A 526,069-nucleotide genomic window follows, 5' to 3' on the forward strand; every position below is an offset into this window, starting at 1 on the left:
CAGAGCCCTCAGAAATAATGTCACATATCTACAACCATCTGATCTTTGACAAATCTGAGAAAAACAAGCAATGGGGAAAGTATTCCCTATTTAACCAATGGTGCTGGGAAAACTGGCTGGCCATATGTAGAAAGCTGAAACTGGATCCCTTCCTTACACCTTATACAAAAATTAATTCAAGACGGAATAAAGACTTAAACGTTAGACCTAAAACCATAAAAACCCTAGAAGAAAACCTAGGCATTACCATTCAGGACATAGGCATGGGCAAGGACTTCATGTCTAAAACACCAAAAGCAATGGCAACAAAAGACAAAATTGACAAATGGGATCTAATTAAACTAAAGAGCTTCTGCACAGCAAAAGAAACTACCATCAGAGTAAACAGGCAACCTACAGAATGGGAGAAAATTTTTGCAATCTACTCATCTGACAAAGGGCTAATATCCAGAATCTACAATTAACTCAAACAAATTTACAACAAAAAAACAAAGAACCCCATCAAAAAGTGGGCGAAGGATATGAACAGACACTTCTCAAAAGAAGACATTTATGCAGCCAAAAAACACATGAAAAAATGCTCATCATCACTGGCCATCAGAGAAATGCAAATCAAAACCACAATGAGATACCATCTCACACCAGTTAGAATGGCGATCATTCAAAAGTCAGGAAACAACAGGTGCTGGAGAGGATGTAGAGAAATAGGAACACTTTTACGCTGTTTGTGGGACTGTAAACTAGTTCAACCATTGTGGAAGTCAGTGTGGCGATTCCTCAGGGATCTAGAACTAGAAATACCATTTGACCCAGCCATCCCATTACTGGGTGTATACCCAAAGGATTATAAATCATGCTGCTATAAAGATACATGCACACATATGTTTATTGCGGTACTATTCACAATAGCAAAGACTTGGAACCAACCCAAATGTCCAACAACGATAGACTGGATTAAGAAAATGGGGCACATATACACCATGGAATACTATGCAGCTATAAAAAATGATGAGTTCATGTCCTTTGTAGGGACATGGATGAAACTGGAAACCATCATTCTCAGCAAACTATTGCAAGGACAAAAAACCAAACACCGCATATTCTCACTCATAGGTGAGAATTGAACAATGAGAACACATGGACACAGGAAGGGGAACATCACACTCCAGGGACTGTTGTGGGGTGGGGTGAGGGGGGAGAGATAGCATTAGGAGATATACCTAATGCTAAATGAGGAGTTAATGGGTGCAGCACACCAGCATGGCACATGTATACATATGTAACAAACCTGCACATTGTGCACATGTACCCTAAAACTTAAATAATAATAATAATAATAATAATAATAATAAAGAAAAGGCACCAAGATGAACATCACCTGCTTGATCCCTGGCAGCAAACACCCCTCATAGACCACTGAGGAAAGAACTTGATTTCTGTTCTGCCATGGGTTGTAGGTGTAAGCTACTTTGTAATTGTTTTCAAGGCATTGGCTGTGAGCTTGGGTTTCCTACTTCTTTGCTAATAACCCCGACCATCTCCAGCCCCACGCCTACCTCCAAGATTGTATATAGTGCTTGGTTCTATGTTCGGCTGCCACTAAACACTCAACAGGAACCCAATAAAGTGATTAAATACTGGTATTGGAAAAAAAAAATACATCTTGAGACAGTGTCTTTACCTGTCTGTCTTCATGAGGATTATGTATTGGTAGCAGAGGTGAGTATTTAATAAGAGTTAGAAGGCCCCACTACCCATGCATTTTGAAGTATTTTCACCATTTCTTTTAAGGAACTATACAATGTCAGCCATTTCCTGGAAAAGTGATTAAGGCTGGATGCTCTCAGAATAATCATTGTGTGCATTCCCAAGGGTGTCCGGAACAATACATTTTATGTTAGCACCCAGTACAGCAAGTGCCCAGGACCTAAGTCCTGGACATGTGGTCAGCGTTCACTGTAGAGAACCCTGCTTGAAATGAATAGATCATTGGTTATACCCTCAGCCTGAACATCTTTCCCTATGCAATAATCTGTCTTAGGTGGATTTGACTGATATTCTACTGACTTACAAAACATAAGACTCAACATTTTTTTCTCTGTTTCTTCGGCCACCTCAAAAACCAGAAAATTTCAGGAAAGTGTTCAGCATACTTCCGGCGAAGACAAGCGAGGCAAGAGAAGGAGGTCGGGAATAGGAACAGCTCCAGTCTACAGCTCCCAGCGTGAGCGACGCAGAAGACAGGTGATTTCTGCATTTCCATCTGAGGTACCGGGTTCATCTCACTAGGGAGTGCTAGGCAGTGGGCGCAGGTCAGTGGGTGCACGCACCGTGTGCGAGCCAAAGCAGGGCGAGGCATTGCCTCACTTGGGAAGCGCAAGGGGTCAGGGAGTTCCCTTTCCGAGTCAAAGAAAGGGGTGACAGACGAACCTGGAAAATCGGGTCACTCCCGCCCGAATACTGCGCTTTTCCGACCGGCTTAAAAAACGGCGCACCACGAGATTATATCCCACACCTGGCTTGGAGGGTCCTACGCCCACGGAGTCTCGCTGATTGCTAGCACAGCAGTCTGAGATCAAACTGCAAGGTGGCAGTGAGGCTGGGGAGGGGCGCCCGCCATTGCCTAGGCTTGCTTAGGTAAACAAAGCAGCCGGGAAGCTCGAACTCGGTGGAGCCCACCACAGCTCAAGGAGGCCTGACTGCCTCTGTAGGCTCCACCTCTGGGGGCAGGGCACAGACAAACAAAAAGACAGCAGTAACCTCTGCAGACTTAAATGTCCCTGTCTGACAGCTTTGAAGAGAGCAGTGGTTCTCCCAGCACGCAGCTGGAGATCTGAGAATGGGCAGACTGCCTCAAGTGGGTCCCTGACCCCTGACCCCTGAGCAGCCTAACTGGGAGGCACCCCCCAGCAGAGGCACACTGAAACCTCACACGGCAGGGTATTCCAACAGACCTGCAGCTGAGGGTCCTGTCTGTTAGAAGGAAAACTAACAAACAGAAAGGACATCCACACCAAAAACCCATCTGTACATCACCATCATCAAAGACCAAAAGTAGATAAAACCACAAAGATGGGGAAAAAACAGAACAGAAAAACTGGAAACTCTAAAAAGCAGAGCGCCTCTCCTCCTCCAAAGGAACGCAGTTCCTCACCAGCAACGGAACAAAGCTGGATGGAGAATGACTTTGACGAGCTGAGAGAAGAAGGCTTCAGACGATCAAATTACTCTGAGCTACGGGAGGACATTCAAACCAAAGGCAAAGAAGTTGAAAACTTTGAAAAAAATTTGGAAGAATGTATAACTAGAATAACCAATACAGAGAAGTGCTTAAAGGAGCTGATGGAGCAGAAAACCAAGGCTCGAGAACTACGTGAAGAATGCAGAAGCCTCAGGAGCCGATGCAATCAACTGGAAGAAAGGGTATCAGCAATGGAAGATGAAATGAATGAAATGAAGTGAGAAGGGAAGTTTACAGAAAAAAGAATAAAAAGAAATGAGCAAAGCCTCCAAGAAATATGGGACTATGTGAAAAGACCAAATCTACTTCTGATTGGTGTACCTGAAAGTGATGGGGAGAATGGAACCAAGTTGGAAAACACTCTGCAGGATATTATCCAGGAGAACTTCCCCAATCTAGCAAGGCAGGCCAACGTTCAGATTCAGGAAATACAGAGAACGTCACAAAGATACTCCTCGAGAAGAGCAACTCCAAGACACATAATTGTCAGATTCACCAAAGTTGAAATGAAGGAAAAAATGTTAAGGACAGCCAGAGAGAAAGGTCGGGTTACCCTCAAAGGGAAGCCCATCAGACTAACAGCTGATCTCTCAGCAGAAACCCTACAAGCCAGAAGAGAGTGGGGGCCAATATTCAACATTCTTAAAGAAAAGAATTGTCAACCCAGAATTTCATATCCAGCCAAACTAAGCTTCATAAGTGAAGGAGAAATAAAATACTTTACAGACAAGCAAATGCTGAGAGATTTTGTCACCACCAGGCCTGCCCTAAAAGAGCTCCTGAAGGAAGCGCTAAACATGGAAAGGAACAACTGGTACCAGCCGCTGCAAAATCATGCCAAAATGTAAAGACCATCGAGACTAGGAAGAAACTGCATCAACTAACGAGCAAAATAACCAGCTAACATCATAATGACAGGATCAAATTCACACATAACAATATTAACTTTAAATGTAAATGGACTAAATGCTCCAATTAAAAGACACAGACTGGCAAATTGGATAAAGAGTCAAGACCCATCAGTGTGCTGTATTCAGGAAACCCATCTCACGTGCAGAGACACACATAGGCTCAAAATAAAAGGATGGAGGAAGATCTACCAAGCAAATGGAAAACAAAAAAAGGCAGGGGTTGCAATCCTAGTCTCTGATAAAACAGACTTTAAACCAACAAACATCAAAAGAGACAAAGAAGGCCATTACATAATGGTAAAGGGATCAATTCAACAAGAAGAACTAACTATCCTAAATATATATGCACCCAATACAGGAGCACCCAGATTCATAAAGCAAGTGCTTAGTGACCTACAAAGAGACTTAGACTCCCACACATTAATAATGGGAGACTTTAACACCCCACTGTCAACATTAGACAGATCAACGAGACAGAAAGTCAACAAGGATACCCAGGAATTGAACTCAGCTCTGCACCAAGTGGACCTAATAGACATCTACAGAACTCTCCACTCCAAATCAACAGAATATACATTTTTTTCAGCACCACACCACACCTATTCCAAAATTGACCACATACTTGGAAGTAAAGCTCTCCTCAGCAAATGTAAAAGAACAGAGATTATAACAAACTATCTCTCAGACCACAGTGCAATCAAACTAGAACTCAGGATTAAGAAACTCACCCAAAACTGCTCAACTACATGGAAACTGAACAACCTGCTCCTGAATGACTACTGGGTACATAATGAAATGAAGGCAGAAATAAAGATGTTCTTTGAAACCAACGAGAACAAAGACACAACATACCAGAATCTCTGGGACGCATTCAAAGCAGTGTGTAGAGGGAAATTTATAGCACTAAATGCCCACAAGAGAAAGCAGGAAAGATCCAAAATTGATACCCTAACATCACAATTAAAAGAACTAGAAAAGCAAGAGCAAACACATTCAAAAGCTAGCAGAAGGCAAGAAATAATTAAAATCAGAGCAGAACTGAAGGAAATAGAGACACAAAAAACCCTTCAAAAAATTAATGAATCCAGGAGCTGGTTTTTTGTAAGGATCAACAAAATTGATAGACCGCTAGCAAGACTAATAAAGAAAAAAAGAGAGAAGAATCAAATAGACACAATAAAAAATGATAAAGGGGATATCACCACCGATCCCACAGAAATACAAACTACCATCAGAGAATACTACAAACACCTCTACGCAAATAAACTAGAAAATCTAGAAGAAATGGATAAATTCCTCAACACATACACTCTCCCAAGACTAAACCAGGGAGAAGTTGAATCTCTGAATAGACCAATAACAGGATCTGAAATTGTGGCAATAATCAATAGTTTACCAACCAAAAAGATTTCAGGACCAGATGGATTCACAGCCGAATTCTACCAGAGGTACAAGGAGGAGCTGGTACCATTCCTTCTGAAACTATTCCAATCAATAGAAAAAGAGGGAATCCTCCCTAACTCATTTTATGAGGCCAGCATCATCCTGATACCAAAACCAGGCAGAGACACAACGAACAAAGAGAATTTTAGACCAATATCCTTGATGAACATTGATGCAAAAATCCTCAATAAAATACTGGCAAAACGAATCCAGCAGCACATCAAAAAGCTTATCCACCATGATCAAGTGGGCTTCATCCCTGGGATGCAGGGCTGGTTCAATATACACAAATCAATAAATGTAATCCAGCATATAAACAGAGCCAAAGACAGAAACCACATGATTATCTCAATAGATGCAGAAAAAGCCTTTGACAAAATTCAACAACCCTTCATGCTAAAAACTCTCAATAAATTAGGTGTTGATGGGACGTATCTCAAAATAATAAGAGCTATCTATGACAAACCCACAGCCAATATCATACTGAATGGGCAAAAACTGGAAGCATTCCCTTTGAAAACTGGCACAAGACAGGGATGCCCTCTCTCACCACTCCTATTCAACATAGTGTTGGAAGTTCTAGCCAGGGCAATTAGGCAAGAGAAGGAAATAAAGGGTATTCAATTAGGAAAAGAGGAAGTCAAATTGTCCCTGTTTGCAGACGACATGATTGTATATCTAGAAAACCCCATTGTCTCAGCCCAAAATCTCCTTAAGCTGATAAGCAACTTCAGCAAAGTCTCAGGATACAAAATCAATGTGCAAAAATCACAAGCATTCTTATACACCAACAACAGACAAACAGAGAGCCAAATCATAAGTGAACTCCCATTCACAATTGCTTCAAAGAGAATAAAATACCTAGGAATCCAACTTACAAGCGATGTGAAGGACCTCTTCAAGGAGAACTACAAACCACTGCTCAAGGAAATAAAAGAAGATACAAACAAATGGAAGAACATTCCATGCTCATGGGTAGGAAGAATCAATATCATGAAAATGGCCATACTGCCCAAGGTAATTTACAGATTCAATGCCATCCCCATCAAGCTACCAATGACTTTCTTCACAGAATTGGAAAAAACTGCTTTAAAGTTCATATGGAACCAAAAAAGAGCCCACATTGCCAAGTCAATCCTAAGCCCAAAGAACAAAGCCGGAGGCATCACGCTACCTGACTTCAAACTATACTACAAGGCTACAGTAACCAAAACAGCATGGTACTGGTACCAAAACAGAGATATAGATCAATGGAAAAGAACAGGGCCCTCAGAAATTACGCTGCATATCTACAACCATCTGATCTTTGACAAACCTGAGAAAAACAAGAAATGGGGAAAGGATTCCCTATTTAATAAATGGTGCTGGGAAAACTGGCTAGCCATATGTAGAAAGCTGAAACTGGATCCCTTCCTTACACCTTATACAAAAATCAATTCAAGATGGATTAAAGACTTAAACGTTAGACCTAAAACCATAAAAACCCTAGAAGAAAACCTAGGCATTACCATTCAGGACATAGGCATGGGCAAGGACTTCATGTCTAAAACACCAAAAGCAATGGCAACAAAAGACAACATTGACAAATGGGATCTAATTAAACTAAAGAGCTTCTGCACAGCAAAAGAAACTACCATCAGAGTGAACAGGCAACCCACAAAATGGGAGAAAATTTTCGCAACCTACTCACCTGACAAAGGGCTAATATCCAGAATCTACAATGAACTCAAACAAATTTACAAGAAAAAAACAAACAACCCCATCAAAAAGTGGGCGAAGGACATGAACAGACACTTCTCAAAAGAAGACATTTATGCAGCCAAAAGACACATGAAAAAATGCTCATCATCACTGGCCATCAGAGAAATGCAAATCAAAACCACAATGAGATACCATCTCACACCAGTTAGAATGGCAATCATTAAGAAGTCAGGAAACAACAGGTGCTGGAGAGGATGTGGAGAAATAGGAACACTTTTACACTATTGCTGGGACTGTAAACTAGTTCAACCATTGTGGAAGTCAGTGTGGCGATTCCTCAGGGATCTAGAACTAGAAATACCATTTGACCCAGCCATCCCATTACTGGGTATATACCCAATGGACTATAAATCATGCTGCTATAAGGACACATGCACACGTATGTTTATTGTAGCATTATTCACAATAGCAAAGACTTGGAACCAACCCAAATGTCCAACAATGATAGACTGGATTAAGAAAATGTGGCACATATACACCATGGAATACTATGCAGCCATAAAAAATGATGAGTTCATGTCCTTTGTAGGGACATGGAGGAAATTGGAAATCATCATTCTCAGTAAACTATCGCAAGAACAAAAAACCAAACACCGCATATTCTCACTCATAGGTAGGAATTGAACAATGAGACCACATGGGCACAGGAAGGGGAATATCACACTCTGGGGACTGTGGTGGGGTGGGGGGAGTGGGGAGGGATAGCATTGGGAGATATACCTAATGCTAGATGACGAGTTAGTGGGTGCAGTGCACCAGCATGGCACATGTATACATATGTAACTAAACTGCACAACGTACACATGTACCCTAAAACTTAAAGTATAATAATAAATAAATAAATAAAAAAGAGAACCACCAAAGCAAAAAAAAAAAAAAAAAAAAGGGAAGGAGGTCCATTCTTTCAAAGGCAGTTCTTATGCTCTCCTTTCTACCTTGACTGAGAGAACACTTGGACTCTTCCTCAGCTGGTGGGTACCGAACTAGGATGTGTGGGGACTCAGTTGGGTTGGGGCAGCAGAACAATGTCCTGAAAATAGGAGCCTCGGGTTTGGAAATTTGCTGAAAATTCCCAGGTTGCTGGTAGGCAGGCTCCTGATGAGATTGGAGACGCCCAGCCACCTTCTCAGGATCAGACTTGTGTTATTCATGCTCAGGACTCATGGTGTCAGGGCCATCACTGGTCCATAGTGGCCAACTGCGTGCAGTAGGAAGACTCCCTCGAGGGCAACTCTGCCCCCACACATGGTCTAGTTGGCCCGTGAAGTTCTCCCATAGCTAACACTCAAGTTAGCAAGATGGCAGCTCCTTTTCTCTACATTAACGGCCTCCTGTGCTGGAGGCAAGGCCAATGACAGCAACAGCCAACACCATGATTGGAACTGGCTTTCAGAGTGTAGGCTCTGCCTCATGTCATCTTTTTCACTGAATCTTGTCAGGCTGAGAGGGGTGAAGAGGTTATTTATTTCCTGAAGCTTACCCAGATCCCATTGAAGGGGAGGTTGCCTCAGTTTCTCCCTTTATTGTACCTAACATTTGGACTCTAGTTTGAGGAAGGAGAGGATATGGGAAGGAAGTGTAGACCATGGAGGGAGGGATGTAAGGAAGCCCATATGAAGACCAAGGATGCCTTTGGACAGAACTTTGGGGTCAGCAGCCTCTCTCATCCCCCACTCACAAACCTTGGTTCCTTGTGTCACTCTAGGCAGGAAAAATACCCAGGAGGAGGCTAGTATCAGAAGCTAGAGCCTCAGTAAGGCACAGATTCAGCTGGGGCAGCAGTTTAGGCATGAAAATCTCATGAAAATCCTGTTAAACCAAAAACATGCTTTAATGCCAGGCAAGAGCTACACAGTCAACTGATTTACGGGCCACTCCATAGGCTATGATTTATAAATTATATATTATTAAATCCACCGTGGGCATACTGATGGGATGGGACAGCACCCCCAGCTCCCTCCCACTCTGAACGATGTATCAACAGTTGAGCACTCTGTAGAATCCTTCAGGTCGTAAGCCACTTTATTCCAGTCCCTTGAACATCACAGGCTGGTTTTATTTGGGACAGAACAGGTTTTATTTCCAAAGGTCCCTGAACACAGCAATGACAATGAACAGCCCAGCAGAGGAGTGACATAAACCTTGAGGCATGCAGTCTTCTGGGTGCTGTGGAGTCCCTTGGCCAAACTTGAGTGCACTGGATTCGACATACAAAGACCTTCCTGGGAAGGAGAAGGAGAAAAACAACCTCCGAGAAAATACAGACAGGGTCAGTGGCAGGCCAGGACAGGGACTATTTCTATACATTCTGGAAGTGTCGGCATTCATCAGCCTGCATGTGGCTCACTTTTCTTTCTGGAATAGCTGGAGACCTCTACTCCTCACTCCAGCTCTAGGTTCCAAGGAACAGAGTGGGTCTGGCTCAGCGAGATGTCATGACTAAGGGCAGAGCCCAGGCAGGTTTCTCAAAACATTAACTGATTCCACCTACCAAAGGAGAATCAAAGGAAGGAACTAGGACTTCGATTCAGAGCAGGGAAAAGTGGGATGCAGCTCCTGAGCACTGCCAATAGGGCATGCTAGGTCTCCTCACCCAGTCTGCCTTCTGTGTCTTAGGTTAATTCGCTATTTTCCAAACACAGATTTTAACACTTGGCCATGGAGGAATTTCGCAAGTCTTGGTACAGAACCACTGTGAGGAACTGACCCCTGGAGGAAGACTAGGATTATTTTTACAGAGTCTAGGTCTCAAAATTTCACCCTATGGATTTGGTTCTTTTTGGTCTACCATACAAATTTGGATTTCTGCTGCCAATTACAGCAGACTCAAGTCATATATAAAAACCTGGAGGTTAGCATGTCTAGCCACATTTTTCTCCTGGTCATGATGTCTCTCTTTCTGTGGTTCCTCTTCTTTGGCAAGTGGCTTGGCAGCAAATATACCCACTAGGGACCTCTCTGCCTTCTCTTAGTGGCAAGGTCCCCATCAACAACCTTGAGAATTTGGGCCTCCCTTTGCTAACTACTTGCAAGAGTATGACTCGCCTGTAACCAGCAAATTTTTACTCTTAGCTTTCAATTCAAATTAGTGTGTCTGAGGTCACCAGACCAAACAGCAACTCAGACTTGTGCTGTCGCTTCTGGAAATAGAAGTCTGCATTCAAAGAGCACGGCAATGGAAAATACTTTTGGATTCTCCATAGGGGGGCCTTGGAAACCACAGACACGCTTGCCCATGTCTTTATGATGAATTTGATGACTGCCCAACCTCTGATTCTTTAACAGGGGCAGGGAAACTGAATATTCCAGACCTGGCTCCCTAACCATGCACATAGATTAAACCACTGGGAAGTTCCAAGAATGTATGTGATGTTTTTTCGAGTCTGCAGAGTATTGATCTGCTCAGAAAAGCACCATGCCGCCAGTCTAATGCTGTCAATGGGCTGCTGGGCCTGAGAGGCAAACCACCCTACTGGTCCCCTGTCATACATGTTAACATTCCTGTGCTCCAATTGTCCTGTCCCACTACCACCTGCTCTGCATCTGCCCTCTAGGCATGGCCACTCTGGAAATGCATTCAAAATTAAAGTTGGGCCCTAGTCAGGGTTACTTTGTATTTTTATGGAATATATAAAATATACTTGTCGATTGGTACATTTGTGCAAAGACAGATATGACTTCAAAACAAGACAGACATTCATTATAGTTGTCTTACTTCACAATAAGCTACTAAAAACAGTCTTCTGGAATAAGATTGTATTAGTGCTCACTAAACATGCATTTCATTTAAACAAGGCAAAACACTTAATTTGGTCTGCATTACCCAATATGTTATATACAGCCGTCTTTTTATTTTATCACAATAGGCAACAAGATGGGTCTGGTTTTGGAATATGTTATCATTTGTGTTTAATTTCCAAAGACACGCATATTAGCTCAACTAGTGTAAACCTGTGAAAAAATAGCTGAGCCATCTTTTTCCTCTCCTCTGTTAATTTATCTTGAAATGTTCACAGCTTAGAAACTACAGCCTGCTGGGGAAGAGAGGGGAGTGGGCCCCCATGGGGAAATGTCCCAGCTCGCTGGAATAGCCTCACCCCAGAGGGTAACTTGTTCTTGGGGAATCCAGCATCCGGTGCCATCCATCACCCCTACTGCACGTGTGACAACAGACCCAGGTGGGGAGTTTTGTCTTTCAAACAAAAGCCCCTTGAAGCTTGCAATAGAATCACAGGACTGGATGGGTTTCCCTTCTTTTGCCCCAACCCCCGAGTCTTACGTTTTAGAACAGAGACATTAGAATAAAAAAAAAATAGTAACGATTAAAAATCATCAAACAATGAACACCACGAAGTCTGTCCATGCTCTCCACAAGCACACTGGGGCTCTGGGCATTCCCACGAAGCATCCACGACAAAAGAAGCTGAAGGCGTCACGGAGGAAGGCGCATCAGACCGCACAGGGGACAGCATCACCATTGATATTGTTTGGCAAAAAAAAAAAAAAATTGTTAAAAAGAAGAATCAAAAGGGAACACAAGCAGCTCTACAATTCGATTGGTGGGCGCAGGGCTCAGAACTGGCCGGCACTGCTCGGGTCGCACTGCAGGAGGCGCACAATGGATGGGTCGCTTTTGGCTCCTCGGATGAACTCTTCCAGGGAGAGTTTTCCTAGGAAGCAAGAGGACAGGTGAGTGGTGGCTGGTGGCAGCTGCATGAGCTTACACCCTTCCCACTACTGCGTGCTGGGCAGTGTTGATTCATCTGCCTGCAGCCTGACTGCCACTGTGACACACAGCACTCACCTGTCCCGGGGAAGAGCCCAGTGGAATCTCCAGGAACACTGCTGCCTCATTCACCATGGCATTGCCAGCACTTAGGACAGTACATGTGGCAATCAAACGCCGCTGCCTGAGAGCCCACTGTGTGCCCGGCCCTGGGCCCGGGACTGGGGAGAGGGTGGTGGATGATGCTGACTTGGTCCCTGACCTCCTGGCTCCAGGCGCCCTGGAGAGGCTCACTCAGCATTTGTAAAGCAAGTGACCCTCCTGCATTTATGAGAATGAGCTGGGCCCTGGCAGCACCCAGTTGGTTCCCATAATGTTCCCTGGAGCCTTCTGAGCCACTTCGTGTTCTTCAGGCCACTCTGTGTTCTTAGGTTTGCTGCAAGAGCCCATCCTATCTTGGGGAAGAAGCCATGGACATAAGTGTTTGTTCATACACCACGGGAAGACAGCTGTGCCTCCATCTGAGGTCAGGGAAGAGCAGGGTATGTTCAAGGCAGAGGGTAATCCATGGGTTTCTGCCTCTCAGTTAGGGTGCTCTCCTGCTACCCTGATGTGCTGGAGGAGGGAGGCTCAGCAGCCTGGGCTCCCACTCCGACCCCGGTGACCTTTCCTTTCTGCTTACTCTGGAGCACGTACAGAATTCTCTTCCAGGAAGGCCTTTCTGTCACTTGTGGAGAGGAGGGGAGGGGGTGGGGTAGGAGTTGGGGGACTGCAAGGCTTTTCCCATTCCTGGTGCTTCCAGAAGGACCCTTCCTCTTTGTCTACCCCGCCCTGGGAGTGAAGTGACATGCTCGATTGGTAAATTTGGGAGGAATTGCTGGGCATCTTCGCCAGCTTTGCCCTCCCTTTTTCTCTTGAAAGGAGCTGCCCCAGAGAGGATTTATTTCCATCTGCTCCTCCAAGGGCAGCACCCGGCCTGCCTGGCTCTGCACGCCTGTGGGTTTTTCAGCACGCCCTTGGACTCTCACGCTAAGCCATAGCCTCCAGTGTCTATCTTTTGACCTCTGTCCTCTTTTATTTCTCAACTTACTCCAAACCCGACAGGAGGGGGCCTCCCCCAACAGAAACACCAACAAACATATCTTCTCCTCAGCCACAACTCCCTCCCCGCTAGAACCTAGTTCTTGTTTAATGAAACCCACTTTATCTCCATGAAGGAAAAAGATAGGGATATATTTATTAATTTATTTTTAATTTGTAGAGCTGATCCCCTCCAAGCTTTGTGTGCTGGCCATTTTTTATGAGCCCAGCCCTGCCCACATAGTAGTTACAATGGTAATGACTTCCTCCAGCTTGGCAAGGCATGAGGGAAGGGAGACAGGCGTGATCTCTGAACACTTTGCAGTCTCTCAGGGGTCGGCTCTGGGAGGCACCAGCTGGAGGTAGCAGGGGCAGACCTGGAGCTCGGCATGACGTCTGGCTTTCTTCAGTTAACTGTCTGCATGATTCAGAGTTGGCTCCTAGGAGAACTTGCCTGAGGGCCCAGATTTTTCTTTTCAAATCGGAGGCCAGAAGTTAGATTCCAAGAGCATCAGGCAAGCTAAATCTAAGGGTAGGAGACTCTAGGTGAGGACTGCTCTGCTCTCGGCAGGGAGGGGTGCAGGTGTCCTCAATCCTGGGGTCCAGCAGCCAAGCACTGAGCTGAAGCACCCAGTCTCCTGGTTGAGCTAAGATTCCTCTGACAGCTGTGAACTTACAGCCCCTCTTCCTCCTTCCTTCTACAGCTCCCACCCCCCTCCCCCAACCCTAACCTTTGAAAATTTAATTTAATTTTAAACATGAGGTTTTCCTTTGGAAAGGCACAGGTCTCTAGCAGTAAGTTGTGCTCTGAGAATGCTAACTCAGTCAGGGCTCTGCAATCCCATAGCAGCAGAGTCCCAGTGGAAAGACCCTAATTCATTGCCTATGATCAACACACAGTTAGGGCTTTAGGGCTTTATCCTGTGACATCTGATCTTCTCCCATCCTTCAGCCCTATCCTAAAGAGCTGTCTGGACCTAGAGCACAGCACAAACCCATTGTGCTCCCTTGAGTACCAGTAAAACCTGCGGTTTAACATCAGCAAGTTAATTAACTATTAAAATAATCCCGTGCTTGTTTAGTCACAACTGTTCATTGTGAATCAAAGCAAATAAGGGGACATAGGATGTTTCCAAATGGAATGGCACCTTTGTGGAGGAAACAAAGCAAGCAGACAGGCCCATACCACACAAACCCAGATTCTTAGGCAGCTGTACCTGGGCGGGGGATAAAAGGAGACAGAGGCTCTCTGTACTGCGAAGCCGCCTTCTGCTGCTCTGTAGATCAGCGCCAGGTGGGGGACCCAAGTGCCTGTGCACATGGTTGACAAGAATTGCTGAGGCCTCTGAACAGATCGGGTGAGCTGATAATAACAGCAAGAGCTACAGAGCCGGGCCCTGAGCTGAGCTCTTTAAACTCAAGTATAACATTTAAATAGGGTTGCCAGATCTGGCAAATTAAATACATGATGCCCCGTTAACTTTGAATTTCAGATAAACAGCAAGTGACTTTTTTAGTTGGCTAAACAATTGTTAGGCTAATCCTAACAACTGTTGCTGTTTATCTGAAATTCCAGGATAATTGGGCCTCCTGTATTCTATCTGGCAATTTAAGATCTAAAATCCTTCTGTTCTTAAGTTGGAAATGCAACCTTCTTTTTCACTTCGTTGGGTTTGAATTGTGGGTAGCACCATCAGGGTGGGAACCTGCTGGGCACCTTACTCCCTCACCACTACCCCGGGCACCCCAGTGACTATGGGAGCCCACTGTCTCTGGGAAACACAACATCTCAGTGCATGCACAGGAGACCCCAACAAAACCCCTTTGGCAGGCTGGAGTGAAAGCTGTCGGCATCTGGGTAGGATCACAGAATAACAACCCTCTCCCCATTTTGATGAACTGGACTGCAGGGACCCAGCCTGCTATAGCCTAGGCCTGTCCCAAGGATGGGTCTGTGCTAACAATGGTTTCTTGGTTCCTTTCATTCTTGCCCCACAAGATCTATTCTGTTTTCTTGGAGGTAGAAGTTGACCTACAAGGAGGATAGAAAAAACTAGAAATAAGGCATTTCCCCCAATTCTGGGCTCAGCTCTCCTGTGGCCACCTGGTCCTCTCCCCTCCTACCCACCCAGGAGGCTTGGAGGATGAGCCGCTCACATGAAGGGCCTCGAGTGGCACTTCCCAGTCTGGACTCTCCAGTCCTTCCAGCAGCCCCCATCTGAGCAAAGCAGTGTAGCCCCCGCCTCCTACCGTCTCTATTGGTGTCCATCTGGCGGAAGATCTTTTCTGTTCTTTTCTCTGGGGTTGACTCATCTTCAGGCATTTTCATTACGGAGGAAACCATCTTATAGATTGCCTGGGGACAGAAGCGACATGGTGGTAAGACAGAAAAACAGTATGGCACACAATAGACCTATCATTAAACCTCCCAAATGCGGGCTGAAGGGAATGTCCCCATCCGCATTGGACCTAGTCCTACCCCTATTGATTGGTATAAGATGTGGAGGCGCAGGTAGAAGAAGCCGGGCCCACAAAGCTTGTTCTCCAGTGAGGACCTTCAGGAGGGACAACCAGCAGGAAGACCCAGTAGACCCCTGTGTCTCCAATGTTTTTTGATTGTTTTTTGAGACAGGGTCTCATTCTGTCACCCAGGCTGGAGTGTAGTGGCACGCTTACGGCTCACTGCAGGCTCCATTTCACAGGCTCAAGCAATCCTCCCACCTCAGCCTCCTGAGCAGCAGCTGGGACTAGAGGTACTCCCCACCACACAGGGCATTTTTTTTTTTTTTTTTTTTTCTGTACAGACAAGGTCTCATTATGTTGCCCAAGCTGGTCTCGAACTCCTGGGCTCAAGCTTCTCCTACCTCGGCCTCCCAAAGTGCTGGGATTACAGACATGCGCCACCTCTCCTAGCCGTCTCCATTGTTTATGTGCATACAAATCCCCTGGGAATCTTGTTAAAATGCAGAATCTGATTGGGTAGTGTGGGGGAAAGGGGTGGGGCTGAGAGTCTGTATTTTTAATGAGCTCCGGTGTGATGCTGATGCTGCTGTTCTGAAGACCCTGCTTTGAAAAGCAAGGTTCCCACTTTGAGGAGAAAGGCTGCAGATGACATTCTTCAGGCTAGAGAGGCAAGTGGATGCCTATCATGGACCCTTGAGAGTCCACAATGACTCCTCAAGGATGACAGACATGTAACACTCTGTAAGTGCATGCCACATGTTTCCCCAGGCAGACTTCTAGTCCATTCCAGTGCTTTTCTCCCTGTGTGTGACAATGGTCTCAAGTTCCTTCTCAGCAAGCTTCCAGGCAGTCCTGAGATGGAAGCCACCTGCCATCAGAGCTCTGAATTATTATGCATCCTCAGGCCTGAGCTAAACTGGGTACAGCTATGAGATCTGATGGGCGAAAGAGGATTCTGTGGAGTTTTGTAAGCACTACTGAAACTATCACCCCACTGCCTGTGACCTCCACATGGGACTCAGTAAGGGCCCTTTGACCTCTGTGGTCAAAGGTAGTTTTTATTTGGGAAGAGGAATGAAAAGTCATTGTTTTTATCCCCAGATCATGACTTTGCTAATCAGAGTCACTTTGGGCATCTTGGCCCTGGGGACAATTTTTAGAAAAAATAGATTTTGCCAGGGAGTAGGCAGAAAATTTCTGAAAGTTCTGGAGCTCTAGGGGCAGCAAGGCAGGTGCAGAGGACAGAGAAAGGAAAGCAGCTGAGGGGAGTCGCCTCCAAATGGGAAAGGTGAGAGCAGAAAAAGACACTGAAGTTTCAACTGAGCTGCTTTACAGTCTTGCTCAGGACCAACCCTGCCAGAAGTTCCTAACATGTTCTGGATAAGGTAGGGTAAGTACTCTAATCTCAGTCAAAATAAGAATGAAAACAGACCCACCCAGTGTGCTGGCCCTTAGGCTGATCCCATCCCTCAGGGATGCTTCTGGACAGGCTCCCTGAGTCTGTCTCAAACCCACCCAATGTGCTTACTGAACTCCATAGCTGACTCTGCAGCGACTTGGTCTGGGAGGTAAAGCGCAGAGTTAGGGTGCTGTCTAGGATTATGGGTGTCCCTGGGGTAAGCTGAGCCATTTCATTCCCAAGAAATGCTCACTGAAGTGTGCTCTGGAGACAAGAGGGGAGCCATCGTCTGCCCTCCTCATCATGGTCCCCTGCCTGCTGTCATCCCAGCCCAGGTCTGCTCCACCAACTGTGCTGGGGCTGTAGTGCCATGTGCCTCACTGCCGGGGACACGTAAGTTCTTGGGGGAGCTAGGAAAGGCCGGAGAGATGGAGCTGTTTTTGCAAATGGGAGAAGAGAGGCCCTGAGATTTAACACGCCCAGGTGAATATTTAGTAACAGTAGACAGCAGGTGTCTTTTCACACCAGCAAAAGTCTTGAGGTCTAGCAACCTCTCCCCAGCTTGCTTTGCTCCCACAGTGGAAGCTTTCGTAACTCTTGACATAGTCAAAATGGAATCGGCACCAACTATGAAAACATGCACACCCCTCACATACATTTCAAGCTCATATGATCTAAATATTTGGTGAATTCATAAGCCCAGGAATCTTAGGACAACAATAACACAACATCTAGAAATTGGCATCCCTGCAGATCACATTAGCACAACCTCTTTAAAGGAGAGCGCATGGAGCTGTTTCAGGAGTTGCAGAGGTGTTGCAGGGAAGAGCACTTACGGACAAGGGATAAGTTTATTTTTGCCAGAAGTTTTAAGGGGGCTGTGTATTTATTCATTATCAATCTTCTTTGGGGCTGGATTGTTCCTTCTCCAAGTCTGTTCTGGCCTCAGTAAGTTTGTCTCACGTGGTCCTTCTAGATGCCACTGGCTTTGTGCCTGTGACTGGCCATAGGAGGTGTCTCCCAGCTCAGATGCTCCACAAAGGCTGTTGTCAAGAGTCTGACAACATGATACGCTCCTTGGTGTCCTGGACCAGCAGCTTTGTTTATATTCTTCTCTCACCTGAGTGCTCACCTACCCCATCTCCCCTCCTCCTTGGACTCTTACCCATGTGTTAAGAGCAGATCGAAATGTTACCCTCCTCCAGGAAGCCTTCCATCATCTTCCCTTCTTCTATTGCTATGTGCAATCTCCCTCCCTCTGTGCTAGCAAGGGGCTCCAACCCAACCTCTCTCATATCACTTCCTTCCATTTACCTTGAATTCACACCCAGAATGTTCTCCTTTTAGATGTGAGGGTAGCAGTCACATCTGGCTATTTTTTGAATCCCTGATAGTACCTAACATAGGGTCTTGAATACAGTCAACTTCACTTAGTTTAAAGAATTTATTCAGGAATAACTGTCCCCCAGTTGCCCTCTCATTCTTTCCCTCTCTCACCTTTATTCTGCACTGCTCCAATTTATAAAGTTCCCCTTTATCCTTTTATATGTTTTTTTCAGTTTCCTCTTTTCTTTTTCTTCTCTCTCTCTTCACATAATTAAACATATTCATGTGAAACCCCTTAAAGACTTAATCTGTCAAAAGATTTGAGCTTTTCCCTTAGAAACCATGCAAACCCACCCACCATTGCAGACGATCTCAGAGGTTTGGGTATTTAGAAGCTGATCCATAGACCCCAGGTCATGGAAATCCCTGCTCTTAGGTGACTGCCTCTTCATCCATCCACTCACTCAGTCATTCATCAAATATGTATAAGCAACTAATGTGTACCAGGTATTGACATTGACCTAATCCTTTCCCTCATGGTTTTTGCTGTGAAATAAGGCAGACATTAGTAAAATAAAGAAATACATGTAAAACCATTGTTGAGAAAAGTGATAGAAAGAAGAGTGCATGGCTTCTGTGATGATATAGTGGGAGAGTTAGGTTTTGCCAGGAGGGTTAGGGTAGGCTTCTCTGAGGAATGATGATTGCACAAAGACGTGAAGAAAGCATAGGGCTTAAATAAATCAGGGGTGAGCAAAACACCATGTGGAAGCCCAGAGTGGGAGCGTGGCAAGGAGGTCAACAGAGTGTGGGGGCGTTCAGTACACAATGTGGCTCTAGAGCAAGCAGGGAAAGACCACTGAGGCCTCACAGTGTTTAGGGATCTGTATTTCTCCAACGAGCAACAAAAGATGGAAGTGACATTAAATTTGATTTTCCTATTCACATTCATTTCCCAAATTTACCTCTCTTCCCTTCCTTATTTGCAGTCAGTGGTGTTCAGAGAATTGAAAACTAGTCATTTGCAACATACCAGAATCTCTGGGAGACAGCTAAAGCAGTGTTAAGAGGGAAATTTATAGCACTAAATGCCCACATCAGAAAGCTAGAAGGATCTCAAATCGCCACTCTAACATCACAATTAAAAGAGCTAGGGAAGCAAGAGCAAGCAAATCCAAAAGCTAGCAGAAGAGAAGAAATAACTAAGATTAGAGCAGAACTGAAGGAAACAGAGACACAAAAAACCCTTCAAAAATCAGTGAATCCAGGAGCTGTTTTTTTTTGAAAAAATTAACAAAATAGACCACTAGCTAGACTAATAAAGAAGAAAAGAGAGAATAATCAAATAGACACAATAAAAAATGATAAAGGGTATATCACCACCGACACCACAGAAATATAAACTACCATCAGAGAATACTATAAACATCTCTATGCAAATAAACGGGAAAATCTAGAAGAAATGTATAAATTCCTGGACACATACACCCTCCCAAGACTAAACCAGAAAGAAGTTAAATCCCTGAATAGACCAATAACAAGTTCTGAAATTGAGGCAGTAATTAATAGCCTACCAACCAAAAAAAGCCCAGGACCAGATGGATTCACAGCCAAATTCTACCAGAGATACAAAGGGGAGCTGGTACAATTCCTTCTGAAACTATCCCAAACAATTGAAAAGGAAGGACTCCTCCCTAACTCATTTTATGAGGCTAGTATCATTTTGATACCAATACCTGGCAGAGACACAACAAAAAAAGAAAACTTCAGGCCAATATCCTTGAAGAACATCGATGGAAGAATCCTCAGTAAAATACTGACAAGCCAAATCCAGCAGCACATCAAAAAGCTTATCCACCATGATCAAGTTGGCTTCATCCCTGGGATGAAGGCTAGTTCAACATATGCAAATCAATAAACATAATCCATCATATAAACAGAAACATATAAATGACAAAAAACACATGATCATCTCAATAGATCAGAAAAGGCCTTTGATAAAGGCCTTCATGTTAAAAACTCTGAATAAACTAGGTATTGATGGAACATATCTTAAAATAATAAGAGCTATTTATGACAAACCCACAGCCAATATCATACTGAATGGGCAAAAGCTGGAGGCATTCCCTTTGAAAACTGGCACAAAACAAGTATGCCTTGTCTCACCACTCCTATTCAACATAGTTGGAAGTTCTGGCCAGGGCAATCAGGCAAGAGAAAGAAATAAAGCGTATTCAAATAAGAAGAGAGGAAATCAAATTTTCTCTGCAGATGACATGATTCTATATTTAGAAAACCCCATCATCTCAGCCCCAAAACTCCTTAAGCTGATAAGCAACTTCACAAAGTCTCAGGATACAAAATCAATGTGGAAAAATCACAAGCATTTCTATACACCAACAATAGACAAGCAGAGATCCAAATTAAAATGAGCTCCCATTCACAATTGCTACAAAGAGAATAAAATACCTAGGAACACAGCTAACAAGGGAGGTGAAAGATCTCTTCAAGGAGAATTACAGATCACAGCTCAAGTAAATAAGAGAGAACATAAACAATTGGAGAAACACTCCATCCTCATGGATAGGAAGAATCAATATTGTGAAAATGGCCATACTGCCCAAAGTAATTTAAAGATTCAATGTTATTCCCATCAAACTACCATTGACATTCTTCACAGAACCAGAAAAAAAAAATTAATTTCATATGGAACCAAAGAAGAGCCTGTATAGCCAAGACAATCCTAAGCAAAAAGAACAAAGCTGGAAGCATTACATTACCTGACTTCAAACAATATTACAAGGCTACAGTAACCAAAAGAGCATGGTACTGGTACCAAAACAGACATATAGACAAATGGAAGAGAACAGAGACCTCAGAAATAACACCACACATCTACAACCATCTGATCTTTGACAAACCTCACAAAACAAGTAATGGGGAAAGGATTCCCTATTTAATAAATGGTGCTGGAAAACTGGCTAGCTATATGCAGAAAACTGAAACTGCACCCCTTCCTTACACCTTATACAAAAATTAACTCAAGATAGATTAAAGACTTAACTGTAAAACCCAAAACCATAAAAACCCTAGAAGAAAACCTAGGCAATACCATTCAGGACACAGGCATGGGCAAAGACTTTATGATGAAAATGCCAAAAGCAAAAAAAGCCAAAACTGACAAATGGGACCTAATTAAACCAAAGAGCTTCTGCACAGCAAAAGAAACTATCATCAGAGTGAACAGGCAACCTACAGAATGGGAGAAAATTTTTTTCAATCTACCCATCTGACAAAGGTCTAATATCCAGAATCTACAAGGAACTTAAACAATTTTACAAGAAAAAAAAAAACCATCAAAAAGTGGGCAAAGGATATGAACAGACGCTTCTCAAAAGAAGACATTTATGCAGCCTACAAACATATGAAAAAGCATATGATCATTAGAGAAATGCAAATCAAAACCACAATGAGATACCATCTCATGCCAGTCACAATGGTGATTATTAAAAAGTCAAGAAACAATAGATGCTGGTGAGGCTGTGGAGAAATAGGAATGCTTTTACACTGTTGGTGGGAACATAAATTAGTTCGACCATTGTGGAAGACAGTGTGGCGATTCCTCAAGGATCTAGAACCAGAAATACCATTTGACCCAGCAATCCCATTACTGGGTATATACCCAAAGGAATATAAATCATTCTACTATAAAGACACATGCACATGTATGTTTATTGCAGTACTATCTACAATAGCAAAGATATGTAATCAACCCAAATTCCCATCAATGATAGGCTGGATAAAGAAAATATGGCACATATACACCATGGAATACTATGCAGCTATAAAAAGGAATGAGATCATGTCCTTTGCAGGGACATGGATGAAGCTGGAATCCATCATCCTCAGCAAACTAACACAGGAACAGAAAACCAAACACCACATATTCTCACTCATAAGTGGGAGCTGAACAATGAGAACACATGGACACAGGGAGGGAACAACATACACTGGGGCCAGTTGTGGGGTGGGGGTCAAGGGGAGGGAGAGCATTAGGACAAATATCTAATGCATGCAGGGCTTAAAATCTAGTTGATGGGTTGATAGGTGCAGCAAACCACCATGGCACATGTATACAAACCAACACGTTCTGCACATGTATCCAAGAACCTAAAGTAAAATTTTAAAAAAAGAAAACTAGTCATTTGTAAATTATTTAATAATTATGTATTGTCCACTATGAGCTAAGCAGTGGAGATACAATTGTCAACAAGACTGATATGCTCTCTATATTTATTTATTTATTTATTTATTTTTTGAGAAAAGGTCTCATTCTGTTGCCCAAGCTGGAGTGCAGTGATGCTATCATGGCTCACTGCAGCCTTGATCTCCTGGTCTCAGACAATCCTCCTGTCCCAGCCTCCTGAGTTGCTGGGACCAAAGGCATGCACCACCATGCCCAGTTAATTTTTAAAAAAATATTTGTAGAGATGGGGTTTCTCTATGTTGCCCAAGCTGGTCTCGAACTCCTGGGCTTCCTGCCTCAGTCTCCCAAAGTGCTGGAAATACAGGCGTGAGCCACTGTGCCTGGCCACTCTCTCTTATCTCATGTCTCACAATCTTCTAGCACAGGACTTGGGAGGTCTCATATGTGGCACAAAAAGCACCTTATTTTTCAATGATCCCCATTTAGATGGGTATAGTCATCCCAGTAATGCCTTGATAGCTGTTATGAAAGCCCTTGCCTAGGCTACATCTGGGTCCCCTGGTGGCAAGTAAAACCCATTGGTCTGGAGCACTCTTTGGACCTTTCAGCCTCTAAGGTTGTGGCCCACGAAATTCTTCTTCTTGGGATTCTGATGAAAAATCAACTGTGTAATAATCTAGGGGTTATTCCCTTAACACCCTTGAAGAAATGAATGAAAGCTCAAGCAAGCACATGAATGTATGTGAAGCTCTCACACTCAACGGAAAGTCTTCCAGTCTTGCTATTCAGTATTAGGCTAAAGGAGTGGGGTTGGCACAGAGAAACGAGAATCAGTTAATACAACAAACAACTCCCACTACTTCCCCCACAAAATGAACAGCGTCCGAAGTCCCCGATGTGAACATATGTACAAGCAGGGCTTCTGGAATGGGGTGGGAGGCACCACGTCTGAGTGTGTTGTGGGTTTGAGGAGGAAGTGGGGTCTTCTTTAAGAGGCTCACAGATGACTCTTTCGTGACACTCAGATCAGATGGGAATTAGTGGGTTATTTACAAAGCCAGGCCTATGCCAGGGGTGGTACAAGAACGGTGAGCAGAGAGCCGAGGTGACGAGTCCCAGTGGCCCCCAGAGTGAGTGGGTGACAGCCCTGCAGAGCCACAGTGGCAGGATTGTCTGTCCCTTTGCTCCCTTCCCACGGCATCAACAACCGAGACCTGATTGTATCAGAACTTTAAAATCTGGGACTGCATAGCACAGAGGAGAAAAATACAACCCCAGACAGCCATCTGAGACAAATCATGTCTTTTACTAGCTTCAGTCCCCACCCCTTCTACATTTAATGGGATTAAACCGTGAAGAGACCAGGCTACTTCCCTACTTTATTTTTAGCAATGTCAATGAGAGGTCTAGCAGGGTCATCCTGTTTTCAATTAAACTTGAAAAGTCCTTTTCTTGTCTCTGGGTAAATGCAGAGCTTTGGGACACCCAGGAGCCCAGCCCTGACTCTGCCCCAGCCAGGCTTGAGACAGCTCCCCAGTGTGACCACAGCCCCTATCAGCTTCCTTGTGGTCTACCTATATATATATATTTATTTATTTATTTTTAATTTTTCTCTTTGAAGGAACAACCTCTTGGGATGTTGGAAAGGGAGGACTCAGGTCTGGGAAGGGAGGACTCAGGTCTGCATTGATCAAGGTTGTGCAATTAACTGAGGGCAGGCAAAATTCCAAGAGTTAACACTCAACCTCTTTTCTGAAGGAAACCAGATATTTCATCACAAAATGTAGGGTGTTCTAACAGGAAACCAGACACCCACGTCTCTCTGACAGCAGACTACGGACAACAGAAGTTTGGCAGCACCTGGTTGTCCTTAGACTTTCTCACCTTGCTTAGACTAAGCACCTTGCTTAGAAGGATATTACATATCAGGAAAGGAGAAGAATGAAAATATTTTCAGGAAATACTTTTAAAATAGAATGAACATCTATATATCTGGAATAGCATAAGTACTTTCTCATTTAGAGCTAGAAGAATCAATTAAATCAGTAATTGTCATATTTTTGTAGTATTCTTCCAAGGTGCTTTAAGCATTTTCACAGGCAGAGAGAGTGTGAGAGACAAGCAGGAGCCCCACGCCTTCTCAACCGAGCAGTTCCATGTAAGATTTCATGTAAGATTTTACTCAGAAAACGAAGCAAAACAAAACCATTTTTGCTGCTGAAAATGGAGTTTGAACCACTGAACCACTTTGTGTACTGGTCCCTTTGTGATAGTGTGATTCTTTTTTTTTTTTTGCTTTGAGACAGGGTCTCACTCTGTCTCCCAGGCTGGAATGCAGTGGCGTGATGATAGCTCACTGTAGCTTCGGACCTCCTGGGCTCAAACCATCCTCCCACCTCAGCCTCCCGAGTAGCTGTCTGAGACCACAGGCATGTGCCACCACACTGGACTAATTTTTTTTTGTAGAGACAGAGTCTCACTATGTTGCCCAGGCTGGTCTGAAACTCCTGGGCTCAAGAGATCTTCCTTCCTCAGCCTCCCAAAGTGTGGAAATTACAGGTGTGAGCCACCGCGCCCAACTAGATACTATGATTCTTAAATGGAATGAGAATGTCCAAGATTTGTACACTGTACTCTCTGCACACTAGGGGAGCTTACTATTTAGAATAACCCAGCACTATGCCCTTTTATAACTTGAAGACTTATGGGAAGTTAGATGTAGCCTTAACATGGGAAGAACTTTATGTTCTGTGGTGCGCAACGGCAGAAGAGCAAGAGGCTGCTCCGCAGAAGCGGCCTCATGGATATTGGAGATACAGAAACAAAGGCTGAACAATCACACATTGACGATGCTATAAAGGTGTCTCCCAACGTGCTTTCCAAGAAATGTCAGCCTTCCAAGATGTGTTAAGATCAGAGAGATCCCATCATCAAAACAGTATTGGGAAACACTGCTTATTTTATCCCCTTCTCAAAACATCACAATGCACACGAACATATTAAAGATTCTGGTAATTCCTGCAGTAAGAGATGTGTTGAAATCTATTTAACCCAGGTTTTCTCAAACTGGTTTGACCAGAACCCTTTTGTTACAAAACATCTATGAACAGTTTATGAAAGTAGTGCCTCAAGAAAGTTCTATCTGTGCCAGGACTGACTCTTACTCTGACTCCCTCTTCATCTGGGCTGCGTTCTCTGTTCCTCTTTTTTTTTTTTTCCCCCAAAACAAATAGCCTAGAATGCTTCTTCATGAGATTTGTCTTCCCAGTGGTTTCTAAGTTTTTTCAAGACAGAGATATTGTAGATATTTTCTTATTCATCTTTGTATGTTTTGGAGTCTAACACTTACTTTATTCAACAAACATTTGTGGACTTTATGAATAGCACAAAAATGGTGCTAAATCCCTTGGCATCAGCACAGCCCTGCCTTGAAGGAGCTCACAGGACAGGTGGCAGCAGAACAGGTCAACACAGAAAACATCAGCATGAGATTAGAGAGTGTGGCTTCTGGCCAAGATGGAGTCACAGGGATTGAATTTATCCCCTCCCACCCGAAGCAGCAGCAACCACAAACCCAAAAAACAATGGACATGAAACAACAGTTTACCAGACGCTGGGAATTGGGCAACGAAGGACAGTGATCCCTGAGAAAATGAAAACATGAGAGCTAAGTCCTATGTTGGCCCCAGCTTAATGACTTGAGAGGGTTTCCAAGCCACAGTGCCAGGAGCAGGGACCTATGTGATACCTGGTGGACTCACTGATGGGCAGATGGCGCTGAGAGTTTGGAGACACTAAAGTGGCTAGTGATCACTGGACAGAATAAAAGAGAAGAGAGAGTGGCACAGAGAGAACTCCAGAGAGCTGTGGCAGGTCTCCCTCAAGTATTCAGCACAGTCAGTCTACACAAGACTGACTACACACAAGACAGTCTACACAAGTCCTGGGAAGAAACTACCCAGGACTGGGAAAAAAGAACCAAGTGAAAGGATTAGAGGAAAGACTGCCTGGCCCTCCCACAAGGTCCAGAAGCATGCCTGTTTCCATCAGCCAGAGGGAGAGCCTCATGATTTGTGGGGCACTGGCTAGTCAGAAAGGTCTGGCCTCAGTAGTGGGAATAATCAGTCCTAGCTGAGTGCTGCTCTCGTGTCAGCTAATGAATCTGAAAAGCAAGACCTGGAAAGTTCAAATTGTTTCCAAGTAATTTAACTGTGTCTCGGAAGAAAGTTTAAGAACATTTATAGAGCTATAAAAATATCCAGCACTCAACATGGTAAAATCCTGTTGAAGAGACCATAAAGTAATTATATCTTTTAGTGGAGTTGTTCATGATTACAAAACAGCAATCTACTTGAAATTAACAACAACAAAAAAGAAAGCATTATTATGATGGAGATCAACAACAGAGTTAAATGCATAGGACTGGGGTGTGGGGGGCAGAGGAGACACCTCCACTGAGTGAGAGGGAAATGTGGTAAGAGTGTACTCTAGGATACCGCATGAGAAAAGGCTGTGGGATGTGAGAGGCCGCGGTGACTTCTGGTATCTCCCAGCTGACACGTGACTGAGGCATGGAGAATTCAAAGATCACAAATGCGAGATGAGTCTTGAGAGAGATGGGGACCCAGTCACAAAGGCTGTTGTATGCCTCGTTAAGAAATTTAGACATCATTTAAAGTGAATGGGGGCCGGGCGCGGTGGTTCATGCCTGTAATCCCAGCACTTTGTGAGGCTGAAGCAGGCGGGATCAGCTGAGGTCAGGAGTTCAAGACCAGCCTGGCCAACATGGTGAAACCCCATGTCTACTAAACATAAACAAAAATTAGCCGGGCATGGTATCGGGCACCTGTAATCCCAGCTACTCGGGAGGCTGAGGCAGAAGAATAGCTTGAACCAGGAGGCAGAGGTTGCAGTAAGCTGAGATCGCGCCATTGCTTTCCAGCCTAGGCGACAAGAGCGAAAACTCCGTGTCAAAAAAATAAAAAATAAAAAATAGGCCGGGCGCGGTGGCTCATGCCTGTAATCCCAGCACTTAGGGAGGCTGAGGTGGGCGGATCACAAGGTTAGGAGTTCGAGACGACCAGCCTGGCCAACATGATGAAATCCCGTCTCAACTAAAAATACAAAAATTAGCTGGGCATGGTGGTGCGCACCTGTAATCCCAGCTACTCAGGAGGCTGAGGCAGGAGAATCGCTGGAACTCAGGAGGCAGAGGTTGCAGTAAGCTGAGTGCAGTGAGCACTCCAGCCTGGGCAGCAGAGCGAGACTTCATCTCAAAATAAATAAATAAATAAATAAATAAAATTAAAATAAAATTTAAAAATAAAAATAAATAAAGTGAATGAGGAGATACTCAAAGATTTTAGGCAGGAGAGAAACATGGTTAACATGATCATATTAGGTCTTGAAAGATTACTCTGGCATCAGTGGGGAAAACCGAATTGGGGAAGGACCTGATGGGAGGCAGGAAGAGCTGTTAGAAACATGTTGTGAAGATCGTATTTTCCAAAAACGGCCAGAACAGGCTTTCTAATCCCACACAATCCTCCAGAACCTCGCCACTGCCTTTCTCGAGGTAAACTCTAGGTCCCCTCCCCTTGAGCCTGGAGGTCTTGGTGAGCCATAGAGACCTCTGTGACTGCCTGGAGTAGGGGTGGACAGGAGAAGTGATGCTCTGTGACCTCCAAAGTCAGATCATAAAAGGAGATACAGCTCTGCCTGGTTCTCTTTCTTGGGACCTGCAGTTTTTAAGCCCTGAGCTGCCATGTGAGGAGTCTGGCCACCCCAAAGCCACCATGGAGGAGAGAGACTACACAGAGGCACAGAGGGAGGTCCCAGGTCCAAGAAGCCTCAGCTGCTCCAGCTCCCAGGCAATTTCGAGCCACCCCAGCTGATGCTGCATGGAACAGAAATGAGATCCCACTGTTCTGCCCAAGTATCAGATTCATGGGCTAAATAAATGATTGTTGTTTTAAGTCAGTAACTTTTGTGTTGGTTTCAATATGCAGAATAGATAACTGGGGAAAAGTTATAATAATATAGGTTAGAAATGTGAAGCCTGAAACACAGTAACTCCAGAATGTCTGTTTAGGAGAGTAAAGGCCTCTTTGGAGGGAGTCATCCGAAACTGCCTTTTGCAGAGCACTTCACATAAGATTGGAAGACTATTAATTGCTCATATCTAAAAGTGAAGAGTACCACCACTGACTTGAAATGAGACAGTGGCAGAAGGAATGCACAGGAATGAAAAGGTTAAAAAATACCAAAGAGGCAAATTTAATAGCTCTGGTGACTGTCTAAATATGGAGATAGACGGTGGAGGAGTGCCAAAGATGTCTCTGACTTGATTAGAGGATAGATAGTAAGACTATTTAAAAAAAAAAAAAAAGGGAGTGGTGGGGAGGTTTGGGCAATGATGAATTTGTTTTTGGAATATTGACTTTGTACCAGTGCAACATCTTAATAGAGAGGTCCATTAAGAGTTGGACACAGTAGAAATGAAGATCTGGAAGCAATTTGTTTCTTCATCCATAAAATTGGGCTAATATGGTTGTCGTGAGGATTAAATGAGATAGTGCCTTTGTACTAGGTTGAACAATGTCCTGCAAAAATCCTTGTCTATCTGAAACCTGTGAATGTGACCTTGTTTGGAAATAGGGTCTTTGCAGATGCAATCAAGTTAACATGAGATCATCATGAATTTGAGTGCTCCTTAATCCAACAACTAGTGTCTTTATAAGAAGAGGGAATATTGGACACAGACACACAGGGATAACACCCTATGATGACGGAGGCGGAGAATACAGTGATGCAGCTACAAACCAGGGAATGTCAAGGATTGCCAATAAGCACGAGAAGCTAGGAAGCACTCATTCATGTTTGCCAGATACCATACTTGATTTGACTTAAACTTTTAAGCCATAGTGTGATTTGCAATAAGATTAATCCCCTGATAAGAAAGGGACAAACCCAAAACATCCGATAAGCAAGCACTAAAGTCAGTTCTTGGAGGAAGTCACTAGCCTAAGCAATTGCATTGAAGAGTTTCTTCCAGGAAAGAAATCTAAGTTGCATTCCAGAGCCACATCTGTGGTCCATGCTCATAATTGAGAATTACTCAGGGTTTGGAGCTGAATTCCCAGGGGGTAATATAAGATGAACTAGAAACTCTTCCCCTGCCCCCTCCTTTTTTTCCCCCAGAATCAGAAGACCACAGTGTTTCAGGTCTCCAAGGACCATATTAAAAGTGACAGAGTGTCTATTTAGAACAGTCTTTGGGGGAAACAATGCAAATGGTACTCAGAATGTGCTTCTAAAAAGAATATAAGGAAGTCTCTCTGGCCCTTATTTTGATCCTCTGTGGCAGAACTACTAACAGCCTGGTTGTCTGAATTGGTCAGGTGGGCACTCTGGAAATGAGTGTGGATTAGTCTGTGTGTTCATCTGGTGCCCGAGGAGGATAAGCTGTTTTTGCATGGCTACCCCCATCCCCATAGCTCCCCATCCTCATCTGGCTGCTGTATAGATATGTATGCCTTATTCATCACAGGGGTGAATCAGAAAATTTTTTTCCCATACTGCTAAAAGTAGCAAAACCAAACTTTCCTGTTGTGGGTTGCCAGTATATTCCCAAATGCCTTCCTTCAGGTTTCACTCATTTAAAAGGTGTGAAATGTATACTGGGGTGTTTTTAAGTTCACCTTGCCTTCATCAGAAGATGTCAGTTAACCCTGAATCACAACTAGGAGAGAAAGTTTGACTCTAAAACAACAGATATGTAGCTGGGCATGGTAGCAGGTGCCTGTAATCCCAGCTACTCGGGAGGCTGAGGCAGGAGAATCTCTTGAACCCAGGAGACGGAGGTTGCAGTGAGCTGTGATTGCACCACTGCACTCCAGCCTGGACGACAGAGCAAAACTCCATCTCAAAAAATGGTAATAATAAATAAATAAATAAATAAATAAATAAATAAATAATAAATAAATAAAACAGGTATGTGGACTCCAAGATTTTTGAAACAATCATTATTCTAAGTAGTAAAAGTGCTGATTACAAATTATTCTAACCTCGTCTTTAAAGTCAGAGCCCTAAGGACTGCTAGGAGTAACATGATGTCAGCCTTTGGATGGTTTTCGAAAGGCTCTAACTTGAACTTAAGAACAAACCCAGACAGACTGTCCCCCAAACAGTCCCAATGCATGATGTGTGACTGTGGGCTCAGATCAATAAGGTTTGGGGAATTCCTGGGGCCAACTACATTCTTTCCTGGAAACATGATTATTTCTTTAATCTGAGTCCTGTGAACATCATAGCTCAGAAGTTTTAGCTTGTTCCCAGAGGGGCTGATCTCTGCCAGTAAAGACAGCAGGTAGAGAAGCTAGGGGTCCTAAAGTCAAGAATATCTCTTCTGTGATTTCCACCAATTGGAGATTTAGTGGGACACCTCCCTTTTCTTTGTGAACAAACATGTTATAACAAAATTTAACTGAAAGCTTAATGGAAGATTCTATCCATTACTTTCTCCATTGAAGTAGAAGTGAACTCCCTTCATTTAGTAGGAAGACATCCTGTCCCAGCTCTGGAAATTGTGGCAATAATAATGGTAGCCAACAATTATTGAGTGATAGCCCATGCAGGCGCTGTTCTAGGCACCTTACTTGTAATGACTGATTTAACACTTACAATCATCCATGAGTTAGGTGTTTTGATTAGCTGCAATCCACAAATCCGGAAATGGATGCCAGAGATGTTCAGTAACTTGTACAAGGGCATGTAGGTACTAAGGGAGCAGAATCATGACTGGAAGCCAGGTACTCATCCTGGGGTCTCTACCCTTAATACATGGATCCCTCCACCCCTCAAGATCCCAGAGCACATCTAAGCACTCACAGCAGAATCAGTGACACCGCTGCATTTGTAAAAGGAGAAGTTGAACTTGCTGCTCAAGAATAGAAAATTGTGACTCAAGGAGATGGGAAATAAGGAAACGGGAAATTTTAAAAAGGAGAGGCAATATCAATCTGCTTTGTCCAAGATGGCTACTCTTTTTAAAAATGAAGGGTGTCTAGGTTCTTGGCATCTTAAACAAAGAATTGGATAAAACACACAAACAAAGCAAAGAAGGAATGAAGGGACTTATTGAAAATGAAAGTACACTCCACAGTGTGGGAGCGGGCCTGTGCATAGGGGCTCACAGGCCCCATTACAGAATTTTCGAGAGTTTAAATACCCGCTAGAGGATTCCACTGGTTACTTTGGGTACGCCCTACATAAATGGAGAGGATGAAGTAAAGTTACAGTCATTTATGGCATACACCCTACGGAGAGGATATTTCCTGTTACAGCTGAAGTGTGAATTGGCCTTATGTTCCCTGCCTCCAGACTCTATTTTCCTGCCTCATCCTCACATGCCTATTCTTCCTTTGGTTCCTTCTTTATCTTTGCTTCAGGTACAGATGGTCTAATGTTGTCTAAGCCTATCATTTTCATTGAGTTGTAAGGATAAAGAATGCAGCGTGTATACATATAGTCAATGAGAATCCTGTAGTTAAAATTTGGCCTTTCAAGGGTCTTAGTTACTTTTGAGAACAGAAGGGAGGCAAATGTAATTCCATTTTCTTCCTACATTAGCTCCCTGGGAGTGCTGTGGTCCCACTGATGGATCCATAAGGTCAACATTCCCTCCACCCCTCAAGATGCCAGAACACATCTAAGCATTTATGGTAGAATCAGTGATGCCACTCGCTTGCTTGGTTGATCCCTTCCTCAGACACACAGCCTGTGCTGTGATGGGTGTGGGTATTCACACCTGTCTCCAGCAGAGCTGAGGGACAGGAACTACGTTGGGCAGGAAGAATTCTTCCTCTTGAGTGGTGGGTTGACCTCAGCCACCAATGGGAGGAGAGAATCTGCTGTAAGATGAGGAAAGGTCAGGGTTCTGATCTGGCCTAAGATTCCTGAGAGATGATTTTTGATGTGATAATAAAATATTGAGCCTAAATCATGTTCCTAAATTTGTCACTTATAAATAAACACATGAGGTTCCTGGGCAAGACAGCCAAATAGGAACAGCTCCAGTCTGCAGCTCCCAGCAAGACCAACGCAGAAGATGGGTGATTTCTGAATTTCCAACTGAGGTACCCAGTTCATCTCACTGGGACTGGTTAGACAGTGAGTACAGCCCACGGAGGGTGAGCAGAAGCAGGGTGGGCTGTTGCCTCACCTGGGAAGTGCAAGGGGTTGGGGAACTCCCTCCCCTAGCCAAGGGAAGCCATGCTGTGAGGAATGGTGCACTCTGGCCCAGACAGTATGCTTTTTCATGGTCTTCACAACCCATAGACTGGGAGATTCCTTCAGGTGCCTATGCCACCAGGGCCCTGGGTTTCAAGCACAAAACTGGAGGGCCATTTGGGCAGACAACACGCTAGCTGCAGATGTTTTTTTCGTACTCCAGTGGTGCCTGGAACACCAGCGAGGCAGAGCCATTCACTCCCCTGGAAAGGGGGCTGAAGCCAGGGAGCCAAGTGGTCTTGCTCAGTGGGTCCCACCCCTAAGAACCCCTGCAAGCTAAGATCCACTAGCTTGAAATTCTTGCTGCCAACACAGCAGTCTGATGTTGACCTGGGTTGCTCCAGCTTGGTGCAGGGAGGGGCGTCTGCCATTACTGAGGCTTGACTAGGTGGTTTTCCCCCTCACAGTGTAAACAAAGCCACTGGGAGGTTTGGACTGGGCAGAGCCCACCGCAGCACCACAAAGTTGCTGTTGCCAGATGCCTCTCTAGATTCTTCCTCTCTGGGCAGGGCATCTCTGAAAGAAAGGCAGCAGCCCCAGTCAGGGGCTTATAGATAAAACTCTCATCTCCCTGGGACAGAGCACCTGGAGGAAGGAGCAGCTGTGGGTGCAGCTTCAGCAGACTTAAACATTCCTGCCTGACAGCTCTGAAGACAGCAGCGATCTCCCAGCACAGTGCTCAAGCTCTGCTAAGGGACAGACTGCCTCCTCAAGTGAGTCCCTGACCCCCGAGGCTCCTGACTAGGAGATACCTCCCAGCAGGGGTCGACAGACATCTTATACAGGAGAGCTTTGGCTGGCACCTGTCCAGGTGCCCCTCTGGGATAAAACTTCCAGAGGAAGGAGCAGGCAGCAATTTTTGCTATTCTGCAGCCTCTGCTGGTGATACCAGGCAAACAGGATCTGGAGTGAACCCTCAGCAAACTCCAGCAGACCTGCAGAAGAGGGGCCTGCCTGCTAGAAGGAAAACCAACAAACAGAAAGCAATAGCATCAACATCACCAAAAAGGACAACCACGCAAAAAACTCCAGCCGAAGGTCACCAACAGCAAAGACCAAAGGTAGGTAAATCCATGAAGATGAAGAAAAACCAGTGCAAAAAGGCTGAAAATTCCAAAAACCAGAATGCCTCTTATCCTCCAATGGATCACAACCCCTCGCGGGCAAGGGAATAAAACTGGACGGAGAATGAGTTTGACAAATTGACAGAAGTAGGCTTCAGAAGGTGGGTAATAACAAACTCTTCCGAGCTAAAGGAGCATGTTCTAACCCAATGCAAGGAAGCTAAGAACCTTGATAAAACGTTAGAGTTGTTGCTAACTAGAATAACCAGTTTAGAGAAGAATATAAATGACCTGATGGAGCTGAAAAAGACAGCACGAGAACTTTGTGAAGCATACACAAGTATCAATACCCAAATCGATCAAGCAGAAGAAAGGGTATCAGAGACTAAGGGTCAACTTAATGAAATAAGGCATGAAGACAAGATTAGAGAAAAAAGAATGAAAAGGAACGAGCAAAGCCTCCAAGAAATACGGGACTATGTGAAAAGACCAAACTTACGTTGATTGGTGTACCTGAAAATGACAGAGAGAATGGAACCAAGTTGGTAACACACTTCAGAATATTATCCAGGAGAACGTCCCCAACCTAGCAAGACAGGCCAACATTCAAATTCATGAAATACAGAGAACACCACAAAGATACTTCTCGAGAAGGGCAACCCCAAGGCACATAATCGTCAGATTCACCAAGGTTGAAATGAAGGAAAAAATGTTAAGGGCAGCCAGAAAGAAAGGCTGGGTTACCCACAAAGGAAGCCCATCAGACTAACAGTGGCTCTCTCTGCAGAAACCTTACAAGCCAGTGAGGGTCAATATTCAACATTTTTAAAGAAAAGAATTTTCAGCCCAGAATTTCATATCCAGCCAAACTAAGCTTCATAAGTGAAGGAGAAATAAAATCCTTTACAGACAAGCAAATGCTAAGGGATTTTGTCACCACCAGGCCTGCCATACAAAAGTTCCCAAAGGAAGCACTAAATATGGAAAGGAAAAACTGGTACCAACCACTGCAAAAACAAACCAAAATGCAAAGACCATCAACACTATGAAGAAACTTCATCAACTAATGGGCAAAATAAACAGCTAGCATCATAATGACAGGATCAAATTCACATATAACAATAATAACCTTAAATTGTAAATAGGCTAAATGCCCCCAATTAAAAGGCACAGACTGGCAAATTGGATAAAGAGTCAAGACCCATCAGTGTGATGTATTCAGGAGACTCATCTCACGTGCAAAGACACACACAGGCTCAAAATAAAGGGATGGAGGAAGATTTACCAAACAAATGGAAAGCAAAAAAAAAAAAAAAAAAAGCAGAGGTTGCAATCCTAATCTCTGATAAAACAGACTTTAAATCAACAAAGATCAAAAAAGACAAAGAAGGGCATTACATAATGGTAAAGGGATCAATGCAACAAGAAGGGCTAGCTATACTAAATATATATGCACCCAATACAGGAGCACCAACATTCATAAACCAAGTTCTTAGAGACCTACAAAGAGACTTAGACTCCCACACAATAATAGTGGGAGACTTTAACACTCCACTGTCAATATTAGACAGATCAACAAGACAGAAAATTAACCAGGATATTCAGGACTTGAACTCAGCTCTGGACCAAGCAGACCTAACAGACATCTACAGAACTCTACACCCCAAATCAACAGCATATACATTCTTCTCAGCACCACATCACACTTATTCTAAAATCGAACACATAATTGAAAGTAAAACTCCTCAGCAAATAAAAAAGAATGGAAATCATAACAAACAGTCTCTCAGAGCATAATGCAATCAAATTAGAACTCAGGATTAAGAAACTCACACAAAACTGCAAAAGTATGTGGAAACTGAACAAGCCGCTCCTGAATGACTAGTGGGTAAATAATGAAATTAGGCAGAAATAAATAAGTCCTTTGAAACCAATGAAAACAAAGACACAATATATCAGAATCTCTGGGACACAGCTACAGCAGTGTTTAGAGGGAAATTTATAGCACTAAATGCCCACAGTAGAAAGCGGAAAATATCTAAAATTGACACCCTAACATCACAATTAAAAGAACTAGAGAAGAAAGAGCAAACAAATTCAAAAGCTAGCAGAAGACAAGAAATAACTAAGATCAGAGGAGAACTGAAGGAGATAGAGACACAAAAAAAACCATAAAAAAATCAAGGAATCAAGGAACTGTTTTTTTTGAAAAGATTAACAAAATAGATAGACCACTAGCCAGATTAATAAAGAAGAAAAGGGAGAAGAATCTAATTGACACAATAAAAAATGATAAGGGGGATATCCTCACTGATCCTACAGAAATACAAACTACCATCAGAGAATACTATAAACACCTCTACACAAATAAACTAAAAAATCAAGAAGAAATGGATAAATTCCTGGACACATACACCCTCCCAAGACTAAACCAGGAAGAAGTTGAATCCCTGAATAGACGAATAACACATTTTGAAATTGAGGCAGTAATTAATAGCCTACCAACAAAAAAAAGCCCAGGACCAGATGGATTCACAGCCGAATTCTACCAGAGGTACAAAGAGGAGCTTGCACCATTCCTTCTGAAACTATTCCAAACAATAGAAAAAGAGAGACTCCGAAAAGGCCTTCAATAAAATTCAAAATCCCTTCATGCTAAAAACACTCAGTAAACTAGGTATTGATGGAACATACCTTAAAATAATAAGAGCTATTTATGACAAATCCACAGCCAATATCACACTGAATGGGCAAAAGCTGGAAGCATTCCCTTTGAAAATTGGCACAAGACAAGGATGCCCTCTCTTACCATTCCTATTCAACATAGTATTGGAAGTTCTGGCCAGGGCAATCAGGAAAGAGAAAGAAATAAAGCGTATTCAAATAAGAAGAGAGGAAGTCAAATTTTCTCTGTTTGCAGATGACATGATTCTATATTTAGAAAACCTCATCATCTCAGCCCCAAAACTCCTTAAGCTGATAAGCAACTTCAGCAAAGTCTCAGGATACAAAATCAATGTGCAAAAATCACAAGCTTTCCTATACACCAATAATACACAAACAGAGAGCCAAATCATGAGCAAACTCCCACTCACAATTGCTACAAAGAGAATAAAATACCTAGGAACACAACTTAGAAGGGACGTGAAGGACCTCTTCAAGGAGAACTACAAACCACTGCTCAAGGAAATAAGAGAGGACATAAACAAATGGAGAAACATTCCATGCTCATGGTAGGAAAAATCAAAATCATGAAAACGGCCATATTGTCCAAAGTAATTTATAGATTCAATGCTCTTCACATCAAGCTACCATTGACTTTCTTCACAGAATTAGAAAAAAGTACTTTAAATTTCATATGAAACCAAAAAAGAGCCTGCATTGCCAAGTCAATCCTAAGCCAAAAGAACAAAGCTGGAGGCATCATGCTACCTGACTTCAAACTATACTACAAGGCTACAGTAACCAAAACGGCATGGTGCTAGTACCAAAACAGCATGGTACTGGTACCAAAACAGATATATAGACCAATGGAACAGAACAGAGGCCTCAAAAATAACACCACACATCTACAACCATCTGATCTTTGACAAACCTCACAAAAACAAGAAATGGGGAAAGGATTCCCTATTTAATAAATGGTGTTAGGAAAACTGGCTAGCCATAGGCAGAAAACTGAAACTGGACCCCTTTATTACACCTTATACAAAAATTAACTCCAGATGGATTAAAGATTTAAACATAAAACCTAAAACCATAAAAACCCTAGAAGAAAACCTAGGCAATACCATTCAGGACATAGGCATGGGCAAAGACTTCATGACTAAAACACCAAAAGCAATGGTAACAAAAGCCAACACTGACAAATGGGACCTAATTAAACTAAAGAGCTTCTGCACAGCAAAAGAAACTATCATCAGAGTGAACAGGCAACCTATAGAATGGGAGAAAAATTTTGCAATCTATCCATCTGACAAAGGGCTAATATCCAGAATCTACAAGAAACTTAAACAAATTTACAAGAAAAAAACAACCCCATCAAAAACTGGGCAAAGGATATGAACAGACACTTCTCAAAAGAAGACATTTATGTGGAAAAACAAACATATGAAAAAAAGCTCATCATCATTGGTCATTAGAGAAATGCAAAGCAAAACCACAATGAGATACCATCTCATGCCAGTTAGAATGGTGATCATTAAAAAGTCAGGAAACAACAGATTCTGGAGAGGATGTGGAAAAATAGGAATCCTTTTACACTGTTGGTGGGAACATAAATTAGTTTAACCATTGTGGAACACAGTGTGGCAATTCCTCAAGGATCTAGAACTAGAAGTACCATTTGACCCAGCAATCCCATTACTGGGTATATACCCAAAGGATTATAAATCATTCTGCTGTAAAGACGCATGCACATATATGTTTATTGCAGCAATATTCACAATAGCAAAGACTTGGAACCAACCCAAATGCCCACCAATGTTAGACTGGATAAAGAAAATGTAGCACATATACACCATAGAATACTATGTAGCCACAAAAAAAGAATAAATTCATGTCCTTTGCTGGGACATGGATGAAGCTGGATACCATCATTCTCAGCAAACTAACACAGGAACAGAAAACCAAACAGTGCATGTTCTCACTCATAGGTGGGAGTTGAACAATGAGAATATATAGGCACAGGGAGGGAAGCAACACACACCGGGGCCTGTTGGGGGGTGGTGGGCAAGGGGAGGGATAGCATTAGGAGAAATACCTAATGTAAATGACGGGTTGATGGGTGCAGCAAAACACCATGGCACATGTATACCTATGTAACAAACCTGCACGTTCTGCACGTGTATTTCAGAACTTCAAGTATAATTTTTTAAAAAAGAAAAAATTATAAAAAAATAAACACATGAATGTAAAAATGTTCATTTGAGGTCCTAAAAATAAATCTGCATAGGGTTTTGCTTATTCACCCAGATGTTGATCCAGCACAAAAATATTTTCTTTAAAAAGGAACACAACTGCATTTTGGCATATGTGGTAGACTGAATGACGGCTCCCAAAGATGTCCACATCCAAATCCCTGAAACCTGTGAATACGTTAACTTGCACAGGAAGACAAACTTTGCAGATGTGATTACATTAAGAATATTGAGATGGAAGGAAAAATTCCCCTAAATTATTCACATGGTCCCAGTGTAATCACAGGATCTTTTTAAGTGGAAGAGAAAAGCAGAGTAAAATACACAGAGGATGGCAGCCTGAGAAGGACTCAATCTGCTGTTGCTGCCTTTGAAGATGGATGAAGAGGGCCATCGGCCAAGGAACTCAGGAAGCTTCTAGAATCGGGGAAAGGCAGGGGAAAGGATTCTCCCCAACAGCCTCCAGAAGGAACACACCCCTGAGGAAACCTTAATTTTAGCCCAATGAAACTGATTTCAGACTTCTGACCTCAAGAACTATAGGATAATAAATTGTATTTTTAAGCTACTGGCTTTCTGAAACATTGTTATAGCCACCAGAGGGGAACTAATTTGGTATGATTCAGAGCTACACAGAATCCACAGTAGTCCCATAAATTTTAGAGTTTTTTCCTACCAATGTTATGAAATACAAAACAATTTCAGCTTGTCACTACAAACAATATTCTGTGGATACTAAAGCTAAACCACAGGAAGCGATGTCAGGGAATAGCAACTAGAAAATTTATGACTTGGAGTCCTATACCCCATTCATTGTCAAGCTTAACTAATTATAAACTTGTTTTCACCCCAGTCTTCACCCTGACCAGTTACTGGTGTTTGTAGGTAAACAATCATAAATTTGTATTTTTCATTAAATTGCTTGAATTTCTGAGTCGTGGAGGGACGGAATTCAGCTAAGAATTTATGCATCAACACTTGCTATCAAGTTACAGGTGTTACTCATATTAACAAATAGAACTTTAATTTGTTGATGGTTCTCCTGGTCCACAGCTTGCCCCCAACTCATCACTTTCTAAGAGATATTTAGAAAGGCACAAAACAGAAACTTGACAGTGACTGCTCTGAAGCAAAGGAGCATTTTCCTGAGTGCTGCAGACCAGCTACAACAAAGAAAAGATGGTCAGACAAAGGCACAAAGCTTCCTGCGGCAGTGACAAGGCTTGAGGAGTGTGGGTTTTCAAAAAGGGAGGGAAAAAACAACAACAACAAAAAATAGAATGGGAAGCTCTGTGAGATCCTACAGTAAATTCCAGTTTATTCAGAATAATTGAAAGCAGGGAGATTAGCATAAGAATGTGGCAGAATACATGAATTGTCAGTTTGCAAAGTAGCAGAATAGAATAACATAGCCCTTAATATGAAAATGGTTCTTTAATCTCTTTGATGATTTGGAAGTCACCTCAGGGTGCTACAATATTTCCTTTCTGTGATCATGAATATTAATCATCAGGACTTAGCACTCTAGGAAACAGTTTAAGAAATTCAAGCTTTCCTTTGCAGTCTTCTTAAGAGCCATGAGTGTCTGAGCATTTTGTAAGGAATGGGTGTCCTTACAATTATAGCCTGGAAACACTGTGGGCCTGTGAATGGACTGAGGTGCTTTACAGTGAAGAAAATGCCTCTGGGAGGCTGAGGCACCTTCCTTTTATTTATTTCATTTCATTTATTTATTTATTTTTCCAAAGGACATTGCCCCAAAGCACCTTCCTTTTAATGATCACTTTTTACATTCCTTAGCAATGTGGTGGAGTGAAGTCAACAGGGTCTGGGTGGGGGTCAATTCATACCTTCTGCATATTCTCTGCAATTCTCTCTGTCTCTTTCACAAACTGGATTCCACAGAAAAGGGACAGTGTCCATTTTCCACCCTATACTATTTGTTCAGGGCTGAGTTCTTAGCAGGGAGTGTTGATTTCATCAGTCCACGAGGACTAAATGTTCCTCCCTGCCTCAGCGTCTGCATCTTCATCAGTACTGATCACAAAACCATTGACCAACAGCAGCCAGGACGACTGGGCAAAAGTGTTGAGCAGGAGCTAACATGGTGCTGTAAACCAAAAAATAAAATTCTAAGGCTCCCCCAATCATCTGAAGGAACCTCTCCTCTCAGCCAAGGGCATTCTAAAGTTAACCTGAAAAACGTGCTCAGGCCATGATGGAAGGGGTGTTGGAGATGCCTCATTATACCCTCCTTCCTCTTGGAATTCAGGAAAAGCCCACCAGCATTAACAGCAACACAGATCTTACATCTGATAAGAAACATTTCCAAGCTATTTTCTCTGAAGCCTGCTACTTAAGAGTCTTCATCTGTATGGTAAAACCTTGGTCTCCATAACCACTAATCATAATCTAGACATTCCTTTTTATTGATCGTAACTCTTACAACCAATTGCCAATCAGAACATTTTTAAATGCACCTATGACCCGGGAGTCCCACTAGTCTAGTTTTTCAAGAGATGCCGACCAGTGTGGATTTTTATGTGCAGTCTCCCCACACTGTAATGCAGTTTAAACTGTTCAAACGTGCAGGGTGGGCCAAACGAAGTGTCCTGGTGACTCACCAGTTTGCAACCTCTGCACCGTGCTATACTGTGCACCTTCCAATTCTTACTTGAGATGCATGCCCTTCTTTTTTTAAAGGGCTCAGTCTACATACCTGCACGATCTCTAGCATCTCTGCCTTGCTGATATAGCCATTTCCATCCAGGTCGTACATGCTGAAGGCCCATTTCAGCTTCTGCTCCAGCTTCCCCCTCGAAGTTACACTCAAGGCGATGATGAATTCTCTAAAGTCTATTGTCCCATCTCCATTTGCATCGAAGGTGCGGAAGACATGCTCTGCAAATTTGGAAGCATCCCCATAAGGGAAAAAGTTCCCATATATTTTCTTAAACTCTTCCATTGACAAATGTCCACTGGGGCAGTCTCTCAAGAAGCCTTTATACCATTCCTGGATCTCATGCTCTGTAAAGTCTGTGCTTTCCAGCAAGTCCTGCATGACCTCCGGGCGCAGCTTGCTGTTCTGTTTCCCCATCCTGGCGGCAAGAATTCAGCTGCAGATAGAAAAGAAAACATATATAATTTGTAGAGCTGCTCTTTAGGGCTGCATTTTATAATTTGTAATTGTTCCTTTGGGAAGAAGAAAAAACAAACAAATAAACTCTATACGAGTCCAGTAACACTGTCTAGGTTTTGCAACACACTGGTCAGCCAAACAAAATAATAGAAAGATAGGCCAGTAGAGGATGCACAGCAGAATTATCACTGACCAGAAAATGAATACTTCTTTTATACAGAGCCATCCTGAAAGCAAAAGGTTCAGAGAGAGGGTGAGGTAGAGGGAAATGAGGGCAGGGAGAGAGGGAGAATTAATTGCTTACTTAATTTTGACATCAATTTGCCAGAGGTTGAGCTTAAATTTAAGAAGGCTGGGGTTCTGATAGCTAATCCAAGTATTAGCAGGGAAAATTAAAGGAAAGGAGGAAGAGAGAGACCAAGGGAAAGAATTTAGCAGGTTTCATTGCTAGAATATTTCCAAGTAAAATGCTGCTTGGATACCTTCTGAATATTATAAACACAGACATAAAGACAGAAAATGGAAGCAAACCTAATACCACCAAACTCCAACATGCTAGTTCAGGGATTTAAATGCATGGAATAAATCACTGACAATGTTGGGTTTTGATAGTAAAGATGATGCTTCATAAAGTTATGTCTTATGATTTTGGCTTATAAAATAGGTCAAATGTTTCTCTTTAAAATACAAATAACTCTGCATTTTCTTATCATAGCAGTAGCACATAGTTATAGTAACATAGTAAAAGAGTGATACATAAGGAAAAAAAGCAGTATCACTTCAAATACTAACCCTTAGAGATAACAATTGCTAGCATGTTGATATGTGTTCTTCCAGACTTTTCGTATGTGTACTTAAATATGCTGTTAATATATGTTTCCATAACAAGAATGCGCACCTTTTTGTTACCTATTTTTAAACTTAACATGGTGTGGAAAATAAAGGTAACTTTTACTAGGTGGGGAAATACCTGTAATTATTATCGGCCTTGGGGGAAAATGCCACTTTTATATTTAAAGCTACTCCCTTAAAGAATGATTTATTTTCCTGAGTATAGAAAGCACCATTTCTTCAAAACCAAACTGAAGTTATTTTCTCAAGGTATAAAAAGTGCTTCTCATTTATAGTGCTTTTGCACTAGAGACAAACTGCCTCAACATTTGGCTCTCAATTACCAGTGTGTTTCTGGTTCTGTGGATGCAGAATAAGATGTGGCCCCTTTTCCCTAAGGGCACCTAGCTGTGTGTGCAGGGGATGGTGGTAACAGTGAGGGGACGATATGACAGATATGCTACAGAATAGAGAGTGGATTTGGTGAGAGTACCTGGAAAAATGCCCAACCCAAAGGGGGCATGGGTGCTCTCAGGGAAGCTTTCTTGGAGGAGGTGATACACGAGATTAGTTCCTAATTCCCAAGGTATATGATTTAAGTGTGGTCAAGATAAACCCCATCTCAAAAAAAAGTTCTGCACTTGTATTTTGCATTTTTCATCTTTTGGAAAAAAAACCTGAAAGCAAAGCTTAGAAAAATTACAGAATACCTGAAAGACAGCATATCCCCATTTTAATGATTGCCAATCTTCTTTGCGATTTCACGCATTGTGGGGTTTGTTTCTGTCTCCCTCCTGCTACACAGTCAGACCCTTGAGGCAGAGTCTCCACTGGGGTTGCTTCATCTTCCTAGAGCCCACCACAAATGGCATTTGGTGAATGAATGAATGAAGGCATGACTGAGAAAAATGACTGATAGGAAGGTAACTACAAAGTGGAAACATGGAATAATTTTGGAAAAGGAGGCTCATTGCCAGAAGCATGGGGGCTTGGTTTTCAGAACGCTATTTTACACACTGAAAACTATCTGGTGGTTAAGACTTGAGCTTAGGATCTCTTATATTGAATTTAGTGAGGCCTGTCTGGTGGCCTCACTAAAAATAAACTTCTGCGGGGTGGTGTTTGTATCTCATGCTGCTCAAACTGCTTGCATAATACTCATGGTTCAGATAATGACCAGCAATCCTCATTCATTGCCAAGTTTATTGATTTTGTTTTCTGACTTCTGCACTGGAGGCAAAACCTGCCCTGCTCATATGCAGGTGTCCAAAGTGATGGGAGTATGGGGCACTTCACCTATGAGTATGGCCAACTGCTGTAGGAAGGAACTTACTTTTTGAGTTCCCCCTGCCTTTTTTTTTTTTTTTTAAGACTCTGTCACTCAGGCTGCAATGTGCTGGTGCAATCATGGCCCACTGCAGCCTCAAACTCTTGAGTTTAAGCAATCCTCCTGCCTCAGCCTCCCAAATAGCTGGTATTACAGGTGTGTACCACCATGCCTGGCTAAATTTTTTATTTTTTGTAGAGATGGGGGTCTCGCTTTTTTGCCTAGCCTGGTCTCAGACTCCTGGGCTCATGCCGTCTTCCAAATTGCTGGGATTGCAGGCATGAGCCACCACGCTCGGCCCAGAGTTCCCTCTTTAGGCAGAATCAAGCAAACACCATTTTATGCAAAAGCAAAATTCAACTGCAACTCAAATGGAGAACAAATGGAATTTATAAATTGAACAGTCTAATATCTTTCACTTCCCTCTGTGTCCTTTTTTTCCCCTGGAGATTAAAAAAACAGAGTTACAGAGGCTGGTTTGTATTAGAATTGTAAAGCTGTCATTTAGTTGCTAAGTTGGCAATTTGCCTGAGGCCAGAATTCAGAAACATCCGGTAATACATAATACCCGGCTTTCTAGAGCTCTGAGACATTTTATGGAATTTACAAGTAATTTCAAGTTTTCCTTTTGGGGAGTTCTTTAGAATATATCTCTTTGGTGTGGTTTTCAATCAAATCACCATTTTTACAGTTTCTGCAAATTGCTGCTTGCCTGGCCTTGGGGAAAAATGCCATTCTGATATTTAAATCTACTCTCTTAAAGAATGATTTATGTCTCCAATGTATAAAGCACTGTTTCTTCACAACCAAACTTAAGTGCCTTTCCCAGTGTTTAAAAAGTGCTTCAAATTTATTAGCTGCTTTTGCACTAGAAACAAATTGCCTCAACATTTTAGCTAAGTCTCCCACTGAGACTGATCTGTGTGCAGCTATTTTTTGGTAAACAGTAATTAAACCACATTTACAAATTCATCAGCACAGAAAGGCCATAACACAAACAAGTCAGAAAAGCATGGAATAAGTTATTGGGAAAACGAGTGTTCACAATTAAGCCTAGAATTCATCTACAAACACTTTACTAAGTATGAGTACTAAACTTGAGACACCATCTGGACTTGGTTAGATGGTACAACACAAATCTTAGGGGACACTTGACAGAGTTTCATTCCTTAGGTGGTGAGGAGGAAGACAGAGGGAAGCCTGACAATACCTTTTTCTTTGGGAAGACAGGAATTTCTGCCTGTTTGAGTCGAAGGGATGGGGCAGGATAACATTAGGGAAATGCTACAGTAATTGGCAGTTAAGAGAAAAACAGTTTGGGACAAAAGTTGCACCTTGGGTCAAATCGTTTTCATAACTCCAGTCAGTCATTAAAACATTTATTTTGTGCTAGTTGAACATAGGTATGACAGGCTGTCTTTTAATAATTTTTTCTCTATTAAGTTAATTGCAGTATTATTTCACCGTCGCCATTTACATTTACTTTTCAGGTATCAGAGACTTATTGCTTTAAGTAGCAAATTACCTAAATTATGAACACATATTTTCAAAACACAAAATTGAGTTCAAAATTACCAAGTGTATATATACACTGCAGAAGATTAAAAAAACTGAATTAGCATATATTTCTTTTCTAAAGTTCCTATGAAGAACTTACACTCTCCTATACTATCAATCCATTCTGTATATTTAAAATAACATTTGTTTTTATTTAAATAGTCAAAAATATAATGGCTTACACTTTTGTAAGACTAACCAATAAAAAAAGGACTCCAATTTTAAACCAATCCCTGAAACCAAAGCATCAAATATTTTAATATTAGTTCAATATTTCTACATAGCACAATAAGGTTTTCGCAAAGAGTAACTCAAAGTTTTGTCTTTATTTTTAATCACGGGAATGGCCTACAATTCAGATAAGCCCACAAATTCATACTATCTTATAAACAGCAGTAACATTAATATAAACAATGTTAATTCAGTTATCTTAGGGGCCTTACCATATCATTAACCTATTTACAGAACAAAAATGTTTCTATGAAAGCTAATATATCTTTTCATGTTTGTTTGTTGTTAAGTGTGCTACAACAGAAATAGAGGTAGAATCACATTTTTCTTAAGTAACACTCTATAAGCCAATTCTACACAATTAAGGCATTTTTGCAATCTAAAATAGTGATGCTAATACTGCTTCAGTAAACTAGATTTACTAATTTAAGAATCCTAAGAAATTACATATATGTGACTTTCAGACATCCATGTTAAACTACCAGCTAATCAAGTTGTGGAACTGTTGTTCTCTGCTCACACTTACCATTCTTGAATGACCATAAAGTGGACAATGCTAAAATTTTTTCTAATCACAGTTTTTCTTATAAGTGACTATATGATATTTTACCATTTCTAAGAGGAAAAAATGAGACCTACTTGGCAGTCTGCATAGGCTGGTGGAAACTATAATCAGAGTGTAAAGACAAATCTTCAAGTGACTCAAAAAAGTTTGTAGATAACTCAGAATATAATCTGTCGGGAACTATGACACGTTGGCCTCCTGGATGCCCTGTTGGATGAACATGGGAAAAACACTAGAATAAAAATGCTTGGCTTCAAAGCCTGGCTCTATTGTTTACTAGCTGGTGGGTAATTCACTTAACATTTTGGTTCTCCTCAGTTTTCTCATCTGTAAAATGAGTTTAATGATATGAGTTCATCTCTTATTGATTCCATGTGAGAGTTAAATGAGACAGTCAAACATGTGACGCTCTGGCATTCAGTCAGGGCCAGACGCTGCCATAAATGAAAATGATGCCTTATCCTAGATGATCTTTCATGTGACAGCCTATTAAACTTTCACAACCTGTGTGATAGGCAGGCAGGCTTTCTCTATCTCATAAGCAAATAAATGAAAACTCAGAGAGGCTAGGTGACTTATTCCAGGTGACACTGCTTGTGAATGAGAGAGCCTAACTGTGAGTGTGGGCTGCTGCTTGGTTGCCCAGTGGTTTTAGCCCTATGCTCTACTAGCCCCAAGGACAAAGCATTTATAGAGATTAAGACAACAATCCATAAAAAGTCAGAAAGAAGTAGTGAAGAAGGAGGAGACAACCTCCTTTTGGAACTCATTTATTCCACAAACAGGCACTAAGTGTCTACTGGGGGTGAGGCACTCTTAGGCACTGCGGAATTCAGCAGGGAGCAAACAGGCAAAGCCCCTGTTTTCATGGTGATATGGACAGGAGGCAGGGAAATACTGGGTAGAAGAGGGTGGTTCCCTGGCAAAGGCCCCACCCTCAAGCCTGGAAACCATGACCCTAAATAAGAACAGTTATCCCTGTTTTCCCACCCAAATGTTACATTTTTGGCCTGCACTGGTCCCCATCCTGTGCCTATATAAACCCCAGATCTCAGCTGGCAGAGAGACAAGCGGCTGAACATCAAGGGAGAAGAAGCAACTGAGCATCACAGACTATGGATAGACATGGCTTAACTTCAGACAGCATGACTTCAGAGAGGAGCCTGGCCAGAGACGGCGGGCTCCGAGGAAAGATCACCTTCTTCCTGCACCATCCCCTTTCCAGCTTCCCTTCTGGTGAGAGCTGCTTCTCCTGCTTAATAAAATCTTCCACATTTATCACCTTTCAAACCGTTCATGTGACCTGATTCTTCCTGGACGCCAAACAAGAACCCGGGTACCAAGAGGGCAGGGTGTAAAAGGCTGTCACCCTGACTCTCCACTGAGCTGGTTAACACTTAGCCATCCGCAGACAGCAACTGCTAAAAGAGCATTAATTGTAACACACCTCTAGATACTGCTGTGGGGCTGGAGCCCAAAAAGGCTCACTTCGGCCCCACACCTTCTTGCCTGCATGCTCCCCATCTCACAAGGGGTTTGAGCATGGCGTCCAAGTAAGCAAGCCACACCCCTGTTGCAAGTCCCACAGAGGGGTCAAGGGAGCTCTCCCATCTCCATGGCACTTATAGTCTAGTGGCAATAGACACACAATACATAAAATAAGTAAGTGAAATGATAGATGAAGACCAGGTGATGTGGAACCTGGAGGTGACTACAGGGACTTTCTGCTTTCACTCTGACTGAAGCTGAGCCAGTGTAGGGTTTTTATCAGAGATGTGATAGAGCTGATTTATATCCTAACAGGACCACTCTGGCTGCTGTGTTGAGAGTAAGCTAAAGAGGAAAAGGGCAGAGCCAGGAAGACCAGGTATGATGTCCATGCAATGATCCAGGCAAGAGGTGATGGTGGCAGGAACCAGGGTGGTATCAGCAGAAAAGGGGCACCTGGTTGTATTCTGGGTACTGCTTGAAGGTAGAGCCAACGGGCTTGGTTGATGGTTCATATGTAAGATGTGAAAAAAGAGAACAGTGCAGCATAGCTCCAAGGTTTGGGCCTAAGAAACTATAAGGATAAAGTTAACATTTATAGAAATGGGGAAAACGCAAGAGAAGCAGGGCTTTTGGATGAGGCATGAATATCATTATTTAGTTGTATACGTGTTAACCCTGAGATGCCTATTACACATCAGTTGGAGATGTCAAGCAGGCAGTTGAATATATAAGTCTATAGGTAGAGGAAGAGGTTCAGTGAGGCGATATAAATTTGGTAGTCATCAGTATATAGATAGAGTTTACAGCCAAGGACTGAATGAGTGCACCAGGGATGTGAATGTGGATAGAAAAGCACCAAGGAAGTGAATGTGTATACTGTTTCTACGCAAACACCAGATGACAGCACCAAAGAAGTCAATGTAGATCAAGGACTGAGCCTTTGATCACGTGGCATTTAGACTCTGGGAGATGAGAAGGAGCCAGTAAAAGAGAATAAAAAGGAATGACCAGCGAAGTAGGCAGACAAACACAAGGAAGCTAAAACCATGCCCTCTTCAGTGTTGTGTCCTTCATGCCCAGTTCAAGACTGGACATTGAAAGGTCTCAATATAATGAAACAAGTAAGAATTGGAGCTCTTGGTATTTTCTCTGAATCTTGTGCTCTCTTCAACCCCAACTTGCCTCATCTCAGTGAAGAACATCATCTTCCACCCAACTGCTCTCTCTAAAGCACTGAGGCTCATCCGAGATTTCTTCCATTTTTGTTCCATCAGCAAGCTGTTGGATCTGCATCCAAAATTTGTCTTAAATCCATTCACTTCTTGCCGTTTCCATTGTCAACACCTCAATACAAACTATTATCTCCTACCTGATCTTCTACAACAACTCTCCTCACTGAAATCTTACTTTTCACTCATCTTCCCACTCCCTACTCCTTGCCCCAATCTATTCTCTACTCAGCCTCCAAGAGTAATGAGTAACCTTTTATAAAATATTTTCATTTTTTAGAGACAGGGCCTCGCAATGTCACCCAGGCTGGAGTGCAGTACCTATTCACAGGCAAGATTGTGGTGCGCTAGCATGCTACAACCTCAGTTTCTGGATCAAGGAATTCTCCTGCCTCAGCCTCCTGTGTAGCTGCGACTACAGATGCACATTACCATGCCCAGCATAAAAGTATCTTCTTAAAAACACTTATCAGACTATGTCAATCCTTTGCTTAAAGTTCTATGAAGTCTTCTCATGCACTTAGAATAAAGTTAGAATTCCCTCTTTGGCTCACAAGGCTCTGCGTGAGCTGGCCCTGGGCCATCTCTGACTTACCTCTCAGTTCTCTCTCTGCTCCAGGCACCTTGGCTTCCTGGATGTCCCATCTTTTACCTCTTAAGGGCCTTTGCTTTGGTCCTGCATTTCCTTATGTGACTGCGCACCCTTTTCTATTAGACACTGGCATCCTGTTATTCAGTAGTTTACACTGGGAAGGGGAATGTGAAATCTCTCAACTTATTTTGGGTCACACCCAGTCTCCTAGAGATCAAAAAATAAATCTGGAGTTGATATTGATTGCAGATGAAAAAGGTAAAATATATCCAAAGAGAAGACACCAAATCACCAACAAGGAACCACTATCAGGAATCTAAAATAAGAACTTAAGTTTCCACTAAAAAAGAAAAATCAAGGAATGACAACTAAAAATGACGCCACAGCAAGAGGAAATGGTGGCTGGTGAACAGGCTTTCAGGATGAGCACGTTCCCGTCTTTATTTTGTGTATTCGTGGAGGGAAAGATTTGCAGCCTTGCATTTCTGCGATTCCTCATAAGGTTCTGAAAGCTCCATGACTTAATTCCTCAGAGCCCAGAGTTAGATTTTCCAGAGAAAAGGACATAACTTATCCTGGACAGCCTGATTAACTTCAGAGGAAAAGCCTCAATGCAAACTGCATCGAAGTCTCCTAAAATGGAATTTGCAAGAATCGAGCAGCTAAAGACAAGCTTGGCTGCAACAAGGAACCCAGTAACCACAGGGATTCCTGAAAGAGACCAGTTTCATTAAAATGTTTGCCTAGGGCTGGGCGTAGCTCATGCCTGTAATCCCAGCACTTTGGGAGGCCGAGGCGGGCAGATCACGAGGTCAGGAGATCGAGACCATCCTGGCTAACACGGTGAAACCCCATCTCTACTAAAAATACAAAAAATTAGCCAGGCATAGTGGCACCTGCCTGTAGTCCCAGCTCCTTGGGAGTCTGAGGCAGGAGAATCACTTGAACCAGGGAGTTGGAGGTTGCAGTGAGCCAAGATTGCACCACTGCACTCCAGTCTGGGCAACAGAGCGAGACTCCATCTCAAAACAAAACAAAACAAACAAACAAACAAAAAGCACGCAAAAAAAGTTTGCCTAATTTGGGGCATGTAATCTTGTCCACTAACAGTTGCTTTGAATTTTCAGCCAATGGAATGTCTAGATTGTGGAGACGCAACTTAAAAAATGTTCTTAAAATATAAGGAAGAGAACTATCAAAGTTGTGGATGAAGAGGAGTATGTGTTCATTTACCATGACTTAGACATCAGATATTTTAGCTGCCTAAATTTTACTGGTGACTAAAATCCCACAAATTCATTTCTAGGTCAATTGTCTTTGATTTTCACTAAGGAAAAATAAGGAAGACTAAATAAAAACCTGAAGAGCACATTGCTTCAGAATTTTTCTTCAATGGAACCAGTGGGAATTTGAAAGAAGACTATACGTACAAACTTCATATTTATATATCACAGGCAAATTAGGAAATAAAACAGAGTAGTACATCAGGAAAAAATTAAAAGAGGGAGAATTAAAGAGTTATATAATAATCTCACTAACTTAGTCTTTATCTTGACCAAAGAATATTCTCTTCTCTCACCTCTGCTAAGATGAGCCAGTGTAAGGAAATGAGACCTATGCCCTATTTGGATCACAAAATGGCTTTGCTGGAATTGCCCGAAATATGTTACAAAGCCATTGCCCCCAGTGAGGCCTCTTCCCAGCGAGGCTGGGCATGTGAGCTCATATCTCCTGTGTGAAGGGTCATGGTCTGGGGTTCCCAGCCACACACCTTGCTCTCATACCCCCTGCAGAGACGTGACTGGGTTTGAGATGAGAACTGAAATGGTACAAAAAAATCTGGTGAGCAAGAGGCTCACTAGAAACAAATGTACTCTTCTTTTGCATTCCCTACAGCATGAGATAAAGCCCAGGAAATCATCTTGTCTTCTCCAGGTGAGCAGAGGTTATAGTCTCCAAAATATCAGAGACCTTGCTCTACTAGAGTGTGCATTTCAGGCTGAAAGGGGCCTGGCCTGGGGGTTTTTCCAAGTTTTATTTTTCATAAAGTGCAACCACATTACTGCCAATAAAACATACTTCTGATAAGAATCTGAGCAGAACCTCGTCTAACAGCAACCCTTTACCCCTCCTCCAAATACGGAAATACCATTTTCTGTTTTGCAGATTACCAAAGTATTACATCATTATTGAAAAAATCTAAGTAATAAAGGGATGTAAAAATGAGAAAGTGAATATCTTCATTCCGATCCGATAGCACTCCATAAAAAGACACTATTAACAGTTTAAATCATACGTATCCCCTTAGACATTTAAATGCATATGTATGAAACCCATATACTCTAACCATAAACAGGATCATTCTATATTATTCTTTAACCTTCATTTTCACTTAAAAGAATATTGGCTGGGTCCGGTGGCTCATGCCTCTAATCTCAGCACTTTGGGAGGCCGAGGCGGGCAGATCACAAGGTCAGGAGTTCGAGACCAGCCTGGCCAACATGGTGAAACCCCGTCTCTACTAAAAATACAAAAATTAGACAGGGGTGGTGGTGCAAGCCTGTAGTCCCAGCTACTCGGGAGGCTGAGGCAGGAGAATCCCTTGAACCTGGGAGGTGGAGGTTGTGGTGATCCAAGATCGTGCCACTGCACTCCAGCCTGGGCAACAGAGCGAGACTCCATCTCAAAAAAAAAAAAAAAGAATATTGTGGAAATTCCTCCATGTTATACATATGGATGTAGCTCATTTACCCTTTCAAATTGCTAAATTTTCATTTATCAATGGATTCAACAAATAATCAATTGAGCACTGCCTTTGTGCTAAGCATCGAATTAGGTAACAGACACAATGGTTCATAATGTGAGGCTTACAGCCCTTTGCTATTCCATTATGTGGAATTTAGTTAACTAATTCCCCTTGATAGACATTTAGGTTGACTCCACTTTTCTTTTATTCACTTGGTCACGGTTCCTGTATCCCTTAGGTAGAATTTATTGCAAAGAGGTTCTTCATGTCATTGGCAAGAACTTATTCTTGTACATCTATTGCCACTAGACTGTAAGCACCTGTTTTAATGGTGCTTACGGTGTAGTGGCAATAGACATACAATAAACAAAATAAATAATTGAAATGGTAGATGAAGATGTGCCACGGAGAAGAGTAAAGAAGAGAAGGGAGTTGCAGAATACCAGCAGTCAGTGAACGGGTGTCGGAGTTTTGAATCAGAAGCCAGGGAAGACCACACTGAGAAAGCAACATTGGAAAAAGACCAGAGGAAGTGAGGCAGGGCACCATGGAGGTAAGTGTGAGAAGACTCTTTCAGGAGTGAAAAGAGTGAACGAGAGGGCTCTAAACTGGAGGCGTGCCTAGCGTGATCCAGGATGTGGCTAGAGTGGAGGGTATGAGGGTATGAAGGAGATGACGTCAGCACCATCATGCGGGGCCAGGTGATGTGGGGCCTGGACATGACTGTAGGGACTTTCGGCTTTCACTCTGGACTGAGGCTGAGCCAGTGCAGGGTTTTTAGCAGATAGAGCTGATTTATATTGGCAAGAACTTATTCTTTCCAATGACATGAAGAACCTCTTTGCAGTAAGTTCTCCAGTAAGCCAGTTTCCTCTAAAGCCGTTATAACCCAACTACACATCTTGCAAGCTTACATACCCCCTAAGATGAGAATTAAATTGGAAATGGAGTTGGAATTCCACGCCTCACTCCCTGCCCCCCATGGTCTGCCTGAGTTATAGTGACAGACATGTGAGTTTGGCATTTGCTATTCCAGAGCTTAGGAGGGCACACCCACCCTGCTCTTAAAAGAGTGCACTGTTGTAACCATGTAAATACCCTCTCTCCTGTTTCAACCTAAAGACATATTTTACCTCAACAGCACCCTACATCTTCTATTGCTTGAAATTCAACTCCTGATGGCATCTCCTTTCCCAGCTACTCCAAGTCCATCTAATGTCTAACTCTGCCTCCACTCCCTCCCAGGTTGCCAGCAATTGGAGGGGTACTTACACTGCATGCTTAAAGGGCCCATGAGAAAGTGGACAGAGGCCTTACTAAATGGTCACATTCCAGGCCTACAGAAACTCCAAGGCTGTCCCAAAACAAAGAAACTGTGGGAGTGTCTGAAGTCAAAGGCTTCAGATGAAGTCCACATGTCTCTTCACCATCAGACCACCTGGCCATCAGACCATTGCAAAAGAACTGCCTGTTTTGGCTGCCTTGGGAGCCAGACGCTGGACCAGGGCAGGCTGCATCCAGGGAAGAGGAGGGTGCTCTGGGGCCTCAACAGCCCCTCAAGGCTGCCATAGGTTAAAACCTTACTCTGGGAAACTTCTGAGGAATTCCTTTTGCAATAAATGTCTGCTTAACTAGGGTACTAAATATTATCTTACTTAAAACTCATTATTACTACTTTGGGTTCTGATAAAACCATAAAACAAAACAGTCGGCCCTCATGGACTGGGGAGGCAAATAAATCCATCATGGTGATCCAGGGCTCATCACTTAACTTAGCAGAGGAGGTATAGGAGGAGCTCAAGTCCCCATTTTTAGATATCCTCTAGAGGCCACAAATTCATTCAGTAAATTGACTCAAGACCCTCCTTAGACTCTAAGAATAGTTCATAATTTTTTTATTTATTTGGCACACATGTGTTTAACATCTACAGCTTCCTGGTTTAGAAAGAATCTTTTTATAAAAATAGTATCCTACATAGGACAGAGAAATAACAGGAATCTGAGATTCTGGTTGCAATTCAGAGTATTTCTTTTTCTTTGCTTTTTTTTTTTTTTTTTTTTTTTTTTTTGAGACAGGGTCTTGCTCTGTCTCCCAGACTGGAGTGCAGTGGCACAATCTCAGCTCACTGCAACCTCTGCCTCCCAGGTTCAAGCAATTCTTGTGGCTCAGCCTCTGGAGTAGCTGAGACTTCAGGCATACGCCACCACACCCGGCTAATTTTTGTATTTTCAGTAGAGACGGGTTTTTGGCATGTTGACCAGGTTGGTCTCAAACTCCTGGCCTCAAGTGATCTGCCTGCTCCAGCCTCTCAAAGTGCTGGGATTACAGCCATGAGCCACCATGCCCAGTCTGGAGCATTTTCAATAATATTTTATCCTCATGATTTCACTGTAGAATTGATGTGAGATATGCTATATCTTGGTTTTTCTCCAAGGATAAGGGGTGTAGAGAAGCTAACTGCCATGATAAATTCATGCAACTCACGGTCCCAGGGGTGTAGAACCAGAACCATCCTCTTCACCCTCACCCCTTCCATGTCTCTGGCTGGATCACTTTCAGGGTTTCAGTGGCTGCTTCTGTTGGAAGGTACTATCCTGGCCAACATGGCTAAAAGTATTAATGTTTGTCTATCAAACTTATGAAAATATTAACGTTTATTCATCAAACATATGTACAAGTGAGAATCCCATTAATTGGTGAACAGAAAGAGAATATGAAATAATTTCTTAACCTCTTGCATCTTTTGCTCCCCCCAGCAAGGTGTGTAGAAAGAGAATTGGACTTGGTAGCAGAACAACTCCACTGAAGTTCTAAATATGGTGCTGTGTTATGTGACCTTGGGCAAGTCCTTGAACATCTCTTGGTCTCATTTGCTCTGCAGTAAAATAGGCACAATAGCACCCTTTCCATAGGGCTGTTTTGGAGGACCAAGTGAGAAAGGGGGGAAAATTCATTTTTCCCAATGAATAGGGAAAAGGTCAGCATCATGGCCGGCATCTAGCAGGTACTCGCTAAACATGGACTATTCACCTGAATGAGATAAAGGTTCAGTTTGGTTGGGTTGTTTACAACGATGAGCCCTCCAGAGTTGGGGACATTCTCCCCATTGTTTTACTTCCACAGAGAACTAGAAAGAAAAAGAGCATGAAAGTGATACATGCAAGAAAGAACGAGAGAACCACTGTTGGCTTCCAGCCCGACTCCCCTCCTCAGATTGCTAGCCAGGGGTGAAAGACATCTGTGGATGTGCACCCAGAGGGGACTGCCAGACCCCCACTGAGGGTTTTCCTGCATGGAAATCCTTATTCTAACCTGAAATTAAGCAAAGACCCATTAGAGAAGCAGTTGAAGGTGAGCAGAAGGCTGTTTTTTGTTTTGTTTTGTTTTGTGGTCTTTTTTCCTGGGGCTGAGGAGGCTGTGGCTCTGTATACAGACCCAACGAGCCCCGCTTGAGTGTCACTCATCAGTCACAGCAACCTTGTGATGCTTGGCTGTGTTGATGGCCTTCTCCAGGAGGAGCCCCAGGGCTCTCTTATGTTAGCAGTGCCCCAGGAGCAGGGAGGAGTTGCTTGGATCACTGCCTCTAGTTGGTCTTGTGACCTCTGCCTCTGCTCCATCAGATCTGTTCTTCACTCGGCAGCCATTCTCAGGACCTGAAATGCCCTCCTTTCCAACTCAACCTCTCCCATTTTCTAAACGTCCTCATTGCCCTAATTCCTACACACTCACCCTGCAGATCTCACTGAGCATGCCCTCCTTGGGGAGGCCTTCTCTGACCACCCGGAACATGACTTGCTCCAATCACATCTTGTGCTTAGGAAAAGCATTTACTACAATTGGAATTATTTGCACAGTTATATGCTTAAAATCTACATCTCCTGCCAGGTGCTAAACTCCACTGTAGGGGGATTCTGACTTGTTTCATATTGTATCCCTGGCACCTAACGCCATTCCTGACAGATGCTTAATAAGCATTTATTGTCATTGACAAATTGACAATTTGTTGCCATTGACGAGCATTTTATTTTGCTGTGGCGCCAGCATCCCACCTTCAGGCTTTTTGCTCTTCTGGATAAATGCAGGCACCTCTTCCTTGTTGGACACAGCTCTAGTTGCAAGGGATATATTCCCTAAAGGACGCAGGCCATTCATTCAAGGAACTCCTGCTGCAGGAATCAATGCTTTGTGGTAAAAACCACACCACATTTCTTCAATTACCAGGCTAATAAATAAGGCAACAACAACAACAACAACCCACAGTGTTTTCTAACTCCATTCTGAATCTCAGTAAAGAAATCTGTGTCATTACCATGATGTTCCTTAAGCAGAATCTGCATTGATTAGATTATCTGCATTGTGAGTTTGCTCTGAATGGGTCCAAAGCAGCAAGAAAATACTAATTTTGGATAAAAGAGGACGTAGAACAACTGTTGCAGATTAGAAATTAGGAGGTGCCCCAAAAAGCCATTGAAGGAAGGGAAGAAGAACAAGAGGAAGGAAAACAAAAGGAAGGAAGCAAGGAAGGGAGAAAAGGTAGATGGGAGGATGGATGTTGGGGTGGAAAGCAGGATAAAATGATAGACTGAAGGGAGGATAGGAAGTAACAAAGACTGAGGAAAATATAAATCAGGTAATAAACAAAACCAATTAGTTGTGTCTGTGATTACCAGCACAGGGAGCCGATCTATTAAACTGACAAGAGAGAAAAGAGCATGGAAAGTTATAAGCAACCAGTCCTCTGGCTAACCTTGCCAGCTATATAAGAATCTGTATTAAAGGAAGCTTTGCTCCTACCGCTTTACCAAGCCCGTAGAAAAAGCAGCACCCAACAGCATCCTCAGGACAAAGATGGGTGTGTCCTGAGATGGTGGCAGGAAGGTGCTACCAAAAGACAAATATTCTACCATCCTCTTCTTTTCCCCAGCCTCCCCTCTCAGGTCTGCAGGGCTTTTAAGGGCTCATTAAAGTTGTCATAGAAAAATGCAGGATATCCAGTTAAATTTGAACTTCAGATAAACAATGAATACTTTTTTAAGTATGTCCCAAATGTTGATGGGCATACTTACACAAAAAATTTGTGGTTTATCTGAAGTTAAAATTTAACTGAACATCCCGCATTTTTATTTGCTAACTCTAGTAATCCACATCACTGAGTATATTATCCCCTCCTTCAGATTCCTTTGTGTTCATGGCTGAAAGGAGGCCATGTGTTTATATTTCCACAGTCTAAGGATTCCATTTGCATCAGGATTATATTGATCTACGCTGTGGCCAGCGGAGGCTAATATTATGTCTGAGGTGAGGAGTGAGGCTCCTTCTTCTTCCTTCTGAGTCACCATTGATTCTCACTTCCATCCAATCCTGTTCCAACATCAGGCCTCTTGTAATAAAAAGTTTGACTCAATTTTTTGATGCTTGACTGCTCACAGCTTTTGAGCATCACCCGTCCCTCTTCCCCCTTGTGCCCCACACATCTGGGCTAGCTGATAAGAAAAGGTGCTCCTTCCTTGACACCAGCGGGAGACTCAAACCAGGCAAGCCCCCATTCCTATGCAGGAGCCCTCATTCTGTATGTACCCCCTAATGGCAATAAAAACCCCAAGCTGTCTCTTTTCCTCTTCTCTCAAGCCATCTTGGGACTAGTTTGGTAGGCTTGTCCTGCTCTGCTGAGAAGCTCCCATTATGTAAGTAGAAAACCTGTTCGTATCCCTTTAGTGTATGTATAGCGTCATCAATCTTGATATCTGAACTACATTTTGGATAGTGGTCCATTCTGTCTAAAGAGTGGTCACAACACCTCTCAAAGTCTTTCCCTAGTTTATTCATGTCTCAGCAACCACACTGCAGGGACAGGAAAGGAACAGAATTCCTATTTGTGTTCCTACTGCATGCCAATTACACTGCTAAAAAGTATATATATTCCCTATTTATACAGCAGGTGTGGAGATGCCCTAACTATACCTGCTGGTGTTTCCACATCATCCTGGAGGCTCAGAGTGTTGTCTTAAGGGCACAGAGTTAAACCTGGCCATGTCCAACAAAAACACCACTTTCCAGGTCCAGCCAATAGGATACCCCATGGTGAGTGGAAATGGTAGCTATGGCTCAGAGTTCAGGGAGTAAAGAGACTTCAAAGAGGTAAGAACCTCTGGGGTTTTCAAGGCCCATCAATCACTAAACAGACCAAACCAAGTGGGGTCTGGGCAGAATAAGAACAGACTCAGAGAAGCCCCACAGCAAATGGCCATCCAACTCTGGAAAGGTCTTAGTGCTGTTGAGGGCAACTTGTCACCCATTCCCAGGCTCTGGCTGGACAAGAATTATATTTTCAGAACAAATTGGATGCCACTGAGAAGTAACAAATACAGCATATTGACTGATTGAGTGAATTAATTCTTTCTTACCCAGGGGAAGAAATGATTCTCAGTTGTTTTATTGCTGTGTTTAAAATCAGCTTTTCACAAGAATGTAAGAGAGGTGAGAAAGAGGAATAAATTAATTTTTAAAAAACACAAAACAACCTTCATTTGTCATAAGGAAAAGAAATACAGCCACAAGGAAATCCTTGTCTCTCAACAGTTCTTTTTTTTTAGACAGGGTCTCACTCTGTCACCCAGGCTGGAGTGCAGTGGCGCCATCGTGGCTCACCAGTGTCACCTCCTGAGTAGCTGGGACAACTGGCATGCACCACCACACCTGACTATAATTTTCTTCTACTTTGTGTAGAGACAGGGTCTATGTTGCCCATGCTGCTCTCAACTTCATTTCCTGTCACTGCTACCATTTCTTAATCCAAGCCTTCACTGTCTTCACTGTCTCCCATCTGAACTCAAAAATATTAACTGCTCAGCCTCTTTAAGGCTCCCCACCTGTTCAAGTCATGTCCTTTCTCAAAAATCTTCCACGGTTCCCTACTGATGACAGATTAAATGCCAAACCCCATAGCCTCGTACTCAGGGCCTCTCAAGGCCGCACCCCAACCTGATTGGAGTCACCAAACTCCTCACCCTACCTTGACCTTGACAAGTGTTTTTATTGCCTCTCCAGCCCTATAAAGGAAGCTCGGAGGAGAATAAAAACAAAACTTTTTGTAAACATGGATGTGTTTCCCAAAAGTTAACATTAAAATTCCGACTCTCTCCTTCTCCTTGGAGTCTTCCTTGGTGTTTAGGTGGAGATGGTCACTTCCATTCGGTGTCCTTCCTCTCCCCAGGGAGCACTGAATGCACCTATGGAGTTTTGCTGTGCTTCCCTCTGTAGCACTGAGAAAGGCGCTGGCATGTGGTAGATGCTCAAGAAACGATGGCTCCATTCTATTGCATCTATTTCGTATTGACTGTAGATGCTGTTACATTGCTTTTGTCATTTTTAAGAATTCCATGAACCAGAGGGCAGCTGAACTATTCATAAATATTGGTGTTAGGTGAATAGCAAGGTAGCTGGCAAGTATTCCTGGCAATCATTCAGTTGGTAATAATGAAAGATCGTACCTTTCCAAAGCTACTGTCTGTGGTCATCTTTTCAGAGAGTCTTCTTTCTGTATCTGGGAAACTGAGACTTTCTTTATACAGGTCCAAAGTTTATCAGCAATGGTACTGGTATTGGTTTTCTCCTTACGTTTTGTTTTTCCTAGGAAACTGAGAGTAGTCTCAAGGGACTTTTTTGGTGATAGTATACTCACTACTAAGCTGGCAAACAATAAGAAAAAGTCACCCAGCCGGGCGCAGTGGCTCCTGCCTGTAATCCCAGCACTTTGGGAGGCCAAGGTGGGTGGATCACCTGAGGTCAAGAGTTCGAGATCAGCCTGCCCAACATGGCGAAACCCCATCTCCACTCAAAATACAAAAATTAGCTGGGTGTGGTGGCAGGTGCCTGTAATCCCAGTTACTCGGGAAGCTGAGGCAGGAGAATCGCTTGAACCTGGGAGGCAGAGGTTGCAGTGAGCCAAGATTGCGCCACTGCACTCCAGCCTGAGTGACAAGAGCGAAACTCCATCTCAAAAAAACAAAAAAACAAAAAAAAAAAAAGAAGAAGAAAAAAAGAAAATATCACCTAGAACATGGAATGCCAAAAAACGCTATCTGGGGTTGGCTTGCTTACACAGGAGACATGATAAGGCACAATGGTTAAGGACAGGTTGTTGGCATCAGAGGACCCTGAATGCCAGTGCTGGCTTCAAGGCCTCGTGGCTGTGTGACCCTGAGGAACTCATACTTCTCTGTGCATCAGTTTCCTCAACTGATGCATCGGGGTTTTTGTGTGGATCACGTGAGATAATGCAACAGTACTGGCAAAGTAAGCACTCAACAGTATCTTAATCACCTTCATCATCTTCATCATCATCATCATTCTTGTCTCTCTGACTCTATGTCCTTCTATTTCAAGTTACCTCCCTCCCCTTGAGCTTCACTTGTCTCTTTCCTCAAACTTGCCTGGCATTATCCCCCCATTTACGGTACACGTGCTGTTCTCTGTGCCTCAAATGCCTCCCTACTCCCATAGCCTCATGGCTTGAATGTCTCCATCCCCAATATTCTCATGGATCCAGGATCCTCTCATATCTTCACAGCTTGAATATCACCCCCTATGTCCTCATAGTTTGGATGCCTCCCCTCGTGTCCCTGTGGCTCCAATTCTCCCCACCATGTCCTCATGGCTCCTTACCTCCTCATTACCTCCTTCAGGTCTACCCCAGTCTCCCCTTCTCAGCAGTGTCCTCTCTTACCCCCCAGTTAAAAAAATAATACCTGATCCTCCTTCTCTACGTTTTGGGTTGCCTTAACACTTGCAATTCTAATATACTAACAGTTTTATTTAGTTTAGTGTCTATCTTCCCCTGTGTGATGGTTAATATTGAGTGTCAACTTGATTGGATTGAAGGATGCAAAGTGTCATCTCTGGGTGTGCCTGTAATGGTGTTACTAAAGATTAACATTTGAGTCAGTGGACTGGGAGAGGCAGACCCACCCTCAATCTGGGTGGGCACCATCTAATCAACTGCCAGCATGGCTAGAATAAAGCAGGCAGAAGTTGGAAGGACTAGGCTTGATGAGTCTTCCGGCTTCCATCTTTCTCCCCTGCTGGATGCTTACTGCCCTGGAACATCACACTCCAAGTTGTTCAGCTTTTGGACTCTTGGACTTACACCAGTGATTTGCCAGGGTCTCTCAGGCCTTCAGCCACAGACTGAAGGGTGCACTGTCGGCTTCCCTACTTTTGAGGTTTTAGGGCTTGGACTGGCTTCTCTGTTCCTCAGCTTGCAGATGGCCTACTGTGGGACTTCACCTTGTGATTGTGTGAGTCGATTCTCCTAATAAACTCCCCTTCATATATGCATCTATCCTATTCGTTCTGTCTCTCTAGAGACCCCTGACTAATACACCCTGCTAAAATGGAGGCTTCATGAGGCCATTGATTTGGGTCTGTTTTGTTCACTGCTATAACCCCAGTGCCTAGAACAAGGCCTAGCAAGTAACAGTTGCTTAATAAAAATCTATTGCCTGAATGAAGAAATTATTAAAACCCAATTTTGTCTCAATTCTAATTTGACCCCTGTTCCCTCTACTCCTAATCTCACCATACAGATTATAAAAGATTTAAATTAGCAGAGGACACTGCTTTTAGAATCATGTACAGGGTCTCTTTTAAACACTCACTGTTACCACTAACATCTGCTGAACTAAAAGTGTCTGCAGGCACTAGACCAGCTGCCCAGTGCTATGGACTGAAATAAAGGCCAGTCCCTTCTTGCATGAGTCCATAGGACTTTCACATACACTATTTCAGCAGATCCTTGAAATATCATGAGAAAGGAAGAAGGAAGATTAATTATCCCAATATTAACAAAGTGGAGAGTGAAGAATTACGGGCTTACCCAAGGTTTTATATGTATAGCCAATAAGTACCCAAGGTGGAGGAGAACACAGATCTCTGTACTCCTTCCACTCTGCAGGGTATCTCATGGTAGAAAGCAGAGCAGAGGCTCAGAAAGGATGTGTGTATATTTGTGTGCTTAAGGAAAAGCTTTCCTGTTTAGCTATTTACTCTCTGGTTACTATTTCCATGTCTTGTTAAGAGAAAATGAAAATGGAAGCTTAATCTAAAGAGAGGAAAGATGAACATATATCCACAAAGTGGTTTAAAAAAACCCAAACAGACAGACAAAAAACCAACAAAGCCTCCCCACATCTCTATAAGACAGGTTCTGTGTGCCAGTAGGCAAACCACCTTCTATCTAAATCTGTCTGTGTGTGCCTGGCTGGGTTTACTCACATACCATGCTGCACACCCCCATCCATCCCCCTTCCCAGCAGGAACCACCTAAGATTTTTCCTGCTCATTCTAAATGCTAATAAGATAATTTAACTTCTATTCAACTATCTTTATTTTTTCTAGTCTAATTACAGCAAATACTGTAAAAACAAACAACTCTGTAGAATCAGTGTAAAAAAATTGTATTCCCCAAATATTCTAAAGTTGTTCAAAATAGCTTGTAGTATTTTCCTGGACTATCACTACTCAGGCTAGGGACTGCTGAAGCAAGGTCAGGTAGATTCTACTCCCTGCTAGCCAGGCCAGGCCAAGGAGAGGAGGCACCTGGAATTCTGCATCCTGTATCCCTGTGTACACACACAGTAAACCACTTAAAAATACACATGCTGCTGAATCTTTAACTCCATTAAAAGAAATTGCAAAGAAAATTACATTCTGCTTTTTCCTGAATAATGTGACTTCTGGCCTTATCTATTTAATCTTGCAGCACAGACAAGCTTATTAGTACACATAGCTCAGTAGTTATGATGTCAGCAAACACAGCTCCACAGAGGTGATCTAAGAAGAGGAGACTTTACAGCTATGCGTTTATCATGTGTAGCTAGCAAACATCTTAAATTTATACAAATGACATACAGTATATCATCAGAAGCACAAATATAGTCATGTAATAAATGGCTGGGACTGACAACCTAAGCCTTCCTCATTGAAGATACAGCTAAAGTTTCAAACATGCTTACTCCTATAGTCAAATTCAGCTTTATGGATGGGATTGAAACAAAAATGATTACAGTGAAAGGAATAAAAAAAAGGAGGGGCTAGGTATGGTGGCTCATTTTCCCAGCATTTTGGGAGGCTGAGGCAGGAGGATCACTTGAGTCCAGAAGTTCGAGACCAGCCTAAGCAGCATAGGGAGACCTCATCTCTACAAAAAAAAAAAAAAAAAAAAAAAAAAAAAAAAAAAATTAACCAAGCATGGTGGCATGCATCTGTGGTCTCAGCTACTCAGGAAGCTGAGGTGTGAGAATCACTTTAGCCCAGGAGGTCAAGGCTGCAGCGAGCCATGATGGCACCACTGCACTCCAGCCTTGGCAATACAGCGAAAGCCTATCTCAAAAAAAAAAAAAAAAAAAGAAAAGGAAAAAAAAAAAGGGCCGGGTGCGGTGGCTCACACCTGTAATCCCAGCACTTTGGGAGGCTGAGGTGGGAGGATCACGAGGTCAGGAGTTTGAGGCCAGCCTGGCCAACATAGCGAAACTCTGTCTCTACTGAAAAAAAAAAAAAAAATTAGCTGGGCGTGGTGGTGGGCACCTGTAATCCCAGCTATGTGGGAGGCTGAGGCAGGAAAATCGCTTGAACCCCTGAAGTGGTGCACCACTGCACTCCAGCCTGGGTGACAGAGTGAGACTCTGTCTCAAAGAAAAAAAAAAGAAAAAGGAAATTCATCCACATAATTTTATTGAAGAAGAAAGCAATAAAGGAAGGATGCTATATGTAAGTATTCCATTTGAATAACTGTGAAGATAAATTTGCTAGTTTTCTCTTTCCCTTCATCATGAATTATGATGTGCAACAATGTATAAAATGATACAGAGCACTATGCTAATCCTGAGTCAATTGCTTATTTCTTTAAGAATAGCTTTTTCCATTATAAGAAAATTATGCAAATATAGAATTTGACTGTATTCATAGAGAAGTGATAATAAAAGAACATAGAAGCACAGTAAAATACTAGAATTAACACAACAGTGATCAAATCCGAGTTGAATCCATTTTTGTTTCGTAGCAAAAAATAAAAATTTATGTATATAGTTTGATAAACTGATCCTCATTAGATTACAAGGATTTTTTTTTAAGTTTAGGTTGCAGGACACAGTACAGAACGTGCAGGTAGGTTTGTTACATAGGTAAATGTGTACCATGGTGGTCTGCTGTGCCTGTCAACCTATTGCCTAGGTATTAAGCCCTGCATGCATTAGCTATTTGTCCTGATGCTCTCCCTCCATCCAACCCCTGGACAGGCCCCAATATGTGTTGTTCCCCCTCCCCTGTGTCCGTGTGTTCTCATTGTTCAGCTCCCACCTATGAGTTAGAACATGTGGTGTTTGGTTTTCTATTCCTGTGTTAGTTTGCTGAGGATGATGGCTTCCAGCTCCATCCATGTCCCTGCAAAGGACATGATCTCATTCCTTTTCATGGCTTACAAGGATTTTAAATATGTATTTACATATGTATTAAAGAGTGTATTTTAAAATATTTAAATTTATTCCCAGTAGATCAAATAGCAGGATTGAAAAATTAGAATGAATATCATTCCTAGAATAAAGGCCATGAGCTATGCACTTTAGCACATGAGAGATGCTTGGAATAGTGTCTTTACTCAGGAAGATTCCATCTCCCTTTCAGTTATTTCACAAGAATTTCCTGAAAACTCAGTGTGTTCCTGGATATTACAGTAGGTCCAAAGCATGATATGGGATGGAATGGCAGGGGAGACTGGTCAGCTGGTAGAGCAGATAGAGGACTGCTTTATACAAAAGTTGTGATATCTATATTCAAATAGCATAATCTAGTTAAGGCAATAACACGTTACACATGAAACATTTAAGTCTACAACAAAGGTAGGAGTTCTCTTCACTATGAGATTGGGTTAAGGAGCAATTAGAATTGTTGGGTTTTGCCTTTAACCTAACCTATTAAGAAAGGTAAAGGTGGTTTTATGGGCACAGGGGGATGTTGACAGGTGAGTACAAAGGGAAAGTGATACTTTCCTCTTGAACTTTCCCTGCCTTTCATTCCCTGGACTCCCTCAAATAACACTGAGCTGTGAGTGACACTATCAATTCTGAGGCTGTTTTCATTATTCACAGATGCCAGAAGAAATAGGATGACAATAAACCAATCTCTTCATGAATTTATGAGGACAGATATCAGAATCGAATTATAAAAATGTCCTGAGGATGAGGCACACAGCAAAGCTGTGACCAAGTTTTATCTGAAATCTGCTCCTAATTGCTATGGGAGCAAAGGACTGAGTAACCCCCAACACTTGAGTAACCACAGTAAGTGGGAAAGGATCCCTTTGGGCCAAGGCTCGGCTGGGAAATCACAGAGGTGGTTTGGACAGCGTGTGAACTCCTTTAAACCCTAGAGAAGTTAAGAAGGCACTGAGATGTAAACAGCCCAGAGCCTTGACTTGGAGAAGTGTCTTCCAAGGAGAATGCAATTTGTTGGTGGAACGAACCAAAGACAGATCGACAGATCAAGGCTCAGGCCCTGGGCCATCATGCTACCTCTGATCGCCCCTTTCTCCCTTCCTCAGCTCCTACCATCTTTGGCATTCAGGGTCCTCATGATCCTCCCCAAAGACTCCAGTCCAGCCCCCTCAGTCCCCTGGTGCTCATCTACTGCAGGCAGGGAAGCACATTCTACCTGTATCAACCTAGATGGGAATCCCAGCTCTGTCTTCCCAGCAGACTATCCCTGACCTCCACCTCTTCCCAAAGCAAATATATTTTTAGCTTCTTGAAACCAGAGCATTTTAAACATCTCCAATTTCAAACAGAACCAAATCCTTACATGTGCATAATTCAAAGTTCACTTGGGTGATTATCATAGTCAAAGAAACAGTTCCAAAGTAACTGAGAAGTCTCCATCTCTAGCAAGACACGTAGTGCTGGCAGATCTTAAAATGAGTTTTTATCTTTTATCTTCTTTCTGTCAAGTTTTAAAAATCTTAGGATCTGAGTTTCAGGCTGTGCAGAGATCCAGTTTCACTTCTAGTTTATCTACCATATATCTTCGTTGTCAAGATCAAGCTTAGTCAGGCAAACTACCTATGGAAATTTCTACTAAGCACGTGTCCCTGCCATGGGAGCAGGAAGCTATTACAATCGGCAGGCTGTTACAGCAGTGCTGCTTGGCCCTTTATACTTCTAGGCACACAGAGAAAATGACACTATGTATGCAGTACTCTGGTAAGTGGATGAGAATGCTGAAGGCTCCAGGAAGCCGGGTACTCCTGCTGCCTGGAAAGCCAAGGGATCAATAACACCTCATTCACAGCTCACCTGGGATGAGAAATCCTGACTTAAATAACCAAAATAAAATTTAATAATTGTATGGTGAGGAAAGACTGCTGGTGCCTTTGTAGGAATCAAAGCAGTGGCTTTGAAACATTAGTCTTTGGATCTTCATGTCATCATCAAGCATTTGTGGGGGGTAGGGTGGGGGGGACTATTCATTTCACCGAGAACGTCCTTGATAAAGCAGTAAAAATTAAAATTTTATGAACTCTCAAAAAACGTAGTAATTGCAGAAAAGAGAAAATCCAACAAACCTATTATGCATGCTCCACCATTGATTCAGAATAACTCAATTGCTTTTTCTTAGATAATAGAGCCACTTTACCATTTTAGCCTGTCATCTCTTATTGTTTAAAATACACATAAACCCAGACGGGTGATGTTCAGTGCCCAGCCATCACGCCCTGGTGAGCAGCAGTTTTCATTATGTGGAAACGGGCTTTGAAATGCAATGACTGAGATGTAGGGGGAGAAAATCTGTCCACAGAAGATTTTCTTTTCATTTCCCAGCTTCCCTCATACTGTGTCAGGTTTTCTTTGAAGACAAAATTAGATGTACCAGAGCCAAAGAATATTGCACGGTGGTCTTTCCAAGCATTGTGGAGTGACTCGAGTTAATTAGAAAACTTTATAGATAGGACTTGGTTAAGACAGTTCTTTTCTGGGAAAAGACTTAATTACAAAGTGATGTCACAATGCAGTGAGTGGGCCCTGCTTCCCTAAGTCTGTTCTGTCCTGCTATTTGGCATCACCACAATCACCTGCAATGTGATACGTCTCTAACTCATCCAAGGGCCTCCTAGTGTGCCAGTCCTAATGTTCACCCTCACTTCATTACTGGTCACCTGCCTAGCAATATGCTAAATGCTTTTTTGCACATTATCTCATTTAATCTCTGTAACAAGTAAGAGAGAGTATCACTCACCTCACTTCACAGATGAGGGCAATGAGGTTTAGGGAGATTAAATAATTTATCCAAGATCTGGCAGACAGTAAGTGGTGCAGTCAGATTTGAATACAGGCACACCAGACTCCAAGTCCCTGCTTCGATCATTACGCACCACCATATCTCATTTAAAGAAAGAGAGCTGGGAATGAACACACATTTGTGTAATAGTGTACAGTTTTACAAAGCACTTTCATACCCAGTGTCTTACTTAATCCTCCACAATAATTCTATGCACTAGTTATCGTTATACCGCATGTTACAGATTTAAAAATATAGGCTTGGGGAGAGAAAGTCATTGAGCCAGAATTCAGGCCTCCAGTGAAAAGATGAAATTCAGAAATGCTAAAACATGCAATTAAGTTTCATAATGGTAAGGAATGAACATAGACATCAAGGTCCAAGATCTGGATTTGAGTTCCTGTTCTGTCACTTACTAGTTAGGTGACCCTGGGCAAGTCATTTAATCTGCTGTAAAATGGGCAGAATAATACCTTATAAGGTATGGACCAAATGAGGTACTGCATGTACAAGTGTTGCAGAAATTATCCAGTGTAATACAGATACTAATAGCAATAGCAACAACAATGGTTATGATACATATATATATATGTTAGTGCCATAATTTCATGTTCACTTCAGCCTCTTCAGGATGGAAACACAAGAACACATTCAAGGCAGAGCTTCATAGCTGCTCATATTGATTCAGATTCCTGTGTTGAGATTTGAAATTCAGGTCTTCAAATGTGAAGCAAAATATTTTCCTTCAATGTTTGCAAAATGAGCTTCCTTGTTTTTTCATCAACCAAAACCAGTACCCCAAATGATCATCACCATGCATCTCTGAAACGTAAATTTTATATTTATTAATTATAATTATATAATAATATATTACATTTATGTCTTTAACTGGATAAATGTAAATTTTACATAGATAAATCTTTGCATAGTAATAATGATGACCTTATCGTTAGCTAAGGTTCATTTCTCACTTGGATCTTTCAATAAATTCCACCAAAAAGATGTCATATCTGCGATGCCATGCTACCCTGATGGAATTACAACCTGGAATTGTTCCTCTCATTCTTATGGTGTTAGGGCAAAGATGTTCCAATCAAATATGTGCTGAGTAAGAGATATGGCCCAATCTCAATTATGCCATCACCAACACTGCCCTTAAAGCAGCCAACTCTACGATATCCAGTATAAGTGGTTCCAACATGAAACCCAGTTTAGACACCTCTGCTTTGGAAAGTGCCCGTGGCACACAGTCTGTTGGACCCACACCCAGCAGCTCTTTTCCTGCCCCACACCCACAGAGTCCTGATGTCCTTCTGGCGTCTTCTCCTCCTTCCCACTGTGACACAGGCAAAATCTGGTTGGTCTAAGCCAATGATAGTGGTTGCATCTTTTTGCCAAGAATTGGTTAGGGGAAGGCTAATGAATCAGGAAAGGACAGCTGCTAGAAGCCTTTGGGGAAAGAGTCTCCTTGCTAATAAGATGGAACACAAGGAAGCGAAACAGCCTTTTCCCGCAGTTTGATGATATGGCTAAAATTGTTATGGTCGTCTTGTGACTGCAAAGCCTTAGGATGAAGTGCCCCTGAGGCTGTGAGAAAGAGAGATAGAAAATCATGATGATATCATTGAGCCACCAGTTGGGCTTCCTCCCATAACTTTCAGTAGTGTGAGATAGAGAATAAATTTTCTCTGTGGCAAGCCAAGGTTGGAGTTTTTCAGACTTGTACCTGGAAGCATCCCAACTGGGACACCATGGAAACAACCACAGTTGCACTTCCCTACAGATTATCTCCTCTTTAAGCCTACTTTCCAGGGTTCCCTTTTTACACTGAGCTTGAGGAAAAGTGATTTTTTTTTTTTTTTTTGAGATGGAGTTTCACTCTTGTTGCCCAGGCTGGAGTGCAATGGCACGATCTCAGCTCACCGCAACCTCTCCCTCCTGGGTTCAAGTGATTCTCCTGCCTCAGCCTCCTGAGTAGCTGGGATTACGGGTGCCCGCCACAACACCTGGCTAATTTTTGCATTTTTAGTAGAGACGGGGTTTCACCATGTTGGCCAGGCTGGTCTCGAACTCCTGACATCAGGTGATCTGCCCACCTTGGCCTCCCAAAGTGCTGGGATTACAGGCATGAACCACCGCACCCAGTGGGAAAAGTGATTATTATACACTAATAATGGAATGAGAAAAGCTCTGATTTGAGTGAATTGCCACCATGGACTCAGACCTTCCTCCTCTAATGAAATGAGACATTTTCCTTTCAGAAAATATCCCAAAGGCTCAGGTTTGATCCCAGAGTTCAAGGGAGGCCTGGTCACCTGTCTTTTTTTGTGTCCCCATGGCTTATTAAAAAGGGAGGAAAAACAGATTTATAAAAATGGTGATTTAATCTAAGCATTTACGTTTAGCAGATTTATGACACAAGTAAAAATTCAATGCACTACAATTAGAATATTCACAAGCAAATTGTAGGATCATAAAGATATTAATTCACAGTGCACCCTAGGTGCTGTGGTCTAGGGACCCAAGTTTAAGTGGCTTGATTGTCAGCTCGTTCATCAATCTCACCAGTATAACTCTAAGTTGACATAAAAACTTAGTGGAGAAAGTGACAAAAGTGTGGTCCTTCGTGAATATGAGGCCTTTCTCCATCTGCCTCCCACCCTGCCCATGGTGGGCTTGGCTGGCCACTGTGGTTTTTTGTGATTGAGCATATTCCTATAAAAGCACTCCCCATGAACCAGTGCTTTACACACACTAACTCATTTAATCATCATAACAACACTCTGAAGATGGTCTTACCATCATCCTTATTTTACAGAGGAAGGATGAGGCACAGAGAGGTTAAATGAGTTATGCAAGATGACACAGCAAACAAGTGGTAGAGGCAGCATTAAAATGCAGGGCCATAACCACAGAACTCTCGTTCTAAACCAGTACATTATGCAGTCTCTGTGCTGATACAATCATAAAACTATGGGGATAAAGAGAAGCAGATCTGGAGAACAGAACCAGGTTAGGCTCTCTCAAGGCCAGGGAGTGTGTGAGGTTTGTTGGTGCCACAGGATAATCACTGTGCAATATGAGTGTGGTCTCTTTTGCTCTTCTTACCCTGGAGCATGTGTGCATGCGTGGTGTGTGTGTGTGTTTTCCATATGTAATTGTGCAGCAGCATCTTGTCAGTTTCATGAGTTTAATTCTGTGTGCTTTAAAAACTCCTTCAACAAAACTTCCCAAAGCCAATGCTTTGCTTTCTAACACTTATTTCTAACCAGGGTTCCACAGTGGATTAGAAATAAATCCTTAACATAATTACATTATCCTGAAATAAGTCCATTTGTCTTTTTCTTTTAAAACAATTTTGCTATAATCACTTCAATTGTTTCTAAATTAAGCCTCATAAATGGCTCTGCAGAATGGATAGTCTCCATGATCAGAAGTGCTTCTCCAAAGAAGCAAAAACTAATCCTGGAAGTGACCTCTCACAGAATTCCCATTCTACTTTTTGAATAGGATTTAAAAAAGGGCTGACTGAGGCAAGAGTTCTGGGGGCCTCTGGAACCCAGTCTGACAAGAAGACTATTACAGAATAATTAATCACAGACCAAGATGTACAGTAGATCTGGGTGAGAGCCCTGCTTTTCCACTAAGCATATGACAGGCTAGCTATGTATACTCTTGGAGCCTCAGTAATCTCACCTGCAAAATAGGGATAATAATGAGTACATGATATATAAGCTTGTATAAAGAAACATTCATAAAACCCTTAGCTTGGTGTCTATGCATATACAGAGGAAGGAGGAAACTACTGCCCTTCCCCCTACCCTCTATTCAGGTCACTTTTCAAGAGGCACTGATATCACTGGGTGAGCCCTCCAGTCCACTATTTGCCAGAGGTGAGAACTACAGGTTGTTAAAGTCAAATATATTCCCTCTATCTCTCTCTTTCATCTGGCTCTCAAGATATGCAGAAATCCGGCACCCTCTTCCTCATCCCTTTTACTTCCACATAGTACAGGGCTGCTGTCTCTTCTGGCATAGCAGCTGGATGGTGGTGTACTTGTCTGTTCTCATGCTGCTAATAAAGACATACTTGAGACTGGGTCATCTATAAAGGAAAGAGGTTTAATTGACTCACAGTTCAGCATGGCTGGGGAGACCTCAGGAAACTTACAATCATGGTAGAAGGGGAAGCAAACATGCCCTTCTTCACATGATGGCAGGAAGGAGAAGTGCTGAGCAAAAGGGGTAAAAGCCCCTTACAAAACCATCAGATCTCATGAGAACTCACTCACTGTAACGAGAACAGAATGAAGAGTAACTGCCCTCATGATTAAATCACCTCCCACCGGGTCCCCCCCCATGACACGTAGGGATTATGGGAACTACAACTCAAGAAGAGATTTGGGTGGGGACACAGCCAAACCATATCAGGTGGTAACACTGGAATTTAACCAAAAGAGTGGAAGAGGCCGCATCTGGGCCTTGAGTCCAAAACATCCTCTTGACTTGATCACCGGAGAGGCCCACCCTGGTTGTCCAACTGGTGATAAAAGGTACTTTGATTTCCCAAGGTCTGTATATTTGTAGCCCCCAGAGAAACCCCCAGGAGAGAAGGGCGACTGGCAGAGCAGGATTTGGATATTTCCAGGTCTCTGGCTACAACATGACTCAACCACTACATGGAATAAAATGGCAGCAGGCACGCCAAAAAGAAGTGTCACTCACCTAAACAAAGACTCCACTCATTCCTCCAAGTTGCTTCAGTTCTAGAGACAAGGACACTTTCATTCTCCTTTTAAAAATTCCTTTTTCTCCCTTTAAAGCAAACAGACAACACTTGGCCTGGAGCTTTCTGTCAGACTCTCTGAAGTCCTTCCTGCCTAGGAATGTCCAGGGGAAGTGAGAAGCCCCTACCCTCATCTTCTGCCAGGTGATGAGCAGGCCTGCCTTCTCTGGGAGATGTTTGCACTTGGCCCTGGGAAATCAGAACTCTAAAGAGGTCTCCACCTCTGATGACATGCCTTCTGCAGAGTGGCTCTCGTTTTCAGCAAGGAAGTCACACTTGCTTTTAGGGTATATCGCCTAAAAGGTTTTAGGTATGATAACAGCTGGATTTCTCTTTTCCATCAGAAATACATCCAAGTGCAGAAACGACCAGTGTCATCACCTTTTATATCACTGTTACAAACCACACATAGCTCAAAGGTAGAAACAACCCAAAAGTTCATCAACAGATGAATGGATAAACAAATGTGGCAGATACATACAATGGAATACTATCCAGCCTTAAAAAATGAAGCTCTGACACATGCTACAACATGGGTGAACCTTGAAGATATTATGCTACATGAAAGAAGCGAGACATAGGAAGACAAATATTGCATCATTCTACTTATATGAGGTACCTAGAATGGGCAAATTCTTAGAAATGGAAAGTAGAACAGAGGTTACCAGGGACTGGGATGTTGGGGCGTGGGGAAGGAGATGACTGGAGAGTTAGTGTTTCATAGGTACATAGTTTCTCTATGGAATGAAAAAAGTTCTGGAAATGGGTAATGGTGACAGTTATACAACATTTGAATATACTTAATGCCACTGAATTGTATGCCTAAAATTAGTTAAAATGGTAAATTTTTTGTTATGTTTACTTCACCATGGAAGGAAGGAAGGAAAGGAGGGAGGGAGGGAAGGAGGGAGGGAAATGAATCGCCCAGCTGTCCAGGGATAACATCTCCATGAAAGGGGAGGGCCCAGAATTCTACCCTGGCTTCCCAGCAGCCACATGTCACTGGGGCAGAACTTTCCTCAGTGACTGAGAAAAGATCAAAGACAAAGGAAACAATGATCTTCACAAGACCTGGCAAAGAGCACTTACTAAATAGTCCCACTGAAAAATAATGGACTCCACAGTGATTTCTGCTTATTCGTGGAGACAGCCTGCCCCAAAGGTGGGGGTCAGCCATGACTCAGCTTTCAAAGGCTGCCAGGCCCTTTGACCAGATGATAACCACATAATCCTGCTGTATTCTTCAGCACATGGTTTATGACCACGAATATTATTTATTTCCAAGTTAGAAGTATAAATTTATCAGGCATTTCCAGAAAAAGATTATTTCCCCCAAACAATGGCATGTTTTGGCTACTGTAAATATAAAACTTAATTCCATTACTTCTGCTCATTAAATATATATTTTAAAGTTTCCGATTTTATTATGCCATTAGAAACAGGTTTTCTCTTAAATATTTTGTATAATATGGTCATTTTCTTGGTCTTCTAAATGATCCCTGCTAAGAATACAATAAACAGTAAAATATATATAATTCATCCATAAAAAATGCAACTTCCAGCTATAATTCAGTGAAGTTGAATAGAAAGCATAACTTACATCTGCTTCTTTATTCCTAATAACTGTAAAAATAACTAAAATATTCTAGAGGTTATAGTCATGGAGACAGCACCACTACCTTAAAAAAGTAAAATATAATTTGTTGAGGAACATCTAAGTGGAAGAATAAAAACTAACAGAGAAAAACAAACCTAACCAAAATAATTAAATTCTAGTTTCTCTCTTTTTTCAACTTGGATTAGTCCATAACAACTTAGTGGCCTGAAGTAACCACAACAAAGAGTGATTTCCAAACCTGGCAAATTCTAAAAGCTTAGATGAGTTGGAACACACAAAAGATAACCTATGTATCAGAAATCCAGGAGTGGTGGTCAAATAACACGAAATTATCTTGTGCTCTTTCATCCCCAAATTGAGTTTTCTTATGCTTTATTTTCACCAAGTAAAGTGTTTGGACTAGGTTCCAACGCTAATGGACCCTAAGGTGGGAAAAGAAAGCTGGTGTGATAAATAATGGATAAATAAGGTACAGCCCTGCTCTGCAAGAGCTAGCAATCTAGTGCTCAGCAATATAATGTGAGCTACAAATGTCAAATGATGTATGCAATTTGAAATATTTTAGTCACCACATTGAAAATTAAGAAGAAAACTTTATTTAACCAAAATGGAATTTCAACATGTAACAATTTTAAAAGTCACTAATGAAATATTTTACGATCCTCTTTTTTTTTGTTCTAAATCTCTGAAATTCAACATGTATTTTATTCTTACAAGCCATCCCAATTTGAATTTCAATGCTCAATTTCATGTGCTCAGTAGCCACATGTGGCCAATGGTACCATGTTGAACAGGAAAGATAGCGGGAGGCACAGAGAATATACAAATAATTCAAATGCATGACTGTCTCTTATTAGGGCTATAAAAGAGACATAAATAAAACATCCAGGGCACCTTCAAAGAGGTGGTTGCATCCGAATTGAGTCTTGAGAATCTTAAAGTTAAGAAATGGTATAATCGGACTTGAATTGTATAAAGGGCTGACTGGTGGATGAAGGGAAGATCAGATGGGTGGGATAAGAAGAGAGAGAAGGAATCAAGAGCGTAGATGGGAGATATTGAGAACCTGGACAAAGGCCAATGTGAATTTAAGAGGTATTTTTAAGGTAGAATTAGGAACTGGACCTGTAGAGACAATATATGACACTGCTGGTGGTTACCCACAACCATTTCTCTTCACTTTCCTGTTAACAAAAACTTGATTTCGTTCAGGAATTTTACACCCTCTACAATGTCATGTTTTTAGGGAAGATGAAAAGACCCCCAGTCCCCAGAGAATAGATATTGATTAGCGTAAGGCAGTTACAATAACTTTATCTTACCATGGACTGGCTTGGGAAGGGACTTGGGATCCAATTTTGGCCAATAAGACAAGTCAGTCTGCAAGGGTAGGGGTGGGGTTCCAAGAAGGGCTTCTTAGACCTTAAGACACAAGGAAGGGATAGTCTCTTTCTGCGTCTAGTGCGTGGTGTGGTGAGGATGAAATGCCTGGAACTGATGCAGCCAATGTATCACTCTGAGGTGGGTGAGTCAACCAAGAACTGAGATTAGCAGAGCGGAATTATGGACTCCTGATAGCATTATTAAACCACAGAATTAGCTAATCCTGGAAGCACTCTACCTCTGGACTTATTGTTCTGTGAGATAACATATGATTTAAGATATTTTGGGTTATCTCTTATTTACAGTTGACAGCATCCTAATAAATAGGAAAAGAGAAGGATCCAGACAATGCCCCAACCACTGGTAAGAACCATGAGGTCTTTCCTTTGCGCAGCATGTCAGAGCCTGTGAAGTGCTTTCACCTTATGTCCTCATTGGACCCTCCTAACAGCCCTGGGGGGTGTGTCGACAGGTACCACTCTCTGCTTTCACCTGCAAGGTAGAGCCCTCTCCCTAGCTTTCCTTTGCATTTCCAGCAACCAGTACAGTATCTGGAATAATAATTTTAGCTATCATTTAGGTAGCATTTCTTGGGCTTTTTCTGTATGTTGGAAACTGTTGGATGTTTCCTATACAAAATCTGACTTTATTCTCTCATTTACAATATCTTACAACAGCTCTACAAGTTGGGTATTGTCTTAGTCTATTGGTGCTGGTATAACAAGATGTCATAAACTGGGGAACTTACAAACAGCAGAAATTTATTCCTCACAGTTCTGGAGACTGGGAAGTCCAAGATGAAGGTGGCAGCAGATTTGATATCTGATATGAGGGCTGGTTTCCTGCTTCATAGAGGGCAACTTCTTGCTGTGTCCTCATGTGGTGGAAGGGGCAGTGGTCTCTCTGGGGCCTCTTTTATAAGGGCACTAATCCCATTCATGACATAATCACTTCTCAAAGGTCTCACCTCCCAATACCATCACCTTAGGGGTTAGGATTTCGACATATGAGTTTGGGGGATGCAAACATTCAGACCATAGCAGGTGTTATCACCATCTAACAGATGAGGGAATTGAAGCTCAGGAGGGTTAAGTTCAAGGTCTCCAGGTAGTGACAGAGGTACAACCTGAACCCAGGTGTCTCTCTGTAAAGGCTGTGTTCTTTACCACCAAGATACACTCGGCACAGGGCCAGTCCATATGTTTATTGAATGAATGAATGAATAAATGAATGAATGGATGGATGAATCAATCAGTCAAAAAATAAATGGATGTTCCAAGAGATTAAGTACCTTACACAAGGTCACTCTGCTAAAGAGCGATCCAGACAGGTCTTCTAACTCCAAGGCCAGTGCCCTTCCTAGCACATCCTATGACTATACTATCACTTATTTGGTACTTGGTTAGACACCACCTTGGATGGTGACTGATAATTTCTTTGTGTGTGAGTCTCATCTCTGCAACTAGATTGTCAATTCTTTGAGGTGGCACCATCTTATTTTGTTTGTAGCTAACATAGCAATCAGAATAATGCACTGTTCACAGTTAAAGTCTTGATTTTTAAAGAAACTACCTTCAAAATACAAATGACTCTAACTCCTGGTTTGCCCTCAACAGTCCCAGTTGATACCGCTGCCCCAACTTCAGTATTAGTAATGTTCCTTTTTACTCTCAGAAGTATTCCCGTTTGGACAATCAATTATATAGTCACCTTAATCATGGTAAACAAGAGTTCAATTTGGCCTGTTTCAGATATGCTCTGTCAACCATGCCCAGCACAGCTGTCTTTGCCTAAAGATGGATCCAACAGCCATCAGGGTTCATGACCAATGCTGGGACACAGATAATTTTCATGCTCATGACTCTTCCTTACCTCTTTCCTCCACCATTCACCCTATCTTCTCCTGTCTCTCAAAATATCTTCTTTTTTCTATTACTGCTTTACCCTCCAGCAGCTTTTCCAGCCCGCATCTCACATCCTAAGGCTTGCAGGCAGAAACCGGGGAATAGGTTTTAAAAAGCCAGGGAAATACATTGTAACATTGCTCCTACAGCCTGACTGCTGTTCTTGGCTGAAATCCTTTCCAACATAAGATAACACTCCTTTGTAAACAGCAAAATAGGAGAAAACAAACCTTTTGTGACTAACCATTTACTTTTGGCTTCCATGTCCTGTGTGAATATGTATGCATTGGGAATGTGGGGACACACAGTAAATCAGATGACTCTTTTACCAGTGAAAACATATAGTGGTGACAAGAGATTCTCAACAGGTTAAATGCTACTATGAGCTCACTTTGAACCACTTCAAGTTCTGGAATCATGACTGATGTGGGGAGAATAAGAAGCAGAACAATTCCTAAACACACACTGTGTGCTGAGCTGTCATCAGACGGGACCTGCCAGAGATTAAGTTTTTGTCCATCTCCCTTCCCCCACCTTTTTTTTTTTTAAATCAAGACAAATGTCAGAAAATCAGATCAGAAGTGGCCTCATTGATGAGTATAAATGTACCGCTAGTGGCTCCATTGTCTATGGAGATAAGTGTTTCAAGGTCCTTTATTTTGAGGATTTAACAGAAAAGCTGGTTCACTGTTTTGGTGAAGGACCTTGGGAGAAAGCTTCCATGAGGTGACAGATCATTAAGAGGACTTCACTCAGCACAAGTGGGGCTGTCCTGAGACCCAAGATGTCACTGTATAGGTAAACTCTCCTGGCTGGCACATTCTCTTGGCCTGAATGGTCAGCACGACCAGCTAGGATTCCCTGCAACAATGGATAGGCAATGAGTATCAGACTGTACCTGGCCCGTGTTCAACAGCGCCACTGTGTGGCAGTGAAAAGCAAGTGCAGGGTAGACCAATGAGACCTCAGCAGTCTATGCTATGCATTTGGAAGTCAAGGGCCATCTTTGCACGGAATAAGCCCTGGAGATTTCAGGACAATTAAGAGGAGGAAAAAGAACAAGACAGAGATACTGGTTTGCCTGCTAATGAGGTATATTGGATTTCCGAAGAATTAACTAAAATAAGAGGGATGCAACTTTACCTGCACTGCCGTTTGTGAGTGGTTCTCACCAGTTACAAATGCACCTGACAAGAGAATCTGACTGAATGAGATTTTCCTGGTAAGAATATGGCTTGATATACATTGTATGTCTTGTTTTGCAATTATTAAATTTATCCTATTAGAATCTCTACTATGCAGTACATAAGGAATTGACTGACTTTTTCACCTGGCAATGAATAATGCCACAGTACCATGACCACCTTTCCAACATGGGTGTGGCTGAGAACTTCTGGAAGGATGAACACAATCAAAGACAATACTGGCTCCCTTCTTAGTCTCTTATGTCTCTGTCTTTTCTTTAAGATTTATTATTCTTTAGGAACAACATTTTTCCAATAAGCAAAAACTATTTCATGCCATAATCCTTTTTTCTTCCTCTTGCTTCCTCCTGAGTTCCATGTCAATATTTACACATCGCTGCTCACTCCTACTGTTTACCCACGATGGCCTTCAGATCCTGTCCTCAACCTCTCATCAAATAACCTCACATTTTCCATTATTCACTAGAACCTCTCATAACATTTCCATTTCAACAGAAAACAACTTTCTAAGGTCAAGTACTAGTCTCTCTTTTAAAAAGAAAAGTAACTGAACATTCAAGGTGCTATGGCAAGCCATGAGAATACTAGGTAAAGCTATGTGTTACTTTCCAACTGTTCGCTCCATTTTCCTTATCTCTCCGGAACTTAAAACAGAGCATGTCCTGACCTCTGAGGGCTGCAGAGACAACTACTCATAGAGGGCCAGTCATCTCTAGTTTCTGTGACTTTTCCCAATGAATAAGAAGGAGGTAGAGAAGAGCAAGAAGAAAAATGGCTGTCATTCTTTTTATTCCCAGGTCTAATGAAGTATTTTGAATTCCAATGTTCCAAAAATATTTCATTTTTTTCATGAAATTGTGAAATAATTTTTCACTTGGCCTTCTTCATCACCCCAGTTCTAGATGGTAGGGGTTTTTTTTAATATCAATTTTACCTAAAAATTTATTATAGTGTTTCCCCTTTCTCTATCCCTATATTAATTAACCTTGCCTCCACTCTACCTTCATTTATACCTAGCAAAGTGCCTGGGACACAGTAGGCCTTCAACAAATATAGTGAAGTAAATGTGAACATAATTTCTTGCTTGCACTACTGTACTCATTTCCTAACCCAAACAACCATCAGAGAGGCTATTTTAACAATTTTTTTAGAGCCTCCCACCTCCCAAGTAGCTAGGACTACAGTTGTGTGCTATCACACCCAGATAACTTTTTATTTTTTGTAGAAATGGGGTCTGGCCATGTAGCCCAGCTGGTCTCAAACTCCTGGCCTCAAACATTCCTCCTGCATCAGCCTCCCAAAGCACTGGAATTACAAGTGTGAACTACCATACTGGCTGATTTTTAAACTCACATCTCTTTATGCCACTTTCCTGCTCACCAATACCAGTAAATCCCCACTGTCTTCAATGTCATGTCTGATCCTTCAGTCTAATACTACAAATGGCTTTGTAATCTGGCCCCAGCCTGCCTTGCCTAAAGCACTTGACCCTCTCTCCACCCGCTCCTGCTCCAACTCCACAGAAAGGCAGGCCCTTCTTAGCAGGCCCCAGCTCTCCCCCTCCATAGGCTGTCTCCTGCTGACATCCCAGTCTCCACTGTTCCTACTCATCCTGCCTGGATTCCCACCAAATAAAGCCTGAAACAAGTGCTTACTTTCCAATGACAAGTCACCATTGATCCTGGGTGACAAATACTGTCTTGAGCACTTTATATAACACTGCAGTATTTCCTTGAATCCCAATACCAATAAAAGCTATGTATTAATTCATTCAGTAATCTGTTCCTCCCATGAATTATGGCAGATCCAGGATTTAACCCTATATGTCTGTCATCAAAGACCAGGTGCCCTTACTCACCACATCCACCACATGCCTTCTGTCCCCATGTGTCCTGACTCTAGGCATGCACCTCTCATACCTCTCGGACCTGTCTATGGTATTCATTACATTGCAAGAGAGTTCTGTCTACAGATTAGAGTTCCCTCACAGGATTATGAACACCTCAATAGCAGGCCTGGTGTTTATATATCTGTTCATCTCTAGTGTCTAGCATAGTGCTGGGACACAGGATGTGCAAAATACTTTTTTTCTGTAGTTTAATTTGAATCTGTGCATCCAATAATAAGAAAGATCCCAACCTACTTAAATTGGAGAGTTGCATCACATGTAGATCTTAGAGCTCTTTTACTACAAAGTACAAATCCAGTGGCTCAATTGGATAATAAGGATGCTGAATCTCCACTTGCCATCCCCAACTTACTTCATACATCAATATTTTTAACTCATTTATAGGAACCTGGCATTGTGATATTCGTGACAACCATCTATAATTCAACCAGCCAAGCACACCAGCAGAAACCGCCCACATTTTCAATAACAGCATTGCTTAATCTGAAATGCTTTTTGGAAGACAAAGAAGCATTCATAAAATGGAACAGTAGTGAATGTTGATAATGAGAAAGTTTTATAACAAAGTGTCTTGCTGATTTATATAGTACTTCCAAGCCAATGGCTAGAAGAAATTTTTATAAAGATTCTCTCTCCTAAGCCTAGGCGACATGCCAGAAAGTTGTCAGTGTCTTCGAAGACAAAGAAACTGAGAGAGGGAGAGGGGGAAAAGGAGGGAAGGAAGAAGAGAGTCAGGGAAGAGGAGCAGGAGGAAAGAGAGAGACAGGGATTGCTTTTAATATCTTGATACACCAATGGGGAAAACTGTATGCAGTAAAATGAGGAAAACATCCCAGATTATTTTCTGGAAGGAGTTGTCATCTGAATTCAAAGTGGGTCTTGAAGGTATCCCAGGGACCTGCCTGCTCTCAGGACTAGGAGAGCAATGTTCTCTTTCCTACTATTATTTCAATTCTGCCACACAATAAGGAGTCCTGGGGGCCAAGGAACAGGGAACTGCATTACTAGACATGCATCCCCAAAGAAGACCAGACAAAATTACCAAAGTTTCAGGTGACCAGACTGAATTTCCAGGAGCTACAGTCACTTCCTTTGTGCAAAAAATATAAAAATGTACAGCTACCCTCAAAGCTTGACGAGAGTAGTAATATCTGTCACTCAGGGCCTCAGATAAAAATGTATCATCAGTAAGGGCACATGGCAGGCTTAGGTAGAGGGAGAGACTGGGCTGATCCCTGATTAAACAATACCTAGCACTTACTCTCCCTTAGTAGTTCAATTAAGGGCAGTGACGCTTGCATTTAGACACTGCGGTTCCCAAGGCCACACTAGACCCCAAGGGGTTGGTCAAGTCAAGATGGTGGGCAATAAACAAGCTGACCCAAGGTTATGGCTCCAGTCCCATGAGCCTGGTTTTGACATGATTCTCCAAGGGCTACTGACTGATAATACACAGATTAGGTCTGGTTAGAGAACATCTCTTCCCATTTCCTCCAGCAGAACACCTCAGATATTGGCAATTTGTCACGCCAAGAACACATAGACTGAATTTTCCACTCCTCCCACGCTGTTTGGCTGGCCTGGCTAGCAACGGGCTTTATTTTTACAATGCTTATCACTCTGCAGCTTTACCTCCAGGCCAGTGGGCTCTGAAGCAGCTGGAAACCAGAGCCAGCTGGGGGCCCTCCACTGAGCAGCCACCACTCAGAGCAAGCAAGAAGAAAAGGATTGCCACAGGCCATACTGCAAAATATTCTGGGAAGGACAGATGACAACAGGAGGGGGAAGGGACCTCCATTCATCCTAAAGTAAATGCAAACTGACGTCTGGATTAGGGGTGGCTGAGGTTCCCGGAGAGCGTCTGGCTGTCTTAACTAGATGCAGCAAACCTCTTGCTAATTCAGATAGATGAAGAAAAGCCAGCGTGCATTCGTGAAATTCCAGAACCACAGCGCATAGGCTGTTTCTGTCAAGTCCATACAGCAACTCAGCTTTATGTTAAACATAAGTTTTCAAGTTGAGGTGTGGCTATAGCCTATGTTATTGAATCTATCTCACTTGCCATAAGCAGTAGTAATTTACATTCAAATAGTTAATGAAGTTAAGTCATGCAAAGGTTTGCTTTCATGAATTTAATAACAGCACCCCTTATACTCTTGTTTATTATATTTATTTACCCAGTTTGGCCTTTCTTCAAAGGCATCATAGAGATAAAGCCAAAGCCAGGTCAGGTCAAATCATAAATTTCAAGTTAGTAGAGTGCAAATGGGTGAAGTTTTCCCTTTATAGTTAGAAGCCCTGTGTTCTATCCACTTCCTCCTGGGAGCTGTGAAAAGTTTGAACAGATGTTCACATTCGGGTGGGGGCGGGGGGAGGGATGCTTTACTGCTGCTCTATTTACTTCCTCCAGCAGGATCCGTTTCCATGTCCTTATGGACTAGAGAGAACAATTCCACCAGCTTAACTGCTACCTGGGGGAGGGGCAGCCTGAGATCCTGGTTCCCATGAATCATGATGAATTAAGAAAGGAATGTGGGATGCCATGAAAACACACTTAGCTCTGTCTTTCAGTTCTCAAAATTAGGTCAGCAACTTTGCTGGAGCAGTAGCTTCATCTTTGGGTGCTTTAACGAGGCATCCAATCATCTGGAACATGAAGCCATTTAGTCAAAGTTTATTTTTTGCATCTGTGTTACTACAGCAGCCTCCCCAGCTTAGAATGAAGGGCGTGTGAGCATAGGGAGAACCCACTTATGACTATGTTGCCCTGTGACATTTTTTTTCCTGCAGTGTTTACCCTGGGATTGAATAGTGTTTGTTTTTGGCAGTATAATAAAAACTCTCCAGAAAATCTCTTGGATGAAAGTGCATTCACCAAATCACCCAATCAGGAAATATTTATTAAGAACTTATCATTTGAAGGCACTGAGAGTGTAAAATGCAGCCCTACCCTTTAAGACCTTATTATTTAGTTGGAGGTGACAGCAGTATTTACAGATATGGCTAATCATGGACTTGTTTCCCAGTATTCAATCTCCCCTTCTTCCTTTCAGTAATGGAATCCCGAGCTGCGCACGCAGCTACCCTACAGACTAGGTTTCACAGATTGGCTTAAGCATGGCCAGGTGACTAAGTTCTGGCCAATCAGTTGTGAGTAGAAGTGAAATGTACAACTTCTGGGTCATACCTTAAAAAGAAACCACTTACTCACTTTTTCTCTTCCCCCGTTTCGGGGCCTCGAATGTACATGTGGGAGTATAATCCAAATTCCACTATCTGAGGAGAACAACATAGTAGGGAATGGTGGAGCAAATCTATGGAAGGAGTTGGGCCCCTAATGACCTTGGGAGCATAAGGGCAATTCTTCTCCCTTAATTCTTCAGCTGAGATGAGAGACAGCAAGAGAAAGAACCCTTCTATCTTGTTTAAGCCACTATTACTTAGTCTCTGTTAAATCAGCTGAATCAATATCCCGACTAATATATATGCATTTTCCCTAAATAGACCAGGAGCTTCCGGATACCTCTTTATTTCCCCAAACCCCCCACAGAGCCTTCATAAAGTAGGTGCTCACCCCATATTTGTGGATCATAATACAAAGATCTAGCTAATAAAAATTCCATTTTGCTCTGGTGAGATAATTTAATACTATTATATGTACTATAAAAAGATAAAAGGGTTAACTATAAGTTCCTTATAAAGGAAATCTCCAAAATGATGTCTGGCTTGGCTTAAGAGACTTAGGAAAAGGCAAGAGGAACATAATATTAATCTATTAATTTCTGAAAGGTGAAAATATTTCAAAACAAGGAGATTTTATCAGATGGCTGACACAGAGATAAGAGAATAAACCTTAGCTTATGGTCAAACATGATTATATAAATCAGCACTGGTCTACAGACACTGCTATCTGGACAAAGTCTACTTTTTTTTTTTTTCTGTCACCCAGGCTGGAGTACAGCGGTGTGATATCGGCTCACTGCAACCTCCATCTCCCAGGTTCAAGCAGTTCTCTCCCTCAGCCTCCCAAGTAGCTGGGGTTATAGGCGCTTGCCACCACACCTGGCTAATTTTTGTATTTTTAGTAGAGATGGGGTTTCGCCATGTTGACCAGGCTGGTCTTGAACTCCAGACCTTGTGATCCACCCGCCTTGGCCTCCCAAAGTGCTGGGATTACAGGCATGAGCCACCATGCCCAGCCAAGGCCTACTTTTAATAAAAAATGGACAATAGATGCTCAACTGAAGAAACTTACCTAATATCAGCACCTCTTGCCTATGATTCTTTTAGGTACTGTTTTAGGATAGCTTTACTACTTATTAACTGTGGGACCCTAGCAAATTACTTAATTCCTTTAAGTCCCAGTTTCTTTATCTCTACAATGGCAATTCATCCAACAAATATTTATCGAGTGTATGTATACTACATATCAGGCACTGTGCTAGGCATTCTGTCTCAGGCAAACAGAAAAATTAATAAAATTATATGGAATTTTAAAAAACAATAAATACTATGGATAAAGTTAGAGCAAAGGAGACCAGGAATACCGGTGGCAGCAATTCAAATATGGTGTTATGGAACAGGGCTCCTTGAGCAATGATTGTGGCTTAAATTAGGGTGGCAGCAATGCAAGTGGCAAGCTATGGTTGAAGTCTGGGTAGGTGCTGAAGGTAAACAAAATTTTCTGACAGGTTGTAACTGAGATATGAAAGGAGGAAATGACTCCAAGGTTTTTGGCTTGAGCTAAAACTGGAAGGGTGACGTTGGTAACCAATGACAGGGAAAGGTACAGAGTCACGTTTGCCCAAAAGATCGACAGTCTAATTTTCAGATGTGCTGTGTGTGATGGTTCATCTTATGTGTCAACTTGATTGGGCCACAGGGTGTCAGATATTTGGTCAAATATTATCCTGGGTATTTTATGAGGGTGTTTTTGGATGAGATTACCATTTGAATCAGTAGACTAAGTAAAGCAGTTGTCTTTCCTAATGTGAGTGGACCTCATTCAGTCAACTGAAGGCCTGAATGGAACAAAAATCTGACCCTCCTCCAAGTAACAGAGAATTTCTCCTGCCAAATTGCCTTCAAACCATGACATTGGCTTTTTTCTTGCCTTCAGACTTGAACTAAAACATTGGCTCTTCCTGGGTGTTGAGCCTGCTGGCCTTTGGAATGGAACTACACCATCACCTCTCTCCTGGATCTCCCACTTGCCAAGTCACCCTGCAGATCTTGGGACTTGCACACCTCCATAATCAGATGAGCCAATTCTTTATGACAAATTTCTCTCTCTCTCTCTCCACACACACACACACACACACACCCTATTGGTCTGTCTCTCAACAGAACCTTAAATAATGCACTGAGCTTGGGATGCCCATTAGATATTCTAGTCGAGTAGGTGGACGGATCTGAGTCTGGAATTGGGACTGAGTTGAAAACTGGTACTATATATTTGGGAATCACTGGCAGAAAAACAGTATTCAAAGCCATAAGACTGGATGTGCTCATTGAGGGAATCAGTGTTGATAGGAAAGAGGAACAATTACTGAATCCTCCAACATCTAAAGATCAGAGGCTTTGGCTGCAGACATTGAGAAGGAGCAGCTGTTGAGATAGGAGGAAGCCAAGAAAGTGTGGTGTCATGACCAAGGGGAGTATCACAGCAAGGAGGAAGGGGCGATCCCCTGTACCAAATGCTGCTGTTGGTCACTGCCACTGGAAAATGCCATTGCATTTTTAGCAATATAGTGGCCACTGGTGACCTTGACAAGAAAAATAACACCGGAGAAGTAGCACCAAAGTCCCATTGGAGTGGGTTTAGGATGAATGTGAGGAGGGAAGTCAGAGGTAATGAGTACAGCCCCCTTTGAAAGACCTTTGCTTAAAAGGAGTGCAGGAAAATGGGATAGTTGTTGGCAGGGAAAAAGAGGTCAAGAGAAAGTGTTATTTTTGTTTTGTTTTTAAAGGGAGCACTACCAGCATGCTAATAATGTCATTAGCTGCCATTTATGGAGCACTTCACTGTGGTGGCAGGTGCTTTGCATGTGACACTCAATTTAATCCTCCTAATAGTTTTGCAATGTAGATATTAATATCTTTATCTTTCATGCAGGGAAACAGATGCTAAAAGAACATGAGAAACTTTACAAAACCACAGTCAGAAAGTGGCTGTGTCAGGATTTAAACTCATGTTGTTCTAACTTGAACACAGGGACTTTTTACTACTACAGTCTATTGGCTCCCATGATAGAGTCTGCTAATCATAGAGCCTGCCTCCTGCGGCAGGATCAGGCATGTGAAGGTACCAGGCAAATATGAATCTTCAGGATTCTCATCAGTATGTAGGAAGCTCCTAATCGTATATAGCAGTATGCAAAGAGATTTGTATCCTTCTGTGGCCCCAACCTTTAGGAACAAGATGTATAATACAGTTATCCTAATATAGACTTCTATACACGGCACTCCAGGCAAACAGAACTTACATCACATCCAAGGAGGGGAACAAACAGTAGCATGCGAATTCTATTTTCAGATTAAGCAGGGGAGTGAAAAGAAATCCTGTCCTTTTTTACCTAGCACACTGGTGTGGATCCAAGGAGCTTCATAAATATTTGCTGTTCCTGCAGTTGCTGCATTAAACTGAGCGGGGCAATGTTCCAGAGAGAGAATGCCTTGGGAAGGCTCATCACTATCCTTGGCAATGAGAACTACTGGGGTCTCCGGCTATTGTCAAACCCCGACATGTGCAAAAAACATCAGATTAAACCAAGAATAAATCCATCTGCAATATTACAGATTCCTTTAAAAAACAGGAATAATTAAAAATTTTCTTCTTGGTGAAAAGTAAGATGCTCCTGGAATCTTTGTTCATGCTCAGAATAAGATTTGATTATCTAGCTTATGGGGACTCCTGGGCTGAAGACAGGTGGGTGTGTGTATGTTGGGGAGGAGTAGGAAGGGGGAGAGAAAGTATCTTCCAAACTCAAAGCAACTGGCAGGGACCGCAACAGCGAGCAGGTCAAGAGCATAAGGAAACTCCCTCGTTAAGCACCAGGGTGCCCTGGAAACAGCCATTTCAATTAGTGCCAGACTGAGCTGAAATGAAGATTAAGAGGTCATTTCAAACAATAGCTCAAGGATAATTTGCTTAGCCTACAGATCTCTACTACCATATACTTCTGCTCTGCAATGCAGCATTAACCTCATTTACTGTTTAGTTCTACAGGGCACATATTATTAGTCAGAAAGCCCCCTTGTTTCTCATATAGAAAACTCCACTGAAAGTCTCACGTGCACATGTCATTCTCAGTGGAGGCCACTGATGATGTTGTCCCACATGCTCTTTATGGTCCCTTGCCCGCAACCCACCAACATCTCCTTATTTTCGGTTATTCTTAACTTTTAGGGAAAGTTTCTTTTTGGACAAAATAGCTCACATTTAGTGTATTCACAAAAGTGTCCTTTGAATTTTTTCAGAGGTCCCCCAATCATATCTGAGTATGACATGGGAAAATGTTAGAAGCCTGCCCATCAGGAGAAAAAGAGGCAGTAAATTCCATTTTAAATTGGAAACAATTGGCCTTCATTTATAATCTTTAACATGTTTTTCTTGATTACAGGAATAATACAAGCTCATTGAAAACAAATTCGCCAGACAGAAAAACATAAAAAATAACATGAAAAATGTCTTGAAATCTTATCCCTTAAAGGGGATGATTAACAATTTGGTGTATATCCTTCCAGATTTTTCTTATATATGATATATACATATCAGAGATCCCTAACCTGAGCTTCTAAGTTGTGTGTGAAATTTTGTGTGCATCTATACATAAGTGTTTTAAAAGGGACCATAACTTTCATCAGTTTCCAAAGAAGTTTCTTTGTTTGTTGTTTTTGTTTTTGTTTTTTGAGATGGGGTCTGTCTGTCACCCAGGCTGGAGTGATCTCAGCTCACTGCAAGCTCTGTCTCCTGGGTTCAAGCGATTCTCATGCCTCAGCCCCCCAAGTAGCTGGGATTATAGGTGCATGCCACCATGCCTGGCTAATTTTTTTGTATTTTTAGTAGAGATAGGGTTTCATCATGTTGGCCAGGCTGGTCTCAAACTTCTGACCTCAGGTGATCCACCCACCTGGGCCTTCCAAAGTGCTGGGATTACAAGCGTAAGTCACTGCGCCTGGCCCCGCAAAGAAGTTGTAAAACTATATATGTATACATACACATAATATACACACTCCTATTTAATTTACAACAATTTAATCACACTCTATGTATAGTTCTGTAACTCATTTTTTTCCACTTATGGACATCTTTCCATTTTAGTAATAGTTGTTGTTCCTGCTATCATTTTATTCTCAGTTGAGTTTTCCCCCTTCAGGTACCAGAACCTAGAGCTTAGAGACAGGCAGACCTGGCTTGGCCTCCTGGTTCGACCACTTACAATCTCTGTAAGTTTGGCCAGTTACATAGACTTTAGCAGTCTCAGTTTGGTTATCTGTAAAGTCAAAATAATAATAGATGTACTAGAATTATAATAAAAATACTGCAAGTAATAAGTAACAAAATGTATTTTAGGCAGTCAGCACTTAAACAATAACTGGCATAGAGTAAATATTCAATAAATAAATACTAGTGTTTTTCATTGATAGAATCCATTGACTGAATGGAAACACACACATACACATAAAACAACATCTGGAGAAGGTTTTTAAAATCAGGTCTTAGGATGACAATAAAGTAGACTATTGAGAATAAAGCTGAAGCCACATTCTGGGATAAGACAGTATTTTCCATTCATTGGGAGTAAGCAAGCAAATGATGATTATACAGCTGCATATGTTCTAATGGATAAGGTGTCAGCCCTAACCATGATGGCTAAGGAAATTGCCTATGGACTCAACTGATCTGGACTTCTCTCCTCTGGACCCTAACCCTCTTCTGTGATGTTGAGAAGATCATGATCCTTACCATTCCATGTTGGGATTTGCCCAGGTTTTACTACAAGTTCTTAGACTTTGCATCTGCAAATGCTGCAAGTTCAGTGTAAATGCAGAATTCCACTTTCCCTGCACAATGCTAGCTGTCAGCCTCATGGATTAACTGGGGAATGGCTTTGCCTGTGGCCTGACCCACAGCTTTCTCTGCCCTGCTTGTGGCCACTCTTCACTCCTGGTGTTTGTTCTCTGCAGGTTAGAGCAAGAGTAGGCCTGTTGAAAGCCTCCACCATAGTCAGTAACTGGGCAACAGCTATATGTCAGGCGTGTGCCAAAAACTTTGCATATTTTATTTTCCTAATCTCACAGCAATTCTGGAAGTTATCATCTCTGTTTTTCAGATACAGAAATTGAGGCATAATTAAAATAAGGAACTTGGGCAACATTTCACATGTAGTAAGGGGGAGACTCAGCATTTGAACTGCTTCAATCTAGAGCCCTGTTACCTATAAACTCTACCACAATCAGCTTTTGATTCTGAGTGGTGAGCTATAATACATGTTACATTTGCAAGACTCTGGTGGAAAAGAAGAAAATGTCAGTCTAGCGCCCACCAGAAATTTCCCTCGGACAGAGCAGAGTCCACAGCACCAGCAGATCTTATTCTCACAGGAAGTCTGGCTGCAGGATGGCATGGTCACACCAATAGTCTATATCTGCAGGTCATAGCTGTAATTAACTCCTTCAGAGTTGTAGGAGGGCCAATGAGAAAACCAATCAGAAAGGGTAAATTAGCCTGGTGCGGTGACTCAGGCCTGTAATCCCAGCACTTTGGGAAGTGGCGGCCGGAGGGCCACCTGAGGTGAGAAGTTCGAGACCAGCCTGGCCAACATGGTGAAGCCTCATCTCTACTAAAAATACAAAAATTAGCCAGGTGTGGTGGTGCATGCCTATAATCCCAGCTACTTGGGAGGCTGAGGCACAATAATTGCTTGAACCCAGGAGGCGGAAGATGCAGTAAACTGAGATCGTGCAACTGCACTCCAGGTTGGGCGACAGAGCGAGACTCCATCTCAAAAAACAAAAAACAAAAAACAAAAAGAAAGAAAGAAAGAAAAAAGAAACTTTAAAAAAAGCAGGGGTAAATTAATTTATCTATGATCTCAATGTCTGTGGTAGGCAGAATAATGGTCTTCCAAAGATATTCACATCCTAATCCCTGAAACCTGTGAATGGGTTGCTTTGCAGGGAAAAAGGGATTTTTGCAGATCTGATTAAGAATCTTGAGGAGGGAAGGTTATTCTTATTCTGGATTATTCAGGTGTGTCCAGTGTTATCACAGATTCTTTTAAGAGGGAGGCAGGAGTTTTGGAGTCAGAGGTGAGGTGATGGTGGAAGCAAGGTCTGAGTGCTGTGGGCTCTGAGCTAAAGGAAGGCAGTCAATGTCAAGAAGCTGGAAAAGTCAAGAAGACAGCTTCTCCCCTAGACCCTCAGAGGGAAAGGCTGCTCTGTTGACCTTTAGGCTTCTGACCTCCAGAACTGTAAAATAATCAATTTGTTGTTTTTAGGCCACTAAATTTGGGATGATTTGTTATAGCAGCAGTAGAAAACTAATACAATGTCTACTTTTTGTGTTCTATAACCATAGTGTCCAGTATTAAACTTGACGTTCTATGCTCAATTTATTTATATCCATATAATGTCTCCTAGTATTTCAAACAGCTCATTAGTGATGTCCTAATTGCTCTAGTTCTCCCTCTTCATAAAGAAAATGAATTATAATATACTACCTATAAGCTTTTAAGTGAACATACTCTAGATATTTCTAAACCTAATAGACCATATTCCTTTCCCTTGGAAAAAAACCTAGGCGTGCCATCCTCAAAGTGGCTCACATTGATTCACTGACCCAGAGCTTACAAAACTAAAACCAGCAGGCATGATTAGAAGTAAATGCACATTTATTTTATTCTTTCTTTCTTTTTTTTTTTCTTTTTGCTGAGACACTGGCGAACATTTCCAACACTTACCTGCAACGGCATCTTTCACCAGCTCAACTGTATGAAGGTTAAAAACTCTTCCTAATTTTGATTCTAATAAATGACTTGAAGAAAAGTGTGTCCCTGTTTGTTTACTTCTATAAATTTGGAAGCACTGTGAAATCTCAAACAAAATTAGCCTGGGGATACGGAGAATCAGGTAACCTAATTAACAAAGGCTGAGCCACTTACATTCGCAGGACTCTGGATCAATGCTGGCCAGCCTAACTGAAGGGAGAGCAGACAAGCCCTGGATGGGAGAACCAATAGCTCAGAGACGGAATTCTAACATGAACAAAGATCGTTCACAGATTGATGAAGCTTTTGTTGTTCTTGGCATTGAGCATAAAGAAAAGAAGAGGCCTATAGTTGTAAAAGTTTCCTAACACCATCATTATTATTTGAATAAGCCAGGAAACATCAGATCCCAGAAATGCATCCTTTGTGGCCATATATTTCAGGAAGAGAGCTTTGATTTTCAGAAATCCTGCTGCGTGGCCCTGTGCTCTCCAACTGGATACCAAAATAACCAATGTTTTCATGCAGGTACCAGACTGGTTTGAAGAGCTAAGGAACATTAGTTGGTTCTCTTGTATTACTCATTTCTAAAAATCAAGAGCTCCAAGCAGCTGCATATGCTTGACATACTAGACTAACCCCTTAAAGAAATGTCAGCAAGAGATGATGTTATAATCAGTAGCCAAGATTATTGTAAATATTTTTTTCTGGATTTTTCCCCATTATCTAAAATCTCCTTATAAACAGATTCCTTCTTACTCTCTGATGGTAATGCTTTAAACTGAACAAATGATTTCAAATGACAGATTGACTATGCAAACTCCTGGGGGGGCTTCCTGCAAGGAAGAAGTAGGCTGGCAAGTAGTTGCTACTTCTTTACCAGGAAAAAACAAAGTTAGAGCGAGTGGCTTGTCTGTGTGTGCCAGCTGTCATCTGGGACAAGCAGGACTCCTGACACACTTGGCAAGTAGCACAGACTTCCAAGTCTTTCTTTCTCTCTCAAGGCACAGGGCAGAGACAGCCACAGTCAAGATTTCCCAAAAGTCATGATTTCAAATGATTTTATTTTCAACACAGTGATTTTTTAAATTTAAAACTAAATATGGTTTCATCTTTATGTGGGTTGAAGACTGTTTATATAAATACATTTTGTAAAAAATAGATAAAATCTTTAGGCCGCATTACAATGCAGGGTTAAGAAAATATGGCCATTGTATTTTATGCATTGTTATGTGTGATAATAAGGTTTAAATTTAATGCTTCAATTCAAACACATCTTGCAACTAAGAGGGTTCAGACAAAATTAGTTCACCTTCCTTGCTATTGTAGCTGTGGATCTAAGTTCCAATTCCCCACCCCTATATCAAAGTTACTTTCTTTTCTTTCTACCTACCCCCTCCAAAAAATAAAAATAAAAAAAGAACTGCTATCGGGTAGGTGCAGTGCGATGAAACCCACAAACAATAACAAGATATGGCGCCCACACAAGGCAGAGCCTTGGCTAGGACTGTGTCTGACATGACCCTCTGCAGAGCCTTGGCAGGGACCACTCCAGCTAGCATCATGGTACCTCCAGATCAGCAAGTTCAGGGTGGAGGTGGGGTGGACAAAAATTCCCACAAAATACATCATTCCTAGGATGCAGGAGCATGAAGCATAGAAGAAAAGCTTTGCTTATTTAGAAAACTGCTCAAAATAAATATTACTCAAGATAAAACAGTCAAGGAAAATAGCCCATTCTTGTTTCATCTGTCTTCTCCATTTAAACTTGCAAAGTCTGTGGTTATAAAACATGCTTGGGGGCAGGCTTTACTGCCATATGCTTAGATATTCACAAAGGTTCAGACCAGGTACTACAGGGCCTACCAGGACATCAACAAATGCATCTAATGCCTAAGGAAATTATTAGGATTATATTTTATATTTGTGAAGAGTTTAATTTTGGCAAACCATTTTCATGACTGTTTTGAAGTGAAATGGGCAAGGTTATTATGAAGTCATTTTGGATCAGTGAGAAAAGAAAGGCACCAAATCAGGACAATTTATGCCTTATTATTCTTAGTTTCATACAAAATAGCCTAAGAAAACACATCTCCCCAACAAGTTCAGGTCAGTTGAGTACTTAACCCTGGATATACCCAAGGTACTATCTATGTCAGCAATTAGAGCTTGGCATGAACTAGGTTATCCCATTCATTCAATGAATAATTATTCCACAAATAGGCACTGAGTCGCAATTATGTGCCAGACAGAATATGATCAAGGCAGGCCTGGGCCTTCCACTCAGTTTATAGCTTCATCTTGTGCCTCTACCTGAGTGGTAGGGACCTGGGAATGAGGCCACATCCCACAGAGAGTTCTACACACCCCTGCGACTAGACTTGGGTCTGGCCTAAAGGCAGAAGCTTTGAGTTGAAATGGCAAAAACTGTAGGAGTTGGGGATTCTAATGCCAAGAAGGGTCCCATGGTCAAACTAGTTTGGGAAACGTGTCTTATCATATCCTCCTCTTAGAAGTTTATAAGCAAATTAAAAGCACTGAAAAGTCTTCCAATTAAGAAACATGCTAACTTTCATTCATCTAGCAAATATGTTTATCCTGGAACAACCCTAGAACCAGCCTTCTGTAGGATCCACTGTGGGAAATGCCGATAGGCCCACAGTCTTAGAGCAGAATCCAAGGACTCTGATTTAGAAATCGTATCTTCCTAGTGGCAAACACACTTGTCAGAATGGCCTGTTAAGATTTGGACTTCAGGGACCCCCTTGGCTTAGCGAACTCTCCAAGGAGGCAGCGAACAAAACAACTCTCTACCTGTTCTCTAGCATGCTATTCCTGAACCCACTGCCCTCAGCCCTGGACACTTTCCTTGGTTTCTGGGTTATCAATTCTCTTAGGACTTGGCTCCATAATTTCAGGCTTTGATTGCTTTCTGTGTTCTTTGACCCAAGTCTGGTCACAATACCATTTGGCCTCCTGGTACCTGTTTTCATTCTTTGGTCCAAGGACATATCATGGGTCCCAAGGCTGTACTCTACTATTCTGAAGCCAAGGGCCTCCCTTCTCAATTGTTTTCCATGAAATCTCTTGCTTCTGTGACAACATTTGGTTCACCATCTTAAATCTAACCTTATATTTCCTTGTGAGAATGGGTTACCTCAAAGGAGAGGGTCATGGTCCATCCCCATTTTAATAGAGAGAATTTAATGGTGATCCAGTGACCCCAGAAAGGGGTAGGAGTAGACCCTAGTATATTATATCATATATTATCTCATCTTATTGTCCCCAAAAATTATGAAGTAGTTGCAATTTTTTACTTCTGTTTTCCAAATCAGGAAATGAATCATTTGAGAGACTGTAACTTGCCCAAGCTTCAGTCACAAAGCTTTAGTGATTGAGCCAGGATTTGAACCCCGGCAGTCTGACTTCAAAGGGCATGCTGCTCTGAATCAAGAAGCCTCCCTTGATTTTCCATTCCATATCAGGGTCTACCAACTCATCTTCAAGAAGCCCTGCCTGGGAGCATGGCACTCTTGTCCAGTCATGATCCTGAGGTAGCCTAGGGTTCTCAGCTGCACCCCTCCCTCAACAGTCAGTTCAGCGCACAATACCATGGGTTTGTTCTTCTCTCCCTGTTCCTCTGCCAGAGCAATCTAGCTCTACTACAGCTCAACTGCTAAACCACTCTGTGCAAATGTTCCCTCTCTGATAACAAAATGCTGTAAGCCAGGCTAATTGTATAAGTTTCCAGAAGGTTCCACATGCAGGGGCTCTAATAGTAGGATGGTGGAGACCATGGGTGAAACTGTGGGGTCAGATTTAGAATTTTGCCAGGACCAGGATTCACAACCCTCCCTGCACCTGAGCATCACCTAGGAAGCTTTTTCCCCGTCTAATTCAAAAGACCAATGCCCAGGCCTCATACTTGACCAAATGAATCAGAACTCCTGTGAGAGAGGCCCCAGCAGTGGCATTTTATTAAAGCTCTCTAGCTGATTCTTATGTGAGACTAGAGTTGAATATTCCTTTTCTAAACATAGGACTAGTTATATAAATAAAAACACATTTCCTAAATGTTGGCCTATGTACCTCCCATTGAGGCTATTTCCCGCTGAAAAACACGTGCTTTCTCAGAGTGAAGAGGTTTAAGAATCATGGACATGACTCTGATTATTATGTGCTCTTGGGCAAGAATCAACTTTACTAGGACTTTGTTTTCTCATTTATTAAAGAGGACTAATGTTAACATACCTTAAACGTAGGTAATGAAAAATGACTAATTCAGTGGTCATGGAGTACCGCTTATACAAAGTTAAAATGCTGCTATGACAAGTAAGGGGATTTGGGTAATTTGTCTCTTAAGCATTGCCAAGAAATCTCCAATAATTATAAATAGGGATCTAGAATGGAATTCAATGAATCATACACCATAGACTCACTAATTACCTGTAAATGGCTGCTATTCTCTCCTTCCGCTAGTATATTTCCTCCGGATAGCAACTTGGGAATATGAATCAAAAGAATACAATATCTTGAAATTTCTTTGGCACATTCCCACAAAGCCAATGCTGTCTTGTTGGCCAACTGTTTTCCTTGAAACAGGTGTGCTTCAGCTTAAAGAAGGCGGAGACCTACTATGAAAGAAATAACTGAACAAAGTATTCTTCCACTTCACACAGCTTTCTTAAAATAGAAACTTCCCTTGTGCATAGTTCATTAATTTATTACCCTTGAGGAGAAAAAAAAATCACAATGATGATGTAACTCTGAAATGATCAAGTTAACCAGTGGGGAAATGTGATTTAATTTCTGAAACCTTTACATTAACTCACGTGTGATTAGAAGAGAGGTTTACTCCCATGAAGTTAGAAAGAGCAAAAGAAAGAGACATATTTAGGTTACAAGGCACAACTTTCAGCGCCTGCTGGTCACATCTTGTCTCACAAGTGATGGAGTGCATGGGCAGTGAGTCATGGCGGAGGCAATAGGCGCCATGAATGTGAGAAGATCTACCCAAGGCATGTCAGTCCCACTAGCTGGGCTCTCCACTTCCACATTCCCACATGGCCCAGCACCTAGGTCAGCCTTGTTTGCATAAGAACCATTTAACAATGGCTCTCTCTATCTACTATAAGCTGAATGCTGCACTAGGTCTTCTAGGAAGACAAAGACAAAGGCAGCACGCTCTCTGCCCTTTAGGCTTGTCAACTTAGGGTGCCCAGATATCCAGGTCTGACAGCCTCAATCTTTTGGGCAGCCCTACTAAGGGGATCTGTGCCAGTTCTGTTGGGAGCTTCGTGGATTAGTCCCATCCTTAGGTTGCTCCTCACAAATAGGAAACTTGCTCAGGGTTGTTTTCCCAGTTGTGTAGTGATCTGGACTGAGAACTTCCTACTGGCATCGGATCTCTTTGTCACCAATGGCATAAATCCACTACAGGAGTTGTTAGTGATGCTATATGGTTCATCACATTGGGCTCGGAGTACAGATTATGACTTCATAACTTACTGTCCCCTAAAGGCAAGAATTGCCATCAAGGCCTAACATAGTGCCTGTATTCCAGCACTACTTGTTAAATTCAAGGGCACAGAACTTGCCTCTCATGTTATGTGCCAACCGCACATGTGCTTGGCTAAAATTTCTGGTGCTTGGCAATCTGTCCACAGCTCAAGATCCCTATAGAGATTAGGAGGTACAGGAGGCTCTCAACGTTTAGCTGGTGTGCGTTAAGAATCACCTAGGAGGTTTTATAGAGGCAGATCCCAAGCCCCACCTCTGTAGATTCTGATTCAAAAGTTCTGAATTTGGCCTTAGGAATCTGCCTCTTTCAACCACACTGCTGTGGCTCTGATTCTGATGCCAGTGACTGGAGGGCCCTGTGTTTAGACATTATACCTCTCCCCTCAGGCTTCTGGGAAGATTCCAACCAAGAGCCCTGGGGGATCAGTTTGGGCTGGTGCTCCTCTCCACTGACCCAGCAGCTCAGGTCCAGATGGAGGTTGGAGTAATATGAGAACCTTATCTTCTCTGCCCGTGCAACCTTCATGCAGCCATTTCTCTCCTGGTGTCTCTAGTCTTGACTTCATCAAGGGCTGCTGAGAACGTGTCCCTTTATGCCGCTGACTTTACACTTAGCATTCCAAGACCTCACTAGCCTATTAGGATAACCTAGCATTTCACTGATGGTTGCCAAGGTGGCTCCTGAGTCATACAACTGAGAATATCCTGTCTTATACTGTCACACTTCTAATGCTAGTGGCTTCATTCTTAAACAAACCCAGTTTGATGCTGAGAAGTTGGGGATGTGATGGGTACGCCCTTGGAGTCAGGATCTCTGCCTCATCAAGTGAGGAGTGAGATCCTTGGGAACAGCATGAACCCCAGACAATCCTGTTATAGACAAACAAAAGAACCCTACTGAGATGTCTTTAGTAATGTTCTAAAACCTGAAATTAATTATTCCCAAAGACAAGAGATGAATGATGTGTATAGCACATGATCAGACTGAAAATGGCTAAAATGGAAAGAACAAATGGCCTGTGATCAAAAGCAGATCCCTGTGCTTACCTGGGATAATTCCCAGCAAATGTGCCCCTTAACTCCAATTTCAGGAAAGACAAACCCAGTCTTTCCTCTAATGTGTCATTCATTCTTTCACTCACTGACAAACACTTATCAGGTACCTGCTTTGTGAATAGAATAACACATCTAAAAATTACAAGACTAATTTCAATTAACCAGGAATTAACAGCCTGCTTCCTTTTGACAACCAGTAATTTTTTTTTTAATATTAAGTTTGCAGAAATAGGAGGCAAAGCACTCCAACCTCTGGGGAGGACTTTCAGATGGTGAGTGGAGTCGGAGGCATTGGAGCAAGGAAGTTCTACCAAACATCACAGGAGCAGCAGAGCTTGTTGGCTGAGGGGGTCATGCTTTATCCATTCCAGCAGGCAACAGGGGCCCAAGGACAACTTGAAAGCTCCATTCTAAGCTGTCTGTGATTTCATAATGTCCCTGTGAAGTGAGGACTTAGTACAAGTAATGCTACTTAATACAAGTATAAGCAGACGCTTTAATGTACATTTGCAAAGAAGACTGATGTAGGTTTTAAATCATGATTATATAGAACCATGAAAGAGCATTTACTGACACCTATTGAATTGCAGACCCAACCTTTCTGCTAAAACAAAACAGCTCTATTTAGACCTGCACTCACTGAACTGGCAAAGATAAGAACCCTGTAGTCAGACTACCACTCTGCAGAAAAAGATACAACAGAGATTAGAGATTTTCTTTGGATGAATTAATAATCAACAGCCCTTTGGGAACAATTTCCACCAGTCTTCCCCAAAAAGACATGTTCCAGTTTGCCCCTGGGCCTTTATGCATACTGCTCCTTCTGCCTGAAACACCCTTCTCCAAAGCTTCACATGACTAAAAAGGAGGTCACTAGCCCCATCAGCAAAGAAAGACAACACATCTGTTTCCCAGGTCAACATCAAGCTTACTCATTTCTTTGTTCATTCATTCAGTCCCTGAGTTATTCAGTCTGTGTTGGGTACTTAATCCCAGTCCCCGTGGGGTGCACTGAGGACACAGATATGAAATGAGACACCATGTTTACATTCAGAAAGCTTGTAGCTTAATGGAGGAGACAGATAGAAAATTGGAGAACTGTATGGTTAGTGGTCTAATTTAGGTTTGTATTTGACAGGAGTACTGGGGAAGTTAGGAAAGGGACTCAGTGGAGTCCTGAAGAATGATACAGTACCTGGTTGAGGCAGATATTGTGGATTTGATGAATGGAATTGGCTCATGTGTCCCATCTATTTTCACTTTGTTCTCCTTGTATAAATGACCCATATTGATCATATGGTCAATCAGGGTTGGGGGTGCTATCTGGGCCATGAAAGAAGGAGAAATAGCCTCATAAAAAGTAAGGCATGTACCATGGCCTCGTGCCAATCATGCATCAGCACACTGGGGCAGCCACTCTGATGTTAATAAAATCTCTCTTCAAGATGGCAGACTAGACATGACAGTCTGCCTATTCTTCATTCAAAAATTCCAACTAAGTGGTGGAAAATGTGTATGAAAAAGAATAAATCAAGAACTGGGATGGAAATCAAGAAAAGTTACCATCAGTAGGCAGAAATTTAAAGAAATTTATAGAAAATAGCCAACAGATATGTTTGGATTGAGCCAACAAAAATCACAATGTAAAAGAGATTTTAGAGAGAGCTAATGAAGAGATGAGAGCTGTTCTTCTCAACAGAACCCTGAAGAATTCAGGTCTGGAGCCACAGGGAGAAGGAACAGTCAAGGCAATTAATAAAAAGACTATGAAGAATGTTGTTTTCCATCTCTTTCTACTCCCCTTTAAGATTTGTACAGAAAGGCAGTACATAAAAGTAGTTCATCCCTAAAAATAAAGCCTTCCTGGTCCTGGCAGTCAGGACAGTCACAAGCTTGCCTGTCTGCTTCCCACTGTCACATGTGCCTCCTGTGAGCCGAACTGCCAGCCTTTCCATTCAGGAAGAGAATTGTGGTAGAAAACCATTCCTACGTAACTGCCAAAGAAATCCCTCCAGTCACCTCTACCAGTCAGCACAGTCGTTCATTCATAAATATGATTGGGCCAGTCAACCCAGCCCTTCATTTATAAATATGATTGGGCCAGTCAAAAGTTACTGGTTATTGAAGGAAAACATAGAACATATGAAAGAAGGATCCAGAAGAGCAACAGAATTTCTGATACTAAAGGAAATGGAGTTGGAACAAAGGACAAAGAAGGTAACTTTTTTTTTAAAGTAATACTTTTAGGGATATTTGAGAGAAAAGTCTACATTCATAAATATAAAAAATGATTTTACAAAGATGCTCAGTGGAAAGTCTGACTAATTGAAATGAAATGACTCAAAAATAAATTTGAGATCCAGAAGACAAAATTGAGAAAATCCTCTGAATGCACACAAAAGGGAAGAAAGAAAATATGGGAAAAAAGTTAAGACCATAGAGGAGAGATCCAAGAGACCTAACATCTCCTAGAGCTAAGGGACCTACTATCGTTTCCATAGTAAGAGCTACTAGAGGAGAAAACAAAGAAAATAGAGATGAACACTTCAAATAAATCATAGAAGAATATTTTTCTGGGCTGAATAAACCTTGAATCTTTGGATTTAAAAAACTTGAAGAGGAATAATAATTTAAAAAATATCTGGACACTTCCTGGTAAAATTTATTACCTCCAAGTACAACAAGAAAATCCTAAAAGTTCATGGGAGAGGGATGGAGGATGGAGCTACCTATAAAGGAATCAAAATCAAAATGGCAGCAGACTCTGCATCTGCTTTCCAGGTTGCTAGAAGACAGTGAAACAAAGTCCATAAAATTGCGATGGAAAGTAATTTGGAGTCTATTTTTCAATTATGAGGGCAAAATGAAGATCTACAAAGACATAGACCTTCTTCTGTTATTTTGAAAAAAATTAAAAATATGCTCTAGCAAAATTGAAAATGAGTCTAAGAAAGGGGTAGATGTGGAGACAATGAAAATAATCCAGTTGTGATGGAAAGAAATTCTAGTAGAAGAGCTTAAATCTAGTCCACATTAAATGGTAGCACAGAGGGCTTAGTGGAGAGCATCTTCAATAAGAAAGAGGTTACCATGACTAATAATTAAGCACCAAAAATTAAACTATGACATGCCACATATGTACTGAAGATTTTAGTTTCTCCAGGTCAATCAGAGAAGACAAAGATAATTAGAAACTTGAGAAAAATAAATATACATAAAGGGCAATTATGGCCCAAATATAGCAAACTAAAATATAGTATGTGTTTAAACAATTTGTGGAATGTAAAAAACACTGGTATTAGAAGCAAACAAAGTTAAGCCTCTCTGGTCAAAGGGGAGGGTCACTAGATGCAGTGGTTTATGACTTCATGAACTATATTCCTTACAGATTGCCCTTTTTTATATAATTTTCACCAAGAGAACAATCCTAAAGGTGGGATTAGGTTTTGAATTCTGTTTTAAAACCCCTTCTCCCAACCAAGGATATTTTTGTTTGATTATCTGCAGTCTTTTCTGTCTTCCTGAGACAGTTAACTAAGCTTTATTAACTAAAAATATAAGCCTGTACTCATTATGAAACAATGTTTTTTTAAGTTAATCCTCAATCTCTTAAAGTTTGATCTTTAATTTTTAATAAATTAAAATTAGTTAGAAACAGTAACTCTTACTTCAAACAGCTGTGTGAAGTTCAAATCCTCAATTTCATTTCAGAGTTCTTTTTCTTCTGTTGAAATAAAGTAAAATTAAACGTAATGCTTTTTAATTTTAAAATATTAGTAGTTGTTACTTTGGACAGTAAAACATTAAGAATGATGTTTCTTTTCTTTTTCATATTCTTCTGTGTTTTCCAAATGTCTAACCATAAACATATATTGATTTTATACTTAAGTTATTTAAAATGAATATGAATAGAAGACTAACATAAGACTATCTGGGTATATTACTAGGACTAGAAAGTCTCCCAGGTTGAATGGCTGGTTAGTTGAGTGATTATATAAAAATTGCACTGGGTTAAGTAAGTGATTTGGAACACATGCTTCAGCCTACCATCTCCTTTCCTTTAACATCAAGAACACATTCCCAGTGTTGTAGGTCTAAAACATCTGTCATGAAACAGATGTTTATTTTTTTGTGTACATTTTGCCCATGTGTTTAAACCTAAGAAACTTCCAATTAATTTAGGACTTTTAACAGATATTTTATTAGTTGAATAGCTTATGCAAGAGAAGAGGAAGGACAGGTTTATTTTAAATTCCCTAAAAATGTCCCTGTTTAAAAACAGAAGAACAGTGGTTGGCAGGGGCTGATGGGGAGGGGTGGATAGGGAGTGAGTTTAATGGGGTTGGAGTTTCAGCTTGGGAAGATGAAAAAGCTCTGGAGATGTACAATAGTAATGGTTGCACAACGATGCGAATGTACTTAGTGAACTGAAACATACACATAAAGATGGCTAAAATGGTAAATTTTACATGCACATTTTGCCACAACAAAAAAAGTCCCTGTTAATTTTAAATCCAGACACGATATAACATGATTTCAGTGAAAACTTTCCTTTTTTACAGTATTTCAAAATCAGTGTCTTTTAGTTAACCTGTAGCATAACTAAGTTTTGTGCTGTTTGTGACTCTAACAAAATACCCCTCCTGATGGGGATGCTGATGGAACAGTTAATAAACTCTTGGTTCATTAACAGTATAGTCCTTGGCTATAATCCGTAGGCTGTTTTGACAGTCTGAGGAGAAAGAGAGTTCTATTTCTAAATAGTAACAGATCGACCTTTAAAAATTGGAAGTTGATCAACATTTTTCAAGGTGGGCACAAACAGATCTAATGACAATTTCTTTTACAAAGTGGAATTTGGACCAAAGATTGCATCTTTAATTGTTAAATAGCTTCTATTTTGTGAAATATATTCTGAATATACCAAAATATATATATACCCTGAAAGAGAGAATGGTTTGCTTTAACTACCCCTGGCAGTTGGGCTTGTACCAAGGTTTGTACCACGTTGTCCCATTCAACCTGGGAGACTTTCTAGTCCTAGTAATTTACTCAGATAGTCTTATGTTAGTCTTCTATTAATATTCATTTTAAATAACTTAAGTATAGAGATCTTGTACCAAGAGCTCAGGGCTCACCAAGGGTTCCCTGACCATTCCCTCCTGAATAGCCGGGAGGTGACAAGAAGCACAACATGGGCAATGGCCTTGGGGCAAAGCCCTCTCGACACAAAAACCAATTTACAAACCTTCACAATTGCCAGCAGCAATAGCAAGTGATGTTTTGTAAGTGGAAAACATACCTTTCATTCACCATCAGAGACTGAAATAAATGACTCAACTGGTTTAAAATCTTTATGTGATCAAATAGTTAAAAAATATATCACCGATTCAATTTCTTCTGGTGTTGGACCTTAGGGACAGTACTAATCTGTGTGCTACTAGAGTGAAATTATCATCAATATCAACGCATTACTCTTCACTAGAATGATTAACAGATGGTGTTTTTGTTGGCTACCCAGGGATTTGTTTTCTATTATTCTTTGTATTGTACATATATGTTATATATACTTTTTTGCGTGTATAATTTATAATATTTTTCTTAAAGATGGCATGCTCTGGTTAAGAACATTCTGATAGTTGCCAGACACATATACTGATGATCAGTATTCAAAGATTTCAGGTGTAATGTAATGCAATGCACTCATAACTTACAACTAAAATTTCACTGAACGCAATCTAATTTTTCATTGGTGACATGATTCAAAGATTTTTCAGAATAATGGTGCAGTGTCTCAGGGGTTTCAGTATATATATATGTTTTATATATATAAATATACATATAATATATATTTATATAAATTTTCATTGTATACTCATTATAGTATAGTTTTATAGAAAATGTTTTAAAGGCTTGACTTGTTCATTTGGTTTGGAACTTATATGAGTATGACTTTGATGAGTAATAGGTTATATGTTTAAAAATATGAAGTTACACAGCTTTGCCTATGGATATAACCCAGCTAAAGTTAAAATGGCTACTCACACCTACGGAGGGCAAAAGATAATTCACACTTCTTAAGATTTAAGAAGTTAAAACTTTTCTATGAGAAAAATGGACAAAAATACTTAGCACATATTCAGGGATTTAAATGAGCTGTGTAAAGAAACAGAGTCACTAAAATATTCTCACCCCACTTAACATGTACATCACTTCCCTGCTCCCAGCTTTCCCCAGCTTCCTAGTGTCTATCAGATCAAATCCAGCTTAAGTGGATAAATCCTAGATCCTCCATGGACCCACCATATAGATTATATATTTTTTCCTTTTCCCAACCATGTTCTTGACTCCAGGTGGGGAGGTGTCCTATTTCTGTCACTAGGACGTTCTCATCATGCTTCTCAATGAAGGATTATCCTTTCACTTTTGCTCCTCATGCCAGACGCTCTCTATCCTTTAGGCCCAACTCAAAGCTCACTTCCTCTCCAAAGTCATCTCAATGCCATATATCCTCTGGGGTTAATCTGTTCACTAATCACCTAACAGAGATATAAAGAGGAGGCACTGTATGTCCTGCATGATGCTGGGCACTGTGGGAAGTTGCAGCCAGTGTGGAAGACGTAGCTCTGGCCCTCAAATGCAGATGCCATCCAGCCTTCCTAACTAGACTGTTACCTTTTCAAAGACTGGCTGGTCCTATATTACTCATGCAGTATCCTATTTAGCTGAAATATCTTGGATGAGATGGGATATATCCTGGTTATTGAAAAGTCTGGGTGATTGCACCACATCTGCCCTGTGTCTATGGTAAGCAAATGAGGAACAGCTGGAGAAACCTTAGCAGTCCTTGGACATGAAAGGAATATTTTCATAGGCACTTAACTCTAGGGCTCACTGTACAGAGTTAACAAATGCTGAATGAATAAATGAATGAGAGTCTTCTTAAGGGAAGAGGAGTAGACTATTAGGATGGGGTGAAGTTTAAGTAAGTGAGAAGAGAGTTGGGGCATTGATTTCTCTACAGCAGAAGGGAAAGGGATGCCTCTTTGAGTAAGGACACAAGGACCACATTTCTGAGGATTTCAAATGCTAGATTTGACCAACACATGGAGCCACAGACCAATGGGACAGCTGCCATTTTGGCAATTTTGTTAAGAGGCATAAGATTTTGTTGAATTAGCTAAATTTTACCTGGCTAAGGAGAATACCCTAGCTTTACTACAAACCAGTAGAGCAGAAAACATTGCCCTAGAAGCATAGGAAATGGGCCAAAATAGTGTCAAAGATACAGCAGTTTCTAACAATAGAAAAGTAGGCAGCAATTTAGACAGAGTAGGTATGGGAGAGGGAGACAAAGTGGACAAGGAGGACTGAGCATGTCCTATCATGATCTAGGACAGATGATACAAGTACTGCCATCCACACTGCACTCTCCTGCAGGGAGGGTCCCAGTCAGTGGGGGCCAATGAGTGAGATCTTGCTAAGTCATGCAGTCTGGCCTCAGTGTAGCCCAAATCTTTTCCTAGAACCAGCAACAGCATTAACCTGTAGGACATTGTTCCAAATTTCCAAAAGCTCATTTGTAATTTGGTTGGTAACAGAAATATATTTTCCTCCAGAAATTAGGTTAGGTTAGGCCAAATCACGAAAGTCTATTTAATAATCCATATGTACCTGAAGTTTAGCCCTCTACACAGGCATTTCACTCATTTCTAATTACCTAAATGTTCCAGTTACTCTGACTGCCTAAGAAATTACCCCCCCACACCCCAAATCTTATGGGCTTAAAACAGTAACAACTTTTATTTTGTCCATGAAACTGCAACTTAGGGCAGAGCTCAGCAGGGATAGTGCATCTGTGATTCCCTGGCATCAGGAGGGGGAAGGAAGACCTGATGACCGGGCCTGGAGTCATCTGACAGCTTGCTCACTCACATGCCTGCCAGTTGATGCTGGATGTCGGCTGAGACTTTAGCAAGAGATGTTGGCTGAAATACCTACTCTTGGCCTCTCTATGTGTTCTGGGTTTCCTACAATATGGTGACTGGATTCTAAGGGAAAATGTCAAGAAGAAAAAGAATAGCAAGAGAGAAAAAAATTGTATTCTTTTTATGATCTATCCTTGGAAGTCACCTAGCATTATTTCCACTGTACTCTATCAGTTGGACCAATCATAAGCCCATTTAGGTTCAAAGGGAGGGGCAATAGACTTCACCTCCTGATGGAGAGGAGCAAGATTCTAGAAGAACATATGGTAAGGCAGTGACTCACGCCTGTAATCTCAGCCCTTTGGGAAGCCAAGGTGGGAGGATCTCTTGAGGACAGGAGTTCAAGACAAGCCTGGGCAACATAGTGAGACCCCATGTCTATAAAAATAAAAACAAAAAATTAGCTGGGCATGGTGGCATACGCCTATAGTCCTGGCTACTCAAGCAGCTGAGGTGGGATGATTGCTTGAGCCCAGGTTTGAGGTTACAGTGAGCTATGATTACACCACTGCACTTCAGCCTGGGCAACAGAGTGAGAACCCATCTCTAAAAAAAAAATTTTTTAATGTGGTAATGGATTCAATTGTAAGGCTATTTTTGAATACAATCTGCCACAACATATAACATTAATTCTGGGGAAAATACAATATATAATAGTAAGTCCTCACAACATTATTGACAACAAAACCAATTATTTTTTCTCATTAACATTACAACACAACGATGTTGAATGAAATGACGGTATTTGAGGCTCTGCTGTATATTCCAAGTTGAAAGGCAATATAGTATAGTGAATAAAGAGCCAGGACTCTGAAGCCAAATGCCTAGAGCTCTATTGTATACTTGTGTGACACTCAGCAATTTGTTTAAGCTCTCTGTGCCTCAATTTCCTCATTTATAAAACTGGAATGTTGTTAAAAAATAGTTACTTCGAAAAGAACTTTGAAGACTATCTAGCTTCCTAAGTGTTAGCTATTATTATAATACTCTTCCAATTCTGACGGATTCTTCCTGCCTCCTCGGGGGATGGTGGTGGCAGCACTACCAGAAGTAGAAGATTAATAACAGCAGTTCACATTACTGAGTACCTAATACCTGTCAGTTTCTATGCCAAGTAAATTGACTCAAAAATCCAAGAGGGATGCCCTAATATTATTCACATAAGAAAACTCTGATTTAGGTAGCTTCAGAGTATCACTAGCAAGTGGTAGAAACAGGCCCCTGATCAGTTTAACTAGATAGAAGGAGCCTGAGTCCCTGGAGGACTGTGTGGAGCAGAGCTCTTCTCCCAATCCTGATTTCTGGGTGAGTGAAAAATGAACAGTGTTGGATTATGCCATTAAGATTGGGGGCTATTTATTACAGCAGTGACCCTGTCCTGACTGGGTTAGTACAGGGAAGACGGGAGAGAGATCTTTGGAAATATCACTAATTTAAAGACTCTTTTCATAAAATACAATGGTTTTCATTATTTGTATGAAACAGGGTATTTGCATAAAAGAAAATACTCTCTAGGTCGGTCCCTACCAGTCTCATTTGTCTTCTGAACTAGAGGACAAATAGCCTCTGGCCAACTGGGAATAGGACTGAGCATACCGACCTGGAATCCCTGACACTGATGGGAACAGATTGCTCACAAATGAGGCCGGCTGTTCACCAGCTGCAGAATGTCTCTTCTGGGGTTTCACTCTGGTGTAAAACCTAATGGTTCCCAGGTTGTTTGTCTGTTTTGTTTTGATGTTCTGTTTTGTACTGTTTCCTTTTAGAATTCTCTTTTGGACTGCAGTGGTCAGTGTGGCTGTGGGAAAGAGAACCCCAGTTAATAGTACATATAGGTCTCTGGGCAAGTTCTCTACATAGTTAGACTGCATGTTCCATGATGGAAGGGACCTGCCCTGTCTTGTACCTTATAGCAACCCTGGGGTCTGGCTCAATGCCTGACACATAGTATGTGCTCAAAATTTGCTGAATGCATGAAAGACTGAATGTTTGAATAAAAGCTCAAGCAAACAAAAGCCAGGGTCCATAAAGGCCCTTGGGTTCTCTATGCCAGCAGCATATCTCACTTGAGGATCCCATCAGGGGAGGACCTCACATGCCTACTATAATACTGTGAATGCAGTAGTCAGTTAATAAATGTTCGCCAATTGAGTGACTGTGCTGCACATGATCCATGATAAGATGTGGGAAGGTATAGGACGGGGAAACTTTTGTGAGATGCTATTTTTGATCTCCAACGATATTGTAAATATGGTCGTCACAAACCTGATCATGGTTTGAGTTATATGAATCATATCAAAGTCTGTGGGAGTCAGCAGAGCAGATAGCCAAAGAACACAACAGTTTTCTTGACATTTACCTCTAATAGATAGGGCTTAAATTCATTAAAGCAAACAAAATCCAAAATCATCTTTTAAAAAAATTCATCCTTGCATAAAAGCAATGTGCAGCCTTTGGTCTTCTTGCAGTCACTGGGAGAGATTCAGAAAATGTGAACAATCCTCCCATGAAGACAGGCAACAGCTGGAATGTCTTTCAGGCTAGAGATTTATTTCCTACAAATCAAATATAAAACTGCATTGTGACCTGAGAATATTCTGGTTTACATTAATGTAAACTAAATTTTAAAGGGATGCAGTGTCTTTATTTAAAGGCACTTATGAAAATACATGCAAAAAAAGCCCTAAAGTTCACTACTGAGATAAAAAGGGCAGACTGTTTTTAGTTTGGCTCCAGTGAATTTCAATATTTATCATATAATTTTTATATCAAAATCTTAGTGAACATTAACTTTTATGGTATCACTTCTGAAAACAATAAAAAATACTACATTTTGGAATGCTATTTCTAGTTAGATTTCCATCATGAAGCACCAGTTAAATAAATGTGGATTTTATGAAAAATAATGGCACATTCCTTTTTGAAAAGTTTCAAACACCTGGCTTGAGGAGCAAACAGTACAGCCTGGAGTCAGAGATTTTAAACTTTTTCCAAGTTTCTTTATCAAGTTGCTAGAGACTCAAAGCTCCCAAGGCAAGTGTTCTTTTCTAATCCAAAGAATAAGAAACGTTTGAGAACATCTCTTTCGTAATTCCTTTGAGAACACACGAAGACAAATTGCTAAGCTTCCATTTCAAATGCGAGGGATTTGGATTGAATTTAAACAACAGCTTGTGCAAAATGTCATAGCTCCCATTCTCTTACGCGGAGACAGTGGGTGCTGATGTTATAGAAAGGATGACTTTGGACATTCTGAATATAGGGCTGTGACGGCAGCTGACCAACTGCAAAGTTACGCTGTTGGTTTGGAGAGGAATATCAGGCACTATTTTCTGCACATTTAAAGAAACATGTAGAATGAGACAATTACTTACAGAAGTCACACTAAACAATACTATTAATACCCCCTGTATTGGTCTTAAATATCCAATAAGCCAAATAAGGTTCTGCATTCAGATACTTGGGAAGTGTCTCCACTTCCAGCTTAATTTCAAACATGCCTCATCCTAGAGACCTCTGTCAGATAAACCTTTAGGGCTCTCTCTTGAGTATCTGGAATTAACATGACAATTGATCAATTCACACGTGTATGTGCTTTACTTTAAGCTGGAAAGCCACATGCATTCTTTAATGCTTGCTTCAAATGCTATGAGCACATGAACTACCTTCTGTGGCCCATGGTTTTAACTCTCATAACTTGTACTAACACTATGAGTTTTCCTCTTAACCCCTGTCTTACCAGGTAAGGGTTTCCCAATCCAGGGGACATAAGACTGTTGTTAATGGATCTCAAGGAGGAAAATAAAAGAAAGTTACAATTTGGTAGCTATATGAACATATTATTCCTTTTCATGCAGAATTTAGAGAACATTGCAAAATTCACACACACTCGAAGAATAAAATCCGATGCGGTGGAACCGAATGTGGAAATGGGGTGATGGGTTTTGTCCAGTGCAGTTCTATCACCTTTTGGCATCACTAACGTACATATCAATTGACTCAGGGGTGGATAAAATTCAAGAGGGCCTGGGGAACTTGGTTGGGAAAAATATTATATCTTTAGTTTCACTAACCTCAAACTGAAATTCAGTATTTCCTTCAATTAAAATGTAGGCAACAAGCCACAGCACCTGTGATATTGTTGCCAAGAGAAATCACAGATATTTTCACCTCATTTTACAGTTGTTGTAGATATCCTGAAATATCTTTTATGCTCACCATTACTTCAAAATTATGGTAGTTATGGTAGTTATTATAACTGCTGTTAGTTTGTATTATGTAATAATGTGTTACTAACAAAGCATGTATCACAATTTTGTAAAATTTAGTTAACGTTTTTCAATGAATGAAAGTGGTTTGATTTGTAACCCTGCATACTTTATTTTATGCATGTAAAAACATAATTCTGAGAAAAGTACATAGGCTTCACCAGGCTGCCAAAGAGGTCCACAGCACCAAACGGGTTAAGAATGCCCGAAACTATACACAAAATATTTAATAATGCAACAGCCAGGTTTCTAGAGTAACTCGTTCCTTGCCAGCATCTTTTGAAGCTGCAACAAACATGACCTTGAAATCAACATAGTCTCAATGCTGTAAAATGATTCTGATGACAGTCTTTTTTTCTCTTATTTTCCCATAGGAAAAGACCTGTAGATTCTAGAGCATCTCTGCTTTCACAGCATAGGTTGTTTTCTTTTAGTGATAAACTTCATCATTGAGATTTTGCCATCAACACTGAATTATTCTCTTATATTTCATACCGCTGAAATGCAGTCTATTTTGAAAGAGCATTGAATACAATTATTACAAGACTTTAATTTAAAATGTCATAGAGACAGCACCAAGAAAATCTCTGCTACCTGGAAAAACTATAATGATAATTCCACATTTTGAGTAAAAGAAGTAAATGTCAAAGTGTACCTCATCAAAGATAGTGCTGTTAAATGACAGTGCTACTGGTCTTATCCGTGCTCAACTGAAATGTTACATATAAATTATCATTTTTCTAGGGGTGTTAAGAATATGGCCTCTGGGTTATTATAATTTTGAGATCAATTAAATGATGAGATTATGTCTCAGTAGATGTGGCTGGAATGAAAGCACATTAGACTTTTGGAAAATCCTCCATGGAGACCCTGACCAAAAACAGACATGTCAAATGCCAGCAAGTTAAATGAATATTCACTCATTGAAAGCTACTGAGAAATTATTGATATACCCACAGTTATTCACTTATTACTGTAGTTAAATACTGTTCAAAATTTTTCACCTCCGAGAGTAAAATAAATGCTATTAGAATTCTGAAACTAATAAAGAACATAAAAATTAAAACAATATATTCTTGCACTAAATTATGATATAATTCACACACTGTGAATATATGGTATTCATATATACAGTTAAACCAGTTTCTTCTACTAATTAAAATACTAGCTGTATTACATGTAGTGCTCTAAAATTTGCCCCTTTTTCTGTTAAACTTGTAAGATTTAGACACCTGGTTATAAATCTAGACTTTGGCTAACTTCAGTACTACAGGTATTCTTTAAATTACAAGCTCCAAAACAATTCAACCTGTATGTCATGAAAGAAAATCTGAAATTACTAACCTTGGGAAGGAAAGGAACTACAATACAAAGAAAACAATTTGTAGTAAATAGTATTATAGGAATAAAGAGATAAAAATTCTTATTAATCACAGTTATCAAATTATTCATTTAAGATCCAGAGCAAATTGTGAGTGACTACTTCTATCTGTGTTTGAGTTAAAGTAGAACTTGTGTCAATGATACTTTTCATTTTAGGGCTATTGTTTTTTTCTTTAGGTAATTATGACGATTTTTTAAAATAACAACAGCTTACATGACTCCTTAGTAAAGACCATCTCATGCCATTCTCTTCACAGCTGAATTTTCAGGGGAGGATACTGGAAATATGCACTTTGCTCTAACAACCAAAAAGCAATTGCATGCACACATGTAAAAGGTTCCACCCCAACTTCCTTGGCATATTCCCGATTATTTCTCTCTAAACAGGAAACTGTTGACAATTTTTCCTGGTACTTTCAGAATACCAAAGGTTTTACTTACAAGCAAAATCCCAACTTTTGTTTCAGTTATAATGTTATTTCCCGTGGTTCCTATTGTTGCTAAATATGAATGCTGCAAACAAGATAGAAACCAAATTCCAAACTATTTTAGGCTGATTCAGAATTGAGTAGCAATTGTAAAAAGAAAAGTTAGAAACACATTGCAAGGCTATGCTGGAGTTTTTAAACCCAAAACAATACTGAAGGGAGGATTCCTGGAATTCAAGAGAGAATATTTGGCTCAAGCTGCAAAATCCGTATGTCTAAATAATGTTATGTTAGCAAGTGTTGAGCAAGCAAGACGATTATATTTTAACCTACTTCACAGAACATTAATCCAAATTTAACCAAATTCCAGAGAACCTGCCTGAAATTCACAACTAGAAGCTGCTTCACATTTTCCCCTTGGTACAACAATAATTGCTCATGAATACAAACTTGTAGGAGGTAAGAGAGAGGGGAAAACCACAATGAGCTATAAAAACATCTAACTATTGTATATAAAGCAAACTAATTACCTCACTCAGAAGAAGTGCAAGATTTAACAGTCCATGCTCTGCAGCCCCTGGAAACAGCAGTAGCAGCAGCAGCAAGGTCCAGCATCCACCAGATTCTCACAAGCCTTTGACTGTGTGGACTCAGCCACAGACTCTGCCTCTAGCTGACGTCAAAGTCCCTGTCACATGGCCAGATGAAAGCCAAGAGATCATTGGTTGTCGTAGCAACCACAGACCGGCTCTGAAATTATTTCAATAGGTCATCTGTCACTGTGGTGTGTGTGTGTGTGAGAGAGAGTATGTGTGTACGCACACACCATAGAACCATCACGGACAGCTCCTTGACAACCTCAACCCCCGAAGTTGTGACTCCAGCATGCCTACAACTTTCCTCTTTAAGGCTTTGGTGTCTTTTCTCTACAGTTACTTGCAGGAAAATATATGCCACCCTGAAGTTCTCATTTGTTTCACTACCATCAGCATGAAGCATGTCTCTCTCTCTCTTTCTCTATAACAAAAGGAAAGAAACTGAAAAACTCTGGAGTAGTTTTCTTAGCCAATTAAACTTATTTGCAAGCAAATATATAAAAACAGAAGCTCAGGGGGAGGGGTTGGAAGAAAATGTATTTTAAAAACTATATCAGAATCTACATGGATATACTGAGACCATGCTTGTGATGGAAAGAAAAATAAAAAACAGTGGCTTGGGTTCATGACAGTGGCTTATGACTCAGAGACAGGTAAGACAGTCTAATGATCCTGACACCAAGTAGGATGTAGACATCAGATAACATAAATTCAGGATTCCTGTACTGTAAAATGTCTAGGTAAAAATGAGGACCGAAGGAGTTTCAAAACAGTGTTACTTTAAAATAACCATGTGAGTAAGCTGAAAACTGTGCTTTGGGGCCATACGGGTGCCAAATGCTCCCCTCTTGAGTCCTCTCATCCACACCCCTTTGCTGAGACTCAACATTGAGTAAACAGGGCCAGTGTTGCACAAACACAAAGTGTAATGAAAGCCCAGAGCCATAGAATAAAAGGGTTATCTCACATGTTTTCTAACATCAGCTTTATTTCCTTTAGGACCACCCTAGCTTACTTTTAACTCTGCACACGTGCCTATTTCCCAGTTAATTCTCTTACTTAATTAATGGGAAGCCGATTAAACAAAATCAATGAAACTCACAAGAAGGTACTCTGAAAAAGACATTCAGAAAACGTATGCCCAAACAAAGGACAAGGAGTTAAAAGGCAGGGGAGAAGAGACTGCCCTCAAAACCCTAAGGACCTTTATATGCTAGGCTTATAACGACTTCTATTCTGTTTCTTAAAATAAATAAAAAAATAAAAAAGAGTAGCTCTGGGGTGCTACAAAATATAAATGGAACCTAAGTCAGCCAGGCAGATTACATTTGTGTCACTGTAAAAGAATGAAATTTCTTTAGTAGAATCAGAAATTGCTTCTTTAATCATAAGACTAATGTTCAAATCACTTGGTCATAGAATCGTCCTATTCCATCCTCCTTTTCATCTTCCTTTATTTCTGTCCCAGCCCCAATTGGGAGAAAAGATAGATGTTTATTTAAAAAGTTATTTTCCTGATGCGATTAGCTGTGGCACTGCAAAACTGAAATCAAACTATAAAGAACTTTCCTCCTTTAATTTCAGATTAATGACAGCTGGGAATTTACCTGTTTGAACAAGGATAATGGAATCCAATGTCTACCTAAAGCCTCACTAGGGGCAGATTTCACCAACAGCCACAATTCATTAACTAACAATTTGTTCCAATTATTGTTCTGCTTTTATGTTCAGAAATGCACATCATACAAATGAGGGAACCGGAAGAGGCAGAGAAACATACCATTCTAGCTTTCCCTGGACCCATGTTCTCTGAGCTGCTTAATTTACCATCTCTCTGGCTCTAATCCATAGCTGCCTAATTAACTCTTCCTCCTCTTTATGCAGCTTTAGCATTTAAGAGAGAAAAACTGCAGTGCCACGTTCTGCTAATAGGTGATGTCTTCTGAAATAAGAAGTTCTCAGTTCTAAAAAAAAAAAAAAATGCCTAAAATTCAGGACTTTAAATGGATTAATTTGAAAATCAGCAAAAAAACCAACACTTTTATTTTGACTGATTTAGCATTTTTAAGACTAAGTATACTTTATACTGCCTTGGGCAGTATTAAAATATTCAGTGAACTATTAAAATATTCAGTGAACTGGCTGGGCATGGTGGCTCACGCCTGTAATACCAGCACTTTGGGAGGCTGAGGCCGGTGGATCACGAGGTCAGGAGATCAAGACCATCCTGGCTAACACGGTGAAACCCCATCTCTATTAAAAATACAAAAAATTAGCCAGGCATGGTGGCACATGCCTGTAGTCCCAGCTACTCAGGAGGCTGAGGCAGGAGGATCACTTGAACCTGGGAGGTGGAGGTTGCAGTGAGCCGAGATCATGCCACTGCACTCCAGCCTGGGTGACAGAGTGAGACTCCGTCTCGAAAAAAAAAAAAAAAAATGCAGTGAACTGACCTTCAAAATGAAAAATGGGTGCATGTAGCCCTTTTTTTCTACAACATGCTTCAACCAGAAACTGAAGAGAGAGATTAAGTAATTTGCCTACCTACTCATTTTCCTTTGCAAACTACCTAGGTTTAGAATTTCCTCTTAGAGTGAAGGAAGCTACCAGTCTTCTGTGAGGTTGAAGGCATGATGGTGATCTCTTTGGAGCTCAGATTTCTACCAATTTGGTTAATTAGCCCAAATGTAGTTGAAAGTATCACAGGAAATACACATGAGAGCTTTCTCCAATCACAGCCCACTACACTGAAGAGAATATGTGCCATTTTATTTTCTAATTGACAAGTCATTTTTTAAGGTGAAAATGATTCACCAAATTTAAAAATATCCATTCAAAAATAGTTCTGCATCTTATTTTTCACTCTTTGTAAAAACGTCAAGGCTGCCTATTATTAGTTTGACCACTTTGCCAGAAATAACTGGTAAATGCCACTAAACAAGCAGTCTGACCTGGGCTCACACACCTGAACTAACAGGTGGTTTGGGTCATGCAATTCTAACCAGTCTTTTGTCGATGTTTGTACATAGGGATGTTGCTGTCTCCTCTGTCTTAACGTTAATGGGCAGGCCTGGACCTACTGTTTAGAGCTACTGGGTTCAAATTTCATCTTTTTATGGCTGGACCTTGAGCAAGTTACTTAAGTCCTCTGAGCTGCAGTGCCTACATCTTAAGGTTGTTTGGAGGATAATAAAGTTAATATATTATAAAATTCTGACACCTTGCCACAGGGTAGATGGCTCAAGTGTGTATGTCATTTCTTCTTTATCTGTCTGACTCTGATAAGCCTACAAAGATCTTCAGGGAAAGGATGAAATCTTATTCATCTGTACAACACTACAGTTAGCACACAGCCCAGAACACAGTGAATCCTCAATCCATGTTGAATGACTCAACTATTGGGAAATAAATGTTGAAGAGTAGAAAGAAATGGTTCCTTTTTCTTCCTACTAATAGGGAAGAGAGCCTCTCTCCAACCCCCAACCTCAAAAAAAGGAAAAGAAGAAAAAAGAAAGAACAAAAATGTTGAGTTATCATAAACTTTTCTAAAACTGGATGGCTCCAAGTAAATCAAACTTAACCCTACTCATACATAAATAAATAAATATTTGTTATGAGTACATGTAAGTTATATGTGGACGTATTTAATGGTTCTTGCTGTTGATGTTGGAAAATTTTTACATTAACTGACATCGAGTGCTTACTACATGTGGAACATTTTTCTAAGTACTATACATTTATTAAATCTTTACTATAATAATCCTATGAGGCAGGCACTATTCCATATTTCACAACTGAAGAAACTGAAGAGAGAGATGAAGTAATTTGCCTACCTACTGCATAGCAGAGCCAGGATTTATACTCAGGAAGCTTAGCTCTGTAAAATTTTGGAAATAATTTACATTTGATATGCTTTTAGAAAAATTGAATTATTTCTCATGTTTGTTTTACACTGTAGGGTTGTTTTTATTTTTAAATTTTTTGTGAAAAGGAGAAGGCCAACTTATCTTTTCTTCATCTTGGAACTCTAAAGATCTTAATCTATCTTTGGCCTACAAAGTTCTATGGCAAGAAAATAATCTAGTCAGAAAAATTTGAATCAAGGAAAATGGGCAAAGTAAACTAGAGAAAATGTCCTGAATACAACTATGCCTAAATTATTATAGTCTTAGCTGAAGCAATATTTAGAATGCACAGGCTTGGGTGAGTTCTGTTTCCCACTATGATGAAGTAGCATGTGTTCAAACCAATACTCTCACTGAAATAACAAAAATAGCTAGATAGATATATATTTTTAATGGCTGGAAGACATCAAAGAGTGGCAGAGGCAGCAAAAATTTTAAGCGCCAGGGTCTCAGATAAAAGGAACATATATTGAGTGTCTTATTCCATTTGGACTGCTATAACAAAATACCATTAACTAGGTAGCTTATAAACAACAGAAATGTATGTCTCATAGTTCTGGAGGCTGGGAAGTCCAAGATCAAGGCTCCTACAGATGTGGTCTCTTGTGAGAGCCCATTTCCTGCTTCCTAGATGGCACCTTCAAGCTGAGTCTTCACATGGTAGGACAGGCACACAGGACGAAGACAGCTATTTAGGGCCTCTTTTATAAGGAAATTTATCCCATTTATGAGGGCACTACCCTTATGATCTAACAACCTCCCAAAAAGGCCCACCTCCTAACACCATCACTTTGTGGGTTAGGGTTTCAACATATGAATTTGGGGAAGACACAAACATTCAGTGAAGCACTGAGGTATAGACTCTGCATTTCCCACTGCTTTTCTTCTGAAATTATTGGATGATTCTTAAGTGGTGTGGGGCTTTTAGCATTCTCAGAAGCTGAAGAGAGAAAAATTGGAGTACAAATATTTAAATGCATTCAAGACTTGAGGGACTAAGATTGTAGACAGAGAGAAAAAAATGGAATCACAGAGAAGATATTCCAACAATCTGTACCGTTTTCCCCAGGAAGCATTTCCCAATTCCTAAACGGCATAAGACAAGAGGACAAGAAGTGAAGCACAAAATGCAGCAAAGAGGCTAAAACAGAAAGGCAGAGTTTGGCAGTCGTGTAGTGACAGGGAGACCAAAATTATAGTTCAGATTCTCCAAGGAGTTGGAACCTGGTAAACCTAAGTTTTCATATCTCAAAACTGAAAGGCTAAGTCCTAGAAGAAATGAAAAACAGGAAATAGATGAGGACTCACAAAAGCCAGGATCCACCCTAGAATCATTACACTCTCTAATTGGATCAAGATAATTTTCCCCCTTTCTGACTACCTTCCAGAAAAATCAACCCTCTTTAAAGGAAGATGACATCTTTCAGAACCTCTAAAATTTTTCATACACCATTTTCAATTCAATCCCAAATCACTAAGCATGCCAGGAAATAGGTCTAACTGACCACAATCTCTGAGGAAAAAATAGGCAATATAGGTAGACTCAAGTTATTCATTTTCTGTAATCATCAGACAGGGACTTTAAAATAACTCTAATTTGTATGTTCAAGAAAATAGATGGCAAACTGGAGAATCTTCACGCAAAAATGAAATTTTAAAAAAGGAAAATATTAACATTAAGTAACTAAAAAATACAATGGAAGGTAAAAGTACAATAGATGGGTTTAAGAGCAGAGAACATACACAAAAAGAGAAAACTAATGAAAGAGACAGATCAGCAGACAATATCTAGACTGAAGCATGATAAGAAGAATAGAAAATACAGAAAAATGTAAGAGACATTGGAATATGATGAAAGGCTAATGTGAATTTGAAAGATGAGAGAAAAGGAGCATAAAGAATAAGCAATATTTGAAGAGAACGAAGAAATTTTCAAAACTTACAAAAAGACACCGTGAAAGGAAAATATCTTGGGCCCCCAAAATCACGAAGCTGAAAGGAAAATTCAAGCTGGAAACTGCTCAGGCCAAACCTGTCTCCCATTCTATTCAAAGTCATCCCTCTGCTCACTGAGATAGATGCATTTTCTGATTGCCTCCTTTGGAAAGGCTTATCAAAAACCCAAAAGAATGCAACCATTTGTCTCTCTCCTACCTGTGACCTGGAAGCCCCTCCCTACTTTGAGTTATCCCCGCCTTTCTGGATGGAACCAATGTACTTCTTACATATATTGATTGATGTCTCATGTCTCCCTAAAATTTATAAAACTAGGCTGTGCCCTGATGTCCTTGGGCACATGTTATCAGGACTTCCTGAGGCTGTGTCATGGGCATGTGCCCTCAACCTTGGCAAAATAAACTTTCTAAATTAACTGAGACCTGTCTCAAATGTGTGGGTTTTGCAACACAAAACAACAAATTTAAAAAGTTCTATATACCGCCAAAAGGATAAATAACTACAAAGAAAATCACACCTAGAAACCTCACGATCAACCTGCTAAAAACTAAAGACAATGCCAAAAATCTTAAAAACAGCAAGATAAAAACACCACATTAACTTTAAAGGAGCAACAAAAGACTTTTCAACAGAAACTGTCAAATCCAGAAGATAATGAAATAATAAACTTTGAAATGACAAAAGGAAAAAGTGCAAATTTTTTATTATATATACAGAGAAAATGTTCTTTAAAAATGAATGTGGAGGCCAAGTGTGGTGGCTCATGCCTGTAATCTAGCACTTTGGGTGGCCAAAGCAGGCAGATCACGAGGTCAAGAGATTGAGACCATCCTGGCCAACATGGTGAAACACTGTCTTTACTAATAATACAAAAATTAGCTGGGTGTGGTGGCGTGCACCTGTAGTCCCAGCTAATCCGGAAGCTGAGGCAGGAGAATCGCTTGAACCTGGGAGGCAGAGGTAGCAGTGAGCCGAGATCGCGCCACTGCACTCCAGCCTGGCGATACAATGAGACTCCATCTCAAGAAAAAAAAAAGAGGAGTGTCTTCTGTTCCCAAGAAGACTACAGACTGCAAAAAATAAATTAAATAAAATAAGAAACAGAGCTTCTGAGACCCATGGGACTATAAAAAAAAATCTTTTATGTCTTCAAAGTCCTAGAAGAAATTCAACACAATTCATGATAAAATCTCACAGAAAAATGAGTGAGAGGAATGTCCTTATCTTGATAAAAAGTATCTACCAAAAGTATACGGCTAATTTTATACTTAATAGTGAGAGTAAATATTTTCTCCTTAAGATTAGGAACCAGGTAAGGATGTACACTCTCACCACTGATTCAACAGCATGCCAAAAGTTCTAGCCATTTCAATAAGGTAAGGAAAAAACTTAAAGGCATACAGTTTGGAAAGGAAGAAATAAAACTGTTTCATTTGTGGATGAAATGATTATCTATATAGGAAACCCCAAGGAATCTGCAAAACAAACAAAACTTCCTGTAACTAATAGATGAGTTTGAAAAGATCACAGGATACAAGATAAACCTGAAAATCAATTGTATTTCTCTACACTAGTAATGAACATGTAGAGACTGAATTTTAAAATACAGTGCCATTTACAACTGCTCAAACCCAAATGAAATAAGTATAAATCTAACAAAACAGGTACAGGACTTGTATTCTGAAAACTACAAAATGCCAATGAAAGAAATCAAAGAAGGTTCACATAAATGGAGACAGATGCCATGTTTATAGATTGAAAGATTCAACATAGCAAAGATATCAACTAACCTCTAACTGATTTACAGAATTAACACAATTCTAATCAAAATCTCAGCAAGATTTGTTACAGATATATACAAAATTATTCTAAAATTTATTTTGAAAAAGAAAGGAAATAAATAGCTGAAATAACTTTGAAAAAAAGGAATAAAATGGAAGCCATCAGTCTAGCTGATTTCAGAACATACTATATAGCTACGATTATCAAGACTGTGGGATACTGGCATAGGGACAGACACGTACATCAATGGAACAGAATGGAGAACCCAATAGCTCACCACATAAATATGACCAATGGATTTTTGACAAATCTGCAAAGGCAATTCAATGGAAGAAGAATATTTTTTTCAACATATGGTACTGGAACAACACCAAAATCACAATCTACAAAATAAGTAATTGATAATATAGACAAGGACCTGTTAAGAAGATGAAAAGACAAGCTACAGGCTGGTGGGGAAATATTTGCAAATCAAATATTTGACAAAGGACTCATATCTAGGACATATAAAGAACTCTCAAAACTCAACAGTAAAACACACAATCCAACTAGAGAATAGACAAAAGACATGAAGAGACATTTTATCAAAGAATATACACAGATAACAAACAAGTATAAAAAAAAATGTTCAACATCATTAACCATTAGGGAAATTCAAGTTAAAACCATAATGAGATCAGAATAGCTAAAATAAAAAATAGTGCCACTACCAAATGCCAGCAAGGATGCAGAGAAACTTATTCATTCATTGCTGGTGGGAATGTAAACTAATAAAGATACTATGAAAAACAATTTGCCATTTGCTTTGAAAAATTAAACAAGTTACTATCATGCAACTCAGCAATTGCACTTGGACATTCCAGAGAAATGAAGACACGCTAACACAAAAACCTGAACCTGCTTGCTTATAGCAGCTAGCTTAGCTTTGTGACAGCCGAGAACTGGGAACCACCCAGAGGCTTTGGGTGGATGAATGAGTAAATGAACTGTACTATATCCACACAATGGAATACTACTTAGTACTAAAATTGAATGAACGACTTATGCATACAAAAGCCAGCATGTATATCCAGAGAATTTTACAGAGCAGAAAAACAAGTCTCAAAAGTTCCCACACTGTATGAATCCACTTCCGTAACATTCTTGAAATGACAAAATTATCGAAATAAAAAATAGATGAGTAGTTGCAAGGGGTTAAGGAGCAGGCAGGGAAGCCAGGAAAGTACGCTGGCTGTAAAGGGTAGCAAGTAGGACCCTTGTGCACTGGACACCTTCTGTATCTTGACTGTATCAATATCAATATCCTGATTGTAATTTTGTACTGCAGTTTAGCAAGATGTTACCTTTGGAAGAAAATGGGTAAAAGGCATATGGGTTCTCTCTGTATTATTCTTACAACTGTATGTGAATCTACATTTATTTCAAGATAAAAGTTTAATTAGAATTTTTAAAATGAAGGTGAGATAAAATATTTTCAGTAAAAAACTGAGAGAATTAATTCCAACAGAATCACACCAAATTTCTCAAGAGTCATTTAGGCACAAGAAAAATGATTCCAGATGGAAACACAGACATATAGAAAGGGTAAATATATAGATAAACCTAAAGAAATACTAATTTTATAAAATTAGAATGTTGTGTGGGATATAAAATAAATGTAGATTTCAAATATAGACTATTAGCACAAAAGTAAAAGAGAGGAATAGAATTAAAGTGTCCTAGGACTCTTGCATTCTTGTATAAGTACAAATAGTCCCTTATTAGGTACAATGTAATCCTTGCAGTAGCTACTAAAAACAAACAAACAAACAAAAAAACTAAAGAACATACTGCTAATAAGCTAATAGAGGAGAAAAAATAATTTTAAAAATTACTCGATTCCCAAAAGAAGAAAGGAGGAAAAAAGAGCAATAAATAATAATAGAAAGAAATGGTAAGATTAAAGATGTAATCTTAAACATATCAATAATTACCATAATATATAAACTGACCAAATATTGCAATTAAAAGAAAATAAACATCATACTGTATTAATAGATATATTCTAATTCTTTGCTGTATGCAAGAGACACACTTTGAAATCAAGAGTACAGAAAGGCTAAAAGTAAAAAGATAGATACATATATATCACACAAACTCTACCAAGACAAAGCTGGTGTAGCAATATTACTATCAATACATAATACTTTATAGCTACTAGAGGCTGAGACAAGAGGATCACTTGAACCCAGGAAGTTGAGGCAGCAGTGAGCTGTGGTTGTGGAGGAGAGGAGAGGTGGGGAGGGGAGGGGAGGGGAGAGGGGAGGAGGAAAAAAGGAGGGGGGAGGGGAGGGGGATTAAAAGGGGAGGGGGGAGAGAAGGGGAGGGGAGAGGAAGGGAGAAGAGGGGAGGGGAAAGGAGGGGAGAAGAGGAAGGAAAGAAAAGAAGGAAGGAAAGGGAAAGGATGAAGGAAAGAAAGGAAAGGAAAGGAAAAAGGAAAAGGGAAAGGGAAAGAAAGAGGAAGGAAGGAGGAAAAAGAAAGAAAAAGAAACAGAAAGAAAGAGTATAGCTATAGTACTTTATAGAAATATAAGCAAGAAATACTACTAAAGATATAAATACTTCATAATTTACCTTTCCAAATATGTACACATTTAATAGCATCAAGATAAATTTTAAAAATCACAATCATAGTCTTAATTTAAAACATCTTTCTTGGTAACTTACACAACCAGCAGAAAAAAGTAGAAATGTAGATTTAAATTACAAAATTAACCAATTTGACCTAATTAATATATTAGTCAATATTTGAAAAACGGTGACCTCAAAAATTGCAAAATACACATTTTTTTTTTCAAATGTGTTCACCAAAATTGGCTACATGCTGGGCCACAAGTAAGGTCTTGACACATTATAAATGACTGAAATCACAGAGAATACTCTTTGCAAACAGTGGATTAAAGCTAGGAATCAATATTAGAAAGACAAATAGAAAATCCCTGAATGGAAATTAAGCAATGCATTTCTCAGTCGTCCATGGGTTAAAGCCACATCTGTATGATTTACAAGCACGCTTCCTTTTTTTTTTTTTTTTTTTTTTTTTGAGACGGAATCTCCCTCTGTCGCCCAGGCTGGAGTGCAGTGGCACTATCTCGGCTCACTGCAAGCTCCACCTCCCGGGTTCACGCCATTCTCCTGCCTCAGCCTCCCAAGTAGCTGGGACTACAGGTGCCCGCCACCATGCCCAGCTAATTTTTTGTATTTTTAGTAGAGACGGGGTTTCACCCTGTTAGCCAGGATGGTCTCCATCTCCTGACCTCGTGATCCGCCCGCCTCGGCCTCCCAAAGTGCTGGGATTACAGGCGTGAACCACCGCGCCCGGCCAGCATACTTCCTCTTGTTGTGCTTTGCTTTACTGTGCTTCACACATACTGTGATCTTTACAAACTGAACGTTTGTGGCAACCCTGCATCAAGCAAGGCTAGCCGTGCTGTTTCTCCAACAGCATGAGCACAAATCATGTCTCTGTGTCACATCTGGGTAATTCTTTTAATGTTTTTAAACATTTTTCATCTGTTATGGTGATCAGTAATCAGTAATCTTTGACGTTACTTTTGTAATTGCTTTGGGGCACCACAAACCATGCCCATAAAAGATGAAAGACTTAATTGATAGATGTGTGTGTTCTGACTGCTCCATTGATTGGCCTTCCCTCATCTCTCGCCCTCCCCTGGAGCTTCCCTATTCCCCGAGATACAACGTTAAATTAATAATCCCACAATGGCCTCTAAGAGTTCAAGTGAAAGGAAGAGTTGCATGTCTCTCACTTTAACTTAAAAGCTAGAAATGATTAGACTTAGTGAGAAAAGCGTGTTGAAAGCCAAGATAGGCTGAAAACTAAGCCTCTTGTGCCAAACAGCCAACTATACTGCAAAGAGAAAGATCGTGAAGGAAATTTAAAATGCTACTACAGTGAACACACGAATGATTAAAAAAAAAAGCAAAACAGCTTTATGTTCATATGTAGAAAGTTTTAGTAGCCTGGAGAGAAGATCAAATTAGCCACAACATTTCCTTAAGCCAAAGTCTGTTCTTAAGCCAGTCCCTAACTCTCTTCAATTCTATAAAGGCTGAGAGAGGTAAAGAAAATGCAGAATAAAACTTTGAATCTAGCAAAGGTTCATGAAGTTTAAGGAAGGAAGCCATCTCCATAACATAAAAGTGCAAGATAAGGGCAACCCGCTCGGGTCCCCTTCCACACTGTGGAAGCTTTGTTCTTTCGCTCTTTGCAATAAATCTTGCTGCTGCTCAAAAAAAAAAAAAAAGCAAGCTGAAGCAGCAAGTGCTGATGGAGAAGCTGCAGCAAGTTATGCAGAAGATCTAGCTAAGATCATTGATGAAGGTGACTACACTTCAAAACAGATTTTCAATGTGGATGAAATCACCTCTGATTGGAAGAAGATGCCATCTAGAACTTTCATAGCTAGAGAGAAGTCAATGGCTGGCTTCAAGGCTTTAAAAAACAGGCTGACTCTTTTGTTAGGGGCTAATGCAAGTGGTAACTTTAACTTGAAGTCAGTGCTCATTTACCATTCCAAAAAATTGTAGGGCTCTTAAGAATTATGCTAAGTCTACTCTGCCTGTGCTCCATAAATGGAATAACAAAGCCTGGATCACAGTACATCTGTTTACAGCATGGGTTACTAACTATGTTAAGCCCATTGTTGAGACCTACTGCTCAGAAAAAAAGGTCCCTTTCAAAATATTACTGGTAATTGACAATGCACCTGGTCACTCAAGAGCTCCGATGGAGATATACAAGGAGATTAATGTTGTTTTCATGCCTGGTAACACAACATCCATTCTGCAGCCCATGGATCAAGAAGTAATTTCAACCTTCAAGTCTTATTATTTAAGAAGCGCATTTCATAAGACCATAGCTCTTAAAGTATATAAATAGTGATTCCTCTGATGGATCTGGGCAAAGTAAATTGAAAACCTTCTGGATAAGAGTAATTATTCTAGATAACATTAAGAAGATTCATGATTCATGGGAGGAGGCCAAAATATCAATATTAACAGGAGTTTGGGAGAAGTTGAGTCTAACCTTCATGGATGACTTCCTATAGGGGTTGAAGACTTCAGTGGAGGAGGTAACTGCAGATGAAAGTGGTTTCTTGAGATGGAATCTACTTCTGGTGAAGATGCTGTGAATGTTGTTGAATGACAATAAAAGATTCAGAATATTACATAAAGTATGTTGACAAAGCAGCAGTAAGGTTTGAGAGGATTGATTCCAATTTTCTACTATGGGTAAATGCCATCAAACAGCACTGCATGCTACAGTGAAATCCATGATGAAAGGAAGAGCCAACCGATGTGGTAAACTTCACTGTTGTCTTATTTTAAGAAATAGCCATAGCCACCCCAAACTTCAGTAATCACCAGCCTGATCAGTCAGCAGCCACCAACACTGGGGCAAGACACTCCACCAGCAAAAAGATTAGAACTTGCTGAAGGCTCAGATGATCATTAGTAATTTTTAGGAAATAATTTTTTATATCACAGTAATTTGTGAAAATGCATTATTAGCATTTTTAGAAAAATTATTTTCTAAAAATTAGCAATTTTAGAAAATATTTTATATTCCAATAACCTATAAAAATGCATTATTTCTAAATATATACTATTTATAACTATGATCTATAATTATATCAATTATATATTATCTATAATTATATCAATTATATATTATCTATAATTATATCAATTATATATTATAATAATTATATCAATTATATATTAGATATTACTATATACAGAAATACATATTTCTAAATATATTACTATTTAATTTATATTTATATAAATATTAATATTTATAACTGTAATATATAATTGATATAATTAATTATATAATATATAACTAAGATTATTTTAATATATAATTAATATAATTACATAATAGATTAATATAATTATATAATATAATTAATTATATAATAGATTAATATAATTATATAATATAATTAATTATATAATAGATTAATATAATTATATAATATAATTAATTATATAATAGATTAATATAATTATATAATATAATTAATTATATAATAGATTAATATAATTATATAATATAATTAATTATATAATAGATTAATATAATTATATAATATAATTAATTATATAATAGATTAATATAATTATATAATATAATTAGTATAATTATCATATAATATAATTAATAAATTAATATCTAATTAATTATAAATAATTATAATAAAATATAATGCTTTTAAAAACATAATGCCATTTCACACTTAATAGATTACTGTATAGTATAAACATAACTTTTATATGTACCGAGAAACCAAAACATTTGTGTGACTCACTTTATTGCAATGTTCACTTTCACTTTATTGCAGTGGCCTGGAATCAAACCTGCAATATCTCTGAGAAATGCCTGTACACTGCAACCTAGAAACATTTTGAACTGAATGACAAAAATATATCAAAACTTACATGCAGCACTACTTAATGACAAGGCACATATATGTTTATGTTAAAACTGAGGTTCTACTTTTGAAGTGGCACTTTGAAAAGCTCCATGGACCTGTTCCCCAATGACTTAAGTATAACTTGTGAAAATACTTTTTAAAATCATATATATAAAGTCCATAATAATCATTCTAAGGGCATATAGACAATGAAGAAACATTTATTCAAGAAAATATACTAAAACTCTGAAAGAACACTGAGGATCTGGAGCACTTGAATTAAGATCCAGTTCCTCCTTAACCCTCAGCTCAGTTTGATAAAAGCTCCTCTCTTGAGAAGATGTGGCCAATAAGTTTGGCCTCCTTTTCCCATTAGCTCTCAGTCAAGGAATATAATTATCTCCGTTGGAAAGGCAGGACACCAGCCTTTCTCCAGATCTAAGGTTAGTGAGTGCACCCAAGAGGTTGGAGACTCCCTTGTTCTATCTATCCTCCATTCATAAGGCAGAGACTCTACTCTAAGCACAGCAGATCAAAAATACCAGGGCTCGTATTGCCCTCAATGCAGCTTGCTTTTAGAGTAGAGGTTCTATGCCAGGGAAGGCAATTTGAGAAGACTAGAGTCTACTATCACTGCCTCGTGCCTAAAGCAGTTATTCAGAAATTTTTCCCAGATGGAGAGGCCGTCCATAAGAACAGAGAGCTCTGAAGCTCTCCCCAAAGGAGCTAACTTTATTTGTAATAGAGTGTGTAAAAGTTCAAGTTTAAGGGTGCTCTCAAAAACAATGGAGATTTTGATGGCAAACAATTGAGAGGAGGTGGATAACTATAGAAGAGCAAAAGCTAACCTGCAGACCAGCGAGTTTATCAAAGAGAACTAGGAAAGGAGATAGCTAAAAACATCCTTCCTGGGATGAGAACAAGCCTCAAATATCAACCGCCAGAACTTCACTGGATGAATTTAATTGGATCAGACTTAAATAATTTATGCCCAAGAGCATTTTAAGAAATACTAGAAAAATCAGCAAAAAATTAGTGGAGCCTAACAGCTGGGTGTGATATCAAATGAAGCAGACCATATAACAGAGAGACTGGGAAACAGAAGGCGAAATATAGCTCTACCAAAACCAGTCATTGCAGGGTGATGTGAGTATGCCCAAGGCTGTGCCCTCTGAAAATAAACAGTGAAGGCTTTGCAGTGTAGGGAAAATAGACCTCACTAAAATAGTTTAATCAAGTCATTAAAAACAACAACAAAAAACCCCCAAGCAAACAGCAACAGAAACTCCAGAGAAGAGAGAAGAATCAGAATCCCAAATTGCTATACTATATTACCTTAAAGGTCCAGCTTTTAATGAAAAGTCATGAGACATGCAAAGAAAAAGGAAAATGTAACTCATACACAGGAAAAAAAGCAGAGAAAGAAACTCTCTGTGAGATGATTTAGATGTCGTATTTTAGAAAGATTTCAAAGCAGCTATTACAAATATGTTAAAAGAACTAAAGAAAACCATACTTTATGAAGTAAAAGAGGCTACAATGACAATGCCTCATCAAATAGAGAATATCAATAAAGAGAAAGAAATTATATTAAAAAACCAACTGGAAATGCCAGAGTTTAAAAGTAGAATAACTGAAATGAAAATTTCACTACAGAGAAATGATAGTAGATTTAAATGGGTGGAAAAAAGAATGAGTGAGGCTGAAAATAGTTTGGTAGAGAACATGCAATCTGAAGAGCAGAAAGAAAAAGAATGAAGAAAATGAACAGAGACAGCCTCAAAGAATTATTGGACATCAATATGTGTATAAAACACATGCACCTATGCACACAATTCCCAATTTAAATAAAAGCATTAATGTACACATTAAAGAAGCTAATGAACTCCAAACAGGATAAACACAAATAGATCCACACCCAGACATATCATAGTTAAAATGCTGAAAGACAAAGACAAAAAAAAAATTGAAAGCAGCAAGAGAAAAATGGCTCATTACATGTAAGGAAATCTTAATAAGATTAACAACTGAATTAGGAGAAACAATGGAGGCCAGAAGCCAGTGGGATTACATATTTAAAGTGCTGAAAGAAGACAGCTGTCAACCAAGAAGGCTATATCCAGCAAAATTATCTTTCAAAAATGAAGGCAAAAATAAAGATATTACTAGATAAACGAAAACAGACCAAATACATTGATAGTAGATCTACTTCACAAGAAATACTAATGGAAGTTCTTCATGCTTAAAGCAAGTGACCTCAGATAAAAAGAGTATCAGAAAAGGTAATTGTGTAATTATAAAAGATGTCATAAATGCATATTTCTTCTTCTTTCTTCTCTTGGCTCATTAAAAAAGCAATTATATAAAACTATATATATAATTGTATATTGGAGTTGTAACGTACAGAATTGTAAAATATTGTTGTAAAATATTCAACAACAACAGCACAAGGGAAAGGGGGAAGAGCAAAGCTGTATTAGAGTAAGAAAATAACACCATATGGTAATTTGAATCCACAGGTATAAACAGAGAACCAGAAAAGGTGCAGAAACATAGGCCAGAGAAATTAAATCATTTGCCCAGGATCAAAAAGCCAAAGAATTTTGATACTAATTCAACACCTTACTAATAGGGTTATCTGGTTTTACAACCCAATAGACATAGCAAAGTAGAATAAAGCCAAGGTGCTCAAGAAAGCAAAACCAACATCTGAAAGGCACATACAAACTGTTAGAAGCAGACACAAAAATCTTCCAAATCACCATCACCTGCAGTCATAAAGGGTTACAGCGAAGTTACTGAAATACTGGTAAAAATAGCACCCTTGTATTGTGCTTTATAATTTACATAGCACTTTCACAATTCTATTTTCTTTGACCCTGAATTAATAAAAGCATTTAATTTTTAAAATGGCTGATAATCCATGATTTAAATTTCTATCTCATAGTTGGGAAAAGAAGAGCATCATAAAACTAAAGAAAGTAGAAGGAAGGAAATAATAAAATGAGAAGAAACTACGGAATGGAAAACAAGGTATAATAGAGAAAAATGAGAAGATAGAAGTTGCTACTTTGAACAAATTAATAAAAGTAATAACTCCTTAGAAGAGTGATCAAGACAAAAAGAGAAAGAAGTCTCAAATTACCAATATCTGTAATAAAAAGGGAACATAATTACAGATCTTACAGCTGTTAAGAAATAACAGATTTCACAGGCTCTAGAAGATACCTTAGTGGTAACCCAGTCCTATCTACCTTTCAGTGAAGAAATCCCCTCTACACTGTCACTAAGGAGTAGTAAGCACCTGCTGCTTGAATACTTTCCAGTAACAGTGAGCTCTACATTACAAAATGTCAGGTCTTACAATTGTGGAACTACTCTAACTGTTAGAAGGTTCCTTATGATGAACCAAATGTCTCCTCCCTAAAACTTTACTATAAGTTTTAAGTTTTTCTCTTTGATGCTATGTTCACATGGCTGCCCTTCAGAGATCTCAAGGAGCAGCTATTACATCTGTGGCAGCAGTTGCTAATTGTCCTCTAATATCCATTTTCTCTTTCTTCCATAGATATAGAATCTTTAGCTTGTTAATAGCTGCAAAGAATAAAGACATTTCCTAACTCCCCTTCTAGCTCTGTGGCTTTATGATTAAGAACAGGCCAATGGGATGTAAATAGATATGTCATGTGGTAGCTTCCAGAATTTTCCTTAAAAACAAATAGGCAAACAAACTTGTCTAAGACTTTTGCCCCCTTTTTATGTTAATTCCTTTTACCATTCTACTGCTTGGGACCATGAGTATGGTGACTACCACTGTAGACCATAAGGAAGTGGGCTGTACACCCTAAAGATGGATGGCGGGGCTGTAAGCTGGAAGAAGCTTAGGTTCCTGAAGACTTCTTGGAGAAAAGCTGCCATTTCAAGGCTACATTGCTTTTCTATGGACTTTTACATGAAAGAGAGAGAGGGAGAGAGACAGAGAGAGAGAGGGAGAGACAGAAAGAAAGAGGGAGATTTCCATTTTATTTAAGATACCACTATTACATGCCAAACCTATTCCCAACTGTTAGCATGTCCACCATCAAAAACATCTTGTGCAAGTGAAATATCACATGTTTAATAAGCTGTGGAATGTTATAAAATTTCCAGGAGTCCCTAAAGAAGAAAATAGAAGTGCGTTCTAAAAGCATTGCAGAAGAAATACTGGAAAACAGCTCTTTATTTCTCTGAGTATTAAATTAGTAAACTTTAATATTTGGTAATGTTCATGCAAAGACTCTTTAAAGTCTTCCTGGACATCGAAGAGTCATATGGATTGATGTCTAAGAAAAAGAAGAAAAGAGACATCAAAATCACTACAGGAGTAAAAATGGCCTCTTCTTTCACCCTGCCTGCCTGCCTTTTTGCAGTTTGAATGAGGTAAATAATTCTTTTCTCAGAGAGAAAGAGTTTCTCATAGGAAACTAAGGATTTTGTTTTCTAAGAAAATGGTCCACAAATCACCTCTTTATATTTAATCTCCCATATAAAAGGAAAGTTACAAAATATTATTTTTCCATCAACAGCATCCAGTACAATTAGCACAAATATTATAATAGAATCTGTGTTTTTGCTCTTTTTTAATTTCTATTTATTTATTTGAGACAGAGTCTCACTCTGTTGTGCAGGCTGGAGTGCAGTGGCATGATCTCAGTTCACTGCAAACTTCATCCCCCGGGTTGCAGTGATTCTCCTGCCTCAGCCTCCTGTAGCTGGGATAACAGGCATGCGCCACCACACCCAGCTAATTTTTGTATTTTTAGTAGAGACGGGGTTTCACCATGTTGGCCAGACTGGTCTTGAACTCCTGATCTCAAGTGATCTGCCTGCCTCAGCCTCCCAAAGTGCTGGGATTGCAGGTGTGAACCACCGCACTTGGCCTGCTCTCTTTTTTTTAAAGATTGTTTCAAGACCATGAATCTCTCTTTGCTGTCAGGCTGACACTACTGTACATTTATAAATCTGACTTTTATGAATCATCACAAATTCTATCTCTCTCTGTTCCAAAGAATGAGGAAGTAGGGCTGAGCAGAGTGATAAATGTAGATTCTTTCCATGTGGTGCCTGTGTTGACAGTGCAACGCCTATAAACAAGAACAGAGAAGCAATTCTAAAATTGATCTCCAGCCTAAAGTCACACATTTCGTTGAGTTTCTGTGCAAAATGTTGGCACCAAGGACTCTTGCTGTGTTATAATAGAGAGAGTATAAACTTTGAAGTCAGGCACACTCTGAATTAAATGTGGACTCCCCAAATATGACTTTTTATCTCTGTGACTTTAGGACAATTTACTTAACCCCTTTGTGCCTTGATTGTATTGTCTGTAAGTTGGCAATATTTGTAACTACCTTGCACGGTGGTTATAAGGAGTAATGTTCAAATTTAGCAGTGTATCTGGTACAGTTAGACTGAAAGAGCTACTCTCTATAATTAAGGAGAATAATTAAGAAATGTGCTATTTAAGGTCCAGTTTACCCTAAGTTATGCTTTCTAAAAAATGGATCTGCTAGAAATGTGATTTTTCTGCTTCCACTCAATTCCTTAGTCAGTAAATTATAACAGTTCTTAACATCAGGAGAATTATGAATTTATATTTATATTTTCATAGCCCAAATTTCCATTTAGTAGCATCTGATGACAGTATAAACCACAGCCTAGGATAATATTTAGCCTATTAAATTCATTTTTTTACAAGAGAGAGGAAATAGGACATTAGTTTATTACTTTGCTGATATTAGCATCTCTTCTAAAAAAGCTTTCCCTAAAAAAGCACACACCACATACTCCAAGAGCTGCTAATGCCTAGTTCTTTTTTTAATGCAAAAGCTTTTCTATCATAACCCTTACACAGATTTATATAAATCAATGTTCTAACACTGTAATAGAGGTGAATCTTGCTTTAATAAAATCAAATATATAAAAATCCTAATGCAGAAAAATAATTAATTAGGACATTTAAAGCATAACTATCTGCTCCTGGGAATATTTTAAAAAATCAATTTCAGAAAAAAAATGTTTATTATGAATTATCAGAAAGTCACTTGAATAAAGGAAGCAGCCATCAATATTGTTCCAATAGTCAGATTACTAATTTCAGTTGTGTTTGGGCAATGTGATAAGCAGATTCATGCTCCCCTGTACCTGCCCCCCATGTGTCCATGTCCTAATCCCTGGAACCTGTGAGTATGTTATCTCACATGTCAAAGAGGAATTAAAGTTGCCAATCAGCTGACCTTAAAATAGAGAGATTATCCTGAATTATACAGTGACCCAAATGTAATCACAAGAGTTCTTCAAAGTAGAAGAAGAAGGTAGAAATAGGGCAGCATAAGAGGGTCTTGGACCACTGCAGTTGGCTATGAAGATGGAGGAAGGGGCCATGAGCCAAAGATGTAGGCAGCCTCTAGAAGCTGGAAAAGGAAAGGAAGTTGATCCTCTCCTAGAGGCTACAGAATTGAACAAAGCCTGCCTACACCTTAGCCCAGTGAGACCATTTTGGAGCTCTGACCTCTAGTACTGTAATACAGTAAATTTGCATTGTTTAAAGCCACCAAGTTTGTGATAATTTGTTATAACAGCAACAGGAAATTAATACAGGCAACAAATGCGTGCTGAGTGCGTGTTCTGAGCAAGACTTTATGGAAGAAGCAAAGATAAGCACTTAAAACGGTAATAGGGAAGAAAATGGGAGAGAGTTTAAGTATCCCAAGAGAAGTACAGCAAAGTGCTGTGGGGCCTCAGGGGAGGGAGATGTTCCTTCCAGCTGGGAGTGAACCCATTACCAAAAAACCTACTGCAGGGTCTTCACAACAGGCCTCCCAGAGGTAAAAGGTTGCCTAGTTGGCTTTTGGTAGTTTCTGTCAAGTCCTCTGATTCTAGAATTTCTATTTACAAAAGGACTTAAATTGCATGGACAATTTTCAAGAACTAGCCCATGTGGCTTATATCAGAGAACGTGCTAAACACAAGCAAGAAAAGAAATCAAAGAACTGCACCGCTCTTTTTCTATCATCTACAATTCAAATCTAGCATTGCGGAAAAGATTTGTTCTCAGAATGGAGTGGGATGGTTAATTTACACAGCTATCCTGGGAACCTGTCCTGTTAAACCTGCCTTGAGGCTATGTTGCTTTTCCATACTCTTATCTGTGGAAAATGACAACATCGGTTTTCTAAGTAGTTATCAACCAAAGAACCAAATGCAAGTTCTCTCTTAAGAGGCAGTGTGGTCATTCAAAGGGCACTGGGTAGAGACTCAGGGATAAAATCCAGCCCCTTACTACTATCACCAAAGCAGTCTATGAATCAAGCTCATCACCAAAGCAGTCTATGAATCAAGCTCATCATTAAAGCTTTTAGGGCCTAAATTTTTCTACATCCAAAATGAGATGTTCAGTTATTGAGTTTTCCATAATGTAAAGTCAATATCCTCTGAGCTCAGCAACTTAACTAAAGAGAAGTGAGAGCCCAGACAGTCTGGATCCACTTTGTGTCATGGCTGGGAAGGACTAAAAAAAAATTTCCAGAACATCAAGACTTGATACTGGCTTTTTCTCCAAGCAATTTTTCGTAAGAAACTTCACCGTGAAATCCTCAGTTGACAGTAAAGAGAGTCAAAACAAAAATGGGAACTGAGAGGCAATAGGGAGTTACCCTCATCAGAGGAAAAGAATAATGGATAAAACAAAGATGTATGACCCATGAAGTCTGTCCACTTCGGATTGAGTAACAGTGGAACCTTCTAAAAGAATTAGGGGCTTGAAGTCAGATTCCTACCAGCAGGAGTCCCCAGTTACAGTCTCTGAACTCCTCAGGGCCTCTGTAGTTCCTACAATTCCTCTTTAGATTCTCTGAGCCACCTCAGTATCATACCAATAATTCCTCTTTTTTCCTAAGCCAGTTTGAGTGGGTGTTCTATCACTTGAAAGCAAATGAGCACATACAAACACAATCAGCACATCTTTGTTCTTTACTGAATTAATGCCACTGACTCCTGAAAATGGAAAAAAAACTTGGAGATTTTCCACCTCAGTTCATTTGTTCATTTTTTCCTTTGAAAATCTTCAATGGGTGCTTTCTGTGTGGCAGGCAATGTGCTAGGCTGGGGGAGATAGCAGTGAACAAGAAAGACACAGACCTTGGCCTCATGATACAGTTATTGAAGAATTTAAACATTTAATAAATAATGAGTGATACAGAAAGATAGCTACTGGTGCTTGTCCAGGAGGATCTAACTCAGTCTTGAGTTTTACAGAAGGGCTCCCTAAGGATATGACCTTTGAGTCAAGAAGAAAGAGGAATGAGCCAGATGAGGAGTTGGGAGAAGTGCTGAGCAGAGAAAAAGGTGTGATTAAAACCACTGCAGCATGGCATGTTAGAGGAATTGAAAAGGATACCAGAATTCCAGAAAGCTAAGAAGAGTAAGGAGCACATGATGAACTGGGCAAACATGGGACAGCTTAGGGAGGGTTTTGTAAGCCAGTGTATCAAGGAGGTAACTGAGTTACTTGCTCAAGGATACACAGCTAGTGGGTGGCAGATTGAAACCTATGTCATTTGATTTCAAGACCAATTTAAAATATTTTAAGTAAAGTCCTTTAAAAATTTTCCCCCATTTCTAAAGGTAACACATACTCATTATAGAGTGAACATATTTTCTATTGGCACAAAAACCACTATGTAAATGCCCCCCAGGTTTTGCATTACACAGCTTGCACAATGTACATGGAAGGCTTGAATGACATCACATGATCACCCTCAGAAAATAGAACATCTGCAGAAACTAGACATCTTTAAAATGGCTTTTATTATAGGGTTTGGTCCAGATTTTGCCATAGAAAAGTCTCAAGATTAGAATTCATGGTGAAAATCTGTCCATATACATAAAAGACCCCCTATCCTTCCCCACATGTCAGATGCTTGCCCATTTTTACTACATAAAACTGCAGACTTGACGATAATCTGGTGATTATACTCAGAAAAGTATCTCTGGAAATGTTATCAAAATAAATAATCTGAATAGGCCTTTATATATTAAAGAAATTGAAACAATAATTAATACCCTTACAAAATAGAAAACACCAGGCCCAGATAGGTTCGCTGGTGAATTCTACCAAACATTTAAGGAAGAAGTTATACCAATTCTCAATGATCTCATTCAGAGTACAGAAGAAAGCAGACTTCCTAACTCATTCTATGTGGCCAGCATTATCCTAGTACCAAACCCAAAGACATAACAAAAAAACTATGAACTAATATCTTTCATAAACATAGATGCAAAATCTTCAATAAAAAATTAGCAAATTGAATCCAACAATATATTTTTAAAATTATACTCCATAACCACATGGGATTTATGCCAGGTATGGTTTAACATTCAAAATCAATTAATGTAATTAATCGCATCAACAGGCTAAAAAAGAAATATCACACGATTATATCAAAAGATCAAAAAAGCATTTACAAAATTCAACACCTACTCATGATTAAAAACTCTCACTAAACTGGGAATAGAGGGGAATGTTCCTAACTTGACAAAGAATATCTACAAAAAACCTACAGCTAGCATCATACTTAAGATGATAAACTCACAGCTTCCCACTAAGAACAGGAATAAGGCAAGGGTGTCTCTACTCATTTGCAACATCATACTGGAATGACGCAATAAGAAAAAGAAACAAAAGGTAGACAGATTGGGAAGGATGAAATAAAACTTTGTTTGCAGGTGACATGATCACCTAGGTAGGAAAGCCAAAAGAATAAAAAAACTCCTGTACTAATAAGGGATTATAGCAAGGTTGCAGGATACAAAGTTAATTACTTTTTTATATACCACCAATGAACAAACAAAATTTGAAATTAAAAACACAATACCATTTACATTGGCATCCTCCAAAGTGAAATACTTAGGTATTTCTAACAAATATGAATGAGATCTAACATAAATATAACAAATATATATGAGATCTTTATGAGGAAAACTATAAAACTTTGATGAACAAAATCAAAGAACTAAATAAATAAAGAGATATTCCATGTTTATGGATAGGAAGACTCAATATTGTCAAGATGTCAGTTCTTCCTAACTTGATCTATAGATTCAAAGCAATCCCAATTAAATTTCCAGCATGTTATTTAGTGGATATTGACAAACTTATTATAAAGTTTATATGGAGAGGCAAAAGACCCAGAATAGCCAGCCAACATTGAAGGAGAAGAACAGAGCTGGAGGACTGACATTACTTGACTTCAAGTCTTACTATAAAGCTACAGTAATAAGACAGTGTGGTACTGGTGAAAGTGGACAAATAGATCAATGGAACAGAATAGAGACCTCAAAAATAGATCCACATAAATACAATCATCTGACTTTTGGCAAAGGAGAAAAGGCAATACAATAGAGCACAGATAGTCTTTTCAACAAATGGTGCTAGAACAATTGGATATCCACATACAAAAAATAAATCTAGAAAAAGGACTCTTAAAACTCAACAATAAGAAAAGAAACAACTTGATTAAAATATGGCCCAAAGACTTTAACAGATATCTCACCAAACAAGATATGCAGATGGCAAATAAGCATATGAAAAGATGCTTCACATTAGATGTCATCAGGGGAATGTAAATTAAAATGAGATACTACAACACGTCTATTAGAACGCCCAAAATATGGAACACTGACATCACCAAGTGCTGGTGAGGATGTGGAGCAACAGGAACTCTCATTCACTGCTGGAATGCAAAACGGTACAGCCACTTTGGAAGACAGTTTGACAGTTTCTTATAAAACTAAACATACTCTTAATATATGATCCAGCAATCACACTCCTTGGTATTTACCTAAATAAGCTGAAAACTGATGTCCAAACAAAAACCTGTACACAGGTGTTTATAGTAGCTTTATTCATAATTGCCAAAACTTGAAACAACCAAGATGTCCTTCAGTAGGTAAGTGGATAAACTGTGGTACATCCAGACAATACAATATTATTTAGTGCTAAAAAAGAATGAGCTACAAAACCACGAAAAGACAGGGAGGGTCCTTAAATACATATTACTAAATGAAAGAAGACAATATGAAAAGGCTACATACTGTATGATTCCAACTATAAGACGTTATTTTAAAAAGGCAAAACTATGGATACAATAAAAAGATAAGTGGTTTCCAGAGGGTCAGAGGGAGGCAGATTTACATAGATGGAGCAGAGTATTTTTATGGCAATGAAACTATGCGTATGATACTGAAAGGTGGCAGAATATGCACCCCAAAATATTTCACTGTGGTATAAGGATTATTTTGAGAAAAACACACTTATAAAACAGTATGCAAGAAGGAGACTCTAATCTCCCTAATTTCTTCCTGAAAACAGGAGATAAAAACTACCATGTGAAAGACGTCCTCTCTGTACCAAAAGAAAAGAAACATTCTGTGGTGGAAAGTCATGGCTGGAAGAATTCTATACAAACAGGCCTTGTAAAAATAATTCATATCTTACTTTTGCTGTGCCCCCCGCCAACATAATTTAGTTACTTTTTCACAATTGCCTGTCTTTGTTCAACCTAATGTAGAAGCACTTCTGTTTTGTCACTTCTTTGGGTCTTCATTTCCTTATGAGGAGGGCTCCTGTGTCATATAAAACTTGAATTAAATTTGTATGTTTTTCTCCTGTTGATCTGTCTTATGTCAATTTAATTCTTGGGACCAGCTAAAAAACCCTAAGGAGCAGAGGTAAAATGTCCCCGCTACAATACTATGATGGTGGATTCATGTCATTACACATTTGTCCAAACCCATAGAATGTACAACACCAGGAGTGAACTGTAATGCAAACTATGGACTTTGGGTGATTATGTGTCAAAGTAGGTTCATCAGTTGTAACAAATGTGCCACTGTGGATGTTGACAATGAAGGAGGTTATGCATGTTGTGGGGGCAGGGGTAAATGAGACATCTCTGCATCTTCCTCTTAACTTTGCTATAAACCTAAAACTACTCTTTAAAAAGTGTCTTTAAAAAAAAAATGAAATCAGCACATCCCCTGCTCTCTTCACGGCTTGCCCTTCAGAGTGTTTCTATCCATTTTAAGCCCAGAAGATGATATTTTCATCACACAAGCCACAGAAGCCATTTAGGATGTTCCTGCCTCTCTTCGCACTTCTGGCCAGCCCAATTCCTTGGTTGAACCCAAACCGAGCCCTTCTGAGAATGATTCTTGTGCCAGAATAGAAGCCCCTGTTCTTCCTTCTGGGAAGGTGCTCTACAAGGCTAACACAGAATCAACTTTCTCCTCCTACTTGGTGGAGCCAGCAGAAGAGCCTCAGGGAGCGCCTGGGAAGCAGATCAAGCGCTTGATTAGGATGCCATCCTCTTCACAGTTAATTGGCAGATCATTTTAAAAGTTCATGCCTTGGAGTTTGTTCTTTCCGGATTGTCATTTCATTTTCCTGTCACCCACATTAAAAGAAAGTCTCTTTTGCTTGTCCGCACAGTTTCCAAGCCTAATAATAAATCACGGTTTCAGCCTCTTGCCTAGAATTTCTGACAGCATAAATAATGCAGGTGCCCAGAATAAAATGTAGTTATGTTGGTTTTTGCTTCTTTAGCCAAGCAGCTACCAAAAAAAAAGGAAAGAGACTGAATTGATAGATACATTTTACTGTCCAGCTGCCAAGAAGGCATTACCGACAATGAGGATTTCAGAATAATAACCCTAAAGAGAGGAGTTCAGAGCATCCCATTCACTGCCCAGCAGCCTGAAAGATGCATTGTTCCCGACAGGTCAGGTGGAAGACCCCTCCCGTGAATGCAGCATTCTGAGGAAATGCTAAGCCATCCAGTTTTTAAAGACCCTCTGACACCAGAGATTTCAAACATGATTTGGTTCTCAAGGAGCAATACTATATCCTCACAGGTGTGGAATAATCAGACATCTAAGAACAGCAGTTTCTCCCAAAACAGCTGCGGGAAGGATAAAGATACAATCAGTTCATTTTAAATCTGTACGGTGGACTCTGTAGTTTTGTATTTGCATTCTGAGCACTTGTGGTCGGGCTATGAAGTCAGGCTTTCCAGCTGCTCGAGAGATGAGGCCCTGGTATGAGGACTTTGCCCTGGGAAGTATTTGGGCTCAGAAATATATTTTTTAAAATGTCAACATTTAAAAATTATAAAACATTATAAAGTGAAATGCTTAAAAATAAAACTTCCATCCATTCCATTATCATGCACAGGACCTTTTCTCCATTTTTCTCAGGCTCTCTTCTAATCTTTAATTTGACAAAGAAAAAAATAAACACTGTTACAGTAATAATATTTAGGTAGCGATTTCCTTGGTTTGTTTTGCAATTGGCACTGCACTGAGTGTTTCATACGAATGACCTCACTTGATCTTCACGCTAGCCCCTGGAGGTAAGTACCATGATTACAGACAGGAGAACGCTGTCTTAGGAGAGCACACGGCACTCGCCTGAGACACTAGACTTCACAGGTGGAGTTACATATTCATGTAAGAGCTGACACTCAATTCCAGAACATTGAGAAGCCAAAAATTTTCCCTCTGTTTTTCAATCAATGTGGGCTAATAAATATCTTCCACAAGACTTCAACACCTCCATGTTTCTCCTCTTCATCTCTTTTTCAGTTTCTAGCCAAATTCCAGTGAACTAATATACTATTTTTACCCATTTTCTGATTGCCACAGAGTTCAGTTGCTTCTAGATTTTCCCTATTATAAATAACAATATATAAGCATCTTTAGGGCCAGACGCAGCGGCTCATGCCTGTAATCCCAGCACTTTGGGAGGCCAAGACAGGTGGATCACTTGAGGTCAGGAGTTCAAGACCAACTGGTTAACATGGTGAAACCCCCATCTCTACTAAAAATACAAAAATTAGCCAGGCATGGTAGCACATGCCTGTAATCCCAGCTACTCCGGAGCTGAGGCAAGAGAATCTCTTGAATCTGGGAGGCAGAGGTTACAGTGAGGAGAGATTGTGCCACTGCATTCCAGCCTGGGCAACAGAGTGAGACTCCATCTCAAAAAATAAATAAATAAATAAAAACAAGCATCTTTATACATCACTTTTCTTCCTTCAAGTTTCTTCTTTGGGAATAATCCTAAAGAGAGTGATTACTTAGCTGTAGTTATGAAAATTGTTATGCTTGTTGACAGAATTTCTCTTCAGACTTTTAAATGAACTGTAATTGTTATTGACACTAACAAGAATTGAATATACCATTTTCCCACAGGCTTGTCAGCACTACGTCACATATATTTGTTTACTTATAAATACATAACATTATTTATTTATTTATTTATTTATTTATTGTTCTTAGTTTAATAAATGCCAAATAGTAGCTTAACATCATTTGGGTTTTTATTTCTTGAGTTACTGGAAAGGTTGAACATTTTAAAGATGTATTTGTTTGCCATTTGTATTTTCTTTTCTGTAAATTGTATTATGACCATTACTCCTTTACTTATTGAGACCCAGTTTTCAATTCTTCACCAGACATAGCTTTGCACATTCTTTCCCCAATTCCCAATTTATCCCAGTGAGACTATTATTATTCCTTATTTTTTACTATATAAGCGCTATGTTGCTCTCCCCTGTAAATCTCTTCCCACCCCTTGGGTTTTGCCAGAATTGTTTGTTTGACAGCACCAGGCCATTTTTGACACTCATCCCTCATATATATCTGTATATATTATTTAAAAGATTTGGGATCTTAAAGAAGGAATGAACTCATTTGCAGTTGCATTATTCTAATTCTTCATATGAATAACACTTAGCGAGATAAACAGCAGCAGCGCCCGTGGTACAGAGTGAAGAGGAAAGGAGAGAACCCACTGTCCTACTGCAAACACACTGCCAGGAGCACAGGAGCAAATGAGCTGGCGGACATTCCAGGAGAATTTCAGACAAATGGGGCTGAGGCCCTGTCACCTCCTGAACCTGTGGATGAAACAGTGCCTAAAGCCACTCTTCCTTTCAATGTTTTGCTTTGTTAAACTCTCTTTATTGTCTAACCATTTTAAATTAAGTGAGCTGTTACTAGCCATAAGTATTCTAACTGATGTTCTCCTTTACAACTCTGAGGGTTAGATATTTTAATTTGTTTTATTATTAAGAGGGACTTCAGGAATGAAGCAGAGTTGGCTGTCTGGAAGACAATTCTCCCATCTCCTGCCTACTGACCTCTAGTGATTTTGTATACTTATATAATCTTGCCTTTAATAAAAATATAGCACCAAAATTTAAGGTGTCTTTTAGCTTTAACATTTTTAAACCAGGGACTTTGCCTATTTTGTTCACTATGTATGTGTTCACAGCATTGAACAGTACCTGGCACATTGCAGGCACTCAAAATATATTTGATTAAATATATTTTTATTTGTTAAATAAATGAGTAGATGAATTTTTAAATTTGTTTAATAAATAAATGAGTAGATGAATCGATTAATGAATGAATAAACACACATTTTGAGGGGAAAGACTCCCCAAACAGACAGAGTTATGATTTGAATTTAGAGAACTGTCTCAAGTGTGGTTTCTTAAACTTGGACTAGGGTTTTATACTGTAAAAAAATTAATACCACTTTAGAATTTTCTGAAAATTGATATCCAGTCTCTATAGTTTTTGCCAAAGTAATATGTGCCCTGTTAAGGAAAGAATCCCTGCTGTAGAATGGGATAGGCTGTAAAAAAAATTCTGGCTCTGTAATGGTGCATGACATGGCTAATTCCAAATTAGCTTTTCCAGGTTAAACCGAAGCTACAAATGCCAGGATATGCTGTCCCTTGACCCTTAACTTCTCCAAAACAATATACTTGGAAATATGCAGGCAATATTTGAGTTAGCTACATTGGCAACCATCTTCTAGTGCTTTCATAGCATGAAATGGCAAATAACCAGAAATTTGGGAAAGCAATCAGAGAGCAAGACCAAATGGAGACATTTTAATCATCAAGTATACAGAAAACTCATGGTAAGTAAATCAAAACATGAAGTTCCAAAGAATTGTTTTTCAAAAGAGAATAACGTCATAAAGACACCACATGCACAAGTACACACATGCATACACACAAGATTTGATTCATCCTCCTTTATCCAAAACTCAGGCCATTTCAAATTCAACCAGTTGATTTTCCCTGCAGAAAGCTTCCAGGCACTCAACATATAAAAGAAGCAAAGTTCATTTATATATAGATGGTCTCTTATTTACAAATATTTTCAAATCAGTGCATTGCTCATGAGTAGTGATCAAATTGATTTTTAATATATGTTAACTGCAGTAAGAAATGATACAATGCTAAACAGGTAGTTATTAAGCATTTATCATATGCTCACCATAATGTCCAGAACTTTATGTACATTAACCAACATATTCTTACAATGACCTTTGATAGGTAGGTATTATCTCCATTTTACAGAAGAGATTATATAAAAAGTAATAACTTTCTCAAGGTCACACAGCTAGTAAGTAGTGAGTCTGGATTTGAACCAAGTTGTCTCTGAAGATTATAGGTCCTGTGTGGTCCATGAAGGACGCAGAGCCTTCCAACACCCACAGTTAAATAGCTACACATTTGTCGAGCCTCTCTAGGCTCCAGCCCTCCACCAGGTCCTGTTTAGGATTCAGAGATGAACATGACACTATGGAAGTCATCAAAGTGCTTCCAATCTATTGGAAGTAAATAAAAACTATAAAAGACAGACTGGAAGCTGTGCTGTCAAGAAATTCAAGCAAAGTCCTCTGCAAATTCAAGATTGGCACCTCTATCCACTGGAGTATACATTGTTTCTTTGTAGCAGCACTACAAAGTGGGGAAAAAAACCACTTTGGCAATCTACTCATAAATCCTATTCTTCCCATATCCAGGAACCTCTTGGGTTCTAAGTAAAAAAAAAAAAAAAAAAAAAAAAAGTAATTTTTTTCCAGCATACCAGGCCCCCACATGCTGGCTGGATGGAAAGTGTTAGACAGAGGTCTCCTGGCTGTGGAGATGAAGAGCTTGTGAAACTTTCCTCGAGACACTCCTTTTTGGGGATAAAAGTTATTCTTACTGCATAAGATTGTTGTAAGTATTAAATGAAAAATGTGTGTGTCACCTAACATCTTTGTAAAAGCATAAATCAATGTCAGTTGCCTTCCTTCCAAAACCTTCTAAAGAAACAAATTATGGAAGACAAATTATAGAATGTATTCCTCGATTTTTGTAGTCATAGTCTATCTTTAAATATTAAGTAAGTTGAAGCTACTCAAAATTAAAAATATTTTGGGGAATGAAAAGAAAGCCAAGTGAACATTTACTCATTCACAGAGCTGGCAAGGACATGTCACACATTGCCATATTCCATGGCAGGTTCATCCAGAACACATTCCACCTCTTCATGAAGGAGAGAAAGGAGCTGGTCGATTGCCTGTTTGGTTTCAATTCCATTCCTTCTCTTCCAGACTCAGCAAACCCTGCAAGCTACATTCCCCAGAATCCTGCCAACTGGCTTCCAATTAGATCCAAGCAGTGGGAGACATCGGTGGGCGTGGAAAGGGCGAAGAGGGAGAAACCATTGTTCTTCTCTTTGCTCCAGCTACGTACCCAGTAGTGGCAGTCAGTTCTGGTAGTGGTGGCAGCCAGCAGTTCTGGGCTCCTGTGGTGCTGGCTGTTACAGCAGCAGCAGTAGCAGCAGCCTTGAACAGCTGTGAGCTCCTGCAGCCTTTGTAATTCCAGCAGGTAGAAACAGGAGGTTCCAAAAGATGCAACTCCAACAGTTCCAGTGAGCACAAGTCACGGTGCTGGCCCCCCTCTGCCCTTCCATTCTTCCAGTGGTAGCAGCCTCACAGTCTAATTTCTGGGTTACCCAACACTCCCTCTTTTTTGTTCCTTCAGCTCTTACTTTTACAATCAGGTCCGTTTTAAACCTCCTTTGTTTGACATACCTAACATGGCTTCTGTTTTCCTGAGTAGACCCTTACTGATGCAATTAATCAAGGAGTGAATGAGAAATCCCTTTCTGATGATCAGAATCATATTCGACCCAAGCAAAACCCATAAAGTACAGTCTAATTGTTTTTATAAGCCTTGTCTGGATATAAAAATATCCTCTAATACTTTGCATTTATGTAGAGTTCAAAAGTTTTCTGATGACAAATGGCATCTCTTCATAGAATGCCAGAATAATTTTGGCAAGTAGTCACAGTTTTAGGCAATTAAAAATATAGTGAGCATGTAGAATGTAAATTTCTTTTGTTTTCCTCCCGCTATTAGCAAGGCCATTTTCTACATAATCGAAAAAGAAGCAAAAGAGAAATCTTGGAACTGGCTGAAAAACTAGGTCCTGGAACCTCTGTTTAAAAGGCTACAATTCTAACAGGCATCAATAGGAAAGACAAGAAGAATGCTTCAATGGTCTTCCTTCAAGTCTAAGTTTCTCTTTATAAGGGCTCCCCATTGGTGAACTTCAGCCAACATGCTGAGTTTGGCCTACCTTGTAATTTCACAGAGCTTTTTAGGACAAAGGTTTTAAAACAATATTTTTGGACAATCCTGGCAAGACGTTGAGCAAATAAAAAAAATGTAAAAACCACCAGTCTCCTGGCTTCTTAATGTCAACAGTATGAAAAAAAAATTCTAAATAGGGAGAAGGAAGGAGCCAATGGACATTACAGGTCTGATGGGCTCTCAAAATATTAGAAAATTCAAGACTATCCTCAGGATGTGCTGTTCTTTAAGTGGGATTTAAGATCACAATGTAGCAAAGCTTTAGGAGGAAGCCACGCAATTCTCTGAGTATGGTGGAGGCTGACAACCACCCAGTGGCAGCACCATTGAAACAATTATATAGGGGAATGCCAACTGAGTCAACTGAAGAGGAAAATTCTGGAAAGACTCCTAAGTTTGCCTTCCAGAGTCCTAGGATGAAAACTGAATGCACTAGCTTATTTATTGACCTACATGGGGGCAGTTAGCCCTGTACATTTAAATTTCCTTTTGATCAACTGTCAAAAGGAAACAATGCAAATGCTACAACTATCCTGAACAAAATGTCATTTACTTGTCGTGAAACTTCTATATCCAGTCAATTGTTTCTTTGTTCTGATCTCAAAGAATAAGGGAAGAACAAAATACCTCCTGGAAGTAGCACAGAACCTATGCTCTATTCTAACTTCCATCCTGGCCCAGTCCCAACCTTTATATAGAAGCTGGAATATGCTATTATTATTGGCAGTATTTGTTACTATCAGTGCCAAGCTTCCTATCCATCGAGCCCTCTCAGCTTCCACTGGCCTTTTGTACCAGGGTCCTGATGGGGCCCAACGCTGTGTCCATAAATGAAACATTGTTATTGCTATTTTCTCAGGCTGACAACAGCTTCCAGGATTACAGAGAAAACCACCATACTGGGGTACAAATACACACAGATCCTGCCTTCCCTTAATAACAACTGTAGATCTATCCTCATTACTTTATACTAATCTTTAAATTTTATTTTATTTTTTTGGCTGAACCAATGCTCCTACCACCTCTTCAATAAAATGTGTTCAATAAATTTACAAATCTCCTTGGGAATTTTGTTTAGCTCAACAATAAGACAAGCTGAAAATGGCAAAGAATTGAGTGACTACTATTTTTTCCAGCAGCGTGGAAGTCTTTTCTATTAACTCTTTTACTTCATCTTGACAATAACATTATGAATCAAGAAACAGTATTCCCATCTTACAGGTGATAAAACTAAAGGTAATTAAATTGACCAAAGTGGCAAAGGCAGAATGAAATAAGCCCAAAATCTGAATCCAGATCTGTCTGATGTGAAAAATTGGCTTTTCTGAGTGTCCCACATTTGGCTGGCAGGCAAACAGAGGCCATCATTCATTCTGTACAAACAACCAACCAACCACACACCATACTGAAGCGGAATCTGGACGCTATCATCCACCAAGGTCATTACAGAGTGGACTATGTTTCTGTAACATGATAGGGAATCTTTTCCATGAGGCAATTATATAGGCATCATTTTATTTCCCTCTTCTTTCTTTGTGAAGTGTCCCAATGTAGATACCCCCACAACTGACCCAGCTTGCAGAATTTGATATGTATATCCCACCCTGCAGTGATTCCTCTAGACCCACAGGTCACCGCTGTCTTCAAATGGCAATTCCAAAATGGCAATCATAGGACAACTTGCATCCATCTGTTGTCATCCTCTGAGCAGAAGGTTGGGTCTCGCAGTTAACATAGTATACAGTAGGGATACTCCTGCACCTCCAGTGTGCACAGCACAATATGCCAGTGGATCTTGAGGAAGAGCTCATTGTCTGGAAGGCCTGTCCTTCAGCATCTTCCAGTCTAGTTCATCCACACATGAAACAGCCTGAGGACTTGTGGAGGATGTGTGAGGAAACCCAAATGGACAGAGGGTACAGTCTCAACGGAAGCATCCTTGAACAATCCAGTTAGATCTGGCCTGCCTTGGAATGTGGGTAAATGGAGAGTGAGATCATCTTTGGGATGTGTGTTGCCACCATCCCTGCAGTAGCTCAAGAGCAAAGGGTCATTAGGAATTGGACAGAAATCATGTTGGGCCTCCAGTTAACTCAGACTTCCCACAACTTCTGGACCTAAGTGGCAGGATATCCTGTGGCAGTAATTCAGTCGGGTTCAGTCCTCTCAGTACCTTCCATCTCTGTTAAAAGATGATAATCAGACTCTGAGTTCCCTTGACTTAAAGCAGGGGTCTGTGAACTTTTTCTGTAAAGGGTCAGATATTAAACATTTTGGGCTTTGCAGGTCATACCATCTCCGTCTCAAGCACTCAACTCTGCCACTGTAGCACAAAAGCAGCTATAGACAATATATAAGTAAATAAGCATGGCTGTGTTTCAATAAAACTTTATTTTTTAAAAAAGAAAACAGGAGGCAGGCTGGATTTCGCCCACAGGCCATAGTTTTCTCACATCTGACTTAGAGGATTTAGATGGCAAGGCCAAAAGATGTTACCTGAAGGCTTGTGCCTTATGGCTTTTGTTGCTAGAATCAAAGTTCATTGAACATATTTAGAGGAGAGGAGAGAATTGAGGGCTTTTGGAAGGTAGAGAAAAGCACTGAGTCACAGTGATACAATACTGCCATGGTTCATAGGTTCCATGAGTAGCTGGAGCCATACCTCCAGCACTCAAGATACTGGGGAAGACAGCAAGACTTCAGAGAAGAACAGCTTCATAGTCCACCTAAGAAGACTGGACCCTAGGCGGCAGTGTTTCCATCTTTGATAACAAATTCCACATCTAAATGGGGCAAATTAGCAAAGAAACACTCCCAGAGATTGTGGGAACTTAGGCAATAAGCCTCTCAGCTAAAATATCTTCAACATTCCTCAGTGTTTTAGTCTTCATGAGACTTCTAGAATCTTCCCAAGATTCAGGGATTAGAGGGTTGTGAGGTATCAAGATGAAGAAAGATCAAGTAAGATTGAGTTTGGAGTCACATTTAACTAGGTTTTTAGCATCACGCATAGTGTAAACTCATCTGCTACATGTCCAACAGAGCTTCTACTCCAGATAAAAGCTTGCTCTCAGTTTTTTCAGGGAAAACAGAAAGATGGATATGTGTGTGGGTGATTTGAAATCTTTGAATAGATCGATTTTTAACCATTAAGTAAGTAAAATCATAAAGCAAGATGGCTCAGTCATATAATTTCCTTTCAACCATTATTTGCTATTTATAAAAATGTTATTTACCAAATAGACTTCTCATACCCTAAATTAGGAGGATCTTGGCTTAACAATTTGGCAGGCATTAGGATATTTCCTACCAGAGAGTGCTATAGTCACCTTGCCTCTGCTTTAAAATCACTGTTGTGCATAGAGTCACTGATGAAATATTCATAGACAAATCTAAAGACAGACAATGTAGTAGGTCTTTCAGAGGATAAATGACCACACAAGAAATAGATTAAAGCTACTACCATATTACTATATTTGTTCCCTGTGGCTGCTGTAACAATATTACCATAAATTTCCTGTCTGAAAACAACAAAAATTTATTATCTCACAGTTCTGGAGGCTAAAAGACAAAAAATCAGTACTGCTGGGTCAAAGACATGATGTTGGAGCTCCCTCCAAAAACTCCAGGGTAGAAGCCCTTCCTTGCCTCTTTCAGATTCTGGTGGCTGTCAGCATTCATTGGCTTATGGCTGCGTCACTACAGTCTCTGCCTGGGTGTCATATTGTCTTTTCCTCTTCTGTCCATGTCAAATCTCCCTCTACCTTTTTCTTTTAAGGACACGTGATTGTATTTTGGGCCCAGCCACATAATCCAGGATTATCTCTCCATCTCAAGGTCCTTAATTTAATTGCCTCTGCAAAGACCCTTTTTCCACATATGGAAATATTTATAAGTACCAAGGATGAGGATCTGACATCTTTGGGAACCATTATGTAATCTACTATAACTATCCAAAGCCACAAGTCCCTGAACAAATAGTATGTGAGATCATGCCTTTTGCTTTGTTTCTGCAATTATGTGAATTTGAGACACCTCCTAATAGCTAGAGACTTCTCAAAGATATAGATAGATACATATCCATAAATCATCACTACATTGCACAACCTCAGGGATTCACACTGCATTCTGTGGGAAAGGCATGTCCTGGAATTGTGCTATGTGATGGTTCCAAGTTATTACATCAGATAGAAACGGTTTTCTGTCTTAGACCAAAACACACAAGGTTGTTAGGAAAGGAAGATTTTCCTTAAAATTAGTCTCTATGACAAAGAATATACTCCCCCAATCATCTGCTTTCTCTTAATAACCCACAATCAACCACTGATTTTTCCTTTAATCCTTAAGTAACTTTTTCTACCTCAATTGCCTTTGTAGATAGGTTAGCCACAAGGAAATGAGTTCTATACCACCCTCAAAATGGACGTGGTTCATTTCTAAAAAGGAGATAGTTTGTAATTTTGTAGGGGTGAGGCATTGTTGTAGGTGCTGGGAATGCACTATGTAGGTGGAGGATATAAAAAGTAAGTAGACAATTTTAATGTAACATAGCAATTGAGCATGCAAACACTTAGCATCTTCACTCTGTCCAGGCCACCTTGCTCCATTTCTCACCTTGATCCCTGCCCTGTCTCCTTACAGCTCTCTACTTCTGCACTTGCCCCCATTCAGTCTGTCCTCCATAACACAGCCAGAACAACCCTGTTAAAACATGAGGCAGACCATGTCACGGCCTCTGCATGGAAGGAACCCTCCAGGGACTTCCCATCTCACGTGGAATAAAAGCCCAAATCTTGCAAGACCGAGGCTCTGCCCAGCTTGCCAGCCCCGCTCCCGATTACTTCCCCGATTCAGTGCTTCCTCTCCCCGTCACTCATTCACCTAAAACTAAAACAGAAGCACAATCCCTCTAGGCTTTTGCACTTACTGTTCTCTTGCTCGGTAAACCCTTAACCCCAGAATCTGCAGTTCTCACTCTCTCACCTTTTTGGGGTCTTTACTTAGCACTGTATTCTCAGTGATGCTCTCTCTGATGACTGAAGTTAAAATTGCAATGTATTCCTTGGCACTCCCTAATTTCCTTCTCTTTTTTTTTTTGCTCATAATATTTATCACCACAAACTTATATAACTCATTTTTTTTTAAGAGACAGAGTCTCACTCTGTCACTAAGGCTGAAGTGTGGTGGCACAATCATAGCTCATTGCAGCCTCAAACTCTTGGGCTCAAGAAATCCTCCAGCCTCAGCCTCCCAGGTAGCTGGGATTACAGCTCAAGCCACCATGACCAGCTTCTTATTCATATTTTAAATGATCTGTGTATCCTAGTTAGGATGTAAGTTTCATGAGAGCTGGGTTTTTCGATGGTTTTGTTTACTGTCTGTTTTGTATAACCACCATCTAGAACGCTGGTACCTAATAAGTGATCAATACATATTTGTAGTATGGGTGGGTAGGTGGGTGGGTGGGTGGACAGAAGGATGGGTGAGTGGGTTGGTGGGTGGGTAGGTGAATGAATGAATGTGTATACAGAGTGTTATAGGATTGCAGAGAGGAGGAGGGCATTTAATCTAGTCTGAGGTGATGGGTTTGAGGAAGACACCTTAGTCACAGCCTTCCTGGGTCAGCTAAGACAATGAAAATGTCTCCTTCTCACCTTCATTCTTCATGATGATTTTACAGTGCTAGTATTTTTTTCACAACCTATTTTCTAGATAGAATATTTGTTATCAAAGAAAGGCCAGCATATTTAGGTCTCATCTTTTTCTGAGAGAAAAATGAATAACTGAATAACTCATCTTAAATTCAACAATCCTTTAATATTTTGATAGAAAATAACTTACAAGGAACTTACAAAGAACCTGGTCTATGTATTACAAAAGGTTTTCATGATCACTACCCATCTCATTATACAGTGTTATAAAGACTCCACTATATTTTAAAGGTCTTGTTTTTATAAAGTTAACCCATATGGATGACATCCTGTAACATTTTGTGTACTTCTGGCATTAAATACTTTGTTACAAAAGCTTTCCTGTGAATAATTCATGGAATGACTTTTATCTGACTCAATCTCTGCCTAGTGGGCACACTTAACCTAGGTTTTCCATAAAACATTTTTTTAATTAAAGAAGTAAGTTAATTGTTGAGGAAATATCTTTTCTGGTACTTTTTCCCATACGTGGCACACATACACACATACAAATTTAAAGTAGTTCTTTAGGTTCTGAATTACTGAAACTGAACCTGACGAATACCCTAAACTGAAACATTGACAAGTATGCTTTCATACAACTAAATAGCAAACATCCTACACAGCATCATTTGTTCTCATCCTAGATTCTTCAGACATTCAGCAATATTTTCTCTCTCTATTCCAACAGTATTATGTGACTAATAAAGGCATTTGGCATTTTGTTTGTTATTATATCTATCTTTAAGTGTTATTTCCACCATTTTTAATAGCATCAGGAAGAACATTTACCCAGTCACATGGGTTTTTTTTTTTTTTTTTTTTGCTAACAAGTCTCAAAAGAAGCTGCTAAATATTTATCAATAAATTTTGCAAAATTTTAAAGTACTGTTGAGAATCTTATGTTTTTTATCACCACAGGGGTGGGATGGGGAAACTGCAGAGGTTTGTCTTTCCGTTTGGATGTCGTGAGGTTAAATGAATTACTGATCTCAATGGAGTGTTAATATCCTTGGGCTTATAAGATACAATTGATACTTGGGTGACATTCATTATCAAGGATGGCAAAGATAATTCACATTTCAAATAACCTTCTTGAAAATGTTTTGGGCCAGGCATGGTGGCTCATGCCTGTAATCCCAGTACTTTGGGAGGCCGAGGCAGGCGGATCACCTGAGGTCAGGAGTTCGTGTCCAGCCTGGCCAACATAGTGAAACCCCATCTGTATTAAAAATACAAAAGTAAGCTGGGTGTAGTGGTGCATGCCTGTCATCCCAGCTACTCGGGAGGCTGAGGCAGGAGAATCACTTGAACCCAGGAGGCAGAGGCTGCACGCACCACTGCACTCCAGCCTGGGTGACAGAGCGAGACTCCGTTTCAAAAAAAAAAAGAAAGAAAATGTTTTGGCCACTTATTAGCTCAGATGACATTGTCATTGTTCTCAATCTCACATTATGGCGACAAAGAGCATATAGGAATAACAGAAGTGTGGGGCTCCACTGCCTTTGGGGCTTGCTGTGTGCTTGCACCACTGTTATTACCCTCATTTGCATTTTTGGAGAGGAATACTTTTTTTTTTTTTTAGACGGAGTCTGGCTCTGTCTCCCAGGCTGGAGTGCAGTGGTGCGATCTCGGCTCACTGCAAGCTCCGCCTCCCGGTTCACGCCATTCTTGGAGAGGAATACTTTTAAGTTGCTTGTCCATTCTGTCAGAGTAAGGAAGAGAATAAAATCGATAAATTCATGTCACGTGCTGAGTGAAGGGCAACATGAGACAATATGCAGGAAGTGAAGAAGCAAGCTGAGGGCACTTCGATCCTCTGAAAAGTGCAAAGTCCCTCCATCCTCACCTGACCTGGCTTGAGTGTACATGATGTGGGGCTGTCTGACATAAAACTGACACGATATGGCAGGCTCAATCCATATTTTCAGTATTAGTAAAGTTTAATTTCTTCATTATTTTTAGAAAAAATTATCTAAATAGTGTTCTTTTGCAAGCAATAGATTCTCCTGTACACCCTACATGTATAGGCCACTGGTCTAGTGAAAGAGCATGAACCCTGGGCTGTCTGGGCTAATGAGAGGGAAATTCCTCCTAAGGTTGCCATGAGGATCAAATAAGAATGGTCTATAAATCATGAAAAGCCATGCCAATGTCAGATATGATTATTACTGCTTGGGAAGATCTACCTGTGCCATTGGATTATCTTCACCTAGCTTCATTACCTTGCATGTACCCACTCTCAAATCCATCTCCAATTCACTGGTGAATCAGAATTGTAATAGTCTGATAAGTTAAACTCATCAAAGGGTATTTGAAATTCTGAGTAGGTCATCGTCGCTTTGCCCCCTCCCCATTTTTATACTTCTATATATTCTTTTGAAGAAAAACTGGGATCATGAGACAGACTTGCTTTCCCCTAAAAGGCTGTTTACTTTGTGAGCTCCTCTTAACCTTTCCCATGTACCCACAGTTCCCTGTGGCCCCTGAGAATCACCTGCTCAGGGCCCCTTTCCTGTGCCCCCAGCATCTTCCCTTCTACCCAGGGTCATCTCAGTGCAGCAGCCTAGATCAGAACCACCCTGTGCTCCCTCTGACCTCATCTAGACTATTCTAGATCTCAGTGGCTCCTATCACTTCAGGGTGAGGCCACAGGAACCCTAGTTCTCATTAAGAAATCCAAATTCCCGATGCCCCCAGAGGCATGGAAACTCTGCACTGGCTGCTGCTTTTCCCACGAAGCAGCCATGATTCACAGAGCAGCTCTTTTCTTAGTAACAATGAAAACATTCTCCCTTTTGTTTTGCCAGTGCAGATAAAGGCCTCTTAAGCAAACCAAACCTGCCTCTGGGTTTTGTCTGGACTGTGCCATCAGCTTGACTCTTGGAGAGAAAAAGAGAAGACAGTAAGGAATGAGCATCTCTGGAGTGCTTCCTATATACCAGGCTTCATGGTCTGGTGTGCATTTTAACTTACATTATATCTGACTTAGATGCTTCCAATCCTGTCACAAAGGAATGCAAATCTTCCTTTCTCTGTCTCCACCCGGGGAAAGAAACAACTCCCTCTCTCCCACTCTCTCTCTCTCTCTCTCTCTCTGCCATAAATCCATGGGACCTCCTCCTTGAGGCCTCTAACAGCCTGACCATTCTGCCCAAGGCAGGGAACTTAGACCTACACACTGGACGGAGCATTTGAACTTCTTCCTCTCCCATCAGAAATACATGGCATTTGATTCTCCCCATCTTGGCTTCTAAAATAATTATTTTCATCGCTTCCCAGGCACATAGCAAAGTTGGACAATCAAAAATGATTTCTTCTTTATAATGACAGTAACATGTTAGAATCTATGCATGGCTGACTAATTCTGTTGAATTTATAGTCTCATTTACAGTGAAAATAAAATCTAATACAGCCCCAAAGAGCTAGAGATAGTTATTGCAACAAACCTGAAATATGAGAACTAGGTTATATTTATTTTTTTAAGCAAACACCTGATTTCAGGGACTTAATAATACACGTTTGAGATTAATGAAAATATTTCCTCATATAAATAGTGAAAATGCCAACATAAATATTGTGGGCTTTGCCCTCCAGCTTTCTTGTGGAGTGGACGACTGCCGTCTTGGCACCCCTGAGAAACTGCCCGCAGCAGTGATCCAAATATATGGTGACTCATTATTCACCTGCCAGGTCTGAAATTACCATGTCAGCCCCTGCCTGTCCACCAGGCAAGTCTTTCCCAGTTATTTTTAGAAAAGTACCCACAGTAGAAGCAGCTCTAGAGCATTTTCTTATATTGTGGCCATGTTTAAGTATGATTGAAAATGGATATCATGAAGCTTTCAGCCACACCCGGAGCCTGGATCTGAAGAGGCTATGAAGTTCATGGCAGCTTGCTTTTAAGGTGTAGCCCTTCTTCCTGAGCCACAGCTTCCCCTTCTGGAAACTTGCCTGGGCCTCACTTTCCTCGTATGATGGAGTCAGACTAGACCAGTGAGTCTCAAATTTTAATGTGTACACAGATCACCTCGGGATCTTGGTAAACTTCAGATTCTTATTCAATAGATTTTGGGAGAGGCCTAAAAGTCTACATTTCTAGCAAGCTCTCAGGTGATACCAGTGCTATGGATCCACAGACTTTGAGCACCAAGAGGCTAGATGACTTCCCAAGAAACTTTCAATACTGAAGTTATATCCCATTCAAAGTGATGCAAAAAGGTTAAGTAACAAATGTTGCAACAGAATATAGAAAAGCTGAATATCTAAGTTTTGAAGTCTCGTAACAATAACACAGTTCAGCAGACTGTCCAAACTGCCTTGGCTAAGACTGTTTATGGTTTAGTTTAATAAAGCATATAGGACCCCAAATGTCTACAGACTTCTTTACCTTTTTTCCATGAGCAATTAAGATGAAATTACTGTTTTTTGTTTCTTGGTTTTTTTTTTGGTAACAATTTTGTTAGCTCAGGACAATTCAACAATTAACCCCCCAGCTCGGATATCCCCAAGGCCAAGGTTTAATTCCAAGAACTATTATCCAAACTGAAAAAAAAGAAAAAGAGAAAAAAAGTGTGTAAAACTGGTGAAAATATGCAAGTTTAAAATACAATTTGTAATTCTCAAAGAATGAGGATAATTGTTCCCCTTCTCTCAACTTAAGTTTTGGCTGGAAGGAATAGTTAGCACAAGAGAAAAACAACGGCTCCAAATACACTTGGCAGTGGTAAGGCCAATGCTCAGCTTTCCCTGGTGGGTGAGAGCCTGGCTTCTGCTACTTGTGAGAATTTATAGAAGCTTAACCACCTGGGACAGATGATCATTGTTTTATAATAGCCCTAGGGAAAGTTAAGTCCATTCTTTTCTCCATAACTGGCAACAAAGATCTAGAAAGAGAGTCCATGATGAGTGCCTTCTGGGGGGATTTGTAAATTCAGAAATGGCACAAAGGCTCACACATTCAGAGCTGGCTTGAGGGAGAAAGGGAGCATGAAACAGAAAAAGGAGGGTGTGAAAATGTGTGCAAGGTACATCAGTCGATGCATTTACTTCACACCTTTTTCCAGAGGACACCACCGTAACGTGTGAAGAGGTGCCGGTGTCCCCCTGCTGGGGCTGGCCTCACCCAGCTGCCCCAGGAATGGCCTGCAAGCTGAGCCCCACCCAGGGCCCAAGCCGATGCGAGCCAGGCTTCACGTGAAGCTGGAAACATCTTTTCCACTGGTGACTCAGCTATTCACTCCGTGCCCCTGCCAGGTGTGGCTAGGCCACCGGATAGGCCTTCAGTTTCCCTTGTTTCCTCATTCCTCAGTCTTTTCCTCATCCCAATCAGAAGCCCATGCTGGCCCTACTGTGGGGACTGAGCTGCTCGGGACCTGATTTTTGGGCTCTCCCTGTTCTTCAGGGGTACCTGACCAATCTGGTAAAGGGATCTGTACTGCCAGGTAGCACATGTAGAAGTATGATTTTCCCCAGGAAATAACCTGGTTTTTAACAGGGTCTTTGACGAATGAGGCAATGCCTTCCCCCTAAATAGTGACTCAGAAGATACAACACAATAAACAGGAGGAAGAAAGATGATGGGGTCAGGGGAGGAACTTAAGGCACTTTATCAACCTATCCTACATGTAGGCCAAGTTAAACTGTATCAAGTGTGGCTGGTTTTATCACTTCCATCTGTTCCTGCTTAGAGAAAGTTAAAGGTAAGTGGCTTCAGGTTAGGGCACAGGGTGAAGCACCTGAAGGCCTCAGTTCTGGACCTGCCTCTGCAGCTCCCTATCTGTGTGGTCTTGGACAAGTCACCTCATTTCTTTGTAACTGGTACCCATCTGTAAAGGGAAGAGATTAACTGGGTCAAAAGTTTCCAAAGGTTATGTTTATTTCATTCTTTTTGAGGGATACACTTTCTTTAAAAGGAATCTTACATAGAAGTCCAATTTGTAAAGCAGATAAAAAGCAGTGTGCTTGGTTAGGTACCATCGGATGCTGTAACAAGTAAACCTCAACATTTCCATAGCTTCACAGCCCCATGCAGTAAGTGCCAGTTGGCTTTCTATCTCAGGTGATGCAGGGCCCCTTGGCCCTTCCATCATATGGCTCTGCAATACTCTAGGCAGTAGTTCTCAACCAGGGGACATTTTGCCCCTCCCAACCCCGCTTCCCTCCACCTTCTGCCAAACCAGGAGATATCTGGCAATGCCTGGAGACATTTTAGACTGTTACAACAGGGGAGATGCCCCTGGTATGGAGTGGGCAGAAGCCAGGGATGTTGCTAAACCCTCTACAATGCACAGGACAAGTCCTCACAACCAAGAATTCTTCAGCCCCAAATGCTGATAGGCTGAGCTCAAGAAACATTGGTCTAGGTGCTTAAATTCTATGTATCCAGCCAACAAACAGGGAGAGAGCCCTGAGGAATGCTGCATGGGAGGGTTTGCTGGGGCAGGGCTAGAAATGACACACATCACTTCCATTCACATTTCATGAGCTAGAACTTGCTCATATGGTATACCTAGCTGTGTGTGTGAGTGTGTGTGCATGCGTGTGTGTGAGTGTGCATGTGGCCAGGGCAGAAGGGGAAGATAGGGGTGGTCCCCGACTGAGTAGCTACTTTGCAGAAACAAATCTACACCACCAAGGGGAGCATGCACAGCTGTGGACATATCTTAGAATAGAGGTTAAAAAGATGGAGCTAGATCACCTAAACAGTAGTAAAGCAGAATTGTGTAGGGCCTTGTTACCCAAAGACAACCCCTGGAAGTCTAGAAAAGATCTCCCTGTACTCATAAGCTGACCTGCTCTAGCTACTAGATGCCAGAATCACACAGAAGCTCTCCAACAAAGATGCACATGGAAATCCATCATCATCTGTGGAACTACATTTCCCACTGAAGGGACGGGGCTGTGGCTGGGGTTTGCGGAGGCCTCTCTTTTCCAACTGAAGAGCCAGGATAAACACCACCAAATACAAGAAGGAGATAAAGACAGACAGTGGATTTAGCCCATTTCTCTCTTGGCTCAGGATATAGCAGTCACTCTTTTCCTCAGTTACAAACCAATCAGAAGCTTAACTTGGAAACTTGCCATTTGTAAACACAAATGAAAAGATATACAAATTGTGTTAGGTTTTCAGAAAAAAGCTCAATGAAATAAGCCAAAATAAGTCAAAAACCCTAGACCCTTTTCTGCCTCTAACAAGCAGTACTATGCAGAGTCTCACTTACCCTTCCTGGGCCTTGGCACTCTCATTTATGAAATGTGGAAAATGACCCAGAGTTGCAGTTTTCTGTGTCTTGGGGAATCCCTGGGGGCTCTGGGGGATCCCTTTGAGATTTGACTGGAGTAAATCAATAAGGATTAGCCCCCACACCCAACTCCACTTTTGTCTGTTTGACATACCACAGTTCAGTGTAAAACTTTGTTTAGACAAAGGATTTTATGGCTAAACAACATTTAAAACCCCCTAATAAAGATGATCACTCATTTCTAATTCTAACATGCTATCATTAGTCCATAAGACTAGAACGATCTTAGTAAGAAGTCTGTGCATTCCTCAGTAAGACAATTTTTTACCAAGAAATTTTAAATCACCATTAAAAAGGCAAAATGAGGTTGGCCCAATCCCCTAATTCTCTGTTTGTGATTGTCAGAAAGACTTTAAGTTTTTATGTTAGTCTCATTCATGTAGAAGAATACAAGAGGAAATTCCTTATGGCTTAAAGAGAATCTTGATAGATTCTAAATAAGTATTAGTTAAGTTGAATTATTCCATATTTAATGTAGGTAATCTTGATCTCAAAAATCTATAATAAATTTGATTTTTAATGTAACCTCTGACAGTTGTTCTTAAGCCCAGCACCAGCTAATATCAACCACCCTGCTTTGCTAGGGTTACAGGATTCTTCTTCCTGCTCTCAGACCTAGGGGAACTCTCCATTGCCAATCACTTCACTGGTATGAGTTTTTAAACCAGACCTACACAACACTCTTGTTTTCTCATTAGGAACCTAAATCTACTTCCATTCACAGCTGGCACTCTCCCTGTGACCTTGAACATGCATGCCCTGTGTCCTTGGTTGATGCCATTCCTGATCTGTAAACCCACTGAGACCAAAACAGAGTCCTCTCAGTGTCTAGTGTGGTTTTCTACAAATAACATATATCAAATAAATAGTGTAAGTGACATGTGACAAAGACCACATAGGCGTAAATCAAACCATTTAATTCCGTTATTTACAACATTTGGATATCTACACAGTTCAATCATATTTTGATGAATAAGCAAAACGTGTTTCCAGAAAAGCTCCAAGTAGAAACTTCTGCTCCAACTTCCAGCAGCAGTAATTACTTCCCATGTTCTCTACTTAGACACAGTCTTTCCCACTGGGGCTACTGCTGGTGACTACCACCTACTACCACTGATAGGAATCACCATTATTCTCCACATACAGGCCACTGAGATTACGAATATAAATCTTATGAACCTTAGCCAGCCCTACAACCCTACCACAAAACACCAAAAATAACCATGCCCAGGGAAATTACCATGGACCTTTATTAAAATCCTGATTCCTGCCACCAGAGCAATACCCTGGGCCCTAGTCAAGGTTATGATGGTCTCTTGAACTGGTGATGAAAAGATTGTAGGAATTTCAAGTGATGGTAAAGGTGGCCTATGTTTTATAGGCTGGTGAAAGTCTCAACATTGAAACATTCTATATTGCAATTCTATTTGTTGGTCTGTCCCTCCTCTTTAAACATGAAGACCCTGAGCAGGAATCATGTCTATCTTATATACCCTTACTCCCTCAGATTCTACTTAGCACAATACACAGCAAATTGTACTTGTTGAATGACAGGGTAGAGAAAAGACAGACAAAATCATTTAGTGTGCTATTATTAATACAGTATATTAATATAACCTTTTTGTTATGACAACAACCTGATTCTCTAAAGGAGGTGAAAAATTATTTCATGACAAATATAATATAGATCAAGTTCATATAACCTTTCTGTAGTCATTGAATAGTTAAGTGTTTCTTTTATTTTCTTTTTTTTTTGAGATGGATTCTTGCCCTGTCGCCAGCCTGGAGTGCAGTGGCACGAACTCAGCTCACTGCAGCCTCCACCTCCCAGGTTCAAGTGATTCTCCTGCCTCAGCCTCCCGAGTAGCTAGGACTACAGGTGTGCACCACAATGCCCAGCTAATTTTTGTATTTTTAGTAGAGATGGGGTTTCACCATGTTGGCCAGGATGGTCTCTATCTCTCGACCTCGTGATCTGCCCGCCTTGGCCTCCCAAAGTGCTGGGATTACAGGCATGAGCCACCGTGCCCAGCCCAGTTAAGTGTTTCCGTCCTGAATATTAATACTTTCCAGAAACAGAAAACGGGGGTTTTCTAAGAAGTTCACAGTAAATAATCTGAAAAAAGAGAAATATATTCCAGCTGCCTTGTGAGCCAAGTAAACCTGCATTCAATCATTGAAATCGAAGTCTCACGAAATAAATTTTGGTGCTTCACTGGAAGGTCACTGGGTGGACCCATGCTTTTTGATTTTTGTCAATGTATAGGTTTTATTTAAAGTTGCATTGGTTGATACCATTATTTTAGGGCACTTTCATAGGACATGCAACACTGCTAATATCAGAGGTCAGTATCATAACCAATGTTCACAATGATATTCTTGAGTCTTGAAGTAAAACATATGTTAGATCTTGTTACTAAGGCAGAGACTTGAGATGTTTTTCATCCAGAAAGTGGTTCAGCATTTATAGGGTTATGTTTCAACTACCCATGTTATTGGGGAAACTCTCCTTCTCTTCTGCTGATAAAGACAGAATACCATAGTAACAATAAGAGCTTAACACAATACATTTTTATTGAGTGCCAGTCAAATGTCAGAACCCACCTGGGTACTCATGATGCCCAAGTGACTAAGATATGGGCCTTGCCTTCAAAGAGTTCACAGTCTGCACTGAGGAAAGCTGTATGTTGAACCACTGGAATTCCACACCCGACCTGTGATGGTAGTGGTGCGCAGGAAGTGTTGTTGGCATCGAGGAGAGAGGGCCAGATCTAGACCTTGGGGACACCAAAAAGTAAGGAACAGAAGAGGGAAAAAAAAAAAGCTGTATGTCCTGTTCATGGAATTATTGCAGTTTGGCTGAGTGGGAGGTTGGGGTGGCAGGAGAGGTGGAACGTAAGGCTCAAGGGATTGGTTGATGTCATACTCCTTAAAGTCATACTAAGAGGTTTGGCTTTCAGTGGTGGCACCAAAAGGGGCTTTCCACAAAGAGAATAACCTATGGCTCTGCAAAGGTGCAAAGGGTGACTTACGGAGCCTATACTCCCTGCCAGAACCAAATATCCATCAACCTCCTCACTAAAGAATACAATTAAAATGAAACGAAGTATGTTTTCCCTGCAAACATACATTCATTCAAGCCCCTGGCCTTCTATATTGCTACCCCTAAGCTCCTATATGGAAATTCAGGAGTCACCCCAAGGGCTTCCATATTCCACAGGGATGGGTATGGATAAAGCCAAATGTCTTTAGAATAAATCAAGCCGAGGAGGTGGTTTTGCCTTCCTTATGTCAATCATGGCACCAAATCAAAGATGGGCAGGGTAATGAGGAACGCTGAAGTCCCTGAGAGGGAAGCTGTCTGGGAAGCATGTGTTAGGTTCGGTCTCGGAGGGCAAAGATCTCACCAATTAGTTCTAGGCTCCCTGTGGCATTAGCTGTACATATTGGCAGTAAAGTAACTGAGAACCAATTGTGTCACCCCAGGCAGTGCTAAATTAGATGTATAGTGCATCTTCAACAGCTATTAATAGTAAGGAGCCTGGAGCCAATTAGAAATATGTCCATGTAATAAGGAAATGAAGTACTCTTAAATGTGTAAAAACATCATTATCTGTCATCCATAAGCAACAAAATAAAAAAAAAAAACACAGCTGAAGAGCATGTTCAAATTGAACAAATATTCCTGTGAGGATCCTAGGTCTATAATAAGCCAGAGATTGAATTAAAGATGATGGTTCTTACTTCTAGACACTGGCTGATTGAAGAAAAGAAAATAGTGATAGAAATGTATGTGAACACACAGGAGCTGAATAAGTGAATACATTTGTGGTAATTCTTTAAGAAATGAAGACCCCACTGCAAACTCTGGCAATTAAGTACAGAACATTTAAGCAAATATGCTGCTTGGTAGGTCTTGTAATATACAGCCTGAAGAGCAGAAAATGCTTTGCAGTTTAAGCTACCTATGTGTTTTTTACTATATCAAAAGCTGATACATTACGTATATATAAAAGTAGGTGCATGAAAACTTGGAACAATATCAAACATGATGAAACTGTTAGCCAATTTGGCCAAAGTCTTCTATGTCATTTTTAAATTTTTTATTTAAGGGGAAAATATGATGTTGCAAACAACAGCCATAAAGCAAACAGGACAAGCTATATATTTGCAAAGGAAATTGCAGGTCATGGCATTAATTTTTTAAAATTTAGCCACCTTTGTAGATATGTGTGCCTATCACTCACATACATAAACTGTATTCAAGTTTTGCAAAGAAGTTTAAAAAGTGCTGAGGTATTATTTGAAGCGCAAAGATATTTTATTACACCATTTATTACTTATGGCAAAACATCAAGATGAGTGGATATAAAAAATCATTGATTCGAATACTTGAAGAGCTACTGTTTGAAATTATTAAATTTAAAATTTACCAACATACCAAAGCAAGATTATTAATATCTTTTAAATATTAAAAAGCATTAATTTAACACAGTGACTAAGGCCTTATTAGATTCAGAGCTAGTGAAATCTAGTGAATAGAATGACAGGGTACCATAATTTCATATTTTTAGTCTTATTTATATGTCAGACTGCAGTCTTGGAGGATCTAAATAGGCATATTCAAATTTATTTCCAAATAATCACTTTTCATCTCTTTTCTAGTTTTAATCTGCACAAATCTTTCTAATTCACTGGGTCTCTGACAGACAGTTGTAGACTGAGGGCTGGTTGGCCAATGTAATGAGACCAGCTTCTGTCACTCAGGGATGCTGTGGCCTGAAGCCAGTGAGACTCACAGGGAGGCTGTGAGAACATCACGTACATGTGTTTTTCCATCCATGACAAACACCCCTTGCTGTCCTCCTAATAGCCACCCCTTCTTCCCTTCTTCTAACACAGGGTTCTTCAATCCAGGCATGAGTGACAATTGTGCCAGATACTTCTTTGTTGTAGGGGACTTTCCTGTGCCTCGTAGCTTATTTAGTAGCATCTCTGGCCCCTACCCATTAGGTGCCAATAGCAACTCCCCTCTTCCCCCAGGTTGTGACAATCAAAAACATCTCCAGATATTACCCAAATGTCCTCTGAGTTGGGGAAAGGCAGATGCAAAATCGCCTTAGGCTGATAACCATTGTTCTTACAGAACCCTGCTTATAGTCTTGTTGTCCCCAAAGTTCTGTAAGCATCTATAAGCTGTAAGAAAGGCAGTTTCCGTTCCAGCCAAAGAGGGTGAATCTTGACTGGTTTAGATTAATTATGATGGTTCCATTCCCCTTCTCAGATGTTGGTTTACATATGAGCATGCAACATAATTCTGGCCAAGGAGACATAAGAAGTCTGCTGAGGGGCCCTAATGAAGGGATTCCTCACTCTAGGCTACCCCTTGGAGATATATATATATATCCACACAAATAAAGAAAAAGAAAGAATACGGGGGAAATAAAAGGCAGGAGAAAGAAGTATATTTGCTCAGCAGGGCTCCCATAACAAAGTACCACACACTAAGTGGCTAAAGCAACAGAAATTTATTTTCTCACAGTTATGGAGGATAGAAGTCCAAAATCAAGGTGTCAACAGGGTTGGTTTTATCTGAGGTCTCTTTCCCTTGGCTTGTAGATGTCTGTCTTCTTCCTGTGTCTTCACATGGTCTTCCCTCTCTACATCTCTATGTTCAAATTTCCTCTTCTTTTAAGGATACGAGTCATACTGGATTAGGGCCCACCCTAATGACCTCATTTTAACCTAATCACCTCTTTAGAGCCAGTCACATGCTGAGGCTTTGGAGGTTAGGACTTCAACTTATGAATTTGCAAGGAGGACACAATTCACACATACCAAGGAGAGAAGGGAAATAAAAAAGGAAAAAAAACAAGAAGAGGAAGAAAAGGAGAATGGGATGCATCAGTTGGGAGTGATTTCCTCTGCAAGTGATAGAAATTAACAGTTCATTAAAATAGAGCTTTGCTTTTATCACTAACAAGTCTGAATATGGGTGGCGTGCTAACGTTGGTTGAATTGGTCAAAAATGTCATTAAAAGCCAGTCTCTGTCACTCTGCCCCCTTTGGAATTATCCTTATGTTAGTTGCCTCATGGTCACAAGATGGCTATTGCAGCCTTAAGGAAGGAAGACAGGGAAGGGGGCTGTGCCAGTGATCTTCCTCTTACCTCTGTCCTCTTGTATAGAAGCAAAATCTTTCCCAAAAGGCCCCCAACCTATTTCCACTTATATCTCATTAGCCAAAACTAGGGCATGTGGCCAGCCCCAGCTGCCAGTGAATCTGGCAGAGCAAATATCTGGCTTTTCAGAACCTCTGGTAACAGGCAGCAGCAAGGGGTGGCTTGAGATAGCTGTTGGATGAGCCCATCAACCACGTGTATCCCAGGGAGGGAGAGAGAGAGAAAGGAGAGAAAAAAATAGGAGGTGGTTGGGGGGAAGATGAGAAGAGAAAAAGAAAGTTATCTGTATTAATTATGAAATACCATACATAAAAAAGCAGTTTTTGTACACAGCCATCCCCATGGTGTTCCCCTATCCTACTGATTAGCTATTACAATACCCAACAGCTTGCTTAAGGGTTTAGATTATTGCTCACCTTTTGGCATAAACATATAATATGTATTTAACGATTGCCTCTAGATAAGGAGTTATATGTGCACAATAAACCATATATCCCTAGCATGTAACACAGTACTTGGCACATAGTAGGTAAGTACTAAAAATCTGTTGAATAAATGAGTCAAACCAGTCCAGGTAATTGTAGGAAGAGGACACAATATGTACTCAAAAAGATATCATGAGGATTTGCTGTGGGAGCTTCTCAGAAATGCAAATTCGCAGGCCTCACGCTAGACCTACTGAATCAGAACTAGACGGAGTCAATACTCTGTGGTTTAAACACCCTCCAGGGGATTTTGATGCAAGCTAAAGCTTCTGAGTATGTGCACGTACACGTGTGTGCACACACAAACACACACAACTAAACTATCTCTGCCCTTCATAATTTTAGGGCCATGAATATTTTATTTACTGCAGCTTCTCTTCTTCTGTGCTACATTGATCATCTGATCTATTCTGTTCTATGAATCTTTAAAAATTGTTTTTTTTTTTTTTTTTTTTTTTGAGACAGAGTCTTCCTCTGTCACACAGGCTGGAGTGCAGTGGCGCAATCTCAGCTCACAGCAACTTCCACCTCCTGGGTTCAAGCCATTCCTGTGTCTCAGCCTCTGGAGCAGAATAGCTGGGATTACAGGCGTGTGCCACCATACCCAGCTAATTTTTGTATTTTCTGTAGAGATGGGCTTTCACCACGCTGGCCAGGCTGGTCTCGAACTCCTGGCCTCAAGTTATCTACCCGACTCAGCCTCCCAAAGTGCTGGGATTACAGGCGCGAGCCACCGTGCCCGGCTGAGGATCTTTTTAAAACTTTTAAATGTTAAATTATGAAATATTAAAACATAAAGTACAGAGAAAAAATAAAACACCCACATGCATACTCCTCAGATTTAACAGATGTTAACATTTGCCATACTGGCTTGCCAGTCTTTTTAAAGTCGCTAGGCCCAGCACAGTTCTTTTCCACCCTTCCATCCTTCTCTGACAGCACGTCTCTATTCCTGAGCATCCTGACCTTTTCCTGTGGGTTCCTACAGCCCTGGGCCAAGAGAATTCACGCATCTGTGGAAGTGCGTATTCTCACTGGCATCCCACCAGGGGCCAAGTTACTAGTAATTTTCATTACCTGGAGCTTTAGTCCACTTTCCCTTGAGTTCTGATGATATATGCTGAGATGGCTTTATGTTCAGACACCCATGAGAGAGGTTGGGAATGAACTGAATTGTCAATATCATGTGCTTCTCATCTGAAATGCAACTCTAAATTCTTTTTTTTTTTTTCTTAGAGATGAGGGTCTGGCTCTTTGATACAGGCTGGAGTGCAGTGGCACAATCAGCTCACCACAGCTTCAACCCCTGGGCTCTAGCAATCCTTCTGCCTCAGCTTCCCCTGATTAGCTGAGATTACACACACACACCATCATGCCCAACTAATTTTTTTTATTTTTCGTAGAGACAGGGTCTCGCTGCGTTGCCACAGCTGGTCTCAAACTGCTGGCCTCAAGTGATCCTCTCACCTCAGCCTCCCAACGTGCTGGGATTACAGGTGTGAGCCACTGCACCTGACCCTTTAAATTCTTTTGCCTTCTTAAGCTCAAGAGCAATGTTCTTTCAGATGAGACCCCTATAGAGAGAGGAAAAAGTGAAGCAAATTCAGCTAGTGGCCAGAGAGCGGTGAGTTCTTATTTTAGCAATATTGTGCAGGGTGCTTATTCTCTTTGCACCTTTTATTCCATCTAAAGAAGGAAAGAGAATACTACCCAATTCTTAAGTATAATTAGGTTTATGAAGTACTTCCACACATACTGTCCCATCTGATACTGCCATTTGATGTCAACTTGTACCCTTACAGATTGTCTGTGCTATTGCCCACTGTGTTCCCAGCATCCCAACTGTGCTAGTATACCATAGACCTCAATTAATGTTTGTTAAAGAAATGAAGGACAGAAGGATGCTTAAAGTGGCAGCTACAGAATCTCCATGAAGGGCAGAGGTGACTGTCTAGTTGGAAGGGAGCCAGGGGCAGTGCCACTCGAAGGAGTCAGTCTATGAACGATTTGTTTCTTGTTGTGCACTAATTTCTTTGAGAAAGTCTTAGTTTGAAAAAATGTCAGCTAAACTAAAGAGTGAGCCCAGTAATGCATTTGATTTACATTTGGATTTAAGTTCTTTATCTCATTGCAGACCAGTAACAAAGAGTTCTCAGGCTGGATCTGCCTGTGGACCATGCTTGGAGGAGCCCTGGGCCAGAGGAGCCAACTTAAAGCTGCATATGCTCTGTGTGCACTTTTTATTATACTTAATTGTACTGAGTTCATTATGGGTTACTTGGGGGAGAAGCAGATGGATATTATGGGATGACTACAACCCTCTCCACACAAGCCATCCCTATTGGTCCCATTGAAGCTCAAGGGTTATACATTTCAAATACTCTTTCTTTTTCATTGATTGTAATTGTAATTGTACATATTTATGGGGTCCAGGTAATATTTTGATACAGGCATACGACGTGTCATGGTAAAAGCTGGGTAATTGGGATGTCCGTCACCTCCAACATTTATCATTTCTTTGTGTTGGAACATTCCAAATCTTCTCTTCTAGCTATTTTGAAATATACAGTAGATTATTGTTAACTACAGTCACCCTACTGTGCTATTGAACAATATAGAACTTATTCTTTCCATCTAACTGCATTTTGTACCCATTAACCAGCCTCTCTATATTTACCCTCCTCTGCCCCACCACTCCCAGTCTCTGGTAATTATCAGCCATTCCACTCTCTACCTTCATAAGATGACCTTTTATTAACTCCCACATAGGAGGGAGTACCTGTGATATTTGTCTTTCTGTGCCTGGATTATTTCACTAAACATAATGTTCTGCATCCATGTTGCTGCAAATGACAGAATTTTATTCTTTCTATGGCTAAATAATATTCCATTGTGTATATATACATTTTCTTTATCCATTCATCTGCTGAAGAACACTTAAGTTGATTCCATATCTTGGCTACTGTGAACAGTGCAGCAACAAACATGGGAGTGCAGATACCTCTTCAACTTATTGATTTCCTTTCTTTTGGATATATACCCAGCAGTGGGATTGCTAGATCAGATGGTATTATATTTCTATATTTAGTTTTTTGAGGACTCTCCATACTTTTTTCCGTAATGGGTATGCCTATTTATATTCCCACTAATTGTATACAAGAGTTCCCCTTTCTCCACATCCTTGCCAACATCTCAGATAATCTTTAATTGCAAGATCCTAGAGTAATACTTTTTGTTTGGCAACTAAAGCCCTTCAACTGAGAAGAATGGAAGATAGTTTTGAAAGGAAGGAGCCTCTGGCATTTGTTGGCATGTTAAAGTTGGTTGGCCTGGTTCTACTTCCATGCCAGTTTTTCTTCAAGCTCCCCCTACACCCAGCAACATCAGGAACCTGGATCATTCTAGCTCTATTTGGGTGAACTTAAATTGCTTTGTAAAGATTATCTAGTGCCTATCTTGGCCACCAACACATCCCAGACCACTCTGGTGATGTCGAGACAAGCAGAGCATGAGAGTCTAGAACTTTCTGCATGATCATTCTAGGCAAGTGGTCCTCAGACTCTAGCAGCATTAAAATCCTCCTGTAGGGCATTTAAAATACAGATCACTGACTCCACCTACTTCTGACTCAATCTGTCTGGGCTGAGGCTGAAGAATTTGCATTTCTAACAAGTTCTCAGCTGATGCAGCTGGTCTGGGACCACATTTTGAGAATCACTCTTCCAGGTACTCAACACAGGCGATCATGGTGGGAGTGGACATTTCCCATTCCAGCCACAAGGAGTATTTTTGCATACTTATTCCAGTAGAGACTGCAGGTTGTCACCAAATATCTACTATCTCTTTCTTCTTTACCAACAAAACACCAATTTTATTAACAACATATCCAGCCTTAAAAACACTACATTTTCCAGACTTCTTTCCGCTAGAAGGGTCCATGTGACACAGTTTTTATGAATAAAATGTAAGTACATGTCACCAAGTGGGACTTCTAGAAAGTCCGTTAAAGAAGCTTGCTTGACTATTGCTTTGCTGCTGTCTTTCATCAACAAATTTTCCACCACAAATGGCTCAATTCCTTTCCCTTCTTCTTTTTTTTTTCCCCCAAGTCAGGTCAGACAGGTAATGTGCCAATGTCATAACAAGGTTCAGAGGGTGGCACATCTCACACATGCACATGAACACCCAATTATCACGCTCATGAGCTACAACAGGATCGCCCTTCCCTTCTTCTTTAGTGGGATATGGACATGATCCCTTCTAGAAGGGGTTCTTCCATCTTGAGACAACAGTTGACAAGCAAGTGCCAAGGATGCTTGAGAGGACAGAGGTGCCTGGGTCCCTTGTGGCATCATGGCTGTCATGTCAGCTCCAGACTCCCCATCTCTAGACCTCTGATTATATGAGAAAGGGAAAGCCCCTCATTTATTTATTTAAGCTGCTGTTTGGGGGTCCATGTTATTTTTAGCCAATGAAATTCTTAACTAAGACACCTACCATGTTAAAAACCAGTGCTAGATGTGAAGATGGAAAATATATGTTTCCTACCCTCAAAGAGCTTTGGTGCAGCTTTGAAGACAGGAAAGAGACACAGCTCCTGGGTGAACATGGGACCCAAGGAGACTTAAGGTTTATGGCAGCCAGAACACCTCCCAGGTGTCCTGAGGAGCTGTTTTGAAAATATTCAGATCAGGGAAGAGAGTGTGGAGTTGAGGTATGACGCTGAACTTAGGGATCTTAGATAAGACAGTTTAACTTCAGGCATTTACGCTCGTAAAAAACAGTGGCCCTTGAAAAGAAGATGCTGGGAAGCGTTCAGGTCTGTAGTAGGGATGGGGAATGGTACAAAAGGGAAAAGAGAAGGAACAAACCTTACAAAAGTTGATATAAAGAGACTTTGGAGGTTGAATGAGGAACACTGAGTGAGACAAGCATTTGGTTTTGGTCGGGGAGAACAGTGGCTTGAAAACATTTTCAAGCCATGGAGCCCCTATCTCAGGAAAGCATCATAAGAAAAATAGCTAAAAATTGAGGTATTCTGGTTCAATAAGTTGTAGAGAACTCAGAGGCTTAGCTAACAACCTTCCTTTTCCTATGGCACCTCAGGGTCTCCACGGAGCAGCAGGGAGCTACAGGGACCAATTTATGGGGAGAATAGGAAGGGAAAGGTGGAAAGTGAAGTGGCTTGGATACTATAAAATAATTTTAGAATGAGGAAACAAGAGAAAACTTGAAAAAAGTTTTGTCTGGAGATTTAGGAGATCTGAGTTCTAGGTGAGCTATTAACTCTCAAACAGATACAGCAAGAAGCTGTTGGACCCCTCAGAAGATCCATTTCCAAGATGCTTTCCAGACCTAAAAGTGTTTGATACTAATTTTAGGGAAATTATATTTACAAAAGAAGAGGTCATGATTCCCAGAATCTATGGGTTTTATATGGAGAGTCACATTGAAATGGTCCTAAGATTTTTAATGTTTGATTGCTTTCGGCTCTTGAAAGTTAAAGTTTCTCTAACTCAGTGCCTTCTCTGTTTTCCATTTAAAGGATAAGATTTACAATATTAACTTCAATTTTTTGCATGTATCTAGTAGTAACAAAGAAAAGTGAAAGGTAAAATTCAGCCTGGAATATGTTGTTCTACAACATTGCTTCTAAGAATTTTAAGACAAATGAATAGAATTTGGTATCTGTTTGACCCAGCAATCCCATTACTGGGTCTATACCCAAAGGAATATAAATAATTCTGTTATAAAGATACATGCACACGTATGTTCATTGCAGCACTATTCACAATAGCAAAGACATGGAATCAACCCAAATGCCCATCAATGATAGACTAGATAAAGAAAATGTGGTACATATACACCATGGAATCCTATGCAGCCATAAAAAGGAATGAGATTATGTCCTTTGTAGGAACATGGATGGAGTTGGAAGTCGTTTTCCTCAGCAAACTAATGCAGGAACAGAAAACCAAACACTGCATGTTCTACTTATAAGTGGGAGCTGAATGATGAGAACACATGGACACATTGTGGGGGGACCAACACACACTGGGGCCTGTGAGGGATGGGGAGGGAGAGCATCAGGAAGAACACCTAATGGATGCTGGGCTTAATACATAGGTGATGGGATGATCTGTGCAGCAAACAACCATGGCACATGTTTAGCTATGTAACAAACCTGCACATCCTGCACATGTACCCCTGAACTTAAAAGTTGAAGAAAAAAATAGAATTTGGTATCTGATTTAAAAAGCACTAGGAATTTGTGACTACCTTGGTTATTTATAAGATAAAAATTACATGTTGATTCATAGCATAAATATGGAGCTATTAATTTGTAAAGTGGTCTGTAATCAATTTTTTTCCATTATTCCAATGTCACTCTGTAAATGGTCTTCATTTCCCTGCCCATTTTTCAGATAGGAAACCAGAAAGACACAAAAGTAAAATTCAGTTAACACAGCTAGATGATGGTAGTAATTTGCCTGGCTGTATTAGCATAGGAACGGAAGTCTCCTGCATTCTAATCTTTCTAAAATTAGCCAACTGTGATGGAAAGAATCATTCATTCCATAAATCTGCCCTGAACAGAATTACGAGCAAGCAGAGACAAGCTAGCGCTAACTTCTTTTATCTTTGCTGCCATGACTGGCATTGAATTTGAAAGGAAGAGCTACAACAAAGGCAGGGGCTCTGAGCAAGGGAAGACAATGAATTCACACTGAAGACGGGGGCCCTTCCCTGTGTTTCCCCAGCCATTCACAGAATTCAGGAAGTTCTTCTACATTCAATAAAACCAATTTAAGAGGTGTTCCCCCCCTCCCCAGACTGACTATTCATTCAAGGTACTTTCCACATCTGATTAGCCATTCCCTTGTCACATCTGAAGAGGGCTCTGGACTGAGCATGTACCTAAGTCTAGCTCTGCTGGGTGTTATCCAGAAAGATCAGTCACTGTGCTTTGGAGTCCATGTCACTGAAGAGGCCTCTGAAAGAGCCAAAGGAGTGTCACAGGCCCGGGCATCAGTCCCTACCCTGCAAAGGAAAATTCTCGCTTGATCTGGGATTGCCTCCCTCGGCTCTCTAATGTCCTGAAGCACTCCTTAGATGAAGCAGAACCCAGATGACTCCTGTGTCAAGGCACTTCCAAGACACCATCTCCTGCTCGCCTGCTGTATAAATGAACCTAACACGGAAAAAATTGCTTCTTAACAGGTTTTATTTTCTGTAAGTAAATGATGAGAGAAAAAGAGAACAAGTATGTGCAGAGCCTGTGAGGGAAAAAGATCACTACACACTTATTTTAAAGAAGAACTTGTGTTAGGTTAATGTTTTCCTTGAATACGAGGCTACCCAGGAAAGAAAAGGATCTGCAAATCTATAGGCTGTTGTGGGTTCTTGGATGTTTTCACAAAATAAAACAAAAACAATGACAAAAACCCCACAAAAGTTACTATATCTTGAGCCATAATAAGGTAGAAGATATATGAACATTTTTAAATACTTGGAACAACTTTTACTGTGTTGTATGTTTACTTTCTCATGATGTATCCTTACACTTTCAATTACAGTATCTATGAAGCAGAGGGTAGAAGATATGCTCTTCTGATTTTTTTAAAGTTAGGTCTTTGGGAGGAAGATAAATCTACAAATATAAAATGTAGCACCTTTAATGAAAGCAGCAGTAACAATAATCAGTCCAGTTCCAAGGTTAGAAAGTCATTTAATGAGAAGACCCAGATTGACCGTTGTCCAGTTGGATCCAGCAGGGTGTTAATAGGGTTTACTCAAGAAAGCAAAAGTTTCATGGCCAAATGCATTTGAGAAAATATTGGACTAAATGTTCTGTGTTTTTTGTTTTTTTTGTTTTACTTCAAGGCAACTGAAAGCCTTATCAATGTTTCAACATGTTTAGTAAATCTTAAAGCAGAGATGAAATATAAAGCATTTCCTAAATTTATTTGATCACAAAAACCTGTCATCCCTGGAGAATCTTACGAGATTAGTGTTCTTTAGCTTACATTTTGGGAAATGCTGAACTAGATTATAAGACAAATCTATAAATTTCTGTAAGGAAGAAAGGGAGTGAGGGAGAAAAGAAGTGAAGAAATAACAAAATGCAAAATCTTAGCTCAACTGAAGTTGCAAGCATCTTATGAATTCATTGTTCATACAATATTTCTAGATGTAAAGAGAGAGGGAAGTGTATGGCATTCTCATTAAACTAAAAAAAAAAAAAAACAAATAGTAAGTATGATAAAAGCATTTAGCATTGTCACCCACATCTCTCTTGCCTACCCTAGCTCTCTTGCCTATCATATTTACTTTTGAAACTAAAAACTAAATATAAATAAATATACTGAAAATTAAAATAAATGATGGCAACACAATGTTAAGGTTATGAATAATCAAACTCTGTCTTGGATTTGCCCCCTGAGAACTGACTGGACCCCCCCTACTCCATACCTGCCTCTGCACACAGGCAGACTGCAAACACCCATTAGTATTCTTAGCAGCCACTCGAGACCTCCTGGATCCTTTGGGTCAGCATTGATCACACCAGGCATGCTAAGTACTTAGAGTACACTATCTCATTTAATCTTTACAACAGCTCCATGAAGCTGGGGCATTGATTTTATTGTACGGTACTATGGTCTCAATATGTCCTTCCAAAATTTATGTTAAACTCTAATTTCCATTATAGTGATATTAAGAGGTGGGGCTTTTTGAGAGGTGATTAAGTCATGAGGGCTCTGCCTTCATGAATGGGATTAGTGCCCTTATAAAACAGGATGAAGGGTACATTCTTGCCCCTTCTACCATATGAGGACAATTCACCCCTTCCACCATGTGAGGATGCAGTGAGAATGAAAAACAGGCCTTCACCTCACTGAATCTTCTGGCATCTTGAACTGAACTTCCCAGCCTCCATAACCATGAGCAATAATTTTCTATTATCTGTAAATTACCCAGTCTAAGGGATTTTGTTATGGCAGCCTGAATGGACTGAGACACTTGGATAAGGAAGTGTGAATTCAGCAGACAGGCAGTAACTTTTCTCGAGGGAGTGATATTTGCCAGCCTGGAGCTCCTCCTCTGATACACTGTACTATGTTCTTTTCACTTCCTTATTCTCCTAACACCTTTTATGTCCACCTCTGAACTTCTGGCCTCTGTGAAGCCCTTGGTCCCTCAGACCTCAGGCTGGTCTTGGCCTTTCAACCTTGCCTTTCACTATTAGATGCAGGTGTGTCTGTCCTGCAACCCAGCTCTGGCTCTGGAAAACCAGCTGACATCAACCATGTGGCTGGAACCTTCTCCAGAACAATGGAGGCCAGGGTGAGTGACTCACTGCCATTCAGTCTCCATCTTTGGGGCAGATCCACCATGAGATATAACTTACCAGAAATCCAGTTACAAGGAGGAATAAGTATTGAAGACTAAGAAATGCATTTTGCAGCAGGCCCTTGCTGTACTGGGGCAGTGTCCATTCATAGAGCAGCTAGAATAGAGGTCACAAGCTCAGAAGCTTCTCTAAGGCAGGCAGGAAATTTAAGTAGATACTATGATCTGCATTGGTGCGGACTGTGGAAATTGGAGAGCGGGTGCCTAGTCTAAACAGCTGCTTGTTGCTCAGCTGTTGTTGCCGTATTGGGAATTCAAGCCTAATGATGTTTGGTATTCCCATTTTCAAAAGAAGTCAGGAAATGCAGATTTCTATGTAAATTTTTAAAACTTCTGAACTGTGTATGAGCCATACAAAATACATTTGCAGGCCAGTCGACATCCTCTGATCCAGAATATCAATTTGTGAGACAAGTGGTTTGTGAGGCAGCATTACATAGTAGTTAAAAGTATACATTTTAGAGCCAGACTGCCCATGTCCAAACCCTGGTCCCATCACTCACTACCTTTCATTTCACTTCTCTTTGCTTCACTTTCCTCATCAGTAAAATAAAAATAATATCAGTACCTACCTCATAGGGTTTCATGAGCATTAAATAAATTAAAACCCATAAAGTACTTTCAATACTATCAGGCATTTAGTTACATGGTAAATAAGTGTTTAAAATATTTAAAACAAAAGTTCAAAGATAATAAACAAGAAAACAGAAAACCTGACAGGCCAGCTTTGGAACCTTCTTGATGGCAGATCTATTAACATTTCTCCCTTTGGCTGGGATGAAAAGGCATTTGGGAATAAAAGATCCCATAAAAATAAATGAGAAGAAGTGAAACACCTTCATTATGGCAATTTTGGTGTCAGAGCCTAAAAGACAGAGGGATCAAAATATCACACTACTAAAATCTGATGGTTTCATGTAGAAATGAGATTTAAGCTTATTAAAATGTATTTCTTTCTGGTGTTAATAACCCTTCACAAGACCTGGGCAATTTTGAAAGAAGGAAAGAAAATGGTTCTCCCTGTGGACAAGAAGAAACAAATGACTATTAAATTTTCTAATTTGGAGTGAACTAAGTTGATCCCTAGGTTTTTGTGGGGAGGCCGGGGTCGGGGAGTCCAGTGGAAAGCAATTGCTGGAGAGTAGTGCTTGTTCTTTGCTGACAGAACAGGAGCAGAGTGTGGAATGAAAACTCAATAGCCTCCTCTATTCTCAAGAGACAATTGACTTCCATCTGTTTAAACCTCCCCAGGGGACCCTGCTCCCCCTATTTCCATTTACTCTCCTTTCCACCAACCTAGGGTGACATTAAGAAAACCAAACCCATTTGAAACACAAGCTCTTACACATCAAAAGTCAGGGGAGAAGTCTGGTTGACCTGTAAGCCACTGCATGAGGCACAAAGATGCAAAAAGGAACTTTCAGGAACAACTGCTGCTCCGAGGACTCTATGTCAGATATAACATCCGCTTTGGCCCAAAAGTAGGCTTGAGCCCCAGAAGAGGAGGAATGTAAAGTATGTTTAAAATGTGAAACCTTTAGTTCTACTTGCTCTTTACTCAGAAAGGAGAGAGTATTCCCTTGTGCCAACGAGGTCTCTCTGAGTTGTTTGCACTATTGGTAGCACGTGCTGCCTGGGGTAGCTCTTATGGTCTGTGCTTGAAGTGTGCACCAGCTGCTGCCCTGGACATGACTGTTGGTCCCTGCATACAAGCAGCCACCTTTAAACAGATCAAATGACTCTTATGATGACAGCTGTCTCACTCTACTTTCAAACTGATTTTAATTTGGTTACTTGCAACCTAAGACAGCAAACAGCATTTTAGGGATGAATTGCGTTCCTGAAGTGCATGGGTCAGAAAGCTCCTACATTCACTTTCTACTGTCCCTGCACTTTTTCTCTCCCACTTGCTGCCTTTCCACTTCCCCTCATTTCCTGCATTCTAATACTCTATTGTCAAATTTTCCTGGTCTTGACAGCAAATCTTTTCTTTTTCTTGATGCTTTATTCCTTCTAGCATAAGACCAGAAATTGATCAATAGTTTAAGTTCCAAACTGTATTTTGCTGCTGAATAAACATATAGCTTTCCTAGACTCCCATGGAAAAAAATGGGACTTATGCTGAAATTCAGGGCTAACACACCGATTATCCTAAAGTATAACAACATATTTTGACATAACATCATATAGCTTTAAAAAATTTTCATAAAGTAACAGAGTAAGATTGGGCATCTGAATCACATGTTTAGGAATTTGCAACATTCATTCATCTTACACAATAAGCCTCAATGAGTACCTACAAGTAGCATGCACTATTAGGTACTAGGGATACTGAGATCAATAATGCCATTGTGTTGGTCCAACTGGGGAAGACTGGCATGCCCACACAAATATAGCAGCAAGGGCAGGGTTGGGTTAGAAGTGAGCACAGTGCTTGGACACATGGGTCAGAGTCTCCTGATGAGGTTGCTGGGGAGGAAGAGGAGCGGAGGGAGGAAGAAGAGGAGTCAGAGAAGACATGTGGAAACAAGCATGAAGAATGAGCAAGTGTCAGGCAGTCAGACGGGACCAGTATCCCTAACAGGAAGAAGAGTGGTTGCAAGTAATGGAGAGGGAGTACACCCTCTTCTCTTCTAGACACTTAGGAGGATAATACCCCATCCCCTTGCTATTGGATAGGACTATATGACTAGCACTAGCCAATGAGTTGTGAGCAGAAGTGATATTTGTCACTTCTAGGCCTGAGCACTAGATTGCTCATGTGAGATCCCTCAGTCTTACCTTCTCCTGGAAGTGAATCATCATAAGATGAGAGGCAGCCTAGAATGTTGAGTGCACATCTAAATGAGCAACTCCAGAGAGCCATTTGTACCCATAGAGGATTTCATGTGAGTGAGAAATAAACTTTAGTTTCAATAAGCCACTGAGATTTGGGGGGCTGTTTGTTAGAGCAGCATAATATAGTCAATCCTGATAGAAATGGCTACATTTAAAGACATGGATATACTCAAGAAATTGAATCTCAAGTTTAGAGGGGATGATAATAAGAATTTGCAATGATCATCACACATCTTGACAGAGATGCATCAGGGCCTCAGATGGAAGGTAGAGTACAAGTACATAGGTGGAAAATGACATTATGGGTGAAGAGAAAGCATGAAACATAAGACATAAATCAGAGGGAACAGGGATGATCCCCAGAACCAACAATGAGAAGCCAGAAAGACAGAAATAAAAAACAGTGGTGTCTTAGAAGCTCAATCTCTTAACATATCAATTGTATTGTTGATGTCATGTTATTTGCTTCTAATTATAAGGTCTTAGTAATCATTTTCCCTTCCTTTATTTGAAGTCCAGAGACGACCAAATATAGATATCTTCATGAACACTCATACGTCTTGCTGTGACACCCTCAGGGTTTAATCTCAGGCTGTTGGTGGGTTTCAGACTCACCTCTGCAGGACACCAGGGGTTCCCTGGAGGCAGCTTTGGAAGAGGAAAAGATGAAGAATGGGATCTAAGCCCCAACCCTGGATCAACTACAGCAGCTCTGATCTTACCTGTCTCTTGTTTTGTTTGTTTATTTTTGTTTGGTTTGGTTTGGTCCTTTTTAAGACAGGGTCTTGCTCTGTCACCCAGGCTGGAGTGCAATGGTGTAATCTTGACTCACTGCAACCTCCACCTCCCAGGCTCACGTAAATTCTCCCACTTCAGCCCCCAGAGTGACTTGGACCACAGGCGCACGCCACCATGCCTGGCTAACTTTTATATTTTTTCTTTGAGGTGAGGTTTCTCTATGTTGCCCAGGCTGGCCTTGAACTCCTGGCCTCAAGTCATCTGCTGACCTTGGCCTCTCAAAGTGCAAAGACTCCTTTACTGTCATTTTTCACATGTCCGAGCCACCACGCCCAGGCTGATCTTACATGTTTCTACATGGCCTTACGTGTAAGATTTTATTTGAAGAAGTGGTGCTGCTATTAAGAAAAAAAAAGAAAACTGCTAGTCTAAGTGAACTAAAATATCAGAGCTTATTTATATAAATATGAAAACTTATGGTATACTTAATGAGCCAATAAAATATCCTCTATGGTAGAAAATCCTCCTCCTTAGCAAGGTATAAAGGAGTCCCTGGAATCCAGGCTCATCCTACTTACCCAGCCCCATAGCTTGCTGCTCTCCACAAAGCCAGATCCAATCCTCAAACACATCATAGCCATTCACAGTGCCACGTTACGACACACACACAGGTTGCTTATGATGTCCTGACTCCTTCTGCTCCTGGCAAATTGCTGCCTCTCCATTAGGAGCCATTCAGATGCCCACCTCTGATACAGCCTTATCTACTTTGACTCTCTTCCCCACTCCTCAGGTAAACTATTCCTTCCAGTGTAAATACACTCACAGCACTTCACTAATACCTCTGGTATATTATATATGTGACTATCTTCCCCACCGTGCTGTGAGCTCCTTTACCTCTAATCCCAAGTGTCCACTGAGTAAATAAATGAAGATAATTCCAGAATTGCTTATGAACCAAGCATTGCTACCATAAGGTTGTATAATAGCAACATAGTGAACAAATAATAGGATGTTAAGATTTGCTTCAGATTTTAACTTTCACTGAGTATATAACACTGTCCATCTTCCTCCTCTAACTCTGTCTCCTTTTAGATTCACAGTTCTTCTGATTGAGATAGTTTCAATAAGACCTATTTGGGAGCACAATTTCTCAGTTTCTCTTTGGCATGAATTTCCAACATCGCTCCTATCCCAAACACAGTCTAATACTGACACAGCCAAAAAGGCACAGATGTGCATATCTACTCACTCAAAGGCATTCTGACTTCTCTCTCCCACAGAACTCTGACTTTTCACTGAGTTTAGTCTTCAAGCATAAAGCCCAAAGAAATAATATAATAGGGACTTCAGACTTCTTTGCTAATACCATTGATCCTGCTAGCACACCTCCAGACAGCACCTTTGATTTGCTCTGCTATTTCCAGAGGAAAAGAAGGCAGAGATTTGCATGCAGAAGAGGACAGGAAGTCAAAGTCTGGTGATTGTTGAAGCAGGGGGAGATGTCAAGTCAATGGAAGTAAAAGAAGGAGAACAAGATAGAGTTCTTTCTTCTTTCAGCATCAATGATTAATTCCGCTTTGGAGAGTTTTGGGGGAAATTATAAGTTAATTAAATTAAAGCAATTAATAAGGTGGCCAACCTGTTTTGGTTTGCCCAAGACTTTCTTGGATTTAGCACTGAATATTCCACATCCCAGAAAACTGTTAGCTCCAGGCAAACCAGTTCACCATAGCAATGAGATATAAAATATTTCCTGACAAATTAGCAAAGATACAAATATATACTTATAATACCTAGTGTTAGCAAGGATGCAGAGTAATGAGCACTGACGTTGTCAATGGGATAGATATTGATTCAGTCTTTTTGGAGAGCAATTTGATTAAAACAACAAAACCCTTACCACCATATATACAAACTTCATGTTAAAAATGGCAAATTAAATAAACTCATTGGTATCGTTTTCCAGCCACAACTCTAATAAAATGACAGTAAAGGAATGTAAAAATTTAAATACACACATAAAAGAGGATGAAGAAGAGATAACATGAGAAGAGAGATATCAACAAAATTTCAGAAAATGGAAAGCAGTTTCACACGTCATTGGATCTAAAGAGTGGAGCGAAACTGAAATTAACCATCTGCAGCGATTGAAGTCAATGATTTGCCCTTCAAAAGCCAGAAAAAGCTCAGGAACTAGAGGCACCAGATACCTCTGAAAATAAAGGTGAGAGGTGGAACTGAAAACAAGAAGAGTGATAAAAATGTAGTTAGAAAGCATTTTTGTTCCAACACACTCTTCTCTACCCCACAGCTAGGCAACTTCCTCCCCTATCCCAGCCTGATACTGGAGGTTTACTCACAAAAGACTGAACCGGAGAGGTTCTGAACGAAAGGCACAGCAGGGAGTGGGAGTAAGACCAGAGGCTGAAAATGGGATTCACAGTTCCCATCCTGTACTCAGCATCTAGAATGTCAGCAGCCTGGCAAAATATTGGAGGATTTCTCTTGGAAGAAATAGAATAGCCCTAGGGAAAAGTCTACAGTACAGATATTTATGGGTTCCTCAACAAAATGAACAAGTGTCTGGATGATAGCCCCACAGAGAATCCCAAGGAGCTCCATTCCTGCACACACAGCTTCCAGCGAGCTTGTTAGTATAGTGCACTTAATTATGAATGGAAAACAGAATGACCAGATACTTGAGAACAATCTCCAAAGAAAAACATGCAACAAAACAAGAGGAGAAATGAACTTGGAAGAAACAAAAAATGTCAGAGGCAGAAAAAATTCAACAATTGTGATGGTTAATATTGAGTGTCAACTTGATTGGATTGAAGGATGCAAAGTATCATTTCTGGGTATGGCTGTGAGGATGTTGCCAAAGGAGATTAACGTTTGAGTTAGTGGACTGGGAGAGGCAGACCCACCCTCAGTCTGGGTGGTCACCATCTAATCAGCTGCCAGCATGGCTAGAATAAAGCAGGCAGAAGTTGGAAGGACTGGGCTTGCTGAGTCTTCTGGCCTCCATCTTTCTCCCGTGCCAGATGCTTCCTGCTCTCGAACATCAGACTTCAAGTTGTTCAGCTTTCGGACTCTTAGACTTACACCAGTGATTTGCCAGGGCCTCTTGGGCCTTCAGCCACAGACTGACGTTTGCACTGCCAGCTTCCCTACTTTTAAGGTTTTGGGATTTGGACTGGTTTCGTTGCTCCTCGGCTTGCAGACTACCTATTGTGGGACTTCACTTTGTGATCATGTGAGTCAATTCTCCTAATAAACTCCTCTTCACATATACATATATCCTTTTAGTTCTGTCCCTCTAGAGAACCCTGACTAATACAATGATCATTAATAGCCTCAGAAAGGCATAAGATACTATATCCATGACCAAGAATAGGAGGCTAGATAAAGACCCCTTAGCAAATTAACAAAGAGATTCTAGAAGCTAAACGTATGATAGCAGAGATTTTTTAAGTTTAATAAAGAATTTTGGAGACACAATTTAAGAAATTTTCCTACACATAGTATAAAAAGAAAGAAAAGAAGTGTGAGGAAGAAGAATAGAGAGAAAGGATAAGAAGAGTAGTGCATTAAACCAAGATGTCCTTGTTCTATTATGAACAATAGAAATTCTGGAAGAGAAAATATCAGCATGTTCCCAAAACAGTAACATAAGAACATTTCCCAAAACAAAGGGTATGAGTTTCCAGACTGAATGTGCCCGTATGCCCAAAGGCCTGGCACAATAAATTTTTTAAAGACCCCAATAGGGCATATCATTGTGAAATTTTTAGGATGTCGGAGATAAAGAGTAGATTCAAAAGTTTCTAGAGATACATGATAGGTTATTATTTTTTAAAGGCTTAGAAATCAGAATTGCATTTTTGAAACTTTTCAAAAGCAGCATTGTACTTAAGAAGACCATGGAACATTGTCTTCAAAATGTTAAGAGGAAATGATTTCCAGTGAAGAATTATATTCAAAGCTAATATTGAAATCAAGAACTGGACCATGACAAATATCTTTTCATACATGCAAGTATTAAAACTTACCTCCAATACATGCTTTCTTAAGCTGCTGCCTCAGGAAACTACCGGAGGTTAGGTTCTATAAAAACAAGGATTAAAACTTGGAAAGACAAGGACATGAAGGCCATGGAGGACATCCAACACAAGAAATAGGGGAATCCTCCCAAGATGATGATGAAGTGGATTCTCAGAACAAAAGTATGTAGTAGGTTTAGAGAATAATCACTCCTGATTGACACAGGAGAGCAGAGAGTTCCATAAAGACAGCTCCAAGAAACACATGAACAAGAAACCACTAGAGCACCAGAAATGTTGACCCTTACTGAGAAAATTGTTCTGCTCTCCTGGAGCTGTAGCCATTGGCAATTAAGTCCAGGAGAATAAAAAAGTTGTACAAGAAAGGAAATGTAATCATCACAAGTATCCATGTGGCTCATATGTTAGCTATAATGAGTCAACCATAATGACATAAACAGTGAATATTGTTTTAACCCATAATTGTGATAGTATTATATTGGGAAGATGGGAGTAAGAGAAGGTGTGCACTGGAGAATTGAGGGAGAGCTGCGGAATGGGGGAATGAGAGGAGCTAAATCATCATCTTACACTATAAGGAGACTGTGTCAAAATTGAAAAATCAAGAAACAGCAGTATATGCAGACTGTTTAGAAATATGGAGGCAGTGGTGAGCTGTAATTGCCTGTACCGACCCCCGAAAGCTGAATGTTAAATTTTTAGAAATTTTGTAAGCTGGTTGTAAAATACAGTCAATATTTAGAATGAAATTATATAAGCTTATGATTAAATAAATTATATCTAAAAGCCAAGGTAATATATTTAAAAACTCATCACTCCTCTAGAATTGGAAAAGCAAGGAAAGGATGCTCCCCTAGAGTCCCCAGAGGGAACCAGCCCTGCTTACACATTGATTTCAGCTCAGTGCGTCTGTTTAGACTTCTGACGCCCAGAATTGTAAGATAGTAAATCTGTGTTACTTTAAGTCATTAAGTTTGTAGTAATTTATTACACTAGCAAAAGAAAACTGATATGGGCAACTTTGTTCCTCTTGATTTGGGTTGTCGGTGGAGCTGAAGGGGAGGAAACTGAGAGATACCTGGACCACGGGAAGTTGACTGTGGAGCTCACTAAATTCTTGCCACCCTCCGAGTCAGTGGCGTTTCTCAGCTTATATTGGGAGAGACCGCTGTGGCTCTAGCTATCAGACCACACTATATACAGAACTGCTAAAAACATGGGTGGAACACACAGGTAGGAGGAGCAGAGGGAACAAAGACCTCATGAGAAACCTGGAAGACATAGTTTGAGCAAACCAAAATAAATATTTTAAGCCCATATATGTGATATTAAAAAAAAGCAAAAACAAAACAGCTCACCAAAGTATACAAGTGCCCTACCTCAAGAAAAGTAAACATGAAAATTACAATCTAAAAGAACAAATATATCCAATGGTAATGAATCATTAGACAGCTCTGTGTTGAGCACCTGCTATAAAAGATAACCTTAGGTTTCTATTGTGTTCTCTCACATGTTATTGCATTTCTCATACGTATGATTCCATTTGAGACCCTGCGCATTTGTAAGATAGGAAGGCAGATGAGAAAATTAATGTTCACCAAAAGTAGGTGCCTTGTTGACATAAGTTAGCTGTTAAGGCTGCGTGTGTTCCTAGGTCTCGACTTCATGTCCAGGTACTGTTTATTTTTTCACTGTACAGTGCTGCAGTAAATAGAAGATACATTTCCTTGCCCTCAGGGAATTTGCAATCATTTATATTACAATTATATAACTGTCATTTAAAATAATCATAATAATTCCACAAATCTGCAAAAGGATTCATCACCAGGCTGCCCTTAAGTAGTAAACAAGACTGTTGCATTCCATGATACCACCAAGTATTCATGTACATGTTTTGAACTATCATGTCTGACAAAGAATTAGAAGTTAGTGTGACTTAAAATCAATCCAAAACAAAGGATTGACTTTCACAGACATTACAATATGTTAATAAAGAAATGAATAAAATTATAAAAATTTGTTTCAGTTGCAATTTTTCAGGAACACAGTTCCTATGTAAAGTAAATCTACACAATAATTAATAAACTACTTACGGCAATTGTGATATTTTCTAGGACTTACAGGATTTCCCTTAACCAAGTTTGAGGCCACAGGCACAACATTTTTTTTAGGAGCTGGTTCCAAATGAATGGTGTTTAAATTACTATCCATGAAGTCTCCTTAGTCTTAATCTTTCAAAGTCTTGGACAAAAGTTAGAAAATGTTTAGCATGTGCTTCACTTTGCTATGCTTTTTTCTAATAGCAAACTATTCAAATTACAAGAAAATAGTAGCTAGTGATTAATATCTAATAGCATAATAAAGGAGACACTCAATTTTAACTAAAATTTTCAAAAATGACAAATATCCAAGTACAGCTGTGTACATTTCTCACTGACTTTTATTGCTGCCATTTATCATTTAATCTCATGCTAGTTTTCTCTAACAGGGACAAATAGAAAATCCCTCCCTCATTTGGGGAAGAGTCAATGTTAGGTCACATGCCCTGTCCTCAGCTCCCTGGGATGAGTGCTATGTGACTAAAGAAAAATTTTTCCAGCTTTCTCTGACAGCTCACTCCCTTTTAAAAAGGCATTATTAATAAAACACATTTGTTAAGCACTTACTGTCTCCCAAGTACTCTGCTACAAACTTTTACATATTATTTCATTTAATCTTCACAACAACCCAAATGAATCAGGAGTTTCTGTCATCTTCAGAAGTGAAGGCCCAAGAAGAAAAGTCAAGTGTGTAAGTCCTCACAGCTCCTGAGGTTAAATAAATTATATTTAAAAGCCAAGGTTCTGAAATGAAATCCAAGCAAGTTGACCCCAGAGCCTGTTTCTCCACACCGTGTGCTCACCTCCTCAGAACTCCCACCCAGCTCCCAAACCTCCTCCTCACTCCATCACCTCTCATTCTCTTTCATCTGGGAATCATTCTCATGGTGCAAGGTGTGGTATAGAGGAAGATTGGAGCCCATCTCATCTGTGACTATTTTCTTATCAACCTTGTGGTTTTTCTTTGGCCAACTAGATTTACCCACTCAATCCGGATCTTGGTTCTGTAATTGCAGGGATGAGGTTTCTTTCCATTTGCCAACTTGGCCTCTGCCAAAGTCTTGCTTTCAATTTTTAAAAAAGACTGTATCACCTCTATCACCTCCCCTTTCTTTTTGAAATGTTTTAAACCATGTTTCTCACTTTTTTTTTTTTTAACCCAGGCTTCCTCTATCATCAACTGCCTTCTCCCACCAGCTAGGGGGATTTAGGCTGGCATTCCATTCTGTGGTTGGTATTCTTAAAATAACAGGGGATTGGAAATTTAGAGATGCTTCTGTGGGAGGGCAGGTCTCCATTCCTGCACTGAATGAAATTCATTTCCTTATTATTCGACATATTAATATCATATCAGGTAACCATTAAATGCTTTGAAAAACACAAAAGCACTTAGAGAGGCTAGAAAGCTATGGGTGAGAGTGGGGAGGACTATTTCAGACAAAGGGGTAGAGGAAGGGCTCTCTGAGGCAGTGACATTTGACAAAGATCTGGATGAAATGCAGGAGTGAGTCGTGTGACCATTGGGGGAAGACTTACTTGGCAAGAAACGGCAAACCAGGGTTGTGGTTCACTTAGGGAGGGGAGCTTTTAAAAGATGCTGATGCCTGCTTTGCATCCCTGAGCAATGAACTCAGAATTCCAAGGGGATGGGGCCTGGGCATTAGAGATTTTTTAAAATCTCCCCATGTGATTCTAACATGCAACAGAACAGAGAACTAAATAAACTACATTAACCAACAATCAGAACAGCACCTTATAATCAGATAGTATTACATACTTTCCAAAGCATTTACATGGCCTGTGTATGATTTCAATTAAGCTCAATCAATCTATAAGACACTTAAAGCAAGTCTGCTTCCTGCTATACAGTGGCTCAGAGAACACAAAACTTTCTGCTTCAAGTCACCTGTGGAGTTGTGAGTTCCAGTTTCCTTTCAAGAGGCTAACTGTGTGCAAACGTGTCTACTCGACACACAAGGATATCAACAACCAACAACAAAGCAGGACCATGACCTACAAAAGCCACAGTGCACACAGGGCATGTGAGTGATGGAATGCCAGTGCTGATGAGAGCTGGTGGGATTAATTACGGATGCCTCCATGGAAAAGTAGAATCTTAAATGCCGACGGAGTAAAGGAGAGAGATCTGGAGAGAGAGAGGTGAGACAGGCATTTTAAGGTAACAACAAAACAACAAACAGGATCTTCATAAAGACTCGACAAGAAAAGCCATATTTTATATGACCTGATAGGATTGTTCCAATTTTCTTTTCTTTCTTTTTTTTTTTTTTTTTTTGAGACGGAGTTTCCCTTTTCTTGCCCAGGCTGGAGTGCAATGGCACGATCTTGACTCACTGCAACCTCCGCCTCCTGGGTTAAAGCGATTCTTCTGTCTCAGCCTCCTGAGTAGCTGGAATTACAGGTGCCCAACACTACGCCCAGCTAGTTTTTGGTATTTTTAGTAGAGACGGGGTTTCACCATGTTGGCTAGGCTGGTCTAGAACTCCTGACCTCAGGTGATCCGCCCGTCTCAGCCTCCCAAAGTGCTGGGATTACAGGTGTGAGCCACCATGCCCAGCTGGATTGTTCCAATTTTCTAGAAGGACAAAGAGTACTTGTAATCTTTATCTGTCTTAAATGAAGGACTCAACACAGATTTGTTCACGAGTTTATAACAGATTGGTTAGAATGATATTTTCATTATAATAAGTGCTCTCATCAGCAGATGGGACAGTTCAAGGACTCAACAAGAAGTAAGGGGGTTCTAGTTTCTCCCTGATCATGGACAGACATGCACACATGCACATCTAAGATTATGTGCATAAATATTCTACATCCAGAATAAGAGAGATTTTGAATGATGAAAACTCACGTTTCTAATTTCATTGTAGCCAAAGACATATTTATCATTATTCCCAATCAATTTTATACCAAAGAACCAATCAAATAAAATGGTTTGAATTCCCTTTCCTGTTGTGTTTGTTGGAGTTTGAGGCACAGAAGTCAAATCTTTTCCCTGAGTTTGTGTTTAGGAGGACTCCAGGAGGGCTATTGCTAGCCTCTCTCCTCCCTGCCTCACTGTCCTAGGGGAGAAGGAGTGTTTTCTCTAATCAGTCCTTTGGGAATAGAAACTAGGAATGTGGAGCCTCAGCCCTTCGTCACTCAATTTTTCTCTTTGGGGTGTCAACTGCCTGCAGGAAACATGAACACTTACGTGGTCCCAGTCTGTGCTTTAGGGAGGCAGGGTTTATACTGTGTGGAAATCCTCTGGGGTTCCCTTTCTCCTCTCTCTCTCTTTCTCTCCTCTCTCTTTCTGGGTGGCTGCAGTGGTAGTGTTTGTGCATGTGATATTTCTTCCATTTAGTGTGAATTCACAGGTCATGCTCTCCAGTATGGTAGGTTTACTGGATCCTGGTGTAACTGAAATCAAGATTTTCTCCACCTACCCTCCTTTACTCAGTGTCATTGTATTTCTGCTATTTGTATTTATTATATTTGACAATAATAAATAACTGGTTTGGGGAATATCCTTGTGCCTAAAATACTTTTTTAGGAGCCACAGACTGTCTTATTTTTAATTTCAAGTGGATGGGGCTGGTTCTATAATAATCTTAGGTCAATTATCAACTCTTCATATGTATTCAAAAGTGATCCACTTGGGTGATCTTGTGTCTAACTCTACTTCCTAGTGCTCCAGTACTTGAGAGAACTACATCCATTCCAGGATGATAGCCAGGCTAGAGTTGTTGAAGGAGCCTCAGCTGTACTCAGGCACAAGAGTGTCCATCAGTCTAGCTGAGTCTACTCATATCAAAGTTTCCATTAACTTCCACGTTGCTAAAGCCAATGGTCAATTCTCAGCCTCACCTCCCGGCATCATTTGACACAGCTGTTCAGTACCTTCACAAAATGATTTCTTCTTCCTACCTTCCCAAATGGTTGTTCTCATTTTCCTTTGCTGGTTCCCCCTCATCCTCCTGATCTCTACATTGGAGTCATCCAGGGCTTAGGTCTAGAAACTCTTCTTTTTTCTGTCCACACATACTTTCCAGGTGATCTCATCCAGTCCGATGGCTTTAGATAAAATCTACATGCTGACAATCACCAAATTTATATCTCCAGTCTGGCTCCTCTCCCCTGAACTGCAGATCTATACCTTCAAATACCTACTCATCTACTTTGCATATCTAATAGATGTTTAGGACTTAATATGTCCCCAGATTGTCCCTTGATCTTTCCTTCAAACTCTGTTTCCTTCCCAGTCATTCCTATTCTCATAACGGCAATTCCATTCTGGTTGTTTAAACCAAAACCATGGTGCTATTCATGACTTCTCTTCTCCTTACACCCCAGCCAGATACATGAGAAAATCCTGTTATATGAACTATCAAAACTGATCCAGAATCCGACCTCTTCTCATTACCACCATTTCTACCTCCAAATTTTAACACTAACAGCCATTCCCAGGGGGTATTACGACGGCCTCCTAACTGGTGCCGCTAGTTCTGTCCTTACCCTCTTTAGCCTCTTCAGAATGCGGCAGCCAGAGAGGTCTGACTTAAAGAAGTCAGAGCATGTCACTTCTCTGCTCAAGATCTTTCAAGCACTCCCATCCTACTCAGAGTACATGCCAGAGTTCTTATCCTTAAGAACCCTCTATGCTCTGGCTCCCTTCTCTGCTCTGACCACCACCTTCTACTATCCCCCATCTCTGTTCTCTCTGCTCCAGCCACTCTGGCCTTCCACCGTTCCTCAAGCACACCAGGCCACACCCAACACAGGCCTTTGTACTTGGCACTCCCTCGTCCTGGCATGGTCTCCCACCAAGTATCTGCCAGGCTACCTCCCTCATTTCCTTCAGGCTTTTTCTCAAAAGTCACCTTCTCAATGGAACTATCCTTGGCCATTCTATCTAAAATTTCAAACCGCCCCTACCTTCAATTTTCCTAGTTTTTTTCTCCTTAGCAATCATCACTACCTAAAATACTACATATTTTACTTGCTTATGTTGTTCCCTACCTAAATATCAACTCCATAAGGACATGGTTGCCTCTTATTCACCGCTTTCCCCCCAGGACCTAGCACAGTGCCTGGTGCACAGTAGAAGCTCCATAAATAATTGTCAAATGACTAAATGATGATGAAACAACTTCTTAGAAATTTCTGAAGTAATTTTGAACTTCAGCTTTGTGACTGGAAATTTGATTCCTTTGGATTTTTAGCTCCACAGAAAAGCTTCCAATTTTGGACTTTAATTCCTCTGGACTTTAACATTGGAATTTTCACTGGCAAGGGGATTTAATTTGTAGGCTTTATTTTTTGTCTGTGAAATTTATCATGGAAAAGGGTTTATACAAATTGAAGGCATTGCCATATCGTGGACATTTTATTAATATTTATCTTAAAGTTGTCATGTTATCTCCCTGCTGAATCTCTGATGAGCCTACTGAAAAATGTGACATAATTAGGGATGAATTTTTCAGCTTTGGGTAATTTATTTAATGCACCATCTCTGAATTTGACATTGAAGTTCATTGTTCACTCATTCAATAAAATGTCATCTATGCCTAGGTATGCTGTGCTCATTCATTTGAACCAGGGGTCAGTTGCAAATTGAAGGGCTAAGAGCCATATCTGGTCCCCGCCCCCCGCCAATCTTTTTTTTGGCTTGCACATTGTTTAAAACAAAATGAAAATAGGTTTTTAGTTTTGCTAAGATGTAGCAACACTGGGCCCCTTTCCCTGGCACTGTATTTCTACTGCCTCCTTATTATGGACTGACAGTCTCCATTTGACCACAGCCCACCTCCAGGCATTCAATCATGCTGCTTGCCTGGCTGTTGGAGGAACACTGCTTGTAGACGCCAGCATCTGGCCCCTGCTCTGGGCCTCTAGACTTAGAGGGCCCCACTTCCGCCTTTTTTTGTGTGTGCTCCTCCTCATGCATCAAGGAGTCTGAGAGCCCTGTGCCCACACTGAGCTTGCACTGACCTTCTCCTAAACCCTGACAGCCTTCCAGGTACCAGGGATCCCGGAATTCCCTGTTCAATTGGTCTGAGCTGAAGCAGGAGAATAGGGTCGGAAGGCAGGACACCTAAGGCTGATTCACGCTGACTTCCTAGAACTAAATCAAAAGGAAAACCCCAACTTGTCACACCTAAGTAACAAAAGGACCAAAGGTTACTCCCTTTGCAAACCTCCCCCATTTCTGCCTGGCAGATGCAAAGTTGAAAGTACCTTTGATTAGTTGCTTTCTGCAACCAATCAGATGTTTGCATAGGAGCATAATTTTGTGACTTCACTTCAGCCTCTGATTGGTTGCAGAAGGCAACTCCTTGACGCATGAGGAGAAGCACAGACCAAAAACAAGGCTTTCTGCAACCAACCAGACTGATCACAGGCCACTACTTCATTTGCATGGGGTATATGCCAAGAGCTCGATGGAAAACTTCTAGAGGGTATTTGGACCTCAGAAGATCCTGTAACCAGGGTCCTTGAGCCACTGCATGGCCCGCTCCCACTCTGTGGAGTATACTTTCATTTTCAATAAATCTCTGCTTTCATTGCTTCATTCTTTCATTGCTTTGCTGTGTATTTTGTCTAATTCTTTGTTCAAAATGCCAAGAACCTGGACAAATTGCAGTCAAGACCCTCTGCTGGTAACAGAGCCACTCCTAGGACCTGTGTGAGCCCTTGCCTGGGGAGGTCCTCCCAAGGGCAGACAAAACAGTTCTAGTGTAGGGGGCAGTGATGGTAAAGGATGGAGCTGTAACAGTGTGGGCCTGGAGAGTTCACACATGTGGTAGGCCTCCCAAAGACATCCACATCCTAGTTCCCAGGGCCTATGAATATGTTACCTTCTATGGTAAGGACACTTTACAAATGTGATTAAGTTAAGGATCTCAGGATGGGAAGTTTATCCTGGATGATCTGGACAGGCCCAATGTAATTACAAGAATCTTTCAAGAGAGAGGGAGGAGGATCAGAGTCAGTAGTAGGAGATGTGGTGATGGAAGTAAGAGGTTGGAGTGATGAGATAAAGGGGCTCTGAGCTAAGGAATGTAGGCAGCCTGGAGCAGAGGGAAAAAGCAAGGGAAGACATTCTCCCCATAGGGCATCCAGAAGGAATGCAGCCCTGCTGGGACCTTGATTTTAGACTCTGATCTTCAGAACCACAAGATAATAAATTGGCATGGTTTTAGGCCACTATATTTGTGGTTAATTTGTTACAGCAGCTATAGAAAACTAATACAGCTTGATTGCATGGGAGTCCTGCCACAAAGAGCCAGGGATGGGAAGGGAAGACAAGGTGCAGGGCTGCAGGTTCCATCTGCCTCTTGCCTCGGGCACCCTAAAATATTAATTGATAACAATAAAAGCTCAAAGTACTGTTTTAATAAAAGACTTAAACCAAAGTCTACACATGTATACTAATTTTTAAGTGTCATGTCTGTGCAATGACCAAAATTGTAGGTATTGTTAGCATAATGGCATTTAAGTTATCCTCCTGTTTATGTATTTGTTATAAAATCATTCAGGAGTGTGTTACAAAGAATAATTTAATCCAATCATGATAAACTAGATGCAAGCAAGAAAAATATTTTATTGGGGCTTGATTTCATGTATCTTTTTGACAAGCTTCAAACCAAATTTCTGTCTCAAATTTCTCAAATACTTACATGTGTTTTCTGTTCCCAGGAAACAGACACCATAATATTTTATTTTACAGTTTGAAAATTGAGGAAATTAAAAACAGAAAATACACTAGTTCATGAGCATGGGCACAATACTAACTCACCAGACGAAGAGGGGACTCAATTAGGTGTTGTGCTCTTTCCAACTCAGCCTCCCATCACTCTCTTTACTTCACATACTTAAAAATTTCCCATCACAAATATAATGACTTCAATAGTCTAGATATAAAGAAAAATGACTTTTTTCCTTACTGAAGAGCAGTGTTAGAAACGAGTATTTCAGAGAATGGACAGAACAAATACCTAATAAGAAAACCTTTTCCCATAGTTTCTGTCTTATCTTAGGGGATTCTGTTAAAGTTTGATTTGGCTGTACAGGTATTCACCAAGGTCCCTTTGTTCACATAAAGTTCATATGAAACAAATAAACAAGAATAAAAATCACATAAAAGAAAGTGCACTTAATAATCTTTTTTTTTGTTGTTCTGATGACTTAAGTTGTTACTTTGTTTGAACCATTTCAGGAACCAGGCAAGGGTAGCAAAGTGGGCTGTGAAACACTTTAACTCAGTGGCCCACACCCATGCAGTGAATTCCCTTCTGGAAGAGGCCAACTCATCACTGCTGCTGCTGAGACTCATGTATTCTACACAAAGGTCTGACTTACTCAAAGCATTGACATAGTCTTGAAAATTCTGAAAAGTGAAAGATGGTCTATTTGTTTTGCTTTACTGGGGGCAAAGATCTGCAGAAATAGGATTTGGCCCACAGGTCAGCCTCTACAGAGACTCGAGAATAGAGAAGAGAAAATAAAGAGGGAATGAGGAAACAAACAGTATCTACCAAAAAGGTTCAAAAAGGGTTCAAGGGACTATGCTCTACCACCGCCCCCACCCCCCCCCCAAAAAAAGAGAGAACGTTCATGAGTTATCTAAAGAACATCTGGCCGAAATTGACCTGAAAAAATGTAATTTTAGATGAATGTTCTCTCAAGTCTGGAAAGAAACCAAAACCTTATTATAAATATCCTAGTTGAGGTTCTAGAAAAACAGTACATGAAACTGCAATTCGTGTGCTTTGAGCGCAATTTAATTCTTAGGTTTTTCCTAAATTCACCCCAGGAAACAGTAATTGATAGTATTCCTGGTGCAGCTTAACCAAGAGCTTCTTGTCTTTTGGCTGAATCTGTCCTATCTGCTGTATGGACCATACCTAGTTTCCTCAGAGCCTCCCAGTTCCTGTCCCCTTTTGGAGAGGATGGTAATGATATCAGCACTCCCTCTTAATGGGCACTATTTTTAAATAGAAAAATCTGGAAAGGCACAAAACAATACAGAAGTTTTTTTCCAATCAGCCTTTGTGCAGCTGACTTGGCTCCTAACATACCTCCCTCCTCCTAATCAAAATTCTAGATTGGAACTCATCGGCTTTGACAGGGGCCCAGCACAATACATGCTAGACCCCAACACAGTTCCCCTCAACAGGGCTGGGACCATCTGCAGGCACTTACTTCAGCTGTGTGCCAGGGGAGATGTTCCCAAACAGAGATATTTTAATCCTCTGGAATTCAGATTTTCATTTTTTTTTTTTTGCCATACCAATAGCTGGTTTTAATTTTTTTAGAGGAAATACTATAGTTTAAAAAAAGAGTTCCAAAATATTTAACAGAATTTCCAGCAATGATTATTTCTAAAATGTAAAGATTTGAAACATAATTTATACAAAACTAAAAACCAGAAGGATTCATTCTTGCTTTTCCTTTTCTTAAAGAAATCCAGACAATTTGTCACAAGAAAGTTCAGCATGTGATAGCAGCTGCAGCCTCAGTCACCCTTGGAATCGCTGTCCCTCCTCATGGGGACAGAGCTCTGCACTGAAGACAGCAACACACCTTCAATCGGCTTCTTAGGGTTTTCCTCCAAGTCCGTCTTAACTGCTCCAGATTCAGACAGTTTCCACCCCAACTCATCTCTGGTCAGGTTCATGCCGCCAAACACCAGAGGACCGATCAACTGAGCCTTGATGTCTCCTTCCAAGTAAACAAATATCATGGGCAGATTCCTATCAGGATAATTGGGTATGCAGGTGGTTGAATTGGCTTTGATAAATTTGACATCAGGAAACTTCCTGGCAAGTCCACTGAGGTGCTGATTTATCAGGGCACAGAGGGGAATTCCTTGTTTGCAAAGGTGCAAGATGACCCACAAGCCCTCACTGGCTTTGGTAACTTCTTGAACATAATACTTCCCTGAAATCTCCAAAACTTCTCCAAATTTATTCTTCAGTTTAATTGCTTTCCCCTCAGCGAGTCTCTGCCATCTGTACATTTCAATAGCATGTTCATCCTCCTCATTAAACTCGTCTTCATGATCCTCCAGCTCTTCCAAAGTCATATCTTCGTATGTTGTCACCACTGACTGCTGAAGGATATGCTGCTCCTCTTCTGCCTTCTCTTCTGATTCTTTTAGACTTTCCTTGGTGGGTAAGATGCCATTCTTGTCTAAGATGTCATTCCACTCAGTGTCTGTGTTGGGGTCCTGCATCTTGTTTCCAATCGCTCAAGCCAGTCGTGCCGGGGAATTCAGATTTTCTAAAAACATGTTTACAATTTAAATTTGGCTGACCCTTGCAGATATGTGGGCCTAAGTCAATCAAATCTATACCATGATAAAGGCTAAGTTCCTTCTCTTTCTTAATTAAGTATGAAAAGATGCTAGAGGAAGTCTACACTCATTTCTAACTCTTTCTCTCTGGTAGCCTTAGATCCACCTTTCATGCCAAAAGTATATGTCATGGAGGAGCTAACCTGTTTAGAGCATGATCCCAATAGCAGGAAGTGTATTGAAGAATATCATACTTTGGGCCTCCAAGCTGAGCCCCTCTGTGTATCGAATCAGTTCTCACATCATACGAGAGAGAGACTCCGAAAGTCCAAAATGAGGAGGAAATGAGGATCTCTGCAAAGTCTCTTACCTTCCACTAATGCTTTGCTTCTGGGAGCAACTGCATTTCTCTGCAGTAGTTTTCCCCACCACTCCTCTCACTTTTCTGCTGCTTTATTTTATTTCAGTTAATTGCTCTTTCCCTTCAGCGTGTTCCTTTGCCATTGACTTCTGTTTTTTAAGCCAGCAAAATACCTTTCTTTCTTCTTTCCAGCAGCCCTTGGCCTCTTGGGAAGGCTTAGTCATTTCTGCACTACATTCCAAATCAAAACAAAGTGAACAATCTCCAATGCCTTGGAAAGGGCTCCCTCAGATTTTCATTGAGAATGGCTTTTTCTTTCCTCCCAAGGTCTAAGATCACTGGAAGAAGGACACTCAAGGCGGTGAAAGCTCCAGAGCTCTGTCCCTCACCTTCATGGTGATGCTTCCCAAAGTGTGCAAGGCAAACCATTGGAGTTACTCAAGACAGTTTTAGTGGTGCATAGTTATGGTGGATTATGGTTGTGTATTTATTTTCATGTGCTTTAGAAAAAAATATAGCTGGCATATCCAATTTCAAAGCTATTCACAGCTATAACTGCTGCTTAGGGCAAATGCAAGGTAAAATATAAAGAAGGAGTGGTTTAAAGAAAGACATTAAGTAAAAAATAATATAGATAGAATGTGATATAGTAAAAATCATGGAGATGGGACCTGAATGACAAAAGCCTGGGAAATGCTGCTTGATGGAAATGACTTGGACCTAGGAAGAATGGGACATGATGTCAGTTCTGGCTATACTGCCGCCCCCATTGCAAAGCCCTGAGCTTGGGGTAGATGGTGGGAAAGCAGCTGTTAGCCTATGAATCACCAGGCTAAGATTCACAATTTCACACCAGGGACCAAAAATACTCAGAAATGTTTCTGAATGGATAAATCAACTTCATATTATGCTACAACCAAGGATAGCATTGCCATTAAATTTACAATTAGAAGCACCCTGATCCAAACTTCTTTCAGTGTGGAGGCTAAAGCCTACAAAGGTCACATGATTTGGCCCAGTTTCACCCCAGGAAATAGTAGCAGAACTAGAACTTAGACCTCAAACATGATTCCTTCTAAATCTTTCTACTACATTTTGCTGCTAGATGTATTTCATATGCCCCAACAGTCTTATCTACTCCTGAATATATCTAGCTAGATTTCACAGACTAGTAGGAGATAAAATCAGAGAGGTAACATGGGGTGGGGGAGATTGTGTCAGAACTTGAAGGCCCGTTTGAGGACTTTCAGGAGGTTCAGCCCAAAGGTGGAGCTGATAGCTGTATCTAGACACTAGAGAATTAGCAGTAAACAAAAGAGACAACAAACTTTTCCATTGTGAAGGTTTACATTTTAATGGAGGAGAAAATCTTGAATCTGAAATTGCAAATCACCTATGTCTAAATATCAAATAAGTAATGGCCCACGATAATAGGATCCACACTGGGAAGGGTTTCCATGGGTTATCTGGCCAGCTGGGCTGTGATGGCCTCTTTCAGCATTTCCCACACTTCTGCTATATCCCAACAACCAAAGGCCCCCAGTCAAACAGCTGCGTTTTTCTTAATCAAAAAAAATTTTTTTTTTCTGAGACAGGGTCTCCCTCTGTTGCCCAGGCTGGAGTGTAGTGGCACAATCATACCTCACTGTAACCTCCAACTCTTGGGCTCAAGTGATCCTCCTGCCTCAGCCTCCTGAACAGCGAGGACTACAGGTGTGCACCACCACATCCAGCTAATTAAAAAAAATTTTTTTGTAGAGACGAGGTCTTACTATGTTGCCCAGGTTGGTCTCAAATTCCTGGCCTCAAGTGATCCTCTTGCCTCAGCCTCCCAAAGCACTGGGAATAGAGGTATGAGCCACTGTGCCCAGCATCTTATCCAATTTTTAACTCCTCTCCCCTTCCTAAGTAGAACAGGAGGGAGGGGTATAAGCGGAAAAAACAAACTGGCCAGAAAGAGAAAGGAGAGGAATCAATGGAAACAATGATTCTCCTACAAAGTATTTTAAGTCCTGAGCTATGCCAGACTAAGTATGTTACCTATGTTAATATTTTATTATTACATCATTAAATTGACAACATAACTGCATAATAATAATGACTAGCCAGTACTGAGAGTTTGCTATGTGCCGGGAAGTAGTCTAGACAGTCTGACCAACTTGATCTCACTTATTCTTTACCACAACACTATAACACAAGTACTATTATTTTTCATTTCACAGATGAAGAACTGGATGATCAGAGAGGTAAAGTCATTTGTTCCACATCCCACAGCCAGTAAATGGCAGAGTCCAGACACAGATGTCAGGATGCTGGACTCCAAAGTCCTGGCTCTTCATCCTGTTCCGGGAGCTCCCCTCCTCAACAGGAGGCAACAGCTAGCTCAGGCTGTCCAGCCAATGCACCATTCACACAGGATTTCCCTCCTTGCAAGTGTTCTTCTCAAGAATAGGCCCCCTCACTGACCCTGTCCCTTTCATCACTTCATTGTCCTTTTTTCTAACCTCTCTGCTCGGTGCTCCGTGTCCCCTGGTTACTGGGGTAACAGATATCTCGGATGGTTTTTGCTAGATTTCCATGACCATTGTGGTCTGTCTCTCTTTCCTAGCACTCCTCAGCCTTTTAATTCTCTCCTCATTATTGAAGCCAGCATGGAGCAATTTCTCAAAACGTCCAATTAGCAAGTGCACAGAAGGAACTGGATCCATAATTAATTAATGATTCTAAGACGCAACAAAGCAAAAGCAAAGCCAAGGACGTGGAAGGCACCAAAAACCGAAACTGCATGAGGAAGATGTCCACATTCAGGACCCCTCCCTGGGAAGGACAAAGAATTAAACAAGCTGCTCACTGATTCAAATCCCTAAAGAACCTCCACATGTCCTGGAATTGAAAAGACATCAATCACTGGATAACAATCCCAAGTGGAACATCTCTCCTCTCCAGGATGAATGGCTGCCTCTGTTGTAGTAGTGAACTGATTCTTTCTCTATTGTTTTTATGAGAGAAGCTTGGCCCCTCTTTCCTCTCAAAATTGTTCAAATCTTTTAGAGACAGTCTTTCTAGCTAGATGGTCCTAACCTCTGGGATTTCTTGCTCTTCCCCAGGCAGAAGTCAACTTAGAATACCAGGATTTAAGAGGTCAAGCTAGGATGACTGTGGAGAAAGAAAAAGGGAAAATAGTAGAGGAATGCCCGGATTCTCAGATGTACAGTTGCTATTCTAATTTGGAGAAGAAAGGAGGGCTTGGATGGGAGTCCACCCAGATCAAATTTTCTCAGACATCAACTCATTCTCCAACACACAGGATGAAGCGTAAATGACAAGGCAGTGCTAGCACAGTTATTAGTCAAAGTGCTGTCTTTTCATTAGGAGGAAATAGGGATTATGTTTGCTTTTGATTATTATGAACACTAGTTGCTGCCTGAAAGACTGGAGACAACAAAACAAATAGCCTGAACAGTATTATAGCAAGTTCCTGCATCTCACGGGACATCATGATATACTTGCTGGTAGTGAAAATTAGAAGACTTATATAGACCATGACAGTTGTAGGCATCCTTTACTACTTTTTCTTACCTGCAGCCTAATTTCCTTTTGGTTCTATATTGAGCCAATGCCAGCTTTCAGGGCTGATCTCTGTACTTAAGGGAGTGTATCTAAACCCACTCTGCCAAGCCACAGACTAAGCATTTTGCTTAATACCATGGCAATGGATACAAGCAATGTTAGATGAGAAAGAAAATAAAATGTCACCAGGACATTTACAAGACATAGTACTTATTGCTGCTGCTGCTCAAATAAAATAATAGTAAATACTGTTATGCATGTTGCTAAGCAATGTTGCATTTTCAGTCCTTAATAACTGCATTAGTAACACAAGATGGGAAAAACTACATTTTGATACCAATGAGACGTTTTGCTTTCTTTGAATAATCAGCCTCAGCAACCGATGACTTCCAGCACAAAGCAAAAGTGGTTATCTTTTCTCCCCTGGCTAGGATATATATGAGAACTCAGTGGTAAATTTCCTATTGGAAAGACTAAGGGTTCTCTCTGCTAACCCACTCCCCCACAAAGTCTTTAAGTCTTAAGTAAAAAATAAACGAATTAATAAATAAGTAACATTCTTTCCCTGAAATGTCTCCTCTCAGCTATTGTATATGTAGCAAGTGCTAGAAACCTGTGAATTTTAAATACAGTTAAAGATTTGAAGTAAAACGCATCTACAAATATATATCCTTCTGATTCAAAGATAATACTGATTTGAAGGATCTCATGTGAGGATAATCAACATTGCAGCAGTCCCAGATTCTGTATTAATAACAACCCTCTGGTTTACAGATACTAGAAGGTTGCTTAGGGTGAGCTGCTAACTAATGACTTCTTGTCCCTCTCCCCAGGTTACCCAGCATTCCCTGACTACCCAGAATTCCCAATTACCCAGCATTCCCCTATTATCCAGCATTCCTAGTTACCCAGCATTCCCTGGTTACCTAGCATTTCCCCATTTATCCAGCATTCCTGGCTACCCAGCATTCCCCAGTCATTCTGCATTTCTCAGCTACTACCTAAGCATTAGTCAGAGATAGTCTGCAAGGAAATAACCTTTTCAACAGTATTTTACCAGTGGAATTCTGGAAGCCTTCATCTCCTTACAGGAACAGTATTGCATAAAAGATACTATGTATGCTATAACATGGACCCTGGAGCCAGACTCCCTAGGAGAAATCCTGACTATACAATTTCCCATTTAAGTGACTTTGGGCAAATGAATGTCTTTTTGCCCCTTTTTTTCTCACCTGTTACTGCAATGATTAAATAAGTTGATATATATAAAGTACTTAGAGCAGTGCCTCCCTCTGGTTCTGGGGAAGAGCTGTTTGAACACCTCCCCATCAAAACAAGCAAATACTGCAGTTGGTAAAGGAGTAAAAAAGCTGACTCCAGAATGTACCCTTAGGATCTGTATTTGTATTACGTATTTGTATAATGCTTTTATATTTCAGAGGAAGCCACTGATCTAATGAAGCTAGAAAATACTAAATTTTGAACTCCTATAACATCAAACTGTTACTAATTATGGTTCTGGGCATATGCCGTATGTCCCAGAAATAACAAATGTTCCACGGAAAACTAAGTGGCCAAGGGTGGCAAAAACATATAGTAAATGTCCTCGTTTTTCTTGGCTGTTAACATTAATATAATGAAGCATTCAGTGAAAACTATGAACATTCAACTGCTACTTCCTACCACTTCAGAAGACATTCTTGAACCACTGAAAGTGAGAGCTGTTATGTTCAAACAGCACTGTCATGTAATTTATTAAGAATCTTACATTTTAAACTTCGAAAAATGTTACTCTGTCCCATAGAGATTACATTGGTAGATGCTAAACTAACTCCATGTGATTCTCATTTTCAGAAACACAATTTTAGACTGTTCAAGAGTTCCAATGTTTCTCCCTGAGCTGCATAATAGAAAGCCATTTGGGTTTTAAATATAATTTTGTTTTTTACAGGGGTTCCCTTGTACAAGGAACACATTTCTCTCATACAGTCTTGCTATTTAAGAGGCTAATTGTTTTAGATTTCTTTTAAGCTTCATGTTACTTAAGTGAACTTGAAGAGAATTTTTACATCTAGTGAAAGAAAATTAAATTATTAATCAAGTGATCTTTACTTATAAGGAGGTCATACCAGCACCCAGAAGCTAATATTATTTTTTTAGACTTTGTATTAAAGAGCATGTATTTTAAAAATAAATCAGACTGATGATCCCATTTATTCTTATTTTCTGTTATAAGTAAAGTATGATGATCCCACAGGTGCTAAACAGTGATCAAGATCTAATCCAAGCTACTTTGGAGGCAGAAACTGCTACTGACAGAACCTCTGCATGTAATCAATGTGCTGTTATGTGACGGTCAATGTCATGTCCTATGATTACGATGATGAAAAAAAGCAGCCCTAGGTTCTGTCCTCATGGAACTTAGAGTCTAAGACAGCACTACTTAAAACGTGGTCTACGGATCAGTCTTATCAGACTTCAATAACGCAAATACAGATATTGCAAGTAGTTGTCAATAAACTTCTACAGGAGCTGGACATTGCTACAGAATCCAAATGTGTAATCAAGTAAACTCATCTCATTGAACGGGTATAGAATGGTTTGGAGACTACCAAACTTCCATGGTGAGTTTCCTGGAGTAGATTCTAAGTACTGGTGTGTCCGGAATTGGTGGGTTCTTGGTCTCACTGACTTCAAGAATAAGGCCGCGGACCCTCATGGTGTTACAGTTCTTAAAGATGGTGTGTCTGGAGTTTGTCCCTTCTGATGTTCAGACGTGTTCAGAGTTTGGTCCTTCTGCTGGGTTCATGGTCTCACTGACTTCAGCAGTGAAGCTGCAGACCTTCGCGGGGAGTATTACAGCTCTTAAGGCCACCGGTCTGGAGTTGTTCATTTCTCCCAGTGGGCTCGTGGTCTCGCTGGCCTCAAAAGTGAGGCTGCAGACCTTCACTGTGAGTGTTACAGCTCATAAAGACAGTACAGACCCAAAGAGCAAGCAACAGCAAGAGCTGCAAAAGGGAAAAACACAAAACCATCACTGTGTGGTGGGACCTCAACGGGTTACAACGGCTAGCTGGGACAGCCTGCTTTTATTCCCTTACCTGGCCCCACCCACATCCTGTTGATTGGTCCATTTTACAGAGAGCTGATTGGTCTGTTTTACAGAGCACTCATTGGTCCGTTTTGACAGGGTGCTGATTGGTGCATTTACAATCCCTGAGCTAGACACAAAAGTTTTCCAAGTCCCCACTAGATTAGCTAGACACAGAGCACTGATTGGTGCATTCACAAACCTTGAGCTAGACACAGGCTGCTGATTGGTGCATTTACAATCCTCCAACTAGACATAAAAGTCCTCCAAGTCCCCACCCGACTCAGGAAACCAGCCGGCTTCCTCTGGTGGATCACCCTGCTAGGGCCGCAGGGCAGAGCTGCCTGCCAGTCCTGTGCCGTGTGCCTGCACTCCTCAGCCCATGGGCGGTGGATGGGACTGGGCGCCGTGGAGCAGAGGGCCGCGCTAGTCTGGGAGGCTGGGGCCTTGCAGGAGCCCACGGTGTGGGGGGGGAGGGGGGGGCGGTGAGGGAGGCTGGGGCATGGCGGGCTGCAGGTCCCGAGCCCTGCCCTGCTGGGAGGCAGCTGAGGCCTGGCGAGAATTCGAGAGCAGCGCTGGTGGGCCGGCACTGCTGTGGGACCTGGCGCACCCTCCACAGCTGCTGGCCCAGGTGCTAAACCCCTCACTGCCCGGGGCCAGCGGCGCTGGCCAGCCACTCGGAGTGCGGGGCCCACTGAGCCCGAGCCCACGCCCACCCAGAACTCATGCTGGCCCACGATCGCCAGGTGCAGCAGCCCTGGTTCCCACTGGCGCCTCTCCCTCCACACCTCCCTGCAAGCAGAGGGAGCTGGCTCTGGCCTTGGCCAGCCCGGAGAGGGGCCCCCACAGCGCAGTGGCGGACTGAAGGGCTCCTGGAGCATGGCCAGAGCGGAGGCCGAGGCCAAGGAGGCGCTGAGAGTGAGCAAGGGCTGTGAGGGCTGCCAGCACGCTGTCACCTCTCACTGGTAGTCACAGACAGGACACCTATTGACTTGTGATGAATTGGAAAGTTTTTCAAAAATTGAATTCTCCGCCAGATAGTGTGAAAAGCACTAGTCTAGTCCTTCAAAGCATTATACAAAAAAAAGAAAGTTTAATTCCAACTAAGAAAATTTGAGAACGTTTTGTGAAATAAATGATTAAGAGTGGATTAGAATTTGAGGGGTAGAAATCACAACGTGAGAAGTGCTATGGAGGCAGAAAAGTGCAAAGATGACCCGGGCCACCTCCTTCATTATGGCTGGAATAAGATATGGGGACAAGGCAAAGGGAGGTAATGGAGATAAATGTGAAAAGATTGATTGAAGCCAGTTACTAGAGGGCCTTGAAGGTCATGAAAAGGACTTAGAACTTTATTTTTGAGATAATCAGAAGTCCTTAATATTTCTGAACAGCATCATGACACAAAAGAAACTCTATTTTACAAATAATATTGGCTCATTTGAACTACATGTGACACTTTAAGGCAGGAAGCCTTTAAGTGAGGTAAAAGATAACAGTAAAAAGGAATTTCACTTTCATAAAACCACCTAACGAAATATCTATTAAAATAAAAAAATACAAATAAAAAGGAATTTTATTTAAAAATAATCTCTTTAATGGTGTCATATATTACTACATGTCTAAGTACATTTTTGCAATTTGAAGTCTTCACTGCACCATAGCACAGTAAAATACCAGTTTAGAAGATCTAATCATGTATGATTGAAGTAATTTTGAAATACCATTTCTTAGCTTTACAGTGACAGAACACATTCTTCCCATTTTCAGAAACTTTGATTAAACCACAGATAATATGGGAACATAAACCAGTATACTATTATAATAAATTACACTAAAATGTCAAACACCATCACCAAAGGACACAAGAGCAGCACTTTTTTTCTCTCTGTTATTCTCAGCTTCCTATAAAACTAGAATTGATTTCATTAAATGTGCCTCATTTATGTCTCATTTAAGTTTGGTGCCAAGGACCAAAAGGCTCTTAATTCTTGCAGCTGACTGAAGTGGAGTCTTTGTGGCATTAAGACTCTCATAAATGTATCTTCTTAAGAAACAATTGAACCACTAAGTTTTAAACTTTGAGGGTAAAATTTTCTAAGGCTTTAACAAATAAAACAAGGCTCCCAGAAAAACATATTATCACGTTAGAATTTCACATGCTTGGCTGAGTAAATATCTAATTTTTTCACCCTATAATTCTGGTTTCATAATATCATCTTCAATTTGGATGTGAGAATTATAGAACTGCAAAGATACCATCCTGTTAAAGCTACACATTTAGAATTGCACACATTTGTGATACAACTACAATACAAGGCTAAAACAGAGCAGTGTGAGTCATTGATTAAGATGCACTAAAGCAGGGGTGCTCAACTGAGGGAGATATTTGCCCTTCCCAGGAGACATTTGGCAATGTCTTCAGATGGTTGTCATGACTGGGGAATATACTACAGGCACCAGGATACTGCAATACATTCTATAATGTGCAAGACACTCCCTTCCAGAAGAATTATCTGGTTCAAAATGACAATAGTGCTATGTTGAAAAAAACATACTGAAGGATCACACTAACAACATGTCCATCATTCCTCCCAATTCTAAGATTCTTGGCATATGCTATGATCTGAATGTTTGTGTCTGCCTCCCTCCCCACATTCATATGTTGAAGTCCTAACCCCCAAGGTGATTATATTAGGAGGTGGAGTTTGGGGCAGCTGATTAGGACACGAAGGTGGATTTAGTGTACTAAAAGAGACCCCAGGGTCTCTTTTCCCCTTCCACCATAGGAGGATACAGCGAGAAGGCACCATCTACGAACCAGGAAATAGGACCTCAACAGACACCGAATCTGCCAGCACCTTAATCTTGGACTTTCGGACCTCAAGAACTGTAGGAAATAAATTTCTGTTGTTTATAAGCCACCCAGTTTATGATATTTTGTTATAGCAGCCGAAGCAGACTAAGACAGCATATGTAGAAATAATCACTTTGATTCATACAGTAGGAAAGTCAGAAACAAGGAGGTTCCTGAAGATTAAAACAGATAATTATTATGCCTCCCTTTGATATAATGAATTACTTACATCAAACCCTCTGACTTTTGCAAACAAGACCTGAAGGTAATCCTCACTGGTGCCCTGGTGTAATTCCACTGATGTCAGTAATACTCTCTATGTAGCTATGCAAACATTGCATCAAGAAGTCTTCCAGCAGACCTTCATAAAAGACAGGCACAGTTGAAAACCTCAAATAAGTTTCCAGGCATGTATTGTTTTCTGTGTTGTAAGTCAGTAATGGCTTTAAGAAGCAATATGAAATAACAACTTTTGAGAATGTGAGAAAGAAATCCATCTCCTTAAATATGTACATTGATTCTAAGATGTGAAACTTTTCTAGATATGCTAAATGTGCAAAATGTATAAAGCATATTAAATATATAAGGTATAACAAGGTCTTTTTGTAAGAAGAAATAGAGGCCAGATGTGGTGGCTCACGTATATAACTCCAACACTTAGGAAGGCCAACACAGAAGGACTGCTTAAGGCCATGAGTTCTAGACTAGCCTGGGCAACACAGTGAGACACTCTGACTCGACAAAAAATACAAAAATTAGCTGGGCATGGTGGTGCGCACTTGTAGTCCCTGCTACTCAGGAGGCTGAGGCTTCAGTAAGCCAAGATTGCACCACTGTACTCCAGCCTGGGCAACAGAGTGAGATCCCATTTCAAAAACAAACAAAGAAAATAAAACCAAAGAAACAGACTCTGAAATGCTCTTCCTCTCAGCTCCTTCTCCATCAGTGTTAGACTCTGTGAGTTTCATTTAAGTCTTTGTATTGCTCCCTTCCTCCTCCCCTCACCACTCCAGAATGAGGCACAGGGAGGACAATGGGATCACTATTGTCTCAGAAACAAGAACAAATTAATACAAAGCCTGGTTTCCCTCTCGTTCTCCTCTCTTGAAATTTCTTCGAAGTCTTTGACCGTGAATTGGGTACTATGAAGGACATCTGTCCTAAGCATCCTCTTAGGTCTTCTAGAGTATATGCCGTTATTTAACTAAACAGAAGAATAACCACACTTACATGCAATACAATTTAGATTTGAAATCATGTTTAAATTCTATCTAAAGACCCATACTACTTACTTATAAGCAAAAACTTAGTATAAAACCTATATATTTGCTTATTGGCATATTATCTGCCTTTTCCACTAGAATTTCAGATCCATGGGAACAGGGATTTTGTCTTGGGTATATTGGCTGGGTGAGTAAACGAATATCTTCTCCCTATCAGCAGAGTCATTATACAATTGCAAACTCCTTTCATTTTTACAGAAGACCACAGGACTCATTTCCTGTTATAAACTACTCATGTTGGTTCATTCATTCATTCTCTACTAAGTCTTTCATGATCTGGCTCCTGCCACCCCTCTAGCTTTCCCCCATAGGATGCCCGCCTTGCTCTCCAGCAATACTAGCTTTGGCTCAATTCTTAGTAAGCTGCATGCTCCCTTCTACCTTAGAACCTCTGCTCTGGCCTTTCTTCTGCCCATCTCCAACACCTTCAGATTTCTGCAGGGAAGCCTTCCCTGATCCCCACTGAGACTAGGGGTGGTACCTGCATTTTATAGTCTCATAGTTCCTTGTTTTTGCTGTTGTTGTTTTCTATCATAGTACTTAACACATTTGTAAAATGTATTTGTGTGATTATTTGATTAACTTCACTCCCAACCCCACTCTTCTCAGCTGCATGCCTTCCTATCCCTATTAATATCCCTGCCATCTAACACAGTGCCTGTCACATAGCAACTGCTCAATAAATATTTATTGAACAAATAAATGAATTATGCTTCTAGAAACATAATCTATTACCAAATATGTAAGTCCATGTTATACCATATCATTCTTCTCTAGGGCTCAAGTTAGTAGGTACTTAGTCAACATTTGTTGGTTAATTGAAATCATCATTTATCTCCAGCAAACACCATTCTCCTATGTCTGTATGACACTAAACAATTTGTTGCAAAATTGCTGGGAAATAGACTACTCTCTATTTTTTTCTACATACTAATACAAAAGCAGTTTGTTTTTGTTTTTGTTTTTCGCCGAATTTATTAGCTGTTTTGGCATTAAGAACGTGACTGGATGGAAAATAGTTGGCAGGGAATCAATTACTCGACTGATCAGTATTTGTCTCTGTGGCTATATTTGAAAACATCTGGAAGCACACTTTAATTATCCTCTGAATATTTGGTGTCTCGTGCTCTCAGCCTCTGAGATAATCTCTCTCCATATTATTCCTAAATGAAAGGTATTCTGTTGACAAAATCAATGTTTTTTGACAGAGGGGAATTTGTGGGACATTGAAAATACAGAATAATGGGCTCCCAGGCTAAAAGGGCTAAAACAGCATTCATTCTTTTAAGAGGAGGAGCAAAGAAGTCTTTAGCTTAGAAAACTGCAGAAAAATGAAATTCCATGTAACATCCTATAACTAAGAAGCTAGTCACATAGGGAGCCTTGGGAAGAGTACAGATTTCTTGGGGACCCAGGCAAAACCATCCTGACTTAAGGAGGCTAAAGAGCGATATCCAAACAACAGGAAATCAGTAATAATTATAAACCTAGAGTCTATTCATATACCTTGCTTTCAAATAATTTCTTTATATGTATTCTTCCCATCTATGGTTATCTGGATTTCTGCCACTAGGCAATTTTTACTAAATTGTCTGAAATTCTTGGACAAAATCCCAAACAGCCCAGGAAATTTGGGCAGTATTTGCTAAGTCAGGCCATTCTTATGGAAAGCCCCTGTTAGGAAGTTTAACCTCTGTTGAAGAAGTCATCCTCTTCCCTGCCTTGCCCACTACTCTCTCAAGCCCACTAGTAGTCAAGCAGGGAGTGGCTTCTTCACTGCCCCAAGAGCTTTTCTGTCAATTTCTCATCCAAATCATCCTCGTTTGGGTCTGGCAGATGCTGCAAACCTGCAGCATGAACTCTCGCAGTCTCCCTTTGCTCCATGTGAATGAGAGATGAAGTCTAGCTTATTTGGAGCTCACTCTAGCAAGGAATTACCTGCCCCTGAAACAATAAACACAGAGAAGGACCCAGGTGCTGCAGGAGGGACAGAAATGACTAGAAGCCAATAGCATGATAGTGATTATCCACACCTCCATGCCAAGGGGAAGTGTTCTTATGTTAAATCCTACTCAAGCTTTACTGTCTTTAGGCAAAAACACACATTTTCCTATTAGGCTTTAGCTTGATGTCAGAAAGAGCCAAGGAACTAAAGCAATGGCAACTGCCATGTCTCGGGTTGTGATATCCATAAATAGTTCAACCAAATTATCTCAAGAAGAAGGAGCTTCCCAGACTGCCTGATCATTACTAGTTACAATGCACAATTCTATCTTGGCCTCCAGGAGAAATGCAATAGGGCTGAGACTTAGTTCTCAATGCCATGAGGGAAAAAAAAACATTAGATTTTGTTTAACGTGACTTCAAATATTTCATTACTCTTCTATAGATCTCATTAGAAGGACTGGACTACCAAATTTGGAATAAAAACTTTTCACTTTCACTTTCTTGTTACATCCAGGTGAGCCATGTTGCTCAGGTAGTAATTAAACCATAAAGACTTAATGGGGGAAAAGGAAGTGGGATGAAAAGAGCTAAGTCTACTCAAGTTTCATTTGATATCAATGTATCTGCCCTGCCCCCATTTATTTTATTTTCTCCATTTGTTCCTCATACACAACTGTTTGACCAAGTAAATATCAGATTAATCTTCATGACTTTTTTCCAAACAGGCACAAAACATATTACTGAGGTCTAAGCCATATGACTTTGCCTGCAATTCTTCACTAGCTCTTGTCTGGGGCCATTAACTTATTTTGAAAAGTTTCCAAGAAATTCAGTAGATTTCCCTTCCTGAAAAGCCAATTTCCTAACTGTTCAATGAGATGGCTTTTGAGACTCATATCAACAAATTAGGAAAGTAATAATGTTCCTATTCTAACAGGAAATTCACTATTGCTGGTGCTGCTGCCCTAATTATACTATAATAGAATTTCAAAAGAATCTTTTTTGAATTAGAAAACATCCCCTCTACTTGCTGCATAACATCCTCTTCGGTCCTCTATACTAAATGAGTCCATTTGGAAAGTAAGGAGGGGTATAAATTACCTTTTTTCCAGGAATCAACAAGCCAGGTTTTTACTCCATTATCATATGTCCTGTTTTGTTTTACTAAATCTCTTGTACTTAAATAAGGTTTCCGCTTAATCAGTCACCAGAAAAGAGAACAGGATTTTTTTTTTAATTAAAATGGGTGCATAGCTTTCTTTTCAGTAACATACACATTCATCAAGAGTTAAAAATGGAAATGGCTACCCCATGACAAAGCTTATTTTTCTACTTAGCAAATACAAATATATAAACACACACAAACCTACCTAGAATACAGCTTTGCATTTTGAATCGTAATTTACACAATTTAACCCTTTCAAGAGATTAAAAAACTAACTCACAGTATGCAGTCACTCAGTGCCTGGGATCTCGGGGCCTTCCTCGGTATCACGACAGATTTTAACACCAGGAGATCAGATGCCCTGCAACTGAGATCACTCATAATTAGCGAATATTGTACTTGAACATTTGACAGCTCTGTAAAAGTTTTGGTGAGACTGTCACTTTTACTTCTTTTGTAGTTGCCTTCGCAAACAGGAAACAGGAAACACACCTACAAGAACACTGATGTGTATCAGCCTAATTGGTTTTTGGTTCAAAGTACTCAGGAATGAGTCTTGTAACCCAGGGATAACAGGCACAGTCTCCAAAGAGTAGGAATCAGCTCTGAGCATCTCACAGTCCACTTCTCTGGACAGATGCTACGCAGGCAATTTATTACAGGGAGAAACAGGCATGCTGGGTAACATTCAGGCCTTATGATCTTAATTCAGGAAGGATTATAAACATTAGAATAAATGAACTTAAATATAAATATATACATATACATATATTAAATACATTATTTAAATATATATCAATTATTTAAAAGAATAATATGTTAAAATAATGTAATATATATAATTTTTCCTGGAATGTATATAGAAACTATCACTTAGGAATCATTTGGTTACAAGTAACAGAAAACCCAGCTCAAACTCACTTATACAAATAAATAACAAAATAAGGAAATGTTTGTTTCATTGAGTTGGGGAAAAAACCCAAAAGTAAGATTGGTTTTGGGAAACCACAAGTTTGTTGTATCATTTGATTCTAGACAATTCTCTTGGTACAGGTATTCTTTGTGAATTGGCTTCACCCTCAGGCTGCTCCCCTCCTGGCGCAATAAAAATGGCTGTAGCAGTTCAAGATCATATATCTATCATCCAAGAGGACAGTGTCAGCGTCATGGCAGTCCCAGTGAAAGTTCTGAGGTCATTCTGAGGGCCCATTGCTGAATCGGCCACTGTATTTGGGGGTCTCATATGTCAAATGGCTTAAACTAGTCAAGGCTTATCCCTGGAGGTAAGAGTAGGGTCAATCCAAACAAACATCACATAGAGAGACATTGGGGATAGAGGAAAGGGAAAGTGGGAAGGGGATCAGCAAATGTCCACCACAACAGTGCTTGACAATAATCTGAAGACTGATATTTGAGGATGTGTGTCTATAAAAACCCTAGTACTCAGGTGATCTGCAGATGTCCAAAAGAGAATGAGTGGAAGTTCAATAGATATTGATGACCCAAGGCTCTATATTTAGCTGGACTTTCTTTTTTATTTATTTATTTATTTTTGCAGAGTTCGGGAGACAGAGTTTCACTCTGTCACCCAGATGGGAGTGCAGTAGAGCAATAATAGCTCAGTGTAACCTCAAACTTCTATGCTAAAGCAATCCTCCTGCCTCAGCCTCCAGAACAGCTGGGACTGCAGGGATGCCCCAACATGTCTGACTAACTTTTTTTTTTAATAGAGATGAGGGCTTGCTATGTTGCCCAGGCTGGTCTCAAACTCCAGGCCTCAAGTGATCCTACCACTTCAGTGTCTCAAAGTGCTGAGATTACAGGCATGAACCACCACACCCAGCCTGAACTTTCTATTAACATTGGATTTGCTCTCTGAGAAAATAGTTCAGAATATTTCCACTCTGTTTATTAAATACATTTTACAGTGTATGAAGCACTCTTCCATTTGATCTTCTATTTTGTCATGAAAACAACCCTGTCAGCAGTGGGCAGGCATCCCCACTGAAAGCTTAGACAGTGGGGCAGACATTGCCAGTTGCCTATCCAATGACAAGTCTACCCTTTTCCCTTACAGAATCTTGATTTTGTCCAGGGCAGGAATTTGCCATGTTAAGATTCAGCTAAGAATGATGGCCAGGTGGAACAATTTTGGTTCTGGAGATGCAAACAAGCTGAAGTTACTAGGTAGGGCTCCCGGAAAGGTACTTTCAAAGGACCCTGGCATTCACTTTTCGTTCTTTGCCCTTCTTCTTCATCATGCCTGCAACTCTGATGCAAAGCTGGAGGAAGAGCTATCTCTTGCAGTCATGAAGTCACAAGCATGAAAACAAAAGCCACATGCTGTGAACGAAGCCTAAACTGAAAGAAGGAGTCACTGCACTGGGCCTGGCTTGCCTGCTTCTAGGCTGTTACATGAGAAAATGTTACATGAGAAAAAGTAAATCCTATTTGGTTAAGCCACTGTAGAAGGATTCTTGTTACAGGCCACTGCACATAATCCTAACTGATATGAAGAGGTTTCTCAACCAGGTGATGACAGATCAAGGCTTAAACACAAGTCTTTCGACTCCCTGTCCGGTGATATTTCCAATAAATTGCATTGCCTCTTTAAAAGCAGAACCCATACTCTGAATACTATACAAACAGGCATTTTAAATGTATGCTTTTTTTCTCAACAAATAGCTTATTTAAATGATCTGAGACATAGCTCAAATGGTGAGAGGAGATTCATTGCTTTTTGTTTGTTTTACTTTTTAACATGTAGCACTCAAACATTTGCAAAATTTCTAAATATCCTTGGCTACAGCAAAGGAAAGCTAGTTCATTTTACCAAAATTTATTTCGAGGCTACCTAAGGAAGAATTAGCCAGCTTCCCACATCTTGTTGTGAATGAGGGTTTTCTTCCTTGACTTTCTCATCCACCTGGCTATTACAAGATAACAGGGTTCTCATGAAGTGTGGAATAACTGAGCCAAAAGTAAAGGAGGAACCATACCCAAAGATTAATTCCAGAGGAATTAAAGATTTAGTTGTAAAAAGCAAAAGGTTTAAACTTTTAGAAGAAAATACAGGGAAACATCCTTCTGATCTTTAAATGGGAGAGACGTTCTTAAGGCACAAAAGTGTTAACCATAAAAGGAAGGCAAAGTTGATAAATTTGCAGCCGTAATATGAAGAGCCTGCATTCATCCAAAGGTACAATGAAGAAGGCAAAAACACAAGCCAATATGTGAGACAAGTTTGCAACACTTGAAATGAACAAAAGACCAGTATTCAGGTTATATAAAGAAATGTTATATATCAGTCATAAAAAGACAACACAATAGAAAAAACATAAGCAGAAGATCTGACAGGCACATCACAGAAGAGAAAAACATGAATGGTGAATGGATGTAGGAAAAGATGAGCAACCTCATGTTTAATTAAGAAAATGCAAATTAAACTGATAGTGGGGGTAGAAATTGATATAACCACTTGGAACAATTTAACCTTCTCTTATGAAGTAGAATGCTCTCATACCCTCCCTCTGAGCAAATCACTCCTATGTATATTCTCTAGTGCTATGGTTTGAATGACAGTGTCCCCTCTAAAATTTATATGAAAACTTAATCCCCAATGCAACAGTATTGAGAGATATGGCCTTGGGGGTGGTGATTAAGTCATGAGGCCTCCACCCTCACAACTGGGATTAGCACACTTATAAAAGGGCTCCAGGTTGAAGGGAGTGCCCTCTTGCCCCTCTGCCCTTCTGCCATGTTGAGGACATAGCATGTATCCGCTCCTGAGGAGGCAACACTCTTGGAAGCAGAGACTAGGCTTCACGAGACATTAAACTTCCTGCATCTTAATCTTGGGCTTCCCAGCCTCCAAAATGGTGAGAGATAAATTTCTATTAATTATAAATTACCCAGTCTCAGGTATTTAGTTATAGCAGTACAGACAGACTGAGACATCCAGAGAAACTCTTGCACACTTTCCCAGAAGACATGCACAAACATGACTTTTTCGAAACAGCAAAAAGCTAGATTTAACACAAATGTCCATCAACAGGAAAACAAGGAAATAACTTGAGTGATAGTCATTAAATGGAATATTAGATAACATGGAATATCAATAAACCACAGCAGCATGCAATAGCTTGGGTACACCTTAGAAACATAATGAATGAAAGAAAGCAAGTAACAGCTAACTACATACAAATGGTATCTTTTTCACATATAAATAAGCCCAAGAATAGCAAGAATGAACAATATTTGTGTTGAGGCAAACCCATATGTAATTTTGTTTTACAGTTCCACATTATTTTATCACATATGTACATCCATGTTACCACCACTACAATCAAGATAGAGAAGTGTTCCATCACCACACAGAACTCCATCCTACTACCATTTTATAGTTATACTCACCCCTTGCGCCCCCATTCCTCATCCTTGACAATCACTAATCTGTTCTCCATCTTTATAATTTTGTCATTCCTAGAATATTAGTAAATACAATCATACAGTATGTGACCTTTGGATATTTTTCACTCAGCATAATGTCCTTTAAATTCATCTAAGTTGTTGCATGTATCAGTGGTGTTTGTTCCTTTTCATTGCTGAGTAGTATTCCATTGTATGAAAGTACTACAGTTTGCAGGGGAGGAGCCAAGATGGCTGAATAGGAAAAGCTCTGGTATACAGCTCCCAGCGTGAGCGACACAGAAGACGGGAGATTTCTGCATTTCCATCTGAGGTATCGGGTTCATCTCACTAGGGAGTGCCAGACAGTGGGTGCAGGCCAGCGGGTGCGCGCACTGTGCGCGAGCCGAAGCAGGGCGAGGCATTGCCTCACTTGGGAAGCGCAAGGGGTCAGGGAGTTCCCTTTCCAAGTCAAAGAAAGGGGTGACGGACGTACCTGGAAAATCAGGTCACTCCCACCCAAATATTGCACTTTTCAGACCGGCTTAAAAAACGGCGCACCACGAGATTATATCCCACACCTGGCTCGGAGGGTCCTACGCCCACGGAATCTTGCTGATTCCTAGCACAGCAGGCTGAGATCAAACTGCAAGGCGGCAGCGAGGCTGGGGGAGGGGCGCCCGCCATTGCCCAGGCTTGCTTAAGTAAACAAAGCAGCCAGGAAGCTCGAACTGGGTGGGGCCCACCACAGCTCAAGGAGGCCTGCCTGCCTCTGTAGGCTCCACCTCTGGGGGCAGGGCACAGACAAACAAAAAGACAGCAGTAACCTCTGCAGACTTAAATGTCCCTGTCTGACAGCTTTGAAGAGAGCAGTGGTTCTCCCAGCACACAGCTGGAGATCTGAGAACGGGCAGACTGCCTCCTCAAGTGGGTCCCTGACCCCTGACCCCTGAGCAGCCTAACTGGGAGGCACCCCCCAGCAGGGGCACACTGATACCTCACACGGCAGGGTATTCCAACAGACCTGCAGCTGAGGGTCCTGTCTGTTAGAAGGAAAACTAACAAACAGAAAGGACATCCACACCAAAAACCCATCTGTACATCACCATCATCAAAGACCAAAAGTAGATAAAACCACAAAGATGGGGAAAAAACAAAACAGAAAAACTGGAAACTCTAAAATGCAGAGTGCCTCTCCTCCTCCAAAGGAACGCAGTTCCTCACCAGCAACGGAACAAAGCTGGATGGAGAATGACTTTGACAAGCTGAGAGAAGAAGGCTTCAGACGATCAAATTACTCTGAGCTACGGGAGGACATTCAAACCAAAGGCAAAGAAGTTGAAAACTTTGAAAAAAATTTAGAAGAATGTATAACTAGAATAACCAACACAGAGAAGTGCTTAAAGGAGCTGATGGAGCTGAAAACCAAGGCTCGAGAACTACGTGAAGAATGCAGAAGCCTCAGGAGCTGATGCGATCAACTGGAAGAAAGGGTATCAGCAATGGAAGATGAAATGAATGAAATGAAGCGAGAAGGGAAGTTTAGAGAAAAAAGAATAAAAAGAAATGAGCAAAGCCTCCAAGAAATATGGGACTATGTGAAAAGACCAAATCTACATCTGATTGGTGTACCTGAAAGTGATGGGGAGAATGGAACCAAGTTGGAAAACACTCTGCAGGATATTATCCAGGAGAACTTCCCCAATCTAGCAAGGCAGGCCAACGTTCAGATTCAGGAAATACAGAGAATGCCACAAAGATACTCCTCGAGAAGAGCAACTCCAAGACACATAATTGTCAGATTCACCAAAGTTGAAAGGAAGGAAAAAATGTTAAGGGCAGCCAGAGAGAAAGGTCGGGTTACCCACAAAGGGAAGCCCATCAGACTAACAGCTGATCTCTCAGCAGAAACCCTACAAGCCAGAAGAGAGTGGGGGCCAATATTCGACATTCTTAAAGAACAGAATTGTCAATCCAGAATTTCATATCCAGCCAAACTAAGCTTCATAAGTGAAGGAGAAATAAAATACTTTACATACAAGCAAATGCTGAGAGATTTTGTCAACACCAGGCCTGACCTAAAAGAGCTCCTGAAGGAAGCGCTAAACATGGAAAGGAACAACAGGTACCAGCCGCTGCAAAATCATGCCAAAATGTAAAGGCCATCGAGACTAGGAAGAAACTGCATCAACTAACGAGCAAAATAACCAGCTAACATCATAATGACAGGATCAAATTCACACATAACAATATTAACTTTAAATGTAAATGGACTAAATGCTCCAATTAAAAGACACAGACTGGCAAATTGGATAAAGAGTCAAGACCTATCAGTGAGCTGTATTCAGGAAACCCATCTCACGTGCAGAGACACACATAGGCTCAAAATAAAAGGATGGAGGAAGATCTACTAAGCAAATGGAAAACAAAAAAAGGCAGGGGTTGCAATCCTAGTCTCTGATAAAACAGACTTTAAACCAACAAACATCAAAAGAGACAAAGAAGGCCATTACATAATGGTAAAGGGATCAATTCAACAAGAAGAGCTAACTATCCTAAATATATATGCACCCAATACAGGAGCACCCAGATTCATAAAGCAAGTCCTGAGTGACCTACAATGAGACTTAGACTCCCACACAATAATGATGGGAGACTTTAACACCCCACTGTCAACATTAGACAGATCAATGAGACAGAAAGTCAACAGGGATACCCAGGAATTGAACTCAGCTCTCCACCAAGTAGACCTAATAGACATCTACAGAACTCTCCACCCCAAATCAACAGGATATACATTTTTTTCAGCACCACACCACACCTATTCCAAAATTGACCACATACTTGGAAGTAAAGCTCTCCTCAGCAAATGTAAAAGAACAGAAATTATAACAAACTATCTCTCAGACCACAGTGCAATCAAACTAGAACTCAGGATTAAGAATCTCACTCAAAGCCACTCAACTACATGGAAACTGAACAACCTGCTCCTGAATGACTACTGGGTACATAATGAAATGAAGGCAGAAATAAAGATGTTCTTTGAAACCAACAAGAACAAAGACACAACATACCAGAATCTCTGGGACGCCTGCAAAGCAGTGTGTAGAGGGAAATTTATAGCACTAAATGCCCACAAGAGAAAGCAGGAAAAATCCAAAATTGACACCCTAACATCACAATTAAAAGAACTAGAAAAGCAAGAGCAAACACATTCAAAAGCTAGCAGAAGGCAAGAAATAACTAAAATCCGAGCAGAACTGAAGGAAATAGAGACATAAGAAACCCGTCAAAAAATCAAGGAATCCAGGAGCTGGTTTTTTGAAAGGATCAACAAAATTGATAGACCGCTAGCAAGACTAATAAAGAAAAAAAGACAGAAGAATCAAATAGACACAATAAAAAATGATAAAGGGGGTATCACAACAGATCCCACAGAAATACAAACTACCATCAGAGAATACTACAAACACCTCTACGCAAATAAACTAGAAAATCTAGAAGAAATGGATACATTCCTCCACGCATACACTCTCCCAAGACTAAACCAGGAAGAAGTTGAATCTCTGAATAGACCAATAACAGGATCTGAAATTGTGGCAATAATCAATAGTTTACCAACCAAAAAGAGTCCAGGACCAGATGGATTCACAGCTGAATTCTACCAGAGGTACAAGGAGGAACTGGTACCATTCCTTCTGAAACTACTCCAATGAATAGAAAAAGAGGGAATCCTCCCTAACTCATTTTATGAGGCCAGCATCATCCTGATACCAAAGCCGGGCAGAGACACAACCAAAAAAGAGAATTTTGGACCAATATCCTTGATGAACATTGATGCAAAAATCCTCAATAAAATACTGGCAAAACGAATCCAGCAGCACATCAAAAAGCTTATCCACCATGATCAAGTGGGCTTCATCCCTGGGATGCAAGGCTGGTTCAATATACGCAAATCAAGAAATGTAATCCAGCATATAAACAGAGCCAAAGACAAAAACCACAAAAAGCCTTTGACAAAATTCAACAACCCTTCATGCTAAAAACTCTCAATAAATTAGGTATTGATGGGACGTATTTGAAAATAATAAGAGCTATCTATGACAAACCCACAGCCAATATCATACTGAATGGGCAAAAACTGGAAGCATTCCCTTTGAAAACTGGCACAAGACAGGGATGCCCTCTCTCACCACTCCTGTTCAACATAGTGTTGGAAGTTCTGGCCAGGGCAATTAGGCAGGAGAAGGAAATAAAGGGTATTCAATTAGGAAAAGAGGAAGTCAAATTGTCCCTGTTTGCAGATGACATGATTGTATATCTAGAAAACCCCATTGTCTCAGCCCAAAATCTCCTTAAGCTGATAAGCAACTTCAGCAAAGTCTCAGGATACAAAATCAATGTGCAAAAATCACAAGCATTCTTATACACCAACAACAGACAAACAGCCAAATCATGAGTGAACTCCCATTCACAATTGCTTCAAAGAGAATAAAATACTTAGGAATCCAACTTACAAGGGATGTGAAGGACCTCTTCAAGGAGAACTACAAACCACTGCTCAAGGAAATAAAAGAGTATACAAACAAATGGAAGAACATTCCATGCTCATGGGTAGGAAGAATCAATATCGTGAAAATGGCCATACTGCCCAAGGCAATTTATAGATTCAATGCCATCCCCATCAATCTACCAATGACTTTCTTCACAGAATTGGAAAAAACTACTTTAAAGTTCATATGGAACCAAAAAAGAGCCCGCATCGCCAAGTCAATCCTAAGCCAAAAGAACAAAGCTGGAGGCATCACACTACCTGACTTCAAACTATACTACAAGGCTACAGTAACCAAAACAGCACGGTACTGGTACCAAAACAGAGATATAGATCAATGGAACAGAACAGAGCCCTCAGAAATAACGCTGCATATCTACAACCATCTGATCTTTGACAAACCTGAGAAAAACAAGCAATGGGGAAAGGATTCCCTATTTAATAAGTGGTGCTGGGAAAACTGGCTAGCCATATGTAGAAAGCTGAAACTGGATCCCTTCCTTACACCTTATACAAAAATCAATTCAAGATGGATTAAAGATTTAAACGTTAGACCTAAAACCATAAAAACCCTAGAAGAAAACCTAGGCATTACCATTCAGGACATAGGCATGGGCAAGGACTTCATGTCCAAAACACCAAAAGCAATGGCAACAAAAGACAAAATTGACAAATGGGATCTAATTAAACTAAAGAGCTTCTGCACAGCAAAAGAAACTACCATCAGAGTGAACAGGCAACCTACAAAATGGGAGAAAATTTTCGCAACCTACTCATCTGACAAAGGGCTAATATCCAGAATCTGCAATGAACTCAAACAAATTTACAAGAAAAAAACAAACAACCCCATCAAAAAGTGGGCGAAGGACATGAACAGACACTTCTCAAAAGAAGACATTTATGCAGCCAAAAAACACATGAAAAAATGCTCACCATCACTGGCCATCAGAGAAATGCAAATCAAAACCACAAGGAGATAACATCTCACACCAGTTAGAATGGCAATCATTAAAAAGTCAGGAAACAACAGGTGCTGGAGAGGATGTGGAGAAATAGGAACACTTTTACACTGTTGGTGGGACTGTAAACTAGTTCAACCATTGTGGACGTCAGTGTGGCGATTCCTCAGGGATCTAGAACTAGAAATACCATTTGACCCAGCCATCCCATTACTGGGTATATACCCAAATGACTATTAATCATGCTGCTATAAAGACACATGCACACATGTGTTTACTGCGGCATTATTCACAATAGCAAAGACTTGGAACCAACCCAAATGTCTAACAATGATAGACTGGATTAAGAAAATGTGGCACATATACACCATGGAATACTATGCAGCCATAAAAAATGATGAGTTCATGTCCTTTGTAGGGACATGGGTGAAATTGGAAATCATCATTCTCAGTAAACTATCGCAAGAACAAAAAACCAAACACCGCATATTCTCACTCATAGGTGGGAATTGAACAATGAGATCACATGGACACAGGAAGGGGAATATCACACTCTCGGGACTGTGGTGGGGTGGGGGGAGGGGGGAGGGATAGCATTGGGAGATATACCTAATGCTAGATGACGAGTTAGCGGGTGCAGCGCACCAGCATGGCACATGTATACATATGTAACTAACCTGCACAATGTGCACATGTACCCTAAAACTTAAAGTATAATAAAAAAAAAAAAGTACTACAGTTTGCTTAACCACTCACCTATTGTAGGACATTTTGTTTGTTTCCAGTTTTGTTTGTTTAATAGCCTTGTTGGGCTATTAAAAATAAAGCTGCTAGGAACAATTATGTACAGGCTTTGTGTAGATAAAGTTTTCACATTCCAAAGTTTATCTGGAATAAGTGTCCAGGAGAGTGTTTCTGGGTCACATGGTAAATGTATGTTTAGTTTTAAAGAAACCACTAAACTATTTTCCAGAGTGACTCTAGCATTTTAACCTCCAGCATTGCATGGTAATTCCATTTTTTTGCATCCTCACCAGCATTTGACATTGATATGGTTTGACTGTGTCCCACCCCAAATCTCATCTTGAATTGTATGTAGTTCCCGTAATTCCGTGTTGTAGGAGGGACCAGGTGGAAATAATCGAATCACAGGGGCGGTTCCCCCAATGTGTTCTCATGATAATGAGTGAGTTCTCACAAGATCTGATGGTTTTGTCAGGGGCTTCCCCCTTCGCTGAGCACACATTGTTCTCCTCGATGCCACCATGTGAAGAAGGACATGTTTGCTTCCCCTTCAGCCATGATTGGAAGTTTCCTGAGGCCTCCCCAGTCATATTGAACTGTGAATCAATTAAACTTCTTTCCTTTATAAATTGCCCAGTCTCAGGTATGTCTTTATTAGCAGTGTGAGAACAGACGAATACAGGCATTATCACTATTTTTATTTTAGCAGTTCTAATAGGTGTGTGGTGCTATCTCATCATGGCATTCATTTGCATTTCCCCAGTAGCTAGGGATGCTGAACATCTTTTCATGAGCTTATTTGCCATCCAAATATCATTTACAATAAGATATCTCTTTTGCCCATTCCCTCATTGGATTTTTGTTTTTTAAAAAAATTGTTGAGTTTGGAGTTCTTCAATCTAGGTACGTGTTTTGCAAACATTTTCTCCTAGTCTATAGCTTGTCTTTTCATTCTTCTAACACAGTTCTTCATAGAACAAACATTTTAAATTTGGATGAAGTCCAATTTATTGACTTTTTTTCTTTTATAGATCATGCTGTTGATATCATGTTTAGGAACTCTTCAACAGTCCATAGGTATTGAAGATTTTCTGGTATGTTTTCTTTTACAAGTTTTCTAGTTTTATGTTTTATTTTAAGTGTATGATCTATTTTGAGTTGCTTTTTAAGTTGTGGGGTGACGAATATGTGACTGTTTTCAGGTTCTCTGTTCTGTCCTATGTATCACTCTCTTTGCTAATTCCACACAGTCTTGACTACGATAGCTATACTAATTTTGAAATTAGGTTCAGTGATTTCTCCTACTTTATTTTTCCTTTTTGAAATTATTTTAGACATTCTAGTTGCTTTACTTTTGCATATAAATTTTAGAATAATCTTATATATGTCTCCAAAATTCTTGTTGGGATTTTTATAAGAATTTCATTAAACTTGAATCTGAATATCATTTTGGGGAGAACTGACATCTTTACTAAGTTGACTCTTCCAATCCACAAACACAAATCCAATCCACATTTCTCTACTATGTAGATACTCTTTGATTACTTCTATTGGCATTTTGTAGTTTTCAGCATATAAATCCCATAAATGTTTCATTAGATATACACACATGTATTCCATATGTTTTTGAGATTGTAAATGATATTGTATAATTAATTTTTATATTCATGTGTACATTGCTACTATATAAAAGTGTAATTGATTTTGATATGTTTATCTTACATCCTGCAACCTAACTAAACTCATTTATTAGTTCTAGGAGGTTTTTTCTTTATAGATTCCACTGAATTTTTCTAGTAGACAATCGTGTTGCCTGCAAATAGGAATGGTTTTATTTCTTCCTTTTTCCTTTCTGATTTGTATGGATTTTATTTCCTCTTCTCTATTGCATGTCAAACTTTCAGTACTATATTGAATAGGAGTGGTGAGAGCAGTCATCCTTACCTGATCTTATGGAGAAAGAATTCAATCTTTTACTATTAAGTACAATGTTAGCTATAGGCATTTTCATAGATACTCTTTATCAATTTGAGGGAGATTCCTTCTATTCTTATTTCTCTAAGTTTTTGCCATGAATGTTGTTTAATTTTGTCAAATGGGTTTCTGTACATCAATTAGTATGATTGTGATTTTTTCTTTAGACTGTTTATATAGTGAATTACATTGAGGATTTTCAAATATTGAACCATTCTTTTATCCCTAGAATAAACCACCCTTGGTTATGGCATATAATTACCTTTATATATTACTGAACACTATTTATCAATATTTTTAGGATTCTCACATCTATCTTTATAAGAGCAGTTAGTCTCTAGTTTTCTTTTATTGTGCTTTTTCTAGTTTTGGTATCAAAATAATTTCAGCTTCATAAAATGAATTGGGAAATATTTCCTCATCTTTTATTTTCTAGAAGAGGTTGTAGAGAATTGGTATTAATTATTCTTTAAATGTCTTATGGAATTTTCTAGAGAAACCATCTGGACCTGGAACTTTCTGTTTTGGGAGTTTCTAAATTACTAATTCAATTTCCTCAGTTACAAGACTATCAAAATTATCTATTTTATATTGTATGAATTGTGGTAGTTTGTGCTTTCTGGAAAATTGCTTAATTTCATATAAGTTGTCAAATGTGTAGAGTTATTTGTAGAATGTCCTTATTATTCTCTTTGATGTCTGCAGGTCTGTAGTGATGTCCCCTTTTTAATTCCAGATATTGGCAATATATATCTTCTTTTTTCTTTGTCAGTGTTGCTGAAGGTTTATCAATTTTCTTTTCAAAGAACTAGCCTGTTTAATTTATTTTCTTGTTTTTCTCCTTGTAGTTTTATTCATTTCTGCTTTTATCTTTATTATATCCTTTCTTATGCTTGCTTTGGGTTTATTTGGCTCTTTTTCTAGTTTCTTAAAAAACTAGTTTCTTCAGATAGGAGCTCAGATTATCAATTTGAGACTTTCCTCTTTTTCAAATGTAAGCATTATATTAGTGCTATAAATTTTCCTCTCAGAACTGCTTTAGCTGAGTCACATAAATTTTGATGTTGTGTTTTCATTTTCATTCACTTTAACGTATTTTTTTATTTCTTTGAAACTTTCTTTTTGACCTACAGATTCTATTTGAAAGTTTGTTGTTTATTTCCAACTGTTTGGAGATTTTCCTGCCATCTTTCTGTTGGGGATATCTATCTTGATTTGATTATAGCCAGAGAATACACTTTGTATAATTTCAATTCTTTTAAATTTGTTGAGGTTTGTTTTATGGTTTATGGTATATTTTGGTATACATTTTGTTAGTCAATTCTTCTGTTGTTGGGTGGATCGTATAAATATAATTAGATCTAGTTGATTGATAATGTTATGGTCTTCTCTATGTTTGCTGGTTTTCTGTCTAGTTGTTCTATCAGTTATTGAGAGAAGTGTGTTGAGGTTTTTAACTCTTATTATGAATTTGCCTATTTCTTTTTTCAGTTCTATCAGTTTTGTTTCACATACTTTGCAGTTCACTTTTTTGGGTATATATTTAGGGTTTGCATGCAAAATATGTATGTTTGCTATGTTGTTTTGGTAGATTGGCCGTTTTATCATTATATAATATCTCTCTCTGTCCTTGGTAATTTTCTTTTCTCTAAAGTCTTCTTTAACATTCATATAGCTATTCCTGCTTTTTAAAAAATTAATATTTACATTAAAACATTTTTTCATTCTGTAATTTTTATCCTCCTATATTGTTATATCTGACAGGAATTTCCTATAAACAGCATATAGTTGGGGTTTTTAAAAAATCCATTATGTCAAAAAAAAAAATCCGTTATGTCAATCATCTTTCATTTGTATATTTTCGCCACTTGTAGTCAATGTAATTGTTGATATACTTGGGCTAATATCTGCCATTTTTGTTGTTTCCTGTTTGTTCTCTACTTTTTTTCCTTTATTTTGATTTTCTAGACTTATTGTGGGTATTTAGGACTTTTTAAGAATTCCATTTTTATTTATCTATAGTGTTTTTAGGTATATCTCTTTATCTCACTTTTTCAATGGTTGCTCTCCTTATTACAATAAATATACACAACTTACCAGAGTGTATTGGTAGAATTCTTACCTCCCTTTACATTCCTTTACTTTTCCTCATCTATAAAATAATTTTCTTAAATATTTATCTACATACATCAAGAACTACATCGGATAGTGTTGTTTTTTGCTTTAACCATGAAATATAATTTAGAAAACTTAAGAGGAGAAGTAAACTTTATTGCACTTACCCCATTTTTATTCTTTGCATTACTCTTTTCTCTTCTTTTTTTTTTTTTTGAGATGGAGTCTCGACTTGTCACCCAGGTTAGTGTGCAGTGGCAGGATCTCGGCTCACTGCAACCTCTACCTCCTGAGTTCAAGTGATTCTCCTGCCTCAGCCTCCCAAGTAGCTGGGGTTACTGGCATTCACCACCATACCCAGCTAAGTTTTGTATTTTTAGTAGAGATGGGGTTTCACCATATTGGCCAGGCTGGTCTCGAACTCCTGACCTCAAGTGATCCACCCACCTCAGCCTCCCAAAGTGCTGGGATTACAGGCGTGAGCCACCACACCCACTACATTCTTTTCTCTTGATAACACATGTTAGGTAGTTTTCATATTCCCATAGATCCGTGCCCCCTTTTTTTTCTTCAGCCTATTTGATCTATTGCTAAGATAGGGTAATTTCTACTATTCTACTTATAAGTTCACTGATTCTTTCCTCTGTCCACTCCATTCTCATGTTAGCCCATCCACTGAGTTGTTTTGTTTTTTTTTTTACTTCATTCATTTTCCTAGAAATTGGAAAAAATAATGAAGTAAGAAAAGAATGCAAAAAGGAAGCCAATACGTTTTTTGAAGTAGTAAGAAGAAACTTCTTTCTGCTTCCTAAGAAATGAATACACTCATAGGTTGGCCAGGGGTCCAGTGACCACGCAGGCTGATGTGACTCATATTTGGACTGGTCCTGCTCCTTTCAACAGCCCTCTGTTAGAACATGCCCTAGAGTTCCTCTACAGAGCAATGTGGCTGCTCTGGGCAAGGCTGCCTCCAGGTGACTGGACCGACAGCCAAGGCAGGAACAAGCAGTGTTGCAGCATTAAGCTGTAGCTTATCAGAGTGCTGCAGAGCTTTCCTCCTCTGGCCTTTTCAACGCCAGCCCTACTCATCTTACTGTCAACCTTCAGCTCCCTCAAATCCCGGACTGATGCCATGGCTTTTTTTACTTTTCTCTCCCCCAGCATGTGCTTCCTCCTAATTTCTGCTTGCTTACCTGGCCTCTGACCCATTTTTGCTTGCATTATGACATTGTGCACATGTGTGGATTCCCTGACCCAGCTCTTCAGCAGGGGCCCCTGACCTAACTAAATACCACCTAGACATTCTAATGGTTTCACTTTCACCAACAACTGTGTTGCTCTCCAAGGCTAACGGAATAGAGACCTTTCTTTCTTCTCTGCAAGGCAGGGGTGGAGAAGATCGATTTTAAAGGCTTACAGCCTCTACTCTCCAGGACATATTTCTGTGAGGTCACCAGCTGCTGCTTATGCGTGCTCCTTCCATCCCAAGCCCAGCACGTGGAGGCAGGAAAAGAAATGAGTGGGCAGACAAATTAACACTGAAAGGCTTGATAAATACTAACAGCAAATACTAAAAATAACTAGACAGCAGTGGTTTACTTTTAGGAATTTTTTTTATTTTTTTTTTGAGATGGAGTCTCACTCTGTCACCAGGCTGGAGTGCAGTGGCGTGATCTCAGCTCACTGCAACCTCCGCCTCTCGGGTTCAAGTGATTCTCCTGCCTCAGCCTCCCGAGTAGCTGGGACTGCAAGTGTGTGCCACCATGCCCAGCTAATTTTTGTATTTTTAGTAGAGATGGAGTTTCACCGTGTTGGCCAGGATGGTCTCAATGTCTTGATCTCATGATCCGCCCACCTCGGCCTCCCAAAGTGCTGGGGATTACAGGCTTGAGCCACCACACCCAGGCTATGTTTAGGAATTTCATCTGTGCTTTTGTGTTGGGGCGAGAGCGAGGGAGAGAATGAGGACTGTAGAGAAGTTGGAAATGTTGCTGTTCTCTGGAGGTGGAGCCACTGAAGAGCTTCCCTGGGTAGACAGCACCCTCCACCTCCTCCCTGAAATACCTCTCTCAGCCTTCCCAGGCTTCCTCAGCTCTACAAATGGCTCCTTCCTGTGCCACAAAGGCATCCCTGCTCTTACCAGCAGAGAGGAAAAGTGGCTAAGAGATTGTGGCTGTTTTCTTCCTCAGTCTCATCCTCTCCCATTTGCAGGAGTGCCTGGCTGCCTTTTGACCTCAGCTTCTAAAAGACAGAAGGGTGCCTGGGGTTAGTGTGTGTCTCCTGTATATCTGTGAGTCCCTGGTATGCTGGGTGTGACATGGCAAAGCCATTAACCCCACATGACACAATCTGCAGACACAGACTCCAGACTAGGAATCCCACACATTCCCCAAAATGCCCACTCCTGCGCTCCTGTAGGACTAGGGATGAGCATAAATGGCCCTGATCCTTTTAAGACCAGGGTCTCCTGGTTGAATAAAATGGAGGACAGTAAGCCTGTTCAATTCTGTTTCTGTTATTTTCCCTTCCCTGGTGAGTAATTCAGCTATGCTGTGAATCGATAGGGATCTCTGGAGCTGGAAGAAGACACAAGAGGAGGGAAATAAATTGCTCCCAGTTGGATGAATTATAAGCACCTTTGAGTTCTTCATCAAATCTGTCCTGTGCAATCAGCAAAGAAGGAGTATTTTCAGCCTGAGTTCCCCCGCCCCCGCTCCCCTAATCCCTCCTTTATATCATGCACTCTCATAGCACAGTCTGAAAGCAAAAAGAAATAAAAGGTCTTCCTTTCCTACTCTCAAAATCACCACATCTTTTCCCATCTCCCCCCTTCCTTCCTTTATGACTCCAGTAAAGAGGGAGCATCCTTCATGGAAAGGTTAATCCCTCCGTTTATATCCTGGTCTCCCCTCCAGCATCATCCACATCTCACTCCATCCCTTCACCACCACCCCTCTTACATCTTCAGGATACCATCTCCTGGGCTCCTTCCCCAAGGCTGGAAAACAGCCTCCACCTCTGTGATTCTACAAGCCTTCCTTCTATTTTATTACCCTTTACAATTCTATCTCTCTCCTCTTCTCCATCATGCATCCCAAAAGAAGGGTCTAACTGATTATTTTCATCACTCTTCCTATATTTACTCAAACTATTGCAGCCAGACCTCTCTCTGCTTCCTGCAAGGTCCCTACTGATTTCCAGGTTGCCAAATGCAATGGCTTTGAGCTTTCTGTTCTACCCTTCTGAAACCCACTCTGCCCTTTGATTCTGTGGTAGTGCAACATCCTGGTGCTCCTGGGACCAGGATGGTCTATCTGTCCATTCCTAGACCCTTCCAGTTTCCTCCTCTTTTGCCCATACCATAAATGAGAGTAATCCCCACAATCAAAGGTGGCCACATTTAGCAAAAAAAGACAGAAAGCCCAATTAAATTTAAATTTCAGATCAATAGTTTTTATATTGCATGGAACATTCTTACACTAAAATTTTATTCTTTGTTGATCTGAAATTCAGTGTTAACTGAGCTTCCTATTTTTTAATCTGACAATCCTACCACAGTTGTTTCTTCAGAGCTCCTCTCCATTCTCTAACTTCTTCCCTTGTTGATGTTTTCTATGCCCATGGCTTCTATGATTATCTTTTCTCAGATAATTCCCAAATCTTTATTTCTAGCACCAATCTCTCTCCTCTCCTCTCTCTCTCTCTCTCTCTCTGGTGTATTTCTCTTTTCCCTGGGGGTATTTTTTTGACCCCCTACTTGCTTTTCTATCTGGACTCTCTATTTCTTCCCTTCTCCAGCCTCCCAATCACTTCAACTCCAAAGTCAGGAGGCCGACCTCAGCAAGTGGCTGAGCACTTATTGGTTTTACCCTAACCAACATTCTCTCAGATATGTCTTTCCTTCCATTTCCATAGATGCCACTGACTTGAGATCTTTGTCATTTCTGTATGTCTACAAACCATCCCACACTATTTAAATTGCCTTCTGACTAGTCCCCCAACTTCTACTTACATCCACCCTCTACCCCTCCACACACCAATTAACATCCTAATTAAAGTGCAGATGTGGCCATGCCACTCCCTCGATAAAGGAAGCTTCTGACTGGCTACCGGTTAAAGTCGAAGCTCCCTAACCAGCATCCAGAACCTTCAATGAGCTTTCTTTCTCCAATTTTTTCCCTGTGGTCTCCTCTATGCACCCCAAATTCAAGGAGCATCAGAATATGATTCCAGGCCTCCCTATCTCTATTTGCTGACACTCAGACTTAGATATAGACTACTTTGAAGGAGATTCATACAGTTTCTGCATAAATAGATGCTCCATAAATGCTTGCTGAATTAGTGAAGTAAGTCAATTTGAAATTGACCACATTAACAGAATGAAGTAATTAAATCCATGAATCATTTATGTGATTCATTTATGCAAATGAATGCAGTTTTTCACAAACTCATTGTTTGCTTACTATCAATTATGGGTGATGTCAAGTTCATGTAAGTATCTAATATGTCTATGATGTCAAATCACAGCTGGGCCCTGATGGAACTCCACAGGGCAGGGACAGACACAGACCACACCTGCTGCTTCTCTCGATTTACTTTTTGAACTCTAATCCCTTCCCCATTTCCCTCACTTCTTACAGATGATTCTTTGTAAACATCCTTGAATTTTCTGATATATAGTCTCCAAACAACTGGAAGTTCGAAATCACTGCCAAAACCACATTCTGATCCAAGAACATCTGAGTGCTTTAATAACCTAAATCAGAAGCCTGCAACCTCTTTCTGCAACACGCCACATGGTAAATATTTTTGGCTTTGCATACCGTTCGGTCTCTAGTTGCAATGATGACTCAACTTTGCCACTGAGGCACAGAAACGGCCATGGTTGACACAAAAACAAATGGGTGGGCCTGTGTGCCTATAAAACTTTACCTGCAAAGCAGCCAGCCAGGATGCCAGCCACCGTTTGCTGACCCCAGCCTAAACCAAGTTTCTGATGAATGATTTACTTTGTGTTCCTTCCAAACTATACCTTTCATTGCAGTCACTTGATTGGGAAAAACATCAGAATTTCAGTTGGTATAGTCTTTTCATGAGATCATAGTTAAACTAACTCAGGACTACAGAGTGGGTCAAGAGAAAATAAGGAGTGAATATTTGAAGGCCGCTTTGGGACTTTCCTCCCAGCCTAGTGGACATCACCCCAGAGCAAGGGCATGGAGAGGCCAGATAGGTGAGCAGCCCACTTTTAGGCGCAAGATTTAAGGTGGTGCCACAAAAGCATAAATCTACATAAGTAATATTTTAATGCAATGTTTTAAAGAAAATCAGAATGAATGAAGACATTCATGATGAATAAAATATCAACATTTTTAATTAAGACAGATTCGCTATTACTGATTTTTTCTCTTGCCCTGGGTTCCAGTGTGACTCTGCACAGCACTGTTATTGATCCTATTTTTATTTAAAATGTTGATCTTTGTCCATCATGGATGTTTTGCATTTGATTTTTGAAAAACATTGCGCTAAGTGCTATTAATTTTGATTATGGAGTTTTTGGCAACTTCTAATTTTGCACAAAAGCAAATGTCCTACTCACCTTCTCTAGTCTCAGCCCTGCAACAACCTCATCATCATCGTCAACATCTATGCCCATTATGGAGAATTACATGCAGCTATTTAATGTTCCCTTTGGACTAAATCTTTCCTCTTGGCTACTTTGATGCCATTTTCACTTACTTGGATCCACCCTATAAGCAGGTAAATTTGAAACATGTAGAAACTCTTGTGCCATACTCTCTAGAGCCACTTCTTAAAGGATATGTTAAAGAGAGAAATAATATGTTAAATGGAGACAATAAAATAAGAGGTTTATTAAATTTTATTATTTTATTTTATTAAATAATTTAATAAATTTTATTATTGTATTAAATATTTTATTAATTTTTTATTTAATAAAATAGTGGCACTTAGTATATTTTATTAAATTCCTACTAAGTGTCTAGTGGCTAAAGAACTTTGTATCCCTCATTTCATTTAATTATGACAACCCACAGAGGGGACGGGACAGGAGGCAATAGAACATTATTTCCAACCCAGTGCTAGGGAGAAGATGGCAAGTGCTCCACTTTGGAAAGAAACTACATTTCATGCTTCTCCAGGCAACTTCCAAGGAGTCATCAACCCATTTGAGAAGCATGTCTGGTATTACATTTCTGTAACAAGATGCACAGCAGGCACTTTCAAGCATTTAAAATACTTGAATGTGTAAAGTTTCACAGTTGGTCACAAGTTCATAATAGCTACGTGCCTCTTTTATTGGGGAGATGCCATGCCATGCTGGGATTCCACAAGGGAGTAGGGCTCCCCCCATTCTTTAAAATAGAGCAGCTCAAAAAACTCCTCTGGCAATTTTAACTACACAAGAATAGAAAACACCCAGGCAGAGTGTGAGAGATCAATCTTGTAAACAGCAGGATAAGCAAGGTGTAAACAAGAATGGAAAGAAAATATACAGCCTTTTAAAAAATCATTGCTTTTGACAAGGACAATAAGATAGGAATAAATTCAGCCCCGAATAGCATGGAAAAACAAAAGCTCAGAGAAGTGTTAAATCACATGCCAGGTGGCTGCAGGAATTCGCAATAATCCATTCCAATCTGCCAACCCGTCCCTTTTGGCATCCGGCTTGATTTTACACAGGCTCTTCTTCCAGTTTTATGTGCTTGGGAGTTTGTGGGGAGGGTGTTGTTTGTTTTTTTTCTCATCAAGCAGCAAACCCAGCATTTTCAAGGCTGTTGCAACTTTCCTAAGTCACATATTTTTTCTCCTCTGACCCCACAAACAATGTTGTTTTGGAGAACCACAAACCACAATATTTCCATCTTTCATTTCACGGAACCATGTTCTTGCATGCAGTAAAAATATGTTCACATCCTTGTACTAAGTCTTAGTAAATGCATCATATGATCACGGGTGTTATTAGAAGACTTCATGCAATAAAACTCCTGCATCTTCTACCCTTTCAATAATTCTACCAAATATTAAGCACTGAGCATGTACTCATACTCATGACCTGAAGATAACAGGAATGAACTGTCAGATCCCTGCTTTGAGGACCACATAGTCCAATGGAGGAGAGAGACTTAGAAATAAACAGCTACAATAAGGGAGGAAGCTACCTTTATCCCTCAAGCTGTAAAGTGATAATGTGCATGGGTTTATTAAACAAAAATTTAGGGAAGGTCATTATTTTGGATTAGGCTCCTGCACTAGGCCCCAACAGACCAGACCAAATCAAAATGGAGTCACTTGTGCTAAGTGCCACATCATCACACTGAACTTTGCAATGGGCCAGTTTTCCAAAAATCAAGAGATTCATAGCAACCAATCAGAAGAGGCCCAGTTTACCTGAGCCAGCATAATAAAGAAGTCCCCTCTGTTTTAACTCTATAAGGAAAGTGATCTTTTTCAAGGTGGTCTTTGAAATGACTGATCTGCTTTTTGTTCCCTGTTTCTGCTTTCTTCAGCCTTTTACTGCCTATAAGCCCCCTCTTGTTGAGCCCATCAGAGCACCCATTCTATTTTATAGAATGAGATGGTGCCTGAGTCTAAAATCACAAATAAAAGCCAATTCAATTTTTCGACCACATTTGTTGTAATTTTGTCTTTTGACAGGTTCCACTCATACTTTTCAGCACTCCTCAGCAGGTTGCTTCCAAGAATTGATCAAAGGATGAAGTATCCACCCTGTGCAGGTACAGATATTGGACAACACTCAGTGCTTCCCATGAAGCAAAGAAATGCCCTCCTGTGAAGCCCTTCAGCCTCCTCCACCTTCATCACTGCCTTGCTCCACACTCCTGTTCTCAGCCTCAGACTTCCACACTGCCTTCTTCAAGCTTATTGATGGCGCAAGTGTCATGCTATTTACTATATGCCAAGAATTGCATAAATTATCTCATATACTATCTCATATAATTATCTCATTGAATTTTCATAACCACCTCAGAATAGGCTTTGTTATCCCAGTGTTATTAATAAAGAAAATGAGCCTCTGAAATTTTCAGAAACTTCTGAAAAGTTCAGAAACTTGCCCAAGGCTAAACAGCTAGTATAGAGAAACTGAGGTGAGAACCCAGGATTATGTGATTAGAACACCTCTTAAACAGTACATTCATCTTTCTCCATGGGCATGTTTAATGTAACGCCCCTGCTAGGTTATTTACACCTTAAGAACAGAGATTGACATTTCCGTTTTTTAATAGTTCCTAGACAGGGTAGACCCATAGCAAGCAACGTATGCATCTACCTATGTGATGTGATTTAAGGGAGGCTGGACAAGGATGGGTTAAAAATGTCTCCACCATTGCCTATCATGGTGCCTAGAATTTCACCATTGGGAGTGCATTATTTTGGGTGTGAAGTCTTTCTAGTCTTCAGGATCGCTCTCTTAGAACATGATTGCCCTAGGAGGGGCAATCCTACACTGAGACCTCAGTGAGGATAAAGATGTCAGAGAATGAGACACAGGAGAAATGCCCAGAAAGGAGCTAGAGACCTCTGAGATGGGAAAAGTGGTCCCGAGAAGAGGATGGGAGGTTCTAGGACAGGTGTGGAAGTTTTGCTTTGCTGGCCCCATCTCTGTGGCCCTGAGCACTGGGCAGGGCAAATGGAAGGTATGTAAGTTTTTATTTGACTTGAGGAAACAGTGTTTTGATCCGACATGAGAGGAGGAGGTATGAGGGATGGTGGCAGGTGGGCATCGAGTGCTGAGGTCGCCAAGTACTGTGATGGCATAAAAGACAAGAAGGCAGGACCTTGCCCTCCAAGAGCTTACAGTATCTGGAGATAAAAAGTATCACTAGCAAACAATGGGTAAATAAGACTGGGAATGACCAAATCCAGAATACATATTTAATAGGAAATCCCAGAAAAGGAGAGCTCAGAATGAGAGGAGGTAATTTTGGGGACACAGGGCCCCAAGAATAGTACCAAATAAAGAGAAATAACAAATGAGTTGGTGAATGTCTGTCTTCCCAGACTGCCACAGCCACGTGCTACCTAGGTACTCCCTAATAAGGAAATCCAATGTGGATTTAATCACTGTAATATAGAAAGGATGTTAGGATGGTCTAGAAACAAAATGGAAAGACAGATATAATGTACAAAGATACTATTTATAAAATGCATTACTTCAAAATAAACCCAGCTCTTTTGACAAAAAGATCTGTGGTTGTTCTATTCACATAATAAATAGATCCAGAATTTTGGTAAAAGGTGAGTGTACCAGATTTCTATATTAAGGTACATGGCAAATATATCTGATAAAACCACTAGGCAAACCTAAATCCCTGGTGAAGTTCAGTTAAAACCATGAGAAAGAGCTCTGAAGACTACCACAGGGCAACGACCTTGAGAAATCCTAAGACTTTCCTAAGAATTTAGCCCTGATCAACAATCACTTTGCTCTATGACCTTCCAGCTAAAGATAAATGCACTTGCTCTGAGCTTTCACTGAATGCCTCCTTCACAAACAGGAAAGGTTACTTCTATTTACTCTAATCTACTTCCTATTTTCAAAAAAGACCCCTTTATTTAATTCCTACAAAGAAAACAACCCCAAGGAGGAAAGAAGGAAGCAGGTAAGCTCTGACCTTTATCTGCTAAATGAGTTATTTTACCAATAGTACAGGTGATCCTGTTCTCACAATGCTGAATAACAATTCTTTGTACCCCTTGGCATAAGAGGAACCAGTAGCTACAGCCTAAGGCTTATTGTGAATGAGTAGAGAAAAATATAGGCATGTAGAGACTTGAAAAAAAAAAAAAGAGGAGAAGAGGGGGAGAAGGAGAAGGGGGCCACAGGAAATCCTTCCTCTTGTGAATTTCTCTTTTCTTTTTTTTCTTTTTCTTTTTTTTTTTTTTGAGACAGAGTCTCACTCTGTCGCCCAGGTTGGAGTGCAATGGCGCGATCTCGGCTCACTGCAACCTCTGTCTCCTGGATTCAAGTGATCCTCCCACTTCAGGCTCCCTAGTACCTGAGACTGCAGGCAGACACCACCATGCCCGGCTAATTTTTGTATTTTCAGTAGAGATGGAGTTTCGCCATGTTGGCCAGGCTGGTCTCGAACTCCTGACCACAAGTGATCTGCCACCTCGGCCTCCCAAAGCGCTGGGATTACAGGTATGAACCACCATGCCCAGCCCCTCTTGTGAGTTTCTTAATTAAATTACTGCAATATATATTTCCTTTTCATTTCATCTTGGCTACTAATGAGCTGCGTTTCCACGAATTACCTGCTTTCTTCATGGTGGCTGCATATCTGAGACATAAATAGCAAAGGTTTCTGGTTCAGTCCCCTAAGAGGTTTGTAGTAACCTCTGTGGATATTCATAGACACAATGATGACATGATCCAAACCCACAGTTAGACACAAGGTCTAATAAGGGATGTTGTGCTTTATTTCCAGATGCAAGCAGAAACTTTGCAAATATACTTCAGATACCTAAATATAAGGATTTCTAGACAGTTTAGTGTTATAAAGAACAATCAGGAAAAATATATATTTTTGAGGTCCTAAAAATCTGGGTGGTGATTACAATGCTGGAGCAAAACGGCCATGCCAGTATTTTTGTAATTCATATTTTATAAGAAAAGGATTCAGAATTCATAAAATTAGTGAAAATAAATATTGAATACATTTAAAATATAAAATTTACAAACATCATGTAAAATATAAAAAAACTAAACAGTATCACTGTATTAATAATTATTGGCAGGAAGAATTTTAAAACACAAGCATTAAAAAAACTAAGTCTCAAAAATGAAAAAAAAATTAAGTCATAAAAAGTTGAAAATGAGATCATGTTATTTGAACTTTTATAAAATGAGTTATTAAGGTGCACAGACATTGTTGCTATGGAGTTGAGAACATATTTTTGTGCAAATTTCCTCACTAAAAAAGAGAAACTATTAGTCAGGGAAATGATGATGTATTTATGAGCAGTCTCCAAATCTTTTTCTCTGACTCCTCCATCTTCAGATAATCCTAATTCTCACTTGATAACTTTGAGGAGTATTTAGGAGTATTTTTTAACAACTTTGTTGGGGGCAAGAGGTGAAACCTATTTATTTACCTCGTGCTATAGTTTGCTTGAAAGCAAGAAGCAAGCATTTCTGATTTGCCTTTCCTTTAGTTTGCTCATCTGTGTTGGAATCCCAATGCCCAGCCACTTGCATCTGTTTTGTAATTCTCCTATTGTAGAGGACACACCCTCAGGTGATCCCCACTGAGTCATGTCCTATGTAATCCCCTCCCACAGAGTGCAGGCACAACCTGTGACTTGATTTTCAGCAAACGAAATATGGCAAAGCCAATGCCTTCATTGAATATTTCACTGCCTTGATGTCTTAGCAGGCTGCAATGGGAGTTTCTCCTGCAGACATTGAAGGCATAAGCTGCCATGTTGTGACAAGCCTGTGAGATGCCACATGGGAAGAAGCTGTGGGTGATTCCTATGACATAAGAGTGACCCAGGTGACTTCCAGAAATAAAGTGGGGACCTCAGTCCTACAATCTCAGCTGGATTCTGCCAACAACTGCATGAGCTTAGAAGAAAAAACTCAAGCTCCAGACAAGAACACAGCACAGTCAAGATCTTGATGACACCTTTCCAAGATCGTAAGCAGAGGCCCAAGCTGTACTCAGACTCCTGACCCAAGAAGATGGAACACAATACTCATTGTTTTAAGTCACTATATTTGTGGCAATTTGGTATGTAGCAATACATAACTAACACATGTCATAATCCACTTTGAACTCAAATAACAGCCATTCTTGAAAAAAAGCTCTGATTTGCCAATTATTATTTTCTTTTGGCTGTTGAGGATAACAGAAATCTAGCAGAATGCTTTATACATGTGTATACCTTTATCCAATTCAAAACTTGAATGCAGAAAATCATTCTCCATGAGTGAGTCTTGAAACACAAATGAATCGGACTCAACATTTTTCAAAATATCAAAATTCTTTTATTTTGGTACTTAAAAATTGGAAGGTATACCTCCAAACCAGTTTTTTTGTTTGTTTTCATTTTTGTTGTTTTTGGTTTTGGTGTGTCTACTTAACTGTTTTGTTTTGCTTGTTTTGAGACAGAGTTTCACTCTTGTTGCCCAGGCTGGAGTGCAAGGGCACAATCTTGGCTCACCACAACCTCCGCCTCCTGGATTCAAGCAATTCTCCTGCCTTAGCCTCCTGAGTAGCTGGGATTACAGGCATGCACCACCACGCCCAGCTAATTTTGTATTTTTAGTAGAGATGGGGCTTCTCCATGTTGGCCAGGCTGGTCTCAAACTCCCAACCTCACGTGATCTGCCTGCCTTGGCCTCCCAAAGTGCTAGGATTACAGGAGTGAGCCACTGTGCCTGGCCTACTTAACTGTTTTTCAAATAAATGGTTTATTTTCAAAGTTTTAGATTTACAGGATTATAAAGATAATACAGAAAGTTCTTGTATACCACATACCCAGTTTTCCCAAATATTAACATCTTACATTAGCATGGTACATTTATCACATTTGATGAACCAATGTTGATACATTATTGTGAACTAAACTCCATACTTTAGTCAAACTTTCTTAGTTTTTACCTAACATCCTGTTTTTGGTCCAGGATCCCACATTACATTGAGTCATCATGTCTCCTTAGGCTTCTCTTGATTGTGACTATCTCTCAGACTTGAGTTGTTTCTGATGACCTTCACAGCTTTGAGGGGTACTAGTCAGATATTTTGTAGCATGTCGCTCTATTGGAATTTGTCTTATGCTTTTCTCATAATTAGACTTAGATCAAGTATTTTGGGGAGGAAGATTACAAAGGCAAAGTGCCCTTCTCATCACATCATGTCAAGGGTACCTACGACCAATGTGACCTGCCACTGCTGATTTAACCTTAATCACCTGGCTTGAGATAGTGTTTGCTCGGGTTTCTCCATTGTGAAGTTACTTTTTCCCCTCCCTTTCTTTACTATACTCTTTGAAAGAAAGTCATTCTGTGCAGCCCCCAGGGAGAGTTATGCTTTACCCCCTGAAAGGCAGAGTATCTTACATACATTATTTGGAATTCTTCTACATTCTCTTCATTTATTTATTCATCATGTATTTATATCAGTATAGATATGTATTTTGTACTTTAAGTGATATCCTAATTCTAACTTTCTTTCTTTGCTCAAATTTTCCATCTTTGGACATTGAAAGTACTTTCGATTGGGTCCTGTATGCTTTTCACATACAACCATCATTGCGGATTTTTATTTTTCGCACTTCTTTACTTTATAGCACTACAAGATGCTCCAGGCTCATCTTGTATATTTGCTGCCACAGTCTTAAATCAGTCATTTCTCCAAGGAACCCTGGTTCATTTCATTGGAAAACAATATTAGAAACCAAGATCTGGGAAATAGGTATGTACCGTTTGCTTCCAGACCAAACCAGTTTCTCAATCTCTAAATATGGGATCTTGGAATGTCCCTATATTCTTAATTTATTTTAATTTATTTGACAAACATTTTTGCAGTGATTGCCATGTGCCAGTCACTCTTTTAAGCACTTTGAAAATATTAACTCATTTAATCCTTGTAATAATCTCATAACAACAAAATATGGCATTAGTCCCATTTTATGGACAAAAAAAACAAGAAACAGATATTTGGATGTGTTCCATAGTTACCCAGATAGTAACCAACAGAGCCAAAATTGAACCCAAGTATCTGGATCCATATTTGGAGCTAACCACATTGGAGTTAGATTTGGAGCTAACTCCTACATTGCCTTGCAGTGGTGAGGACCTTGCAGAGCTGCCACACAAATTGATGAATTAATTCACCCACACGTTCATTCTCTAATACAAATCTGTTATGTGCCCATTAGGTGCCAGACTATCTGATATCTGTTAATTTGTGCTTAATGCCATTTGAGATACCTCTTGGAATATGACCCAATTTAACATAAAGGAGGATGCTGTTGTAATGTACCCCTTGAGAAGACTCTGGCAGCTGCCTGGGATGAAGATGTCATATAAAAACTACTCCACTGAGTGGTTGCAAATATACTTTATTATGCTGTAAGTAATATTCAAAGGTGATAAGCAGGCAGTACCTTATTTACTTCATTTCTATTTATTTATCATTTCCATAAATTTTTTAAAGCGGCTTTAGTATCTTTTATATATACAAAACTCCCATTCATTATGCTACTATTCTTGATAAAACATTTGAACAGAACTGTCTCTTGTGAAAACTACTGAACAAAACTGAGATTTCCATTTATAGCTAAGAAGAACATTTTAAATATACACTTACTTTCTGACTGTCAGCAATGAGTGGTCCCAGGAGACCAAAGTTGAGGTAATCTGAAAGAAAACATGCAAAACAATAATGGTAAATGCAAATATCTTAAAGGAATCTTTGTCCTGAGGTCATTATCCCACCTATTTTAACGGCAGAACACTGGGAGACTGACATCCCATGACATGATTTACTACTTGTTAATAATATCTTTTGGAAAAGAGAGTGCAGGTTGGGGTGGAGGTGAGGTTCAGCAAAATGGACTCCCTGAGAAAAGAAAGCAGAGACTGAAACAATGGGAAACCTGGAATGGACTTCTAGTTAATATTTATAACTCCCTGGAAGAGGATATGAGAGTTAAGTGAACAAATACTCAAGAATGTGGGCCTTCATTTTCAGTTCAGAGCAAGCACCAGATGAGCTGCCTTCCAGATGTATCAAAGTTTAGGGATATTCAAAAAAGAACTATCCCACCAAATTAAGCTTCATAAAAGAAGGTTAAATAAAATATTTTCCAGACAAGCAAGTGCTAAGGGAATTCATTACCACTAGACCAGCCTTATGAGAGATCTTTAAGAAAGTTCTAAACATGGAAACAAAAGAATGATACTTGCTACCACAAAAGCACTGTTAAGTACATAGCCCACAGACTCTATAAAACAACTACAAAATAGAAACTACAAAGCAAACAGCTAACAACTTATGATAGGATCAAAACCTTACATATCACTATTACTTGAATGCAAGTGGTTTCAATGTTCCCACTTAAAAGGCACAGAGTGGCAAGTTGGATAAAAGAATGAGGTCCAATTGTCTGGTGTCTTTAAGAGACCCATAGGCTCAAAGTAAAGGGTTGAAGAAAGATCTACCATGGAAACAGAAAACAAAACAAAAAAAGCAGGAGTTGCTGTTCTTTTATCTGATAAAACAGATTTTAACACCAATAACAGTAAAAAAGGACAAAGAAGGGCATTATGTAATGATAAAAAGTTCAATTAAACAAGAAGACTTAACTATCCTAAATATATATGCACCCAACATCAGAGCACCCAGATTCATAAAACAAGTACTTCTAGACCTACAAAAAGACTCACACAGCCACACAATAATAGAAGGGAGCTTTAACACCCCATTGTCATATCATCAAGACAGAAAACTAATAAAGAATATCTGGACTTAAATTTGACACTTGACCAATGAGAACTAACAGACATCTACAGAATACTCCATCCATCAAGTATAGAATATACCTTCTTCTCATCTGCACATGAAACATACTCTAAGATTAACCACATGCTCAACTGTAAAGCAAGTCTCAATAAATTTAAAAATATCAAAATCATACCAACCATACTCTCAGATTATAGTGCAATAAAAATAGAAATAAACTCCAAGATCTCTCAAAATTGCAAAATTACATGAAAATTTAACAACTTGCTTCTGAGTGGCTTTCAGTAAACAATAAAATTAAGACAGAAATCAAGAAATTCTTTGAAATAAATGAAAACAGAGATTCAACACATCAACATCTCTGGGATTCTGCAAAAGCAGAGCAAAGTTATAGCACTAAACGCCTACCTCAAAAATTTAAAAAGATCTCAAATTAGAAATCTAACATCAAACCTAGAGGATCTAGAAAAACAAGAGCAAAGTAACCCCAAATCTAGCAGAAGAAAATAAATAAAATCAGAGCAGAAATGAACAAAGTTGAGACCCAAAAATTCATACGAAGAAGCAACAAAACTAAAAGTTGGTTCTTTGAAAGGATAAACAAGATTGATAGACCATTAGCTAGATTAACAAAAAAAAAGAGAAGATACAAATAAGCACAATCACAAATGACAAAGGTGATATTACAATGAATCCCACAGAAATACAAAAGATCCTCAGAGACTATTATGAACAATTCTATGCATACTAACTAGAAAATTTAGAGAAAATGGGTAAATTCCTGGAAACACACAACTTCCTAAGGCTGAATTAGAAGGAACTTGAAACCCTTAGCAGACCAATATCAAGTTTTGAACTTGAAGCAATAATTTTTTAAAAACCCTATCTATCAAAAAAACCTCAGGACTAGATGGATTCACAGCCAAATTCTGGCAGATGTACAAAGAAGAGCTGGTACCAATTTTATTGAAACTATTCCAAATAATCGAGGAGAAAGAACTCCTCCCTAACTCATTCTACAAAGCCAGCATCACTCTGATACCAAAACCTGGCAAAGACACAACAACCAAAAAAGAAAACTACCAGCTAATATCTCTGATAAACACAGAAGCAAAAATCCGTAACAAAATACTAGCAAACTAAATCCAACAGCACATCAAAAAGTTAATTCACCATGATCAAGTAGGCTTCATTCCTAAGGTGTAAGGTTCATTCAACACATGCAAATCAATAAATTTGAGTCACCACATAAACACAATTAAAAGCAAAAACCATATGATCATCTTGATAAACACAAAAAGTTTTTGATAAAATCCAACATCTCTTCATGATAAAACCCCTCAAGAAACTAAGCATTGAAAGAACATACCTCAAAATATTAAGAGCCATCTATGGTAAACCCACAGCGAATATCATACTGAAAGGGCAAAAACTAAAAGCCTTACCCTTGAGAACTGGAAAAAGACAAGTATGCCCACTCTCACCACTCCTATTCAATCTATTAATAATACTGGAAGTCCTAGCCAGAGCAATCAGGCAAGAGAAAGAACTAAAAGGCATCCGAATAGGAAAAGAAGAAATCAAACTATATCTCTTCACAGAGAATATGATTCTATACCTAGAAAACCCTAAAGACTCTGTCCAAAGGCTCCTGCAACTGATAAACTTCTTCAGTAAAGTTTCAGGATACAAAATCAATGTAAAAAATCAGTCACATTTCTATACACTAACAATGTTCAAGCTGAGGACGAAATCAAGAACACAATCCCATTTACAATAGCCACACACACACACACACACACACACACACACAAAATACCTAGGAAAACATCTAACCAAGGAAGTGAAAGATCTCTACAAGGAAAACTACAAGACATTGCCAAAAGATATCAGAGGTGACACAAACAAATGTTAAAACATTCCATGCTCATGAATTAGGAGGATCAATGTTGTTACATTGGCCATATTACCTGAAGCAATCTAGAGATTTGATGCTATTCCTATCAAACTACCAACATCATTTTTCACAGAATGATAAATGAAATTCATATAGAACCAAATTCTATAATTCTAAAATTTATATAAAACCAAAAAGGAACCCAAATAGCCAAAGCAATCCTAAGCAAAAAGAACAAAGCTGGAGGCATCACGTTATCTGACTTCAAACTATACTATATGGCTATAGTCACCAAAACAGCATGGTACTAGTGCAAAAACAGGCACATAAACCAATGGAACAGAATAGAGAACACAGAAATAAAGCTGCACACCTACAGCTATCTGATCTTCAACAAAGTCAACAAAAAGAAGCATCGGGGAAAGGACTTCCTATTCAAAAAATGGTGCTCAGATAGCTGGCTAGCCACATGCAAAAGAATGAAACTGTACCCCTACTTTTCATCATATAAAAAAATTAACTCAAGATGGATTAAAGATTTAGATGTAAGACCTCAAACTATAAGAATCCTAGAAGAAAACCTAGAAAACACCATTCTGGACATCAGCCTTGGAAATGAATTTATGACTAGGCCCTCAAAAGCAATTGCAACAAAAACAAAAACTGACAAATGAGAACTAATTAAACTAAAGAGCTTCTGCACAGCAAAAGAAACTATCAACAGAGTAAACAGACAATCTACAGAATGGAAGAAAATATTTGCAAACTATGCATCCAACAAAGCTCTAATATCCAGAATCTATAAGGAGCTTAAACTCAGCAGGCAAGCAAAAGAAAAAAAAAAAAAAAACAAAAAGGCAAAAAATGTGAACAGACATGTCCCAAAAGAAAACTACAAGCAGCCAACAAACATGCAAAAATGCTTCAAATGCTTCAAATCACCAGTTATCAGAGAAATGCAAATCAAAACCACAATAGGATACCATCTCACACCAGTGAGAATGGCTATTATTAAGAAGTCAAAAAACAAAAGATGCTGGTTAGGCTACAAAGAAAAGGGAATGCTTACACACTGTTGGTGGGAATATAGATTAGTTCAACCCCCATAGAAAAGCAGTTTGGGGCTGGGCATGGTGGCTCATGCCTGTAGCCCCAGCATTTCGGGAGGCCAAAGTGGGCAGATTACTTGAGCCCAGGAATTCAAGACCAGCCTGAACAACATGGCAAAACTCCACCTCTACAAAAAATACAAAAATTAGCTGAGTGTGGTGGTGCATGCCTGTAGTCCCAACTATTTGGGAGGCTGAAGTGGGAAGATCACTTGAGCCCAGGAGGTCCAGGCTATAGTGAGACATGATTGTGCCACTGCACTCCAGCCCGAGTGAAACAGTGAGACCTTGTCTCAAGGGGGAAAAAAAAGAAAACAGTTTGGAGATTTCTCAAAGAAATATTCTTTAAGAATTAAAAACTTTAAGAAAGTTCTTAAAACAGAACTACCATTTTACCTAGCAATCCCATTACTGAGTATATATTCAAAAGAAAATAAATCATTCTACCAAAAAGACACATGAAGTCACATATTCATCACAACAGTATTCACAATAGCAAAGACATGGAATCAACCTAGGTGCCCATCAATGGTGAATTAGATTAAAAAATATGTGGTACATATATACCATAGAATACTATGCAGTCATAAAAAAGAATGAAATCATGTTCTTTGCAGCAACATGGATACAGCTGGAGTCCATTATTCTAAGTGAATTAATACAGGAGCAGAAAACCAAATATCACATGTTCTCACTTATAAGTGGGAGCTAAACATTGGTACACATGGACATAAAAATGGGAACAACAGACACCAGGGACTACTAAAGGAGAGAGGGAGAAATAGGGGAAGAGTTGAAGGACTAACCATTGGGTACTATGTTCAGTACCTGCGTGACAGAATCACTGATACCCCGAACCTCAGCATCATGCAATATACCGGGTAACAAACCTGCACATATACCCACTGAATCTAAAATAAAAGTTGGAAAAAAAAGGAACTAGCTGACGCAGTCCATGTAATGTGACAATAGGAAATTACAATAAAATGAGTCAATAAATAGGAATATTATATTGGTTAGATTCATAGGGAAGGAGGGTATCAAAAGAACTGACTGATTAGTTAGCCTGTGAAAGGACTAACTCAGCATGTCCAATTGAGAAGGCTTCAAGGAAGTGGGTGTTATCTATTGGATCCCATTACTAATGGGCACAAGGAAGGAGTAGTCTCTCAGATTTTGTGTCTGACATAAAAAGTGCATTTAAGTACCTCTGAGAGTGCCAGTCTAGACAATCTAGTCTGTCAAGTACAATTTCAAAGCTATTAAGAGGACCAAAGCCCTTTTCAGAAATCTGTAAAAAAAAAAAAAATTTCAAATTATATTATTGAACTCTTAAATATCAAAGTATCACTTTTATTAGGAATAAAATATCAATAAATATGCAATTGTTTGGATTTCTAAAATCCTTTTATTAAAAAATTAATTGTAATAATAAAAGAAGAAAAGGTATCCCAACTGACATGTTAGGAAAACATTAGAAAAAGACATAACTACCAATTTCTGTATATTTGGTGATGTACCAATAACTACAAAATGCACCTCAGTCAATACACCAAGTACTCATATTCCTCTAAGGACTTAATGGAGAATTGAATACTGTTAAAGCAGAAATCAGGACTTTACTAAAGAGTTAGTAAAGGTGTCCCTTTAAACATAGACTAGAAGTGGTATATGTCAGTGGTAAGGACTTCATGCAAGCTATTGAACCTTGGAATGTTCCACAAATTATAGCTATTACTTTATTTCTAGTTCCAACAATCTAAGAATTCTTATCTAAGACAGATTCTTAATTTTTTCCTTACTCATAATAACCTGTACATTTTAATAATATAGATACTATAGAAGATGTTTGGTTTAATAAAATGTAAACTTTCCAAGTATGATTTTTTAACTGAGAAAAAATCTGTGAAATAATTTTTATGTATATTCCTTCATCTCAAAGTTATATTTTTGACACCCAAACATGATACAACTTGAAAAGTACATTTTTTTTTTGAGACAGAGTCTCCCTCTATTGCCCAGGCTGGAATGCAGTGGCACAATCTCAGCTCACTGCAACCTCCACCTCTGGGGTTCAAGCAATTCTCCTGCCTCAGCCTCTAAGATGTGAAAACATGTTAAAGTGAATTTAAAGTGTTTTATGATTTAAAATATAATTAACTCAATTTTAGACTTTGAGATTTTACTGAAAAAAAATGGTGTCTCTGGAAATGATGATGCTTCATGAAAAAAAAAAAGTGCTTGGTTAAATGACAAGATAAATAAATGAGCAGTGACTAGAGCTGACCTATGATAGAACCCTGACAGATTTCTGTAGCATCAGAATGGACAGCCCATTAAATACCAAGCTACTTGGTGATGTGTAAGACAACTGGGTGAGACCAAGAGAAGAAGAATTCTGTCTATTTTCTACATTATTGGACACGTTTCATTGACCTGCTCACAGAAGCACATTGAAACACATCCTATCTTACCTATTTGTTCCCAGCAATTAATGAGAAAATAGTGAAAATGAGACTGAAAGAGCAGGAACATGTAGGAGCACAAGGATAATAACAACAGAATATATATTTCATTCTTCATATAATAGCTGCTTTCATTAAAATATATATGTAAACAAAACCATTCTACAGATTGCTGCCATGGCTTGAATTTTTGTGTCTTTACAGAATTTGTGTTGAAACGTAGTATCTCCAGTACAATACAGTTGTGCCCTATTATCCACAGGGAATATACATTCCAAGAACCCCAAGTGGATGCCTAAAACCTCAAATAGTACTGAATTTGATACATACTATGTTTTCTATATATACTATGTTTTTCTTCTATACATACATACCTATGATAAGGTTTAATTTAGAAATTACACACAGTAAGAGATTAACCACAACCAATAATAAAATAGAATAACTGTAACACTATACTGTATTAAAAATCACGTGAATGTGGTCTCTATTTCTCTCTCTCTCAAAATATCTTATTGTAACTGTACCTAGGAAAGTGAAACTACGGACAAGGGGGGACTACTGTAGTATTAAAGGTGGGGCTTTAAGGGGTTGATTACATCATGAGGGCTCATCCCTCATGAATGGAATTAAGGCTCCTATAAAAGAGGGCTTCACATAGCATTTGGCCCTTTTTGTCCTTTTGTCCCTTTCACCAAGTGAGGACACAAGAAGAAGCACCATGTTGGAGGCAGACAGCAGCCCTCACCAGACACATTTGCTGGCATCTTGATCTTGGACTTCCCAGCCTCCAGAACTGCAAGAAATAAATTTCTGTACTTTATAAATTACCCACTTGCGAGTATTTTGTTATAGCAGCATGAAAAGACTAAGACAACTACAAATTTATCTTGCTAATCTATCTCACTCCCGGGAGGCAAGGAGGTAAGACAGAAAGAGCACAGAAATGGAAGTCTAGGGTCTAACCCCACCTTGGCCACTTATTAGCAGATAAGTGACCTTGGAGCAGTCACTCACTATCACTAGCTCTCTATACGCAGAAAATGATGTGTAATTGTTGTCAAGTCCCTTCCAGTTCTGACATCTATGTCAAGTTGGTCCTAACTTTTCCTTTAAGATCTCTATCAAGAAATGTATGGCTTATGAAAAAAACAAATAAATGTAGCTGGCCGAATTTGCTTTCTCAGTAGCCTGGAGAGAATCCTTTTGTAATAGTGATAATGGTTACAATACTTTATATATTTTGGTTTAATTTCAAGGTTTTTTTAAAGGGACTTTGTACATAATTAAATGTTTAAAAATAAGTTCTTTCTCTTATATTTAGTGCTGGGGTTCTATTTGCATTATTAAAGGTATTGACTAGCATCCCATTTTTTCCTTTGTTTCAAATAGAATAGGTAACATGGAATATTTGAGCTTGACTATTTTAAACACTTTATTAACATATTTATCAGGGCTGATAATGTTATTAGAAAGATAGTTTCTTTTTTATTTCAACTTTTATTATAGATTAAAGGATACATGTGCAGATTTGCTACATGGGTAAATTGTGTGATGCTGAGGCTTGGAGTCCCAACAATCCCATCATCCAGGCCATTAGCAGAGTACCCAATAGGCGGTTCTTCAGCCTAGGCCTCCCAACTTCTTTCCCCATCCATTGATCCCCAGGGTCTATTGTTCCCATCTTTACCATCATGTGTATTCTTGCATCCTTGGAGATATGAAACTCTGAGAACATCTAGATAAAAATGGCTTTGAAAAGTTTTAATATTATATAAAGATACTATATAGTCACCAATACCATTTAGCCATTATTTCTAACCATCCTATCAGTCAGCCATATCATCCATTCACACTAATGGTGAATGAAATGGTTTCTGGTCTGTCAGCACTGGTATCTAATCTTTCACTCAAAACATGGCATTTTCATTGAGCAGCACAGTATATTCCGACAAGTGCTTGTAAATAGAGTCAACAGCACTTTACATTTGGTTTTAATTTGATTTAACAAGTTTGGCAATTTGCAGTTCAGAATCCAACCCTAACTTTCCTCAGGAAGTGGAAAAGGCTTAGTATATATTCATCTGGAAAAAATCTACCATGTTCCAAATCATAACTAAACTGGAAACAGATCATATTCATCCTCTCAGGGGCACTTAGCATAAGCTAAATATACACACAACACAGCTGACCATTTATAAACACAGCTACCATCGGGACCAGAGAGCTGTGTCAATGGCCGTCATTCGTTGGTCTGCAGTGAAAAACCAGAGATCTTGCTAAGATGGAGGCCATGTCTGAACAGCATGCAATCCACACTGCTCCATTTTACACAAATGTCGAAAAAATATTTTAAAGCATTCCATTGTCTTGTTGTCTACTTTTAGATTGAGTCTTTAAATGAGGATTCATCTAGTTCTTTCCATTTTCATAAACATAGACATTAAATATAGATTTAAGAGGATTCAGGCCTCCCTTAAAGGACCTTTGTTATTGCCGCTCTCCTGAGGTTCCTTCAGATGCTGTGATTCATTCCGATGTTGATTCTGTGACTTCAGTTGTGAGGGATGAATATTTTCCTCATTTATATCTCAGAGTTGGTCTTAAATTCAGAAAGCATGTATGACAAAAGAAAAAAAAATAACACAAAGAAACCAACCTCATTCCAGAGAAGAGAGATTGGCTAAATGAGGGTTAAGTCAATCAGCCAGCCAAAAACATTATAGAGTATCCAAGAGGGCAGAGCCAGGCATAATTCTCCCTTCTGTCCATGTCACCTGCAATGCTCCCCTTGGAAGAGTGGCTGGGTGCTTCACATGCAGAAAAATACAGACATCTGACAGCCAGACTATAAGGGGTGTATTTATCCATTCATTGAACAAACATTTATTCAGCATCCACCAAGAGGCAGGGGTAGGGTACTTTAAGGTGCTCACTTCAGAAGGCAGAAGCCAGCTAGTCATTTATGGCAGACAAGTAAAAATACAGTAATAAAACGTGATCAGTTGAAGGATAGACACATATAAACATGAATAACCAGTGTGAGCAATACCCCCTCACATTCTACACTCATTCCCCCTCTCATTAGCACTTGGCTCATTAGCACCATTGCCACTTCGGGTTATGTATTTATTTATTTATTTATGGCTGTCTCACAGACACATTATTTATATGTTAAATACATATATAACATCAAGTGGCAATGGTGCCAATGATGTCCTTGAGGGCATGGGATTTCTTTGAGTCATTGAGCTAAACCAGCCCCTAGAACAGAACCCCATACCTAATAGGTGCTCAATAAATATGTAATAAATATGTTCCTATAAAAGAAGCTTCACACAGCATTTGACTAAATGAATGCATGAGTGAATCAACATTATAGACATCATTCAAAAGAAGGAATGATTGATTGTCTGGAAAGACAGGAGGAAATGATGGTGGGCTATGATTAAAGGCAATTAAATGTTGATAAGTAAGAAGCTGAAAAATCAGGCAAGAGACGTTCACTGGGCAGGTCCTCAGGAGCCCCTTGCAATGGGTCTATGGAATCCAGGCAGTTGTGTCTACCCGGTGTCCCGTCCTTGTGGAACTGTCTTCCCAGCTCCATGTGGCTTTGGTGGGGCAACCAATCCCAGACTTCAACTCCTCTGACCACAGGGGAGAGCCCCAGCCCACTGCAGTCTGTCTGATTCTCCCTCCTGGGCATTTAAATCTGCAGCCAACAAGAACAAGAACACCAGCAACAGAGCCATCAGCAGCAGCAGGACCTTGGAAAGATGGCTCATGAATTCCTGCTTCTGGGACCCCCCAGTTCCCTTGGTTCTCAACTTTCCCGAGGCCTGTTTGGTCAGCTCTTCCCTCAGTTCTTTAAGCTATTAATAGCCTTCCAATAAACTTTTCTTTTCTGGCTCCAGTAGTCTCAGTTTATTTCTGTTGATTACATGCTAAGCTTTCTACAACCACAGGGGCTCATTAGAAGATAATTGTGGCTTGGAAGGACTCAGGAATAAATTTTTATTTGACACTAACCATGTACAGGTACTGAGCTAAGCTCTTTATATGAGTTATCCAATTTAATCTTCAGAACCATCTCTATTAGTGACTATTTCCGTTTTAAATAAGTCTAAAAATTTAACTTCTTTAACTTAACTTAAATAAGTTAAATAATATGTCCAAGCTGACGATCTACCAGGTGGCAGAGCCAGCACTCAGCTTCAAAGACCACAGTCTTAACAATTTCCCCCCACTCTTCTCCCCACTTAGGCTCACTGAACCCCTGGGAAACACAAGTGTTAGCATGTCATAAAAAACTAGAAATGCCACTTGTATCATGGCCAGGTAGGGTTAGGGTTAGGGATAAGGAGGTGGTGGGTCTCCCTAGGGAATAAGTGGCATTAAGGGAAGTGGCAGTAGTTTCTGTGGCCACTTTCCAGGAATGCTTTTCTCATGTTCTGAATTGTGTTATGGGTTATTATTTTTTGTTCCTATACCATACAAAGAAATTAGGTCACTGTCCTATTGAGAAGAGCTAAAACAGATGCCTGAAACAAGTGGCCCCAGAGTGTCTCCTCAATTAACAGACACTGGCCCTGTTCTCCCGTGGCTTCCTCTTTCACTCTGAGTATTGCTGGTTTGCAGTCACTTCCCACCAGGGACCAGATCCCAGCAAGTTTATTTACCCACTAGCATGATCCTCACCTTGCCATCCTCCGTCACCCACCCTCACACCTCCTCCCACCTCATTTTACCTCTTCACCAGTTTATTATTCATTCATTATCAGTCATTCAGAAAACATCTCAGGGCCTGAATGTGTCAGCCTCTGTGCCAGGCACCAGGAGTGTCCCACCAACAGAAGAGCAAAGTCCCCGATCTGGTGGAGCGTACAGTCTAGATGGGGGGACAGATGGAATACAAGTAAACAAACATATCCATACAACAAGCCTGCACTGTTGTCAGGGAGCTGCAGCAGAGAAGTCAGACCTGAGATGCAGCGTAGCAGAGAAGGGTCTGCGTGTGATGAAGGTGTCTGAGCAAGGATCTGCTAAGTGCAGGAGTGAAGGGTAAGGAGGAGCCAACCTTGCCAAGAGTCAGGGAAGGGCAATCTAAGCAGAGGGAACAGCCCGTGCAAAGGCCCAGAGATGGGAAAGGGTGTGGCACGGTCCGACATCCGCGCAGTGGGTACAGAAGAAAGTGGCATGAGATGAGGCCCACTGAGGCAAGAAGTGGAAAAATTAGGCTAGAGAAGATTGCAAGGAGCTCCTTGCAATGGGTCTATGAAATCCACGCAGTTGTGTCTACCCAGTGTCCTGTCCTTGTGGAAGTGTCCTCCCAGCTCCATGTGGCTTTGGTGGGGCATCCAATCCCAGACTTCAGCTGCTCTGACCACAGGGGAGAGCCCAAACCCAAGCCAAAGTCAGGGCCTGGGTGGAATGTGGATTTCATTCTCAGTGCAACCTGTTCTCCTATTACTCTCAGGGAAAACATATTTTTTAAAAACCTAAAAATAACAGAAGAGAAAATATTTTAACAAATATTTTCATGTCTATTTAATGCCTAAATGACTGATGAAGTGCTAAACTCTTGCAATATTGGAAATCTGTCAGGACTGCAATTTGAATGACAAGCTGGGAACTAACTGAAAAATGATCCTGCAAAAAAGCCTCACACAGCAACTGTATTATAAGTCCTTAACAGAACTTAATTAATAACTAATTAAGATTGTCCAATCTCTCAATGATCCCGCGATGTAGAGATTATGATGCTCATCTTCTAGGAAAATGAAGCTTGAAAAGTTCCCACAGCTAACCCTGTAGAAGATCTAGGATTTATGGCCAGGCTTGTCCCACTCCATATTTAGTCTTAACTATTATGCTGTACTTTCCCCTAATTCCATTAACTTAGTACAATACCATCTTGTTTGACTAATATTACTCAAAAATAATGTATGCTACAGAAGTAAGCCTCTTGGACCACAGAGATCCTGTTAAAATGAAACCTTTAAAACATACACCTTTTTGGATGATAATTTTTCAACTTTTTGCCTTTTATATACCAACTCCACACATTAACCATTATGAACATCAGAGATTCCATGATGCTGCCCTCAGGTACTTTGAAGTGCAAATACCTGCTCACCTCTAAACCAAATGGGCTCAGGCTATGGACACTTTTTTTTTTTTTTTTAAGTTTTCTGTGTTTTATTTTTTTCCTTTCTCTTCATTAACTTTCAGGAGTTTTTTCCTTTATTGATCTCCTGTTTATTCATTTTCAGGACTTCTTACAACTTTCAGTGTGGTTGCCTCTTGCAACTTTTCTCTAAACGTTAATGCTCTAGTTGTTCTTTAGTTTAGATTGAGAAACCTGATGATTTAAACCTGATGATTTAGCATTTTGCATTTATTAGCATTTGTAGTGAAAGATGAATAAAGAGAAGCTGAGTCAACAGTATTAGATACAAAAACACTGTGCTGTAAAATATATTGTGTACTGGGAGGACTGACTTGAAAGGGAGGCGTGCAGGGTGTCAGGGGAGGCGAGGGGTGAGCCTGAATGGTGAGGGGAGGCCAGATCAGGTAGAGACAGTGTTATCCAGAAGGCCTTCCAAGTGGGCAGCTCAGACTCAGGACACACTCTTTTGTGGGTATTCCCATATTATATGATAGTCGGGCTGTCAAATCATTCTGTAAAATCTTATTTAATCCATCATATACATAAAATGTTTTCCCCTCGATTCTGAGAATGTGAACAGGAGCAAGAAATCAAGAACCCAGGTGAATATTGCAAAGTTCTAGCCCCTAAAGAAGGGGAAGAAGGAGGAGGAGGAGGAGGAAGGGATGGAGGGAGGGAGGAAGAAAGGAAGGGAGGGAGGAAGAAAGGAAAGGAGGGACAGAGGGAGGGAGGAAGAAAGGAAGGAAGAAAGAAAGGAAGGAAGGAAGGAAGCAAGGAAGGAAGGGAGGGAGGAAGGGAAGGGAAGGGAATGGAAGGGAATGGAAGGGAAGAGGGAAGGGAGGAGGGAGGGAGGCATGGAGGGAGGGAGGAAGGAAGGAAAGAAAGGAGGGAGGGAGGGAGGGAGGAAGGAAGGGAAGGAGGGAGGGAGGAAGGAAAGAAGGAAGGAAGGGAGGGAGGGAAAGGAAAGGGGAGGGGGGAGGGAGGAAGGAAGGGAAGGAGGGAGGGAGGGAAGGAAGGAGGCAGGGAGGGAGGGAGGAAGGAAGGAAGGGAAGGAGGGAGGGAGGGAAGGAGGCAGGGAGGGAGGGGGATGAGAGGGCAGATCCAGGTTTGTGGGGTCTGAGCTTATACAAATACAGACCTCTTTATTGAAAATACAAATTATGGCCTGTAATCCCAGTACTTTGGGAGGCCTAGGCGGGCAGATCACTTGAGGTCAGGTGTTCGAGACCAGCCTGGCCAACATGGTAAAACCCCATCTCTACTAAAAATACAAAAATACAACCACATCGCCCAGTGTGGTGATGGGTGCCTGTAATCCCAACTGCTCAGGAGGCTGAGGCAGAAGAATCACTTGAGCCTGGGAGATGGAGGTTACAGTGAGCCGAGATCACACCACTGCACTCCAGCCTGGGTGACAGAGTGAGACTCCATCTCAAAAAATAAAAAACAAAAATATATAAAAATTATGGTTACAAAACTAGATACAAATATGAGTATTTTTTAAAATGAGAAAATTACAAAAATTATAAATTTTAAAAACTAAAGAATAGCTTAGCATCACAATAATCCAGAAAAATAACATATTTTTATTAACTACCAGATGCATGTATACATGGAAGTGACTGTAAATTACATAAATATATCTCATTAAACCCAAACAAAATGTATCCCCAATTCAGCTTCCCTTTAGTCTGATTCCCAAAATGCCTCTGGCTACTCCAACGCCATCTCCCTGCTGATCAATGCGACAGAGGGTAAGGGTAAGTCCTACGGGAAGAGACAATGATCTTAACCAATCATAGGCAAAATCTCTTTATTTGGAAAATTTTACAAAAATGTGGCTATGTGAGCTCAATGCCAGGGTGCCTTGAGCTCCTGAGCTCACAGTGCCTCTGGCGCAGCACTTTCCCCTCCTCCAGCTCCTTGACCACAGGGTCCTCTTCCTCCCTCGTCACCCTAAATGGCAAGCAGGAGAGGGCCTATGCTCCCAGTTTAATAAATTAGGAGAGCTCACATCTCCTGTTCCACACCACCCATCAACACAGAGCGCACACAATGGAAACTGCAGCAGAATGAGTAAGCAACATTCATCCCACTGGAATTGTATGGGGTCTTGGCTCTAAAATACTTCCCAGAGATAGCAATCCAGATAGCAGCATTCAAACCAATCCTTTGCCAGCATGAAGTGAGTGTGTGAAAGTTGTGGGGGAGTGTGTCCCTCTGCAGCCAGGACATCAAGTGCCTGGGTCATTACCTTGACCTTTTCTATTCCAGGGAAGTTGTGGCATTGCTAGTCTGTGAGTTGTTATTTGTTTCTATGGCAAGGCTTATACAATTCCTTTTTTGGAAGGGTTTGCTTGTGATTCTGCTTTCTGAATTAGAAGCTCCTTATCAGTACCATATAAGCAGAGGCGAAAGCTGTGTCACCAGCACCACTGTCCCTGGTGTCACTAAGCCTGATGTCCGCCAGCGTGGACCACTCCACTGACTTTCTTTATGGGCCTTGGGGTCACCAAGCCTATAGTGAATTAAGTACTCATTATCTGGGTTCCAAGAAGCAGGGAACAAGCAAACATCCACCCCAGGTGAAAAAGCCATTTGCTGCCAAATGGTGATTTGGACTTTATAAAAGAACATGGTTAATGACCTGAGGCAGTTCACTTATCATTCATTTGAGCAAGAAACCAAGGCTCCTCCAAGAGACAAATGTCTGGCCTTTTTCACAAGGCTGGTGAGGACATACTGGTGGCCCTAAAATAACCCTGTTAACAACATCAGATATACTGTGTATCTGATGCCACAAATTCTACCAAGGCAATACCAAGGACACAGAGTTGGCAGAGCAGAAAGAAGCCTGGACTGGACACTCAAGTAAAACGTGTGCATGACTCCATGTCCTGAGCCCTAAAATAGTTGCAGACATCATTTAGAAAGAAATATGAACACAGGCGACATATTTCCTATAACAGATGTCTCAAGTGTCAATCACCTTCCTTTTTTTTTCCTGTTTCTTTTCCTTTCTTGTATTTTCTTTGTTTGTTTGGGTTTGGTTTTGGTTTGTTTTGCTTTTGCTGTCCTTTTCATTTTCCTTTTAACACAACTACTCTCATGTATGGGTGTAGTCCTGTCCCAGTGGCCCTGCAAAGCACTCTATACACATTATCTCTTTTATTTCACAAAGCAGTCCTAAAAAGGAGATGCTGTTGTTCTCATTTTACATATGGAAAAACAGAGGCTTGGCTAGGGAGCAAATGTATTAATGGGGTGTCTCACTCATAGCCCAGGCCCTTAGGAGCCCATATCTGTCTTACTCATAGCCCAGGCCCTTAGGAGCACTTGTCATCTTTCCCTTCAGAAGCAGGTGGCCATCACAGCCCATCATTGCCACACTACCTACCATTAGAGAAGGGATTCTTCTGTAGCCCTCACCTTGAGCTCCCTAAGCTACATCCCACCTACCCCTCTGTTTTCAGTGGCAGTTGGAAGGCAGATCGAGGTGAGTGCAGGCTTCTCTAGGGCTGACAGTGCTCTGCCAGTTGTGTCCAGGGCATGTTCTGTCTTTCAGCCTCCAGGCCCCCTCCTCTGCCACAGGGACTTGCAGTCCACAGATGCAGCCAGGCAGCAGAGGAGTAAAGCCCCTGAGGACAGTCCTCAGCCAATGCTGAGTGGTAACTGATGGATAAATACCCACCTCCTAACCCCCAGATACAACTCTGGGAGACATTCTGCATGTCCCCCAAAATAATCACATCCCCATTCGCCTACCCAAATTCATTATTAAAAATCTGCTTCCTGGGGAAACCAAACTAAGCCATCTCCCAATAACCCTTTCCATTCCCCCTGCCTGTTTCAGCAGCACTTCTGCTTCAGGGTGTGTGTCTTTTATATGGCCAAGGCAAGCTGTGCAAATGAAGGACTTTCTTTCCATTTTTTTCCCTTAGCCAATTATTTCCCTTAACCACAGCTTTCTTTAAAGAAAAGAATACAAGAGTACACGAGAAAAAAAAAAGAAAAAAGCAAGGTCTAATCATTCTTCTCTTCCTTTGCGCAGAGTCCTTAAACCCAGCTGCCTCACATCTCCATTAAAAGGAGAGCTCATTAGAGGTACTGAGCACTGAACAAAGCCCCCTGCTTTGTTAAGGTGGGGAAAAGACTCCTGAGCACACTGTAATAAAACAAACTTAAATGACGACAATCTAACAAGTTAGTTAGCTAGAGAATATTATTTTGCTGTCAAGTATATATAAATTATAGGCAGTTCAGATAAATGACTTTAAAGTTTATTACTTTTACACACACACACAAAATTTAGAATTTTTCCCCTTCACATTGTTTGTTTTCTATTACCTAGAAATAGCATTGATAGCAACAATTTTTCTTCCCGGATGCACACATATGCACATATACACATACCTGCTAAAAATCAAATATTCTGGATCTCCTTTTGCCAAAAGTAGTTTGCTTGTGTTTCTACCCTGACCTAGGATCATGGTCTACCCTAACCTAGGATCGCTGTTGTAGGCTGAATAATGGCCTTTCAAATATGTCCATGTCCTAGTCCCCAGAATCTGTCAATGTTACCTTGTAGGAGAAAAGGGACATTGCAGATGTGATTAAGTTAAGGATCTTGAAATGGAGAGATTATCTGAGAGCACCCACTGTAATCACAATGTTCCTGAGTCAGGAGCCATCAGAGTCAGGGGAGAAAGCACTGTGATGATGGAAGCGGAGATTGGCAGGATGCAGCCAGGAGCTGAGGCATGCCAGCAGCCTCTAGAAGCTGACAAAGGCCAGGAAATGAATTCTCCCTTGAGAGCCTCCAGAAGAAACCAGCCCTGCCACCTTCACTTTAGCCCAGTAGGACTGATTTCAGACTTTTGACCTCCAGAACTGCAAGAGAATAAGTCTGTGCTGTTTGAAGCCTCTAAGTTTGTGGTGATTTGTTACAGCAGCAATAGGAAACTGATACAACTACCTCTCATCCTGCAACTGCCTTTCCATGCTGACCTCACCTCCACCCAACTTTGCTCTTCCCTGACAACCTACACATTATATTCAAATGAGGGATTTGGGAGTACCCAGTCCTCATCAATCCTAAAGGACCTGTCTTGGGGGTTGGAGGCCTCAAGGCAGCAGAATCTCTGTGCCATGAGGACAAGAAATGATTGCAAGCAATGGGATAGGATGTGCAGGAATAATCTGGAGTTCAGGACAGTGGTAGGGGCTACAGAAAAGGATTTTGGAATCATTAGCACGTAAGTGATGGTTGAAGTTAACCCACAGAGAGACTTCATAAATATATGATAGTGGCTTGGATAGGACTAGGAAGCAGATCAAGGGGATTTGATACGCAAATGACATGTATATCAGAGATACTACAGAAAGTGTGATCCAGAGCATAATTTTTAAAACTTTTTCTTGAGCTGAAATACAATCTCAGTTAGATGATGAAGAGGATTACATATCATTCAGAGGAAAGCAAGCCTCAAAAACAACCTCTTGAGTTCTGTACTAGGTGCAGGGATACAAAAATAGTCATGGTTTCTGTCCTTAAGAAGACTGCAGATAATTTTTATTACCACATAATGTGTGATATGACAATGGTGTCAACCAGTGTACTCAAGGGGCAAACAGAGGAGACAGTCCAACCTAAGGACTGAAGAAAACCTTCCTGGAGGGAGTAATAGCTAAATGGGTTTTGAAAAATGAGTGGGGAGAGCAAGAAAGGGAAGAATTCCAGGTACACGAAATAGCACAAAGTCAGAGGGGCTAGTGAGTGGATAAGCTCCCGCAAGAAGATTAGGCATAGTGAGAAGAATGGAGAAATAAAAACAGAGCACTGGAGGAGAGTAAGGGTTAAAGAAGAAGCAGAAGAAAAGAGACCCATAAATTAGTCCAGAAAGAAAAAGAGGAAAGTCTAGAGAAAATGGCATCATGGAATCTAAGAGTCGGGAGCTTCAGGAAGGAGGGAGTTCAGTAAGACAAGTACTGAAAGGGACAATAGAAAGAAAGCCATGAGTGAATTTCCTGAGAGCAGTTTTATTAGATTATCACAGGAAAAAAAAACAGATTGCAAAAAACCTAGAATGAAATGGAAGTGAAGAAGTGGAGGCAGCGTGCTGCACTTTCAAGTACCTTGGTTGAGAAGGAAATGAAAACCATGCCTACTTGTCAGGTTTTTAAACTTTAAAGACAAAAATAGGTTTTACAAGCTGCCACTAAAAAGAAGAGATAAGATTTAAATACACAAAGAGAATATAAGAATCAACTTGGGCCATCCTCCTCAGACTTAGGCAAAACTAAAATAAGTGAAAATATCACCAAAGAACAGTGGGGTAAGCTGGCTGGGAAGAAAAAAAACATTGTAAAAGTAGGAGACTATATATAAAAAACTTGTCAAAGAAGTCTCAAATTAAAGATCACAAGAAGAATTAAAGACATCTGAAAGCAGATGCGCTAGAGAAAGAAGTGGGAATAGTTAGAAAAATTTAAGATGAAGGAGTAGCCTCTACATCAAAAAGGCAAAATTAATAAGACAAAATGTGAAAATTACAAGGCAAAAAAAATAAATATAGGTGAGAAATTTCAGACGATTAATATATAATGATGAAGTAGGAGACAGGGGAATAGGTACTCCAAAAACCTGGTTTCCACAGTTAATCTCGAATTTAGCAAACAATTCCTAAGCACTGACCTAAAGGATAAGATTTTATTTACATCATAAGGAAATTTGATAGCAATAGACATGAAAATGAAAGTTGAGTTTAAGTAAGATGTTAAAATATTCTTTTTATAAAATGAAGCAGCCAGATAAGATTTTGATGGCTCTATCCTATAACTAAAGAGTTTACAGTTTACAACAGAAAGCAAATGGTTAAAATGGTAAAGGCAAATAAAGAACAAAAAGGGAGTAATCCGTGATGTCCAAAGCTGTTGAAAAGTTCAGCAGGATGAGATCTAAGAACTGATCATTGGAGTTTGGTAATGTCAAGGTCACTGGGGGCCTTGACAAAGTCTTTGGTGGAGCAGTGGGGAGGTAATTCTGAGTGGAGTGGGTTGCAGAGAGAAAGTGAGGAGAGGAAGTGGATATGATGAGTCTGGACAACTCTTTTGCCATTAAGGGGAATAAGGAAATTAAGCTATAGCTTAGAGGATCAAGAGATTCTTTTTTTTTTTTTTTAAAGATGGAAGACATTATACTATGTAAGATGATGGAAATGATGCAGGGAAGACAGGAAAATCAATGAAGCAGTGGTGATTGGCAGCCAATTGCAGAAGCCAAGTCCTAAGTAAGAGAACAGATGAGATGCGGGGCATACGATTAGTGCTGGCTTTAGTAAGAGCAGGGATGATTCATCCTAGTTAATAGGAGTGAAGAGTGCACAGGTCCAGATGCAGGGAGGTGAATAGATTTTGTAGCAGGAATCTGTGGAAGTTCTTTGATTGCCTCATCTCCATGAGGGAGGCAAGGCCATCAGCTGAGAGTGAGGAGGCGGTTGGTTTGAGGTTTGGTAGAGAAGAAGGGTGCAACAATTATCTATAAGAATGAGAGTAAATTGACTAAGGAGATTTAGTAGGATTCTAACATGGCATTTTCTACCTGACATTTGCAGTCATGAATTTTCAGTAAGACCAATCAGCAAGTTTGCATATTCTTCTCCAACCACATTCAGTCTCTCTTAGATTTAATAATCATGGTTAGGACTTGTCAGGTGAGGAGGCGAGGTACTGAAGGCATATGCAAAGCAGTGACTACTAGAATGGAACCATGAAGAGAAATGGGGAAATGAAGGGAGAAACAGCCAAGAGGTGGCAAAGTCAATGGATCAGAGGTCCTAGAAGGCAAAAAATGTTGCAGTGGAGTTATTTAGAAATATAGAAGGTAATAATCAGAAAGTAGAATGCTAGCAACAGATTATAGAAGGTATGTAGTTATTGGTAAGAGCAAAGTCAGAGTAGAGGTTCTTAACCCTATTAGATTTGCTAATTTATTAGAATATTCAGATCCTTCCCAAAACAAACTGAGTCAAAATCTCTGATGGTGAGGTCTGGACATTAGTATGTTTTTATTTGCTTGTTTGTTTGTTTACCAGTGCTCTGGGAGATTCTAATATGCAGCCAAGGTTGAGAACCGCTGGTCTAGGGTAGGTTCATGTTAAAAATCTACCACGATATAGTGTTTTAAGCTCAGAATATTGTGTGGCCAGTTAAAACCCAACTCTCTTCCACATGACCTCCTGCAGGACCTTGTCTCTTATATCCTATCTGGGAAACTGAGTTTTAAAAATCTAATAAACATAGGCATTTAATTTTTTCCTCTAAATTCCTTCAATCTTACTGACTTGAAGTTTGGCTTATTGAGATAATTTTAAATTTTGTTTCATAATATTTGCTACATCTTCCAACTTCTGGCAATCACAGAGATGACTAGCAAGCTTTCTATGTTTTCTTGTGAATGAATAAACCATTAAAAGATCCTAACCAAGAAGAACCTAACAAAGAAGTGATGCTTTAAAACAGACATCATTCTAGGGATCCAGTGCTCTTGGGGTCACATCTCTTTTTTAACTTATTTTAGGTTTGGGGGTACATGTGAAGGTTTGTTATATAGGTAAACTCATGTCATGGGGGTTTGTTGTACAGATTATTTCATCACCCAGGTACTAAGCCCAGTAGCCAATAGTTATTTTTTCTGCTCCTCTCCCTCCTCCCACCCTCCACCCTCAAGTAGACCCCAGTGTCTGTTGTTCCTTTCCTTGTGTTCATGAGTTATCATAATTCAGCTCCACTTATAAGTAAAAATGTGGCATTTGTTTTTCTGTTACTGCATTAGTTTGCTAAGGATAATGGCCTCCAGGTCCATCTATGTTCCTGCAAAAAACATGACCTTGTTCTTTTTTGTGGCTGCATAGTATCCCACGGTGTATCACATTTTCTGTATCCAATCTGTCATTGATGGGCATATAGTTCATTTCCATTTCTTTGTTATTGTGAATGGTGCTGCAATGAAATTCACAGGGTCACACCTTTTGACCAGCCAAGAATTTTCTCATTCCTTATTCATTCCACAAATATTTGAGGATTGCTGGCGATGGGCTAGGTCCTGTATGAAGTCATGGGATGCAAATGTGATCAAGACAGGCATGGTTTCTGCTCTGATGGAGCTTACACTCTTGTAAGGAGACAATCAATAAATAAACAAATGAATCAGCCAAATAATTAGATTGGTGGTATGTGATAAAGGAAAACAAACAGAATGTTATCCTGGAGAATATTGAGAAAGATAACTGAAAGCTATGGTCCCCAAGTCATGTACTAGCCCCAAATTCTCAGTTGTCCATAGGTTACTATGAAAGACTTAAAGATGTTTCTGAAATCCACAGACTCCAAGTCTAGTGCATGCTCCTGCTCTAACAATGATGCACCATGACTCGTTCTTTATGAGCCCCTACTGCTTCTCTCTCTTTCCAAAAATTCCGATAAACCTTCTGCTTAATAATCCATCCTAAAATTTAATGAACTCAATAAGCAATTGTTTCAAGAATCCATTATTTTCTCATTTTGACATAAGAATATTAGCCTCATTAGACTTCTGGTTGTAATGATAAATCACCACTGTTTATTTTATATTATATATATATACATATTTAAAAACTCATTTTATGTGCTATATTGCATTTAACCTTTATAATACTCTTAGGAATATACTCTTATGCCCACTTAAGAGATAGTGAAGCCATAGCTCAGAGGTTTGGAAGTCCTCCACGGTTACATAGTACTTCAGTGGAGCCATGGAGATGTGAATCCAGACAGTCTGACTCGGAGCCAGAGCTCTTAACAATTATGTTCTACAGAGTCTAGTAACAGTCTTGTTCTCCAAGATAAACAGCTACAGTTTTCAGATCACATATATGGGGATAATAATGCGAAGACAAGATCAAAATTGTAGCATCAGGATAGGTAGGATAATCTCAGTCTTATTATTTCTAATTATTTCTTAATAATGCAACAAACAAAGAAATAATGGTAAAAAAACTTGTAAGTGGCAATAGAAAGATGCAACAAATAATTTCATCCAAGAAAATGTTTTAATAATGATAATTACCTATGGTGTATCCTCAAGCCTGAAGCTGAGGTCAGACCCTCAACCTGTACTGAGCACAGGGACATGACCCCATGTATCCCTGATAATTGCAAAGTGATCACCAGCATCTGTCTGGTGTTGTCAAAGGGCTTGCCCTCCTTGTATGCACGTTTGGAAATCAAACAATTAACTCTTGCCTCATATGTATTCATTCAAAGGATGGAATATAATGTGTAATAAATGTCATTATTAAATACCTTGTTAAGTCTGAGATCTATCAGTGCTTAGATCTGATTGGAATTTCCATATATAGAGGGAGAAAGCACATTTTCACTATTAGGGAAGGCAAGATTTATCGCTGTAGCCTGAGGCCAGAAGAAAAAATCTTCTACTTTAGTCAATGAGTACCCACAGTCCTTGATGTCTTTCAATAAATGTCCAATAAATTAATGAAGGGATAGGAAATAGGAATTGCACTGATAGTATAAATTAGCACAAGTGAATGAAGATCTTTCCCACAGCTTTGGTGACCAATGGACAGCACTTTACCTCTATTCAATGTTCTATTTTTTCAATGCTAGAGAAATTCACAGATTCAGATTCATTGAATGAAAAGCATATCTTAATTGATAAGATGTCTGAAATATGGACTAGTTTTAATGAGGCACACCTTTGTAAATCACACAGAAGCCAATTGTACATGAACCCGTGGCAAGCATTACTAAGTAGGTTGTCTCCCCAATCCTTTCAATGACTTAGATAATGATTGTTTTTAATTAATTCTTTCTCTTTATCTGCAAATTGGAGTTTCTAAAAGCTTTAAGTAGCTTAACTTTTCTTCTTATCTCCATTCTGGTTGACAGAACAATTTGCTTGGCTAATCCTTTCTTCTTAGGAAAAAAATAAATAAATAAACTTCAGCTCAACCCTATCCAAATAGCTACAAATTCTGATGTAATTAATGAAACTTTATAATAATTGAATTCAGTGTACTGATCAACATATTACATAACAGTCACATTGCATTGACAAACCTGGCTAAGAGAAAAGAGCATTGCGGAATGCCTACCATTGGTGAGGTATTTCCCATCTGATAATGTCTTTTGATCCTCCCAACAATTCCATGAGGCCACTACTATTAAGAGATTCTGAGAAGTTAAATAATCGTCTTAAGATCAGACAGCTAGTAAGTGGCCATGTGATCATAGGTCAGTCTTCCTTTAAAGCCCATGGGTGCTTTTCTCATCATACTATAAAAGACCAAAATCTCTGAGAGCCAACTCAGCATATAAGAGCTGCTTTTAAGAGAGTGGCAATTAGCCTGCCTTTATTCCTATTTGTTTTTATCATGTACATTCTTTTCAAGGTTAAAGTTGTACTTCCTTGAACATTTGTCCACATCTTGAGCATAGTGAATTTTGTTCCATTTGCAATCTTGAGGAGTACCTAGAAGAATATTCTGCATGCAGCATGTAGAAATGAATCTCAAATACTTTTAGAAAGGTAATTATTAGAGCAAAAATTCAAGGAAAATTGATTCCCTTAGGTGGCAATAGGAAGAAATTGGGTTAGATATTGATAAGAACTTACTGACTAAGGGAGATAAACACTGAAGCAAACCAAGAAAATTTAGCGACACCCTTATGTGGACATATATAACAATCAGTAATTCATCATCCGTCAGAGGAAATGTGTATGGAAGCAAAAGAGGAGTCCATTTTAGATAGCCTCAACATGTCCCCATCAACTGATGACACCAACAGGTAAAGCAGAAATATACCAAACAGCACTAGATATTTGAATCTGGATAGAGCTCCCACATCTGTCTAATCTTCAGTGTGATGGCTTTTTTTCTCCCACTGAGCCTATACAAACAGCAGCTGGCACAGCAGGTTTTGGGAAACTCAGAGGGCAAACACAGTACAATGAACACAGCTGTTAAGCCAACAGACAATCTAAACCCAGAAGGAGACAAGCTCTAGGTTTGGACAAAAGACACTATAAAGCATCACAACATATTGGATAAACTGTACAGAGCCTAACTGGCCAGCCAATGAATGAAAAAAACAGAATAAAACTGAGTGGTTTCTAAGCTAAAGGTGCATCACACAGAACAGCTAAATCTGCCCTTGCTACAGCTAACACATTTAGATGGCTCCACAGGCTTCCAAACAGGACCTTGAGTTGATAGAACCCACCGTCAAAGCTATAAAATAATTTTAAGATAAAATTAAGAATGCTTATTAAAAGGATTTTTTAAAGAAGAGGGTAAATACCAGCTTTTCACCAAGGAACAAACCCAACACAGCTAAGATTTTAATCTAACCTGAAATAATAACAAATGTAATGGAGACATTTCATCAGATAAATTTCCCTCTGCAGTCTAGGCTATAAGACATTTTAAACAACAAAAGTAGTCTATGTTTCTCTATCATAGACCAGTGGTCCCCAACCTTTATGACACCAGGCACTTGTTTCCTGGAAGACAATTTTTCCATGGACCAGGGTGGGAGGACATGGTTTCGGGATGAAACTGTTCCACCTCAGATAATCAGATCATCAAGCATTAGATTCTCATAAGGAGCATTCAACCTAGATCCCTCGCATGCAAGTTCACAATAGAGCTCACGCTCCTATGAGAATCCAAGGCCACTGCGGATCTGACAGGAGGCAGAGCTCAGGTGGTAACGCTGGTTCACCTGCTGCTCACCTCTTCCTGGGCAACCTGGTTCCTAACAGGCCATGAACCAGTACCAGTACCAGCCCGGGACCCCTGACACAGACTACTTCGAATCAGAAATCTAATATAACATTCATTCATTCACTATATGTATATAAACTAGTGTTTATGATTCTTCTCATGCATAACAAACTTATGAACAAGATTCTAAAAATAACTTCTGTGCATCTTTCCAACTAATATAACAAGGACTCATATTGGGTATTTTGTGGTACATTTGTCATATGTAGGCACCTGCAAAAATGTTTATGGGGGAGTAGGGATGACAGGCTGACATGGGGTATTAACTAAAAGCACCATCAGTCTTAACTACAGCAATTTCGAAAATAAGATTGTTTGACATCAGCTATTTTACAGTCATTAATATCTCACAAGCACAAGCCAAATGGCTTCAAATTAGAAAAAGGTATATGTCTGATTGCATAAGGAAAACCAAAACCAGTAAGTGGTAAATTATGATTTCTTTTCTTTTTCTTTTTTCCCCAGGATTTTGGTTAGCCATCACCTGAATGAGTCATCTTTTTTTCAGAGGAAACAGTTCCTCATGGTGGTAGAATTCCATTTGGAGTCAAGGGTATGAAACCTACTTTGAAACCAAGCAAACACTTTATTTAAAGTGAAGTGAAAAGGAGAGAATCCAAGTCTCACTTAACATCATTCATTTCCAACACTGTATATAGCTTGTCTAGAGAATAGGTGACACCCACTCTCGGAACTAGAACTCATGTTCTGACTGCACTTGGTAACCCATATGAGACAATGAGGAGAGGCAGATGCACTGGAAGAGTCTTAACCCGTCTGCTGCTGGCCTCTCGCTGCACCAAGAACTTCACGGACAAGCTATTCAACATCAATCTTGAGGCCAAAAACCTTTCTGTGCTATGGCAACTTTTCATTTTAACAAATATCAAATATTTACTAATGATCTATTCTTGCCTGTGAAGAGATCACAGTCCATTAGAGAAAACAGAATCCAAACAATGATAATTCAGTATGAAAAATACTATTAGAGGTATAATCAATATACTAGGAGAACACAGAGGAGGCACAACCCCTCTCTGGCATGTTGGGCAATAACAAATAAAATGCAACAGAACATAAGAACTACCCCAATTACATAGGAAGAGCTGAGTTTGGGGCAGGCATAATCCCAAATGATTACGTGTTCTACCTAACTAATTCTTACAACTCAGTGAGATAGAGAATAATAAAGTATAACATTCATTAACTTATTTAATTCTCACAACAAATTTGTATACATCTTACTACCCCCGTTTTATAAATGGAGAAACTGAGGCATTGAGAGGTTCATTAGCTTTCCCAAGGTCACATAGCAAGTAGGTGGTTGAGCCAGCATTTGAAACCTAACAATCTGGCTCTAACATTCACATGCTTACCCACTGTGACATACAGCTTCATCCAATTACCATCTCATATTTAAAGATGAAGAAATTAAGAGCCAGCTGATGAGTGGTGGACTAGATATGACATGCAAGTGGCTGACTGCAGAGCCTCCTTCCCTAAGCACCACCTCATGAGAAGGGGCATTTGAGCTGGGACTGGAAAGATGAGAATTTTGCAAGATGAAGGCAAAGGGGAAGTGTGTTCTGGAGGGGGAAGCAAAGAGTGTGTACAGAGAACCAAACATTGTTGGGGGGTTCTGGCACTGAGAAATGGTTTGCAATGGCACAGTAAGTACTCTGGGGTTGCCGCACTCACTGCTCTTGAAGCAGGTGGCAAAAAAGAGACTCCCCATCCAGGGAGAACAGGCACTCGAAGAGAAAAGCATCCCTGCCACCCACCAAGGCTGCCATCCTAGAACTTTACCAACAACCAGTTGCTATCATTTTTTAAAACTCAACTTTTAGCATAATCTAAAATGCCAGAAAACAATCCTTTCCTATTTGCAGGAGGTTTTACAGGGCTGATTAGGACTAAAAAGGCATTATTCCCCGTTCCTCTTATCAGGAACCTCATTGACAGAGGCATTTACTTTCTATGAATACAAATGACTATGGCTATTGTGATTAGAAGCAGAAGAAAACCAGCTCATGAACCAGACCCTGAACACAATATCTGGGGGCATGACAGATATCCCAGTCACTCCTGGAGCAGGGGAGAGAGCTGAAGAGGCATCATGTTAAGAAGACCCACCAGTGCTGGGCACATTTGGTGAATCTAATTAACAGGGGCAACTTGTCGGCTGGGCGCGGTAGCTCACGCCTGTAATCCCAGCACTTTGGGAGGCCGAGGCGGGCGGATCACAAGTTCAGGAGATCGAGACCATCCTGGCTAACATGATGAAACCCCGTCTCTACTAAAAATACAAAAAAATTAGCCAGGCATGGTGGCGGGCGCCTGTAGTCTCAGTTAGTCGGGAGGCTGAGGCAGGAGAATCACTTGAACTAGGGAGGCGGAGGTTGCAGTGAGCCGAGATCACACCGCTGCACTCCAGCCTGGGCAACAGAGGGAGTCTGTGTCTCAAAAAAAACAAAACAAAAAACAAACAAACAAATAAAAAAAAAACCAGAAAAAAACAGGGGCAACTTGTCCTGCTTACTCTAATAGTAAGCATTAGCTAGTCCCTTCCAGCAGCCTAGTATTGATATTATTATCCTTCATATGGGAGGATGGTCACCACTGGAGTGGAAGTGAGGATGACCATGTACCAGACAAGCCATGCAAGGTGGCTTCCAATTAGACTGTTTCCTCTGAGGAGTTTGTCTCCTATCACCCTTTTTGAGAGAGTCTTTGTCACGGGCAAGTCCAGCCTGCTTTGTAGCTAACTGGACCAAAGACAGGTGCCCCACCTAAAGGTAGTTTTCACAGGCTGCTTATGTGTACCCTGTCCAATATCAGAGGGTGACACCATCAGATTTTCTCTGGAAGAGTTTAAATGCAAGACATATAAAGAAGAGTAGAAAGGAGAGTGGCAGAGAAGCAAGAAAACAGAGAGATGCTGTAAACTGAAGTCAAGGAACAGCAGGTGCCTGCTCGACTGGAGTATGTGTGAGCAGCATGAACTTGATCACAAGTGCCTCTCTCTGCAAAGAGAAAATCACTAATAGTAATGGCACATGCTGGCTTTTCTCCTGCCTTCCAGTGCCCCAGAAGGCTGACCTCTATGCCCTATACCTGTATCACCTGAGATCCCTTTTCCCATTGGGCAGTGCCAATTGGAGACCATGCAGGAGATGAAAGAGCAGGAGGAGAGTTTGCAGTATTTCTTCCTATTCCCTCTTTGCCTGACAATGCGCTTCCAATGGTGACGGCAGCCCTCTTTAACTATGGCTCCCATCCATGGCCCTGTCCACACCTCCATTCTCCCAGGCTCCAGCTTTTCCTGTCAGGCCCAAGAGTAACAACAGCTTCTCACTATTGCTAGTCCCCGCGTGCTTCAGCAACCCATCTGGTTCTTCTGCTCTTGCCCACACCTCTATAAATAATCCCTTCATTAAATTATCTTTCAAATCCCAGCCTGTAGCCTTTCCTTTTAGTTGGGGCTGATGTGTGACAGAACACAAAATAGACAGCAACTGACATAAAATCAGTGGAATGACAGCTGGCCTATCAGAGCAATGTTCGTGTCCTACGTGACATCTGCTAAGAGGCCTTCTTATTCTTCTTGTTCCTCTGTTACAATAAATCAGTAACCCCAGCAAGACTCTCTGGAGAGCCTCAGTAATGTGTGCAAAAAGCCAGGGAGCCACTACATGACTTTCCTCATTATGGTGTTCATTCAACCAGCCACTTTTCCAACAAGCATTTATTGAGCCTCTACTATGTGCCAGGCATCATGCTAGGCTCTGGGGATAGAAGATCAAAATAGACACAGTCCCTGCCCTCATGGACCTTACAATGGTGGGTGGAGATGAAGGTGGGGGACGAGGAGAGGAAGGGGCTAAAATGCGGAATGGAACAGAGAGTAAACAAGTAAAGCAAACAAGCTTATAAACACAAACCGTGACAAGTTATTCAAAGGAAAATGGAAAAGAGGTAAGAGAATAACAGAAGGTCTCATGTAGAACTTCATCTCTATTTAATGACTGGAGTTGCTATCAGCCAAACTCTCCAACTTATGGATGAAGAGATTGATACAGAGGAAATTAAACCACAGTGAGTACGGAAAAGAGCATGAGATAAGCTGTTTAGGTAAAAATGCTTATGCTGGCACTGCGAACCCACGTCACCTCCAACAATGCATCTTCTACTGAAGACAGACAATGCTTGGTTTTGATAGATGTGTCACGTGGAAGACAAGTTTTATGATGGCCAACGTTAGTCCAGACATTGTCCTCAATCCCTGCTTTCAAAGGTTCCTAAGCTTCTAGAGAACCTATCTCCTGCCAGGCAAGAATTTTAGTGTTTGAAGAGTTGGTAAATGAGGCTAAATGGTGTGCCAGTCACACCCTTTGTTCCATTTAGAAAAAAGTTCTCAATGCTCTCCTTTTTCTGCAGGCACAAAGCATTTAGAAACGGGCTCCAGAAGCCCTCCCACCTCATCTATGATTGTCTCCTCATCATATTATCGCTTCCCTAGGAGTACAAGCATCCCAGTTAATAGGGCATCAGAATTCCTGAAAAAGAGATGGAGGAAAATCTGCCTTTTACTTTCTTTTGGTTCCCAATGTCTTGAATAAAGCAAAGCTCCATCTTCAGTTTGCCTTCTCACTTAGTGATCTATGAAAAAAAAGAGCATGAATTTTTGGGGGTCTTACTTTGAGAATGGGGTAATTTACAATCTTTGATGTTTTTATATAACATTATTTAAATATTCAAGAAATGATTATTGAACTCCTGTTATGTGCCAGGCATTGTGCTAATCTCAGGAGATACAGTGATGAGCTAGACCTACATGGAGCATGCCTTTAAGGAATTTACAATGTAGCCAGAGAGACAGGCAAGTAAGAAAGCAATTGCAACAAATTATAGTCAGTGTCACATAAAGGTACAACTGAGTCTTCAAAAAGTTTATGGAAAATGCATATTATTTTAAAAACTATAAATGGAGCTCAATTTCTTTGCACCAAAATAAACTCATACTAACTTTTTATAACATGTCAGAACGGTATCTAGTTTGAGTCACTAAAAAGGATAAGACATCATTTTCAATTGAGCCCTATCAGAGCAACAGGAATTCTACTAATACTGCAGCAAGAACAAACATCAAATTTATGATGAATCTTGGGTGGAGGAATGATGAAATCGGTCACACTTTATGAAAAGTTTATGGGGACAATGTCCCAAAGAAACCAGCAGTTTACAAATGAATAATACATTTTAAGAAGGAATGAAATAGCATTGAAAACAAAGCCCTCAGAGGAGACTATCCACATCAATTTGCAAAAAAAAAAAAAAAAAAAAAATCTTGTTTGTGCCCTAATTGAAGAGGACTGATAATTAATGACCCAAACAATAGCCAACACCATAGACATCTCAACTGGTTCAGCTTACACAATTCTGATTAAAAAATTAAAGTTGAGCAAATTTTCCACTTAGTGGGTGCCAAAACTATTGCACCCAGGTCAGCTGCTGCAGAGCAGAGCTTTCAATGGAAATTTTAAACCAGTGGGATCAAGATCTTGAAGCATTTCCTCAAAGAATTGTAACAGGAGATGGAACGTGGCTTTATCAGCACAATCCTGAAGACAAAGCACAATCAAAGCAATGGCTACTGAGATGTGGAAGTGGTCCAGTCAAAACAAAAGTAGACCAGTCAAGAGCAAAAGTCATGGCAACAGTTTTTTGGGGATGCTTGAGGAATTTTGCTTGTTGACTTTCTGAAGGGCCAAAGAATGATAACATCTGCTTATTATGAGAGTGTTTTGAGAAAGTTAGCCAAACCTTTGGCAGAAAAATGCCTGGGAAAACTTCACCAGAGAGTCCTCCATCATGACAATGTTCCCACCCATTTCTCTCATCAAATAAGGGCAATTTTGTGAGACTTTTCATGTGAAATCATTAGGCATTCACCTTACAGTCATGATCTGGCTCCTTCTGACTTCTTTCTGTTCCCTAATTTAAAAAAATTATTAAAGAGAACCCATTTTCAGTTAATAATGTAAAAAAGACTGCATTGACATGGATAAATTCCCAGGATCCTCAGTTATTTAGGGATGGACTAAACAGCTGATATCATCACTTACAAAGTTGTATTGACCTTGATGAAGTTTATGTTGAGAAATCAAGTTTATATTTTTTATTTTTCTCTTTTAATTCCATTTTTCCATGAACTTTCTGAAGCCCTCTTGTATAAGGCACTTAACAAAGGGTAGAAAAGTCAAGGAAGACTTCCCAGAAAAGGTTTCCACTTTTGGTTAATGCCTGAAGGATGACAAGGAGCTAGACATAAAAGTGTAGTGGGTGAGGGATTAAGACTGTTCTAGGCAAAAGCAACAGCTTCATGTGCAAAGGTCCTGAGGCAAGAGAGGTGCATAGAGATTCTGAAAGAAGTTTACAATGGGTGTAGAAAAAAGATGTAAGGAAAACCTGTGTTGAAATCTGAGGGTAAGCAGTAGGATGTGGCCAGGTTATGGCCAGTCTTGGAAGCCAAGTTAAGGAAGCTGGCCATTATCTAAGGTCATTAGGAGTCCTTGAAGAGTTCTAAGCAGGAAAATATGTGATGGGTTTTATATCTTGAAAAAGTCCTGTTGACTCCAATGTGAGATAACTACTGAGGGAGGGAAACTGGGGAAGATGTTGCAATAATTTAGATAAGAGATGGCCCTGGCCTGGACTAAGGTATTGGCCCAAGATATAAAGAAACAGACAATGTTGAGCTATTTAGGTGACCAAGTTGACAGGACTTAGATATGAGCTGGATGGATATAGGAGGTGAAGAAGAAGGAGACCCAAGGATGATCTCAGGACTCTTCCTACCTACCTCGGTGAAGGGTGCTCAGAGACTGAGGAGAAGGCTTAGTGGATCGGAAGAAAAATCAGGAGTAAAACTTTAGATATGAGGAGTTGGAGGTGATTTTAATGTATCCAAGGCAAGACACTTAGTAAGCAGTTGAATAATCCCTCTGGGAACCAGGAGGGAGACCAGGGTTGGACACAGATGTGGAAGTCATTAGCATATAGATGGTGATTAAAACAACGGATAAGTAGCAACTGCTCAGGGAGAGGGTACTGAGATGAGAATAAAGCCTGAGCGAGAACCCAGAAGACATTAACATTTTGTGTCCCACCAAAGGAAGAAGAGCCTAGAAAGGAACAGTTGAAAAGAATAGGAAATGTGCACAGCGGCCACTTCCACAACCCCAGAGTGCAGGGCGGCCATTTCACAACCCCAGAGTGCAGGGCGGAGGTTACCCTGAAGACCCGGAGCCAGGCTGCCTATGGGGAAGTCCTGGCTCCATTAGTAAGCAAGATGAGCTTCAGCAACTTACTTAGCTTCCTGGGCCTCAGTTTCCCTCATTTTAAAATGGTGATAACAACATCTGTAGAATCTGCCTTATAGAGTGGTTCTGAGGTTCAGATGACTTACTTTGTATACAGTGCTCAGAACAGGACCTGGCATGTACCAAGAGCCCATCAGGTGCTTCTTGTTAAGTGTACCTTACAGAAAACATCTTATAGAGTTCATTTATAATAATAACTGTAATAAAAAGTGCATAAAAATGAACTGCTTACTACCTACCCACCTTGTATAAGCTACTTATATTCATAACTATCCCCAAATAAGACTTGTATTTGCATAGAACTTTCATTTAGCAAAAAGCTTTCATTGCTCCTTTAATTTACCCCACAATCCTGTGAGGAAAGAGAGCTGTTTTCTTATCCAAGAGATCAAGAAAACTACCCAAGGTCATGCAGAATATAAGACGCAGACTCAGGATTTGAACCCTAGTTATCTGGTTGAAGGTTCACTAGTCATCACAGGTCAGTCTCTCTTCTTTCTCTGCTTGGAAATACATTTGTAGGTCCTTGTCTCCATAGCACTCCAAAAATGTTTCCATTCATTTTCGAGATGGCTTTCACCTGCAGAACTCCTGCTATGCTAGCAGTACATATCTGGTACTGTTAGAGAGGCTGTGGGTCAAACGACATCAGAAGATAAATGTTAATAACTCGGCCTCCCCGTCTGTCATATGGTAAGCTCCAATGATCAATCCACATTTGAAAGACACTAAACAGCTGATCAAACTCTCAGTTACAGAGTATCCTTCCCAGCCCCATCATTTCCAATGGGCTGATAGAAAATAACTGAAGGCCATCCAAATAGACCAAGTGGTTATGTTTTGTATTCTTTAGCAATTTAACTTAAGAAAATCCAGCAACTGAATGATCCTTATGCCCCAGGTTGAGACCAAAAAAAAAAAAAAAAAAATCAGGTGATATTATGTATTCAAAACTCTGAAGAGGTGGTTGGTTTCTTAAAATTTGTGTTTGTGGACACAACATTGAGTCACAAAGGGTTATTCTGCAGCTGAATTGTGTTCCAACAATCATCCAGACTGAGAGGTGAGTCACCATCCATCAGGCACTTCATCAAAGTTCTTCCACTTGGTTGTCACCAGGCAACAAGGGGCTCTGAGCAGCACGTAATTAAAGCCGGAGCAGCTGAGAGGGAAAGGCGGCTGATCATTTAGATGTCAAGAAAGAGCCAGGTTGACAGGATGATGGATTGAAAACATGCATTTAGCCTTGCTCTCTCCCCAAACCCCACAAAAATGACAGTAAAAGGATTTTATTACAGGCATAAACCCACAAGGACAAAGAAAATGTGAAAAGAGACAACAGTAATGAAATTTTGGAAGCTGGAAAGCAGATGGGCAAGTGGTGACTGACTCAACAAACCTGAAAATATGAATCCTAAGGCGGTAGCCGGAAAGCCAAGAAGCAACCAGATTTACGTTGCATAATACCCAAATGGCTCAGGAATTAGCAGGACCAGGCATTTCTAAAAGTAGGAAATGTGAAAAGAGACAACAGTAATGAAATTTTGTTGGGACCAAAAGCAAGAAGATTCATTGGATGTCTTCTTAAGAGACCATCAGACCCTCAGAGAGCCTTCCTATGCAGCAGTATAATAGATTGCATTATCTTTCCATTTTGTCAGCCCTCCCTCTGCTGTGTGATTTTGTAGTCACTCCCACTAAAAGCGGAATGTATATCTGTGCCTCAGTGAGGTTATGCTTGGCTAAGAGACTTCCTTGGCCCGTGGAATGTGGGCAGAGTACAGTGAACAAAGCCTGAGCTTGGGCTATAAAAGACATTGTGTCCCTCCACTTGTTCCTACTGAAGGTCTGACATTGCACTAGAAGAGAATTCCTGAGTAGCCTGTTGGTCCAAGAAGAATAAGCCACATGAAACAGACCTGATCTAAGCCCACAGCCTGAATCCAAGCCCAATCAAGCTCAGACAACCTGCAGTCCCATAAGCTAGAAACCAGCTCTTGTAGCTGTAACAGGCCACTGATATTTTGAGGTTATTTGTTCCACAGCAGAGTTGACTCAGATGGCAATAGGTACCTAGAATTACTAAACACTACAGTGTGTAGTTTTTATTATAGCAGCATTCCACTTCTAGGTACCCAACTTCCTCTTACCCTTTGGTTTTGGAGGCCTCAGGTGCTAGACAAAGCCATGCAGGCAATGCCAGCCAACCAGACACGTCTCAGCCAGCCCTCCTGGGAGAATCATTTCCAATGTTGGTCTTGGTTTTGGGAATAGGTCACAGGTAGCAATATATTATAACTACAACCTGTTGCAATATATATGTTTTCAGAGGCTAGAAAAAACGATGAGGAAAATATTATAGGAGGCTAGAAAAATGGTACCCCATGTTTTTTAATGGCAAAACGTTTGGTATAATTGTTACCTACAGTAACTTGGAAGATTGAAAATATACCTAATGAACTCAAAGACTTGAGCAGGGAGGTGTACAGGCAGCATGCTGATGCAGGCAACTGGAGCACCTTCAGCAATCTTAGAGTGAAGACAGTGAGGAGCTGGCAAAGACGAAGAATTTAGAGAAGAGGCCATGCTCCACAAACGTCAGGGAGGGAGCGTACCAGAGGCTGGACTAAAGCTGAGCGCAGACTCCCTGCTCAACTCTGCCTCAGATGGGGCTTGATTTGGAGGCACCTGGGTTTGACGAGGCCCCGTGCCTGCCATCAGTCATGACTGGAGCCTTCTGGAGCAGGTGATTCCTAAAACACTTCATGTGTGTATCATATTTTAACATTCCTCCCAGTGCCTGGTACTCAGCAAATGTTTCTTGAACAAATAAATAAATGGTCTTAAGTCATTTAACCCCCTTACTTCAGTTTCCTGGGTCTCGTTCAGCAATAAGTTTCCACGATGGATATCCATCCTGATTCTCAAGCTACAGAGATGCCTGAGAACTTCTGTGGTCTGTTTGTCCTGCTTCAGACTGTCCCTCAGGCATCCACAGGTAGGACCAAGTGGCCAGCACCCTCCATGCTGAGCCCCTGGTCCTCTCCAGAGCATGGAGTCCAATGTCAGTCAAGGCACAGCCATGCCTGGACTAAGCGAGAGAGAGGAAGGGGTCATCTGGCTAAAGTATTGTTTAAACACCTTATTTCTCTGATAACTTTTTTATCATGTCAACAAAAAAGGAGCAAGTTCTTCCTAGGGCAGTGTTAGACTCAAGCTCCTCCTGGAATCCCTGGAAGATGCCGGGCAGGAGGGCAAGTGGGAACTGACTGCTGAGTGTATCTGGGAGGAAGCCCCAGAGAGCTGCCCTCCTTGTCCTCCGTTCCTAAGGGAACTGAGAGTGCTGGGTCTTGTCCATGCAAAGAATGCAAGTACAGGACTCCGAGTCTGTCCCATGAAACAACTGACCACTCACATCTTCTTCCTCGGCTCCCTCTCACACCAGACCCCACTGAAATCTACCAGCCTTACAAACTGCCTCTTCTCCGCCAAGCTCTGACATCTCTTCCTGATTCCAGCACCTCCTCTTCCTGTGGCCTCATCTGCCATCCATCCTTGGCTGGCAGAACCCCACTTCCTCTTACCCCTGGTTTTGGGGGCTGCAGGCACTAGGCAAAGCCATGTAGGCAATACCCACCAGACACATCTCAGCCCTCCTGGGAGAATCATTTCCAGTGTTGACACCCCCAGGCCTGTTGTCCCCTGCTCATCTCTGGTCACAGCTGAGAGCACCTGTGTTGTCAGCAGGCTCTTGATGGGGCTTTCCATCAGCTCCCAAAGCCCACAGGGCCTGAAGGCAAATTTCACACCTAACACACCCCAGCTGAGGAGAAAGATAGAAACACAGTGGGAAAGATTTGAATGTTGTGATGATGAGAGGCCCTTAAGTGTGGATGGCACTGCATGGTTCCCTGGGACTAATTTTTTCCAGGGTGCTAAGGGAGCACAGGAGATCCGCAGCTTGTGAAGATGAGAGCAGAGTTCTCTGCCCGGCTTGCCAACTGCCTGTGCGGCCACAAATGCAACTGACAGAGCTGGCTGTCAGAGGCAATAGCAAGACTTCTTTTTTTTTTTTTTTTTTTTTTAGGAAGTAACACTTTCTGTTTCCCAGTGTTTCCTTCTATCTCCCTCCTTTCCTTCATCCCCACGGGTTTTGAGGAGTTTGGGTGGCTGCACATCCTAGATCTCTGGTAACAAGCCCAGATTTCTCACAGGAATGCTTCTGGCGCTCCAGCAAGCAAGACTCCAGTCTCTCACAGAGTGGAGTAGCTGTCAGGACAATCACATTCACATTTGGGAGAATGACAGCAGCTCTTCCAACCTGGGGCAGATGGGGCAGTGGCTCACCCCCTGTCACCCATTTCATCTGTCACCAGATGAAGACTAGCTGCTGCTGATGGTGGCTCCTCAACCTAAGAGTCTCTCATTGCTGGTGCTTCCCAACTTAAAGAATATTGTAGGAGGCACAAAGTTGCCACAGTCCCTCAGAGGTCTTCATGATGTGAACCGAGGGTCAGCTGATGGCTGTTAGGACCTGATCTTATGCCAATCATCTTTGTAATAGCTCTCTTGCCTCTAATCTGGAGAGACATTAAGAGTTGGGCAAAAATCTACCTTGCACTAAATGGCATGTAAAACAAAGATGACAAGCAATTATCAAACTGCCCTTTCCAAGATCCAAGGAAATCTTCCTGCAAGGGCCAGGGTTTAAAATGAAGGATCAGAGATCTCAAGGGGGTCCTGCAATAAAACAGTTTAAAGAGAACCAGGGCTCAGCCAGAGCCTTGCTCATGACAGGCACTTGATAAACGCACATTGCATTCAGTGAGATGGAAGGAGAGTAACTTAGGCCAAGGTGCTATTATAAGATGATCATGTGGATTTTAGAGGGCACAGCCATCTCTGTCATACAGAATTGTGACGACTGCGTCACCTTTTGTTGAATGCAGTAAATCATCAAAACTGAGGGGGTAATGGGAATTCCCAAATTTGTAGCCAGTTGGTCAAAAGTGCAGGTGGCCTGTGGGCTTTGGGAGCTGATGGAAAGCCACCATCAATCCCAGAGCTTGTGGCTAGTGTCTGAAATAAGAGAAGTCTTGTAGAGGGCAGAGCCCTTGACCTAACTCCAGGTAGTCAGCAACAGAATTGCACTGCAACTCTCACAGACTCTGTAGACACCATGGTGAGAAAGAGAGACACAGTCCTGGCCTTCTAAGGGCTTAGCATCCAGCCGACATGGCAGACACTCATAGCAAGTACTGTGGGAGCTGCATTTGAAGCGCATTCCAGGGTATGGGCCGTCCTATGGCAGAAGGAGCCTCAGCACCTAGGGACCTCAGGAGCAAGCCTGTCTCTTACTCATCCATATTTTGGATGGCAACTCATGATGGTGACTTGGACATCAGTAGAATATGACAGGACTTTGTTCAGGCCAGAACGTTTTCTCCTTTGAAAGTTCCTCGGTGAGTGACCCCTTCTCCCTTGCCCAGATGGGTCATGCCACATGGAAAGCAGAAATATTCCCAGCCCTGAGCCCGAGGCCCTCCTCATTTCCCCTGACCTCTCCTGGCTTCCTGCTTTCTGCTTTTCTTTCCCTTCTGAACCCACCTCTCATACTTCTCCCCTCTCCCTCGTTCATTCTCTCTACCTCTAATCAGAGAAAAATACTCTTACCATGGGGGAAACAATCGTCATCCTCTTTCAATCGAAAGGATGACTGCATTGTTCTGCAATAACAAACAAGAGCAATTTGGACATGAGGGCAAAAGAGGAGAGAGAGGAGAGGACAAAGAGAGGAGAAGAGAGAATTGAGGCCAGAGTTCTCTTTCCACAGCACTCCAGGCAGGCCCTACAAAGTGATCCAGTTAGCACTCGAGACAAAACTGACTCGCCATTCCTGGCAGTGTAAATAGACTAGTAGACTATAACTTATGCTAAAGATAATATAGAAATAAGAATCATCATTATCATCATCATAAATGCCATGCATGATTCTAGAATCATAATATTTTCATGAACGAGTATTGCAGAGCTGGGACGAGGAGTCTTGCCTCTGATAGATGATCTATGGCTTCCCCCAAGTCCTTGATCCTCTCTGAGCCTCAGTTATTTATCTGCAAAATGGAGCTCTGACCCATTTTGGCACACAAACAGCCTATAAGAGAGCCAGGATTTGAGGATTTGGCTTAGTTCATGTCACTCAGAACCCAGAGATCTTTCCTCCATCCCATAGCCGCCACTCTCCTCTTCAGATCACTGCTGTCTTGCCAAGTGAATAAATGGCAGAAGCAATGAATAAGGCGAGAGTGAAGAAGAAGCTTAAAGAGAAAGTATCGCCAAATGCCTCACAGTCTTAATTAAATGAGAATATAGGGATAGAACAATAAGTCCCTAGACCTAGTTTTATATTTTAGAAGGGGGAAGGACGTTGGCCCTAGGGAAACAAAAGGGAAGTGCCTTCCAGAGAGTCCACTAACTATTCTCTTTCGTAGAGAGGGCATATGTGAATATATAAAATCTCACTAAAAAGTAGACTTACTGGGCCTATCTTGGAGCCTAGAACAAGGCAAAAGCTGAAGCCCAAGGACATGACTCTTCTGAAAAAATAAAAGTCACAGATCATTAATAATTAGGAAGCTGAGACATCTGGGGTCTAAAATGTGACTCTTACCCATTTGCTCATTTTGCAAAAACAGGCAGTAAGTTAAGGACTCTAGGAAATACAGTGTTTAACAACATAACAGACTCTGCCCTTAAGTGACTTGGGCTCACATATTTATAAAAGTTTCCAGTAAAACATAAATTAGTACTTTAGAAACAAGATAATTCTTAATCTATTTTCAGTTTAATTAAATACAATAAGGAGGGGAGAAATGGCTAAACACAGAGGTAGCAAAATCAAAACTCGGTGTTTTCAAACATAATTGATCTTAAAAATAGTTATAGAAGATATTGAGACAATTGACAAAATTTATATATAGACTGTAGCTTAGATACTAGTATTGTAGTATCTAATTTCCTAATATTGATCATGGTAATGTGGTTATGAAAGGAATATGCTCAATCTTAGGAATACACACTCAGGTATTTAAGGGTAATGGGATGTGGTATCTTCAAGTTACTTCCCAGTAGTTTAGAAAAAAACGTACAGAGAAAGAAAGAAACAGAAAATGATGGAAAGTAAACAAGCAAAAATGTGAACCCATAGGAGAATCTAGGTAAGGGAATTAGAATAAATATTTGTACTATTCTTGACGTTTTTCTATAAGTTTGAAATTATAATTTAAAGTAACCCCATACTCTCATGATTGATATGACGAATAAATCATGGATGTTAAAGGAACATTGCTTATCCACCCCCAAAGAGACTTCATTTGGCCAGCACTGAATCTGAATCATGGTTTTCCTATCTTCTGCAGCCAAAACACAAGAAAATCTCAGGCTGGTTACATGCCAAGCATGGAAAGGTAACATGTTTTAGAATGTGAGGCCAATGACTATGTTTAAATGAATCAACTCAAACCAATTTCTCCAAGTTTACCCAAACACAGCCAGCAGAAAGAGACACCTAATCAGAGTGAGACTATCCAAGTCACAGTAATCACTAATCCCCAACTGTCTCTAAGCCACAAATGCTACTGCAAACACACACCGAAGGCAAGTGCTTTGAAATTTTATAGCAATATAGGTACACGTATGTATCTACATATATTCTGAGGAAGGAAGCGGTTAGGGGAGAGAGAAAGAGGGATAGGGAGAGGGAGGTGGAGAGAGAGAGAGAGACAGACACAGAGAGAGAGACAGACACACAGAGAGAGAGACTATCTACTATGGACCATTAAATAATGCCTACTTGGATGACAGTCAAGAAATTATATGTACAACAAGGTAAAAGTCCCCTACATAACCTCACAAAACTGAGTAAGAAAAATGATTGAAAAAAGATCACCCTTCATAAGGTTGAAATCCCTTTTACCTAGCCCACACCATTGTGCCCAGCTGGAAGTATACAATCATGTAATGGTTGCACTTCACTTTCATTCTCAAAATGCATTCTACCCGAAGTTTACAATTTAATAAAATATAGAGATACCAATTAGGGAAAAGTTAAATTCTGAAAATGCCATATTTAAATGAAATTTTAATCCCCCCTCCCAAAGAAATAAATGAAAACAGGAAAGGTTTCTTCCTTAATGGAGTTCAGAGATAAATTCAGACCCTGTCATTAACCCACTGGGATGCTTGAAAGTAATTTTGATTCTTGCTTTGTTGAGAGGGATCTAGTTCTGGCGTACCATAAATTCTAATTAAACAAAAAGGGAAAAACTTTTAAAATGAGCAATGCAATCAATTATAAACATTCTATTTAGACAGAGTAATGTTAGCATAACAAGTAAGCTTAAAAAAGGAAAAAAGAAAATAATTATTAAACAGATGGGTAGTAAAAAGAGAAGTTGGGTTTTTGTTTTTTCTTTTTTTTTTTTTCAACACAAAGCCTTAATCTGAAGCCAAGCAGAGATGAAGATAAACAAGAAGTTGCCCTCTGCAGCCAAAGAGCATAATACCCAGGAAATCAAATGAAATCAGTCTAAAATACTGACTGCAGTTAACATGAACTTAGCATCCTGATGCCAATTGAAAGATTTAAGCAAGTTCCCTATTTTTAGGGCTTTGTATCTTGGTGGCTGTATAATGAATCAGGATGTGTCTTGGAAAACTCGCTGGCAGCCTGGAGGATATTTGTTTTCCTACCAAAAATAGTTGGAGTCTCCTAAAATGTGAAAGGGACACAAAGTGAACAGAGCACTTGAGGAATCTGGCTCAACCGTTGAATCAGAAGAGATCAGTCAGGAGTCCAACGCTAAGGCCTGACACCTTGTCTGGTTAAACAAGAGCCTGAAGGAACACAAGGATGGCAAGTAAAAGATGAGACAGTGCTTTGTCTATGGTGTGAGACATGTGATGCAGATATCCTAAGAAAAACTGGGAGATTTCAGAGCTGAGATCCTACCAGGCTGTTGGAATGGAGCCCCCAGGCTGGGGTGTCATAGATCGAGGTACCCCACAGCAGAGGTCCCTTACTTGGAAACTAGTAAATTCCTACCACCACCATAAAAAGATGTGCACTTCTCCTCCAGAAACACTTTTTCTATTGGACCTCAGCATCGCCCAAACTATTTTACTTCTGTGTCAGCGTAGCTCAGGGTTCAAACTCTGGTGGTATGATCCCACCTGGGGCATCCTTCACCATGCAGGGTCTCAGTCCTCTCACCTATAAAATGAGAGGGTAGAACAAGTAATCACTGAGGTCCTTTCCAGTTCTAGAAATGGAATTATAATGAGCAATTCTAAATTCAGAGAAATTAACTTTTGGATCTCCATAGTCTTGGCTGTGGGCACTTGTAATCAACATGTTTTTGTCTGGTCAAATCACACAATTACATCTAGTTGGCCAAGGATGGACCAACAGGCTTCCTAAGAGTTTTTAGGAAAATCTTTAACCCTGTTACCTTAATCTCATAAAGCTTGTAGGAATTTACTCGTACCGCATAATTGGTACATAAACTGAAGCTTTGTTATTATATCACTGATGTAGGGAGGAATCGAGCCCAAGGAGAAAACTTCTTGGAGTTCGTTCAAGGGAGCTGTGTTATTAAAGGACTGAGGGGGCTACATTACATAGATGTTTTACCTGCTTACGAAATAATAAGAACAATATCTAAGAGATGTTGACTGTTTGCCATATGCCAGAACCTGTTCTAGGGTCTTTGTGTGATTGTCTCACTAAAATCTCCTATCAATCCTAAAAAATGGGTCATTATCCCTCAACTGCTCTAGCAGAAGAGAAAACTGAGGACAAGGAGGCTAAATAACTCACCCAAGGACACTCAGAAATAGGATTTGAACCTGGATACCTGGTTTCAGAGCTAGCATGCTTCACAAGGTTTCAGTATAAATACAACTGGACAGTATATGAATGATGCTAATTCCTTGAACTCCTAGCCCACTTTTATTTTATATTTTAAATGTATTATTTGGAAACAATTCCAAATATACAGAAAAGTTGCAGAAACAGCACATTTAAGCCATTTGAAAGTAAGTTGCTGGTATTTTTCCTTATCATTCCATAAATGCTTTACTGTAGTAATCCTATAACCACAATATGAACATCAAAATTGTGAAACAAAATACTGAAGCAATACTACTATCTCATCCTCAGACCCCATTTATGTTCATCCACTAGTCCTAACAATGTCTTTTCTAGCAAAAGGAGGCAGTTCTGAGTCACTGGTTGCATTGAATTGTCATGGCTATTTATCTGCCTTCAATCTGCAACAGATTCTTGACCTTGACGTTCATGAACTTGGCATTTTTGAAGATTACAGGCTAGTTATTTTTTTTAATGGCCCTCAATTTGAGTTTTTCTGATGTATTCTCACAATTATGTTCAAGTTATGCATCTTTGGTGGTAACATCCCAGAAGTGATGCTGTGTTCTTCTATCTGGACTTTGCAGGTGGCACAAAATTTCAATTTGTCTCATTCAAGGTGATGTTAGCTGGAGAAACCTGGCAGACACACCAGAGTAAATTACTCATTTTTCTTTTGTAATATGTAGGTATTTCATAAGAAGGTACTTTGAGACTGCATAAATATCTCAGTCCTCAAAAAACTTTCCAGTTATTTGTTAATTTATTTATACTAATGTGAACTCAGATTCCTGTCTCATTCACTGAGTTATAATCTGTTATCACTCTTCTTGATATTCAGATTATTCCAGATTTAGCCAGTGGGAGGTCCATCCAGCAGGCTACTAGGTCCTACAGAAACATCCCCATCATTCTTTGAGGCTTACTTTTTGGCACAACATGTTGTTGCAGGCTCAACTTGTACTTTGCCTGCCCTAGTTCTGAAATCTGTAATTTCTCTAAAGATCACTAGTTTCTTTTAGTGGAAAATGGTATTTAGGAACCAACATCTGGGCACTAGGTGTGCTCATAGCGATGGCTCACTGCTGCTGATACCCACCCACCCTCCCTACTGCAGACACCTTTTCACCCCCTCAGGCTTCAATACCTTAGGATTGTACAGACACCTCTTCATCCCACTTGGGCTCCAACGTCCTTCCTGAACCACCAAAGCATCCCTCTCCTATTCCACAATACCTAGGCTGAGTGAACACCTACCTTCTTCAGCCCTATCTAATGGCTTTTGGGCTAACATGGTCCAGAAGGACAGAAGAGGACTGAGCCTGCCTTTAGATGATGCCATTTGCTAATTCTTTCAGGCTTGCAGAAAAGGACACTAAAGAGCTCCCACATTATTCGTTTCTATTTTCTATACATTTTCTGAGATGCACCAGAGCCCACCATACCATTCTGGTGCATTTGGCCAGTGTCCAAAAGATAATAGCAGCACCAATCAGACAAAAAACTCATTGAAGTAGCTGCTAGAGGACTTTTAAACATCAGAACTTACCCAGGGAAAAAATAAGTTCCCTCGGTAGAGTAGGATGCAGTGAAGAATGGAGTAGAATGCAGTGAAACACACTGCCCCCGACCCATTTTTCAGGAAAAAATAATTGTATCAAAAACTTCAAATCAAAAAATTTCATTTAACATGATGGCATTACTGTTTTACAAGTAGGAATAGTGTGGCTAGAGGAGGAGAAAACTGGTATCGGAAAAAATGGAAACAGCTCAGCATGGGATTTGGAGTTATTTGAATCAGATCTGGTGACACCTGTGCCACTTAACAGCTGGATGACCTTAGGCAAGTCACAGAACCTCTGTGAACCTAGACTTCTCACTTGTAAAATGAGGAAGTGATAGAAAAGGAACAATAATAACCATGAATTGGATCATTTTGCTCCTTTGCTTTCAAAACCCTCCATAGGCTTTCCACTCCCTTAGCAATTTGCCTTGGTTTTGAGGACGCTTTATTTCACTTTTACCCTCACCAATATAGTCTGATCACTCTGATTGATTTCTATTCTTTGAATATACTGGCTCCTTCCCTCCGTGGGGCTTTGCATTTGCTGTTTCTTCTGCCTGAGACACTCTTCTTGTCACTTAGGTCTCTACCCAAATGTCACCTCCTTAATTTGAAGCCATTCTCTTACTCTTCAGGCACCCACCATGATCATAACAGCCTGTTTCATTTTCACCATAGCACTCATCACTATCTAAAGGATCACATTTTGGCTTATTTAATCATTGTCTACTGTTCTCATTAGAAAGAATATGAGTGCCGTAATGCTGATTGTATCCCTAGTACCTCGGACAGTGGCTGGCACATGGTAGGTGTGTAATAAATATGTATGGCATAAATGAATAAATGAATGGTAGCTATTACAGATGGTTTGATGAGAATCAAATGAGATAATATAAGTAAAATATTTAGCACAGAATCTGGTAAATAATAAGTCAATAACATTGTGGTATAATAAAAAATATCAGGGAAACTGAATTCTAGCCTTGGCTCTGTTTCCAGCAAGCAGGGTAACTTTGGGCAAGCCATAAAATTCTCTAAGCTTTAGTTTCCTCATCTATAAATCCTGCAATGTAAATTTGAGTATTTCTCAGGTATCTTCCCGGATTCAAGTTCAATAGTTTTTTTCTATCTCATGGTCAAAGTTTCCAGTCCTGTCCAGTGATAAATTAGTCCTTTGTTGGTAAAAACTGAACTACTGTTGCCTAAGCAGCATCTCTGAAAGGCTGACTGTGGTACTGCTGGGGTATTTTGGATCTGGTGTCCATTTGCTAACTATACTTTTATTTTTTATTGACAGGGTCTCACTATGTTGTCCAGGCTGGTCTTGAAGTCCTGACCTCCAGATATCTTCCTGGCTCAGCCTCCCAAGTAGCTGGGATTATAGGTGTGAGCCACTGTGTCTAGCAAGCTAACTATACTTTTAATTCAAATTTACAAAGGACATTCTCGCCAACTCTACAGGGTCCCAGCATTTCCACTCTACCTCAACTCTCTCCCCTACTCTAATTTCCAAAGAAAAAACAGAGGCTGGCTTTAGCTTTACAGTCATTTGGCTTGGGCCACAGTGAAATATTTATCAAAACAGAATCCAGAGAAACCTCAGAAAAAGCAGTAAAATCTGGCATTTCACCCAAATATATTTAGTGAAATTTCAAAACCCTAGATGAAAATCTACAGTCCAAGAGACATCAGTTTATCTCAAAAGAGAGAGTTCCTAAAAACACTATTAAAGCAAAGAACCAAACTGTGGCTTATTCATTTTGTTATTTAAAAAAAAAATGCAGAAGTCCATACTTAACCACTCAAAAACCCATAATAATCTCCTCAGTGACACCAAACTCAGTGACTTGGCAATAATTCACCCTTGAAAAATGACTCCTGGGCAACAAGTTTGAAAACAATGCAATGTGTCTTATAGACAAAGCTGTGTCATGGCACAGTCTGCCAAACTCCAGTTGGGAGTCTGTAATTCATCTTGTTACCTTGATAGTCCAATAAAATATATGATCTACCTACAAAGAAACAAACACAAAAGAAGGATAAACATCTCTTCCATTCAGCTTGCTTTCATTTCTTGATTTGCTAAAGCCATTCAAGCCAATCTGGCTGCTGGCCTATGCAGCACCTAGCTTCAGTCAAATTAGTTTTAATGCTTCCAACAGCCTGCTTCCTTTACCCTTTTCTCCTGCAACAGATTACAAATTCAGTGGCTGAAAGAGGTTTGGATCCTTGCTATTCAAAGTCCCTAGACCAGTAGCAATGGCATCACCTGGGATCTTGCTGGATATGCAAAATCTCAGACAACTCTTCAGATTTATTAAATCAGAATCTGCATTTATAGGATCCCCAGGTAATTAACATGCACACTGAAGTTTGAGAAGCACTAAGTTAGAGTTAAGCCTTTGAGGCATTTGAAATAAACTAACTTAGTCCATATTAATTTGGAATAAAGGAGAATAGATTATTAGGTTTGTTTCTCATAGAGCAATAACTTATAATTGACCCCATGGGGGTTTCTGTGATATTATTTTGGGCTTATAATTTATTTTTTCTTTCTATTTACTAGGATTTCTCATAATCCTGGGGCAGGTTAAAAACAAAAAAACAAACAAACAAAAAAAAAAAACAAAAAGATGTATTGCCAAATACCTGTGATGTAGTAGTAAATTGGCTTTATGAAGGGGAAGAGCCCTGATTCATACCTTTTGCCAATTTCCATGGTGTAAATACTTCTTCACAGTCCATTTCAGGCTGCCAACAGTTTAATAGCTGGCATACAAAATTCCTGAAAATTTAACAATTGGCTTTTATAAACTCTTATGAACTACTCTAACACATCACTGAAAGACCCTCAAAAAGGAAACCTTTTTCAAGTCATGGCCACTTTTCACTAAAGCCTCTTCGAAATGAAATGACACCAAGTTAGACCTTCTAAACATGATTTTCATTATGCCATACCTCTGCTCCAGAACCTAAGAAACTATTAATTACTGAGCACACATATCCAATCTCCTTTTCCTGGTTTTTTGACTTCCTCTCATCTCATTGCACCCTACTTATTCCACTTCCTTGTCTAGATCTCCTTAACATGGCACTAGACTTCCCACTTCTGTTTCCTGCAACCTATCAACTCCTGAAGTCATGACCAAGGAAGCATGTGACTCCAGTTGTTGCTGGCATCACTTTCCACAATGAGGGACAGAACTGCTGCCGGATAGAACTGGCACTGCAAATGGCAGATGACAGAATGGAAAGAATCTGGGTGTTGATAATATATTCGAGTTTCTGGATCTACCTTTTCCTGAAACTTGCTCTTCTTATGAGCTTTCTGTTATATGAGCCAATAAATTTCCAATTTTTATACCTACAACTGAAAAACAAACCTAATAACAGTGGGTCTAGAAGATAAGTTCCTTATTGGCACAACAAGCTACTGTAAATTCAAATGAGGGCATCACAAACACAGCCTATCAGCCCTGCAATCTCAGGAAGAGAGAAACCACCTGGAAAGATATTACTAAGAAGTCAATCATGATAATAGTGTGGTACAGTAGTTCACAGTCTCACTGATACGGAAAGGATCTTAATGGTCTCCTCTACTTCCACTGAAAAAAATCCATGACAGGAAATGACCAGCCTCTTATACTTAATGGAACTTCATGTCCTTCCAAGGCAGTACATCCTATTATTTTAAATTATTTGTAATGAGCTAAAATATGCCTTTCTTTAATTTCCAGTCACTAGTTGTAATGATATTCTCTTAAGCCACGCATTTAAAAATCTTGAAATATACAAAAATATTGATCATGGCTCTCTTCTAACCATCTTATTCTCAAGTTTCCAGACTGCTCACCACCTCTCACCTATGAATAGAAGGACAGAACCCAATGGCTTGCCTCTAGACACACCCCCCAACTTTGACATCAGCTTATATTAATCTACTTTCTTTGCATATATCTATTACAAATCTAAAGTTTCTCTAACTTGACCACAAGAATATAGTATTAGTTAAGGTAACGCCAGTTTCTATAACCAATAACCCTCTGATTTCATTGGTGTAATCCAATAGAAATTTTTATTTCTCCCTTGCATAGATTCAAAGGCAAGGTTCTGATTGGTGACAATGCAGGGTCCCAGTAGCCTTCCATCTTGTGGCTCCACCAACTTCACTGCATGGTTTCCAAAGCCACCATGGAAACAGTATGAGGAGAGCACCTGGTGAAACGTGTGGTTTGGGCCAAATTTGGAATTGGTGCACATGACTTCTGCTCATACAGTCATTTTATTTCCCATAACCCAGAGACTTACCTGTGTAACCAGAAGGAAGAGGATAGAAGTTTGGTGAATAGTGAGCCAATCTCTGTCACAAATACCACATTAAAATGTCTAAACATCTGTCTAAATGTCTAAACATGTACAGAAATCCAAATTATCCATAAGGACAGTCAAGGATTCGCCTAATTTTGAAAGAAGAATGATATCGCACAGAAAACAGGTATGGCAGCACACATATTTCATAAAAATAGAAAATGTTTTGGTACAGAATGGGAAACACCAAAGGAAGAATGACTCCAAAAGCCTTCTTAAGGAGTGTGTTAGGAATGCCCACTTCTTCTCAAGCATAAGAAAGTGGGCGAAGGATATGAACAAACACTTCTCAAAAGAAGACATTTACACAGCCAACAAACATATGAAAAAAAGCTCATCATCACTGGCCATTAGAGAAATGCACATCAAAACCGCAATGAGATACCATCTCACGCCGGTTAGAATGGCGATCATTAAAAAGTCAATAAACAACAGATGCTGGAGAGGATGTAGAGAAATAGGAACACTTTTACAGTGTTGGTGGGAGTATAAATTAGTTCAACCATTGTGGAAGACAGTGTGGCGATTCCTCAAGGATCTAGAACTAGAAATACCATTTGACCCAGCAATCCCATTACTGGGTATATATCCAAAGGATTATAAATCATACTACTGTAAAGACACATGCATACGTATGTTTATTGCATAACTGTTCACAATAGCAAAGACTTGGAACCAACCCAAATGCCCATCACTGACAGACTGGATAAAGAAAATGTGGCACATATATACCATGGAATACTATGCAGCCATAAAAAAGGATGAATTCATGTACTTTGCAGGGACATGGATGATGCTGGAAACCATCATTCTCAGCAAACTAACACAAGGACAGAAAAGCAAACACCACATGTTCTCACTCATAAGTGGGAGTTGAACAATGAGAACACATGGACACAGGGAGGGGAACATCACACACCAGGACCTGTTGTGGGGTGGGGGGCCAGGGGAGGGATAGCATTAAGAGAAATACCTAATGTAGACAATGGGTTGATGGGTGCAGCAAACCACCATGGCATGCGTATACCTATGTAACAAACCTGCATGTTCTGCACATGTATCCCAGAACTTAGAGTATAATTTTAAAAAATGTTTAAAAAAGAAAAGAGCAACAGCAGATTGAAAGTAAAAACACTTATTTTTGGAAATGATTTTCTATTGCCTAAATAATTTGTAAGGAATAGCAATGCTGTGCTGTGTTATTCCCACATTTTACTCATATTTATTTGTCACTTAATAAATTGAAATAGATCAAAAAGGGTAAATTGATAGGTTTGACTGGATGAAAATAAAAGCTTTTGTATGTTAATAAACAACATAAATGTTTTAGGAACATTCTTGCCATGATTATGATGAAGAGCTAATATCCCTAAAATATAAAGAACACTTGCAAATAATGAAATAAAAAATACTCTGATAAAAAAAGAACACTATTAGATATTTCACAAAATACAAAGTATCAGTAAAATAAAATAGTTTAACTCAATGGCAATCAAAGCAAAAAAAAGAGAAAGAGAAAAGTTACCCATTTTTTACAAATCAAGTTGGCAAAGCTTTTTTTAAAGGTTAAAATACATGTTGGAAAGAATGTGCTAAATGGAATACTATGCAGCCATAAAAAAGGATGAGTTCATGTCCTTTGTAGGGACATGAATGAAGCTGGAAACCATCATTCTCAGCAAACTATCACAGGGACAAAAAAACCAAACATCACATGTTCTCACTCATAGGTGAGAATTGAACAATGAGAACACATGGACACAGGAAGGGGAACATCACACACTGGGGACTGTTGTGGGGTGGAGGGATGGGGGAGGGATAGCATTAGGAGATATACCTAATGCTAAATGACGAGTTAATGGGTGCAGCACACCAACATGGCACATGTATACATATGTAACAAACCTGCACATTATGCACATGTACCCTAAAACTTAAAGTATAATAATAATAAAATTTAAAAAAAAGAATGTGGTAAACTTAGCATTCTTATCTAGACCTTTTTGATATAGGTATGAAGAAGCTTAAACTTGCTCTCCAATCTAAAACTTTCATACTCAGGAGTCTACCTTAAAAGAATAATCAGAGAAGATCACAGAGATTCAGGTGCAAGGATGTTCATCACAGCATTATTTTTAATGATGAAGATGGAAATAACCATTGTGTCAAAAACATTGTGTAATTAAACCATGGCGCATTTATACAAGAGAATGCACCCATTAAAAGTCATGTTTTTGAAAAATAATAATGAAATAATGTTATATGGGGAACAAATTAGGATATAAAATAATATATATTCATGACGCTAATTTTAGAATATATATGTGTGTTCAGCAGTACATAACATGTCTATGATAAAAAGCAGTTGGAATGCTTGATGAAGGGAAAGAACTAGAGCTTTCAAAACAGCTGCCAAAAATTTTTGGAACAAACTAAATTCAAATTATTTTCATTTTTTACCTATCTGTTGGTGATAACATAGTGCTTACTATGCCCTTAAAGCCTGAAAATTTTAGCAGTTGATTCATGAACAGTGTTGTAAACCACAACAGAAGTTGCCAAGGAAGTGTGCTGGACTCCATTTCTCTTAAGATGAGGAAAGCAAACAGCATCAAATAATTCAAAAGAATGTTTTAAATCCAAGGACTTTTATTAGGGAACACAAGTTCATCTTCACCACATTCTGATGTAAAAACAATATGACTCCAAGATCGATTCCTCTTTTGGTAAAGATGCCTTACTTCCTAAGAAACCCTTGTTTGGAAGGGACAGGAATCCTAGGGGCCCATATTCAATCCAAGTAGTCAGATGTGGCTACTGTCTCTTTGCAGAGGAGGAGGTAGAAAGTCTAATCAATTGGTTAAGTGTCCCATACTCTGCCACTGAGACAACTACAGTTTTGCTGCTAAAAGCAGAACACAGACTTCCAGTGCCAGGGCCTGCCAACTAGCAGGCGTCTCAGAACCCAAGGCCTAATGGGTTATCAATGCCAGCAAGAGTTCTGGGAACCAAGGCCCCACACTGCCACCAGCAAGGCAGCAGAGGGTGAGGATTCTTCTCTCCCGGCCTCACTCTCTTGGACTCTCTACCCCAGAGTAGGCCTACGTTCCCAGCATCAGAGCAGCTTGTTGACACAGCTCTTAAAATTGACACACACACACACACACACACACACACACGCACTCACCCTCAGTCATTTCATGCCAGATGCTCTGCCAAGGCACGTTAGCCAGAGGAGTTTCAACATCAGCAAACTCCCCTCTGACAACCCCAGTGTAGTGTGACACCCAGATCACTAGCCACGAGAACAAGTCAGAGCCCCAAAGGGAAACAGAATATGATTGGTTGCCCCTTAAGAGGTGTTAAGCAAATCTGCCCATCACTTTCAGCTTTGTATAATAATAAGTTTTGGAGAACCTATGACCAATGTCACCCATCTACAGACCTCCAGGTTTCTCTAAGCCCCAAACTCTGGAGTCGGTAGGTATTGGCTTTATATCTACTTAGCTAAAAGAGGCTACTCAAGTGGGTCTTCCCAGAATAAAGAAGTTTTGCTCCAAGGTGAAGAAATCACAAAAGCTGGAAATAAATGGCCAACTTTAAAGGGCAGTTTTTCTTAAAAGAAAAAAAGAATAGATTTAACTTCCATTTCATATAGCCCCTTGTACCTTAAAGCAACTTTTCCGGATCAAACAAGCAGATCAATAGATAATTTTTGTGACAAATAGATTTTCCAGGCTGGAGTTTAATCATCTAGGACTAAGCCGTGGTAAACAAAAACTCATAAACTCATCTCTTTGAGGTCAGTGTTTGACACCAAGGTACTGCCTAGAGTGCTCTGCTCTCACACCTGAGTCTTTTTATCCCTAAGATGGGTCACAATGCTTCCTGACTCAGGACGCTGTGAAAAATGCTTGCTGTAATGCCTGCACTGTTATGGCCCAGTACCTGGCACAAGGAAAGGGCTTGTAGTTTCTTTCCCCACTTCCTGTGCCTGCCATCTAGCCACCCTCTTCCCAAAACCCTCCACATCACTCTCCTGTAAAAAAAAAAAATGCTGGTCCAAACAGCATATGCCTTCTTCACATTGTGTTCTTCAAATTCTATCATAAATTTTTCCCCTCCAAGTAAAATCCCAGCAAAGCCCCACAATGCATACCGAGCAAATTGGTGAATGTGTTCCTGAAAGAGCCTGCCTGAAGCCCCATTGCCTAGTGAAAAATACTTGCTAGCAAAATGCAATCCAAGCATCTCTGAGGACCCCAGTTGCTTGAGACAGTCCTGAATGAATTGTGATTGGATTCTACTGTATTCACAGGAGGAGAAGCAGGTTGGAGCTTTCATTGGTTTAGCCTTAAACCACCTTGGAATTTGGCAACACAAGCAGTCTCTGCAAGTGAGGAAAGCCCCCAGGGCAGAGCCGAGCACACCACCTGTCTCCATTAAATCTGGTGACATACAGAACCATTTGTTCCTTGCAGTTCTCAGCACAAAGCTACAGTTATTTTTAATTCAAAAAAATACGGTACCATCCAAATGATGTCTCCATTTTTACCTAAGCCAAGCTCTGAAGGCCCATTCTCACATTAAAGGGAGAAATCTCCTGCCTGTATTAGCTGGTGAATTCACTACTCAGAATGGACCAAGAAATCTGAGTGGGTTTCTATTATTCAAGATTCCATTCTCCTGTTTCTGAACAGCCCTCAGTCTATTACCCCACACTTCGTAATGATGATACTGTTACTTCAACATAATTTTTAGCTTTTCAAAGCCCTTCAACATTTATTTCATTTGACTAGAAGAAACTCTAAAAAACACATAGTTTGGGAGAGAGTATTATGTTCATTATCATATCTTTTAATGAAGACATAAGTAAAACCCAGGTCATCTGATTCTCAGACAGGGCCAATGGCTATGAGAGCCCAGGGTGGCTTCTGCCTGGCAAAAAAAGACACACCTCAGAAGGGCTTTTTAATTTCTTCCAGCATGAAACTTCGTCTTGGTAACTACTACCAGATAATGGATGACATTTCATTACATTTTGTGATACATCTAGAATTTCCCATATTGAATCATATGAAATAACTAATGTTTGGCTGTTTTTGACTTACAAAAACAATTTCATATGATTTGACCTAATACTTTACAACTTTCAGCCTTCTGCAGGCCAGACAGGCCCAAGCTCTTAGATTGATTTCAGGCCTGAAAAATGTAGAAAGTAGAAATAAATCTAAGTGTGTGTGTGTGTGTGTGTGCGCGCACACACATGTGTTTACAGATAACAGAGCATACATCATTTAGCTTAGCCATTTAGGTACAACCCTCAAAGTGCTCTCAGAGTAATACTACAAATAATAATAATGAAGAGAAGGAGAAGAAAGATGAGGAAAAGCCGCTCCATGAACATTAAGTAACTTACCTGTAACTTTCCAATCACTGATTTATCTCTGTAGTAACTTAGCTATCACAGATCATTTCTTAGCCCAAGTCCCTACTTATTTCAGTTTCTACTCTCCAGATTCTTAGAATGTAGCAAATAACCTCTTTAATGCCTTTTACTTTTTAATAAGGAAATATGGAGATTTTGTTCATGTATTTACATTGCTTCTGCTGGTTTCTACTTTTTCTTCCAACCTCTTTTCACCCATAATGATCTTTTAATTGCATTGTGTATTATTGCATTGTAATAGTGCTATAATAACAAAATATTTCCTTGCAAATTTTCCATCAATGGTACTGCCTGCCCCCTCCTGGACGGCAGATTTCTTCCATCAAAAGAGTCTGAACTTTTTGTAGAATTTTTGTGGCCCCAACCCAAAAAGCTCTATCTACTCCAAAAAATTGTTTTGGCTGTACAGGCTAACTATTTTCTAGCAGTATATTACTCTACACAGTTGTTAAGTTTCAGGGCTCAAAGCCTAACATGTGGTTTAACAGAAACTAGGCTGCTCCTAGGAAAGCATATGACAGAATTCTGCTTCTATCATTGTTGTAACAGAATTTTTTGAACTCAGAAAACCCCCATAAACCCACTAAGTTGCATCAATTGTGTTTGCTACAATGCTGTTCAAATCTGCCCCCTCACCCAATGCCAAAAATCTTTCCCTTGAAGTGTTCTAAAGATGTTGCCACAGTTTAAATATGGTTTTTCTGCTCCAATACTCAGGCTGAAATTTGATTATTGTTGTGGCAATGCTGCAAGGTAGGGCCTAATAGGAGGTGTTTGGGTCATGGGGACAGGTCTCTTATGAGTATATTAATGCCATCTTACGGGAGGGAGTTCACTCTTGAAAGACTGGATTAGTTGTTATAAAGTGAGGTCCCTCCCTGTGTTTGCCTCCTTGCACATGCCTGTCTGCCTTTCTGCTTCTGCCATGTCTTGATGCAGCACGTGGCCCTCATCAAAAGCCAAAAAAATGCTGGAACCATACCCTGGGACTTTCCAGACATCAGAATCATGAGCTAACTAAACCTCTTTTCTTTATGAATTGTCCAGCCTCAGATACTCTGTTAACAGCCACACAGAATGGACTAAGACAGATATGAAGCACGAGATGTCAGTGTGTATCGTGGTCTTCAGCTTGACTCCTCCTGTCTGCAGCATCATTCCTTCCCTCAGACAGTAAAGGTTACGTGGTTGATATAGATTGGCTCTGTGTCCAAACCCAAATCTCATCTCAAATTGTAATCCCCATAATCCCCATGTGTCAAGGGCAGGACCTGGTGGGAGGTGATTGGATCATGGGGGCAGTTTCCCCCATTCTGTTCTCATGATAGTGAGTTCTCATGAGATCTGATGGTTTTATAAGGGGCTCTTCCCACTTTGCTCATTTGCTCTCTCTTGTCTGCTGCCATGTAAGACATGCCTTTGCTTCTCTCTCATCTTCCACCATGACTGGAAGTTTCCTGAGGCCTCCCTGGCAACGTGGAACTGTGAGTCAATTAAACCTCTTTCCTTTATAAATTTCCCAGCCTCAGGTATGTCTTTATAGCTGTGTGAGAATGGACTAATACAGTGATGGTCCAAAGTGGTACCAACTGGTTGCACAGAGGGCATCAACACAAAGTCATGCCTTCTGTTGATGGCTGAAATGGCTTAATAAAAGACCCTGAGACCCCAGAAACACTGACCTGGCCTCTTGACTCTATTTTTATTTACCTGGCTGCCCACCTAACCCCAGTTATCCTCCCCTTTCCCTTCATCTTATGCCTGCCACATATGAGAAATCTGGAAAAGACATGAGAAAATATGTAATGACTTGTAGAAAGTCATGCCATCTTCTGCAGCTGGGAGGTTGGGCTCTTAGATTCATCTTGGGTTGGAAGAGAATTGGACCTGAACAGCCTTTCCATGTATTCTCACAAAACCTCTCACAGGAATCCATGGATTCACTAGAGGTATGTGAGGAGAAGGAGGATGTTGATGAGGATGAAAACTGACATGCAAATTTAAACTTCTACCTCTAGAAAGCACTGGCAAAAAGTAAAGGCACAAGTCAAGAACACGGAAAAAAATCAAGTACTTCCAATGACATTGGCACCAGGACTTCTGGAAAAGCAGTGAGGAGACAGGGCTTTGAATAGAGCCCAAGCTTTGTGGTCAGGCACAGTTGGACTCTGGACGGGCCACTCATAGGCTATACCACTATGCACATCTCAGCTTCCTTGTCTCTAACTGGGACAAAAATAGCTATTTTAATATGTTGTTGTGGGGATTAAATGAGATAACCCATCTGCTACTCCAGAAAAGTGTAACTATTTTTTCCCTCTGTTCCCTTTATTTTTGTTAGGATGGCCTTGATGAGAATAACATGGCTCAGAACCCACTTTTCAACCTGAAGATAATTTCTGCAGGAACAACGATGTTTGAAAGCTTACCATGAAATCTGCTACTCAGTGAATTCAACTTATTTCTAGAAGGTTCATTACTAAGGGCATTTTTGAGTATCCTCAGTGCCTGGCACTGAATTGGAAGTTACTTTTTCCCAACCTAAATACATAGTTTAGAAGTAGTTCAATGTCCATCGTGGGGGAAAACATATAGTTAATATTGAAATAAAGCCTTGAAAGATGAGTAAACCCTTCTCTCCCTGATGGGCAATGCTCCAGTTGGTGCAATTCAGCTGTCCTGAGCTAGGCCACACTGAAAGATTACGATCCCAGAGTTCCCCAGAACTGCATAGGGTAAGCTGGATCTGGACTGAGGATCGGCTCACAAAAACAGTTTGTTCACTTGCAGTGGGAAGAGACAGTTGTCACTTTAAGAGGAATTGGATGAGCCAGGGTGAAACAAAGAGCCCCCAAAGTGCTCCATGAAAAAATTAATGGGGATGGGGGATACTGAGAGTTGCCCCAAAGCAGGAGTGGTATGAGGAAGAGAAGGGCAGTGATATGGATGGGGCAGGAGGCCAGGGCCAGCACTCTAACAAGGAAAGCAAGGGGGAAAATTTGCAGAAAGAAATTTTCTGTTCCAGGTATGAGAACAGAGGACCACACTTTGTTCAGATTTCCTTAGTGTTTACTTAATATTCTTTTTCCATCCCAGGATCCCATCTAGGATACCACATTACATTTATCATCATGTCTCCATAGGCTCCTCTTGGCTGTGACTGTTTCTCAGACTTGCCTCGCTTTTGATGACCTTGAGAGTTTTGGAAAGTCCTGCTAAGGCATATCATAGGACGGCCCTCTGTTGCAAGCTGTCTGATGTTTTTCTATACTTAGACTGAGGTTAGGGGTTTGAATGAAATAGACTTCAGAGGCAAAGTGCCATTTTCATCATGTCATATCAAAGGTGCATATTCCCCAGGATAATTTTTAAAAGAAAACTAATATTTAACCCTAAACTATCTATGTGCTACTGTCCCCCAACTGGTATCCACAAAGAACTAGGAATGTCCACTGCACACAAATGCCATGTATGAGAATTGTTTGGGGTAAACCAAGGAGAAGAAGCGGGTGGTGGGTTCACACAGAAAACAGAGGGGAAGAGCCACAGGTGAGACAGATGTGTGACCAAGAGTTCTGGAGCAACCAGAAATCAGAGCAAGAGTGGACCATGAGACCACAAGCTTCTAACGTTGCAGAGCACCTGGGATAGAGTTCAAGTCCTTTTTATATATCAAAGAATCAGGCAACCCCAGGTAACATCTGAGTTACAAATTCTTCTGCACTTCATGTATTTATTGAACAGCTACTAAGAGTCACGCACTGTACCAGGTGCTGAGAGCTGGGGAAAGACATAAAGATGAATCAAATGCTTTTCCTTCTCTAAAGACCCTTAAGGAAATATAAACGCTACCAGCCTGATAATCCTTCTAGTCTTGCACTTGCTCCATTCTTTCATCAGTTTATTATCTTCACAAGATCCCAGGGTCACACAAGAGCTATGTTAACAAGTGGCCAGGAGGAAGAACTTTAGCTCTCCTTGCCCTCAATAATCCTCCCCCAAAGCCAGTCCAAATTTTATTTAAAAGTATTCCTTGATATAATTAATTTCCACTTTACCAATTTCCCATTTTATCAATTTTCATTTCATTGAAAGTAATGGCAAAACCTGCAATTACTTTTGCACCAACCTAATATAAATAAAAGCATATTTGGAAGACTTTAAATTTTATGATCTTTGATATATAAACTAAGAAAAGCTGTGTGTTTCCTTTGCAAATTTACCTTCATGAAAAGTCCCTGTCCCATCCTCTATCCCCAGCTAAAAGATTACTGCCCCAAACCCCCTTCTATGTGGAAATTCTGGAGCCACTCCATGTGACATAGGGAGGCAGTATATTATCATGGCCCTTTGACAAGAAAATACAAGCACAGAAAGGACAGGCACTTGCTCAAGCATGTGGGATGTCATGTAAGCCAAGTACACAACAGGGATCAGAACAACTTTGATCCTGCCTGCTGAAGCCGCTCCCTTAAAAAATATATAATAGTCTAAATGCTTACATGACTAGCTCTGACACATAAGCTGATACAAGCAAACATACAATGATACTTTCTGCAATTTTTGTGTGTGTTCAAAACAGCAATAAAAGATACTAAAATAACTAACAACATGCTGACAAGGGGTAACTGCTATTCTAGAAATTATACATACATTCAGGGTAGAAAGATCTATGGGAAAACACCTTAGTTATGCCAGAAAGGACAGGAAATGGAAAAATAGCACCTCTGGGCATAAGCCAGTACTAATATTTTGAAATGAAACAAAATATGCCCCATCTATGTAAGCACTAAATACAGATACTACATATACTGAATCAACGCAATTGACACATATACAAAACACCATAGAATATTTGAGCAAGACAGAACCTTAGGTCATCTCAACCAGAGGTTTTTCAATGCTTCTTAAGTCTTAGAACCTTATGTACAAATGAAATATTATAAAGATAAACATTACATTGGTTGGGTGAATTGGCCCAGTGACCCCTTTGGCTCTAAGGGGATCAAATAAACTCTGTTTGAAAACCACTTCTCTAATCCAATTTCCTTATTTTACAGGACTATTTGAAAATACGCCAAGAGTAAGAAAAAATTGTGTGTACTGGTGCAGTGAGGGGTGTTTTACTCACAGCTTTATTTCTTCGTGTTCCAGAAGTTTGCCACAGCTGCAAAGGCAGTGCTTCTCAAACTTCAGTGTGTATAGGAATCACCTGGAGAGCTGTTGAACTATGGCTCTCTAAGCCCCACCCCCGGAGATGCTGATTTAGAAGGTTGGGGTGTGGTCATGGATTTGCACGTCTAATCAGCTCCCAGGTGCTACTGCTGGGGCCTCACTGTGAGTGTCACTGTACTTAAGAAAAGCCTACAGAAACGGCCTTGCTCTATCGGAAAATGGAGGCACCAAAAATAACCCTTGTAAGGCTCCTGTGCCCAACACACCAAGGTGCTTGCAACTACTAGCATTTGTTCAGGTGACTGAATTTGTGAGACCTCTACGATTTAAGGTTAGCTGCTGCAAGTGAGCAGCAACTCGACATTGGCAATATCACTTCTCCTCCTTGGGACAGTGCAGAGGTTCACCTTCCAAAGCTCTCACATAAATGTCCTTATTTTAATATGGGATTTTCACACTTTCCAGGCTTTCTGTTCCTCTGGTGGGCTTCTGTGGAGAGTATGCAAGCTGTGTTTTCTATCTTCTTTTTTACCTTATATTTTCTCTTTGTATTTCACCTTCACTCTCCAACCTATTCTACCCTGCTCTGGGCCTTGTACAATTGACCCTTATGGACCAAAGCAATGGTTCCCTTATGTCTTGACTGCTGGTTGGGTTGTACTCATAGAAGGCATTGGCAGGAGATTGGGAGGTGGAAGAAAAGTGTGCACTCCCCCAGCTTCCTCCCGCCAAGATGCCGTGGGTTTGCTCTACTCCATTACCATTTTCACAGCTCCTTTTAAGTGGCCAACTCTTTACAGCTCTTCTCTGTGGGTTCTGGTAACTCTCTAGGCCTTACCCTTCAGGACTAGAGGGAGTAAAGGCTCTCAGCTGTAGCTAGCCCTGGGTGCTGCACTATCTCTAAATGATTTCTATAAACCCTGCCCTCACTTTCACAAGTCACCCCTTTGTTAAATTCTCCTCAAATTACCCATCTGAGAGTGCCTGCCACCTCCTGTTGTGACCTTGGCTGGTACACAAGCAATGTCTCTTTGAATGTTCTCCTGAGGGACCTGGGATTGGGGACCCCCCGACTAATAACGACCTACTCTCCCTGTGCTAACTTCAATTTAGCAAAACTCCCCTCCCCTTCCCTCACTCACACAGGGATGAAAAGATAAAATAATTTATTTGACCTCAATTTACACTTTTGGAAACTCCAATGCTCATATCCAGGCTAGTTGTAGCATTTGATGTATGCAATAGTTTAAATACCCAAAGGAATATACAAAATAAATTGTACACATAGATTCTTTTAGATTTTATTTGAAGCTTTTTTTTATGGTTTGCCAAGTATTTTAAAGGCTGATTCTTTCATTAGGAGAATGCCTGTCACTGAATAAACATTATCTATTATTCAACAATATAAACTAAGCTCCTACTATGTGTCAGGCACTTGGTCAGACCCAGTGTATACCCAGGTGCACAGTCTACCCCCCTGCCCTCATGGACATTACAGTCTAGCAAAGAAGGGAAATACTTAAAAATGAATCACAAAGTTTATTCTTAAATTACTACTGTGGTAAGTGCTATGAAGGAGAAACACAGACACTATGAGAGCATCCAAGGCAAAGGGGCAGGAGTGAGGAAAGAGGAAGTGGGGGCCAGGGACAGTGCCAGGAAGTTAGGGAGGGCCCCTGACCATGCCTAGGAAATAGCAGGCTTACGTGGAGATACTTCATCTCACCATGATCTTTTCTGAATCTTCTCCTGATATAAATTTAAATTTAAAGAGAAACAAAGACATTAAAAATGTGAGTTATTTGGCAAAGAAAAATGGTTATTTCTCCTTTCCATCTTTTCATTACCTCTCTCTCAGCAGGTAATGAAAAGATGGAAAGGAGAAATAACCATTTGCCCAGCATGAAACATTACCCAGAATTTTTTTTTACAGTGAAAAAAAAAAGAAAAATATTGTGGTTATTACGTGTGTTTTCGCACTAGGAGAACAAGTCTCCATTTTCTATTTTTGTCCTAAACTATATTTATTCAACATTCACACTCTATGTTTGGATACCTCTGCTGAAAAGTTAAAAGTATTCTAAGAGAATTGGGAGTTTTTTTTCCATCCCTTAGGACATTTTTGTTGGAATTTTTATTGTTAAGTTCCCCGAAGAAATTTTCTAAGTACTCAAATTGCTAAAAGGCATTTAAAAATGAACTAATTTTCAAATTAGCTGAATGTTCAAGCAGCAAACTTGTTATTAACATGGGGCTTGGCCACTTAGACACTTCCTGCTCTGTTTCAAGCAGACATCCCATTAAAGGCCACACAGTTGTGAACACTCAAGGACAACTCCACCATCCGTCCTTCCAGGTGCACCCACTCTGCCCTGAGCATTTCTGGGGGCTGCAATCCTTAGACAGCTCTCAACCAGACTCTGGCACCAGCACAGACAGGTATCTGCCCTTCCATTTTGTTGACAAATTCCTCCTTTATGACACGCACAGCGATCCTTTCAGAGTGTTTAGATTTTTATCCTAGCTCAGATAGGCCACTGGGCATATTACTTACTTTCATGAAGTCCCTGATACTTAAGATGGTCTTCAATTATTTAAAGGCTGAAAGAACTCTAGGTAAGTCACGGTACATAGAGCAGGAAATGAGCAAGCCCAGGGGCTTTGTCTCCTCTCCTCTTCCTTCTCTCCGCCCTCAGTGCCCCCTCCCCAACAAGCCCCTTGTCCCCTCTCAGCAGCTTCTTTTTTAAGGTAGATGTGCCTCGTCCATACAGCAACCAGTGACCCGAATATAAATATTGTGCCCACCCCCAAGAAGTGCATATGCCTGCTTGTCAGTCACACTACACAGGCTGATTTTTCAAGTTAAAAAAATATGATTACTGTACTTATGTATCCCAACTATGTTTACCTCTTTTTTCCCCTTTGCTAATTTAAACAGAACCTTTTATCCTTTAGTTAAGCAAATGGCGATTAAGAGCACTTGTATCATAATCAAGGTCTAACTATTTCCACATCCTTCATCCAGGCTCCCAGAGATTATCACCATCCTCACTCTCATTACTGACACGGATTAAGGGTCAGGTCCTGTCCTAAGTGCTTTACATAAATTGTATTTCATTTTATCTTCCTATGAATTCTGCAAGGTGAAGACTATTATTCTCCACATTATACAACTGAGGAAATTGAAGCACTAAGAAAGTAAGTTACCTGGGTAATAAATGGAAGACCGGGGAGGTCAGCCCAGATCTGCCTGATTCTACAGCCCAGTCTCTACACCACGATGATATTTGTCAAAATGGAACTCAACCCTTCAACTGAAGCATGCATAATGTGTGCAGGTGGTGGTGGTGGTGGTGAGGACACTGTTTTTATAGTAGCCTCTAACATGCATGAGGGGGCAGGCAGACTGCTTGTCTTATTCACCATGGATCCTCATCACTTAGCACAAGGGCTTGGCACAAAGTAGGAGATCAACCAATGTGTGCTGTGGAGAGGGAGGAAGAAAGCAAGAAACAAAGAAAGGAAGGCAGGCAAGCTCTCCAAAGGAAAACAGTGTTTGATAAAAATCAGTGTTGGGTAAAAAGCAGATAGCAATACATAACTGTCTGAAGCTCAATTCCTGGATCTGAATGCTATGGCCCTTTAAGAAACAAGGAAGCAGTTTTTCAGTAGTTCAGAGTAATGAACAAGATGGGGAGCAAACTATTAATCAAATGGTAGACTACTCAGATCAATCAGATCAGCCCACATACAAACAGGCAAGAAATGCTCAGAGAGCCAAACCCCAGAGAAGCAGAAGGCAGATTTTCATTCCAGAAGATTCCAAGAGTGGGGCTGGGCAGATGACCACTGGCAGGGGGACACTGGGAGCAACCCCAAAGACTAGTAAGTAATCAGGAGGGCGTCTTTCAGGTAGCAGGCATTCTGGAGAAATTTCTTTTTGCTAAAACCTAACAAGGCTCATAAGGCCAGCCCTCCCTTAAAGTATGGCGAAGAATGCATTCTACACCAAGAATGACTTATCATTCATTCCACTGTTCATTGCATGTCTACCACACTGGATGCTGGGGACAGAGTAATGAACAAAGACAATGTTCCTACTCTTAGGCAGCTTACAACAAATCAGCAAATATGCATGAGAAATATCAGGAAATAAGTGCTATGCAGAGAATAAAAATAGAGTCCTATAGCACTCTTGGAGCTTACAGCAAATCAACAAGTAACCATGAGAAATCTCAGGATGGGAAGAGGCATCTGCAGAGAAACCATGCTACTCACTTTAAAATAACACAGAAGAAAAACAAGAAGTCATTCTGAGTTTTCTCAGTAAAGCCAAAAGCTACAATCTCTTCTTCTTCCTGGAATTTATAGACATAGTTTTCCTTTCAGAATGCTGAAAGAAGTGTGACTGAGTTAGACTGTAACAGCTCAAATCATTATAAAACAGAACAAGAGCAACAAATAGAAAAAAGTGAAGCAATCCCTATCGACAGTGTTAAGGATGGATTCTGCAGGCCTCGGTCATTCTGGCAACTAACCGACTTTCCCAGCCAGTCTAGATGCCCCAGAGACCCTGTTAGCTTCAAGGAATGGTGAAAATCAGAAACTCAGCCAGGATAGTCCTTGTGTTACATCAGGGCCTGAGGGGCCTCATGAGCTCACTCACAGGAGGATAGGGTGGTGGTGGTCCTGTGAAGGCTTGGCAGCTCTGAGGGGCAAAAACACAGTGCTGAGCCAAGGCCAAAATGGGGGTGGGGGCAGGGGGCACTGGTTGATTCCACATCAGCCTTGGCATCCCTGGAAGCCATGTACAGTGGCCAGGACAACAAAAGCAGTGCCTACAGCACTCAGACAATGGCCTTGCTCTCTCACCAAAGGGGAAAATATACAACCCCAAAACCCCACTCCCCATCTTCTCCCTGCCCACTCAACAAGGAAAAGTGGAGGTGGGGCGCACATTAGATGCTGTGTCACAGTTATGCCATGTCTTCTGGCACAGGCGGCATTTTACTGAAGGGGGAGACATGCACAGTGCAAACCTTTTTTAGCCCCCAAAGAAGAACTATGTCACAGTTAAGCAAGGAGGCCGGATTTATTCTGTGGGCACTGCAGAGGGGCTGCAGGTTTTTAAAAGGGCTAGGATCAGACCCATGCTTTGCAAGAGAAAGACTATTGGTGAAGGGTCTCAGGATACATAGAGAAAACTGAACAAGAAGGCAAAGTATCTGGAAACAGTGAAAAATGAGGAATAGCCAAAAGGACTGGGGAAGAAAAGAAAACTTAGGGGACACAAAATAATCCTTTTCACGTATTTCAAGGGCTCATCTTTGGAAGACGGTTTTACATTTCTCTACAAGGAAAGAATTCAAATAGAAGCTCAAGGGGGCAGGGATAGATTTCACCTGAAGACTAAACAAAAGTACTTTCTGATGACTAATGCTGTGCAAAAATAGAGCAGGTTACCCATGAAAGCAGTGAGTCACTGGCGGTATTCATGTACCATCCAGATTGCATAGCCATGAAGATCCCAGGCCATTTTAAGCCCTATTATTTATTGCTTTTCTTCTGTCATCCCTAAGGCCCTTCTAAGTCTATCCAAGTCCTACTCCTCCTTAAAAACCCAATTCAAGTTCCATCTCCAACTTGCTGCATGCTTTTCCACAACCATCTCTCTCTTTTCCAAATAAAGCACTTATTACCAGTACCATTTATCTGGAAGATAAGTACAGTTTTATGGCATTATTTCAATTAAACAGTCATTTAATTCTTGTATATCAATCACTTTTCATGGGTTTTATCTCTGCAATCAGATTAGCTCCTTGAAGGCAATAACCTCCTCTTATATTTCTCAAACTAGCTTTGCACATAGCAAATGGCCAACCCGTTGGTTTATTACCAGGTTTCCTTAGTGCCTATTCTGAAAAACTACAGGTCTCAGTATAAATTTCTTGTATGCATACCTACAAGAAACCTTGTGGGTTCCTTCAGATGTCCTATCTTGATTATTTCATTTCCTGATTATAGCCAGTTATATTTTAGTTTTATTGAGTTAAATATTTCTTCCAATTAAAATAGTATTCTTCCACAATGTATTTTTAGAGAAGGGGAAAAAAGATTAAAACTTTTAATTAAAAACATTTTATAACCTTTCTTTCCATCACAAAATAAAAGGAATGGTTCAGCAGCAGAATGTCATCCAGAAAACCAGCTGCTTATGAAAGGATTAATTTTTCTCATGGCTGAATTAAACAAGTGCAATTAACAGTACTGATTTATTCTCCTGCCCAAAGTTTACCTTTGTGAATATTTGAATTCAAGACCAATGACAAATTAAAGTGACCTTCAAATTAAATGGCCATAAGGAACTTCTCAGCTCCTGTGAATCTTTTTATGGCTACATCTGCTGAACCTGGCTTTTTAAGGAACTATAACCTATTTATGTGAACATCTCTTTTTCTAAACACAGTCTTCAGTGTATATGAATTCCAAGTCTCAAAGGGTAGTTCACATCCTTATTTTGGGAGAAGGAGCCAGATTCATTCTGATATGAACGTTTTGTCCCCTACCAATCTCATGCTGAAATGTAAATGTTGGAAGTGGGGTCTTCTGGGTGGTGTTTGGGTCATGGGGATGGATCCCTACGAATGGCTTGGTTCCCTCCTTGTGATAATGAGTGAGTTCTCCCACTGAGTTCACGTGAGATCTGATTGTTGGAAAAAGTGTGGCACCTCCTCTGTCTCTTTCTTGCTCCCACTCTCATCATATGATGTGCTTGCTCCCCCTGTACCTTCCACCATCATTGTAAGCTTCCTGAGGCCTCATCAGAAGCCAAGCAGATGCTGGTGCCATGCTTGTACACCCTTCAGAAATGTGAGTCAAATAAACTTCTTTTCTTTATAAATTACCCAGTCTCAGGTATTCCCTTATAGCAACACAAAAACAGACTAACACACATTCTAAGCCAAAGAAATTGAAACTAGCTTAAGACACTGCTTTTAAGCAGGTGCCATGAGCTTGTCATATACCAACTCCTTTTGGATATTAGGAATTAAGGCAGACTGAATGGGAAGTAACTATAAACTATAAGTTTTACAGTTTACAAAGCACTTTATAACTATAAACTAACTATAAACTATAAAATACTATGAACCTACCTTGTATGTTGAAAGCCACTGTGCAAGAAGTTAGGCTTCTCATAAAAAAAGGGTATAGCCTTGAAAATTCCTATGATTTCTCATACATAAAAAATTCCATAGCTGGGCATGGTGGCTCATGCCTGTAATCCCAGCACTTTGAGAGGCCGAGGCTGGTGGATCAGGAGGTCAGGAGATTGAGACGATCCTGGCTAACATGGTGAAACTCCGTCTCCACCAAAAATACAAAAAAATTAGCTGGGTGTGGTGGCACACGCCTGTAGTCCCAGCTACTTGGGAGACTGAGGCAGGAGAATTGCTTGAACCCGGGAGGCAGAGGCTGTAGTGAGCCGTGATTACACCACTGCACTCCAGCCTGGGCGACAGAGTGAGACCCCATCTCAAAAAAAAAAAAAAAAAATCCATATACCATTGTCATGTAATGTATGTTCTGTGACCTTGAATAAATTAGCATACACTGGAAACTGTGAAGGGTTTAGCAGACACATGCTCTTCCCTTCCATCTTGGGCAGCTTCAGCACCAAAAGGCAGCCTAAACCCACTGAGTATGCAGAGTCTAAACAATTCCATTTTTAAAGGAGAAATAAGCCACAGTGTGACTAGACCCCCAAGCGGCTGCATTCTACCAGATACATATGCTTCTGAGATACAGGCTGAATGAGTCTCAGAACTGTCCTCCCTTTTGAGCACATTTATCACAGAAGTTCATCTACCTTTGGGATTCTGTCCCTCTGCTACCAGGTAGTGAGGGCTGCTGTCACCTAATTGATGGGCATGTTTTCTCTTCTTCCCCACCCCTGGCTCATCTCAGGGGCTCTGCCGAGGGCTTATTTTCTGTTACAGAACTAAGATTTCCTTTTCTTTAGGAAAGGTTATTTCTAAATACCTTAGCCCTCCCCTGTTCCCTAACTCCAGGACTCCGTCCCTATGCCATGGCCTGAAGCAAGCCAGAAATATGAAGTTTCAAATTCTCTTTGTCCCAGAGCTAATGATATTTTGGGATGAATTTTATGCAATCTGAATTTTCACCCTTATCTTAGTAGAGAGAAACTTATGTTAAATTCACCCATGCAACTTAGGCCTCCATGATGAGCTTGTCTTTGTGAAACAAACATTAACTAACCGAAACTGTAGGGTTGTGTGTATGTGTTGTGATGGATACTTTCCGCTGGCTCCCTACCCTTCTCCACACTGCTCTGTACCCCAGAAGGCTGAATTTTATGGAACGTAGCAATGGGCCTTCTGGCCTTTCTGGGCTTTGGTTGAGGTTTGCCAATGGAACTCCTTGGCAGGTGATCAGAAAGAAGAGGAACTGATGGGTTTACTCTTCCCACCATCTTCCTGGTGGGTGGATGTGCTCCTCAGTGAAAGGCACAGCCCCATGTCCAGTGGCACCTCCCGCATCTGAGTTTGGTGCCCTACCCAGTCCCCTCCAGGCTTAGGGATTACAGTGGCTTCTCAGGGTGCTTTCGTCATCCTTTGTTAGTTTCTTTTAACCATGCTGACACTTTTGTAAATAGGTCTCCCCTGAATCATCTGCTCGAATATGTTATGTTTCCTGCCTGGACCCTGTGACATTATTGTCAGTCTAGCAATCTTCAGAAATGTCTCCACCTGAGGTTTCCACAAACCATGAGCACCTAAGGAACAGGATGTTTATAAAAATGGCTCACTCCTTATTACTTGGACAGTTCTCTGTTTCTAACTCTTTAACCTTCCTAAAGATTTTAATGCCAAAAACATCCTGTATTCAATTAAAATATTATATACCACAATTCCAGGTACTGCATCCAATGGAAAGAGCTCCTGCTTTCAAGACTAATTGTATAGACATAGACTTCTTCCAACATAGGGTTTCATTACATAGTCTTGATAAATACCAGTATAACAATATATATCACTGTGACATCAGATAGCATCACTTATAGAATAAATGGCCTGAGCTTTGAAGAATAAGGGCAAAAACCTGCTCTACAGGACAACTGACTAATAAATGTTGAAGCTCTGAAGCAAAAAGCATTTGCTTAACCCAGTTTAATTATTTCTAAATGACTCAAAAACAACTCTCAGAAACTTAGGAGGCCAATAAGCACTGAAACACGTTCTTTCCATCAGCAGAGAGGGCTTAGAGGACTCTCCAAACAACATCCTCTCTCACCCTACATTTGAAACTGAAGACAAGCCAAGAGCTACCAAATGTAACTTTAGCCACGCAGAACCCATTTGAAGCAAGCGGAGTACAGCAACATTCTCTTGATTAAGTTTCCTTTTGAGCAAGATTAAGGGAGTGGTGAAAACCCAGCACTTGACTTTTAAATCACAGAGAATGGTATTTAATGATTGATTCTGTGCTTCTCCAAGACAACTCTACCCAGGGGGTACCCACCATCACCTCAGTTCACATCACTGTGACTCAACTTCCCATCTCTGCTGAGAACTTAGGCACCCCACACACTTTGGGAGCTGGAATACCTCCCATGGACACCAGCCCTTTAAGTAGCCTGTGACAGAGGACAGCAGAGTCAGGGACATGGATTTTAAAGAACTATGTAGCTTAAGGGCCTACCCTTATCCCTTAATCAAAGGGTGAAAATTTTCAAAGCACAACCCAAGTTACTCACATAAAGCATATTACAACCCCTGATGTTCACCTTTGGAACTCAGCTGCCATGCTGCGTGGAAGCCAACAAGCCATGGAGGGGTGCACATGGACAGAAAACAGGGCTCCCCTCACCCCGGGTCTTCTGATGACCCACCCCCAGCCCAAGCTCCCAGCTGCCAGTCATGTGAGTGAGCCGTCTTGAAGGTGGAACCCCCAGCCTCCACTCGACCCACCCCAGCTGATGGTATGCAGAACAGACCTGAGCCCTCCCACCTGGACCAGCTCAGATTAGAGATTTGTGAGGTATGGAAGTGATTGTTGTGTTAAGCCCCTAGACTCAAGGGTGATTTGTAATGCAGCCATAGACAGCCCAAACTTTCCTGGTAATTCCAATATGAAACCTGTTAAATATGTCCTCAGCCAGTGAGAGGATGGAGAAATGAGAGATGAGGCAGATCCTATAGCTTTGATATTTTTAAAAACTGTGAAAGGCTAAATATAACAAAGAAAAGCAGTTGTGGTCTTTCACAGTTTGACATTTTATTCTGTTTTAAGGGCTAGAAAAATTAAAGGAAGAAAGAGGATTTCTTCCTCTTTCATTAATGTTGCTGGGACCAGAAAACCAGTGGGCATTCCAAGCCCTGTCCCTTCATGTTAGGATCCCTCAAACATTTCGTTTTTCTTCCCAAGCTGCTTATATTGGCTGGAAAGACTATTTATACTCAACATTTCTTCCCAAAAGGATCTTCAGATCAAATTTTTAAAATACGCATTTAATAACATTCAAGGAGTAAGGGTTGGAACTTGGAAGCCTTAGGGACTCTTTCCTCTCAAAACTATCTTGCACACTCCTGCCACACAAAATTCCTCAAATTGCCATTGGTATATCACTCGCTTGTTCAAAAATAAATGATCATTCCTTTTTGTTTACTGTACTCAATCCAGTTTTCTTTCTTTCTTTTTTCCTTTCCTTTTTTCTATTTTTTTGAGACAGAGTATCACTCTGTCGCCCAGGCAGTGGCGCGATCTTGGCTCACTGCAACCTCCGCCTCCCGGGTTCAAGCGATTCTCCTGCCTCAGCCTCCTGAGTAGCTGGGATTACAGGCAGGTGCCACCATGCCTGGCTAATTTTTGTATTTTTAGTAGAGATGGGGTTTCACCATGTTGGCCAGGCTGGTCTCGAATTCCTGACCTCAGGTAATCTGCCTGCCTCAGCCTCCCAAAGTGCTGGGATTACAGGCGTGAGCCACCGCGCCCAGCCCACAACATTCTGATATTCTTTATCCATCTTTTATGGTACTATGGCTTCGCCTTGAACTGGTTCTGAACATGCCTTGGCTATTCCCACCTATAAGCTCTGATTCACGTCAAGCCATAGACTCTTACCTGTGTCTTTTGTTCAGTCAGCCATCTTGCAAAGTCATGTTCAAACCTGATCTCAATTTTAAAAAAAAGAAAATCCCTGCCCACCGCAGCTGCCAGCAATCCCGCTCTCCATTTAAACTCGTACAGCACTCAACACTTGCAGCTGTCATCTGACTCTACGCAGCTTTGCCCATTCTCCAGCATCAAGGGCAGGGCCATCTCTCTTGCATCTTTGCACTCCTCCTCACCCAACTCCACACACACCCAGAGCCCAACTCAGTATCTTTAATAGCTTATATACTGAATTAATGCTTATTAGATTAGTTAATAGAACTAAATAATTATAGCAAATGGCTAACAAAGATTCTTCCAGGAATATTTTTGTCTCACCCAGTGCTTAATCTTAAGGAAAGAATTGCTAATTAGGTAATTTTGAGCTTGAGCCAGCCAGCTGGGGTTGATAAGTAAGCATGTGAGGGGAGCGAGGACTCTCCAGCAGGGAGGTGCTGCTGATGCCCTGCTAGATATGCTGGGGGTCCCCGGAATCACACCTGCATAGGACAGATGGGATCTTAAAGGCCACCTACACAGAGGGTTTATCTTAAATTTATTATGTATGAAGAAAGGTATAAACAGTATTTAGTGCAAACCTTCATGTCACAGATGAAGACAGTAAAACTCAGAGGATAAGTGATAAGCCCCCCAAATCAGCAGAAATGGCCTCAACCTCAGATCTCCTCACTCCTATTCCAACATTCTTTCCACTACAGAAAACTGGGCGACTATTGCCTTTTCTCAACATGCACTCCTCTTTGAAGGGCAGACTAGCAGCAGTGTTTCAAAGTGCACGTTTGATTAATGTTTTTAAAGCCAATTTTTCCTGTGAAGAGCGACCTAAATTGCCAGACATTTTCTTCTTGAACAAAATCAAAAACTTCCTACTTTTGTCCTCTGACTGAGAAAGGTGTGTCCATGTATGTAATATCCAACCATTTTTTCCGAAGGAGAAGGGATATCTGATTTGAGCACTGCATCGTGCACGTCTCTGGGCGGAAAACAATGAACTGGGCCACCTAATTGGCATACCCAAAAGAAAAATATAAGTGATAAAACCCAATGCATGAAAAACAAATCCAAGACAGAGGCAGGATGTGTACGTTTACTTCAGAAATTGTTAAAAGCAACTTAAATTACAAACTCCTTTCCTTCAGAGCCTCAGCACCACCCCTGTCAGTATACTAGCACATCCATTTCACTAGATGGATATTCCAGAGTCCAAGATGTATTACATCTTTCCACCGACCTTGTCAAAACACGCCTTTTCCATCACGAGAAGTAATAAAGTAACAGCATAACCTAGATCAACAAGATCTGACACACAGACTGACACAGTAGCACAAACTCACCTGGAAAAGGAATTTTTAATTAAAGGAAGCAACTCATGGCCGGGCGCGGTGGCTCATGCCTGTAATCCCAGCACTTTGGGAGGCCGAGGCGGGTGGATCACGAGGTCAGGAGATCGAGACCATCTTGGCTAACACGGTGAAACCCCGTCTCTACTAAAAACACAAAAAAATTAGCCGGGCGTAGTGGCGGGCGCCTGCAGTCCCAGCTACTCGGGAGGCTGAGGCAGGAGAATGGCGGGAATCCGGGAGGCGGAGCTTGCAGTGAGCCGAGATAGCGCCACTGCGGTCCGGCCTGGGCGAAACAGCGAGACTCCGTCTCAAAAAAAAAAAAAAAGAAAAGAAAAGAAAAGAAAAGAAAAAAAAAAAGTAACTCCTAAGAAATGGGTACTCCATAGTGTTTTCAAGTTCTTGCTCTACATTTTGACAACATATGGAAAATCTGAAAAGTGTTATATACGTAATATACAACAGATTAACATATGCATGTATGCGTGCATGTATGTGTGTGTATGTATTTACACAGGCTGAAGCAGTAGAGTAGGGCAGTTAAGAACCCAGACTTTAGAGCCAGATCACCTAGTGAATATCCCAGCTCTGTCACTTACTGTATGACATCGAGAAACTTACTTAAAACATTATCTAGTTCAGTTTCTTCAACTAAAACATGGAGTTGATCATATTAGTTAATTCAAAAGGTTGTTATGAAGACTCAGTGACAATACACGTCAAGTGCTTAGAACAGTGCCTGGCCTGACTAAACATATAAGTGCTGTTGTTATTATTGCTGTTGTCGTTATCTGTGGTAGGGACAAAATTATTAATATGTGACTATCCATGGTCTTCCCCTATCCTTGTCTGCTTCTAATGAAGGTATATTCTTGCTTACCAAGTCAGCTTCAGGGTTTTTCCCTTGTTATATGAAGTCTGAGTCTGAGAGAGAAAATCCCCTAGAGGACATTTAGACTATTTCCCCAGAGAGGTTCTGTACAGCAAGAAGAGCCCTATGGGTTGCATGGGCCTTGGGGAAGATGGCTGGATAAATGAGCGAGACAGCAGGTGCCAGCAGAAAAAAAAAAAAAAAAAAACAGAGAAGCCAGTGAGAGGTGAGATAGCAATGGGAAGAGAGATGGAGAGGCATCTAGCAAGTGCAGCGTGAGTCAGGATTGAAAAGGAGAGGACTGGAGTTTTAAGAATGTCCATTAGATTTCTTTGAGAGAAACAATAAAGATCGAAATTAAATATTTCTAATTAATTTTGACTGTTGGACGTTTCTTTGAATTTGGTGCTCTACTGGGACTGAACCTCGTGGGAACCTGGCTTTTGTGTGGGCTGTGTGGCAAGTGATAAAGAGGGAGCAATGTGAAGTATACAGTTTCAGATTTATAACAAGTACAGCTGATCACAAAGCAGTGAATGTCAGTGAGCAGAGCACACAGTTTTCAAAAGGAGCTAAAATAGGCCCTGGATGTATTCACTACAGCCCTTTGAAAAATATTCTGGCAATGTGTATCCAGAGCCACAAAAATGTTTCTCACCCTTAATGCACTACTAATTCATCCTAAAGGAATAAAGAAACTTTATACATAAAAAGATGCTCATGGCAACATTACTTATTATAGTTTTAAAAAATTGGAAATAACCAACCAACCAAATTAGAGAAGATTGATTTAATAGGATGCTATGACTTTGTTTAAAATTATAATGTGGCAACTTGGAAAACAATTTTGTGATATAATATTCAATTATAAAAACCCAGAACACTGACTCTAATCCTGGAGCTGTCCATATGCAGTTTAAAGGAGACAGGAAATATCATGTTCTTAGATTGACGGACTATAGCCCTGTTTGCTGATGTTGTTCTGCTGACTCACTTGCTTCTCCTGGCTTTCAAAACTCCTTTAGTTTCCTTGGAATAAGTGACTTATGGACTAACCCTCATCTGATTAGAGCTGTGGTATCTGTAAGTGCCCACCTCACTTTAAAGAGATCTGGTCCTAGGCCCTCTCGTTCTCCTGGTTATAGTACAGAAATGATAAGAAAAAGAATTTGCATTCATTTTCAGGTTTTGAAGCTTTTACAATTTCAGATTCTCTGACAATTGGGTTTAGGGGGTTAACACAGCCTTTCACATCACATTTCTTTAAATAAAAGTCCCAGCATGCCTGGGTCAGTAAGTAGGATGCTTAGATAGTGCTTTTATTGAGAGCCTGCATGATCTTGCCACATCCCCTGGTAGAATTCGTCCTGGTTTTTTATTTAAGAAACTTGCTGAAAAAAGGAGAAACATAACATCTTAACACCATTCATTCATTCACTCATTCATTCCACAAGGAATCACCAATTATATGCCAGACACTGTTTTTGCTACTAATTATGTCACAGTCTCAACCTGTAAAAAGTACACAGAACAGGTAATTCTTACAAAACGTGATGATAGCCTTGAGAGATAAATTATGGGCAAGACCTAGGAGGTACAATGAACCCAGCTTTGAGGAAGCCAGGGAGGGAGATAGCATTCCACTTAAGTCCTGATTAATTCAAAGCAATCAGGTGGGAAAATGAAGAAATAGGCTCAATTCAGGTTCTGTATTCATGTTTCTAAGCCACTGATATGGTTTGGCCAGTGTCCCCACCCAAATCTCATCTTGAATTGTAGCTCCCACAATTCTCATGTGTTGTCGGGGGGACCCGGTAGGAGGTAATTGAATCATGGGGGTGTGTCTTTCCCTTGCTGTTCTCTGGATAGTGAATAAGTTTCATGACATCTGATGGTTTTATAAAGGGGAGTTTCCTGCACAAGTTTTCTTCTCTTGTCTGCCTCCAGGTGAGAGGTGTCTTTCACCTTCTGCCACGATTGTGAGGCCTCCATGCCACATGGAACTGTGAGTCCATTAAACCTACTTCTTTTGTAAATTGCCCAGTCTAAGGTATATCTTTATCAGCAGCATAAAAATGGACTAATACAACCATATTCTCTCAGGCTCCCACAGCATTAGGGCAAGCAATATTCTCCTAAATATAGCCCCCTGCCAACCACCTATCTATTAGTAGATATCATAAAAGTAACTTGCAGAACAAAAATCCCCTGAGCACACAGCAGATGAACTAAAACCTGAGTGCCCACTGTGGCTAGGCCCTTGTACTAACTGGTAATCTTGCCATTTTGATTTGCTTTGTCCCAGACAAAAATATTCTGCTCCATCTTAGCTAGGCTCTAATTTGGTTCTGTGAATGGCAGTTGCAGAAAGTAATTTATTTGGGTCTTAAGCAGAAAGGAAGGCATACTTTGTTAGGGTGTAGAGGGCATGGTGATTCATTTTTTGACTGCATTGTATCGACAACATCCTATTTTTATATAAAAAATTCATCTCCTCCAATTCTGATGGTGCCCTGAGTCACCTCAGTGTGGCAATCAGAGAAACTATACAGCCTTGTCATAATTGCTATCAATCATCAGGTGCCCCTAACCTCTCATGGAAACGCCACCAATGCTACCTGTTCCTATGAGGCTGCTACCCTTAGAGCAGGAAGCAGGATGAGAATTTGAGGGAAAAGGAGTCATTATTGATCTGTCTCTATTGTAATCTCACTATCACAGAGACTTTAACCTTAAAATGAAAAACTTTCTGATTTTGGCCTCCTGAATGAAATTTGGGGAGGAAGAAAACTAATTTTGAAGGATTCAGAAGGTTACAAAAAGTTACCTGAGACATAAATAGTACCAATTCATGTGTCTGAGTTCTCCTCCCAGGCAAGTAAAAGGCAAGAAAGTTCGGGAAGGGCTGGGGGTCAGAGGTTTCTGGTGCCAATAGAGGAAGGCAATACAAGACCCTGAAAAGAGAGAGCAATACAGCTCAGCGAACCATCCTGTGCAAAGGGGCTGGCTAGGTCAAGGAAGGACTCAGGTTGACAGTAGTAGAAAATAGAAGAATGGAACAAATCTCTTGGTGCTTTTCCTAGATCGTCTGTGGCCAAGGCAGGTGCCATGGAGGACCCAGAACCATTTCAGAAAACCACTGACCACCACACAGAGCAAAAAATGGTCTTTTGAAGAGGATGGTCCTCTTGAAAATCCCTCAGAAAGGTGTCTCACTGGGGACTTGCCATGTCACTTGTCAACAATTCCAGCACAGCTAGTTTTTTCTTCTGATATTGGAGCAAACCCCTGCTTCTCTGGTTGAGCAGCAGCTAAAGTATCTGGCTTCATTCATAGGCTATGTTGTATGAAAAGTGCATTACTACACTCCATGTGGCAAGATGCCTGCATTATGAAAGTCGCATGGGAACTGAAGCCATCTGAGCAAAGAACATGGGCTGCTGACATATCCTTCCCTGGAGCCAGATGGATGGGTGGATAGATGTGCTGGTACTACTCAAATGTCCGGTGGGCTTGTTTTCATTCTCTCTCTCCCCAGCCCCCATTTCCTCCTTCCTTTCTTCTGCCCTAATCACATATAGTTGAACTTGATAAGTAACAGTATATAACCTTTTCCCAAGGTCAAGTGAATTTATGAATTTCTATTATTAAACTGTAATTATATGTATTATTTAAGGCTAAAAATATAAATGCTTCTAAGAAATATTAAAATACACAAAGACAAGCCATGCATTATGGGTTAATAAAGAAAATCAAACTATTGAGGAGATCTTTCCTCCATTTTGTGTCTGACAGGAAAGAGGTCAACTGTGCTGGTCCACACCACAATAATATGAATGGCTCACACCCCAGCTTTGCCACTTACCAGCTGGCTAAACTTGAGCAAAGCCATTAACATCTCTCTGTCCCAATTATAAACGGGAATAATAATGGGTTGTTGTAAGGCTGAAAGAGCGAACACATGTGAAGCACTCACAGCAGTTTCTGGAATGGGGTCATTGCATTGCACAACTCCAGAGTCACATTCACATCGTTGTCCATGTGAAAGGCACCCCTGGGAGCTGTGCAGTGTTCAGCCCATGCCCAGGCCTGGCACACAACAGGTGCTCACTCAACATTTACTATTCTTATCCTTTACTGAGCTCTTACTATGTGCTGAGCAATGTGCTGAGTGATTTTCAAGGATTTTTTTTTACTTAATCTTTCGAACAACCCTATAAAGTAGAAACTCTTATTTCCATCTTCAAAATAAAAAAAGTAAGGCACAAAAAGTTTAAATAGCTTGTCCAAGATAAGCCGAGGAATCAGGATTCAGAAACTGGTGGTCTCATGCTTATTAGCCATACTAGATACCACGGATGGCAGGGGCATGCAAAGGGTCAAAGGGACAAGCCCTACTTAGAGTAAGTTAATAAACTAAAATAATTAATCCACAAGCTCACTCTACAGGAAAAAAAAAAAAAGATGGTAACAAATCATTCCTTCTATTTCCAGAATGTGTAGCCCTGGGCTCATTACCTACTGCCGCCACTTTTTCCCTGGTGCTACACAAATTTAGAATGCCATACCCCAAATTACAAATATCATCAGTTTTCCAGAGTCATCAAAGACCTTGCTGTGCCCACAGCGCCTAACAAGGGCACCTGTCATTAGTTAAATAAGTAAACTACTAGGTTGGTAACAGAAGGGTCAACACAAATACATCTGCTAATTGGCTGTTGAACCAATGTCCCAGCAAAGGGAAGAGGAGCTCCACTGCCCACAGTAGGACCTGGAGTTTCAGTCTTTGGCTTTTGGACTAACTCCTGCTGTCTAAGGAGTAACACTGGGTGGGAAACTATTTTACACCAGGAAGTCCCAAGGATGGGAAGCAGGGGCAGGTCTGGCACAGAATGGGGAAGGGTAGGTGAAGTTCCAACAAGTTCCCTCCTCTTGGTCCTCCTACTACTGCCTCTCCCTACTACTCCAGGCTGCTCCTGCCTCTCCTGCTACTGACTCTCCATTGTGTTTGGGACATACTGCACTTTCACGAGCTAAAAGGACATAGATTTCTTGAAGCAATGTGGCAGAACAAACTCTGAAATCAAACCAGGTTGAAATCTTGACTTTACCACCTATCACTGTGCGACGTGCTAAACTCCTTGGAGTCCTCTGAGCCTCAGTTTCTTCATCTATACAACTGAGATATGAATAGCATCTTCCTTATAGAATTGATGTGAAGATTAAATGCAAGTCACCTCCCAGCACTGCATAAATAAAAGCTGCTCTTCCAGACTCTGGACTGATGAAAAGTAGTGACATTTTCTTTCTCTAACTTATGAGGAGGTAGACATTAAAATAAGTGTTATGTTCACCAAAGCAATTGCCATAAGAGTATCTTTAGGCAGCATTTTTTCCTGAAGCTTCTTTTACTTAACACATTTCTAGAACTTCTTCTCCGGAACTGCCTTCAGTGTGTATAACTTTGGTGATCTCTCTCCTTAGGGGATGCATTGAGACAAGAGTGACCATTCAGAGCCAAGGGAGGTATTGGGAAGAGAAGCATCCTGTTGGTCAAATGCAAGGGGCGACTGTGAAGTCCCAATCTGGTTCCAACACTATCACTCTAGTGATAGTGTCTCCAGCTCTATCACTGCCACCCACAGCTCTCTGATTCTACACACTCAAGCCTCACCCCACCCCTGGCCCAGCAGAGTTTTTCCTGTTCCCAGGGCTCCTTGAGGGCTACTGTTCCTGAATGAAGTGTCACAGCCTTCTCTTCCTGATCCATCCAGAGATATCCTATTTATCTAGTAAACCCCAGCCCACAGGTCAACCCTTCTGTGAAGCTTCTCCTGTCCGTGAGCCACACTAGCACAGTGGTTAAAGACACAGACATGAAAGTCCAATGACAAGGGCTGAGGAGAAGCAGCAGGGCAAGGTGGCCATGTGCAAGGCCCAGAGAGCCACATGGCTGGGGTCTGAATCCTGCCTCTACTACATGGTCATGAGCTTTGTGCCTTTAGACCAGTTACTTCATATCCCCAAGGCTCATTACTCTCAATGATGAAATAGAATAGAGTAGTAGCTACTTCAGAAGTCTACTTTGGAGCTTATATAAAGCACCTAGAACAATACCCAGCAAGTATTTGTTTAATAAAGTCCTAAAACCATCTCTTAGCTGGGTGACCTTGAGTGGCCCATCTAACTTTTTTTGCATCTCACTTTTTTGTCTTTAAAATTTGAAAGAAAAATAACAGCTACTTTGTAGGATTGCTGAGGATCAAACAATGTATGGCACTTGAGCAGTGCCTAACTGTGTAGAGCCTTATATATGGTAGGATTTCAACAACGTTATAGTTTTTTAAAAATGTTTGCTTCTTCTGAACTCAGTAACAGCTTATTTATTATCTCTATTATGGTACACATCAAATTATATTATAATAGCCCAGACTGGGGACTTCTTGAGAACAGGAACTCTGTCATTATCCTTCTGATGAAGGGAAAGCCAATTCAGCTGGCAACTAAGATGCGAGAAGGATCTGAAAATTCAAACCAAAACCATAACTTGCAAAATTAGATTATTATTCACAACATTGAAAACCTGTATAAGCCATGACATGCAAAACAAACTAAACCCGGACTCTATACCTGCTCATTCAGACACATATTTTATTCAGCCATTCTTGCACTGATATAAAGAAATACCTGAGCCTGGGTAATTTATAAGAAAAGAGATTTAATTGGCTCACGGTTCTGCAGGCTGTATAGGAAGCATAGTGGCATGTGCTTCTGGGGAGGCCTCAGGAAGCTTCCAGTCATGGTGGAAGGCAAAGGGGTAGCAGGCACATCACATGGCGAAAACAGGAGCAAGAGAAAGGGGAGGTGCCACACACTTTTATACAACCAGATCTCCTGTGAACTCAGAGCAAGAGCTCACTCATCACCAAGAGGATGGCCAAAGCCATTCACAAGGGATTCACCCCCATGATCCAAACACCTCCCACCAGGCCCCACCTTCAACACTGGGGCTTACATTTCCCAAACATGAGATTTGGGTGGAGACAAATATCCAAACTATATCACATATGTTCTAAATAAGGCCACAGAAAAACTGATCTACCTATAACACCACAGAGTCACGTGTCTTCAAGATAAGAGCACCAATTGTTCCAGCAACTTCCTGGTTTATGAATTCTGAGCAATCTCTTCTAAGAGCATCCTATAACTAACTTCTGCCCTGCAAACTCTGTAGATATTCTTCCCAAGCTTCCACCTGTTGAAATGCCCCACACCTCTCCACGGTGTGACTCTCTCTTACTGCAGCAGCAAGGTAATAAAGCTAAGTTTGTTTGCCTCTGGTGTGTTCCTGGCAGTCTGTTCTGTGGGCTTTCACACATTTTGGCATACCAAGGGCTTGGCATGGTGCCTGGTACTAAGCAGGCATTCAGTAAATTGTCTTGAACAAAAGGATGGAGTAACAAGACTCTTTTCATAACTTAGGAGACCTGAAGAGAATTCTAAATAGACAGTTTCAAAAATATTAGGAGCCACATCTAACAGCCTTGAGAGGACTATGTATATAAGTTTCCAGGCTGTATGCCTTAATGAGCTATCATCAACTGAAGCTATGTAATCAAGAATGCTGATGAAAAGCCAGTCTTGTTGCTGGGCACTTCTACACATCAAGTATAATTCCTGACCTACAGGAAATTATAGACTAACCAAGGACACAAGGTGAAGAAGCAAGTGGACATGATCTGGGTTCCTACAGCACCGAGCATCGGATCTTGCCCATAGCTGTTGCTCACAACAATATCTTCTTTGGTTACTGACAGGGGTTTTACTCTGCAGGTAATAACTGGCTGAGAGTTTTTAAGCAGAGGCAGATCCTGATAAATATGACCTAGGTCTAGGAAGCCTACTGTGGCAAGAGGAGGCAGACTTGTTGGAGGTCATCTTGACAAGTCAGGGCAGAAGGAAGGTCCTTGCCTATGAAACTAACGGTGGAAAAGGAAGGATGTATCTTTCAGAGCTAGAAGAGACAACCATGGCAACTAACGGTCCTCCAGGGACTATGGCAGGCAACAGAGTTAAAGATGCATCAATGTTACAACCACGGTGATTTGGAAAATAATCCTGACACAGACAAGAATAGCTGCAAAGGACAGAGATTATCTTTACATCAGTGCTAATCCCCATTATCACAGGCTTCAGGTTCTTAACTTAGGTTAAAGCACAAGCTAGCATGGCGTTGCATTAACTACTACCTGCCTGCTCGAACACTTTGCACAGGTCAGATCAATAAGAGCAAGATAGGCCTTGGTATCTACTTAGAGTCAGTAACTATGAGCAGCTTATGGATTCCAGCTACTCAGAGTCATGACATTCCTTTCACAAGCCATGATAGACAGATTTGGCTTTTTAAGCTTTGCTCAAAATTTCAATTAAGCTCATTTAAGCTCTGAGAGTCAAAGACTCTCAAACTTTATTTAAGCCAATCAGCCACTAGAGAGAATAGCTTTTGACCACTTTTTGACGTTTTAACTTAATATTTTGTGATATAAAGAGAGCAGGCAATATGTCCGGCCTGAGGACAAAGCCAGGCCGGACATTGTTCCAGGCTAGGGAACAAAGGAAACACAGTGTAAACTAATGAACAATGTAAATACATAAATAATATTTTTAAAGAGCATGCTTTTATTTTTTTTTTCCTGGAACCTTTTAGATGAAGGTAGCTTTGCCCAAGAACCCATCACCAATAGGGGAAGAAAAGGTTGGGTTAAATAAGACAAAAACATCACTGCAGATAGGAGGCTGAGAAGCTTTCACTGTATCATGTTTAAAGACTTGATGCAAAGTACTTCAGAGAGGTAGTCCACCGGGAAAAGGAAAATTAAACACAAATTTCTTTTCCCAAGAATGTAATCTTCTCGGCATGCCGTTTTGTTGCTCACTAAAAACTCCCTGCTAAAGAAACCATTTTCAGGTCGCTCCACTGAATCTGCTGCAACTGGTCTATTTTCAGCTCTATTTCTCTGAGCCTCGCAGCAGAAGTTCTTAAATGATCCTGGGACCAGGTTTGGTTAAAGTTGCCAAGAGCATTTAAGATCGTGTTGTTTTGCTTTTGTTTTCCAATAATCTACAGCTGGGGGTATGAGAGGCTACAGTGGATGTTTTTCCCAGAAACATGCCTTTCTACCACTGGGTCATCTGAGTCTATTTTCATTAAATAATGTATGCACAAATAATCAACGAACAACTGGAAATGATTATTTAGTAATTACATTTCGCTCCAACAGAAATAGCCCATTAGGACAATAAGAGCATTCAGGTAATGACAGCCATTTTTAACTCTGAAAATGCCAGCTGGGGCAACCAATAACAGCTGTGCCATTCCTCCAGGCCCCTTGAGGTCAAATGCAGGCTCCACATTCTTAAAGATCAACACCTTTTTCACCACCATAATGAGGCTAAGAAAACTCAGGCAAACAGGGTCTTTATGCACCAGAACTTCAGAACAGGCTAGGGGAATAGCAAGTCATTTTAAAACAATAAAACTGACTCTTTTTTAAAAGATGGATTTACTCGTTAATTTAATGCATCTGCTTTGCATTTCCTGCAAACCTAATGTCACAAGTAATAATTTGGGGGGCTCAGTTGCAATGGGCGATTTTGTTGGTATTCCCTGTCTCTCCCCACCCCACAATTCTTCCAGCCATACTCCACCTCTCACTGTCCCAAAGTTATCTACACTGCCATGACCCCTGGCTTCTGTTAGGTTTGATGAAGGGTAGCACCAGCCAAAGGTGGGGAGTGGGAGCAGTGCAATGGGGTGCTGTTTCTCCTACCCTCTCCACTTCTCTGCAGTGTCCCACAATGGGTATGTCCCTTCACAGCTCTGGCTTCTGCTCAGTGGCCCTTCCATCATGATTACAACCCTCATGGGTCTCCACAATTTGCTCCTCTTGTTTCTGTGGCCCAAGGATGGCGATGGCTTACCCCTGCTGCTAGTTTTTGGGAGCCAGATCACCCTCTGTTTATCTCTATAATCCTCCCCAGGGGTCTGCAGTAGTCCCTTCATTAGACTCTCTTCATTCAAACCCTTGGAGGCAGATTCTGTTTCCAGCCAAGACCCCAGTGTAACCAGTTTTTAACATAAAGATAAAGGTGTCCCTTTCCTGGCTGAGAATGATGAGCAAACACAAAAGACCTATACCTATGAAAAATATGCATGAGTAAAACAAACTTCCACTAGCCTTCTCTTTTAGCAAACTTAGTGTATTTAATGTCAAACTTAATGGCAAAAAATGCAAATTATAGCTAATATTCCTCTTTTCTAACTTCTACTCCTGGTTTGAAATGAGGGGGAAAAAATCATACCCACTCACACTCACCATCAAAAAAAAAAAAAAAAGCCCAAGAAAGTCCAGTTCTAAAGACTAGTGATTCCACATAAGTCCCATGGATGCTTGAATAATATGAGCTCTTTAGAAGTCGTTATATGAAAAAGATACTTGCATACATATGTTTATACCAGCACAATTCACAATTGCAAAAATATAGAACCAGCCCAAATGCCCAACAATCAATGAGTAGATAAAGAAATTGTGGTATATATATATATACACATACCATGGAATACTACCCAGCCATAAAAAACAATGAAGTAATGGCATTCACAGCAACCTGGATGGAATTGGAGACCATTATTCTAAGTGAAGTAACTCAGGAATGGAAAACCAAACATCATATGTTCTCACGCATAAGTGGGAGCTAAACTATGAGGATGCAAAGGCATAAGAATGATACAATGGACTTTGGGGACTCAGGGGAAAGGGTAGGGAGGTGAGGAATAAAAGACTACACCTTGGGTATAGTGTACACTGCTTGGGTGATGGGTGCACCAAAATCTCAGAAATCACCACGAAAGAACTTATCAATGTAACCAAACTCCACCTGTTCCCCCAAAACCTATTGAAATTCAATAAAATAAAAGCAGCTATATGTATGGAAAATAAAAAAATTAATAAGAAATAAAAGTAGGCTATTATTCTCTAAAAACAAAATAATAACATGAGCTCTTTTCCATTCAAGTGCTTATTCCTTTGCAATTACAAAAAAAAATCGAAAAACATTTTTCTGAATCTTTTTCTTTAGTTCCTAGAGTTTGATTCACTATACTGCAGAAAGGGTAATCATCTCTCCTTTCAAAAACTGGAGAGTTGGGGGTGGAGCCAAGATGGCAGAATAGGAACAGCTCCAGTCTACAGCTCCCTGCGTGAGCGACACAGAAGATGAATGATTTCTGCAGTTCCAACTGAGGTACCGGGTGTATCTCACTAGGGATTGTCGGACAGTGGGTGCAGGACAGTGGGTCCAGCACACCAAGCGTGAGCCGAAGCAGGGCAAGGCATTGCCTCACCCAGGAAGTGCAAGAGGTTGGGGAGTTCCCTTTCCTAGGGGTGACGGATGGCACCTGGAAAATCGGGTCACTCCCACCCTAATACTGCGCTTTTCTCACAGTCTTAGCAAACAGCACACCAGGAGACCGTATTCTGCGCCTGGCTTGGAGGGTCCTACACCCACGGAGCCTTGCTCATTGCTAGCACAGCAGTCTGAGATCAAACTGCAAGATGGCAGCGAGGCTGGGGGAGGGGTGCCCGCCATTGCCGAGGGGTGCCTGCCATTCCCAGCCAAAGCAGCTGGGAAGCTCAATCTGGGTAGAGCCCACTGCAGCTTAAGGAGGCCTGTCTGCCTCTGTAGACTCCACCTCTGGGGGCAGGGCATAGCCAAACAAAAGGCAGCAGAAACCTCTGCAGACTTAAATGTCCCTGTCTGACAGCTTTGAAGAGAGTAGTGGTTCTCCCAGCACACAGCTTGAGATCTGAGAACGGACAGACTGCCTCAAGTGGGTCCCTGAACCCTGAATAGCCTAACTGGGAGGCACCCTCCAGTAGGGGCAGACTGACACCCCACATGGCTAAGTAGTCCTCTGAGACAAAACTTCCAGAGCAATGATCAGGCAGCAACACTTGCTGTTCACCAATATCTGCTGTTCTGCGCCTCTGCTGCTGATACCCAGGCAAACAGGGTCTGCAGTGGGCCTCTGGCAAACTCCAACAGACCTGCAGCTAAGGGTCCTGACTGTTAGATGGAAAACTAACAAACAGAAAGGACAGCCACACCAAAACCCCATCTGTACGTCACCATCATCACAGACCAAAGGTAGATAAAACCACAAAGATGGGGAAAAAACAGAGCAGAAAAACTGAAAAATCTAAAAATCAGAGTGCCTCTCCTCCTCCAAAGGAATGCAGCTCCTCACCAGCAACGGAACAAAGCTGGACGGAGAATGACTTTGATGAGTTGAGAGAATAAGACTTCAGATGATCAAACTACTCTGAGCTAAAGGAGGAAGTTCGAACCCATGGCAAAGAAGTTAAAAACCTTGAAAAAAGATTAGATGAATGGCTAACTAGAATAACCAATGCAGAGAAGTCCTTAAAGGACCTGATGGAGCTGAAAACCATGGCACGAGAACTACGTGATGAATGCACAAGCCTCAGTAGCTGATTCGATCAACTGGAGGAAAGGGTATCGGTGACAGAAGATCAAATGAATGAAATGAAGTGAGAAGAGAAGTTTAGAGAAAAAAGAATAAAAAGAAATGAACAAAGTCTCCAAGAAATATGGGACTATATGAAAAGAACAAATCTACGTCTGATTGGTGTACCTGAAAGTGACGGGGAGAATGGAACCAAGTTGGAAAACACTCTGCAGGATATTGTCCAGGAGAACTTCCCTAATCTGGCAAGGCAGGCCAACATTCAAATTCAGGAAATACAGAGAACACCACAAAGATACTCCTCGAGAACAGCAACTCCAAGACACATAATTGTCAGATTCACCAAAGTTGAAATGAAGGAAAAAATGTTAAAGGCAGCCAGAGAAAAAGGTCCGATTACCCACAAAGGGAAGCCCATCAGACTAACAGCTGATCTCTTGGCAGAAACTCTACAAGCCAGAAGAGAGTGGGGGCCAATATTCGACATTCTTGAAGAAAAGAATTTTCAACCCAGAATTTCATATCCAGCCAAACTAAGCTTCATAAGTGAAGGAGAAATAAAATACTTTACAGACAAGCAAATGCTGAGAGATTTTGTCACCACCAGGCCTGACCTGAAAGAGCTCCTGAAGGAAGCACTAAACATGGAAAGGAACAACTGGTGCCAGCCACTGCAAAAACATGCCAAATTGTAAAGACCATCGAGGCTAGGAAGAAACTACATCAACTAATGAGCAAAATAACCAGCTAACATCATAATGACAGGATCAAATTCACACATAACAATATTAACCTTAAATGTAAATGGGCTAAATGTTCCAATTAAAAGACACAGACTGGCAAATTGGATAAAGAGTCAAGACCCATCAGTGTGCTGTAGTCAGGAAACCCATCTCACATGCAAAGACACACATAGGCTCAAAATAAAGGGATGGAGGAAGATCTACCAAGCAAATGGAAAACAAAAAAAGGCAGGGGTTGCAATCCTAGTCTCTGATAAAACAGACTTTAAACCAACAAAGATCAAAAGAGACAAAGAAGGCCATTACATAATGGTAAAGGGATCAATTCAACAAGAAGAGCTAACTATCCTAAATATATATGCACCCAATATAGGAGCACCCAGATTCATAAAGAAGTCCTTAGAGACCTAGAAAGAGACCTAGACTCCCTCACAATAATAATGGGAGACTTTAACACCCCACTGTCAACATTAGACAGATCAATGAGACAGAAAGTTAACAAGGATATCCAGGAATTGAACTCGGCTCTGCACCAAGCAGACCTAATAGACATCTACAGAACTCTCCACCCCAAATCAACAGAATATAAATTTTTTTCAGCACCGCACCACACCTATTCCAAAACTGACCACATAGTTGGAAGTAAAGCACTCCTCAGCAAATGTAAAAGAACAGAAATTATAACAAACTGTCTCTCAGACCACAGTGCAATCAAACTAGAACTCAGGATTAAGAAACGCATTCAAAACCACTCAACTACATGGAAACTGAACAACCTGCTCCTGAATGACTACTGTGTACATAACGTAATAAAGGCAGAAATAAAGATGTTCTTTGAAACCAACGAGAACAAAGACACAACATACCAGAATCTCTGGGACACATTCAAAGCAGTGTGTAGAGGGAAATTTAGAGCACTAAAGGCCCACAAGAGAAAGCAGGAAAGATCTAAAATTGATACCCTAACATCACAATTAAAAGAACTAGAGAAGCAAGAGCAAACACATTCAAAAGCTAGCAGAAGGCAAGAAATAACTAAGATCAGAGCAGAACTGAAGGAAATAGAGACAAAAAAAAAAAACCCTCCAAAAAGTCAATGAATCCAGGAGCTGGTTTCTTGAAAAGATCAACAAAATTGATAGACCACTAGCAAGACTAATAAGGAAGAAAAGAGAGAAGAATCAAACAGATGCAATAAAAAATGATAAAGGGGATATCACCACCGATCCCACAGAAATACAAACTACCATCAGAGAATACTATAAACACCTCTATGCAAATAAACTAGAAAATCTGGAAGAAATGGATAAATTCCTCGACATATACACTCTCCCAAGACTAAACCAGGAAGAAGTTGAATCTCTGAATAGACCAATAACAGGCTCTGAAATTGAGGCAATAATTAATAGCTTATAAACCAAAAAAAGTCCAGGACCAGATGGATTCACAGCCGAATTCTACCAGAGGTACAATGAGGAGCAGGTACCATTCCTTCTGAAACTATTCCAATCAATAGAAAAAGAGGGAATCCTCCCTAACTCATTTTATGAGGCCAGCATCATCCTGATACCAAAGCCTGGCAGAGACACAACAAAAAGAGAATTTTAGACCAATATCCCTGATGAACATTGATGCAAAAATCCTCAATAAAATACTGGCAAACTGAATCCAGCAGCACATCAACAAGCTTATCCACCATGATCAAGTGGGCTTCATCCCTGGGATGCAAGGCTGGTTCAACATATGCAAATCAATAAATGCAATCCAGCATATAAACAGAACCAACGACAAAAACCACACGATTATCTCAATAGATGCAGAAAAGGCCTTTGACAAAATTCAACAACACTTCATGCTAAAAACTCTCAATAAATTAGGTATTGATGGGATGTATCTCAAAATAATAAGAGCTATTTATGACAAACCCACAGCCAATATCATACTGAATGGGCAAAAACTGGAAGCATTCCCTTTGAAAACTGGCACAAGACAGGGATGCCCTCTCTCACCACTCCTATTCAACATAGTGTTGGAAGTTCTGGCCAGGGCAATCAGGCAGGAGAAAGAAACAAAGGGTATTCAATTAGGAAAAGAGGAAATCAAATTGTCCCTGTTTGCAGATGACATGATTGTATATCTAGAAAACCCCATCATCTCAGCCCAAAATCTCCTTAAGCTGATAAGCAACTTCAGCAAAGTCTCAGCATACAAAATCAATGTGCAAAAATCACAAGCATTCTTATACACCAATAACAGACAAACACAGAGCCAAATCATGGGTGAACTCCCATTCACAATTGCTTCAAAGAGAATAAAATACCTAGGAATCCAACTTACAAGGGATGTGAAGGACCTCTTCAAGGAGAACTACAAACCACTGCTTAATAAAATAAAAGAGGATACAAACAAATGGAAGAACATTCCATGCTCATGGGTAGGAAGAATCAATATCATGAAAATGGCCATCTGCCCAAGGTAATTTATAGATTCAATGCTATCCCCATCAAGCTACCAATGACTTTCTTCACAGAATTGGAAAAAACGACTTCAAAGTTCACATGGAACCAAAAAAGAGCCCGCATCGCCAAGTCAATCCTAAGCCAAAAGAACAAAGCTGGAGGCATCATGCTACCTGACTTCAAACTGTACTACAAGGCTACAGTAACCAAAACAGCATGGTACTGGTACCAAAACAGAGATACAGACCAATGGAACAGAACAGAGCCCTCGGAAATAATGCCACATATCTACAACTATCTGATCTTTGACAAACCTGACAAAAACAAGAAATGGGGAAAGGATTCCCTATTTAATAAATGATGCTGGGAAAACTGGCTAGCCATAAGTAGAAAGCTGAAACTGGATCCCTTCCTTACACCTTATACAAAAATTAATTCAAGATGGATTAAAGATTTAAATGTTAGACCTTAAACCATAAAAACCCTAGAAGAAAACCTAGGCAATACCATTCAGGACATGGTCATGGGCAAGGACTTCATGTCTAAAACACCAAAAGCAATGGCAGCAAAAGCCAAAATTGACAAATGGGATCTAATTAAACTAAAGAGCTTCTGCACAGCCAAAGAAACTACCATCAGAGTGAAGAGGCAACCTACAGAATGGGAGAAAATTTTTGCAATCTACTCATCTGACAAAGGGCTAATATCCAGAATCTACAATTAACTCAAACAAATTTACAACAAAAAAACAAACAACCCCATCAAAAAGTGGGCAAAGGATATGAATAGACAATTCTCAAAAGAAGACATTTATGCAGCCAAAAGACACATGAAAAAATGCTCGTCATCACTGGTCATCAGAGAAATGCAAATCAAAACCACAATGAGATACTATCTCACACCAGTTAGAACGGCGATCATTCAAAAGTCAGGAAACAACAGGTGCTGGAGAGGATGTGGAGAAATAGGAACACTTTTACACTGTTGGTGGGACTGTAAACTAGTTCAACCATTGTGGAAGTCAGTGTGGCGATTCCTCAGGGATCTAGAACTAGAAATACCATTTGACCCAGCCATCCCATTACTGGGTATATACCCAAAGGATTATAAATCATGCTGCTATAAAGACATATGCATACGTATGTTTATCGCGGCACTATTGACAATAGCAAAGACTTGGAACTAACCCAAATGTCCAACAATGATAGACTAGATTAAGAAAATGTGGCACATATACACCATGGAATACTATGCCTCCATAAAAAATGATGAGTTCGTGTCCTTTGTAGGGACATGGATGAAGCTGGAAACCATCATTCTCAGCAAACTATCGCAAGGACAAAAAAACCAAACACCGCATGTTCTCACTCATAGGCGGGAATTGAACAATGAGAACACATGGACACAGGAAGGGGAACATCACACATTGGGGCCTGTTGTGGGGTGGGGGGGCAGGGGGGAGGGATAGCATTAGGAGATATACCTAATGTAAATGACAAGTTAACGGGTGCAGCACACCAACATGGCACATGTATATATATGTAACTAACCTGCACATTGTGCACATGTACCCTAAAACTTAAAGTATAATAATTAAAAAAAAAAAAACTGGAGAGTTAACAAAATGGAAAAAAAAGCACTGTTTTATCCAAACCTTACAAGGTAGTATATGTCACTCTCAAAATCCATGATCAATTCTAAGACTGTATCTCAGATGGCACTTCTTTTCTTCAGTTTGAATATTTACTTATTTAGCTGGAAGCTATGGATTTTCCTCATATCATTAACCCACTAAAAGGATATTTGTTGAATTTGCAACAAGTTGACAAGCTGTACAGTTTCCAAGGCTAAACGTAATGTTTTCACTGGTTCTCTTTTTTTTTTTTAAAGTAAGCAATGGGCCCCTAATAACATAGTAGCTATAAGTTAATAAACAGAGCACAAGTTTTAATCCAGGCACAGTTAACTAGCCGGGCTATCTCTCCTGCATTCTACTTTAAAACAAATTCTGGTTATTGTCACTTCATCTCTTCCCTAGACCTAGCCTCTAGATCAGTTCTCCACCTTTCTCTCCCCTCTCTGTGCCCAGGAACAGTATGGTCCATTCCCTGCCCTCTGGCTTCTTTTTGAGTTCCTCTAACAGGAGGCACCAGTAGAAGATCCGAGCTAGAGGAGGTAAGTCCAGGGTCTGACCCCCTCCACTCCTCTGTACTTCAGAGTCTGGTGGTTCTGACAGAAGCTGGTTCTCCAATGGCACATCTCTTACTACAGCTCCCGCTGGGTGGCTCCAACTCCTCTTCCCTCTTCCCAAAGTGAATCAAAGCTTTTTACTGTAAATAGTTCCTGGTTGCCTTAACAACCCTTATTTGTTCGCTTATTTCTGTCTACACTTCTGTAAATAGTGCTTTGTTACATTTGTTAACTTCTCTGCAGAGTATGCCTTATGTGTCCTGCTGGGTCCCCCAGTGATACTGGCATGACTTGGGATGAAGAGCACAAGGCACCGCACAGGCCAGGGAAGTCCCTTATCAGCACCTGTGAGGTGTGCCCTGGCTTTGAAAGAGCAATGGTGTTCACTTCTAGTGTCTGAGAACCACCTGGAGAGCTTATTAAAAATGCAGATTCAAGGAAAGACTAAAAAACTATTGCAGATCCAAGGAGACTAAGGAGACATGAGGACTAAATGTAATGTGATAGCCTGGATTAAACAGAAAAAAGGGCAGTAGTGGAAAAATTGGTGAAATCTGAATAGTCTGTAGCTTGGTTCGTATTACTATACCAATGTTTATTTATTAATTTTGACAAATTATTTTGGTCTATAAGAAGTTAGAAAAAGCTGGGTGAAGGAAATACAGGAACTCTTTGTACTACATTTGCAACATTTTGTTTCAACATTTGCAATATTTCTGTAAATATAAAATTATTCCAAGATAAAATGTTTACTAAGGGGAAAAGAAGCAGATTCTCAGGTGCCTGAATCCGAATTTCATCAGTTGATACATAAGCATGTGGCTTAAAGACTGAACCTTGAAAAGTACAGCTCTAAAGGACTTGGAAAATGTGAGCTCTGGTAGGGATAAGGTTGGAAACAATTGTTTGCTGACGCTAAACTACAGCATGATTACTTGACTATTTAAAGAAAAATGCCAAATGCAGCTTTGTCAAGGATCACCTTCTATTCCAGTTAATTAGAATGATTCATCCCTCGACCAGTTGCTGAATTTATTTTCATCCATAAAAACACTTGTATGTAGGTACAGGTAATTATAGAACCAAACAAAGACAATGACACTAGAGTCCTTCTACTTCCTCCTCCCTCTGAGATTAAGGTTTTTTGCAGTGCATGTCCACACCCTCCCCCAAACTTTGAGTTTCCAAGAAGGCAGGGCCAACCAAACAGACTGACAGTGACTTTACTCATCATTTTCATGGTGGGTGTTCTGTTTCTGAGTACACTTTGAGCTCCCCGAAGGCAGGAGCTAGATTTTCAGTTTCTTTTGTGCTTTTCTACAGCCATTCAGTGTCCTTTAGCCAGTGCTTTTGGCAAATCAACAACCCATGCTTCCCCCTCTATACCCATATTTTTGCCTATTTATTGTAGATATAATTCTTCCATTCAACATTTTCTATGCCTTTGGCATGTGTAAGAGGTGGGATAGGCAGAGGTGAAAATGTTGACATTATTACTTGTTTCTTAGCAATGTTAATTGAGCACCTATTATGTGCTGGCCATTATTCTAGTCACTGAGGATCCAAAAATAAATAAGAGAACCTCCACCTTCAAGGAGCTGAAAGTCAAATCAAGGAGACAGACAAGCAAGCAGACAATTCCCAAACAATCTGTGAGCTCTCCGTTCCCATACTCATACTTGGCCCAACATGACTGAGCAACCCTTAGGGACAGGAATAGGTTCTAGTTCTAGGTCTGCCACTGGTAAGAACTGATTTTTTTAAAAGGCACAAACTCTAAAATAATTAAGAATGTGCCACTCCAAAATATGCTGTTCTGGCATATTGACGACTCTGAATTAAAGGCAGTTAAAAAAAAAAAAAAAAGACATGCAAGATCACTCTGGCCTTCCTTCTGTTTCTTAAAAGCAGGAGATAAAACTCCCAGGTGAAAAAAATGTCCTCCTTATACCAGAAGGAAAGCAACATTCCTAACATCAAGGAAAAGAAGTTGAGGCCAATAGAAATCTGTACAAACAAACCTTGATAAACTCACCCTTATTTTCCTAGTTGCTTCTCTACCCAATTAACTACCCCAGACCAAGCCCCTTTGCCTTGACACCGTTTCACAATTTACTAGTCTTTGTCCAATTCAGTGTAGAAGCAACTGATTTTTACTGCTTCTTTGGGTCTTCATTTCCTTGTAAGGGCCCCTAGGCCACATAAAACTTGTATTAAATAGATTTGGGTTTCTCCTGTTTATCTGAATTCCCAAGCCCAGCTACCACCCCCACCTCCACCCCCGCCCCCCTACACACACACACACACACACACACACACACACACACACACACACACACACAAGCCCTAAAAGGGAAGAGGAAAAGTTTTGTCTCTCCTATACCTTCAATCCTCTAATTCAAAAAATAAAAAAGTGGAGAAGGGTAATTTTTTAAAAATATCTGTCTCTCTGACTCACGGCATTGTTACTCCATTGTGGCTCAAATAACAATGGATGTAAAAGTGTTGTGAATACTGCCAAGTGTTATAGAAATCTCAAGCAATAGAAATTAATGACTTAGACAGTCCCTGCCTACCAACTCTAAGGCAAAAAGCTGGTGGTCCAATGACCTTTCTATTAAGCACAAATTTCAGACAATAAGATTGTATAAAAAGCAATCCTTTCAAAGATTTAAGCTCTGTTGCTTTAGAGTTAGCAATTAATGAGAATTAGATTAACATCAAAGAACTGTGTCAGAAGGGGAGAGGTTGCCTGTGCACAAAGTGGACCTGCCATTTTATTCAGGGTAGACCAGTTTTTGTTTCCGTCTCCCTGAATAAGGAGGAAAGCTCAAGGTAGTTCAACCCTTTTCTGAAATTGGAAGAGATTTCTTAGCTGGGGTCCTTCAAATTTCTATTTTATTTGAAAAGAAGCTTCCAGGTCAGAGATGAAAGAAAAGCTGCTGCAAGTCAGTGCTGGAGCATATAAACCGGTGAGCAATTTTCAGCAAATATCTCATAAAAGATTGTGCTTAAGAGAAGTTTTGAAGATCAGATTTGCTGTTTCAGATAAATATACTTTTTATTCTCAGCCTGCAAGGTAGAAAATGTTCTATTGGAGCAGTTTACCGTCTTTCTGTCTGGAGAAATCGATGAGCTTCTAAGGGCTCTCTTTAGATGCCATGGTAACCACATGATTCAGGTCAAGTCTTTCATGTCTCGGATACAGCTTAAGGAATTTTAAAATGCTACCTCAGAAAAAAAGCTCTTACAGTAGGCACTGCTGGTATGTTCAAGGTGGACATGAGACACATTCACTTCAGGGGCACAGGCAACTGTAAGGCCCCACTGTGTCCCCCAGTACTGGGAAGCACTTGGGTAGCCAAGATGAATAGAAGACACTATATCGAGGGACTTACAGTGGGTGTTGTGGAGTCCTGATAAGATAAGTAAGCAACAATGAGGAAGGGGCCCCAGGTTGGGGAGGGCCCCACTGTGGGGAGAGAAACGACCAACTGTTCTGAGAAATAGCTAATCACAAACACGTAGCACCCTCCAGCAAGATGTTATAAAACTTCCCTCCAACCCTTGCCTCTTTGCAGACAGCCCTTTCTCTGCTGTGCTACCCATTGCATCCTTGCAACGTATTTGCATACTTTCTCTAATAAATCTGCCTTTCTTTACCTACAACTGTCTTGGTAAATTCCTTTACTGCCCTTGCCACTGACCCCAAATAGTTGCTACCCCCAACAGGTGTGGTGCCCAGGGATCAGCAATTATAAAATATCCAAGAATATAGAGTAATTATGACATCATAAAGTCTGAGCTTTTTAAATTTGGTTTTTTAATTAAAATTTTATTCTCTAGTTTTCACTGTGGCTTCAACTGTAAAAGTCTTTCATGAGGATTACATTGGTTAAATATAAACATGAGAATAAGTTGAGTGTTGAGCAGGAAAACAGTAACAGGATCAGAAAGAAGTTTAAGCTGTTCATTTGGGCCTTCAAATACACTTAGCCTGAAAAACCAGGAAGAGTAAAAGGAGAGCTGTCGGCCTGTGGGAAAGAACAGCAACTTTGGCTTTACTGGTAAGGCAAAATCACCTCCAGCATGTGGGTCTCTCTGACGTTTCCCTAGAGATAACAATTTTCCTTTACTTAAAAGTAATGAACAATTATCAGGTGTTGGGGACTTCCTCTTCTTCATTGTGTGTGTGGGTGTTTATACCACATAAGATTACATCAGGAAACACTTTGGAGGTCACCATACACACTAACCAATGAGCAACTCAATCATTTCTATATGTGTACAAGAAAGTTGATAATTTCAACCAAATGATCTTCATAAATCCCATGAATAAGCTGTGAATTTCTTCAGGGAAGGATACACAAGAGAAATGTCACGTCTGCTTCCTTTTTAATCATGTAGTTGAGGAGGCAAAGACAGACCCACAGGAAACATGGACAAGAGACATTGTTTGATCTCTCTTGAAACTTACCTACTCTTCATTTCTTTCTTGACCTCACGGAGTCCTCTTTGACTTCTACCCATCCACCATATCCATTAACCACTTTCTCCAACTTTATGGTCAACCCCTACTCCCCCAACACAGACACAAATACACCTTGGTCTCCTTCCTTCTGTGCCCAGTCTGAGAACGTTATGAACTCTCCATAGATCCTCAATATTCTTCTCCTCTTATCTTTTCAACCCTGGATCAATCCTGCATTCTTTACTCTCTGTTCCAACACTGATAACTCCAGGAGAAAAGCTACATCTTCCTCAAAGATCCCTTCGAGGAAGTCACGAGGTCTCACCTGAGAATGTTAACTTCCCAGTTAGGCTGTAAGTTTCTTGAGGACAGAAACTGTGTCCCATACTTCTTTGTTAAGACCAAGGGTACCCCTAAAGGCTCAATAAATCTTTGATGCAATGAATTAATGTCAGAAATAAGGAACTAGAAAGGTCAGTGCTCATTTGACAATCTTATGTATAAAACTTTCCTACCTAGTTTATGTGTAAATAAACACATAAAGTAGGTATGTGCTATTCCAAAATAATTCAAATTATTGAATTGAATTATATTAAAATTATAGCCTCAGAAGGGACTGCTACCTAAAAATCAGCATGTAAAAATTATTCTGTGGATTTCAGAGTTGTAAAACTCTTCAAATTTATTTTATAACTCAAAATATTTTCTAATTTAAGATCATCCTTCCTGTTAGTTAAAGCAGTGTAGTGAGATCTTACTATACTGTATGAGAAACCACATTTAAAGTTTCACCAAATGGAAATTCATCTTCAGGTCATATTTGTATCTCTCCCATGGAAAAACAAAAGGGTCTTTCCATGTTCGTCAGAAAGGCAAATATCAAAGGAATCCTGAAATATCTCATTTCAGGGAGAAGAAAGTCAACATTCTAATGAGGCAATGGCCACTGTGAGGTGTAAAGTTTCAATGGGACATTGCCCCGAAGGAGTCCTGGGTACTTTGAGTCCACACTGGGAATGCAGAATGCTCTTCCCTTAAGTCAGTGGCAAACTGGTCTCAGCTGTGTGGGGACAACTGCTCTGCCAAGCAAACTGTGCTGCAGGTCATCAACCTCATACCAGCTTGGCAGGAACAAGCCCGAATGTCGCCTGATTCTCCTACAAATGTAATAATATCCAACAAGCAACTGATTGGACAGCACACGATGTCATTTTCTCTAATTAAGGAACTCTCAAGAAAAACCAAAATAGCCACAGAGCACTGTCAGCAAAGCAATCAGTGGCAACAATTAGCTGTCAACTCCAACTCCCGGGCTGAGCCTTGGGTAGGGAGCTGGGCTAATTGCTAAGAGTTTCCAAATCAGCATTACATCAGGAGTCAAAGACGACAAGGACGTAAGGAGAGGCCAGAGCCTGCTACACACCAACAGCGCCTGCCTCAAACACTCCTGTAGTGCGGGGAGTAGCGGGATGTGTAATCACAGGAGCTACTGCCCAGTCATCTGCATTTGCTTGTTTGTTTGTTTCTTGAGAAGCAATGCAGAGGGATCTAATGATGAATCATGCAGTGAGCTTCTGAAACAGCTGAAGGCCTAGTGGCTGTGGTCCTTGCTGTTTCTTTACCCTGAGTCACCCTTCCTCTTTACCTGAAACAAGTCTACCCATTCTTTAAGATCTATAAGCAGTTCATGCCCATCTCCTTTAAAAGGGCTTCAGGACTGCAAAACACACATGAATTTTCCCTTTTCTCAGCTCCCATAGCAGATCACCACATTGCAAGGTCATTAGTAGCAGGAGTTGAGTAAACATATAAAGCAACTAATATAATACAGTTGTCACAATATGTAATAATATATAACAATCAGATATTTTTATATATACACACATACACTCACACACACACACATAAATATATACCCTCACACACATACATACATAAGTATTAGAAGAAGCATCATTCTCTCCTTCTCAACATTCCTACTACCTAGGCACATAAAACAAAAATGTTTATCTTCTTGAAACTACTAGAAGGTGATTCTTCTACCTCACTACATCCCTCCATGCTCCCTCAAGGGAGTGAATTGAATTGCTGAGCCTGAGAGTGTATAAGCACATGGCAGTCTAGGTACCTCCCCTTTTCTCTATTTCTGGTCTCAGCAGCTCATATTTTTCTTTTCCATGAAAGATCTCAGCAATCAAAGTAATAGGAGATGTCATTGTAGATGAACCTGTTCATAATTTAAGCTCATTCTCCAATACAGCAGCACTGGTCCTACTGCTAATCTTTAGCTCCCTGTTGGTCTGATGTCTACATTTAGTTATCCATCCATAGCAAGCCCAGCCCCAATTGATTTAGCAGAAAGAATATGCCCAACTTAAAGATACATTTCTCATCCTCCTTTGCAGCTAAGGGTGACCATTGAGATTGTGCTGGAATTCACTGGCCAGGGCAACCAGAACAACTCTTTACCTGGGCTGACTCCACTGGGAGGCATGACCTCGTGCCCTTCTCTGGCTACCTGCTTGGAACACATATGTAATGGTCCCAAATTGAACAAGATATGTTAAAAAAAAATTAATGATGTTGCCAGATGTTTTGACTTCATGTCTCTCACTAAGTGGGGAAAGGAATGAGTTTAAAATACCTGAGTCCAGAAACAAAAGGAAAGACAAAAGGAGAGCAGGTGCTTTAATCCAGAAATCACGGCTAGCATTTTCTATGGAATTAAAGGAAAGAGAACAGCTTAAGAATTTGGATAAATGTAAAATTAACCTTTATCAAGATTTGAGAAAACTAGAATTTTGGCAGCACACTCCCTTCACTGAATAACAAGATACTCAAAGTCAGGAAGATTAAAAAGTTGAGAGCTCTCGGCAAGAAGCTTGTCAGAGGAATGGGTCCTTGCTATGACCCTGTGGGCCAGGTTTTTGAAGCATCAATAGCAACTTCATGCAGGAACCTGTTTCTTAATCTGAGACCAATATGGAGAGGGCAGAATTGCCCTAGGAAGCAGGCTTCATGTGAGTCTCTGTCCATTTGGGCTGCTATAATAAAATACCATAGACTGCATGGCTTATAAGCAACATTTATTGCTCACAGTTCTGGAGGCTGGGAAGTCTCAGATCAAAGTGCCAGCAGATTCGGAATCTGCTGAGGGTCCTATTCCTGATTTATAGAATGGTGCCTTCCTGCTATGTCCTCACATGATGGAAGGGGCAAAATTCCCACAGGTTTCTTTTATTAGGGCATGAATTCCATTCATGAGGGCCCCACTTTCATGATCTAATCACCTCCCAAAGACTCTCCCTCTAAAAACCATCTCTTTGGGGGTTGGGTTTCAACATATGAATTCTGGGGGGTATACAAATGTTCTCATCACAGCAATAGGTCTAAAAAGAAATCTCTTTATGAGAGAAAGCACCAGAAAATTCCCTGCTACAAGAAAGAGTTAATGTTTTTAAATGCTAGGAGCACAGAGCTCAAAAAAAAAAGTTGAAAAGTAATAAGTTTTAAATAAGCATATCAATGATAATTGTTCAACTAAATTGATAATTTAACTAGAAAATGCATTTAAATGCCTTAATTCTGTGCACTATACCCCCCACCCCACCAGGTTTTCCTTACAGTAGAGTTACCTTCACAATATTTTGACTTTGAAAGTTTTTAATCTCATTAAATACAAAGTCGACTGCAAAAAACACAGAAGCCATGATTACATAAAACACTGCATCTAGTGCATTCTAGACATTCTAGTACACAAGAATTACTCGGGGATCTTGTTCAAATGCAGATTCTGATTCATCAGATCTGAGATGGAACCTGTGATTCTCCATTTCTAACAAGATCTCAGTGGGTGCAGATGCTGCTGGCCCCTGGACCACCCTTTGAATACCAAGGGTGTACATGGTTAATATAAGCAAGCTGAAAGTTGAGGTGATGCTCCCGAGATGGCTAGGAAATCAATAAGTTGTGGAATTAGAATGATGTACTTCTCGACCCATAGACATCAGTAGTCCTTCTTTAAGATCTTTCATTGTGCACTCCTCTTCTGAGAAGCTGCAAACTTCTCCAGAGTGCCCATTCTACTGTCTCATTTTTGTATTTTTTTCATTTTTCTCTCTTTCTCATCACCCTATCTTGAAGGTATTTATGGCAGGGAGAAGCCAATCTTCCTCTCCCCCTTACCCCAGACCTCAGAATAAAGCTATTCTATTGCAACATTCCTGCCATTGTAGCCATGTATTTCCTGCAAAGGAACAAAGAAAAATGCCCAACACAGCCAACCCAAGAAAAGAATAAAATTAAAGTCCTCTCAGTTTTCCTATTAAGTTTTAGATTGTGGTTTTATTGCCTTCTTTTGATTTGGTTTCCATTCATTTTTGACTGGCAATTGTATTTACAACCAAAATTTTCCTTTAAGCCAGTGACTCTTAAAAAGTTGCAACACAGTTCTACATCCATGTAAGATACAGAAAACCACAGAGAACATCACTCTCATCCTAACAACAAGAAAAGCTTCATAATCAACAAAATAATACTTGTATTGAACTCATTAGAGAGCTAAGGACACAAGGCAACAAAGTGAACTAAGTTTACCAAGAGTGGCATGCCCTTCCAAGGAGAAAGGGGCCACACAAACTGTCCCCTTTGGCAGGGCATAGTAGGAAGAGGCAGCCATCATGAAAGCAGGAATAAGAAAACAGCTAAAATGTTAATGAATTTCTAAAGGGCAAGTGTGGGCTAGTATGACAGTATCCCTGGGAGCCTCAGAAACATGAGATGAGCCCCAGCTCTCTCTCAAGCTTGTTCCCAGGGTTCTGCAATGAACACTCATTAAAAAGACGAAGGGTGGGGCTGGAGACTGGGGAGTTCTCCTTTTCGTAGGGCACAGGCAAGAAACTCCATCTACCTCCCAAACTTCATTTCATATTAAGCAAAAGCTTTCAACAACTGGTAGAGGACCAAAACACCTTCCTAGCCCCAAGGTCCAAGCAAAAATCCACTGATTCTTGGAAAGGGGTACAAGCAAAAGCCTGCCATCTGCCCTAAGGGAAGGACAAGAAACTTGCAGGTCCAGGATCCTGTGCTGACACAAATAAGAGGTCTGTTACCAGTAAGGGAGGGGCAAGAAACTCTCTCCCACACAAAACACTCCACAGATACAAGGCAAAGGTTGGCTGCCTTGAAGAGAAGCAGGAACACTAACAAAGCCCCACTCCCAAGACCCAGCAACATAAGGCCTACCTAAGACTGAGGCTAGCCCAGGTGAACTGAGAACTCACCACCACTACCACAGCTCTGCCTAGTACAATGAACAAGAGCAATCTACTGCTAGCAGAAGAGCACAAACATGAAGAAAGAGGTCCCCTTTGTGGAGCAAGGATGAAGAGTCTGCTGAAAACTGAGGATGGAGCTTAGACATGGAGAAAAACCCTCTGGCATGCCAAGCATAAGGTCACTGCAGTCCACCACTGGAGAACTTTGGAGTCTGTTACACTGAAGGTAACTATGGCAATCACAAATTCAACTCCATCCAAACTCAATACTAATTACCAATCTTGTTAACTACTAATAAGATTGACTCAACCCTTCATATCAACAATCTTACAGAAGAAAAAATATACCCAATTCTGAGTAACAATATTATTTACTTTATTATCTACAGCTCTCCTACAAACACTGTCCAACATGCAATCAAAATTACAAGACACTCAAAAAAGCAAAAACAAAAACAAAAAAACCCTCACCTCATTGTCAAAGTAAAGCAATCAATAGAGCTGGAAAGAGAGATGGCCTGGATGTGAGAACAATCAGAGACTTTAAAATAGCCATGATTAATATGTTAAAGACTCTCATGGAAAAGGAAGATAAAATGCAAGAAAAGATAAAGGATCTTAGATGAGAGAGAGAAACTATAGAAAATAAACAAACAAAGATAGATTAATAGAAATTTTATCCAAATTGAAATCGAAAGAGAAAGAATTTTTTTAACAAAAAGATCATGCAAGAGCTGTCAAACAGTATAAAATGGTCTAATATGCGTATAATTGGAGTACCAAACAGGGGAGAGAAAGATAGAGGTGTCAAAGTAATTAAAATGGGAAAAGAGTAGCTTTTTCAATATGTGATGCTCAAAAATTTAGACATCCATATAAAAAGTTATTCTTGACCCTTATCTCACAAAAGACATAAAAATTACCTCAAAATGGATCATAAAACTAAATATAAAGCTTAAAGCTTTAAAATTTCTTTAAAAAAAATAAGAAAATCTTTGCATCCTTCATTTTAGCAAAGATTTCCTAAATAGTACTTAAAACTACTCTTCCAGGCTGAGCGCGGTGGCTCACGCCTGTAATACCAGCACTTTGGGAGGCCGAGGTGGGTGGATCACCTGAGGTCAGGTGTTCGAGACCAGCCCTGTCTCCACTAAAAATGCAAAAATTAGCCAGGTGTGGTGGTGGGCACCTGTAGTCCCAGCTACTCAGGAGGCTGACGCAGGAGAATAGCTTGAATATGGGAGGCGGAGGTTGCAGTGAGCCAAGATATCACCACTGCACTCCAGCCTGGGCGACAGAGCAAGACTCCGTCTCAAAAAACAAAACAAAACAAAACTAAGTACTCTTCCATTTTTAAAAATTGATAAACTGAAATTCACCAAAATGTAAAACTTTCTACTCTTTGAATGATACTTTTAGGACATTTAAAGAAACAAACTAGAGACTGAGAAAAAGAATTTGCAAAGCACATATTTAATAAAGAGTTTGTATTCAGAATATATTCTAATTAGCTACATATCATTAAGACAAATAATTTTTAAATGGGTGAATGATTTGAACAGACACTTTATCAAAGAAGATATGCAGATGGCAAAGTAGGACATGAAAAGGTGTTCAATGTCATTAGGGAAATGAAAATTAAAGCTACGATGAGATAATGCTATACGCTCAAATTGCTAAAATTACAAACAATGATAATACCAAGTGCTAGAGGAGCTATGGAACAACTGAAACTTTCATATATTGCTGATTGGAATGTAAAATGGCACAGTCATTTTGGAAACAGTTTGGGGGATTTTTAAAAATAGTGTTTAACATATACTTGCTATGCTTTCCATATGATACAATAATCCCACTCCTAGTAATTTACTCAAGAGAAAGGAAAACATATGTCCACACAAAGGCCTGTTCATGAATGTTTGTAGCAGCTTTATTCCTAGTAGCTAAATACTATAAACAACCCAAATCTTCATCATTTCGTGAATGGATAAACTTGTGGTATACCACACAATGGAATTCTTCTACTCAACAATACAAAGGAACTAACCACTGATACTTATAACAGCATGGATGAATCTCAAAAAAAATGCGCCAAGTGAAAAAATCTGAAACAAAGGCCACATAGTATGTGATGCCATTTATATATTCTGGAAAAAAGAGAAACCAGAGAGCCAAATCCAGATTGTGGTTGCCAAGGGAGGTAGAGGGAGTAGATTTACTATAAAGGTGCGCACTTTCAAGTGTTAGATACGTTCTACCTCTTGATTGTGAGGTAAAACAATGATTACATACATTTTTCAAAATGCATCAAACCATATATTTTAAGAGAATGAATTTTACCATGTGTTAATCATACCTCAGTAACCCTAACCAAAATAGACACATAGTGCTATGGCAAAAGAATGGTGCTTGGTCAACTGGATCTTCACGTGGAAAAAAATTAACTTTGACCTTGTACTTCACACCATGTACAATGAAATCAATTCCAGACATATTATAGATTGAAATGTAAAGGTAAAATAATATATGAAATTCATAAAATAATGAACTTCTGTTCATAAAAAAGAGTAAAAAGGTAAACCACAGAAAAAGAGAAGATATTTGTAACACATATATCCTACCAAGGATATATCTAAAATATATATTATTAAAAATGCCTACAACTCAATAAGAAAGACAATTTAATTTTTAAAACAACCCAATTTTTTCACATTTTTAAGACCTGAAGGGGCTTCTCACAAAATAAGATACCCAAATGGCCAATTAATATACGAAATGGTGCCCCACCTCATTAGTCTATAAGGAAATGCAAATTTAAACAATATGATGTTACTACATACCCACCAGAAGAGCTTAACTAAAAAAACAAAAACAGAAAACACCTTGTTTTGGAAAATATGTGGACTAATTCGAACCCTCATACACTCCTGATTGTGGCATAAATTTTTAAATTGATACACCATTTTTGAAAACTGTTTGATAGTATCTACTAAAGCTGAACATATGCCTGCCTTATGATCCAGAAATTCCCCTCCTGCATATGTATTCAACAGAAATACGTATATGTAACTAAAAACATAACAAAACTGACTCAAGAAGAAATAGAAAACCTAAATAAATCAGAAACTAAATCAGTTAGTAAAATTTCTTTCCTCAAAGAAAACATCTGGCCCAAACTGTTTTACTGTCAAGTTCCACCATACAATTAAGTAGCAAGTAATTCCGATATTTTGAAAACCATTCCTGACAAGGAATATCGCAGAAAGATTTTAGTCAATCTCATTTATGACTAAAACTTAGCAAATTAAATCTAGCTAAGTATAGAAAAGATAACACATCATTACGAAGTTGGTTTTATCTCAGCAATGCAAGGTAGCTTAACATTAGAAAATCCATTAATGTAAACTAAAATTAACAAATGAAAGCATAAAAATCATTTGATCATCTCAGTGGATATAGAAAAGCATTTAATAAAATTCAACATGTATTTATAATAGAGACTTTTAGCAAACTAGGAATAGAAGAGAACATCTTAAGGTGATAATGAATATTTTAAAACTACTTCCATCAAATGAATGTACCATAATTAATTTAATACAATTTGCCTACTGTTGGATATTTATATTCTCTCCTTTTCATTTTGTATTATTTTACTATCATAATGTATGCTGTGATGAACATTTTTGTGCATGTCAAGTTGCCAGTGCCTCAATTTCCTCATGTATAAGATGGAAATAAGACTCATAAGGCTAAAATGAGGATGACATAGAATGTTAGGCTTATGTATGTCTTAGGGAATCTTGGGAGAAAAGTGTTGTTTACAAACCTAAGAAAAACTTGTTCTATACTTACCTAGTGGTAGATCTCTCACAGCACACTGCAGGCTCAAGTCAGAAGAAATCACTCTGTCAAAAATAAAAGTATTGTCTTAGCTTATCAGGAACTAGGAAGAATAATTAAAAAGTCTAAATACATCTAATAGATGTATTTATAGATCTGTTAATATACATAACATACAAATTTTAAGTCTTAGCATTGTATCATACTTTAATATGCCACTATTTCTTTATTATTGGTTCTACATTGGTTCTGATTGTTTCTAAAATTGTAATATAATATCTGCAGAATGCAATCAGTGATGGGGATTATTGCTTGCTCCAGGATTCCCTTGTATCATTTGCTATTGTCCGCTTATCCCACTTCAATCCCACTAATCAAGTGAGTATGACTACTACCATGCTTGCTTCATCTGACTGTGATATACAGCACTTCAGTTTTGCACAGTAGTCAGAGTGATCATTCTAAAATCTAAGCATAACATTCTTCTCCTGGAACCCCTTCCACAACTTTCTCTTCCCTGTGGATAAAAGCCAAACTCCTTGCCATGACATCTAAGGCACTTCATCATTTAACATCTGCCTACTTCTCTAGCCTCATCTCTCATCTCTGTACCATTGCCTGAGCTCCAGCTACTTCACACTTCCTTCAGTTCCTCCTCACCCCTTGCCAGCTCCCAGCATTCATACACACTGCTCCCTTGGCCAGGACCACCTTTCTTCCTTCCCCACTCACCTCCACCTGACTAACTCCTACTTGTCCTTCCATTCTCCGCTTAAGTGTTGCTCCTCCAGTCAAGTCATCTGCTACACTTGACCATCTTAAGCTCATTTATTAACACTCCCAAAGAACACTGCATTTTTTCTTTTGTAACATCATATATACAAATATACATTCAGTATTTCTTGTCTTCCCTGTAAGTTCACAGATCATGTCTGTGTCTTTCACAGCTGGATCCTCAATGCCTAGACCAGGACTGGTCTCACAGAAGACGTTTAATAAATATTTATTGAGCAAAAGAATTAATAGAGCTATCCTCAGTCCTTAGCTTTCCAATTCATCTTTTGATTCATATTGATAATTTAATAAGCTTCCTACCATATTTCATTAATCAGGACTCACTCATTGTAGAAACAATACTATTTTATATACCAATTATAAAGAAAGAAATGGCACATTATAGTGTGATACAATGCTAAGACTTAAAATTTTTATTTTATACATATTAAAAGAGCTCTATTGGACATTTTTGGATTTGTATGATGCCCATAAAAAAGGAAAATATAAAGGTATAAGTGAAATAAATTGGCTTACGTATTCACATCCAGAACCACAGTATTAACAGGGCACCAGGCTGAGGTGGGTGGGGGTCAATCAGCCCATAGGCCTCTAGCCAAGCCCTGGCACCAGGTGCCTCCACCATGGTGGAAGAGACACTTTCTGACCTTCCACTAGCCCGGTGAATGACAGTGTACTCCCAGCAGAGACTCTTCTCCCTAACTACTTTTTTGTCCTATTAAAATACCATTTTTAAGGACACAGTTTTTTGATACATAGAAGTTTCTTAGGCATGAGCCGTCACATTGAAGTAGAGAGGATGGGAGTGCCAGAGGTCTCCTAATCCCCATCCAGCACTCTAGGACTCAGGATCTCAGGTTGGAAATACTCAACCATGTCTGGGAACATGAGGAGGAAAGAGACACAACTGGAAAAGCCATAGCCCTCTCTGTGACTCAGTTTCCTCATCTGTAAAATGGACATACAGAATTAGATGATGTATTTGTACAGGGTCCCAGCAGAAAAGAGATGATACACTCAAATTGGAGCTTCAGTGCAGGGGACTATTTACAGGGCGTGAACAGGGTTAAGGGAACCACCAAGAGGTGGTGATGCAGGTGCCTCCCATTGGCCAAATCCAAATAGAAACCAGAGGTCGGGGAGCCCATTGATGGGATCCATGGAGACCAGCCTCCCTGGATCCAGAACAGTGTGGAAAAGGGGGAGGGTGGGTCTGAAAGAACAAATGGAGACTCCCCAGCACAGATCATCTCTGAGTCCCCACAGAACTGAGAATAATCCGGTATTCTATGATCATTTCAGTAAAGCATTAAGCTTTGCAATAGCAAGAAGAGATTTATGTTTATTCCAAATACTTGAGGAAAACCCACCAGGATGCAATTTTTCATCATTCCACGTGCTTAGCTCAGATGACTGCACTCTCTTGCAGTTCTTGGAAATGGTTCAGATTGAGAACACCGCACTATACAGACCCTGTTTTTCTCTAATTGAGCTCTTAAAATGTAGGGGGATTCTGTTTTGAGCTAGTATTGAGGTGTCCCCTCTGGTCTCATCCTCCAGATCCTTTTCTTTTCAGAAACAGGTTCCTGCAGTGTCCACTACCTTACAGAAAACAGGTTCCAGCAGGAGCAAAGCAAAGGCTTTGACTTTCTAAGCCAGGCCCCTAGAGTCTCAGAACATAATCAACATGATGAACTAGAGCAATACTTACCACCCTTCCCACACATCCAGACCAAAAACCATTCTTTTCTGCTGGAAGAAGGTATGGAGAGAAAGGTAGAACTGTGTAGTCACTGTGGTTCCCGAGAAAGAGGCTTCCAGTGAATCCATTTGCCCCCATCCAAGCCAGTAAATGGTAAGCACCACATGTGTTCTTGTCCTCTTCCCCCCTCACAACTCATTTTTAGAACTCTCATTCTTTCCCTTGACTGGGCCAGTGCTCCAGGTATCACCCACCCCATCTCACACCCTCCCTTCAGTGGCAACCAAGTCCCATCAGCACTCTCAAGTCATGGGGTGCTTGGTCCTAGAGCCAAGGTATGAGATTTGTCATTTCAAAAATCAAAGATCCTTTCAAAAATTTCATTTGAATAAATAGCTGCTTCTAAAGAAGTTCCAAGCATCACCCGCCCTGAAGGCCCAGGCAGTGACGCTGACCACAGTTTCTAGCATCTGTTCTTTCCTGAATTTAGAGATGATGCTATGCTCCAAAGCACAGAGGGTTTTGCTGTAACCATTATACTGAAGCCCAACTAGGCAACACCGGCCATTAGAGAGATGTCATACTGTGCCGTGAAAGCACTCTTAGAATAGAGAGGAATCACACTGGGTTAGAACGAAAACTCATTTAGAATAAAACAAAAATAAGTTTTCAGAGAAAAACATCTCTTTTTTTCTTTCAAATGAGTCAGATGATTTTTACAAAGTGAATGAAGACTCTTTGATTTCTGGCAAAAACAAATAAATAAACAAAAATAAAAAGAGGAGAGAGGCTGCCCATTCCCAAGGGGGAATCTAGCAGGGGCAGGGAATTTGGTATATTGACCTTGACCAAATTGTGTAACCTCTCTGTCTCATTTTTCTCATCTGCAAAAGTGCCAGGGATTTGGATTAAAACAGTTATTGAGGTCCCTTCCAGTTCTAAGAATATATGGCCTTCAAGCTAGGAAAGGGGCTTTCCAGTTCTGAGACCAAGGATTTGCCATAGAAAAATGAAGTAAAGAAGGAAGGTCTGCCATTATCAGCCAACCAGGGCTCTAGTCTGACAAATAACAGAAAAGAAGTGTTGTGTGGATCTTGTCATCGTGGTGCCTTGACCCGTCCTAGCTGTGTTTCCGTCTCAATGATAGGATACAAATGGGCTATTCCAGGCATCTCAAGAATGCCCCAACCATAAAAGGAATTCTCCTAAGTGGCCCCTCTGTGACATTACACAGAACTCCTCTTTACATGGCAGTTTCACCCAGCTTCAGATTCAACTCTAGATGAAAATATTACAATTGGATGATTTGACAAGTGCTGAATCTAATCCTTGTTGCTCTTTTGCCAGAGTTCTTATAAAGAAGAATGCCAGATGTTGTACTTGTATATTTCATGCGTAACTGAATGGGAAAAAAACAGAACACAGCAAACCTAATTGTAATATTTAACTGTTTTTGACAACCCACAATATAAACATACCAGAAATACCATATTTTCAAAACTGTGGCAAAGTCAAATGTCTCTCAAACACACACAAAAAAGCCTGTCATGAGTAATTCCGAATAAAGCAATCTGTCAGTTGTAAAATGCAAGTACTCCTTTATAAATAGTTTGCGTGCTTCCAACTTGCTTAATAAATACCATGTTAATAGATCAAAAATATTCAGAGAGAACTTCTTCAAGCCCAGGAAACATGAACTAATCAGTTGCTTATGTAACATCAGGCTGGATCTCCCTTATCATTTACTGGGTATAAATCAAACTTATCAAGGGCACTTATCAGGGGCAAATCAAAACACCATCGATTGTCCAAAACAATTCCTTCTCTTGCTATCTTTTTCCACTCATCACATAGCCAGGAGCCTGAACACCATTTAATACTCCACTTTCTCCTCCTCTCATCAATAACCAAATCCTGTAGATAGTGCCTACTGAGGAACTTTGTCTTCTGGTCTCCATCCCATTTCCATTGCCTTAATTAAGCCTTCGTCCTCTACCTATTGGACAACTGCAAGATCCTCCAGCCTTCAGCATCTTCAAGTAATTCGTTCATCTTTGAGATTTCTCTTTCTCAAATACACTTTTGATACATCACCCCTCTGATCATACTCACCCTTCAATGGCTCCCTGTTGCTTCTAAGAAGAACTCAAAATTCAACACAATGTCCTCCCTCACACCCCATATTCCAGCCTTGTCAAGTTGCTTTGTTTTCCAATTATCAGGATACTTTGTTCTCCATGTCCTAACAAACCAATTGCTCCCCATCCCAACTCCAAAAGAGCCCATGTAACCATTATGTCTTTTTCAAGAGGAAAACTTCTTCCTTGGGCCCTGTATGACCTGTCCCCTGCCTCTCTCTCAACCTGACACTACCCTCCTCCTAGGCTCGACTCTAGCTGTGCCAGCCCTCTGTAGGTTCTGCTTCCTTCCTCAGTGGAGACATTTCAACATGGAGGCCCCTTGCTAGCTACTCTTCATTCACCTAACTTGAACTCATTCTTCAGGTTCATTATTTGGCTTAGGGTCAATGTGACTCTCTCAGTGAGACCTCCCATGATGCCCACCCCAGAAGGAAATTTGGTCTTTGCTACATGCTCTGCAGTTCACTATTCTTTTCCTTCATTGCATTTATCACAACTGATGGTTATATATTTAATATTGAGGTTATGACTTCAAAGCTCATCACCCACAATGAATACTCACTTCTGTGAAGTACAGATGGTTCAGGTTCAAAGTTCATCCCCAGACTCTAGCACAGTGCCTAGTACTCAATAAAAGTTTAAAAATCAATGAGTGGTAGCTCCAGCCTTACTCCTTCTGTACATAATATTCTGTTCTCCCCAACCATGCAGGTAGAAAAGTCCACTGCCTCCCTTGCAACTCAGCTGTGCCCTGAACAGAATTAAATTGGAGCACCCATGATATATAATGCATTTCCATCTTATTCTTTTTTCTACTAGACTACAAACTCCTCGTGGGCAAAAATCATGTTATATCTTTGAGGCATGTGGATCCTTAAGTATAACAAAAGGTGTGCAGAGGAGGAACGTATGTCTACAGGTATACATTTTGGAGGGTGCCACAAGGACAGCAGTGTATTAGTCCATTCTGACACTGCTATAAGGACATACTTGAGACTAGGTAATTTATAAAGAAAAGAGGTTTAATTGACTCACATTTCCACAGGGCTGGGGAGGCTTCAGGAAACTTACAATCATGGTAGGGGAAGCAAACACATCCTTCTTCACACAGCAGCAGGAAGGAGAAGTATGAGCAAAAGCAGGGAAAGTCCCTTATAAAACCATCAGATATTGTAAGAACTCACTCACTGAGGGTAACTGCACCAATGATTCAGTTGCCTCCCACCAGATCCCACCTACAACATATGGGAACTACAGTTCAAGATGAGATTTAGGTGGGGACACAGCCAAACCATATATCATTCTGCCCCTGGCCCTTCCCAAATCTCATGTCCTCACAATTCAAAACACAATTATTCCTTTCCAACAGTACCCAAAAGTCTCAATTCATTCTAGCATTAACCCAAAAGTCCAAGTCCAAAGTCTCATCTGAGACAAGGCAAGTTCCTTCCACCTATGAGCCTGTAAAATCAAAAGCAAGTTATTACTTCCTAGATACAATAGAGGTATAGGAATTGGGTAAATGCACCCATTCCAAATGGGAGAAATTGGCCAAAACAAAGTGGTTACAGGCCCCATGCAAGTCTGAAATCTAACAAGGCAGTAATTAAATTTTAAAGCTCCAAAATAATCTCCCTTGACTCCATGTCTCACATCCAGGTCACACTGATGCAAGAGGTGGGCTCCCATGGCCTTGGACAGCTCCACATCTGTAGCTTTGCAGGGTACAGCCACCCTGTCAGCTTCCTTCACAGGCTGGTGTTGAGTGCCTGTGGCTTTTTCAGGCACACAGTGCAAGCTGTCAGTGGACATACTATTCTAAGGTCTGAAGAATGGTGGCTCTCTTCTCACAGCTCCACTAGGCAGTGCCCCAGTGGAGGCTCTGACCCCACATTTCCCTTCTGCACTGCCCTAACAAAGGTTCTCCATGAGGGCTCTGCCCCAGCAGTAAACTTCTGCCTGGAGATCCAAGCATTTCCATACATCCTCTGAAATCTAGGCAGAGGTTCCCAAACCACAATTCTTGACTTCTGTGCACCCAAAGGCCCAATACCACATGAAAACTGCCAACGCCTGGGGCTTCCACCCTCTGAAACAACAGTCTGAGCTGTACATTGGCTCCTTTTAGCCATGGCTGGAGCTGAAGCAGCTGAGATACAGGGCACTATGTCCCAAGGCTGCACAGGGCAGGGAGGCCCTGGGCTTGGCCCACAAAACCATTTTTCCCTCCTAGGCATCCAGGCCTTTGATGGGAGGGGCTGCTGTGAAGGTCTCTGACATGCCATGGAGACATTTCCCCATTGTCTTGGTGATTAACATTCAGCTCCTCGTTACTTATGCGAATTTCTGCAGCAGGCTTGAATTTCTTCCCAGAAAATAGTTCTTTTCTATTGCAGCATCAGGCCGCAAATTTTCCAAATTTTTATGATCTGCTTCCTCTGGAACACTTTGCCACTTAGAAATTTCTTCTGCCAGATACCCTATATCATCTCTCTCAAGTTCAAAGTTCCACAGATTTCTGGGACGGGGCAAAATGCCACCAGTTTCTTTACATAGCAAGAGTGACCTTTACTTCAGTTCCCAACCAGTTCCCCATCTCCATTTGAGACCACTTCAGCCTGGACTTCATTGTTTATATCACTATCAGCATTTTGGTCAAAGCCATTCAACAAGTCTCTAGGAAGTTTCAAACTTCCATATCTTCCTATCTTCTGAGCCCTCCAAACTGTTCCAACCTCTACCTGTTACCCATTTCCAAAGTGGTTCCCTCATTTTTGGGTATCTTTACAGCAGCGCCCTACACCCAGTACAAATTTACTTTATTAGTCGATTCTCATGGTGCTGTAAGGACATATCTGAACCAGGTAATTTAGAAAGGAAAGAGGTTTAATTGACTCACAGTTATGCAGGGCTGGGGAGGACTCAGGAAATTTACAATCATGGTAGAAGTGGAAGCAAACACACCCTTCTTCGCACAGTGGCAGGAAGGGGAAGTATGAGCAAAAGGTGGGAAAAGCCCCTGATAAATTCATCAGATCTTGTGAGAACTCACTCACTATCCAAAGACCAGCAGCACGGGGGTAATTGCCCCCATGATTCAATTACCTCCCACTGGGTCCCTCCCATGACACATAGGGATTATGGGAACTGTAATTCAAGATAAGATTTGGATTCTGGATCCCAAACAAGTTTGAGGAAATTTGAATATGGACTATATTTGAGATGATTCTGTGAAACTATTATCTTAGGTGTAATAATGATACTGTTTACATAGAAAAATGTCCTTATTTTGAGGAGCATGTAGAAGTATTCAAGGGTGAAGTATCATGATATCCTCAGTCTATATTCAAGTGGGTCAGGAAAAGAATATGAACAGTTATGCATACATCTTACTTAAACACAAACTTGAGTCTATGTGTATATACAGGAAGAAAGCAAGAGAAAGAAAGCAAATGTAGCAAAATGAAGAGAGTATGACTACGTACTATTTTCTATCAACTTTTCTGTAGGTTAATTTTTTAAATAAAAAGGAATGCAAATAAATAAAGCAAGCCTCTTTCACATGTGAACTAAATATTCTACACAATGCCCAAGTATACTCCTTTGAAGCTCTAAATGCACTAGCCACTGAGGGGGAAACAATGCCTGCAGCCTTCATGTTGGAAAGGATTGTTTATCAAACCCTTGGGGAACCCAACCTTCTGATGGGAAAATAATAGCCCCTGGGCAGTGCCATTAGGAAGACTATCTCTGGGAGGAATCAAAACTAATCTGGTTAGCATTTCCTGATGACCCAGGCAAAGTGGTCCCTGCCCCAACAGAAGCCAGTCTCTTTTCTACTAATTCCTTTGCCCGCCATATGTGAATTACACTGCTCCTTGTGCTAAGTGACCAGAAAGTAAAAGATGAGTATGATGCAGCCCCAACCTTCTGGTCATTTATTCCAAAGGTGACCATTTAATTCACTGTCCAAAGCAAGATAATTTTGAGAGTAAAGGGGGGTACTAGCCAGACAAGGTGCTGAGACAACAGGTATAAACTGGGAGTGTCCCAGGAAAATTTGGATGTATGGTTGTCACCCCAGAGTGGTGACAAACACATAAATAATAGCAACAACAGCTAACCACATAACAAAATAATATAAAGAAACTGTCATGAAGACATTACCTGGGAATTCGGAGGAGTGATATTTCTTTGAAGGAATCAGGAAGGACTTCATGGAGGAGGAGGAATTTTAAAATAATGATAGGATCTCTGCAGATAGAGATAGAAGAGAAAGTCATTCTGGATAGAAGAAACTGTGTGAGCAAAGACCAAAGTAGTAAAATGTAGGGTGTACCAGGAAGTGGAGGCAACTAAAATAGCTGATCTGAAGAGATGTCCATAGGAAAGACAGGGAAATGGGCCTGGAGAGGTAAAAATGGAATCATGGTGAAAAGTGTATACTTAATCCAACAGGCAATAGGAAGTCACTAAGTGTTTTTGGGGAGGACAGGAATAAGTCTGTGGAGGGCCTTGAATGTCAGGCAAAAGACTTAAAGCCAGAGAATCAGATCTTTTACAGAGGGAAGGGTCTTCTACAATAGAACTCATAAGTGAAAATCGATATTACCTAGCCTGCAAACATGAATGCTATAAGCCAAAAGAAATTGTCACAGACATTGATGTCATAAGCTTTTCAAAATCGCCTTTATTCTTTCTTGTGGGTGATTCTGTTTCATATGCTGGGCCAAGTATTATTTCTCCTGTCAACGTTTCATCATAAAAACCTTCACAGCCCTATTTCCATAAAGTCGCTGTCACAGTAACAAAAATGAGAGAGTTAAAATGTTCAGAACTATCCAAGCTAGAGGTGAAAACCAAAAACACAGCATTCGAGCTGAAGGAAAAGCAGGTCACTAAAAGGGGAGGGATGTGATAAGCTTGTGGTCAGGACGAGAAATTACATTTTGAAGGCACAGCTCACTTTAATGCAAGTCCTTCTACTGCTCTCAAAGAAGCCTGAAGCACCCTCACATTTAATAAGATTAATTATATTATTCCTAAAGTTTATTTATAGATCTTTACTGGGTTGCATAGAAAATTTCAGGGGAAAATGTTAAAAGGTGGGTTTTCAACGATTTTCAGTTTTATTCCAGATATTTGTCTAGACAAGAGCACATGCCTCCTAAAAGAATAAGTTATTCTAGAGAAAACTATTAATATCAGATCTTTCCGGAAAAGGTGAACAACACTGGTGAGGCAATCTCATTTCCAGAGGAGAATGGTTCAACAGGAAGCCAGCGTTCTGGTCTCTAAAGACAAAGCCAGCAATATTTGTAAACAGAAACCATGTATTCCCTTTCTATAGAGGGTGTGCCCCACTCTTCAAAACATATTCCCTGGTCATTTAAGGCCATGAATGAATCAGAGAAAGGCCTGAGCTGGAGAAGTAGTTCTTGATTTTTCAGTTCACAAGAGTTTTATATCCACAAAGAACATCCAAGAATAACATCCAGGAAAAAACAAACAGAAGCCAACTTTCAAAGGCTTCCACTGGTCAAAGATGCAATAATTTGAGCTTTCAGAAAGATAACTACAATTAAATGGAACCCATTAAAAATGCTTAAGTCCACAAGTTCATGTATGTATATAAACCTTTGGAGGATGAAACAGAACCAACTTATTATTTTGAAACCTGGTCGATAAAAAGAATCAAATATTTATCTTGTCTCTCTGTATGAACTACATCACTGGGTAACCAAAAAGTAAATAAGGGGCTGGGCACAGTGGCTCATGCCTGTAATCCCAGCACTTTTGGAGTTGGGCGGATCACTTGAGGTCAGGAATTCAAGACAAGCCTGGCCAACATGGCGAAACCCCATCTCTACTAAAAATACAAAAATTAGCTGGATGTGGTGGCGCACGCCTGTAATCCCAGCTACTTGGGAGGCTGAGGCATAAGAATCACTTGAACCCACGAGGTGGAGGTTGCAGTGAGCCGGGATCACACCACTGCACTCCAGCCTGGGCAACAGAGTGAGACTCCATCACAAAAAATAAATAAATAAATATATAAAGTAGATAAAGGGAAGCAATTCTTTGTATCCCAAGTGATAAATGATTAAAAAAAAAAGTCAAAATGGAATATCATCATCTTAGAAGCCCCAATAACTAAATGAATCTAAGCATTAACCATTGTTAATATTACAAAAAGACAAACAACACAAATGTTATATACTTCCTGATGTAAAAACACACCTATAATCTTGCCAAAGGAATTGCACCTGAGTTTGATCAAACCTCAAATTCTAGCCACCATGCTGCAGGAAATAGAGGAACACAATGAAATGTACCATAAGATTGCAATCAGCAAAATCTAGCCTATGAGAAACTCAACAAGTCACAAGGCTGGGTTCATCCACAGATAAACGATAAGGAAAAAGAAAGGGATGGAGCAGGAATGTACAAATTAAAAGAAAGGTATACCAATGTTCATTAAATGAGCAGAACTAAGCTATAGTACCTAGGGATGCATAGCTGGGCAACTGATATAAAAGTCCAGGTAATGGTTATTTATGAAGTGAAGGGGGTTATGATGGAGATAGGTCACACAGAAGAGACTTCTAGGGAGGCTGGTGAAGTTCTCTTTCCTGGCCTGAATGGTAGTTACAAATGAGTTTGCCTTATGCTAATTCATGATGCTATGTATTTGATTTGCAGTGGAGGTTATATCTGTGTTTTATTTTATAATGATGTAGTTTGATTTAAAAAGAGTAAAGAAAAATATCTCCATCAAGCTCCTTGAAAACGTGAAAAATCTGATCGTTTTCAGAAGTATAACAGGTAAATAAGGCAATAATAATTCATATTGAAGGAAGGTGAGCAAAAATATATTCAATAAATTGCTATGATCAATATTAGAAAAAAAGTTAGCTAGGAATAAATAGGATTTGAGTATGAAAACATGAAAGGAAAGATGTTCATTAATCATAGAACTCTGTGGCCTCTGATCTCCCTGTGATCCCTGGAGGTGTAGTTCATTTCCCCATGTACAAAAGGGGATTGTGTACAAGCCTAGAGTAAGCCCTATGTAAGAATCATGGCTTAGAGTACTAGAGTTTTGGAGCAAAACCAGCCTCTTCTGCTAATTTTCTCTCTCTGAGTAACAGCTGCTGATTTTTCCCCTTGAAAGTATATTCTCAGGCTCTTGTGGAGACAGAACTCCTGCCCTAGGACACTTGATGACCATATGAGCTGAGCTGCCCACCATAAACTAACTGGTCATCATTTAATCCACCAAACCATAAAATCAGCTAAGTGAAGTCACACTCTGTCACCAAGTGGAAGTGGTATATAAGATGGGTCTGTAGCAAGTCCTATGGATACAAGTAAGCCATATGATTTGATGGCTCAGATTCCTACAGCCACCTACTCCTGATACATTGCTTCCTCTCTCTCAAACCACACTTACGGCTTCAAAAGGAGTTCCCTGTAACCAGATGATGATAGCGGAAAAAAAGACTTGGATATGTTTTGCATATGATACTCCATTATATATCAGCAACAGCTAGAACTAAGCTGTTGTATATCCACTCAGGGACGGCCCTGAAAAATAGCATAGAGAGAAAATCCTCCCAGTTGGTAGAACTTCATAACACATCTGGATATCTGTTTTGGCTAGACTGAAAGATGGCCAGAAGTACAAATCTATACTAACTCATACATAATGGATAATGATTTGGCCAGATGGTCATCGACTTGGAAAGAACAGAATTGAAAAACTGCTAAAAACAAAACAAAACAAAACAAAAAACAGGACTGAAGAATAGGCAGATGGATGACCTCTTAGAATGGGCAATGAATGGGAAATATTTGTATCTCATGTGCATGCTCACAAAAGGACGTCCACTGCAGAGAAGGCTGTCAATAATCAGGGGGACAAGATAACATATTCTGAGGATGTCAGCCAGCCGGTTCTTCCCAGCCACCCTAGTAACTTCTCCATGGACTTATCTTCTGAGTGGTCATGACAGTAATCAATGAGTCTATGTGTAGGCTCACCACAGTGAATCTGGCTAGCACCATTACTGTGTGTTCACCCTGCGAACAGCAGGGGCCAGCAATGAGTCCAGGTGGACTATTTAGTCATGCTACGGTGCGTGAATTACACTGGATTCTTCCCAGTATGAAGTGGGCAAATATTTGTTCTTAGGGAAATAAACATTTCCTGTGGATATGGGTTTGCCTTTTGTAAGTACCACCAATAACATACTTAGAAAATGCCTTATTTACCATTGTGGCACCCCTCACGACATCACTTCTGATCAAGGCGCTAATTTCACAACAAAATAAGTGCAGCAATTGACTTGCAGCCACGGAATTCTCTAGTCCTGCCATATACTCCATCATCCAGAAGCAGCTAACCTGGTAGAATGATGGAATCACCTACTGAAGGCTCAATTGTCACTAACTGAGAGAAAACCTCTTGAAAGCTTATGGCACTATATCTTATAGGATGTAGTACATGCTTTGAGTCAACAACCCCTAGAGAGTGGTATTCCTCCCATATCTATAATACATGGGTCAGAGAATCAAAAATTAAAATGGGATAGTCTATTCTAACTATTATGCCTAATAAGCTAGTCACAAAAATTTTGCTACCTGTGCCTAAGATTTTGGGCTCTGCTGGTTTAAAGTTATTCATTTCCAAGAAAATAAAAGTCAGCTGCAGAAACAAGAATGGTTCCACTGAACTAAAATTCGAGATTACTACTTGGTCATTCAGACTCCTTAAGCCATTGTACAAACAAAAATTGTTCTACTGCACTAACTGGGGTCCCAATTACTAAGCTAAAATAAGATTGTTGCTGGATAATGGAGGCATTAAGAAAGATGTCTGTAATCCAGAGGATTCTCTGGGGCGCCTTATTACTTCCATATCCAGTACTAAAGTTAATAAAAGATTTCACTACACCAACAAAGGAGGGATGTCTAAGGACACAGACTTTTCAGGAGTAAAGATTTGCATCAGCCCTTCAGAAAAAGAATCCTCACCAACCAAGGGATTAAAGAGAAAAGCATATGGGAGTTGATAAGGGAAGAAAGAAGACATATAGATATAGATATATATAAATGTAAATCCTAGCTCTTTCTCTTTCTTTCTTGCTCTCTCTCTCCTCCCTCTAAATACACACACACACACACACACACGCAGCTTTGTGATCAGTTACAGAAGTAAGGGCTATAGCAACTATGTGTATTTTCTTCCTTGTACATATTTGTATATAGAACTCACTTTCCCCTTTTTCCTTTCCCCAAGTGTGTCTGTTATACAAGGAGTGTGTCACATAAGTTAACTACAAACTAGGTGGTTAACTTTACAATTTAGTCTTTTAAGTTACATGATAAATGAGATTTTGATTAACCTGTAAGGGGAATTAACATCATCAACATATAAATGTAAATGCATCAACTAATGGCACTTCGTATCCCCCTTATCAGGGAACTAGTGAGCATGCCTTCATTTGTGCAAGGGATAATTGCATCAACAGAAGCATTACAATGTTGCTGTTGTTGCTTTATCAAGTTTATATACGGGTGGAGGGCTGTGTATGGATGAAAAAGAGACAAAAGGGTGGACTGTGCCTAACAGTGTATCGCCAACACAAATTCATATTCATCCTTATACCTTCCTCTGTAGTGATGGGGAAAGAAAGTAGCATGCCACATTTCTCAGAATAACTCACCAATTGGCTTCTTATTGGGCTTTGTCATGGGGGCACTAGCAGGATATTGTAAGACCGGAAGAAGGGAGGAGTGTTTTTGTTTCTTTGGGCTTCTGGCAGTGCCTTCAATGGCAGTGGCAGTGATGACATCATGGTTGGCTAGTGTGGGCTTCTGGGCTGCTGCTCAGGATCCTTGATTTAATAGCAGAAGTGGACCGTGACACAACTGAAAGCAGGGACTGTCTTAAACTTACGTGTCCCCTACAGTGCTTGGCCTAGGGCTAACCTCATAGTAGGCACATTTATAAGTGCATAGTAGTGTTCATTGTATTCACATTGTTGTGTAACAACCCTCTAGAACTTCTTCATCTTGCAAATCTGAAAGTCTATACCCAATAAACAACAACATTCCTTTTCCCCCTGCCCTTAGCCCCTGGTAACCACTATTCTATTTTCTATTTCTATGAATTTGACTACTTCAGATAAGTACGCACATGGTTTTTAAAAACTTACGTAAGTGTAGAATCTCCAAGAGTTGAAAACGATATTAGAAGTAATCTAGTGCAAGGTCTCGCCCAGTGCATGGGCCCCACCTTTTTCCTCTTAAATTCAGTAATGTACTTTTTGATCACCTGGTCTCTGCTGGAAGAATCTCGGTGACTGCTTCAAAAAGGTGAGCCATGCTATGGGTGGACTCTTCCTGTAATAACAAAGCTCTTCCTTATATTAACCCAAAATGGTGACCTTTTACCCATTGATATTGGTCTATTTTCCAGAACAGAACACATTCCCTCCCTCTTCCAAAGTTTAAATGTGTTTATGTTATTTTAAAAACATATTTTTATCACACTTGTTTTAGCCTGCCATGAGACAATGATTCACATGGAGAAAATCAGAAAACACAAAGAATATCAACTTCTGTTGAGATCCAACACTCAGCAACAGTATACTATGTAGCCAGAGGTCTCCATAGTCCAGAGAAAGGCAGTAGAATCCAGGAACTAATTAAAACAGTGAATCAGCGTTTGTTCCTGAAGCCGTCTGCTTGACTAGGGTTTTAAAAATGAATATTCTTCCACATGTCCATGAGATTACTGACAGTTTCTCATTAGGTAACTACTTGTCTCTTTAATGAACCAAAAGATTCTCTCCCAGGTAGTCACAATATTTACCACAATTGCAAAGATAAAAATTTTCACCAAAATTTCATTCACAAAAGCCTCCTCATTCAAAATGATTTCTGAAGTTGCAGAGGCAGGACATAGTCATGTTCTTGCAGCATTTCTAGTGACATTCATGGCAACCCTTTCCCCAACTAACTGCATATGTTACTTATATCACAAAATTATATTGTCGCTATAGAAACATAGCCTAATAATAATACTAAACAGTTTGAAGAACACAGAGACTATGACAAAATATCTCTAGTAGAAGATCAGAAGCTGGTCAGGAATGGTGGCTCACACCTGTAATCCCAGCACTTTGGGAGGCTAAGGTAGGAGGGCTGCTTGAGGCCAGGAGTTCAAAATCAGTCTGGTCAACATAACAAGGCCCATCTCTACAAATAAATAAATAAATAAATAAATAAATTGATTTAATTAGCCAGGTGTAATCATGCCCACCTGTAGTCCCAGCTACTCAGGGGGCTGAGGCAGGAGGATCATTGAGCCCAGGAGTTTGAGGCTGCAGTGTGCAGTGTCCTGAGATCTAACCACTGCACTCCAGACTGGGTGACAGAAAAAAAATAAATAAATAAAACTTAATATATATATCACTATATATATCTTTTTTCACTTAAAAGAGAAAAGTAAAAATACGTAAAGTTCAGGAAGCAATAATTTATAAAGAATAAATGTAAACTGCTAAACATATGGAAAAATACACATCTAGCTTGCAATCAAAGAAATGCCAATCAAAACAACATAAGAGGCCGGGTATGGTGGCTCACGCCTGTAATCCCAGCACTTTGGGAGGCTGAGGCGGGAGGATCACCTGAGGTCAGGAGTTTGAGACCAGCCTGGCTAACATGGTGAAACCCCATTTCTACTAAAAATACAAAAATTAGCTGGGCGTGGTGGTGCATGCCTGTAATCCCAGCTATTCAGGAGGCTGAGGCAAGAGAATCCCTTAAACCCTGGAGGCAGAGGCAGCAGTGAGCTGAGATCATGCCACTGCACTCCAGCCTGGGTGATATCTCAAAAAACAACAACAACAACAAATATAAAATATAAGATACTACCACTGCCTTGACACATGAGGATAAGGGGAAACAGACACTCAATACCACAGGTGGAAGTACAAATTGGTCAACATTTTATAAGATTAATTTGCCAAAAAAGTAACAGAAATTTGAAAAAGATTAATATATTTTGATCCAGAGGCTTTATTTCCTGGAATGTAACTTAAAGAAAAAAATTTTTAGTCGGCACACAAAAAAGCATGTGTAAGCGTTGTATAATCTGTAATAATAAAAATTGGGAACACCTAAATATCAAACAATGGATAAGTTAAATAAATTACATCTCCCTCAGAAGATAGAATTGTACGTAACCACTAACAAAAGCAAGCAGTTATATGGCACTATTAAATGGCAGGCTCTATTTTAAGCAATTTATAAATATATTAACTTATTTAAACGTTACTATAATTCTATTAGATAAGTACTATTATTGTCCCTATTTTACAGAGATAAAAGAAAGGCATAGAAAAGTTAAGTAACTTGCCCAAGGCCATGAAATCAAATAGTGTTAGGCCAGTATTCATTCAAACTCAGGCGATCAGGGCCCAGATTCCATGCTCTTAACCAACATACAATTATACTATAGAAGAATATTTAAGAACATATTAAAAATCTCAAAATATACCTGTAAAATGTTTTTAAATGAAGCTACCAAATTATAGTTCGTAGATGTTGTATACATTTGGTGTGTGTATAGATAGACATAATACCCATATCATACATGTATTGTAAATGTCAAAATATCAGGAGCTATCTCCTAGAGATATAAATAGCAGGAGCTATCTCTAGGTGTTGAGATTAAGGGCATTTTTTATTTTCTCCTTTCTTCTAATTTTCCAATGTTTTTTTTTTTATTAACATATATTACACTTACAATAACAAATACACAAATGCTCTTGGTACCAATTCTTAAGTATTCCTGATAGGCCACTGCCTTCAGCCTAGAACTTGAGAGGACCCAATTCTTAGCATGCCCATCTAGGAACACACTGAAGCACTCATTTTGGTATACCTCCTTTATTACCATGAGATGTAGGGTTTGCTTTCATGAAGAAAACAAAAGAGTAAACAATCCTGGATCTGAACTGATAGCACTTTATAAATAAAAGCATTTTACATCAATAAAAGATTTTTATTATTTCAATACCAGAGGTTTCAAAAAGCCCACCATGTATCCAAATAAGGTGTCTTTATTTCCCCCCTTTCACTCATAAGTCATCTCAGTTTATCAGTTTGCAGGAATGTAAGCTTCACACACAAAATTCCAGTCTGGGAAGAAGAATGCTGCTTATTACAGGGTTTTATGCCACATGACTCATTGGGATTTCCTGACGGCCTTTGCCTTACTATACCAAATTGACCCTGGAGCTCCTAATGGTAATTCCCAGCTGAATCAATTTTGAGATTTACATTGCCCCTAGGAAAAGGACAAGTGAGATGTGACAGAAATTAAACCAGTACCTTCCCACACAGACTCTGCCCACGCCACGGGGAAAGAAAACAATTGCTGATGGGTCAGCAAGACAGAGGCAATAATTATATTCTCTCAAAGAACAATCCCTGCTCTGGATTAGACAGGCTTATCACACAATGCTCTGCATGGGGCTTGCAGAGTCTATGAGAAACACAGTGAGCCTGTAAGCCAGCAAGGATGCTGCATCAACTTTCATCAGGATCAAGTCCAGGAAGTGCTTTGGCAATTTACACCACCTGGCATTTGGTGGCCTTGATTATTCCCATAGCAGCAAAGTCCCTAGAAGCCCTAAGTGGCAGGGCTCCAGCTTCTGCAGCATTCACCAGAATAGCACATGAATACATTTCAATGGCATATCCATATTCATTAGTAACCCATTCCACAATTTTCCCACAACTCACTTTAGCCATGTGGCTGAAACCCCCAGGAGCTTCAAAACCACAACAATCACAGTGGGCAGAATTCTAGAATGGCCCTCTGAGGTACACATCATGTATCATCGCTTCCCCTTGAGTGTGGGTGGAATCTGTAAGAATGATAGGATGGTCACTTCCTCAATTAGGTTAAATTATATGGCAAATGGTGATGTGCTAGTCACTCCATACTAGCCAACTAGAGAGGGATCAGAAGTCAGAGAGACACACACCTGCTGGCCTGGAAGAAAGCAAACATCTGTGTTGCAACCTGCCTATGGGGACTACTTGGCAAGGAATCACAGGAGCCCTCTAAAAGCTAAGTGAGGACCCCAGCCAACAGTGTGCAAGAAAACAGGGACTTCAGGCCTACAACTTCAAGGAAATGAATTCTACCAACAACCAGTAAGTTGCAAAGAGGAACTTGAGCCTTGATGAGGATTCACAGGCCCTGCTGCCTCCTTGATTTCTGCCTGGTGAGACTCTCAGCAGAGGACCTAGCTAGCCTGTGCTAGGTCCTCTGTACTTGGACTCCTGACCCCTGGGACCTCTGAGATAATAAATGCATATTGTTTAAGCCAAAGCCCCTAAATTGTGGTAATTTTCTTACACAGCGATAGAAAAGGAATATAATGATGATTGTTAGAATATGGGTTGTTGATGTTCTTTATCACACTTGCACTGTCTTCAGAAAGAAATAACACAGTTTAGAGGGAAGACATTTGTATCTATAACATTCACCCCAAGGAGCCTAAGAGAGAGCAATCAATGACATTTGTCTAATAGTTTGGAGTTTATTTAACTTTCATATACAATCTCATTTGAATTTTATATCATTAATATGATAGAGCTTGGGAAGTAGTGAATAGGAACTAAGATTCTGGAGCCAGACTGCCTGGGACTGGCTCCCTATTCTGCCGCTTACTAGATGAGCTCAGTCCAGTTCCTTGACCTCTCTGTGCCTCAGTTTACTCATCTGTAAAACAGGTGCTATCATTTGAATGTTCATCCTCTCTAAACCTCATGTCAAAATGAAATCCCCAGTGTGGTGGTGTTGGGAGGTGGGGCCTAGTGGAAGTGTTTAGAAAGGGGGTAGATCCCTCATTAATAGATTAATGCTTCCCCTCAGGTTGAGTTCTTACTCAGTTCCCACGTGACCTGGCCCACTACCCACCCCCAAACACTTCCTCTCCCAACATGTGATATCTGTACATGTCTGATCCCCTTCACTTTCTACCATGAGTCTAAACAGCCTGAGACGCTCACCAGATGCCCAATCTTGAACTTTCCAGCCATCAGAATTGTAAGCCAAATAAACCATTTTTCTTTACATATTATGTAGCCTCAGGTATCCCTTTACAGCACACAAAAGGAACTAAGACAACAGGGATGCAATAACATGTACTTCCTAGGGGTTTGTGAGCATTAAATGAGTTTACATACATAAAGTCTAGCTTATAGTAAGGATTGGATACATGTTTATTGCTATTTTTATCAATGACATTATCTAAACAGGCCAGCAAAGAAAAACCGGCTTTGCTCACTTCTTATTGTAACATGCTACTACAGTTGAAATCTAAGGTTTGAGACCAGCCTGGCCAACATGGTGAAACCCCATCTCTACTAAAAACACAAAAAATAGCCAGGCATGATGGTGCGTGCCTGTAATCCCAGCTACTTGGGAGGCTGAGGCAGAAGAATCACTTGAAACCGGGAAGTAGAGGTTGCTGTGAGCCAAGATCGCTCCATGGCACTCCAGCCTGGGTGATGGAGTGAGACTCCATCAAAAAAAAAAAAAAAAAAGAAAAGAAAGAAATCTAAGGTTTCAACAGATACTGCAATAAAGAGCTTGTGTATCAACCTAGAGAAAGGTAACCTGTAGCTGGGAAAGAACACCCACTCAGCCTCTAGCTGTTATCCTGATTAGAATGGGGGAAAACAGGCAAGAATGAATGAGCTTGCTGCATACTCCAGAAAGGATCCTGGGATGAGCAGAACTATGGTTGCTTCCTTTTGTCCAACAGGATTCTGGGTTTGAGATGAGGACACAGACCCAAGTGGGTTCCTACCACTATGATCAGCATTACATAGCCTCCATCACAGTCTTGAGCACAAACAGGCATCCATCTTCATAACAGAGCCAGACTCATAAAATGACACTTTCTAGTCAAAGATTACACCACCAAGCCAATGGGAAGCTCCCTATGCCAGGGTTGCTGTGGTCTGATGGGCGAGTTTTGGTTTCTGGGCGCTGATGTGGTTATACCCTGTAAAAGTTTAAGGGGTGGTTACAGGTGTATTTTCCCAGTGCAATTTTCTGTCCTATTAAAGTACCATGGGCCAGAAGACCTTCTCAGTCATCTCTCACCTATTCTGCTAATTTCTCAATTCAGGTTTTAAAGAACAACTCTTACTGGTAGGCGAAAATAGCATATCTGAGCAAATATCTACTTATCTCCTTTCTTTTATTATCTGCACTCTTTTGTCTCTATTCCTCACCTTTGCAGCCTTTGTGCCACATAGTGACACATGCCCAATGTCCCCTTTCTATCTTATCAAGTATTTCCAAAAGTCACTCCTCCTCAACAACAACAAATCATGGATAAAAGGAAAGGAAAGTTACAACTAAAAACACTTGACCTTATCTCCCAGTAACTTAAAGGCATGTTGGTTTATTTGAGACAGTTTACCTTAATTCGCACTGGAAGATGTCCTAGAAGATCCAAGAAGTGAAGCCCAAATGCCTGCAGGATGTGTGCAGTTAGCATGCAGGAACTGCAGGATCTAAGGTGAACCAGAGGAGCTGAGATGACCTGCCTTTTAAAACTCTGTGCAGACCTAATAGAATGGCCCAACACAACCCCCACAGTGAACCACGTATGGCTGGGGCCACTGACTTGTAATGACCAAAGGCCTAGAGAGTAGGAGGCTCTTTCAAAGCCAGTTTGATACAGGGAATGCAGACACTGAACAAAGTCAGGAGGAGCTCAAGAGAAAGTCAAAGCAATCAGAACTGCTTTCTGAAAATTGCCATCCTAGTTGATTTTTGAGCTAGAATTCTCCACTTGGCCTGTCCCAGTCCAAAAGGGAAGCTGGAACCACACAGCAGTCTGAATGCAAAGGCAACAATCAAGAGGAAATGCCTCAGCTGCTAGCACTCAATTAATGATCTTGGATATTTTGATCAAAGAAAAATGTTTTCTCTCTTTAACCTAAAAAGCGAAATCACCTACTATTATAGAGTGGGTTTTAAACCATTTGGCAGCAAGCTCCACCCATCAGAGCATTACCTATTGGGTAGAAGGTTTTTAAAATAGGCTTTTCCCCAAGGAAGAATTCCCTGCTAAAATCCCTTGAGAGCAAATGTTGCCCTAGCAAAGCTTGGTCTAGGCCTAACAGTACACACAGTCCTCAAAGAATTTGGTGTACTTGTTATTTGTATAACAGGATGCCAAAATGGGAAATTTTTATATCTCAGTTTACAGATTAATAGACTCCAAGGCAGAATTTCAAAGTTAATGAACAAGAACCAGTTAGAAGACAGAGACCTCTCACCCACAACAAGAATATCAAAGTCAGAGACAAGAGAAAATCTACTAAGAAAAGAATATGTGAGAAGGATTTCTTTGGAGAGAGCTGTACTTTAACCCTTGGGAAAGGTTTAGGGAGCGTCTATTCTCACTTCAAGCCAGGTGAAGGGGAATTCAGCGGGACCACTCAGAGAGCTTCACATGGGGCTCCTACAGTTTGGAAGACTTTGTGGATGCAGATCCTAAAGCAGGTAATACACTGTGGCTGCTGACATGAGCTCAAGGAGAGGTAGTTGTGTTGGAATCCAAGTTTCTGAGTGCAGAGGATGCCTGGATGTGTCCCACAGACCAGAAGTGAGCCACTCACAAGAGAGCTGGTGTGAGGTCACATCAGGTTATGTCTTGTCGGGTCTCCTGGACATTTCATGAGACCCCCAACTAATGAAAGCTAGAGGTGACTACCAACCAGACTCCTTGGGGTGAAGAAGGAATCAGTGAAGAGCCAGAGGAGAGAGGGCATATTATCTGCATCGCAGAAGCTAGAGATGAAAACACCCCATGATCAGGGTGGCAAAGGGTAAGGGCAGAAAGCAGAGGGGGTTGGGGGATGTTAGGGGGTGGGTAGTCTCTGAAAAATCCACAGAAACATCCAGAAGGAAAAATGTTACAGGCACCCTGCCAGGCCCAGAGAGTTCAAGGCTATCTAACAACAGTGACACCAAATCAAAACTTCTGGCTCCCCTTATCTTTCCATTCCAATGTGGAAGAGCCAGATGCAGTCCAGTCGTGTATGTAAAAGGAAGAGGAGAACATGAAGAAAGTAGCCAACATACCACTCCAAACAAAACAGCTGAGATTTATCTTCAATCTGCTCTGTTGATGCATTAAGACCAAAGTATAACCTCACCTCTCACACAAGGAAGTCATTCGGTCACATGGGCTTATTCATATTTGAACTTCACCTAACAGTTATGAGCAGTTAACTGTATTTCCCAATTCGTGTAGGGCTCATGTGTGTTCTTCACCCATTTCCATTTGAGGATGATAATTTGCTAAAGTTTAAGCTTTGGAAACTCTTCTTTAGCATGAAAGAGATTCGAGTTTTTAAAATTTGTTTAGTTTTTTGTTTTGTTTTGTTTTGTTTTTGGTGTTCTTCCTGCTGCCTTCTGTAATTGTTTCCATAGAGTTGATGGCTCTCTTGCCCTTAACACAGCAAGCTTCTGTATTCTTGACTAAACATTAATAGACTAACATTAATAGGCTGAAAATCTGGATGCAAGCAAAATGCTGTAACATAAAGGCTGTGGATTTGGGGGCATGGAGAAGGAAAGGTCAAAAGAATTGAGACTATTAAGGAGTGAACTAGAATGGGACTTGAAGTATAAAAGGTAAAATGTTAGGCGGTTAGTTAGGAGCTGTTCATCTCCATTACAGACAGGAAATGAAAAGAAGAGGAAGAAGAAGAGAAGGAGGAGGAAGAGGAGGAGGAGGAGGAAGAGAAGGGGCAGGGGACAGGGAGGGGGAGGAGGAGGATGGGGAAAGGGAAGGGGAAGGGGAAGGGGAAGCAGCAGCAGAAGCAGCAGCAGCAGCTGTATGTGTTGTAATAAGTCAGGCTGGCGTTAGGGGGCTTGGAAGGAGAAAATTACATCACTGCTCATTGTCTTTGCTTCCCTCTCCCTACCTGAAGTAAAGGCCAAGCCAGAAAGAAGATATCTTAAGCCCTGAGACAAGGACTCTGGTTACATTCTTACTGGGAAGAAAAACAATTTAAGCATTTTTTCAAAGACTCTAGTTTGCCTCAAATTCTTGAAATTCAAATGGTATTAGAATCTCTGAGCACCAACACATGAAATTTTAACATATGTTCACTTCCTTGCAGCCAGTGATGACCTTCATTTTAAGCAGAATATGTTAAAACAACACTTGAAACATTACTACATGTATTATTTTCAAAAAGTTCTTTTTTGAGAATTTAAGTCTGATAAATTTAAGCCTAACAAAGACTGGAAGAAACAGAAGAAGAATTTGGAAAGATAATTGGTGATGCTGTAAAGTTATTATTTATGAATAAGCAAATAAAAATAGTTAATCCTTGCTAGGGAATGTGAGGACACACGGAAATGGGTTTAGGAAGAGAGGCACATTTGGGAAATTGCTTCTCTGGGCTGAGGGAAACCTTAGCATAACTTCTACAGGCATGAGAAGGGTGAGGCCATATTTCATTCCACAAATGGAGTTAGCAGGCAAGAAGAGAGATGGTATGACACTATTGAGCAGACATTTCTGCATCGTTTCTACCAACCATTTCTAAAATCTCAAAGACAAAGTTCACCAGTGTTTATTGAGCCTATAACGCGGTAATCACTGAGCTAGAATCTGAATGCTAAGATAACTTTCCAGTTAGATAATACATTCCCCAAAATAATTTAGCATGTGATAAAAATTATTCCATGGAGAGTCAGAAGGGACTCAGAGAGGTGTCCAAAGACTTGAGGGGGAGACTTTAAGAACTCCTTTAACATTTCTGGATGATCTTGTTTGTGCCACAGTTAAGAGCATATGGTTAAGAGCATAGCTCAGGGGCAGGTCTACATGGGATGAATTCCATGGTAGCTGTGTGAGCTTGGGCAAGTTACTGGTCCTCTCCAGGCTTCAGTTTGGACACCAGTAGAACAGGGATGCTAGCAGGACCACTAGGTGGAATCCTGTGAGGATTCAATGCATTAGTACATGGGAAGTGCACAGTAGGTGCATTTAAGTGCAATGGCCCCTGGCTGGACAACAGCTCTACAAAAAAAGAATAAAGGAAATCAAGAAGAAAGCCAAGACTAAAAAGGTTAGCAACTGCTCAACATCACCCTCAAACCTATTTCTAAACCCAGGGCTTTCTACAGTAATGCACTGCTGCCATGAGACCAGGGGCCCATAACTAGAAGGAATCAAGTTTAGTTTCATTTCCTCTTGCCATGCTCTATGACAGGGTCATTAAGCAGTGATCAAGTGGTTGAGAACTGCCTTGTTCTACAGGGTCTTAAAGTATAACATGGTGATTCTAGTCCATTAACCCTAGAGGCAGTCAGTTCAAATCACATCTCAACTTCTACCAGCTGTGTGACCTTGGGAACTGCACTTTAACCTCACTGAAATGCACATAGCTCACAAATAGACTAGGAATGTTATGCACCTACCATACCGGGTGCTTATGAAAATGAAATTAGAAAATGCTTACATTTTGTTCTTTATTACATAACTGAATTATATAAAGCATTTTCCAAATAAAAAATAATTTGTATTTAAAAAAAGAAAAAGTACTGGTTTATGGTAAACAGTCAAGCTGTAGCTGTTTTTGTCATCATCACCATTATCATCACCAACACAGAGTTCAACTAGCCAATTGGTACTTGAATTTCCTCTATATCAGTTGCTTTTAAACATTTTTTTAACACAATCCATGGAGAATAAAAAAATTCATTGTGATGCTGTATGCCCATACATATATATTTAAAGCAGACATTTTATAACACAATATTTTCCCTTAATACATGCAATGTATTTTCCATTCTATTTCACTTCATTTCACTTTTTAAATGTTGGTCATGACCCACTAAACTGATTCCATAATCGCCAATTAGTTGCCACCCACCATTTAAACAATGCTATGTTTCATCGTTTCTGCCAACCATTTCTAAGATCTCAAAGACAAAGTTCACCAATGTTTATTGAGCCTATAATGTGGCAATCACTGAGCTCGAATCTGAATGCTAAGATAACTTTCTAATTAGATAATACATTCCCCAAAATAATTTAGCATGTGATAAAAATTATTCCATGTACATTGTAAATAAGCAACAGTTATTAATTTTGCTTTTTTAGATCACAGTTAATGTTCACCAATTACATTAAAGTAATTCATTGTTGGCTGGATGTGGCCTGAAATTGCACCAAGTATCTATAAACTCCGCTTCACCAGTTGAGAACAATATATGATAAACTCTCCCAGGTCCTTAAATGGTCCCCCTAGAAAAAAACTCAGCCTGTTGCCAAGATGATGCCAGGCTTTCCTTTCCTTTACCGTATCTCACAATTCCATATATGTTTAAGCTTCTCTGGCAGAATCAGACATTCATGCTCATGTATGTACTCTCCATGCATATTCTGGGACAACTTTTACAAATTAGAAAAGCAATAGCAATGCATTTCACTGCCCAATTAATTTTACCAGCTAGATAAACATCTAATCTTCTAGTCATTTTTTATTATTATAGGTTTATCTTAATTCATCTCACAATCAGTATTTTTATTTTTATTTTATTTTTTAGACATGGTCTCACTCTGTCACTCAGGCTGAAGTGTAGTAGTGAGAGCTAGGCTTGCTGCAACCTCCGCCTCCCAGGCTCAAGTGATCCTCCCGCCTCAGTCTCTCAAGTAGCTGGGACTATAGGTGTGCTCCACCATGCCCAGCTAATTTTTGTATTTTTTGTAGAGATGCGGTTTGCCATCCATCTCAAGCAATCTGCCCATCTCAGCCTCCCAAAGTACTGGGATAACAGGCTTGAGCCACCATGCCTGGCTCACAATGAGTTTTTTTTCCTTTTTTTTTTTTTTTTGAACTTTTATTTTAGGTTTGGGGGCTACATATGAAGGTTTGTTACATAGTTGTTACATAGGTAAACTCATGTCCTGAGGGTCTGTTGTACACATTATTTCATCACCCAGGTGTTAAGCCCAGTACCCAACAGTTAACCTTTTCTGCTCCTCTCCCTCCTCCCATTCTCCACGCTCAAATAGACCTCAGTGTCTGTTGTTTCCTTCTTTGCGTTCATAGGTTCTTATCATTTAGCTCCCACTTATAAGTGAGAACATGTAGTATTTGGTTTTCTGTTCCTGCATTAGTTTGCTAAGAATAATAGCAGCATTGGTGTTCCTGCAAAAGACATGATCTCGTTCTTTTACATGGCTGCATAGTATTCCATGGTGTATATGTACTGCGTTTTCTTTATCCAATCTGTCATTGATGGGCATTTAGGTTGATTTCATCTTCATTGCAGCACTAGCCATAATAGCACAATGAGTATTTTTTAAATGTTATAGAGGTGATATCTGACGTGATATTAGTTCATTAATTAGCTGATATTTGAAAGACACTCTTGGCTTATGAATTTCCAATGCCATTGATATACTCTAGAGCAGCACTGTCCATGAAAGCTTCCTGTGATGATGAAAAGGTTCTATATTTTCACTGCCTGGTATGGTAGCCGCTAGCCATGTGTGGTATTGAGCCCTTGAAATGTGGCTAATGCAACTGAGAAACTGAAATGTTAGCTTTGTTTTAGCTTAATTAATTTAAATTTCAATAGTCACATGGGCCCTGCAGCTATTTTATTACTGCAGATCTGCAGCATTTATCATAGAACATGCTAACGATCCTGGTGAAAGAAAATTACAATAAAAGGTACCGTTTATTGAGCATTTATCCGGGACCAAGCATTAGCCTAAGCCTTTTTTATACACTTTATGTAATTTACTTCTTCCGACAATCTTACCTAGTAGGTACTATTATTATTCTTCCCATTTTTTCAGGAAAATCTGTAATACAGGACCCCTCCAGTTCTAAAACCAAATGTCTCTGTGATTTAAATAAAAGGGTTGAGATCAAGAGGTTTGGAGAATCTCTGTCCACTTGAGGATATGATGCTATTTTTACATTTACTTAAGATTTATTCTTACCAGCTTTTGAGAGGGTTTGAAGGGGCTTATAGACTAGATGGTGCTTAAGACATTTAAGAATCATAAAGAATAAAGATCACTTGGGGAAAAAATGATGGAAGAAAGGTCTTTAAGCACCCAATTTCTGAGTCAGAAGATTGATTAAAGCTTTCCATCTAAGGCAAACATAAAAATATAATTAATTAACTAATTACTAAAAATATTGGAGCTTTAAGTTATACACAGAATCTGTTGTTATTTATTTCTTGACCAAGAAATCAATCAAATTGGTGTGCAGGCTTCACCAAAGATACGGGATTGCTCAAGTAATTCCTGTCTCTCTTCCTCCATAAAAGCAGACTATTGCCAGAAAATATAACTCAGTAAAGGCAATTCTCTGAAAAGTTCTATCACCCCAAGACTCACCTTTTGATAGCATATTAGTGTCCCTTTGTCCATCCAGCACTAACTCAGATGTGGCTTCCCTGACTGGTCCCTGGGGAATGGCCTCTTGTGTCTACTGCTGCTGCTGACCACTCAGAGACTCTTTCTCTGGACTGGAATGGGGGTTCACAGCCTTCTTCACCAGCAGAACAGGAGAAGAGTAAAGAACACAAGAGGCCATTTGGCTACGAGCAGGCTATTTCAGCCAACATGAGAAATATCTATAGGGGAGAACTGCATGTTTTCATTTACTTGCAATTGAGCTGAATTGCTGTGTATACATGACATGTATATGTGTGTGTGTCAGAGGTTTCATTAAATGTTTCGAATTTGTTTGTGGGTTTTGCCTCCTTATGTACTTTCTTCTATTTGAAGAAGAGAAATAAGCACCAAAAAATACATGCACACACTTCTACTTCAAAACAATGACTTCAGTGAGACTCTGTAAGGAGAGGTGCCTTGTTTTCACCAGCTCAAACAGAACTAAAGATTTAGTTGCCTCTTACCCTTCAGTACACAGCTGCCTCTAACTCAACTTTTCCTTACTACTTTCCTTAAACTTGTGGTAGTGGGAGAGTTAGGATAAGGAGTGCAAAGCCTGTAACAGCCTTAATGCTCCTCCAATTCCATAGGAAGAGAAAAGGAAAAGTTTATAATTTGTCTGCTTATCATATGTGAGGCACTTTATGTATCTTAATTTAATCCTCACAGATCTATTAATGGTAGGTATGGCCTTTTCCTCCATTTTAGAGATGAAAAACACTGAAGTAAATCACTCAGGATCTCACAGCCAGTAGCCATCTGTATCCATAGGTCCGCATCTGCAGTTTCAACTAACATCTGAGGAAAAAACAGTCTTTAAGGGACACGAAATCCGAGGATGCAGAGTGAAGGAGGCAACTTTCCACATGCACAGATTCCAAAGGGCCAACCGCATGGATCCAATCCCCCATGGATATCGAGGGACAGTGGTACGCATTTAAGTTTCCTCTATGTCTTTTCATGGCTTGATAGCTCACTTCCTTTTATCGCTGAAAAAATATTCCATTGTATGGATGTGCCATTGTTTATTCATTCATCTACTGAAGGACATCTTGGTTGCTTCCAAGTTTTGGCAAGTATAAGCAACGTTGCTGTAAACATTCATGAGCAGGCTTTTTAATATGCTTCAGTTTTTGATTCATTTGGGCAAATACCAAGAAATATAATCTCTAGATTATATGGTTTGAGTATATTTAGTTTTGTAAGAAACAAGCATCCTGTCTTCCAAAGTGGCTGTACTATTTTGCATTCCCACCAGAAATGAATGAGAGTTCATGTTGTTCCACATCCTCACCAGCATTTGGTTGGTGTCCGTGTACTGAATTGTAGATGTGTAGTGGTATCTCATTGCTGTTTTAATCTACAGTCCCTAATGATAGATTATGTTAACCATCTTTTCATGGTTGCCGTCTGTATCTCTTCTTTGGTGAGGTATCTTTTCAGACCTCTTGCCCATTTTTTTAAAATTGGGCTGTTTTCTTATCATTGAGTTCTAAAAATTCTTTGTAGATTTTGGATATGAGTCCTTGATCAAATAAGTGTTTTTCGAAGATTTCTCCAAGTCTGTAACTTGTCTTTTCATTCTCTTAATAATCTCATTTTTGAGTAAAACAGTCAGGACATAGTCATGTATTTATTTTGGAATATTTTAAACGAACAGAATTAATGTTATGTAATTGATACTGCAAGGTGAAACACTAAAAAGTGAAATAACTACCCATTATGCAAGGTTGTTATTTATTATATGTATTAAATAATGATATTACTTCAATAATATGCTATAGGGCCTCTCAGGAGAAGACAGAAATGCAGCACTTCCAATTTTTTTAGGGTCTCATTCTATTAAACACACTAAAAAAGATGACAAAAATTATACTATATTTATATTTTTAATATAGTATATACTTTATATAGCATACATTATATGTTTGTATATATAGTATATTCTATCATTTATGTTTGTATATATAGCATATACTATATATTTTTGTATATATATTATATATATGAATTTTATATAATTTATATATAAATATATAATTTTATTTTTAATTTAATTAATTAATTTTTAATTTAATTAATTTAATCATTTTTAATTTAATCATTTTTAATTTAATTAATTAAATTAATTTTTAATTTAATTGATTATTAATTTAATTTAATTTAATATATAAGTATATAATTTATATATAAATTTTTGTATATAATTTATATATACAAAAATATCTAGCATATGCTATATATACAACATATATAAAGTGATTTTTTTATATAAAATCATCCAAAAAATGTCATACATGTTTATATACTCTCATTTGGAAGAAATGTCCAAAGCCTGAATGTGAGGTCCAGGCCAACTCTCTCTGCCCTGTCTCTCAACCCCCAATAGTGTCCTTTTTTCCCAGTCTTGTTTTGACCTGCTTGTAAATTTTAGTTGGCCTCACTGATTTTCTGGAGCCAGGTGCTAGGTTTGGATCCTGGCTCCACCCCTAGGATCGGTGTGACCCTAAGCAAGTCATCTAACCTCTTAGTGCCTGAGGTTCTATTTACAAAATGCAGCTAGTAACTCCTGCCTAGAGTGCCATAGGGAGGATCAATGAGCTAATGTGTGGAAAGGACATGGACAGGTCTCAGTACGTGGTACCTATTGAGAGCTCAGTATGGCTGGACCGCAGTAGCCTTTGCGCTCCCCAAAGCAATTCTCACAGTTTCTAATCCTGTCAATTTACCTAGTCACCTCAACTATTCTTAAAATTTTTACTCATTTTTTTCATTGTTATAAAAATATAAAACTGCCTTTTCTGTACAATAATTCTTTTCTTTCGTCAACTGGTTTACAAAAGGTGAATGAATGAATCTCAAACTCATTTACATGGATGAATCTCAAATGCATTCTGCTAATTCAACTGCTGCTGCTTTTCCAATGTTGCTGAGCTGACATTTGCATTATTCAGCAGCACTGTACTCCGAAGGGCAATAGCCTTGAACCCTTTCAGCTCATGACCAAGCTGTCAGAACACAGAAGTCCAAAATCACAGTGTGCCATGCAAAATCCAAACTACAATGTACCAAGTTTATCATGTTTCATTACTTCAGTATGTTTAAAACACAAGACTTCTGGAAGATATTCGTCTAAGGTATTTATTCCGAACAATAACAAGGAACTATGCTGAAAAAGAAATTTCAATAAAAACTAAAGTAGAACTTCAAATGGACAGAAGAATGCACATTTCCAAACAGCGACTTGCCCAGAGAATGAAACCCACCAGACTTTTTCCATCTACAAAGAAGCTGAATGTAATGTTCTTTGGGTTTTTATCAACAGCCAGGTAAATGGGAAGAATCTCTCAGAAGCACTTTATGAAGTTATACAAAGAACTACTTTTAAAGCATTTCATGGTTGGCAGCTTAAGATAATTTTTTTTTTAATTTTTAAGGAAAGGCTTCTTAGTTCTTCTGATGTGTTGGTAACATGTGCTGCAGATCTCAGTAATTGCAGCAGATCAATTTTGATGACACAGTTGAAAATATTACATCCTAAGACCATGGAAATCCAAAGGAAAAACCCTCCCACTGGGTTAGGCACATTTTATCTAATGCATTAGGACCTAATGAAAATCACACATCACACAACTCCATTCACAGGCTCCCTCTTGACTGCCTGGACAGCAGACCCACCTGCCGTGACAATGTTTTGCTGTCAACTCTGAAGGCATCCGCCTTTCTCTCATAGAGGACTTCTCCCTCTCAAAAGTATTTTCACTTATGTTATCTTAGAAGGTAAGGAGAGCTTGAAGTGGTTAAATCCACACATAATTCAGGAACTTTATTTTCCTTAAAGACTTCCATCTCTTCCCCAACCTGGTAACAGTTTCCAAAATGGACAAAGCTGAATCTCACCTCTTCGGCTTTGTTTTCCCACATTTGAAATGAAACAGACATGAAACTGGCCAACTTTTCCCGTAAAGGCCAGAGAGTAAATATTTTAGGCTTTGCAGGCCATTCCGAGTCTCTTGAAATTACTCAGCTCTGCAGTTGTAGCACAAAAACAGCCACAGAGAAGACACAAATGAATCAGTGTGGCTGTGTTCCCACAAAATTTCATTTATGGACATTGAAATTTAAATTTCATGTAATTTTTATGTATCATGAAATATTATCCATCTTTTGATTTTTTCCCCAGCCATTTAAAAATGTTAAAACCATTCTTAGCCTGAGGGTCATACAAAAACAAGTATTGGGCCAGACTGAGCCCACAGGCCAGAGTTTGCCCTAAAAGAAATCTCAAAACATTTCATAGTCACATATAAACAGGAGCCAGATCCTTCTACTGGAGTGAACTGTAGAATCCCACAAAGAGACAAGCTCCCAATTTGCAAATATAAAGAGCAATATGCCCGGAAACTCTTTGTATGTATGTTTAAAAATTCACCATATGTCATAATCTCATTTCATGTCTTATGAAATTCAGACCTAATGAAGAAATCTTGATTTTTTTAAAATCTAATTTAATATGTCCTCTCAACATTAAGAGATGTTTAAATAGTAAGTATGTAAATACTAATATTAAATATGTATTTGGTATTTTAAATATAGATTTAAATAGTAAATATTTTTAATTGGAATATTTAAAAATGTCATTTCTATTCTTAACTGGCTATAAAAAGCAGTTAAGTAGGAAGAGAGGTGCTATGAGTAACACCGCTTGACCACGTACCATACATCAGGCACTGGATTCAGCATTTTCCGTGTGTGATTCATTTAATCCTCACAGCAGCTTTGTGAGGCCACTCATTGTTATTCTCATTTTACAGTGGAGCAAACCGAGACATGAAGCTAATACACAGTGGAGCCAGGATCCCAGACAATTCAGCTCCAAAGCTGGCAACGTTAACCACCTAGTAATACTAACATATACCAGAGGAATTAGATGTCATTTCTCTTTGACTTTGAATCAGTAATCTTTTAGGATTTCAATGGCCTCTCATTTTTTATGTATTTTTACTTTACTTTTACTGACACACAAATGCATATTTTTAAGGACTCTGAGTCTTAAAATTGATTTGCCAATTTAGATAAAATATATATAAGGAAGCTACCCAACTATGCACAAAAAATCTTAACTCTTTATTCACATACAAATCGAATGCTCTCCCAGTTCTATACATATGTGATTCTTACACAGTTTGAAATGCTTTACATCTTTCTTTCTAACAGTAGAATATGTCAATCTATACATATGTGATTCTTACACAGTTTGAAATCTTTCTTTCTAACATAGTAGAACATGTCAATGGTGATTTTCCTCACTGACCTTCATGGCATCCCATACAGGTAAAGAACTAAGATAAAAGCAGAGTCAAATTTTTCTTTCAGTCATTCACTCACACGTTCAGTCAGAAACACATGCACTGAATATGCTTACCATGTGCAAGCCATTGTCTCAGGGGCAGGGAGGTTTACAAAATGAATAGTGTCCCTTGATGGTTAATTTTACATGTCAACTTGACGAAGCCACCATACCCAGATATTTGGTCAAACACCAGTCTAGATGTCACCGTAAAGGTTATTTTTTTGGATGGGATTAGCTTTTTAAATCCGTAAATTAGAGTAAAGCAGATTACCCTTGATAATGTGGGTGGCCAACTGCACCACTACACAGTATATTCAGGTAAGAAACTTGCACCTGTACCCCCTAAATATATAAAAATAAATGACTAAACAAGATAATGTGAATGAGCCTTGTCCAATTAGTTGAACTCCTTAGGCAGAAAAGATTGAGGTCCCCCAAGAAAGAATTCAGACCGCCTTTAGACTTTAGCTACATCAGCTTTTCTCTGGGTCTCCAGACTGCTGGTCTGCCCTACAGATCGCAGACTTGCTAGGCTCCATGTGATATGTCTCTCTCTTTCTCTTCCGATAGATAGATAGATAGATAGATAGATAGATAGATAGATAGATAGATAGAATGATATATATTGATAGATGATAGATAAGCTCTATCTTTTTCTCTATATCTCTATCTCTATATTTCTTCCTCTGTCTCTATATCTCTGTCTCTATATCCACACACACGTCTTACTGATTCTGTTTCTCTGAAGAACACTGACTAATACAAGTCCCCTCAGAACCCTCAGATAGGGTGTGGGGGTGGTATTCTTAAAATTCACCCAGTGTCCATGAGATGTGGACAGAGGGCACTCTCTCAGGCTGCTGGTGTGAGTAAAGATGGTGCAGCCACTGTGAGGAGCAATCTGTCAATATCCAGGTCACTCATCCTGTGACCTGGCCTCAGAAGAGCAACCCGGAAGGACTACAGAGCCAAACCCACTGGGAATCTGCTGAGTGGACCAAAATGATTGCCAAGTGCATTTACACAAAGGCGCCACTCGGTGAGACAATTTCAAAACTATCTCAAATCATTCAAGAATGAGAGACCTAAGTCACATTCATGATATGCAAAAAAAAAAAAAAGAAGAAGAAGCCGGTGGGGCCATGCCTAGTACTTTGGGACTCCATTGCCTCCCAGGGAGGTGCAGCCACTGCTCCTGCTTACCAGCCACCCCAAAGTGACCTGTTGTCCTCACAGCCAGAGCAAAAAGCCTACGTTCACGACATAAAGAGAAGAAAGCCCCTAGAACAGTGTCTTCATATAAGTGCTTGACAAATATTAGCTATGATTAAGGACATAAAACTATACATTTCACTGTTTTTATTTTAAGCAACTTGCTACATAAAATGCCTGCCTTCTTTCTAGCACTTCTACCCTGCATATGGTGGTGCCAAATGAGCCCTTTTGATGGAACTAGCCAGTTCTGTTGAATAGTCCATTGACTCAGACATAGCTTGATTTACTCTTTTTCCACCAAATTAACAAATGGTGGATATTTGTCAGTCATTAGGCAGTTGGTAAGAGGACCACTCTCACTCTTAAACACAAAACACACAATTGTGTGAAATTTCACAATGAACAGTTGATTACAACAGAAGTAAACTGAAATCGAATTTCTTCCTCAGCTTTCTTATTGTGTTCTTTTTATTTCCTAGTGGGTCTTGATGAACTAAACTACTTTTAAAGCCTCATTTTTCCTGCCTCCTACTGTAGATCAAAACAGAGCCCTTCAAATTCATCACAGGGAGCTCATGGTCGGCACAAAACAAACACTGAGAGGTATGTTTCATTATATCCTTAGTGATCTTTTAGAGTGTCATATAATGAATCACATGGATTTCTGGCAGGTAACTTGGCACTCTTCCAGAGGTCAGCCCGCCAGATTCATTTCTAAAGCTTTAACATTTTCTATACCTTTGAACTAAACAATTCTACTTCTTAGAAATTATCCAAAAGGCAAAATAATATCATAAGACATATGGAATGATTTAACTGCATTATTTTCTCAATTTTTGAGAAAGAATTTGTGTAACTTCTCTAGTAAGAACAATGGGGCTTATGTTTGTTTTTGCTTGTTTGTTTATGTGTGTGTTTTAAGAGCCTGAGCTTTAGGGAGAAGCAAACTCGAGTCAGAACTCTGAGCCTGCCCTTTTAAATAGCCACAAGATATGAGGAAGTCACCTGGCTTCTCTGAGTGCCAGCTTTGGGATCTGCAAAATGGTGATAATATATGCCTCCCTCAATGCTCATTACAGACCCTTGGACACCTACATTTCAATAGTAATAACTAATACATGCAGTCAGTGTATTTTTGAAGGAATGGGTGGATACACGATTGAACAACTGAATAAACCATCCAGAGTCTCTCCATGGAGCTGGCTGGTCATGGTGAGGAGGCCAGGCTGTCCCATGGACTAGAGTCCTCCATCTTGGCCACAGTTTTCCTGAGCTGAGAGAAATCACAAGGAGCTATCACACCTTCACCCTCCCTCACTGTCTGACCAAAGACTTGTTCCACTGTACCATCCTAGTTGATGAGACTTAAAGTCTCTTTAGAGAAAGAAGGCTAACACCGTACACCTACAGTGTCCAGGCAGTAGAGCTGGAGCACCTCAGTTAGTGAGCAATTCTCATGGCTCAGGACTTCACTCTGTTTCTTAAACACTGGATGAAAATAGGATTTACATCATTGAGTACTCATGCTGAGAAACAAGACCACAGGCTATGCAGCCATTATTTCAAGTGCTTATCTTATGTTAGAGATATAACCTCTGCATTTATTGAGAAGAAAGTGGAGTCTGACAGTAACTGCTACAAAGTTTTCACCAAGAGCCCTGACAGCTGTCCTTCAAACATTCCTAACAACCCTTACGATCAAGTGAAAACTCTTAAAGTGACCTGCAAAGCCTTTTGTAATCTGCCCCTGCTTACTCCTCTGGCCTCATTTGTGGGCACCTCATGGTAAGACACACCAAAAAGTCTGTAATTTCTCTACTCTTCGTGCTCCCCTTGCCTCTGGGCCTTCACACATGGTTTTCCTTCTGCCTGGAACATTCTCCCTTCTACTTGGCTAGTTCATACACACACACACACACACACACACACACACATATGTACATATAGATAGATAGATATTTCTCATCAGTCTGACTCCTGTATCTCTTTCTTAATTAGTTATAAACTCAAGCAGGAAAGAAGAGTGCTATTTATAGACTTCTTCAACTTACGACCTCAACATCTGTGAGTATACCAAAGAAGGTTTGTAATACACAACTAGGTATTTAATAGAAGTTGTCTCTGGGTATGTTTGGCTATATTTTATAGTTTTCCTGTTAGAAATATATATTGCTAAAATTTTCATGCTCCAGTCTCTACCGAAAAATAACTGTTTCATTTTACATTTCCACCTGCCTTGATGAGCTAGGATTTAAATTCAAGTCAGTCTGCTTCCAAAGCCCATGCTTTCACTATGTGACCATATGATTTACTATTCTTCCCAGTTTGGGTTAAAATTACTTCTTTTAATTCCACACTGTCCACATTTATCTCTCAGATCCATCTTACATTCACTGCCTAACTTTCCTTTCCTCTTATCCTTTCCCAGGGGTGAAACTTTAAGGGAAAAATTTTTGAATAATAATAACCTACTCACATTCAAGGTATTTTTGAGGCATGAAGCACTTGAATACTAAGCTCTTAGAATCTGAGCTTTTAATACAATAAAATATTTGCTGGAGACTGGATCAGAAAAGGGTGTGTAGGTTACAGTCAATTTAAAGTCCACTATTGCTCAGAGAAAGTATTCAATAAATATCAGCTGATGAGCATTTGAAGATGCATTCCAGAGCACTAAGGAAGATAATTTTCCAGCTGAGAGACTTCAATGTTAGGAGACTTAAAACAGCCAGCAAGGTCTCCTTTTATGATATGTCATCTTTAACTGGGAAAGCAGCTAAAAGAATGAGGACACAGGTCAAACAATATGGTTAGAAAGGAAGGTGAGCAAAATTTACCATTATTTTACTGCACAGGGACACTGTGTCCACCCTGAATGCACCCCTCAGGCAATGAGAATATAAAGTTTTTTACTATAGCAATTCAATGACTAGTTGTTTATTGAAAAGCGTATCTATTGCACCCAAACTCCTGTCATTCACAGTGGCTTACCCAATAAATTTCTGGGTCAGTGAGTTAGACAGATAAATAAAATAAGAAAAACTAGGAAAAGAAGAAATGGAATGTTTCCACTTACCTATACCTGTCCCTGTGGGCACCATTCACTTTTCCCCCACAAAGAAAGAAATTCCTTCTCTAAAATAGTCAATCAACAGAATTAAGTCAGCTGCTGATATTTTTAAAACTCAGACCTCTGCTGAGAGCATCGCTGTTCCATTTTGCCACACACCGTTTCCATTTCTCAGCTGTACTCTCTCCCTCACTCTTGGCCTTGGCACAGTTACACTGGGCTTTCTTTTTCTTTCTAAGACAGTCTACACTCTCAGGCATCCATGGTGGCTGCAGAATAATGGCCCCTGAAGATGCCCCATGGCCTAATTCTCAGAACATTGTGAGTATATTTCTCCATATGGCAAAAAAGGACTTTGCAGTTATAATTAAGATAAATGACTTTGAGATGGGTAGATTATCATAGGTTTTTCAGGGTGGTCCAACCTAATCACATGAGTCCAGAAAACCAAACAAAAGTCAGTGTGAGAAGCACTCTGTCCACCGTCACTGTTTTGAAGATGGAGGAGGGGGCTGCAAGGAAAGGAATGCAGACGGCCTTTCTTGGCTGAAAAAGGCACAAAAAGGGATTTTCCCCTAAAGTCTCCAGAAAGAAATGCACTCTGCCAACATCTTGATTTTAGCCCAGTGAGACCCATGTCAGACTTCCGATCTACAGTTATAAATTTGTATTGTTTAATCTACAAGTTTGTGGTAGTTTATTATAGCAAATATAGTTCCGTATGTATTCCCCTTTACCTAGAACATTCTCTCCTACCTCTACTACATGGTAAATGTTTCATTCCTTTCTGCTCCTCAGATATCATCTTCTCCATGAAGACCTTCCAAGGACATCCTCTTGTAAGGTTCTCTGATGGGCTACTCCATCCTCTTTGCTCCCAAATCTTCATATATTCACCTCAAGTGGGTATATTGTGATTATTGTTATAAACAGAACTCCATCATCTCCCTGTACTACATATCTTTAATAGCAAAGACCATGTGTTCTCATCTAAGTTCAGGGTCTAGCACATAGCAGGCAGTCCCTGATATCTGAACGAACAAATGGATGAAAGGATGTTTATAACACTCCTAGCTACAGACTGGAATTCTGAAAGACGTCAAGGCAAACATGAACAAAATCAGGCTATAAACATGTAAACCCATTAGTAAAATATCAAAATAGGATCTAAATACTCATTTTTCTAGGTTTACAATACTCCATGAATCACTGCTATGCTACAGTAACATTTAGGAAAGGAAAAGATTGAGTATTTAATGATCTCACAAGAATTATCTGCTAAATTTGTTAACTATTAGGTAGGAGGGGAAAAGTCTTCTTTTCTTTGGTGAGCCCTGAACACCTCACTCCCTGTCCCAGTCTTAAGTGACAGATTTTGGGGTTCTTGGTGCCTTTTAACTATCTAAAGATAGGGCTGTGGTTCTCCAACTTTGCAGGCATCAGGATCCACCAGAGGGCCTGGTAAAACACAGCTGCCAGGGGGCCTACCCTCAGAGTGTCTGATGCAGCAGGTCTGGAGTACGGCCATGAAGTTTTTTGTTGCTTGTTTTTGTTTTTTTGTTTTTGTTTTTGTTTGAGATGGAGTCTCACTCTGTCACCCAGGCTGGAGTGCAGTAGCGCAATCTCAGCTCACTGCAAGCTTCGCCTCCCAGGTTCAAGTGATTCTCCTGCCTCAGCCTCCCGAGTAGCTGGAACTACAGGCATGTGCCACCATGCCTGGCTAATTTTTTTGTATTTTCGGTACAGACAGGGTTTCACTGTGTTAGCCAGGATGGTCTTGATCTCCTGACCTTGTGATCTGCCCGCCTTGGCCTCCCAAAATGCTGGGATTACAGGCATGAGCCACTGCGCCCGGCCTGAAGTTGTATTTCTGACAAGTTCCAGTGATACAGAAGATGCTGGTTAGAGAACATACTTTGAGAATCAATGTTCTAGGGCATAGATCACCCTGGATCTCTGGTTGTGACCACTTCTGGCTTCTCTGGACAGCCAGTCTGAGACCTCACTTCTGAGTCCAGGCACTGGCTGGGCGAGGTAGGATTAGGTAAATACTAATTTCCTTCCTCCCTTCCCTGACCACACAGAACTATTTCTGATGGAACCAGACCCTCATTTAGCCTCAGGTTTCCCCATGCTTATTCCTTTTCCATTGACAATGGCAACACCTCTCCTTTGACTGAGCCCCAGAGCTTGATGATTAAAACAGATCAGCCACAGCATGTGGGCCTGGGAAGCACAGGGCTGCCAGGCAAGTACGGAAAATTCAACAGATTTGAGGGCAGATCTGACAAGATCGCATTACAGTCGGTCATCTGTGTCCCGAGTACTTCAGGCTTTAACTCAATCAGACCAAAAAAAAAAAAATTCACTTCTTCACCAGAAGTAAAACGTTGTTTCTAGGCAAGTGGGAAGGCAGCTAAAAGAATGAGGACACAGGTCAAACAATATGGTTAACACTTCCAAAACATACCTAAAATTCTCTTCCATCTCTGCATGGCTTGGCAGTATTATTTACATCTGGAAACAAAGCGACAAAAGCCGCTTTTCCTCATTTTCCACCATTTAGCTTGATCGTGCTCTTTCAGACTTAGAGATGTCCCAGACTCCTGCCCCCACAACACATCCCACACCCAAACAATCTATTCCTTTCTCCCCTCCCTAAAAGTGAAAACTCAGTGAGATAAAGCAGAGGTTCTGGAGAAAGAACAAGGAATCCCATCCAGAAGATTACAGTGGGTCAAGCTGAGTCTCTACAGAATGACCATCTGCAGAATGAGCAGGGAGAAAGCATCAGATTCTCTCTGAGAACTACAGACACCCACTTACAGGTAGGAGTCCCCCAGGGTGAATGGATAAATCTCTTTTATGGCTCTGATGGACATCCAAGTACTTCATGACTGTGTCCATAGGGTTACCCCAGCAGCCCTGGACCACTGACATTTGGGACCTAAACAAAAGGGAGTTGGTCACCAAAGCAAAAATATTCCAAATTTCACTGCATTCCAGAGTGCAACAGATTATTCTTCAAACTGCCTGCTATTTGTTACTGCCTACCCAGCACTGGCCTAGACAACTCCTTCAAGTTAAATCTGAAATGGGCTTTGCCGCTTTAAGGCCTCCGAGAACTGAATATAATATATGCAGCTGCATTTCAGCCCTGCTCTCCATGAAACAAGAAATGTGAAATTTTGCTGCTGATTCCCAATAGTCCTAAATTCATAAAAATGAACTTTTGCAGTCATTTGAATAATATTTTTAAATGTATTCAACATTACATTCAAATTCCCTTCCCAGGACTGTGTTTTCATTCCAGCCCAGCCGCCACAGACCTCCATACTCGGCAGAATTTTCAGCCGTGCATAAATATAAGCGCATCTACCCTGGTGAAATTTCACGTACACACGGAGATTATTTTTAGTTATGGAACCCAGTCAAAACTTTGTATAAAGCAAAATCAACCAAGAGCAAAATTGGTAGACAAAATGATGATGTTCTTATTTTTTCATCTATTTTTATATTCTTTCTAGACATTTCTAGACATGAGTCAAGAGAAGCAAATGCCTTAACAAAGGCAATTTTGATGATAATGGTGACAACATCACTAGCCAAGTTATTCCTTGACTTTTTGGTTAAATATAAAATCCATATGTAGATAAGATCACATCTACCTATATGTTTCACTTTTCAAAAATGTCGAAGTTGGCTGGGCACAGTGGCTCACGCCTGCAATCCCAACACTTTGAAAGGCTGAGGTGGGAGGATCACTTGAGGCCAGGAGAGGCTGAGAGGAGAAGATCCCTTGAGTCCAGGAGTTCAAGGTTACAGTGAGCTATGATCGCACCACTGCGCTCCAGCCTGTGTGACAGAGCAAGCTGCTGTCTCAAAAACAAACAACAAAAGTCAGAGTAGAGGTAGTTTGCCTTTTTGAAAAAAGGAAAAATAAAGCTTTCATCAGATAAATAGTCAAGCAAAAATTATTGAACACCCACCAGAATGGAAGCCCCCTAAGGGCTGAGACTTGGTCTTTGTTGTTCACTCTTGTAGCCTCAGCACCCACCACAATGACTGGCACATAGTAAGTGCTCAGTAAATCCTGTGCTCACATGCTCCAGGGTGTGGCTACCTCATCAATCAGCCAGTTATTGCCACAACAATGCTGTGTGTCACACAACCACAGAATCTCAGTCTCACACAACAATAAACACTTATTTCTTGCTCACAGATCTGTCGGTTGGCTAGAGTTTAGCTGATCCAGGTTGACTGAGCTGGATTCAGATAGGCTCTACATGTCTGTCATCCTCTTTGAACCAACAGCATTTGAAACATGATCTTCTCCTAGAGAAAGAGAGGAGTACAAGGGGCCAAGCCAATCCACAAGCTCTTATAAAGCCTCTGCTTTCATGCCAGGTAATATCCCACTGGCCAAAGCAAGTCACATGGCCAAGCCCAGCATGTGTCCCCTCCCATAGAGGTGGGGTCAGAGAGGGTGCAAATATCTCCCATAGGCTAGCATTTCTAAAACTTGAATAAGGTACTTTCCTTTTAAAGAAAAAAAAAATCCTCAAGGACCTCCAGGGTTGACCAGTTATTTTTATTATAACTCACTTAAATATATAGAAATACAAAATGATTTATATGCTTGTAGTCTCATACCACTATAAAATGAATGCACTAATTAAACCCAAAACTGCAAAGCCAATAAAACTCAAAATAACATTAGTGGCATGTAAAGGATTATATTGTTTTGCTGAAACTAAGTTGCTGCTTTCAATTTGAATACGGTGCCGACTGCAATGGCCCAGATTCCCTTGCATTCATCATGCCTGAGCTGCCACGTGCTACATAAAGACCCCATTTCCCGAACATTTTCTCCCTTCTAAAAACAGCACTCTGTGATATCATTTGGCCTATACTTGACGCAGATGCATTATTTTTAATTAAGCCTATTTTTTCTCATTAGACCATGACAATTAATGAATTTCAACTCAGGACCGACCAATGCTCCAGAAAATCCAAATGCACTAAAAATGAATGAATAGAGGAATAGGTGCTTGTGGTATTAAGCATCATCCAGATGATCTGGAATAAGTAGATAAAGGGACATTTTTTTAAGATCATTATTTAAATGAAACTTCAAATTTTTCCATCTGTTGCCTCCATGCTGTTATGATTTCTTCCAGTCACAGTTGCCAACATGTCCACTACAGCCCCAAGGAATGCTCTAAAAGCTCAAAACTACTCTTGAAAGCCTGTCTCAAAGGAAATAGACCAGAAAGATTAGGAAGAGGGAGGCCTGAGAAAGTAAGCATCATTTCATAGGGTGGACAGCTGCCAGTTTCTGCCTTCCCAGCATTCACACCTGACTTCCTTTAGTGACCTAAAGGGATGGGCAGAATGACCCAGCCAACTTGCTCTTCCAGGAAAACTTCAGGATGGAAAACAGCTCCTGCTTCATCCTGAGGTGAGTCCCGAAAAGACTATCCCTAATTTCCCAGTATTTAGAACCCCAGAATTGCCCCACTTCCTTTTGAGACCAGGTCCATATACAATTCATGCTTTTCCCTCAATCCTGGGAACTGCTCCATGGCCTACCAGTGGATTCATTTTTGGCTTAAGTAGCCAGAGTTGGTTTCTGTGCCCCAACTGATAAATGTTCCAACATGAATTTCTAAACATAAACAACCTCAAACAAGGCAATGATTACACGAACAAATGCAACTGTGTTTGCCTTTAGGTTCCCAAAACAGAAGTGATCTCATCCCCAAATGCTGTTTATGCTGTATATTCAGCTGTCACCACCCTGGAGTTAACCCTTCCTCATCTATCCTCCAGCCCCAGAGCTCTGGGAATATCTACATCAAGAGGAGAGAGTACTAACACCCACTCCCCAACACTGCCAGGGCTCAGGGGAAGGGCCACTGGATGCTTGTATGAGTCAGGTACATGCTCCTTTAACCCAGCCCCATGTCCCTGAAACAGGTGCCACCAGGGCAAGGCAGGCCGAGGGAGAATGAATGGATGGCTCCCCACACCTCCACAACACCACTGGGCCCAAGTACACCAAATACAAATAAAACCTGCTGAATCACTTTCAGTTCTTTCGTTCTTTGTATGAACATCATTCACTCCCTTTCTCAGACACTTGTTGAGCCCCTTCTACTTCTACAAGTGATGTAGGTCCAAAACAAACAGCATTCCATGACAGAGAGCCCCTTGGGGATGGCAGCTAAAGCTTATTAACCTCTGAAAGCTCAGGGTCAAGTGCAGTGTCTACAGGTAGCAGCTGCTCCATGAACCTGGTGTTCTAATGATATGAAATGTACAAAAATTACATACCACACAGGAATGAAAACTTTCTTCACACCATGTTTGAGCCAGTGTGCAAAGTTGAGTGTTATCAGCGGGAAGCACCCTAGATGCTGTGCTTTATTCTTTGGCACTTTGCTCTTCCCTAGGTGTCTCCCCATCCACTCATGCCCTTGCTCATTCAAGCAGGATTTATGGGAACCCCAGTCCTGCTTCTCTGACATGTCTTCAGTGGAGTCCAGCCTACAATAGAGTACGAGATTTGACAATTCTTCTCACTTTGGCAAAAAAAAAAAAAAAATCAAGAAACCTCAGGCAATGGACTCTACAGCACAGGAGGAACCAAAAAGCTAAAAAGCAGTAGGGGCTTTGAGGGCTGAAGCAGGAGTGGAGAAAGAAGAAAGAAACAGTTGGAGAGATGTTCTCCAGGCTTGAAATAGAAATGCTGAGCGGCTGCAACAGATTTCGATCTGCTAATCTGAAAAGTCACATTACTTGGTTCTGATGTGAATCAGTGAAGGCTTTTTTTTTTTTTTTCATATCCGCCCATATATTTCCACTGCTCCATACGCAGGCGCCACCACCCAAGGAAGCCGCTTGCCTGTTACCTCAGGGCAGAGTGACAGCGGGCAAAGCGGGGATGTGAACAACTCCAGGCACTCAGCCCTCTGTCCAAGCTACCAATAGATCCCCAGGAATGCTTGCTACAAACCTTTGGGAGGTTATTCCTCCATGAATGAATGCTTACAAATGAAACAGAGGCCTTTAATACATTGCAGCGAGAGATACAAAGGTCAGGGCATTGAGGCTGCACATTTTTGGAATTCAGCTTTCTTTGTTCTCTACCACCTGCATCCTCCATCCAACGTCATCCCAATTTTAAACTCCCCAGGGCTACAGGAATTTGCTATTGGAGGCATTAATATTACAAATATCACAGCTATGCTGCCTCAAAAGTAAAATTTTACTCTGGGCAAGGTGGTGTGTACCTGTAATCCCAGCACTTTGGGAGGCTGGGAGGATCGCTTGAGGCCAGGAGTTCAAGACCAGCCTGGGCAACATAGCGAGACCCTGTCTCCAGAATAAACATTAAAATAAAGTAATAAATAAATAAAATTCTTGCACATTTCCATACCACATTTCCAAGGAGACAAGAGTGGGTTGTGGGTTTCTTGACAATTTTTATAACTATATATGATTTTATAACTGTATATGATTTTATAACTATATATGGCTCTCAATTATTCATGAGAAGACAAATAAGTAAGTCTTTAGAAAACCCTTAGGATTTTTTCAGCTATTAGTTTCACCCTCCTGGACCCAACTCACAGCGCTAACAAGTAGTAAAATGAGCCATTTCTTCATTCCCCACTTCCCCGGAATGTGAGGCCAATCAATACCGAAATGATGAAAAGGCAGGCAGGCAGGCAAAGCCTGGAGGGAAATGTCACAGGTCATGTGCTCCACAATTGTCACAATAACTTTGAACTAGAAATAATTTTTGTCCCCAAGAGAGCCACTCCCTCCTCACTCAGTCTTCCTGAAATATATTTTATGTTCTGGTTCTCATTTCCTAGGATCTTATTCATTTGCTACCAGGATCAGCATACGCTTTTTACCCAAGGTAAGAGAAGCTTTGTATCTCTAATACCATCTAGCAGTTATTCAAGCATTTGTTCAGTAATTCTAGAATCTTATTGCATTGCTCACAGTCGGCACTCACTGTGTGAGTGGCACGGTGCTGGGCCCAGACAATACACGAAGAACAAGATGATTGAGGCATAGCCTGGGAGGCAGCCATTCATGACACAAATAGCTATTTAGTGACCATTGTGATGTAGCTTTAAAAGAATACAACTTGTGAAATCCATTTCCTTTCAAGACCTGCCCTTAGAGAAGAGAGGGAAAACCCGCAGCAAGGCAGGTGTGTGCCCACAGGTTAACGTGACTTGGGGCATGTCTGAATAGGAAGCTTCCACCTAATTCTTTTTTGTACTCTGGGAAAGCAGCATGAGCTTTGCACCAAAATGCACAAATTTATGTTAAATCAAAATATTGGGGACAACTCTTCAACTAAAGCACAACATTTCAGAAAGAGAGTGTGCACAGCCCCACTCCTGAAGGAGGCGGTTGGCCTGACGTTGTCCTTGATGTCATCCTTCCATACCTCTGGTCACCTTCCAGCTTCCTCTAAGCTCTACCCATCTCCATTTGCCTCGGGACACCTACCTCCAAACTCATTTCTACTAATTCTCACAGAGATATTGGGTGAAAATGGCCTGGTTCAGAATTGTTTGCATTTTAAAGGAAGATTCCAGAAGACTGAAAGAAATCTTTCAGATTCTAAAAATGGAAATGATAAAATTATCTCCTTGACCCATCAAACCACCTCCAATAGAGTCCCCCAAACCATTGCCCATTCCTAACCCATGGAGAGAAATGGGTCCACCTGTTATATGTGCAAACCCTGAGTCTGTGTCTTATTTCTATGTGTGCTCACTTCTAGCACGCTGGCCTCTGAAGCACCTGAGGTGACAGGGAAACATGTGAAGCCATTTTAAAACAACAACTGAATCCAAAGTGGCAGGCTGTGTCAAGATATCAAACTCAGATCAGTTATCACTGAAACAATGTTACTCAAACACTTAACCTTGCTGTTGTTGTTTACTCATCCTTCAACTGTATACTTTTAAAGTGATACAGAATCAGTCTTGTCCCAAACACACACACACACACACACACACACACACACACAAAACTGTCCTTATATGACCTTGACATAATTTTAGCAAGGACTTTCCAGGAAGAGAATCTAGTAAAGCACCAGTAGGCATTATCTTTCTGAATCATCATAACTGCCTCTTGCTACCACAGAAAACGTAATTTTTGAAGAATGGGAGAATGTAAGCCAGATTCAGAAAGTTAAACATACACCTGTGGGGCAGCCTCAGCAGTATCATTTATACCCTCTGGAATTTGTAGCCCCAGAGTCCATTCCAGATATTATTACAGTAACACACCTCACTATCCTGCAGCAGCAAGCAGGCACCCCACAAAAGTGGGAGCAGGTAGAGAATAAAGAACTAAACTGAATCACATCTAGCAAACAGACTTCCCCTGTCGTATTCTCCCAAGCCCTGTTTTTCCTGCCCTTCTCTCTTTCCTGGTCTAATACAATTATTTTCCAACTGGCTTCACAATGCCAGAACTCTTTTTCTCACAGGCTCCCCCTTCGCTCTGTTCTGTTGAATTGCATTTCCATTTCCAGTCCTCCAGTTCTAACAGTCTGGGTCTACACAATTGGCTGTGTCTTCCAGTGTTTCACCCACAGACACATGAGAACTAGTTTTGCAACCTACCACCACCCAAAACCCAAAATATTTAAAGGAGAGTGAGAGAGAGAGAATACTTCGTGTATTTACATGCTGGAGTACACCACAGTAGAAGCATATCAGGAATCAAGAGGCTGGACACCGACTGACAGGCACCAGACCAGGAGTGATCAGGGAGATCTCGCGCTCCCCCACTTAACCCTCCTTGGCTGCCCAGTGCACCTGGAAAAAATTCCCCCTCCCTCCACGGCCTACTCTGGGTGTCCTGGCCTTTACCTCCATCTCCGGCCTCATTCACAGCATCCGCTATTTCTCTCCCCATGCTCACGCCACTCTGGCCTCTCTCCTGTTTCTTGCATAGGCCACGCTCTATCCCACCTCACGGCCTCTGCACCTGCTGTTTTCTCTGCCTGGAATGTTCTTTCCTCTGTTCTTCACAAGGCTTGAGTTGCTATTGTCTCAGGTGTCAGCCTAGAAATCACCTTCTAATCCCCAGAAAGGCCACCCCTGGCTACCCAGTTTAAAGTTGCCTCCCTACCGCTGCCCACACCCTCTAGATTCCACCAGTCTGTTGATTTCCTCCATTCTAGCTCTTACTTCTGAAATAATCTAGCTTTTTAAAAAGCATTTCTGTCTTGAGCACTGCAATATTTCTTCGTTTTTATTTTCCTCTCTTAGGGTAACACTTGAGGAAGAACACAGTTATATTTAAATGTCTAGCCCATAGTATTTGCTCAATAAATATTTGCACAACAGGATACTTAATTTAAAAATTAACTCGTGTTTCTTTCTTTTTTTTTTTTATTTCTCTCTCCCCTGTTCCATGAAAGTAGCCAAGCTGAATTCTCTTGGAAAAACCTTGCTTCTCAAGCTCCAAGTGATGTTTCTAGCAAGATATTTTCCTTCCTGACTTTTTTTCCTAAAGCCTGAGCTCATTGAAAATATTAGCCAAGTGCTCTTAAAGACAACAGGGAATGGGTAAAAAGTAGCTGACATCAGCAAAATAGAAGGGTTGTGGCAGAGATAGCTGGGCAAGCACCAAAGATCCATAGTCCCCCTCCATGGTGTAGAGCTGTTGCCAGGAACTGGCTGCTCAGTCAGGGCCCTTTCCCAGCTCACCTTGCACCTACATGAGGCCACGTAATTACTTCTCACCAATGGAAAGTGACAGGAAGTGATGTGTGTCCCTGCCTGGCCAAAGACTTCATTCTCCATATTCTTCTTTCCTCCTTCCACATGCTTGGGGCAAAGAACTCTGAAGCCCTGGAAGATGGTAGCTTCACAAGATGGAAGCAGCCTGGATCCCTGAGTCAGTGCCTGGAGGGAAGCTGGTCAACCAGAATATGTACATTTAACACTGCATGAGGGAAGATAAACATTTATTATGTTAAGCACTGAGGTTCACGGGTTGTTTGTTTCAACAGTTGTCCACCAGGATTAGTGCCAGCTAGATGGGGCTGGGAGACACAATGAGAGGGGTAGAATCTGACCACTACTTGGTGACAATGTCCTGAGGCCATGGCAAGGTGCAAGTGTCTGGAAGTCTGGACCCTCCGCCCAGGTCTGGGTCCCTCCTTTCACCTGTTTTCCACATATCTCAATTCTGGTGCAACCCTGATATGGAAAGGGGCCTCAAGATCCCATTTTTGGACTGAAATTTATACCTGCTACATTAGTTAAATAAATAAATAAATAGAAATTAATAATGCCACAGTCTGAAACACTTGAAGGCAAAACATGCAAAATACTCATAACGAAAAAAAGTATAAAATCAATAAAATTCAGTTAATCACCAGCCACACAATGCCACAATGAGAATTTGCTGATTGAATCTACTACGTGGATGTCTTTTAAACACCTCTGTCTGTATTTCCAACACACACTATTCAATTTTCTAATGAATATTTATTGAGCACTTACTATATGCCAGGTGCTTTTCTGCATGTTTGAGATACATCAATGTGTAAAGCTGACAAAAGTATCTCCCCTCATGGAGCTTATGCTCATACAATAGTAATACACACACATGCGCGCACACACACACAGACACATATAGTGTTTAGAATAAACTGAGTTGAATTCCCTAAACTACAGAACTGATAGGATGATAAGACTTGGGCAAATCAGTAGTGACTTTCTAATAGTATATAAAAATAACCCATACCATCTTCTAATTGTTAGGTAAAAGCTCTAATTGCCAAATGAAATGTTCTATTTTTTATTAAATATACAAAAAGCCAAACAGGATCCTTACAAGAAGTAAAAAAAAAAAATTAAAACTTGACATAGAGAATATAACATATTATTATTAGGTAAAACAAAAATAAAACACATAAAGGAAAGCATATTTTGAGGAAATTTTGATGGGAAAGAGCAACCAATTGAAAAATATGTATTATAAAATATTGGGTAAGAAATTCAGTTCTGGCCAGGCACAGTGGCTCACACCTGTAATCCCAGCACTTTGGGAGGCTGAGACAGGCAGATTACTTGAGGAAAGGAGTTCAAGACCAGCCTAGGCAACATGGCAAAACCCTGTTTCTACTAAAAATACAAAAATTAGCCAGGCGTGGTGGTACGCACCTGTAATCCCAGCTACTTGGGAGGCTGAGGCAGGAGAATCACTTGAACCTAGGAGACAGAGGTTGCAGTGAGCCAAGATCGTGCCACTGCACTCCAGCCTGAGTGATAGAGTAAGACTGTATCTCCAGAAAAAAAAAAAAGAAAGAAAAAGAAAAAGAAAAAGAAAAGAAAAGAAAAGAAAAAGAAATTCAGTTCTGGGAGAAGGCTGGGACTTCAGTTTCAGTTCAGAAAAATACCAAGACTACAACCACTCAAAAAGTACACTGAAAAAAAAAAAAAACAAACCTTTCCAGGAGGCCCAAGATCATGGGTCATCTCCCCAGGAGACCATTCCCAAGGGAAGAAGGGGAATTTAAGTTAGATCAGAAGAGCCCTGGAGTCAGCACACCAACCCCCAAATTAAGAATGAGTCTCACTAAGGACAGAAGTGCTTTGGTCCAGGCTCAAAATAAACAACTTCTGTTTATTTGTCCTACCTATTCTCACTTTATATCTACGCCCTCAAAGAAACTCTCTTCTCTCTTCCTTCTTCTCTTTCCAGGCAATCTCATTCACTCAGGTGGTTACAATTATAATCCATCACATCTTAAACACCCCAACTCCACAATCCTGAACACCGAGCCCATATTTCCAGATGTCTAGTTGACCTCTCCAGTTGAATGTCTTGCAGGAACACATATTCACTATGTCCTAAACTAGGGTCATCATCTTCCCCAACAAGCCTATACTTCCTTCAGTGTCTCCTGTCTCCACTCATGGCTCCACAGTCCACCGAGAAACTTCGAAGCAACTTTAACACTTCCTCATTCATTCCCCACTTGCATACAACCAGTCCCCAACTCAAGCAACTCTTCCTCTTAAATGCTTTTAATATCTAGATACTTCCCATCGTCTCCAAGGCCAACACCTATCCTATAGAGGCCAAACTGCTCCACTCCAACCCCACCTCAGCTTCCCCATGCTCCCAGGACGGAGTTCAAAATCCAAAATCATTTACCTAGGCCTACATTGTCCTACCCTCCTCCAGCTTCATCATGGTCTGTCCAGCCTTCTTCTGGTTCCTGGAAAGTGCTCATTTCCTTTCCATCCCAGGCTTCGGCTAAGCAGCCTCTGCTGTGCTGGTTGCTCTGCCCCAGCCGTCCTCCCAGCCAACCCCTCCTCCTCAGGTCTCAGCTCCCCTGCCCTCTCAACACACATCAGATAAGGTTCCCATACCACACTTCCACTGCACACTGCACTTTTCCTTCCTGGCACGTATCATAATAACTATAATTAAATAATTCATTGTGCATAGTTGACCCTTGAACAGCCCGGGTTTGGACTGCGCAGGTCCACTTAATTGCGGATTTTTTTCACCCCATCATGGATGGAAAATATAATATTCACGGGATGAGAGACTTTTTGCATTCACGAGTTCCACAAGGCTGACTTTGGGGACCTGAGTATGAGCCAATTTGGCATCCACAGGGGTCCTGGAACCAATCCCCCACCTGTACCAAAAAAACAACCATAATTAGTTGTTTCCTTTGTTTTCCCTACCAGATATGTTTCAAAGGAAGACTGTATCTGTCTTGATCCCTGTTGGACCCATGGTAGGAGCGTGATAGGTGATTGTAGAATGAATGGACATACAGCCTCCTGATCACTGCCTCCCTAGCATCCCCTCCTCTCTCACCTTCAGTCTTGGCTCAGCCCACCTCCTATGATGCTATGATGGCAGCAGTCCACTGCCAGCAATCCCCTAGTAATAGACTGAAACAGATCCTTCATGAATCTTTTCCAAATTAACCCAGATTCACTCACCACCTCCACATTCCCAGATCATGAGTTTCCTCCCTCTTTTGGATGTTCATCTTCCAAAAGAGTGTTTTTCTATGTAATCCACGTATGTGAAGTTAGTGTTGGGATAAGATGAACCTCCTAACAATAATGTCTGGTAATCATATGGTATTGTATACATTTTAATACTTCCCCCACACGCTTTAGCTTATTACCCATAAAGCATACTTAGCAAAGTGCTTAAGTGGTTTGTTCAAGATAGTAAATGGTACGAAAAATCTCCCAGCAATTTATCCATTACATCCATGCTGTGAACTCCCAACAAAGCCTTCTGAATACAAGAAATTCCCCTTCTTCCCTTGGGAATGGTCTCCTGTGGACATGATCCATGATCTTGGGCCTCCTGGAAAGGTTGGTTTGTTTTTCAGTGTACTTTTTCAGTGGTTACAGAGTCCTGGTATTGAACATTTGAAACTGAAGACTCAGCTTTTCTCAGAACTGAATTTCTTATCTGACTTTTTATAGCAATGATTTTTCAATTGGTTGCTGTTTCCCATCGAAATTTCCTCAAAATATGCTTTCCTTTATATATTTTATTTTCGTTTTGCTTGTCTAACAATAGCAACAAGTTATATTCTCTCATGTGATCAGAGTATGCTACATCCCATTTTCCTGAATCCCCAGAAGGAACACTAAGACAGATCCTATGTCCCAGACCCAAGTCCTAACCCATAAGCAACTACGTCGTGGTTTTAAGTAATTGACCAAGTAGCCTCCATCCTCTCGAAATAACCTCAGTTTACCTGAGTTAGAAATCTCTTTTTTTTTTTTTTTTACCGGATAAGTAATTTTTCAACCTTAGGAACATTTAAAGAATGAAATACTGAGATGATGAAATAGCTCAAGTTTACACTTTGTGTTAAATTTAATAAGTTTTGTAATATTCAAGACGCTTTGCATGTATTCGGTATTTAGCTGCTTATAAAGTTTAAGAACATCTATCTGACATTTAAAAATCTGACAGATTTTCTTTGTAATTTCAATTTAAAATGTATGATGGCTTTAGACTTAAAAGTATAAATATGAATATGCGTCATCTAATACAAAATTTATTTATTTAACAAACAACTGGTAAGTACATTCCTTGTACCTAGAACTGGAAAAAAGCTAGAGCTAACATAGCATTTTGAGACTGAAAGTACAGTGTCTTAAGGGAGTTTGTGTATGGTGTCATGGTCTGAATTGTGTCCTCTTTCCCTTCCTCCAGCCCTCTCCCAGTAAGTACCCCCTACCCTACCATCAGCCCTGGGAAAGACGGCTGCTTCTTTCTATTACTATGCCTGCATGACTTCAGCATTTCCTTTTAGCTCTTTCAGATTTCCAACACCTGTGGAACCATTTCCCTGTATGAAATCTCTGGTATTAGAAATACCCAGTGTGGTTTTGGGTTTTCCAACTGAATCCTAACTAATTTAGTCTACAATTCTCCTGAAGATACAAATGTACAGAAATTCAAAAACAGAAGCAAGTAAAGATTTATGATAAACCACACCATGGCCTGGGCAATGATTTCTTGGATATGACCCTAAAAGCACAGGCAACAGAAACAAAAATAGACAAATGGGATTTCATCAAACTAAAAGCTTCTGCACAGCAAAGAAAACAACTAAGAGTTTTAGAAATTAATTTAGAAATTAGCATATCCAAAATATATAAGGAATTCAAACAACTCAAAAGCAGGAAAACAAATAACCCATTTAGAAATGGGAAAAGGACCTGAATAGACATTTCTCAAAAGAAGACATACAAATGTTCATTGCAGCACTATTCACAATAACCAAGATATGGCATCACCCTAAGAGTTTATCAATAGATAAATGAATAAAGAAAATGTGATCTATATACACAGTGGAATACTGTTCGGCCTTAAAAAAGAAGAAAATGCTGTCATTGGCAGCACCATAAATGAACCTGGAAGACATTATGCTAAGTGAAATAAGCCAGGCACAGAAAGACATACACTGCATCATCTCACTTATATGTGGAATCTAAAAAAGTTAAATTCATAGAAGTGGAGAGTAGAATGGTGGTTACCAGAGGCTGGGTGAGGGGAGTGGAGGATGGGAGAATGGGGAGATGTTGTCCAAAGGGTGCAAAGTTTCAGTTAGACAGAAGGAATAAGTTTTAGGGATCGATTGCACAGTATGGCTAATAGTTAATGATAATGTATCATATATTTAAAAATTGCTAAAAGAGACTTTAAATGTTCTCACCACAAAAAAAAATGATAAATATGTGAGGTGATGGATATGTTCATTAGTTATATTTAATTTTGCACAATGTAAACATATATCATATTGTATCCCATTATATAAAACATCACATTATATCCCATAAATATAAATAATTATTATTTGTCAATTAAAAATAAAATAAAATTTTTAAAGATGCACAACAAATAGTGTTGACAATGGAGCAGGTAAACAATACTCTTGATTTGATGCTGATGAGAGTATCAATTAATTTAGATTTTCTGCAGGAATGTTTTGCAATATGAATCAAAAAATAAAATGTACAATTTGAGTCCTAGAATTCCACTCCTAGGAGTTATCCTAAGGAACTAATCAGATAAATGCTCAATATTTATGTACAAGGATATCCATTGCAATATTGTTTATAATAGTAGGAAAAAACCCTAAACAAAAATATCTGTCAACAAAGAACTCGTTATTTTATGGGCATGTGTGTGCACACACACACAGAAATCCTAAGTAGCTATTAAAATAATGTAATTCTGTATTTCTTGACATGGACACATACCCATAACATAGATTGTTAAATGACAGAAGCAGATTTCCAAACAGGATATATAATATTTTTTTTAAGTTTGGAAAGTAATTGTAATTCGGCCTGGTGCGGTGGCTCATGCCTGTAATCCCAGCACTTTAGCAGGCCGAGGCAGGCAGGTCGCTTGAGGCCAGGAGTTCAAGATCAGCCTGGGCAACATGGTGAAACCCCATCTCTACTAAATTACAAAATTTAGCCAGATGTGGTGGCACTTGCCTGTAATCCCAGCTGCTCAGGAGGCTGAGGCACCAGAATTGCTTGAACCCAGGAGATGGAGGCTGCAGTGAGCCAATATGGCACCACTGCACTCCAGCGTGGGTGAGAGAGCCAGGCTCTGTCTCAAAAAAAAAAAAAAGTAATTGTAATTATTTCATAACAATTATAATTATTTTATAACAAACAATTTTAACTATTTCTAGATGGTAGGAGTTCAGGTGATTGGGGCAAATAGAAGCATTCCATTAATAATAGTCACAAAATTACTTCTAGAACACTGTTTTAATGTCAATATGTAAATGTTTAAAAGAACGACATATATAAAGTATTTGAAAAATTCAAATATTTGAAAAAAGTTATCACTCTGCATTTATATTATTTAATCCAAATTTACAAGAGTATTCATTTTTGATTTTTCTCTTCTCTATTATTTTCTGTCACTTTCATTTTTTTCAAGATGATCCATATCTATTCAACAGCAAAAACATAATTAGCTCATTCATGGGGACTGCTCCCTGGAAAAACCAGACAGCAATCCCTGTGGCCATGAAGTCAAAACTGCCTTAAATACTTTACAAATCTACTGTTTAAATGTCTAACAGCATATCTGCAGCTTGCAAAGAAACAATGGAATTACCTCCTTAGAAAATAACTCATCATGCATCTTTCAGCCATGTGGACAATGAAATCTATAAAAAAGAAATAACTACTGCAACCAAATGCAAAAATAGGTATCAATGTCCAATCACTTATTTTCCTCCTACCTTGGGAGTTATCTTAGCTCATGGGCAGCCAGTTCACAGTCCCATGTGTCTTCAAAACTGGCAAGAATGGCTGCTTACTGGGAAAAGACCATCACCCATTCACATAAGCCCTCATCCTCACCCCTTAATACGACTTCACTCACAAACTCCTAGTGTATAATAGAAATCTAAAAATAACATTGCTTTTTGGAATTTAAAGACTCAAAGTTGAAAATTTCCCAGGCTTCACTCCAGCAATATTGAAAATGCAGATTTTTTTTCTACACCAACAGAAGCTTGGGGAATTGGGACCAAAGGCAATGAGGCTCAGGGATCCATCTGCTCTGTGCTATCCTGGGGAGAAGCAGTTACTGCTATTTTGGAATTCTCAGAATGCTTAGTAAGAGTCTTATAAAAGAACGCAATGAACACTAACATAACATCAGTGTAGGATCCAGGAACCAGGAACCACAAACCAAGCAGAATGACCTGGGAGAGTCTTGAACACACCTGTGGCAATCCTTGCAAATAAAAACGTATCAACTCATAAAAATGGTTTTTAACCAGTATCCTTTTTCTTGGTATTGGTTCACTGATCATATAGAATAGCAAATTAAGGCTTTAATTTCATTGTTTTCCCCTTCATCATTTACATAACCAACGAAAATTCTCTTAGCCTTTTCGATGTTTAAAGCACTATGCTAGGGTTTTGCCTCAAAGCATCTTGTCTCAGGCAGCTTACAGTCCGAAGGGGAGAAAAATGTATAGAAGTTATGCAATAAGGTTTTAAAAATGAAATAAAAGGCATACATATTGGAAAGGAAGAAGTAAACCTTTATTAGCAGGTTACATAATTGTATATCTAGCAAATCTGAAGAAATCTATCTATAAACAACTACAAGAATATGTGAAGTAAGGAGAGAAACAAAATAGAGTTAGTATACCAAAACAAATTGTATTTCTATATACTAGCAATCAGCAATCAGAAAACGAAATTTTAAAACAATACCATTTACAATGGCATAAAAAATCAAATACATAGGAATATATTTAACAGAAGATATGCAAGACCCCTACATTGAAAACATTGCTGAGATAATGAAAGAAGACCTACATAAATGGCAAGATATACAATGTACATGGATGAAGATAGCAATTCTCACAAACTGACCTATGGATTCAACACAGTCCCAGTCAAAACCCCAGCAGGTATTGTTCTGTAGAAATTGACAAGCTTATTCTGAAAATTATGTGGAAATTTAAAGGATCTGAAATAGCCAAGACAACTCTGAAAAAAGAAAAATAAAGTTGGAGGACTTAAACGGCCAGACTTCAAGACCTACTATAAAACTATAGTTGTTAAGACAATGGGCAAAAAACTTGAATAGGCACTTTATAAGAGCAGATATCCAAATGGAAATTAAACATATGAAAAGGCGCTCAATATTGTTATTCATCATGGAATTAAAACAACATGCCTCATTAAAATCACAATGAAATACCACTACACATATCATAGAATGAAAAAGATGCATACATCAAATGATGGTGAGGATGTAGACGAACTCTGGGTTCAAGAGATCCTCCTATCTCAGCCTACCAAAGTGCTGGGATTACAGGCATGATCCACCATGCCTGGCCAGCATCTTTATTCATTATTGTGAAAAACTGGAAACAACCCAAGTATCCATCAACAGGAGAATGTAGAAACAAATTGTTATATATTCATAGAATGGAATTTTATACAGTAATAAAAAAAGAACAAGCTACTGATACATAGAATCACATAGATGAAGCTCAAAAGCATTGTGTTGAGAAAAAGTAGCCAGATACAAAACAGTATATATTGTATGATGCCATCTATTTGACTTCAAGGACATGAAAAAGTAATCTATGATAGAAATCAGAACAGTCATTACCTTTGGTAGCTGGCAGTGGTTATTACCTGGGAAGGGGCATGAGAGAACTCTCTGGAGTGATGAAAATGTTCTGTATTTTGATATGAGTGTTTGTTGCACAGGAATATACATATGTAAAAATTCATCAAGTTGTACAATTAAGATTTTTGCATTTTTACTATATGTAAATGATATCTCAATAGAAAAGAAAGTTCTGAAAGAACCAGATGGTAGGAGGAAAAACGTTACAGAGAAGTTGAGCGTGTAAAGGGTTATCGGAAAGGGTTATAAGAGAATTTTCGTTGGTTATGTAAATGATGAAGGGGAAAACAATGAAATTAAAGCCTTAATTTGCTATTCTATATGATCAGTGAACCAATACCAAGAAAAAGGATACTGGTTAAAAACCATTTTTATGAGTTGATACATTTTTATTTGCAAGGATTGCCACAGGTGTGTTCAAGACTCTCCCAGGTCATTCTGCTTGGTTTGTGGTTCCTGGTTCCTGGATCCTACACTGATGTTATGTTAGTGTTCACTGCGTTCTTTTATAAGACTCTTACTAAGCATTCTGAGAATTCCAAAATAGCAGTAACTGCTTCTCCCCAGGATAGGCACTTTATAAGAGCAGATATCCAAATGGAAATTAAACATATGAAAAGGCGCTCAATATTGTTATTCATCATGGAATTAAAACAACATGCCTCATTAAAATCACAATGAAATACCACTACCCATATCATAGAATGAAAAAGATGCATACATCAAATGATGGTGAGGAATTTCCAGCTGGGGTGGATGGGAGGGGCAGCACTCAGCAAGAGAATCACATTTAAAACGACCCTTAAAAGAGGGGAAAGATTCGGCTCTAGGGAGAAAGGGAAATTAAATCAGATTTGTCAAGAGAAATATATCAGGTTTAACCACATGAAATTTCTGATAGTCAACCATTTTTCAACCTTCCAAAAATGACAGTATCATCTGGCTAAGTTTAACACAAAGACAACAACAGAGTTTGTGAAGGGCAGCTCTTTGGGCCCTCCGCTACTTAGAGAAAAGAAGAAAAGCCAGAGAGAGAGCAGACAGATGGAAGAAAGCAAAATAATAATAATAATAATAATACATTTAATAGGCTTTATGCACTTTGGGAAATGTAGTGCCTTAATTAAAAATCATCTAATTAAACACTCTTGCCCAAGGAGCTGACAATTTACATAAGCTATACAAAGCCAAAATACATACAAAAAGTTTTCAGTATCACAATCATCAGAGAAATAAGCATTAACCATGGGACACCATTCGAAAGATTTTTCTAAATAATTGTATTTTTCTGGCAAGGGTTAGAAAAACACTCTCACACATTTTTTTCATAAGTGTAAATTCATACAGACTTTCTGGAGAACAACTTATCTGTATGTATAAAATTCTTAACATTTTCTATATCTTGTGACTCAGTAATATCACTGCTAGGAATTTATCCTAGGAATGTATCATGTACATAATAAAAAGTGCACATAAATATGTATGTAGAAAGATATTTTCCACAACTTTATTTATAATATAAAAGATATTAAAATAACCTAAATGTCCAATAATAGGGAAATTTAGAATATTGTAAAGTTATTTTTTAAGTCACCCTTTTATAGCTGGGCATGGTGGCACACGCCCATAATCCCGGCTACTCAGGAGGCTGAGGAAGTAGAATTGCTTGAAGCCGGGAGGCAGAGGTTGCAGTGAGCCAAGATTGCGTCACTGCATTGCAGCCTGGGCAACACAGTGAGACCCCGACTCAAAAAAATAAAATAAAATATCACCCTTTTATAAGAATATTTCATGACATATAATTATATAAAAGAAAGCTCACAATAAATCTCATCTTTAAAATGACATTTGGAAGTTGTCCTGTTTTTGATGATGAGAATATAGAGATAGAGAGATATACCTATATACCTATATATAGATGTAACATGATCAGAAAGAAATTATATGAAATGGCAGAATTACAGTAAAAATATTTTATGCTTTTTTTTTTTTTACTATAGCATGGATTACCTAAAATTTAAAACAAAACAAAATATATATTATTTTTAAAGCTACTTGTCTCAAATTGTCAAGCAGCATACAAAGCAGTCCACAGGGTATCACATGGGCTGCTGGCACATCTCCTAAAAGGAGTGTACAAAGATGGGTTTGCCATAAAGCTTCAGGAGCTTAAGCTTCAGGACCCTTTCTGAGGGCACACAAGCCCCTTCGAAAGCCCTAGGCAGGGTCCTAATGCTGTACCTTCATGGTGATTTTTTAAAATGTTTGCATTAATAAGGTATTTCAACAGCGACTGGTTGAAATTGCTGTCTCTTTTCACCACAGGTTCTCCTTTGTTCTCACATAAGGTAGCCAGAGTTGCACTAGATGTTTTTGGAATCTGGCAGTTGAATTGGAACACCTCGAGTTAGAGGTTTTGCAGGACACCATTAATGAGTTTTGTGATCATTTCTATGTGTAGTTAAGTGATTGCTGTCTGTCCCATGGTATATAGGACTTTCAGGAACATTCCTACCACCCACTGTGCTGATTCACCCAGTGACATTTACTGATGGTACAAGGCGAGAGGAAATGAACAAGTCCTCAGGTGTCTAGCACTGAAGTGGCAAAGGAGAAACAAGGTTTGAAATGTACAGAGCCAGAAGCTAGTCTATGGGAAAAAATCACCTAGTCATTAGATGTGGTACAGAAGGTCCAGCTTTCATCAACATCTGCTCTCATTTTTTCAGGATTTGATGGGACAAGTGGTACAAAGGCAGAGGGTTGGTTAAGCTATCAAGTGGACTAAGAAGGGGAAAATGGCACCAGAAGTACAGTCTGGTATCTGTGGGTTGCTTCTCTAATATCAATCCACCCTCTGGGCAAACTCCCATTCTATTCTATAAAGTTCTCCCAGTCTTTATCTCAGAAGTTCCTGACATTGGTGTGACAGCTGATTCTGAACCCCTAGGAGACTGACCTAGCTTCCTGTTGGCCATATTCTCTTCAAGATCTTAATTTTTGTGCCCCAAACCCAGACTGATGACCTGTATACTTTTTGACTGGTTTTTGAGTCTCAGAAATTGGATTTATGGCCATCAACCCTGACTGCACTTGATCAGCAGCTCTCACGTCAGTTCCACAGGAAATCCTCCACCTCTTCCTGTGGGCATATTTACTTCCACACAATATTATTACTGAGGTGTATACAGGTTTACACCTACTTTCTTCTATAAAGAACTTGAAGATGCTTGTAAAATATATGCAATAAACTAGAACAGTGGTTTTTAATCAATTTAGGGTATATCAATTATGATTCCATTCAGCTGTGGCTTTTTAATCAATTTTGGGTGGGGCCATTATGATTCCATTCAGCTGGGAACTTTGTTGTACTGCTCCATCATTTCTTCTCATGTATGGCTTCTTTTCCATAAGGTGATAACGTGGCTGCTACACCTCCACGCATCACAGCTGCATCCCAGGCAAAAGGAAGGAGGAAGGGGAAAAGACAACATCACAGACTTCTGCTTACTTTATATTGGTCAGAACTGTGTCCCCTGGCCAATTAGCTGTAAGACACACTGAGAAACTGAATATTTAACGGGGCCTATTGCTCTGAAAAAACTCAGATTTCTCTTAGTAAGAAAGAAAGAGAACATATAACAAGTAGACAACTCACAGCAAGTGCCACACCAAGAAAAGTCTAAACCTCATAGATGTTACCCAAAGGAAATTTTTCCCTATGTGTCCATGAATATTTATGGAAACATAACTATAAAACTATAGGATTACATTTACATAATACTATAGGATCATAGTAATGTAACAGGAGGTTCAGCTCTCATTGAAATCTTCTCTCATTTTCTCAGGACTTGATGGGACAATAGTGGTACCAAGGCAGAGGATTATCTAATACTATAATATTATACAATGTGTGCTTGTATAATACTATAGAATTATGTAGGTCTGATAAATTAGAATAATCTGGATAATTATTTATTGCATCTCTTAGGGTTTTCTTTTTCTCCTTTATAGTTCTCCCTTCTGAGGTCCCTTCTTATTTAAATCAATAGGAGAATCTTAATAATAAACTTAAGAGACATTGGCAAGATGAATCAAGACTCATGAAAATGTTTCCACGTTGGCTAGGTGCGGTAGCTCATGCCTGTAATCCCAGCACTTTGGGAGGCCAAGGCAGGTGGATTACAAGGTCAGGAGTTCAAGACCAGCCTGGCCAAGATGGTGAAACTTTGTCTCTAAAATATACAAAAAAATTAGCCAAGCACAGGGGTGAGCACCTGTAATCCCAGCTACCCAGGAGGCTGAGGCAGAGAATTGCTTGAACCAGGGAGGCAGAGGTTGCAGTAAGCCGAGATTCCGCCGTGGCACTCCAGCCTGGGCGACAGAGCGAGATTCTGTCTCAAACAAAACAAACAAACAAACAAAAAACTGGAAACAAAATAAATGCCCCCAAAGAGAATATCAAATAAATTATGGTCATTCTAATCTATGAAATAGTATGCAAAAAATAAAACTGTTATGAAATATTATAAAGGAATACAAAACTTGTGTATGCTATCATTAAAATTCTAAAAATACATATAAATAGTATAAAGACCAAAAAGGAATAAAAAAAATGTTTATTATAAAACATGAAACGTGTTTATTAAGAAAATGTGTTATGAAGATTTTCCCTCTTTCTTTTCTCAACTTTTGAAATGTTTTTAAAATGTTTGTAAAATAGTCTGCTAAGAGAACACAAGTGACTTATTGTTAGTAACCAAGTCAAGCTAATGAGTGACACACAGAGGCTTGCGGAGAAGAAAAATCAGTCTCATTCTCCCTGGGCAGATGCTGAACCACCTGCCTGTACCGGTTATAACAGAAAGCCTCCCTAAAAATAAAGCCAAGAGGTTGGGAACATAGAAATGGAATAAGATTTTAGCAGCTACATAGGATTTGCCACATCTCAAGGCCATTAAACTCAATCATGGGAGTGAAAAAGTCAACTCTATTTTCCCCAGTTTATATGTGAGAAATAGAAGCTCAAAATGACTCTCCAGAGAGAATGCATCCTCACAGCAAAGAGGATCTAGGGAACCAACACAAAATAATACTTGTATTCACCTAAGAGGCTTCTGGATTGAATAAATCCTCTCTGGTTGCATCTTTAACCATGTACCTCACATGCTGGCGAACAGGTAACTATAATTACCTAAATAATTACAGGTAGCTATAATTACATAAATAATTACAGGTAAGTATAATTACCTAAAGCAAATAGCATGCCTTCCTTCTCAAATGACACACACTTGAAGTTGTTTTTCTAATGGTGATGGTAGACTTATACAATTGCCTACACTTGTGACCCTGCTGTCCCTGTGGCCCACCCACAACTCACACCTGCACAGTGACCTGTTGCCTAGGATTGAGAATTCTGCTTGAGGCCAGAATGAAGCAATGCTATATCATCTTCCCCATTCACGCCCCTTCCCTTACAGGCCCTTCCTGAAATCATGTAGTCTCTCTTCATCAACAGCTAGTCACATAACTCCCCAAATTAAGTAGTGTTCTCTATTCTTTCCCTGTCTCTCCTTTGCAGAGGCGGGTGGAGGGGGTGGGGTGGAATTGCTAGTATGAGCCTCCTGGGATGCCTTAGCACTACTTGGGTGAAAGGTTCATTCCAACAAAACTCATACCCGATTGAAAGGATCATTTCCCCACTGCCTGGAGAAGAACTGACTGTGATGATCACCCCATCCTATGGTTCCTCCACAGGGTTCAAAATACGGAGGCCGCATTGTGTCCATGGATGGGAGCATGGAAAGAAACCTTTAAAAGCTGGACCAAGAAAGGAAAGGAGACAGAAAAGTAGGAAGAAATCCTGATACTGGTGGTACCAAATGCCTCTGAAATTGTTTCGAAAGTAAAAGTTAAGAGGGAACTAATAAAAAGTCTGTAAAAATGAGATAAATTAAAAGAAAGATATGATAGAGAGAGAGAAATAATATCCCTTAACAGTCTGTCAGCAAAATTTAAATTATACTTTAGGCAAGTGTTAGAATGCCTGCCTGTCCTATCCCTTCCCCTTCTCATGAAATCTGGACCTGCCCACAAACTTAGTAGACAGCAGGCCTCATACCCCCATTCCCTTTAGCGACTACTGATTGGGCCAAGGACAGACAGCAGACTGGAAGGGGCCCTACACCTTGGTGGGCCAGATATCAGTTGAATTCACTGTCTCTGGAATTTGACCTCCTACCTGACTGGCTGCTGCTCCTCAGTTCTCTTTGGTGGCTCTCCTCCTCATCTCCATCTCTAGATATCGGGGTACCCCAGAGATTAGCTCCAGGCCTCCTCTGCTCTATACACATTCTCTCTCTGGGTGATTCTAGCTACACCTCTGGCAAAATTTAGCTAATCTCCAGTCCTGACCTCTCCCCTGCTCCAGATTCAAATATCCAAGTAGCTGCTTGACAGATTCATTTGGAGACCAGGTAGGCACCTCAAAACTTAACGTGTCCAAAACATGAATTTATTTTCTCTCCTCCCTCACCCCCATCCTGACCCTTTCCCTGTCTTCCCTCATGTCTGCAAATGGCCACCCCATGCAACCAGTTGCTCTGGCAAAACTTAGTCATCAACCTCAATTTATCTCTTTTTTTTATCACACCATGCCCAACTCACCTACAAATCCTGCAATATCCCTACACAGCCCCTTCTCGCCAGCTCCACTGCCACCACCCTAATCCCAGCTGCCATCACCTCTCAAGGGGATTACTGTAATAGCTACCTGGTCTCTTTGCTCCTACTCTTGCCCCTCTACATTCTACTTTTCACACAGCCACCACAGTGATCTTTTAAAAATGTGAATCATGATCAAATGTAACTCCTCAACTTAAGACCCTTCCAATCCATGGCTTTTTATTTCGCTTAGAAAAAAAGTCCAAATGTCTGACCATATTACAAGTCCCTTTGTGAGATGTCCCTACCTCTTGCCTCTCAGACCTCAAATCCCACTACTCACCCCTAATTCATTATGCTCCAGCCACTGTGACTTCTTGCTAATCTTTCAAAGCACCACCTTCACTCCTCACACACGACCTTGACTCATGCTGGCCTCTTTGCCTGGAATTGTCTTCCCCAGATCTTTGCATTGCAGGCTCTGCCCATGATTCAAGTCTATTCAAATGCTCCTTCGACCACTTTCTTTAAAGCAGCATGACATTCCCCCATCCAATTACCTTATTACCTTATTTTATTTTGCATTCACTCATCAGTATCTGAAAGTGCACTGTTTATTGATTGGTTTGCTTGTTATCTGATTATTGCCTGAATCTTCCACAGGAGACCAGGGCTTAAAACAGTGCCTGGAGCACTGTAGGCGCTTATTAATACTTGGTAAATGAAGGAATATGAGTCTTAGCATCTACAGGCAGTCAGTGGTGAGTTGTAGACTGCAGAGATCAGAAACATGCTTGAACCTAGTGGAAGAAGCTGGCTGAGAAGATACAGAGAAGCCAGAAAACTCCTGCCACTGGAGACCACCGCTTCATTTCTAGTCATTTCCTGCTGCAGTTCCCATGAAGGCTGGCTGCATTGCAATATCTGTGTTTGGGAGTTCGCTGTGTCCTTTCCATGAAACCCCCTTTATCTCAGCTAGCTTCAGTGAGCTTTAGCTTTGTGCACACAAACAGCACTGAGTACCAACTTAGACCAGACACTGCAGAGCTACCAGCCGGCCTTGTTATTTGTTTCTTTTCTAACCCCAAACTAGCAAACGCATCCTGGCTATGTGAGCTGGACCAAAAAGGACACTCTGCCCAACCACCGTATTTTCCCCGTTTTATAGGGAGAGAAACTGAGACCCACAGTTGTGTGTGTCTTTCTCATGACATCTGCTAGCACCTGGCAAAGTCAGAATTTGCAAATAGGAAGGATGAGCACCTCCTGTCATGGAACATGGAATCCACTCTTTTGGAAGGCACATGGCAGCCTTTGCTGTCTATAAAGGAGGAAATATAAACGACTCTGTTGCCCATAACCCAGTTTTTATTAACTACGGCTTTAAAGTGTCAATGTGCATTTCTTTAAGAGGTTATGGGCATAGCAACAAGGAGCCCTATGTATAGCAACAACTGCTGTCATTTTAACAGTCCTTTTCTCACGCACCTCCCACAGCTAATCACTTGACAGCTTTAAATGAATATGAACTGCAATGCATAATTAATAAATTCAATTATTTTCTCTTTGCACATCTGAACACATAAAGCAATCTGCCAACATTTAAGGAAGTCCCATCATGCTACAAAGCGTAAAGTCATATTTCAGGAAGTGAGAAATTAAGACACAAGGATAATGGCAAATTTGCCCAAATATTATAAAGCACATCCAGCAAAGTGCCACAGCAACGAGGTAGAACTACTGATTCTTCTGCCTCCAATTATTCAGGCCTTGTCAAATAACAGGGAAGACGTGATTGCAAACACACAGCCATTTCACTGCACTTCTCAAGCCTTTTTAATAAAAATAGATCCCTGCTGCCACTTACCTTCTTAAAAAAAAATCCGCCCAAGGAAATATAATTCAGTTATCTTCCAATGACTTCATATGAAAGGTTAATGGCACAGTGTGCTGTTGGCAGCCAGCAGTGTTTGCTATTTCGACTTCTCACTTAAGAGTTCCATTATTCTGTACAACCCCAAGCAAATGCCTTTATTTAAACCACCTCCAACCGACCTTTATAGCTTAATGCTAGGTTCATCTTGACAGCTTCCTACAAGCATTCATTTCAAGACTGGCCTGCAGAATTACCCAAAAACAATATACCATGGCACACCACATTTTTTCAGATAGCACAAAGCGAGCGGGAGGCAGGCCAAGTATTTTACTGCAGATTTTAAGTGCTGGCTCCTGGGCAAACTATTGTCCTGTTCCTGTCAGAGCTGGTCATAGAACTTCAAGGGACCTCAACCCTATGGGATTAACATATTCTTGTCAGGAGCTGGTTCGGGAGAAGGAATTTAACAGGTGTTCCCACTCATCAAAGAGAAAGCCTTAGGAGATTCATTTTACTCAGAAGGAAGGCTCTCAAACAAAAGTGTGGGCTCTGGGTAACCTCTGGGAACGCTAAATGTTCTATGAAAACTCTGCATGGTGGGCATGAGGGCTTGGGGCTCCCATAAAAACTGTGATTGCAAGGAGACAGAAGGGCTGGCGTGTGTCATACCTAATCAATGGTTCTTGAATTATACAAGACCAGTGGGCTCTGAGGCTCCAGCTGGTCTGGGTCTCCAGCCCACTCATTTAATAGTGAGGCGAAGCCTCTTAGAGTGTGCAAAGGCCTGAGGGTTTGAGACATGGGACAAGTTTTGATGCCAAAGAAGGTTTGAAGGAAACTTTTTGTTTGGTTGGTTGGGGTTTTTTCCCCCAAAGTGTGGTGTCCGGCCCATCTGCATCATAATCACCTGCAGCACTTTGTAAATGTTCCGATTCATGGACCCCTCTTTTTACCTTCTGAATCTAAATCTCTGGGAGGTGGCTTTGTACAAGTTCCCCAAGTTCGAGAACTACTCCCTTAAGAATAGAAGCAATAAAAGGGTTCTTTTATGACCCTTTCTGTTGGTGGCTCTTCTCTTATTGTGAAAAACAAAAACGAAAAGAACAAAATATTCAAGCTTTTAATAATGTTAGAAAACGTACTGTTTATCATAATGTCAAAAAATCACATGACCACAATATAACCAGCCTACAACTGGGTCTGCTTAGAATTCAAATATATTTACACATTATTTTTGAGGTTAAACCTCTTTAATGAGTCATTTTGTTTTCACTGTCTCAACAAAGCCCTTTTCATATAGAAAATTGATCCTTAATGTCGTTGGTATCACACTGATGGAAATAAAAGTATGCTGTGGCACAAACGGGCCCTGGGCTTCAAAACAGTTTAGCTCATTTACGCCTATTTCTGATTTAAGTCAAGGAGAATTCAAATAATGGTAAAAAAAACAAAAAAACAAAAAAACAAAACCCCCCCCAAAAAAAAAAACTGGCTTTGCGCATGCGCACTTTACCTCTTCCGAACTCTGCAATTCTCCCATTAGTTCAGTCCATCAGCCTGCGGACTTAAGCCAGACATCGTGCTGACATTTAAAGATGATTCCTCTTTCGTCATAAAAAGAAACACAGAACATCATTTGATAAACATAAAAATTAAAGAGCTCTGCTGGCAGTCCCTTTACAAGGCACTGGAGAAACCCTGGGTTGGGCACGACTGGTGCTTTTACCAACACAAGCCTAAGGGACCCTTCTGGCTGCTGGATTAGCCCTAAAGGCAACCATTTGGTTTACCGGTGTAAATATGAGCTATTAGTGTCTGGTGGTGCATTAGAGTGGCCCCAACCTACTGCTTTGCCTTGTAACAAACACACAATGAAAAGAGCAGAGTTGAGTGTTGTATTTACACTGCCTGACTAAATTTGGTTTCATAGCCCAACATCCCCCTCGCCCCTTCCACAAGGATACTCATTAATGCTGCCACAACCAAGTTAGTGGCTTGCTTTCTACCTCTAAGAGTGCAAAAAGCAATAAAAAGGTGTCAGTATTTGTCCTGAGAGACTTTCTTTTGGTGCTTATTATTCTCAAATAATAGCCCTTTCAATGGGCAGTTATTTGAGAAGCTCTCTCTCTTTTTTTTTTTTTTTTTTTTTTGAGAGGGAGTCTCGCTCTGTCGCCCAGGCTGGAGTGCAGTGGCGCAATCTGGGCTCACTGCAAAGCTCCACCTCCCGGATTCACGCCATTCTCCTGCCTCAGCCTCCTGAGTAGCTGGGACTACAGGTGCCAGCCAAAAGCTCTCTTTAAAGGTATGATTGACACCTGAGCTCTCTGTCCCTGCCAGAAATTGATACAAATGAAAGGAGCTTCTTATTGCAATTTTTCCCAGGATCCTTCTCTAACTAAAATACATGTGGAGCATCCACAACCGGCCACCTCCAACTCCCATTCCAGATGGTCAAATATGCAGCATCCACAAATGCCCCACATAGAAAACTTACCCCTAGGCATTGTTTAACATTTGCAATTACTATTTCCTCAGTCATGGCTAGAATCATTATTTTTCTTTATGTTAGAGCATCAGGAAAGAAATCACCAGATTTTTAAAATTGAAAAAAAGAAACAGGGCAAATTTTCAAGACCACATGGTGGTTAAATAGAAGCCTATTCACTTCAGAAGATTTCCTGGCTGTAAGAGGCTGAGCTCTCCCCCACCGCAGGGAGCAACTGTAATGGGGCTGCAAATTCAGGTTAGCATTAGGTCTGCCTCTCAGTCCCTGGCTAAGGCCATTCCTACCAGGGTTCTGACTCAAATAATTTGCCAGTCCACGGGTGAATAATGCAACAGAGAGCTCAGAACAAAAAGAATTACTACTGAGATGCAAACGTCTCCTCTACCTAGTTCCAAAAGGGCAAAAGAAAAGTCAATTTGTTTCACTCCTTGTATTTATTAACAGTGATTTTTCCTTCAGTAGATAAGGAATGAAAAAATAACTACAGGAGGCAACACTCATAAAAGCAAAATATAACCTCAGTGTCTTCCCCATGGATGAGTTCATAAAACCTGACTCAACCCTAAAATGGTAACTGGCTCCATAACTTTGACTCTGAAATTGTCTAATTAAATCTACAAACTCAAGCCAAGAAGACCTTTTTCTTGAATTGAAATAATTTATAAATAGCAGACCAGTATTTCAAACCAGCTCGGCATGATTTTGGCTTATCTTTGGCAATAAGCAGACCATTCTAGAACACCCTATAAGCCTTCCCATAACCAATTAAAGCTTGATGGCTGCAATTATAAATATAAAAGAAAGGTGAAATGCCTCTGTGGATGGGGATAATGAAGCTTTCCTGTGTAGAAGCTTAGATTACAACTGGATGATCCAACACAAGGCTAAAGGGTTCCTTTATTCTTTTTATCTTTAACTTTTTAAAAAATCAGACTAACATGTATGTATTATCAAAGTCAAAAAGCACTCAGCCTGGAAACAAAAAGAGCAGCCAATTTTGCTCCATCCCTATCCCCTCCCAGTCTCATTCCCTCCAAGTAGGCACTCTCAACTCTTTTTAGCTATTCTCTATGATCATAATCCCCACATTTTTACATTAACTCTTTCATTGCTATTGTTTCCTTTTTCCATTTAGACAATATCTATTTCCTGCTGTCAAAGAGTTATCACCTAGCTGTTGCATAACTTTCTCCCATTTTCTGATCCCATCATCACCTCTATATAGTCACATCGCTATTTTGATTAAAGCAATACAGTATTTACATTGTTACGACTATGATTCCAGACAGCTTTGACCAAATTCTGCCTCCACCAGGCACTGGGTATGTAACCTTGTGCATCATTTTCAACAAATGTAAAATGACAAAAGTATCCACACCTACCTCATGGGCCTGCTGTGAGGGTTAAATGAATAATTATGTGCCAACATTTACACAGTGCAGGTGCAGACTGAACACTCTCTAAATGCACAGTCAGAATAGATTTCCTTTCTTGTTCATGCCTTTTCTTTTGCCCTGGCCTCATTTTTCATTTGCTTAATTTTCTACATTACTTTCACTTATGTATCCTGAAAACAAAACCCTAAAATTTCTTTTATTACAGATGTTGTTACCACTAGGGAATGTATTCGAATCACACAGCACCAAAGTAGGTTAATGGCCGCGAATCTGTATGAGTCTGCAGCAACTTCACTTCTTCCCTCTTCAGAAGAAGTAATTTGACTGAGGGGCATAAGGCAAAGTGAGAGACTGGGGCAAGTTTTAGAGCAGGAATGAAAGCTTATTAAGAAGTTTAGAGCAGAAACGAAAGGAAGTCAAGTACACTTGGAAGAGGACCAAGGGGGCGACTTGAGAGAGTCAAATGCATGGCTTGACCTTTGACCTGGAGTTTTATATGCTGGCATGCTTCCAGGGTTTATGCCCCTTCTCCCCTGATTCTTCCCTTGATGGGGTGTTGTCTGCCTGCTCAGTGGCCTGCCAGCACTTGGGAGGGGCCCCACACGCAGTGTGAAATTGTACACATGCTCACTTGAGGCATTTTTCCCTTACCAGCAGAGTGTTCCCAGAAGAAGGTCATATACCAGATAAACTCCACCATTTGGCCTCTTAGTCCACAAGCTTGAACCCGCCCAACTCCGGAGATCTTATCAGGAAGCAGCTGATCACCACTTTCAGGTGTTTTCTATCTATTGGAAGACTGCCTTTCCCTGGTGCTGCCTGCAACCAATTACTATTTTAGCGAGACAGTTTAACAACTCCCTGACCATCACCTGATGGTCTCCTGACTTTCCCGGTTGGGTTGGTGGGGTGGGAAGAATAGAAGTTCTGGGAAAATGAGTAAAATTCACAATGGGTGATTGGCAGGAACTTGTCTTGTTAAGAAATCTGCAGGTGTCCGTATCTTTTGATTTGCTAGTCAATTTCCCCACAGAGCTATTCCCCCATTCCTGCAGGGTCTGTAGATGCACACGCCTGGTTGGATGGAAGGCAGAAAGTCTCACCCTAAATCTTCACTTAACTTGGGGTGTCTCAACCTCAACACTATTAATATTTGGGGCCAGGTAATTGTTTGTTGTGGGGATGTCCTGTGCATTGTAAAATATTTAGCAGAACTCTGCCATCTACCCACTAGATGCCACTAGGAAACTGCCACCCAATTGTGAAACAACAAAAAATGTCCCCAAACATTGCCAAATGTCTTATTTGTCCCACATCTGGGAGTTCCCAGTCACCCTCTCTAGACAGTAAACTCCTATCTATGCAGAATAAACAGTACTTCCCTAGCATGATGATGGAAGAGAGGGGATCTTTTTTAAACAAATCTTCCTATCAACCCTACCTTTAGAAGTATCTAGTGCTGGCTAGGCATGGTGGCTCATGCCTGTAATCCCAGCAATTTGGGAGGCCGAGGCAGGCAGATCACCTGAGGTCAGGAGTTCAAGACCAGCCTGGCCACCATGGTGAAACCCAGTCTCTACTAAAAATAAAAAAAATTAGCTGGGCATGGTGGCAGGTGCCTGTAATCCCAGCTATTCAGGAGGCTGAGGCAGGGAGAATTGCTTGAACCCAGGAGGTTGCAATGAGCTGAGATTGCACCACTGTGCACTCCAGCCTGGGTGACAGCAAGACTCTGTCTTTAAAAAAAAAAAAAGTATCTAGTGGCACCAATATTTGAGCCTGTCTGGAATTTTGTGGCAAAAATTAGCTTGCTTATAATTGGCTTTAGGCTTTTAACCAAGCAGAAAAAGCTAAAACTCAAGTCAATTACCATTCATCCAACTGCCTTCCATATTTCAAAATTTTGTTGACTCTCATATATGGTCATCTGACTTCCTATTTTCTTTGTCCTTATGAATTTATGCTGCTTAATCTCTTTTCCTGACATTTTTGCAGTGTTAAGGATGGGAAAGAGTCAACAGTAAACATTGCATTTGGGTACCATGTTTAAAACATGTTTAAATTTGGGCACCTAAAATTTCTCAATTATTTCTCAAATTCTAAATTTGAGAAATTAAAAAAGCTAACAATTCTCATACAGTCAAGGAAAACATCACTTGAGCATTGCTCATCTGAGTGCACAAGACTGTACAGCTCTTTTGTGCACATTTTATCAAAATACCACAGTGTATGATTGGAAAAATATATGGAATTACAAATATTGCACTAAGACTAAACCAGGACAAAAATATCACAATCCAGGTCTGGTGATGTTGGGGTTATTTTGAGATTAAACAAACCTGTAGAACAGAGGCCTCTTATTCCCAATGAATCTAATGTAACCACTCTTTTTCCATATTAAGGATGAAGTTTTATATCTCAGAAAGACACATCTATACCATCATTATCTCCCAAAGTCAAGTGGCTCCAAGAATCTGTCCACCTAAATCCAGCCACTTCTCTCCATACCCATAATTACCCTCCTCTTGAATCAAGTCACTATCATCTCTTGCCTGGACTCCTGTCTAGTCTGCCACTATTCAGTCCAGTCCAATCCATCCTCTATAAGTGTAATTTTTTCAAAGAGCAAATACAATCATTTCACATGCTCCCACACCTCAACCCTGTCAGAGGTGTTTGAACCAGAGCAAATCCTTCTTGAATAGGGGCTTGGTAAAAGGAGGCTGAGACCTACTAGGCTGCATTCCCAGACTGTTAAAGCATTCAAAGTCACAGGATGAGATAGGAGATCAGCACAAGATACAGGTCATAAATATATTGCTGATAAAACAGGTTGCAGTAAAGAAAAGCCAGCCAAAACCCACCAAACCAAGATGGCAATGAGAGTGACTTGGTCGTCCTCACTGCTACATTCCCACCAGTGCCATGACAGTTTACAGATGCCATGGCAACATCAGGAACTTACCCTATATGGTCTACAAAGGGGGAGATATGAATAACCCACCCCTTCCTTAGCATATAATCAAGAAATAACCATAAAAATGGGCAACCAGCAGCCCTCAGCGCTGCTCTGCCTATGGAGTAGCCATTCTTCATTTCTTTACTTTCCTAATAAACTTGCTTCCATTTTACTCTATGAACTCACCCTGAATTCTTTCTTGTGTGAGATCCAAGAACCCTCTCTCAGGATCTGGATTGGGACCCTTTCCAGTAACATCCTTCTGGCAAACCATGGAAGGGACTGTAGTGAAGAAACCCCCCAACCCAACGGCTAATTTTGGGTAAGTGGTGGGGTCTGGTAACATCTTTCTGGCAAACCATGAAAGAGATGATACTAAAGAACCCCACACCCCCCAACCCAAAGGAAATAGACTGCAGCACTGATTGGCCGGCTTTGGGTAAGTGGTAGGGCACCCAGGTAAAGGATAGGATTGGGTTAGAGACCCAACTTAGGGGAGTTAGAGTCTCTCCTAAGACAGAATGGGTTAAAGGCCCCTCTTAATAAAAGGCAAGGACGCTTGACCAAACTTGGGTTTGAGGCCCAACTTAAGAAGGTTAGAATCCTTCTTAAAATTTAGAGGGTCAGTAAAGTTGCTTTCGACCAAGACCGGGTTTGGCACTATGGGATGTTAACTGCTATTCTCTTTGGATTAATCTGCCTTGCAGTCTTTGCTGACGGCTATGGGTGACAAAATTAGGGATGTACAAGACCATGGGACATGAGTTTTTTCCTTCCCAAAAGAGGAAACTTGTGAGAAGGACTGTGTGGTAGATAGAGCTCCCTCTCCCCTCTCCCCTCTCCCCTCCCCCCCTCCCCTCTCCCCTCTCCCCTCTTTCCACGGTCTCCCTCTGATGCCAAGCCGAAGCTGGACGGTACTGCTGCCATCTCAGCTCACTGCAACCTCCCTGCCCGATTCTCCTGCCTCAGCCTGCCGAGTGCCTGCGATTGCAGGCGTGCGCCGCCACGCCTGACTGGTTTTCGTATTTTTTTGGTGGAGACGGGGTTTCGATGTGTCGGCTGGGCTGGTCTCCAGCTCCTAACCGCGAGTGATCCGCCAGCCTCGGCCTCCCGAGGTGCCGGGATTGCAGACGGAGTCTCGTTAACTCAGTGCTCAATGGCGCCCAGGCTGGAGTGCAGTGGCGTGATCTCGGCTCGCTACAACCACCTCCCAGCCGCCTGCCTTGGCCTCCCTAAGTGCCGAGATTGCAGCCTCTGCCTGGCAGCCACCCCGTCTGGGAAGTGAGGAGCGTCTCCGCCTGACTGCCCATCGTCTGGGATGTGAGGAGCCCCTCTGCCTGGCTGCCCAGTCTGGAAAGTGAGGAGCGTCTCTGCCCAGCCGCCATCCCATCTAGGAAGTGAGGAGCGCCTCTTCCCGGCCGCCATCACATCTGGGAAGTGAGGAGCGTCTCTGCCCGGCTGCCCATCGTCTGAGATGTGGGGAGCACCTCTGCCCTGCCGCCCTGTCCGGGATGTGAGGAGTGTCTCTGCCCGGCCGCCCTGTCTGAGAAGTGAGGAGACCCTCTGCCTGGCAACCGCCCCGTCTGAGAAGTGAGGAGCCCCTCCGCCCGGCAGCCACCCCGTCTGAGAAGTGAGGAGCGTCCTCCCTCCTTGTCTGGGAGGGAGGTGGGGGGGTCAGCCCCCCGCCCGGCCAGCCGCCCCGTCCGGGAGGTGAGGGGCACCTCTGCCCGGCCGCCCCTACCGGGAAGTGAGGAGCCCCTCTGCCCGGCCAGCCGCCTCGTCCGGGAGGGAGGTGGCGGGGGTCAGCCCCCCGCCTGGCCAGCCGCCCCGTCCGGGAGGCGAGGGGTGCCTCTGCCCGGCCGCCCCTACTGGGAAGTGAGGAGCCCCTCTGCCCGGCCAGCCGCCCCGTCTGGGAGGGAGGTGGGGGGGTCAGCCCCCCTCCCGGCCAGCCGCCCCATCTGGGAGGGAGGTGGGGGGGTCAGGCCCCTGCCCGGCCAGCCGCCCTGTCCAGGAGGTGGGGGGGGGGCGCCTCTGCCCGGCCGCCCCTACTGGGAAGTGAGGAGCCCCTCTGCCCGGCCAGCCGCTCTGTCTGGGAGGGAGGTGGGGGGGTCAGCCCCCGGCCCGGCCAGCCGCCCCGTCCGGGAGGGAGGTGGGGGGGTTAGCCCCCCGCCTGGCCAGCCGCCCCATCCGGGAGGTGAGGGGCGCCTCTGCCCGGCCGCCCCTTCTGGGAAGTGAGGAGCCCCTCTGCCCGGCCAGCCGCCCCGTCCGGGAGGGAGGTGGGGGGGTCAGCCCCCCGCCCGGCCAGCCGCCCCGTCCGGGAGGGAGGTGGGGGGGTCAGCCCCCCGCCCGGCCAGCCACCCCGTCCGGCCAGCCGCCCCGTCCGGGAGGGAGGTGGGGGGGTCAGCCCCCCGCCCGGCCAGCCGCCCTGTCCGGGAGGTGAGGGGCGCCTCTGCCCGGCCGCCCCTACCGGGAAGTGAGGAGCCCCTCTGCCCGGCCAGCCGCCCCCTCCGGGAGGGAGGTGGGGGGGTCAGCCCCCCGCCGGGCCAGCCGCCCCGTCGGGAAAGTGAGGGGCGCCTCTGCCCGGCCGCCCCTACTGGGAAGTGAGGAGCCCCTCTGCCCGGCCAGCCGCCCTGTCCGGGAGGGAGGTGGGGGGTCAGCCCCCCGCCCGGCCAGCCGCCCCGTCCGGGAGGGAGGTGGGGGGGGGTCAGCCCCCCGCCCGGCCAGCCGCCCCGTCCGGGAGGTGAGGGGCGCTTCTGCCCGGCCGCCCCTACTGGGAAGTGAGGAGCTCCTCTGCCCGGCCACCACCCCATCTGGGAGGTGTACTCAACAGCTCATTGAGAACGGGCCATGAAGACAATGGCGGTTTTGTGGAATAGAAAGGGGGGAAAGGTGGGGAAAAGATTGAGAAATCGGATGGTTGCTGTGTCTGTGTAGAAAGAGGTAGACATGGGAGACTTTTCATTTTGTTCTGTACTAAGAAAAATTCTTCTGCCTTGGGATCCTGTTGATCTGTGACCTTACCCCCAACCCTGTGCTCTCTGAAACATGTGCTGTATCCACTCAGGGTTGAATGGATTAAGGGCGGTGCAAGATGTGCTTTGTTAAACAGATGCTTGAAGGCAGCATGTTCGTTAAGAGTCATCACCACTCCTTAATCTCAAGTACCCAGGGACACAAACACTGCGGAAGGCCGCAGGGTCCTCTGCCTAGGAAAACCAGAGAACTTTGTTCACTTGTTTATCTGCTGACCTTCCCTCCACTATTGTCCTGTGACCCTGCCAAATCCCCCTCTGCGAGAAACACCCAAGAATGATCAATAAAAAAGAAAAAAAAAAAAAAAAAAAGAGGAAACTTGAGAGCTGATGAGACTGCTGGAAAAGATCCCTTCACAACTGACAAGCAGCTGCCTGAACTTTTGAGAAATGGGTGGGTCATTCTCTGGCCTCCCTGAGCTCTTCACCTTCCCCACCCTGCCTTAAGCAATGCTTTCCTCTCTCTCTCTCTCTCTCTCTCTCTCAATCTGCAAACTGGTTAAATGAATGGTAAAAAATACTGTTTATCTCCTCTGTAAAGTTTTGATTAATGGGAAAAAAAGGATTTGTGAGGCTAATCTTAAGCTGCAGCAAATCTTTTGCGCTTTGTGATATGAATTTGTCTTTCTGTATCTTTCTGTCATAGAGAGGGTTACCTTAGGATAGAACATGGGCTTAGAACCCCATAAGCCCTGCTTTCAAGATGGCCCAGGAAACTGGTCAGTCATGTCCTTGGGAGCTTGACCTTGTAACCATGTGGCCATGCTTTCTCTTTTCACAATGGTGGCCCAGTTTCAGGGTTCAATTCCTGGCTTAGGGAGTGAGTTATTCCTGATTTAGTATCTGCATGACCTTTACCATTTTTTATTCTCTTCCCCTCCACAAACTGTCTTGAATTTCCTTTCTCAGAGTACCTGTGAGGTTACTTTTAGTAAAGTTTAAAAGCCAGAAATATTTGCCATTTGGCCAGGCTAAAGATGAATAATAAAAAATTCAAAAGGATGTTTTTAAAGAGTGCTATGGTTAAAAGTCAGCTTAATTAAAAGTGGGTATTCAAGTTCTAACAGCCTGGAGTTCCTTGGGAAAAACACAGGAGGTGCCATAGATCCTGTTTTCGGGGAAAAAAAAAAAAAAAAGAACAACCTCTGTTTTCCTCATGGAACCCTAGAAATTAAAAGCAGATAGATCTCCAGGAATTAAAAGTAGATAGATCTCTTTCAAAATCTAAGGCTTTGTTCTGTTTTCCATTGCATTATCTGATGTTTTTGACTAAAACAAAAACAAAAACAAAAACAAAAAACCTCTGTTTTCCTCATGGAACCCCAGGAATTAAAAGTAGATAGATCTCCAGGAATTAAAAATAGATAGATCTCTCTCAAAATCTAAGGCTTTGTTCTGTTTTGCATTGCATTATCTGACATTTTTGACTTTGGGGAGCATCAGAAATTACTTCAAATTATGAGACAGTTCTGGTGTGTAATAACTAGGTAGGAAATGTCCTTTTGGGGATGGGCTGATTCCCTCTTTTTAGGATCCAGAATCTGATATAAAACTGGGACCCTTAATTTTGGGGGAGCTATTTTGCCTTCCAACTGTGTTTGCTTATTAGGCCATAAAAACTACATGCTTTCCTGGCCCTGGGGTCCACCCTGAAGCCAGTAATTCAATTAAGAAACGGGCAAATAGGCCGGTTGCAGTGGCTCACGCTTGTAATCCCAGCACTTTGGGAGGCCAAGGTGGGTGGATCACAAGGTCAGGAGATGGAGACCATCCTGGTTAACATGGTGAAACCCCATCTCTACTAAAAACACAAAAAATTAGCCGGGCATGGCGGCAGGCACCTGTAATCCTAGCTACTCGGGAGTCTGAGGCAGAAGAATGGCATGAACCCAGGAGGCGGAGCTTGCAGTGAGCCGAGATCATGCCACTGCACTCCAGCCTGGGCAACAGAGCGAGACTTAGTCTCAAAGAAAAAAAAGAAAGAAAGAAAAAAAGAAAAGAAACTGGCAAATGAAAAATATTACAACTACTAGATCTTCTTCTGTCTGTCTGTATATTTCTATATGTTGTGTGTGTGGTGTTTACATATGAAAGAGCTTTAATTGGCTTAAGAATAATAAGAGCTTAAATATTTTAAAAGAAAAGTAAAAAGCGTAATGACTTTTAGTTCACATGACTTTAGTGATCTTTGGAAAATAAAAACAGTTTTACATGGAAGGTGTGTAAAGAAAGTGAAAGGTGTTTTTGGTAAAAAAAAAAATTATAAAAAGTAATGGGAATGTGGATTTTTGGCCTAAACTAAAGGATTAAAGGGTTGTTTTAAGTTAGATAGGATAAAGCTGAAGGTTTAAACAAGTTGTAGAAGGTTTGTGAAAAATTAATCTCATAAAGGAAATTCTGTGTGTGAACTAAATTCTGTGTGTAGCTAAAGTTAAAAGGGTATTCAGTTTTTCTGTAAATTAAACATTGGACTAAAAGCACAACAGGTTTTTCTTGAAGCACTAATCTAATCTGCTCTTTAACAAAAACTTGTAAAGGGTTATAAAAGGTTTATAAGAATCTTATCTTATGGTCAAACTGATTAAAATTGGATAGATTTGTCTATAAGGTTTTATTAAAAATTGGGGTTGACATTAACAGTACACTAATATAAAGGTGAAAATTGGCTTATTTGGTACAAAAATCATATGGAAAGCATTGTGAAATATGAAAGAGTGTTTGGCTTTCTTTGGGTTGTAGTTGCATAAATGTGTTATTGGTACGTGTTCCAAAATTATGAGAAACTCCTATAATTCTGATATGACTTAGTGTATGTTATCAAAGTTATAATTGTTATGTGAAATTGTTATATACCACAGAAGTAACCAAATTTCCTTATTAATTGTGGCTTTAATAGTGGCTGTCCTAAAACTTTTTGCCATCCACAGATGATTATTGTCTTGTGTTGATCCTCTTCAAAAGGTGGTTTATAATCAGCTACAGGACTTTGACAGACATTCTTAAATGCAAGTTTCTGATAACTTCGGAGACTGTGAGATTAGAATAGAGGAAAAACTTTCAAGACTCTCATGGAGAGCTCAAATGTTCATGATAGAACAGGAGTTCTGTTCAAGCAGAACAGGAGTTAACTGCATGGACTGAACTATTAAAAAACTGAAGTAATCTTTTTTTTACTTTTTTGCTTAAAACGTTGCTGAATCTTTTTGTTTTCCAGAGCCAAGAAAACTTTTCTTTTGAGCTATTTATAGCTTTTAACAACTGAGTAAAGTATACTTCTGTGAACAAAATTTGGATCATATTTGTTTCTCTCTACCCAATTTCTCCAGAATTTGGAAACTAGTTGTGAGTATTCTTAATTATGGCAATACAGTTATTTGCATAAGTACAATAAGAATCTTTTTTCTTTTGTAAGAGGACACAATTGGAGAAACTGGTTATTTTACCAAGGCGTTGTCTGGAATGGTGTGCTTTCCTTTAAGGAATCAAACTTGACTTGAGCCAACATAGAGCCATTAGAAGCCCCTTGGGAAAACTGGTCTCATTCCTTGTCTACAAGCCGTGTACAGGGTTCCTGACCTGTGGTAAGTAAAGAATGTCACTTTCTAACAGGCCCAGGAGCCCCAATTTATCTTGGGACCTCAAGAGGAGAGGAGTTTACCCAACTCATAGGTATTTGAAGGTACAAACCCACAGCTGGGCTTGGCTTTAAAATAAAAAAAGTCTTATCTGAGATTCTGTCTATGGAACAGAGTTCCATCGAAGCCAATTTAAAGAGCTTATGTGAAAAATAATTATTCTTGCTGCACTTTATACAAGTAATCATGCCAAGTATAATAAAGCAAATCAGTCTTACCAGGATTTGTTGTTAGTAAAAATGGGAAACTGGAGAGAGAAAAAAAGAAAAATTATGTTTCAAGAACTATGGTACACCTGTTACTAGATTTTAGTCTTAGTTGTTTTTGAGTTTGTTTCTGCAACTTAGGCTAACCTTGCTTATTGCTGTGAACCAACCAATGATCTCTGACTGCTGCTCAGAAGAAACAAGAGGGATGGGTAATGTAAAAATCTGAATCAATATTCTAATTCTGGGCACATTGTAATCATCTAGCAACCCCATATCAGCATGGTTTCAACAGTTGGCCAGTTCATGGAAAGCCTTCTTATTTAATTTACTTGGGATAATTTTACTTATTTTGCCTTACTGTTGTAGAATATAGTGCTGTTGTACAATATAGTGCTGTTGTACTCTGTGTAGGAATGCAGGATAAGCTTACTGAATGTTTTCTTAAATCGAACAATTATTAATCTTCCAGATATCACCTTTTGTTGAAACTTGGAGTTATGAATGGCCCTCACCATACTGATGCTTTCTGACTGAGCTTCTCTCTACCCCAAACACAAGAACCCTAATAGTTAGGCAGGAATACCATCGCCCCTATTTAGCCTGAAGAAGTTACAGAAGATGACTCTTTGTCCATTTACAACTCTTAGGATTAAGGGTTCTTTTATAAAAGGGAGGGGGAAAATGTCAGAGGTGTTGGTACCAGAGCAAATTCATCTTGAATAGGGTCTGGGTAAAATGAGGGTGAGACATACTGGGCTGCAATCCCAGACTGTTAAAGCATTTTAAGTCACAGGGTGAGATAGGAGGTCAACACAAGATATAGGTCATAAAGACATTGCTGATAAAATGGATTGCGGTAAAAAAGCCGGCCAAAACCAAGATGGTGATGACAGTGACCTGGTCGTCCTCACTGCTACACTCCGACCAGGGCCATGACAGTTTGCAAATGCCATGGCAACATCAGGAACTTACTCTGTATGGTCTACAAAGGGAGGCATGAATGATCCACCCCTTATTTAGCATATAATCAAGAAATAACCATTAAAAATGGGCAGCCAGCAGCCCTCGAGGCTGCTCTGCCTATGGAGTAGCCATTCTTTATTCCTTTACTTTCCTAATAAACTTGTTTTCACTTTACTCCGTGGATTAGCCCTGAACTTTCTTGTGTGAGATCTAAGAACCCTCTCTTGGGGTCTGGATCAGGACCCCTTTCTGGTAACACCCCCACCTTAAAACTCAGTGGCTTCCCACTGCTATTGGAAAGAAGACTGAAGTCCTTAATATGCCTAACATATCCCCACATGTCTGGTCCCTGCCTCATTTCATAATATGCTTCCTCTTGCTCCCTGTGATCCTGTCACAGCAACAAGCCTTTTTTCATGCTCCTCCCACATTGACCTTCCCTTTGTACTATTCCTTCTTCCTGGAATGCCTGGAATTACTGGAATGCTATTTACCCACACATCCCCTTCAACTACTTATTTCCTACCTATCCATCAAATCCCAACTCATCCATGGAGTCAACAGCCTTCCTTAGCTCTACAATTAAGTCAGTTCCATTTTTCGCACCTCTCACATCATTCCTTGTTATCACAATAGGAATTCTTTATGTCTTCAAGCACTTCTTTGACTTATGCACCTCTACGCCTCCATTGGACTATAACTATATGAGAGCAGGGACTATGTCTGTCTCCCTCATTGCTCTAACCGTAGAGCTTTGCACATTGCCAGATATTTAGTAGGCACACAAAAGTCACTATTTACACCTGTAGATCCAGCTTCTCAGGAGGCTGAGGAGAGAGGATCACCTGAGCCCAGTGAGGTTGAGGCTGCAATGAACCATGATCACACCACTGCACTCCAGCCAGAGCAACAGAGTGAGACCCTGTCTCCAAACAAAAAAAAAAAAGTCACCATTTGTTGTATAACTGAATGACTTCACTAAACGCTGAGGAATTAAAGAACTATCCTAGGTGCTCTACAAAGAACTACTCTTTTTGTTCTTTAAGAGTGACTGTTTTGGGGTCTGAATAATAGTTTGATTAGACAGTAGGAAATGCTTTTCATCATGAAGGGGGTTATCAAATGCATTGAGAGAACTGACTCAGAGATTGCTAGCTGCCAACATATCCCTTCTCTCCTATCTACATTATTGAGTAGCAAAGTGCCTAGCTAAAAATATTTACATTCCCTCAGCTTTCCTTAAAGGTAAGTAAGGTTGGTAAGATTAAAAAACAAATAAAGCAAAAACAGAAGGTAGGCTTTGGGTAAAGATCCTCAAGAGGATTGACTCAGCTAGGAGGGATGGCCCTTTGCCTCTTTCTTCTTTTCTCCATCTTTCTACCTGGAACATTGGCTTGAGCTCCAAAAGCCATCTTGGACTATAAAGCTGTCTTAAGAACAACAATATGCAGTAAAAATGGAACAGAAAACCACAAGTTTCCTGGGTCCCCAGTGACCAAAACATAGCCATACATTCCTTGGTCTTACTACCTGCCAGTATTTTTTCTAAGAGCAAATAAAACAAATCCTTGTGCTTTTGAGCCACTGAAGTCAGCTCTCCACCCTGCAATCAAACACAATTCCTAACTGATGTGACAGTTAATGAAAAGAAACAAACTCTGCCCTTAAATACCTTAATACCCTACAAATTCCTGAAGATAAGATAGATGAGCCTAGAGTGGCAAGAATTCATCAGGGTTAATCAATTCCAGTTACATCCCTAAGGCAATTATTTATAAATGAGCCAGGGTATTTGATTATCTATAAAGTATCCAGTGATGGACATTTCACCACCCCCTTCATGATGAAAGGCATCTCCTATTGTATATCCAAAATTATCAATCACACTCTAAAAGGATCACTCTTCAAATACAAAACTTAGATGATGTTCAGACTGGCTAATAACCTTAATATTAGCCAGAGAGTTTTTACTTCTAAATTCTATTAAGAATACTATGAAATTTGCAACTTTATTTACATGAAATCAGCTCAATTTAAAAGGGAAGTAGGAAATAGCATTAAATGAGCACTTAGTCTGTACCAGGCACTGTACCAGATGCTTTGTATAAATCGTCTTACATGAACCTCCCAATAGCTCTGTAAGGTAGATACTGTACTCATTTCATAAATAAGGAAACTGAGGACCAGAAAAGGGAAGTGATCTGCCTAAGGTATCTCAAACAAGTACTAAGGCTGGGATTTAAACACATCTGCCTCCACATCCTGTACTATTTCCACTACTCCATTCTGCTTCGAAGCCAGCGATTGCTAGTATCTTGAGTGTGTGGTTGAGATCTCACTAAGTCCTTTTAATGAGCAAATGCTCTTCTTCATGGGATTTACAGTAAGATATTCTTATGGGCTGAATTTTATCTTCGAAAGTCCTAACCTCTAGTACCTGTAAATGTGACCTTATTTGGAAAGAAAGTCCTGATAGATGTAATCAATTAAGATGGGTTCATACTGGATTAGGGAAGTCTCTCATTCAATGATTGGTGTCCTTATAAAAGGGAAATCTGGACCCAGACATACAGAGATAAGAATGTCATAGAAAGATGGAGACAGAGATTGGAGTGATGTGTCCACACGACAGGGAACACAAACGATTGCTGGAAACCACCAGAAGCTAGGGAGATGCAACAGAAGAGTCTCCCCTAGAGCCATTGGAGGGAACAGGGCCCAGCTGGCATCTTGATTGCAGGCTTCTAACCTCCAGAGAACTGTAAAGGAATACAATTCTGTTGTTTTATGCCACTCAATTTGTTCTAATTTGTTGCAGTAGCCCTGGAAAACTAACAGAAAAGTTAGCTTGGACTTCAGCCTGCCTTGGCTTTAGCAATAACGTATGTTTTGTTGAGTATAAAGTGAGGCCCATGTCACATGATATGGGGGTGGTACTATGGTCAAATGAAGCTGGGAATGTGTCCAATACTTCTTCCTGCCCCATCCAGGAAGACACTGAGAAGGGTGCGAGAGATAGAGGGTGGCAGATGGAGTGAGGGAGGCAGGACCACATGTGGTGGGTGGCTTGTGCTAAAGAACTGAGCTGGGCCAGTGAGACGTGAATAAAGAACACGTGTTCTGATGGTGAGGCAGGAGCCCTCATTACTTGATCTAAAGAACTGAACACCTCATTTTTTTCCAATTGCCCAAAATGAGGCCATAAAAGGTAAACCAACTTGGACCTGTGTTTTGATTTTGAGCATCTGTTAGGCTCGGACCAGCTAAAACCCATTGACTAGGGACTGGCTCCAATTTTATATTTTATACAATGCCAAGGACATTGTTAGTGGGTTCATTAAAAGGTTCAGTTAACTGACACGAATGCTTAGAAGCATTGGGGAGATAATTACTCAACGTGTACACCCTGAAATGTATGAAATTATTAATAATAGAAACCCAAGCCAAGACAGTATTCTTGTTAAAATGAAACTAAGTAGGAGATAATGGAAGTGAAAGGTATCTGAAGATGGTTTTTTCATTATTTGGCTTACCTCATGGTGGAAGCACCCATTTCAAAATAGTTTCTAAATGTATGTGTATAAACATTTCAAAGACAATAATTGTAACAATAGTTATAACATCCTGTTAGACTAGTCACCTTTCAACAAAGCCAGTAAGCCAAAATAAATAAATCTTGCCAAAGCTTCTCTCTTATCAAGGTGAACAACTCATTCCAGTTTACCTAGGAACATCCCAGGTTTAGCCCTAAAGGTCCTGCATCCCAGGAATCTCCCCAGGCCTGGGTAAACCTGAACATTTGTCCCCCTGCCTCTAATAATGAAGAGCATGGTCACATGAGCAGGCACTAAAGGGCAGGAAACTGATCCAAAGATCCAAAAGGTAAGTTCAAAGAAGAATCTTATAGGGTAAATACTGGTCCAAGGGATGAGGCTAAAACAAGGCCAGCAGGCTGAAGAGCAAAGATCAGTTTTCAAGAGCACTCACACTGGCTTCTCACGACCACAGGGTTGGTTTCTTCTAAGGCCTCTCTCTTGACTGTAGGTGGCCTTCCTCTCCCTGTGTCTTCACGTTGTCTCCCCTGTGTGTATCTGTGTCCTAATCTCCTCTTCCGATAAGGACACCAGTATTGGATCAGGGCCCACCAGGATTGAGGCAGGAAAATAGGGTCTGGAGGCAGGGAACCTAAGACCATTTCATGCTGACTTCCTAGAACTGAATTGAAAGGAAAATCCTAACTTTCCAGCCTAAGTAACAAAAGGACCAGAGACTACTCCCTTTGCAAACCCCCACCTTTTCTGCACAGCAGATGGGAAATTGAAAGTACCTCTGATTGGTTGATTTTTGCAACCAATCAGACATTTGCATAGGAGTGTGACTTTTGGAACTTCACTTCAGCCTCTGGTTGATTGCTTTCTGCAACCAATTAGACTGATGGCGGGCCACCACTTCATTTACATGAGGTGAGCACCAAGTGGTCAATGGGAAACCCCTAGAGGGTATTTGGACTCAGAAAGATTCTGTATCTGGGCTCTTGAGCCCCTGTGCTGGGGCCCACTCCCACCCTGTAGAGTGTGCTTTTGTTTTCAATAAATCTCTGCTTTTGTCGCTTCGTTCTTTCCCTGCTTTGTGCATTTTGTCCAATTATTTGTTCAAAATGCCAAGAACCTGGACACCCTCCACTGGTAACAAGATGACCTCATTTTACCGTAATTACCTCTTTAAAGACCCTATCTTCAAATATAGTCACATTCTGAGGTACTGGGGGCCTAAGACTTCAACACAAGAATTTTAAGGGGAAAGATACTAAACATAGTGGATGACTTCTAGGAAATACAATTACAGCCCTGAAAACATGAGCATCACCAGAAGTCATGTATGTTAGAGGTTTAAGAAGACCACCAGTTCCCAGATAGCTTACCTACATTTCATAGTATTCGTTTGCCTAAGTCCCACAGCCTAAACATTTTTAAAAAGTGAGACTAACAGTTAGGAACCACAGAGGAACTAGCACAGGAGAAAAAAAAATAGTGAAAGACAAAGAATCAGTTCATTCATGGCATCTAACATTCACACTGCACTTGATAGTCTGTGAGCATTTTCCACCTATTATTTCATGCATCTGCACAACAAGCCTGTGAGCCAGGGTCCTTACTCACAACCAAAGTCCCCCACACCCAGTTCCAACCACGCGGGTGCTTAAGTGCATGGTGACCATTTTATTACTTGCTTTTGGCTTTGTGCTGTGTGGCTTGCTCTGTGGCTCATCATAAGATATTTATTCCAGATCCCTTCCTGGTGAGACATGTAGATGCTGTTTCATCAGAAGTTGCGTGGGTCATGAAGCCCAAGGCCAGCAGTTCTGGATGCCTCCATGAAGCTGGATATTGCTTACTTGTTAGCATCCCTCTCTGGCAATCATCAATAACCTCTTTTCAAAAGTACCTCCTTATACAAGACTCTCATCAACTGATTTCATCATTTTTAGCACTGAAACCTTGGTCTTCCTGCTCTCTGCTCTGACAGCATCTGTCTGATAACCTGAGAAATCAGAGTTTCACCCCTGAAACTAAACAGGCCATTATTTCCTAAATTTAAATGATGACATGACAAGCCTTCACCCTATCTGTTTCTTATTTCCTTGAACTCTCCCACCCTCACCAGCAGCCAACACAAATCACAACGCAATGCAAAGGCCAGGCCACAGAACACGCTGTGAATCAGACAGTTTCAGAAGACGTCATTCACACAATGTGCACGGCACTTCCTGCACAGCCATCTCTGTGCCCCTGCAAAGGGCATGTGGCATGAGGCAGTAAAATAAGTATAGTCTGTGTTTGGGTATGAAAGGTGGTGGGTGGGGCGTGAATACATCCAAGATATGCTTTAGGACTAAGTCAAAAGAGAACTGAGAGTGAGAAAGAAGATTGGGATGACCTCCAGTTGCCCATCCAGATCCCTGGAGACTGATCTTCATGTGCTAAATTAACTATGTCCCCTTACCCTCTGGCTTCTAGATGGGCTGGGGTAATGGGAAGGACTGCAGAGGGTGGAGGGTGGGATGAGAGAGCAATTGGGGTATTTATCCTCCCCATTTCCTCCTCACCAGGCCCCAGTTTGACAATGGTGCATTCCTCTAACCCCAGGCTCAGCTCCTGCCAGTCTTCCCTCTCCAGCTAATCCTTTCTCAAGGAACTCTTCCTCCCCGGCCTCTTCTGGCCTGAGGATTCTAACAGCTTCCCAAGTTGCTGGCCCTGGGGGGCTTCATCATCCCTCACTGGTTTCCCTTAACCTTGCTGACCCCATAGAAATAATTCTTCAATTAAACTCTCTTAAATCACTCCTTATACATTCATTTAATCAGCAACCATAATTGAGCAACTTTGGTAGGCCTCGTGTCATTCACCCTAAAAGAAACAAGGATGAATAAAACTGGTCTTTCCCCTAAGAGAGTTTTGAAGCATCTTTTTTCTTGTTCGGACATCAGACCCTGCCTTCCCTATGAGGAGGGAGGGCACCAGACCCTGCCTTCCCAAACACTTGGAATTTAACCAGCCACTCCTGAGTTTCTTGTACCATGATGGCCACATGAACTAGGTTTGGCCAATTATGATACTCATCCCCTGCCACAGTGATTGGCTCAGGGATGAACATGTAACCCAACACTGACTTCATCTCTCACTGGTAATTTTGTCAGAGCTACTATAGAAGTTTTTTCCTTTTTCTAAGTTTGTTACTTGTGAGGGTGTTGTGAACCTGGAGCTGTTGATGGCCATGTTGGCTTCCCTATTGGAGAGTACCAACTGAGAATTCGGTCAACACAGATGAAAGCAGAGTTGGGAGGTAGAAAGTGTGAGAAAGACAGGTTCCTAACATTCTTTGTATACCTTGATCCAAATGGATCTGAATTCCATCTCTGGAATGTTCAGTTATCCAAGCTATTTTGTCTAAGCAATTTGAGTTAGATATCTGTCTCCTGCAAACAAAACAGTCCTGAGTAGTAAAAATGGCCTCCTTTACTAATCCATGCTACACCAATAGTCCAAGGCACCAAAGACTTGTCAAGGGAAAGAATTCCTTCACACAGTCACTAACAGTATCTTTAAAGAATGGGGAGCAGGTGGAAAAGAACATTCCAAAGTGCAACACACTTACATGAGACAAGAATGTTAGATCTTAACTTTAGGGATTTCCCCTACATGTCTTGAAATTTAAATGTATTCATTTTAACATAAGTAAACAGGGAGAGCCAAGTCCTTATCAAGAGACAACATGCCCATATCAAGATACACAATTGATCCTTGAATCTTGACATCAAGATTTTGTTCCCACAATAATGAAGTTGAATTGCCATGTGCTTCTGTCAGATAATGACATTTAGGTTGATGTTGTCATTAATAAAAAAAAAATCAGAAATAGCAATCTCTCAGCCGGGCACCGTGGCTCACGCCTATAATCCCAGGATTTTCAGAGGCCAAGGTGGGTGGATCACCTGAGGTCAGGAGTTTGAGACCAGCCTGGCCAACACGGTGAAACCCCATCTGTACTAAAATTACCAAAAAAAAAAACCCTATCTCTACTAAAATTACCAAAACAATTACCAAATCAGTGCACACTTGTAATCCCAGCTACTCAGGAGGCTGAGACAGGAGAATCACTTGAACCCGGGAGACAGAGGTTGCAGTGAGCTGAGATTGCATCACTGCACTCCAGCCTGGACAACAGAGTGAGACAGAGCAAGATTCTGTCTCAAAAAAAAAAAAAAAAAAAAAAAAAAAGAAGAAGAAGAAGAAAAAGAAAAAGAAATAGCAGTCTCTGAAAACAAAGAGCAAAAACTTTGTTTTGTCCTTTCCATTTAATACTCACTGAAAAAAAAATCACACTTTTCCTAGCTTAATGCAACATGAAAATTTGGAAATAAAACCTAAATTATTTTCATATTCCTTATTTATCAACACTTACAACAAAAGGCCTCTTTAGCATACATACCACGCAAACCAAGATGAACAAGTTTTGTTCAGATCAAAACAATCAAATATATTGCAAATTTCTTCCTCAAATAGGAGCTTTTCATAACTAAACTCAAGGAGGAATAAATCACAAAATGTTATATCCAGATTCTTTTATTAATGTGACATTAAATCTTGAAAATCCCACAGCAACTACTTTTAACAATTTTAAAGAATCCAAGTCATTTTCATGAGATGTCTTTTTCAATATTTTTCAATGCTTCCTCAAAAGTTAATTATTTAAGCTGAAGTCCTGGAATGTTTAGGCTTTGGGGCACCACTGAGAGAAACAAAAGCTGGAGTTACAAGAGCAGAGCTGGGAAATTGTTGAGAAAATCGTCAAGAAACATAAATGCTTGAGGGACTCAGAGAGTTTACACACATGTTCACGGCAGCATTATTCACATTAGCCAATAGGTGGAAGGAAACCAAACGTTCATCAACAGATGAGTGGATAAACAAAACGTGGTATATACATACAGTGAGACATTATTCAACCTTAAAGAGAAAGGAAATTCTGACACATGCTGCAACATGGGTGAACCTTGAGGACATTATGGTAAGTGAAATAAGCCAGTCATAGAAGGACAAATATTGTATGATTTCATTTATATGAGGTGCCTAGAGTAGTCAAATTCATAGAGCAGAATGGTGGTCGCCAGGGGCTGTGGGAAGGAGGAAGTGGGGAGTTGTTGTTTGATGGTAAGTTACAGAGTTTGAGTTGGGGAAGATGAAGAAGTTCTGGAGATGGATGGTGGTGATGGTTGCACAATAATGTGAATGTACTTAATGCCACTGAACTGTACATTTAAAAATGGTTAAAATGGTAAATTTTATGTTATGCATATTTTATACCACGACCAGCAACAAAAACCCTCAAAAATGCTTAAAGGAGCAGGCAGACACATGGGCACGTGAAGCCAGTCAGGATGTGTGACAGACAGAAGGGTGAGGACCAGTGTGCACGCGTCCTCTCTAAAGAGAACACGCATCACTCAGCTCTCCGATTGCTGTCAGGCAGGAACTGGACCCAGTATTATATGTGGATATTATGATTTTTCAGGAGAAGCCTGAAATCCGCATTTTTATAAAATATCCTCTTTTTTTTAAGTTAGCAACAAATTTTAAAAAGTTTTTAAAACACTGCAAGTCAAATAAAGGGTGTCTGCAGGCCTCTAGCAGACACCTGGTTTAGTGGTGAGTTAGCAGCCCTCTATATACGAAGGCTGCACTGGATCCAGGGCAGAAAGCCGAGTCCTAACAGTATTAGCTTGTGTGGGCAATTATTTCCAGATTGTGTTGCTGGCCTATGCATTCACAAAGGAAGGCCTAGGAATATATCGCAACCATAACCTTATTCTCGGAAGCTTTGAACAAGTGGAAATGGGGTGTTTTATGTGTGTGTTTTGTTTTCCTTTTGTGTGGCTAAAATGAGAGCCTTTGGAATTCTTGTATGTATAAGAACAGGCTGTTCATTTATTGACCAGTGTAATAGATTCCCACATTAGTCTCAGACTAGAAATGAATGCCCCTTTGAAGAAAGGGTAGAATAATAAAGATGTGAGCAGCATTTATCCAAATTACATGAAGGGCAACTTAGCAGTATTAACACCTCTCACTCTTACAAATGGGGCTGTGTGGGAGCCTGAATTTTAAAACAAAATCAATGTTTTAATTTTCTATCTTATGGAGTTGAAGCTGGGGGTGGGAGAATGACTTCTAAATAATAAAGCATCTTATAACAAACTAACATGAGTTGTAACTAAGTAAATGCAACTCTGAAACAGAACTCATAGCTCTTAAAACTCATCCTCTATTCTTCGAAATAATCAATTTTATTTGTAGTGTTTTTCTTATTATTGCTATACTGTAAATGAAGCACATAATGTCTTTTGAGTAAGAATGTGATGTAATTCATTGATTGCTAGGCAATAATATTCAATTCATTTTAACAAATGTATATTGAGCACCTTTTCAATGCTCAGAATTGTGATGGGCACAGCAGGTAATACAAAAAAAAATTGTGTCCATCCTCCTGTCACAATTAACGCTCCACCCAACAACACAGCTCACATTTCAAATACGGCAACAAGGAAAGCAAACGTGAAGCAATTAGCGCAGAGACGAAGGCAGAAACTACCCTGCAGCTCCCCTTGAGTTCCACAGGGAGGAAACATTTTGTGCCCTAATACCCCTAACCCTTTCTGGGGGTCCCCTTGTTATGGCACATGCGTCAGAGCTGGCAGGGACACCAGAGGACATGGAGCAGTCTTCCGCCTTCAGATTTGGTATTTATTGCACAGATGAGGTATCTGAGGCTCAGTTAAGGGATTTTTCCAAAGGCACCTAGCAAGTGGAAAAAGGGAGCAGAACCCGGAGCCCAGCTTCCGAGGCATGACCCCCCAGCCCCGCTCCACTGCCCATTGCCTCAGCAGCAGCGAGCGTTCTTCCTCCACTGCGGAAGCACTTCCTGAGCTCCTCCTTCTGCACACCAGGCTCTGCCCAACCCCAGCGGATGTCTCGGATGCAGTTCGTTGCATTTATGAAAGTTTAATGGCAAGATCAAGGGAGAGGAGAGAGAGAGGGGTGGGTGAGCTCTCGGTTTCCAGCTGGGCCTCCCAATTCTCGTGCCCCTCAGGGGTCACTACAGGTCCAAGGCCTGGTCCTCAGCTCTGCACATGCAGGAATTTGATTTTATCAGTTCACTCGGGGGTGATGAGACCCTAGGGGACCAACTCATGCCAACTAAATGCTCAAGACGCTGATTGATAAACCAGAAGGCCACTTTACTTGAGTATCCTGGGAAACATATTGTCGGGTGGATCCGGATATGCTTCTCTTGGGTTTTGAAGTCCTTTTGGGGAAACCAGATGAGTAAGGGGAGACTCTGTGGAAAATACAGACTCAGAGGAAAGGAACCTTGGTGGACTCAGCTCCACGCCAACCTCCTAGCTGTCCCTGTGCCTTCCCTCCCCTCTACTGTACTTGCCAACGATTGCCACCTCTCTTCTCCCTAAACACACTCTACCCCTTTCTCTGCCTCTTCAAATCCTATTAATAAGTTAACACCTAGTGAGTGTTTGCTTACTACAGGATGGGCACAGTTCTAATAGTTTTATATAATTTCCCTAACACCCAATTCTCTCTTAAAAGAGAGAATAATGACAGTCCATACCACACAGTGTTAGGAAAATTATATAAAACTATTAGAGATAAAGGCTCAGGGGGGTTAAGTAACTTGCCCATAGTGACGCAGCTAGCAAGACACCACCAGGATTCAAACCCAGGCAGTCAGACCCTAGAGCCCATGTTGGTTGTTTTTGTTTTCTTTTCTTCTCTTTTCTTTCTTTTTTTTGAGACATGGTCTTACTATGCCACTCAGCCTGGAGGGCGGTGGTGCAGTCACAGCTCACTGCAGCCTTGACCTCATGGGCTCAAGCAATCCTACTGCCTCAGCCTCTAGAGTAGCTGGGAGGCACTCTGACCCCCTCAATGCCTATCTCACTGTTGTTTGCAATTGAAAAACCTCAAAACAGCATGCGAAGAAATAACAATTGTTAAATATGAAAGTCAACATTACATGAAAATCAACAGAAGAGAAACATTTTGGCATATGAGGGGACTTTTTTAATCCCTTAAATACAAATTTTTAAATAAGTGAAAAGGCAACTGCCTGAAAAGTTTGATAGGCAAAATAAGCTGATAATTTGTTCCAATGGACGTCTGGGATCATTGTAGCAGGTGGAGTAAGCAAAGAGACATGGCAATTCTGTTAGTACAAAGTTATATCTACAAATACACACACGCATACGCATACAAACACATACACACAAACTGCTACTGAACATCTGAGGTCGCGTAGACTCAAACTATATCCGCACGCGTGAAGACTTGCTGGTTTAACCTCCACACGACTTCAAGTCCCTGATTATATACTTAGTTCCTGATTATATAGTTAAAAACCAAGCAATTATTTCCCAGTGAGTATTAAGATCATCGATATATAAACTGGGGATTTTAATCATTAGCTAAATAAACTGGGTTTTAAATCCTAGGCACTGTGAAGGTTTACACAAAGCCTGTATGTAATTTACCAAAGTCATTTTAATGCCAGAACAGCTTAGATTTCAAATAGGGGGCACCTAGCAAGAGCCCTTCAAGTCTTATCCTTCTGCTTGATCAAAAAGTAAAGACAAAACCATCCTGTGATTGGCTTTCTCAAAAAGTTGCAAATCCAATAACCATTTTCTTTGACTTAATATCATCATCTTTCAGAATTATAACCTAAAAAAACCACAGAGGATGTAGGCCTACCCCTGCACTTGGGATTTCCTAGGTCTTTAAATTTGTCACATAAGAATCAGCCTGTGGTCCAGTCTGCTTTTCCTGGGCCCCAAAACCTTTATTACAGCTGTCCAGTTATTTGTAATAGACCTGCAAATGTTCAATAGTGATGTGGGTTGTTTTTGCATGGACATTATCCCCTCCCATTTCTTGTAATACTAACATGTCAATTGTCACGGGAGACCACACTCCCCCATTCCCAGTCCATGTGCTTCAATGCATGTGTGGGGAGTGGAAGGAGATTTAACCCCTTCCCAGGGATGGACAATGACCCAGGCCTGACCAATCACCTTGGCTGCCATGTTTGGTTGAACGATAGGCATGAAACCAATTCAGGGCAATGAGAATCAAACCTGGGAACTTTGCAGTAACTATGGGGAAAGAGAAGCTCTCTGCTGGGATTGTTCAGCGAACAGATAAGCCTGGAGCTTCTGATGGTATCTCGATATAATGTAGAGAGGATGTGCCTGAGGATAAAATCAATCCAGAGGAACACAGAGCCAAGAGATAGATTTCTGATAATATTGCTTGAGACCTTGATAAGGGCAAGCCTTTGCCTTTACAATCACATGAACCAATTAATTTGATTTTTTTTCTAAGCCGCTTTGAATCAGGTTTCTATCATTTGTAACCTAAAGAGATACAGACTGTATAGCTATAGATATATACAGATTCTTTTAAGTTGAAACTTTGTAAAGATAACAAAAAATGTTTATCACAGTATAAAATGAGTTTGTACCAGAGATGTTAATTTCTTGCTATGAACCACTTCCCATTCCAGTGTGCACTGCCTTTCCCACAATCCCCTGCTCAGGGAAATGGCCACCAATGAAACTAAGATAAACAGCAACACAAAGGCAGGTAATTATTTTGCTGCCCAGGCTCCAACAGCTTGTGTTGCCTTTCTCAGTGAGCTGGACTAATAGGAATCTCTTGCTTATAGATTTATGCCAGGACATGCTGAGGGAAATTGAAGTCTCATGGTACAGACTTATGGGTTTGGTTGACCCTTCAGGGGCCATACGTAAGATAAAGAAACAAGATAGGACAGAAGAAGAGGGGCTAATTGAGCAGAGACCACATGACCTCTGAGAAAGAAAATGGCTCCATTCCCGATTTTCCAGTCCCTTGTTTTGAACCCCATGAGGCCCAGCTGTACTTTGATTCACTGTCATGGAATCTATTCCAGGAACAGGTCTAGAATAGTGGTTAGAAATCATGGCTCCAGAGTGACCTGCTGGGTGCGACTCCTGACTCCCACTTTGCACACACCTGCCTTAGAGAACAACCTCTATGCCTGCTCCTCCATAGTAAAATGGGAATAATAACACACTACCTCCCAGGATGGGCGAGAAGATTCCGTGAGATAATATACTCGGAACAGTGTCTGGCACATAGTGAGGTCTGAATCAATGAGAGTAGTAGTCATTGCTACAAGAACCTCCGTTACTCAAATTAGTTTGAGTGACATCCTAGTCCTTTACCACCAAGAGGGCACATCTAGAACAACAATTTTTTTTTTTGAGACGGAGTTTCACGCTGTCAACCAGGCTGGAGTGCAGTGGCGCAATCTCGGCTCAGTGCAACTTCTGCCTCCCAGGTTCAAGCAATTCTCCTGCCTCCGCCTCCCACGTAGCTGGAATTACAGGTGTGCACCACCATGCCCGGCTAATTCTTTTGGTATTTTTAGTAGCGGGGGGGTTTCACCATGTTGGCCAGGCTGGTCTCAAACTCCTGACCTCATGTGATCCTCCAGCCTCAGCCTCCCAAAGTGCTGGGATTATAGGCGTGAGCCACCGGCGGAACAACAATTTTCTAAATAGTTAAGTATAAATATATTTTTACACAGTACGTGTAAAACTATTAGCATATAGTATATATATATATATATACACACACACACACACACATATACTACAGCTGTGCATAGCACAGGAAAGTGTCTCAGATGTGTGGACACATCCCTGTTCTCATCCTTATCCTGCAGTGTGCCCTGATCCTCTAGGGTCCTGCACTGAACCTTCAGGGCTGGTTAATTTCATATACAAGGGCTGACATGACAGCCTCTAAGACTTCTCTCTTTGTCTGCAACTGCTGGAAGCTTGGCCTCCTCTTAAATTGCAGTCTATAGCTCTAGCTATTTCTGCAGCTCCTTGTTCTTGTAGGGGAGGTGTCCTGTGTGTAATGCATGCACTCTGCAAAAAAAATGCAGAGGCTGTGGAATTAGGAGAGTTTCTATAGACCATTCTGTCTTTCAGTATGTAGACAACAGCTAAGCCCAATCCATAAGCTTTCTTTCATTACTCAAACCACTCTCCTATGACACTTCCTGTGTCAAGTGGGCCCACCCCTTCTGAGGTTGGAAAGAAAATTCACCTGAGGCTGGAGGGTTTTGATTCTTCTACTGCTTTGTCCCCTTCTGTGAAAACCACATAAGTAAGTTCACAGACTTTGTCCCTTTCCAAGTAAGTACTATTTAATCATTCTGAACTGCTGATGTATGCTTTCCAGCCCTTAAAAAAAAAAAACTGATTTTACTAAAGAAAGATGATATAAATCAACTTGCAAAGAAACTTTTTAATTTAAAAAATTATTTATCCACAGCCTATATATGTGTGTACATATATATATATATATATATACATAGAAATATTCTTCAAATCTGTTCCCCAAAATGCATTATGAATAAGAGGCACACGAGAGTCCTAAAAAGGAACAAATTTGGATTTCTTAAGGAAAAAAGTAAGAGTCTTTAACAATGGCCCTGATACATTTTGTTTGGCATTCTTTTCTAAAAGGCAATAATCAAGGAATTAAATCTATATTCCTCAAGGCCTTTCCCCCACCCTTCTGGTAAAATCAAGGTATGAACTTTTTAGTATAATTGCTACTCTAAAAATCAGAGAACTAAAGTATTCTTACAGCTACAGAAGAGGGCTAAGGAAAGAAGGGCTGAGCTCATTCAGCACACTACCAAGTCCCAAGTAAAGGGACATTCTCATGTGGGAATAAGCCAATTTTTGACTTTAGAGACAGTCCCTTGAGTTACAAGCTGATCGTGTCCTAAGTTTCTTTCTAACCTGAAATGTTCAGAATTTAGAATGTATTCTCCTCTAACAGCAACATTGTAAGCACTGACTTATGTCACCCTAAAGAAAGCGTTCCTGAGAAGTCACATAGTTTTGTCTTGAGGGTCCTGCCACAACTTGTGTCCTTCTTTTATGGAAATGCATTTAGAGTTCCAAATAAGACATAGCGTCTCAGTGCCTCTGACCCTACAGGACTGTCACCAATGCCAAGACGCCAGTGGTGGCCAAGGCCTGTGTCCTTCCCCTCACCCCACCCACACTGACCTGCAGAGGGAAATCTCAAAGGGCAAGAGTAGGGGCAGGAGGGGCCCTTCCTGCCCCTGCTCCTGGTCCCCACTTGGCCGCCAGCAGAGAAGGCAAAAAGCAGGAACTAGAGGCCAGCAAGGTACAGGATAGGGGAGGGAAGGAGACTTGGCTGAGACTTGGGCAGGCCAGCTCCCCCGCCTCAGCTGGGGACTGCCTGTGCTCTTAGCTTTCATTTCCACTGTGGGTTGCTAAGTGCTATACATAATGCAAAAGTAAATAGTTACACAGCGCAGTTTGGCATACACAAAAACACACATCAATCAGCCAAGGGGGGAAAAATACTCTCAAAGTTTCTAGGTTTATTTTTAGATCCTGGTTGACCAGTCGAGTAACCTAAATGCCCAAAGGAAGAGAAGTTGGGGCCGAAAAGTGTAGTTATTTAGAAACAGAGGACACTGACACTGAAGATCTCTAAGACCATTTGAGCTTATAAAATATGCATCGGTCAAGTCCTCAGGTGTTTTAAATGCCTCACCGTAGTTCTCTGAATAGGAAACAGCACGCAATGCACTCGTGAGACTTGCTGGACAGAAAACATCCTCCGTCATTGCAACCAAGGCAGCCGAGTAGATGCAACACAAAATATTGATATCCTTTTGTAAAAGTCTAAGGACGATAGCAGGAGCTACAACAATACTAAAGTAATTAGTAAATTCTTCAAGGAGAGGAAAAGTGTTTTTTTCACCTTGTATTTCCCACATCTGACATAGTGCCTTGGACAGAGCAGGTTCACAATAAATGTTTGTTAAATAGGAATAATAATAATAATGCTCCTGGAAGAGCTCCCTTTTTAAGATTCTACTTATAGTGATCAAAGTAGCTAACCAAGATTAAAGTTGCAAACACAGATTTATCACTAAGAAAGGGAATCAGAAGGACGACCACAAAAACAGACAGAATTACATAATATAATGAACTATCGGATTGGAAAGCAGGAATAACCGTGCGTGAATCATTGAGATTGGCTCAGCCTCGTCCCCTGTAAAATGAGATCGTATCTGTGGCCCTCCTACCTCACAGCAACGCAGGAGTGATGAAAATGTGAAATCGTTAGCAGAAGCACTCTGAGCTTCTCAGACCGCACACTCCCATGGCATCCTGATATTCAAGTTCAAGGCAAAGATCTGGGGCCTGAGAAATCAGGTTATTCTCAGTGTAACTACCTAATTCCAGGTAAATGCAAATTCTTCCCTCCCTTAGAAAAATACTCTCCTGATTATTTGGTTTATTAGCTATAAACCGCTAGTTTATAGCTGAAAAAAAATGTACACATAAAAGGTATAACTTGCTTTATGGAAATGAAAGGTTTTTTTTTTTTAAGCCTAATTCTATAAAGGGTGATGGGACAATTCATCAGTAAGTTAAAGGAGAAAAGCAATCAGTTTGGCCCCTTATTTCCTCCTCATCCTACACAAAAATAAATTATAGTTGGATTAAATAATGATTTTTTTGAAAGTTAAGAATTTTTTAAAACCAGCAGACAGCAAAGCTGAGTAGCAAACCCTGTCAAAGTGCAGAGCAGGCTGTCCCATCAGTGGAATAAATTTCAGGGAAACATTTGCCCACTCGCCAATGTCAAACTATGTCAAATGGGCAAGTGGTATACTAATATTTGGGGAAATATTTGTAACAAATGTGCCAAAGACATTTTATTATGATAAAGATCTTATGTCCACAATATATATTTTAAGCAAAAAATAAAGCAAGTTACAGAATAATATGTATACTATGACTCATAATATCAAGCCCCCTTTGTATCTTTGAAATGAAGTGTATTTGTGTGCACACATAAACACAAGATACTATAAAATAAAATAAAATATGCACAATATAGAAAATTAGAAAGAAGAAAGAATCACTCTTATTTCAAACATTCAAAGGCATCCTGGAGTATTTATTATCATTACTTAATATAGAGTTTTTTTCTTAGTTATGTAGTCATATTTATCAATTTTTAAAATTATTTTTTCACTTAACCCTACGTCCCAAACATTTTATCTTTTATTCTGCAATCTTTGTAGACAATGTTTTATTGCATATATAATATTTCATCTGAATTACACCCAGATCTTGTAAAGGTCTCCTTGTGGAGAAAGGTAGGGAAACACCCAGACCTTTAACACTGGCTCCCTGGAAGAGGAAACGAGCCATCAGAGCTTTTTCTTTGTGGATCTTTGTCCTGAATTGTTTCTCTTGTTATCACAACCATATATTACTTTTAAAATTTGAAGGAAAATTTTTTTCATTTTAACTGATATGAAAAACATCAAATGGTAAAGAACATGTAACTGAAAATTAGGAAGAGAAGAAATGCAACTAGTATATAATAATATAAAAAAGAAATGTTCAGCCTCACTAGTCATCAAAGAAATACAAATGAAAAGAAAGTATTTTGGATTGCTTAGGACAGTCCCTATTTCTGCCTGTCGTTTTGCTGTAATTATTAGAAAGCACTCCACTTTCACTCTCAAAACTGTCCTGATGTGAACAATAAATTATATAGTCACCCTAGATTTAGCCAAGAAATATTTCTTGGCCAGTTATGATGTGCTACCTACTAGGCTGGGCACTTAGATTAGTTAGTGAAAGTATTTTGAAGTGATGATGGTCAATGCATGGTAAAAGAAGATGAAATCGATACAGTCTCACAACATGAATTGCTCTAACCCATTCGGAAAAGTAAATTGGCTTTTGCTAAAAATGTGTTAAGACTTTTTAAGTGTTCAAACCTTCGATCTATTAAATTCACTAAAACTATATCCTAGGATATAATGTTAAAAGGAGAAAAAGGTTATTGTACAGAAATAATAATAGCAAAAAATGTATAATAAAATGTTGACCAAATGACCAAAAATAGAATGACTAAGTAAACTGAGGTATAATCCATTCAATGAAATATTACATATGCAATAAAACATTGTCTACAAAGATTGCAGAATAAAAGATAAAATGTTTGGGACGTATGGTTAAATGAAAAAAATAATTTAAAAAATAGATAAATATGACTATATAACTAAGAAAAAAACTCTATATTAAGTAATGATAATAAATACTCCAGGATGCCTTTGAATATTTGGAATAAGAGTGATTCTTTCTTCTTTCTAATTTTCTATATTGTGCATATTTTATTTTATTTTATAATATCTTACTTTGATAATTGTGAGGACAATGATACAGAGGGAACAGCACCAAAGGTCCAGGGAACATATTCTTTAAATGTCTTCCTGTTGCTTTCCCAAGAAACTTCAGAGGCTAGAATGGACTTCTGGTTCTCACTGCTTATCCTTTGGCCTGGCATGGAAATGGTCATCATGGCTTCCAAAGGGTGAGGCGGTGGGAACTCAACATCACTGACTTCCCACATCCCCAGCCTCCACTTCCAACAACTGAGAAAATTTAGATCATATGTCTAAAGAGACGTGTGTGTGTGTGTGTGTGTGTGTGGTGTGCACATGTGTGTCTGAGTGTTGCTTCCTCTCTCCTTCCCCTATCCTCAAGGGCAGCAAGACAAACTCCAGAGCAATGGTACAGCAATCTGCCTTTAAAAATACAATGACAACGCAAAAGAGTGAGAGCCAAAGGAACCCCAGCCAGAGCAACACCCCAATATTAAAAAGTTTTAAATAACAACACGTTAAAGTCCATCTCTCCTCTCAAACTTGCCATATAATCCAAATTATTCATCTTGGATCTCTAACTGCAGTATTTAAGGCCCTATCTCAAATATTGGAATTAGGCTAAATATCTCCCCTCCAAGCACATGCAACAGTCAAATAAATGTTCAAAATCTCTTACATAACACTACAGTTATGTATCACACATAAATGATACATACATCTTCACAAAAATCTTTACGTAAAAATAGGGGAAGAAAAGACCCCAAATATTAACTCTGGCTGCCTTTGAACATTTGAATTATGGGTGATAACACTACAGTTATGTGCCTAAAACTGCTAGGGTAAATTAGAACTTTTTAATTTCAATATTACTATAAACACACCCAAGGATGTTCACCACTGAAAGAAATTCTTTGAAATGTTTATAAAAACAAAAACATTTTAGTAAAGAAAATAATGATCTCCCTAATTTATCTCTTTAGGAAGTTCACATATTTGTGATACCTTGTATGAGATTATTTTCTGAAAGGTAGGGTGCACCTGTACCTCTGATATTAAGAACAGCAGCATCAGCACTTCTATTGGTGAGATGCTGCATCTTCTCCTTGCATGTGTCATTCTACTTAACCCTCTCAACCTTCACAGTAACCCCATAAGGCAGGTACTATTATTGCTTCCGTTGTCACCTGAAGATACAAGCTCCAGGGGCCTCGCAGCTAATAAGTGGCAATACTAAGACCAAAACTGGATTAATCCCGCTCCAGAAGGGATGTCCTTTTTCCACCAGAGAACAACAGATTGCCTCCACATTCTTTTTTTATACCAAAAATATCCCTTGCCTAAGCTTGTTTTAGACAAACTGTGATAAAAAAAAAATTGTTATCAACTAACCAAACAAATTGGCTATCAATACACATTTAGCTATTGTGAATGAAGAAGATACTGAATGACTACATCAGTTTTCAAAAAAGTTATCCGGTCCCCAAATTAGAACTACAGGAAGGAAGCTGCTATAGTTTAAATAAGGTTGTTTGTCTCCACCAAATCTTAGGTTGAAATCTGATCCCCATTGTTGGAGGTGGGACTTAACGGAAGGTGCTTGGGTCGTGGGGGTGGGTGCCTCATGAATAGATTAATGCCCTCCCTGGGTGGAGGAGGGAGGTAAGTGAGTTCTCACTCTATTAGTTCAGTGGAGAGCTGATTATTAAGAGCCTGGCACCTCCCCCTCCCCTTGCTTCCTCTCTGGCCATGTGATCTCTGCACGTGCCAGCTCCTCTTCACTTTCCATCATGAATGGAAGCAGTCTGAGGCTCTCACCAGATGCCCAATCTTGAATTTTTACAGACATCAGAATTATAAGCCAAATAAACCTTTTTTCTTTATAAATTACCCAGTCTCACTTATTCCATTATAGCAACGCAAAATGGACCAAGACAGAAGCTATGAATGCCCTTCAAACAATGGAAACAGAAAAAAATAAACCAATTAAGTGGTCTAGGAGAGAAAAGGAAAGGTATAGACAGACCTAAAAATAGTTTCCACCTTATCTCTGTTTCAGTAATAGCAGATTAGCACATATTCTCTTGGAAATGTCACCCAGGCAACCAGAAATACAAAGACAAAGATGTTCCAAAAAACACATGTATATAAATCTATTTTTGCCATCTTTGAGCATAAATGATCACTATAGCAAGAAAGACAATAATTAGGAGATTATCTTTTTTAAAAGCAGGCACAGAAGAAAGTTTATAAATAGGTACCTAGTGTAAAGTAGGGTAACAAAGTGTAAAAGTAGGTCTCTATCTGATAAGAGGCCCTGGCCCATTGCCTCAAATTCAGGCCAAGAATCTATTAGAAGTGTTAAACATATTTTTGCCTATGTTTTTCAAATCTCATGTTTTTATCTCATAAACCAAAGGCAGACGAATACAAAATATGGTAGGCTGGCAAATTTTAAAAACGTATTTTGAAAACTGCCTTAAGTCCCACTTAAGTAGAATAACTATGTTTCTTTACCTGGATTGCCTAGGACAGTCCCCATTTGTGCCTGCTGTTTTGCTGTAATTACTGGAAAGTCCTCCCCTTTCACTCTCAAAAATGTCCCAATGTGAACAATAAATTATGTAGTCGTCTTATATTTAGCCAAGAAACATTTCTTGGCCAGTTATGATGTGCTACCTACTGGGTTGGGCACTTATATTAGTTTTTTAAAAGGTATGTAAGATAAGAACAATTTCAGAACAATCTACTTGAAAAGACAGAAATAGCACCCCAAACAACCGTGAATCAGTGAAAACTTGATAATCATTGGTGTAGTCTAGGCTGTCAGTGCCTTAGTTCAGATCAGAGAAGAGTAGCGAGTGTATCCCCTCAAGGGGGTCACTCCGTAGAACTAATGCTAAAAGCAGCAATGCTTCTCGAGCACTTCCTGTGTGCCAGGCACTATGACAAGCATGATGCCCACGTGATCTCGCTTCATGCTCAAAACAGCCCTGTAAGTGAAGGGCTGTCATTCGCTCATTTTATGGATGAGATGACTTCCCCAAAGTCAGGCCAGAGAATTCAAATGTCTAGCTCTCAAACATACGTTCTCCACCACTGTAGATGTGGAGGTACTGCCTTCTGATCACCCATCCCTACCAGGAGCTGGCCCAGCAGAGTCACGTGTTATCACAGCCATCAGCTTCTCTCTTTCTGCCCTGCAGCAGAGCAAGCTGTGGCCAAACTCTGTCCAAGGGTTACCAAATCAGTTAAAGCCCAACCAGAAAACTAAAGAGGCTGCTCTTGAATCCTATGGAGGAGTCCTACTGAAGAGGCTATTGAGAAGAAAGTCATACAGGGGTTCAGGAAAGCAATGAAGGATGATGCAGGACTCTAAGGCTAGTAATAGCAGGAAGCCATGACCACCCTAGGCCTGAAGGCATGAGGGGAGGAAGTGGCTGAAGGAACCCAAAGAGGGTGGCGATATGGAGAGGATAGCTGCAGGCGCTGTGGTCTTTAGCACACACACGCCAAGCTGCAGCTTGCAACCCAGTGGAGGGACAGGGGAATAAATACCCTACCTCACTCTCCTCCCACCCTCCCGTCTCCTGCTGATTTCTGGCCAAATTATACCAGAAGTCAGAAGAAAAGATGGCCATTGACGCCAGTGGTAAAGATCACCTCTTGGGGCACAGAGCCAGGTGGAGAAGGGAGCCAGGGACGTGGAAGGGCCAACAGGAGATATCCAGGCCTCTTACTGCCCTTGCCCTACAGAAGAGCTGTGCTCCAACCAAGGCAGAGGAAACTGGCCTGGTCACTCTTTGGGAGTTAAGGTGCCAGGTAGGTAAAAGGACACCATCCTCAGCATATGTACAAAGCCAGGGCCAGTTTCATGAGCATGTGACCTGTGCCATCACACAGGCCCCATACTCAGCAGGGCCCCACGCTGGCATTAATCCTCCACTAGCACCATCTTCAAATTCTTAATTTTTTTAAACAAAGTTCCCACACTTTCATTTTGCTGTGAGCCCCACAAACTATGTAGTCGATCCCCTGCAGGGCAAACCTTTTCTTCAGGTAGTGAGACTAAATTCTGTAAGTATCACAGTATTCCGATACACTGTTAAAGCAAAAGGATCCAAAGTTAATATTAACCAGAGTAACAATGATACAGTAGGATAGGTAAGATGGTAACATGAAGGGGCACTTTACCTTTTTTTCTTTCCTTCCTCTCTTTTAAAGTCAAACTGTAAAGCAGCTGAGAAACCAAAATTAGCTGCCCCCTAGAGAGAAACAGACCTTAATTACACCTGCTACTCCATAGCACAGACTGAATGGATTTTGGCTTTTCCCCAGTTAATGCGATCAATGCAGACAATAAAACAGAATAATTGATGCCCTGGAGTGGACTTTTCTGATACACCTCATTTGATGGACTGCAGTCATCGAATTCTCCAGGCCATTGCCAAAGCTACTCTTTACCTTGCCTTATGTGCCCGATGTACACAGGCCCTACTTTGGGGCTCACTGTTGAAAATACATAAATAAAAGACGTGCGGATGGGTCAATGGCATTCACAAACAATATTTATAGTGGATGCTTCCTGAAGCATGGGCTTAGAAACTTGAGTCTCTGCTGCTTCTGCTTCCCTTTCCTGAAAGGCTCCAGCATCCTTAGCCTTCCTCTGAGAAATTATATTTCTAAAAGCATCTGGGAAAGCCCCAGGTGAGAAGCCCAAACAGGACCAGTGGCAGCTCTTTTTCCCATTCATTTCCTTCAATGCCATCCAGCAAAGCGAAGCCCAGAAAACGTTTAGCTGAGACAGGGATCAAACTGGCTTCTGACAGCCTCTTTCACTCACCCCTTTATTTCAGAAGTAAAGGACAGTAGATTTTAAGTGTTTGCTTATTTTGTTGTTCAAAGTTAGAATAAAATTTCAAATGATCAAATCAAAAGCATTTAGAAAACCTCTACTGTGTCAGAAGGGGAACATCACACACCCTGTCGTAGGGTGGGGGGAGGCGAGAGAGATAGCATTAGGAGATATACCTAATGTAAATGACGAGTTAATGGGTGCAGCACAGCAACATGACACATGTCTACATATGTAACTAACCTGCACGTTGTGCACATGTACCCTAGAACTTAAAGTATAATAAACAAAAACAAAAAAAACAAAAAAAAAACCTCTACTGTGTCAAGGAACCTAGAATCCAGACAGTAAATCAAATCTAGGGGCACCGTAACAGAGTCAGAGAATCCATAGTTGCCATGTATCCTAACTACTGAGCTCTGTCGTGGGTTGAATGGTGGTGACCCCCAAAAAAAGGTATGTCCAAGTGTCCAAGACTTTTTTGGGTTTCTTTTGTAGGGTGGTGGTGTTGTTTTGAGACAAGGTATCGCTCTGTCACCCAGGCTGGAGTGCAGTGGGGTCAACATGGCTCACTGCCGCCTCCACCTCCCAGGCCCAAGAGATTCTCCTACCTCAGCCTCCCGAGTAGCTGGAACCACGGGTGCATGCCAAGAGGCCTAATTTTTTTTCTTTTGTTTATTTTTATTTATTTATTTATTTTTTGGTAGAGATGGGGTCTCACCTTGTTGGCCAGGCTGTTTTTGAACTCCTGGGCTCAAGCAATCCTCCTGCCTCGACCTCCCAAAGTGCTGGGATTACAGACATGAGCCACCGGGCCTGGCCATAACCAAGCTTTAACCCCTGGAACCAGTGAATATGACCTTATTTGGAAAAAGGGTCTTTGCAGATGTAATAAAGGATCTTGAAATAAAATCATTCTGGATCACGCAGCTGGGTTCTAAATCCAGTGACAAATGTCTTTATAAAAGATGCGCAGAGGAGAGACACACAGAGAAGAGCAGGAAGCAATGTGACGTGCAGCGCAGCTCCAGTGATGCAACCTCATGCCCAAGAATGCTGCAGCTACCAGAAGCTAAAAGAGGCAAAGGATGAAGTCGCCCCTAGAATCTCTGGAGGAAGCACGGCATTTCGGCCTCAGACTTCTAGCCTCCGGAGCCGTGAGAGGATAAATATCTGTTGCATTCAACCACCATTTTGTGGTCATTTGTTTCAGCGGCCACAGGAAACAAATATAAGCTTACAGCCCCATCTCTCACCTGTGGCCTCAGCTTCACAATCTCCGGCCAGGGACTATATGAAGCCTTCCAAAGCAGCCCATTCCGTGTACACAGTAGGCCTAGTTCTGGCCCCAGATGAGTCTAATCCCTTTCCCTCAGTACAGTGCTTTCATGTATGTGAAGAAAAGAATATAAAAGTCCCACAGAGCAATTCCAGGCCAGAGAGTCCCAGCTACTGTCCTCGGCATCCGCCAGCTCATGAGAAATCCCCTTAACTTGTACCAGTCAGGGCAGCACAGAGGGAACGATCCTCTCCCTTCCTTTGAACAGTATTCTCTTATTGCAGCCCAAGGTCTCACTAATGTTTAAACAGCCAGGTGACACTGTCAACTCCGTTGGCACTTTCAACTCAAAAAAAAAAAAAAACACAACTTACATCTTTTTCATGTGTAGCAAATGTGATTCAAGGACATGTTGTCACTCCCATCAAGTATATGGAAAATATTCTTTTTATCTAAATATAATGAATCAAGTATGAAATATGCCTGCAAAGTACATTATTTTTGTAAAAAGTGGGGGATCTGAGCAGGCACCCACACCACCTATTGACAGCCAAGCCAAGTTTGTACACATCAGATTATTTCCAAAGAACCAAAACACACAGGTTGGGGAAAACGTAACCTTCCAGATCCAGCTGCATATACAGAAGAAATGTGCTGATGATCTCTGATTATTTGTCAGTCTTCAGATTTCAGCTCCATAACCTGCACTAGCTCCCAATGTTGGTAAATCATTCAACCTCTCAATGCCTCAGTTCACTTACCTGTAAATTGGGGATAATTAGAACACTACTTTGTGTTGGCTACTATGGACTACAAGATAGTCCCACATCAACAGGCCTTCTTGCTGTCTGGCTCTGGCTAGTTTGGCCAATTGGGAGGCACCAGCACCAGATCAGAGAGTGGAAGAGAATGGTTGGGGCCTTTATCTACCTGGATGCCTCCCCACCAGGCCACAATGGGCAGTAGTCATATTCCTCTACTGAAAACCACAGCTCCAGCCAGCAGCCCTGTCCCCTGAACAACTCCAGAAACTGCTCTCTCACCTCATGCTGTCAGGGCTGGGTAGTGAAGGCTTGCATGCACTGCTGGCCACTTCTGGTGGGTTCCCTGATCTTACCCACACCTGTGTAAATAGTCCCTTCATTAACTTTCCTCAGTTACTGCCTTCTGAGCAGTTCATCTGCCTCCTTATGGGATGCTGGAGGAGGAATCTTTCATAGGATTTATCAGAATTAATCAATACTTGAATCACCTTTAGGCATTTGCTAGCATGAGTGCTATTATTAGCAACAGTAGTCTACTTCTGTGAGGAATCCTGGGCCATGAGATCTCTCGATGCCGTATTTACATTTCCTCCCCAAGTTCAGTACCATTTACTAGAGATAGACATATTTTCAGTTGTACAGATGTGGGGAAAACTATTATGTTCTCTCATCTAAATAATTAAAATAACTTCTCTGCTGCTTTCCTCTTCTCCCCACCCCCTCTCTAATGTCCAAACCTTCCGATCATGCCATTATCACAGGCAACAAATATCCAATGGTTCCCCATGACCCTAGAATGAAGTTTAAACTCTACCACTATTTCTCACAATTCAATTCCAACCTACCTTCAAGAATGTGTTCAACATTTCACACCTACTAGCATGGCTATTATATTAAAAGAAAAAACAGAAAATAACAAGTGTTGATGGAATCCTTGTGCATTGCTGGTGGGTATGTTAAATGGTACCACCGTGGAAAACAGTGGATGTTCCTCCAAAACTTAAACACAGAATTGCCATATAACTCAGCATTTCCACTTCTGGGCATATACCCAGAAGAACTGAAAACAGGGAGTTGAACATATCACTGTACACCCATATTCACAGCAGTGTTTTCACAGTAGCCAAAAGATGGAAGCAACCCAAACGTCCATCAGCAGATGCATGGATAAACAAAGTGTGGTACCTGCATACAATGGAACAGTATTCCACCTTAAAAAGGAAAGAAATTCTGCCCATGTTACAACACGGATGATCTCTGGGGACATTATTATAAGTGAAATAGGCCAGTCACAAAAAAGACAAATACCTTTTATATGAGGTACCTAGAGTAGTCAATTCATAGAGACAGAAAGTAGAATAGTGGTTGCCAGAGGTTGGAAGGGAGGAGGAGATAGGAAGTTAGTGTTTAGTGGAAACAGAGTTTCAGCTGGGCAGGATGAAGAAGTTCTGGAGATGGATGGTGGTGATGGTTGCACAATAATGTGAATGTACTTAAAGCCACTGAACTGTACGTTTAAGAATGGTTAAAATGGTCAGTTTTATGTTATGTATATTTAACCACAGTTTTTTAAAAGGTTGTATTCAAGAAATATTTATTGCTTGCCTATGGCACAAAGCACTGTACTGGGGCTGCCTCAGGAAACAAAATGCAAGACCACCATCCCCAGGAAGGGAACTTACCTCCTGCACATTCCCCTACTTGCTCCAGATTCTAGTCAATCCCTTCCCTAATTATGTCTTGCACTTTCACATTAGAATATAAATTCCTAAAGACAGGGGACTAGATCTTATTCAGCCTTTATCCCTACAACCTAACAGAATGCTGAGCATGTAGAAACTGCTCAAGAATATTGGTCAAATCGTTGAGTAAAAATCCAGGCAGAGACGTCTATGTCATTTTTCTCATGTCTTCTAGCCAGTCAGAACTTAAAATTTCTTGAAGTTATATAGCTATACTTGCAGGAATAGAGAGGCTAGAGCTTCACACTAAGCTCACTAAACTCACTTTAAATACTCTGTTCACAAGTAATTCTACTAAGTGCATAAATTGTGGATTTCAGATGAGAACTCCACTATTTACTGACCATGTGACCTTGAGCAAATTATTGCGTGTTTCTAACGCTGTTTCTCTTATCTATGAAGAGGGAATGCTAACAGTCCTATAGTGAACATCTGTTGCTTTGCAATCCAAAATCCAGGGGCTCATCTCTTGGTAAGAGTATAACAATTTTCTGCTGAAGAAACACCCCTGCTCCTATTTCTCAGCCCGTCTCTAAGGATGAAACATGTGACATGTGATGAAGCCCAAGCCTAGTAACATGTGGCACCCTGGTCACAGGAATAGACACAGGACCCAATCAATGCTGACGAGCCAGAGTAAGTCATTGTGAGCAATGCCGGGATGGAGACTTCCACTTTCTGGCTGGATTTAAAGCCCAGACTATGTAAGGTCTGGAGCTCTTCCAGCCATCCTACAACGAGATGGGGCCTCAATGAGATGGTACTAAAAATGGTGCCGACTCCATGAAAGCAAACTGAGAAAAATAGAGAAATGAGGTCCCGCTAACAATGTTTGAGGCCTGAATCAGGCCATATCTGAAATGTCTTCCTCTGGACTGAGGAGTTATCAGAGCCAAAATAACATTCCTTTTTTGCTAAAACAGTTTGAATGTTGGGGTTCCTGACACAACAGAATTGAGTCCTAAGTAAAATATCTCCTGAAAAATTATCATAAATGTTAAATGAGGTATTCCATGTAAACCAGGGCCACATAGTACACACTCAATAAATGCCAATATCAATGTTAACTGCAGTGACTGTTCATTGTTGTGGTAGAAAGTTCCTGCCTTCTAGGGACTTTTAACTCATGTGCTCTATCCCTGATTTCTGTCTTCATTACCCGCAAATGATATTCTCTAGGATAGGAATGGTAAAGACTATTCCCTAATCCCATTCCCTAGCAGACAGACATCACTAGTTGACCACAGCACACTTTCTTGCTGAGCCCAGACCCAGCCTTGGATTCCTACTGGACCCAGATTTCCAGGCAGCCAATCAGATGATGTGCAAAATGAAACCAATATGTCTCAGCTTCATTGCAACAGTTGGCAAAATTTTCCTATAAGGAGCTAAGTAGTAAGTATTTTAGACATGGTCCCTATCACATATTCTTCTCCGTGTTTTGTTGTGTTGTGTTTTGTTTTTGTTTACAACGCTTTAAAAATATAAAGCTCATTCTTTGTTCTCGGTTGTACAAAAATCCCTTCTCTAGAGCTTTGAAGCCAGACTCTGGGGCTGCCTCAGGGAAGCAGCAGCTCTTATCTTCCTGTGCAACTTCCTGGGACCCCAGGAGTTGGAGAGCTTGGAGTGAGTGCCTGAGTCAGAAAAGTACCCTCTGAACATACTGAATAGTCCAAAAAGTAACAAAAGAGCTTTGGTGACTGCAGATTTCCTGTTATCATACCAATACCAGGCAATCTGAAATTCACACTCTGAGGGATGCTATACATAATTCAAGGAAAAGCTATAAAACCCATGTGTGTTATAAACTTCACCTCTGCCTCCAGAACCAAATTCACTGCACAACCCTTTCAAAAAATTGGACCTCCATCCCCTACAGCCACATCTGAGATGCCTGACCTTTTCATGAGAGAAGTAAGGAAAGAGAAGGGTTCAGATCGTTACATTTCTTCATTGTTAGTCTGCCCCTGACCATTAAAAGGACACACCTCGAGGGCAAGGATCCCATCAGTTTCAAGACAGTATGCCACATTTCTTTTGACCAACTCTTGATTCCTTAGTATTTCCCAAGGTTTTTTATCGTAGAGTGTTAGATATAAAGCTTGGTTTGGTCCTCCTCTCTGTCTATTATTCTCTGTGTTTGATTCTGGCTTTAGTGAAAAGGACTGGATTTTGTTTGACTGATGTTTGTTTATTCATTCAACAAACATGTACCTACAATCAGAACCCATCTCTCAAGGCACATGCAGGTGCCTTGATACATAGATACATAGATAATGTACATAGAAAGATACATAGATAATGGTGCAGAATGATGCGAGGGCTACATCCAGGGTAGCATGGCACCTCTGGGAGGGGGAGTGCCATGCAGCCTGCTGGAAGGCAGTGTCGCAGCAGCTGAGCTGCCAAGAATGCATAGGAGTTGACCAGACAAGGAAGGTTGGGGAGATGATAGATGCTGCGACTCAGTGGCTTGAGCAGAGGCTACATGGGGGGAGGCTTGGGAGATGAGGTTAATGAAGAGAGAAGGATGGGACCGTGAAAGTCCCTGGAGTGTGAATTCTATCCTGAAAACCACAGAAAACCTCTAAAGGAAATTAAGCAGGATGACTGGCTTAGTTTTTGTTTTTGGAATGAGTGTCCACAGTTTGGAGAATGGACTGGAGTAAGACGGTCCTGATTGGGAACAACAAGCTCAAAAGCAATTGGAACAATTCAGGCAAGAAGTGCTGATAATATGAACTAAGTCAGTGACAGCAGGAACTGAGAGAAGAGGGCGTATAGCAACAACAACAAAAATAATAAGAGCTCACATTTATGCAGCACTTACAACAAGGCATGATGCTTAGTGCTTTCTGGGTATTAACTCATTTTATCTTCACAGTAACCCTGAGATAGCTTTGTTATCTATTATCAACCTCATGCCTCACATCAGAAAACACAGTAGAGGTTAAGTAAGGACCCCAAGATCCAGGAGCTATTGACGAATGAGCCACAGCTCAAACCCAGCTGTCTGGCTGCAGAGCCCACACTCCTAATGTCCATATTGGCAACTCTCCTAATACAGTTACAGACAGAGGGTCTACAGGACTGGACACTGAATGGTTGAGACAGGGGAGACTCCAGGACAATTTCCAGAGATCTGGCTTGGGTAGGTAAACATGTGAATTTCAGTTTCTTGAGCCTCCTCCCCAGATCTGTCCTTGCCCCGCTACCGCAAGTACCCACACTCCCACCATCACACCACACCCCCTCTCCTTTGCAGTCTGCATCAAGGCCTTTGGCCATAAAACACGGGGATCTCCCAATTGGAGTGAAAAACCTCACAAGCATTTCCAATTAGGTCTGAAAAACCCCTGACAGCAAACTCTGCTCTTGGTAATACAGTGGCTTAGGTTTGTTATTTTCAAATCAGCCAGAAGTAGGAAAACTTTGAGCGAGCTTGTGTGGTTTCCTTCTGAGAGAGTGAGACCTTGGCTGCCTACTTCTGTGTTTCACCGTAGCTGCCCTACGGAACAGAACATAGACCTTCCTGCGGGGCTAGCGTGTAAGCACAGCAGCACACCAGCCGCCTCGCCTGCGGCCTCCGACAGACCCGCAGGAAGAAACTGACCCTGGCAGGAGCTCTGCAGAGCCAAATGGCATTCTTTCTCCATGCACAAAAGTTAAAGCAAGCATCTGCAGCATTAGAAAAAAAAAAAAAAAACTTGTGTATTTCCTGCGGACAGGGAGACCTCCTGCCCCTCCCGGGCTGATACAACCCACTTTGCACATCCTGCTTCTCTGGGAGCTAAAAATAAATCGGTATGCACTGAAAAACACTCAAACACATCTCCCCAGCACACCCTTCCCGAGTCCTCGAGCGCAAGGGACACGAATCTTTCAGGTCCTGAGTCCAAAATACAGACCACTTCCTCGTCCGGGTTCAACCAGCGCCTTTCGGCCTCTCCCTCGGCCCCCTCCCCAGACGCCCACGCCCTGCACCCGCCTCCTGCGGCCTTTCCGGGCAGACTCCGCAGGCCCGGGATCCAGCGGGTGCCCTGGCCCCCGGCTCCGGCCCCGGCCCCCGGGGCGGGATGCTCCAGAGGTCCCCGGGCCGCCAGGCTCACCAACGCCCCCTTCTGCCCAGCGCGCCCCAGCCCGCCGGCCCCACGCGCCTCTGCGCGGCCCTCTGCAAAGTTGCTCTCTCCTTTTCTGCCGCCCACCCTCAAGGTCTGTGATTTTGTTTTGTTTTCCCTCAGAGGCACTGGGGGAATGACAGAGGAATTGACAGGGTGAACTGCACCCAGGAGGGAGCTGCTGGAACCAGGTTCCCAGAACCGCGCGCTCCTCGAACCCACCCCTGCGCCCGCGGCGCACCGAGCGCACGGGTCCCCCCAGCAGCCGCCCCCGGCACACCAGCCCCGGCTGCAACTCCGACTCCGCTCTGGCTACCGAGAAGCGGAGGGAAGGCGCTGCGACTCACCGCCTCGGCCGCTCCCAGCGTCTGTGTCGCTTCGGGCGAGGCGGCGGCAGCAGCGGCAGCGCCTTCCCTCCGCCCGCCTCCCCCTGGACAGCACCGTCGCCAGCCGCGCCCCCCTCCCCAGCCTGGCTCGCCGCCTCCCTCCTCGCGGCCGCAGACCCCCTCTCCACTGCAGCCCCGCAGGCAGCCTCTCCGCGGTGGGCTTCACCGCGGGGTTGCAGGGGGCCAAGATGAGGCGCGGGATTTGCAGGTGCAGTGGACGCCCCCCACCTTGCTCTGGTGCAGCCTCCGGGCGTGTCCCCACTGTGCCCCATAGTCCTAGCTCACCGCCCAGGCCTCTAGCCAGCCTGCACTGCTACTTTCCAAGGGGTGCCATCTGCTTGCCTCCTCGGGTCGTGGGAGGTCAGATTCAGCCTAGAGCACCTCCTTCCAAGCTTCGATTTGAGGGGGGGTCTGGGGTCCCTGCTCTACCGCAGTGAAGTTCAAGGGAGCCTTGGAAGGCAGTTGAAAAGCTTCTCAGGTGGTGTCCTCTGGACTCTTCATGCCCACAAGGTGGGAGGGGGGCTGCTTTTGTCTAACTAGTGCTTTCTCTACCCAAAGCCTTCTGTAAACTGTCTAGGAAAAGCTTAACAAAAAATCCGGAAGAAGACATCTAAGGGGCCCCTCTCCTGCCCCTCCTTCCTCCCCTCAAATTTTTCATCTCGTGTGGAGATAATGAGAAGCAAAATGTCTTGTCAATTCATTCACCCAATATTTATCGAGTACCTCCTGTCTGCCAGCACCTGTTTCCTGTCTTGCTGTGTCGTCCACTCATGGCCTCTCAAAAAGCCACTGTAACTAACTCCTTGTGCTTGTCAACCCTGGTGACATTTCCAGAACCCGCAGAAGGTCTCAAGAGCAACTCAACTTCATCAATTTAAAAAGTTGCTGGTTAAAAATAACAAGGCTGCAAAGGCACCGTGACCTGGCCTTCCTCGTTGTAATGTTTGCAAAATCTTTTAACATGACTGGTTATAGAAAGGACAGTTACATTGAGGTCCAGACAGCTGCCAACTCTGATTTAAACACCAAGTAAAAGTTTCATCTAATCAAAAGCACCCTTTCCCAGCTCTACCGGTTGCCTTCAATTGTAAAACAAAAATTATCTAGGAGGCTGTTAAACCATCATCAAATACTAAAACCTTTGCTTGCATTGGGTTAGCAGGTTAGCCCAGCATTTCCCTTCCTGGACACACAGGAGGAGAAATGCTGGGCTAATCTGCTAATCCAATGCAAGCAAAAATTTGCATTGGAAAGTTGGATTTTTTGGTTTTTGGTTTTTTCTTTTTTCTTAATACTAGGCCCGACCCCGAGAGAATCTAATCTAATTGTTAAAAAAAAAAAAATCCGGGGTTCAGGGGTGTCCAGCTTTGTATGGGTATTTTTTTCACATGGGCCCCAGGAGACTCTGATGTGCGGCCAGGGTTGGAAACCACCATAGGATTAGCCAATCATCAAGCAGGGCCTAAGGCAACGTCCCGTTGATACAGCAAAAGGTCTGCACAGGTGTTGCAAACTCAAATGTCCCTAAAGGATAAAAGCAGGTGACAAAGAAGTAACTTAAGTGGTTATACAGGGACAAACTGAGAAGGGCACAATGGCCCTGAAAAAGGCAGCCTCATTTTTCTACGTGGGAAAAGAGGGTCCAGTGTGGCCATCAAGTCGGGGTATTTTATTTTATTTTGGTTTGGTTCCCCCTGCCCCCAAGAGAAGCCAGAAGTTCACGTTTAATGTGAACTCTTCTAATTTAAAAATATCAGTAACTTATTTTTTAAATATTTTAAAAAATTTTAAATATTTTTTAAATATTTCTCTATAAGCCAAGAAAAAAAGAATTTGTAGGCCACAAGTGGTCCCCTGGTCATCGGTTCGTCACCTGTAGTCTGGACAGACTCTGTGCGTAGGAAGCAGTTAGGAAGGTGCTTGGAGTGGGATTCCTCAGAGAGAGAGGTGATTTTAAAGTCCACTTTATCTACTTTGCTTTATTGATGTGATTTTTCCTTAATGATCTCTACTGTTTAAAAAAAAAAAAGAAACAGTTTTGCTGAGATATAATTCACACATCATACTATTCACTCAAAATATGCAATTTAATATTTTTTGCATATGCACAGTTAGTTGTACAAACTATTACCATAGCCAATTTTAGAACTGATTTTCATCACCCCATAAAGAAATCCCACACCTATTAGCACTCATTCCCTTCTTTCCCCAACCCCCAACTTCCAGTGACCACTTATCTGTTTTCCCTATATGTAGATTTGCCAATTCTGGACATTTTATATAAATGGAATCATACAATTTGAGGACTTTGTGACTGGCTTCTTTCACTCAGCTTAATGTTATCAAGGCTGTCTCATGTTGTAGCATGCATCAGTACTTTGTTCCTCTTTATGAACAAATAAGATGTCATTGTATAGCTCTATCACATTTTGATTATCCATTTATCAGTTGACAGACATTTAGGTTGTTTCAGTTTTTTACTATTATGGATAATGCTACTATGAACATTTGTGTTCAAGTTTTTGTGTGGATGTACGTTGTCATTTTTCTTGGGTATATATATATATATATACCTAGCAGTAAAATTGCCAGATCACATGGTAACTCCACGTTGAACATTTTGAGAAATTGCCATACCTTTTCCCAAACCAGCTGCACCATTCTACATTCCCACCAGCACTATATGAAGGTTCCAGATTTCTTCCATATCCTCGCCAACACTTGTTATTTGCCACTGAAAAAATTATACCATCCTAGTGGAGGTACAATGGTATCTCTTTTTTTTAATTTTTCTTTAAGTTCTGGGATACATGTGCCGAATGTGCAGGTTTGTTACATAGGTATACATGTGCCATGGTGGTTTGCTGCACCCATCAACCCATCATCTAGGTTTTAAGCCCCACATGCATTAGGTATTTGTCCTAATGCTCTCCATCCCCTTGCTCACCACCCCCCACAACCGACAGGCCCTGGTGTGTGTTGTTCCCTCCCTGTGTCCGTGTGTTCCATGTGTTCTCATAGAGTGGTATCTTATAACATTTGATTTCCATTTTCCTAATGGCTCATGGTGTTGATCATCTTCATGTGTGTATTGGCCATAACTTCTTCAGAGAAATGTCTATTCAGATCCTTTGCCCATCTTAAATTTGGTTATTTATCATTTTATTATCCAGGTGTGAGAATTTTTTTTATATATTCTGGATATAAGTCCCTTATCAGATCTATGATTTGTCATTATTTCCTCCATTTCTGTGGCTTGCCTTTTTATTTTCTTGGTGGTGTCCTTTGACGCATAAAAGTTTTCCATTTTGATGAAACACAAATTATCTATCTTTTCTTTTGATGCTTGTACTTTTAGTGTCGTATCTAAAAGGCTTTGCCTAATTCAAGGACATAAAGATTTATGTCTGAATGTTGGGCCCTGCTTTTTTTTTTTTTTTAAGATGGAGTTTCACTCTTGTTGCCCAGGCTGGAGTGCAATGGCATGATCTCGGATCACTGCAACCTCCGCCTCCCAGGTTCAAGTGATTCTCCTGCCTCAGCTTCCTGAGTAGCTGGGATTACGGGTGCCCGCCACCATGCCCAGCTATTTTTTGTATTTTTAGTAGAGACAGGGTTTCACCATGTTGGCCAGTCTGGTCTTGAATTCCTGACCTCATGATCCACCCGCCTTGGCCTCCCAAAGTGCTGGGATTACAGGAGTGAGCCACCACTCCTGGCCGGGCCCTGCTTTTTTAAACGCTCTTTCAACAGTGTGGTATTGAAAACTGGGAACACTGAGACAACCGGCAGTAAGTCTACATTCAGAGCCTCCCACCTCAAGAGGTCTCATTTGCTGGGACAGTTCTCTCACCACCTCATTTGGTCAACTTTGGGCACTGAATGGCAAGTTTGTGTCAAGCAAGCAACTGAATGTATAGATTTTAGACTAGCCAGTCCAACAATAGCAAGTATTCATTCTAAGGGCCTCCTGTGTGCTTAGAGCTGCTCCAGGCTCTCAGGATATAGCACTAAACAAGACAGACAGGTTCATGCTCTTGTGGGGCTTAATGAGAGAAACATAAACAGAGCACATAAGACACATATTAGATGAGTGCCTATGTCAGTAATTCACATAGAATGATTGATGGAACAGCTGAGGAAGGAGCCAGGCAGGGGAAACATAGTGCAAAGGCTCTAACTTGGGGGCAGGTGGGGGGGAAATACACAGCTTATTCTGGAATCCAGGAAATCAGATGTGCTAGAGCTTGGTGGGGGTGCCTTTGGCTGAACTCCCCGCAAGTAGAGCCTGAGCAAAAGTTTAGGCATGAACAGTACATAAGGAAGTGAAATCACAGGGGAGTAGGACTGAGAGAAAAGGGAAGTGAGTCAGGAGAAGAGGGAGAGCAACTACAAGGAAGTGCATTCCGTGGCTGGGCATTGCCTCTCGAGTCTGCAGGAGCACCAAGGGTTGGTCAGGAGGCAGTATGGGGGCATTACTGAGAGTTTAGGAGGGATCCAAGAGAAAGGTACTGATCTGTGGTCTTCAGAGAAACAATGTAATGCTTCTGAAGTTCCAAACATCTGTCGGCAGTGGAGGAAGACTACTGGTGTGGTTGGAAGAAAGAAAACTTACCAGCAGGCTCCCTTCTCCCATTAGTCAATTTAGTCTCCCATTAGTTAACTTAGCCCTCCTAGGTTGCATTTGAGTGGCCACAAAGTAGCTGCCTGGACAACATCAGGGAAGTCCCAAGGTGGAAGGCAAGGCATATGACAGGAGGTGAGGCACTGCTGGGCTGGCTGTACCTGAGAGCACCCTGAGGGACTGGGAGCAGCAGCCACAGTGAGCACCTCAATCCGAAGTAGTAGCAGAAGTAGCAGCAACCTGGCCCCCTGAATACAGTGATAGTACAGACCACTGCTAGGTTTACTCTAGCAAATTGGTGCATTATCATCTATCTTAGAGGATGCATAAAATGAGCTTAATACAGTGGCCAGAAGGGAGAGTAAAAAACAAGGTCACAGAGTGCCAGGGCCAGACCATGGACTGTTTTGCAACTTGGGATCAAGAACATAAAATTTACTCTCAGTTGGAATTTATTCTAAGAACAATGCAAAGTCATTGAAGACTCCTTTGAAATTTATTTTTTTAATTGACAAACAATAAAATTCACTTTCTTAATAAGCAGTTCTGTGAGTTTTAATAAATGCACGGTTGAGTAGCCATCATTTCTATCAGAATTCAGAGCACTGTCACCCCTCCAAAAATGTTACTGCCCATTGTAGTGAAGCCTTTGCCCTAACCCTAGCCCCTGGCAATCACTGGTGTGTTCTTTGCCTCCGTGGTTCTTTCTTTTCAAGAACGTCAGATCAATGAATCATATAGTATGTAGCCTTTCAAGTATGGCTTCACTTAGCATGAAGCATGTGTTATTCATTTGTGTTGTTAAGTACATCAATGATTTATTCCTTTTTATGGTATGAATGTACCATAGGTTGTTATTCATTCACCAGTTGAAGGAAAGTTAGGTTATTTCCAGTTTGGGGCAATTATTAATAAAGCTACTAAAATAATTGCCTACGGTTTTTTCTGTGAATACAAGCTGTTATTCCATTTGGTCAAATATATAGGACTGGCATTGCTAGATCCCATGGTAAGTGTATAACTATGATATATATAGCTAAGCTATATATATCAAAAAGACAGAAAATAACAGATGCTGGCAAGGATGGGGAGAAAAGGGGAATGCTAATACACTGCTGGTGGAAATATAAATTAGTACAACCACTATGGAAAACTGCATGGAGGTTCCTCAAAAAATGAAAAATAGAACTACTATATGATCCAGCTGCTGGGAACATATCCAAAAAAAAGGAAATCAGTATATCAAAGAGATACTTACACTCCTATATTTACTGCATCACCATTTCACAATAGCCAAGGTATGGAATCGACCCAAGTGTCTGTCAATGGATCAATGAATAAAGAAAATGTGGTATATATACACAATGAAATATTATTCAGCCAAAAAAAAGAATGAAATATTGTCATTTGTAGCAATGTAGGTGGAATTGGAGAACATTATGCTAAGTGAACTAAGCCAGACACAGAAAGACAAATACCACATGTTCTCACTTATATGTGGAATCTAAAGCAATCAAACTCATAGAAGTCGAGAGTAGATGGTGGTTACCAGAGCTGGGAAGGGGAGGAGTATGAAAGGAGGCTGGTTAATAGGTACAAAAACACACTTAGATAGAAGTAATAGTTCTAGTGTTCGATAGCACAGTAGGGTGACTATAGTTAACAATAATTTATTATATATTTCAAAATCATTAGAAGATTTGAAATGTTCCCAACACAAAGAAATGATAAATGTTTGAGGTGATGAATATCCTAATTATTCTGGTTTGATCATTACACATCGTATACCCGTATCAAAATATCACATGTACCCCATAAATATTTAAAATTATTATGTATCAATAAAAAAGAAACTGACAAACTGTTTTTGAAATTGCATTTCAACAGCAATATATGAGAGTTGTGGTTATTCTTTTTAAAATTTTATTGTAAATTGATAAGTTATAATCATACATATCTATGGGATACAAAGTGATTAATGAATTATGATTTATGAATACAATGTAGAATATTAAATCAAACTAATTAGCATATCCATTACCTCAAATACTTATTTTTTGTGGTGAGAACATTTGAAATTTACTCTCTTAGCAATTTTGAAATGTATAATACACTATTATTAACTATATTTGCCTCAACATGCAACAATAGATCTCAAAAGGAAAACTTATTCCTCCTAAGACTTAATATTCTTTGATTGTCATTTCCCCCTTCCCACCCCCAACCTTGATAACCACCATTCAGTTCTCTGCTTTTAGGAGTCTGATTGTTTTAGGTTCTAAATGTAAGTGAGAACGTGCAGATTTTGTCCTTCTGTGCTTGGCATATTTCACTTAGCATAATGTTTTCCAAATCCATCCATGTTGTCACAAATGACAGGATTTCCTTCTTTTTAAAGGCTGTATAGTATCCTATTATGTATATATTTGTATAGCACATTTTCTTTATCCATCTCTGTTGATGGACATTTTGGTTGATTTCATGTTTTGGCTATTGTGAATAGTGCTGCAATGAACATGGGGGTACAAACATCTCTTAAACAAGTTAATTTCAAATAGTTTGGGTAAATACCCAGAAGTGAGTTTGCTGGGCTATATGGTAATTCTATTTTTAGTTTTTAAAGGAAACTCCATGTAGTTTTCCATGATTGTACTAATTTATATTCCCACCAACAATGTACAAGGGTCCCCTTTTTTTCACTTCTTTGCCAATACTTTTTTTTTGTCTTTTTGATAATAGCCATTCTGATAGGTGTAAGGTGATACCTCACTGTGGTTTTAATTTGCATTTCCCTAATGATTAGCAATGTTGAACATTTTTTCATATTGCTATTGGCTATTTGTATGTCTTCTTTTGAGAAATGTCTATTCAGGCCCCTTGCACATTTTAAAATCACATTATTTGTCTTCTTGCTATTGAGTTGTTTGAGTTCTTTATATATTTTAGATATTAATTTCTAATAGAAGTACGGCTTTCAAATATTTTCTCCTAATCCATAGATTGGCTCTTCATACTGCTGTTTCCTGGGCTGTGTAGAAGCTTTATAGTTTGATGCAATCCCATTTCTTTATTTTTGCTTTTGTTGCCTTTACTTTGGGGGTCAAATCCAAAAACTCATTGACCAGACCAATGTCATGTAGTTTTTCTCCTATGTTTTCTTCTAGTCGTTTTATAGTTTCAAGACTTATGCTTAAGTCTTTAATTCCTTTTGAGCTGATTTTTGTATATGGTATGAGATAAAGGTCCAATTTAATTCTTCTTTATGTGTATATCCATTTTTCCTAACACCATTTATTGAAGGGACTATCCTTTGCCTATTGTGTATTCTTAGCACCTTTGTCAAAAATCAATTGATGGTACATATATAGGTTCATTTTTGGCTCCCCATTCTGTTCCATTGATCAGTGTGTCTATTTTTATGCCAGTACCTTGCTGTTTGAATTATTACTTTGTGGCATAGATAGAAAGCAGATAGTGTGAAGCCTCTAGCTTTGTTCTTTTTGCTCATGATTGCCTTGCCTAGTCAGGGTTTTTTATTTGTGTGGGGTTGTAAATGAATTTTATTTACCTTTGTGTTGTGCATTCTTCATTCTGAGACCCAAGTGTCCTTGTGATATGATTAGCCATCATCCAGAAAAACTTATAACCCTCATACATTACTAGTGAGATTGAAAAATGGTGTAGCCACTTTGCAAAAGTATTTATTAGTTCCTCAAAATGTTAAACATAGAGTTACAATATGACCCAGTATTCCACTCCTAGGTATATAAAAAGAAGTGAAAGTATGTGTATTAATCAGGATCCGCCAGAGGGACAGAACTAATCAGCTACATAAAAGGGAGTTTATTAAGAAAAATTGGCAGCTGGAGCCAAGATGGCCGAATAGGAACCGCTCCGGTCTACAGCTCCCAGTGTGAGCGACGCAGAAGACGGGTGATTTCTGTATTCCCATCTGAGGTACCGGGTTTATCTCACTAGGGAGTGCCAGACAGAGGGCGCAGGACAGTGGGTGCAGTGCACCACACGCAAGCCGAAGCCGGGCGAGGAATTGCCTCACTCGGGAAGCACAAGGGGTCAGGGAGTTCCCTTTCCTAGTCAAGGAAAGGGGTGACAGACGGCACCTGGAAAATCGGGTCACTCCCACCCCAATACTGCACTTTTCCGACGGGCTTAAAAAACGGCACACCAGGAGATTATATCCTGCACCTGGCTCAGAGGGTCCTACGCCCACGGAGTCTCACTGATTGCTAGCACAGCAGTCTGAGATCAAACTGCAAGGCAGCAGCGAGGCTGGGGGAGGGGCGCCCACCATTGCCCAGGCTTGCTTAGGTAAACAAAGCAGCCAGGAAGCTCGAACTGGGTGGAGCCCACCACAGCTCAAGGAGGCCGGCTGTGGTAGGCTACCCAGAGGTAGGCTCCACCTCTGGGGGCAGGGCACAGACAGACAAAAAGACAGCAGTAACCTCTGCAGACTTAAATGTCCCTGTCTGACAGCTTTGAAGAGAGCAGTAGTTCTCCCAGCGCGCAGCTGGAGATTTGAGAACGGGCAGACTGCCTCCTCAAGTGGGCCCTGACCCCTGACCCCCAAGCAGCCTAACTGGGAGGCACCCCCCAGTAGGGGCAGACTGACACCTCACACGGCCGGGTACTCCTCTGAGACAAACGTTCCAGAGGAACGATCAGACAGCAGCATTCGCGGTTCACGAAAATCCGCTGTTCTGTAGCCACCGCTGCTGGTACCCAGGCAAACAGGGTCTGGAGTGGACCTCTAGCAAACTCCAACAGACCTGCAGCTGAGGGTCCTGTCTCTTAGAAGGAAAATTAACAAACAGAAAGGACATCCACACCAAAAACCCATCTGTACATCACCACCGTCAAAGACCAAAAGTAGATAAAACCACAAAGATGGGGAAAAAGCAGAGCAGAAAAACTGGAAACTCTAAAAAGCAGAGCGCCTCTCCTCCTCCAAAGGAACGCAGCTCCTCACCAGCAACGGAACAAAGCTGGATGGAGAATGACTTTGACGAGTTGAGAGAAGAAGGCTTCAGACAATCAAACTACTCCGAGCTACGGGAGGAAATTCAAACCAAAGGCAAAGAAGTTGAAAACTTTGAAAAAAATTTAGACGAATGTATAACTAGAATAACCAATACAGAGAAGTGCGTAAAGGAGCTGATGGAGCTGAAAGCCAAGGCTCGAGAACTACGTGAAGAATGCAGAAGCCTCAGGAGCCGATGCGATCAACTGGAAGAAAGGGTATCAGTGATGGAAGATGAAATGAATGAAATGAAGCGAGAAGAGCAGTTTAGAGAAAAAAGAATAAAAAGAAACGAACAAAGCCTCCAAGAAATATGGGACTATGTGAAAAGACCAAATCTACGTCTCATTGGTGTACCTGAAAGTGATGGGGAGAATGGAACCAAGTTGGAAAACACTCTGCAGGATATTATCCAGGGGAACTTCCCCAATCTAGCAAGGCAAGCCAACATTCAGATTCAGGAAATACAGAGAACACCACAAAGATACTCCTCGAGAAGAGCAACTCCAAGACACATAATTGTCAGATTCACCAAAGTTGAAATGAAGGAAAAAATGTTAAGGGCAGCCAGAGAGAAAGGTCGGGTTACCCACAAAGGGAAGCCCATCAGACTAACAGCTGATCTCTTGGCAGAAACTCTACAAGCCAGAAGAGAGTGGGGGCCAATATTCGACATTCTTAAAGAAAAAAATTTTCAACCCAGAATTTCATATCCAGTCAAACTAAGCTTCATAAGTGAAGGAGAAATAAAATACTTTACAGACAAGCAAATGCTGAGAGATTTTGTCAATACCAGGCCTGACCTAAAAGAGCTCCTGAAGGAAGCACTAAACATGGAAAGGAACAACTGGTACCAGCCACTGCAAAATCATGCCAAATTGTAAAGACCATCAAGGCTAGGAAGAAACTGCATCAACTAATGAGCAAAATAATCAGTGAACATCATAATGACAGGATCAAATTCACACATAACAATATTAACTTTAAATGTAAATGGACTAAATGCTCCAATTAAAAGACACAGACTGGCAAATTGGATAAAGAGTCAAGACCCATCAGTGTGCTGTATTCAGGAAACCCATCTCACATGCAGAGACACACATAGGCTCAAAATAAAAGGATGGAGGAAGATCTACCAAGCAAATGGAAAACAAAAAAAGGCAGGGATTGCAATCCTAGTCTCTGATAAAACAGACTGTAAGCCAACAAAGATCAAAAGAGACAAAGAAGGCCATTACATAATGGTAAAGGGATCAATTCAACAAGAAGAGCTAACTATCCTAAACATATATATATGCACCCAATACAGGAGCACCCAGATTCATAAAGCAAGTCTTGAGTGACCTACAAAGAGACTTAGACTCCCACACAATAATAATGGGAGACTTTAACACCCCACTGTCAACATTAGACAGATCAATGAGACAGAAAGTTAACAAGGATATCCAGGAATTGAACTCGGCTCTGCACCAAGCAGACCTAATAGACATCTACAGAACTCTCCACCCCAAATCAACAGAATATACATTTTTTTCAGAACCACACCACACCTATTCCAAAATTGACCACATACTTGGAAGTAAAGCTCTCCTCAGCAAATGTAAAAGATCAGAAATTATAACAAACTGTCTCTCAGACCACAGTGCAATCAAACTAGAACTCAGGATTAAGAAAATCACTCAAAACCGTTCAACTACATGGAAACTGAACAACCGGCTCCTGAATGACTACTGGGTACATAACGAAATGAAGGCAGAAACAAAGATGTTCTTTGAAGCCAACGAGAACAAAGACACAACATACCAGAATCTCTGGGACACATGCAAAGCAGTGTGTAGAGGGAAATTTATAGCACTAAATGTCCACAAGAGAAAGCAGGAAAGATCCAAAATTGACACCCTAACATCACAATTAAAAGAACTAGAAAAGCAAGAGCAAACACATTCAAAAGCTAGCAGAAGGCAAGAAATAACTAAAATCAGAGCAGAACTGAAGGAAATAGAGACACAAAAAACCCTTCAAAAAATTAATGAATCCAGGAGCTGGTTTTTTGAAAGGATCAACAAAATTGATAGACCGCTAGCAAGACTAATAAAGAAGAAAAGAGAGAAAAATCAAACAGACGCAATAAAAAATGATAAAGGGGATATCACTGCCAATCCCACAGAAATACAAACTATCATCAGAGAATACTACGAACTCCTCTACACAAATAATCTAGAAAATCTAGAAGAAATGGATAAATTCCTCGACACATACACCCTCCCAAGACTAAACCAGGAAGAAGTTGAATCTCTGAATAGACCAATAACAGGCTCTGAAATTGAGGCAATAATCAATAGCTTACCAACCAAAAAGAGTCCAGGACCAGATGGATTCACAGCCGAATTCTACCAGAGGTACAAGGAGGAACTGGTACCATTCCTTCTGAAACTATTCCAATCAATAGAAGAAGAGGGAATCCTCCCTAACTCATTTTATGAGGCCAGCATCATCCTGATGCCAAAGCCAGGCAGAGACACAACCAAAAAAGAGAATTTTATACCAATATCCTTGATGAACATTGATGCGAAATTCCTCAATAAAATACTGGCAAACTGAATCCAGCAGCACATCAAAAAGCTTATCCACCATGATCAAGTGGGCTTCATCCCTGGGATGCAAGGCTGGTTCAATATAGGCAAATCAATAAATGTAATCCAGCATATAAACAGAACCAAAGACAAAAACCACATGATTATCTCAATAGATGCAGAAAAGGCCTTTGACAAAATTCAACAGCCCTTCATGCTAAAAACTCTCAATAAACTAGGTAGTGATGGGATGTCTCTCAAAATAATAAGAGCTATCTATGACAAACCCACAGCCAATATCATACTGAATGGGCAAAAACTGGAAGCATTCCCTTTGAAAACTGGCACAAGACAGGGATGCCCTCTCTCACCACTCCTATTCAACATAGTGTTGGAAGTTCTGGCCAGGGCAATTAGGCAAGAGAAGGAAATAAAGGGTATTCAATTAGGAAAAGAGGAAGTCAAATTGTCCCTGTTTGCAGATGACATGATTGTATACCTAGAAAACCCCATTGTCTCAGCCCAAAATCTCCTTAAGCCGATGAGCAACTTCAGCAAAGTCTCAGGATACAAAATCAACGTACAAAAATCACAAGCATTCTTATACACCAATAACAGACAAACAGAGAGCCAAATCATGAGTGAACTCCCATTCACAATTGCTTCAAAGAGAATAAAATACCTAGGAATCCAACTTACAAGGGAAGTGAAGGACCTCTTCAAGGAGAAATACAAACCACTGCTCAATGAAATAAAAGAGGATACAAACAAATGGAAGAACATTCCATGCTCATGGGTAGGAAGAATCAATATCATGAAAATGGCCATACTGCCCAAGGTAATTTATAGATTCAACGCCATCCCCATCAAGCTACCAATGACTTTCTTCACAGAATTGGAAAAAACTACTTTAAAGTTCATATGGAACCAAAAAAGAGCCCGCATCGCCAAGTCAATCCTAAGCCAAAAGAACAAAGCTGGAGGCATCACGCTACCTGACTTCAAACTATACTACAAGGCTACAGTAACCAAAACAGCATGGTACTGGTACCAAAACAGAGATATAGATCAATGGAACAGAACAGAGCCCTCAGAAATAATGCCGCATATCTAAGACTATCTGATCTTTGACAAACCTGAGAAAAACAAGCAATGGGGAAAGGATTCCCTATTTAATAAATGGTGCTGGGAAAACTGGCTAGCCATATGTAGAAAGCTGAAACTGGATCCCTTCCTTACACCTTATACAAAAATTAATTCAAGATGGATTAAAGACTTAAACGTTAGACCTAAAACCATAAAAACCCTAGAAGAAAACCTAGGCATTACCATTCAGGACATAGGCATGGGCAAGGACTTCATGTCTAAAACACCAAAAGCAATGGCAACAAAAGCCAAAATTGACAAATGGGATCTAATCAAACTCAAGAGCTTCTGCACAGCAAAAGAAACTACCATCAGAGTGAAGAGGCAAACTACGAAATGGGAGAAAATTTTTGCAACCTACTCATCTGACAAAGAGCTAATATCCAGAATCTGCAATGAACTCAAACAAATTTACAAGAAAAACACAAACAACCCCATCAAAAAGTGGGCGAAGGACATGAACAGACACTTCTCAAAAGAAGACATTTATGCAGCCAAAAAACACATGAAAAAATGCTCACCATCACTGGCCATCAGAGAAATGCAAATCAAAACCACAATGAGATACCATCTCACACCAGTTAGAATGGCAATCATTAAAAAGTCAGGAAACAACAGGTGCTGGAGAGGATGTGGAGAAATAGGAACACTTTTACACTGTTGGTGGGACTTTAAACTAGTTCAACCCTTGTGGAAGTCAGTGTGGCGATTCCTCAGGGATCTAGAACTAGAAATACCATTTGACCCAGCCATCCCATTACTGGGTATATACCCAAAGGACTATAAATCATGCTGCTATAAAGACACATGCACACGTATGTTTATTGCGGCACTATTGACAATAGCAAAGACTTGGAACCAACCCAAATGTCCAACAATGATAGACTGGATTAAGAAAATGTGGCACATATACACCATGGAATACTATGCAGCCATAAAAAATGATGAGTTCATGTCCTTTGTAGGGACATGGATGAAATTGGAAATCATCATTCTCAGTAAACTATCGCAAGAACAAAAAACCAAACACCGCATATTCTCACTCATAGGTGGGAATTGAACAATGAGAACACATGGACACAGGAAGGGGAACATCACACTCTGGGGACTGTTGTGGGGTGGGGGGAGGGGGGAGGGATAGCTTTAGGAGATATACCTAATGCTAAATGACGAGTTAATGGGTGCAGCATACCAGCATGGCACATGTATACATATGTAACTAACCTGCACATTGTGCACATGTACCTTAAAACTTAAAGTATAATAATAATAAAATAAAATAAAATAAAAATTGGCTCACATGAGCACAAGGAGAAGTCCTGCGATAGGCCGTCTGCAAGCTGGGGAAGAAAGAAGGCAGTAGAGGCTCAGTCTGAGTCCAAAAGCCTCAAAAGCAGGGAAGCTGACAGTGCAGCCTTCAGTCTCTGGCCAAAGGCCTGAGAGCCCCCGGCAAACCATTAATATCAATCCAAGAGCCCAAAGGCCAAAGAACCTGGAGTCTGATGTCTAAGGGCAGAAGGAAGGGAAGGAAGCACCCAGCACGGGGAAAAAGATGAAAGCCAGAAGACTCAGCAAGCCAGCTTATCCCACCTTCTTCCGCCTGTTTTGTTTTAGCTGCACTGGTCGCGGATTGCATGGTGCCCGCTCACATTGCAGGTGGGTCTTCCTCTCCCAGTCCACTGACTCAAATGTCAATCTCCTCTGGCAACATCCTGAAAGATACACCCAGAAACAATACTTTATCAGCTATCTAGACATCCTTCAGTCCAATCAAGTTGACACCTAATATTAACCATCACAGCATATATCCACACAAAAACTTGAATGTAAGTGTTCACAACAACATTATTCATAATAGCCAAAAAGTGGAAATGAATTAAATTTCTATCAACTAACATATGGATAAACAAAATGTGGTATATCCATACAATGGAATATAATCTGGCTATAAAAAAATGAAGTACTGATATATGCTACGATATGGATGAACCTTAAGAACATTATGCTAAGTGAAAGAAGCCAGTCACAAAACACCACATATTGTATGATTCCATTTATATGGATGGAATGTCTTGGACAGGCAAATCCATAGAGACAGAAAGTAAATTAGCAGTTTCCTAGGGACGAAGGGGAAATGGAGAATAACAGCTGTGGCTATTGGATTTCTTGTTGGGGAGATGAAAATGTTCTAAAATGGACTGTGGTGATGATTGCACAACTCTGAATATATTAAAAACCACTGAATAACACACTTTAAGTGGGTGAATTGTTTGGTATGTGAAATATAGCTCAGTAATGCTGTTTTCAAAAAACATGTAAATAACTATAAAAAAGCATTTTCAAACTATACACTCCTGTTCACTCTAGCTTAAAACAACACTTCTCAGTCTTTAGATCCATAGAATCACCTGGGTGTCTTGTTATACTGCAGGTGGTAATTCCTTACCTCTGGATTTGGGCCTGATATTTTGCATTTCTAACAAGTTCCGAGGTAATGCTGGTATTTCTTGTCCAGGAATCACACTTAGAGTAGCAAAGGATGTTTGAGACATTTTCCTCTCAGGATGGCATACCAAAACCTCTGTAACAGGAGAAAAGGCTTAGGGAGGGGGGCTGATCAGTAGAGAAAGTTCCCAGCTGCTTTTCATATGCTCTCTAAATTGAACATGCCATTTATTAGAGGTTTGAAAACAGCTGGACTGAAATCTCAGCAGAATCACCTGGGAGGATGGAGCTGGGGTGATGGTGAAGCAAGAGAGTTTTCCTGGGCCACAAAATTTCAGTTCCCTATACCAGAGATCTCTCCCTGGATACACGGGTTAGGAGGGTACTTTGAGTTGCCTCTCTTGAAGAGAGTAAGGGGATGTATCTTCTAGGTGTTTTAGAATTAGTATTCTTATTAATAAAAAGTACCCTCACCTACCCCATAGACAATTCTGTTGTTCAGATAGATTTGGAGCCCACCAGTGTAGAAGGCTTCTTTGCTCCCTTCTGGATCTTAAATTCTATGAGACAAGATCCTTTATTCAGCTCAAACATTTACTCTGTTTTCTGTATGACATGCATAATTTAGGGCCCTCTATCTATAGGAATCGAAGCTTAGTACATACTTCACCAATCATAAGGTCTACTGAGAGAGACTCACACATAAGCCTATGTTACATTGCAGGGAAAATGCTCTAATATTCGTATGCACTTGCTTCTACTTATTCTTAATTTCCTAATCCTTGAAGGACAGGAGATCTGCACCCCGAGCTCTAGCTGAATCCATGGTGCCTTAGATCAAAGCTACATCCCTCATAGCCACCTAAAAGCCAATCTTTGCTGAATTTTGCCCACAGAAGAGTCTTCCTCTTATGAAACCTCAGAATTTGTAGACTCCCTTTGAGATAATTTAAGCCTAACATCTTAATTAAGACTTTGGAATTTCCCTTTAGATCTCTTCTTTCCCCTTCAGTTTACAGGATCTATAAAAGGAACCTATTGCTTTTAGATGTCTCTTCCTTTATCTCCATTCAAGGATGATCATATCTCTACATCCTACATCTAGATTATGTTTTTTTCCTCCTACATGTGTATTTAATAATATCTCTTCATCTGATTATAGCTCATGCTTGCTAGCTAAGGATACGCTGACATACCCCACCAAAGTCACAACGTCAGTATGTGGAGGGGAGTAGAGAGGTTTTCATTAAAATGGATTGTCCACTGTCATAGCACAGTACTACTTCAGTACTACTCTTCATCTCCAAAGTATGGATGTGAAGAAGCAGACCAGTAATGTTGGCAGTGACAGTTGATCAGTTATCTTCCAACTTCCAGTGTGTCCACTGATCATTTTATCATCTTTGCAGTTCATCTTACAAGCCTTCAAAACATTCTCTAGGTATCTTGTATGTGGCACTCAGAACAAAGTGCAGTTCTCTGCAAAGATCCTTCTGACAGGCAGCTGAAGGTCCTGGGCACCAACCTTGAGGCCATCGCAGCATGCTGGAGTCTTGAGAGCTGATTGTTGAGTAGTCAGGAATTTTGTGTCCAACTTTAAAAAAATTGAAATCATACAAAATATGTTCTCTGAGCATAAAACAGAATTAAACGAGAAGTCAATCACAGAAAAATCCCTAAATATTTGGATTTTTTTTTTTTTTTTTGAGACAGAATCTTGCTCTGTCGCCCAGGCTGGAGTGCTGTGGCATGATCTCGGCTCACTGCAACCTCTGCCTCCTGGGTTCAAGCGATTCTCCTGTCTCAGCCTCCCCAGTAGCTGGGATTACAGGTGCACACCAGCACACCTGGCTAATTTTTGTATTTTTTTAGTAGAGACAGGGTTTTGCCATGTTGGCCAGGCTGGTCTCGAACTCCTGACCTCAGGTGATCCACCCACCTTGGGATCCACCCACCTCCCAAAGTGCTGGGATTACAGGTGTGAGCCACCACACCTGGCAATATTTGGAATTTAAGTCTCCCAATATTCAGAAATTAAACAACACATTTATAAATTACCTATTGGTTAGAGAAGTTTAAAGGGAAGTTAGAAATGTTTTGAGGGAGGGGTATTGATATCTCTGACTGTAATTGTGAATTTGTCTATTTGTCCTTGAAGTTCTCTCATGTATTTTGCTTCATGCATTTTGAAGCTCTGTTATTAGGTGCATAGACATTTAAAATGTTTATGTTCTCTAATTGACCAGTGTGTCATGATGAAATGATCCTCATTACTCCTAGTAATAGTCTTTGCTCTGAATCTACTTTGTCCAATATGAATGTAGTCACTCCAGCTTTGTTTTATTAGTAGTAGCATCATATATTTTTAATCTTTTTACTTTTAGCAAATTTGTATTATTATATTTAAATTTGGTTTATTTTAAGCAGGATACCATTGAGTTTTGCCTTTTTATCCTGTCTGACAATCTCTGCCTTTTAATTAATGCTTAGATCATTTCCATTTAATATGATTACAGATATGTGTGGGTTTAAATCTACCATTTTGTTCCTTGTTTATTATTTGTCACCTCAGTTCCTATTTTGTTGTTTTCTGCCTCTTTATTTTTTATTATTCCATTTTATTTTCTTTGTTGACTCATTAGCTACACCTTCTTTTATTTTATATGATTGCTTTTGTGATTTTAGTGATGGCTTTAGTTATTTTGTTACTGAATGCCTTTTTTAGTGATGACTCTATCATAGTAATAATATGCCCTCAATTAATAATAATATACACTCAAGTAGTAATATACCACTTCACATATTGCGTAACATTACAACAATGCAATTATATTTCCCCTTCTCAGTCTTTGTACTGTTTTTATACATTTTACTTTTACATATGTTATAAACCACACAACCTAATGGCATTATTTTTGTTTAAAATGGTCACTTATATTTTAAGATATTTAAAAAATAAGAAAAATGTATCTGATATGTACCCACATATTTTCCATTTCTGGTATTCTTCAGTCCTTTAAATAGATCCAGATTTCCATTTGGTATCATTTGCCTTCACCTGAAGTACTTCCTTTAACACTTTCTGCAGCAAGTTTGCTATTAATACATTCTTTCACAGTTTATATGTCTGAAAAAGTCTTTATTTTGCTTTCATTTTTGACATTAATTTTTGCTATGTATAAAATTCTATTGTCAAAATGGTTGACAGTTTTTCTTTTAGTACTTTAAAGATGATCCACTGTCTTCTGCTTGCATTATTTCCAACAGGAAGTCTGCTCTCATACTTGTTCTATCCATTGTGTGTCTTTTTTTTTTTCTGGCTAATTTTAAGGTATTTCTTTTAATCAGTAGTTTCAAGAAACTTAAGATGTGCCATCGTGTAGTTTTCCTCAGGTTTCTTGTATGTGAGGTTTATTTAGTTTTTTCAATCTGTAAGTTTTTCATCAAATTTGAAAAACTTTTAGTCATTAGTTTTTCAATATCGTACTCAACCACACACACACACTCCTACCTTGAGGACTCAAAATACACATGTATTAGGCTACTTAAAGTTGTCCCACAGCTCACTGATGGCTCTGTTTATTTATTTATTTGTTTGTTTGTTTATTTATTTATTTATTTTGGTCAGTGTTTTTTCTGTGTTTTGCTTTATTTTCTATTGCTATGTCTTCAGGTTCAGTAATCTTTTCTTCTACAGTGTCTAATCTGTTTTAATCCTGTCCAATGTATCTCTCATCTCTAAAATTTCACTTTGAGTCTTCATATATTTTCTGTGTCTCTCCTTGACATGAATACTTTTCTTCTATATTCTTGAACATACTGGAATATATTTATAATGATTACTTCGATATACTTGTCTACTAATTCTATTACCTTCATCATTTCTAGGTCTGTTTGTATAGTTTAATTTTTATCCTCATTGTAAATTATGTTTTCCTTCTCCTTTGCATATGCCTGAAAATTTTTATTGGATGCCAGACATTGTGAATTTTACTATTCTGGGTTGTAGGTATCTTTAAATTCCTTTAAATAGTCTGGAGTTTTAAGTAACTTGGTAACAGTTTGATCCTCTTAAGCTTTGTTTGGCAGGACAAGAGAAGTATTTATTCCAGGCCTAATTTTTTCTCTACTACCAAGGCTAACACTTTTAACTACCCTGCCCAAAGCCCTGTGTATTGCAAGGTTTTTCCACCCTGGCTTGGGGCAACATGAATTATTTTCATCTCTGTGTGAACTCTAGGGATTGTTCCACCTGTTTTTCTTCTGGTAGTTCTTTCCCCAGCCTCGTTTTCTTCACATTCGTGCTGTAAGCAATACTTAGCTGAAGTCTCCAGAACTCCGGGAATCTCTTGAGCTCTCCTTCTGGGAAGCTCTCTTCCCTCAGGCATACTGCCTTAAAAATTCTAGTCGTGTTTTATCCCCTCCTCCCAAATTCTCAACTCTGTCTCTTCAAGTCAGAGAGAGCTTTGAGCTCCACTTGGGTTCCTCCTCCTTGAGCTTTGGTCTGGAGACTCTCCAGGCAGTAAGCTGGGGTAGATCATAGGTTCTTTTTGTTTGTTTATCTTCTCTGGGAGATCACTCTCCTGTGCTTTCTGTTCTGTATGTGATCACTGTCATTTTCATATACTTGTGCTTGTTTTTTAGACGACTGGGGCAAGAAGGTAAATTTAATCTCTGTTACTTGACTATGGCCAGAAGTGAGAGTCTTGTTTATTATTTCAAACTGAAAAAATACTTGCATATGGTTTTTTAAAAATTAGACAATACAAAAGGGAATATGTTAAAAAGTAGGTCTTCCTTATACCTTATGCCACTAATGCTCCCAATTCCCTAATCCCTTCCTTTTCAAATGCAGTAGCACATTTCTTATAAAATGTTTCATAAATATTCTATGCATCTATTAGCATATGTATGAGAGAATACTATACACAACATTCTGTAGCCCCTACTTTCTTATGCTTAACAATATGTCTGGAGATGGTTCCATATGTGTGCACATGGTTCTCTTTATTTTTTATGGCTGCAGAGTCTTTCACTGTATGGCTATAATATGATTTATTTAACCAGTTCCTGATTGATGGATATTTAAATGAGTTTCCAGCCCTCTACTATTATAAGCAATGTTATAATGAATATTTTTGTACATAAATCTTGGGCACATATGACGATATCTTCTCTTAGTCCTTTTGGGCTACTACAACAAAATACCATGGACTGAGTAGCTTATAAACAACAGAAATTTATTTCTTACAGATCTGGAGATTAAGAAGTCTTGGATAAAATTGCCATCAAATTCAGTGTCTAGTGAGGGCCCATTTCCTGGTTCATAGATGACACTTACTTGCTGTGTCTTCACATGGTGCTGCAAGAGTTCTCTTATGAGTTCTTTCCATAGGACATTAATTCCATTCTTGAGGGCTCCATTCTCATTACATAATCACCTCCCAAAGGCCCCACCTGCTACTACCATCACTTTGGGGATTCAGATTTTACCACATGAATTTTGAGGAGACACAAACATTCAGACCATAGCATACCTGTAAGATAAATTCATAGAATTAGAATTGCTGGATCAAAAGGACTATGCATTTTACAAATAGGATAAGCAGAGTTAAATTGTCCTCAAAAGAGACTGCACCAATTTACATTCCCATCAATAGTGTCATAAGAGAGAGGCTATTTAACTTGGATGTTGCATAAAATAGGAAACAAAAATAGTAAAGATCTGAGTAACGACAGGTTGAGCTCAGTGTTTCCACAAATCTTAGAAACTAGGAAGGGGAAACAGAAAGAAAGGAAACAATGAATTTCAGGTTGTGTGATTTAAATCAGGTTATGTTTATGATAAAAATGTATAATAGATAATTTTCCCCTTTTAAGTGTTTTTAAAATATGCATGACTGTCAAAAGTAGAAACTATAACATTGTCTGGTGGGGTTTTCAATGTATATAGATTAATACATATGAAAATTGTAACATAAATGGTGAAGAATAAAGGAAGCTATAAGGTTCAAAAGTCTCTATATTTTACCCGAAGTGATAAAATGTTAATTCTTATTATACCACAAAAGGTTAGAAATGTATATTGTAATTCTTAGAACAACCAGTTTTTATTTAAATGATACACAGAGATTTAGTCAAAAAGCCAATAGATAAACTTAAATGGAATACTAAAAAATTTCAAAAACTCCAAAAAAGACAGGAAAGAGGGAAGGAGAAAAAGAAAACAAACAATAAAATGGTAGAACCCAGCCAAATCAAGAATTACTAAATGCAAATCGTTTAACACACTAATTAAAAAACAGAGATTATCAGATTGGATAAAAAATAACATCCAAGTAGATGTTCTTTACAAGAAACTCATTTTAATATAGTGACGTGGATACGTTAAAAGAATGGAGCAGTTTTAGCTGTGACATATAAAGAAACTAGAAGTCATCACTCCTGTCTTTACAACAAGAAAAAAGTAGAACAAACTGAAAATCAATGACTTTTTTTTGACCCATCAAAGAACTGAGGTTGCAGGGCAAACCATCACCCCAAAATTGATAGAGGCAAATATCGACAATCACAGCCCAGATCAGCTGACCCAAAGCAGAAGTTGCTGGAGACATATAAACTACAAGAGCCTTATCTGATCAGGGAAAAAAAAAAATTACTAAACAACATCCCCCTTAGCCTTTTCTCCCTGCAGAGGAGTGGGAAAAGCTAAGAAACACTTTTGAGGCCACAGCCCAGGGACACAGGCCTACAAAAAAACCGAGACTTATTATAAGATTATAGAATGCTTCTTATTTCCACACCTTGCCACCTTATCAACAGAGTTCTAGTAGAATAAGAGTAGACTATAGTTGAAAGAGCTGCAAGGTGAGGACTCTGTTTAAGGAGTTCTTGGAAAATTCCAAAGACAACAGGAGAGACAAAAACAAGAACAATAAAAGAAATTGAAGTCTCTGGCACTTACAGATTCAGCAAACATTAACATAAAACCTCATAATAAAACTTGTTTGCCCAAGATCTCATTATTCAATACATCATGTCTGGCTTTCAACAACAACAAAAAAAGTGCAAGCCATGTGAAAATGCAAGAAAAAACACAGTCAAAGCAAGCAACAGAACAAAGACTTACATCAAGATACTGGCAGGGTTGACTTCTGAGACCTCTCCTTTAAGCTTATAGATGGTCATCTTCCCTTTGTATCTCCACATAGTTTTCCCTCTGTGTGTGTGTCCCAATCTCTTTTTATAAGGATATCAGCCATATTAGAACAGGACTTACCCTAATGACCTCATTTAACCTTAAGTATTTTTTATCCGTATTGCCAAATATAGTCACATTCCAAGGTATAAGGGTTAAAACTTCCATGTGTGAATTTTGGGGAGACACAATTCAACCCATAACAAGGGACATTCTACCAAATACCTGACCAGTATGTCTCAAAGCTGCCAAAGTTATGAAAAACAAGGGAAGTCTGAGAAACTGTCAGAATTGAGAGGAACCTATGGAAATGTAACAACTACATGTAACAGGGTATCCTAGATGAGATCCCGGAACCAAAAAAAGGACATTAGGTAAAAACTAAGGTTATCTGATTCTCATTAGTAATAATGTGTCAATACTGGCTCATTAATTGTAACAAATGTACCATACTAATGTAAGATACTAATAAAGGGGAAACTGGGTGAGGGATATATGGGAACTATCTGTACTATCTTCTCAATTTTTCTATAAATCTAAAACCATTCTAAAAACTAGAATATATTTTTTTAAGGATGGAAAAAGATATATTATGCTGGAACTATTTTCAGATATCCAACAAAGAGTTCTAGATAGAACATAAAAAGAACCATTATACTTCAATAAAAAGAAACTTCAATTTAAAATATAGATAGCTCTTCCTGGAAGTCATGCTCTGCAGCTTCCCAGGCTGGGCTGCAAAAATATTATAAAAAATAAAATAAAATGATAAAAAGTATGTGGACAAAAGAGTTGGATTGGCATTTCACCAAAAGAATATATATATGGTAAATACATATATCATAAGATACTTAATATCATTAGTTATTACAGAAATGTAAACCAAGATTATATACCATGGGATACAACTACAAACTCACTAAAATGTTGTAAATTAATAAAACTGAACATATTAAATGTGAAGATGTAGATCAACTGGAACTCTCATTCATTGCTGGCAGGTACATAAAATGATACAACTGCTTTTTGACAGTTTCTTAAAATGTTAAATACATCCCAATTATATGTCCCAGACTTTCCACTCCAAAATATTTACCCAAGAAAAATAAAAACACGTGTCTACAGAAGGACTTATATGTAAATGTTCATAGCAGTTTGATTTGTAATATCCAAAAACTCAGAACAAACCAAGTGTCCATCAACAGGTGAGTGGATAAAGTATGATAAAGTATAACTAAGGAATAAAAACAAACTATGGATACATGCAACATGGATGAATCTCAGAATCATTATGCTGAGTGAAAGAAGGCATACCATCTAAAAAAAAGAGCATATCTACATAAAATACTGGAAAATACAAACAACCTATAATGGCAGAAAGCATATCAGTGCTTGCCTGGAGATGATAGGAGGAACAGGAAGGAGGAATGACAAAAAGGCACAAGAAAAATTTGGAAGATGGTGGTTCATTGTTTTGAGACAATAGTTTTACAGGTATATAAATATGTCAAAACTTCTCAAACTGCACACTTTGAATAGATGCAGTTTATTATACGTCAATTATGTCTCAAAGCTGTTAAAAAGTTTACTAATAAATCATCTTCGAAAAAAACAAACTAAATATATAAATAGATTTCCATAGCCAGGCGCGCTGGCGGGCGCCTGTAGTCCCAGCTACTCGGGAGGCTGAGGCAGGAGAATGGCGTGAACCCGGGAGGTGGAGCTTGCAGTGCGCCGAGATCGCACCACTGCACTCCAGCCTGGGCGACAGAGTGAGACTCCATCTCAAAAAATAAATAAATAAATAAATAATTAAAAAAAAAAAAAGAATTCCAGTATCTAATTAGCAAGAGCCTTCAAAATACGACTATTTTCTGGGAAACAAAATCTGCCTTCAAGGCATGGCATTTCTTCCCATCACATGGGTCTCCCCAAACACTCCTGGTAGCCCAGCTTCTTCACCCTAACCTTCACTCATCCCCTCCTGTTGTCCCTCCACCTAACCAGATCTCTCATCTTTCAGTGCCCAACTGCCAATTGAGCTTGCTCCCTCTGAACTGCCTATAATTCTCATAGCCAGTCTCTCACATTATCTAATGTAACTGCTTCCTATTTTGCACTAAGCTCTAGATACAGTGAATGCTCAATATTTATTGAATGGGAAAACGAGCTTGAATCATCAGTTACATGATTATTACTCTTATTTTTTTATTAGATCATAAACTAATAGTGGCCTAGTGAAAAATAATTATTTTTCTGCATAAGGAAACTTTACACTATAAATGTGTTAAATCCTCCCAGATTCAATGCAATCCCAAGTTTTGAGAGTTTGATTAACTTAAATCTAACTGAAACACTTCAGGTAACAAGGATTTCTCTTTTTAATCCTTGGAACTAGGTTCTTCAAACTAGGATCTTAAAATGTAGAAATCAATGGTATCAATCAATTTAATGGAACTCGGTTCCTGAAACTAGGTTCTTAAAATGGAGAAAAGATTAGCAAGTAGAGTAACCTGGGGCCAAAAGATGTAATAAAATAGCTAAGGAAAAGATGGCACAGAACCAAAACACAGCAGTGGCAGTGGGAATAGAAATAAGAAAGTGAATTCAAGAGATAGAAGCTTTGAGACTAAATGGTGGGTGGAGGCAAAAGGAGGCATCAAGGAGAGCAGTTTGGGACACAATTGGTTCTCCATGTACATTACTTTATTGTATCCTCATAGCAACCCTGTGAAGTACTATTGTCTCCATTTCATAGATGGAGAAACTGAGGCACAGAAGCATTAAGAAACCTGCTAAGTCATACAATGAGAAAGATAAACAAGGCACTAGCATGATGAGAAAGGAACACAAGCAATATGGCAGACAACATAGATTGTTTTGGCTGCTCAGCACCTACCTCCCTGCTTCTGATAACAATTCTGAAAGAATTGCTATGGGGATGCTGCACCTTCTCTATTTATATCCCATGCACTTCATATGACCCAAAAGTGGACATGCTGGGTATCACCAGCATTTGCCTTGCAATCGTTTTTTGGCAAATAACCCAAGAATTGGCATGGATGGGGAAATGACCCAAGTTCTTTGAAATCTAAAGCATCTAGATTCAATTCTAGAATTTTCATTTGAACTATCAGGAAAGCAGATACTCTTTTTCTCCAAGGAGGAACATTTGAACTGAAAAGCAGTTCTGAGTTCTGTGGTTGTCTTACCCCATAAGAAGAAAGCTTAACAAAGAATGAAACCAACACAGTGGAAGTCAGATCTATGAGATGGAGAGAAACCAGATTCTAGTGACATTATCCAAGCCACTCTATCCAGCTTTCCTTGGAGCTAGATTAACCCTACACCTTCAACAATATTCGTAAGTTATTTTTTTAGTCAAGTAGTTAGAGTTGAGTTTTCTGTCTCAGCTTCAACTTTGACCTGAAAGAGCCCTACCTGATAGATATGGGTTTCTCTCTCTGGATAGAGATGACTTGAACATGCTTTTAGGTTGAGAGGAGGCTAGTTGAGTAGGAAATTATTTAGAAAATAGTAATATAAGAAAAGCTTTATTTTACTTGCTTATATATTTATTTAGCTCTGGGTAGTACAGATTGTCTTATATTTTATTCCCACTATGTGTACATCCTATTATCATCCAAGGAAAGTGCCTCTGAGGCAAAATAAAAGCTCAATATCCAAAGAATGATTATACACCATGGTCTACTCACTAAAGGCAAAAATCATTTTAAAACATCTTTTTTAATTTCTAGGACTCCTTCATCTCATGTATTCACATGGCCAGCTCCCATTTAGCTTTGAAGAATTAGCTCAATGGTGTCAAACTCTGGAAAGATGCTCCTTTAATTTTCCTCAACCCTATCTTACAAGCTAAATTAGAGGCCTCTATTTGATGTCCCATGTCTAATGCATATGAGGATCAGAGCAATTTTAACAACCACCATAGAATCACATGATTGCCAAACCTCCAGACTCGATGAGCCCCATTAAACCATGATGGAGACACAGTAAATGCAAGGAAATCAGAGTGGAGAAGAAACTGTGTTACCGTTACCCTCCCAGATAGCCTCTCTCAAACTCTAAGTATGCTAATGAAAGAACCTGTAATTTGCTCCTCCAAAATAACGAAGAGCATTAGAAGTAACTCACTTTCTCTTAATGTTTAGGGTCTGTTTTTATTAATGGCCTTTTTGGTCTGACTATACTTATCAAGCTTTGAGGCTAAAGGGAAAATAAGTTGTGCCTAATTTGCATGAAGATAGAGGCTTAGGGAGGAATGCTTTCATCTGACTGCATGCAGTATAGTGGAAAGAAAGGATCAGGCACGTACATGCAACCCTACATTTCTGAGTTTTTACTTCTACTCAGTGTGCTTTTGAAAATCAGAACTGGTTAGAGAAGGGAGTTAAACCAACTAACACTGGTCTCTGCCATTCTTTACGAGTTGCCCTTTCAACAAATCTCCTTATATTTTCAAGGGCCTGAAGAGCAATGGCAGAAATTGCAAGAAGCCTGGCAGGATGGTGACATGGGATGCAGGCAAAAGCAAAAGTAAAATTCATAATTGAGTTACACGTGGAAAGTTAGAAAATTGCCCACTTTTAAAAGTATTTTAACTCCCTCTGTCCAGCCATTATGAAATCTAGGAGCCACCTGCAAACTATGTGTTCAATTGTTTCCTTCAAATTGACTGTTTCCTAAATCAGTCAGTTTTAACATCCATTGCCATTAGCCTAGAGTTTGAGAAACTTAGATGTCTTTGAGAAGACATCCAAAATGTGGCAGAATATGACACATGATAATATGTGACACTGACTATGTGAATTGTCAAAGGTGAGTACAGTTCTATTTATTCTGCTAAAGTATACTCTGCAGAAATTGTTTATTGAGATGAACTTGGAAAGCAAAGATAAACTATGAGTGCCATCTCTCTAAGCCTAGGTCCTCTGGAAAGATGAGCCTGAGGCAAGGGTGAAGGTATAGATGCTTTCTTTGAGAGGTGCAGGCCTAGGAGGAAGTGAAGGAGAAGAAAAGTGGGAGTGAGACAAAGAAAGATGTAAAGCAAGGCTGGATTACTGTGCTGGCTAATCCTTTACAATGAGTCACAAAGAGATGTAGCAGGTCATTGAGCAGGTTCATTTCCTGGAACTATGGGACTTTTCTGAAAGGGCTTCAAAGAAGAACTGTACTGCAGAGAAATCTATAGAAGGGAGAAAGGAAATAGAATCTATCTGCCCAGTTTCTGCATGGCTCCCATTTCCTATTGGTTAAGGTTTACCCCATAGGCAGCTAACTCCCCTACATTGCCAGGCCATGTCATCCAGCCACCTGGTGGCCACTGGAAAAGCCAGATTCCACATCCTGCAAGACACCATTCCACTCAGGTCTAGAAAGAGAAGGAGTGACTTGTCGCACGTGAGCTGGTGGAGGGAAGGTACATGAAGCCCTGGGGCTCCAACTTAGGGGACCTGCAAAGGTTTTCATATTCTCCCTTTAAGATGTGTCCCTGACCAAGGCTGCATTGGGGCAGTTCAAGTTGGAAAATATGTCAGACAACAAACACTAAAGGAACACTCATTAGAAATTTACTTAGTATTAACTTAGGTTCTGTGCAGGATATTAAGATGTTTGTAACTCAACTTTTGCCCTTAAAATAACCAGACATGCATAGAGATCAGAGCTCTGGGCTACTAAAGCTATTAAGATTTCCAGGGCAGGATGCCTAAGAAGAGGCAGCTGCACATGGGAAGGGCCCCAGAAGTACGCATAGGATTCACTGCATCTCCTTAGTTATCTAGTGCTGCTCAACAAATTACCCAAAATGTAGCAGCTTAAAATAACACTCATTTATTATCTCCTGGCTTTTGTGGGTCAGGAATCCATTCATGGCTTACCTGAGTCCTCTTCTTCAGGAACTTCTACAAGGCTGCAATCTTCCAGGGCTAGGGTCTCACCTGAAAGCTCAACTGGGGAGGATTTTCTTCCAAATTCACTTTCTTATTGTTGGAAAGATTCAGTTCCTTGAGGGCTGTTGGACTAAGTGCTTGTTCCTTGTTGGCTGTTGGCTTGAGGCTACCCTCAGTTCCTTGCCATATAGGCTTCTTCAACATGGCAGCTTGCTCATCAAAGCCAACAAGTCTGCAAGCAAAACAGAAGCGATGATATGTTATAACCTAATTACAGAAGCAACATGCTATTACCTTTGTTGTATTCTGTTGATTAGAAACAAGTCGTTAGGTCCAGCCCATACTCAAAGGGAAAGGATTCTTTCTGTAAGGGCATGTAGATCAGGAGGTGGAAGGACCATTGAGAGCCACCTTAGAAGTCAGGCTACCATAGTTGGACTGCAAAACAAGATTACCCAGGGCCCTGCAAAGATCACATGTTATAGGGTTCAGAGCTAGGGAAGCCAGAATGAAAAGACGTCACTAATTGCTAGAAAAGCCCCGAATACTTCAAACTTAAACAATACACTTATAAATAACTCATAGATCAAATAAAAAATTACCAGGATAATTAGAAAATATTTTGAACAGAATAAAGTATATAAAAGTATAATATATAAAAATCTATGGGCTGTAACTAAAGTTATAATAAAGGAAAAGTAATAACCTTAACTGTTTATATGAGAGAAGAAGAAAGGTTTAAAATTAATGAAATAACTAAACACCTAGAGAAGTTGGAAAAAGATAAGCAAATTAAACCTAAAATAAGTGGAAAGGTGAACATAATAAAGATACAACAGAAATCAATGAAATAAAAAACAGAAATACAGAAAATTAATAAGATCAAAAATTGACTCCTTGTGGCAGAATTCATAAACCCCTAGCAAACCTCAAGAGAAAAATAGAGAGAAGGCAAATTGCCAATATCAGTATTCAAAGAGGATGTCACTACAGAAACCATGGCATCAAAAGTATAGTATAGGAGCAATATGAACAACTTTGTGCCAATAAATTCAATAACTTAGATAAAATGAACAAATTCCTTGAAAAATTCAACTTATCAAGTAACGAATATGTTACATCACAGAAGATCCCCAGGGCCCTGTTTGGCACAAGGTCTGAAACAGGGAAGGGAAAACTGCAAAAAATGCTATAAAGGAAGTTCTTTAGAATAAAAACAAATGGCATCATATGGTAATTCAGATCTACTGGAAGGAATAAAGAGCACCAAAAATAGTAGCCTGTGGATGAATATAAAAACTATAGTCATTGGCTATGGGGCTCAGGTGTAGCCTGAGCTGTTGGTTCTTCACTAAGATGTTCCAAAGCATTATTAAAAATGTTCGGATCCCCATGAAGCCCTCCTATACCCAAGCATGCCAGGAGATTTGGGTAGGAATGGGGTTGATAAGCATTATTGCTTATAAAATCAGAAGTGCTGATAAAAGAAGTAAAACTTAGAAAGCATTGAGTCTTGCATCCGCTCATGGTCATTACTAACTAGTTTTACTTAGATGAAACATCAGTTTGCCTGTAAATTACACAAGCTGTGCTAGATAGGAACACAGAACATTGCTGTACACTTGCATAAGTGTGGTCTATTTCATGGCATGAGTAAGTGTATCTGTGAGATGCAACACTAAAACAAACTACATGTTTTTTCCTCTCTTAATTTATGTGAAAGACATTTGACCCTTTAAGGCAAACATTATTACACAGGTTGTTAGGTTTAAAATTTATGTCAAAATTATATGATTCCATTTGTATGAAATGTTCAGAATAGGCAAATCCATAGAGACAGAAAATAGATTAGTGGTTTCTAGGTGCTGGGGGTAGAGAGGAATAGAGAGTGAGTACTAATGAGTATTGCCTTTCTTTTAGGAGTGAGAAAAATGTTCTGGATTAAATGTTCTGGTTTTGCAACTTTGTGAATATAATAAAAACCACTAAATTATATACTTTAAAGGGGTGAATCATATATATGGTATGTGAATTATATCTCTCAAAAATGTAAGTAGATGCAATATATATGAAAAAAAGCAAAAAGGATGAGAAAAAATTGCAACTACATTATTGCAAGTTTTCTGTATTTTTCCTGAAGTAATTCAGTATAACGTCTAAGAAGACTATAAGTTAATGATGCATATGTAATCCGTAGAGCAATCAATATAAAAATAAAAGGAACTATAGTTAAAAAGCCAAAGCAAAAACGTTCTGCTTCCAATTATGGCAGAGTAACAAGGACTAGACTTAAGCTTTTTTGGTTGGAAAACTGAACGTATGTAACAACTGTTTCAGACATTGGACAATTGACAACACAAGACAGTGATCCATGAAAAAACAGAAACAGACAACTGGGCCCCAAACTGACTGCAGCATTTTGCTTGAAGTCAATTTCTAGGTTATGGGTACAGGTAGGAGGAGTCATGCAGAGCCTGGTAGCCTCATGAAAATGAAGAGATGGAAATGAGAGTTTGGGGAGACTGAGACAGTTGGAAGCTGTGGGCCAGGATCTGGATAGGAGGGAGCTAACAAGATGAGAAGACCCGGAGATTTGCATATAGGTCTACTTGAGTCTGATGAGTGCTGGATTATGCAAAAGAGTGAAACATCACAAGACAAAGTAAAAAAGAACCAGGGAGTTGTAAACATAGAATTCCCCAGAACTCTCACATGGTAAAAAGACAATAGCTCTGACCAGCCAGGGTGGAGAGTTCTCAGTGGTTACCCAGGGAATTCCTAATCACAATGCAATCTGATCGAAACTGTAGCATCTTGCTTAATATAACAAAAGAATTAATAGCAGTGCAAACAAAATTCACCAGTTTATAAAAAAAAACACAAACACAATGAACATGTGGCGTTTAAGAAAAGATCACTTATATTAGAAAACGTATTAATATAATTCACCATATTAAATAGATCAAAAAGAAAAATCACATAATTGATTCCATAGATGCTGAAAGGCTTTTACAAAATGTAAACTCCATTCTTGATATTCCAAAAAACTCTGGATAAAAATACATACATGCTTCCTAAACATGATAAAATATGATTTCAACTATTGTACCTTGCTTAATGAGGAAACACTAGATATATTTATATTAAAGACAGAAAGAAAGAAACAAAGACAGAAAAAAGACAATCATATCCTTTATAACTATCGCTGTACATTGTTCTGAAAAATTAAACTAAAAAGGAGAAAAATACAAAAATGTACAATAAAGGAGGAAGTAAACGTATGAGAATTTATGGATGTGATATAGTTGTTCACCTAGAAAACTCAAAAAGAATTAACTGAAAATTTAAACTACAAGCTCAAATGGAAATATTTTTGCAGTTCCACAAGATTTTTTTTTACATTTTTTAGGATTCCATAGGAAGACTGGTAAAACATAGCAAAATATTTAGGGTTTTTAATTTATTTTAGTTATAATATCATGCTCATTATATTTAGGTATCTCCCCAATATCTGCAAATAATTTCCAGCTATCTTTGACATATTCCTAAAATGAGAGAGAAAACATTTTAAAATCTCTTTTCTGTACCACTGAGCAGGTAAGAAAATAAAAGACATTCTCAGAAGCCAAAAATAAGGAGAAAGCCATGAAGTGAAGGAAACCAGTGGCTGCCCTGGGGTATTCCCCAACAGTGGTGGCTTAGAGTTTCAGTTTTTTGGTTTTTTGTTTTTTTTTTTTTGTTTTTTTTTTTTTGAGATGGAGTCTGGCTCTGTCGCCCAGGCTGGAGTGCAGTGGCGCAATCTCGGCTCACTGCAACCTCCACCTCCCAGGTTCACACCATTCTCCTGCTTCAGCCTCCCGAGTAGCTGGGACTACAGGCGCCCACCACCACGCCTGGCTAATTTTTTGTATTTTTAGTAGAGATGAGGTTTCACCGTGTTAGCCAGGATGGTCTTGATCTCCTGACCTCGTGATCCACCTGCCTCGGCCTCCCAAAGTGCTGGGATTACAGGCATGAGCCACCACGCCCACCTGAGTTTCAGTTTTAATAGTTCACGTGAAAATAAAGTCTACAGCCTGCACGAAGTGGAAAGAAATCAAATCAGACCTTTGTATCAAGTCAAGATCCCCAAAAGATGACATTCACAGTAGAAGAGTTGACTAGAAAAGAAAAAAAAAAAAAAAGGTGTTCCACATAGGCAGATAAGAAAACTTGCTTGTTCTCTTAAGTCTTATTTTCTTAAGAGGTAAGTTTGACATCTTCCTTAAAAATTCATAACCACAAGTTACCCTGTCATAAGTTTGGGGCTGGAATCCAACCTACCTGTAAAGCCAGAAAAATCCAAGCTGAGAATGTATCGTAGCATAGGTCCAGATTGTTAGTGCTGCCAGGTGCCTGGAGATAGCAAGCCCAGTTCCTCTGGGGAGAAATGTCCTGAATTCAGGCCTCAAAGAATAAAGCTCTGAGTTCAGTAAGTTTACACACAGACATGCACAACGGAAATAAGCCATCGTGAATGAGAGTCAGCCTAGGTAAGAAATAGGATGAAGACCACAGAGACCACAAACACTGAAATAATCACACAGTGAGGATAAAATTAGGATACTTAATGTGTGTAAAGAAAGAAAGGAGGAGATTGAAATTACGGTATTAGAACAAGAGTTTTTAAGTGACCAAACTGATTTGAGAAAAGAAATAAAACTTCTAAACATAAAAAATGTACTAATTGAATTTAGAAATCCCTTGGATAGTTTGAATCACCCATTAGGCACAACCGAAGAGTAAACTATTAAGCTGGCAATACCACTAAAAAAAAAAATAGGGTCTGGGATCCTTATATTAATTTCTAATTTAGACATGAAACTGTGTATTCACGACAATAGGACAATAGTGATGAAAAGATGACCACGGACTATGGTAAAGACAATTAGAGATCCACCAAAAAACTGTCCCCTTCTATTGAATGCAGGGGTGGTTGAGAGTCCACTGTTCAGATAAAGCTTAAATTTCTAAGTTTCTGCCCTGCAACTAGTTGTGGCCATGTGGCTAGTTCACTCTAACAAAATACAAAATGAAATGACGTGTAAAACTTCCAGACCAAGGCTTTTTTAAAGTGGAGGTACCCCCTCCATGTCCTCTTTTCGTTGCCTCCAGCTTGCAGGTGTAGATGCTGAGCTGTAGGAGATGGTGGAGCCAGAGATGGAAGCAGCTCCGCTTTATCCTGCTTTGTGTTTCCTCATAGCATTTGTGACCATATGACATGGGATATATTTATGTATTTATCACTTATATCCCCACATTCAAGTGTAAATTCCATGTGAGTCAGAACTTGGTTTTGTTAATTGCAGTATCCCTGCGTCTAGAGTTCAGGTTAGTACTAGCACATGTTAGAGATATAATAAATATCTGAGTGGATACAATTGTTTATAAGCCCCCCGCAAGTGGGTCTTAGGCAGCCAGGCTGGTGTGCAAACTACTGGTGAAGCTCATATGAAGTAAATTCTCCAATATTAAAATATGGGCTTGGTACAGCTTTTCTCTGCATGAGCTCTGTTTGCAATGGCATCTGGGAAATAGACACCATGAAAGTCTACCCTTTCAAAGCCAGGGCACCAGCTCTGGGCACCTCAGGGAGAAGAACCCCTGTTCATTGTGTTCTCTGTCTGGTTTTTCAAGGCTACCACATACCCTGTTCTTGTCTGGGTGGGAACGTGACTGCAGCTTAGTAGCCTTTGTGAAGGGAGATGTGCCACTTTGTCTCAGGAGCCAGAGTTTGAAGGAGAGTTCAGAGCTTGCTGTGTGCTACTTTCTTTGGTTGTGAAATTGGTCTCTTTTGATTTCTAATTTTCTAATTTGGTAGTCTTAAAATTTTAATGATGTACCAGAAGTAACAAAGAATGGAATCATGCTGAATAGCAGCTAGGAACAATCAGATAAATAATACTTTTTATGTGTTTGGAGCCTCATCATTTACAAAAGGTTTTCTCATATCTCATTGTACCTAGAACTTCTCAACAGCCCTGTGTGAAGACAGTGACCCCATTTTGCAGATAAGGAAACTGAGGCTCACAAAAGTTAGTTGTCCTTTTTAAAATGGCACTGTTGATGAGTGGTAGTGTTGAGACTTAGCCTCTTCTGTTTCCAAATCTCAAGCTATCTCCATTACACCATTTAATAAGATTGAGGAGAATGAACTTGGATCTATGTCACACACCATATGACACAATGTCAGTACCATCATCATCCCTCTAATATCTATGGGACACTTATTTTGTGCCAGATTCATGCTAAGTGTTTTATGTGCATTATCCAACATAATCCTCACAATGACCCAAAATGGAGAAACCATTATTTTCAAAGAGGAAACTGAGGCCAAGAGATTGAGGAATACTTGCCCAGGTTACAAAACCCGGTTGAGGCAAGAGTGAGTTATAAACTAAGTTCTAATTCCAGACCACAACCTCATCTTTTCTCTACTGAAAAGCTGGTGTCATAAAGACAAAACATGAATGTCACGGAGGTTCAAGTCCTCATCTTCTCTTTCTTATACTATTAGAAAAGTTCCTCTTCAAACTTTCTCCATATCTGAAGTCTTGACTACCTCCCCTCCCTCAATTCTGTCTCCATACTAAAGTCTCAGTCATTCTTTCCAAAAGGCAACTGAACGGGGAGAATCTGCTATTTGAAAAACCTCCACTAATTCCAAATCATCTCCTGATGAAGATCAAACTCCATAATATCTTATTATATGCCTTTCACAAATGAGTCCTAACCTGCTCTTCCAGGTGCATTCTGGCAGCTTCACTCTGCTCAGCCTACATTTTCACCATGGTATTCTCAGATTTGTCTCTTTTTATACAGTGCTTTTTCTGCCCGAGATGCTCATATCTGTCTTCTCTATCTGGCAGACCTGTACTCACTTTCTTTTGGATTAGAGATGTCTGTGGTGGTTATTCTGCACCTTTCTCACCACTGTATGTGTGATGTATGGATAACCATTTTAGTTCAAAGATCTCTCCACCCCTAGGAGCTGCACCAAAGAGACTACACCCAAGGAGCTCTTCATTTTGATTCTGACCTGCATGATAAGCCTCTGGAACTTGCAACAATGCCACAGTGGAACATGACTTTTGGGAAAGAGATGAGTATGACTTTGCATGTGGGAGAGACATTCACTGTTTTGGCCACAGGGCTGGCTATGGTACATATTTTCCAAAGATCATAATTGATTTCTCCTTGACCGGTGTGCACATTTCACTCCTCCATCAAAATGTGGAATTTCATTTCCCCTCTCCTTCTAACTTGGCTGGTTCTGTGGCTCTTTTGACCAGTATAATGTGGCTTTTGACCAGTAGAATCTATTACTCCTGAGTTCAAGCCTTAAACTTCCATTTCACTCTTCTTATAGCCCAGCAACTTTATTATGGAGGCTCAAGCCACATAAAGAGGCCATAAGGAGAAAAACTGAGGTGTTCTATTTGATAGTCTCAGCTAGGATCCCAACCAATAGACCGTACTAACTGCCAGCCGTGTGGGTGAGCCATCTTGGATGTTCCAGCCTAGTTGAGCACTAAGATAACTCAGCCACTGCCAACATTACAGGAAGAAACTTCAAGCTGAGCCCAGTCAACCTAAAGAATTATGGAATATAATAAAGGATTCTTGTTTTAAGCTACTAGGTATCGGGGGAGTTTGTGATGCAGCAATAGATACCTGAAACAAACCACGATGCCTAGAACAGTTCGTGGCACTTAGTAGATGCACAGAAATTAGCTGATAATGAATAAATGAATGACAGTAGTAAGTATATTTGATTTATTTCTAAGTAAAGGCTTCAAATGACCCTGTCATCCTAGCCACAGCTCATTAGGCCAGTCATGAACAACTGACATTATTGCAACTTCTGCAATGTCCAAGGAGAAGAGCTTAACCCAACATAGCCAATTGTGACAACTGAAGCAATCAGATCCTCTGTTGAAGAGTCATAATGTGAAATACACAAAAGAAGTCAGCCTTTTGTAGTAGGATGAAAAGCTGCAATTCTTGTACATGTGAGCAAAACCTTGAAGCCATAGAGGTCGGGAATCAATAGAGGTCCTAAGGCAATGGGATCTATGAAGCAATGAAAGCATAAGACACATTTCTGAGATAGGAGGAAGAGTAAAGTATAGGCAATTGGTAACCTAGAGAAGTGGTAGAGATTACAGAGAGTAGCTGAGACACCATAACCGCAAAGCAATAGAGTAGAAAGTAACAGATTTTGCTTCTTAGAGGAAAACCAAATAGGTCAGTTGCTAAAACCTAAATTATATTCTAAAGGATCAATTCCTCTTCTTCCAAAAGCCCTAGGCATGCAACTACTCTGTCTTTATTACTTCCATATGGAGTCATAAAATATAACCTTGTCACATGAGGAAACCTATGCATGTCATGGTTCTTTATAACTTGAAAGGATCTTTCCCAGGTGTTCTATATATGTTTGCTAAACTGAACTGGATGAATAAATGTTTTTCTGGGAAGCTATGGGATACGAAGAAATTTTTTTGAAATCCCATCTGCATGATGACATTCAATTTATGCTTTGTAATAATCAGTATTATACTATATTGTGCTGTGGTGACAAATACTCTCTCTCATCTCAGTGGCTTATGTCTCTCACAAAATCTGCTCCAGGTCTGGGTAATCATAGGGCAGCTACCCTCCATGATGGCTCAATATCTCCATATCAACTTGTACTTTCATGATAGCTGAAGCACTGCATAGCAGACACTGTTGAGGCCACACCCTCACTGACATTCACTTTAACCTGCCAGTGGCCGCTTTCTTCAAACACCTATGACCCTTTGCTCTAATAAGTGGTTGTCTAGCTCCAAGAGCATGCTTACAGGGAAAACTGGAAGTGCTAGAGAATTATTATGCCCAGAAGCAGCTCTCAGCCAGCAACAGATAGGGAATCGGTGGATAAGTACCTGAGCCTCAGTTGGAATAATTCTGCAGCAAGTTCTACCCTGACTCCAAGAGTTCCCCCGTAGTATTGAAATCCAGTTGCCAATAGCAATTACTGGCTTCATAAGGCACCCTTTGCTGGCTTCCTTTCCTTGCTTGTCTTACTTCCCTGTTCCCTTACTGGTGTTTCTTCCCAAACTATTTGCACTCAAATCCTTGCCTCAGGGTCAGCCTATGGAGGTACCAAACCAAGACATGGGAGAAGGAAGCCCTAGAAAATTGCACCAACTATTAAGAAGCTACCATCCAGAAGTGACACTTCTGCTTACCTATCTTTGGCCAAAACAAGTCATCTGACCATGCCTAACTGTAGGTGGGTGGGAAAGGCCACTCCTTCCTAGTATCTTCCAGAAGTAGGAGGGGCTAGAGATAGGTGAACCAGAGTTACTCTGCCACATACTTTTTGCAAGGTAGAGAGAACGTTTGAAAGGAGTTAGAACTTCTATCCCATGACTTAGTTTCCTCAACTTACCTGACACTCTGAGAAGGAGGGTGAGGCTGTTTTTAACCCCTGGAGGGCTTACTTCCCCTTCTTAAAGAGAACCCAAGCACATTTATTTTAGAACACAGGAAAGCAAGCTGAGAGGGCAGTTAAAAGAGAGACAATAGGTAGTAAAACAAGAACTTAACAAAGGTCTGGGCAGCATGCCCATAGCCATGACAGTATGTCCCTTTGGTTAAAGGCACAAGTGTAAATGTTGTCACAGTTCCATCCTGGCGAAAGACAGAGATTGTCTTTTAACATCCACAATTATTTATTTTTTGAACATACTGAATAGTTTTGTGCCTGGCACAAGATTAAAACCTGGAGATGCAGAGATAAAAACCCAGTTCCCAGGGAATACACTCTTCTGCCTGAGAAAGGAGAGTAAACAACATCCAAACAGAAGATACGATAGATCTGAAAGTGTGGAAGTTTTAAGAAAAAATGTGTTGTAAATACTCTAAATTGCACTCCTTTTCTTTCCTTCCCTTTATGGCAAAACTTCTTGAATGCATTGTTTAAGTGTATTAGTTTTCTATTGCTGCTATAAAAAAATTACCATAAACACAATGACTTAAAACAATACAAATTTATCATTTTTTAGTTCTGTAGGTCAGAAGTCCAGCATGGGTCCCACTGAGTTAAAATCAGGGTGTTAGCAGGGCTGCGTTTTTGTTTGTTTGTTTGTTTGTTTGTTTTCTGGAGGCTCTGGGGGAGAATCTATTTCCTTGTCTTTTCCAAACTCGAAAGGCTACCCACATTCCTTCGTTCATGGCCCCCTCCTCCATCTTCAAAGCTAGTAATATTACAACTTTTTGAATATTCTTCTGTCATCGTTTTTCTCTCCAAACAGACTGAAAAGGTTCTCTGCTTTTAAACATGTATGTGATTAGATTCGGCCCATCCAGATAACCCAGGATCATTTCCCCTGTGCCCTAAATCACATCAACAAAGTCCCTTTTGTTATATAAGCTAACCTATTCACAGCTTCTGGGGTCTAGTGTGTGGATATCTTTGGGTGGCCATTGTTTTTCCTACCAGAATACATTAAACATTTTAAAAACACACCTTACTTACCACATTTAAGGAGAGAATACATGCACAAAGTCAACATTCAGAGTGTAAAGATGAATAATTCACAGACTTGGATTTACAGACAATGTGTCACCAGATGGAAGAAAGAACATTTTTGCTTGCAATTAAGGAAATGCACATTTAAAGCAACTTTAATGCCATTTTATACCTTATACACTAGCAAAAATAAATAATAATCTTAATAATCCAATGTGGCTTGATTAATACATTCCCTGAATGTGGCTTCAGGGAAATATATTGTTGATGATGCTGTAAATTGTTTTAATCTTTCTAAAAAGCAATTTGGCAATAAGTAACAAGTTGCTCATGTCTTTTTTCCAAATAATTCATCTTTAGAGATATTGACCTAACTAAATGACCTCAAAAAGAAAACTTTAGAAGCCATCGGTCTAAACAAGCCTTCACAGTCACATTATTTATAAGAGAAAGAAACTGGAAATAACCCAAATGTCCAAAAATAGAGCTACAGATGAGCAAACTGTGACATATTTACATGATGGATTGCTCTATAATCATTAAAAAGACAAGTTTATGGATTATGTTGACTCAAGATTATGTGGGCTTGAAATATTATTCATAAAAGGGCAGAGTACAAAATAGTAAGTGCATAGCTATTTCAACTATACAAAAATATAGTCTGTAAATTATAGTTAATAATAAAGAAAATAGGGATGAAATAATTTAATATTTAGTATGTTTTAAAACTAAGTGCTCATATTCTAGTTTAAAAGGATGACGTGGATATTGTGGTGAATTACTAGACAAAAGTTATTTAAAGGAAGTTAGACCATACACATTTATGTATATGGACTATACCTATGAAGAAACATTGACAGGGACCTATAATGTATTCAGCCCTACTTACATGGTTCACAGCAAGTAGAAAAGAAGAGTAAGATACAGGGCCCTTGGGCATGATAAACATTCAAGAAACAAAAAGGGCACAAGAGATGACAATATAGACATTTTTTTGGTTCAATTCTATGGAAAAGACAAAATCTAAAGGGTTTTTAAATTGAGTTTTCAGAAACTCTAAATTTTACAAATACTAGAGTTCTCTGAGACATTCAGTGAATGGAATTAGGCTTTAGGTAATGATTAGGAATCACTGACATTTAACTATTTTATTTTTGTAAAAATGCTTATTTTCAACTACTGTTTTTATTTTACAATGCTCTTTTAAAATTATTGGACACCATGGAATAGAACAAAGAAGAAAGTAAAGGACATCTCCTAAAACTCAATCCCAGTCCCAAGAAATAATCCCTGTTAATATTTTATAAATGTCATTTTAGCCAGGCTCATTTAGTCAGGTTCAACCAGAGACACAGAACTGGTAGGAGATATATAGCAATAGGTTTTATTGCAGGGAAATGGTTTACATAACTGTAGCAGCTGGCTAGATAAGCCGGAGATCCACAGGACAGGCCATCTAGAAGAGCAGAGCAGAACTCTAGGGCACAGGCAGAAGCAGCTGAACACGGGCAGAATTTCTTCTTTTTCAGGGAAACCTCAGTTCTGCCCTTAAAGGCCTTTCATTAGAATCAGACCCACCCAGGTTACCTAGGAAAATCTCGCTAACTTAAAGCCAACTGACTATGAATTTTAATCATATCTAAAGAAATACCTTCACAGCAATACCTAGATGAGTGTTTGATTAACCGAGAAGTCTAGCCAAGTGCAGTTGACATGTCAGAAAGATCATCTCAGTGCATCCCTTGTCAACTTGGCCCCCATACACATCTCCTCAAACCATGTTTAATCTCCAGATAGGGACAATAACAAAGTCATGCTCTGCTCCCCGTGATACAACTGTCTTTTGTACAACCAAAATCAAGCTAATCTTTTCCCCAAAAAAGGATGCAAAGTCCTCAGGCGATGTTCACTCCTCTATTTTGATAGCCTGTAACTTAAATACTGTGATACAAAGGTAACCATTACTAATACATCTTATGTGAGATGATAAGGGTATAATAATGAGAAGAAAACAAAAAAATATTGTTTTTATATATATATACATATATGTGTATATATATGTATATATGTGTATATATGTGTGTATATATATGTATATGTGTGTGTATATATACATATATATATACACACACACACATACATATTCATAAAAAATAAATAAGAAATACTCGTAACAACCACAGTCCTCATTTCTGCAACTGGTTACCTGGTCATAGTATTTATGACTGCATTCTTCCACTGCCCATTCCATATTCCTTTTGCCCTTAGCAAGCACCTGAGCTGGCTGTAGTTCTTTACCTGGTAGTGTGACCCAAGCCTTCATTCCTAAAGGATCTGAGACATTAGTAGTCCTGCCTGAATTGTGTTGTTGTAGTTTTCCATTGACTTCTAGTAATCACAAGGCACAGTAGTTCTAAGAGGCATTCTAAGGAGTCTTCTGTATTCTAGACAAACTCTTCCTTACCTCCACTGTGTGCCCAATCACCCCAGCCAGTACAATAACTGTTTGCCTGTGGATTCGTAGGCATGAGGAGCACAAAGTGACTGGGCGGCAGTCTCAACTTCTAGGTCCATGGATCATTGTTGTATCTCTTGGAAGAAGTACTTTTTCCTTTGAAACTAAAACCAATATAGATCATCAAAGCCTAAGTGCATGGGGACAGAAAACAAAAACTTTGCTAGTGGATCACCGACCATGCCCATTTTTACCCTTTGACTCCTGAACTCATGAATTCTGGCTATGAGAGCAACACCACCACAGATTAGATGTTGATTCAGAGCATATACAACAACCTGGAGGACACTATCCCCACCCTGCAAGGTATTGCCACTAGCTGGCTGTAATTGAGTCTTCAAAGGGCCATTCCATGATCTTATCAAGCCAACTGCTTCAGGTTGGTAGAAAACATGGAAGCTAAATGATGGCACTTAATTGCTAAAGGCAAGGTAGACATGGTTACCATACTGGATAATGGAGTCAAAAAAGTAATCAGAATAGTATGACTCACAGAGACCTGTGACTTTGGATAGTTGCTCATGGTGTCCTATGTGGTAGATGAGTGGTTGCCAGAGGCTGAGGGAGACTGAGGAAATAACTGCTAATGGTACAAGGTTTCCTTTGGGGAGTGAGGAAATGTCCCGGAATGATATAGTGGTAATAGTTGCAAACCTTTATGAATATACTAAAAGCTATTGAATCGTATACTTTAAAAGGGTGGATTTTATTGTATGGAATTAATGGTATGTGATAAATAATTTACAATGTTTCTACTTTTTAAAAATGCATGTAATATGTATTCATGTAGAAAAACAAGAAAGTACATACATACAACAATGAGGAAAATAAAATCACTTAAAATTCAAAAAAGGTGAAAAGAAAAGTAAACTACAATTTCAACTTTCAAAGCACTCATCTTTTGGCACTTTATATCTACAGACTAAGAGCAATATGACATATAAAGTGCTATTAAAACTATGACCTGCATATGACAAGAATGAAATACTTCTAGACTATCTTTCCCAAGATACGCCTAGATGTGACTATCTGCCTGCAAGCCTTACACCCTCACAAGCATTCATTATAATTAATGGAGAAGATTTCAACAGGGGCTCTGTCTCAAAAAGAAAAGAAGACCCACCCTCTGGTACTGGCCCATGCCTAGGTGAGCTCTCGAAGTGGTTGCTGAACTGTAGGTGATCTGGCAGTGAAGATTGAGCCAAACAATATTAAGGAATCTAACTCAAGTAGAATGATTTTGCTAAGAATTTTTGCTTTTTGTAAATTTTCTTGCTTAAAGTACAGTGTTTAGCTATCCCCATTATATGTGTTGGTTGCTCCTACACATGCTCTTCAGTCTCTGGGGGAATTCCAAAGAACAAAGTGTGGAGCTTGAAAGAACTCTCCACCTTCTAGGTATTTACAGCACATCAAGGCCCACCTAGCAGCTCCTATGGTTGAAGGAACTTCATCAAGACCTGTCAAGTACGTCATTTTCTAAGAAATCTACCAACATCTTTCATGGAACGGGCCATGTCCAGTGCTAGGTCACCTTAGTCTTTCTCCAATATCAAAATGGGACATTCTGGAGCTTCAGAGCCTTTTGTCTCCAGAGAAGCTGAGAAATGATCACTTTCTCTGTTCATGCTCAGTGACCTCCCCTTCTATTTCTTCAGCCAGCTAGCACTACCCTGTCTGTGGGAGGCAGCTGGAAGGAGTGCTTTGGAGATAGCCTGTCTAATTACTTAATGGTACATTTCAATCAAGGATGTTGTGATCACAATTTTGTTTTTTGATACACCCCTCTTTCATTTTTGTGGTTTCAATAACGTGATACAAGAGCCTGTCCCTTCCCCTGTTCCTTGAAACAGAATCTTGATGCTGTTGGGCCAGCTAAGCACAGGAAGGACCAACTAGCTTCACATTGGGAAAGACTACCTTACAAAATCTTAACCAACTCTTTCCATTTGGTAGAGAGAAAGAAAAGGAGAGAGAATTGGTGTGGCAACAATTGTGGAAGGGAGCGGAAAGGGGCCAAACCTCCAGGCTACACAGTATTCTAGTATTCACTTCCCACTCATTGCTTTAAATACCTATTCTTTTATGTTTCCACACCCTTGTAATCAGTTCTTGTCAGTGGGAATTGTATTGTGAATTCACACCTTGAATTCCTTAGTTCTGTGACTAGATGAGTTCATAGAACCTAAAAGTTTGACCTGAATAGAGTCCTAAGAGCAGAGATGGGGATAAAGGGAAAGTAAGAGCCCACAGGTAGTTCTCTCAGAGGAGGGAGAGCTGGAAGACAGAATGCCACAGAAGGCCTAGGAGGGGGTGGAGTGCTCAGTCCTTTGAATAAAGTTAGCAAGTGAGGTTTTTGTGGAGGTCCTCAGTGACACACTGGGCCCATGGAATTAACAAGGCATTATGTTCAAGGCCAGGATATGGGCAGCAGAATCTGTTCCACTCTCAGTTCAAGGAGTCCAGGGGTTTGTCTGGGCTGCATCAGAATCACCTGGGGGAGGTGATTTAAACTTTTCACATTCATAAATATGTGCATGCACACACACACACACACACAGAGACAGGGAGGGAGAGAGGGAGGGAGGGAGATAGGGAGGGAGGGAGAGAGAGAGAAAGAGAGGTGATTCTAGAATGGGCCCTGGTAGAGAAAGCGGGCAAGAGTAGTTTGAAAATTGCTGGGCACGGTGGCTCATGCCTGTAATTCCAGCATTTTGGGAAGCTAAGGTGGGCAGATTGCTTGAGGTCAGGCATTCAAGGCCAGCCTGGACATGGCAAAACCCTGTCTCTACTAAAATTAGCCTATAGTCCCAGCTACTCAGGTGGCTTGAACAGGAGAATCGCTTGAATCCAGGAGGTGGAGGTTGCAGTGAGCTGAGATCATGCCACTGCACTCCAGCCTGGGTGATAGAGCAAGACTGTCTCAAAAAAAAAAAAAAAAAGAAAAGCTCCCTAGTTTATTCTGCCACATGACCTTATCCACAACCCAACCATTGCCCTAACTTAACATGAAAAATTCACAGAAAACTCTTTTTTCCTTCTTGTTACAAATGCCCATTTCCCTCAATGTGCCAGGTAGGACAGTAAGCACAATCCAAACTGGATGAAGAATAGACTAGGGAATGTAGTGGCTCACTTCAGTGTGGCTTCAGGTGCAACTTGATGTAGGACTCAAGTGATGTCATCTAAATAAGATCCCCACTCCCTGCATTTCTCTGTCTCCACTTCATCAGTGTTGGTTCCATCCTCTGGTCTCATGTGGTCATAGATGACTGTGGCAGTTTGAGCTATTACATCCTCTCTCCTTCATGTCCAACAAGAAGAGAGTAAGAGTCTTTCCCAGGATTCCTGATGACTATCTTTGCCTATCATTGGCCTATTCTTGAACTGTTCGTTGTGCCCATGAGAATGTGACCCTGCAACACTGTAGCAAGTGTATTCAGTAGTAATTCCCCGGTCTCTCCCCCAAAGGGATCTACTTCTATTTACTAGGATAGTTATACATTGGAGAAATGGGAGTGCCCAGACTTTTCAAAGATTTCTATACTGAAATTGATACTCAGAAACCCTAGGCGCCCTCATAGCCTGGGACCAGGCAATAAATGGGGTCCTGGCCCAAGTCTGGCTCATAGTGGGCCCACTGGGTACAGACAGCTACCTGTTTTTCCAATCTTCACATGAATAACTAGAATGGAGATACCTGATAGTTGGTAGAATCAAATGCTTTACACTGGTTCCTTGACCTGTGAGGTAAGACATTCTAGGGAAAAAGGTCAAGTAGAAGTCTCTGAAACTGCCCCAAACCTCTGACTAAGAGAGTATATAAAAAATAGGGCTACTTCTAGGGGAAGTGACACAGATTAGCGCCACTTTCAAAAGCTTTTAACGAATTCAGGGTTGGTGGTCCTTCTATATCCTCCTTTAATTCACCACGTGGCCTCTACTAAAACAAGATGGGACATGGTAGATAAGAATAGACTACAGCAGACTCAACAAAGTAGTAGCCCCAATTGCAGCTGCTGTGTCCGACATGATATCTCTACCACAGCAGATTAACCATGGCCTCCAGCACGTTGTACGTGGCCACTGACCTGATATCTGTGTTCTTGTTCATTCCTACCAGGAAGAGGGATAAGTAGTTCACAATCGCACAGGACAGAAAACTCTACATGGTTATGTTCTGGCCCAGGGCTATGAAAACTCTATTACCTTCTGGCATAATACAGTCTGAGGGCACCTGGATGGCCTGACACTCTGAAGAACATTGGTTTGGTCCCCAACATCAGTAATGTCAGGTTAATCAGAACTGATCATCCAGGAGTAGGAAGTATGTTGGAGCATGGAAGACATAAAGTCTCCAGGGGTGAGAGGTAAATTCTACAAAGATGCAGGGGACCACCATATAAGTGAAGATTCTAGATTGATCCAGGGCATGCTGGGACATCCTCTCCAAAATAAAATACAAATGTTTGCATCTCACACCTTCCATCATTAAGAAAGAAACACATTTGGTAGGTGTTTTGGGGTTCTGGTACAGCACATTTGGAATATTGTTCCATCCCATCTATTGGATAGCCCAGAGGCTGCCAGCTTTAAGTGGGGCCCTGGGCAAGAAAAGACTCTGAAGTAGATTCAGGCTGAGGGTCAAGTAGCCCTGCTTCTTGAACCATACAACCCAGTAGTCCCTATGGTGCTTGAAGTATCTGTGGTAAGAAAAGATGCTGTGAGGTGTTTCATCACAAGCTATAATAGGAGCATTGCAGTGTAGACCCCTAATATTTTTGAGCAGGGGCATGCCATCTGCAGCAGAGAACCACGCACTATGCATGACCCAAAAGCAGCTATTAGTACACTACTGAGCCTCAGTAGAGAAAACATATCTCATCTTAGTAAAAATAGAGCATGGACCATTAAGTGACCATGCAATCAGAGCTGCCCATCAGGAGGCAGGTTCTGTCAAAGGTGAGCAATCCTTCATAAGATGGAAGTGGTGTGTCCAGGATCCGACACAACCAAGGCCAGAGGGCATAAGTAAGCAGCACATGGGGAAGGCCCAGAACCCCTCTGCTTCTGGGCCCCTGCTCACACCTAGGGCGACATGCAGGTGGGGAAGCTTTTCAACGAGGATGAAAGTAGGCTAGTCCTGTTTCATGGATGGGTTGGCTTGGCATGATCAGGTGAGTCTGCTGCTGACTTTCACCACCACTTCGTTATGGCTCTGGAAGATAGGGAGGTCCTCCCAATGGGCAGAGTTCTAGGGAGTGCACCTAGCTACCCACTTTACGTGGAAAAAGAAGTGGCCTGCATTAAGAATATATGCAGGTTCATGCAGAGTGGCAATGGCTTGACAAGTTGGTCAGAAGCTTGGAAAGAGAAATGGAATATCAGGGTTAAAAAGATCTGAGAGGCTGGGCGCAGTGGCTCATGCCTGTAATCCCAGCACTTTGGGAGGCCGAGGCGGGTGGATCACGAGGTCAGGAGATTGAGACCATCCTGGCTAACACAGTGAAACCCCGTCTCTACTGAAAATACAAAAAAATTAGCCAGGCATGGTGGCGGGCACCTGTAGTCCCAGCTACTCGGGAGGCTGAGGCAGAAGAATGGCATGAATCCAGGAGGTGGAGCTTGCAGTGAGCCGAGATTGTGCCACTGTGCTCCAGCCTGGGCAACAGAGCGAGACTCCGTCTCAAAAAAAATAAATAAATAAAGATCTGAGAAAGGGACAAAAGGGACATATGGATTTAAAGGATGGGCAAAAATCATGTAACAAAGTAAATATGATGGAAAAGAAAACAAGGAATTACTTTAATTTTAGGTTAGTACTGGGTACAATTAGACTTTCCTTTTGATTTTAGGCAACTTGGTTGTTTTTAAAGGGAAATATTGTACATAGCGACGGGAATTCTCACAGCTACCTCCACCTGCTCTTCCTTGGCATATTAGGCACCCAAAAGTGTCTTCCAGACAGCCAAGGAACTGGTCTGCAGTGCTATCTGGAATGTCCTAGGATGGGAAAGAGGGATTGGTTCTAGCCAGCATGAAAGAAAAGAAGGTTGAGAGTTTTGTAATACACATGGGTTTTTATTATGTTAAATTCAAAGTCTACTATGTATCCCCACTAGAAATTTATTTTATGAGTGACTTTTTCCCTGGGGGATTTGTGATGGCTAACAGGAGTGGATGAGTGCATCAGTCAGGATAAGCCAGGATGCAGCAAAACATGGCTCTACCTACCCGGTGGCTTATAATAACAGGGTTTGTTTCTCCCTCATTCTACTTATCCAGTGTGTTTGGCCGTTCTTTCATTGCTCTAAAGAAATACCAGAGACTGGGTACTTTATAAAGAAAAGAGGCTTAATTGGCTCATGGCTCTGCAGGCTGTACAAACATGGCACTGGCATCTGCTGAGCTTCTGGGGAGGCCTCAGGGAGCTTTTACTCATGGTAGAAGCAGAAGCGGGAGTGGGCATCTTATGGCAGAGCAAGAGCAAGAGACAGTCAGGGAGGGAGGTGTCACATATTTCTACAAAAATAGATCTCCTGAGAACTCAAGCATCATTACAAGGACAGCATAAAGCCATGAGGGATCCACTGAAAGGAGCCAGGCACATTCCTCAGCCCTAGGCTCAAAACAAACAAGCCCAGTACAAACACATCCCATCCTCCTATCCCACCACATATCGCCATATATCTCTCAAACTTCCTGAGCCCAGTACAAACACCACCAGGAAAGTCTCCGATAAGGAGACAGCCGTTCAAAGTTTTACTGAAAGAGCAGGAACCAAAAGAATTCCTTTGTTCCCCTGTAAGTTTCAGGCTATAAAAAGCAAACACTCGCGTTGTTCAGGGCCCTCTTGTATGCTGTGGAATGGAGGGACCAGGTTCGAACTTGTAGTAAAGATCCTTGCCGCTTGGCTTTGACTCTGGACTCTGGTAGTCTTCTTTGAGGAACTAACGGTCTGGGCATAACACACCTCCATTACCCAAACACCTCCCACCAGGCCCCACCTCCAACACTAAGGATTACAGTTCAACATGAGATTTGTTGAGGACATATATTCAAACCATATCATTCCTCCCCTGACCCTCCAAATCTCATGTGCTCCTCACATTGCAAAACATAATCATGCCTTACCAACAGTCCCCTAGAGTCTTAATTCATTTCAGCATCAACTCAATCAAAAGACCCAAGTTCACAGTCTCATCTGGAAATGAGCGCCTTTCACCTATGAGCATGTAAAATCAAAATAAGTTAGTTACTTCCAAGATACAATGGGAGTACAGGCATTGGGTAAGCATTCCTGTTCCAAAAGAGAGAAATCAGCCGAAACAAAGAGGCTACAGGCCCCATGCAAGTTCAAAATCCAGTAGGGCAGTCATTAAATCCTAAAGCTCCAAAGTAATTTCTTTTGACTCTATGTCCCAGATCCAGGACACACCACTTCAAGGACTCTTTGGGCAGCTCTGCCCCTTCAGCTTTGTAGGGTACATTCCCCCATGGCTTCTCTCAAAGGTTGTTGAGTGCCTGCAGCTTTTCCAGGTGCAGAGTGCAAGCTGCAGGTGGATCTACTTTCTGGGATCTGTAGGACAGTGGGCCCCTTCCCATAGCTCCACTAGGCAGTGCCCCAGTGGGCACTTCGTGTGGACCCTACAACCCCACATTTCCCCTCCACACTGCCCTAGCAGAGGTTCTCTGTGAGGGCTCTGCCTCTGCACCAGGCACCTAGGCTTTCTCATACATCCTCTGAAATACAGACAGAGGATGCCAAGCCTCCTTCATTCTTGCACTCTGTGTGCCTACAGGCTTAACACCATATGGAAGCCACCAAGGCTTACAGCTAGTGCCCTCTGGGGTAGCAGCCCATGTTGTACCTGGGGCCCTTTGAGCCATGGCTGGAGCCAGAGCAGCCAGGATGCAGGGAGCAGTGTCCCACAGCTGCCCAGGGCAGCGGGGCCCTGGGGCTGGCCCATGAAACCATTCTTCCCTCCTAGGCCTCTGTACCTGTGACGGGAGGGGCTACCTGGAAGGTCTCTGAAATGCCTTTGAGGATTTTTTTCCTGTTGTCTTGGCTATCAGCACCTGGCTCTTTTTCAGTCATGCAAATATATCTCGTAAGTGGTTGCTCTACAGCCTGCTTGAATTCCTCTATCCAAAAAGCTTTTTCTCTGTCTGGCACGTGGCCAGGCTGCAAATTCTCCAAACTTTTATGCTCTACTTTCCTTTTAAATATAAATTCCAACTTTAAGTCATTTATTTGATCCTGCCTCTGAGTGTGGGTTATTAAAAGCAGCAGGTCACCTCTTGAACACATTGCTGCTTAGCAATTTCTTCCACCAGATTCCCTAAATCATTACTATTTAGTTCAGACCTCCACAGACTTCCTAGGGCATGGACACAACACATCCAAGTTCCTTGCTAAGGCATAATAAAGGTGATCTTTGCTACAGTTCCCAATATGTTCCTCATTTCCATCTGAGACCTCTTCAGCCTGGCCTTCACTATTCATATTACTATCAACATTTTGGTTACAACCATTTAACCAGTATCTAAGAAGTTCCAAACTTTCCCTCATATTTCTCTCTTCTTCTGAGCCCTCCCAACTCTTTCAACTTCTGCCCATTGCCCAGTTCTAAGGGTGCTTCCTTATCTTTATAGCAATGTCCTACTCCTCAGTACTAATTTCTGTGTTAGGCTGTTCTCACATTGCTGTAAAGAAGTACTCAAGACTGGGTAATTTATAAAGAAAAGAAATTTAATTAGCTCATGGTTCTACAGGCTGTACAAGCATGGTCCCACCATCTGCTTGGCTTCTGGGGAGGCCTCAGGGAGCTTTTACTCATGGTGGAAGGCAAAACAAGAGCAGATACTGTCTCACATGGCAGAGCAGGAACAAGGGGTGATGGCAGTCCCACACATTTCTAAAAATCAAGATCTCCTAAGAACTCACTCACTATCACAAGGCACCAAGCCATGAGCGCCCCCATGATCCAAACATCTCCCATCAAGCCCCACCACCAACATCGGGGATTTAAGTTCAACATGGGGTTTGGCAGGGACATATATTCAAACCGTATCATCCACTGAGAGTCAGCTGCCGCTCTGATTTGATTAATTTTCACTTTGGGACTCAGGCTAATGGAGCCACCTCAATCAGAAACGTTACCAGTCATAATGGCATTGTGAACTGTATATGCTGGCTGTTAACACCTTCTGCTCAGAAGTGGCCCACATTTGTTTTGTTTTGTTTAGAATAAATACATCTGGAATGTTTCCCACACTTGATTGGTCAAAGCAAGTCACATGGCCGCTTCTGGGTTCAACAGGGTAGGAATGCATAATCTTCCCATAGATAGAGACACCGTAGAGAGAAGCACCAAAATCATGGGTGAACCATAAAATAGTTGACCACAGAGGGTTGTTTTATTTTACTCCTTAAAAAGTGGTCCTTATACTCAGAAATTCAACTGAAGTAGGCCTGTAACTACAGTACTTTTTGCCTATGTGGCTGGATTTAAAGATTAACAATACAAGGCATTCAATCTAAAGACATCAAATATTTTTATGTGTGGTAGATATTCTGTGATCTTTCTTATAAAAGGGTATTCTTTCATTGTTTTATCATGTGATAAACATGTAGCAATTTACAGTCATCAGAAAATTAGAATCTCAAAATCTAAATTATAAGGGCATAAGTGAGCTAGATACCTATACTTTTTCCTAATAGCTCTTATTCACAAATACATGACTGAAAGGATGGAAGAAGAGTGTGTGAGTGTGTGTGTGTGTGTGTGTGTGTGTGTGTGAGAGAGAGAGAGAGAGATTGAGAATTGAGGAGGAGGGCAGACCTACCTAGAAATTCAATACCTTGTCCAGAGAGAGAGAGAGATTGAAATTGAGAATTGAGGGGAAGGGGAGACCTACCTAGAAATTAAATACCTTGTCCAGCACTGGAAGTTCCTAATACAACTTGTTAGTTCTGCCAGGAACCACCATGGACAGTTCCCATGGCAAGCCTTTGCTTCAGAGAGAATCACCACGTTCTTGGGGTAAGTACATTCTGCACAACCCATTAACTCCATGCAAAAGTGACCATATTTCTCATTGTTGAAAGGTGTGAAGTTCTAGGATAAACAGCTAGATTGATCATCTTTTCAAGTAAAAGGAATATTTGAGTCATGGAATGCCACTTGCAGTTTCTAATAATACAAATATACTTGGGATAAAAACAAGTATCTTCAATAAATAATCTTTATCTTTAATAAATAAGCATTTTAGTGAAATTACAGAGCTTTGACGGCCTAATAAAGATACTTCTGTATCATCAGATGTCAGAGAAATGCCTAAAAGGTGATCTTGGCAAGGCAGAGAAGAATTAAAAGATCTTTGCCAGTGATCCTGTCTTGGCTGTATCCACCAGAATGAAGGCATAAGATTCAGCCCTCAAACACTAATCCAAGCTTGTGGAGCTGGCATGACTTAGTCTAGCAAAGTAAGTGGTCTTCCAAGTCGAGCATACTGAGTCTGAATCCTATTTCTGCCACTCACCAACCATGTGACCTTGAACAAATTAATCTCTCTGAGCATTGATTTTCTCATCTGTAAAATGAGAATAACAGCCCTTATTATTATGGCTGTGGTGGAGATTAAATGAGATAATATTCCTGGCACATGGTAAGTCCTTAATAAAGCATAGCTGTCATCAATCAATCAGTCATCAGCAACTTCATCTTCATCTTCATCATCATGAGCCAATCTATAGAAGGAACTAGGGAGCTACAAAGGAAGCTCAATCATAAAACATTCCACAGGCTGATAGAGGTAATGTTTGTTTTCACAAATACATTTTTAATGTCACTACATATCCTAGATTTCTGATTTTTAAAACATCATGATTACTTTCATTAATTAACTGACTAGTGATTGATTTAATGCCTTATTTAAAAGGGTTTAGAAAATATGGGTATTACAGTCCTAATTGTTTTTCTCATTAAATTCAGCAGAAACCATAGTACCACAAAAATGAGTGTCTTCATAATTGAACTATTTCCATTCTCACTGAGAAGTGTCTGAAATTTGTGATTTTATTAACTGAAATGAGTCTTCATCCTCATGCAGAAAGAAAAAGCATCTGCTCCTAATAATAATGCCATGGAAAAATTATCACAAATCTCAGACATTTTGTATTTCCTCCTTGGATAAATTTGCAAAAAAACCTCATCACTTTGTAGGGTTCTCTTGAGGGTGAAACTTAAATCTATCCAAAAAGTGTTGCCTTCTGAACTTAATTGCTACCAAATTATTTTATTTGCATAAGCCAATTTTTACTGGGTGAAGCACAATTTGTAGGATGAAGTTTTTCTGAAAGGCATAATGGGAAAAAATTAATTATAGTGCTCTAGAGTTCACCCAAAAGCACAGAAAATACACATTAATAAATGACTTTGTGTGGATATCTGGAGCTCATAGAGGTATGGCTATTTCTCTCCCTGAGATAGGAATGACTTTTTCCCAGGTACTCTGGAAGCCATGGTAGCTTTGGTAGCCATATTACTGAAATATAGCCCAAAAGTAGACAGGCACTTTAGGCTTGCCACTTCATTTCACCAAAATGCCGTTCTACATCAGGTCTCTGAATTGTCATTTCACTCAGAGTTTATTAATCTAAAATTTGCTTTCTCGCTTGAAGAGATGAAAGTTAGAGATGCTTTCCTCATGAGCTACCCTCTCTTACTATGAAACCCCAAGAGAGTACTGTTCACAAATGAACCATATATGAAAGAGGAACTATAGCTAGAAAACAAAAATATGAAGACATGTCCAAAGAAAGGCAAACTTTAGGAATTGTAAATTTATCATTTTTAAAACAAATAAATCAATATTGGGCAAGAATGTTGAGAAACAGATACACTTATCCATTGTGGGTAAAACTATAAACTTAATATTAAATTTTTGAAAGTTGGTACTGTGTTTTCAAAACTAAGAATCTGGAAATCTTATCAAAGGCAGGTGAAGACCATGGGGTTTAGAGTTGGAGGCCTGTCTTTAAATCCCTATCCATTACCTGCTATGTGACTCTAGACAGCTTTCTCAACTTCTCTGAACCTCAGAATCCTCATTTATAAACATTGGGATAATAATATCATCAACTCCTTAGAGCTGTTGTGAAAATCAATTGAGATAATATCTGCAAAGTATTTATCACAGAGCATGTTAATTTTCTATTGCTACATAGCACACAAATACCACAACTTTAGCAGCCTAAAACAATAAACATTTCTTATCTCACAGCATCTGTGGGTTGGGAGTCTGAACATGGACCACTGAAAAACATGAAACAAATGGCCATCATTTAAGAAATGCAAACTCAATGTGGGTGAAGCATACTGTGAAGTGCGAGAGGGTAATTGAACTCCAAAACCAATAGAAGCACATCAGAATTCTTCTGGCTCCCTACTGATGCTTTCAGACCACAAAACCCACACTATTATCAGAGAGTTGACCTGAGTATAATGATAACAGAAGTGGTAAGCTTAGAAGCAATAATAGTAGTATAAAACAGCTCTTTTCAAGCTCCAGTCATTTGGCCACACCTGCCTCCTCCTCTCCTTACCTCTGGCATCTGATCTCTTTATTCCATCCCTTCATTCCTTGAGGATAATGTGAGGTACCAAAGTTCCACTCTCCAATTTCTGTACCATTATTATCTTTCGCTCCATCAAGGTCTAAGAAAACTACCATCAAATATTCTGGCTTTACAAATCCTTTGACTCTCACAACCCACTGCAGCCGTCCTTTATCTATGGCCAAGCTCTCAATTTTGACAGCATCTCAGAAATCTTAGATTCCATCTTCCCCCCGAGCACAGTGTTTGATCCTTTCTACTCTCTCAAATTTTCACTTCCATTTCATCAGCCTTCTCCCTCAGAAGGGCTTCCAGAGCCTGGAACTCTATTTTATCTCCCATTGCATCAGATACCTTCTATATCCATATCTCTTTTTTTTTTTTTTTTTGGAATGAGAGAGAATCTCACTCTGTTGCCCAGGCTGGAGTGCAGTGGCATGATCTCAGCTTACTGCAACTTCTGCCTCTCGGGTTCAAGCAATTCTCCTGCCTCAGCCTCCCAAGTAGCTAGGATCACAGGCGCACAACACCACGCCTGGCTAATTTTTTATTTTCAGTAGAGATGGGGTTTCACTATGTTGACCAGGCTGCTCTTGAACTCCTGACCTCAAGTGATCTACCCGCCTCAGCCTCACAAATTGCTGGGATTATAGGCGTGAGCCACTGTGTTTGGCCCTATATCCATATCTTTCCCAATGCAGCCAGATCCAATGGCCCATCCCTTCAAACACTCTCTTACCTCTTGAATTTATTTTATTTTTACTTTAATATAATTATAAAATATGTATATGTGTGCTGGTTATTCTTCATTATTTCCTCTACCCCACATCCAATCCCCACTCTTCTCTGTCCTGCTCTTGCCCAGGGAGGCTAACCCCTGTGGATCACACACTTCAAGTTTCTGTGCCACATGGCTTCTGGTTGGATTCAATCAATAGGAAGCACCAGCAAGATATTAGTAGGAGGGAAGAAAAACAGGTCATGGTGGCACTTACTTCCGTACACCAGCTCTGACACTCCGGCTGTGACACTGTGACTCAAACAGGAAAAACTTGAAACTCTATTTATACCTTTCTCCCTTCTCCTCTATAAAACAAAAGCCTTAAGTCACTAGTATGGGGCAGCAAATTCTGTCGCCCCAGGGAACAAATGAAGATCTACTGCAGCTGGGGACAGAATAAAAGAAAAAAAGGGTGAAAAAAGGAAAGAAAGATTAAAAGAAAAAACATAACAGTCCTGGGCCCAGAATACTGTACCAACACAATTAAAGGTCTCCTACCACTGGAGGGCAACAGAAAACTCCCTCCATACAAGATCTGCTGCAAGTACAAAACAGAGTTTGGCTTCCATGGAGAGGAGGAGCAGGATGACAGACGCCACACTAAAACTCTGGCACAAAAGACCTAAGACTCAGACTAGATCAGGATAACAGAAAAAATATCCTGACCTCTACCACCAGACTTAGCAAGTACCAAGTAAAAAGCAACAATAGACTACCTCTAGGGGAGGGGCAAGAGCATGGAGAGAGACCCCACTGCAGAATGATGCACAAGGAAAGCAGAAAGCTAAAACGAAAGCAGGAACATTGAGGAAAACTCTCCAGTACCACAGTCTCCATTCTAACAAAGTTAACACCAGAGGTATTTGAAGTTAGTGGTATACAAATATAACCATAATAACAACAGCATCCAAATCTAGCTCAACTCCTGACTCGATTGACTCAGCCTCTGTCATCTACCATTACCATCAAATATATACACTAATGGTCTTGCAGAAGAAATTGTGTGCCCATTTCCAGGCACAAATACTATATATCTCATGCTCTGCTATCCTACGTGCAATGGACAGCATTGTATTAAAAATTATGAGACACTCACACAAAGGCAAGGGAAAAACCCACTGTCAAAAGACAAAGCAATCAGCATTACAAAACGAAGAGATGACCTAGGTGTTTGAACAATCTGACAGGAAATATATAATTACTATGACTAATATCTTAAAGGTTCTAGTGGAAAGGATGGATAACACATATGAACAAATGGAAAATTTCAGCAGAGAGAAAAATCCAATATAAATGCTTAGAAGTTTAAACACATTTAATAACAGAGATGAAGCACGTCTTCAATGTTATCATTAGTAGAATTGATGCAGTTGAGGAAAGAAAAAGTGAACTTTAATGGTAAGTCAATTACAATTATCTAAACTGAAATATAAAGAATAAAAAGAATAAAACAAACAGAACAGAGCATCCAAAAGCAGTGGGACAATATTCATGATCTAACATACATGCAATTAAAAATCCAAGAGAGGGGGGAGGAGCCAAGATGGCCGAATAGGAACAGCTCCGGTCTACAGCTCCCAGCGTGAGCGACGCAGAAGACGGGTGATTTCTGCATTTCCATCTGAGGTACCGGGTTCATTTCACTAGGGAGTGCCAGACAGTGGGCGCAGGCCAGTGGGTGCGCGCACCGTGCGCGAGCCGAAGCAGGGCGAGGCATTGCCTCACCTGGGAAGCGCAAGGGGTCAGGGAGTTCCCTTTCCGAGTCAAAGAAAGGGGTGACGGACGCACCTGGAAAATCGGGTCACTCCCACCCGAATATTGCGCTTTTCAGACCGGCTTAAAAAAACGGCGCACCACGAGACTATATCCCACACCTGGCTCGGAGGGTCCTACGCCCACGGAGTCTCGCTGATTGCTAGCACAGCAGTCTGAGATCAAACTGCAAGGCGGCAGCGAGGCTGGGGGAGGGGCGCCCGCCATTGCCCAGGCTTGCTTAGGTAAACAAAGCAGCCAGGAAGCTCGAACTGGGTGGAGCCCACCACAGCTCAAGGAGGCCTGCCTGCCTCTGTAGGCTCCACCTCTGGGGGCAGGGCACAGACAAACAAAAAGACAGCAGTAACCTCTGCAGACTTAAATGTCCCTGTCTGACAGCTTTGAAGAGAGCAGTGGTTCTCCCAGCACACAGCTGGAGATCTGAGAACGGGCAGACTGCCTCCTCAAGTGGGTCCCAGACTCCTGACCCCCGAGCAGCCTAACTGGGAGGCACCCCCCAGCAGGGGCACACTGACACCTCACACGGCAGGGCATTCCAACAGACCTGCAGCTGAGGGTCCTGTCTGTTAGAAGGAAAACTAACAAACAGAAAGGACATCCACACCGAAAACCCATCTGTACATCACCATCATCAAAGACCAAAAGTAGATAAAACCACAAAGATGGGGAAAAAACAGAACAGAAAAACTGGAAACTCTAAAACGCAGAACGCCTCTCCTCCTCCAAAGGAACGCAGTTCCTCACCAGCAATGGAACAAAGCTGGATGGAGAATGATTTTGACGAGCTGAGAGAAGAAGGCTTCAGACGATCAAATTACTCTGAGCTACGGGAGGATATTCAAACCAAAGGCAAAGAAGTTGAAAACTTTGAAAAAAATTTAGACGAATGTATAACTAGAATAACCAATACAGAGAAGTGCTTAAAGGAGCTGATGGAGCTGAAAACCAAGGCTCGAGAACTATGTGAAGAATGCAGAAGCCTCAGGAGCCGATGCGATCAACTGGAAGAAAGGGTATCAGCAATGGAAGATGAAATGAATGAAATGAAGCGAGAAGGGAAGTTTAGAGAAAAAAGAATAAAAAGAAATGAGCAAAGCCTCCAAGAAATATGGGACTATGTGAAAAGACCAAATCTACGTCTCATTGGTGTACCTGAAAGTGATGCGGAGAATGGAACCAAGTTGGAAAACACTCTGCAGGATATTATCCAGGAGAACTTGCCCAATCTAGCAAGGCAGGCCAATGTTCAGATTCAGGAAATACAGAGAACCCCACAAAGATACTCCTCGAGAAGAGCAACTCCAAGACACATAATTGTCAGATTCACCAAAGTTGAAATGAAGGAAAAAATGTTAAGGGCAGCCAGAGAGAAAGGTCGGGTTACCCTCGAAGGGAAGCCCATCAGACTAACAGCGGATCTCTCGGCAGAAACCCTGCAAGCCAGAAGAGAGTGGGGGCCAATATTCAACATTCTTAAAGAAAAGAATTTTCAACCCAGAATTTCATATCCAGCCAAACTAAGCTTCATAAGTGAAGGAGAAATAAAATACTTTACAGACAAGCAAATGCTGACCGATTTTGTCACCACCAGGCTTGCCCTAAAAGAGCTCCTGAAGGAAGCGCTAAACATGGAAAGGAACAACTGGTACCAGCCGCTGCAAAATCATGCCAAAATGTAAAGGCCATCGAGACTAGGAAGAAACTGCATCAACTAACGAGCAAAATCACCAGCTAACATCATAATGACACGATCAAATTCACACATAACAATATTAACTTTAAATGTAAATGGACAAAATTCTCCAATTAAAAGACACAGACTGGCAAGTTGGATAAAGAGTCAAGACCCATCAGTGTGCTGTATTCAGGAAACCCATCTCACGTGCAGAGACACACATAGGCTCAAAATAAAAGGATGGAGGAAGATCTACCAAGCAAATGGAAAACAAAAAAAGGCAGGGGTTGCAATCCTAGTCTCTGATAAAACAGACTTTAAACCAACAAAGATCAAAAGAGACAAAGAAGGCCATTACATAATGGTAAAGGGATCAATTCAACAAGAGGAGCTAACTATCCTAAATATATATGCAGCCAATACAGGAGCACCCAGATTCATAAAGCAAGTCCTGAGTGACCTACAAAGAGACTTAGACTCCCACACATTAATAATGGGAGACTTTAACACCCCACTGTCAACATTAGACAGATCAATGAGACAGAAAGTCAACAAGGATACCCAGGAATTGAACTCAGCTCTGCACCAAGCAGACCTAATAGACATCTACAGAACTCTCCACCCCAAATCAACAGAATATACATTTTTTTCAGCACCACACCACACCTATTCCAAAATTGACCACATACTTGGAAGTAAAGCTCTCCTCAGCAAATGTAAAAGAACAGAAATTATAACAAACTATCTCTCAGACCACAGTGCAATCAAACTAGAACTCAGGATTAAGAATCTCACTCAAAGCCGCTCAACTACATGGAAACTGAACAACCGGCTCCTGAATGACTACTGGGTACATAACGAAATGAAGGCAGAAATAAAGATGTTCTTTGAAACCAATGAGAACAAAGACACAACATACCAGAATCTCTGGGACGCATTCAAAGCAGTGTGTAGAGGGAAATTTATAGCACTAAATGCCCACAAGAGAAAGCAGGAAAGATCCAAAATTGACACCCTAACATCACAATTAAAAGAACTAGAAAAGCCAGAGCAAACACATTCAAAAGCTAGCAGAAGGCAAGAAATAACTAAAATCCAAGCAGAACTGAAGGAAATAGAGACACAAAAAAACCCTTCAAAAAATCAATGAATCCAGGAGCTGGTTTTTTGAAAGGATCAACAAAATTGATAGACCGCTAGCAAGACTAATAAAGAAAAAAAGAGAGAAGAATCAAATAGACACAATAAAAAATGATAAAGGGGATATCACCACCGATCCCACAGAAATACAAACTACCATCAGAGAATACTATAAACACCTCTATGCAAATAAACTAGAAAATCTAGAAGAAATGGATACATTCCTCGACACATACACTCTCCCAAGACTAAACCAGGAAGAAGTTGAATCTCTGAATAGACCAATAACAGGAGCTGAAATTGTGGCAATAATCAATAGTTTACCAACCAAAAAGAGTCCAGGACCAGATGGATTCACAGCCGAATTCTACCAGAGGTACAAGGAGGAACTGGTACCATTCCTTCTGAAACTATTCCAATCAATAGAAAAAGAGGGAATCCTCCCTAACTCATTTTATGAGGCCAGCATCATTCTGATACCAAAGCCGGGCAGAGACACAACCAAAAAAGAGAATTTTAGACCAATATCCTTGATGAACATTGATGCAAAAATCCTCAATAAAATATTGGCAAACCGAATCCAGCAGCACATCAACAAGCTTATCCACCATGATCAAGTGGGCTTCATCCCTGGGATGCAAGGCTGGTTCAATATACGCAAATCAATAAATGTAATCCAGCATATAAACAGAGCCAAAGACAAAAACCACATGATTATCTCAATAGATGCAGAAAAAACCTTTGACAAAATTCAACAACCCTTCATGCTAAAAACTCTCAATAAATTAGGTATTGATGGGACATATTTCAAAATAATAAGAGCTATCTATGACAAACCCACAGCCAATATCATACTGAATGGGCAAAAACTGGAAGCATTCCCTTTGAAAACTGGCACAAGACAGGGATGCCCTCTCTCACCGCTCCTATTCAACATAGTGTTGGAAGTTCTGGCCAGGGCAATCAGGCAGGAGAAGGAAATAAAGGGTATTCAATTAGGAAAAGAGCAAGTCAAATTGTCCCTGTTTGAAGACGACATGATTGTTTATCTAGAAAACCCCATCGTCTCAGCCCAAAATCTCCTTAAGCTGATAAGCAACTTCAGCAAAGTCTCAGGATACAAAATCAATGTACAAAAATCACAAGCATTCCTATACACCAACAACAGACAAACAGAGAGCCAAATCATGAGTGAACTCCCATTCACAATTGCTTCAAAGAGAATAAAATACCTAGGAATCCAACTTACAAGGGATGTGAAGGACCTCTTCAAGGAGAACTACAAACCACTGCTCAAGGAAATAAAAGAGGACACAAACAAATGGAAGAACATTCCATGCTCATGGGTAGGAAGAATCAATAGCGTGAAAATGGCCATACTGCCCAAGGTAATTTACAGATTCAATGCCATCCCCATCAAGCTACCAATGACTTTCTTCACAGAATTGGAAAAAACTACTTTAAAGTTCATATGGAACCAAAAAAGAGCCCGCATCGCCAAGTCAATCCTAAGCCAAAAGAACAAAGCTGGAGGCATCACACTACCTGACTTCAAACTATACTACAAGGCTACAGTAACCAAAACACCATGGTACTGGTACCAAAACAGAGATATAGATCAATGGAACAGAACAGAGCCCTCAGAAATAATGCCACTTACCTACAACTATCTGATCTTTGACAAACCTGAGAAAAACAAGCAATGGGGAAAGGATTCCCTATTTAATAAATGGTGCTGGGAAAACTGGCTAGCCATATGTAGAAAGCTGAAACTGGATCCCTTCCTTACACCTTATACAAAAATCAATTCAAGATGGATTAAAGATTTAAATGTTAGACCTAAAACCATAAAAACCCTAGAAGAAAACCTAGGCATTACCATTCAGGACATAGGCGTGGGCAAGGACTTCATGTCCAAAACACCAAAAGCAATGGCAACAAAAGACAAAATTGACAAATGGGATCTAATTAAACTAAAGAACTTCTGCACAGCAAAAGAAACTACCATCAGAGTGAACAGGCAACCTACAACATGGGAGAAAATTTTCGCAACCTACTCATCTGACAAAGGGCTAATATCCAGAATCTACAATGAACTCAAACAAATTTACAAGAAAAAAACAAACAACCCCATCAAAAAGTGGGCGAAGGACATGAACAGACACTTCTCAAAAGAAGACATTTATGCAGCCAAAAAACACATGAAAAAATGCTCATCATCACTGGCCATCAGAGAAATGCAAATCAAAACCACTATGAGATATCATCTCACACCAGTTAGAATGGCAATCATTAAAAAGTCAGGAAACAACAGGTGCTGGAGAGGATGTGGAGAAATAGGAACACTTTTACACTGTTGCTGGGACTGTAAACTAGTTCAACCATTGTGGAAGTCAGTGTGGCGATTCCTCAGGGATCTAGAGCTAGAAATACCATTTGACCCAGCCATCCCATTACTGGGTATATACCCAAAGGACTATAAATCATGCTGCTATAAAGACACATGCACACGTATGTTTATTGCGGCACTATTGACAATAGCAAAGACTTGGAAGCAACCCAAATGTCCAACAATGATAGACTGGATTAAGAAAATGTGGCACATATACACCATGGAATACTATGCAGCCATAAAAAATGATGAGTTCATATCCTTTGTAGGGACATGGATGAAACTGGAAACCATCATTCTCAGTAAACTATCGCAAGAACAAAAAACCAAACACCGCATATTCTCACTCATAGGTGGGAATTGAACAATGAGATCACATGGACACAGGAAGGGGAATATCACACTCTGGGGACTGTGGTGGGGAGGGGGGAGGGATAGCATTGGGAGATATACCTAATGCTAGATGACGAGTTAGCGGGTGCAGCGCACCAGCATGGCACATGTATACATATGTAACTAACCTGCACAATGTGCACATGTACCCTAAAACTTAAAGTATAATAAAAAAAAAGAAAGAAAGAAAGAAAAAAAAATCCAAGAGAGGAGAAAGACAATGAGGCAGAAGAAGTATTTGAAGAGTATGGTTGAGAATTTTTCAAAAGTAATGAAATACATCAAACTATAGATCCAAAAATCTTAGAGAGCCCCAAGTAAGATAGAAACCCCCCATAAAAAGTACATAGACACATCACATTTAAACTTCAATATGTAAACCAAAGAAGAAGAGAAAGCCCTGAAGGCAGCTAGAGGAAAAGAACATATTGCATCCAGAGAAACAAAGGTAAGAATTACAGAGACTTCTTGTCAGAAAATATACAAGCCCAAAGACAATGGAAAGAGATCTTTAAAGTGCTGCGGGTGGGAATGGGGAGGGGCGGGGAAGTTCAATCCAGATTTCTACACTTAGCAAAAATATCTTTCAAAAATGAAAGTAAAATTAAGACTTTTTTAAATAAAATCTGTTCTGAACAATTTTTAGGAGTCACTGATACATGGTTAGCAGTGTTTCAGGAAACCCTGAAATCACACTGGAAGAGTCTGTCAAGACAGAAGAGAGAGGAGGCGGTTCCAAGATGGAGCTGGAGAACACCAAGACTAAAAGACACAGAGAATGAGAACTGTGCTGGTCTCCAAGTTCATCTGCTTTCTTAAACTAACCATGAGCCAAGAAACAAGTGGAAGAGGCCAGATGAAAGGGAAAAGAAGAGCTAACACCATATGAGCTCTTAGTAATGCCAGGTATTGCTCTCAGCACTTTGCATTCTTATTCTTATCAATTTATTGTATTTAATTCTCACAGCAGCCCTGCCAGTCAGATGCTTTATCCCATTTAACAAATGTGAAAACTGAGGCACAGAGGTTAGACAATTCCCTTATGGTCACATAGTAAGTGGTAGAGCTGGGATCCTGATATGGTTTGGCTGTGTCCACACCCAAATCTCATCTTGAATTATAGTTCCCATAATCCCCACATGTCATAGGAGGAACCCAGTGGGAGGTAATAGAATCATGGGGGCAGTTACCCTCATGCTGTTCTCATGATAGTGAGTTCTCCTGAGATCTGATGGTCTTATAAGGGGTTTTTCCCCCTTTGCTCAACACTCATTCTCTCTCCCGCCACCTGTGAGGAGGTGCCTTCTGTCATGATTGTAAGTTTCCTGAGGCCTCCCTAGCCACGTGGAACTATGAGTCAATTAAACCTCTTTTCTTTGTAAATCACCAAGTCTCGGGTATTTCTTCATAGCAGTGTGAGAATGGACTAATACAGATCCCAAGCCAAATATTTAACCCACACCGCTTTTTCTTCCCACTGTGCTATATAACTTCCAAAGGTGATAGGAAGGAAGCACTGCTATATTCATAGCCACACAACCCTCAGTCACAATGGAAGCCTAAAACCTAGAGGGGAAGTAGATATCCCAGCTTTTTCTAAGAGACTGACAGAGGTTCCTGATGAAGGATATCTGCCATTGACTTTCCATGAGATACAGGGACTCATATACCCTGAAGGTGTCCAATCCAGACCTTGGATCCACATTTTGTTTCCTTCTAAATGGCAATGCTGGCCCTAAGGTCATATTTCCTCATTCAACAGAAGCCTGCTGCATATCTGTGGAACTCCCCTAACAAAATAGGACAAGTAACCCAGCCCTAGGAAGATGGGATTAATCATAGAATTTTTAAAAAATAATATAAGGTACTTCTTTAGTCATGAACATAATTTCTATTAGTCTGGGAGAGCAGAACTTGGCTCTAAAATGCTAGTTCTGCAAAGCCAGGGAAGAAACTTTATAAACTGAAACAGTACATTATAATAAATGAAGGGTCTGTTTGGTAGCAGGAGGGACAGTCTTTTTAGCAATGCTCTATCCCAAAGATATTTTTCCTGACAAAGATGGTAGAATCATTGTACTGAGAGTGTAGGACTAAAGAATAAACAGAGCTTTGTCTTGTGCTTTGGTTTTATTTTAACTACTATACGAGGGGGGAAAGAGAACTGGTATTTCACATACCAGAAATTAGAATGGAATTTTTAGAGTGTTAGAACAGCAAGTTTAGCTTTTGGTAGAAACAGACTTTAAAGCTACGGTCTATTTTAAGTTCAGTTATATCTAAATTGACTAAGAAATGCAGTTTATAAACCATTATTACCTTCTATACTAGTCATGTTTTATGACTTTCTATAACTGTTTAAAACATATTCCATGGTTCTTGAAGGGCACAAATACATGGTAAGTTTACCTGTCACTTAGGCAAAAATGGCAAAGACCTTTACCACCAAGGATAGCAAGGCCAAGTTTACTTGGGACCTTGTCTCCATCTGATTAATGAGTAAATATTTAGCTCTTGAATGGCAAAAATATACTGAATTCTGTAGCTTTTCTCATCCGCAAATAGAAAAGAAGACAATTTACAAATAGCATGGAATTAATGGTTTCAGTGTCTCCTTGAGAACTTCCCTATAAAAACTTATTTGCTTCTTAAAGGAAGACTCACATTTCTGTTTCCTATTTTTCTTTCTCAGAGAGGGAACTTGTATTACTCTATTTCCAGAGAAGAAGAACACACCAACAGACTGATGGGGAAAGGCAATGAAAATAAACTGTAGGAATAGGACCAGAAGAGTTGAAATAAGAATGCAGAGTCCTAGGCTGTAGGTCTGTGTGGCCTGGGACTCTGCATTGCCAACCAGCTCCCAGGTGATGCTTATAGAGCTGGTCTGAGGACCACACTCAGGATAGCAAGGGTACAGGAAGCATCCCTACAAGTACACCCCAAGACATTGACTCTGGGTGGCTGGAGCCCTGAGCTGGTCACATTCAGCTTCTGCAGCTTCCCCTGGGGCTTCAAATCTTGCCAGTTTGTCACAGTGCGTAACAAAAGTATCTTCTCAGTGTGCCCTGGTGGGTAAAAGGTTGAGAAACACTGCTTTAGAGGCCTGGAGGTGAAGATTTGGCTTTCAGGAGCAGGGGCCTAAGAAAATGTCTTTAGAGATCATGCAGAGGGCAAAACGTGGAAGAAAATTTGAGTAAAAACAAGCTCAACATGGGAATGCTCTGAGGCCAAGAGAAAGCAAGGCCAGAGTAGCTGTATATGAATGGACTGTAGCATGGTGGCAAACACTCATGCCTTAAGAGACATTCAAATTTAAATTTAAAATTAAATTAAATACAATATAAAAAGAGATATTCAGGAGTAAGAGAGGTAAAGACCAATATGAAATTTTGCAGTAAACACAGGCCAGGGCCAGAAGGATGGAATTTGGAAAAAGTGGGCTAGAATCAGATTTGAGATTAGCCATTCCTGGAAGAGTTTGCCAAAATCTTGAGAAGGAATTGGAATTTAAGCAAGAACACATCTGTCATTATATTAGATGATGGACATGCATGTGACTGCTTCTTTTTTTTAATAGACTTTATATCATTCATCCGTGTTATATTTTTGTTCTCATCCCTTTTGTTTCCAATGATTGGAGCATTAAGGAATGTCTTCAGATATTGTAAATGAGTCCTGGATGGTGAACCCTGGACATACTCAGCCAAGCATCTGGTCTTAATGCCTTATATAAGGACTTTTATATAAGGATGGAATTTGGAAAAAGTGGGCTAGAATCAGATTTGAGATTAGCCATTCCTGGAAGAGTTTAAGGCTGGCATTCCTTAACTAAGTTAGTCCCATATCCAGTACTTACAAGAGATCTCAGTGCCTGGTTGCTTGCAGCAAAGAAACTCTGTGGTTAAGTCCTCCTGTCAGCCTTTCCCCAAAGTCCTGCACCAAACAGGACCTTTATCAATCCACTGGTTCCCACACTGAAGACCGTGGCTGTGAGCTATGCTCTGTCTTCATCATGTTAGTGTCATAACATCATTCCCTGGAGAACTTTGTCTTCACTCTCCTAGCAACATTAGCTGGGCCCTTTCCAGGGGTTCAAGTTTATCTTCCTTCCTTGCCTGGAATGTTTCTTGAATGTTTGTAACTCTTTGACTTAAAGAAGTCTCAATATATGAATTAAACCTATTTGCTGTTTGTTCCAATATGGTGAATAGTTCAGACCTGTAAGGTTGGGTCCATTCAGTCCAACCCACTTGATACCTCAGAGTTTCTCCTTTCTTCCTTGTGTGTTAAACAGGCACAAATTGAGTTGTAATCAAAGTGCAACTGGATTTTTATCACCCACCGACTTTTTAAAATCAACTCCCTGCCCTTGGATGAAAACTTGGTAGGTGCCATGGCCTCTTCTGTTCTTTCTTGGGTTGTAGACTCTCCTGGGGCCCATAAATTACAAAACAGATCAACTGAGTAATTTGAATGTTCAGTCCAAGACATTAGTCAAAACTTCGAATTTGATTTATTGTTAAATACACCAAATATACTCTCCTCCTCCAGTTCGAATTTTCTTGCAGTGGCAAAAAGTGATGTGGTTGGTTTTGTCTCATGACCATTGCTTAGAGTGGTGCAAGTTGGGCACTAGGCAACTCCAGGGAAGTGGGAAAGGGCCCACCATTCATACTCAGGCCTTTTCCTATGTGCACAAAGATGCCGTTTGGTGGGACGCTTCTTGGCTTCTTCCCCTTCTCTCCCCCTGCTCTGGCTTGCCAGGTAAGGGACGGGAAATACCTTCTCCAAATTGGTGCCCCTCTCAGTTAGAGTTACACTGTCTGCTCTGGCCAAAGTTTAAGGCTGGCATTCTTTTGTAGGCTCTTCTGAAGATTTGGGGGGAATTCTCCTGCAGGCCAATCCAGCTGCGATTCAGTCATGGGGGTTGGGGAGCGACACCAGCTTTCCCATCTGGCAGCCTCCGGTCCCCCCCCAGCTCTCCTTTCCTGGGAATTTACCCACACCTACTTGCACTGTTGGAATTCCCTTCTATCTGGTGAAGACCCTCTTGGTTAGGAGTTAGTCAGGTCCAGGCCAGCTCTTTCTCTGGTATGTGGGAATTGCTGCAAGTCCACCCCAGCATGACCTGTTGCCACCATCTGTGAGTTCTCTCAGTTGTGAGCACAGGTCACCTGTGTTCTCAACTGCAGGGAGCACATGTCAGCTCTCCAGGGGGTCCCATGGCAGCCCTCTCACCAGACTTGAAATGGGGGTAGCCCTCACCTCTCACCAGAGGGGAGTGGGGCTTACAACCAGACGGCATTTCTCTCCAAAGAAATTCATTTATGCTGTGTCTTTGTTCCGTTCCAACCCTTCTCTATTTCCTTAATCTGGCTGAAGGGCTCAACAATATGGAAGAGTTCCACACAATTTCCTATGTAAATGAAGGAATCCGTCTTACACTCGTTTTGGTACCTGTTGGTCATTGTACTGGGGCATCTTGAAATTAAACCCCAATTATATCCATTTTAGAGCCACTCCATTCTTCCTCTCCTAGTATTAACAAAGCATTAAGAGTAAACTTTCAGGGAAAACTGCAATTCTCCTTTTCAACTCAACAGGAAAGACAATAGCAGAGCTCATGGGGTAATAATCTCTGTCCAGCCCTAGGCAGCAAAGCTGAAGGTCTTCTTGGACTTCTCTCAGGCACAAGCTCCATGAGAGGCAGGCAGGCTTCTGGTCTAGCCTGTGATAGTATGATTCTTTGATTACCATCAATTTGGTAATTCTCTTAGGGCTAAAGAACCAAGTGTTAAATACATCAAGTTGAACAAAACACCCTGAGAGAGACACATATCCCAAAGCATTTGGCTTTTAAGATGAATGTGAATTCTTTTATTTTTAAATATTGTATTTCACATTTTTGGGAAGTTCCTCTCAAACTCTCACTGCTAGCCACAGAACAATTCCAAAATGATGTCTCTTCTTTGATGGCCCAAAGAAACGGTTTCAGAGAAGCCCCCAGTGCTCAGAACTCCATAGTCAACCTTTATGGGTGGAATTGAGCTTGCAGAGCAAATGTGCCAGCTGCTTATTATTGTGAGGAGGATGTATGGGAAGGAGGGTGATCTCTGTGGCTAATGGAGTCCTGGCTACACCACTGAACAATGGACTGGAAAACCTAAAATCAAAGTCTTTCTGTTCCTGCCCTGAAGGACTCCAATAAACTTGGTGTCCCAGGAAATCCTAGTCCAGTCCAGACTGGAATCTAGAGTCTGGCTGTTTGAAAAACTCGTGGGCTGGGGACTCCTCCAGGTGTCTATTTGCCAAGGGTGGTAGCCCTAAGGGGTGTGTGTTTGTGTGTATGTACATGCATATCCAGCCCCCTCGATTATTTTTGAACCTCTGAAGAAAAATTAGAGGCAGACACTGGAGTAACTGTTTTCATGAGGGAATGTGTACGACACTGAGCACTTGAGGTCCTGCTTTGGAACCTTGGAGATGAATGAGGTACAAAGTTAGAGATGGGACTACCCTCCCCACCTCTGCATTGAGTCTATGACCAGGAGATGACACCTCAACACAGACACTGGTGTTCTCATGGGGCACAACACAAGGTGCCACTTGGGTCTCTCAGGCTGTTCTGTGAATGGAAGACAGTGGCCAGGAAAGCCAGAGGAGATGGCAGCAGATCCCTTCAGCAGCTGTGCCAGATGGACTGGTCCCTGAGGCAGCCTCTCCCAGCCTCTCAAAATACCTAAGGCTGGGGTGATGTCACCTGAGCAGGTGAGGGCATGAATGGGAAATGTAGGAGACTGACTATAGCAGTGCTTCCTGTGTGTCCACAGACAGACTCAGCCTTGATTCCTGACATTCAGCCAAGAAGCAGAGTGTATACAATGGGAGCTCTTACAAAAAAACAGTTGAACCTGGTTATAACGTGACTCACATTGCATGGGTTAGGGCTTATTCTGGGGCAAATGCAGACTGGAAACAAATCCAGCACCTACCCCAACCTTGGAGTGAATAGAATCATCTCCAAATTCCCTCTGAGTGTGCAAATGCAAATTCTGGGCTCATTTCTGGAAGGTCTGATTGAGCAGATGTGAGGTGAGGCCTGGTTATCTGCTATAAGCACCCTCGGGCGCTTCCAAGCAGTAAACCAAGGCCCAAGCTTTGACAAACACTGTCTAACAGTAATAAACCACCCAGCTGACTCACATGGCCAAAAATTGGAAACATTTTAATTACTGTAAGATTGAAGGTGAACATCTGTACACCAAGGGTTATTATCCTGGCCCCCCTCCTCAAATAAGTTGTTTCTGATAGCAGGAGAAGTCTTTAAAGACGGTCTTGCTGCTGAAGGTCTCAAAGGTGACAAAAGTGTCCACCTGGCTGCCAGGTGAAAAGCTAGACTTTGCAAACAGGAATTTCCCATCTGAGGACACCTGCAACTTCCACATGTTTGCCTTGTGATCAGAATAAGGTCAGTCGTGAAAGGACCCTTGAACAAACGAATGAGGCAGACAAACAAGGTGCCATGGCTTTGTTCTGTGGGTAGAATGAAGAAAATGTGTTAAGTTGTCCAATGAGAAAGAAGACACAAAGGAACCATCCCCAGTGAAGGAAACTGACGCAACTGTCTTCATGAACTTGCAAGGGAGAACAAAATGTTCAGAAGCTGAGCCCCCAAAACTTCAGAGACCTGGAATGAAAAGTGTGGGTGGTAAGGGAGGTAATAGGCAGAGTAACACAGCCTTAGGGATGGCCCGGCCTGACCACAGTGATAAAGGAGCTGTCTACACAATAGTGTTACCAACTTGAGGGGAGTTGGTATCTGCCTTAGCCTGGGGAAAAGCAAGAGGGCATGAAGCAAGGGAAGAGGAAGAAGGTCTGAAGGGTAGGCTGAGAGAAACAGAAGCCCACAGAGAGGGCTAGAGAGGCAGGGGGCAGGGCAACAGCCTAGAAGGCAGCCCTTGCC

At 40.6% G+C, this 526,069-nt stretch overlaps 2 protein-coding genes, 1 long non-coding RNA gene and 1 other non-coding gene across 24 annotated transcripts; 1 reads left to right on the forward strand and 3 right to left on the reverse strand.

Moving 5' to 3' along the window:
• Positions 1-9,360: 9,360 nt before the first annotated feature.
• NCALD (neurocalcin delta) lies at positions 9,361-455,318 on the reverse strand. Of its 20 annotated transcripts, XM_063816495.1 has the most exons (13): positions 427,295-427,578; positions 342,503-342,555; positions 238,055-238,104; positions 209,224-209,310; positions 101,901-101,956; positions 72,586-72,675; positions 72,032-72,151; positions 67,819-68,682; positions 49,793-49,996; positions 46,552-46,684; positions 41,547-41,943; positions 15,413-15,518; positions 9,361-12,026 (listed from the first exon to the last, which is right to left on the reverse strand). In XM_063816495.1, the coding sequence occupies exons 11-13, from the start codon at positions 41,922-41,924 to the stop codon at positions 11,929-11,931; spliced, it is 582 nt and encodes a 193-aa protein (XP_063672565.1). In that variant the 5' UTR covers positions 41,925-41,943; positions 46,552-46,684; positions 49,793-49,996; positions 67,819-68,682; positions 72,032-72,151; positions 72,586-72,675; positions 101,901-101,956; positions 209,224-209,310; positions 238,055-238,104; positions 342,503-342,555; positions 427,295-427,578; the 3' UTR covers positions 9,361-11,928. The 20 variants fall into 20 exon arrangements, 19 of the variants coding, with proteins under 19 accessions (XP_063672565.1, XP_063672568.1, XP_063672572.1 ...); XM_063816498.1 differs by lacking the exons at positions 49,793-49,996; positions 67,819-68,682; positions 72,032-72,151; positions 72,586-72,675 and having other exon boundaries at positions 427,295-427,563; XM_063816502.1 differs by lacking the exons at positions 49,793-49,996; positions 67,819-68,682; positions 342,503-342,555; positions 427,295-427,578.
• Positions 169,332-169,436, reverse strand: LOC112204303 (small nucleolar RNA U13). Its single transcript, XR_002937873.1, has one exon. It is a non-coding gene; the product is annotated as a small nucleolar RNA U13 (small nucleolar RNA).
• Positions 188,410-427,590, reverse strand: LOC129135751 (phosducin-like protein 3). 2 transcript variants are annotated; one of them, XM_063816492.1, is made up of 5 exons: positions 427,295-427,590; positions 342,503-342,555; positions 238,055-238,104; positions 209,224-209,310; positions 188,410-201,608 (listed from the first exon to the last, which is right to left on the reverse strand). In XM_063816492.1, the coding sequence occupies exon 5, from the start codon at positions 194,607-194,609 to the stop codon at positions 193,890-193,892; it is 720 nt and encodes a 239-aa protein (XP_063672562.1). In that variant the 5' UTR covers positions 194,610-201,608; positions 209,224-209,310; positions 238,055-238,104; positions 342,503-342,555; positions 427,295-427,590; the 3' UTR covers positions 188,410-193,889. The 2 variants fall into 2 exon arrangements, with proteins under 2 accessions (XP_063672562.1, XP_054512903.1); XM_054656928.2 differs by lacking the exons at positions 209,224-209,310; positions 427,295-427,590.
• On the forward strand, positions 385,697-391,297 carry LOC107976401 (uncharacterized). The gene is made up of 3 exons (XR_001720334.3): positions 385,697-385,782; positions 388,205-388,251; positions 391,211-391,297. It is a non-coding gene; the product is annotated as an uncharacterized LOC107976401 (long non-coding RNA).
• Positions 455,319-526,069: the final 70,751 nt, after the last annotated feature.

This window comes from Pan troglodytes, chromosome 7, assembly GCF_028858775.2.
Source record: "Pan troglodytes isolate AG18354 chromosome 7, NHGRI_mPanTro3-v2.0_pri, whole genome shotgun sequence".
Classification (NCBI taxonomy): Eukaryota; Metazoa; Chordata; class Mammalia; order Primates; family Hominidae; genus Pan; species Pan troglodytes.

Excerpts from the sequence above, each read along its gene's own strand:
- LOC129135751 (XM_063816492.1), bottom strand. The coding sequence starts at position 194,609 with ATGCAGGACCCCAACACAGACACTGAGTGGAATGACATCTTAGACAAG.
- NCALD (XM_063816501.1), bottom strand. The coding sequence starts at position 41,924 with ATGGGGAAACAGAACAGCAAGCTGCGCCCGGAGGTCATGCAGGACTTG. Across the intron at positions 15,519-41,546 it reads AGATGCTAGAGATCGTGCAG|GCAATCTATAAGATGGTTTC; the intron begins GTATGTAGACTG and ends TTCTGTCCCCAG. Across the intron at positions 12,027-15,412 it reads GATGGACACCAATAGAGACG|GAAAACTCTCCCTGGAAGAG; the intron begins GTAGGAGGCGGG and ends CTTGCTTCCTAG.